The 465,517-nt window shown below is 44.2% G+C and overlaps 1 protein-coding gene and 1 long non-coding RNA gene across 3 annotated transcripts; one reads left to right on the top strand and one right to left on the bottom strand.

Moving 5' to 3' along the window:
- The first annotated feature begins 84,056 nt into the window (after positions 1 to 84,056).
- On the top strand, positions 84,057 to 411,345 carry GRK4 (G protein-coupled receptor kinase 4). Of its 2 annotated transcripts, XM_069203507.1 has the most exons (16): positions 84,057 to 84,345; positions 171,148 to 171,243; positions 192,644 to 192,756; positions 249,096 to 249,173; positions 283,151 to 283,251; positions 327,100 to 327,192; positions 338,985 to 339,048; positions 350,088 to 350,228; positions 351,064 to 351,254; positions 359,590 to 359,627; positions 360,681 to 360,770; positions 364,286 to 364,494; positions 377,844 to 377,981; positions 382,184 to 382,321; positions 397,154 to 397,285; positions 409,420 to 411,345. In XM_069203507.1, the coding sequence occupies exons 1-16, from the start codon at positions 84,294 to 84,296 to the stop codon at positions 409,471 to 409,473; spliced, it is 1,728 nt and encodes a 575-aa protein (XP_069059608.1). In that variant the 5' UTR covers positions 84,057 to 84,293; the 3' UTR covers positions 409,474 to 411,345. The 2 variants fall into 2 exon arrangements, with proteins under 2 accessions (XP_069059608.1, XP_069059604.1); XM_069203503.1 differs by lacking the exon at positions 249,096 to 249,173 and having other exon boundaries at positions 84,155 to 84,345.
- LOC138296088 (uncharacterized) lies at positions 152,157 to 170,450 on the bottom strand. The gene is made up of 3 exons (XR_011203751.1): positions 170,126 to 170,450; positions 155,774 to 155,901; positions 152,157 to 155,382 (listed from the first exon to the last, which is right to left on the bottom strand). It is a non-coding gene; the product is annotated as an uncharacterized lncRNA (long non-coding RNA).
- Positions 411,346 to 465,517: the final 54,172 nt, after the last annotated feature.

Genomic DNA, 465,517 nt, shown 5'->3' with positions numbered 1-465,517 from the left:
CTTCAGTCAGTGGTTCCATTGTCTGTACCGGTTCAGGCGACCTTGTACCTGCGAGTAGTCTACACTGTTGCATTTAGCAAGAATGTTTCACTAAGCAAGTCAAATTTCATGAGAACGGATCTACTACAGTTACATTCATCTTCTAGCTTTGGAAAAATACGAGTTCATGTCCTTCAGCAAGTCAGCACACTGCACGTTAGAAAAACACATTTAATATGAAACCAGGCAGCCAGGCCTCGACTCATGCTAACTAAGGCCTAATGATTTATTAGCAGAACTTTAACATATAACCTGTTATCATTAGTGCAAAATCATACTCTAACCTAACATTTCATCATTATTAATGAGTTTCATTAGTCATTGTATATATTGACGGCCACTTCCCCTGGGCACATTTCAAGTGCACGTTTAGCAAAATACAATAATACATTTTCTATGCATCATTATTACGCATTAGTTCATAAACATTACATGTTCATTTCTAAGTGGATAAGCTGCACTCTCTCAGTCCCTCCTCTGATGGCATTTGTCATCACACAAACCCTTTCCCTTCACAACCTTTCATTTTCTTTAGGTTACGCATCTCAATTTCTTCCTCCCTATGTGATCTTTCCTAAATGTCTTTGAACATTTTCTCTTTTTCTTTTTCTTCTTTTCTTTTATTACGTTTTGCCAAATCTCTTTTAATTCTTTTATTAATTTTGCATGATAACCATAGTTCAAATAGACAAGTCAGGACAATCAATATACCCCCTAATATTTTTGCAAGAACCCCATTCCAAATACTACTAAACCAATTCCCTACTTTAGTAATTCCTTTCCCAACGTTTTCCTTCAGCTCTTTCAAATCTGCACTATCTCTTGTTAGGTTAGTAAGCATACCTCTAATCTTTTTACTATTATCATGAATGAATGCACAACAATGGCGCTCATTAAGCATTTTACAGACTCCGCCACTCTTCTCTAAAAGAATGTCTAAAGCAAGCCGGTTTTGAAGAGTCATAGCTCTTTCCGCTGCAAGTTCAGTATCCATCAGGAGTATAGCCCCTGTGAAGTTTGTCAGCATGTCATCCAGCATGTTATCCATAATAGTAGACAACTTTCGAATCTTTATGGAGTTTAAGATAACCCCTACTGAAGGAATTATGGCTCCAAATATGTCACCAACGACAGCAGCCGCTGTCTCTCTCTTTTGTCTAGTATGTTGTAATTCAGGCATTTTAGGAATTTGCTTTAAGTCATCAATTTGCTAGATCTTGGGAAAAACAATTCCCAAATAACATGTCCCATACCATCCCTTTGGAAGACAGTAATAAGCATTAGGTCTACATATATAATAGATCCCAGGGATCCCTGGATCCTGTCCATTTAACATGAACGTCCATTTACTCTGAAACAAAACACATGCCTGCACTCACTCCTTCCCACAATTAAAGTGTCATGCTCAGATTTCAGCCTATATATACAAAGCCTTCCTACGTGTAATGCATCTATAGCTAGCTTGCCCTGTGTCTTTATTGCAGTGTAAGCATAATCATTTGCAAGCGTGCATTTTTCTAATCCCTTTTCTAGCCTTTCCTTTAATGCTTTCCTTCTATCATCAGTGTGATCTAAGAAGCTCTTTTCTACAGGTGTTAGTAAGCAGGTTGGATTATTGCGGTGCACATAAGCTGTCCCAAATGTCAGTGTCGGCTCAAAGAACCCCCTAACTAATTTTATGCTGTGTTCTTTAGCTAATTTATTTAGAAACTCAATCATAGGCACAAAGGAAAACACTACATCTAAGTTAGAATAAAAGTATTGAACATGTTCTTGATCATAGAATCTTGTTAACAGCAAACTACAGCTTATCCCGCAGGTAAGTAGCAGACTATGATAAGTAGCCCCTTCTTGTACTGACGAAGGAATCGTCGCATCCATTGTGTCAACATACTCATTCAGGAAGCGATAGAAGACATTAGCAGATAGATCCCCTTTTGAATAAGTTCCCTCTTGCAAGTATTTTGTATCCTGCTCGAACTTCTCTCATGTTGTTAGTGTAGCAGTCTCAGGAATTGAAGCATTGTTAGTCACTTTCTTATTCACCAATGGCATTCCCACATCACAGATATTATCTATCACTACCACACATATAACCCCTATACCAACAACCAAACATGCATATGTCCTACCCCTATCACTATTCTCTCTAATGTAACTCATGATCTGTAAAGAATCAGAAAGCAGAATAATACAAAGCAAACAATCAGCTTGAGGACGATATAAAAGCTCTTTTTTTTTTTTGTTTCTGTGCAAATTCTCTCTCTTTCTCTGCGAGTATTTACAGCGTTTCACCCACTCCAGGACCCCTTTGTCAAATCAGGTTAGCAGCTTGTCATAATCGTTTTTTTTTTTTCAGAGTCAATTCAGGTTAACAGTGTCACATCTGGTAATTTATCAGTCTCTTTTCTCAGCTTTTCAGCTTTCAATTTCAATTTAACACAGTCTCTTTCTTAAGTTTAATTCAGGTGCCGTAGTATTGAACTGCAACCTCTCAATCAAAACAGAACCCCAAGAATTCTAGTTGCCATTCAGCTGATGTTGCATACACCCATTCAGGACCTGCGTATCTTCTGTTTGCAATTCTCTTTCTTTTCAGTTTGCGATCACCCTGCAACTCTCCTTCACTAAGATCTTCTTTCCTGGTTGTGTCAACTTCTTCCTCTATTGTTTCATTAGGGATCACTTTCTCTCCTGCAGCTTGTGGCTCCGGCCAATTATCTCCTTTAATTGTTTTCTTTCTGCTTGGCCTTTGAGGTCGTTGAACAGTGCCCTCCTCTTGTGCTATGGTGTTTTCTCTTGATGGCTCTGCAAGTGGCTCAGGAGGAGTCAGAACACCTCAACTTCCTTCTGCCTCACTCCCTTCGCCTTCAGGGTCAGTTATGGGCTCAATTTCAAACCTGTATCCGTCTGCTTCTGGGAGAACCTCTCTTTGTGTCAGTTCCCCTGATGCCCCAGCTCTGATAGGCTCAATGTCACTCCTCTGGATCTCGTTTACGGTTTGAGTGATTAAGCCGTCCTCAGCGGGCTCTCCTTCAGTCTCAGTTCCCCTTTGAATACTCTCCGGCCCTGAGACTTCCTTCTCTGCAGCTGTTGTTTTGGACACTTCAAGTTCCTCATCAGTTGGACACGTCACCCTCTTTGTGTGACTGGCATGTATCCAATTTGGAAGACCTGCACATTTCACAGCAGTAGTAGTTGTCAGTATTACTTGATACTGCCCCTTCCAACGTGGCTCCAAGCATGAGTTCCTCACATGTTTCTTGACAACCACCCAGTCACCGGCTTTCAGGATGTGACCTAGATCACTTGTTCGTGGCAATGTGGTAGCCTGCACCTTGTGAGAAAAAGAGCGGACCACGTCAGCCAGACCCTTGCAGCACCATATCATCCGTGATATTCACAAGAGCATTTGCAGGCACTGTGGGAAATCGCATAGCTCGGCCCATGAGAATTTCATGAGGAGACAGTCCTGTTTTCTTGTCAGGTGTGTTTCTCATTGACATCAACACTAAGGGCAATGCATCTGGCCACTTCAAATTGGTAGCTGCGCACATTTTTGCCATTCTCGACTTCAAGTTACCATTCATCTGCTCCACTAGTCCTGAAGCTTCAGGGCAATAGCTACAATGTAGCTTCTGCTCAATGTTTAATGCAGCACACAAGAGCTTAATCACCTCATTGTCGAAGTGTCTGCCCGTATCTGATTCTAAAGATTTCGGAAACCCGAAACTAGGTATTAACTTCCTAAGCAGCAGTTTTGCTACTGTGAGACTGTCATTCCTACGTGTAGGGTAAGCTTCAATCCAGTGGCTAAAAATGCACACAATCACCAACACGTATCTCAACCCTCCACACACAGGCATCTCAATAAAATCCATCTGCATTCTGCTAAATGGACCTCCTGCTCTCCCAACGTGGCTCATATTCACCACAGTCCCTTTTCCTGCATTCATCTGCTGACAGATGATGCACCTGTGACAGATAACCTCTGCAGCTTGTCTGAATTTTGGATTGAACCAATCGATTTTGAACAACCTGATCATTGCGTTTCTCCCAATATGTGCTTGACCACGGTAAAACCTCGCAAACTGTGACAAAAGAATGTTTGGCAAAACCATTTCCCCCTCTTCTGAAATCCATAAGTCATCAGATCTCTGTACGCATTGCATTCTCTGCCAGGAACGTTTCTCCTCTTTTCTAGCACATCCCTGTAGTGATTTTAGCTCATCTAATGTGTCAACCACCCTTAATGCAAAGTTTAAGCATGTTTCATTTTTTGTTTCAGGTAACAATTCCCACTGATCTCGAAACGATATACAGTTCAATGCACAAAACCTTGCAACTTGATCTGCATATCCATTTCCCATTGACACAAAATCTTGTGACTTAACATGAGCATTGCATTTCACCATGGCAATTTTAAGAGGTAACTGAATCGCGTGCAACAAATCCTTAATCTTTTCACCATTTTTCACTGGAGAACCAGAAGAGGTCATGAAACCCCTCTGTGACCACAACTGGCCAAAATCATGTACAATCCCGAATCCATATCTGCTGTCAGTATAGATAGTGACTTTTAGGTTTTCAGCTACATGGCATGCCCTAGTAAGAGCAATTAATTCAGCCACTTGAGCAGAGTACACTCTTTCGAGCCAGGAAGCTTCTAAGATACCAGTGATTGTACACACGGCATACCCAGCTCTCAGTACTCCTACTGCGTCTCTCAAGCATGAACCATCAACAAAGATAATGTAATCATTTTCTTCAAGTTGGGTATCTTTAATATCAGGCCTTGGTTTGGTGCACAGATCTGTTACCTCAAGACAATCATGTTCTACCTCCTCGGCATCATCAATGTCTGCATTTTCAATAGGAAGTAAAGTTGCCAGGTTCAATACAGTACATCTCTTAAGGGATACATTAGGTGACCCCAATATAATTGTTTCATATTTTGTTAACCTCGCATTTGTCATGTGCAGCGTCATGGTTCGGGTTAACGAAATTTCAACTGAATGGGGGACGATTACTGTTAAAGGATGTCCCATCACTATTCCTTCACACTGGGTGAGGCTTTGACCAACTGCTACAACTGCACACAAAAAACCCGGTAAGGCTGCTGCGACTGGGTCCAAAGTAGCTGAAAAATATGTTACTGGGCGGTTTGCACCTCCATGGACCTGTTTCAGGACAGACAAAGAACAAGCATTACGTTCATGACAAAACAGTACAAAAGGCTTTGTGTAATCAGGCATACCTAAAGCTGGTGCCCTGCACATACTTTCCCTCAATTTCATGAATACCTTCATCTCTTTCTCGGACATGGTTATGGCACCTGGGCCATCCTGAACTTCTTTGACAGTCAGTCTTACCAAGGGTTTAGAGATAATCGAGAAGTTGGGGATCCATTGGCAACAGTAGCCCACCATTCCCAAAATCATTCTAACGTCTCTTTTTGTTGTCGGGGGATTCATCTGCAGTATGGCTGTCACTCTTTCCTTGGATATGTTTCTCAACCCTTTCTCAATCAGGTGACCTAAGTACTTCACCTCTTTCTGACAGTATTGCAGCTTCTTTGGGGACACTTTATGTCCATTCTTTCCATAATGGTTTAGTAAGGCAATTGTGTCATACCTGCAGTCATCTTTTGTTCTGGACGCAATCAACAAATCATCAATATACTGCACTAGGGTCGAACTGAAAGGCAACTCTAATGATTCCAAATCCTTCTTCAATATCTGATTGAAGATGGAAGGTGACTCAGAAAACCCTTGAGAAATTCTGCACCAACTGTAAACCTTATCCAGGAATTTGAAACTGAAGAGAAATTGGCTATCTTCATGAAGAGGCACCGAAAAGAATGCTTGAGACAAGTCCACAACGGTGAACCACTCTGCATCACACGGAACCTGAAACATGATCACAGCTGGATTTGGCACTATGGAGCAACACTTTACCACAATCTCATTTATTTTCCTCAGGTCTTGAACAATTCAAACTTTCCCACAAGGCTTTTTCAGACTCATTATTGGTGAATTATACGGGCTACTCAGCACTTCTTTCAGAACCCCTTGCTTCACAAAGTCCACAATTATCTGCGCTACTTGAATGAGGGCATCTTATGCCATGTGGTATTGTGGTACCTGGGGAAACACTGCATTTGGCTTCACCTCTACTTTAACCGATTCTACTCCTTTTATTAATCCCACTTCCTTTCCTGTCAGGTCCCACACTTTCTCTGTTACTCAGGTGGTAAGTCAGTCACTGTAAGCATCAGGAATATGGTTATCAAAGGGTATTCCTCATTTGCGGTCTCCGTCTCTAACTCTGGAAACTGACCATTGTCCCCTTCATCATCTCTGTTTGTCTGCACTTCAATCCCTTCATTGGAACAGGTAATCGAACACCTTGTTTTGCACAGTAAGTCTCTTCCCAGTAAGGATACAGGACTCGAGTCACAGACTACAAATTTGTGTAATCCCTGGAAGTTACCAATCTCAACTTGGACCGGATCCGTAATCGGATTTGTCAGGAACTGATTTGCTACTCCTACCACCCTTATGGTACGCCCCGAAAGTTGTAATTTCGGAACCTCTGCACTTCTAACTGTAGAGCGTGTAGCTCCTGTATCAACTAGGAACGAAACACTTATGACCCATCACCTTTCCCTCTACATAGGGCCCCCTCTGGTCTACTTCTAGGGACGCTGCAAGCCTGCACTCCTCACTGTCTGAACAATCAACCAACCATTCATCGTTTATTCCATCCTCACCACGCAATGGGAACTGTTGTACTGTGTTATTTTGACTCATCGTTTGACCTGTGACCTGTTGAGGAAGCATCACCTTTCGCTGTCCCTTTGGAGCTAATAGTATCTGCATTTGCTGTCTAGGTACCATGGGAATCTGCTGTTGTGCCTGCTGCATTTGTGCTGGTTGAACATGTGGCATTTGCACCTGTTACACAGGTTGGAGACCCTGCATCTGCACCATGTTATTCTGAAAATTTGGATTTTGGCACCTCATTTTTGCACCCCTCACATTTTGAAATGTATCAACATCATTGCTTTGTTGAACAACACCATCCTGCACCACCATTGGGCATTCCCGCTTCCAATGCCCCCATGCCCCCGCACGCGTGACATGATGACACCTTTTTCATCCCCTGCACGTTATTTTGAACCACAAAAGTATTTATATCTGGACCACGGTTCGCCTCCTCGTCCTCGGCCTCTTGGTTGTGCCTGAAACATTCCATTCCCCTGCGGTTTCTGCTGTATCACCTTCTGTATTCCATTTCCCTGCATCCCTGCTTGCGCTGCCTTAATCTACATCACTATCACCTTCTCTTTCAACTTTCTGTGTTTCAACTCAATCGCGTCACTACAGTATTTCGCATACTGTAACACCTCATTAATTGGCTTTGCTTGCCAACAGATCAAATGATTCTTAATCATCTGGCTAATTTATGGTCTAAGCCCTTCAACAAACCTGAACACAAGATGATTCATGTCTTTCGGCTCAATGACCTCAGTGCCACTGTAATGTTTGAATGCTTTCAACAATCTCTCATAGTAAGCATGAATCAACTCTTTGGCCTCCTGTGATGTTTGATCAATTTTCTGCCAATCAGTCACTTTCCGCGTCACTTTCTGCTTCAAAGACTCAATCACTTTATGATAATTCCTCATCACTTCTGTGGATGGTGCTCCAGTAACCTTATCCCTTGCCGGCTCCTCGGTCGGCCAATCTACGCCCCTCTTGCACTCAAGGTCAGATGGAACTATAATTTCAAACAGGGTATTCAAGTCCTCCCAGAGACATTTCGCAAGCTTCACAAACCTGTCCGTCTGCTGGTACCACTCTATCGGCTTCTCCTTCAACCTGGGGTAGTCATTTGTGAATGACAGAATGTCACCTCTAGACCACGGTACATGGACTAGAACCCCTTCAGCTGTTTCTTTCATTGGTAAAATTTTTATTGTCCCCGTGTCCGGTGCGGCTTTAGCCTGCTTTGGTTCCGGACCATCACCTTTCTCTTTATCTCTCTTCTTTGCCCATCTGCCTTCCCATTTCTCTAAGGCTCCCCAAATTTGAGCATTCTGCAGTATTTCTTTGAGGTGTGCCTTCATTCGGGTAGACCTCATGTGCTCGAAATCTTTAGGCTCGAAGTCTAATCTGTAACTTCTTTTCAAATGTTTAGTACTTTCAATGTCAATGTTGTATTTATCTGCCAGTTTGCCAACCTCTGATGCACCTTGCTCACTTCTTTAGTTATTTTGGGGCACAGATACCTCAATTCTGCTCCCGTGTATGACTCTAGTCTATTCACCCCCATTGTTCCTTCCACTAGTTCCATGGCTTCTACACCCAGTCTCACAAAATTCAGGTATTCTTCCCTTTCTGACCTCTCTGTGGTCACTGCAATAGTCTGCGGAGTGTTGAGTTTGTTTAACCACTCGTTCAATTGTTGCGTTGTTCAGCCTTGCAACAACATATTTCCAGATGGCACCATTGGTGTCTGTGTCATATTTGTACTCATTATCTGTGGGGTTAGTGTTCCAAACCCTGCTTGTCTCATTGTCTGCAAAGGAACCCCAATCAGACTAAAGTCTAACAGGGATTTAGACCTTTAGACTGTCTGTTCTCCCTGAAGGTGTCCTATGGACCCTCCTCTTATTGCCTCTTGGGTCATTACTCTCTGATCACATACGCCAGGCTTACCTTGCGCACACAGCGGTACTGGTGGACCAACAGTAATTTGCAATGATACAGCAGCTGGTGTCTGACCAAGTCCCAAACCTTGTGGAGCATTAACTCCCATAGCTTGATTCATCATAGGTGCTGTAGGTACTGACTGCGGTCCTGCAACTGAAGTGTAACTCAGAACCACTTGTTGCTGTGGCTGGGGCAGCAATTGCGGAGTTGGCTCAATCTGCACTAACTTTGATCTTGTATATACCGGGTCAGGTGGCACCATCAGACTTGTAGTTGTTTCCAATACTGGAACATCAGGATAAAGCCTCTGAATCTGTGGTGGCTGCAACTGTATCTGTATGCCTGGCACAGTGGGTACACTGACACCATTCTGTATTAAAGCTGTATCACTTGTCTGCACTGTCCTTTTGATACCCTTATTTTGTGCCGGGTCTTCAGAACCCACGCTAGTGCTCTGTACGTTATCATTTATGGCATATGGTGGCGAGCGATCATGTAACAACTGATTTAGAAACTCTTCATCGTCTGAATCATCTGCGTCTGCCCAAGACCTCTGAGTCTCCTTTGGCTTACTAGAGCCTTTGTCTGTTTTACAAGTGGCTTTCTTTCCCTGTGTCTCATCTTCTTGTGTTATTGCCGGAAACATTTTAAGTCTGTCAACTACTCCCCTTCTCCACATTGCTCTCATTATCCCATCTAGCCTCAGCTAAAGTCTTTTCTGCTCTTTTCATTCTCCTTTCAAATTTCTGCTGTCTCTGTCGTATGGCCATCAAATCCCAGATTGATAATGCCTCATACTGAGCTGGTCTTGGAGGTGGTTTTTGTACACTTAACATCATTCGCAAATTTTCCAAAATTCTTACATTAAACGTTCTGTGTTCCGGAAATGCTAAACATCCCTCCTTCTCCGTCAATTTGCACCACTGTTTTAACCAAAGACATGGCGCGACTCCCTTCTCTTCCATTACGATATAAGCTGGAGTACCCTCAGGCGGTGTAGGCTCCCCCACACTCACTGTAATGTATGTATCTCCCCTCAAAGCACTCTTCAGAGCCTTGAAAAACTTAATTTTTGCGTCTTTTATTCTGCTTTAGAACCTAACCAGAAAGTGACTTTAATTCCCAGAACACTCTACACCCACCTTTCTCAACCAATTGCCTCTTACGGACGGCTGCCAATCCGTGCGCGACCCTTCTCAGCAACTGACCTATCCCAGCGCGGCTCAAATGACCACACACTGCAGCTGACAAAGTCTTGCGGCTTGTCCTCCTCACACAAAACTAATGCAATATATTGCAAGCACCTTTAACAACAAAACCCAAATTTGCCTGTTTACTACAGGAAGGGTAGCACAATCGCTTCAGAACTTTACACAGATTTCACTTGAAGCCTCAGCCGCTACACTCTCCTTCTCAGCTCCCACACTCACAAGCAGAATTCGATCCGCAAATCCTACTCTCGACTTGTCAATGGTTTGTTCTAGTGCACTTTAGAACTTGCCAAATCTCCATCGAAGTTTTCACTCTCACAATTTGACTCAAACTCGACTTGTCAACCACGCACGATTGACCTATTAAACCGCACAAATTACAACATAAACCCAAGTGTCTCCTACACTTATCAATATACTCCGGAGTCTTAGACCACAATGGGTCCGTACATCACCAACAACCACGTGGATAATTTTTAAGCACAAAGCGCCACACTCACATGAAGTTCGCCGACTTCCCTACTCTCATACTGCGGAGTACGCCCACTTCAACTAAACAACTTTACCTGACCTAAATCCACACAAGCTTCACAAATCACCTGCCATATGCATAAGCTGAGCAAGCGCAAATTCTACATCACATATGCTAAAACGTCGAGAACATACCCAGCTCACTTAGGTGAGCTCCGAGATTCCGGGAAAGCCATGGGGAATTTAGAAACGCATCATACCTCCAATTTGCATTATTTCGAAAAACACTTTTAAACAATGGTCCCTCGTCCTAGGGCCCCAAAGGGCCAAAACCATCCTCTGCTACCAGAACTGTTAACGCGTCCCTTTATGACTAATTTACTCACTCTGGGACTCGTTTTAGGCCAATGAATCTTTTTACCCTGATTGAAGACACCTTAGGACGAGATAACTAATCAGCATGTCAAACAATATGTCAATAATGTCATCAATATTTACCATACTGAGACAATTCAGATTAGTCAAAGACATTAATAAAACTCAGAAACCACCATGACCTTGCATTCATGAATAACCACACCAGTTTAGTACTATTATATGAAGTTTATTCCTTATTGATTACAATTCTACTAGTAAGTCTCAAAACCAAGAAACACATTAGCATAGTCACAATATGACAACTCTGATAAGATTTCATCAAGGCAAGAATCACGAATATTAGAATATAGCACGACGTCAACATAGGTTATCCTTAGCAGAGAATCATTATCACATTTTTCAACAAAGCATAGATTCAGTTATTTGTCTATTTGCATCTGTTTAGTGAACCCCTGATCTAACCTCAAATTATCATTGGCATGTTGGGCTTCATGTAAAACAATTTAGCAACACCAATTTAGAAAACATCTAACTATGGTCTCTGTCCAAAGAAGCAGTTGGTACCTAGAAAGGAAAAGCAAACAGACAATTACAATTTCATTGTCATATAGTTACCCTCCGTATTGGGTCAGCATACAGGTTCGGTCTTTGTCCTCAGGACAACAGTTGATTCGCCATCAGTAAGGAATTCAGCAGTCGGGTAAAAGGGGCACTTCCCTCATAAGGCGGTAAAGTGTAAATGGGCAATATAAGGGCAAGGATGGTTTGAAAAACCAAACAGCAAAGTCTCTTTGCAGAGTGACAAAGTGTCTGGGTCATAGCAAATCGCAACAGCATCTCCCCCTCCTCTATCTCCTAGTCTCCTATTCTAATTTACTTCCTTGTGTCAAGGGTTTTTATCCCTTTTCTGTTGTACAATCCCCTAAGTTTTAATTGGTTGGGGTCAGCACCCCACTATCTCCCTCCAATAGGGTTTCAATGACTTCATTAAATTTGTCACCCCATAACAGTTCTCACGTAGTTTATTGGTCCTTATGATTGACGTTTTCAGCGGGTAGAAAGTCCGGTATGATTTCATACTCTCGTGGTCCTCTTTGCATCTTCAGTCAGTGGTCCCATTGTGTGTACCGGTTCAGGCGACCTTGTACCTGCGAGTAGTCTACACTGTTGCATTTAGCAAGAATGTTTCACTAAGCAAGTCGAATTTCATGAGAACAGATCTACTACAGTTACATTCATCTTCTAGCTTTGGAAAAATACGAGTTCATGTCCTTCAGCAAGTCAGCACACTGCACGTTAGAAAAACACATCTAATATGAAACCAGGCAGCTAGGCCTCGACTCATGCTAACTAAGGCCTAATGATTTATTAGCAGAACTTTAACATATAACCTTTTATCACTAGTGCAAAATCATACTCTAACATAACATTTCAGCATTATTAATCAGTTTCATTAGTTATTGTATATATTGACGGCCACTTCCCGTGGGCACATTTCAAGCGCACGTTTAGCAAAATACATTAATACATTTTCTATGCTGCATTATTACGCATTAGTTCATAAACAGTACATGTTAATTTCTAAGTGGATAAGCTGCACTCTCTCAGGAGCAAAGTAAAAGGGGCAGCCATATATTTCCATGTGTTAAACTTTTAAAGGATTTTTCCTCTACATTGGCAATATGAGCCTAACTTTTAAAAACATTGACTGCATACAAAGAGAATAACAGAAGAGGCAGATTAACTGAACAGGAGGCTTCAAATGTGTGTAGATTGGTGAAACAGCTTTGGTAGTAGCTGGACCGACAGTATAGGTTCCAGAGTGCGACATCTGTGACCTTGGGTTCGTGTTTTAAGTGGAAATACAGAAGGGATGGTACTCTGTATTCATTTAAAGCACTGCCTCAGGTTAATAGTCTTATGACAGTTCTCGGCTCAGGACTGGACTCTGTTGAACAGATAAGTGTACCTGAATCTGCTGGGCTTTGACAGAGCCTTTTCAGTGCATAAGTTTGTGCACTGGCTGATGATTTTGAAATCAGAATTATCTCTGTTGGGATGGCTACTCAGAATTTGAAGAGCGGGAAGCCTGGGTTTGGATGATAGTGTGTTCTTTCACTTAGACCAGTGGTGCCCTGTTAGGTCCCCACAGGTCTGGTTCATTGGCATTTTTTCGGGCTATGAAAAGGATTCAAATGTATGTTTTTTCCGGGAATCCAAGGATAGTCCAGAACCATGTCAGAGTTTCTTGATACCCACATAAGATAAATTAGGTACAAATAATTTATATGCAACTTTTTACACAATGGTTATCCTGCAAGTCTGGCATGGATCCTGGCTGTTTGTTGTCTCCTACAAAAAAGACTTCAGTCACAACACCACATTTGGGTTACATAAGTACAAGCAGTGGCAGGTCCTGGGGGCTACAGTTTGCAAAACAACAGCTCTTCTGTTTAAAACATCTCATGCCCATGGAATTTTTACTGTTACTGTCCAGGATTGGCTTTGAGATGTAGTCCTTGGAGTGTATTCCCATATAAACAAACAAAAGTATATTCCTATAGTGAAGGTATGGTGAAACAATGAGAGGAACACTAGTAGAAGCAGGAGTGCGAAAAGGGCAACTTGATAGGGTCAGAAAGATATTTTCTTGACATTGATTTTTCATGTACTTGGGAACCATGGCAGTCAGAAATAATGCATAGAGTTTACATCAAATGATACATGGGAACTTAGTGGAGTGGTTACATGAAGCCTAGGGTTCGAAGAGAGGAGAGCAGGTTAAACATTACTGGACTGTGACAGACGATGTGTAGATCATTATAAATGGTCCTGATGCAAGATGCTGAAGATGTTCAAGGATGCTGTGGATGTAATGCGGTCGACAGGGGTCTGCCTGCGCCTACTCTTCAGTTCACAAAAGGAGTGAGGCGGTCCTGGTCAGAGTGTTGACATCCCTTGAAGTCCTCTCAGTCCTGGTAGGAGTCCAGTTGCCACTGAGCTACCAGTCGCCTTTTACCATAGTCACAGCTAAACCCTTTCCTGGGTGTTAACTCGTCTTCTAAACAACCAAGCTACAGTCAGATGACTCTCTCTGGCTCAGTTAACTGGGATGTAACTTTAAGCATTGGGTTCTGTCTCTGGTGCTGCACAGCAGCTGTTGACTGCAATGTGAAGATTCTGGGTTACCAACTTGCCCCAGCTAGCTTGTTCAGCTGTTATTGCCCCAACTGACCCTTAGAGTCTTTTTCTTCAACTGGGCTCCGGAGACGACTTCTCCATGAGCAAGACACAGCGGGCACAATCCCTTCTGCTGACCACCAGGTTCAGTAGGTGCAGTCCATGCCAGTGCAGTCTCTCTTTGCTGGTTCCTCTGTACAGTGGGGCAGTCCTTCTTCATCCCCTCTTCCAGTCCAGTTCTGGGTGCCATGGATGCCGTTTTATCCTATGAAAATGCTCTCAGGGTAGGTTGCGGTTGGTAGTCAATGGGCTACCAGGTTCCCTCCCTTCTGATGACCACTTCCTGCGAAGTGTGGCATGTGGCTATCCCAAGAGGCACTATTTTGACCACTTCTAACATGGCAGAACCCCTCTCTTGATGTTCAGAGCTCCCTAGCCCAATCCAGAGGTGTGACTACCAAGGGGGCTACAGACCCCTGAAACAACAGTTTTGCAACTGGGTACCCCTTCCCTAGTGCCAGCCTGTCTACCTAGACAATGGAGCAGACTCTCTCCCAAGGGTTCACCCTTTGCCCTTTAAAGGCGGCTTCTCTTTTGAAGGACGCCTTTTGAGCCAACACCCTTATGGCTTCCTGTGGAGGGAGGTAACACCTCTCTCCAGTGCAGGTTTCTATTGTCTTCCTTTCTGGGAGCTGTTAGTATGTCTCCCCAGAAGGGCAGAATGCTGTCTCGGGGGCAAACTCCTTGTAAGGCCACAGGAGGTTACAGACAGCAATTTGGCAACTTTGTAAAAGTTGCACACCGCAAATTGTTACATTAATTTCGATTTGAGAATTAAGTCGGGCTTAATGCAACTAGTTGTTTGATACCTTGGAGTACCAACTTTGGTCATACCGCTCAGGGGTTAGCACAGCGGATGGGTCAGCATGTAACCCTGTACTCACCAATGGGGTGGCCAAGTTATTCCACAGTAAAAACAGTTTTACATTTTTTTTATGAACAATTTTTACTGGCTTTATAGAAAGAAAGGGAAAGAAAAGGAAGCTAGAGAGAGAGAGATAGAAATACACAGGTAGGTCCTGGCGCTGCCAGCGTAAAGTCAACCTCATAAAGAAGGCGTAAATTGACAGTATGGCATCTCAACATTACTGTTATTCGGCACAGAGCACACAATAGTAAGTGTTCATGGGAGAAGACCCAGCCATTTCCCCCATACCTTTGTGTGTTTATGGGGACAACCCCTCGCCTCATAGACCGGTTTTCCTTGGCTTGCACTCCAATCAACTCTGTGCCTCCACTTACGGACGAACGGGCCAGGGGCAGAGTTCCAAGTGACTGCAATGTCTCTTTTTGCCACAAGTTGGGCGGTTCCCATGAATATACGGTCTGCCCTTGAGCCCTCCAGCTCCTCCATTGCGCCCAACAGTTTTGGGGACATCTGTTGCTCCCTCCCCATCACTGTATTTAGCTCAACATTTATCTTATCCCAGTATAACTCTATGCATGGGCATTTCCAGACCATGTGAAAGAAGTCAGCCACTTCTTCTGAGCAATGAGGACATTGAGCAGAGGAGCGGAGTCCCACTCGGTGCAGCCGGTTGGGAGAAAGGTATGACCCATACAAAAAATACATTTGCATCAATTGCAATCTTGCCCACACTGCCAGTAGTCTAGGTCCCATCAGCACATCCATCCCGCCTGCCTCCTCAATAGGTCCTAGCCATCCCTCCCATTTATCTCTGAGATAGTTTAGGTTGCCAAGAGCATGGTTAATTAACATATTGTAAATTTGGGACACCCCTTTCTTCCCCAGTGTCCCCATTAGTAATTTGGCCTCCAGTGGACTATATTCAGGTAGTGTGTCAGTGCGCGATATGTGCACACTCAGGGCATGGCGGAGTTGGAGGTACCTAAAGAAATGCGTGCAGAAGAGTTGAAAGTCAGCTTGCAAATCATGAAAGGATCGCATGGCACCCCCTTTCCACACATCACCCAGCTGTAAAATGCCCACCAAATCCTATCTCTCAAACCCACTCAGTGCAACTGATTCGTTTAACCATGTGCCGGGGGTCTGCTGGGTAATGACACTGTATCATTGAGTGTGCCGCAGGGCCGCACACCATGCAAGAAATACTGCTCTAGTCACTAGTTCCATCCCACGGGGAAGTGGTGATCCATAGAGGAGGTCTGGAATAAGTGGAAAGCCAAGAGTAGCTAATTCCAGCTGATAAGCCGGATCAGCCCATCTACCCCTAAACCAGTCATGCACAACCAGGAGCTGCGTCGTAATGGTAAGTCATGCCCACCCCCATCAGATACCCCCCTCTCTGACAGTGCTGCAGCACAATCCGGTGTCTCGAGCCATACCAGAGGAATGAAGTTGCGGTTCTATCTCACATATGGAACCAGGAACGTGGAATCGGGAGTTGGAAGTTCTGGAACACATATAAAATATGCGGCAGTATCATTATCTTATATAAGGCCACACGGGCGAGAACGTTTAATGGCAGCACTTGCCATGTCTGTAGGTCCACCTTGATTCGAGACAGCAGCGGTGCCAGGTTTAAGGACCATGTTAGTTTCGGGAGGAGGGCCACCCATATGCCTAAGTATTTGAAGCTCAACCAGCGAGTGGGCACTACCCACTGCCAATCGTAGCAGTCCTGCGACAATGCCAGCGGCACCAGCACCGATTTGGCCAGGTTCATTTTGAGCCCCGATGCCTCCTCATAACAGCGCAGAAGGTGAAAGCTCCTCGAACCAGACTCACTGGGTTCCATCATGTATAGCAAAACATCATCGCCATACAGAGCCACTCGCTCTTCAGATGCATTTCCCCAGTTCCAACCACGATATAATCGCTCAATTCTAATCAGTTGTACCAAAGGCTCAATGACCAGGGCAAAAAGAAGAGGGGACAGGGAACAGCCCTGGCGTGTTCCCCAGTGGATAGAGAAAGTGGAGGATAGGATACCATTGACCTGCACTCGGGCCATGGGGTTGGCGTATAAGGCAGGGACCAGTCGACAGAATCTAGGCCCCAAACCCGCAAGCTGCAGAATTAGGAAGAGAAACCCCCAGTCAATGGTGTCAAAGGCCTTCTCGAAATCAACAAATAAAAGGGCCAGGTTCTGAGGTAACTGGTGGCACCGTGCTAAGGCCACATGTAGATGATGTATACAATGTTGTGTGCTTTGGTTAGGCATAAATCCACACTAATCCAAGTGAATTAGCAATGGCAGGACCTTCTTAAATCATGAGGCAAGAATCGTGGCATAAATCGTCACCTCGCTGTTAATAAGGGATATTGGCCTGTAGTCAGCCGTGACTGTGGCTGAGTTTTGGGAAGCACCACAATAGTGGCCATGTCTAATCCTTCCTGAAAGGAGCCCAGTCGGTCAACCTCCTCATATAAGGCTTTAAGGTGTGGCATTAGGTCGTCTTGCAACACTTTGTAGTATTTTGACGGAAACCCATCAGGTCTAGGAGTCTTTCCCGCTCCCAGTGAGGAGATTGCTCCATTAAATTCCTCGCTTGTTAGAGGGTAGACCAGTATTGCTGCCTCCTTAGGGGGCAATTCAGGAAGGGGAATGTCTTTTAAGAACTGGCGAGCACGATCCGAGTCAATCTCCGCAGAGGCTTATTAACAGATTCTCCATGTGTGTTAAAAATTTCAGGGATAATTCTAGATGATTGATGGTGTGAAGCCAACCAGTAAAGCAGCTTCCCATTTTTGTCCCCCTACCCATATACCCTGGCATTAACCACACACCAAAGATGCTTAGCCACCTCTAGAGAGTGATCATGGATCTCTTGCCGTATCAGCAGGAGCTGCCTGGCCACCGCCTCGTTTGGCTGTGCGATTTGTTCCGCCTCCAACTGGGTGGCCTGTGCCTCCAAATGAGTATTGTGGAGGGTTTGGGACCGCTCCTGGGAGTGGATGACGCTGTTGGCCACACCCAGCATCACCACTTTGCTTGCGCCCCAGAGAGTTCCCAGTGAGGAGACCGATTCTTTAATAAGAACAAAATATTCCTGAAGTGTTTTTCTCAATTGTTGGACATGTGGTTCGTGCCGCAGGTACCATGCATTCATTTGCCACATAGGGCAAACCACCACCTGAGCGGGCCCCATTACAAACCTGAATGGCAGGTGGTCCGATATACCCCTCGGCAGGATTTCAATGTATGAGATGGCAGCAATCTGTGGCCGGTAATAAAACAAGGTAAATTCTGGATTGTGCATGGTATGCTGCCAAAGTATTAGTGAACTGATGGTGCTGCAGGTTCCAAACCCTCCACGCATCACACAGCACCATGGACACCAGCCAGCCGGACAGTCCTGCAGCCACGGCCTGTCTGTGAGCCAAGGGGGATCCTATCACATCCAGCGCGGAATCAGGGACTGTGTTAAAATCTCCCCCCAGAATAGTGACCCCCTGGGGCAGATCCAAGAGCAGGCTAGTGAGTTTGTTTAGAGTTCTGCGTACAGCCGCAGGCGGGGCATACACACTAATAGCATTGACAGTGAGGCCTTCCACTTTCCCGGTCTGGACCACATATCGCTCTTCTGGGTCTCGCCGCACCTGGGTAACTAGCATAGGAAAGAATCGGTGGAGCAGTATTGCTACTATCCTCGACCCACGCACAAACCCTGCATGGTATAAACTGTCAAAGCTCTTAAGGGCCAAGAACGAACAGTAATACCCGAGAAGATGGGTCTCCTGCAGTAGGAGCATGTCAGGTCGGTGGCGGTGAACGTGCTCAAGCACCGCTGTGTGCTTGATCTTATCTAGAAGACCCTTAACATTCCATGAAATAATTTGCATCGGTCCCATCCTATCTGTGGATATGTGTAAACTGAGTTCTTACCCATGGGTCCTCTGGGGTGCCCTCCAGGTCCCCAACCAACAGAGTAAGCGTATTACCCTGATGTGTGCCATAGCGCATGCCTACATCCCTGTGCATTTGGAAGTAAAAGCAAACAAACAATAATTCTGAACAGCAGTAACAAATGCCATGCAACATGGCACAAACCCCCGCACCCCCAACTCCCACCCCACCCCATGCTCCCCCCAAGAAACATCTGTCGCCCTTATAAAACATCTAGGGCCAGATGTAGCAAAGGTTTTTACCCATTATGGCCCTCATTCTGACCTTGGCGGGCGGCGGAGGCCGCCCGCCAAAGTCCCGCCGTCAGGTTACCGTTCCGCGGTCGAAAGACCGCGGCAGTAATTCTGACTTTCCCGCTGGGCTGGCGGGCGGTCGCCTTCAGACCGCCAGCCAGCCCAGTGGGAAAGAGGCTTCCACGATGAAGCCGGCTCGGAATCGAGCCGGCGGAGTGGAAGCTGTGCGACGGGTGCAGTTGCACCCGTCGCGTATTTCACTGTCTGCGCAGCAGACAGTGAAATACATGTAGGGGCCCTCTTACGGGGGCCCCTGCAATGCCCATGCCAGTGGCATGGGCACTGCAGGGGCCCCCAGGGGCCCCGTGACCCCCCCTACCGCCATCCGGATCCCGGCGGTCCGACCGCCGGGATCTGGATGGCGGTAGGGGGGGTCGGAATCCCCGCGGCGGTGCAGCAAGCTGCGCCGCCGCGGAGGATTCAATGGGGCGGCGGTACACTGGCGGGACCCCGCCAGTGGTGCCGGTCCGACCGCGGCTTTACCGCCGCGGTCGGAATCCCCATTGGAGCACCGCCGGCCTGTCGGCGGTGCTCCCGCGGTCCTCCGCCCTGGCGGTCAAAGACCGCCAGGGTCAGAATGACCACCTATGTGTCTATGGGAAAAAGTGTTCATACATATGGCCCCCAATTCTCTAACGCAGAAAGCACAAACCCCAATTTAGCCGGCAGTGGCAGACCCCTCCATAGTGTTGGATTAAAGAGCATTAGATGTTAGGCACTTGCATATTAACATGTAACTAGACTGAAAATTTACTCGCCTGTAGTGACGGTTTCTTCATTCCTGAATGCCTCACGCTATGTCTTCTCGCGGATGTGAGAATGACGGGGTGGCATTCCAGAATGTGGAGATTGGCGAGGATTAAGGGATCGGCGGTTAGCTCGTTGGCTAGCACTGCGCGTCTCCTTTTACCAATGGAATAAATACAGATGAAGTACACCAAGTCTCTACGTTGCATCATCCCTTCCCATTGCGAGAGTCACAGTGCCAGACTTTGGGATAAGTCAGAGTCACTGGTGCAACCCAAGTGCTCAGGTGTCAGGCCCCTAGCTCGCGACTCCCACTCGGCTACTTCGGGGCCATTGCTTGCTGGATGCTCGGGCAGCATCAATTGAGTAGTTCCTTCCGGCAGGTGTCCCACGTGGGAGCCGGATTGCAAGCCCCGCCGTGCCCTACCCCTCCTGGAGCACATGCACTAGTGCGGGCCTTGAAGCCGCTGCAGCCGACCAGGGGGGCCCAGAGGGACCTCTTTGGTTATCCATGTCCATGCCGCCCTGGGATTCTCAAAGAAATTAATTTTGTTGTTGTGCACCACTCAGAGCCTTACAGGAAAATGAAGATGGTAAAGTATCTCCATCGCTCTCAATTTCTGCTTGACCTCTGTATAGGATCTACGCTGTAGTTGAACTTCTCTCATGTAGTCCGGAAATATAAGGACCTTTGCTCCATCCCAGCACAGTTCCTTTTTCGCACGTGCCTCCTGTAGCACCACATCTCTGTCTTTAAAGCTAAAGAACTGAAGTATCACCGGTCATGGCGGAGAGCCCGCCGGAGGCTATGGGCTCACTCTGTGGCGAACCACGGTGTGAGGCGGTTCCCAGGCATCCACGATTTAAACCACTCTTCCAAGAAGGAGGCCCAGGAGGAGGCTGCTGTGTTCCGTGGAAGGGCAACGATACGGATGTTATTACGCCTTGAGCAGTTTTCTGCATCCTCCACCCTGCAATGCATTTCTGATGTCCCGACCAACAATGTGGACACTTGAGATTTAAGGGCAGTCATTTTGTTTTCCACAGTGGATATTCTTGATTCCGCCTCTGTGATCCATGCAGTTGCACTGCGGAGATCTTGGAGCACTGGTGCCACATCAACCCTGACCTCCCAAATTTGTGTCTCCACCGCTGTTTGGGAGGTCTGGATGGCTTGAAGAATGGTCGCTAGGTCTGTTGCCCATTGTAGCTCTCCCAGTGTGCAGTCACCTTAGCAGCAAATGCAAGCTCGCTCAGATCCGTAGAGAGTCCTCCACTTGCTTCAGCGGTCGTTGGGCACAAGAACGCCCTAGACCCAGTCTGCTCACATTTCCTGCAGCGTTGTCTGGATTATGGCCACCTGTTAGTGGGGTAGGCCCACCGCTTACACGGCCTCCAGGAGCTGTGTATCACGCTTCCTCCTCAGCCGACCCCACGTCGATGCCGACAAATCACAGCCCGGGAGAGAACCTCGAAGAAAAGCCACTGAGGCAGCCCCACATCTGGCCCAAGTTAAAGATGTCTTCTCAGGAGACCCGGTTTATAGATCTAGGCCCTCGCCGGGAACCATGTTCATCTCATTGGAGTCATTTGGATTCCTCTGCTATGGGACCCTAAGTCTCACGGGCCCCCATGACATAATCAAAGTCCCGCTCCGCAGCCCAGCCTTCAGCAAAGAGTAGATGGATTACATTATCCCAGTGCCGGTGAGTCTTCTCGCTGGGAGGCAGTGGAACACAGAACAAGAATAGTGTGCCTGCACTTTACGTTTACCTCTATATAGTTTGAAGTGGTCACCCTGGCGTCATGCTGCCATCCAAGCAACAGTACTCCATTCTCTGATGTCCGGGAGCTGCGCAGCTCCAAGATGCGCACCACAGTATTTCGACGGGCCTGCCCACTTGACTCAGCCAGCAGGCTTGTCGGGTCCCCAGCCTTCTCACTGGCCGGTTACTCCCAGATGCGCCCGGCCGTTATACTGCTGCGCAGCCCGCTCTACCACGTTTCTTCTTTTCGGCCTCCGTACTGCCCCCTGGTGCGGCCGGGTTTCAGGTGCACCACAGAAGGGGCCAGGGCACGGACCCATGGCAAGCTTCAGCCCCAGTCCCGGGGGCCTATGCAGGCACTCCGCCCGGCCGCGACCACTCTCAGGCCTGCGCTGTGGGGCAGCCTCACCACCTTGCTGTGCCTGTTGCAGTCGGCCCCGGATGCCTCAATTCCGGTCCAGCCCCACTCGAATCCACATCCGCTCTGCCGCCTCAACGCCACTCCACTTCAGCTCAGTCTTCTTTCTTGCTGAGCAGCCCCTGCACAGTTGCAGAGGCAAGCGGAGGGCTCGCACACCTAACACCATAAATGGGGTCCTCCAAGGCCCCAGCGTAGCCACCGGCCGAGCGCCTCTTCAAAGGTGCCCGGCTGCCATTTTACTGCTAAAGGCTCTCGTGGGTGCCGCTCACCCGGTCGGATGCTGCCCCAGTTGCCAAGGTGTCTCTCACACCAGTTCAGCTCCAGGGAACGGGCAGATACGGGCGCTGCCTGGGGCGGATGACAGAGGGGTCCAGAATACTATGAAAGTGCGACTGCCATCTTGATGCCTCGGCAACGCCCCCAACAGTTTTACATTTTTACTGCCAGAACATGTAGAATACATGTTCTGTCCATGAAATATGCATGCCTTAGGGGTGACTTATACATATTGCAGAGGGAGGTTTGTCTTTGCTGTTACTTTAAATGGCGGGCTAACAGTTTAAAACTGCTCTTCCAGTCTGCAATGGCGGACTGGGGGACTTGTTTACCTGTGCCACACCCAAGGTGGCACAACCAAGGCAGCAGTCCCTGGGGTGACTCTCTAACTTACATGCCCTGGGTACCGTATACAAGGGACTAACAGGTAAGTTGGCCTATGCCATTTGGGTATACACGTTTTGGAGTCAGGACACTAGCACTGAATTCCTGTAAGCACTCCTCAGTGCAATCTCAGAGTCAAAAAAACAAGCTGCATCAGTCCAAAAACCTGGTGTGATCATACAAAAGTAAGCATTTCCTTAAAGTGCCACTTTCTTGTGGGTAGAAACTGGGGGTTATAGTGTACTAGGGACTACGGGGAGGGGAACATCTCAAGCGTCAACGTAACCGCTATGTGGCCCCATACTTTTAACACTGTCCAGTAACAGAGCTTCTATAGAAATTAGGGGGGCTATAAAGAACATCCCATACCATACAACCTTAGAGTTTGCCCACAGGTCTGAGAATTCCATTGCTCATCTGTCTCATGGGTCCTTCATCAATAACACTGATAATCTGGGGAGTTCCTCTGCCATTGAAACAGCAGAAAGTCCTTTTGCATGCCCTTGATATAGCTTCCTTAGTCCTAACTGTTCACGTGTGGAATACAATTCAGAAAATGGAGGACAATATTCATTGTGATCACTGAAATGCAGCCCCGCCATGAAGCACAAATACTCTGCCATCTAGCTGGATCTACCCTCCCTTCCTGTTGGGTATGTTGATGCCATACTGATAACTAGCCCTCATGGTCATGTATATCCTAGGTATTTAACATAGATTGCCACTAACCTATATTTAACCTGTTCTTCTACTGTGGTCAAATCCTCCTCTTCAATAATGAGTGGGAGTAGTTCAATCTTGCCACCATTAACTTTAAATTTCAAAACCAAGTCAGAGAATCAAAGCACAAATATCAAGAGAGAAATAAGTGGCCAAATGCTTGAGAGAAAACATCAGATCATCAGAAAATAAGGACACCTTATATCAGTGGTTCCCAACCTTTTGATTTCTGTGGACCCCCACTTTAACATTAATGGAACCCAGGGACCTCCACTAAATCATCAATGGAATTCGGGGACCCCCGCCTGAGTCATTACTGGAAGCTGGGGACCTAATTTGTCAATATTTGTTAATATTTTTTAATTTTATAGGCTCTCGCGGACCCCCTAAGAAGGCTTCACGGACCCCCAGGGGTCCCCGGACCACAGGTTGGGAACCACTGCCTTATATATCTGATCCCACATTTCACATGCTTACTCCTATCATGTTTGTGCAACTGTGCCATTAGAGGTTACATACCTAAAATGAACAGCGATGCAAATGGTGACCAACCTAGTCTTGTGCCCCTGCCCAAGTGGAAATAGCCTAAAAATACACTACAATGGCAGTCTGTGCAGTGTTGCCTCCCATCATCATAAAGATAAAGTTACCCACATACCAAACTTCACCATCATGGAACACAGATAATTCCATCTCAACCTTTTGAAGGCTGTTATAATTACCTCTTTCCTTTCATGTATTTTCCTTCTTAGGCTACACATGTTAATTAGTTAGATACAGTGACAAATATAGAATGCATACATATGGATGTAATTAGCAATTAGCATGATATTCAAGTCTGTCAAAATACAAGTACAATATTGAATCTGAATTTAATGTTCTGTTCTAAATAATTGTTTTTGAGTAGTGAACAAAGTTAGAATCTGATAATTCAATTTCTTCTTTATTATTATTATAACTCAATGGGCAATGTTTTACAGAATGAGATAAGACAAGCCATACAAAATCACTTCATCTCCTTCTGCTGTGCTGAAGCCCAACGGTAGAGCATTTAGCCTTTACTTGCTAGGAGCTTAACAGCCTTGCTTCCTGCACACAGGAGAATAGCAGGCTACAATGTCATTGTTCGAAGCAGATATGAATTGCATTTGAAACTCAATTGAGTTTTTTTTTTTTTGGTACTGTGTTTATCTTAGTAAACCAAAAATATGATGGTGGGGTTGATGTAAAGTTAAAGCGCCAATATGTTGCGATATTTTCTGCAATTCACATGACTTGTAAATGTTGCAGCTACTATTCTATTTGTTTTCATATTAGTTGCTATAGATTTGCATACAGTAGAATAGGATTTTGATTTAAAAATACTTAAATATATCCATTGTTTCCTAGTGTTCTTGAGTATGCTTTTCTAATATGAAAGCAAATATCACTTAAGGACTGCTCAGTGGGTTGCTGGGTGGTTGCATTCCAACTGGCTTTCTGTCTCGTGTTGGCACACTCACAAAGTCCTTAGTGACAAGGTGGACCAGAAAACCTGTTCCCGGGCCATGATCTGGAAAATCCTGAAAATGTATTATTTTGGAGTCCTTCTGCAGGGTACAGACCTTTGAGTAATGACTCACTCAAAAAAACTATTCTTACACACAGCAGAGATGTCCGTTGTAATATTGGATGACTCCTTAAGCTCAGATAGGTGATGCCTTCCAATGGGTTTACCAGGTGCTTGATTTATAAAAGCTTATTCCCTGTATTGATTTCATGTTTTGAATCTGTTTGATGATAATGGCACAACCTGTTTCTGTTGCGATGGGGGTAAATGTCAGGGGTGTCCCTAACATGGGGGTGGAGTAATGTTTGATGTAAATGCACATGATGCATACATACATCACAACACTGAGAACTTTCCTATGCAAAGCAGTTGCGCTCCCAGCTAATTATGAACCCTACCACGACTTAGAGGTCCCATTAGGCTATCAGGAACATCAATCAATACAGAACTCAGTGGCAAGACTCGTACTCGACCTCCCCAGAAGCACTCACATCACACACATCTCAAAAAACTAAACTGGCTTCCAATTCAAAAGGGATGCCAGTTCAACTAGCTGGCCCATGCCTACAAGGTCCTGCACAACGACGGACCAGCATACATCAACAAATTCCTGACTTTCCACTATCTGACCAGACACCTACGATTAGCTTCCATCTCCCTCGCTGACACCCCACAGATCTGTTGAGGCAATGGCGGAGGATGCTGCTTCTCGCACCTGGAGGCCAAGGCCTGGAACATCCTCCCCTTGCACCTCAGTACCACACTGTCAGTACAGTGATTCAGAAGAGAACTAGAGACCTGGATGTTCGAATGATCTTTCCTCCACACAGCAGCATACAGCTCCAGCACCTCAAGACCCTCACAGTTGATTTGCCACACTGTATAAATGTTTGATTGATTGAAGCATGGTTTGGTAGTTGGTTATCACATATAGGCCCTCATTACAACCCTGGTGGTTGGTGATAAAGTGGTGGTAATACCGCCAACAGGCCGGCGGTAATAAATATGAAATTATGACCACAGCGGAAACCGTTAAGACAGACAGACACTTTAACACACTATCCGCCTGGACGAAATCAACAGGCATCACGGCGGTACCCGCCTACAACCAGGCGGAAGACAATGTTCTGCTCACTGTATTATGACACACCAATCCGCCACCTTTTCTGGGGCGGTACGAACGACATCAAAAGCCTGAAGGAAACACTGCACAGAAGGGAAACTACTCACCTCTGGAGACTCAAGGAAGAACCATGCCGCCATGGAGCCCAGGTTGCATGTGTTCCCCATGCTCTTCTACGTTCTGCTCCACTACGAACACCAATGCCGGCGAAGATGACCACGGTGAGTACTGCCGCCTAGCACACAGGGGAGGGGGGGAGGAAAAAGAGAGTGACACACACAACACGCAACACCCCCACCCCCAACACCATACACACAAGCAGATTCAATAACATTACATATTCACCCCGTACCCCTCAGGAATAATGCAAGGAGAAAATGAATTGATTAAAGTGAGTGTAATAAGATAAAATAGTATCAATACGTGCATCCAAATCAACAAGTATATACATATCTACAAATGTAGGGGCACTGCCCAGTCCTCAATGTCCGTGGGCCATAGGGCCACATCACATAGTCCAAGGCCCCACCTCACTCCTGCAACAACACAAAGAGAACACTGCAGGGGCATCAGGTCGAAAATAGCCAGGCACCTCAGGGGGATGAGGAATGGGGGGGGCACCTCAGCTGGAATATGGTACAATGCCACTGGTCCTGGAGGGGCCAACATGCCCATTACTCTGTCCTAGGGAGTGCAAGGCCACAGTCTCTCAAGTGGGTGACTTGCCCACTGGCTCTGGATGGGCCAACATGCCCTGTGCTTGATCTTGGGGAATGCAAGGCCACAGTCTCTCAAGTGGGTGACTTGCCCACTGGCTCTGGAGGGGGCAACATGCCTGTGCTTGGTCCTGGGGAGTGCAAGGCCACCGTCTCTCAGGTGGATGGCTTCTTAGACTGGTTCTGGAGGGTGTATGGTGCCCAATTAGCTTCATCCTCTGGAGGATGGGGTGAGTAGATGGCTTCTCCACTGGTTCTGGAGGGGTCATTGTGCCCTGTGAGCTTCATCCTGGGGAGGATGGGGTGAGTGGATGGCTTCTTCACTGGTTCTGGAGGGGGCATTGTGCCCTGTGAGCTTCATCCTGCGGAGGATGGGGAGAGTGGATGGCTTCTCCACTGATTCTGGAGGTGGCATTGTGCCCTGTGATGCAGATCTTGGGGAGTGCAAGGTCACAGTCTCTCACCTGGCTGTCAGACCCACAGGATGTGCTGGGGCCAGGCCGCACAACAGCCCATAGAGGCAGGACTACACACTGTCTGCCGGCGGTGACGGCTGCTCAGTGGTGGCAGTGGTGGTGCTGCTGGTGGAGCTGGCAGTGGTGGGGGAAGGCTCCAGCCCATCCCCTACAGCCTTGGATGGCTGCCCACTGGGGCTGCTACTGGTAGCGGTGCTGGTGGTGGTGCTGGCAGTTGGTGGCGGGAGGCTCCAGCCCATCACCTGCAGCCTCGGACGGCTGCCCACTGGGGCTGCTGCTGCTGGCAGTGGTACTGGTGGCAGTGCTGGCAGTGGTGGGGGTAGGCTCCAGCTCATCCCCTGCAGCCTTGAACGGCTACCCACTGGGGCTGCTGCTGCTGGCAGTGGTGCTGGTGGCGGTGCAGGTGGCAGTGCTGGCAGTGGTGGGGGGAGGCTCCAGCCCTTCCCCTGCAGCCTCGGACGGCTGCACCACCATGGTTGGTGGTGGGAGCTCCGACTGGGTGCCTGCATCAAGCCCCTTGCCTCTACTGCCTGCTGTTGCAGGACCCTCCTTACTGCAGCTGGGGCTGCCTCCTTGCCCTTCCGTACTGCAGCTGGTCCTGCCTCCTTGCCCTTCTGTCCTGCAGCTGGGGCTGCCTCCTTGCCCTTCCTCAATGCACTTGGGGCTGGCACCCTGTTCATCTGGCTGGCTGGTGGCCGGGATCCTTTCCAACCTGGAGTAGTTGGGGACACTACTGTGACTGTGGACTGGGTGGCTGAGGTGCCTTCCTGGGTTTTGACCTCCCTGGCCGGACGTGAGTGATGGGGCAGGGGTAGGGAAGAGGTCAATGGTGGAGAGGAAAAGCTTTTTAGGGACATTGGGGTGGGAAGAGGGAGATGGTTTGGGAGTGGAGGAAGAGGGAGCGGGTGTAGGAGGTGTATGTCTGCTGTGTTTGGGGGCAGGTGCATGTGCTGGATGCTTTTGTGAGGTGGATGGCTGTTGGGTGTCTGAGTGCTTGCATTTGTGTACTTTGGGAGGAGGAGGCACAGACACAGTACAAGATGACACGGGACGTGTGCATGGATGTGGGGGTGGTGACTGCCAGCGAGGGGCGTGTACTGTTAGGTGTGCTGGTGGTAGTGGATGAGGATGTAGTGCATGCAGGTGTCGGTGTAGACGCAGCTGGGAGGAAGGTGGAGGACGAGGAGGAGGGGGCCACAGTGGAGGCAGTGGAAGTTGGTATGTCTGCTTCTGGATGGTGTTTGTGTGCGTGCCTGTGGGATGAAGTGTGGTGCTTGTATTTACCATGTCCACTCTTGAGTGTTGTCCTGGGTGCATGCTCGTCTGACTGTGTGCTTGGGATAGGATGGGGTTGAGGGGAATGGGATTGGGAAGAGGAAGGTGAAGGGGGAGGCTGGAAACAGTGACAATGGCTGCCATCAGAGAGGAGGCCAGAGCCTGGATTGATCTATGTTGGGCCGCCAAGCCAGTGTGAATGTCCTCCAGGAATGCATTTGTCTGTTGTATTTGGGCTGCCAGCCCATGGATGGCATTCACAACGGTTGACTGCCCAGCAGAGAAGGATCGTAGGAGATCAATAGCCTCCTCACTCAGGGCAGCAGGGCTAACTGAGGCAGGGCCTGAGGTGCCTGGGGTGAAGGAGATGCCCACCCTCTTGGGTGAGCAGGCACGGGAAACTCGCTGAGGGGTTGCTGGGAGAGCGGTGCTGGTACAGTGGGTGGTGGCTGTACCTGTAGTTGGGGTGGGCACAGAAGTGTCCGCCACTACCATGGAGCTCCCATCAGAGGAGGTATCCATGTCCGAACTGTCCCCTCCTGTCTCTGCTGTGGTGCTCCCCTCGCCCTCCGTCCCACTGGTGCCCTCACCGTCAGTGGATTCGCCCTCCTGGGTCCTGTGGGATGCAGCTCTCTCCGTCGCCGGTGCCTCTGCTCCTTTGCCAGATGATGCACATAAGGACAGGGTGACAAAACATAAAGAGGGGGGGAGACAAAGGATACACTTGGTCAATGGCGCCAACAACACCACCGTTGGTGTACACGACACACTCACACACAGGAAACAGCCCTACGCACTAGGCAATGCACTACCAGTCACAATGCTAGTCACCAGCCCATGGATAGGGACATCTAACGCCAATTGCAGCATACCCGAGACCCACAGACCCCTGCCCAGTAGTGGATGCCTACTAGCTTGGTTGGAGTACTTTCACATCAGAACCCTGCCCTGCAATGCCAGGCCTGGGGTAGGGGCACCCACAGGGCCCATACACCCTACCGTATACCACCCCACCAGGCGCAAGTTGTATATTGGGGCACTGTACTCAATCCCTTGTGGCTGCTGTGATGCCCCCAAGCGCCCATCCAGCTCCGGATAGGCCACCGCCTGTATGCGGGCCATCAGGGGGGTTAGGGTTCGACAGGCACCCCTTCCTCGTTGGGAGGCCATCCCCAGCTGGGCCTCCGCGGTCTTCCATGCCCATGATGTCAGGTCCTCCCACCGTTTCCGACAGTGGGTGCTCTGCCAGCTGTAGACCCCCAGGGTCCGCACGTCCTTAGCGATGGCACGCCATATATCCTTCTTTTGATCGGCGCTAACCTGCAGGGAAATAGACACAGTGAAAGGTGTTAGTCCGACCGTTCTGCCTGTTACACTCATGGCCCACCATGCCCCTTCCCATCCCCATTAGCACAGACATGGCCAACCATACATGCTGCACGCTGCCCAGGGCCCATCCATCACCCTCCCCCTACATGAGGCCTTCACACACAGCACTCCATGCATTCACGCCCTATGCATCGTACTCACGGTGTACTCACCTGTTGGTCTGGAGGCCCATACAGCATTCGGTACGGGGGTAGGACCCCATCCACTAGTCGCTCCAACTCGGCCGAGGTGAAGGCAAGGGCCCTTTCCCCAGTCACACGAGCCATGGTCAGTTCCAGACACAGGTCACAGCAGCACATGCAGTGTAGGTCCTCTCCTGTTGAAGGTCAGGTAGCAAGTGAGGAATTAGATAGAAAATGGCGGTGATGTCCGCAGCGGTGCATACCATCACTGCCGGCGTATATCACCAGTGGCCACTGTACCCCATAGGGCCCAATGTTAACCAATGAGGAGTTGCATGGCGTTTCTTGACCGTCTCCCGCAACGGCACACAACGTCAGCGGAATTACCTCATTTCCACCTGTCCCTCCATGCAGGACAGGCGGACGCCATTTCTGGGGGGTGGGAGGCATGTGGGATGGGGGGGCAGGCCCTGAATCCTGACTGCGTCACAGTACACCAATGCACCATTTGGACCTCTCCAACAAAATGCTGTTACATTCACATCATGCATTGAACTGTAGTGGTTGGAATGTAAAAATAATGACTAGCTGCTAACTATTTTACCCCATAGTTTGCAACTGCTGCAGATGAATAGGAGATGGAGGCATCCCCCATGTACGGAACCCTGGTGGACTTGGCAATAATGGAGGACAGGCACATTATCCTCACCTATAGACTTGACAGGTCCACAATCACGGAGCTGTGTGCCCAATTGGAGCCTGACCTAATATCTGCTATCCGTCACTCCACCAGGATCCCCCCTCTTGTGCAAGTGCTATCAGTGCTCTATTTCCCGGCAACTGGCTTCTTCCAAGTGACAGTGGATTTGACAGCAGGAATGTCTCAGCCAATGTTCTCAATAGTGCTGACCAGAGTGTTGTCTGCCTTGATTAAACACATGTGCAAGCTACATCGTTTTACCCCCGGTGGAGGATTTGGCCACAGTGAAAGCTGATTTCTATGCAGATGATGTGTTTGGCGGGTCAGTACATCTCCTACGTCAATGCAAGGTATCCTGGGTCGGTGCATGATACCTTTATCCCGAGGAATGGCAGCATCCCAAATGTGACGGCTCAACTCCAGAGGCACAAGGTGTGGCTAATAGGTGAGCCCTGGTTCCCACCCAGTATATGTTGGTGTATGGGTATGGTGTGGGCCCTAAGGGTTAGTGTGTGGCTAAAAGTTGTCCCTCGATATTTGCAGGCTACTCTGATTACCCCAACCTCTCATGGCTACTGACCCCTGTGAGGAATCCCAGGACAGGGGCAAAGGAACGTCACAATGAGGCACATGGGCAAACAAGAAGAATTATAGAGAGGACCTTTGGCCTCCTGAAGGCCAGGTTTGCCTCTATCTAACAGGTGGATGCCTGTGCTACTCACCCAAGAAGGTCTTCCAGATCAGCGTGGCATGCTGTATGTTGCACAACCTTGCCTTGCGTCGCCAGGTGTCTTTTCTGCAGGAGGAGGAGGCTGGAGATGCCCGTGTGGCAGCAGTGGACCCTGTGGACAGTGAAGATGAGGAGGCAGAGGATGAGGACAACAGAAGTGCAATTATTCATCAATACTTCCAAAGACACACAGGTAAGACAGTGTAACTTCAAATTTAATTGACAGTTTGGTGTTTGACATTGTCACTGGCAGGCTGTTTTTCCCACTTCTATGGCCACTCACTGTACCCTTTGGCATCTCTATTTGCAGATATTGGTGCCCCACTATCGCTCCTGGTGTGTTCACTGCAGCCAACTACAGGTCTTTCCTATGTATACATTACTATACAGTTGAATTGCAATGTTTAAACCTTGATAAACAAATACATACTTAAATCATTTGACATACTCCACACTTGTATTTTTTCACAGGGTGTTTATTTAAGTGCTAAGAAGTAGAGGGGGAAGTGCAATGGGCTGGGGTGATGATGGAGGAAAGTCCAGGATAGAGTGCAGTCTATTTGTATCACAGGTGCATTGTCCAATGGGGCATAGGAAGGGGAGCAATGGCAGTTTAAGGTGGACAGGGTGACTGAGTGGGACACAAGGGTGACAATCAGGAGAGTCTTATTTCCTGGCAGGGTCTTGGCAATAGTCTCTGGCTTCTGCCCGGATCGTAGGGAAAGTTTGCGGGGTGGTTCTCCTTCTGCAGGGGAGGGGTGCTGGTGGCCTGTTGTTCCTGTGGCGGGGCCTCCTGTCCACTAGCGGCAGCAGAAGTGAGGGGCTGTTAGTTGGTTTGGCTAGTGTCAGGGGCCCGATGGTGTACCACTGCCTCCCTCATAGTGTTGGCCATGTCTGCCAGCACCCCTGCAGGGTGGTGTTGATGTCCTTCAAGTCCTCCCTGATCCCCAGGTACTGTCCCTCCTGCAGCTGCATGTTCTCCTGCAACTTGTCCGGTATCTGTCTCAGCGTATCCTGGGAATGTTGGTATGCTCCCAGGATCACAGTGAGTGCCTCCTGGACAGTCGGTTCCCTGGGCCTGTCCTTCCCCTGTTGCACAGCAGTCCTCCCAGCTTCCCTGTTGTCCTGTGCCTCTGTCCCTTGAACTGTGTGCCCACTGCCACTGACCCCAGGTCCCTGATCGTCCTGTGTTTGTGGGGTGCCCTGGGTTCCCTGTAGTGGTGGACACACTGCTGATTGAAGTGTCCTGGAGACAGAGGTATGGGCCTGCTGGGTGAGTGCTGTGGTGGTGTTTCCTGAGGGGGGAGGCTATGTGGTGGTGTGAGACTGTGCCTGGGTAACCGACTGTCCGGAGATCCGTGATGGGCCCGGTTGGTCATCCAGATCCAGGCAAGCAGAGCTGCTGTCATCACTGTGGGCCTCTTCTGTGGGGGGACTGGATGTTGCTGGCACCTCTTCTCCGGTGACATTGGCTGGGGTACATGTGGGGATGTAATTGCAGTGTTATTGTTTCTGCATGTGACATATTGTGCATGGGTATGTTGCCCTCTATGGATGTTATTGCCCTGGCAGATTTGCCTTGTGTGAATTGTTATTTGGTGGGCTAAGTGATTCTCTCCAGTGTGCATGCAGTGGTGATAGGTGTCCATGCAAGTCTGTGAGGGGTGCCAATGCATTGGTGTTGCATGCAGGGCTTGGTATTGGGATGAGTGGGTTGTGATGGTAGGGTATGTGGGAGGTGGTGGAGTGATGGGAGTGAGGGTGAGGGTGGGGGTTTCTGATGGCATGCAGGTAAGGGGGTGATAGTAATAGAGATTTGACTTACCAGAGTCCAGTCCTCCTCCTACTCCTGTCAGGCCCTCAGGATGCATGACTGGCAAGACTTGCTCCTCCCATGTTGTAAGTTGTGGGGGAGGAGGTGAGGGTGGGTACACAGCCAGTCCTCTGTACTGCGAGCTGGTGTGTTGCTGCCATGGAATGCACCTTCCCGCATTCCACCTCTTCCTGATGTCATCCCTTGTTCTGGGGTGCTGTCCCACGGCATTGATCCTGTCCATGACTCTCCGCCATAGCTCCATCTTCCTAGCAATGGATGTCTGCTGCACCTGTGATCCAAATAGCTGTGGCTCTACCCGGATGATTTCCTCCACCATGACCCTTAGCTCCTCCTCTGAGAACCTGGGGTGTCATTGTGATGCCATGGGTGTAGTGTGAGTGGTGTGGGTGTGTGGGGTGATGTGTTGGGGTGTGTGATGTAAGGTGCGTGGGTGGTGTATAGGTGATGGTGTTATGTGGCTTTGGTTGTGTGGGTGCTCTTGCTGTATCTCTCTGTTGGCAATTGTTTGTATTTGTAAAGGGTTGTGGGTAATGTGGGTGCATGTTTTATAGTGGTGTGGGTGTGGTGTGTGTATAGGTGTCAGGTGTGTGTAGTTTGAATTGACCAATGTGTTGTTTTGTATGTGTGTGTGTATTTTGAGCGCGGTGATTCGAGGGTCTTAATGTGATGGGCGTTGTTCTGTTGGCATAATGGTGTGGGTTTTGCTACCGCCAGTTTATCACTGAACTTTAGGCTGGCAGACTTGTGTGAGTGGCTGCATAGTGACGGATTGGTATATGTGTGTCATAATATGGTTGGCGGTTACCCGCCTGCGCGGCGTTATGTTGGCGGAAGCCGGCATGGCGGTAAGTGGGATTTACCGCCAATGTCATAATGAGGGCCATAGTTCAAAGAGTAGGAATGGTCCCCCTTAAGTATTGATAGGGCTACCTGGCCATATTGGCTGGGTCAACACCATATCCTGACACTGCAAACTTGCAGATTGCAAAAGTAAAAAAGCTCCTAAACCAGGTACAGTGTGCTTATAGGTGACCGACAGTATCTCCTACATTTGACTTCTACGTGAGCATTTGCTCCTGGTCCTGCACAACATGTGCATCCCACAATATAGGTGATTATCCAACAGACTATTAATGCTGTCATGGCCCCATACTGTTATGGCACACCTCCATTGTTCTCTGCTCTGCTCAGCCAGTGTGTGATGTCATCGAATTTTGGTAAGTAACTGGAGGAGTGTGACAGAGAGAGTGCGCTGAGCAGAGAGGATGCTGCTCCTGGTGGTGTTTACGTATTAAGTAACTTGTAACTTATCCTGTAACATTTTAACTAAATCTACAACTTCTATCCTATGTGAACTGGCCTCCTGACTCCTACTTACTAAGGAAGGATCTCTGATTACAACATTGGCGATGATCTGGAAACAAACCTACACTTAAGGTAACTCATGAAACAAAGAAGTGAAGGGCCATTGAAGGTGCAGGAGAAGAAAAGAGATGCAGAAGAGGAAAAGTAGATGCCCTGACCCCCACCAGTCTCCTAACCTATCAGACAGCCTGCAGACTGAGAGGGTGGACTACTTAGCTGTACACAGATGAACAAAGACGCTGTCAAGCACTCACTGTTTTTGAGCCAGGCCTGCTGCGCCTGATAGGAACTGTGCCAGATGTGGATTTAATTGGTTTGATATTAAACAGACTATGAATACCAAAGTGGCTTGCTGAACTTCGCATGCACCGAGTTGGACAAAAAGCAGAGTTGATCTAATCTGTGGAGCGGTTTGCAGTCAGCATTTCTGGTGGTGAGTGAACTGGCAGCGAGTATAACTGTATAGCAGAAGAGGGCAGCGGGTGTCACCTAATTTGGGAGGCTGACTCGTGCAGAGCGTTGTTGTTAGCGCTAAGACTGAGGCCCTCATTACAACCCTGGCGGTTAATGTTAAAGCGGCGGTAATACCGCCAACAGACAGGCGGAAGTCAATGTAGCGCCCACCACATTACAACCCGCCAATCCACCAGCTTTTCCGGGGCGGTACCAACGCCATCAAAAGCACGGTGGAAACAGTACTTGGAAGGGAAACCACTCACCTCTCGACACTCAACGAAGAACTAAGACGCCATGGAGCCCTAACTACAGGTTTAACCGATGTTGGTGTATCTTCTCATCTACCAGGAGTACGAATGGCGGCGGCAACAACCACGGTGAGTACTGCACCTAGCACACGGGGGGGAAGAGAGTGACACACACACACGCAACACCCCCCTGTTGTAGTTTAGCAGCGATTAGATTAAGCATTAGCAGAAGACATCTTGTATTTAGTAACTATTGTGAACATTTCGCGGAATCCATTTTGTATTCATGGCAGCCATTTTCTCTGCCACATGCTGCCATGTGCTCACCATGTGCTCTGTCTTACCTTTCTGTTAACTACTCTTGAAAATCTGCCTAGTGACATGTTATATTTAGCATCTCCCACTTTCGCACATGCTCAGTAAGGTCTGCAGCTGTTAGTCCTTGAAAACTGTCAGCCCCTCCTACCTGCCGACTGTGCATTTCCACATGACCTTACATGTATGCAAGTCTTGCTTCTATAATTGTACCACCTCCTTTTAGCCCCTGCGTGGGTATAAAAGGACCATGCTCTCTCAGTTCAGTGTGCTACTTCAAACATTACCGAAGGGTGCTGTTTGAACTGTAGTACCACCTCATGAGGTTTAATAAACTTTGTCTTTTATTTCAGTTTCTGGGCCAACTTCTTCCTACATGGTCTGAGGACTTTGTGCAGAGAAAGGTGAACCCCTTGCACTAGTAGGCCTTGCTGAGGCTTACTACAACAAATTTGCGCCCGAACAGGGCCTAATCGGTGACTCGGATGCCCAACGGATTGGTTGCGACGAAGGATTGGGATCTCGCTGCGGACGATCAATGTCTGAGGAGACCCGAGTCTTGGCAACCACGGCGTTTTTCCCTTCTTTCTGATTTGACCATCCAGGTGGCGCCGGTCCTCGACTGAGATCCTTTTTGTTCATTCATCATGCAGTGACCATTTGGTCGATTTTAGAACTTGGCAGTTGGAACCTGGACACCCTGTGATTGGTAAGAGCCATTTTACGGCACTTGCTGTGGGTTTTGATGCCTTTGTTTGGTAATGTAGTTTAGCACTACTTACTGTGGCTCTCGTGTTGTGGGTGACTAGTCAATTTGTGTCCTTTGAATTGATATATAAATTGCAATTTATATAGGCAGGTAATGAGGAGAATTTTCTCCAATTTAATTTTGATTTGAACGGCACCTTAAGTGCTACTTTGATTATAATATTGCATATTCTGCACTATTTTTTGGCATGCCTGTTTTTAGCGCACTTCGTAGGATGTGTTGCTTTTGTAATGGTACCAATTTGAGACTGGAAGAATCGCAACCGGCACCCCCAGAGGGGATGCCCAATAAAGATATGTATGTTAAACATGGTCTTTCTTCTATAATGTACAGCACATTATGGAATAAATACACTTGTGCGGATCCTGAGTTACGTTGGCCTATGCATGGGTCATTTGATTTGCGAAAGATTGAGTATGTGGAACAATGTATGTGTAAGCGAAAGTCTAGGCAAGATATGTTTGACTGTGTACGAATGTGGGAGAAAGAAGTGCATGGACGAGTGAAGCGAGAGCAAGCCTTGCTTGAGAAAGAGCAGCGGAAGAATGTATAGGTGAAAGCATTGGAAATGAGAAAAAAAGAAATAAATGACTTAAAGGAGCTAGAAGAGAAAGAACGTAAATTACAGGTAACTGGCCAATACACCATTAGGCAACCTCTCTATCCTATCCTTAATAAACCACATGATGATTTATTGTTATTAGATCGCCCCCCACCTCCGTATGTCGTTCCTTCTGCCCCTCATGAGTTAGTTAAGGCCTCCAGTTCGGAGCAACAGAAGATGCGAGACGGTCGCTCTATGTTGCCTGCTGACCGTGCGTCTGAGCTTAGATCTATTGCTCGTAAAACAATTCGTAGCGTTGTCTCTGCTTCTGAACTTTTAGACAACATGAAAGGGTGGACGGAAAAGGAGCAGCTATATTTTACTGAGGCATTTGGCTCAGAAGTTATTTAACTATATCGGAAATATTCTGATGAGTTAGAGCCCGATGATGTAGCAGCGGATCATAAGCAAATGCGTGATGGTCTTTTTGTTTTCTCCCAGGTGGCTGATGCAATCAGGCGTTTGGTGAAATTATGTGTTGTGGCAGTCCGTTTGCAAGAGGAGAAAAGGGCTGTGAACGTAGTTGAACGGACATCTCAGACCGGTGGGGTGCAAGCTTCCATCTTCGGAACAGATAAGACTATGATAGTTCACGCGAAACCAATGCGGGAGGCCGCGCCTTTGTATGTTCCTCCTAAAGGATTGGGTACAGGTGATGATAAAACTTCTGTTGATGCTAAGAGTTATTTTATTTATAATTGGGTGTATACTCCTTGGAATAGGGCAGATGTAATGGCACTTAAAACAGCATTACCTGACCCGTGGAAAAATCCAGCCGCCTTTTATGAGGAAGTTGAGGGAGCAATTAGTTCTTGTACTATGACTTTGGCTGACATTGATTTATTTTTCGGATTTATATTACCGCCAGATATGTGGAGAACTGTTCGTAAAATTGATGATCGTGCAGTTTTTGGGGCATCATGGAAAGAATTAGAACAGATGGACGGGGATAGGGAACCTGCAAAAAAGCCATATCAGTTGATTCTAGATCTTCCAGCAGCCATATTGGTTAAGTTAAAAACGATTATTCCCCCTAAAAAGATAGATTGGACTGTTTTAGCGTCTTGTAAGCAAAAGGCAGATGAATCGTCTCTGATTTCTTTACACGCTTTGAAGAAGCATTTCATGATTTTAGCGGTCAGTTATTGTCAGATGATACGGGCAGACATTTGTTTGTCGATAAATATGTTGCAAATCTGTTACCAGGAATAGCTAGTCATCTAAAAGCTAGTGAAAGTTCATGGACTACCTCTACTCCGGTTTCTCTTTTGACTATGGCTCAGTATTATGAACTTCAGGAATTAGAAGCAAAAGGTAGCGAGGATAAAAAGATTAAAGAATTAAAAACAAAGGTTATGTTGGCTCAAGCTTATGGTCCGCCTTTTAGAGGTAGTGATAGAGGTGGACGTGGATCTTATGGTTCTTCTTACACTTGTTCAAATTTGTCTGTTGATCAGTGTGCGTATTGTAAGAAATCTGGGCATTGGGCTGCCGATTGTCCAGCACTACGTGTTCAGCAGTGTTCACGTGGTCGGGGACAAATGAGAAATCGCTTATGATATTCAGGACCTAGAAGAAGCACGAATGATCATGCTAGGGTTGATGTTAATGTACGAGGGCAGGATGGGTTTAACACTTTTGATAGACGGAACCAATACCAGACGGCTAACCATGTGCAGCCTGATTTCCAAGATTCTGCTTATGCATAGGATTGCCTAGGATGCGGTAAGGAATCAGTTGAAGTTCCAGGAGATCAGAGGGGTCCCTATGTTACAGCACATGTTTTGGGTTCTACTGATCAGTTTCTGGTTGATACAGGAGCTACTCGTAGTGCCTTGTCTAAACAATTGATTCCAAGGGCTCCCCTGTTTGGCTTAACCATTACATCGATAGGTTTCGATGGAACACCTTCCCCTAGCCCATTGTCACAACCACTTGCATTCCATGTTGATAAATTTATTGCTCCATGTCCATTTTTGCTTTCTCCAAATACACCAGACAATATTGTGGGTCTTGATATGCTCAAGTATTTCAGGGCTACAATACGATGCTCTCCTGAAGGGGTGCGTGTTATTTTAAATGATAATCATCCTGTGATGGAAAGAGTTTGTCTTGTTAAAGAGGATATTGCATTAACTTCACTCCCTAGTACTTTGTGGGCTACTTCAGATACTGATGTGGGACAAATGATTATTCCACTGGTACATATTAGTGTCAAGGAGGGAGCTGTATTGCCACGTTTGCCTCAATACAAAATTTCACAGGAGGGCGAAGAAGCACTCACACGAATTGTGCATGATCTTATTGGAGTTGGAGTTGTTGAGGAAGTTCTGTATAATGTTTGTAACAGTCTGATTCTTCCTATTCTGAAAAAGGATACTGATACCAGGATTTACGGATTCATTATTGATTTACGAGAAGTCAATAAGATTGTGATACAACAATATCCTGTGGTATCTGACATCACAACACTTCTTACTTTGGTTCCCCCGACAGCAACTATGTTCTCTGTGATAGACTTGAAGAATGCTTTCTTTTCGATCCCTATTCATCCTGACAGCCAATATTTGTTTGGTTTTACTTTGAATAAACGATCATATAGATTTTGCAGAGTTCCTCAAGGCTATACTGAGAGTCCGATTATTTATAATCAAGTGTTAAAACGACAACTTGATTCTTTTGTTTTGCCCGAAGGTCTGGCTCTCATACAATATGTCGATGATATTTTGTTGGCGGCAGATACCCCTGAGCAATGTGAAAAGTGCACTTTGTCCTTACTTTCTTTTCTTGCTTCACACCATCATAAAGTGTCACAAAAGAAATTGCAATATTGAAGACCAAACGTAAAATTTAGGTCACCTTTTGTCTAAGGAGGGCCGTGCACTTACATCAGATCGTATTCAAGCAATTTTAGACACACCAGTACCCTCTACTCAGAAAGATGTTCGTGCATTCCTTGGTCTTACTTCTTTTGGTAGGCAATGGATATTAGGGTTTTCACACATTGTCAAACCTTTGCTAGCACTTTTGACTAAAGATACTCCAATGCCCCTTCCATGGACAGATGAATGTGAGACTGCTTTCCGGCAGCTACGACAAGCCCTTTGTTCAGCACCAGTTTTAGGTACTCCAGTGCAGCCTTTTGCACTTTAAGTACATGAGAAAGATGGATGTGCATTGTCAGTTTTAGTACAGACACATGGCGATAAGCAGCGTCCCTGTGCATATTTTTCAGCAGTACTTGACCCTGTCGCTCGAGCGTTGCCTGGGTATTTTCGTTCAGTTGCCGCAACAGCTGTGTCAATACATCAGAGTGAAGGGATAGTTTTGTCACATAAGCTGTTGGTGTTAGTACCCCATGCGGTTGATGCTCTTTTAAATCAAACAAAGACACAACATTTAACTAGCGCTCGTATAACAGGATATGAGTTGACATTGCTGGCTCCTCACATTACACTGAAGAGATGTGCAACACTAAATCCAGCCACTTTGTTGCCATATACGGTGACTCAGCCTCAGTCACAAGAAACACATGATTGTATATTCCTTACCGAAGAACAGACAAAGGGTCGTATTGATTTACAAGATGCGCCCCTTCCAGATGTAGACAGGGAATTGTGGGTTGATGGATCTTGTTTGAAGTTGCCAGATGGTACGACCTCAGCTGCATATGCAATCACCACAATACACACGGTAGTGGAGACAGCTCGTATACCACAGAAGTCATCTCAAGCAGCTGAACTAATAGCTTTGACACGAGCATGTGAGCTTAGTACTGACTTATGTGTGAACATTTATACAGACAGCCGCTATGCTTTTGGAGTGGCTCATGATTTTGGTTTGCTTTGGAAGGAGAGAGGCTTTCTCACATCCCACGGGATGCAGATAATGCACGGAGAATTAGTGCATAACCTCTTGACTGTATTGACATATCCAAAGAAACTAGCTATTGTGAAATGTAGTGCACACAAGAAAGTGACCGATAAGATAGGGCAAGGTAATGCTCTTGCAGACCGCGTAGCACGTGAGACTGCGATGCAGCGAAGTACTACTTCTATGTATGTAGTGAAGTCACAAGCTGAACGTTGGCATAATGCTAGACAAGACGTATTAGATATACAGAAATCTGCTTCTGTGAAAGAACGTGAGCAATGGTCTGAAGAAGGAGAATTGGATGATGAGGGCTGTTGGAATAAGCAGATGGATAAATGGAAATTGCCTATAGCTTTTGTACAACCTATGGTTCAGATGACACATGGGCTGGCACATGTTGGAGCTTCAACAATAACGAAGTTGCCTACGCAAGTTTGGGAGCATCCATAAATTTCCAAACAGTCTTGTTTGATCTGTTTACAATACAATCCTGGAAAAGGGACACGTACTCCTGCGGGAGGGTTTGCTACACCAACTGCACCTTTTGAAGTTCTACAAATGGATTATATTCAGCTTGAACGCTGCAACAATTTAAAGTATGTCTTGGTGGTAGTATGTGCCTTCAGTAAATGGATAGAGGCGTACCCCACAAAGGATAATACTGCCATTACCACAGCGAAGGTGCTTTTGAAAGAATTTTTCCCTAAGTTTGGTGTTTGCAGACTTTTATGGAATGATAACGGACCTCATTTTGTTGGGGAAGTTATTAAGTATGTCCTGAAAGGATTAGGGATCAAACAGAAGTTCCATGTGGTTTTCCACCCACAATCAGCAGGGTTGGTGGAAAGGTATAATGCTACTTTGAAGCTGAAGTTAGCGAAGATACAGGCTTCCACATCCTTAACTTGGCCGGATGCATTACCATTGGCATTATTGTCTATTAGGTCAGTGCAACACTCTCGACTCGGCCTTAGCCCATACGAAGTGGTTTTCGGGAGGCCAATGAATATTTGGGGAGTTCCTAAGCCAAATTCTGTATATGATATACCTTGTGTCCTGATGAATGATTATTTGGCACAGTTAACCGACAATTTGGTTTCTATTCATCAACAGGTTTGAGAAGCACTTCCTGACAGATCTACAGGTGAAGGCCATGAACTCCGACCTGGTGACCAGGTGATGATTAAGTCCTTTGAAAGATCAAGCAGCTTGGAACCAAGGTGGCGAGGCCCAGAACAGGTGCTCCTTGCGACAAGGACAGCAGTTCGAGTGACGAACCAAAAGAATTGGGTCCATAGTACTCACTGCAAGAGAGTGCTACCTACCTTGGTGGAACCTGCTGTGCTGACCGATCATCGAGAGATTTTGACCACGGAGAAAGGCCGTGCTATATCACCTGACGAATCTGCAGAAGTCTTCCCGGACCATACGACTTCTGGAGTGTCGCCATAAAATTTGAGACTGAGGAAAGAATCTGAAATTCTTTTGAAAAAAACTGGTTGAGCTACCGCCCTGGGTTAGTGAAACGGAGAGCCAATGTGGCAAGGGGGGGAGATCAGCCATGCATTAGAGTAGTGACACCTGTCTTGGCCCGTGGTGAAGAAGTCAGCGGCTACCCAGGGATAAGAGCTCCAACGATTGTTTTTAATTCATTTCTAAAAGGGTTGATTATCACTGTTGCTAAAATGAATAACAAACTGATCATTAGTACTATGGGGTTTGTTGTTGTTTTGGTGATTATAGCAATAATCACTTGGTTTGTTGAAAAGAAGGCTCCTGCTCGTGAGTTTTTTGTTGCCACTACTCCAGTACCAGAGGATCACTATTACTTTACGCTTCCCTATCAGGAGCAGAAGCACCGTCAATCGTACTTCAATAATACTTTCATTCAGATGTTGCATCATACTCATAATGCTACAAATACTACTAAGGGGGTCATTCTGACCCCGGCGGTCTAAGACCGCCGGGGCCAGGGTCGGCGGGAGCACCGCCGACAGGCCGGCAGTGCTCCCAAGGGCATTCCGACCGCGGCGGTAAAGCCGCGGTCGGACCGGCAACACTGGCGGTCTCCCGCCAGTGTACTGCCGCCCTTTGGAATCCTCCAAGGTGGCGCAGCTAGCTGCGCCGCCGAGGGGATTCCGACCCCCCCTACCGCCATCCAGTTCCCGGCGGTATGCCCGCCGGGAACCGGATGGCGGTAGGGTGGGTCGCGGGGCCCCTGGGCATGGCATGGGCACTGCAGGGGCCCCCGTAAGAGGGCCCCTACAAGTATTTCACTGTCTGCTTAGCAGACAGTGAAATACGCGACGGGTGCAACAGCACCCGTCGCACCTTCCCACTCCGCCGGCTCGATTACGAGCCGGCATCCTCGTGGGAAGGGAGTTTTTCCTTGGGCTGGCGGGCGGTCTTTTGGCGACCGCCCGCCAGCCCAGGGAAAAACTTAGAATACCCTCCGCGGTCTACTGACCGCGGTGCAGTATTTCGGAGGGGGGAACTCTGGCGGGCGGCCTCCGCCGCCCGCCAGAGTTAGAATGACCCCCTAACTGTTGGGTATGTGGAATGATACCTGCGCATCAAAAGAAAGGAGGAACACCTTTCATTCCTCTTCCTTTTTCACACAATGGTTCTTGTCAAGCTTGGTACACGCTTTTGTTTGCATCTGGAAAACGTACAGAGGGCGGACTTCTTTTTCGCCTTAATAAAGTATGCTACCAAGACAAAGATGGGTATCCCCAAGCCAAAGGAACTAAATGGGAATGGGAAGAGTATCAACTGGACAATGTTTCAATACCATATGTCTTCACAAATATAAGAGACTCTGACAAGAAAGAACAATTTGTGATTTCTGTTACAAAAACTAAAGCAGATTTATGTATACGAAGCATTGGACGAATTCCAGTAGGGATAAGCGATTGTACCTTGATTTTAACTATTGAGGGTGTAAATAATAGTAGTTTTACAGCTTGACATAATACATATTTTGTTTGTGGTAACTATGGATATTACCAACTACCTGTTGGGTGGTCAGGTGTGTGTTATGTATCTTTTCTATTACCCCCTGTGTTTTTGGCCCCTGCATCGTATCACCGAGATTTTAAACTGTTCAATGACATCATTAACAGTAGATATAAAAGGGCAATAAGTACAAATGAGGTAGACCAAACGGATACTAGCCTGCAACAATATGTTGATTTTAATTTAGGGTTATTCCCCTTTGTGGGTGCTGCGTTAAACAGTAGGAAAGTGAGACGATTGACTAGGGTTGTGGAAGCTGTTACCAATCAGGCAGCTCTGGCACTTGGGAATATTACTGAGGAGCTCCAAATTGCGAGGATTGTAGTGCTCCAAAATCGTATGGTACTAGATGTGATATTAGCTGACCAAGGTGGTGCATGTCGTATCATCGGTAGTAGTTGCTGTGTTTTTATTCCCGATCACTCACCTTCAGTATATGATGCAATATCTAAATTGCATAAAATTGCTGCAGAAATCCACACAGAGACTGGTAGTTGTACTTTTTCTGGATGGTTTTGGGCTCTTGTTTCCGCCTGGGGCTGGAAACTACTGACTATCCTGTGTGTAATGATTGCAATATTTTTCACATGCTGTATCTGTATTCAGTGTGGTCCAATGTTCTGCTCCATGTGTATTACTGCTTGTATGCCTACCAAAAGAAATATTACAGAAATGAAAGCACAACATATCTTAGATAAGGAAATAGCTGAAATGATGAGCATAAATATACAAGATGAATATTTAGATTATCCTAGAAAGACGAATATCTTCAGCTAATGCTGAAAGGGTTCTCTGTTGTAGTTTAGCAGCGATTAGAGTAAGCATTAGCAGAAGACATCTTGTATTTAGTAACTATTGTGAACATTTCGCGGAATCCATTTTGTATTCATGGCAGCCATTTTCTCTGCCACATGCTGCCATGTGCTCACCATGTGCTCTGTCCTACCTTTCTGTTAACTACTCTTGAAAATCTGCCTAGTGACAAGTTATATTTAGCATCTCCCACTTTCGCACATGCTCAGTAAGGTCTGCAGCTGTTAGTCCTTGAAAACTGTCAGCCCCTCCTACCTGTCGACTGTGCATTTCCACATGACCTTACATGTATGCAAGTCTTGCTTCTATAATTGTACCACCTCCTTTTAGCCCCTGTGTGGGTATAAAAGGACCATGCTCTCTCAGTTCAGTGTGCTACTTCAAACATTACCGAAGGGTGCTGTTTGAACTGTAGTACCACCTCATGAGGTTTAATAAACTTTGTCTTTTATTTCAGTTTCTGTGCCAACTTCTTCCTACATGGTCTGAGGACTTTGTGCAGAGAAAGGTGAACCCCTTGCACTAGTAGGCCTTCCTGAGGCTTACTTCAACACCCCCACCCTCACCCCCAAACCATACACACAAACACATGCAACAACATTACATATACACCCCGTAACCCTCTGGAAGAACGCAAAGGACAAAAGAAATTGAGTCAAATGAGTGTCATATTAGAAATAGTCAGATATACGTTACAAAATCAAAAACAGCATTTACAATATATACAATATGTACATAAGGTGGTACATTGTCCATTCAAAATGTCCGTGGGCCACTGGGCCAAAAAACCCATAAGCCAAGCCCACACTTGACTCCTGCCTCAATAGGAAGAGAACATTGCAGGGGCATCAGGTCGAAAACACACAGACACCTCAGGGGGACTGGGAAGGGGGGGCACTTAAGCTGGAAGATGGGACAACGCCACTGCTCCTGGAGGGGGCTCCATGTCCAGAGCGATGTCCTGAGGAATGCAAAGCCACAGTCTCTCAAGTCTCCCAAGTGGGTGGTTTGCCCACTGCCTGATCCTGGGGAGTGCAAAGCCACAGTCTCTCAAGTCTTCCAAGTGGGTGGTTTGCCCATTGCCTGTTCCTGGGGAGTGCAAAGCCACAGTCTCTCAAGTCTCTCAAGTGGGTAGTTTGCCCACTGCCTGGTCCTGGGGAGAGCAAAGCCACAGTCTCTCAAGTCTCCCAAGTGGGTGGTTTGCCCACTGCCTGGTCCTGGGGAGTGCAAAGCAACAGTCTCTCAAGTCTCCCAAGTGGGTGGTTTGCCCACTGCCTGGTCCTGGGGAGTGCAAAGCCACAGTCTCTCAAGTCTCCCAAGTGGGTGGTTTGCCCACCGCCTGGTTTTGGGGAGTGCAAAGCCACAGTCTCTCAAGTCGCCCAAGTGGGTGGTTTGCCCACTGCCTGGTCCTGGGGAGTGCAAAGCCACAGTCTCTCAAGTGGATGCCTTTCTCCACTGGTTCTGGAGGGGGCTTGGTGACCAGTGTGCTTCATCCTGCCAAGGATAGGGTAAGTGGATGCCTTTCCCCACAGGTTCTGGAGGGGGCTTTTTTGCCCAGTGTGCTTCATCCTGCCAAGGATAGGGTGAGTGGATGTCTTTCTCCACTGGTTCTGGAGGGGGCTTTGTGCCCAGTGTGCTTCATCCAGCCAAAGATAGGGTGAGTGGATGCCTTTCTCCACAGGCACTGGAGGGGTCTTGGTGGCCAGTGTGCTTCATCCTGCCAAGGATAGGGTGAGAGGATGCCTTTCTTCACTGGTTCTGGAGGGGGCTTGGTGCCCAGTCTGCTTCATCCTGCAAAGGATAGGGTGAGTGGATGCCTTTCTCCAATGGTTCTGGAGGGGGCTTGGCGTCTAGTGATGCAACACTTGGGGTGTGGCAGTTCACAGTCCCTTACCTGGTTGTCTGAGCCACGAGATTTGCTGTGACCAGCATGCATGACAGTCCATGGAGGCAGGGCTAGAGTCCATCCGGTGGCGGCTACGTCTGCACTGTGGTGCTAGTGCCGGTGCCTGTAACACTGGGGGTGCTGCCAGTGGTGGAGGGAGGCGCCAGCCCCTCACCTGCAGCCTCGGACAGCTGCCCACTGGGGCTGCTGCTGCTGGCAGTGGTGCTACTGTCAGCGGTGCAGGTGGTGGGGCTTGCGGCGGGGCTTGTGGCGGTGCAGGTGGCAGTTCTGCCCACGGTGCAGGTGCAGTGCTGCCAGTGGTGGGGGGAGGCTCCAGCCCTTCTCCTGCAGCCTTGGACAGCTTCCCACTGGGGCTGCTGACAGTAGTGGTGCTTGTGGCAGTTCAGGTGGCAGTGCAGGGGCAGTGTTTGCGGCAGTGCTAGTGGCGGTGCTGGCCGTGGTGCAGGTGGCAATGCTGGCGGTTGTGCTGGTAGCCACCAGCCCTTCACCTGCAGCCTCGGACGGCTGAAGTGCCTTGCCTGGTGTTTTGTGCCCCGTCCTCACCTTGGCAGATGGTGGTGTCACCTTGGGTCTGGCAGCTGGAGTATTTGAGGTGGCCTTGCTGGGTGGTTGAGGGCTCCTTTCCCATGCTGGATGCTGTCCCCTTCTTCACCTTGCCAACTGGCTGGGCTGACTGGTGACCCCTTTGATCCTCTGACAGGTGCAGGAACCACAGCGGACGTGGACTTGGTGGCTGAGGTGCTGGGCTGGGTTTTGGCCATCCTGGCCCGAGGGGAAGGGGTAGGGAAGAGGTCAATGTTTGCAAGGAAAATCTTCTTAGGGACAATGGGGCAGGAAGAGGGAGAAGGTCTGGGAGTGGAGGAAGAGGGAGTGGTTGTAGGAGGTGTCTGTCTGCTGAGTTTGGGTGCAGGTGCATGGGCTGGAAGTTGTTGTGAGGTGGATGGCTGTTGGGTGGGTGGGTGCTTGCGTTTGTGTACTTTGGGAGGAGGGGTCACAGACACACTGGGAGAGGACACAGGGGACGTGTGCATGGAAGTGGGGGTGGTGACTGCCAGTGAGGTGTGTGTAGTGATGGGCGTGCTGGTGATGGGGGTAGTGGATGAGGATGTAGTGCATGCAGGTGTGAGTGGAGACGCTACTGGGAGGGAGGTGGATGAGGAGGAGGAGGGGGACACAGTGGAGGCAGTGGATGTTGGTGTGTCTGTATGGGGATGGTGCATGTGTGAGTGCGTGTGAGATGAAGTGTGGTGCTTGTGTTTGCCTGAGCCACTTTTGTGTGTTGATTTGGGTGAATGCTGGTCTGAAGGTGTGCTTGGGACAGGTTGTGGTTGAGGGGATCGGGACTGGGTAGAGGAAGTTGGAGGGGGGGAGGCTAGAGACAGGGACAATGGCTGCCATCAGTGCAGAGGCCAGAGCCTGAAATGCTGTCTGTTGGGCCGCCACGCCAGAGTGAATACCCTCCAGGTATGCATTTGTTTGTTCCAAATGCCTCTCGACACCCTGAATGGCATTCAGAATGGTTGACTGCCCAACAGTGAGGGATCTCAGGAGGTCAATAGCCTCCTCACTGACGGCAGCAGGGCTGACTGGGGCAGGGCCTGAGGTGCCTGGGGCAAAGGAGATGCCCACCCTCCTGGATAAGCAGGCACGGGAAACACGTTGAGAGGCTGCTGGGAGGGTGGTGCTAGTAGGGGGGGGGTGGCGTCTGTACCTGTTGCTAGGGTGGGCACAGAGGTGTCCGCCACCGCCAGGGAGCTTCCATCGGAGGTGGTGTCCCCTCCTGTCCCCGTCGTGGTGCTCCCCTCACCCTCCATCCCATTGGTGCCCTCACCGTCAGTGGATTCGGCCTCCAGGCCCATGTGGGATGCAGCTCCCTCCGTCGCTGGTGCCTCTGTTCCTCCGCCATATGATGCTAATGCACACAAGGACAGGGTGACAAAACTAAAAGGGGGGGGAGACAGGGGATACACTTGGTCAATGCCAGCAACAACACTACCGTTGGCGTACACAACTCACAGGGAACAGCCCTATGCACTATTTCATGCACTACCTGTTACAGTGCAAGTCACCAGCCCATGGGGTACAATGCCTAACGCCATCAGCTGCACACCTGAAACAAACAGGGCCCTGACCACTAGTAGATGCCCACTGACAATATTGGGTTTGGAGTGCATGAGAGCCTGCCCAACAAGGGACCTACCCTGCCATGTTCGCCCTGGCCTAGAGGGAATCCACATGCCACATCCCCACCCAGGTAAAAGCTTAATGTGCGCAGAGTACTGAATCAGATTTTGTACTCACCCCCTTGTGGCTGCTGTGATGGCCTTAAGCGCCCATCCAACTCCGGATAGGCCACCGCCAGGATGCAGAACATCAGGGGGGTCAGGGTACGACGGGCATCCCTTCCTCGTTGGGAGGCCAGCCCCAGCTGGGCCTCCGCCATCTTCCTTGCCCAGCGGCGCAGGTCCTCCCACCATTTGCGTCAGTGGGTGCTCCGCCTGTGAAAGACCCCCAGGGTCCGCACCTCCTTGGCAATGGCCACGCCAAATACCCTTTTTCTGATCGGCGCTGACCTGCAGGAAAAAGACAGCAGAAAAGGAATTAGTTAACTGTATGGACCGTCACACTCATGGCCCACCATATCCCTCCCATCCCCTGATGCACATACATTGACCACCATACATGCAGCACTCTGCCCAGGACGCCTCAGCCCCCCCTAGATGTGGCTTTCATAGACAGCACTCCATACATTTATGGCCCATGCATCATGCTCACAGTGTACTCACCTGTTTGTCTGGAGGACCGTAGAGTAACGTGTTCTGGGGTAAGACCCTATTCACCAATCTCTCCAACTCCTCCGCAGTGAAGGCAGGGGCCCTTTCCCCAGACACATGAGCCATGGTCGCTTCCAGACACAGGTCACAGCAGCACTTGCAGTGTAGGTCCTCTCCTGTTGAAGGTCAGGTAGCAAGTGAGCGAAGAGATAGAAAATGGCGGTCACGTCCGTGTGGTGTGTACCGTCACCACCGGCATACATCGCCTTTGGCTCCTGGAACCCATAGGGCCCAATGATAACCAATGCGAAGTTGCGCGTCGGTCATCGACCGCCTACCGCAACAGCACACAACGTCAGCGGAATTACCTCATTTCCACTTGTCCCTCCTCACAGGTCAGGCAGCCGCCATTTCAGAGGGGCACAGGCCATGGCACCTAACTGCGTCACAGCAGACATTGGCACAGCAACTGACTCTCGGATTTGGTTCTGTAAAGGAAGAAATGCATCATTATTGCACTAGATGTGTGATTATCACCCTGTGCTCACCGCGTCACAGCAGACATTGGCACAGCAACTGACTCTCGGATTAGGTTCTGTAAGGGAAGAAATGGATCATTATTGCACTAGATGTGTGCTTATGACCCTCTGCTCACCGTTTTCCTCCAAAGGCTTCAACCGCTGAGGTTGAATATGAGATGGAGACATCCTCCTGTATACAGACCCCTAGTGGACCTTGCGACAATGGAGGACAGCCACATTATCCTAACCTACAGACTTGATCGGGCCACAATCCAAGAACTTTGTGCCCAATTGGAGCCAGACCTGATATCAGCTATCTGCCAGCCCACAGGTATCCCCCCTCTAGTGCAGGTCCTGTCAGTGCTCCATTTCCTGGCAAGTGGTTCCTTCCAAACAACAGTGGCCATGGCATCAGGGATGTCTCAGCCTATGTCCTCAAACGTGTTGACAAAGAGCGTTGTCAGCCCTGCTTAAACACATGCGCAGCTACATTGTATTTCCCCAGGTGGAAGATCTGGCCACAGTGAAAGCTGACTTTTATGCCCTGGGACATATCCCCAACATCATTGGTGCCATAGATGGTACACATGTAGCATTTCTCCCCCCCCCCCTCCCAGAGAAATGAACAAGTGTTCAGGAATAGAAAAAGCTATCACTCTATGAATTTGCAGATGGTGTGTTTGACGGACAAGTACATCTCTCATGTGAATGCCAAGTATCCTGCTCATGTGATGGGCCAACCCCAGAGGCACCGGGTGTGGCTAATAGGTAAGCCCAAGGTCCCCACCCAATATATGTTAGTGTGTGGGTATGGGGTTGTCCCGAAGGGTTAGTGTGTGTCTGACAGTTATCCCTCAATAATTGCAGGTGACTCTAGTTACCCCAACCTCTCATGGCTACTGACCCCAGTGAGGAATCCCAGGACCAGGGCAGAGGAATGGTACAATGAGGCACATGGGCGAACTAGGAGGATAATTGAGAGGACCTTCGGCCTCCTGAAGGCCAGGTTCCGGTGCCGCCATCTGACAGGTGGATCCCTGTACTACTCACCAAAGAAGGTGTGCCAGATTATCGTTGCCTTGAGACGCCAGGTGCCTTTTCTGCAGGAGGATGAGCCTGGAGAAGGTCTTGTGGCAGCGGTGTAGCCTGTGGACAGTTAGGAAGAGGAGGCAGAGAAAGAAGATGTGGACAACAGAAGTAATATCATCCAGCAGTACTTCCAGTGACACACAGGTAAGACACTGTAACTTCACTTTACTTTTCAGTTTTCTGTTGGACATTGTACATGGCAGCCTGATTTCCCTATGTCTATGGCCACTTTGGCATCTCTAATTTCAGACCCACTCTGGCTCCTGGTATGTTTACTGCTGCCCACTACAGGTCATACCAATGTATAAATTAGTGTACATAAGATTTGCAATGTTTTCAGAATGTTGTACTAATACATAGTTCAATCAATTGACAGACTCCAGAATTGTATTTGTTCCAAGGGTGTTTATTTAAGTGCTAATAAGTAGAGGGGGATGTGCAATAGGCTGGGCTGGTGGTGGAGGAAAGTCCAGGGTAGAGTCCAGTCTCTTGGTATCACAGGTGCATTGTCCAATGGGGTATAGGAAGGGGAGGAATGGCAGTTCAAGGTAGACAGGGTGACAGAGTGGGACAGAAGGGTGACAATCAGGAGAGTCTTATTTCCTGGCAGGGGTCTTGGCAATGTTGTCTGGCTTCTGCTTGGATCGCAGGGACAGTTTGTGGGGTGGTTCTTCTTCTGCAGGGGGTGGGGTGCTGGTGGCCTATTGGTCCTGTGGTGGGGCCTCCTGTCCACTAGCGCCAGCGGAGGTGGAGGGCTGGTCCTCGGTGTGTCTAGTGTCAGGGGCCCTTTGTTGTGCCACTGCCTCCCTCATGGTGTTGCCCATGTCAGCCAGCACCCTTGCAATGGTGACTAGGATGGTGTAGATGTTTTTTAGGTCCTCCCTGATCCCCAGGTACTGTCCCTCCTGCAGCCGCTGGGTCTCCTGCAACTTGTACAGTATCTGGCCCATGGTCTCCCGGGAATGGTGGTATGCTCCCAGGATGTTGGTGAGTGCCTCCTGGAGAGTTGGTTCCCTGGGCCTGTCCTCCCCCTGTCGCACAGCAGTCCTCCCAGCTTCCCTGTTGTCCTGTGCCTCTGTCCCCTGAACGGTATGCCCACTGCCACTGACCCCAGGTCCCTGATCGTCCAGTGTTTGTGGGGTTGACTGGGGTCCCTGTAGTGGTGGACACACTGCTTATTGACGTGTCCTGGGGAAAGTGGCATGGGCCCGCTGGGTGGGTGTTGTGCTGGTGTTTCCTGAGGGGGGAGGGTCTGTGGTGGGTTGGGACTGTGGCAGGGTAACCGACTGTCCAGAGGTCCCTGATGGGCCAGGTTGGTCATCGTCATCCAGGTGTACAGAGCTGCTGTCATCACTGTGGGCCTCCTCTTGGGGGGGGGGGCTGGATGTTGGTGGCAACTCCTCTCCGGTGACGTTGAGTAGGGGTCCTGTGGAGATGAAAATGCAGTGTTATTGTATCTGCGTGTGCCATCTTGTGCATGGGTGTGTTTCCCTGTATGGTTGTGATTGCCCTGTCAGCTTTGCTTTGTGTGCATGGTGATTTTGTGGGCTAGGTGATTCTCTCTAATGGGCAAGCTGTGGTGATGGGTGTCCATGCAGGTCTGTGATGGGGGAACATGGATTGGTATTACATGCAGGGCTTGGTTTTGGGATGGGTGGGTTTGATAGTGGGGTATATGTGAGGTTGTGGAGTGATGGGGGTGAGGGTAGGGGTAGGAGTTTGTGATTGCATGAAGGTAGGGTGGGGGATATAGTAGTAAAGATATGACTTACCAGAGTCCAGTCCTCCTGCTCCTCCTGCGAGGCCCTCAGGATGCATTATTGCCAAGACTTGCTCCTCCCATGTTGTTAGTTGTGGGGGAGGAGGTGGGAGTCCACCGCCAGTCCTCTGTACAGCTACCTGGTGTCTTACAACCACGGAACGCACCTTCCCCCGTAGGTCGTTCCACCTCTTCCTGATGTCATCCCTTGTTCTTGGGTGCTGTCCCACGGTGTTGACCCTGTCCACGATTCTCCGCCATAGCTCCATCTTCCTAGCAATGGACGTCTGCTGCACCTGTCATCCGAATAGCTGTGGCTCTACCCGGATGATTTCCTCCACCATGACCCTTAGCTCCTCCTCTAAAAACCTGGGGTGTCTTTGGGGTGCCATGGATGTGATGTGAGTGATTTGTGTAAGGATGTGTGGGGTGATATGTTGTGGTGTGTGCTGTGAGGTGTGTGTATGGTGTTGAGTGGGTGCTCCTGGCTTGTCTCTCTCTCTCTCTGTTTGCAATCTTCTTTTTTCATAGAAAGGGTTGTGGGTAATGTGGTTGTGTGTTTTATAATGGTGTGAGTGTGTGGGTGTGGTGTGTGTATGTGTGTCAGGTGTGTGTAGTTTGAATTGTCCAATGTGGTGGTGTTTTGTAAAAGTGTGGGTATTTTGAGTGCGGCGGTGTGTACTGCCAATGGCTTACCGTGTTTGAAAGACTGCCGCAGTGATTCGTGGGTACTGATACTGTGGGCGTATTCCTGTTGGTGTAATGGTGTGGGTTTTGATACTGCCAATTTATCACTGACCTTTGGTCTGGCGGACTTGTGTGGGTGTCTGTATATTGGCGGATTTCTCTGTGTGGGTCATAATACCCGTAGCGGTATACCGCTGCGCTCACGGTATCTTGGTGGCCGTCAGCACGGCAGTAGGTGGCATTTACCGCCAAGGTTGTAATGAGGGCCTGCGTGTTTACAATTGATTTATTGTGAGCCCAGTGCCGGACATGCAATTTTGCTGATCCTCACTTGTTTTGCCAGGGTAGGTGATGTATACATTTATGACATTCACTTCAGCACTCAAGAAACTGTAATGTGTCTTTAAGTATTGGATCTACACCCAGGGTATTGTGTGTAGTTTGGGTGAGATGTCGTTCACCAGAGTGGAGAACTTTGTGTTACCTGCCATGTGAATACATTTGTGACATTCAACTAAGCTCCTAAGGAACTGTAATGTGACCCAGAGTATTATGTGTAGTTCGCGTGAGAACTTTGTGTTACCTGCCATGGTTATTTTTTTATGTCATGCTGATTTTTGCTGCCTCATATATTGTCATACATTTGGATGTGCCACACAGAACCCATGACAATATATGAGGCAGCAGTATATGCTTTCATTTGTAACACTTTGAGTGAAGTTGTCAGCAGAATGTTTTGAATATGTGCTGCATGCAGTGTAATGCTTAATGGTTAAGTGACAATTTTGTGCAATGATATGCTGAAGTTTTACTGTTGATATCGTTTGCCAAAACTATTTTTTAGTTTTTTGTTTGTCCTACTGTAAGAGTGTGCAGAAGTCTTGGTGAGTGGAAATGGCTATGGTTGAGTCCATGTTTTGTGTTCCTGGTTCTGTGGATGGTTACGCAGTAGAGGGTGAGTATATGAAATGTGACCTTGGTCCTGCAAAGAGAGTGCAGTACAAGATGTCTTGTTGTTTTGGAATGAGTGTGGGTTGAAAGAGACCCGTTGCTAAGTTTACAAGGCTGCCACTGTTCTGGGTTGACTGTGGGTTGGAAGAGACCTGTTGTTGAATTCACAAGATGTCCTGTTGTTTTAGGATGAGTGTAGGTTGAAAGAGACCCATTGCTAAATCCACAAGTTGGCCTGTTGTTTTGGGATGAGTGTGGTTTGAAAGAGACCAGTTGTTAAATTCACAAGATGTCCTGTTGTTTTGGGATGAGTGTAGGTTGAAAGAGACCTGTTGCTAAGTTCATAAGATACCTATTGTTCTGGGTTGAGTGTGGGCTGAAAGAGACCTGTTACTAAGTTCACAATATGCCCTGTCATTTGGGATGACTGTGGGTTGAAAGAGGTCCATTGCTAAATTCACAAGATGCCCTTTTGTTTTGGGATGAGTATGGGTTGAAAGAGTCCCATTGTTAAATTCACAAGATGTCCTGTTATTTTGGGATGAGTGTGGGTTGAAAGAGAACCGTTGCTAAATTCATGAGGTTCTGTGTTGCCACAGATTAGATGAGGGTTGAAAACTACCGGTTGATAATTTCTAGGATGAGGGTTGAAAGACACCTTTGCATACTGCTATAGTGAGGGTTGAAAGACATCCATGTGTTATACACAAGTTGCCCAGTTCTGAGTTCAGTGAGGGTTTAAAGATACCCATTTTGTGGATTTGTGTTTCATTTGTTTCTGCCTGGTTGTGTAAGAGGTGTTAGGTTATGGGTCCTGTGGGACTTATATATTGATATGCTTTTGGTTTTGTATAGATGGGGTTGGATGCAACCACTCTGTGAATAATATCATAGGGTTGAATATTTTAAAGAACACCTCAAACCTAGAGTCTCTTACATTTTTTGCTTGTATTTTATTATTTTCTATCTTATGTTTCTTGTTTGCATTTTATTATTGTCTAAAGGAAGAAGATGTGCTATAATCTGAAATGCCTGTGATGCATTCTGTGCACACCTCCATTGTTCTCTGCTCAGCCAGTGTGGGATATCATGGGATGTTGGCGAGTGACTGGAGGAGTGTGACAGAGAGAGTGGGCTGAGCACAGAGGATTCTGCTCCTAGGGGTGTCTCCTTATTAAGTAACTTGTAACTTATCCTGTAACCTTTTAAATAAATCTACAACCTCTATTCTATGTGAACTGGCTACCTGACGCCGACTTGCCAAGAAGGAATCTTTGTTTACTCGACAGTCTATGTGATTAGTCCACAAACTAATTATGCTATCATGACCCCCATATATCGAGACAAAATTCAGTTCTGGATAACTCGCAAAACTAATCAGATGAGAGTAGTCTATCCTCATGCAACACTCCAGGACAGGCACAGAATTCTAATTTCTTGTGTTCCACTTGGGATGGTATAACTACTAGATGAGTGTATCACTAGGGGAACAATATATTATCACCTTTATCAACTGTGCTATAGAGGTGCTAAAACATACACTGAATGAGCATGGAGCTGCAGCTGCTCTAGATTTAGGGAGGAAACAAATGTGTAATTTTGAAATACCCTCTTGGATAGTTCTTATTAATGTTTGTCGAGTAGCGGTGGTTCTGGCAGTACATGAGCAGTTGGCAGCGGTTTCCCTTCAGGGTCATAAACAAGAATTTCCAAAGATTATTTGAGAAGTTTGCACTTCTTTGGCTATAAAACTACACCTCAAATCATATATTGAGAACATGGACTGGAACTTCCTATATGCATAAATCCAGTAGGGGTGGATATAATTTGTGGGAGACAAAATTTGAAAGCTAGATCTCTATTGGTATCCTGATAGATGTTTTTTCCATTCTTAACATGATTTTGGGAATAGTAAAAGGGCAGAAAGGAGTGGTGGGACTTAGTATCACAGAATAGGCAAATACTTCAAGCAAAATGTGAATCAGGACCTGAGACTAAAGTTACTGTAAAGAAGAAAGAGAAAGATCTGGACTCAAAGACTCACATTAAGAAAAAGAAAGTGGCCAGTCTAACAAAAAAGCATGACTTGCAAACTACAGATACTTCTGCAGAACAGGACTTTAGTTTGCCAGACTCTTAAGGCGCATCTGGTGGTGACTCCAACTAAAGAATGCCTACAGGTTGAGACTGTAGATGGGCATGTAAAAACTCCAGACAGGATTCATGATGTAGAAATAACAGACTGAGGGGGACATACTGCACAAATAAAAGTTATATTCTGGTTTAATTTATCGGATGCTTATGACATCCTTCTTAAAGAAGATGATTGATTTAAGAATTTTGTAAGGATGCACCTCATGGTGAGGTGGTGATAGTTTCCTCCTTAGTACCTGAAGAACTCATGAAACCTTTTACACGAGTGGGCTCTGAAACAGGCTCTTGCATTTGATAGAAACCAAACAAGGTGGTACAAAGAATCTCTAACACATTTCCATATGTGATTCCCTTATGGAGTGGGCCCCAGGAACAGCAGTAATATCCTTTGAAGCAAAAAGCTAAGAGCTATGTAAATGTTGTTTTAGGTCAGCTACTATATCAATGTAAAATAGTGCCTTATCTTTCAACAATAAACACCCCTCTTTTTCCAGTATTGAAACCTGATAATTGATAAAGAATAGTTTTTGATCATAGAAAATTAAATGCACATACAAGAACATATGCTGTACAAAACGCTGACAGTACTGTATTAATAATGAATCTAGTGAGGAAAAAATCTACATTGACCATAGATATATCTAATGGTTCTTTAGTCAGAATATAGAACCTGAATATCAGTATCTAGCCACTGTTTTATTAGGTGATTTCCCATATAAGAATATCCTTAGGCTTTTTGCAGCAGGAATTATGGAGATGTTACAAGAAGATCCCAATGAGTTATTATATATTGATGATATATAGATTACAGACTATCACTTGACTGAATGACTGGCTAGGGTGGACAGGATAGTGACTCTTTTGGCTCAACACAGATATAAAATCAATTCTAAGAAATCCAAGATTGCAAATCTCAATGTAATTTTTCTTGGATATGAGTTATCCAGTTAAGATAAAGGCTTGGCACTTGACATCCTACAGAAGTGTACAACTTTACCACCCCCTGACAAATTAGGGAATTTACAAGCCCTGGCGGGGTTTCTTAACTTCCAGAGAACTTACTTGCCACATTATGCTGAGTGGGTAAAGCCTTTTTATGAATTATTCACTCTAAAATTTTCTGGAATACATTTGACAAAAGCACACACATCTATCCTAGGTGGACTGCAAGCAGACATGTTGGGTCCTAAATATTTGCAGACACAGGACAACAGAATAAACCTAGTGCTTAGTGTTGTTCCCCGCACTTCAAGCAATACATATGTGGTGTACAATGAAGGACAAACAAATCCCATAGCATATAGATAACATCTTCATTCCTCTGCTGAGGAACACGTTACTGTTATTGGAAAAAACCACAGTACAGAAAGATATACTGAAAGAACCCCCTTTGGCATTATAATTTCTCCCATACCTTTACTAGGTGCAGCAACAAATGCTTTCTTTTGATTGCACTCTATAGCTGCATTGGTCGCAGTTGGCTTCTTCTTTAAATGCTACTGATGTACAATTGAATACAGCCTTACTCTAAACATGCAGTCATTTTTGGAATACACATAAAATATTCCACAAACTGCAAATGGTATGCCTATACATGAGAATAAGAGGGTCTTCTAATTAGACGGCTCTGCACAGCCTGTGGTTGGCACTAAACAGGAATACTCTGTGGCCTGTACTATATAGCACAGGCTTTTTGAGGATGGCAACTTCAAAGCACTATGCACTCACACTAAAGGTTTGGGTGATTCCACTACACAACTTGCAGAAATATATGCTGCCCTGTTTAAATCTAATATGCCCAGCAGCTTGACCTCCAAAAGGCTAATCCATCATTTCCCACACTAATTGTTTTGGATTCAGCATTCTGTGTCAAAGGATACAACATAGATGTACAACATTGGCGCCTAATCAGATTTAGAGATTCAAATTGGAAGTCAATAAAAAGTAAACAGTTTTGCAGAAAGAGCTGTCCTACATGACAAGCTTCCCTTCATTTATGTACAGCACACCGTGGACCATACAAGTGAAGGAACTTATGCTAGCAGAAATGTGAGACACATTTGGCTACATAAACAGCATTGCAGACCTTTAAGGTGGCTCCTGTAACTTGATCTTAAACAGGGATCGATGCAAACATGTCAGTAGCAATATAAGCAACGTTGAAAGGGAAAAAAAAAAACTTCCGATGGTTTTCTCTCTAAATATTTCTAATAAACAAGCTAGATTAGATTTAAACAGGGCAGCTTATAAGGGAAGAGCTTCGGCTCATGCTGGCATCAGTGCTATTTTATCAGTGTTACAGCAACAATATTGGTGGCCATTTTTACCAAAGTTTTCAAAACGTATGTGCAGCAATATAATATTTGTAGACAGATAAAACATAGCACTGTAGCTAGGCCAGCATAGACTTTCTTTGCTATCACTGATTAATCCTTGGGGGTCATTTTTCTCAACCACATCAGGCCAATCCTGAGTATTAATTGTTATAAATATATATTGGTAGTGGTCGACTCGCACTCCAGATTCCTTTAGGTTTGACCACAAATGACTGCCACTGCTTGGGTAGTCATAAAAGGCTTGCAGTGCTTAATAACAATGGAAGAAGTTTGTACCTTACAATTAGGCAATGGCGGTGTGTTCACCTATGAGGTGTTCATAAATGCCATCTCTGCCCTCAGAGTACAACTACGATATTCACACCCGTTCCACCCAGAATTGGAACAGCATTGTTGACCGATACACCAAACAAGCCATGACTGCTAGTTTGTGGGACACAGGATTGACTCAGCTGCATAACCTGTAAGAAGTTGAGAGAGTACTAAATAACTTGCCTAGAGGAGTATTAGGTGGTCACACACCATACAAATTACCCCCTGGAGGACCCATGTATATGCCTGGAATATCTGGTAGAATATCTATTGTGTGGACAGAATATCATGTCTAAGATATTATGGACCAAAATATCGAGAAGGTAAATGCAAATAGGCAAGTATAGATTTACTGTTCTTAAGTCCACATCTACGTACCTTGAAGATATCTATGATCAAGTTACGTATCTGTGAAATTAAGTATAATAAAACATTACTTTCCTATAGAAACTTACCTTTGCAATATTTGTGTCCTCGATATTGTTGACACACTATTTTGTCCACACAATATTTTGCCCTTGATATTTTGTCTAAATACCTGTACCTGATCCTGATGTCCCTGGAAAGGTGGCAAAGTTGAAAAAAACTTGATCCTTTTTCCCACTTTGCTTTGCTACAGACTGTTAAAGAAACTAGAACTAACTTGTCTAATGTGCCACCAACAAAGATAAGCTCCTGATATGTGGCTCTCCAAAGTGGCAGAGGTAGTTCAGGAGAAAACAAAACAAAACTTTGGACCGTCTTACAGACCACCTGTTCATGTTCTTTGGGTAGAAAGCACTCAAACAGGATAGCCTGGTGCAAACAAAAATATTAAGGTGTAGATTGTGATATCTAAAAGCATTATGTGGCTCATTCTGTTCAGCAGACCCCCATGGACATGAAGGTGCCTCTTGAGTAAATTATCATCTCTAATACTGTGGATGAACTGCCCCAAGATTAGAACAGCCACGCTTAAATCCTGAGCTTCATTCCAGTCATAGAAAAGTTCACTATGTATCTAGCTTTACACTAAGAGTCAATTTCAAAGTGAAACCTGAAGCTGTAATGTTAACTGTTGCAACTTCTTCTGTAGTTTATTATGAGCCTCCCACAGAACCATCGATTGGCTCTAAAGCATCCTTAAAATGTGACTTGCAGTGTGTCAACTATAAACACTCTGCGCAAGATGCTATGTAGGAACAGATTTCACTGAGGGACCATACCCAATTATCTAATTACCTTAATGGAGCTTGAGGAATACGGCTTTGACATTACCTTTCATAATCAGACTGAGCCGTGAAGAAGTGGGAAAAACACATTGGTAATAAAGTATTTTCATGATAAGATGAAAAAATAACGTCTTGAAAATAAACTGCATTGGCTAAAAAGCAGTTTTATGAGAAGATGAAACAATACAACATTGAGCATAAACTGCATACAGGTCTCTCTTGTTTATTTGAAGCATGAACATTGATTTATATCACATGAAAAATAATATTGCTCTAGTGACTTGATCTGGAGTAACATCCAATTATATCTGTGATCAGAGTGATTGCCTGACAGAGGACATAGCCTAGCCATCTTTTGTAAGTCATTTGTTATCATAGTCACTAATGTTATATTTGTATCTGAGTATTGCTCAGTAGACTATTTGATCTCATCTCTGTTGACTGTATCAACCGATCCATTAAGACCGCCACCTTTCCATCAGACTGGAAGCACGCTGAGATCAACCCGCTTATCAAGAAATCCACCTCTGACCCAAGGAAGCTAAAAAACTACAGACCCATCTCTCTGCTCCCTTTCCCAGCCAAAGAAACAGAAAAGGCTGTCAACCAGCAACTCATCGAATTCCTCAAGACACACCAAATCCTAGACCCATCCCAATTAGGATTCAGGAGCAACCACAGCACCGAAACAGCACTCCTAGCAGCCACCGATGACATACGGATCATAGTAAACCACAAAGCACGGCCTCACTCATCCTCCTCGACCTCTCCGCCGCATTCAACACTGTCAACCACTCCACCCTCTGCGCCAGACTCCACGATGCCGGCATTCGAGATGAAGCCCTGGAATGGATCAGGTCCTTCCTCACCGGAAGGACACAGAGTGTCAGACTATTGCAGTTCATGTCAGAACCCAAAGATACATGCTGCAGAGTGCCCCAAGGATCATCACTCAGCCCGACTCTTTTCAACATCTACCTGGTCCGCTAGCTAAGATCATCAAACAACATGGGCTAAACGTAGTCTCCTATGCCGACGATACCCAATTGATCCTCTCCCTGCCCGACGACCAGGTAAAGGCCAAGAGAAATTTCCACAATGGGATGACAGCAGTCGCCGCCTGGATGGAAGCCAGCTGCCTCAAACTCAACTCGGACAAGACGGAGATTCTCATAACCAGTTCAACTCCTTCTGCCTTGCACAACTTCTGGTGGCCCACTGCATTGGGAAATGCCCCAGCTCCCATGGAATCTGGGCATCATCCTGAACATCTCTCTATCCATGACCTGGGAAGTCAACTCCTTCTCGTTGTCATGCTTCCACACCCTCCGACTCCTTCGAAAGATCTTCAAGTGGATCCCTTCCGGCACAAGGAAGACAGTAACCCACGCACTCATCACTAGCAAACTGGACTACTGCAACACACCCTATGCCAGCATCACCAAGAAACTACAATCAAGACTACAAAGAATCCAGAATGCAGTATCCAAACTTATCCTGGACATCCCCCGACACAGCCACATCTCCTCCCACCTCATGGACCTACGCTGACTCCCAGTCAACAAGTGCATCATATACAAACTCATGATCCACACCTACAAGGCACTACACAACATATGACTGGCATACCTCAATCACCGCCTCACCTTCTACGTACCAAACAGACAACTCCGTTCTTCCTAGCTCACCCTCGCAGCTGTTCCCAAGATCTGGAAAAGCACAGCATAAGGAAGATCCTTCTCCTTCCTCGCAGCCCGGACAAGAAACACGCTACCTTTCAAACTCAGGCAAACCACATCACTGAAGCAGTTCAGGAAGGATCTCAAGACCTGGCTCTTTGACCGAGCAGCACGCCCGCAAATGGCGCCTTTTAGACCCTACGGGTGATTAGCTGCGCTTTAGAAATCACTGATTGATTGATTGTATCTTCCATGACAGATCTGCTCCAACTTGTCTGCCTGTCCCGGGAATCGTATTGAATATGATGCTAGTCCAATTAGACTTTGATTAGAGTCACTATAGTGTATACTTACCTCCAACTGGGGGACTGCCTATAAGTAATCTAGTGTGGTATTACTGCAATAAAATACCTTTATTTTTCTAACACTGTGTGGTTCTTTCATGTGTGATGAGTTACTGTGTGACTATTGTGGTATTACATAAGCTTTGCATGTCTCCTAGATAAGTCTTGGCTGCTCATCCACAGCTACTTCTAGAGAGCACTGGCTTCCTAGATGCTGACTTTATTTACTAATAGGGGATACCTGGACCTGGTATAAGGTGCCAATGCCTCACACCAGGCCAGCTTCCTACACTCATTGTCAGCAAAACTCTTTTCTGGAACGCAGTTGAAAATGTATCCAAATACATCAATTCAATTTTAGCCTGTTAGTGTTTGACCTACCGTCTTACATTAAGCATACCTTGGGTTTCCTGCGTAGAATTTTTGATGTATATCGGGAAGAAGGAATGTTATTGTTGATGTCAAATGTGTCATCTTTGTATAGAAGTATTCGCCACAAAGATGGCCTGAGGGCAGTTGAACATTATTTAAGGGATCTGACCGATCAAATTCTACGGTCATAGTAAAATGGTGAGGAGCATGATTGAATGGTGTTTAACAAAAAACATCTTTGTGTTCAACAAAGAAATCTTTGAGAAGTGTTGCGGTTCAGGGCGTGAAAAGGGCGCCCCTCCTAATTGTGATGTGGTATGATATTAATCTGTGGTTCGCAATTGCAGTTGGAATCCATTGAACATTTACTCACTCCTCAAAGGCGGTAACTGATCTTCAAATGGGAAGCTTCCCCTTTAGGAATAGTGTTGGGCGACTAAGGAGAGAGGAAGCAGTACCTGCTGCCACTGATGTGTTCCCCAAATAGTATTTTTTTAAAGCGGCCCCAGTTCCGTTAAGGAACAGAAACTGGTTTATAGAAAGAAAATCCCATTTAGGAATGCATATGCAGCAGTGGTAATATGCTGTTCCTTGAAGGCTACCATCCTTGTGTTTGCAGCAAATCACAAGGGAGCCCAAATAGTGACCTGCTTAATTAATTTTCATTAAGGTCAGTCATTTTGCGATACTCTGCAATGGGAAGTTTTATGATGTGACCTAACAGTACATAGGCCGAGTTGCAAAATTAAAGAATGGTTGCAAAAAGTCGGTGAGCAATTTACAACCTATATTTTAGTACATTAGGCCCTGAGGGCCATAAGTCAATTAAATAAAATGTTGTTTATTTAAAAGCTAGGGCATATGGGCGGTGTGGCACATTATTGGACTTTCTGAGTTGTGCTTGCCTATCCAACGGTTCATGGTTTTGTGCTAAGCAATAAAATTAAAAGAATAAAACAACTTTCTTAATCTGTGTTGTAGAAAAGGAGTTGATGACAATCTGGAAATTGCAAAAAGTGGGGAGTTACTAATCTCCGCTTTAGTATCACAGAAGAGACCTCGTTATTCTAGTATGTGCAATGTAGGTACATTCATATGTAACAGGTCACTTTTTAGACCACTCTATTTTATATATAGCTAGTGTTAGTAGAAGAATGAGTGTATTCTGTTTAGTGCCTAATGAAAGTGACAATTAGAGTCTGTTTTTGTGTTTCACACATGTTCTATTGTGAAACATAATTACAGAGCCGTACCAACATTCTTTCAGACTTTTTCGGCCACTTTTATGTTTTTTGTCTTGAGAGATCTATCTTACCACCTCCAATTGATCTGAATAGATTGCTTCATATTGAGATGAGGTGCAGCACTTATCACCTCATTACAAGTTGCCCATTAGTCCTTATGTGGCCACAAATTGGAATTATAAATGCAGACATGGTGTAGGGACAGTTTTATCTCAGCTTTGTGCAGTCGCAAATCACTAAACCTTTGAAGCTTAGAGAAAGAATTGGTTATTTTGTAAATGTAACTTCTTTAGGATGTTTGAGAAAATAAAAGTGACATGTGTTACAGAATTATAGCTTCTTACACTGCGAAGCTGGAATGTGACTTTTAGAGGGGTTGGGATGCTACACATGAAATACAACGTGCCCTAGACAGGGGCTTTGAAATTGAGACAAGGAGGCACTCTTGGAGGCGCCATATCCTAAATTACTTTACCGATAAGCTTGTTTTCCCCCTTCGCTGCCAGGCCTTTTCCCCTCCTGTGCCGAGCCTCTTTTTGGCTATTTTGGGCAGTTCGCGCTTAGGCCCTCATAACTTTTTGTTCACATAAGCTACCCACGCCAAATTTGTGCCCTTTTTTCCAACATCCTAGGGATTCTAGAGGTACCCAGACTTTGTGGGTTCCCCTGAAGGAGACCAAGAAACTAGTTTACAAAATGGGAAAAAAGCGCTGCAGAAGAAGGCTTGTGGTGTTTCCCCTGAAAATGGCATCAACAAAGGGTTTGCGGTGGTAAAATCACCATCTTCCTGGCTTTAAGGAACAGGCAGAGTTGAATTAGAAAACCCAATTTTTTAACACAATTGTGACATTTAACTGGGACATACCCCATTTTTACTATTTTTTGTGCTTTCAGCCTCCTTCCAGTTAGTGACAGAAATGGGTGAGAACCCAATGCTGGATCCCAGACAGCTAAACATTTCTAAAAAGTAGACAGAATTCTGAATTCAGCAAGGGGTCATTTGTGTAGATCCTACAAGTTTTTCCTACAGAACAAAACAGCTGAAATCAAAGAATATTGAAATTGAGGTAAGAAAACTAGCCATTTTTCTCCACATTTTACTCTGTAACTTTTTCCTGCGATTTCAGATTTTTGAAAGCAATATACCATTATGTCAGTTGGACTCTTCTGGTTGCGGGGATATATAGGGCTTGTAGGTTCATCAAGAACCCAAGGTACCCAGAGCCAAAAAATGAGCTGCACCTTGCAATGGGTTTTCATTCCATACCTGGTATACAGCAATTCATTTGTTGAGATATAAAAAGTGAAAAATAGGTATCAAGAAAACATTTGTATTTCCAAAATGGACACAAGATAAGGTGTTGAGAAGCAGTGGTTATTTGCACATCTCTGAATTCTGGGTGTGTGCCCATATTAGAATGTGAATTACAGGGCATTTCTCAAATAGACGTCTTTTTTGCACACTGTCTTACATTTGGAAGGAAAAAAATGTAGAGAAAGACAAGGGGCAATAACACTTGGTTTGCTATTCTGTGTTCCCCCAAGTCTCCCGATAAAAATGGTACCTCACTTGCGGGGGTAGGCCTAGCACCCGCAACAGGGAATGCCCCAAAACACAAAGTGGACACATCACATTTTCAGAAAGAAAACAGAGCTGTTTTTTGCAAAGTGCCTAGCTGTGGATTTAGGCCTCTCGCTCAGCCGGCACATAGGGAAACCTAGCAAACCTGCACAGTTTTGACAACTAGACACCTAGGGGAATCCAAGATGGGGTGACTTGTGGGCCTCTGACCAGGTTCTGTTACCCAGAATCCTTTGCAAACCTCAAAATGTGGCCAAAAAAACACTTTTTCCTCTCATTTTGGTGACAGAAAGTTCTGGAATCAGAGAGGAGCCACAAATTTCCTTCCACCCAGCCCTCAAGTCTCCCGATCAAAATGGTACCTCACTTGCGGGGGTAGGGCTAGCGCCAGCGACAGGAAATGCCCCAAAACACAAAGTGGACACATCACATTTTCAGAAAGAAAACAGAGCTGTTTTTTGCAAAGTGCCTAACTGTGGATTTTGGCCTCTAGCTCAGCCGGCACCTAGGGAAACCTAGCAAACCTGCACAGTTTTGAAAACTAGACACCTAGGGGAATCCATGATAGGGTGACCTGTGGGGCTCTGACCAGGTTCTTTTACCCAGAATCCTTTGCAAACCTCAAAATTTGGCCCAAAAAACACTTTTTCCTCTCATTTCGGAGACAGAAAATTCTGGAATCTGAGTGGAGCCACAAATTTCCTTCCACCCAGTGTTCCCCAAGTCTCCCGATAAAAATGGTACCTCACTTGTGGGGGTAGGCCTAGCGCCCGCAACAGGAAATGCCCCAAAACACAACGTGGACACATCACATTTTCAGAAAGAAAACAGAGCTGTTTTTTGCAAAGTGCCTAGCTGTGGATTTTGGCCTCTAGCTCAGCCGACACATAGGGAAACCTAGCAAACCTGCACAGTTTTGACAACTAGACACCTAGGGGAATCCAAGATGGGGTGACTTGTGGGGCTCTGACCAGGTTCTGTTACCCAGAATCCTTTGCAAACCTCAAAATTTGGCCAAAAAAACACTTTTTCCTCTCATTTCGGTGACAGAAAGTTCTGGAATAAGAGAGGAGCCACACATTTCCACCCAGCGTTCCCCTAAGTCTCCCGATAAAAATGGTACCTCACTTGCAGGGGTAGGCCTAGCGCCCGCGACAGGAAATGCCCCAAAACACAACATGGACACATCACTATTTCAGTAAGAAAAGAGAGCTGGTTCTTGCAAAGTGCCTAGCTGTGGATGTTGGCCTCTAGCTCAGCCGACACCTAGGGAAACCTAGCAGACCTGCGCAGTTTTGAAAACTAGACACCTAGGGGAATCCAAGATGGGGTGACGTGTGGGGCTCTGACCAGGTTCTGTTACCCAGAATCCTTAGCAAACCTCAAAATTTGGCCAAAAAACACTTTTTCTTCTCATTTCGGTGACAGAAAGTTCTGGAATCAGAGAGGAGCCACAAATTTCCTTAAACCCAGCGTTCCCCCAAGTCTCCTGATAAAAATGGTACCTCACTTGTGGGGGTAGGCCTAGCGCCCGCGACAGGAAATGCCCCAAAACACTATCTGGACACATACAAATTTTCAAATACAAAACTACCTGTTTTTGCGGGGGGCACCTGCGTTTTTGGCTCTGGGCTCAGCAGCAATCCAGGGACACCTACAAAACCCAGACATTTCTGAAAACTAGACACCCGAGGGAGTCCAGGGAGGTGTGACTTGCGTGGATCCCCCAATGTTTTCTTACCCAGAATCCTCAGCAAACCTCAAATTTAGCTAAAAAAAACCAACTAATTTTTCCCACATTTCTGTGTAGGATCACCGCATTAGGACAAATTTCATACTACCCAACGTTCCTCTCAGTCTCCTGGTAAAAATGATACCTCATTTGTGTAGGTGGACCCAGTGCTTGTGAAAGGGAAGAACCAAAAACATGTTGATATTGAGGGTTAACCAAAGGGGGTCCAAAAGAGCAGTTTGCAAAAAAACATTTTTAGGCTGACAAGTGCAGCAGAATTTTTATCGGTATAGATGAGACAATGCTGGGTGGTAGGAATTTTGTGGATTCCCGCAGATTCCGGAAGGTTCCATCACAAAAACGTGGGAAAAATGTGTGATTTCCAGCAAAGTTGGAGGTTTGCAGGGCATTGTGGGTACGAAAATGGTGTGGTGTGCATGTGAAACACACCACCCTGGAATCACCCAGATGTTTAGTTTTCAGATGTGTCTAGGTCTTGTGGATTTTTCTACATGGCAGCGTCCCAAAGTCCATGAAGTGCAGCCCTCACCATTCCAAGTGGGACGATTTTGAGAGCTAGCCAAGCTCTCATGGCCCAAATGTAAAACCAAAACCCAAAATAATCAAATGTCTTCTTGCTTGCTGTGGGATAAGATTTTTTTAGAGTGCGGGGGAGAGATAAAAGACTGTTACCCCCTTCAGTTGGGATGGGGGCATAACCAGGCCCATACTGGTTGGTAACCACCACCCCAATATATATATATTTTTAATTCCCTGGCATCTAGTAGACTTTCTGCCCCCCCCCGGGTGTGGATCAGGGGTAATTGCCCCATATGCCCACTGGTGGGCAGAACAACTTTGGCCCCATTTATTTTGGGTGGGGGTATGGACATACCCCCACCCTCTTATTTTGGAAAAAAAACTTCCCTGGTCTCTTGTGGGCTTTCTGCACCCCCCGCCTTGGGGGCAGATGGGCCTTCCAAAAATAGGCCCATCAGCCCCCAAGGGGGGCAGATATGGCCAACAGTAATGTGTCTCCATGGGGAGCGACCCTTACCCAAGGGGCTGCGCCCCTAAAGAAAACACACACATACACACACACCAATCCCTGGTGCCTAAGTGTTTTCTCTTCCCCGGGGGCAGATCGGCCTAATAGAAATACGCCGATCTGCCCCCTAGGGGAGCAGAAATGGCCCAAAATAAATTTGCCCCCCAGGGGAGCGACCCTTGCCTAAGGGGTCGCTCCCCACCTCTAAAAAAAAAAAAAAAATAATGATCCCTGGCGCCTAGAGGATTCCGCCCCCCCCCGGGGACAGATCGGCCTAATAACAATAGGCCGATCTGGCCTAAAATAAATTTGCCCCCTCCCCCCGGGGAGCGACCCTTGCCTTGGGGTGGACGGGGAAGGGCTTGGGGGGGTGGGAGGGAAGCCCACAGAACTCAGTGCCGAGGACTTAATGGTTACGTCCTCGGCACATGAGCACTGTGCCGGTGGACGTAACCATTACGTCCCCGGCACAGAAGGAGTTAAAGAATAATTACTTTTGCTGTCAATTGAATGTTTTTGCAGCTTTTTGTAGCTTGTGAAATAGTGCTTGTAATGCAAACTAATGAGCATTGAACCTTATAAAAAGCCTCTGATGACTCGATGTTTTTGAAGAACTCCACAGTGTGTTACTGTGAGCAGAGTCTTCTGCCTGTAGGCTCTAGCAAATAAACTTTGCTATGATTTTCATACCATGACTGTGTATTGACTGTTATTTCTCTTCTAGACAAAATTTTGATTTGACACACATTTGATATACCCCCCTTCACGTTTTGGCAAGAAAAACTTAGTGAAAACTGCCCTGGAAAGATGCTCAGAGGGAAAGACAGAATTGCAGAAACAACAAAGAAACACAAATATCTGCAGTTTTTTTTTTATACTCTAAAGGTGCTAACTCATAACAGTGCAGTAATATTGTACCCTATAGTATCTGTACTTCTGATATTGGTAATTCCAGGTGTGATATTACCACATTCAGAACGACTATGCAATTCCTGGAGAGTCTCTTAATACAGTGAAGATGAGAGAATTGTGCTTAAATAACTTAACTTGTTAGATTTTAAATACCTTAATCCAAGTAAGTATTCATCTAAATAAAATACACATCTTAAAAACAAAAATCCCTTGCACGGTCAACATTTTAAACTGATTTAAAAATGATTTAATGTTGAGATTAACTCAGAGAAGTGATCTTGTGAAATACTAGTGAATAAGACTACATATATTTATTCTATATTTATTATTTAGCACTTTTATCTTGCACACAGCAAGTGCGCTGTAAAATTATTAAATAATTTCACCTAGACTTTTAGAAAATAAATCAAAACAAAAACCTTAAGAATTGTTGGACACGGCTCTCTCTGCAGTATCACCCCAAACCTTTGACATTTATTTTTGATGGCTTTTAGGACTTTATGCACTTTACTACTGCTAACCAGTGCTAAAGTGATAGTTTCTCCCTTTAAAATGCCCTGATATCCCCACATCAAATTGGTGGACGGACCCCAGAGGCAGCTTGGTTTGCCTTTTTTTGTTTCAAGAAGTTAAACGTGTTGGCCTCTACGAATTCCATTAATGGTACCTTTGAATGTTAGTATGAGTAAACATATGGTCTAGAAGAGGCAGCCAAAACGCTTTTAGACCTAAACGTTTGTCAATGTTGGCTAAACCATATAAAAGCAGTAAAGGGGAAGAAAGTCGAACAAAGTGCCCTATATGATTTCCCAGTGTCACCAAAAGACCAGATGTTTTGACACTAAGGGAAGATTGTCATGTTGTCAATTATTATTCTTTTTATGCACAAAAGTAACCTATACATCTTAACTGCATATGTAACAAATGTTTGCACTTACCTTCACATGCTGTCATTGCACTAGGATCACCGCAGTGTTTTCAAAACACCCAGATGCTTTAATGTACATATATCGAATACACTAAATGCCAATGAAAATATGTTTTAAAAAAAACAAAAATAAGTGATGTTGCTGTCTCCTTTGACCATGGTAAAATAGGCTCACACCCAACTTGCACATATAATGTACTTGTAAGGCCATAATAAAGTGTTACTACCTGTATCCAAGGGCTGTAAATTAAATGCCACTAGTGGTCCTGCAGCACTTACTGTGACCCCAGCGTATGTAACCCTTTAAAAACATGTCTCAGGCCTGCCATTGCAGCCTGTGTGTGCAGTTTTAAAATGCAATTTCACATTCCAGGACATTAAGCAGAACTCCCCCTTATGTGCTTCTGGTGGGCTCTCAGCCATCTCGGACAGCATGTACTCGGTGACCTCTAATTTCTGCTAAAAGGTGAACAAAGGAACAACAACTAAAAACATGCAAACCAAAACCAGCCCATATCTCCAACAAACCCCCCTAGTGTCCTCTCACCCCATACTTTGAACCTTGAAGCATCCATTGCCCCTATATAAGCAAACCATCCTGTTACCTAGAGAAAGAAAAGAGAAACAAAGGAAAAATGAGGCAGAAAACTATTATCTCTGAGGGGTTCACGCAGTGGAGCCCAGTCAGGGCAAACTGTGATATTCTCAATGGCCAAAGCAAATTGGTAGGTACCTCGGTCTGATACAAAAGCATGCCAAATACATGTCCTGAGACCCCCCAATGTGCATGCATACCAATCTCCTGCTCCTCCAAGGACACCAGTGCATGCCCTGCAAGGTGTACTTGAAGTGTCCCCAGTGTTGTTCCTGGGTTTGAGTTACAATGCTCCAACTGAGCCTTAGTCCCTAGGCCCGGGGTGGTGCCAGGCCCATCCTGTCCTCCTGATGGTGATCTGTCTGTCAATACTTTCTGGGGCATAATTGGTGTTGCATGCATCGTCCTTTGAGGCCGGCCAAGTAGCAACCGTCTCAGATATCCTGGGCCCCTTCTTCACCCACAACCAGGCCTATTCTGGTGTTTTGAAGAAGTGTGCCTTATCATTGAACAATACCTTCAATTTAGCTGGAAATAACAACATGTAGTACAGGCCCTTGGCTCTCAATTTTACCTTCACCTGATGAAAGGATCATCACTGCCACTGTACCAATTGGGTATAATCAGGGAAGATCAGAATGGTTGTAGATTTGTGTTTAAGCTCTCCCATCCTTTGCGCTGTATGCAGTACAGTGTAGCGGTCTCTGTAGTTGAGAAAACGGGCAATTGTTGTGCATGACGTTGCCCAATGCAGCAGAGGTGGTCCTAGGGTCCTTTGTGCCCTCTCAATCAGAAAACAACTAGCGAACCGCACATCCGGGAGATGCCGCTTTAGCTATTGCTCTAGGAATTGAGTTGGGTCATCCCCCGCCATTCCCGCTAGGAACCCCACAAACCTCAAGTTACTGCAGCTGGACCGCCCCTTCGCTTCGCATCCTCCACTCACACACACAATTCCGAATTAATGTCCTGAGTTTGTGGCACTTCTGTGCGCATGGCCACCAGCTCATTCTCCTGGTTAGAGATGTGCCCTTCTGGCTCAGTGACTTGTTTTACCACTTGGCATAGATCCTGTAGTAGTCATTTAATGTTGCTACCTACTCAGCCAATCTAGGACTCTAGGGCCTGCCTGGTGTCCGTTATCCCTTGTACGATGATATAAGTGGAGTTCCTGGTACCCAACTCCTCCCCTGGGCTATTGCTGATCCCCCATGCACCCTTCCCCATATTAAGTCTTTGACCCCTGGTAGGGCTTTGGTAAATTTGTCCAGTTTAACTTGTTTGGATGGGGCCATGGTCTTATCCTTTGTCATTCCAAGTGTAAGGTGATGGGGAGGGATTTGAACAAAGGAGAAGAGAATTGGGCCCCCACCCAAGGTGGTTCAGGCCCTGCCGGCCCCGTCACCAGGCAGCACGTGTAGCTGTTAATTTGTCCCAGAGAGTCTAGTCATGTCTTTCGGCATGCGACCTGGTTGTTGCACAAGATGTCCAAGCTTAGGGGCAACCACTCACGCTTCCCCTGGCCCTCAGGAACTCCAGTTGGGACCATTGCAAACAGGAGGAGGTATCGCTCTGCCATCCCACAGCAACTCCGTTAGGCATCAGGAGAGAGGGGGGAGAGAGGAGGGAGAGAGAGAGACAGAAGGCCCCCAGCTGTCGAGGCACGCCAGCCCCGATTCCGATCAGCATGTAAAACCCAACCATCTCCTTCAGGCAGTGGACCCGTACTGGTCCGGGAGAACCTACGGGCGCCTCTCCCTGCAGTGGGATCCCTGGGGACTCACTGGCATGTCCTTGCTCCGATGGGCAGTCCTCGCAGCCTGCAGAGCCACGGTAGACTGGTGCAGGGCTGCATGTAAATATGGGGAAAAGAGACCCCTCACTGATACCGGGCCCAGGCCCTAGCCCCTGGCTGTTGAACTCAAGGCAGCGCTACCCCGGCCATGCCGGTGCTCCTCATTCCGTGGTCTCTGATCTGCCGAGGATACTGCCCTCCAACCTCTGAGGCCATGGCGTACTCCTCCAGCATGCGACTTGGGCCAGCCAGAGTCTGGGTCCAAGGACTGCAGTGAGGCAGAACACACCACAAATGCGGTTGTGCCGTTCAGGCATAGTGATGGATTAGTGGACAGTCGGTCCCGAGCTCAAGGCAACATGTCCACCATCTTGTGTGCTCTGGCCATGCCCCTTGAACGTAATTTTGAATTGATTGATCCAAAATAGATCTGTCCCTTTTAAAAACTACTGCTCAGCTTCCACAGGAATGGGTCAATTGTAGGAGAGCTGGTGTTACCTTGCAACATTTTTCCAAATGGGAATATATATGTGCTGACAGTTTATATTAAAGTCCCTATTGTAGTGTTGTGTGAGTTATTAATGATGGAAAACTTTTGGCTCCTGATGGACCCCGTAGAACTGTGACGTAAGTGTTAGAGCATGTTGAAGTGAATGCAAGGTTAGAATGTTTAGTTTGTGGTTATTCGCAGCTGAATAAAGACATGTAATACCCAGCTCCATGTTTGGCGTAGTCATTGGCGGATACCCAGGCTGGGGAAGATGCTACAACTGGTGACGATATAGGGGACAAGTAACATGAAGATCAACAGTGCTCTCCCAGAGAGTTTGCTGCGGTCCAAGCAAACTGCTTCTGTGTGCCATGTGTGTCTCTGTCAAAATGCGGAATCAGCATTTGCCATATGTTGATTCAAAGTGCAACTCCAGCCGGTTTGAAGAACTTGAAAATAACGAGAGCTTCACTGAGAAGTCGACACATCGTTGAGCAAGAACCTGCTGGCAGGGCTATAAAGAGAGGTATCGCGCTACTATGCAACATAAAACTATACATTACATGGAGCGAAAATGCTGAAGGCGGATACAACAAGGTTTTAAAAGTGCAGCAAATAGCGACAGAAAATTGCAAGATAACGCTGTGATCAGAAGTGCTGCGAGGCACAGATCAACCAGGTGTCAAAAAACACCAAAGAACGCCTGAAAACAAAGCAATTCAGATAAAAGAAAGGGTCACCTGATTACCAGAAAAGTGAGACCAAGAAAGACCAAGAAAGAGGTCCCAGTTCCACAGACTATCCAAGATGACCCAGAGGACAGCACATCACAGGGCCTTATCAAATACCTTTAGAATCTTGCTGGTGAGGCTGTGAAAGAAGTCATAAAGAAAATGCAGCGAGCTGACAGTTACATACCTTCAAATTAAAGAAGCCTTAAATCTCAATTCAATCCAATGCCGAATATAGATTAAGAAAGTTACATTTTCACTCAAGGATGACAGAGAGTTGGTGAAACCATAGACAAATTTGTTGAGAGACTGGATACGCTCATCAAATATTGTAAGTTCAATGAATTCAATAATGGGGGAGCAATATGTCTCAGAGTTAATGACAGATGCCTGTCAGATTCATTTTAGACAACGAATGCTGAGAGAAACGCTTAGTCTGGAGTGAGTTAACATGGCTACCAGAGCTGAAGAGCGTGCCACTCGACAACCTGCTGACATGGAGGCTAAAAGTGCCCAAAGTGAGTCAGTCATGGACATGAAAAGCAAACAGAAGCACAAGGCTGAAGGACACAAAGTGATGTCTCCAGCAAAAAAGAAGTTGTCTTTAAGGTGTGGATTTACGTTTCCACACAAAGGTAAATGTCCCGCCATTGGACAGATATGCTAAGGCTGTGGGAAGAAGAAACATTGTGTAATGGTTTGCAAGGTGAAAGAAAATGTAAGTGCCTCACGGCGAGAAGATAAAACGGCCTCTCAAATGTTCCAGAAGCGACGTTTGGCGCACGCCCACAAGGCCAAGCAACAACACCAGTTGAGACAAATCGACACCAAACAAAGTCGATCATCATCTAAATCATCGTCAAAAATGTCTTCAGTATCAATATCAAGTGAAAGTGAAGAAGATGGTTGTGCAATGTGGATGTTTACCTCAGAAAAATGAGCATATGTTGGACTGGCCGCTTTGTGAAAAAAAATACCAGTCAAAGAAAAGTCGACATGAAAAAGCACCAAAGTCATTCAAACATTGCCCAAAGGTTACACTGAAAGTAAATGGTTGTTCAGTACCTTTCATTATCGACAGTGAGTGCTCCATTGAGAGACATGACAAAAAAGAATGTTTCATTTCATAGGTCCAGTGCATGCGTGCAAAGCTTCAAGAGAGTCAAACAGGCTATTGAGAACACTACTGAAATGGCATAATTTAATCCCAAGCTTCACACAGAAGTTGTTGTTGATGGTAGCCCAGTTGGGTTAGGTGCAACCCTGGCACAACACAGCTGACACCCAAATGCTGGAAGACATATTGTGGCATATGTAAGCAAAAGTTTGTTCCACTGAACATGCTTATTCACAACCTGAAAAAGAAAGTTTAGCAGTGGTGTGGGCTTGTGAACATTCCCATGTCTTCTTATGCGGAAAAGCCTTTTACGCTTGTACAGATCATCAAGCACTGTTGACCATCTTTGGCAATCCAAAGGCCAACATGCCTCTTCGCATCAAACATTGGGGTCTAGGATTATAAGAATACAACTACACAATAGTGCACTGTCCAGGGAAAGATCAAACCCCTGCCAACTACTTCTCCTGAGTGCCTATACAGCGTCATTGTACCCCTCCCAAGATGGCTGAAGCTTACATAAATTTCATTGAGAAATCAAACAGACAAGCTACCATTTCATTGAAGTGAATTGTCGATGCCACGAGTCAAGATAGTGACATGTTGAAACTGAAAGACATTACTTGACCTCTTGCCAGCGACAGTAAATACCAGAGGTTTAAAAACATCATAGATGAGCTGTCCATGATTCAAGAAGGCGTTATCCTGAGGGATTTGACAACTGTTATTCCGGAGTGTCTGCAACAACAGCTAATTGAAGTGGCCTGTGAAGGACCTTGTGGAATCACTGCCCCAAAATGAGCTCTACAAGACCAAGTCTGGTTTCCTCATCTTGATGAGAGAGTTAAAAGAGAGTTGAAGGCCCGTCATCTATGCAACTGCCTGTCATCGAAAACCACTCAACCTACCTTAAGCATGTCAGAGTTGCCAAAGCATGGATGGGAAATAATTGCTGTTGACTTTTTCAGTCCTCTTGACAATGGACATCACCTAATGGCGATTGTTGATGAATACTCCCATTTTTCATTGATAGAACATCCCTCATCTATCACTCAAGAGAGGGTCATTGTTGGGTTGTGTCTTGTAGAGCGCTACGCTCTCTCGTGCATTATGGATATTGTGTTGTATAATGAGAAAGAGGGTGGGCACCAGATTCGATTGGTGGAGGTTGGGGCTGGGGAGTCGGACTGGTGATCTGTACGGACGGGAGGGCTGTCTCAGCCTGCTGTTACATAAATAAACATAACTTAAACTTACCGGAGGCTCTTCCCTTCAGTGGCGACGAGCATAACAGCAGGATTCCCACGTGTGCAGACGAGCTGTGGAGTCACCGGCAGAAGTCACCTGTCTTCACAGTGAGAGTCGCTGGACGGCTTATCCTCTTGGTGCTTTGATTTTTCGGGACGTTGAAAAATCATCCAGGAAGCTTCTTGGCATTTCCTTTAGCGCATGTTTTCTACGGCTGTGTGATGTTATCCCTGCAATATTATTGGTGTGCTTTTATGTACACGCATCAATACTACATACGGCAGCCATTTTTCTTTGGGATTGTTAGTAAGCGTGTCACGGTGACACGCACACCTTAATTGGAAACCATTTTGTATTGGGCAAGTTCTATTCCACCTTTTTTCATATTTCAGCAGTAACATGTGTGCGTCAGCTATGAAGCGTGCATGTTGATTTGAATACATTATCGGTGATACGCACACCTTGTTGGTGTAATTTTGTGATTCTTTTTGGGCATCATTTTTAACAAGTTATTAAATTTGAGTAACAAAGCACTAGGCAACAATCTATTTTACCACCTACACCATTTGTTCCCAGTCCAGCTTCACCTGATTCTCACTGGGAACAGTGGAAGGAAGCTTAGAAGCATATTTAGATGCGATAGAAGGTGAAAATTTCACTCACAAAAGGAAATTTGCAATATTGAGACGTTGTTTGGGAACCGAATGTCGGAAACTACTTAAACACATTCCAAAAGAATTGGTATTAGTAATTGAAGGTGAAGGGGATGGAGTTGAAGATGAATATGAGACTGCAATCAAGTCTTTAGACTCAAGATTTAAAAAGTGCAAAAATGTCACGTTAGAGAGACATAACTTCTATAGGAGAGTGCAAGTGGAAGGTGAATCCGCATCCAATTATGTAGGGGCTTTAAGGATTTTAGCTGTTTCCTGTGAATATAAGGAATTTGAGGAGGAAATGATAAGAGATCAATTAGTGGAGAAGACAAATAATAAAAAAGTGCAAGAAGCTTTATTATCTACACCCAATTTAATGTTACAAAAGGCAATAGAAGTAGCCACCAGAAGTGAAAGCACTGTGTCTTTCATGGAACAAATGGCCATTACAGAGAATAAAAATCAATCTCAATGGCACGATGTGTTTGTTGTAAAAGGTAAAAATAAAAAGATCACTAAGAAGGACAGTCAAACACAGAATACAAGCAGCAAATCAGAAAGGAAGTATTCAAGTAGACCAACAGAGTGCTACAGGTGTGGCAGTCTGTCTCATATTGGCAATGCTAAAATATGCCAGGCCATTGATAAAACTTGTGCCAGATGTTATAAGAAAGGACACTTTGCAATGGTGTGTAAGTCCTGTCAACTAAATATGAACAAAGTGAATAGTATAGATTTGAACAACACCTCACCATCCAGCAATGAAGATGGAATATTTCTTGTTAGTGAGGCTAAGTCACCAGTATATGAATTGAATGTATCAAGTCCAAAAAGGCCTTTATGCCAAGTGGCGATTAACAGAGTAGAAGTAGGAGTTATGGCAGACTCAGGGGCTCCATTCACGCTGTTGAGTGCAGCAAAATGGAATGGGTTATTCAGGAATCAAGGATCTACGTTAAGACATTCCAATATACAACCAGTGGGGTATGGTGGGAAGTCTATAGAGGTTGTGGGAGAGTTTGATTCTGAACTGAAATTCAAAAGTAATGTATCTCAAGGAACAGTATATGTAGCCAAGGATGATGAATGTCTTCTTGGATGGTTTGACCAAGGTAATCTGGAAGTAGTGCTAGACCCGAACAATCCTGAACAAGTAGTACTGAAACAAGACTACATGCAGGTGTTGACCATAAGGGATAACAAATGGGAGCACTAGTATCCTGAAATATTTAAGAGTGGGGTGGGTTTGTTCAAGGGTTTTGTCCATAAAATTAAGGTCAAAGAGCACATCCAACCGAGGTACATAAAGTATGTAAAGTACCTTTAACTTTGAAGGAAGATATTAAAAAGGAATTGGACAAACTGTGCAAGGATAACATCATTGATCCTACAGAATTGTCAGACTGGGTTGCCCCTGTAGTTTTGGCCCGAAAGGCCGACGGATCGTTACGGATGTGTGTGGACTTACGAGACTTGAATGAACAAATATAGGTAGATCAATATCGTCTTCTCAACATATCTGAAATGTTGTCATCCATCAAGGGTGGGAAAATATTTTCTTTATTAGATATGACATCTGCATATCATCAGATTAATTTACATCCCAGCTCTAGGCATTATACAGCATTTATAACTCCTTTTGGGTTATTTCAATTTAAGCGCGTGCCTTTTGAGTTAGCTTCGGCTTCTGCGGTTTTCCAAACTGTTGAAAGCATGTTCAAAAATATGCAAGGTGTGAAAGCTTTTCAGGATGATATTTTAATTTATGGTAGGGATATATCTGAGCGTGAAAAGAGATTGGGTCGTGCATTAGATGTGTTGAAGGTGAAGGGAATAACTCTCAGTCCTAGTAAATGCTGCTTTGGTGTAACATCTATAAACTATTTAGGAATTGAGTTATCTGAAGTGGGCATTAGACCCAAGGTTAGTTTAGTGAAGGCGATTGAAGATTTTGCTTGTCCCAAAAATAAAGATCAGTTAAGGTCCTTTATGGGTTTGATTGAGTTTTATGCAAGATTTGTACCCAGCTGTTCAGAGAAAACTTTCAATTTGAGAAACATATTGAAAAATAATTCCAGGTTTATTTGGGATGAGTGTTGTGAAGGGGAGTTTGGATGTATTAAGAAGGAAATTACTCAGGCTATACTGTTGAAACCTTTTGACACCAAAGATCATACTATAATCATGACAGATGCAAGTCAGAAAGGGTTGGGTGCTGTTTTGATGCAGAAAAGAGAAGACAAAGAGGAAGTTGTAGCGTTTGCCTCTAGGAGTTTGAGGGGTGCAGAAGCTCCATAGTCTGTGATTGAACTGGAGGCTTTAGCATGTTGGTGGGGCATAAATCATTTCAAACAATATGTTTGTGGCACTCGGTTCACTGTGAGGACGGATTATAAACTGCTTGTACAGTTATTTATGACAAGAGGTGCTGACAAAGCTACTCCTAGAATAGCTAAGTGGCAATATAAACTTTGTGAGCATAACTTCAAAATCAAGTATATTCCAGGAAAACAAATTGTGTTAGCAGACTGTTTGTCTAGATTAACTGGTGTTGACTCATATGAAGAGGGAGTGACAATTGGAACAGATAATGAATGTGAGGATGGCGATTTAGCTGTGTGTTCCATAAGTGATAATTTGATAGGAGCTTTATCGGAACAAGAGTGGAGGGATATGGGTGAAGCTGATCAGGATGTTAAAATGGTGATGCAAGTGGTTTTGCTGGAATGATCCAAATGGAATCCTGGAGAGGAGCTTGGTAATAAGTACAAGCGTGTGTTTGATAAGTTGTCCATAGTTAATAATTTATTGTTTTTTGCTAAATCCTTGGTGGTACCCCTGGGTATGAGGAGTAAAGTTTTGAGTTTGGCACATGAGGGTCACATCGGAATGCAAGCCATGAAAAGAAGTTTTAGAGAAAGTTTCTAGTGGCCAGGTGTTGACAAGAGTGTGGAACACTTTGTTAGAGAGTGTACTAATTGTGCTATCAGTGATAAATTCCAGGTGACTGCTCCAAGTCCTGTGGAAGCTGTTAAGGTTCCTGAAAAGACATAGGGTAAGCTAGCAATTGATATTATTGGACCAATGTACTTATTGGATAGTATTTCAGAATATGGAATAGTTGTAATAGATTGTTATCCGTTGGCCAGAAGTATAATTTGTGAAGGTGCCAAACACTAGCAACATAATAAAGTGGTTGGAATATATTTTTGTGAGGGAGGGTATTCCGGATGAAATTTTAACAGACAATGGCAGTCAATTTATATCTGAGCAATTTGAGGAATGGTTAGTATTTTTAGGCATTAAACATACCAAGACTTCCTTGTACCACCCAAGAAGTAATGGTCTTGTGGTAAGACTGAACAGAGTAATAAAAGATAATGTACAGTTGTCTAAGGTGAGTAGGTTAAATTGTAAATCTGAAAATGAAAAATTGTTGTGGGCAGTACGTACTACTAATAATGCTGACACACAAGTCTCACCTTTTGTATTACTGCGCGGTCGCATTCCTTCTTCCAAGTTAGTAAGAGAATGGATGGGACAATTTGTGGTACCATGGGATAAGGTTGTTGATGTGATGAGAAAAAGGGAGTGTGCACAAAAGAAGTATGTCCAAGCTCATCACTTGATAAGAGGCCAGAGATTCAATTGTAAGGAAGGGGATGGAGTGAGAGTAAAGTGTCCAAGAATCATTTCAAAAGGACAATCAAGATTTTCTGGAAGGAATAATATAGTGCAAGTGAGAGACCGTGCTGTGAAACTGGAGGATGGCAAATGGTGGAATAAAGACAAAATGTCATTATCCAGAGCTCCGGGTCACGGGAAAATTACCAACGCCACAGTGGGAAGGGAAGATCCAAGTATACGCAAATTTCCCACCAGATTTGTTCGACCACCTAACAGATTTGAGGATTATGTTATGGACAAATATTGAAAGTTCTTATATTCATTTGTAGTAAAGTATATAGATTTGGGTAGTCCTATGGGTATTATAGTACGTTCTTTGTTATTCTTTAATTTGTTATTCTTTAACATATGTTTATGTTTAATTATAAGTGGGAAATATGTGTTGGGTTGTGTCTTGTAGAGCGCTACGCTCTCTGGTGCATCATGGATATTGTGTTGTATAATGAGAATGCGGGTGAGAACAAGATTTGATTGGTGCGGTTGGGCCTGGGGAGTCGGGCTGGTGATTTGTATGGAGAGGAGGGCTGTCTCGGCCTGCTGTTACATAAATAAACATAACTTAACCTTACCGGAGGCTCTTCCCTTCAGTCATCAAGAGTTTAGATGGCATCTAAACATGGCATCGACATGGGATGTTCCTGTGATCTGAAAATGCCCCACCTTTCAACAATCGAGAATTCAGAGATGATCTCAGACATCTTAATGTGAAGCATCAGAAGAGTACACCTCGTTGGCCATAGGCCAATGGCTTGTTGAACGTTTCATGAGTACATTGAAGAAAGCTGTGCAGCGTGAGGTATTGGAACAGGTCAACCTTAAAACTGTCTTGAATTCTACCCTGCAGCTTACCGTTCAACCCCACTCTTGACCACAGGTGAAAGCCCTGCCACTTTGATGTTCGGGAGAGCCATGACGACCGAGGTACCTCAATGGACCAACGGAACGTCAAGTACTGAGAAAGAAACATATAGTATAGACTAGAATTGTAAAAGGAAAATGACACCCTATGCAGACAAGCAACGCCATACAAAGAGCATTGTTTTCACTAGAGGAGATTGAGTGCTTGTCCATCAGTCAAGAAAACGTAAGTCTGATGCTCCATTTGATGCTGAGCCATTCCATGTTGTAACCAGCACATGGTGACTGCCCAGCGTCATGGGAAGTCCATTATGTGAGATTCCTCCCATTTCCAACAACCTCTGACTGCTGTTGCTCCTGTCTCGCCAATGCAGATCATGTACACTTCTATTGCCAGTTCCCAGTTTCGGAAGACAAGATCAGGACGAGTAATCAGAGCACCATGAAGGCTCATCGATGAACTATGATTGGGTATATATATTTGTAAAAAATAATAATATTTTATTTAACAGAGAAGGAGATGTAATGTTGTGTGAGTTATTAATGACAGAACCATTTTGGCTCCTGATAAACTCCGTAGAACTGTGACATAAATGTTAGAGTGTGGTGAATTGAATGCAGGTTTAGAATGTTGAGTTTGCGGTTACACGCAGATGAATAAAGACGTGTAATACTCAGCTCCGTGTGTGGCATCGTTATTGGCTGGTACCCCAGCGGGGGAAGACACTACACCTGTCACAATACCCTATACTCAGTGTACATACAGGCCACTTGCTACTGCTCACCAGCATGTGGAGGAGTAAGGGCGGGCTGGTCCTGTGAGAGTGACACATGCTCAACCAATGAAGATATTTAAAAAATCCCCACGTTCACAGAGCCCTGTATATAATTATTTACATATGGCTGCTCTCTGAGACGGGTGCCAATTTTCTCCCAGTGAAGGGGGGTTAACAACAAAGGGCCTGAAGGCCCACCTAATCTCCTCAGGCCCTGTCCTTTGCTTAGCCTTGCAAGAGGAACTGTGAGTGGTGAGTGGAGAGGAGGCATGGTGCTTCGGCTTGGGGCCGTAGAGACAGGAGAGGAGTTGTTAGACTGTCATCTGGCAAAAGAAAGTCCGCTGCAGAGTGAGGGGCTGCATTCTAAAAAAACATAACTCCCAGAAGTCAAGGACTTGTTAAGAGGGGTGGGGCAGTGCTTAATGTGTCAATAAAAACGTGCCTGGGCCCAAAGCCCTCCTCTTAAACATGCAGCTGCTGCAATTAAATGTGCGAGCACGGAATACTGAGGCAGCGTAATCCTGAAGCCATCTCGGGCCTCTTCGATCCATTTATAGCCAATCCCTGACCGTCCAGCTCACTCGTGCAGCTTTCTGCTTTCTACCTTTGGGGCACTTTTTCGTTTTTCTCTTCCTCCATCTTTACCATGTGTCTTTTGCTAGCAGCAAATGCTTGAGGCAGAAAAATAAGTGCTGGTGCTCAAAAATAAGTGCTGGTGCTTAGCACCGGAAATAACAAGCACAAATTAAGCACTGGGTGGGGGTTGGAAGATATACACTTGACTGCGAAGGTCTCACTAGTAAAAGTTCACAAAGTGTATAAAAGATCAGAACAATGGTGCGTGAGGGGCAAGAAAAGTGATGTGTGTTTCGCCATCTCCGAACTCTAAGGACACACTTAAGTAAACAAACAGTTGTAGTAATATTAATAAACCGTTCAAGAGAAGAGGAAAAAATATTTATCATGGCTCCTTCGAGCAGCAAGAAAGAGGCCTTTCTACGGTGCTCAATAATACTTACATGCCTTGTCCAGTGGGTATTCGTTGATATACTCCTATCATGGGATTTGTGGTTTTTCTTAAATTTTAAAAATTATGGACACCGTATCTCCCTATTTGTGTTATCGTGTTCTTATTGTTATTAAACGTTACTCCAAGTTAAATGAAAAGGAAGAGCGAGAATGATTCATAATATGAAGCCACTGGTCCTGTCTTAGAATCCTGATGCGAAACTTGAAACAAAAGCCAAGAAAAGCACGACTTAAGCCAGGACTTCTCTCGCCTAGCCTTTATTGGTAAGGTTTGAGCTATGTTTCGGATTTTAAAAAAAAAGAAAGAAAGAAAGAAAGTGATCCTCATTTGGCAAAACAATCTATTATATTAGCTTTTTTTTAAATAGCAGTTTCCTGCTGCACCATCAAAAATGTTCGTTAAGTCGGTAAAACCTAAAAAAGACCAATATGGGACAGGTTGAGGGTTATGTTCGCTGCAAAAGGTAAACACTGGCATATCTCTCTAGTATATTTTATTTATTGCATTTACAATGCATTCGAAGCACGCTGTAGAACATGTATCTCAGGTGCCTGTGGCACGGGCACAGGGGGTGCCTAGTGACGGCCCCCGCTGTAAGAGGCGCTTTCTGAAGTGACCGGCCTCTGTCCGCAGGTTCCTCAGCCCAGGCCGCCCACTAGAGGGCAGCGGGGAGCCCCAGAGCAGGGCGGGCCTCCAGCGACCCGAGGCGGGCGGGGGCCGGGACAGAGCGCCGCTCAGCTGCAGGACTCGGCGCTGGCACCCGCCGAGGCGCTCAGAGGCACCCCCGTGCGCCAGGGCATGAAGGGCCAGTCCGCGAGCAGAAGGCGCGGTGCGAGCCGGGCTCCCGCCAGCCCAGCCACAGCCTGAGCGATGCTGTGCCGGCCCAGCCGCCCTTGATCATGGAGATTGAAAACATTGTGGCCAACACGGTGCTGCTGAAAGCCCGGGAAGGTGAGCGGGGCTGGAGGCTTCACCTCGGGTCCAGATTCGTGCTCCGAGGGCGGAAGCGGGGCGCCTGGGAGGGACAAGGGGGTCCTTCATTCCTTCCGCAGCGGGGTCCCGTCCCCCGGCCGCGGTGTCGCTGTAGTGCGGCGGACGGCACCAGCCCGGCGGCTGGGACCCCTCTTCTCGGGGGCGCTTCTTAGCGCTCGGGGAGGTCTGCAGCGGTGCATCGCGGAGCACGGACCCGGCGGTGTGTGATGCGCATACATATTGCACGCGCTCCGAGGGGGACTCTGCTGCCCGGGGGTTTCAGTTCGCATCTGGGTGCCCAGAGGGACTGACTTGTGCCCACTCCGGGCTGCTTCCGCACTGGCAGCGGTATTCCCCGGTACTTCATGCGCACCTTTCCCGGCTCCCTCCACCCCTTCTTTCACCTTTACCTGTTGACTTCGCTTTCCTTGTTGTTTCCAGCTCCAGGGCAGTTGTATAAACCTCACAGTGATTGTTGTCCATTGCCGAATACGCAGCTGGCTGAAATAACGTAAAATGCTTCGGCCTCGTTGCCGGCAGAGGTTATGGACGCTCACATAATATTTAAAGAAGAAATTCATGGAAAAGTAGGTTTAGATAAGTCCACCGCCCCAGTTTAAATGCCTGTTTTTTTCCTGTCAGGCACTGTTGTTCAAATCATTAACCATTAATACATGCATATGTCAAGGGTTTACTCAGTCGTCAAACACTGGATTTAACCGATAGAATGCCTTTAAACTATTTGAATTGCTGAATGGGAGTTTTTGTCATCCTCTGGCTTAGAAGGCGCCCAGTGATGCGTCTTTATTTAATTTATGAATGAGGGCCTGCAGGTTGTTTTCGCTGAGCCAGCTTGCATGCGTGCTGGCGGTACTCAGTCCATAACATCTGGAGTCATGCACCCGTATTACAGGAGGTAAAAGGCAGTTTCTGCTCCGAGGGCGTCCGACTGCACACTCCTAGGGCAATCCCTGCACCATAAACAGTCTCTAGTTACCTGCTCGGTGAGGGACTTTCCTGTCCTCAGGAGCTAACCACCTGAGTACATTTACTTAGGCTGGGTGTGAGGAAATGACCAGAGCATGGTTGACTTTATTCGTACGCAGTTTCTCTGGCGTTCATGCTTCGGGTATAAAACTCTCGCACAACTTTACAGGGATTTTCAGTGAGGAGATCTCTGGAGTTGGAGAAAAAAAACTTTCAATGAGCTTCAGAGAAGTTAGGTTGTGCACCTTCCGAGCGATGTGAAGAGACATCTATGTGCTTCACACCCAGTGCTTAATTTGTAAATAAAGAGGTGCCGGTGCTGAAAGCCCTTCTCTTAAACACGAGACTGCTGTAATTAAATCTGCCAGCACTGAATACTGAAGCAGCATAATCCTGAAGCCATCTCGGGCCTCTTCAATCCATTTACAGTCACCCACTGCCCTTCAGCTCATCCTGCAACTTTTTACTTTCTCCCTTTATTACGCTTTTTTGTTTTGTCTTCTTCTGTCTTTCCCGTTTGTGTCTTTTGCTCGCAGCAAATGCTTGAGGCATAAGAATAAGCCCCGGCCCTCACAAATAAGTGCTGGTGCTCAGCACCGGAAACAACAAGCACAAATTAAGCACTGTTCACACCTTAAGTATCACCGTGAGTGAGAGACATCCCGGTGCTCATCTGTATTCACGGAGCAGGATTCCTTCTGTGAATAATTAAGTCCAGCTGAAAATGCAGAGATGGAGGAGGCGTCTGCATTTACATTGGCAAAGTCATGTGGTCATAACCCTGGCCCCCTAAACCGAATAGGGCTGCAGTGCCAAAAAGTGCCACTTTGGGGAAGGCACATCTCAGACAGTATGGGACTTACGTCTGCTTTCCCTGATGGTAGAGCAGGCACTTGCACTGTGGAAGCAGTCTCTCATGAACAGCTGCCAACCTTCCATTGGTTACTGAATGACGAGCAGTGGGTAACCTTTCAGTGCAAACTCTTAAGATTAAAGGGGGCTGGCACCCTTTCACCGGCCTCTAGGAAGATGGCAACCTCTTATCATCCCTTTTCCTTGTGATTCACAAGGAAGCGCATGGTTGATATTGTGAGTCGGAAAGACATTTGCGACTTAGTGTGACTTTGATGCATCACATTTTTTTTTACATCTCATCCTTGCAGTCTCTGCCACTTCGTACAGAGCAACCTTTGCCAACGTGAAAACCTGTTAATGCTTCACGTTTCCTTTCTCAACTCTGTTTCTATAACATGTTAGTCTTGGCCCGCAGGTTCTGAGGCACTGCTCCACTGTCTTGGCTAGGTTCATGCTACACAAATACCACATGCATACATTGTGAGTTCTGTTTCCATTCGCTTTTTAATGTTTGGCTCAAAAGACCCCCACCCCCCCAAAAGGTGTTTTTTTTTTTTTTTTTTTTAATATAGAATGAGCTTAGCCATTGACGCACATTTACTCTCACATCTTGATTCGCTTGCCATCAGATTTTTTCAATGATTACCATCTGCAAATAATTTCCTTTTAATCTGAATAGTTCTGTCACTAGCAGCCGGTGCAGTGAAGTCACAAAGGCAATTGGGGGTCTCATGGTCCCACCCACTCTTTTGAGAACAACTGATCTGTCATACTCTTCTACAGCACTGTGGGTGCAGCCGGAATCTGACATTCTGACACAATGGAGGATGGGGTCTGTGTGCCCCTCACCGCCTCCCGGGGTGCCAAAGGATGAATGTTTCTCACCTGTGTGAAGGCTGAGTTATTTAACAGGGCACTCGAGCCAGGAATGCTGGTTGTGGCACAGCTCAAATGTTGTTTAATGGATAACTTATTCAACTCAGCAAGAGCTAAAAGGACAACGACATGGTTTGTGGGACGACTTAGTGGCGGCCAGCGCAAATACTCTAACTGTGGAAGGGGTAATATTTACTATACGTGACAGCAAAACTGTTTCTAAGCCTTGCAACACTGAAAATACCAGAGGCTAAAACAAAACCATTGTGTTATAGAGACTTATCTAGCACGTGCTCTGTTGCTAGCATGGCCTTGCATTGCTCGGGCATCCTGGAGTCGATAATTTTTCAAAAGTTTTACTAAGTTTTTCAGTGTAGGATAATAAGCAGTGTGGCTGTGGATGATGTACTGCTTCTTGAGTATGTTTGGTTCTTGAGTATGTTTGGTAGTATGTGTGTTACAGTGAGTAGCCAGAGGTCTTTACCAATGCAGGTACACGCCATCTGAGAAAATCCTTATATGCATTGGCCGGCTTGAGGTAAGAGTCTGAGGCAATTGAAAGTATGGTTTCTTGTAAGGGTCCACAGTGTGCCCTATAAGAGTGGGGTCTCCAGTGGCTATTGGTTTTGTGTTAGTGTGTTATGTGTTGTTAAGGGCTGGTTTACTGCTCGTGTGGAGAGGGGTGCTGTTTGAGCTCAGCAAGACCCTGCTTTGTTGGATTCATGTTCAGTCTAATGTGTTTTGTTGGTGGTTGTGAGCGTTGCTTATTGTGGTTAGTTGTGAGCCTGGTGATGGCGATCAATATGGATTCTCTATGCTGCGCTGAGTATGTGGTTAGGATTCTGTTTAATGATTTCTGTTGTATGCACAGCAACATAGTAATACTGGTCACATCTGCCTGGCACACTTGGGTGCATTCCCGTCCAGTGTGCCCTGTTGTCTGTGGAGTTTATGATGATACATGCAGTTGTGATCTTGCTGATATCCAATTATATGGACTACCTGGGCTACTTTGATGGTGTGCAGGGCTTGAGCATTGGAATACCCAACCATATAGTGTATCTGCACTTCGACAAATACCTGAGAGGTGTCCTGTTGGTTCCTGTTAGATGCTGAAATCTGGTGTCTGTATGTTCTGTCCACTAGGATCTGCTGGGTGTATGATAGGATTATCCAATGGGAAATATATATTTTTAGATATCTACAGAACTCCAGCCTAACCACAGGGACAACACAATGTTGGGTGTCTTTACACCAAAATAGTGTTAATAATTGAAGGCCCACAAATGTAGATGGTAACATGCGCAAGGCAGGAATATTATCTAAAACTAGGCCAAATGTTAAAACATCAGTTAGGGTAGCAATCAAAGTTAGGTACATGGCCACTTGTTCAAAGTGGGAGAGAAAGACAATAGTTCCTAGCGGATTGAGCAGTGTCTGGGGATGATACTTCTGAAATTTCTGCTCTATGGAGTGTGGAGAGTTTTAATAATATTACATTTTACTTGCATTTCATTATACTTCTTTAATATTATTTTGAGTACTGGAAGCCAGTGTAGATTTTGAAGTTTTTTTTCTTGCCATCAGTTCAAATTCCCTGTGCCCAAAAAGAGCTCTAGGTGTCTCATTTGGCGTATGTCCGAGTCTAAGTATTTTCAGTGCAGTACAGCTGAGAAAAAAAAGGTCTTGTACCTGCCAGAAAGGTGTTTAGGGCACATTTCTGGGCCTTGAGTTATAGCTGATGTGAGTAGTCGAGGAAAGCGAGCAGAAGCACAGCAGTGGCTTGAACTCTAGGGGAACAGCCAAGACGGATAACATGCATTTTAGGATTTTGGGTATGTTTGTTGGTAGTTTCATTACAGCATCTAGCTTTGGTTCCACAATACGATCTAGCTTTAAAATGCTTTCTTGAGGTTTTTTTGTGTTTGCTCTTTAGGTTACTTCTTCCAGGCCTGCAAGCTGGGTTGCAATCTTTTGTCGACCACTCATTTCCACATCTGTGGATTTTAGTTTTAGCCGGGTAGAGGTTGTGATGATTTGGGGTCATCCACCGCAAGCAAATTTGGAGGTCATGTTGTTGCGGATTCTTCTTCTTTTGATTTTCTTTATTTATTTTTTATGAACTCTTTTTTTTATTAAACAGTGCATAGCATACAGTCATCATCCTGTATACATGGAGTCCAAAGCACACAACACCATAGAAGATAGCATTATAAATAAGCAGTATCAAAGTCCCTTCCTTTCCATAGGGGGTTTTAACAGTCTTGCACGATATTGCTTCCTCTTGAGAAAAGAACCCCCAGTCTCTCATTTCCACCCGCCCTCCCTCAAGTTCCATGAAAGATGTTCCATGGCCCCACACCCCCTCCCATTTCCTGGGGCAGCCTCTACTTTGGTAAACCACCTGTTGTGCCCTTTCACACCGGTCCATATCTGTTTCCCACTCCGCCAGATGCGATGGTTGGGAAGCACCCCATGCCCAACCACGTTCCGCTTGGCTACTCCTGCTGCAAGCCACAGCCATATTGGTTGGTACCGGGTCCAAAAGGTTTTTCCCGTTATTGGTAGGAGAAGCCATCCGGGATCACTAGGGATTGGCACACCCAGCACCCGAAACATTTTATTCACGACCTCTCCCCAGAAGAGCTGTACTTGGGGACAGTCCCAGAGTATGTGGTAGTGTACCCACCATCCCGCACCCTCTTGTGCAGAGCCCTGAGTTCACTCTTCCAGTCTTTTGAAGTCTTACCCTGGAGAAGTAGGACCTATGCAGAATCTTGAGTTGCGTGAGGTGAAAGCAAGCATATTTAGCTATTTTGCATGCGTTCTTGAGGGCCTCCGCCCAGTCACCATCATCAAAAGTTCCTATGTTCCTTTCCCACGCCTCCCCCAGGCCCCCATGGGATCCAGTGAGTTATTGATCAGTTTATTGTAAATGGTGGAGAGCGCATGATCCAGGATTGGCTCTGTAAGAACCCAATCTTCAAGTGGCGTTGCCTCTGTTAGTTGCTCCCCTTTCACTATATGTCTCGGGAGCGCATGAACTAACTGCAGATTTTTATAGCACTCCGAGTCCATCATTTCATATTCCTGCTTCAACACCTCCAAGGATATGCATGTATTGCCCCTCCAGAAGTTCTATACCAATTTGAGCCCATTTGGAGAACCCTTGCAGGTTGCTCACCTCCCTTAATAGGTTGCTATCCCAGAGCAGAGTCTGGAAGGTGAGTGCCTCGCCCTGCTCAGATAGAAAGCTGCGTCCCACCAGGCTTTCACAACTGTCCGGGTGTGTGTCGGGATGGCCGTCCCCGCTGTCTATTGTATAGGGCCCCTTCATATACCCTCAGGCCCACTGCCTCTCTGTCAGTCCGATAGGCCAGTTCTCTCTGGTATGCGAAGGCCCAGTCATTTACCAACACTAGTTGCGTTGTGCACTATAGTAGTGCGTCTGGGACAGCCACCCCCCCCTCGTAGTCTCCCATCTGGAACTTGCTCAGTGTGATTACTCCAGTCCATAACAGTGCATGGACTGCCTGATTAATTAATGCAGTATCCTGAATGGTCCCCAAATATTTTGAATATTTGCAGTAGTCTATTTACAGAGAGGGTTGGGTTGGTGACATAAAGCAGCTCATTGTCTGCATATAGGGAGATGCGTTCCTCCTATCCCTCTGTTCCCGGAATCCCCCATGCCGCTAGCAGCTCCAGAGCCAGCGCGAATAGCTGGAGGGCAAAGACACAGGTCATTGTCTCATTGACTCTTACCCTCACCAGTGGTTTGTAGTATAACAGCTTGACCCAGTTGCAAAACCGCATGCCAAAGCCCATCCTTCGCAGCATTGTGAACAAATAGTCCCACTCAATGCTGTCAAATGCCATTTTGGTGCTAGAGCCAGGAGGACTGCTGGGGTATCTTGTGGGAACTGTGTCATATGTAGTAAGTACCCTGTATAATCACCTTAGATTGAGGTGGATACTCCTTCGAGGCATGAAGCCTGATTGGTCTGGGGGAACAATGCGGCGATTTCCTTTTGCAGCCTGGTCGCTAGGACTTTGGCTGGCCAACGCCTTAGCTGCCATGTTCAGGAGGGATATTTTTCGGTACGACCCACAATCCGTTGCCCGTTTCCCTCTTTTATGTATTACCACAATCATAACCGTATGTTGGTCCTCAGGCAATTTATAGTTTGTCAATGCATCACAGAACATATTTTAGGTGTTCGGCTACCTTTCCTACCAGGCCCTTGTATAATTCCACCGGGAGCCCGTTAGGCCCTGTCACTTTACCCGACTGCAGTGCATGAATGTTGTTGATCTTCTTGAACATTAGAGTGATCTGTGTGTCATTCGGCATAGTTGTAATGAGATAAAAGGCTCGAATCAGTCCAGGCAGAGGAAATTATTGAAGAAAGGGGGAGATAGATTTGAGCCCAGAGGGCACACAATCTCCATTCTCGTTGGCGGCTCTCTGCTTTTGCAAATCCTAACTAGGCTGGCTGAAATCTCTTCCTCATAAGCTGTGGAATGCCATGTCTATTACTTTCAAAATGTATAACAATTTGGCCTGGTTTCTTAATGGAAACCACGATGCAGTCTTTGGGCGTTAAATGGTTGAGTCAGTTTGAAAAATCCAGTTTATCTGGCCAGCTGTTGTGAGCAAGAAGTGCTTATTTTGCCAGCTGCTTCTGAAGTCCATGTGATGCCTGTCAAACTGGCGCGCTGCTGCTAACAGAAGTAGACAGCAAAACCCGCCATAGCTCGAGCGTATCCAAACTTCTAAGATTTGCTCCAAGTAAAGTGAAGAAGTGAGGTCACACATGAACAGAATGTTTATCACTTCGGTGACTGGAGGGCAGCCCGTAGAAACCCGCAGGGTTGCTTTTAGCCTGTGTTACTTCTAAGACAGGCATTGTGTGGGCTCAGTTATAGCCTATTTTTTTTGTTGCAGTCTCTTTGACATATGTTCAACAGAAGGATTGTGAAATACGGTGCACCCGGGGATTGTGTAAACTAACTGCTTCTCCTTTGATGCCCTGGCTGCATTGCGAAATCGAGGCACGTTTTATTCCTGTTATGTGCACATAATTTTTTGTGTTGACTGGTAGTAATGAAGAAAAAAATATATGTTTTGTTCCATGAGGACCCTTTTTTTACACGTTGTATCTTCCTGTAACCTGCAGCTTATGTTCAGATGTGTAGCTTGGTTAGGAAGATTGGGCGGGGGTGGGGGGGTCTGAGCTTCAGTTTTTCCAACAATTAAGCCGGCATATAATGTTAACATACATTATACGAAAATCGGGGTGCATGAGAGGGGCCTAAGGGGCAGAAGGAAGAGAGGGGAATTCGGATTAATAGGAGTGCTAAGAGAGAAAACACACTATTTGTAAAATAACCAACATTTTTGAGGGCTTTCAAAACAGAAAAACAGAGAGGGAGAGAGTGTGTTTGTGCTTATACCTCTATGAATGTAAAAGTTCCTCGTGAAATTCAACAAACGTCCCCATACTCAACTGAAAGCACCTGCACCCAAGTAATTACCAGAAAATGTATTGGGGGGGGGGGGGGGGTTGGGGGTGAACCAACCAAAACGCCCCTGCTTGTTATGGGGATTTGTAAAGCACTCATCACCCGAGGGGTATCCAGGCGCTGAGTAAGTCTTGTTTTTATTTCTAATACAAACGAATCCTTTAGAATTTTCTGAGAGGGCCGTAACTATATTTGAGTGTAAAAGCTTACTTTCTGAGGGCCAGAGAAGCGCTGTTACGGTTTTGAGTTCAAGTAAGCAATGCCCTTTCCGCGGAAGAGCAGGACACCGGGCTCTGGCTAGGCACCCCCACTGTTCTGCTGCTTCTCCTACAGCATACTTTTAGCAAAAAGGTTGTGTTTTAATTTTGTGGGCTTATATATAATTTCCCCCAAAGTGGTGTGCATGGTTATTGTTAAAAATAATGATACAGTTAACTACGTGCAAACTACTGTTTTACCCTGATTCCGCAGTGGAATTCTTTTCTGTAATAACAATAAAATGCATTCTTTTAAAAAAAAAAGTTTCATGAGTCCACTGGAGTTTTGCATTAGTGTAACTTTCCTAGCCAATGCCAGCAGCCGTTTGTATTTAAGGTGACCATAAAGAATATTTACTTGATTAGAGGCCCTGATGTATCTAAGGGCTTTTATCCGTTGTGTCTATGGGCAAGTGTGTTGATGCATATGGACCATGGTCCTTTCCTAAAAGCACTCTCACGTGCAAAAAGAGTGCAATCAAAGACCGATGCCAGCTGCTGTGGAAAAGGCCGCTTTAATTAAATCGCTCCGCACTGGGGAGCCTGGTTCCAAACCTTCAAAGGCTAACATCAACTAGGAAGCCAGTATAAAGTCCACTTCAGCCCCATGGATCCTTCTGTAGGTGATCCAACCAGAAGGTCACACACACATGTGCCGGAAGTACTACTCCCCTCCTAAAAATGGCCTGCAGAAAGGCTCAGGGCATTGGTTTCCCACGGTTCCCTCTTTCCATCCTCCCACTCTCTTGAATTGGAATATTATGGTTGTCATAGAAATGCAAAGCTAGTCAGTTTTCCGGTTGCACTCAGAAGCTGAGCACTGCCTTCATACTGACAGAACTACGGGTTTACTCCCTACAGTACTGTCATAGAGCGACTCAGCAGAAAAGCCCAGTTTACTAAAATGGGTAGCCAAATCACAATTTTTCATAATCTTATTGTCTCTCTTGATGTTGAATGCTGCCTCACTATATCTATCGCACATTTACATTGTTGGCCAGTTATGTTGTTCTAGGTGTTTTCGTCTTTATCAGGCAACTTTGGAAATTAATACTGCAAATATATATGTTTTTACTGGTATCCAGTGCTTACTTTGTGTTTGTTATTTCTGTGCGGAGCACCGGCACTTATTTTTCTGCCTCAAGCATTTACTGCGAGCAAAAGACACACATGGGAAAGACGGAGGAAGAGAAAAACTAAAACGCGTCACAATGGGAGAAAGCAGAACGCTGCAAGAGTGAGCTGAAGGGGCAGGGAGTGGCTGTAAATGGATTGAAGAGGCCGGAGATGGCTTCAGGAATACTCTGCCTCAGTATTCCGTGTTCGCACATTTAAATGCACCAGCCGCGTGTTTAAGAGGAGGGCTTTGGGCACCGGCACGTTCTTATTTATAAATTAAGCACTGCTAGTATGTAGCTGGAAACTGCTCAGTGCTTCTATGTTGATATTTCTTTTTCATTAGCTCTTCGCCCCCCAAAAATAGTGTGTTAAAAAATATATATACAGTTGTCGGAGACCATGCTTGTACGATTACTTTAGTAATATAATTTCTAGGTATAAACGCGTGCGTTCTTTTCCAAGATGGCAGCCTGGCGGAAAGCCATTAGCGTATAACGTGAATTTTTCATGAAGGGAGGAGTGGGAAATGGTGCGGTTGAGTAAAAGCCGCATTACCTTTTACGAAGCGTATGAATATTTCAAAGCCGAATTTACATTGTCTTCTCTCAGACACGAATTTGCGTCCTCTCTTCCGATGGGGCAGCTAATGGCTCGCCTTGGCCGGCAGCACATCACATGTGCGGGCCCATGAATGGGTCATGGAGATCATCATACTTTACAGAGCTGCCCCCCTTTTATGGAGAGAAAAAAGGGGGGTGGAGAGGGGCTATCACGTGTCTACGACCCTCACTCCAGGCGAGACAGCCAGAGTTTTCCCAAGGAACCGGAGATCAGTGAATCAAGCCTAAACATGTATCTTTAAACCAAAAGGCTGATCATAAAATGCGAGATGGCAAACGACTGATTGTTATTTTACAAATTATATACACATTTATTAGTCATTTAAGATGTTTTTTTTTTAATAAGAAATGGCGCTATAGGAAGTATAACTCGTCCGCTCTGTTGAATTGGTGCAACCAAAGCAACTGGCCTATACTTAAGGAAAACGCTGGGACATTGCAAGGCTCTTAACAAACCCAGGAGGAGGTATACGTTTCACCAAGCGCTGGAGAAAGCTCCTTAATGAGATTATAGAGTTTTTAATAAGACCCTCTTTTAACTCTTATTATTTAATGTATAGTGTGTGATTTTAGCTTTTTTTATACATATATTTTTTTTCTTAATGATCGTGGGAAACGGCTGTGTTTTATACTATGGGCAAAAAGCACATTAGTAAATTGAAAATGTTGTCGAATGGTGCCTCGCCGACCTATTGTGCTTTTAGAGTGGCGTCAGGGAACTTGGGGTGCCCCCCTGAAAAGTACATCATCCGAACCCACTCAAGAGCATTCAGGCCAGGTACTGAGCTGAGGGGGGACATCGAGCTCAGGGGCTCCCCACACCGTGGCTACCGCGAGGGCCATTGTTATACCACTGGGCTCGTATGAAGTTCAATCAAATGTCTGCAGAGAGTGGCAAGATAACTTTGTCTGCCTTTAAGATATATAGCATCACACTTTTTCTGAAAGAATTTAACAGCTGCTAAGTCACATCCTGGGGTCTACGTGACTCGATGACGAATGAGTTGGAGGAAGGACTAGTAGGTAACTTTCTTGGGGGGTTTGTTTTGGTTACGTTCTCTGCAGGTGCTGAATTTGGGGCTTGTGTTACATGTAGGCTGTGACCCTTCTTGTTAGACCCCGTTTTGGATACAGAGCAAGCAGCGTCTACTGGCCTCAGCCATGGGGTCTGGGGCCATTTGCCTCTGATGACCCAGGGCCTGTCCTACTATGGGTGTGCAACTGGGCCAATTGCAGCCCTTTTAGCACTTGACTCTCAGTGGTTTTGAAGCCACAGGCTTTGCTGGGAAGTTAATGGAGTACAACCAGCTCATCACAAAAAAACACCCTATAGCATGATAACTTAATTGTCCAGCTCAGTTCTTATCTTTATAAAACAGAGGTACTTCAATACATGTTGAAACAATACTACATGCTACAAAAACTCAGGTACTCAAGAGTCTCTGGTGCATGGCCTCTGTTCTGAAGGCAAGGCAACAACCTATGCTCCTCCTGCCCCCACTCCTTCACACCTTAGGGTGTGGGTCTCAGACACACGTACACTGCTTCCCTCCCACCATCTTAGGCAAGTTCTCAGCCTCTCAGTTTTATGTCTATCATCAAATGCAAGTCTTCTCAGTAGTTCTTGGCCAGGCCTTTGAGTATGGAAGTCTATGCATCATCCGTGTGCATGAAAGATGTGCCTGTACAGGTGCACAGTCCCCTACTCCAATACCTGGAACAGATGTGGGGCTGCAGGGGTCAGTCCAAGGACAGCGGAAGTGAGGGGTGTGGCTGTCTTTGGAATGGTGGCCATCATTGGGGCACATAATGAGTTGGCTGGAGGTTGGGCCCTGTGGCTCGTGATCGGATTCTCCTCCACTCGGGCTGGTTGATGAATTGAAAGCTCAAGTGGGCAGACCTTAAAGAGGTTGAGATGGCAATGCACTCCATTTCTGGTCTTCAGTGACAAATGTTGGGCTGCTTCTAGGTGCTTCACAATTCAGCTGCAGTGATGTAGTCTGATCGGGTGCACTGCTGGTCAGCGTCTCTGACGGCCACCCAGTCACGTGGGCATACAGTAGACCAATATCTGAATGCAGCAGATTCAACTGCAGTGGCATAACTCGCTCAGGCACCTACTGGGCAAGGTCTAACCACTCAGTCATTTGGGCTTACCGGGCAAGTGGCACATGCATGCCATCAGTTAATTTTTCCACAGTGCAGACTTCTTTGGCAAGTGCCATGGGCTGCAACAGTCGGGGTCCATTTCAGGCATATTTCAGACAAGTGGCATAGACTAGAAGCAGGCAGGTTTTGTTGGGGATATCCATTTGGGCACACATCAGCAAGTGCTGGGGATCCTTCGATTCAGTTAGGGTGGCAAGCTTCGAACCTGGAGCACGCTGGTCATGTTCTTGGGAGTCTCTGATGAACTGACCCTTAGCTCCAGGTCAACTGCTTTTGTCCACACAGGCAATCTACTTTTCCTACAGGGTTGACTCGCTCCTTCTATCTTCTCTCAGACAGTTGACTTCAAGGTTTTTTGGAACAGGAGACAGTTCTTCCTTCAGATCAGGCTCCAGCTGATGTTCACTCACCGAGGGAAGCCGGCTGTCAGGCAGTCACCAACTCTGGTTGTGCAGTAGTCCTCTAGCTGCTCTGAAAAAGCCCTCGTTCGTCAGAGAGAGCTTGGAACCGGAACAGTGGGTCAACAGTTTCCACTTTTATACAGGTATTGGAGATATATAATCTCAGTCTGCACTTTCACAAGCTGTTTGGACCACATATTCCTTCATGTGTCCTTCTCAGGCTGACTTATATAAATTATTGTTTTCAAAAATACCTTATTGGGTTCCCAACACTAAAAGCAGAGAAAACATACATTATATAAATATTGTGATAGGCATAAGGTATGAGTACAGCCCAGTTGAACAACTCAGACAGCCTCAACAGAGCGATTCTGTGTTTTCTTGGTCACATTTATTTAATTGTATTCTGGGACCCCATGTGATACTAAAAGTCTCCAGCATAGTGCCTGGCCAAACAATTAAGTGAGTTGTAAGGACAGTTGAGATATCGATGCTGGATCTTCCACTGTTGTGAATGTCCTGCTCTATGGATAGCAGGAAGGAAGGGGGAAGCCTCTGTGTTGGAGAAAGTGAGAGTTGGCTTTAGGGTAATTTAGACTTAAGCCAGCGCAACAAAAATGGGGTAATTAGTGGCAGTAGAGCTCTTCTCTCCTTTCAGAAGGCTGGTGAGCCAGAATGGGCCAGAATGATTGACCTGACCACATGGTGGCCCAACAGCACTGAAGATGAAGCATCTTTTTGGTGCTGCACTGTGGTGTGATTGTACGCTTACAGGATCTGCTATGGAGCAGCCATATCCAGCCAAGCTGGCGTCTGGATATCTGGAGTGACAAGGTACATGCAACATAAAATAACTCTGATTGACCGGCCTGTGACGCTAGCATGCAGTAACTTCAATCCTACAGAGAAGTCCTGATCTAATTGGAGTAGGACTGTTAACAGAGGTGATTCACCCTGAGCCCAGCATGAATAGTAGATTAAATAAAGGATGCCAAGGGACGCATGGAGGGGTTCGGAGACCTAATAGAAATTAATTTTTTATGTAGTGCACCAACTAGTAGACCTACTTTTGAGTTTATTTCTTATGACTATAATTCTGATAGTTCTCAGTTAAAGACCTTACTAGGAGAGATTAAATGTATTTGCATATGAACAGAGCTTTGCAACCCTAAGAAAGGGACAGTCTCTTTATACTAAGAAAGAGACCCAGTGGTGGAAAGTTTGACAGACCAATGGGCCCTGGGAGAATTCGGATGCACCGAAATATGGGGCTGGCAGTTGCGGAAGGTTTGTATTCTGAATTATTTCACTAGGCTTTTGGGACCTCAGAAGGAGTTGGTTGAGAAGTGAAGCGAGATGCAGGGCTTAAAGATACGGGGTGGCACGTTTTCTTATTTCTTGTATATTCCCCATCCCACTTCAGACTATAATAGAATAGATTAGATGGAATCGATTCGTATTAACATAAAAATATTTTTTTAAGGCGTACGTAGGTGGGAAGAATGGTTAAAATACTTGATGTTTTATGCTTTGTATCTCAGAACATATTTAATGGTACCACTTCCTTATTGGTAAGGCGTAATGCAATGAACCCTAGCTTACCTGCTAGGGGTAAGAGACTAAAAAGCAGATACAAAGCAAGAAGTAAAGGTTTTCCTGGTTGTATGGTGTCCTAGAGCAGTATGCATTGTAATGGGATTAACCACTAGTGCTAGCATGAGTTGTCTTGTATAGATAGTATGGAAACTGAAAGATACACATACATAGTCCCTCAGTTGATAGTAAACCTTACAATCTTGCACATCTCAATAACCTTTCACTGATTCTCTTAATTAATGTGCATAAAGCTGGGTGGAAATCTACCCAACTACCTGAAACACAAATTTCTCATCACTGCACATCATAAAACAGAATGAGAAATGTGCAATGAGTTGTGGCTTGCAAGTTCAGAAAGTACTAATTAGTACTATGCCATATTCTTTTAACAGTTCTACCCTTGGCCCTTAACCACATTTGCAGTTTATACATATGTATGTGTAGTGTTTTATGTTACACTTTAAGCGTTCTACATGTGCTGTGATGAGAACGTCCTTGGTAAAACTGATGTGCACGCTTGCCCTGAGTAACCCAATAGGATGTAAAAAAGGCATCATGATTTTCCTTTGGCCCCAGCAAACAGGGAATCCTGCCTGAAGTGTACCACGAGAGCAACGGCCTGGTTCTGAGGTCAGGAGAGGCCCCAAACGTGTACTCTCTAATGGACCCAAGATTATTGGGATATGTACTAACAGTGGTGGCAGCTTACTGTTTTTTAATCTATAGTATTGGACAGGCCGTTTTACCTGTTGAAAGTGAGAGTGCAATAACTACCTGCTCCTGCAAAGCTGCTCATACAAAGTTTTAATCATGTCATGCCTAGACACAGTGCTGACATCCCCTGTGTAGGTGTGTATGTATGGTGAATTGTTGTTTGCGAGTGTATGAATGTTGAACTCGGTGGAATCCGTTTTTAGATGCCCCTGGTTTGACATGGCATAAGATGGAGGTTAATATACAGTCTCCATAGTGGAAGGGTGTTTCATGTATTCCTGAGCTGGAGGGTGAACATAGGTGCAGAGGTGTGCAGAAATGGAGAAAGGACTACCTTGAGAAAATCAGTGGAAATCTTTTTCAAAGAGGACTGCTGATTAGTCCTTCCTGAGAACTGCCGTTTAGTTGATGGCGGGGGAATAGTGGTAAGCCAGCAGATTCAGCTGTTAGAGGGAGACAAGTTTCTGGGTAGGGGTTCAATCACAAAAAAACGGTTCCTGGACTTCAGGCAGTGAGTGGATCTACATTCCCTGTCCAGGAATTCTCTAGTAAAGGGGGACCAAACTCTCCCACTTTGTTCTAGCTGCCTGCTTCTTCACGGACCAAGAACTAGGAATACTTGGAGATCTGCTGTGATCCAGGGTGTCTATGGCTGACAGCCATTCTCCCAGAGGTGAGGGGACATCACCTCAGGTCTGCAAAGTTTACTGGAAACCTGTGAGTTTGCATGAGATCTTGGAGCCCAAACTGTACATCAGAATGCAAGGTTGGCCACTGACTCCCACTTCAAGGTGGAGTATTATTTTCATACAGGGATTATAAGCAGATAAATGTTCGTGTAGCCTGACATAGTGATACTCCAAAATTAGTCATTTTTTTGCACTAGTGATTCCAGTATTTGTTTGCCCTGGTAACCCCATAACGAACCTCTTTTGTTTAATGCAACATTAAATTTTACTGCTGGGTAGGTAGTTATTCTCACATCTCACTTGGATGCAGACAAAATGTGTCTCAAAAGAAACCGTTCTTTAATGAGAGGGTTGCATTTCCACTGCCCATTGTGAACCGAAAACCAATGTGGCACAGAAGCAAAATCTTAAACCTTTCAGTATTAATCTGCAGTTGGGCACTCATTTGGGGTCCACTCAGACAGCGGCCCGTCCATATGGGCTGAGGGGACTTCCCCCACCTTTTTCCTGGCAAGAAGAGTGCCTGTTAGGCTGAACAAAGCTCAGCCCGACAGTCATTCTTCTTGTTCAGGTTAGGCAGCCAGGAGCTAGACATGCACTAAATGCTGATGCTCCTGGTTGCCAGAGCTGAAATTTGCCAGGCTGAGGATTTTACAGCCAAGGTATGACCTCCTTAGCCTGGCAAAATTGCTTCGACCCGCTACCCCCCTCACTCATGTGACGAGGGGGAGAGCCACTGATTGCCTCAGACCTGGGTGCTTCAATTTTAAGCCCTGAGGCACCCAGGGCCGGATGTCAATCAGTGACATCTTGTCACAAGAGTGTGGTGGGGTCAGCAGTCTCACCGACCACATTCCACTCTGACACAAGTGCGGGAGTGCTGCCTTCACTCATTGGCTGATCTTAGGTTAGCCAATGACGTAAGGCAGAAGCCCCAAACCTCCTGGAACCACATGGGCTTCCCTCGCTACAGTGAAGGTAAGTGTTATGTTTTTTTTCTCGCTACAGTGAAGGTGTTATGTGTTTTTTTTTATGTTGGGGGGGGTAAGGGGGTGTCTGCCTGCCTGTCTAGTAAAATTACCAGCCACCACTGACCCACTCCAAGACATTTGCTGGAATAAGGAGAAAGTCAGTGGAGTCACCAAGTAGCTTTTAAAGAGTGACGCCATCAGAACATGTACAGATCTAAGATAGCAATTAATGAAGTAATTGAAAGAATGACCAATCACTTTACCTGGTCAGTGATTGTGCAGCAAATCCTGGATACAGAAGGATTGATGAAATTAACTAATTTAAATTCTGTAAAATAAGCCGTCAGCTCTTTCTCAAATGCAGCCATCCAGTAATAATAAACCGAAACTGCTTATATAGCACATCAATAAATTATATAGCACACCAACAAACTTAATAGCAACTTAGTGATACAATCATAAAACGTCATTCCCCATTGCTCAAGTAATGAACCACAAGGCCTTCTGCAGAGGATAATAAAAGCTGCTAGTTTTCCATCTTGCGTATATATTTCCAGCCACAGGCAAAACTGGACAGCATAGAAAAGGTCAATAAACCGCTTTTAACACTAAACCAGAGGTTGGCAATAAGGAAATGAACACCGAGCCCCTAATTTCACCCAACACTGACAGGTAACTAAGGCAACTCCTACAGCAGCTGGAATGCAGACCTCTCGAGTTTTCCAGCTCCCTGAGAGAATTCCTCATCTAGTCCATGTTAATCTCTGCATTCTACTACATGTAGTCCTGTTCACGCTCTTACAAATTCCGCACTACAGGCAACTGCAGTTGTGGAGCTGGAAAGCTTGAGGGCTGTGAGAATGTAGGTGAAAACTGTAGTTGGTGCCAGCACTTTAAACACTGATCTGTTGAGCCAAGCTAGTATGCATGCACTTACTCAGTGGTATAATTCTCATTGAACTGTTTTTTTCACTCCTGAAGAAGTAAACCCTGGTTTCCGGCACTCTATCCGGTGGATCCCAGTTAACTAAGCTGTCTGATTGTGCTTTTAAATATGCCATTGCAGAAGGCTTACCCTAAAGAAAAATAATAGCTTCTTTTAGATGCGATGAACGAACAATCGAATCAGTGGTCCAAATATATGGGAAAAGCCAATCTATCTTGAGTTGGGACGTGACCAAACTGACCATGACAAAAACATCAAAGAAAAAAAAATCCACTACCTATACTTTTCACATTTCAAAGGCGGCATTGGGTGAGGATCCAAATAACACAGGTGTCCCAAATTCCCAGTGTAATAAATGCCAGGAAATTCCCATCCGGTTTCGGCTTAGTTTTGCCTTCTCTGACGCAAATAATTTTACTGGCACTGGCGCTCCCATTTAAATAGTGAGCCTTAATAGATTCCAGGCGAATATTCGTGACCGGACACGGCTGACGCCATGGCTTATTTGAAACAGACCCCTTCCTTCGGGGTTAAGCACGCGCTGCCCGCCGAACTCCTCGGCTTGTAAATATCCAATCAAGTTCCCCAAACTAGAAACCAGCGGCGTGGGCCCAGCTTGACGTGTTACGTCGGTCCCGCGAGATTTCGTGCCAGGATATAAGCGCTCGAGACACCACGTCCCGACTCATTATCGGTGTCCTGTGCTCGTTTGTGACCGAGTGTTGACGTAATGGCGAGGGCCAAGGCCTTTCTGGCAGCTGCTTCTCTTCTGATGTCAACGAGGACAGATCCTGTCAAAACCCATCAGTCTGACATGTGCAGTTCATTAACTGGTTATTAAACACGTTCTTTCGTTTTTCTTTTAATCGCCCGTTCCCTTTGTGAGCGACATGCGCAGAAATATGTTTTCTCCAGTTTTTCCGTTCATTAACGTAAAATAAGGGCCGCGTGAAGGTTGCGCGCGGAGTTTAGTGGACTTCGCTTGCAGCTTAAAAAGTATACGTCGTTACCATTTTGAACTTATTAAACAAAAGGTTTATGGTGGTAGATAGTATGATAGCAGATTTTATGTTTTCCGTAGACCGAAGTGAGTCGTCTAGTGCTTTTTTCCCCCGCCAGATAAACAGTGAATAAAAGCTAGTGAGCTAGAAACATAGGCGAATTTTGCATTTTTTTCAGTTTGTCTCTCACTTCGGTTTATGCTGATCATCAGCTCTGCCTGCCACGGGCAAGCAGAAGTAAAAAGCCTTAGAACAGTTTAACTTGAGTGAGTGGGGTGTTATAATAGTATTATAGACCTTTTGACTTGGGCTATGCTTGTTGCTAAAGGCCCCTTTCCCTTGCTATAGTATAGGCCTTTGCCTGCAGCTCAGGCATATAACGGGTTCAGTGCCTTTAACAAGTATAGCCCTGAGCTCAGGCTATATCTGTTGTTATAGGGCTCATGACTAGGGCCACTGGAATTATGCAATTGTGCGGCTGCAGCGTTTTGTGCATAATTATGAATCTGCTACATTTGCCACATAAAACATCATCTGCTGCATAATATGCAGATTTGGAAAACAAAAGTTGTTTCTAACTTAGACGGTTCAAAAGTCACTAAAAATGCAGCAATACGTGTTGCAGCGCAGTAAAATGACCTTTGCAAAGATTAACTGGTCCCCTTTATTTTGCTTATTGCTATATTTGGGTATTAAACTGATACTAATGAGGTGCATCTTCTGCCCAGACAGTGTCAACAAGTGTAAAAATAACAAAGTAATACTATCAGAAAATGTGCCACACTGCGTCGCTTAATCTGCCTTTTTTCCCCCATAATTCAGACAACCCTGCAACATATTTTGGCCCTCTCCTGCTGCATATTTTTAGTTGCCCAGTTTATGTCTCCGGCCCTGTAACAATATTTATAGCCTTCAGCAGCAGGTTATCATACTGTTAAATGCACATTTTACACAATGTATCATCTTATTAGATTGCTTTCTAACAACTGTTGCTAACTAACCCTGCTCTTGATTCAGTTGACCATCTCTGAAGACTTTATATTTACTAAATTCTTTGGAGACAGATAGTGAAAAACATGGTCTGTACCGGCAAATCCAGGATGCCATGTCTCCTTTACGCATTTCTTTGTATGTATCATCTAGTGCTTACCAATAAGGTCACAAATTCAGTACCAGCCCAAGTCCAAGTATATGTCCACTGCAACCCCTTAGCAGGCTGGGTTGCGAGGGCAAAATTAATCGTACATTGGCAGTTTGGCTCCAATCTGCACTGAGACACCGACTTTGCAAGTGGTCATTTAACAGTTCCATCTCATGGGCTTGGCTGCCCAATCTAGCTAGGGCCGGTTAGAACATTAATTTTATTCTTTTGTACAACATTCCTTTTCACATATCCTTTAATTAGCACATGGTTTGGTTATGGTCTGCGCAGCACAATTATGCATATTCTGTGTGGCTTGAAAATGCAAGACAGAGGCAATATTGTTGCTTCAGAATGATCGGATACACACAGAAAATAAAATGGAGTAAATGAGAAGACAAACCTATTTTAATGTTTGTTGACACAGAGCCTGCTAGGGACACTTCTGCTGCATATGTGCAGTAATCAGGATCTTTCTATTAGTTCACAGCTGTCTTAGGTGGGTGACTTTGCAGGAGGTGCAGCCTCCCCCGCTTTTACTGTCACCAGACAAGTGGCAGGACAGATAACCGAAGGCTGGAACACTTCCCCCTCCATGCTCGTTATCACAAGCCTTCTTATGGTCAAGCACAAGACGGGTGGGCTGTGTTGGAAAATAGCTCCACTCGGAGTCCAAGCTTCTTGTCAAAAGGAGACAAACAGTTATTAAAAGAAGCAGTGAAAAGCTAACTATGTGTGGCTTTATGCGTTTTTCCTGAGTATGATTTGCATCATGTTTTATGCAACCAGAAATAATGCAAATACTTCACTATGGATGCCATGTGCTTACTGTTGGCAGGTACATGTAGGAGCGCCTTGCCTCCCAGAACTCATCAGTGAGGTATGCATTTCTATTGAGTGCCTTTTTTGCTGCGTTCACCATTAGAATGTGTAATCGAGCTCTCACTCTTAAACTGTCAAAAAAGAAAATGAAGTGGTGCGTGTGTCTTACTCCTGGAGGGCAACAGTAGATGCTAACAGATGCACAAGATTGCACAAGCTTACACGTGGATATCAACACCCGGGTGCTAGGGGTCAATCTTTTAGCTTTGTGAATAAAGGGTGATATCTTCCAGAAGGCAAGTTGTTTGTCCTGGCAGTAGCATGGGTTACAGAAGGATGTCTTCTGGCAAGTAACAAATAAAGCTTCAAAGGGAAAAACTAAAAAGTGTAAACATCCTTAGGACTGCTTATCTATTTTACAGACCCACATCTCTACATGGTATTTTTTGTTTATATGCACTCTCCTAGTTCAGCAGAATGCAGTCTGGATCTGCAGGCTTGAAAATGACATACTGAAGTAGCTGAGCAGAGAAACCAGGAACACCTGAGAGAGAAGTAGGCAGGTGCTAACAGATTCAGAATGGATAGAGTTGAGCCACTTTTGAATAAATGGTTCAACTCACCATGACAGTACCAGAAACGTGCCATTGTCTCTGGACATAAAAAGGGCATCCTGGCTGTTAGGATGGAAAAGCCCTCTGCATGGAGACAAACACGCACCTCTGCCCCAACTGCAACGATATCTGGATTCTTGCTCATGATATTTGGTCATGAGCGAACACTTTTCATGTGTGTGCCCCAAGACCTAGGCCTGTATCATGGTATTACAGCCTATTTGGGGGGGGGGGGTGCCCCAATGCACCCTCGTGAAGGTATGGGGCTCGTGCCCTTACATGGAGTTAATTGATATGAGCACGGTGGTTAGCAGTACAGATTTTGTGCTCAGTAGAATCATTAATGTGAACAAACCTTTTTACCTGTGTCACAGGAGTGGAGCCTGCTGGCCCACTTGTGTGAAGTTCATTGGCTGTGTACTTAACACACCCTTGGCCTGCATGTGATTCTTGCATGTGTCTGCTGGGTTGCATGTGTGTGCCTGTGAATGGCACATAATGTTAAGGATTTGTGGGTTCTATTTTGGAGACACAGGGCCTGCAAAGGCTGGGGAGTTGGATACTGCAACGCACAGACAGGAGAGGTGTATGGTTGGCATTCCTGAGGGCTGGGCAGGGGCACACACACTGAAGGGAGAGGAGCAGTCCATCCTCTGTGCACATCAAAGGTCACTTTGATTCTAGGAAACGTTACTGGTCAATGGTTCATTGTCAGGAAGATGGTGGGAATCATAAGGTGGCACTGCTAGGGAATCTGGTAGAGAGAAAAGCTAAGTCATTTGAAAGTTTATGGGGTATATTTCGGTTGGAGCTGACAACCAGATGTGAGCCCCTTGGCCTGTGTTGTGGGTCACTCAGAATTGGAGATGCTTCTGCTATAGAAGACTGTCCCTTTGACAAAGGGCAGAGTTGGGGAGAGACCACTTCCAAAGAACTAACACACCCAAGACAAGTTTCGAAGGCTAGGCACTAAATCACAAATGTGTCTGAATTTGGACTATAAAGGTTGGAGCATGTGCCCCATACTTTGTTGAAGAGCACCACCTCATCACAAGAGAGTTCTTTGGTGCTCGTACCAGTACCGGGTACCAAGGTCAACTGACCTTCCTGCTGGGTGAGGAGACATCATACAGGGAGTCAAGACCACTTGTGCTGAGTCTGTAGCATCAGCCCTCTGCCTTCCTGTGAAGACTAGCGAGCCCTGTGAGGGGGAGGAAAGCACCGAGAGGCTGCCTGCCTGCCAAGACCAGCAAAACTGTATAAGGAGGATAACAATGCCTGTAGGGAGAGAGGCCTAGCTGGGATCCTGGCGAATGGATGAAAGTGAGTGAAGTATGAGATTGGTCTGTCAAGCCGGACTGCAGTAGCAGTGGGGCCACCTGCACCAATCCTGCAAAGTCAGAGGTCCCCTGTGCCAAGAAGGGGATTACTGTGAAATTCAGGAACCCTCCTTTGTGTGCCCTGGAGTGCACAACCCCCTTGGGAGCAAGAAGGGAGCCACCATGAAATGTGGGCTGTCATCCACGTGTGTCAAAGTCGTCAAATACGTGTTACCAGGGAGGGGCTGAACGTGAGAACAAGGCATTGCCATGGTTTGTAATGCCCAGAAAGCAAGTAGGAACACTTAGCGATCTCTGCTGGAGCTGAACGCAGATGTCCGACATTAACGCGCTCATGCATTTCAAAGATGGCTGTATTGTCCCATTTGTGTGCCCATTAGGTTGTTGGTCTTTTGCTTAAACTGCAGATGTAATTGTAGCTTCTAATTCAGCTATTTATAGTGTTTGATGTATTTACTTTGCTGCCACGATGACATTTTAATTGTTGACGTGACTTTTTTTCTTTAGAAGAAATGCTCTGGATATATTGGCCTGCTGCAAAGTTGCAGTGCTATTCGTGAATTATCCCTGCAAGCTAATTTGTTCTACTTTGCTGTATTAATTCCTTTTTATTAGTCTTGTTCATTAGCCCTGCTGCACATCATCAGGGATGTCACACCCATTAGATGCCAATGGCGAGACCTATTGGCTTTGCCAATTCCTATTATAAATCTCTTCTATGTGTGTACAGTTTGTCTGCCAATTCGGTCTGTCCAGCACAGGGGCAGTACTCCCATCTTTCACATTGTTCTGGCCCGACTTAAAACTTCATTTTGTGATTTTTCTTTCCAGCTGGGACAGCACACTAACACGCACAGTCACTCTACTCTTAAACATCACTTTTCCCACTAAAAAGACAGACATGTTTTCTCCAGTGCTCGTTTAAGTTTCAAGTGTACCGTTTCGAACGTATCCTCTTTTCCAAAACTGGGTTAAAGTTTCTTTTAACATTAGACTCCAAATTACATAGACACGCTTTCAGAGTGGCTGCACTCACGTGGCTATGCACCTAGCAATCCTAAGGGTATTGGAAGCTGCTTAGATGTTCCTTTTAAGGTGTTGAGATAGTCCAGTTTTATCTTACGACCGTGCGAGCTGCATCATGGGCTAATTTGTAGATGGAATGGAAACAATAACATCGGTTTGGAAATGACAGTGGTGACCAGCACTTCTGCTGTGTCAAAGTGCAGATTAATGTAATTAAATGTTTAAGTAGGAAATCAGCAATGTCCTCGTCCTCACACATGGGATTTATTTAGTTTTCATGTTTTTACTTATGTATTTCGAGTTTCCTCTACAGTATCATCAAGACGTGTACCCTGAAGCTATAGAATTGTAACATAATTATTTTCCTTTCACATGTAAGACATTCTGAGAGCCTAAAAGTTTAATTCTTAAACATATTTTGTTAATGGGTGTTTTAATGCATACATATTTTGTGACTGATTTCTTTTTAATAGATATAAACTACAGAAAAAAAGTCACTGAGTTGCCATTGGGGCATTTTTTTTGAGGGAGGCCTAACTAAAAAAGCACTGGCAATATATCATGGTTATCTTGTTGGGAGTACTTTGTTGCGGGTAATTCTTCTTGATGTGTGGCAGGCGGTAGTGTTTTAGTGAGCTCACTTGGGTGAGATTCTGTTAGTTTCTTTGTTGCCACCTCAGGTGAAAACTCACAGCAAAGCCACTGAATAGTATGCTACTGCACTGGTCATTATAAATGTTTTTTGTCTAATTCCTTTACACTGTTAGGTGCCAGTTGAGCCCATATTATCTTTTTTTAGGGTCGAGCGTGCACAAGCGCTCTGGACCATGTTGTAATCTCTCTGCGGGCTTCTAATCACGCCCATGTGACGCCTGTTACTTTCATTAGTTCTTGGGCCTGCCTTTTAAAAATTAATTGATTCCATTTGTGAAAGGCATGCATATGTCATGCCTTTTCCGGTGTTTAGCCCTCCTCGAGCGCACCAGTAAACTACTGAAAATGTACGAGGCTCTGTGTTTTCAGCTGGTTTCTGGACTACTTTATCTTTATCTTTTCATTTCCTGCGCAGCGTGATCTCGCTGGGCAGAACAGAAGTCGAGCGCCTTGCATGACATCGACCCTGTTACATGGATAATGTAGATTTTCCTAGTAATTTATGAAGGAAAGTCTTAATTTTATTAAAGACACGGAGGCGAGTATTATGCTTTCTTTTCTTGTTTATTTTCAATAGCAGCTGCAGTCAAGACACACTACAAATCCCAACAGGCAAAATGATAGTAGCCAATGGGAAACACCACGTAGTTTATTATCACGCACCAATCACTAACATGCTGCCCCTACAATACTTATCTTGACTGAGAACGGTCCTCTTTTCATATGCGAGAGTTTAAAAAGTAACAAACAATGGAATAATGGAACAACAAATGCAGATTGGCATGAGAACGGATAAAAGTTATTGTATAACGATTACAAGTCCGGAAACCAAACTCGAAAGAATCCATGTGTCTGAATGAAGATGGCTGCTTTGAAACGTCATTGATGCAGGGGATCCTATAAGGCGTTGTTTAGCGAGGAAGTCTTTAGGAGGAAGCCTGTTGAGTCTTTGAAGATGTTAGGGAGGGAAACACCATGGAGCGGAAGAAAGACCGAAAGGTAGGGAAGAAAAGTCATATGTTTGATTGAGCCATTGGAATTGTAAAAACTTCCTTGAATCTGGATGCATGCAGATGGTGAGAGACACATCCTGAAGGTCTAACCGGACCATCCAGTCGCCCTGAAGTAAAGAATCTCTGAGATGCAGTATAGTTTCCATTTTGAAGTGGCGGTTGACGACAAAATGATTGAACTGTTCTAGATTGATAACAGGATGCATTTTTCTGTTTTTCTTTTGAACTAAAAAGACCAAGCTGACGAAGCCCAAAGGGTCGAGAGGGCAAGAGACAATTGCTAGCTTTTGTAGAAGAGATTGAATTTCCAAGGTAATCAATTTTGTCATCTCCAAAGAAAACTGGGGAGGATGATGAAAGATTGATTGAAAAGGCTCTGAGTAGAGCTCGATAGTGTATCCCTGAACGGTGTTTAAAACCCATGGATATGCTGTTAGAGACTTCCATTTTGAAAGGAACAGTAAAAGATGGCCTCCTACAACAGGAAGGCCAGAAGGTTGACTTACCGGACTGGGAAGAGAACCTGGATCCTCCGTTGCCTTAAATTCTGAAACCACAATTTCTCTGCGGGTAAAATTGAGGTCTGTACTCCTGGTAGGAGTTGTTATAGGTGCCACAGGAACCTTGCTTGTTATATGTACGGCCGGAAAAGCGGTTCCTGCCTCTGCCGGCCGTGGCGAAAACCCGACTGGAGAACATCTTCTTGAGCGATTGTTGCTCCTTGTCCAGTGATGCAAACGTAGCAACATATTTGCTAAGCTCTTTTATAAAAGGAGACTTTCTGCTTTGATCCCTGGATCTGAAACTGCCAGACTGACTAATTTTGGATCGAACTTGAGTAGCAGTCCCTTCCTGCACTCGTGGGTAATTGCAGAGTTAGCATTACCTAGTAAACATACAGCTCACTGCACCCATAATGATAAGTCAACAGGGTCAACAATGGCATTTTCCAAACGAGCTGTTTCTGCCGTGTCAAAAATGCGGGTCAAAGGCCCCACAATATCCAACAATTTGTCTTGGCATGTGGACCAAGCCTTATCCACTCCTTTGCGAGGGTCTTTGCCAAAGTTTGTGAAAAAAGTGAAGAAGGAAGTGTCAATAGAAGGAGTTGACGATATTTTTGAACGTACGGATTGGCAAGGACATTCTGACTTTATTTTGCTCTGATTTGCTTGTTTAGAGGAGTGCGCAATCTGGAGGTTACATATTCAGCCACATGGTCCGCGGGAAACCATTCAGTGGAATGCGGATGCTGAATATTATTTGGGTCGAACATAGGTGCCCCTTCTGCATCTGTGACTTTGCATGACTTAGATAGTTCTTGAGCCTCTAATTTAGCTTTCTTGGGAGAAGGAGGGGAGAAAGAATCTCCATTATCAATGTCGGAATTATCAGAATCAGGGTCATGATCATGCAATTCATCATCGGTGTCCAGTATTTTTGAAATAATAATAGGAGAAGAAATATGTTTAGATTTGGACATACATTTTTAGACTATTTACCCCAGGTTACCCCCTCCATTAAGGGAGACCTTTGAGGAACCACGTCCTCTGTCCTGTGTGAGGAACCCTCACCAATCAATAGCGTCGCTTTGGAATTTTTTGAAGAACAAGGGTGCTTTCTGCTATCCCCCGCAGACTGGGCCAAAATGGTCTTGGAAACCAATTTAACAACAGAACTTTCGAGATTTCTGGACAGTTTTTCCAATGAAGCAGAGACTGCTTGCTCAACTGACAGTTGAATAAAATCATTCAAGTTCTCTTTAATAGCCTCCTCCTCCTCCTCATTGACAGCATGAGAAATAGGGGAGCTGTCCATTGTTATGAAAAAATACAAGTTGTAAGGTTGACAAATAGTGGTGAGGAAGGGGATAACCTCCTCACTGGAGTCAGTGAAAAAATATCTAGGCTCTGCCTATGGGTGGAGAAAAGGGGGAGTGGTCAGAAACGAAGTGTTGTGGCAAAGGGAAATGCCTGTCGAAGGTCCGACGAGAAATTGTGGAGGTAATGTAGGAAGCAGAAGCATGGGAGCACGGTGAAGAGCGCTTGATGTTTTTCCCCTGGACCGTCGTTTTAAAATGTTGGTCACGCGTTGAGGGGAGAAGTTGAAAATTCGAACGGTAAGGGTGCACGCAGAGGAGCGGAGAGAGCGTGCGGCTACAAGCCGTCTAAATAAGAAATGACCACGCGATAAGCATACGCGCGTATAACCATAAAAGTTCAATAAAGCATTACAACAATAAACATTACATTTTGCAAGAGTATGACATATAAAATACTTATCTTGACTGTGAGCAGCAAGAAAAGAGGGCTGTTCTCAGTCAAGGTAAGTATTAAAGTGGCAGCCTGTTAGTGATTGATGCGTTATAATAAACAACATGTTGTTTCCCATTGGCTACTATTTTTTTGCCTGTTCGGATTCGTAGTTTTTGTCTTGACTGCAGCTGATATTGAAAATAAACAATAAAAGAAAGCATAATAGGAGCCTCTGGTCTTGTCATAAAAGTGCACTTTTGCTGGTTACGTGGATAATGGCCCTTTTGCCGGTGACATGGATAATTGCACTTTTGCCAATAAGTTTCATTGTGAGCGAACTCCTGGTCCTTTTCTGTGCCTCCTCCATGCTGATGGCGACCATCGGCTCACACTTGTGAAACTGTTTTACTTTTCATTATTAGTTTATGTGGCAAGAAAAGCCCGGTTAGGAGTTTACACCGCTAATAGCTCCAACGCGAGCAAACGCGAGACCTGTTGCATTGCAAATGCTTGTTGTTCTGTTAGGTCTACACTGAGAATATGTGTGGCTCACTGCCATTTGACAACAAAGTTTTGTTTCCCTCCTCTTTGAGGGCACTTGGTTTCTAAAGCTACAGGAGCCATGGAGCTGTTGGACATGGGAACCTTTGTGTGTATTTTAATTACTTATCCATAACTTGATTACTTGAGTCCATTCTTTGTTGCTGACACTACATCTCTCCTCCTCCCATGAAGCTGAGTGAGTCTGGTCAGGTGGACTTGGGCCGGTGGTGCTTCTGTACACCTCCAGACTTTCCGCTGACTTGATGCAAAAAAAATGCTAATTGAAATGCTGCAGGGGCTGAAAGACTGAGACAGTTAAAATGTTGTACTTAGCAGTACTTTTGTGTTATTATTGACGACACAGTACAGAAAACATTGCACTCTTGTGATCTAATGCCAACTTACTCATGCTTGGTCAATTGCTTTAGCATGATTTTATCTTCCAGGGCACTACAAACACGTTTCTCATTCTGCTCTAGATATTCTCTAATTTTTTGATGAGAGAAAGCTAAACGCAGCTTATGATTTTCGATATCGGTACCCCATAGAAAACTGTGTATTATTCTGTCCCAGAAAAACTTTGATTGCACTTGTTTCCTTCTAACTCTCTACAACGATTAACACAAGTCCAGGTCCCAAATTTGCTCTTTTCATGACTTTTCACACAAATTTTCCTTTTCCATTTCCAGGTGGAAAATGCGAGTAGAAAAGGTAATAACTTTGCAGCTGGTTTCCCCTCGCTATTGATTCATTATCTGGCATTGCCACAGTTTAATTGCACCATTTTGGAACTAGCGCTCAGAATATTGGAAAATGATTCAGAGATTCCAACACCAGTTCTTCCCCCCCCCGCACCCCCAGAAACTCTTTAAACATTGCAGACTTAACAGGCTACGTGAGTGTGCCTTACACAGGCTCAGAGTGGATCCAGAAGTGGTTTTGCTAGAGGAGGATGCTGTGCTTTCACTGTTAGTCACTTTGCCAATAGTGCTTTTTCGGGTGCAGTTTGCATTGCAAAACTTAAGCGGAGTCTTTTGTTTATCGTCTATTCCCTGTTTGCTGTTTTAGGCATACAATAGAACACTCACTTTGTTAGGTGATAACAGTAGGGACTTGTGGGCCCCGGAAGGGGCGAGGAGGCGCTGGGGTGGGGAATAAACATTTATTTTAATTAAAACAAAAAACACCTCCTCTGCTGCTCCTCTGTCCCTCGACGCTCCTCACTGAAGGCACAATCCCCAGCCTGACTTGAGCCAATCCTGACGCTGCTCAGAGCAGCGTCAGGATTAGCTGGGAGCGCCAGGCAGACTGGGAGCCTGTGCAGGCTCTCTCCTGCCCAGCAACATACAGCACTTAGGTGTTTGGCCGGCCAGAGACGGCCACCATACCCACATGCGCTGTGAAGGGGGAGTGCTGAGCACTCCCCCCCCTCAGTGCACATCACCCTCGTGGCCCTGCTCCTTTCAAAGAAAACAATAACAAACATAGTTTATTATCGTTTTCTTCAAAAGGTTTTGCAGCTGCCGCTGCTTGCTGGAGGGTGACACTCCTCAGCCCAAATGGAGGAGCCGCCACCTTGGAGAAAGGGACATGCGAGATCCTTGGAGAGATGAGGCATGAACGTCATTTCACCAAAATGCCAGGGGTAGCGGTAGTGAGATCACATGCCATTTAACTTTTCCTTTCACTCACACATGTATACTTACACATACATTCACATGCATACACACACTCACATGAACACACACTCACCCTCGGCTGCATACACAACATACATGTAAAAGCATTTTTAGCTTACCTCGACTGCTAGGGAGGGTCATATTCCAACTAGTTGTAATCAATTCTTTATTACACTAATAGCAAACAATAAAATATTATTCAATGTTAGTGTAATACGAGCTGCTATTGTGTTTTTGGCACTGAATTTGCCACCTCTGAGGTCAGGGGTCGCAAAGGCAGTGCCAGTGGTTGCAAGAGGCAAGTCAGGGATCGCAGATGCGACCCCACATGAACCATAAACGACATCCATGAGATGAGGAGGCTGGATGACTTTCACAATCGACTGCACCCTAAGAGGAGGCACCAGCCCAACAGTAGTAGGAAGATGTAGGAGACAGAAGGGAGGTGGAATAATGGGCCTAATTCAAAACAAGGTAGAAAGAAAAGTCACACATTTTCTCACATTTAGCAACATTTGTGATTGTTTTTTTAAATTCTGAGAAAATTCCATGACAGTTGTAGACATAATTAAGTTGTCTAACTGCATACGTATTTCCAAATGTGGAACTGTACCAGGTTTGAAATTCTGCATATATAAGCTGAAAAGAAATATGCATGATTCCCCAACTTTTTTTTTTGTTTTGCTTTGGGAAAATATGTTTTCCTTATGTAGAAACCAAATTCCATACACACACCCCGGCCCCCATTTTGGAGGCTCTCCCTACCAAATTAGCACCCTGAAACAGTTACTCCTGTCCTTCCAAAGAGGTGAGGAACTAACCTGCAAATAATTAGAGTGTATTTGCAGACGTAAGAATGTGTGAGTTTCAGGACTGTTAGTGTGGCAGGACCTGCGGGTCTCAGACTAGACAGTAAATGGAAACTGACTTTAAAACGGGCCACGTCTGGGCCCTATATTAATGTCCTTAACTTTACTGCCAAAATACGGATCGATTTCTCAGCAAGTACTTTAAACAAAAATAACTCTAACAGCAATCAATACCAGCAATGCAGTTCCTGTTTACATTTCACATGTTTTAGTTCATCTTGCTTTCTCTAAGGGTATTTGGATTTTCCAGCTGTTGTGTTTCTGTTTGTGTTTTCTGTGAATTAGGACTCCCGTATCCTGCATAGTGTGAACTGAGTCATCTCTAGGTATCTGTGTGAGTTCAGGTTATATGTGGATGTTCATGACTGGCTATGATTGATAGCTCTAGAGCTGAGGCTGAAGGCAGCGAGATTTTCTTAAAGTAGCTGTCAGTGGGTCAGAAAGATGTTTAGGTTAGGCTTCTTGCGGGGGGGCATTTTGAGGCAACTTTGCTACGCTGAAGAGCTTGCGCCCACAGGGCTGTGATGTCTTCTGCCCTGCAAAGTTCAACTCCGGCAGCCAGGAGTCTGCACGTTTAGCACACGTACAACTCCTGACTGACTGACCTGAACCAGAAGAGCTTTTTGTTCAGCCTGACAGATACTCTTCACGTATGGAAAAAGGTTGAAGGGCGTGGCCCCTCAGGCGGTAGGGATGGGCCGCTGATGAGATGTGCGCTATGATCTTCTTCACGTATAGGGGTCTTTAGGATTGTGTTCCATGAACTTTCTAAGTCTGGCTTCCCCAGCTGTCTTGTAGTCTTTTAGTGATAGGATGTTTCCATCAGTGATCCGGTTTTCAAGCCTGTGGAAGATCTTCAATTATCTATTAAGCTAATTGGCCTAAATGATTTTGGGTCATGTTTATGACAATTCTTGTAATGTAGCACAATAATGCAATTTCACCAAGCAGTTGTACAATAATAGTTTTCAGTGGAGATCTTTGAGAATGTTAAGACGAGTATCTCGGACCACCAATCGGGGATGGAGAAAAACACCTCTGGTGGAATAATGTTAACGCCTATGGTTTTCCCTTTTGTAGTTTCCTTTATTGCTTCCTCAGCCTTATCCATAGTGAATATCTTGTTTCACAACTTGTGGCTGTTTTTTTTTCTTTACCTGGTCTTCAACCTGAATGGACATGGGATGAGCGAGATCAGCTGGGGCATTGAAGTTTGCCAAAAAGTAGGTTATTCACACTTATTCCAGATGGTTTCTTCTCGCACCCATCCCGTCTCTATTGTTTTGCCATAAAACTCAGGTGTCCTGGTCCAGAGCAGCTTTTTGGCATTCTTGCTTGCAAATTTGTATTAAATTTTGTGACGAATCACTACAAGCTTTTGCCTGTAGTCCTAGGCTTTGGATTTGGCTTTTTTGGGCAAGGCACTCATCTTTCAGATTGGATTTTAATGAGTTATTGAATGTGCACCATATTGATACTATTGGAGAGAGTGAATGTAATAATGTGTCATAAACAAGCAGATTCTTATTTTCATTGTCTCTATTTTGTACAAGCTTCTGGAGATCGACGGTGACTGGTTCCATTCGCCATTTCTCTACAGTAGACTCAAGGTTGAGGTTCCATCTCACCCTTGGCCTCAGGTGTCCCAGGTGGTGTTGAGGTTTTGGACCTCTAGGCTTAGAGGCGTAGCTTTAGGGGAGGTGTTTGTTTGGGATATTACACACCCCTAATGCACTTCCTGATAAATAGTTGGTTACAAGTGATTTCAGTCAGGTATGGTGATGTGTGTCTGTCGAATTCCATTAGGAACTTTTACACATTGACAAAAACTCACGTACACACACTCCCTCTCTGTGCTTGGAATGACTTTAAAATGTTGGTTATTTCACAAAATAATGTGTTTTCTCTTACTTACTACCCCTAGCAATCAGCATTCCTCTCCCATTCCACTGCACCTGAAGCCCCTCTTGTGCGCCCTGCTTGTCTCTAATAGAGTCTAACATTGTGTCAGCATGATTGTTGGAAAATCTGAAGCTTACACCCCCTAATCCAACTGAGCAAGCTACACCCCTGTCTATGCTCTATGGGTATATTGTTCCTTATGTCCAAAAGTAGGGCATTACGGTTGCTCTCTAGCTTCTGCTGAATCCTCAGATTTTTAGTTCTGGGCCAATCAATTGCTTTTATTAGGATACAATCAGTTACAGATTGGGTTCCACACTCATTATAGGTTGGGACAGTAGAACCAGCATTGTCTTCTGAGCTTCGTGCAGGAATGATGCCCTCATTGGTGCACCTCGCAGTCAAACATTTGCCCTTCACTTCTTTTGTTGTTAATGCATATCTCATTGCTGGAATCCAACGTGAGGATTTAAACTCCATTATTGATTCGCCCTTGAGTCCCCGCTCTCCCATCTTGCAATTGAAATTACCTCAGGTCAAGAGATTTCATTTTGAATTGCAGGGTGTGGTCATTATTTCCTTGATGCAGAGATGTAGTAATACATCAATCTTTTTTTATTGAGTATAGATGTTTATTATTTCTAATGTTGTGTTATCCAACAGTCGTGACATCACAATATAACTAGTTGTCCTGAGTGTAGTTGCATGCCTTGGTTACAACTGCATTTTATCGCCCTGCATGATTTCTGTAGGCTGCAGCTGTATTTTGTTTTTGCTAGTTCTGCATTTCTTTTTGAGTGATCGATGTAACCAGGTATTACCCAAGCAGTGGAAGTTCATGTTTCTTGAAGAACTTTTATACCATGGCATGGTAAGTCATTTTTGGAGGGATATGTATGTACTATGCAGGATGTTGAAGTGTGATAATTTAAACTGCATGTTTCTGGAAACTCCCGGGGTGTGTATTCGTGATTTATCCCAAATCCCTTCCTCCCTTGGTCTAGCCATGTTTATCACCAATAAGTCTCTCAGTCTGTTCCGTGTGCATTTGGCTTGTGCTAAGAGTACTACTTGGGTTCCTTTCCCTGTCCTTTTTTTTCCGGGAGAAGCTGTTGGCCCTCATGTCCTTCCCCTTCAGCTCACTTTTACCCTCAATGAGTCACCCTGGTTAGGGCGGGGGACGTGGGATCTTTAGAGGTAGCAAATTGATTGCAAATACTGAGCCTACAACTCAAAAGCGTAGTACAGAGACACATGTATCACAGACTAAAACGCTCCATTCTGAGTTTGGGAACTGAAGGAAGATATAAACTGTGGACGCGAATGTATTCATATTTTCTTTACTGGAAATGATTTAACGTTAAAGGATGTGGTGCAATTAACAAAAGTAATGCTAAATGGAATTTTTGGAAAAGGCAAGAGGGTGTAGTCAACTTTGCAGCTTTAAATGTCTTGCAAACGGCTCCATGGTCATTCTCACTTAAACACTGCTTCCTTTGCTATGACGTCAGTCGAAAATCTCCTGATATTCTTTTTCCATAAACCCTGGCTCTCAACCTCGTCAAATGCAGCTATCATTGACCTCGCAATAGAGTGCCATTTGAAAGCTCTGAAAGGTTTTAGACCCCTCGGGAGAGCGTATTTCCACTTGCTCGCCTCAGGCTGTAGTGCATTAAAAAATTTGGGTCAATTAAAACCATTTGCTAGGGCTGGCGTGTCGTCTTCAATGTATCCGTTTTAACCGCCTGTCTTAGGCCTTCTGAGATGATGGAAGCATCATCATCAAAATGGTGCTCGCGGAGAGAGTGGCAGCGGGAGATCAGGTAGCAGCAGTTTCCGCAGCCTTGTTGAAATCACCTGAAGAAACTAGCGCTTCAAACAGAGTTCCAGATGCCTGCGGTGCCAGAGCGGCCTTCCTTGTCAGTATGCAGAAAGGCTGCTGTTTGCCAATCCCTTACCGCACTGTGGGAACTGTTACGCATGTAACCTAGTCAAATTATGGTTACTCAGTACCACCGCTGTGAGGGAGCTGCCCGGGCTTTTGTCCAACTCCCATGCACGTTTTGCATTCGTCGTAGGTTGCTCAGAAGGCACAAACATTTTTTTTTTCCTTTCATCTGATGCATCATTCATTAAATTAGCTGGCCCAGGTTCAGTGTGGCACCTTAGATAATCACTGCACAGAGAACGGTATTGTTGGCTTTCTTGATCCCTTCTCAAACATGCCAAGAAAGAGATACCTGCTGACACATGCACCTTGTTTACCTCCCGTGGAGTTGTGACACACGACTGTGTTTTCAGAAGATTAGCTTTTCTGTCCTCAGCACCAGTAATCCTAATGATTATCTGTCTCTGAATATACTCTCTTCTTCTGCAGATAGAAGCAGAAACATTTAGCAAATATCCTTCTCATCAACAGTAGAGCAAAGGGGCAAAGGTCTCACGACTGAATGATGTCACGGCTTCGCCATCATCCATCTAACTGCCAAGGATAGTATTGTTCCTATGAAGTTTGGCAAATGAATGTTTCTCTTTAGATGGCTAACCTTAAGTTCATTCGACTTCTCTTCTTTGTCCACACCTTTGTTCTAAAACAGTTTTTGAGTTTTCTAAAACTACTAGCGTTGTTGCAGTCTTTCACATTTTTTCTATAACTAGGTTTTATTTAGTGTGGTTTACAAACCGCAGCAAAAAAGCATATTCCGGATTTAGATATGTATTTTGTACCTCTTTCTACTTTTATTACGCTCTACCTGATGTCTAACCTATAGGAAAGCTTGCAGCCACTATAGTAGGCTTTAGATGGATATGAGCCAACGATAAAAGGTATAGGCCTGATGGGAAAAGTTATGCCAGATGCTTTAGGGCCGATCTATCTATTTATTACCGCAGATTACAACAAGGCATCACTTACAATATTAGTTCTCTAGCTTCTAAGCTTTGTACATGCACACTCTACAGAGTTAGACCCGTCCATGTTGCATGCAACTAGTCTTGGCTTGCATTTATCATGTATGTATTACCAGGAAAGCCTACCACACACAGCACCAACCAATAGGCCTTTGAGGGTGGCTTGATATTAAATCCGCCTGAAAATGTGTGTGATTAAGCGTTGAGGGCTGATTGCGAGTCCTTTAGTTTGACATTTTTCCCTTTAATAGGTTTACTTTAATTTCTTTCCTCTTTCTCCTTTTTTTTTTTTTTTTTAAAAGAGCATCCTGCATGCCCCAGACAATTCTGCCTGACTAATCACTTGCCAGTCATTTCAAATGCCGCGTGCGGCATCCTGTATGGCTACTCTTTCGTCTCGGAACAGTAATGTCCATAGTGAGCCATTGTTTTAGCGTTCCAGAATGTCCAGATGTCCACCATGTTTATAAGCATTCTGTTGGCCACCAATACATCTGTAATACCCTATAGACTTTAGAATTCAAACATGGCCGCCCAGTGCAATGTTTACTTAGTGGCCATCATGGAATAGTATTGAGCGTAGTGTATCATTGTTTTTACCACTCGAAGATGACTAACATAATAGTTCTGAACGTAATAGTTATGTTGGAATAAAATAAAAAAAACACAACATACTATGCGCAATAGCATTGCAGGACAGCCAGTCGCTGCCATGTTGAATTGTATTTTGATAGCATATGCCATCAAGTTTAGGTGGTGACGTTCTTGTGTCTGTTTTTTTTCTGATAGGTAATTGGGTGACTTCAATAATGAGTCACTGGGTGAATGAATGGATGTATGAGTGCAAGGATGACTGGCGGAGTGCATGTTTGATGACTTCTTGAATACCTAAACTCGTCAGTGACAGAAGAGGCACTTTCAGTTCTAAGCCTGACCTAATGGCATTGCCAATGATTGTTGAAAATTATGTTACAGTTTTTGCTTTCCTGGGTTCTGTGCTTTGACACATCCTTTGTCAAGTTAACTGCTGCCTGTTGCCTCTTTCTTTCAGAATGTGTTGTGCTGACACTTGCGTGTAGAGTCATACATTTGCCTGCAGTGTTGCACTCCTTTTTTTATCTTTCCAGCATTGTACCTTTAACTTCGATTTCATTTTCCTCCATGCAACCAGTCTACAGCATTACTCGAGATAGTTGATTCAGCTGTGCTTTATATATTTGCCTTCTGTGCTGCATCTTTACTTTCACTTTCGACTTTAATTTTTAGGTCGATCCCTCTGAGCAATTTGACCTGTTGTTAGTATTGTGGGCTTTTAACCACACCCACCTCATGCCCATCACGTAACTCTATGTGGGCATGCCTTTCAAAAACGACTTGATGTAATTGGTAATTGATTTACATTTGTCCTGCCTTGAGGTTGTTTTTGTCACCCCTTTCAGACTGCCCCTCTTACATGGATTATTGCACGATTGCGGATATACGTCCGCGTGGCAGAACTATTTCTGTTATCTCTCCCCTTCGTGCTGCGTGGCAGCCATGGCGCTCACAGCGCAAACGGTACAACAGCTTGAACTTGGTTAGTGGTATTAGAGCGCTGGTCACGTTGTTCACTGTTCCATAATCAGAGTCATTTCTTGTGGCTCTCCCCTTAAAATACTCAAAATCGGTGAATGCTTTACTAAAACAGAAATCCTCAAAGCGAAAGTGGCGCTTCCGACTCAGCGGGAGAGCCGATATTACAATATTCACTGCTTTGCAGTCCTTCTTTTTCGAAACATTTTTGTTCATAACTCAGCCTGGGGTGGTCCTAGGACAATGGGACCACCACCAAAATGTCCATAACAATGTGTTCTTACTATGTTAGTGGGGACTCCAAAATAATAACCCCTCCCACCATTAAGTATCTGTTTATCTGTTTAACCTTTCTCATGGCTGGGGCTTTTGTTTTACAGCTGAGAATAGGTTGTGTTTTAAGGGCCTTGTTTGTCATTTCATTGTTATAGGCCTGTTAGTCCTGAATATGTGTTATGTACTGTGCCCTCACTGTATTACTTTTTGCCATTTTTAGGTCGAGCGCAAGCGCTGTGGCCTGTTAGAATCTATCTGTGGGTTTTTAACCACACCCACCGCACCGCACACCCATCACTATCACTCGTTCATGGGTTTCTCTTTAAAAAATCCTTTGTTATCATTGGTAAATTCTTTACGTTTGTCCCTCCTTGGGGCAGTTTTGTTACCACCTTGGAAGTCGACTTCGTTACCTGAATAATTGCACGTTTGCTGATACGTTTGACTAAAAGCAAACGTATTTTTCTCTTAGTGTCTCTCCTTCGCGCTCATGGCGGCCGTAGCGCTTTAAATCAGCTTGCTTATGTCAACTGTTTACATTTCCTTTTCAATTTATATGGCAAAAAAAGTCCAGTTAGAAAGTTACAACACTAATAGCTCTAACTCAAGCAAACGCGAGATCCTTTACATTGCAAAGGCTTGTTTTGTGTGGTTATGCCTTCTAGGGGCTAACTGTACAGTTAGTTACATGATCATGTTTCTTAAAAATGCTATTTTCATTGTGAAGTCCTCTAGGAGCTGTTCTAAGCATTACAATCATATCAATATATTATAATATTCGTGGCACAGAAACTTGACCCATAATGCTTTGCAGGGTATTACTTTTAAAAAACATTTTTTGCTCATAACTCAGCCTGTGGTGGTCCTAGGACAATGGGACCACCACCAAAATGTTCACAGCAATGTGCTCTTTCTGTCTACATCCAAGGTTAGTGGTGGACCCTAAAATAATACCCCTCACACCATTTGTCATCTTTTTAAGCTTTCTCATGGATGGAACTTCTGTTTTACAGCTGAGAAAAATTCAGTTTTATGGGCCTTGTTTGTAATATCACTGTAATATTTCTGCTGGTCTTTAAAATGTGTGATACACTATATCCTCTAAGGGCTAAATATATAGTTATACTGTGTTACTTTCATTTTTTTCATGTAGTTATTTTGTCTAAGGGCTGACTGCATGGTTACATGACCATGTTTCTTGCAAATGCTGTTTTTATTGTGGGTCCTCAGGGGGCTGTTCTGAGCATTGAAGTCAACATACTATAATATTTGCGGCACAAAAACTTGCCCCATAATGCTTTGCAGGGCACTACTTTTACAAAACATTTTTGCTCATAACTCAGCCTGTGGTGGTCATATGACAATGGGACCACCTTCAAAACACTCTTACTGACTACATCATCTCTGGGACCCCACACTAGGTTAGTGGGGACCCCAAAATATTATCCCCTCCCACCATTCACTGTCTTTTTTTAAGCTTTCTCTTGGCTACAACTTTTATTTTACAGCTGGGAGAAGTTTTTTAGTTTTTAAGGCCTTGTTTGTAATATCATTGCAGTAGGCCTGCTAGCTCTAAAAATGCCCTCTAGGGGCTAAGTATATGGGTACACTGCCTTACTTTCTCCTGTATTTTATTCATGGGGTTATCCCCTATTAGGGTTGCCAATGTAATTACTTGACCATGTTTCTTACAAATTATATTTTTGTTATTGTGCCTTCTAGGGGCTCTTCTGAGCATTAGTCTAATGCCAAAAGTTCACTTCTGACAAAGGTTTATATGATGATAATTGTATATGTCCTAATAATCTCTCTTTATTACAATTATGACCATAATTCAGGCCAACTTAACATCCCTAATACACTATGACTGTTTGAACACTCTTGATATGTTTGGGTGAGCCTTCTAGTTTATTTCTCTCATTACTCCTCCGTGACTGTCTTTTGTCTTTTTTGGGGAACTGTGTGAGCCAGCCAGCAACTCTGGCATGGGGTCGGTGGTGAAAGTGGTGTTCAATTGGAATTAGCAGATTTAAATGATGTTAAAAGGCAACATTTCATTTTTGGCTGCAGATAGAGTAAGAAGGCAGATGGAAGTGCTTTAATTATATGCAGGGCCACTGGAATTATATGGCAGGAATATAAAAAAGCTAAGGAGCAGGGTTGACCAATTTATGTGGCAAGAAAAGTCCAGTTATGAATTTACAATGTCAATAGCTCTAATTCAAGCAAATTCGAGAACTATTGCATTGCAAATGCTTGTTACTTCATATATTTGCAATGAGTCTTCTGTACCGTCCTGTCATCCCTAAGCGGAACATTTTCCCCCAATTTTACCTGCACCCTTGTGTAACAAATTTTCCAGGTTTTTGCCTTTCGATTTGATGGCTGTTTCTGTACTTTGGGCCTCATTATGAACTCGGTGGGAAAACCTGCCGAATTCGGTGCTGGCAGTCAACAAAAGACCACCAGTGCGCAGGAGACCCTGCCGGCCACATAATGTTAATCCAACTGGACCGGCGGGCAGAAACAGTGTTTCTGCCAGCCGGGCCCAGCTGAATGCAGGGCCTGTACATTGACACCGGCTCCACATGGAGCCAGCGGCAATGTAGCAGTGCAGCGGGTGCAGCAGTCACACATGTCACTGCATGTAAATCGTGCAGTGACATGCGTGTCGGGACTGTGCACGGGGGCCCCTGCACTGCCCATGGCAAGTGCATGGGCCTTCAGGGGGGCCCGAGGCACCCATTCTGCGAGCCTTTCCCTGGCGGGGTAAACCGCAAGGGAAATGCCGGAAAAACCAGGCACATTATCCGGCGGACAGTGCTGCTTGCAGTGCTGCCCTGTCAGATATGTAACTCTGCCATCGCCAGGCTGCCTGGTGGTGGCAAGGTTACAGAAGTGGCGCTTCTGCCACAAATATTATATGGCGGTCTGGGCCGCCATGCCGGTTGTGACCCAGACCGCCATGTTCATAATAAGGGCCTTTGTCTCCAGCCTTGCTGGCCCTGTTTTTGTAGTCCTCTTAGTTTTGACGCTTCTCTGCTTCACACTTTCACTGTTGGCCTTTTTCTGAACTTCAGCTTCACTCTTGCATTTGTCCTGAGGTAATGCCTTGGTTTGTTGCTTCTTTCCTTCTTACATCACTTAGTTTATCAGATGACTCTGTGCCACCAGGGGCACAATGTGATAGTATTTATTTAACTGCCCAATGCATTCTGGGAAGTGTAGTCCTGATGTACCTCATCTGGAACAGTTGAACTAACAGATTGTTTTGGGAAAGCAAAAACATGACTAAAATACGTTTCTCTGGTGGTTTGAAATCGTTTGCTAATCTTAGATTTGGCTAATTTCTTGTTGTTCTTTTCCTTTTTGTTGAGTGTTTGGATCTAATCTCTAATGCTGGTATCTAGCTTTGGTGCTCCTGATTCTTTGCTGGAAAGAGCTACTGCTGTAGAGTCTTTCACTGCACAGCCATGCTTTTGGAAATATCGGCCATCATTAGCAGCAGACATTGTCTACCTGCAGACTGAAGGCACTATGGGTGCCTACTCAAGACACCGTGTTTGTAGCTGGCAATAATTTAGAAGACAAGCTGCGGAAGTATTTCAATTTATACTTTGTAATCTTCACTGATGCTTAAAGTACATAACTGGAGTTGTCCAATATGTACTTTTTCAAAGTAACAAAAATATTCATGACACAGGTTGGAAGGTGTCTGATAGATTATGAGTCTGCTGTGACTGGAGTAGGTGGGCTTCGAGGAGGATGCTTGCTGTCTGCGTAGGGGTAGTTGTTGGTGGACATTAATTTACGTATTTATATGTCATTTAGTTTAAATATACATTCAAGACGAGAAGAACAGATGAGAATGTTAAGAGTTCATACCTTGCAAAATAAACATCCTTCCAGTTGTCTTAAACGCTCATACCTTTAGTAGTAACGCATGTGACATGAAATGTAGCCACCTACTTTACACAATCCTTGACTTTATTAGTCAGCCCATCAGTACAGTTTACGGTAACACTTGGGTAAACAACTCCTTAGCAAAGTGCAAAAACTGGACAACACTCCTACTTACAATAGAGGCCGAGTCTGTTGATGCATTCATCTAAGGTGCCCGGTGTGGTTTGCAAGTTAACGTTGGCGAGCTTCATTGAACAGAAAGGTCTGATGATGTCTTTCAGTGCAGGATTCATGTAGCTCTTGCAAGCATTGACATGATGGACAAAACCCATGTGTCCTTGTTATTCAAAGACAAGTCCAGGCTATGTGGGAAGTTCATTATCAGGGAGGAAAAGACTTGGAAAGTATAAAATGGCTCCACTTGGTGAGAGGCCAGCCTTTAAAATAAATCTCTTTTTATGCTCCCGTTGATGTCTCCGTTCTTTATTTGAAATCCAGGTTGAAAAGGTGAACACCTTTGTGTATGATGCTTAATTTAATGTTGTGTAAACCCGGTCTTCATCTTGTTCATTGAGGTTCTTATAAGTCTGGAATGCCTGTACACTTTGTGTTTATTTTGCTTAAATTATGCACACTTCAAAACGTAGTTGCTTCGAGACGTGGAGGCAGTGAATTGGAGAGCAAGCAAAATGTTGATTCTACAGTGAGAGATTACAACATTGGCAAGCAAGTAGGTGGAACTGACTGAGGTTATATAGTTCAGTGTAAAATGTGTAGCTCAGGTTACGTAAGTATGTTCCATGAAAGGTTGCATAGTTACAAGAGATACATTGCAAGGCTTACTAACACATAAATAAACTATACCATAAACAATAAAATGTACAGGCGGGGAAAAACTGAATAGAAGAAAAGAAGGAAAGGGACGTAAGTTAAGGGGTTAGAAACTGTGGGATTTTCAGTCTTGATCTGAATTACTCTAGTGGATTTCAGTGGCAGTTATGCATGGACAGGTTCCTCTACACCTGGGTATTTGCTGCTGAAAATTGTTGGTCACCACTGTGTTTGCATATGGTTATGTGGGTAACCAAGCTGTACTCTTCTGCTGAACTTACTTAGCTTGTAGCGGTCTGTTATGATGTTTTCTTATTTCGGAGCTGTGCTCTCAGTGCATTCATAAGTGATTGGTACTTTTTCGAAGATGTTTCTCGGACAGGAAAATAACTGATCTTTTTGTGTTGTTTAGTTTGAGACTGCCCCCTCCCCCAGCATCACCTATATATAGCTCAACAGATTTGGGGCCATTGCTAATACTTTCTAGTGGTTTGGACCCCCAGAGACATATTTGTATCTTATAGAGGTGGGAATGGAGGTTTAGGAGTTGATAAATCTGTATGCAAGTTTTTGGTAGAATGGGGGATAAGGAAGGCCATGTGTGACCTAATGAGTGGGAGAGCTTTTTCCTTCTTACACTTTTGATGCATTCCTCAAGAAAGGACTGAACTATTTGTAGCCTTTTTTAGAGCTTGCAATGTAGGAAGTTGTGGGCCATTCTGTCAAATGTGGACAAAATGTCAAGAAATATTCAAAATTCTGACCCCTAGTCCTCAATTTTAAATAGCTCATCCTGTACATCTACAACATTGATTTCTGTGTTGAGAATGGGGTGGTATTCAGTGTGCTCTTGAAGTTGTTTTTCTATCTATTTTTAGTATTTTGAGATCCATTGTAAGGTTTCAATACGACTGTGGTTGTTGGTGTTTTCTGTGTCTTGGGTGGGTTTTTTAAGAAGAGGAGTGATTCAGAAGGGCTTACGAGAACCCAAGGCCTTACTGTCAGTTGAGGCTGCTATTTATGGATTTAGTTACTAAGGCAACTAATATGTCTACAGTAGTTCTAGACCGAGATTGTTTACATTTTGTTTCATGTTTGAGTCGTTTAAGAAGGGGGCATCGTTGGTTGTCACTGGGGCTGTGTCATAATGTAAAATGTTGGGACTTCCTGCAGAAAATAAGTGTGACCCACGAGTTTCCAATATCTTGCAAACCTTCATAGACATTAGGAGCGATGGGGGACCTGCAGGGCCTGCAGAGGCCTGTGTTTATTCCCCTAGTCTGGGGTGAAGCTGAACTAAGGTTCGGCATGGTTTATGTTGATGGTATTGATGAATAGCAACACTAAAAGATGATGGACAGAACGCTGAACATTGTCAAACATTCACCCACAGTCGCAGGTCTGGGTTTTCGTTTTTTGGTGTTGCTATAGTTGGGAAATGTATGCCCATGCTCATTGTGCTGCTGGATTTAAGCTAGCCTGGCTGATGAGGGGTGATACCCCGCACTGGTCCCAGGCCAGGTTGCTTGCTTCCGGTCCAGTGAGGGCCTGGCAGCTCAAGCTGGACAGTCCCCATGGGACTGTTCCTGTGGGGAGCAGGGTCAAGACTGATGTGCATATGTCAGGGTCCACACTGGGGTGGAGTGGTGAGCAAAATAACGATGGGTCTTACACATCTATGGCTGGGGGTGACTGTTTGTCAATGTTCAGCATTCCTTCCATCTTTTTGTGTTTTTTTGTGTTGTGATGTTATTGATGAATACTCTACTAATTTGCACTTCTTACAAAGAAAATAGCCAGAGATTTCCATAGTTACTTAGTTTGGAGAATTGATAGGGCTGTGGATTTGGGGTTTATGAAGTTATTCTGACGTCTTTTTTGAGCCATGCAATTTTATGTTTGTGAGAATTGTTTTAGTGTTATTTTTGGCTAGAACTGGGTCTGTTTTAGCATGTTTGCAAAGGCCAAGTTTATAAAAACCCATGCTGCAGTAGTTTTGTGGAGGTAAAGTATTGTACGGATGGCTCCTCCAGAGAAGGGCTTTAGGGCTCCATCCTGTCATTAATATCCAGCCCGTAGAAGGTTCCACAAAAAAATATCTTACTGCTTAAGCAAAGGGCATAACTTAACATGTTTTGCTTAAAAAGTAAGATGATTTTGGAAGGCAATAGGTATGTTGTGGCAGGACTTGCCAGGGCGTCACTGACCCCAGTCCTGATGAACAGTGACAGATCCTAAAGGTTCCTGTGAGAAGAGGGAGGAGAAACAACTTGGCTGCACTAAACTTCAGTGGGCAGTTAAAGGAACAACCTCTAGCTCACGCTCAGCAATGAACAAGAGTTACAGCTATGCCATGCTGCCCAATGTGGACGCAGTTTGGTGGGATCATATTTAGATACAGCTACGTTTGGCACAAAGGTGGGTGCCACAATTAATGTGTGGTTTTAGTAGAGAATATAACCCGAGAAGACATGGGGAGAGAAGTAACACAGGCATCGCTTTCACAAACCGGTCCGTAAAGACCATTGTTTAATTTCGATTGTACATGGTGATTCGTCACTAGAGTGTGAAGCTAGTGGGATTTGTTTGGTGTCAATAAGAGTGTTCTCTTATGCAGAAATAGAAAAATTAATTATTTTGCCATTGTTACGGTTTCCTTACTTTAACTATCCCATTGCAACCATTCTCCTGTCCTAAAGACACTTCTTTTTTAATTTGTTTATTGTATTTATTAAACAGTGGAAATACAGTCGATAACCAAAAGAAACAAGCTGTGCCGGGAGAGCCACTTTCGCTTTGAGGATTTCTGTTTTACGTAAAGCATTTACTAATTTCAAGTGTTCTAAAGGTAGAGAGCCACAAGAAATGACTCTGATTAGGTAAAAGTGAACAGTGTCACCGGCGCTCCAGTACCGCCAATTAAGTTCACAGTGTTGTGCCTGTTTGCGCTGTGAGCACCATGACCGCCATGCAGCACGAAGGGGAGAGACAAAAGAAAAAAATAATTCGCCCAGGATGAAGTATATTGGCAATTGTGCAATAATCCATGCAAAAGGGGCAGTCTGCAAGGCGTGACAAAAACAGCCCCAAGGCGGGATAAACATAAAGCATTTACCAATTACATCAACTGATTTTTGAAAGGCAAGCCCAGGAACGAAAAAAAAGTGAAGGTCGTGCGATGGGTGTGGTTAAAAGCAAGTCAAAGCGCTTGCTCTTTGCTTGCGCGCTCGACCTAAAAAAGAAACATTGGCACAACTTACTGTGGAAATCAGTGTCAGAACATCACAAGATTTCTCCTTCTACACAATCGACAATGTTAACTCATGTGAGCCCCATCAATTCAATCTTTGGTATCCATTGTCTGGAAGGGCACTGGCCCCAAATATTCTGATGTTTGTTTGCATTCCCTATCAATTTATAAAGTTCCTTCTCTGTTTTTTTTTTTACATTAGTCCATGCCTCTGGCTCATACCCTCGGGGGCAAGGATTCAGCATTTCTCCAATATTGAGTGGAGTTCTTTTGGCCACCAGAAATCCTAGGCCTGCTAGTGTCCTCTGAGTTTGAAAATCCAACTCTCCATAATCCCTAGCAAAGCCACTGTAGGATTTAAATCAGTGGTAGTATGGATTTCTTAAGGCATTTCTAACACTGCTTGCTGTAAATATGTTTATAAGTGAGGACTAGGCATCTTGACCTTTCTACTTGCTGCTATGATGTTTACATTGTTTGGATTTAACAAACCTCTTAACAATACCCTCTACTTATGTATTTCATTTCTAAGACCCATTGTCAGGAATTGACAATGATTTGGTGGAGGAGCGTTCCTTGCAGGAAGGCAATCTGCCTCCTATGCTCTAGTCCTCTCTAAACTGGCTCTAGTCAAAGGGTATTTACGCCATGCTCTACTATAGCCTTATAGCCCATTGCCGATTGCTATCCCTGTTGTTAAAAGCCCTGAGCCCAAGTTATTGGCCCAAGCGGAAATGAGGGCCTTGAACAAGGAAGAGGGCCTTTAAGCACCTGTATAGCCCGAAGCAAAAGAGCTATAAGGCTACTAGAACATTCCACCCACACAGGGTAAAATGTTCTAAATTAAAAAGGGAGAAACACAAAGAGAAATATTGGAATGTTGGCGCTCGGGGCTTACACCAGCCATTATAGGCATTGGGCCACTCCATTGTCTTCAATGGAGCTTGTAACATTCTAATGAGCCTAGTTCAGCCCCTAAATCTTTGAAACGCGCAGTTTCCTGCCCAAAACACCCACCCACTGTTGAACTCGGCTTGAGCAGTAGACAAAAGCAGGAGAAATAAGGGCAGGCACACCCTGATAACAAGCATTTGCAATGCAATGGGTCTCACGTTTGCTCGAGCAAGATCAATTAGCATTGTAAACTCCTAACCAGACTTTTCGGACACACACAGGAAAATAAAAGTTAGCTCGTAGTGAAACCTATCGGCAAAAGTGGAATTATCCATGTAACCGGCAAAAGTGCAATTAACTACGTAACAGGATTAATGTCATGCAAAGCGCTAGACTTCTGCCCAGCGAGATCACACTGCGAAAAAAGAGAAAAAGTAGTCCAGAAACCGGATGGAAAACAGCGAGCCTCGTATGCTTTCAGTACTTGGTCGCTGTGTTTTAGGAGGTCTAAACACTGGAAGAGGCATGATGTATGCATGCCTTTCACTAATGAAAGCAAGCAGATTTTAAAAGGCAAGCCCACAAACCAATGAAAGAGACTTTCGTGACATGGGTGTGGTTTGAAACCCAAAGAGAGATTACAACACGGGATGTAGCGCTTTGCGCTCACACCTAAAAAAGACTCTGCTCTTGGAGACAGAGAGCAAAGAACCCTTTTCACATTACCGTTTTCAGAATGGATCTATAGGACCTAACTGTAAAGAATGCACGCTTGACAAAACTTTATCTGCTGCAAACCGAATGTAGAGCACAGTATTTTGGCAGATATTGGGGAAATTATCAGGCAGCAGAGTGAGATAAGCCTTGGGCTAAGGGACGATAGAAACACAAACTTTTATTTTTATTTTTTATTTTTAATTCAACATAACATGATTGATAACTTTACTGAAGTTATAGCTGCTGATTGCCTTGTGCAAAACGTGTATCCGTTTCTGGCCAATGGGACAAGAACTTGTGATCACTGCCACGGGTTCGACCCCTGAGTTAATTTACAGCAATTCAAGTCAGTACCCTTTGCTTGTACACACATTACTGCAACAGGCATGTTTCCCCTTAAGCCAGAGGTCTTCAAACTGGGGGGCGGGCCCCCTTAGAGGGGCCCCAATTGATCCTGGGGGGGGGGGCAGATACTGGCCAAAAGAAGCATTATACAGATAACAGACCTTTGTTTTAATCAGAAGCATGTTATTGCATTTAAAAAAAGGTAACAGTACTTAACTGCAATGTTTGAATAGGCCCAGACATATTTAAACATTGCCATCCTTATAAAATAATTGTGAAAAATTCTGAGGGGGGCCCAAGGAATTTTTTTTTTCCAACTGGGGGGGCGCAGCATTAAAAAGTTTGGAGACCACTGCCTTAAGCTGTTTCACTAAGAGATGTGAACATTTGGTTGCACAAGGATGTCAGCAACAGTAGCACCAACTCACTGATCTGTCTTACTTGTAGGTGAACTTGTTGTCTGCAGGGTGTGCATTTCTACGTTTAGTGAAGTAAACCAATTCCAATACAAAAAAAAAGTAAATCTTTCTCAGGGTCATTTAATAAGGTTTTGCGTGAGTTCTCCTGTGATGCAAAAAGTGATGAACAGCATTTTGTCAGTTTACTTGAAAGGCCTGCAGGCGCGACTCGTAGTGAAAACCCCCCTCAGTCTTTTGTGCTCATTTAAATACATAGGGAGGGGGTGGTTTGGTTTCCCACATTTTATTGTTCTGGCTTGATGGCTCTTGTGGTTTGCTCTACATAGCTCCTTGAAACTGGAAAAAACTGCACCAGAAAGCACATTATCAGTAACACCGTAAGGTGACTCTCTGCTAGATGTATTCATCTGCAGTACTCACTGAGAACTCCTTCTCTGTCTTCTGACTATCTGGCTTTCCTTGTCTGTCTTCTTCTCAGGCATGTCTTGTTTTTCTTTCTCTCACCCACTCCGTGTACCCGCTCTTACCGGCTCTTCCTGTTTTTCCTTCTTTCTCCCTCTCTATCTCACTCAATACTCCCTATTCAGGCCTGTCTTTTTTAAATTTTCTGATGGAACACTCCCCCATTCCTAAACTCTACTCATGGAAGTCAGCTTACTCACTTTGCTCCATGGGTCGATTTTGCGGCAGGTATTTACGCCCCACCACTTTCACAGTTAACCCTCCGCTGCCGATGGGCAGCATGTTGGTAGTTCATTATTGCAGTTGTTGTTAGTTTGAAAATAATGCGGTGGTTTGGAGAATATATTGAGTTTTGCCCAGGGTCACATTAATGTTGTATTACTTACCGGTAATCTTCATTACTACTGGCCCTGTTGTCCTCGTCCCATTCATCACTATGTGGAGATAACTAGCTCCATGACAGAAAAAAGAACATGAGGAATGCTGGGACATCCCCGCCCCACCCCTCCCACAGGTAGCACATAAGATGTACTTACCCAACATTCCGCCTGCACTACCAAGCCCCCAAAGGAAGGCCGGCCGTATGGAAGGGAGGGAGGGCTGTAATTAATAGGACGAGGACAACAGGACCAGGAGTAATTAAAATTACAGGTAAGTAATAGAACATTACCCACAAGTCCCTCTAGTCCTCGTCCCATTCATCACTATGTGGAGAATACCAAAGCAAGCAAAACCGGCCTTCTGAGAACGGGACAGAATCATCAGGAAATCACAAGATGGGAAACCAGACAACCAACACAGAAATCCAAAACGAGTAGATAGGGAGAAAAACAAAGAACCCACTCTGGAATCCCCAGGCAAGGCAGTTGCAGAGCGAAAACCAGGAAGGAAGTGACAATGCCAGGGAAAAGGAGGAGAGGAAGCCCAGCCAGCAGCATGGCAGAGCACAAGAATGGCAGCACACCCAGCCACATCCTAGGCAATCACAACCACCTGCGGAGACCTGCCCTAGAGGCCCCCCCAGAGGAGGAGCAACATACACACAAAAAAAGAGACAGCCACAAAGAGGAACCCTGACTACAGAAAAACCCTATGGGCATGAGCCAACCACAACCGCAAAGCCCAGGTCAAGCCAGGAAGGAAGATGCTGACCCAGAGACATTCGGGTCACGAGAACCCAAGGCCGGGAACGTGTTGCCAGCAACGAAACCGGGAAGCCACAGGAAGAAAGGAAGAGGCAAAACACAAATGCACCCCAACCACTAAAACAGACAAGAAGGGCACCCTGGCCTTACGAACTCACAGGCCCCATCTACGAGAGGGCCAACAAAAAATACCAATTACAAGAAAAAAAAGAGGAACAGCTATCTTCAATGACACAAAGGAGCCGAACCCAAAGGCCCAGAGATGCACTTCCAGTTCCCAGAAAAGGGGAAAAGAAAAACAGGCTGGGACACCAGGGGAAACGGAGACAAATCTGGAGAAACAACACCACCAGGAAAGTCTCCCAAAAAGACAGGAAAGGTGAAGTTGCTTCCTCCGTGCAAGCAAAGCGGGCAACCCTAACACCACAAAAAACCATCCTCCAGAAGGGAGGGACTCTGCACAGAGAACAATCCAACAGAAAGACCCCACAGGTACCCACCAGGACCCACAAAATCAAACCTGCGGCAAATGGAAGGGACAAACAGTGCCGGTGACCAAAGTAGCGCACAGCGACTGCCAGAAACCTGGAAAAACCCAGCCGAACCACGAATAAACTGCCAGCATCCGCAGCACCAGAGCGGAAGGAAACTGACTGGAATGGGAAAAAAAACAAAGACCACCAACAGGCAACCCGTGAGGAATGCGACTTACAACCACCGGAGCCAAAAGGACAACTGAGAACCACCCAAGGCTCCTACTGGAAGCGAGGCAGAAACTGAGCAAAAAGGCCACCTGAGTAAAGAACAACAAAAGACACCAGGGCCTGGGGACTGACTGGACAAACACTCCTCACTCACTCCCAGAGAACAGCAGGCTCAAGAGGGGAAGCTGACCCTGGAGAAAGCAAGCATAGTGAGTAAGAGAATACCCCAGCAGCCGCACACCAGCCAGTGAACTGCCGCCATGAAAAAAAGACAGTGCCCGGAGAAGGAAATACCCGGCAGAGGGCATTCCTCTGACAACTCCTAGCCACTGGACTGTCAAGAAAGAGAGACACCAGACTCCAAAGCAAAGTGGGCAACACCCGAACAGCAGGAAACCACAGAAGGGAAGAACACCCTGCGGAATGGCCATCAACGACCGGGCTGTCATGAGTAACACTTCTGCTGCATTAATAGGACCAGATATAGGAGAAAAGAAAACTTAAACTAGATGACAGATGGTTTTATACAGCAGGTCATCGTTTCAATTTCTAAAGTCAGGTTTCTCACTGTTCCCTGTTTGTAGAGCAGTGGTGTCCCCCAAATCGGTGAAAGAAAACATGCATCAGCATATCTATTTATAAAAATCATGCACATTCTACCCCTTGAGCGTGTAGATGCTAAATACTATATTTGTATTATTACCTAAATCAATGGTAGTGATTTTATTGACCTCTGAAGGATGAACGTCTGAGGACTAATTGGGATTCAAACTTGTAACTATAAGGTCAAACACATATTCATAGAATGAGTCATCAGGCCTGCGGCATTCTTTTATACCACTCTTAAGGGTATATTCCGTGAACTGGCAGTTATTTTCACCAGTGAATGGTCTGTAGTGAATCAAGTGATATAGGATCAGCATGTTTGCTCAATCCCGCCACACTGTACACAGTCCGGTGGGTTGCACCACCTTCTTTTGTGTCAAGTTATTGATATATATATTTTTTTTTATAAACCTAAATGACCTCATATCCAGAATATTGACTACCAACATATTGTCACAGTAAATTTATACAGATAAGAAATGTACTATTCGCAATTCCATATCTATGTACTGTGACAACATTTAGATATTACAGGTTGATATTCAACTAGATAAAGTGGTAGAACATATGTAGCGCTCAAGGTGGTAGAGGCGTTTTAGTCAGGTGGTCTTGATATAGTGTCCTGTTTTCATCAGAGTTCAGGTTGTGCATTGGGAAATGTAGGATTGGATCTCTGCCTTCATCAGCAAGAGCAGAACACTGGGGTGGTTGCAGCATTTCAGAGTTGTAAAACCTAAACTTAATACAAGTGATTGTGGTGTAGCATGTGCAGGGTCAAATGTCCAGGGCCATCTGAACGGCTGAACCACTCCTGTTAATTTTTTCTTTGGTCCTGATGGTCACCTGCGATTTTCCCTTTGTGGTTTAGTTTGGGGGGGGGGGCGCTAATACTATGGGGCCTCTTAACCTGCAGATGTGGTAGTCACCAGGAGCAATCTTTCAACAGACCTCTGCTGGTGGCAGCAATTATACATGTTTAGGGTGGAGCAGATGTACCAAGCATGATGTCTACTAGTCATTTCTTGTAAGTTAAGGTAGTGTCTTGTGACCTAATGGTATGCATTTAGGTTTATTTACAATATCACTATGGATGCACATAGGTTAGGGTTTTTCTTAGCTAACATGGTTTTGGAGATAGGCAATGGATGCTGTTCTCATATACAAGGACAGACTCATCCACTCCGTCATCTGCCGCCTCTTCTGCTCTGCTGCGTCTGACATGACTGCTCGTTGCGAAAAAACCCTTCCAACTTTCCATACTCCTCAGCAGAGATCAGAGGTGACTAGCTCCAAGTAACTGCTCTGCATAAGCAAGTAAGTGGAGTGGTGACTCTGCCAGGCGAGCACTGCTTCTTTGCATCATCTTCAATTGTTAGGATGTTCACAGATCCAGCCCTTTGTGTTTCGGTCCAGCACCCCGTTGGCCTGTGTGCTATCCATAGTGAGAGGAGCCTGCATGATCCTGCACAAGTGCTGAGTGTGCAGTTACTGCGGATCATACTGGTCAATCTTCTTCATCACAAAAGTTGACCTTCCCAAATGAGGAGCCTCTCACCCATGTCTTGTTAATGAGTGACAAATTGGCAAAAGTTTTCAACCCCTAACAAAGTTAATCATATGTGGGTGGGCTGTACTGCTATCCTTCATTTTTCTGTGTACTAATTGCAGTTGGGTAGTTATTTTGTTCAGATTCTATCATTGCAGTAACAACATTGTGAGTGTATTGTGTTCCCTCATTTTGGTGTTCATGATCATGTTCTGATAGCAAACAAGATTTTGTGTTTATCTGCAGGTGCTATCGTTTTATCACACGGGTATCTGATATTTATCTGCACGGGTATCTGATATTCCTCCTGAACATGAGCTAATATGGAGCTAACCAGTGCAATCCTTTCTTGTAGAGTTTTTAATATGCACCTGAGTGGATCCATGTTTGTTCCACTTGTGCTTATGTTATCTTAAGTCTGGCCAGCATATCTAGAATTGTCTTATTGAAATGATCCATCTGTACCTCACCACGGGGTGACAGGGTAAGTTCTAGTCTTCTTAAACCGTATCAGAGCCGGTGGGACCTTATAGCCACCTTTGACACTGGTAAGAGTGCAGTCTGGCTATCAATCATAGTGCATTAAGAATTCCTTCCCGAACGCTGTGGAAGCAGTTGATGCTTTCTGTGTTTTAGACCGTGATTGCGAGGCCTTTGGGAATGTCCATGATTCTTCAGCTGTGAGGTATTAATGTCAGGAATACATATGGGCCAAGTCCAAAGGCCCACTGTTTTGAAGTTGTTGCATCTCTGCGCCATTCTTGTGGTGAGGATTCCTACTGAAGAAGCATGTGCACTACAATGGGTGTCTAAGTTGGTGGCTGTGGGCAACCAGTATTGAGGTATTCTGAACTGGTCAGATGAGTTGTAAAATCCTAGATGTTCTTTCTTGTCACATAATAATTTCAATACCATATTTATTGGGTCAACACCAGCCTTTGGTAAGTATGTAATTGAGGGTCCTAGTTCTCCTTGTACAGGATCAACGTGGCCATTGCACTTACTTATGTGGGGGGGTTGCCGTTGGGCATCCCAATGATTTTGGCACAGCCATGACGTTTTTGTGTCAACCAATTTTGAAGTGAGGGACTTCAGGATGTGCTCTGAATATTTTTCCTGTCTGTTGCCTTGGTGTGCTGTGGGTGACGGGCACCACATATTTGAACCCTGGCCCTAACCCTGAGAAATTTGAGTGGACATACAAATGTTAGGGTGGCTAAGATGTGTGAATAGGAGGAGAAATGTCCTCAACATCTTGCTGTTCAGAATCTTGAAGGTTTCCCCACAGTAGTCTGTCCATATTTGCCCACATGACAGATTTTGTGTTAAGGTTGGCCTGGAGGGCCAGGATTCTAATTGTCGTGATTTGTTCATGGGTACCTTTCCTCAGTTTGGTAGCTGCATGACCTGGTAGGGTTGGACACCATGGCCTGCAATATAAATGGTCTGGTGTGCATATTTATCGAATCTAATAAAATATCACATAAAAGGGGGCAGAATTTATCGGGTGTGATAAACAGCTCCTGTTACAATTGTTTTGGAAATAGCATGCAGATTTTGGTGGCCTTTGCTGTAAGATTGACATGTTCCAGTAACTACAGGACATTTTTCAGAAGTTAAATTCCTGTAGGTTTGACCAGCTTGCATGTAACTCAGACTTTATCACACACTAGCAATTCCTGGATGTGATAAAGTCTGCAAAACATATATAATTCGGAACTCTTCAAAAACTAGGGGTTTACACCTGAATTTTACGAGACACTCGTAATGATAAATGGTTGTATAAACCGCGGAATCCTTGTGACTCTGTTAGAGTGTAAGGCTAAGACGAGGTACTGTGGCTGAGCCTTCCCAAAGTTTACTAACACTTCTCATTCTCATTTGTACTTAATTCTAACTGTGTCACTTGTGTTGGTCAGATAGCTTTAGAATTAGGCCATGATCTAGCACTAAGTGTTCCAGAAGGTGTATGAAACCCTTATTCTTTTCCATGAGTCTTTCAATGTTTGATGGTGCGTGGGCAAATTCCTGTACTAGTAGTAGACACACCGGCAGCAGATTCCTCTTCAGGTTCAATTCTGAGAATCAGTGACTCCCAAACAACACTGGTGAGACTGCTGGCAGCCTATTAAAGGAAGGATGATTGATTCTTCTTATTAGTGAGATCCCTCTCCTCCTGTGCAGTCCTGTGCGGAAGGGACCGGCAGCTCTCGCACCCCCTGCACATCACTGTGTCCTTCCTCCAGAACGGCAAGCCACGCATTCTACTCAATATGGCATCCTCGGATTCCCCTCACCTGAGAAAGTAAGACTGCAGGATGGGGAATATCAGTGCATGAGATAAGAGTCCCAAATGTTCTTACATTTACACTTAAAATTATTCAGACAACAAATACATCTCTCAAAAAACGCCATGATCGTGATATTTTTCCGGCTAAATAGGTCAGTGTCATGGCCATCTTCCAGTGTTTTAGAATATCTACTTTAGTAATCACCCGTGATCTGGTAAACTATGTTTTTAGGTCGAGCGTGCAAGCGCTCCGTCGTGTTGTAATCTCTGTGTGCTTTTTAACCACGCCCACCGCACGCCCATCACTATCACGCGTTCATGGCTTGCCTTTCAAAAATCCTTTGTTATCATTGGTAAGTACTTTACATTTGCCCCTCTGTGGGGCAGTTTTGTTACCGCCTTGGCCATCGACCCTGTTACATGAGTAATTGCACGTTTGCTGATACGTTTGATTGCGAGCGAACTTCTTTTTCCTTTTGTACCTCTCCTTCGCGCTAACAGTGGCCGTGGTGCTTTGAATCGGCTCGCTTATATCAATCGTTTTACTTTTCATTTTCAATTTATGTGGCAAGAAAAGTCCAGTTAGGAATTTACAACGCTGATAGCTCTAATTCGAGCAAATGCGAGACCCATTGCATTGCAAATGCTTGTTTGGTTTGGTACCACCATATCAACATGTGCTATCACCATGTAGTAAGGCGTTTTGTGGTAACCAATGAAATATGTTTCCCTTTGTGGCTTTTCATCTCGTTCTACACTTTCTACCAAAAGATGAAGGGACATGCCCCCGGGAGGTATATTAGGTCACAATCATTGTGTGCACACATCTAGCACGTGGAGTTTGCGCTCGGGGCAGGCTCCCTTTGCCTTCCTAACCTTCTGGTTTGGAATACGGCTCAGCTCATCTTCAGGGCTTAAGCGAAAACAAAAATCAGCCCTGGTGAAAATGTTCAAACCAGGAGAAGACACCTAGCACCGGGCTAGGGGGGAACGATAGTTGGGAAAGCAGCCCCCAAGCCTTCAGCCTAGCCGAGAAATGTCCGAGTGACAGATCGGCCCGTCAGGGTTTGGCCTGGCCCATAATCCTGTCGAAATTCCTCTCAGTCACAGCGTAAACAGGACTTGTTCTTTTTTCTTGATACATGGAACAGTCATTTCTTTGGGCCTCTCAGCGTCGTCCGAGCCAGCCTGGGCAAGCCTCCTGCTGCTCTCAGGTGCCAGGAAGTGTTGGCATCACAGGAATGTAAGGGAACGGAGATTGAAAAACATGTAAGGTAGTGAAGTAAAAAGAACATATTTTATTACCCGCCGGTCGCGCTTTGTGGTACACCGCAGTCCAGGCAGCCCTGGTTGGCATCAGCCTCAAGGAGCTTTCCCCATGTCTCGCGTTCCCTTCCCTACCACAACACGAGTTTGAAGATTTACTGCTGAACGCTGCAGTGGTCCGGTGTGCGATCATAGCGGTGAAGTAGGTTCGTGTCCTGTCCTGGCTTATTATGCAATAGCCCGTTGCATCCTGGGAGTTTTTAAGCTCACACTTACAGGGCGTAACACATTTTGCCCCTATCATTCGCCTTACACGTGTAAGTGGCTTGATTTGTAAGTGTAAATTAAATCGGACATGAGCAAGAAGGGAGAAATGAAGGGGAAATGGATGGAGACGTGACAAACAAGTAGAGGGCTAGACATGGAGGATGGGAATTAAGGGATGGGAAGGGCAAGAGATTCACAGAAGAGAAGACGCAAGAGGAGCGGGGCAGGTTTAAGGTTGGAGAATAAGAAATCCCTGATGGCGGGTCAGTCACTCGCTAATGTACGCGTACCTGACTCTATTTGGGGACTTCTTGGGTGTAAGGAGCCATTGGTAGCTTGGTCGGTACAGTGTTCCGTAATGCACGTGCAGAACTAGAGAAGGTGTGACGTTGAGCTTGCGTAAGTCTGAATTTCAGGAATCCGAGAGTGACAAGATTTACAAATTTTTAGACAACGTTTTCTCCTAGGCACTGGGAGTGGGTGTTCTCTGGTGGAGATGTTTGGAAAGTTTGGGAACACTGACATACGCAGTCAACAGGAAGGACAGGATGTCAGGTGCCATTGTTAGCTCGGTCAGTAGAGCATTCCATTACGCAGGCGAAAAGCCAGAGAAGGTGTGTCCTTGAGCTTGTGTAAATACGAATTTCAGGGATTCCAGAGTGACAAGAATTACACGTTTACACAAGATTGTCTCGTAGGCACAGTGCTTAATTTGTAAATAAAAATGTGCCGGTGCCCAAAGTCCTCCTTTTAAACACGTGGCTGCTACAATTAAATGTCGGCAAACAGCCTGGCGAGGCAGCGTAGTCCTGAAGCCATCGCGGGGCTCTTTAATCCATTTACAGCCAGTTCCTGCCCCTTCAGCTCACTTTAGTAGCTTTCTACTTTCTCCCTTTGTGACGCTTTTTCGTTTTTCCCTTCCACCGTCTTTCCCATTTGTGTCTTTTGTTTGCAGCAAATGCTTGAGGCAGAAGAATAAGCCCCGGCCTAAAAAATAAGTGCCGGTGCTCAGCACCGGAAACAACAAGCACAAATTAAGCACTGCGTGGGCATTGGCCTCTAGTGGAGATGTCGTGGAACGTTTGCGGACACTGAGATCCACAAGCTTCAGAGCCCAATCCCACCCTGAAAATAGTTGAAAGTTGACGCCCGGCTAGGCTGCTTGAAGAGTGACAGGGACTCAAGTTTACCCAAGAGGAAATAAATACATGAAAGTGCAGACATTTTCGCATATGGATTTGTACACTGACGTACAATTACCTATGTGCATCTTATCTCACATACATGTGCTTGGGAATTCACAAAACCTTTATATGTGTAATCCTGTCATGCATTTCTGGAACACTGTACATCTCCACCCACACGAAGGTGTTGGTTTTTTAGAAACAGGTCAATAGTCTTAAAAAAAAGGAACTAGATATCCCAGCATGAAACGTGGTGTCAAAATCCAGAAGAGGCAGATGGTGTCACACATGGCATTGTGAGTGTTTATCCCTGCATGCACCTGGACTGCAAATAAAGAAATAGCCACAGGGGAGAATGTCCACGGTCAAAGGGAGGTGTTTTGGTCGCTGCAGCTGGAGACATTCGTTTTCGTTGTTGTGATAGGCCAGACGTGGATAGGTACTCAAATGTCATTGGCTGCTAGAGAGACTCAATAACAGTAGAGAACAAGCCGCTCTTTCACATTATCAAAGACTTCCATACCCAAGGAGCGATGTTAAATTTCTAAATGTAAAGCAGAATATAGAAAAAAGTGATTATCTAAACGTTTCGTAACATTGTTGGTACAGTAGACGCGCTATGTAAACGCTCAACTGGGATTATTGTTTTCATTCAGCAGAGATGTACTACACAGCTCGCTTCTTTACTCAAATTTCCTACACTTTATTTGCCCAAACACATCATTATATGGAGTTTAAAAAAACAAAAACAAATGTGATATATATATATATATATATATATATATATATATATATATATATATATACATCCAATATTTCCTTATCCCATCTGAAGGAAAAATCAAGACCCCTTCGAATAGTTGCAAAAATATATTAGCAATTACACAAGTCTACGGCTGAAACGCGTTGGGAGGAAGTCTTTTTGTGTTATTGTTAATATATTTTTGCAACTATTCGACGGTGTCTTGACTTTTCCTTCAAATGGGATAAGGAAATATTGGATGTATATTAATGGGATTCCCGATCCCTTGTCAAGACCGCTGCATAGAGCCTCGTTATGTCGGGAATAATATTTGTTGAATATGAATATATATATATATACATATATAAATATATAATAATGAGAGAGAGATATATATATATATATATATAATTATGAGTGATATATATATATATATATTTATATAAATTTATTATCTACTGGCCATACGTATAGTTGGGACTAACTTTTTCGGAGCGTTTTTTGTTTTCCTAATACCTTTAAACAGGTAAAGGTGCCTACAAGGGACTTAATTCTGTCCAAGTTTCACTAAATTACGAATATTTGATAATGCAATTTACTGACATCTGAATTGAATTTAAAAAGTAAATTCACACAATCATAAATCGAGGAAAGAACACATCAAGACTACAGGTATCAATATTCAAGCCATTATATTTGATGTTTATTTCAACATTTAATCTGTGTATACCCAAAGTGTAACACAAATACGCACATAGATAATAGGGGTTGAAAAGAATGTTTGAAGTACATCAAACATGCCTGATATGATTTGTAATGTTTTCTAACATATGTCAATATACAGGGTGCCCACTTTCTGATGTTTTACAGGTTTCTGTTAAATTCACTTAACAAAGAGTCTCCATTCCACAGAATTTCCACAGAAAGATGGGTATTGCGACGACGTTTCCATCTCTAAGCGTCTTCGTCCATGAGACCTTCCTCAGGACAGATATCTTAAAGAAAACAAAGGCAGCCCCTCTGCTATATTTAAGTCCAAAGTGAAAAAGTAGTTCAGAAAGAAGGAGAATACAGTTTTATTAAGACTAAGACATCACTGATTTTACAAGATTTCAGATTAAATTTGTATATGTGTTTGGACTTCTCCACACGGGGTCTGATTTAAAGGTCACAGATCTATCATTCAGCAGTCACTTGAAATCAATATGGGTTCTATTGGTTTAACCTCGGAGTCCAGTTTGCACGAGGAATCTGCGCCTGCCATAACAAGCACTGCCTGAGCTATGTTTTTCACTTTGAGCTTCATATGTAGCACAATCTACCAAACCTAACAAGGAAACCCAACAAATAAACTACGCTACACATGTAAAGTTTTAGAATTACTACAAGAACAACTAAAAGGCACATTTATGGTTGCATGAATATGTAAACCAATAAGCAAATACATAACAAATACAATAGGTTCAAAGAAAGAAATCACATAAAATCTGACTGCCACTCCGTAGTTATCATTAATATTCCCAAAGATAGGAATTCCTGCGATAATACCTCCTCAATACTCTTTCACCTGTTTGACGGATCACCTATATTGAGGTGTTAAACCGGTACTAATGAGGAAGAACTGATGCCCAGACAGTGTTAACAAGTTTAACAAGCATTCGCAATGCAACGGATCTCGCATTGCTCGAGTTAGAGCTATTTGCGTTTTAAACTCCTAACCGGACTTTTCTTGCCACATGAACTGAAAAGTAAAACAGTTTCACATAAGGTAGCCCACAGCCACCATGAGGAGTGACGGAGACACACAAAAGGAAACAGAAGTTCGCTTGCAGTGAAATGTATCGGCAAAAGTGCAATTAGCCATGTTACTGGCAAAAGTGCAATTAGCCATGTAACTGGCAAAAGTGCAATTAGCCATGTAACAAGGTCGATGTCATGCAAAGTGCTCGAGTACTGCCCAGCGAGATCATGCTGCCGAAATAAATAAAGAGGAAAAAGTAGTTCAGAAACCATACGGAAAACATAGAGCCTTGTATGTTTTCAGTAGTTGGCCGTTGCGCTCGAGGAGGGTTAAACACCGTAAAAGGCATGATGTATGCATGGCTTCCACTAATGAAATGAAGCAGATTGTAAAAGGCAAGCCCACGAACCAACCAAACTCATGGGCGTGGCTAAAAGCCCATAGAGAGATTATATCGGGACAGATCGCTTTGCGCTCGACCCTAAAAATGACAAAACAATGACGTAATACTATCACAAAATGTCCCGCATAACGCCACATAATTTGCCTTTTCCTGATGCATAATTGGGACCTCCCCTGCTGCATAATTCCAGTGGCCCTGCTTGTATCTAATGCCCTACACCACAGTATACTGCAAAGTTATCACAGTATACCATAGGCCAAAATATAGCTAAGGCCTAGCTATATTATTAGATTGCCGTACGCTTGCGTCGCTCATGGTGTTGCATGGCAAGTTACGCTACGTTGATTGGTAACTCTGGAGAAACGCAAGGCAGTGCAGTTCGCTCTTTTATTGGGTTGTGGTACCCTTGCATCACTCATGGTGGCAATGCAATATTTAAGTCAGCTTTACAAAGCAACGGAAGGCCACCATGCGTGGCCACACGTTGATTGGTAACTCTGGAGGAACGTAAGGCAGCACAGTTGTGCATTACTCTGCACACCATAATCTATATTCCTGCTAAATTATATGTATAATTGTATGCCACTCCACTGTAGCCACTCCACTATATGTTGTTCCACTCTACGCCACTCCACTGCCTGCGACTCGGTACACCACTCCACTCTATTCTGTTACACTGTACTCCACACCACTGTACTCAACACCACTGTACGCCACTCCATTCCACGTCATGCCACTCCAATGGACGCTACCCCACTATACACCATTCCACTCTACTCTATTCCAGTCTGTCACTCCGCTAAACAGTACTCAACTATACTCTAGTCCACTAGTCAGTCCACTCTATGCCACTTCATTCTACGCTATTCGATTGGACCCCATTCCAATTTACACCACTCCTGTATGCTGTTACACTCTACCCCATGACACTACTCCAGCATGCACTATTAAACTCCTCCACTGTACAACACTTCGCTCTATACACTCCACTCTATGCTAATACATTGTACATAACTACACTTTGCACCAGTCATCTCTACCCTATTACACTGTATGGAACTGAACTCTACGCCTCGTCAGTGTACACCACTCCACTGTACTCCACTCTATGCTGTTCCACTGTACGCCACTCCATTCTATGCTATTATGCTTTTTACAGTACATAAGCAAAATAAATACAAACATTGTTCCTAAGTTGTTGCAGTTGTTTTGTTTGTTTACTTTGTTTATTTTTCCTATGTCGCATACGTATTTGGACCTTGACTATGTTCCAGGATGATCGTGGGGATTTGGTATGTGGACCTCTAATATTTTCAAGTTTATAGGTACAATGACAGGAACTCATTTCTAGTTAATACATTTTACAATCATTTTGGCTCGGAGGCAACGATTGGGGAACAATGTTTATATTAATTTTCTTTATGTATTGTAAAATGGAGTATCTATGGCTGGCATCCACCACTCTAATATAGCCGACAGGTTTCATGTACAATGAGTGGTAAGCAATGTACCCCTGAGTATATGTTCACTCTCATTTGCGTTTCTCAAATGTCTTGTTGGGGAAGTGTGTTACTTACCCATGATCAAGGCGTTTACTCACTGAAACACTTTGGGTTTTGCTTTGTGCATGTGTTTACCAAATAAATATTCTGACTTTATATCTGAATGGTGGCTTTGTGGCCTCGGAGTGCCCATAGGAGGGAATATATATTTATATTTATCTATATATCAATATCAGCTCATTGTCATGATCAATGGTCCATGCTCACTTGTGTCACCTCTGCTGTGCCCACCAGGCATACACAGCGTGGGCCGTGTTTCATCACAGTGACCTGTAACTGTCTCATGTGAACTCAACTTGGTCTTTTGAATAAGCGTACCTCGAATTGACCAGAGTGCCCAAGGCAGAGCACATTTTAAATATTTTTCCTTTTAAAGTCCTGCTAACCCTTTTTTTTCCTTTTGGATTTAGGATGGTAAACACAATGGAAATATTCAGTTCCTTAAGGTTTACATAATTCTTGGACTACTCAGGATTCAAATGTAGTTCCTTTGTCACTTTGGATCAGGAGGGGAATAACCTCATAAAGCAGTTTTAGCCACATAAATAACATTAGCTTTGGCCCGGTGTAGGTGTCAGTCCATCTAGAGAACATGCACACTAGGTCCAGAACATACATAAGAACAGCATTGATAAATTTGAATGGGATGGAATGTATTTGTATGGGAACAAAGCGGAATTGCAGATATGGATGGGCAACAGAGGCAGTCTTGTCACCTTCACTAGGCTGGCAAGTAGCAGAGGTATGACAGTACTGCTGGGCGATATAGGGGGAGAAGGGAGAAAGTCAAGTGGGTACCTACCGTCCCTGCTGTCATGGGAAGTACTGTGGTATAGTCTGGCTTTAGGCGCGGTCACTCTCCCTGGGTTGGCCTCTTTTTGCATTCATATTCCAGCAGTACATTCTTTCCACTGTCTGAAGCACATTCCTGTAATTCCTATAACTCAGCAAGGTCCTTTAGGGTGGGCATTAGGGGCTCAACAACAAATATAGTAACTTCATTTGCAGTTGTTTGATCAGCAAAAGCATTGCCTTTGGGCCGTTTGTCCTGAGTACATTGGTAACCAGAGTAAGAGTAGCAGCTGGTACTAAAAACTCACTTTTTATTGGGGCTCCTGCGGTGGTGAGGAACTTTTGTTGCATCCAGGAAAACTGAAAATCTGAGCAAGTCCGGAAGTGTACTTTAAGATAGTAGAACTGATTAGTTTTCTGTGCAGCTGGTATCAAATGTAAGAGAGATTTGTCGGTGTGGCTATTTGAGAATAGTGTACATGAGGTAAAACGCAACCATTAATAACTTTGTATGTAGTGTAAACTGTGCGCACGGCAACCAAGTTCCTCCACCATTTTGCAACGTGAGCCATGAACATAATACACAGGATCATGATTTGGTAAAGGTGTGTCAGAAATGCCAGTGTGAGGTTTGTTTAAGTGGGTCATGGTTATAAGGCAATCACGTAACTCCCTCCTGAGAGCCGCTGGATAAAGAGAAGCAGGGTTCAACATAGGACATTGTAGAGAAGTGATATGAAAAGCAGATAGCAGCAATTCATATCTTGACAAGTTAGGCACAGAACATTGCTGAGGTCTGGTGGTGAGTAATAGTGTGAGTAATAGTATGGCCACAGCATGAGGGTGCAGCAACAGTGAAAGGTAATCCCAGCGCAGTGTTTTCACACTCTTCCAATAGATGGGCAGCCGTAGCCACCGCGCTCCAGCACAGAGGTAGCCCTGTTGCCACGGTATCGAGAGCAGAGAAGTTATAAGTAATGAGTTTCTTTTGGTCCCCATGAACTTGTACTAACACCAAAGCAAGGTCATCGCACTCATGCCGATGCAGCATGAAGATTGTGGCAAAATCAAGCAATCCCAAAGCAGGTGCAGCGGACAACACTTGTTTCAAAAGAAAAGCTAGTTCTGCCCCTTTGGACTAAGGCAACAAAATATTGTTGTGGTTTGTCAGTGTTAGTATACTCCAAAACCCACTCCCTAAAGTATCTCACCATCCCTAAAGTGTGCACACCTAGAGGACAGTAACATATCTGGGTGCTTATGGAGAGCTATAGTGCCCTCTGCAGACAGGTGTCTCTCCCACTATGAGGTGTCGTAACCAAAATATCAAACACAAGGCAAATAAAATTAGAAATTGAAGGCTAAAAATTAAATTAGCATCCTCAGATTCATTTGTGGGAGCAGTGCAGGTGCATCAAACAGAATATAATACGGATGTTTGTCTTCAGTTGAATTTAGAAAAGCTCCAACTTTCCTATTAAAATTAAAAATGTTATTTTTTTAATTTATTTGTTTGCAAATTAAGTAAAATAAGTTATTTTTTGGGTATGGGTGTAATGAATGCTTGCTTCTGTTTTTGTTTTATGTTTTGTTTTGTGGTTTAAATCATCATTAATGTTTATGCCGGGGTCCTCCACTTCCAGTAGTGACGCAGTGGGGGGGTCTCCAGATTGCAGTAATGATTCAGTTGGGGTCCCCGGCTTCCAGTAATGATAAGGTGGGGGTTCACAGAAGTCAAAAGATTGAGAACCACTGCTTTAGACATTTCATGTCCTTTTTAGCTAATTCAGATAGCAGGGAATCAATCTTGCGTATGCCCAATCCGGTAGAAGCAGCAATTACATCATCAATATATTGAACCAGTGTTGATCCTTCTGGGAAGCTGAGGATGTCCATATCTTGAGTGTATTTCAGTTGCCAGAAGGTGACTCTGTATAAGGCTGATACAATCAAGTTCGCGTCAGTCGGTCCCTTGAAACTAATTTGGCAAAATAGATTGGATACCAGGGTATATGTAAAGAAAACAAAAAAAACACGCAGAGCACAATTCTAAAACAGTAAATCATGCAGTAGCTGCTGTTGTACATGACAAAATAGTAGCATGGCTTGGTACAACAAAGGAACTTGACAGTACTTCAGCATTTATTGCACATAAATCCTGTACACAACAATTAGTGTCTTTGGCAGGTTTTTCTTTGGGTAACATAGGTGTAGAACTGCTTATACTTGGGCCCAAAACTGCTTATTTCACCATAGCAACAACAAGTGCGTGGCTCCCTGCTGTCTCAGAACGCTGTGGATATTGTAGTATACCGGGAAGCTTTTTCACAAGATTCACCTGATTATGACGGGTGCAAAAGTTAAAACTCAACCCACATCATTAGCATGTTCAGAGCATAAAGTGAAAGGAACTTGATTAAGCACATTAGACACTGAGGTGAAGCGTTTACAGAATCATCAATTTCACGTGGAACTTTGTTTTTGCAGTGTGAATCTTTTCTGGATTCACATGCTGTGCATTATTCTGCCGAAGATGGGGCTGGGGAACTGGAGAACAAAAAGAAAAGGCCCAAGACTGAGATGGTCGCATTAATCCAAAAGAGAAGAGAGTTCAACAAGAGTTGAAAAGCATTCAGAATACCTAAAAAATCATTGACATTGAAAGATATCCCTGAACCAGAGAAATAAGAAATTCAACCCCCTATTACGTCTGAGCCTCAAGAAGTGGAAGAGGAGAGATATTATGAAGAGGAGAAAAAGCAAGGTTACTTTCAACCTTCAGAGGAAGGAGAGCATGAGGAGACTCATTGGGAAGATCTGGAAGAGGACTCTCCTGAGGAAGACGTTGAGTCCTATCCTTCAAACTATCTCCCCCAGAAGACATAGAAATGTACAATCTGGTCATAAAGAATGCAGCAGATCGTTTCAATGTGCAGTTGGCAGAGGACAAACCACAATCATGTTTCCTCTTAGAGACACTGGTGCCAACTCAAACAAAGAATCAATATTTGCCCATGCTTCAAGTGTTCTGGACCTGAGCAGGGATGCATTTAAAGAACCAGCAACCTGTAAGGTAATAACTCCTAGAGCAGAGAAGAAATACAAGTTCTCCTCAAAAGATCCACCTTATATAAAGAGAACAGTCCCTGCAGACTCTATTATAACAGCAACGGCTAGGAAGAGAGCAAGCGTTCTCTCAACATCAGGACCACCCCCGGACAGAGAGAGCAAGAAAATAGAGCTCATGGGCTGAAGGTTTGATCTCAGTGCAACAAACCAATGGCACATCGCTAACTCAAATGCTCTTGAAAACAGGCATACACATCAGCATTGGGAAGAAATAGGGGAGTTAATGAAACACCATCCGAAACAATATAAAAAGAGAGCCGCACATTTGGCGGACAGTGCTAAGAACATTGCCAGTACTTGCCTAAAATCAGCCTTGGACGCAGCAGACACCTCAAGCCGTCTGTTAATGATAGGAGGCAACTATAGACTTAAAAGATGCTTACTTGCATAGCCCGATGAACGCAAAACACAATAAATATCTAAGGTTTGTGATTGATCGACAAAATCCATTACCTGTTCAAAGTCTTGGCTTTTGGAAATAAAATCAGCAGCAAGAGTCTTCACAAAGTGTTTAGCAGTGGTTGCAGCACACCTCAGAAGGAAATCCGAACCAGAAAAGGAGAATGTGTTCTTGGGAGCAAAATTTAACTCAGTTCAAGCAAAAGCATTTCCCAGCGAGAAAAGGACTCAGTTCCTGTTAGAAAAGATTCTCCGGTACCAGAGCAGGCAAGCTCTGACAGTGAGGACAGTGGAGAAAATGTTAGGAAATATGGCATCATGCATTCCTGTAAACCCATATGTGAGACTACACATGGGACCAATCCAGAAATGGCTTCAGAATCAATGGTCTCAAGTCACAGGGAGTTGGGAAGGTTTAGTAGTTGTCACGCAGAGGGCTCAGGAAGAAATTGCATGGTTCAACAGGAAGAATATTACTCGAAGGAAGACTTTTTTTCTGCAACCAACTCCAACAGTAACCAGAACCACAGATGCCTCACATATGGGTTGGGGAGCTCACATGGGCTCACTTAAAGTAAGAGGGATATAGATCAACCAGGATGCAGTCCAACACGTCAATTGGCTGGAATTAAAGATGGTTTAGATTGTCATAATAGCTCTCCAAAAGCACATTAATGGAAAGACAGACAATAGAACAATAGTGTTCTATGTCAACAAAAAGGGATGGACTCAGTAGCCACACCTCTCAAAGTTGGCCCAACATCTTTGGAGATAGACTATTCAGAGAGGCATATAGATTCAAGCAATTCAAGGCAGACAAGCTAAGCAGTTAGGCCTCATGTTCACACCAATGGGATCTAAACCAAAAGGTCGTGCAAAACATTTTCAAGAAATGGGGAATGCCAACAATACATTTGTTTGCAATGCATTGGAACGCAAAAATGCCAAAACTTTGCCTCCAGACAACCACACCCTCAGTCTCAGGGTAATGCCCTTTAGATAAATTGGTCAGGGACACTTGCGTATGCTTTTCCATCGGTACCCTTATTACACAAAGTGATCAACAAATGCAAGAAAAGCCAGATAGCGCTAATATTAATATCGCCGCAATAAGCAAGAAAACATTGGTACTCGGAACCGATACAGTTAGCCCAGGGAAATTTCCAATGTCTGTCAAGAAGACAAGCTTTCCTGTCCATGGAAAAGGGAAAAGTACTGCACCCAGAACCAGAATATTTCAAATTATCGGCATGGCTCCTGAAGGCTTGCAATTTGGGCACTCGAAATTGACAGAAAACACAATGGGGCTGGGAACCGCCAGAAGACCGTACCGCGGTCAAAAGACCGCAGCGGTCATTCTGACTTTCCGGCTGGGCTGGCGGGTGACCGCCAAAAGGCCGCCCGCCCGCCCAGCGGGAAAGCCCCAGCAACGAGGAAGCCGGCTCCGAATGGAGCCGGCGGAGTTGCCGGTGTGCGACGGGTGCAGTTGCACCCGTCGCGATTTTCAGTGTCTGCCAAGCAGACACTGAAAATCTCAATTGTGCTTTGTTAGGGGGCCCCACGACACCCGTTCCCGCCATCCTGTTTCTGGCGGTGAAAACCGCCAGAAACAGGATGGCGGGAAGGGGGTCGGAATCCCCATGGCGGCGCTGCTTGCAGCGCCGCCGTGGAGGTTTCCCTGGGGCAGCGGGAAACCGGCGGGAAACCGCCGACTTCCCTTTTCTGACCGCGGCTTTACCGCCGTGGTCAGAATTGCCCCAGAAGCACCGCCAGCCTGTTGGCGGTGCTTCCTCCGTCCCCAACCCTGGCGGTCTCGGACCGCCAGGGTTGGAATCACCCCCTATGTCTGTTATAAGAGAAGCCAGAAAACCTGTTACAAGGAAATGTTTTATATGCCAAAATGGAAAAGATTTACACTTTGGTGTCCGAATAAGAAATTAACCAAAGGGTTTACAAAGGAAAAGACTGTGTTGAATTATTTAACCCATCCTAGAAGGGGAAAAGAGGGTAGCACCCCCAAAGAGGGTTACAGCGCCTACTTGAAACCTAAATCTAGTGCTTTCACAACTCATGAGAAAACCGTTTTAGCCGTTACACAAAGCTACTTTGCAGACATTAACATTAAAGACTGCGTTCTTAGTGGCTGTTACTTCCTTACACAGAGTTAGTGAGTTGCAAGCACTCACAATTCAAGAGCCCTACTTTCAAATTCACAAAGACAGGATTGTCATGAGGAAAGGCCCTTTTTTCTTACCAATAGTGGTTTCCCAGTTCCATATTAATCAATCTATTCAGATACTCAGTTTCTTTCAAAATCCAAATTCACATGCTGAAAGGAGTCTGCACACATTGGATGCAAGACGTGCATCTTGTATTATATTGGAAGAACAAAACAGTTCAGGAAATCACAGTAATTGTAGCGTTCTGAAAGAACTATCCGGGAAAGACAGTATCAAAGAACACCATTCATTGCAAGGTGGATTGAGCAACTGATCCAATTATGCCACTCTAATGCAGGAGAAGCATTACCTAGGGCGCCAAATGTGCACTCAGCACGGGCGAAGGGAGCTTCAGTGGCTTTTATGTCAAACACTCATTTACAAGAGATTTGTATGGCAGCAATTTGGGCTTCAGTGCACCCATTTACGAACCATTATTGTATTGATATGCAAATTAACAAATAAGCTGAGGTGGGTCAAAGGGTGTTACATCATTTATTTTCAAATCAATATTCAACTTCAACCCAACCACCACAATAAGGAAAAAAACTGCTTTCAAATCAATGCACAGCATGTGAATCCAGAAAAGATTCACGCTGCAAAACACAAAGTTTCTTACTGTAGGCGTAGTTTTGCAGCTTGAAGATTTTCTGGATTCACAGGCAACCCACCCATCTCTGCCAAGGAGATGGAAGAGTATGTAAAAACGAAACAAAAAAAAGAATCTGAAAATGGTGAAGTGGGGTGTAGACATCTGGAGGAAGTGGATCGACGTCACAAGCATACACCAAATGGAGATTCCGTCGACTCCCACCAACAAACAATGTAGAGAAAGAAGAAGGACTAATAATTTAGGAAATAGGAGAAAATCTGGACCCAACCACTAAATGGCGGAATAATGCACTGCATGTGAATCCAGAAAACCTTCAAGACAGGCAAAATTCTAGGCAGGAACATTTAGATAAACACCATCACTAGTGCAGGATAAATTGCTATTCTTTTTGCATTAAAGGTCCTTCCTTAGAAGGATTTTATGGAAGGTAGCTCAATAAAAACCTTGTTTGTCAGTAATTTGCCCTTCAAAGATAGACACAGGATCAGCAATATGGTGAGGAACATGTGTTAAAAAGGCCAACTGCATTAATGCTTTTGCTGGAGAGAGATAAGCAGTACCAATGCACCAGCACTAATAAGGCAAGAGGTGGGCCTTCCGTTAATGACATATCGTTTTTAAGCTTCCAGGATTAAAGCATTCACAGAGTTGTCAGCCTCCCTCAGGCTGTCCTAGAGATTGGGTATTGATTCAGAGGGGCAGAAGTCAAATGGTTTGCTCTGGTTGTACCTGTGAGCCGTGGGACAAATGTGCGCAGTCTTTATCCAGTGCTCTACCTAACCACAATTGAAACATAAAGTACCACTTGGTGGAGCAGACTTTTCTCCCAGTTTCTGGTTTGTTTCTGTAGATCCTCCATGATGTCTCCTCTCATTCTGCCTTCCATTCCTCCCAGACCCCACACTCTGTTTGTTGGAAGAATTGCATTTGTAAAGACATTACTTTAGGATCTGAGAATTATTTCTTTTGTTCTTGTATGGCAACACCTGGTTCGCAACTTAAATCAATCCTGAAAGACCTTTTGTTTGCTAACCAATGCATATTGTTCTTAGTTTTTTCTTTATCTTTCGACAATTAGCCTTTCACACCACTTGGCTATATTACAAATAACTCTTAAATGACATTCTCCCAATAGAGTTTCTAACATTAAAAACGGTAGCCAGGTCTTGTCAAAATGTTTGGAGTTATCACATACTTTAGGGCATTATCGTGATATTTATGAGATCCTACGGGAACCAGAGAAAACAAATGGAGCCTCAGTCCCCTAATCTAGTGCCTGAGTACTCATGTAAGGCAAGAAGGGCTTTTGGTTGGATACTCGCCATGTTTGCGGTGCTTGTGTGTGCAGAGTTGGCCTGTGCCCATCTAACAGCAGATCAACCGCTACTGCTCTGTTCCTGGGCATTTCTTGTGGTGCACTCCCAGAATCTCCTGCCGGTACCTGGAAATTTAAACCATGTAACATATCCCACTCCTTTTCTTCTACTGTTTCAGAGTCTCACTGTTAATTTAAAGAAATGAATGAGGAGGCACAGTAGGGAAACGCATAGTTAATTTGGCATCTCAGTTTCTCATGGGTGTCATTCAGTCCTTGCATGTGAGATTACTGCTTTCACTTCATGACTTCATCATACCAGTTTGGGAGGGCTTGCCCGTTCTGGACTGGACTTGTATTTAGGATCATTCAATTGTTTCTTATGGTGATTTAAGCGGTCAATGTCAAAGTTACCTTCTTCTGGAAATTACTTCCGATCCTCACCACGAATGTGCTTTACCCAGTCTGCAGTATATACCTGCACCTGCTTTTGCCGTACTAATGGTGCAGCACACGTGAGTCCCTTTCGCTGGAGATCTCTCCAGTTTCAGTCCATCTGCTGCTATGTTGCTTACTGAGCCCAGTGGCGAAACCTGAGGGCCCCCCCTGCAAAGTACTTGGAGGCGGAGCCCTCCCCCACATCACACCTCCCAGTCAGTAAACTGCTCTGAGGGGGGCGCATGGAGCTCGGGCCCGCACCACTGCACCGCGGGGGCTACTGTTACGCCACTGCCTAAGCCCTCATCCATAACCAGGTACACATCTAGGTGTTTCCAGCCTTGTGCCACAGCTCATCCCGTAGACGGTGCAGGGTAGAATAGTGAGAATGGTAAGCTCTTTCCATATGTTCTCATGAGATGAGGTGGGAAAGTCTATTCACATCTGGCAGCTGTCCATTTGGAGGTCTTCTTTCAAAGGGTTCTGTGAATCTGTAAAATCCCGGGCAACTATATCAGTGAACTTCTTTCAGTAACACATTCATCTGCTAAGGTCTATACTAGAGGTTCTATGCATCACTTGCCTGCCCCTTTACCCTCCAATTACCTAGAGGCCCCTGCTCTTGTTCCAAGGATTATATGCACATGCTTATACTACTAGTATCCGGGAACTTGCGCGTGCTTATCCAAACTAGTTTATCCTGTCGTCACCTGTGCAGATGACAGTACTTCAATTCAAACACAAAATCCTCTGCATAGTCACTAAACACAATCAGACTTTAAATTTAATAAAACTGAAAGTGAGCTAACAGTGTGTGACCTATCTTATAGAATGCCAGGGCATTCTCCACCCAAGCTCCTCTGAGAGAACCCTCCATCTCACCTTGGGTGCCTGGACTGTTGTGTGGCATCAGTTCCGACCTCAACCACTGCGTCAAGACAAGCGCGTGCTCCTCCTGGCGAACTGCCCCAACTCTGTTAAAGAAAATCTGCTCACACACCTGTTGGTTTCTGAAAGGATTTATTAACAAAAGAAAAATAATAGTCTGTGAATCAAAGGTTCAGTGGGTTGAAGTAGGTTGGAGCATACTTTACAAGCAAATCCACAAGCAAAAGCAAGGCACAGGTGTCAAGAAGTGCACCAATGGGTCTGCCCTGGAGATAAGTGATGCATGGAAACACAGGGAGGATACAGCTGCTTGGAAGGCTGCGATCATAATAAAGGAAGAAGACGACTTTCAAATTGCAATAAGTTTGTAAACTTTTCAGCTGAGCAAGCATATCAATACTTTCTAATCTCGGGAGCCAAGGTGTGAGTCATGAAACGTCAGAGGCGACCACAGCCTTTAGGTAATTGTTAGCATGAACAGAAGTGAATCGGTTTCTTTTAACACAGTTTAACATATTTTAATGGTTGTCCCATTTTCATGAATAACACTTAATAAACATATGAAGTTGGCATTGTTATATATTCTGTGCGTGGAAAAATACAACAATTCAGTATACATTTCAGGTAATAATACATGGATACATGTTTAAATGTCTAAATTAACATAAAACGAAGTTTTTTCCCTTTTCAACCTGAGGGTTGTCTTGTGTCTGTGGGGAAAATAAGATTTCTAGCTAGGGAGCTACTTCCTGAAATAAATGTTCATGTGTGTAGTAAGTTAATCCCCAAATGTTAAGGCTGCTTTGGAGGCAGTGTAGGCTTTACCTGATAGAGCCACCTGAGGCTTTATGATGACAAATATTTATTCTTTTTCAGAGTTTTTGTAAAGGTGTTACCTGCTGAGATCTGGAGCGTTTTCCCTTAATAGCCACACAAAATTTTGGCACTAGTTACATCTTTTTGTGTATTGCTAAAATATATATATTTTTAGAGCACTTGTTTTATCTTAAACACTAAGGGTCTGATTACGACCTTGGTGGATAGGCTACTCCATCACAAAAATGATAGATATCCCGTCCGCCTTCTTACAAGTTTCATTATATCCTATGGAACTTGTAAAATGGAAGGTGGGATATCCACCAAGGTCATAATCAGCCCCTAACTCTTTCTGCACATTTTGTGTGTATAATGCAATAATAAAATAATGACACCATATTCGCAGAGCCTTCTGTTACGGGCTGGGACATCGTAGCGCTATAATTACACACGTCACCAGTCCTACTGCAACAACCAGGACTCAGTTTGGTCACTCGCAGGTCTCACACACTGCAAACATCTGCAGTGATCACATAATCCAACAGAGGTTTTTTAACATAAGAGTGCATTTCCCACTGATTAGTTAAACTTGCTTTTATTTTTCACTTCAGGTAACTGAATATACAAGAGCACAAACACCTTAAGATGAAACACCAACAAAATAGTTATGTAATGTGTTGTCCTTTTTAGCCGTCCCACACACTCAGAATTGCAGCTGCCATACCTTTTTATGCACTAAAACTGCAGTTTAGAAGACAACTAACATGTATTTCACAACTACGCCGGGTAGCATACACTACTGCTTGCAGTTGAAAGCACATTGGTCTGTGTGGCACACCGTAAGCAACCATCTAACTGAAAGAGCACATCTTTTTAGTGTGGTCCTCGTTTTGGCTGTCGAAACAGGAGCAGCCCTTTCCCCAACCATTTGCATGGGAATGCGCTAATGAAGGGGAGCAATGGCGCTGCACTAGGACTTGCCTCTCTGTGTTTTTGTTTGCCACTATGATTAGCGTACGAGTCATCATAACTTATTGCATTTACAACTCCGCCTCCATTGGGAAGGAGCAAGCATTGAATGACCACAGAGTCAGTCAAGAAGGCTGGCCAAAAGAGTGCACATAGAAATGACATAGCCGGAAGTGTCGTCAGAGTGGTATGTGTATAGGGCGGTTGTTTTGCCTGATGATGGTAGATTGCGGATCAGACCTGAATCCCACCTTGTTAGACTCTACAAGGTATAGGATCAGCCTGTTGGAGTAATGCGAAAATTCATCGGTGCAGACTTCTAGAAATGAAGGGAGTACGTAAGATTCAAAAGAAGAGAAACTCTCATTGTGACCCTCTAGAATAAAAATAGCTTATGTGGTTAGCATCCAGGTGCCGGGTACGATTAGAAAAGATTAGGTGAAATTTGGTGGCAAGGTAATAGTTGGGAGGCATGGTGCCCCAGGCCATGCTCTTGCTGTGGCCAGGTGCTCCTTTGCTCTCATTTAGTTATAGATAAATAATTGAAAGCAAGCTTGATGTCTTCATTCCTAAAGATGCAGCTTATGTAGCTGTACCCAGTGCTGTGTTTCGTCTATCCCTGGAGTACGTTTTCCTTTTAATAACAACAGGTGCTTCTGGCACCTGGCAAATGTGCAATAGGCGCCCAGAGGTCCCGCCTTCCCTTTTTGTCCCAGTCTTCCCAAAAACGTCTGACACGGGTGTCCGTGCCATGACAACTACTGGCTTCTTAAATAGTTCATTGTAAATTAATTGTATGTAGAGTTATCAGTGTGGATTTCCTGACAATCTGGCATGGTTCTTGCCCTCCTTGGAGTTAAACTGAACACCCCTGCTGTATATCATGCGTACCACGCTACATATATTGACTTAAAACAATAAATAAGGTTCGAAGCACATGTCAGATGTGGGGTTTTTTGGATTCTGAATAATACTCTAGCAATAACAGACATTGGAACTTCTACAAATTTTGTCTCCATCTCTGCACACCAGTAAAATTGTTAATAAAGGTTATATAATTTAGCATGCACACTGAAATGTTTTTCTGTTGTTCAGTTGTATGTTAGTACACCTCACATTTCTTTTGGTTGCTATTTGTTGCGGTTGAGAGGCATTTGTTTCCTTTTTTAGAGCAGAAAAAGTAATACTTCTCCTTTTGCAGTTGCAGACACCAAGTAAGTTTCGTCATCTCTCGCTACAAAGTAGACCATCTGTGGTTGTTGTGACACAGTGTTTCCGAATGAAAGAGCCTCAGGAAAGCAACGAGCTATCTGTTGTCCGCATACTGCAGCGCACAGCAGAGTCAGGCCTCAGAAGGGCATGTGGGTTGGTGATATCTGCTACAGTTCTGAAGTTTCCTGTTTCAGTTGTACTACAATTTACTTGTACTGTAGCTAGTAGGTGTGATGAAAATTCTGCAGTTTAAAGCAGTGGTGTAACAAAGGCCCCTGCAGCCCCCTCGGCAGAGAACCCGGGCCTGAGAGCTCCTGAGTAAGTCCGGAGGGGGGCCCCTCCATGTACTTTGCTGGGGGAGCCTTCTTAATTTTTGTTACACCACTGGTTTAGAGCCAGGATTATTGGTCATATATATTGGAAAGAGGGTAGATGTATGCAAGCACACGCACTGGTGCCAGTGTGCTAAATGTGGGCTGTGAATTACTGTGTCCCTAGTGACTGACAAATCCATGGAGACATATTTAGTGAATCAGTATTGAGTCCCCCGGCTGCATAAAGTGAGAAGCTACTTTTGGGACTGAAAAGTCCTCTGCATGGTAACAAACGTGGAGCCCTGCCCCGAGTGCCCAATTGTACTGATATCCGGATCCCTAATGGTGATGTTTTTGTCATAGGCAAACATGAATCATAAATGTGTTCCATAACATAGATCAGCCTGTCTCACGAATTGCTCTTTTGTTCAACTAGGGGGGATTCCAAACGCGCTACCCTCATAGTGATGGAAAGGCTTCTGCCTTCACAGGAGTTAAGCAGCACGAGAACGGTGGTGGCAGTATACTTTGTAGTTATCAGTAGGCGTGAACTAGTCCTTTCTAACCTGTGTCCCTGGAGTGAGGCCTAGTTACTTTGTTTTTAAAGTTCTGCTGCTGTGTGCTTAATTCATCCTTGGCCTACATCGGTTTGGTGTGAAGTGCTGCGCAGTGCAGAAGTGATTTATTTGCGCTGTGTGTACTTGGGAAGAGTACAATACATGGATATAATGCAATATTGAACAGTGTGTGCATGTTAAATGCATGCACTGGATGTATGTGTGCTTATGAATGGTACAGTACCTGAAGGACTGTGCAATGCATGCAGGATTAATGTGCTTGGGTGTATGTGTATTTGTGAGTGGTGTAACACAGGAAGGATGAGGTGCATGCATATTAAATGCATGTGCTGGATGTATGTGTGCCTGCGAGTGGTACAGTGCATGGAGGATACAATACTCTGCAGTGCTTGTATGCTGTATACATGCGCTGGGTGTACATGTGCCTGTGGATGGTAAAATACACAGAGGGCCCTGGGTTCCATTTTGTGAGACCCAAGCCTGCATGGTGAAACGTGGAGGCGATGGAGAGACCCCCCTGACAGATTTGTGTATTGCTGCATTTCTGTGAGCTGGGTGGGACACACTGAGGAGAGAAGCGCTAGGCTTCCCCTGCACACTTTGAAGGGTGCTCTTTGATTCAGTGAGAGGGCACAAGGAAGGGGCCTGGGTACATCTCAGGAAGGAGATGGGGCTGATAAGAGGGCTAACCTTTTCGTGCATATATCACTGTGACAGACATTCAGGTGTGAACCCTAGTCAGTCCTGTGTTCTGTGTTGTAGGACTATCCGCTTTGGAGATACTCCTGCTGTTACAGGCTGCTTTTCAGGAGGAAGAGGGAGCAGAGGAATAGACATTTCAAAAGACCCAGAACACCAACATAAACCTTTAAAGACTCAGGCCCTAAATTACATTTGTCATTTGGATGTGGACTATCAGAAGGGAAGTTTGAGACACTTTGGCCAGAGAGGCTGGGTGAGGTGGGGAAGCTCTGCAAGACGTCTGCCGGTGAGCAGGACTTGCTAATTTCCCCGCTGGGTGAGAAGACAACACCCAGGAAATACAAGACCCCCTGTCCTAGAGCCTGGAGCAACAGTGCCTGCCTTCTTGCCAAGCCCAGTGTGAGGTAGAGGAGAAGGCGGGAGGGAGCAGGCTCCAGTGGAGAGTCCTGACAATGGACTCCCTGTGCAAGGGGTAAGTAAACAGCTACTGCACTGATCAGGTAGTTGCCTGTGTGCAGGACAGAATTGGCGACTTCGGGATGCCAGGAGAGGGACCCAGTGAATTGAGCCGCGTGGCGGCTGTGCCAATCTGGTCAAAGCCTGTATATAGTGCAGAATTGGCTGCCATGAAGAAGAGTGCCGTGCGGTAAGGGCCATATCCTTGTGTGGTAGACAGTGGTTACCTCGTATGCCAGGAGGAGCTGCCATGGCAAAGACTGCTGTGTGGTAAGGGCCATAGCTTTTGCGCAGTAGCGGGTGGTGACCCCATATGCCAGGAGGTGCTGCCGCAAATAATTTCACTGTGCCTCTTGGGTAGGAGACCATGCAGCGGTGTCACAAATGCCCTTGCAGCCTTTGCGGTGCCGGGGCCCAAGCTCCAAGGGGCCCCCTTGGCACAGTACCTGGCCTGAGAGCTTCTGAGTGAGTCCAGAAGGGGGCCTTTCCATGTACTTTGCAGGGGGGGGGGGCTCAAGTTCCGTTAAGCCACTGAGCCTGTGAGTTGCGGCGACTCCATGTACGAGAGGGGATCACCAGAAGTGCCAAAGGCTGCAATCTGTTCTGCCCCTTGCAGGGCTAGGAGCACCTGTGCACCATCAACCAGTCAGGGGACCTAAGAAAGGATTGCCAGAGCAATCCCCCACCAGGAGATGAACCGGACACTACCGCACAGGAAGAGTAGCAGCGAGCCTCTGGTCGCTTCAGGAGCGCGACTGCAAGTGAGAGACCCTGCACCCGCTCAGTACAGCTGCCTGTGCCGCGTGCGTCTGCCTCACCTGAACTCAGCTGCTGCGATCCCCCGCAGACAGAGCACTCTCAGGAACACTACACTGTGGCGGGTGCAGGTAAAACTTGTTTTGTGCCTACTGGCCCCAGGGGGACTTGCTACCTCTTCCACCCATCAAGGGTAGTCCAGCAGACCTTGGTTCTTGAACCATTTGTTTGCTTAAAAATTATAAGCATTACATCTACCATAATACTATGGGGCCTTATTGAAGCCAGCCACGTTGAAGGCTAACACCAATTGAAAGTTCTGTGCTGCTTTGTTTTAGCAATACCACCATCTGTCTTTTTGTTTACCAGTTTAAGTTGCTCTTGAGCAATGCACCTGTCTGGTCTTTTTTGTTGGTAGAATAATTATAAAAGCAGCCAACCTGTTGCCGCTTAATTCTGCTGTTGTGTTTTTATGAAGGACGTGTAGTGAAGCCATCTGGGTCCTTTGGAGACCTCCGAGGTCCCTTTCAGAGGAGCATCTTCCCTTCCTTTTGCACGGTCTGAAGGAACCCACCCTTCTTGCCTTGCCTTTTGATCATCATATTCTGTTAAGTGACAGTAGGCATGCATAGTAGTTTTGTACTGTACTGTTAGCACTTCAAGTACAAAACAGAGTAATGCCACACAGGTGAGAAAAATGCATACTTGCTGCCAAATGTAAGTTGTATGTGGTTTTATTCATCTCAGTGGACTAGGGTAGCATCAATTGCTTCTCTCATCTTCCAGCTAAGCTTGTCACCTCCTTCAAGCAAATTTAGGGGCTTGAAAATGCTACATAAATTGCCCAGGTCTGTTAATTATCCTCCAAATCGCTGCTTCAAGGTCATTCTGGGCCCTGCCTCTCCAGATGCGCTTCCCAAGATCATTGGGGCTCAGGCTATACCTTACTGATGAAGCCTTCGGCGCCAAAACGGGTCTGAGGTTGTTTGTGTTCCAGTTCAAAGGGGAGCAGGTCTGGTAATTTGGGTTTGGACCATCCTTGGTGGAAAGTACCAATTCTTGCATATGCCTGGGCCCTATCTGTAATGGAACAAATGAGCTAGGAATGGACTGCCTCACTGGCCACAGTGATTCCCGTTAGCTGACATGAATTCAAGCATTCTACCCATAACTTTTTGCGCAACTTAGTTAAGCATGTTTTCTCCTTTTCGTACAACTGTCTTAGACGTCTTGAGGAGCTGTGTGAATGATGCAGGCCTATTAATGATCTTCCTAACAGCTGCGTCCAAGGTCCCCCATTGGAAGTCTCCCCGTCTTCTACTATCACAGATTGAGTCTGTAGTGTTTCTTTGCTTCTTTGGTTTCGATGTGCTAGGCTTAGCCACCTACTCGCTTTCTCTTCTGTAGATTGTGACTTGCAACATGGGAGTACCCACAGGCCCATGCTAAGACTCCAAGCTAGGCTTTTACAGATGGGCTGACTGCTATCTACAGCCTGCTGGAAAAATATTGAGTACAAACATGTTCAGTCCAAGACTGATGCAATGATCTGAGGAGAGTGGCTGGTCTGCTCAGATACTGGAATTCTGCTAAAGGAGGGACTGGATTAACACAGATTCTAGAACACAAATTGCTGCGTCACTGGGACCTATGGAACGCTCGCTGCAAGAGTTCACTGGGCTTGGCTAATATGTCACTTCCTGTTGGCGCAGGTGCCTCAATCCTGTCCGTGGTGAATGCAAACGTCACTGTGGTCTCACTTGAAGCACGCCACCCATTTGTTCACTGACAATTGGTTCAGTTTACAAAGAAATGTAAATACATTGTAAACCGCGCAGAAATAGAGTTATGACTCTCGTCCGGTGCCGAGAATGTGTCGGCTCTCACCACAGTTGTGGTAGGAAGTGTGCTGGGACTTGGTGAATATAGTTTTATCTCCTCGTTGCAGGAGGACAATGCGAGCGAAAGATTAAAACAGCAAGTGGCAATGACTCAGGCGATTCTTTTTGGTTAAAAAAAAAAAAAGCTGCGCTTCTTTTTGTGAATTTTACTTCTTTTTTGTACAGGATACGTCAAGATATGTAAAAACGCCGTTCTGATGAATCAAGATGATGGCTCCTTCCTGTTGATCACTGGTATATGTTCTTGGGTATCACAACATGCTAAATAGAAACTGGTACGGAGGAAACGTGTAATCTCCAGTCTGTCTTGTTCACGTCAATGGGCCTTATTCTGTGCCCTGTGCGAATACAGTACTATAGAAGCACAAGCAAAGTACCAATCCTTAGTATGCAATATTACTCCAAAAGTCGGAATATCCGGATTTGGGCATCAAAGGAGTAGCCAGAAAATTAAAATACTCCCCACTTTGAACCAAAGCTTTGATGGCACCAATCAACTGAAGCAAGTGAGCCCGATCCCAAAAAGAACAACTCCATTGTTTCTTCCATCCAAGTATCAGTCCATTAACCCATTCACCCTTCCATCCACCTGCTTATACCCACCATTCCACCTTCACATTTTCTCATCCAGTTATTCTTTGTCATTCAATCTTTCACCATTCCATCCATTGGGGTGTTCATCCATTTTTGCATCCACCATCCACCATCCATGCATACATCCATCCATTCACCCAGACCTCCATCTTTGACCTACCTATCCATCAATAAAGCCTTTCATCCTTCAGTTGATGTCTTTGTCCATTTATCCCCTCAGATTTTCATTTACTCTGTCATCCATCCATTTTCTCGGATGTGCATTTGCTCTGCCAGCCAGCCATTTATTCATCTATCCATCATCCATCCATCCTCTCAGATTTCCATCTATTCTGCCATCCTTCACCACCCCATGCATCCTCTCAGATTTCCATTCACTGTGCCATCCTTCAACCCTGTCATCTACCCATCCTCTCACCCACTCATCTATCCATCCTTTCACCCACCAATCCATCCTTTCACCCATCTACCCTTCTTTACGTTTTTTTTAGACTTCCTTTATTATATCATTAATTATGAGCTTTTGTCTTCCAAGTTGCAGACAGAAGAGCCCCATAAAGAATTCCAAACTCGCTGTAGCTGCTAATGTGGGGGTTCACAATGCCCCTCCTAGGCCTGAACTCGGTTTGCAACCAACCCAGGTGTTTCTGACCACATTGGAATGAAGACCAGATGTAAAGGACAACTCAAAGTCCTAGCCTGAATAAACAAACATGACAAATTGAATCTGGCAATTTTACATTCAGCATTGCAGTGGCACAGCTGACGAATACAAGCCATGGATTGCCCATCTTATAAAACAAATGGGTATTTTTGTCTTTTATTCCAACATGCATTTACTTATCTGTTTTTAAACAGATCACCTGCCCCTTCATTCCTCCATACATGTATATTTTTTTACTACTATTTCCCCTATTTTGAGACGTGCCCTGTTTCCGAACCACATGGTCTTTTTTGCTCCTATCTTTCTCCTGGCAAGCAGGTCCACTCACTCTTTTTACGTCTTGCTAGAGACAGGTTTTACTGGTGGATACCTCAAGCTATCAATATTTTAGTACTGAGAGGATGAATTACAGGAGGAGTGATTTAGGATCAACCTCCTTCAGCTGTTGGCTATCAATGTGCTTTACAGACTTTGCTATTGATTGGATGGGCTGTCCATCAAACTTGTGGCATTGCAAGGGTGGTTACGCTGTCTCATTTTTCGTCCCAGTAGGTTTTGGAATGAGTATCAAGCATTCTTTTTGTCAGACTGCAGATGCAATATACTGCATAGCTTCTACTTAGAAGGCTGTGTGTGTATTTACTTTTTTGATACAGCAATTTGAACTGATATTGAAATTTATAAAGTGCAACAATGCTCAGAAAACTTGTAGGTGCTGAAACCATACAAATAACCCATTTAAAGTGACTATGAGTCTAGGAAAAGCGAAGTTGGGAGATCTTTTCAGAATCTTGAAAGATTCGACAGGGCTCTGAAGTTCAGAGGAGCTGATTCCAGAGCTTGGAGCCTAATACAGAAAATCCCCTCCGTCTGAGTGAGCTTAAGCCTGGGCAGAAGCAGACAGTACATATTAGCCAACCTCAGTTTTGGTGTAGGAGAATAAAGTGCTTCTGCTGGCTATACAGGTCTGTCTTATGGATAGCTCGTTACATGTGAGCTAACATTTCAAATTGAACCCTTCTTTAGATTGGCAACCCGTAAAGATCACTCAATTTAAGAGAGATAGAGCAGTGTCTCAGAATATTCAGAAGAGGTTTGGCGGCTGTTTCCTGGATTAGCTAAAGTTTCCCAATGAGATTACGTAGGAACCCTAGATATAAAATATCACGCCTAGATGTGATATTGGCATGCAACACCATTTTCCTATCTGGTACAGGGAGAGAGCGAAAAGTGAAAAATCTTTTTGAGAGTTTTCATTATGCTGAAGCAAGTGGCAGTAACTGTTAATTTGATGTCTGAATGATAATTGATGATCAAATTTATCTCCCAGGTTTCTACCACCTTTTTAGGAAGCAGGGCTTGGGCAACATTATTCGACCAATGTCGATTACTCTAAACTCAACATTTATTTCCAATTATTAGTAGCTCCATTTTCTTAGAATTGAATTTCAGACAAATTTGATAAGGCTGAGGTTAAACATCACATGAACTTAGTATGAAAGATATCATTCTTTTCTGTTAGTGAGATGATCAGTTGAGCGTCATCAGAATGCAACATTATTTCAAAGCCAAAACTGCAAATTAGGGTTGCCAGTGGAGTCCTATGGATGTTGAAGAGTGTTAAACTCGAAGGATATCCCTGGGGCACCCAGCAGTTAAGTTGTACTAGACTGGAAGAAAAAGGGGGCAGGTGAATCACGTAGGTCGAGCAGCTAGAAAGTTTGTCAACCAAGCTAAAGCTGTGTCAGTGACCTCAATCTCTGTGAGTCTGCGAAGGAAGATGGAATGGATATGTTGTCAAAAGCTTTTGATAGATCCAAAAGGATAAGAGCAGCTGCCTGCAGCCTGTGTCCAATCTTAGACATCAGGGTTTTGAACTTCTGCCTCAGAAAAGAGAAGCTCAAGATGCTGACTCTAGCTGAGATCCTGTTGGCATTGGAAGTGAGGGACTGAATGGAATCACTTGTCTTGCAGGATGCTTACTTGCACATCGCAGTTCTGCGGTCGCACAGAGTGCCTGTGTTTTGTGGTGTGTTACCAATTCGAAGAACTCCCTTTTTGGTTTACCATCGGCACAGCGATTCTTCACAAAGGTGATGATGGTGGTTGTCGCTCATCTCAGACTGTTCCGAATTTCAGTATTCCTATACCTGGATGGCTAGCTACCCAAGGCCGATTTGTCACATCTGGTGGTGCAGTTCTGCTGTTCGACCTGGGCTTTACAATCAACAGGCTAAATCTCACCCGGAGCCCTCTTAACTTCTCCTGTTTCTAAAGTCAGTTCTGGACACTACCCTTCTTCATGCCTTTCCTCCTCCTCAAGGGGTCCACAATATCCAGAAGATGGTTTCATCCTTCCACGAAAGTGCTAGACATCCAGCCCTGGTGGTTTTAAGCCTGCTAGGTCTTTTGGCTTCCTGTATCCTCCTTGTCATGCAAGCACGTTGGCATATGAGGACTCTGCAGTTGCGCCATCACCTGCGGAGGTTCCAACATGGAGGATACCTGTCCATTGTGGTCTCCCGGGATGTTATGGTGGATGTGGTGTGATGCAAGAACAAGGCAAACCTTTACTTAGGTATGCCTTTCAGCTCCCCTCCAACCTTAACCACAGTAGTAACAGATGCCTCCACTCAAGGGTGGGGAGCACATCTAGAGTATCTGGAGATCAGTGTTCTCTGATCTCCGGAGAAGCTGACACTTTATAACAATAAAAGTATAACATAAAGTGTGTGCAATTTGGCTGGTGTACAAGACCTTCCTGCCAACCATTTAAGGTCTGTCAAGATCTTGATGGGCAATACTACTGCAATGTGGTACATGAACAAACAAGGTGGAGTAGAATCTCAACACTAGTGTCTAAAGGTGTTGAGGCTGGGGTCTTGGGCACACCATCAAGGGCTCTGAATAGCAGCCAGTTACCTAGCTGGGTCTCTGAATGACAGTCCCGGCGGCTTGAGACAATGTTATTTTGCCGATCTTGCGTGGTGTCTTCTGCTAGAGGAATTCCTGATCATGTTCGCCAAGTGGGGCACTCCTCAGGTGGACTTGTTTAAATGTTTGGAAAGTGCTCAGTGCCTGCAAGGTCCGTTGAGGGGAGCCTTAGGTGGCAGTGCATTTTATTTGAAGTGGAAATATCAGCTGCACTATGTGTTTCCCCTCATACCTTTTGATTCCACAAATTCGAAGGAAGATTCACAAAGACTGGGCCCAAGCCATTCTAATTGTCCTGGATTGGCTGAGGAGTGTGTGGTATGCAGACCATCCCCTTTTCAGACTGCCACCCAGGGCAGACCTTGGTTGTGCACCCTAATCTCCGAGGCATCCACTGCCATGCCTGGAGATTGAATGATATTTAAGCTCCATTCAGCTGCCCTCATAGGTGGTGGATGTCATTCTGTCAGCTCCTCACAGTGAGCTATAGCAGGAGCGGCTCGTGGGAAGGTGAAGGGGCAGGGCGGTGCGCGGGAAACGGGGGAATTAACATAAAATTACAAAAAAAAACACACTTACCTCAACGCCGTGCGCCGCTCTGCTTCTGCTTCTCCTTCTACTTCTCATCGCTGCAGGCACAGGCTTCCAGCCTGCCCTGCAGCCAATCCTGAGAGCGCCCAGCCAGGGCGCCCTCAAGCAGAGTGGGAGCCCGTGTTGCTGGGCTGGAGAGAGCCTACAATGCATGTGTGTTTGGGCGGCCCGAGACAGCCGGCCAAACACACTCAGTGCACGTCACCCCAGTGGCCCCGCCCCTTTTACCAAACAACGATAATAAACACTGTTTATTATCGTTGTTTGGTAAAAGTTTTGCAGCTGTTGCTGCTGGCGGGGGGGAGTGGATGACGCTCCTCCACCCCCATGGAGGAGCCGCTCCTGAGCTATAGGCCCTGATTGCCCACCAGCTGTTTACAGACCTTTTTCCTGACAAACTTTCATTGCAATGTCGCAGTGGTTCCTCTAAAAGTACAAAGAGTCTGGTGGATGGCTACTGCCTGTTTTAATAGCTGTCTTCCAAAGTTTGGTTTTTCAAAAACTTCCTGCGAGTTTGTTTTTGAAACACAAATAACTAAAAACCCGCTCTCAGGGTTTGTTTCCCCTGGTCATGGTGGATCATTGTTTTGTTTTCTATCTGTGACCACAAGCTTTTTCTGGGGGTGATGGACAGAAAAATAACAACCTACAGCCTGAGCTAAACAGGGTGGGTGATAAGATGATTTTACGCTGATGACCCCTTCCTCTGGCAGGCCATCAGAGTAGGTTTTCCAATGGTAGAGCCAACTGGGGCAATGCTGTCAGAAATCTAATGGTCTGCCCAACTCAGAATTGAGCAGGCGGACCTAGGACCCTAAATTCAAAACGCGTGGTAACATGCGCAAATAATAAACAAGCTGTACATAAATGATTCCTTTTGCTAATTACTGTTAATTTCAGAGATACAGCCCAGAGAGCCGTGTTCATTGTTTAAACAGCTATTAAGATTCTGCTCTCTAATCTGCCTTCACGCTACTTGATGGCTCTGACAGTAGGTATTGTGAATCACAACTCAACCGTAAGAACGTTTTACAGTTGAGTGGTTACCTCAGTTTCTTATTACAGGTGACTAGTAAAGACACAACTTGACGTAGCGCGAAATGTACGGACCGGTTTTTATACAGCCATTGCAGAGTCGCTTGTATTTTATATACATCCTGCCAAACCAATGTGTAGCACCTATGATGTCAGTAAATCATATGCTTATATCGATTTCACTGTTTAGCAGAGGTTGATGCTGGTGCACTGTACATTGTGTAACAATGTAATTTAGTCTGTAAAGGATTAAAGACATTTGTTTTGCTTACTGATTGGGATTGAAGAGACAATGTATTTTGCTTATATTGTAAAACCTGTAAGTATGTTTTCTGTTTAGTTACATGAATGTATTGACTGAATTACAGAAGTGAATACATCCAAATAGATAGAGCAAGGGCTTCTCACTATAACTTATTGAATGTATATTTGCAGTTCGACAGTATGGCATATATAGTGCCCTACAAAAGCTACTTGATTTAATTAAGTTATTGTTTTACAAAACAAATGTCACGAATATTTTGTGAACTATCAAAACATTTGAAAACGGTGTCTAAGACACTGAAGGTGAATGTATGCTGTGCTGCTCAGGTTAATCAGTCTTTAAATTATGTATTACACATTTTTGGCTGCTTAAAGTTAAATACAAAATACAATGTTGTACATCCACATCGAGGCTACACTGTTTTATTAATCAACAATAGAGCACTGGATGTACGTTTGCAATGGCTTATTTTTCCAACTTGCAGACTAGAGAAGTGTTTTAAGTGTAGACAGAGATTATCAGGGAAAGGTAAGTCTCGGTAATGCATGTTCCCACTTACCTAAATAGGTCATCAGATAGATTCAGTGAGTTCAGATTGACTTAGCCTCCGGTATCTGAGTGAGCGAGACCCTAGCTCTTGTTGTCCCCTCGCATCACGTGACATGCGGATGCTTCTCAGGTCGAGGAGATGATGTACTCTTGTGCGTATACTGACAAAAGAACATGGGAATAGTGCTGCATGCAGCCAGTTGTTTCATCCCAATCCTGACACTTCATAGGCTCTAGAGCTAAAAAACAGAAAATGAAAGAGCGATATAATTTTAAAAAAATTACAATTTTAAAAGCCGGAACTTACAAAGATTACTCCTCACCAGTATAAAGGGATAATACAGCTAAGAAAATTCAACACCCAATAGCGTGCTAGCACAAACGATTGATACCATGCCCTTACCTAACAATATCGCTATACAGTAATTTATTTGTGCTATACTGCATTTCATAGCTCAGTAGTTATGGCTGTCCTGCATGTTCTAAGATGGCCTTCAGCCCTGCCTTGAAAAGGTACGTACACGCACATTACACATGGAGTATGTGGCTTATCGGGTGTACATGCAAGAAAGAATATAAAAATAAAATAATCTATTTTGGTACACACGTTATCTACTAGAAAATGAGAAAAGATAATGGCAGATTTTGTGAACCAGAAGTAAGTATCCACAGAAAATTAGAGCAGAACATGGGAATGTTCTTATGCAAGGTTAAGCATATCTGTCAAATTAATCCCATGAACATAATCGCACAATGTGTGGGCAGGCTATTACCTGCATTGTTGTTTGTTCTCTGTTCTAGTCTTTGTAGAGCAGGAAAGCACTCAATGGAGAACAAAACCCTGGTAGAAGCTATGAACTTTGTTTTTGTGGGCTTTAAAAAGATGCATCATTTTTCACTTAAGATATCTATGGCTGTTCCATTCTTAAGTTGGGCTTCTTGTGTTCAGAAACTGTGTTTTAATTGTATAGTGCAGTAATGGTGGCTCATTCTCATTTGAATCTCAAAGCATTGTCTCTGTTTATTTTTTAGGTGGCGGAGGCAAAAGAAATGGCCGAAGTAAGAAATGGAAGGACATGCTTAAGCTGCCGCACATCAGTCAATGTGGAGAACTGAGGCAGTCCATTGGTACGTTAACCACACAGAACGCTGTATCAGCTTGTCATGCACTCTTAAATAGTGTTTCAAGACCATCCCTTTCAGTCTGGTCTCCAATGAGCGCGTAGTTTGTGGTTGCGCACCCTATTAAATTAAATTGAGGTGAACTTTATTCGGGGCAGTAAGGACGGTTTGTATGATGGGAGGCCTCTTTGAGGACCATGGAAGAAATTACCATGTATGGAATGTAGAACTGATTCCAGGAGGGGTGACAACCTTTTGTTAAAAGGGAGTGGAATACTTTTCTTTTAGGATAATAAGAATCTAGCCTTATGTTCATTTAAATATCCCCTCTAATTTGAGATTTGTCATTAGTGTTCCTCTCAGAGAGATGATCCTAAACATTTGTAGCCTGAGAAAGTGCTATAATACAGAAACATGACTCCCTATTGAACAGTTTGCAAGTCTTTGTAAACCTTCACAATACTTCACGTCTCTGTACTTGTACCATTGTACTGTGTCTGAAAAGACGTTTTATGGTGCATGGTATATTGTATCGTCCATATGTTACTGGTTCGTAGCCAGAATGGCGACTCAGTCAATTAGAACTCAAATACCTGAGAATCTGCCAAGAGTTTTCAACCCCCTCCACCAAAATGTTTTTAAATACTCAGAAAATTATTTAGGCAAGTCAGTTTATTTATACACAAACGCATCTGGGTAATGCATCCTGTTTGACAACTTATGGAGACTTCCACCTACGAAACTAACACCCAAATCATACACTACCTTCTGTGTTGGAGGAGATCCAGGGCCTTTCGTCCATCATCATGGTAGTATTTAGCTAATGAAAGGGGCAGTCTATACCGTGAAATTTCTAGTCCCAAGGACAGTTGGCACACAAAGGCTGTAACCTTTGTAATATTTCTGCTCTCAATCACTGCATATACTTCAAAATGATTACATTCTAAGAAGTTATATATTGTTAGTTTGGATCTGAAGATGCCTTTTTTCACATTCCAGTTTGCCTCAAACAAAAGTAAGATTTAATATTTGTGGTGAGGAACGAAAATTACCAGTTCTATTAACGATCAGTTTAGTGTTGGAAAAGGTCAAAAAAGTCTGTTTGCAGTGCCTGCAAATGTATGCACTCTGTGCCTGCAAATGTATGCACTCTGTGCTTGCATATCCATATATGGATAACTGGTTGATGAAGCGGAACATGTTTTACAAACGCTAACTTCAGATTAGTCTAGTAAAGCAGCTCTTCCATCAGCTTTACCACACAGTCAATATAAAAAAAACATCCTCATCCCTACATTTTGGGTGGTGGAGGGAACTGAACCTGCTGACATGATTTCCTTTACAATGATAAAATCAATGCATTTGTTGGAATTAATGGCTTCTTGCAGTTTTGTGTAATTTTGCCTTCTTTTATATGATGCATAGGCTAGTGTGGCTTGATACATGTTAGTCACATGAAGATAGGTTATTGGAGAATTTAGTGTTGATAACTGCAAAGGTAAAGAAATGCTGGTAGTTGCAGAACTCACACAAGTTTTTAAATAACAGGCCATTTTCAGACCCAGATGCACAGGTAATCATAGTAATGAAACATATCAAGGGGGTTTGAGGAAAGAGTTCACCAACACTAGCCACTCCTGAAGACTGTGTCATTGATGGACTTCTGCAGGAAATCCCACTGTTAATCGAAAATTCACACGAAAGGCCTAAGTGGAGGAGGCAGGCACAGTTACACTATCCCTAAGTAATCAATCCAAGAAACTAAAACATCCTTGGACCAAAAATATTCGATCTTGCATATTTATTAATTGGCCAAAATATGTGCCAAAGGTGACATCTGTGGGAAAGAGTCACCCAGCAGCAACCATGCCCTCCTACCTCACCTTCCTACCACTGCTCAGCCAATTGCTGCTCAATCCTACTTTTTACTAATTCCTATGGCACCCCCTTGCCTGTATGACCACGGCTTATGTGGGCAATGCCATTAGCAGCTCTTTTTTGGGACCTGTCCAGGCCAGGAAGAACTTGCGGCCTGAATGCCTGCTCCTGAAAATATTGCATCAAGAAACTGCCAGGTAAGATTACCAAGATTTACCTCACCAAGCACTTAATACAACCCACCCCGGCACTCACACCTCTAATACTTGTATCCCAGAATCCCTGCTTGCAGTTCCAACCTGGTCCACTCACTAATACATACCCTCAAACTGAATACCTCATGATTATTAACACTCAGTTCACTGTGCTCCTTGCTTCAGACATCACAGACCTCATCACTCTCCACAACCCATACACAGTCTTCATCACAGAATCATGGCTCAGCTTAACATCCTGCCACATACCTGGATGTGCATATGTCCAAAGGCTACATCACTTATCCTGCAGACCGTACCAAAGCTGTAAGTAGGCCTTGCTGTCATCCACAAGCCCTCTTAGTCATTCGCCCTAGAGGAATGAACAATGCAGAAATCTGTGGAGCTCCTCACATGCCCTTTCCCACTGTGTTATTCAGACATCCACCTCATCGAAAGACCCGTAGACAGACCACCATTGCAATTTTCACAGCGCAAACAAGAGATCTTCCACTCTAGCCTCTGACATCAATATCTACTACTTCAGTACAATCCTGGAAAATCACATAAGTATCATGCCTCACTCAAAACATACAGCCTAAGTCATATGCACCATGGTACTCCAGAGAGCTGATGGTCATCAAGCAATACCATCCACAAACCAGGATATGAATGGAAGAAAAGTAAATCACATATGACTTTACACTACTAAAAACACCCTTCCCCTGGCATGGAAAACTTACCACATGAGTTATTCTAAATTAGTACACCGTGCTATGAATGATGCATCAAACAGAAGAAGAATGCTCTTCCAAATGAACAAGTATTGTTTCAGCCCCTTTCCAGCTCACCGATCCCACACTACATCTTCTAATTGAAACTCTATCACCCTTTTCTTTACTGAAAAGATATAAATAAACAAAAAATAACAACACCAAGAAACCAGTAAGCCCACACCAATGACTTTAGAATTTTGTGTAGGTTTTAACAATGCATAGTTTTCCAATTTCGTCCCTTGGTTTAAAACCTATTTTATTCACAAACTACAAGTTGGTAGAAATCACAGAAATAGGACATTTTGATCACTACTTAACAAAGTTGCAAAACTAGTGGTGATTTTTTTTTTTATTTCCTCCCTGCTTGTTTCTAAAAGAAGAGAAGAGCATTACCTCAGCCTAGCGTTTGCTGAGCTTAATACCAAGGCTGCTCAGAAACACGTAGTCACAGGTCCAGTTGTTTTTGGGTAGCGGATACACTATCAACATTAGTACTGCAAATGGGCTAAAAGAAGCTTGAATTCTTGAACCCATATTGTTTTCTTTATTCTTAGCAGACCTTTCCTAAGCTTTTAGGGCAACTGAAGGCCTGCTTTAGGGTTTGTCGGAGGGGTCACTCTGTCACAACAGCGATGGATATCCGGTCTGCGAAAGATGCCATTATATCCTATGGGATTCATATTTCAGCAGACTGGTTATGTGTCACCGTTGTGATGAAGTAAACCCCGCCAAACTTTAAATCAGGCCCTATGATCTTTACAGCAAACTTTCTTTACTCTGATCATTGGCGACAATATTCAGTGATGGGGCAAATAACTGACACTGGGAGACATCAGCAGTGCCTTTATGCTCAGTGCCAAAGCGCTCAGTTATGGCTTGTTATAAACAGTGTTTATAACGAGCCACGACTGAGGTCTGTGGAGATGAGGCTGAAGGCAGTGTGAGTTTCTCACAGTGCCTGTCAGTGGGTTAAAGAGGATCATGTGCTATAAACAGTCACTAAATTGCTAACATGCATTACATCAACGTTTTTAAATTAACGTTAATGTAATGCATGTTATTGTTTTAGTTACTGTTTAAATAGATCAAATAAAAAATTTTTAGTTACCTACTGCCTTCACGTCCTCTGGTACTGGTGTTTTTCTCGAGGTCCTAGAGCAAATCACCGCTAACTAATCTAGACGCTGCTCTCCTGATGTTCCTCAGCATGAGAGAAGCACCCGGATTGGTAGGAGCAGGCTTGCTCAGTGCTCTTTCAGGCACTGGGTGCCTGTACTTTCTCTCAACCTGGCTTTCTAAGACAGCTTGGGTTGGAGAGGTTTAACGTGCACGTCAGGCTGGTCGGCGCAAGGCAGCCGACCAAAGTGGGCATGCGTACTTAAAAGTGCTGTTACCACTCCACCTCCCATGCTGCCAGTCAGTAGGGATAGCCCCACCACGCCCTCACAGCTCTAGCTGGCAGAGAAAAAATAAAATGTGAATAAACTGAGTATATTATCATTTCATTTTTCACTTTTGCTGCGCCTGCAAGATAGGCAGGGCGACGCTCCTCCGCTCATATGGAGAAGTCGCCTCTGGTGATGATGTGGGTAGCTTGGACCTCGCTCCGGTAGATTTCTAAAGGCAGTGTGATGCTTTGGCCTTAAACTCTTTATCTAAAGCTTTGACAATCATTGCACAGGAGAATGGAATTTGGAAGAATAGAATATCTGCTTATTGGTGCTTTAGGGTGGAACTTTAATGATTATCCTTGAATATCGCTCATTGAGGATGATATTTACACAAAGGCTGTTGTTGAGAGTCAAATGGGAAAGTGAAAGGTGCATGTATCCGTGAGGGGATTTGTTCGATTTACAGCATCCTCTCTGTCGTCCCCTTGTTTAAATGCCTGTAATTGTAATTATGTTCAGGCAGGCCTATAGGGCAATCAGGCAGTGCCCAGGGCTTGTCTGAAATGTCAGTATGTGGGACGATTTTTTTTCCTTTTTGTGGGCCTGTTTTGTAGCCAGATGGGCCTTTTTTACTTTTGATTTTCCCAATATTAAAACAATCATTGCCTGCAGCAAGCTCAAATCTACGCAGTCTTCCATAACTTGAAAATCACTTATACAGCATATATTTTTACAAGTTCAAAACTGACCGAGTTTGCAATCATGTGCTGCTTTTCTTTAGCTAGCTAATTCACTCATGGGACAACTTTTGCTTTGGTGCCAGGGTTTATTTTCTGTTCCAGTCTGACCTTGATTATATATACAAATTGTACAGTATGGCTTCCATATCATAATGCTTAAGGGTAATCTCTGTCAGAGTTGAAGGAGCAGTGTTTAAAGCATGTGTTGGCACATGGTTGTGACTGAGTGTAGTATAGGTTCTCCAGATATAAGCATAGACGTATGAAGGTGCAGGCAGAGGAATTTATTAAAATACAAGTCCACACAAGTGCAGGCAAGAGCCACCAGTAAGAGCTGCAGTCCAGTCCTGCGTGCAGGAGAGAATGCTAGACTGCATCACAGCACATTCATAGCAACAGGACCAACAGATATCATTCAAATTACACAAGTAGACTACATTGAATACAAAGTTAGCAATCTAAGCAATATCCAGTAAGTAAAGGCTAAACAACAATGCAACACCCACTTCCTAATGAAATATGAACAAAACCAAAAGAAAACAAATATAAAATAAAATCCTTGTGCTTTGCAGATAAAGTACTATTTATTTTAACGTGTTTCACACTAGGGCCAGAAAGCTAATATCTACTGCACACACTAATATCTTCAGCAGATACAGAACTAACCAAAGCTCTATGAGTGCATATTGAAATGCTATCTAAATTTGAATACTGATTGCAAACATCACTTGAATATTGCAGATTGGATGCATTGCTTTCCACAACTGAAGAATCACCATGTACAACAAGTGTATAATGTGAATTGTCTAATTACTCATCTTGATGCAATTCCCAACCTACACAGCTGTCTTCTGATTTTTAATATTTCTTCTCTCTTCTGATAAGGTTTTATTTTACCACCGCTCCTTTATTCCATCATCCTTTAGCTCCTTGGTTCTTGAGCAAAACTGCAGAACGCATGACTTTCATAATCTGTGCAGGATCAGAAAAACTTGAGTCCCCCCGATGGCTTTCTTAGGATTTTACAAGCACCCATTCCCCAATATCAAAATCTTTTTTGAGTTTGAAGTTTCTCAACATTTGTTTCTATTTTCCATACCTATGTAAAAAAATTCTGCGAACACGTTTATCAATAATTGTGCAATCTTGAACTTGAGCCATCCAGTTTGGAGTAGGACAGTCTTTGGCTTCTCTTCCTTTTAATAAGAAGAAAGGAGAAAATCCAGTGATGGAGTGAAGTGTGTTTACATAACTTGATACCATGCTTATTTAAAAATTCAGTCATTCTTCTGGAGATAAAGTGAGTGCCGTTGTCGGAAACCAAAATGTTTGGATTTCCTTCAATGAAAAAAACTTTAGCCAAAAATTCAATAACAGTGAATGTGTTGGGATAGTTACAAAAGTCATGTTATCCATTTTTAATATAATCTACAAATACAATCAAATATTTCATGTTAGAGGGTAATCTATGAAAAGTTCCAGAAAAGTCAATAGCTTTACCCCATGGTCGTTCAGGCAAAGGATTCATACTAGTTTTACTCTTACTAAGTTTCCAGTGCTTGACAGATACCAGGCATTCACCCCATTTATTCACAAATTGCTCTACACTTGCCTCCATTCCAGGCCACCACTAATATTGCCATAACAACTTCTTAGTGCCCATCATGCCAGGATGACCCTTATGCGCAGTACTCCTCAATCTCTGGCTTAAAACCTCAGGTGGTATGAACAAACCATTTTCCAATGTTAACTCTGCCGAAATCTGTTCATAAGGGACTAAACTTTTGCATATGTTCCTGACTGGTGGCCATCCCCTTGACATGTATGTTTTGACCTCATTCAACACTGGATCATTGTTGGAGGCTTGAATCCATTCAGTTTCTGTGATAATAACAGAGGAATGACTAGAAGCATCTATAGCAGACACAACTCAATATAGATCCTGGTTTATATCATCATTCGAATCACACTTTAATTGCATACATGACAAGCAGTCAGCCCTAAAATATTTCCCACCTTGGATACGCTTAATGGTGAAATCATAGTCTTGTAATCTAGATAATAATCTAATCCGTCTATCTGAAGCCTTTCCCATGCCATTTCCGTTCATAAGGTAGATAAGCGGTTTCTGATCTGTGATTAAATCAAAATGGCGTCCCCCACACATATGGTTTGAATTTCTCTATACTCCAGACACAAGCTAAAGCTTTCCTTTCAGTAGTACTGTAATGGAACTCAGTTTTATTTAAAGTCCTAGAACTGAAAGCTATAATAAGGTCTCTCATATGATGAGATTGACTAATTACAGCTCCCAATCCAACCGAACTGGCATCGAAAACAATTGCACATTGATCAGTACTGTTCAAAGGTTATAAGGCAGGAGCATCAATAATCATTTGTTGTACCTTTAAAGGCTTTTTTTTATCCATCCAAACACATTTATCTTTTTTTCTAATTGGACATCTCAACGATTCCATAGCACTAGCGCATCTTTGAAAAAAATCAAGCATGATATTCGCGGAGTCCCAAAAAGGATTTCAATGAATCCTTATCAGTAGAGGCAGGTGCTTTACTAATAGCCTCTATTGAATCTTGTTGTGGTTTTGTACCCTGTTCAGTTATAGTGTGAACCAAGTAATCAAGATTCTTTACAAGAAACTTACATTTTCCCTTTGAAACAGTCATTCCTCTTTCGTTTAAAATACTTAATATATTTTCCAAAATGTCATTTTTGTTCAGTGATATTCTTAGCATAAATAAGACTATTGTCCTGGAACACTTGCACACCCCTGACCCCTTTAAATAATGAGTCCATTAATTTCTGGAAAACACTAGCTGCAGATGCTAGTCCAAATGGTAGTCGAAAACATTTTAAGGCACCAAAGGGTGTGACAAACGTAGTCAGCTCTTGACATGTTGGAGACAATGCAACTTGGTGGTATGCTCGTTTAAGGTCAAAAATGGGAATATTTTTATTAAGTGACCTTAAATCAGCACACAAGTTCCCATTTGCCTTTTTGGCTAAAACAATTGCCGACACCCATTCAGCTGAATCACAAGGATGTATGATACCATCCTTGCATAACTTCTCTAACAGCATTTTCAAATCTTCTCTCGCAATGGGAGGTACAGGTCTGACTTTGTGCCTTATAGGCATTGTATTAGATTTTAGCTTGATGTCATGAATAATGCCTTTGACACAACTTACTTTGGCATCAAAAACACTGAAGTACTTAGCAAGGATGCGATTGAGATCATCTTATCCCATATACTCATCAATCATTATTTCAACAGATGCAATAGGTAAGTCCCCCAAAGTTAGAGGTTGGTCACTTCCAGGTTTTAGTATAATATCCATTCTAGCTAAATCACCCCATCCTACTATATCACGTCCTTCTCTTGCAAGATATATTTATGTAACAATTTTATGTCCTAATGCATTCACACTGTCATTAAAATAACCCAACCTATCAATTTCTTGTCCACCAAAAGCTTTAGGATGAATGTCTATATCAGTAAGGAGCTTATTAACGTTTTTTGAACAAAACATTGTATCAGATAGAATCGTTATTGGTGAACCTGAATCCGCCATTAAGTCCACGTATATATTGCCAATTTGTGCAATGCCTAAAGGAGCTTTAAAGGAAGTATTATATATTCAATCGATCATCAGTAGTTAAAACAGAAATTGTTGATCATGTCTTCTTGAAATTCTTCAGGTAACAAGTCCAAAGCATTGACTCTTACTGAAGCATTCATAGATCTGATACTGGTTTTACATACAGTTTGAAAGTGTCCCTGTTTTTTTTACATGTATTGGATTGTCTATTAATAGCTTGGCAATTTGGGTTATTTCCTAAATGTTGTTTGGATCCACATCTGTAACACATAATTTTTTTTTTTTAGGAACTTGTGTTTAATTTCCCTTTGAAATTATCATGCAACACATTTCTGTTGACACAGTCAGAATCATTGTTTACTTCAGTTCCAGTAATAATTTTTATTTTGTTGAAATTGAAGAACGTTCTATACTCTTGGCTATACCAAGTACTTCACTTAAAGTAGGGTTTCTGCATGATAAGACGTTCTTGTAATTTCTTGCTGTACCAGTGAAATACAAACTGATCACATAAATAAATATCTAGATTCTCTCCAAATTCACATTTGGCAGCTATAATACATAAACTTGAAATATAATCTTCAATTGTTTCCTCAATAATCTGTTTTCTATGTAAAAAAAAAAAAAAAAAAAATATGCCTCTCTATCATAGATGATTGTTCACAAAATCTTTTCTCAAGTCTTTTAACAGCCTCAGTATACACAACCCACGGAAAAATTGACCAGGAGATGGTTCAACTTCTGGAAGATTATCAAAAATGTCCGGCCCAGCATCCCCCAATAATCCAAACAAGAGAGCGTTTTTTCTTTCACCAGAACAATTCTTACCATCAATAGTAACTATAAAGTTTTCAAATTACCTACACCATTTTGGACATTTGAGAATTTGCTTTCCTGGATTCTGAAGGAAAGGATTCATTTGTAGTGTAATTGGTTTTTCATATCCAGAAATACTGAGCACTAAATAAAGTATAAATTAAAAAAAGCCACCTTGAGGAACAAGTTGAAAATGTAAACTGGATATACCGTAGCAGGTATGCAAACAGTCAATTCCTAGGGAGGGCTGCTTATAATGGTTGCACATATGTTAATTTAAAAAAATAAAACATTGTGGAACACAAGTTGCAGCACCTAACTCAATACGAGGAGCGCATACTGTTTTTTTTTTTGTTTTTTTTACACGTATTATCACTGTATTGCAGAATTCCTTGCGGTACAACATAACGTAACCGCAGATCCAGAGTTCCTTGCTACTAAGGAGACACAGCCCAGAGTTCTCTGCAACAAATCGTCACAGAGTGTAAGATAATGGCCACTAAGATCGTGCAGTGTTGGAGATATACACTTGCGCTGAATGATCCGTTGCAGTAAGTGTTAGTGCGTGTTATTTGAAATAAATGTAAATGCGATAAAGAAACTGTATTACACCAATACTAAATAAGATCAAATGCAAACAACACAAAATCGGATCCAGCACAACCTGGCCATTTAGTATAACCATATAATGCCTAAGGGAATCAAATATTATTAATTTTGTCCTCTTCACACTGTATCTTTGGTGGGCTAAAATGATGATCTGTACGTACCCCCGTCGTCAATAAGGTAGTAGAGGTTCTCCAAGTACAAGCATAGACGTATGAAGGTGCAGGCAGAGGAATTTATTAAAATACAATTCCACACAAAGTGCAGGCAAGAGCCACTGGTAAGAGCTGCAGTCCAGTCCAGCGTACAGGAGAGAATGCTAGACTGCATCACAGCACATCCATAGCAACAGAACCAATAGATATCCTTTGAAAGAACACAAGTAGAATAAATTGAAATGAAAGTTAGCACCTTAAGCAATAGCTAATAAGTAAAGGCTAAACAACAACAATACTAAGTACTTGCATCTCAGACTTAGCTTGTGTTCTTTAAGCAGCCAAAGCAAACTTTCAGGTATCTGTCCACTGTACACCTACCCAAAATTACCAATAGCTGGTCTATGGTATTGTGATCTTAGACGATATAAGTCAACTCAATCTAGCCTTGCAGGAAAAAGGTATTTTAGGTTGTTCCTCGATTATAGAGTGGATCCTTTGGTAATGCGGTTTGAGGCTGAATTACGCCTGAACACAGGTGAAGTAAAAATAGTATCAGAAGTCACTTTGTTGCCCAGAGCATCGGTTGTTTCAAGGTGAAGAATTCTTTGAAATCTTTCTTATGTGGCAACAGGCACGTGCCCTAATACAATTCTACCTTTTGTACCTGATGTAAATCTTAGACTTGTATTGTTGAAGTTGAGATTGAGAGTCTAACTAAAGAGGAGACAGGAGGGAACAGAGATGCCTAGCTGCAACACAGGCCAAAAAGACCCATTATTGCATATTCTAATGTTAATTCAGAAGCATAAGAGTCTTTATTTAAACACGGTTTTTATTGCATCAAGATTATGCACAATAGAAAGAAGCACTACAATGTTTAACTGATTTGAAAACCTCTGCTATTGCTTTTTCAGGAGCTAGAGCTCTTCAGAGAAAATCATTAACAGTGGTTTATATCTGCAGTCTGGCCTGGTTGTCAAAACCGTACGCTGATGATATCCTGCTATGTCTAAAAAAAAATCTAGAGGTGAACCTCACATTGGTGATGTTAAAATGATAAAATTTGGACTATATTCAAAAGTAAATGTAAACTGGAATACATCTGAAACACACGCCATAAAGCCATGCTCAAGACCAGCAGAATTCGAATATCCTTTATATTGGAGTAATTGCTCAATCAGATATACATAGACACAATAAGACACAGTTGTGTATAAGACACAATTATGGTCCTGTAATGGGTAAAATAAATACAGAAATTGAATGGTGAATCCAACTTTCTCTGTCAATTGCAGGCAGGATAGCATTAAATCAAATGTTAATCCTTCCTAAACTCCTGTACCTATTCATTATTCCCCTTCTGATGAGAGAGGTATTCTTTACCACTTTATGAACAGTACTAAATAGGCTGATAAGAGCTGGTAAACTGGCGATATTAAGATAGTAAATAACGATGTTTCACTTTGGAAAAAGAGGCTTTTCCATTGCAGACCCGGAGAGATATTATTTAGTAGCCCTGGCACATGAGACCGTGCCACCTCTATTTATGCCACATTGAATAGCTGAAACAGATGTTGTTGATTTTTGGAACATTACCTATCTGTCCAAATACATATAAAGCTGTATGTGTGTTTGTGGTTTTGGAATCAGAGCAACTTTGATGCAGTTTGATGAATCTGCAAGAATTGCCCACCAACTGTGCAACTGGCAAATTTTTGCCATGTCCACTTTCCTGCAGATTGTTGTAGGTGAAAAGGGAGGAATGCCAAAAATATGCACTTCCCAGAAAAATTCTCATAGGAAATGTTGCTCTCTGCTTCCGTTTTTGGCAACCCATCCTGATTTTGGGGGATCCTGGAGACCAAGATTAAATGAATGTGGGTGGGACCTGAATCTGCCATACCCTGCCCATTGTCACTGAATAGTATGAGTACTGCAGGCAGACAGGAATTATCATTTGTAAGTCCTCTCCCCCAGTATATATCCAAGGAGGAAGACAATACAGCCATGTCAATATATACCGTTGTTTTTAATTTTTACTCTTTATCGCCAAGGCCATGGAGAGATGGCCAACATTAATCTAAATGCAAAGTCAGCTAATTTGTAGTCATCTAATGTTACATTTGTCATGCGTAAAACATTTCAAGCTATAGTGAAGCTTTTAAGAAGATGTAATGTGTGTTTGCAAGTGGCTTATCTACTAGTGTATGTTGGCACTGAATAATCCTACATACCCAGCTTGTTACACAGCTCAATGGTACTCATTTGTTGATCTCAGATGGATAACAGGCTGAGTGGACCTCCCAGGATTCGAACCTTTGACCAAGTGGTCAAATGCAGCTTCCTGGAGTGGATGCATGTGACCGGGTCAGCCCGATCGTAAGCAAGGCACCAGCAGGACAAGAGTTGTTTTCGCGTTCCCATGTTGCCATGGGAACGCTTTCACGGCGAGGCCGGCATTTCGAGGTTGCCTCGACAACCTCCGATGACGAGGGCACAGCGGATTGGCCAGCGGGAGGCCAAAGGCCAGGGATTCCCCAGAAGGAGGGGAGAGCGGCAAACGAGGAGGGAGGAGCGGCGAGCGAGGACGGGAGAGCGGCGAGCGAGGAGGGAGGAGCGGCGAGCGAGGACGGGAGAGCGGCGAGCGAGGACGGGAGAGCGGCGAGCGAGGACGGAGGAGCGGCGAGCGAGGACGGAGGAGCGGCGAGCGAGGACGGAGGAGCGACGAGCGAGGACGGAGGAACGGCGAGTGAGGAGAAGGGCGGCGGCGGCGGCGGCGGTCGGAGAGGACAGCCACACAATCCGGAAGGCAACCCCGAGGACGGAGGGCAGTCCCACTGGCCGGGAACTTGTGGAGACGACGCCAGAGTGGTGCCGGAGCCCACGGGGACCAGACCAGACGACAGCGGGACCGGAGACCAACGAGAGGACCTCCACAGAGCCAGCCACGGCCCCGGAGGGTCGTGGCTCTGGAAGGTACGGTCCTTGTGGACAACCAGAGGGGCACCTTAAAGAGAGACAAGCTGGGGAAGGGAGGGAGGCGGGGTGAGGGGAGGACAGGGAGGGAGTCAGAGGGCACCAAAAAAGGGGGGGCACATAACGAGCACCAAAAATAAGTACGGTTAGGAGATAAGGCAATAGAGTCACAGCCCACAGTCCTCACTGGCACTCCCCTTCCTGAACCCATTCCCCAGTATTGCAGCTAAGTAAAAGGACGTATGTAACGGTCTTCATTCCACTCACCATCGGTATTTATCCTTTTTTCCCCTGTATGCTGCCCGGGATCATGAGGAAGATCCAAATCGCCACCTAAAAGGAAAAGAGGAAGAGAAGCACGCTAGGAAGACGAAGCTCACCACCCAAAGAAGCAATAGTCTCTAAACCCCTTTACCTAATCCTATACATCCTTTATTTGAAATAACAAATAAATACTTACCTTAATAACCCAAGCTGCCTCTACTGAGTGTCTGTACTGTTGGGACTACTACAGTGGTGTCAGAAGTGGGATTTTTTTTAAACCCCTCCTCTTGGCAGTCCAAACAGTATACACAATGAGTGAAAGCCCGTCCTTAGAGACCATGGTCAAGCAGCTAGCGGAGGGGCAAAGACACTTACAGCTGGTATGGGAAGCCCAACAGCGAGAAGCTAAAGAGGATCGGGAGGCTCTGCAATCTGCTCTGAAGAGTCAGGCGACCATACTGGCTAATAATCAGCTAGTCCATGAAAGCGCGATGAAAAAACTAACTGAGACTATTGCCGCGAGTAAGGTACATCCGAACGTACCTAGTTCGGTACTACAGAAATATCAGGAGGGAGAGGATCCAGCGTCCTTTTTTACCAATTTTGAAAGAGTGGCTTCCTCCGCCCTGTGGCCGGAAGATAAGTGGGGACAGTACGTTGCTCCCTTGCTCACAGGTATCCTACAATCAGCGTATCAGGCCGCCAACCCGGGTGGTGATACCCCTTATCAAGACATAAAAACTAGTATACTGGAAAGGGTGGGCCACGATGCAGAATATTACCGAGTTAAATTTCGTAAAATCAAATGGGGAGTCAATGAAGATCCTAGAACCTTTTATTTTCGAGTGAAGGATTTGGCATTGAAGTGGTTAGGCCACGTAGGAAATAGTCGGGAGGAGGTTCTCAAGACCATCATACTAGAGCAATACCTAGACGGTCTGCCACCGTCTACAAAACACTGGATCAGGCAACACCCAAAAGTGGACACGGAGACGGCCATTGATCTCGCCTGTGCTTTTCATCGGTCTACCGATGTTAGGAACCCTCCGACACGAAACATCCTTAAACCGGTCCTTCCGAACCCAAAGACCTTGTTAAAAAGTCCACCCGACCACCTAGTACCACGAAGATTTCCGGAAGGCCCACCTACAATGGGACCCCAATGTTATAATTGTGGCGAATGGGGACACATCGCACGTATGTGTCCGCAAAAACAGGATACCGGGGAACCAATGGAGATAGGAATGACAAGACGGAGGGTACTATGTACAGGAAAGGGTGCTCTCAAATTTAAACTAATGATAACCGTTAATGGGAAAAGGGTGTATGCCCTGGTGGATTCTGGCTGTAGCCAATCGGTAATCAGAAAAGACGTGACGCATGACGACGCAGAAGAGAAACAATGGGTAACGATATGTTGTATACACGGAGACAAGGCCCAGTATCCTATAAAGATGCTTCCAATCGTGTGGGGACCCTATCAGGATTTCCTACCCGTAGGAATAATGCCCCAATTAATTGAGGAGTGTATCATTGGGACAGACTATATCCACTTCCAAGAGTTGTTGGACCACGTCAGAGATAACAAGGTAGTCAAAGATTGGTGGAGAGAGGCTCCTTTTGCAGAGAGTGGTATAGAGTGTCCAGCTGATCGTAGAAAATTGTCACGAAAGGAAAAACGACATGAGAGGGAGGAATATCGGAAGACTGCAGGTGAAACATCTTGCGGAGAAATAGTGGCAGAACTTCAAGAAGCCCCTAGTAGTTTTAGTCAACAACAGAGAGAGGACCCCTCCCTTACCCACGCTTGGAGGTCAGCCGTACCAGAAGAGACCGAGGAGGTGGGTCCCTACTTTGTAGTACAAAAAAACTTATTGTATCGAGTAACTACCACACGGTTGGGTATACGTAAACACCAACTTCTAGTACCTACCGACTATCGGGATCATGTTCTTGCACTAGCACATAGTCACCCAGGGGGAGGACACTTGGGGAGAGAAAAAACCGAAGAATATTTGCTCAGGAAATTTTACTGGCCTGGGGTATACGCCCACATACGAAGGTATTGCGCCCAATGTCCCCGATGTCAGTTAACCGAACCTGGTAGGCCTAGGAAGGCACCTCTTTTACCCCTTCCCATTATAGATATTCCCTTTAAAAGAATAGGGATGGACCTGGTCGGGCCCTTAATTCCTTCATCAAAAGGACACACCTACATCCTGGTCATTGTGGACTATGCCACACGATACCCAGAGGCTATTCCCCTGACGAGTATGACGACCAAGACAGTCGCCCAAGCCATGATTAATGTCTTCGCTCGACTTGGGTTTCCCCATGACATTCTTACAGACCAGGGTACCCCTTTTATGTCCACCCTAATGAAACAAGTGTGCAAAACGTTGGGGATAGCTCAGATCAGAACATCCGTTTACCATCCTCAAACAGACGGACTGGTAGAACGATATAACCGAACCATTAAAACGCTACTTAGAAAGATTATCAATGAGACAGGGAAAGATTGGGATCAAAAGTTGCCACTAGTTCTGTACGCCCTACGAACCCACGAACAAGCATCCACGGGGCATAGCCCATTTGAGTTGGTGTTTGGACGCCAACCTCGCTCCCTACTAGACATGGCGGTAGAAGCCTGGGAGGCTGAGGCGGAGGAAGGGGGGACTCCGTTATTAGAATATGCAAAAAAATTGAGAAAACACCTACACAGCTTATGGGCTGACGTGCATGCAAACATGGAAGAGGCCCAACGAACTCAGAAACTCCAATATGACAAAGGAAGCAAACTACGGGTTTTCCAACCCGAAGACCAGGTCCTAATAATGAGGCCCACCTCCGAACACAAACTCCTCGCCAAATGGCAAGGACCATATCGCATTATCAAGGCAGTTTCCCCCGTCACCTACCTTATTGAAATATCCTCCCATCCAAGAAAAACACAAATATACCATGTAAACTTGCTAAAAAAATGGGAAACACCCGAACAGCCTAACCAAACCATAGAAATGGGTCACTTCATGTGCCCCAAGAAGACACTAGATATCGAGTTCTACCCCACCACCCCATCCACGGAGGTTATTTTACCCTCGGTGAACGATACTTTATCTGAGGGGCAAAAACAACAAGCACGTACAATATTGAAACAGTGGAAACCGCTGTTTTCAGAGAAGCCAGGAAAAACTTCCCTAATACACCACAACATACGAACAAATCCCGATACAATCACTAGAGAGCGTCCATATCGCATTCCAGAAGCTAGAAAACAAATAATTGAGGAAGAAATCAAAAAGATGTTATCCTTAGGAGTCATCGAACCCTCCAATAGTCCCTGGTGTTCACCGGTGGTCCTAGTACCAAAACCTGACGGTAGTGTCAGGTTTTGTATCGATTTCCGCAAACTTAACGCAAGCTCCCTCTTTGACACTTACCCCATCCCGAGAGTAGACGACGTTCTCGAAAAACTAGGAAGAGCAAAATACATGTCCACTATCGACTTAACAAAAGGATACTGGCAGATTCCCCTAGCCGCTCAGGATAAGGAGAAAACAGCCTTTTCCACCCAGTCAGGGTTGTATCAGTTCACCGTACTACCTTTTGGGCTTCACGGGGCACCCGCAACCTTTCAGAGGTTGATGGATAGGATTTTAAAACCCTTTCCTACATTCTCTGCCGCATACCTAGACGATGTAGTCGTTTTTAGCGAATCATGGGAAGAACATTTGGTACACATACAGAAGATATTCCACGCCCTCAAATCAGCCGGCTTAACAGCCAATCCCAAGAAGTGTATCATAGGTAAGACAGACATCTCCTACCTGGGTTATCGGATTAATCAGGGTACCCTACAACCTCAAAACCCAAAAGTGGAGGCTATCTTGCATGCCCCTCTTCCACACACTAAAAAGGATTTACGTTCATTTTTAGGATTAGTGGGCTATTATCGACGTTTCATTCCGCATTATTCCTCCATAGCAGCCCCCCTTACGGACCTCCTCGCTAAACACCATCCCAATCGGCTTTTGCCTTTTTCGGAGACGCAAAATGCGAGTTTTGAACGACTAAGGGACTCCTTAACCTCCAACCCCATCCTGCGCTGTCCGGATTTTACAAAACCCTTCCACCTTTACACCGATGCCTCGGATGTTGGGCTTGGAGGGGTTCTAACGCAACCTGATGCAGAAGGGCTTGACCACCCCGTAGTCTACATCAGCAGGAAGTTATTTCCTCGGGAGCGCAATTACCCAATTATTGAGAGGGAATGTTTGGCTATCAAATGGGCCATAGACTGTCTACAATACTACCTCCTGGGCCGACCTTTTATATTATTCACGGATCACGCTCCCCTTACGTGGTTAGCTGCACATAAGGACTCGAACTCCAGGATACTCCGCTGGTTCCTTGAACTCCAACCCTTCTCTTTTCAGGTACGCCACGTGCCCGGATCTCGCCAGGCCCCCGCGGATTATCTGTCTCGGTTTCCCCTGTCTGCCACTGTCCTAGAGCAGGACAGCTCTTGGGGAAGGGTGTGTGACCGGGTCAGCCCGATCGTAAGCAAGGCACCAGCAGGACAAGAGTTGTTTTCGCGTTCCCATGTTGCCATGGGAACGCTTTCACGGCGAGGCCGGCATTTCGAGGTTGCCTCGACAACCTCCGATGACGAGGGCACAGCGGATTGGCCAGCGGGAGGCCAAAGGCCAGGGATTCCCCAGAAGGAGGGGAGAGCGGCAAGCGAGGAGGGAGGAGCGGCGAGCGAGGAGGGAGGAGCGGCGAGCGAGGACGGGAGAGCGGCGAGCGAGGACGGAGGAGCGGCGAGCGAGGACGGAGGAGCGGCGAGCGAGGACGGAGGAGCGACGAGCAAGGACGAAGGAACGGCGAGTGAGGAGAAGGGCGGCGGCGGCGGCGGTCGGAGAGGACAGCCACACAATCCGGAAGGCAACCCCGAGGACGGAGGGCAGTCCCACTGGCCGGGAACTTGTGGAGACGACGCCAGAGTGGTGCCGGAGCCCACGGGGACCAGACCAGACGACAGCGGGACCGGAGACCAACGAGAGGACCTCCACAGAGCCAGCCACGGCCCCGGAGGGTCGTGGCTCTGGAAGGTACGGTCCTTGTGGACAACCAGAGGGGCACCTTAAAGAGAGACAAGCTGGGGAAGGGAGGGAGGCGGGGTGAGGGGAGGACAGGGAGGGAGTCAGAGGGCACCAAAAAAGGGGGGGCACATAACGAGCACCAAAAATAAGTACGGTTAGGAGATAAGGCAATAGAGTCACAGCCCACAGTCCTCACTGGCACTCCCCTTCCTGAACCCATTCCCCAGTATTGCAGCTAAGTAAAAGGACGTATGTAACGGTCTTCATTCCACTCACCATCGGTATTTATCCTTTTTTCCCCTGTATGCTGCCCGGGATCATGAGGAAGATCCAAATCGCCACCTAAAAGGAAAAGAGGAAGAGAAGCACGCTAGGAAGACGAAGCTCACCACCCAAAGAAGCAATAGTCTCTAAACCCCTTTACCTAATCCTATACATCCTTTATTTGAAATAACAAATAAATACTTACCTTAATAACCCAAGCTGCCTCTACTGAGTGTCTGTACTGTTGGGACTACTACAATGCATTTGCATCGAGCCACAAACCTAGCACTGAGACCTTGGCTTTAAGACCTTGACTTTAAGACCTGGAGGGCTTTGAAGTTTTGTTAAATATGACAACAAAAATGCTGATGGACCTGTGTTTCCTTTAAATTGTGAGTAAACTAACAGGATTTGTGGCACCTTCATACCTTATACTTGTTGACTCAGACTGTCTTTCATTCTTTCGAGCCCTTTAGGAATCATTATAAAGGCCGTCTAGTGCCCAATAGACATGAACCTTCTGCGCTCCAAAGGACCTTATTGTAACTGAAAGACACCCACTGTGATGTAATTGAGCATTTACACAGATGAAAATTAGGGTGCTACTTTAGAGTTCCTCTGACCCAACGGACCCACAAATTAAAATCCTTTGGAGACATGAGCATATGAAACATGATTGCATGATGGTTGTGCACAAATGCATTCTGCTCATCCTAGTGGGGTGCCTGTCTGAAAGAGCCAGTGTGGTAATGTAGAGTCTGCCATAGAAGTGCATCAATCTCCTCTGAGGAGCTACACAAGGCTGGGATTCTGAGAGAGATCAGAAAGACTTGGGCAGGAGTATTTCTACTCCCCAGCCCATTCTCTGCACTGAGCCTTACACTCGAGGAGAACAGACAACTCTGAAAGGCATCAGCAATGACGGTTATATTTTTCCTCTCAGAACCCACTCTTTCTTCTAATGTAAAACAAAATATATTTTCTATGCAGAAAAAATCCCAGTTGGAGAAATAACCAGGAAGCAAGCATGAGAATAGCCCACTCAAACCCACTCCAAACACATCCCTGATAGAGAGAAGGGTCTCAAGTAACAGAGAATAAACAGGAAGCAAAGAAACTGAAATTACTCTGTGAGGAACGACATTGAGTGGAGCACAAAATATACCACACAAAAGATATTTATTATAATAAAAAGGAGATGAAAGAGGAGAGATGCTTTTTTGAACTCCCTCTCACGGAGCTGGAAAAGCAGTGCTAACAGGCTGTTGCCATTCTGCATGCTGGGTTAGGATCAGCCCCTTCTTACCTGAAGATCATTTGGTTAAGTGACGCATACAATTCTGGTCTCAAAGTTAGATTCACATAGTGCCTATGTTGTGTGATGATCTGTGATGCTGGGTAAAATTGACTGCAGGTAATAAAAAAATTAAAAAAACAAGCAGGTCCTGTTATGACTAAGGTTCTTAGGTTCACAGATGTCTCCCTGAAGCAATGTATCCTGTGCTCGGCAATTCAGTCATCCTCTGTTCCTGTTCCTCTGATAGCCCCATCCCGGTGAGGACAATTTCACAGTCCCCCCTAATGTGTCTGACTCCGGTTTTACTGTAGCTTAACCTCGATGTCCTCAACTTTGTAAAACCTTTGCTTGTTCTACATGAGGAGAGCCTGTCTCCCTCTATTTGTGCCTCATTATATTGTATGTACAAGTTTTTATCACTATGTACCATGTACGATACAAGCGTCTAAACCATTATATTCCATGTACTATACAAGTTTTTATAATTTCATGTACGATGCTAGTGTTTATAACTTTATATACCATATACGATGCAAGCGTTTATAAATGTATATACTATGTATGATGCAAGCATTTATAACTTTATTTACCGTGTACGATGCAGGTGTTTAAAACATTATGTTCCGTGTATGATACAAGTTTTTATAACATAATGTACCATGTACAAGTGTTTATAGCGTCATGTAACAAACCCCTTGCAGGATTTTATGACCTTATGGACCATGTGCTATAAAAGTATTCATAACTTTATGTGTCTTGCCCCTAAAATGTTAACGCCTTATGTATGAATGCTTGTATCACGGCCACACGTGCACAGTACTCTAAAACCCCTCTGGGGCGTGGTCCAGCAGTAGAAACCCCTAATGAAAACATGTTGCTAATCTCATATGTTTCCTTGGGCTTCGACAGCTGCATTACCTGGTAAGGCTGGGGTTGTTTTTCAAGTTCCGTAACTTATTTACAGCATACAACCCAATTGTTTAAATTATGTTTTCTTCCAGAGTGCAATGATCCACAGGGTTACTGGTCTTAGCAAAATTGCATAGGACAATAGCTAGTAGTAGGCCTTTTCCCCGCAAGTTGCCAGCACTAGAATCATCTTCCCCTAGGACGTTACTGGGACAGAGAATTACTTTCGAATGTGCTTGATGTGTTTTTCTGTTCAGCACTTGGATGGCCTTGTTGGGTCCAATGCACATATACATGATTTGGAATTGGAACTGGGCGGTCGGGGTTGAAATGGGCAGCTTTGCATGTTTATGTTGATTTTGTTTCATGGCGTGCTACTAATTCGTTTTCATGATGGCTTTTGTCTCGATGCACAGAGAAGGATTACAGTAGCCTTTGCGACAAGCAACCAATAGGAAGACTTCTCTTCAGGCAGTTCTGTGACACGCGGCTAGAGTTAAAAAGATGCATTGAATTCTTGGACGCAGTGGTAAGCTGTTTTCCCCCATTTACTTAAAAACATGACCTTTTTTATTGTAGGTGGATGTGGTTGTGAGTTGTCACCTGGTGACTGTGTCCTACAGCAAGCTATCTTGTTGCAAACTACATAGCGTCCAATGTAGCATGCAGCTACCGGTCTGCGAGATAATACTTCAGGTACCAAAGTGAGCAAAGAAGTTATTAATAAGTCAAAAAGGAGAGCTGTGGCCATTTCCAAGGTAACAGTAAAATACTTTACAGAACTAACGAAGAACCTCCAGGGTTAGTGGAACCTTCCCTGTTGGTACACTACCAGAACCCAGAAGGCGCAGAACAACGTGAGAAGGACAATATAAACACATTGTAGAACTATACGCTTTAGAGCACCACTAAGAAAGCATATCAACAGACTTAAAATACTTAAAATGCCCCAGTAATTTGACCGTTCTGTTAGATGTTACCTTCGCCTCAGGAACATCCACAAGCCAAATTTCCACCTTCAAAGTGTTCACTCTGCATTGAACTAGTGGAACTTAGCCACCACCCAGTAACTTGATTCACGTGTTGTTGATCTTGGGCTCCAAAGTGAGCGATGAGGTTTTTATTTAATCACGCAAAAGGTAAGTGGAAGACTACCTGCAAATAGTCTAACCACGGGTAATTTCCCTGGGGTTTTACTCATTCAAAAAGGAGCTGCTAGTATTCTTCAAACCTGGTACCTAACTAATGAAGAATGTTTAAGGGTTGTGAAACCTCCGCCAGTTTTCTTAAACGCTAGTTCACTAGCAGAACCGTGGAGACACAGAACATAAGCAACATATGATGGATAACAAAAATCCAAATCAGGCACTATGCGCAAACTACCACTTTCCTAAAAAGCAAGAATGAAAGCTTTCATTAAATATATAAAAACATCAAAAATATCCTGGTAATTTGATTGTTCTACCAAAAGTTACCTTTTTGCTCAAAAGTGTTCACAGACCAGCTGTAGATGCTGCATTCCGATGATGATACACGGCGTAATGAACCAGGACAACAACTCGTAGATATACAGTACGTAACAGGAACGCTTGGAGTTACCAACCGTCCCAGCATGACCCAACTCCATAGCAGAACATTCTCCGCCTGAACCATGTTTACCAGTATTTCCTTCTACTTCTCTCTTTCACTCCCACCAAGAACCAGCGAATGACACCTACCCCACTAACGTCCATTAATAATGTTTGCTCCAGCACAAAACATCCCGACAGCGGCTGTGCCTGTGAAAGGACATAGAAGCGCTTCTTTGTCTGACCAGGTTTCCTCACCCTAGGTCCCCTATCTCAACAAGCACCTTATTTAATGCATTACATTTTGCCATAGGTCTACTTAATTTTTTTATTGTTTCTCTTCTAACTTTTTCCTAATGTCAAGTACCTTAGATTCCCTATCTTCAGGTTTGGGAATATCCCACAACCAATACAAGTGGATTAGTGTTATATAGAACATTCATTTATAGTAACTGAAATTCAGACCCAACACAAGTGCTATTTTGTACTGATTGGCAGGTTAAAAGTTTTTCCTTTAGTGTCCCTCAGATCCATCCAGTGGAAATAGCATTTGTTCTCTTTGATGAGCCAGTTCGCTATTCAGCAACACAGTTTGCCTGTTGATTATTTAAAGCCATACAGTTATTAAAAAATCCCAATCTTCTAGAAAATGTCCTTAAAATGGTTGAACTTTAATATCAGGCACTTGTCCTTGTGTACTGAAATCTCACCTTCCACTGATAACCTGTTTAATAAACTTAAAGGTTGAAGGAAAACCTTCAGATAGTTCTCCTTGGGTAATTTGTTTACAATCAAGTATTTTATTTACATATCAATGTTGAATAGTGTCTGACTAAGCGAAGTACCCTGTGGCACTCCACAACTGCTCTTAACACAACTGGAGAGAAAAGACCGGTCCAGTACCTGAAACGATCTGCCCATCAAAAAAAGAGATCAATCTAAAGGCATTACCCGAGATTCCGACCTCCCTCATTCTCAAAAGTAATATATCATGATCGACAATGTCGACGGCGGCACTAAGGTCAAGAAGAATAATAGCCGTCGCAATCCCATGATCGAGCCGCCTTCTGGCCTCTTCCGTGACTGCAATCGGAGCCGATTCTGTGCTGTGAAGGGGTCTAAATCCCATCTTAGTGGGATGAATGACTTTATTATCTTCAAGAAAACTTGAAAGTTGGGCGTTAACATGCTTTTCTATTATTTTAGATAAGGCTGGCAGCAGAGAAATAGGCCTGTAGTTATTCAACTGAGCTGCATCCAAGTTAGGGTTTTTAAGAAGGGGTTTAACTATGGCATGTTTTCATTGCTCCAGAACAAGACTCCTAGAAAGTGAGGCATTTAGAAGACCAGTAAGAACTGGAAATATGACCGAAGTACCTAGAGCCGGCACCTGAGGAGGGGCTGGGTCAAGCGATGAGCCCAATTTAAGAGCTGCAAGTAATTTGGGTACCGTGTCCTTGGAGAGGAGGGCAAATTGCGAAAAGGAAGCAGAAAGTGAAATATGCTCCCCTATAAAATCAATAGCCTGAGGGGAGTTTGCCGGGAAAGCTGAATAAATATCTGATATTTTTTGTTGAAAAAAAAATGCCAGATTATTACTATGTTCTTGGGAGGCACTCATAAGTTCAGTGTGAGGCTGTGCGATTTCTTTAAGTATTTGGAAAATCTCTTTTGGCAAGTTTGATGACCGCTCAATTCTAGTAGCATAATAAATAGATTGAGCTGATTTAATTTCCGAATGGAAAAGTCTGATAGCTTTCCAATACTCCTGCTTCAGTGACACGTCATAAGATTTTCTCCAGCTCCTTTCCAGATGCCTACATTCCCTTTTTAGATTGTGAAGATGGGGAGAGAACCAAGGAGCTCCTTTTAAACGGCGCCTGCCAGGTTTAATAGAATAAGGAAGCAGTGTGTTTAAACTTTTGGAGATCCAATCATTAAATTACTCTAGATGACAAATGTAATTATCCCTAAGAGAAGGTTTCAGTGTTTCAAGGGTATTGATCCATTCGCTGGCCTTGCGCTTATGCCAGCGCCGAAAGGGCTGGGATATAGTCTGAGGGGCTCTACTAATGGTAGAAATAGCTAAATTAAGCCTAATTAGGAAATGGTCAGGCCAAGCCAAAGGACTGGGAGGCATGGAAGTTAAGCCAACTATGTTACTAAAAACGAAATCAATAGTGTGGCCCTTAACATGCGAAGGGCCCCTAACCAATTGTGCCAACTCTAATGCGGCCATATCAGTAAGTACATTTTTGGTAGCTGAGTTTTCTAAATCTTCTGCATGAATATTAAAATCACCCAAGACCGTAAAATTGTTTCTTTTTTTTACATATTAATTCAAAAATATGATCTGGGAGAGATTGTAGAAAGGCTTCTGGGGGGTTGAGGGGACGATACACCAGGGCTCCTGAAAAGGTGAATTGAGGGTTTAGAGTAATAGAAAAATACATACTTTCACAGCCAGGTAACTGAAGAGGCTGGGCAATAAGCTTTACTGATTCCCTGTAGGTGATGGCGATTCCCCCACCTCTTGAGGTGTCCCTATCCAGATTACTTATCAGGTAGCCTTGAGGTAACGCCAAGGCTACATCCGGAGAAGACCCTTCATGAATCCAGGTCTCAGTAAGAAACAAGGCTGTTGGTGCAAGATCACTAAGAAGTAGGCATATATCAAGCTTATGGGCAGCCAAGGAGCGACAGTTGGCCAAAAGAAAAACACTATTTGGTCCATCTTGGGTTGCTTGCCTTAATCCTAGGTCAGACTGAGGAGTCCAATTACATGTAGTACAAGACCTCATAAGGTCTAGGCAGCCATGACCAATGTCGGAAGGGATAGGCCCACAAGATTGGAAGAACTCAGAGGGGTAGGGAACTAGTAAGGCTAAGAATTCTGGCCCCTGGACCTGTCTAGGTGCGGATGGGCGCAGACGGGCTGCGTGTCCGCTGCATCGAGCCTCTTAAATGGGGATGAGAAGCAGAAAGGATGACAGCTGGACTGCTAACAATACAAGATGGTGGCTGGAAATAGGCCTGGAGGGTGAAACAAGATGGCCACCACCTTCTCCACACGTTCCAGCCAGAATGCTGCACTCTCACTAAACGCTGTAAGGCAAAATCATAGGTAAAGGGGAGGGTGCAGCACCAATAATCCCCAAGGGGCGAGGCTCAAAGGAGCACCATGGCTAAGAGGCACCGACCCAGTGCTTAATGTGTGCTTGTTGTTTCTGGTGCTGAGCAACAGCACTTATTTTTGAGTGCCGGGGCTTATTCTTCTGCATCAAGCATTTGCTGCGAGCAAAAGACACATATGGGAAAGACCGAGGAAAGGAAAAACGAAAAAGCGTCACAATGGGAGAAAGGAGAAAGCTGCAAGAGTGAGCTGAAGGGGCATGGAGAAGCTTTATATGGATTGAAGAGGCCCGCAATGACTTCAGGATTACACCTCCTCAGTATTCTGTGCTCGCACATTTAATTGCAGCATCAGTGTGTTTAAGAGGAGGGCTTTGGGCACTGTCACCTTTTTATTTACAAATCAAGCACTGCACCGACCACCACCCAAGGCCACTGAACACGGGCCTGGGGGGGGTCAAAAAAGGTGGCGATAAAGCCTCGAAAAAGCCCAGCAGGGGGAGGCACAAAACACAATAAAATATAAAACCAAATAACACAGTATTAAAAACAGTATTTAAAAACCTGCTAAAATAAAACTAGGAAGAGCACAGACACCTACAGACTATTCAGAAAGGTCCTTATTTAAAGTAAACTTGGTTATTCACAAAACAAATTGAAATATCCCATGGCCAGAACACAAGCCGGGCTCCCATTTCAGTTGCTGCGTAATGCCTCACTTTAGAGTGCTTGAGGCAACAGTGACAGTATTTACAAGCCCATTCATATATTGAACCAGCACACCAGCAAGACCATAGAAACTAGCATCTACTGTTACAACACGACCCTCACTAGACACATAGGGCCTGATTACAACCTTGGCGGAGGGGATTATCCGTCCCGAATGTGACGGATATCCCACCTGCCGTATTAGAAGTTCCATTACATCCTATGGGACTTGTAACACTGCAGACAGGATATCTGTCACATTTGGGACAGAGTAATCCCCTCTGCCAAGGTCGTAATCTGGCCCATAATGCTTTATGCCATGACCTTGACCGGTATTTTTCTTAAGTGTTACCGTCATGACTGTATATACCTATAGCCCACTTCCTCGCCAGCATAAATTTTCTGTAAGTGTAAAAACATGTTACAAATATAGCATAACATCATAGAGTCCGAGGAAGGATGACTACTTGTCCATGAGATGCTTAGTTTTTTCGAGGGCTTTGACCAAGTCTGGTTTAACTTTACTCATTTGGAAGTAGCAGAGCATCCTAGATATTGACAGCAATTAGTGAAAAGGTACACTTTGAAAAATATTCGTTTGACAATCATTCCTCTTGTGTTTTCTAACATCTTTGCTTGGATTTTCCAAAATATTGATCAAGTTCATTTCCACGTCTCTGGTTTACTTAGTGAGAGGCACGTGCAAGCTTTTTGCATCAAATTGCAATTCCACTGTTTGGGCATGTATCCTACAGTAGTGGTTCCCAACCTTTTGACTTCTGTGGGCCCCCATTTTATCAATACTGGAGCCCGGGGACCCCCACTGAATCATTATTGGAACCCGGGGACCCCCACTGAGTTATTACTGATAGCCGAGACCTAATATTATTAATTTTTTTAAGCAGTTGCGGACCCCCTGAGGAGGCTTTGCGGACCCCAGGGTCCCCGGACCACAGATTGGGAACCACTGTCCTACAGCTACAGTATTGTTAATTGAAATTAGGGCACATACATAAAATGTCATATATTAACATATTAAAGTCTATTGGTTGATTTTGCCAATGCTTGCTCCACGTTCTGTGTTTTTTCAGAGGTTTCTTATTAGTTTAGATACCCTCACTGCCTTTTAATGTGTTTTTTTCTATCTTTTTCTTCCTCCTTCTTTCTACCTTTTGTGTGTTTCTTTCGCACTCTCTGGGTCGAAGTCTATTGAAGAAAAATAAGTGCTGATCCCAAAAATCAGTGCTGATGGGCTCCATCTGTAACCCCAGGCTCAAATTAAGCACTGGGCATAAGTATTTGGTAGACAACCGGCATGATATTACTATTGGGGTTCTTTGTTGCATAACATCATGTGCACACACAGCGATAAGAAAATTCCAAGAGTTGGGCAAATTCCCAGTTGATAATGTAGGCTCACTGTACTCATGTAGGTCTCTAATCAAGCAGGCCAAGGTCTTGAGCGTTTGAGCAAGTGATGGGGTGGATAGAGGGAAGTTCTACCGCATGCTTCTTGGTTTCTTAATGTAGTTTGATATTCTATTTTAACCAGAACTCTTGCCACCGGTGAGGAGTATAATACTTAACCATGTGGTGGACCAAATCTCTTAAATCTCTTCTCCTGGGAAAGGCAACACCAGCAAACCAAATAGCGTCTCAGTGCATGGCGGCAAACACCCTCTCTGATTGTAGGAGTCTCTCATGTTTACATAGCAAATGATGCACTGAGGTGATACAGTGTAGCCCTTCCATGTACAAACATCGCACTGTCGGACAGGGCCGGATGGTCCTCAAGGAACATTGGGTGGCTAAGTATTATTTTGTAAAGGATAGTAATTTCCTTATACTGAAGGAGATGATTAAATGGCAGTGAAGATTGGGACTTACAAAAAAAAAATATGAATCTGTGCAAAGTGGAACTCCAAGTAACCTTTGGTGCTGTATTTTGGCTGGCAGAGGAGATTTTTTTGGGCCCTGTGCAGGTGGTAGTTAGTAAGTTGGAGTCCAAGGGCAATTGTGCCGTCTTTGGGAAGACCTTACTTAAGATTCATAGCAGAGGTGACTGTAAAAAGGCCTCCTCCGACCAGCATGCACGCGCACCAGCGCCGTGACCCCATTGCACAAGGGTGATTCATCCAGGCACGAGATCGCAACTGACGCAGTAATACCACTCCCTGTTGACGCATACGTATGCGTATGTTGACGCATACGTTGTAACACTTGACAGACTTTTTGCTGGGAAACGACATCCCATCGGGAGTTTTGCAGAGTGGACAAAAACATGCGGTACTTAAACGCTTCATCCCCCATTCCCTCCATCGGTTCTCTGAACGGGGAGGTAATAACACACCCATTAAATGCCTCACCTTTCGGCATCAGTATTTAACGGGTGCAAAATTACTTCCCAGAATACCAGGCAGCTCAGATTACGGCCCTGAGTCTTCACAGTAACCTCTTTTCAAACATTCCTGCTCAGAAATGTCGTCAATGAGGGTGACTAGTATCCAGTGCTTAATTTGTAAATAAGAACATGTCTGTGCTCTAAGGTCTCTCTTTTGAAACCCGCAGGTGTTCCAATTAAGTGTGCGAGCGCAGAACACTGAGGCAGCGTAATCCTAACGCCACCTCGGGCCCCTCTAATCCATTTACTGCCCCTTCAGATCACTCTTGCAGCTTTCTACTTTCTCCCCTTGTGAGCTTTCTCCTTTTTCTCTACCTGTCTTTCCCATGTGTCTTTTGCTCGCAGTAAGTGCCTAATGTAGAAAAATAAGTTCCGACCGTCAAAAATACGTACCGGTGTCCCCCACCGGAAAACACCGGCTCAAATTAAGCACTGGTAAGTATTTTCATGTGGGGTGGGGATCGATTTTTATAGGGTAAGCCTCTGCTCTTAGAGACTAGAAAATTGAGAAATGCCCCTGCTGGAAGTGGATAGATTTATCGAGCAAACCAATGCAATCCGGAGTTCCCTGTCTGTGTACACTTGAGATTGAGCTGCATTTACACGAATGATGCGGTTTCAGACTGCACCTGACAGAAGCCATTTTCTCTGAGTCAAAGCACCTCTTAAAGTCTATTTGTGCCCCCGCCCGAGCTAGGCTGTGCCTCGTCAGGCTTGGCAGGTTCAAGGTCCACCTCAACCAATATGTTTTTACACCAAGAAGAAAATGCTAACCGTAAAGTGCTGCAGTTTCCTGGACTCGAGAGTACCCGAGGGCGTGCAGTGTGGATGTGGTGGGAGGAGGTAAATGGAAGGAGAGTCCTCGCGCCGGAGAGGTGCATACAGAGAAAAGTATTGGCATTTTCCAAGCGTGTTCGGAGCCAGGAAATCACATGAGGGAAAATAGCAACAGAATAACATTGGGATAACATCTGGCTTTCAGATCCAGAGTCTACTAAATCGCTACCTTGATCATTTATTTGATTTTGCATTAAAAAAAAAAAAAAAAAAAAGTTTGCGACTGTGGTCTTCAAAGACTCAGATGTCATGGGTGCAGCATCTTTGGCAATCTGTGATGTACATACAAATGCACATTCCACATCCTGTCTGAAAGCACGGAAAACCCCTGCAAACACAGCACTCTGAGATGAAGCCATTTGCACAAGATCACAGGATTTTATCAAGATGAGATGCTCAAGTCAAGAAAAACAAGTTAACCGCTAGACCGCTTCGCATTATTGATATGGCTCAGATTTGAATCTGGCTGATGCCCTAACTGATACAGCATGTATTAGCAAGTGGTTGCTGAGTGCTTTAGGCCACAAAGAGGAAAAAACGCATGCCTATTTGGGTACAACTTAACAGAAGGGCAGTTCCCATTGCTGGGAAGTCTGGAATACTGCACTAATGAGGTCATTAGAGGCCAGAAGGTTTCCCTTCACAGACACCCGCCATCTGGAGTTCACACTCCTCCATAGTCACATACTGACCCCCTACCCCCATCCCACATGGAGTGCCTCAGGGTACCATCCCTTCTTTCTGCTGGTCAGTCAGTGCACTGAGATGCGAGGAGGGCCACCAGACATGCTGGTATCTCTCAACCATATCCGGAAATAACTATGTGTATATCTTCGTTTTCTGGATGAGAGCTATTTGTCATTGAGCGATGATTGTCGCCTCGTGTCTGAAGACAGAGGCCCTCATTACAACCTCAGCGGTCTTCCCAGAAGACCGCCAAGGCTGCGGGCGCCAGAATACCACCAGTGCTGGTGGTATTTCTGCCTCCCTATTTTGAATTTTCCGCTGGGTCAGCGGACGTTAACAGTGTTACTGTCCACCGGCCCAGCGGAAAAGTCACATCAACATATCTGCCGGCTTATAATAGAGCCAGCGGCAATGCTGATGTGCAGCGGGTGCAGTACCACCCGTCGTGAATTTCACTGCCCGAAATTCGGGCAGTTCAATCAATCAATCATAGCATTTGTATAGCGCGCTACTCACCCGGAAGGGTCTCAAGGCGCTTGGGGGAAGGGGGCCGCTACTGCTCGAATAGCCAGGTCTTGAGTTGTTTCCTGAAGGCGAGGTGGTCCTGGGTCAGCCGAAGGCGGATGGGGAGGGAGTTCCATGTCTTGGCCGCCCTACTGAAGAAACCAACAGCGGACCCCACCGACCTCAAAAACTTCCGCCCCATCTCGCTCCTCCCTTTTCCTGCCAAAGTCATCGAGAAGATCGCCAACAGACAGCTTGCCGCCTTCCTCGAGACGAATGGATCCCTCGACCCCTCGCAGTCCGGGTTCAGAGCCAACCACAGCACCGAGACCGCCCTCATCGCAGCCACCGACGACATCCGAGCCCTTCTCGACAACGGGGATACATCGGCACTCATCCTCCTGGACCTCTCCGCCGCGTTCGACACTGTCTGCCACCACACCCTAGTCCAACGCCTCAGCAACACCGGCATCCAAGAGAAGGCTCTGAAGTGGATCATCTCGTTCCTCGCTGGAAGAACACAGAGAGTCCGCCTCCCCCCTTTTCGCTCCGAGGCCACCGAAGTCATCTGCGGCGTCCCGCAAGGATCATCACTCAGCCCCACCCTCTTCAACGTCTACATGGGACCTCTCGCAGCCATTGCACGCCAACACAACCTCAACATCATCTCCTACGCCGACGACACCCAGCTGATCCTCTCCCTCACCAGAGACCCCGACACCGCCAGAACCAGCCTCCACGAAGGGATGAAAGACGTCGCCGAATGGGTGAAGAACAGCCGCTTGAAACTGAACTCAGACAAGACGGAAGTCCTCATCCTTGGACCATCACCCTCCGCCTGGGACGACTCCTGGTGGCCCCCAGCCCTGGGCACCGCCCCCAAGCCGACAGACCACGCACGCAACCTGGGCTTCATCCTGGACTCCTCCCTCTCGATGACCAGACAAGTCAACGCCGTCTCCTCCTCATGCTTCCACACCCTCCGCATGCTCCGCAAGATCTTCTGATGGATCCCGATCGAAACCAGGAAGACGGTCACCCATGCCCTCGTCACCAGCTGGCTGGACTACGGAAACACCCTCTACGCCGGAACCACAGCCAAGCTACAGAAAAGACTACAACGCATCCAGAACACCTCCGCCGACTCATCCTGGACATCCCTCGACGCAGCCACATCTCCGGCCACCTGAGGAACCTGCACTGGCTCCCCGTCAACAAGAGGATCACGTTCAGGATCCTCACCCATGCACACAAGTCTCTCCACAACCTGGGCCCCAAGTACCTCAACGACCGCCTGACCTTCCACACGCCCACCCGCCAGCTACGGTCCGCTAGCCTCGCCCTCGCCGCCGTACCACGCATCCGAAGAACCACCGCCAGAGGCAGATCCTTCTCCTACCTGGCGGCCAAGACATGGAACTCCCTCCCCATGCGCGATGGGGCTATGTCTGGGGGCCCCTGCACTGCCAATGCCAAGTGCAGGGGCCCCCAGGGGCACCCCAAGTCCCCCTTACCGCCAGCCTTTTCATGGCGGTGTTTACTGCCGTGGCCAGGCTGGTGGTCGGGGACTCATAATCCCCAGGGCAGCAGTGCTTGCACCGTTGCCCTGGGGATTATGACCGCCTGGCAGTATAGTGGAGGGGCCAGCGGTATGGCCATGGCTATTGCGCCACGGTCATAATAGCTGGCGGAACACCGCCAGCTGACAGGGTCATAATGAGGCCCAGAGTGTCTTCTCCTCGTTTCTAGACATTGTTGTAGAACGCTCGGAAGATCTTTCTGATGTGAGTTTTGAAGGATACAGTGCTAACATAGTTAGCAAAAGGCTACTTTAAGGTGTTAGGACTAAGCCCATTTTCTTTTAACTTTCTCTTTACCTTATAAATCTAGCCTAACTTTCAAACTTTCAAACTAATAGTTAAACATTCTTAACCCTATACACTTAAACAAAACAGCCTTCTTTTTGCTTATGGTACCTGGTTACACCTGCAGACACTGCAGCCTTACTGGCCTCCATACTTCTCCTCATCACAGTTTCCAACTTTCTAGCCAAAACTATAACACCGGTGGTCCTCCTCTTGCTTCTTACCCCTACCGGCCATCCTTCGCTCTCCAACAGTACCGTTCTACTTCCCAGTCCTACCTCCCCTTCCTCTCCCAGTCTCCTCGGCTACTCTGACACCGCAAAAACACGCCTTGCTGTCAGTCCCTATCCCAAAAAAACAATACATTCCTATAACTCTTTACTGAGCATCTGTTCCTCCGCCCAAGTAAAACTCTCCAGTGAGGAGACCTTCAGATTATGATCACACCCACTCACCTTGACATATATTTTGAATAATACTCCTACTTCTCTACTTGCTTATTTGTTTATCTGATACTTGATTTCAAAACTTTGTGCTTTTCAGGGCCGTAAAATACAACCATACATGTCTTTGGAATGCATTGTATTCTTATGTCTACTAATACATTAAGAACACATTCTATTTTGGCCATAACCTCTTTCTCACTATCAACAGGTGTATCAGGCATAATTGTTTGTAATAATTTTGCAGCATTACATCCCTACAATGTAACTTTATATTTCCAGTGGCATAACACCTGTGTGCTAGCAATATTTTGTTTAGTTCAGATTACATAATTATTGGGAATGGCCCTCTTTGCAGGGTTATCCCCAGATGTTTTGCCTCTTACCTCCTGTTTTTCAATGTGTGCTGCATTTCATTTTTGCCAGTTTTAGGACTCTAGGCACTTTACCACTGCTGACCAGTTCTAAAGTGCAAGTGTTCCCTGTCTAAATTGTATTGGTGATAGGTTTATCCATGATACTGCTAGTAGGCCTGCAGCACTGATTGTGCCACCCACATGAGTAGTCCTGTAAACATGTCTCAGACCTACCTCTACAGCGTTTGTGTGTGCAGTTATAAACTGCCATTTCGACCTGACCAGTGCACCCACTTGTCAGGTCCAAACCTTGCCTTTTACTGCATGTAAGTCACCCCTAAATTTGGCCCAAGGCAGTTCCTTGGGCAGGGCGCAGTGTATTTAAAAAGTAGGGCATGTACTAGTGTGTTTTACATTTCCTGAAAGTGAAGTACTGCTAAGCTCAGTTTTCACTATTGCAAGGCCTATCTCTCCCAAAGGGCAACATGGGGATTGCTTTGAAATATTTGTAAGTGTAATTTCCCATTGGGAGCAGATGAAGATGTGGAGGTTGGGGTCTCTGAACTCACAATTTAAAAATACATCTTTTGGTGAAGTTGGTTTTTGAACTGTAAGTTTGAAAATACCACTTTTAGAAAGTGGGTGTTTTATTGCTTAACCACCCTGTGCCTGCTGAATACACGTCAGGGTCAGTCTGTTTGGGCATTCACTGTAGACAGTCACACAAAGGAAGCTGAGCTGTACCCTGCATATATTGATGGGTCTTCCTGAGCTAGAGTGGTGGGAGGAGCTGACACTTGCACCTCAATGGGATTGTGCCTGTCCTCACACAAAGCAGTTTCCAACCCTCTGTAGTGTGTCTGCGGCCAAGGCAGGGAAAGGTAGGGCCTTGGCACCACAAAGACTTCTCATTGATGTTCTCCTTCAAAGACAGAAGTAGAGTACTGGACCTCTGACACCACATAGAATCCTTCTGGACTGAGGAAATTTTGCCAGGAAGAAGAGCTGGATGCTGTCCGAGGGACTGCCACTCTGCCTTTGGCTTTTTTGTAGTGACCTGCTGCTTCTGTCCTGGGAGTGAAAGGACTGGACGTGGCTTTCTGCATCCTGCTTCCAACGGTTCTCCAAAGGGCTTGGACTGAGCTTGCCTCCTGTTATGAAGTCTCATGGATGTAGCAGACGTCATCTGCCAGTGACTGGGCTCTTCTGCTGAGAGTCCCAACTTGCCAAGGGGTGCCAACATCAGTCCCTAGGCCCTTGGAATTGCAAGCTGGTGATCTGAGGGAAAAAAAATCCACGCATCAATGCACCGACCCGGAAAAATCGAGGCAGTGCTTGTCTTGTGGCTGAAGAATCGACACAGCGCCTGTTTCACTGTGGTCCCATCAGCACAGCGTGTCTGCATTTTCCACACATTGTCTCACACATTGTCTCTGGGAGCCATTTTCTCATTGACCCTGCACCTCAGTAAGGAACCAAGGCCACATGTCTGGAAATCGATGCATCGCCTTTCCTGAGGGGAAACAATCCACGCATCACCTCCCCTAGGAGTATGAAACCATCTCATTGTCTCACCTGCGAGGAAAGAATTGACGCATCATCTCCCCTGCGTAGTAGGGTTCCAACACATTGCTTTGCTTTTCTGGCACCTCACCTCCTCTATGGCCTACATTGTCTTTGTTTTGACACATCCCAGGTACCTATGGATTAAGACTTGCTTAAACTTTTAGAAAGAGATATTTTGACTTGTGTATGTTGGATTGTTGTTTTGGTCTTATTTTACTCAGATAGTATTGGCTATTTGTTTAAACTGGTGTGGATTATTTTTGTGGTGTTTTGTCGGTGTGGGTGTGTGTGTGCATGTGTGCATATGCACACAAACACTTTACACAGTACTTCTAAGATAAGCCTGACTGCTTGAGCCAAGCTACCTGGGGGGGGGGAGGGGTTATCTTAGGTTTGTGACTCTCTTGCCTTGACTAGACTGAGGGTCCCTTCTTGGACATGGTACAAACCACTGCACACTAGGGGCACCATTTCCAACATTAATCATTACAAACGTGTTTGCTGTGAGTTAATGCATCCCTTATTTCTAAATTGTAACATGTCACCCTGTTGAATCGAGGTTAACGTTTCCTATTTCTAATCTATTTTTTTACTTTAATGAGAAGAAGATTTTTACAGTATATTTCATTGAAAAGCATGTTGGAATTTTTAAGATTTACTGGAGAAGGGAAGTTGCAATTGTACAGACACACATGTGAGAAAAACAAGAGTAGATTCTGCCTTGGTAATTACATAGGGACTGATTCCCTATGGTAAATTTACATGTTTAGATTTACTTACATATAAATCCACTACTGCACTTCAGTGTAAATCCATTCTTTTTTGCTCTTTATAATGGCTGGCTGTAGAGTTACACCTAAGAGTAGACTTAAATGTATCCAGCCCCTGGTGAAGACTCCAACAGCAGGATTTATGAGTGTGAAGTTACTACTATTAACTTTTCACATGTAGCTGGAGATCTCCGCCATTGTGGTGGGGATCTCCGTATGGTAAAGTGTAGAGAAAAATATTAGTTTATTATTCTTAAAAATAAATAAAAATATGAACTATAAATAATATAAAAGGTTTATTCTAACCCTAGGCAATTAACGCAAGGTCAATGTGAAAGTGAAAATGCGGAGCAGACAAACATCATTCTCTCACAAAGGGGAACGCAATCAAAGAGTATTCAAAAACATTTTCAGGAGGTGGGGAACTCCAAAAATAGATCTATTGCAACCCTAGGGAAGGCAAAATGCCAAAAGTTTGCTTCCAGATAACCATACCATCAAGCACTAGGTAATGCCCTGTCGATAGACTGGTCAGGGATATTTGCATATGCTTTTCTGCCGATACCACTGTTAAACAGGATGATCAAGAAATGCAGGAAAAGCAAGATAACTCTAATACTAATCGCCCCTCAGTAGGCAAGGCAGACTTGGTTTACAGAGCTGATGGAAATGGCACAAGGGAACATTCTAAAACTACCAATATAACAAGACCTGTTGTCACTGGAAGAAGGAAGTGTGCTACACCCTGAACCAGAGCCTTTAAGCCTGGCAGCCTGGCTCCTGAACACTGAGAATTTGGTCATCTAAAAATACCAGAGAGCATAGTGGATGTTCTTAGAGACGCATGAAAGCAAACAAGAAAGTGCCACATTGCTAAGTGGAATCAATACTCCTTATAGTGTCTTAAAAGATGCCTATTTAAGAAAAAAATAAGGACCCACACTGTTAAAATATTTAACACACCTACAGAGCCACAGATAACTATCTTGTCTTCAGAAAACTACTTAAAAGTTGGCTCTTTCCTTCATAACCACCATATTCAAACAGCTATGCCTATGTTGATAAATATTTTTTATCTGATTATGTGTATATGTTTATATATATATATATATATATATGTGTTTGTTATTCTATACTTAAAATCTTCATAGGTCATTGCATAGCTCCTAGATAAGTAGTTATATTAGATACTTATGAATCCCTGCTCTCATTTTATATCATACTTTGTCTACCCATCACCATATGTCATGTCTCTATCAATCTCCATTCTCACTCTGACTCACCCCAAATCCATTCTACTACTTCCATCTCCTAAATAACCCTGCCTAAGCTCTTCCCTCCTCTTCCACATCTAACTCACCCAAACCTCACTTTACTACCATGATCTCCCAAACAACCCTACTAAATTCTCCCTCACTTATCTCAACCTGCTACTATGATCTCCCTAACCCTTTCCACAGACTCTTCCCTCCTCCATCCCCCCTTTACTCATCCCAAGCCTAAATCCTATTAACATAAACTCCCAATTAACACTTCTGGATTCGTCCCTCCTCCACCCCTCCATTATTCCTGTCAGTCCAACTAACAAACTCACATATCCACGGCTCAAATTAACTCATAATAATACTAAAACTGTACTCATATTTCCCTATACTAGTCCACCACTAATTCCTTTTGGGCTCCGGAGTAGCGTGCTACTCGCCGAAAAGCGCTTTGACGCTTGCAGGGGTAGTAAGCGCTATATAAATACTATTACAATACAATACAATACAATATATATATATCCATGAGAATGAAAGCCCAGTGATTTATAAATATCATTAGAAAACCTGTGATAGCCGTATAAGGCAATTTTACACATGCTACTCGGCATGCATTTTTTTATGTTCTATGAATCATTAACTGATTTTAGTACTCTTTAGAAAGACTTCGAGCATTTGAGTGACATCCGTTTAGTTTTTGCTTGTGCTTATGTTGAGGACTAGGTGGTAATATTTAAAATGTGTTTTAAGCAACAGCGTGCATCATTATAAGTACAATTTTAAATGCAAAGTCCATTGTAAGGTAATTAAAAACATGCAATCTAAAATCCGCTTTTTTTTAATAGTAGATTGATACCTTAGCATAGGTTCCAAAATAAATATATAAAAAATAAAGTGCTATCTGAGACAGACAAACTTTTTGCTGACAGGTCTGCTTTTACAATGTATAGTTTGACACACTGGGGAGAATTCATTGGCAGATGCTTGCATCAAGGATAGGGCTGCAAAGGTGAGTTTGTCAGGTATTCTGATTAAAGGAGTAAGAGCAGCACTGTCATTATGAAATTGTTTTTAACAAGTACTTTAAAGAAAGACAAAATGTTGTGTTTAACTTTTTTTTGTATAGGAAAGTTACATATCCTGCAAATGAATCCTTCATTGTGAAATACAAAAAATGATTCACAGACATATTTTCTGTGAAATGCAAACTTTGAGAACACTAGCCATCAATAAGAAGGCCTACCAGTGTTAATTATTTATCAAAATAATGTTATTCATTTGGCACCTGTCTCCATTACTGTCTATGGTAGTTTCTTGTGGTATGTGTGAGTAGCCACTTGTGGTGTTTGACGTTTTTCCAGGGCTGGGTGAAGTACATTTACTACAGTTATGTCACTTTTAGGACTCTAGTAAATTTAGATGTGTAGCTTGTGAGTTGCAATGGGCTTACTCTTTTGTGAGGTATTGTTTATAGCAGCCTTTCCCTCCCTAAACGTGCCCTTATTTTTCTCTGAACCTCTTCCGTTTTCATATTAAGTATTCCCCATTTTCCACCAACTCCAGCTTGTCCCTCACACATTTACTGCTAAAATAAACAGTTACAAGCAAGGGCATGGAGATCCGCATCACAGTAGTGGATAGCAAGTGAGTAGCATTTTGTAGTAAATAAGTAGCACTTCTGTGGTACTAATTAAAGTACTACAAAATGCAATATGTGAATAGGCATCTTGATGTGTTTGTGCTTTTCTATAGTAGCCATCTTGGGCAGTGATACGTTGTCGCCTGTTCCTTGTACTGCTGCTATATGTTATTTTTGAAGAACCACATCAGGCAGTAAAATTTGCACAAACCATTATACATTCCTTCATTGTAATATTAGAAATCCACACTCATGATAATATTGGTGAACTTCTGAAATTTGCAGGAAGCTGTCACTTCTTATGTTTTTTTTTATTTTTTTTAAATCACCTTATGAAGTACTAAAGGCATAAAGTGAGCATGCGTGACATCTTAGGTGTCCTATCACATATATGTTTTGAGGAGAATTTTTTACATTGTTTTGATATGCAGGGGCTAAATGGGATTCCTTATTACCCTAAGAAAATCCCCAACAGTTTTTTAGTATTGAGACCTTTCTGCACTGGATTGGCATGGTTGATCCTCAAGATCTCTCTGTCTCAAACGTACAAGATATGATTTCTCCTGTGGTTTGAGAGGTCGTCTGCAAGGCATTCTGATAATATTTTTGTGGGGTGCCCCTTAAGACGTATTATTGTGTGGTACTTGGCATCCGCTTTCCTAATGACTCTAACCTGCTGTTGAAGGTTTTCCTTAACTGGTCTGATAGTCCATATTGTGGGAATGGGAAAGTCCTCTAGATGGTGACGGATGTGAACCCCTGCCCTGAGTGCCCCTGATGCAACAATACCAGGGTCGTTGGAGCTGATTTTTGGTCAATCGTGAACATGGATCATCCTGACAGCTGGGAGGGACATGCACTGGAGGAAGGGAGAACCACACTTTCTTGTGCACTTCAAAAGGACTCCACGATTCTGAAGAGGTCACTGGTCATTTGGGCCTGGCAAATCTCAGGAAGAGGATGGGGGTGATAAGAAAAACACTGCAGAGACAGGGAATCATAAAGAGCAGGGTTGTTCCCTTGTAACCTTATTTTAGATTCATAACAGTGAGGCTGGCATTCAGGTGTGATCCTTGAAACACTCCCAGGATTGTGTTGTGGGGCTGTCAAGGTTGGTGTCAGTGCTGCCGTGACAGACTGCTTCCTGGATAAAGGACAGAACACAGGAGTGGGCACTTCAAGGGTAGCAACACCCACCACACACATTTCAAAGAGAAATACACTAAATCTGATTTGTGTCTGGAAACCAATCATAAAAAAAGGGAGCTTGAGTCTCTCAAATTGTAATCTGTGGCTGTACATCAACCTGGAGAAGCTCAGTAAGACTTCAGTCTTTTGTGAGCAGGATGGAGGACAAGGTCTGCTAGTATTTCTGCTGGTTGAGTGGACATCACAGAGGAGACTCAAAATCACTTGCCCCGGCACCTGGAGCCCTTCCACTCTCTCTACCTCCCACTCCAACATCTGTGTTTACATCCTCCTCTAACCTTCATTATTGCTCTCTGTCTCATTAGTTGCAGTCTTTCTCTCACCATCAGATCTTCTATTCGCTTCTTACCCTGTCCTTCTCTTCTCCCTCTCCCAGATTCCCTTTGAACTGCACCTACGTTCTCATCCATTCACACTCAAATGTGTGCATCTCGTTCCCACTCCTTTAGCACATGTCGCCTCAGAGCTCCTCCTCTCTCATCTCCATCGCAGTCTTACCGGCTCCTTTATTTTTCATAAGTTTATTTTTAGTATCTTTAATCGGTTCAGTTTATGTTTCCCAGTTTGCCTCTTAATTCCATCTCTACCAGTCGTTCCCTCCACCACTATCTCTCTCTATCTTTGCTCCTCTCTACCTCTGTTTCCTTCCCTCTTCCAGTTCTTAGTTCACCGCATTTCTCCCATTTCCTTTCATTTGCACAATTCAAAACCTCTCATTTTTACACCCCCTGCTCTCCTTAACACCTTCATTTATATCATCTACCACTAATTGTGTCGCTGGTTTCCAGTTGTATTGCCTTAGTTACCTCACCATTATTCCCCAGTGTCCCTTTAACCACCGCCTTTTTACCTCTGCAATCTTCTGACTTTTATATCCCCTCAGTTTTCCATCACCTGTATATCACAAATTTTCAGTTGAGTTTTCCTCACTTCTACTGCTCTCATTCTCTCAGGGACATTGTCCAGCTTGGTCAGTCTCTCCCTGTATTATCTTTATCTAAACAGATTTTATTTCAAGGCCTCTCTTATGTCCATGTATCACCTGGCAGTTCCCCTTCCCATCCCTTCTCTTCTCTAATCCTGTTTCATCCCTCTTCGTTCTCTCTCTCCTCCTTATCCACCGTATTCAGGATAGTTCTATCACTTTCCCATTGTCTGACTCCTGCTGCCTCTTGCTCTCTCTCGCCTAATCTCCAGTTCACCCTCCCCTTTCTCTATCTGACCCCTACTTTATTCCAATTCATTTGTTCTTTCTCTGTTCTTTCATTTCCGTTTTCAACTTTTCTTTCCCATTTTGTACTTCTTGGTTCATTCTCTCATCCCTTACTTCTTCTACTTCTTTTTCTCTCCCCCTTTATTTTTAAACTCACTTCTTTTTTCTTCTGGTTCTTCCCATTCCTTTAATTCTCCCCTCTTAGCTGTCTTTTCTTCCTATTCAGGATAGTTCTATCACTTTCCCATTGTCTGACTCCTGCTGCCTCTTGCTCTCTCTCGCCTAATCTCCAGTTCACCCTCCCCTTTCTCTATCTGACCCCTACTTTATTCCAATTCATTTGTTCTTTCTCTGTTCTTTCATTTCCGTTTTCAACTTTTCTTTCCCATTTTGTACTTCTTGGTTCATTCTCTCATCCCTTACTTCTTCTACTTCTTTTTCTCTCCCCCTTTATTTTTAAACTCACTTCTTTTTTCTTCTGGTTCTTCCCATTCCTTTAATTCTGCCCTCTTAGCTGTCTTTTCTTCCTATTCAGGATAGTTCTATCACTTTCCCATTGTCTGACTCCTGCTGCCTCTTGCTCTCTCTCGCCTAATCTCCAGTTCACCCTCCCCTTTCTCTATCTGACCCCTACTTTATTCCAATTCATTTGTTCTTTCTCTGTTCTTTCATTTCCGTTTTCAACTTTTCTTTCCCATTTTGTACTTCTTGGTTCATTCTCTCATCCCTTACTTCTTCTACTTCTTTTTCTCTCCCCCTTTATTTTTAAACTCATTTCTTTTTTCTTCTGGTTCTTCCCATTCCTTTAATTCTGCCCTCTTAGCTGTCTTTTCTTCCTTTCTTTCCCTTCCTCTCACATCTCTTATATTTTCTTTCCAATGTATTTTCTCTTCTTTTATCCTCCCCCATCTCTTGTACCACCTCCTTCTCTGTATCTTGGTGTTGTCCTCCAGTTCTCTTTCTCACTATCTTGTTTTTTTGTTTCTGCTACTGTACCCATCACGTCAGTGACTCCCCCTAGTTTATTTCTAAGCCCTAGAGTGCAGAGATTAAAGCTGAGAGGAATAGGCTTCGCTGCATTTGTAACAGAAAGCCACAGCAAAGGGAGCGAAAATGTGAAGGTTTTCTCTTATTGCGAAGGAATAACAAAGGTAGTGACAGTGCCAGCTTTTAGCACCAAAACCATTCGATGCAGAGTGGGCAGGAGTGCAAGCTTCCCTCACACAGAGAACAGGTCTAGCGAACGGTGCAAGCCACCCTCACACAGGGAACAGGTCTAGCGAACGGTGCAAGCTTCCCTCACACAGAGAGCAGGTCTAGCGAACGGTGCAAGCCACCCTCACACAGGGAACAGGTCTAGCGAACGGTGCAAGCTTCCCTCACACAGGGAGCAGGTCTAGCGAACGGTGCAAGCCACCCTCACACAGGGAACAGGTCTAGCGAACGGTGCAAGCTTCCCTCACACAGGGAACAGGTCTAGCGAATGGTGCAAGCCACCCTCACACAGGGAACAGGTCTAGCGAACGGTGCAAGCCACCCTCGCACATATCATAGACATGGCTTATGTAGCATCATTGCAGGTTTCACTCCCGTACAACAGATACTGGATTGGCAGGAGAGCAAGATTTGTTTGTGCAAATTGATGAAAAGTAGGGCAGAGTTTAGGACGGGTATTTACTTTGCAGCACAAAAGGCATTTTGCATTGGAAGGTTGCCCTTTTCTCTGTGCCAATAGCGCTTTGCACGGCTTTGTGGCACTTTGTGCCAATGGGCTGTTACACAGGTGCAGCGTGGGTGGATCAGGAACGCACCCATATGTATGGCGCAGATGCCAACCTACGATGATGAGCAGCTCGTGCTTGAACTCAAAAGCAACACCTCCTTGAACCAGTTTTAAATTTCCCACAACATTCCGCACCACACTTGTGTACCGCACTATATAGCAGGCATCCAATGTGTGGAAGGTTTTAAAACTTGTCTAGACACGATATTTTACTGGACGGGTTAGTTCCCAGCACAAACCCTATGTTAGACATCATGCACACACCTCTGCACTATGGTGCAAAGGTTGTGCTCGGCACTAGGCAGCCTGTTTGTGTGCCAGCACAGCGATGACAGCAGTAAGCCATTTTTAAGACATGTGTTTGTGCTGTCTTGCATGAAGGTTTCTCCCACAGAAGGAACGTAGCAGAGGCAGTTTCCATACAAGTATCCTTATCACAGGGGAAGAATAGGTCATGAAACTTTCCTCCTGCTACTTTCAACAGAGAATAGCGGAAATGGGAACAACATTTTCTGGTGGCATGGATCATGCAAAGTACGAAATCTCTGCTTGGCACACAGTTGTCTCAAGATATCAAAAATAGGGAAAAATGTAAACAACTCAGATGTGTTTTTATCAATATGGTACCCCCCGCCCCCTCTCCCCTTATGTTTTAAGATGCTCTGGGAGTCCCCGCAGGTGCAGAAACACCGAGCCCCGTGTCATGGGGTTGTGCTCATCCAGCCTTCCCCAGAAAAGGGCCTGATGGGGCGGCGGCCTGAGCCATCGCATAAAAAAGGGGGTAACAAAGATGCTGTGTCAGGTCTGCTGATAAGAGTGGCCTGCAGCTGGCATACTGGTTTTTAACCTCACAGGGCTTGGCGTTGGAGCCGCTGCCCATCATGCACTACTTGCTATAATATGCCACCTGCCGCCCTCCCAGCTGGCCAGAAAGATCCAAGGCTCTGCAGTGACGCCGAACAATGCCAGTCACAGCGGCCAGCAGGTTCAGGTGATGGCGTCAGACAGTTTAGGACACTATGGGCTTGTGTAAGCCAGTGAGCTAGCTCAGTGGGTTCAGCCCAAGCTGCAGCGATCGTTATGTAACCTGCATGGCAAACCTTTCAACCTCAGCAGATGAATTTGTCTTCTCACTCATTAGAGATTGATACCACTACTAATGAATTGGAAAGAACACCCTATTATAGTGCAGAGATGACCCGAGTTCTAAGGTGTGCATTATGTTATTACTATGCCAATGTACCCGGAGACACCCTAATTATTTATTTCCCCCTCTTCCGGGGTTCTATTAAGCACCTCTGTATATACCTATATGAAAAGATCACTTGCATGACGGTTCGCTGCATCGTGGGAGTCAAAATGGACAATGAAGATGCAAGTAGCCAGCCAGCAGAAACCTGCTTCGTTTTCGGGGACCTCTGGAAAAAACCCTTCCGGTCAGAAGATCCACAGCATCAGCTCCCCTCTGCTTTACTGTACCACAGGAAGTATGGCCAGTGCGTTACGTGAGATGAATAAAGTGTGGGGGGCGGGACCAAAGAAATGTAAGAGGTGTGGCCATTGTAAGTAGGGCGTGGCGTAAAACATGTCAACTAAAATCCTGTGCTTCACACAGCGTCCGCCTGGCCAGTATTTGGTTTCCTCTCTGTTCGTTTTCTCAGGGAAAGAAAGAAGGAATATTGAAAGGAAGGATTAAAGAGAAGGAAGTCTGAAAGAATGAGAAGGTAGATGAATAAGTATGCAGATGAATGAGTGGGTGAAAGAATGCGTGAATGATAGGTGGATGGGCAGGTGAAAGGATGGTCGAGTAAACTGATGGATGAGTGCGTGAAAAGATGAGTAAATGGATGGCAGAAATGATGGATGACAGTGTGCATGTATGGTAGAGTAGGTGGATGGATGGCAGAATGAATGTATGGATGGTCAAGTGAATGAATGGATGGTTGGATACTAGATTTAGTACATTGGTGGATGAATGGCTGAGTGCATTGATGGATAGGTGAGTGGATGGCAGAGTGAATGGATGGATGGCAGAGTGGATGAGTGGGTGAATGGCAGAGTGGATGAATGTATCACAGAGTGTCTAGATAGATGAATCGCAGAATGGATGATGGATACCAGAGTGGATCGATGGGCAGCACAGAGGATGGATGGCATCGTGGATGAATGGATGGACGGCAGAGTGGATGGATAGATGGATCAATGGATGGCAAGCTGGTTGGATGGAATGGGGAAAAGATTGAATGATGGATGAAAGAATGAATGACAGAATGTAAATGTGAAATAGTGGATATCAGGTGGATGGTAGGTTGAAAGAATGAATGGATAGATGCATAAATGGAAGAGAGAAGGAAGCTGTTCAAGGGAGGTTCGCCTCACTTGCATGGTGGCATCAGTGCTTTAGTTCAAAGAAGGGGCTATTTTAGTTTTCCGGCTAATCCCTTGTGCCCCACACCACCCCATTTCCAAGAAGCCACCACCTTCAACAGTGAACAGAAAGTAGGCATACTATCCGTAGAGAATGGAACCCGTCCAGTTCCATCACGAAATTGCTAGGCAGCACAAGTCCTGCTTCGCTTATATTTCAGATGCCCCTTGGTTATTTAGCTTTAGGGGTCCCAGTGAACTACGAACCCCCTCCCGTGTTCCGCGGGAGTTGCAGAGGTGTACTTTACGCCCGTTCTTCTCTGGGTTACACCATGTTACAATTCCCATTGTAAAAGTGCATGCACTTTCAGTCTCACAGTGCCTGTTTGCAACTTAGAAGTGCTGGCTTTCTCCCTTTCCAGTGATAAGGGTGGGTTTACAGTACCTGCCCCCTTAAACCACCGCATTTACGTTCTTCCCTGGCCCCTAGACACCGGGCTTGCACTTTCAGTGCTGCAGAACTATATAGCAGAAGCACACACCTAAATAATGAGCTCCCCAGGAGGACTCTGTCCAGCAGGAGGCCAGGTTGTTGATTCTACGGCGCTATACAACTCTACAAAGACCTAACCATTTCACTCATTTGAGTGGCACTGGCCTCTGCGATTCACTGGTGACTTGGCACGTTTTGACATGTTGTAATGTCAAAAATAAACCTTCCCGAATACACACCCATCATTCTTCGGAGTAACTGTTCGAAGCCAAGAGGGCACTCCCTGCCCCGGTAATTGGAAACATAAATGGGAGCTTTACTTGATTGAGCTCACGTGTGAAGAAAGTGTGATAGGGAACTGCTCTTGAAGGGTGTCTTATTCCTCTGGAATTTGTTTCCATATTTCACGTGTTTTGTTGCATTCCTGACCTTTATGAGAGCGATAACCGAAAAGCTTTGCCAAGTTTGTTAAATCTTGCAGAGCCAGAATCTGGGTTTTAAACCTGGATCGAGTTCAGATGCTAAAAGAGACTAATTGTGCTGGTTGTTCATTGTATTCATTGTACATACAAGAGAATGGTCGTGGTCAGGGTCGCACTGGGGCAGAAGATGGAACCAGGCACCAAAGTAAAAGTCGCCCCTATTATTACATCAGGTAGCTAAAAAAGTGGCCCACCGTTGAAGATAGGTAGTTCAAACTTGGAAAGACGCGTTGTATAGGGGTTTTGCAATACTTGCATGCATTTGTATTTGCAGCAAGCAATGTTTGTGGTTATATCAGGGAAATCAACAGTAAAGGCGGCCCACAAACCTCCAAAAAAACACCTCACACACTATCTTACCAGTCCAGCCTCTGGCACTTCCTGATTGCTCTATAGGCCAGTCCCACCCTGGTCGTGGTTGTGCCCCCCAAAAGTTGTCTTTTACACCTCTCCCTATATACATCTTGCCTTTACTCCACATCTAGGTTGTGTTGTCTCTAGGCTGTCTTTGCATCGGTGGTGGCTGTGTACAGCTCTGTAGTCTTTGCATATATTTCGTGCATGCAGGAGTGTGTGAGTAGTTGCTTTGTCCAGTATTGTGCAAGGCAAGCTCACATGCCACAAAGCCTTGCCTGTTTGAGGGTACCCCACAGTTTAAATGCATGGTTGGTAGAGTGCTTTGTCCAACATGGTGCAAGCCATAGCTTGCATGCATTGTTGGTAGCGTGCTTTGTCCAATTTAGTGCAACCTAGAGCTTTACTTGCAGGGTTGCCTTTACTCCTTGGTGTAAACCAGAACTTGCATGCATTGTTTGTAGACAGCATGGTTTTATCAATCAATCAGTAGATTTGTAGAGTGTGCCTTGTCACCAGTGAGGGTATGTGGGTCCTGGCAGGGTTTGGTTGTTAGCTGATTATCTAAGTCTTCAGGGACTTTTGGAACTCTGGAAGAGATGGGGAGGTCTGGAGATGAAAGGGTAGCTCATTCCTTGTCTTTGCTGCTAGGTAGGAGAAGGAGCGATCGTCAGATTTGGGGGTGAAGGTTAGAGAAAGGGAAGCAGAGCAGAGGTGTCTGGTGGAGCATTTTAAGCACCATTTCATGTTAATGGTTTTTATTCTTCAATAAAATTGTCCTACAAATCGCAGTGTGGAGTGTCAATGATTGGAGTGTCGTAAAGTGCATTACAGTGAAGGAGAGTGTCGTGGAGTGGAGTGTCGTGGAGTGGAGTGTCGTGGAGTGGAGTGTCGTGGAGTGGAGTGTCGTGGAGTGGAGTGTCGTGGAGTGGAGTGTCGTGGAGTGGAGTGTCGTGGAGTGGAGTGTCGTGGAGTGGAGTGTCGTGGAGTGGAGTGTCGTGGAGTGGAGTGTCGTGGAGTGGAGTGTCGTGGAGTGTCGTGGAGTGGAGTGGAGTGTCGTGGAGTGGAGTGGAGTGTCGTGGAGTGTCGTGGAGTGGAGTGTCGTGGAGTGGAGTGGAGTGTCGTGGAGTGGAGTGGAGTGTCGTGTCGTGTCGTGGAGTGGAATAGGTTAGAGTGGAGTGGAGTGGAGTGTCGTGTCGTGGAGTGGAATAGGTTAGAGTGGAGTGGAGTGGAGTGTCGTGTCGTGTCGTGGAATAGGTTAGAGTGGAGTGGAGTGTCGTGTCGTGGAGTGTCGTGTCGTGGAGTGTCGTGGAGTGTCGTGTCGTGGAGTGTCGTGTCGTGGAGTGTCGTGTCGTGGAGTGTCGTGGAGTGGAGTGTCGTGGAGTGTCGTGTCGTGTCGTGGAGTGTCGTGTCGTGGAGTGTCGTGGAGTGGAGTGGAGTGGAGTGGAGTGTCGTGGAGTGGAGTGTCGTGGAGTGGAGTGTCGTGGAGTGGAGTGTCGTGGAGTGTCGTGGAGTGGAGTGTCGTGGAGTGGAGTGTCGTGGAGTGGAGTGTCGTGGAGTGGAGTGTCGTGGAGTGGAGTGTCGTGGAGTGGAGTGTCGTGGAGTGGAATAGGGTGGAGTGGAGTGTCGTGTCGTGGAATAGGGTGGAGTGGAGTGTCGTGTCGTGGAGTGGAATAGGTTAGAGTGGAGTGGAGTGGAGTGTCGTGTCGTGGAGTGGAATAGGTTAGAGTGGAGTGGAGTGGAGTGTCGTGTCGTGGAGTGGAATAGGTTAGAGTGGAGTGGAGTGGAGTGTCGTGTCGTGGAGTGGAATAGGTTAGAGTGGAGTGGAGTGGAGTGTCGTGTCGTGTCGTGGAATAGGTTAGAGTGGAGTGGAGTGGAGTGTCGTGTCGTGTCGTGGAATAGGTTAGAGTGGAGTGGAGTGGAGTGTCGTGTCGTGTCGTGGAATAGGTTGGAGTGGAGTGTCGTGTCGTGTCGTGGAATAGGTTAGAGTGGAGTGGAATAGGTTAGAGTGGAGTGGAGTGGAATAGGTTAGAGTGGAGTGGAATAGGTTAGAGTGGAGTGGAATAGGTTAGAGTGGAGTGGAGTGGAATAGGTTAGAGTGGAGTGGAATAGGTTAGAGTGGAGTGGAGTGGAATAGGTTAGAGTGGAGTGGAATGGAATAGGTTAGAGTGGAGTGGAGTGGAATAGGTTGGAGTGGAGTGGAGTGGAATAGGTTAGAGTGGAGTGGAGTGGAATAGGTTAGAGTGGAGTGGAGTGGAATAGGTTGGAGTGGAGTGGAATAGGTTAGAGTGGAGTGGAGTGGAATAGGTTGGAGTGGAGTGGAGTGGAATAGGTTAGAGTGGAGTGGAGTGGAATAGGTTAGAGTGGAGTGGAGTGGAATAGGTTAGAGTGGAGTGGAGTGGAATAGGTTAGAGTGGAGTGGAGTGGAATAGGTTAGAGTGGAGTGGAGTGGAATAGGTTAGAGTGGAGTGGAGTGGAATAGGTTAGAGTGGAGTGGAGTGGAATAGGTTAGAGTGGAGTGGAGTGGAATAGGTTAGAGTGGAGTGGAGTGGAATAGGTTAGAGTGGAGTGGAGTGGAATAGGTTAGAGTGGAGTGGAGTGGAATAGGTTGGAGTGGAGTGGAGTGGAGTGGAATAGGTTGGAGTGGAGTGGAGTGGAGTGGAATAGGTTAGAGTGGAGTGGAGTGGAATAGGTTAGAGTGGAGTGGAGTGGAGTGGAATAGGTTAGAGTGGAGTGGAGTGGAATAGGTTAGAGTGGAGTGGAGTGGAATAGGTTAGAGTGGAGTGATGAGGCATATTGTGGAGTGACGTAACGTAGAGCGGCGTGTTGAACAGTGTAGTGGTATATCAAACAGTAGAGTGGAGTGTTGTACTTTGCAGTGTTGTTGACTGGAGTGTCTTGAAATGGAGTGGGGAGTCATTGAGTAGAGTGTGGTAGAGTGGCACAGAGTATAGCAGAGTGTTGAGTGTAGTGGCATAGAGTGGCATTTAGTGGAGTAGTGTGTCATATAGTTCAGTGTTGTGTAGTGTCATGCAGTAGAGTGGCAGAGGGTCTCGTCCAGTGTACTGTTTTACAGTGGAGTGTCATTATTTGTGAGAACAGTGCATGCTAGAGTGGTGAGTTATAATTAGTGATGTCTGGTTAGTGAGCTGAAAAGAGTGTAACGAGGATCGCTACTTATAATAATTTGAAGGTGGTGGATAAATTGTAAATGAAAGTTATAACTATAACTAGATGATGAACCCCAAACAGCCCACTTTCTTCTTTTATGGGCGGAACACACCTTTTTTCTTTTATGAGGATACACACCCCATAATCCTCTTAACCTGTCTATATGCGCTCTACTGTCTTACCTTTGTTCCCTTCATATTCATATAACATAAACACATATACATACCGATTATATGTATATAGTGATCACCCTTCTTTAGTTGAGAGAGTGCGTGCCACACCAAGAATGAATTTTTGCAGAAAATTTCTTTAAGGCAGAATGAGCAATGAAGCGTTTCAACACTGGCGTCTCGGTTACATGAGTTTGCCAACATTGTCACTTCCTCGTTTCGACACTGGCGTCTCGATTACATGAGTTTGCCAACATTGTCACTTCCCACATAAAACAATCAATGGACTTGAATGTAAAATATAAAGACTGCAAAAAATGACAGTGATAGGTCCAAAATATTTAATAGATAGTGTCACCTTGTCCCATACTTCGCAAAAACGATTTTTTTTTTTAATACAATTCAGATTAATCCCTGTGTACTTAGTTAAGAAGAAATAACTGTACTTTACACCATCGGCAGCAGGAAATTTACAGATCAATCATATAGAAAGATCAACAGTAAAGAAACACTCATTTCTCTGTAACTTCATCAGTAAACTTAATGATACTTTGTCAACAGCAGCCTCAGTCTCTCAATTCCAGTTACATAGTCCCGACTATATTGGTTCGACAATATCGATTTTCAATATTTTCAACATTAATTGTGCAGAATAATCCATACATATACTTGATAAATTCACTAATCCTTCGACAGTGGATACATATATTCAAATTATGTTTCTCTGCAAAAAGCAACCATTACAAAATCATTACCAAAGTATCTATCGGCCACAGTAGCCTATTTCATGGTTTGTTCTGGCTAGCTCATTCTATAATATTCATAGAAGAATCCATAGTATTCAGCACCCTTCTCTGTATATCATTCTCTACTCAAAATGCAATTATTTATTGCTATGTAGTTTCCCTAGTAAACAAAATGAAACAAGGAAAAATAGTATGTTGTCATCCAACAGTGGACTGGCACTTCACCACAGAACAGTGAACGTTAGTCCCCACCAATAAAAAGTACTGTTACTCAACAGATGCCCCTTCATAATCAAATTATAGAGCTCTTCGTAATCATGTACCTTATTTCCTTTCAATGGGCCTTCTAGGGCCTACAAAATCTACCCAGGACTGACTCCAGGTTTTGTGAGTCTCCCTGAACTTAATTCTGTTCTCCTCAGCAGTGAGTCCAAAACCTTCAATCAGAGTATCCTTCATGTAGTCATAGGACTCGGCTTCTTCCTCACTCAATGTCAGGAGTATATCACTGCACTGGCCTGAGAAAAGCTCCCAAAGTAAGGAGCCCCAGTGCCAAGATAACTTTGATTTTGGACCTTGTCACATAAACAGTGTAAGGAAGTGTAGGCAGTACCATGTTCCATTGCACAATCTCCAGAACATAGACATTAGCCAGTGCTACAAATGCAGGAGTGGTGACTTACATACTGTTTGCTGTCAAAGTCAACAAAGTAGGACCATGAAGGAGGATCCGTCTTTGCATAAGTGTATAAATATCAATCTAGGAGAGGAGCAGCAATAACTATGCTTGAACTGTAATGATTTTATGACTCAGACAGCCGTCTATAGAACAATTCCAAAAGAGAAAAATAGAATAAATAATTGAACCCCTACTCCACCCTGCCCCACGCTATTGTGGTTAGCTCCCGCTATGGTGCAAAGGAAATCCATAGGGCATATTGTGTGGTGTCTATGGTGCAACTCTCTGTAACCCAGGACAGTCCAGGTCCGCAGCCCAAAAGCAGCAGAGTGTATGCCGTATCCTATGTAGGCCCGTCACCTGAGGCAGTCACATCCTGTGTCTCCTTCAAATCGGACAGCATAGCGGACAATGCTTTCAGGTCATCCTTAAGGTGATCACCCTTGTTGTTCGTGTTTCCCACCCTGGGAGAACACCAAGGAGCACAAGGGAGACTCCCACGGCGGGACAGGGGAGTCCAGAGAGTCTCAAACTCCGCCACGTCCCTGGAGGGACGTGGCTAAAGCAGGTACGGTCCTGCTTAAGGAACAAATTACTGTCTGTGGTTAGAAGGGAGGAGGGTGGAGAGGGAGGGGTAGAGGGAGGAGGAGAAAATGGGAAGGGTTTTTAAAAAGGGAAAACCCACAACTAAAAGGAGCACTAACCACTGAACACTCACACAAGGGGGGAAGAAGAGTGGTTTAAGCGACTGCACTAGTGACAGTGTCCACAGAGGTGTAGGGTCGGGGTCCTATAGCCCTCACCCTAAAATCCTATTCCTTTGTCTCTTTCTTTTCTTGAGTGAAGGTATTTCTACCACATTTTCTCTCTCTCTCTCTCTCTCTCTCCCTCTCTCTCTTCCCCCCCCACACACCCTCCCCGCACTTTACTGAAGTACAAACACACTTACAGAGACACTACTTACCTGCCTTTCGTTCCTCTTTTTCCGGTCCTCCTGACACTACCAACGCCAGGAATTCCATCAACAACAGCTGGGAAGCCTGAGGGAGAAGAAACAGAGGAGACCACCCATCTTAAAACCCACAGATAGAGACTGTTATAAAGACACTACTGAAGTACAATAAAATCACGTATATTCACTCTTTCACCTGAGTGTCGTCTTAATCCCTATCGCTATACCCATGGCCACACCTGCATAATTATTTTTCTTGACCAGCGAGGGAAGCAAGCCCAGAAATGCCTGACGAATTGCTATTTCTATGTTCAAATTGTATATAACTGCGTGCCAGAAAGGGAATAGAGAGGCACATGCCCATATGATGTGTCTTAACGTTGCTGCCTGGGGCCTGGAGCGCCCACAGCAGTCAGATCTGGTAGGGTATATAGCATGCAGGGTTTGTGGGGTTAGGTAGCTTTGATGTACAAAATTATATTGCCGAAAGTTGAATCGTGCATTGGAACTAACCTTTCGTCCCCCCTCATGTACTTCTACCCATTCTCTAACCATTAGGGCTTCCCCTACTATTTCGTCCCATTTAGTTTGTATGTTGAGTGTCCCAAGCGGTAGGTATCTTCCTCATCTTACAAGCCCTCTCAAAGGTTGTGAACCATTTTGTTATATCATCACTGTTGACAAATTTTGGGACAATCCCATTTGGGATTTTGGGATCAAAACTTTCCTTTCTCTCCCTATTTATTCTGCTCCCATCACTTAAAGGTTTTTTCCCCATTTCAGCCCTTTCTTTCTCCATAGCCAAGATTTTGGCTCCAAGGGCTGCCCTTCTGACTAGTCGCTCAAGAATTATTTCTTCAACCGCTAGCTTTGTTCTTTGCCTTGAGTGGCCTGCCCTACCTTCAGTTGGAGGAGGCACTCTGAGTACAGTTTTAGGGTAATGGTGAGATGGTACTTTATCATTTCCCAAAGGGATTGTCCCAAAATCTGTTGAGTGCGCCTCATCACCTTCCTTGTCCACTTTTGTGATCACGGTCCACCTACCCTCTCGGGTGGTGTCAGGATCCTCTGTTATATGGGTGGCTTCAAACTCTGCATGCAGCTCCTGGAGCTGTGTTTTTGTAGGTTTTGAGTCGGTTTTAGTTTTGCAGGCTTTACAGAGATTCCTTAGCTGCCACATTGTGTGCTGCACATAAGGGGTCAGGTTGAGTTATTTGACTCCCTCCTTTAAACCAGACATGTTTTAAAGTAGTTGGAACCTTTTTAAAAATCTCCAAAAAGATGCTAAGCATGTTTTACAGGCCTAACGTTTTATATTTCTAATACAGTTTTCTTGGGGACTTAACACAAGGCCCTACAGGCCAGATTACACATTTTGGGAAAATCGAAAAGATTGGGGAAAGGTATTTTTAAACTAAAGTCACTTGTGAGTTTCTTCGTGAAAACACCCATTGACAGAGTGGTATCAGCAAATGCAAAGTCTTCTATCCAACTGCTGAACCACCAATGTAGGAAACATGCTATCTATGCAGTGGAACCCTTTTTGGTTTACAGGGGTAAAAGTAATGATCCCAAAAGCTCTCTTTTGTGGAAGTGTGGGTGAGCAGTTATGCTTGTCAGATGGTAGGGTTAAGCATGAATCAATAAATGAGACACATAGTAACGAAGGAACTTGAGACCAATGTTTAGAAAAATAGTTACTTTGTTTATATTATGTTTCAACACCAGAATACTTTCAAGAAGATAAATACTGTTGGAATTTGTATGGTCTTAGCAAGTAAGTAACACTTTTACTCAAATGCACTTTTACGTGATAAAGTTCCAGTGTACTTTTACTGCAAAGGGGTCCTTGCAAACAGTTCTCGGGGGTCCCCTGTGGGTAGTAGAGTGCTAGGGGTATAAGGTCACAATCAAGACCTCCATTAAAGGTTTATCTGCCCTGGAGCGTCGGGATGCAGTGGTGCTAGTCGAGTGAGGTGTTGACGAGGGGACACCTAGAAAGAGAGTCCAAGGGGGAACTTGGGGACAAGTCCAGGGAGCTCGCAATGTGGGGTTCAGTCTGTGGGGGTCCTGGGAGCAATAGAACACCTTTAGATGTTGTTGACTCGGTCGGGGAGCTCGAGTGCTGCAGGTCTTTCTCGTCGCTCTCCTGTATCAAGGCGCCACCAGTTCTTTGGAGAACCTGCAAGAAGAGGGACAAAACAGAGTAGCTGGATGGCTCTGGAATATGTCCTCTATGACGCTAATGTCCCTCAGAAGCTGGTCTTCAGATGCAACGTTGGAATCCAGATTGGACTTCAACAAGTCTTGGTAGTTGTAAGAGGTCTGGTACCCCAGGTATTGGTGCAGCTCAGCTCTGGTTGGTCCTGATGTCTTTTCACTTGGAAGGGAGACAGGACCGTCCGCTTGGAGCATACTGACCTCTTCCTGGAAGGCTGTTGCATCAGTGGACCCAGTGGTCAGCAGATTGGTGGACCGAAGTTTGTGGTTGGTGCCTGCAGGAAAGTGGCTCCTCCACTCCAAGGGAGATGCTAACAGGCTAGTGAAGTGCTGGAGAACCTCCAAGGCTTTTGGGTCCCCACAGCTGCAGGATGAGTAGTGATGTTGGGGTTGTCTGGACAGAAGCAGGGAGACAGCCAGGGTTTCACACCAAAATCCACCAGTCATCCACAGTTCTCGCTCCTTCAGCTCTTCTTTGTCCTCTTCTTTTTTTGAATCAGACATATCTGTTCTTCTGGTGTCAGGGGGCCACTTAAATACTCAACCTAGGGGTGTTTAGGAGAGTGCAGGGTAGTAGCCAGTGGGCTACTTACCCTTGGTGTGACTACACCCCCTTTATGACCACTTTCTGTGAGGAGTGGCCGTAACCCTGTCCTAGAATTCCTAGTTCCACCAAAATCAAGATGGTGGAAACCATCCTTAATTGTCCACTACAGTTAGGGGTGTGGCTAGCCCAAAGGTAGAACACGCCGCCTACTGCCTAACTAATTTTCCCACCTGTCCTCGTGCCAAGTGGACCTCAGGGCATGGGAATGGCAGCTTCCAGGTCAGGGGAAGCTGGGGTCACATACCAAAGGCGGCAGGATCTTTTAAGTCCTTGTAGATTCACTAGCCATCCTGCTGGAGTAGGTGATAACACCTTCCTCCGGAGCAGGCATTTTTTATGGCCTCTGACAGTGCGGGCTCTCACTTCCACGGGAACAGAAACATGTCTGTGGTGGCAGGCTGGTGGAAACCAGTCAGCCAACACACTAAGAGACTAGTAGGTTTCAGGGGACACTTCTGAGGTGCTTCTGGGTGCACGTCATAATAAACCCAAGGATGGCATCAGCCTGGATTTATTAGGATGAGGTGTTTGATACCAAGCACCATAGGTTTCAGTGAAGCCATTATGTAGCTGGGGAACTCTTAGTGACGAGTGTCCTGTACATACCTTAAGATGGCTTCCCTGTTCATTTGCAATGTCCATCAATCCAACTAGACATCACAGGGGAATATCTACTCATGCAGATATGTCCCCACATCAAATATAATGCACCCTGCTAAGGGCTCCAATGCCTGTTGTAGGGGTGACTTACATATATTTAGATGACATGAGTGGAGCATGGCACCTAATGGGTGTACCATGTCATGTTTTTGCCTGGCGTGCACCAGGACCTGCAGACTGAAATGGCAACTGTGGGCAACTTTGTTGGGGGGGGCCCTCTGAGGGTTGCACAATACATGCTACAGCCATTAGGGGCCCTCTCCAGTACCCAAGCCCTAGGTACTAGGGACTTGCAGAGATATAGGAGTGTGTGCCAATTTTACACATTTTACCTGTTAAGGGAATGGGCACTGCACTGATGACCTGTTCAGCAGGGACTCAGTGCTCTTTAGTACCAGTGAGCAAAAAGTCTGGGGCGACCATGTCCAAAAGGGGCACTTTCCTACACACACACACCTCACCATTAGCCATTTTGTTATTCACAATTTCTTTGTGAAAGATTAAAAAAAAAAAATGCCTAAACATTCCAATTCCAATGAGTGCTCAATGTTATCTGCACTTTAAAAGCTTTCTCACACTAGCTACCCCAAAACAAACATTAAATATATAGAAAGTGCATAAAAGGTACTGTGTAAAATATATTCCTATACTGCCATCTTGGGGTTCTGATGACATTTATAAACAACCTGGCATTGAGCCTCCTGGCTGTAATGTCACCACAACCCTTCAATCGCTGTATTGGACCATATTACACAGCTCACCATTATGTATTGTCTCTTGCTCTCTCTCTCACTTGATCTCTCTCTCTTTTGCGCTTTCTCTCTCGCTCTCTCTCCATATATATATATATATATATATATATATATATATATATATATATATATATATATAAAAAATAAAGGTTACAGGGATGTTATAGTTGGGAAATAGAATTTAAAAAACCATAGAAACTAACTTAAAGAAAAACAAAGGTTACAGAGACGTTATAGTTAGGCTCACATTTTAAACCTAGAAAATCGTAGAAATTCACCTGTTCTAGTTAGTTATCTCGAGGAACTGTAACTTGTGTCCTAAGGTAACTATAGCTCACGCCCTCGCCATGCACTACCCCACAAATTACAGCACTCATGACATCTTTGATAACCTCATTGATAATATTAATGTGGTATTTGCAGTGAAAGTCTTGATGAAAAAAACTGTGCATGGTGGGGGCCTTTGGCCGTGCAGCGAGGTTCACCGAGCCTTCACATCTATGTGTTTTTGTGTGTGTGTGTGTGTGTGTGTGTCTGTGTTTCTATGTATGTATATATATATATATATATATAAAAAAAATTGATTTTCTTTAATTTCTCAAACTCAAAAACTACAGAATGGATTTACATTAAATAACAAAAAGGTCACTGTCTCAATCAAGAGGTACCTTTCTGCCAAATTTGGTGTAGTTCCATTCAGTGGTTCGGGCGCTATTGCTGTTCAACATCCCTATGGAAAAATGCATGGGGAAAAAGTGTTTTGGGACCCCCTTTTCCTCGGCCCCCGTTAGACTGATCACCCTAAAACTTTCTAGACAGCAGCTGACGAGAGCATGAAATTTTGTGGGAAAATTTTGTGAAGATTTGTCAACTGGTGCCAATGATATACACAAGTCAAAAATGCTTTTTCATTAGAAACTAGGTCCTAACTATAACTACCTAGTGGCAACTGCAACCAACTTATTGATTTATATATATATATATATATATATATTTTTGTGTTCAGAAGTTATAGTTATAATTATCTGAAGGAAGTATAACTCGCGCCCCCACCATTAACAGTTTCCTCATCAATAATGTTATTAGAAATGTTAGAGTGATATTATGAATGGTGTCATAGAAGAGGTCAGTGCTGATATAATATGTGGGGTAATTTGCAGTGAATGGTGAGGCGCGAGTTATAGTTACCTTAGGGTACAAGTTATAGTTTCTTTAGATTAGTATAACTAAAACTGTTGAAGCTCTATGGTTTTGTTCGTGTAAAATCTGAACCTAACTATAATGTCACTGTAATCTTTGTTTTTTAGTGAATTCCTAATGTTTTGTTTTTAAATCTATTTTCTACATTTAGGGGCTCATTCTGACTTCGGCAGTCTTTTCCTTAGACCGCCAAAGTCACGGGTGCCAGAGGACCGCCATATTCCGAGTACTGAAGGATTTCCACCACAATGTGGGCGGAAATCCTCCAGTAGTCATGCTGGCGGTCAGCGGTGCAGAGGCGGTTCCACCGCTGGCCCCGCCCCCGCCAAAAGGACTACCTGTAATACGGCCTGGTGGTGTCCTGATGGGGGGGCACTGCCGGTGGTGGGAGAGCCAGGTCCCGTCCCCTCAGGGCGGAGCACCTCCTCGGATGCAGTAAGTGCCCTCCGCAAGGGGAAGGGGTGGGTTGTGTGAATGAGTGTGTGTGAGTGTGTGTATGCGTGTCACGAATGGGGGGGTGGGAGGGGAGTGTTTGTGCCTGCGTGCGTGTCTGTGTGTTAATGTGGTGATGCATGTGTGTGCGTGCACGAGTGTAAGGGTGTTGTGAGTGAGTGTGTCAGGGTGTGAGTGTCTGTGGGTGCGTGTGTGTGTGGGAAGCGGGGTTAAGTACGGGGATTGGGAGGATGGGGGGGTCACTACTGGGATCGAGGGGTGGGGGGGTAAATACGGGGATTGGGGGTAGGTGGGAGGTTACTACTGGGGGTGGGGGAGTCATCTACCAGCAACAGAAATGCAAATTCCTGTTGCCAGTAGCCTTTCCGCCAGGGATTTCATGGCGGTACTACTGCCACAGAATCCCTTGCGGAAAGGGGATTCGGAATACTGGCGGCGGTATTGGGTGGCCCACCGGGTCAGAGATGCTCGTCTCTGGCCCGGCGGGTCCAACCGCACTGGCGGTAGGAACGGGGAAATGGCGGTTTGGCACAGGCCAAGCCGCCACACTCGTTATATGGCAGTCTGCACCGCCTCCCTGGCGGCAATCAAAAGACCGCCGCCGGTGTGGCAGTTCAGCTACAACCATACTCAGAATGACCCCATGATGTCCCTGTAACCTTTGTTTTTTTAGTGAATTTCAAACATTTTTAAAATATAAATTGTACTACAGTAAACGTCAAAGTAAAGTTTGTAAGTGGGATATTAGTTTGTTTTTAAATTGCCCCCACCTTGTCCTGTTTTGATAACTGACAATTGATTGTGCATGCACAGCTATATTTTTGCAGCAGGCACATTAATTCACGGAGCTATGCCACTTTCAACAGTCGCCAACACACTTCTAAAACTTGCTGTCCACCCCACTCCAGTTTCCCTCCCCTTCTTACACTCCCCATTTCTCTCAACATTGAAAACACAATAACCTTTCTCGCTCCCCATCCCTCACTGCCAGGTGTACTGAACAAAGGTGCACATGGCTCAACTTTGTACGCTTACCCAAGGTCCTTCGGAATTAAATCATGCGTTTATATGCCTGCGTCAGCATGCACAGAGTAATGAACTAATCTTCAGGGCAAATAGTATAAGAATTCAGAACAAATCCAGAATAAACAATGTAGTATAGAGGAGGAGCACACAGCGGATGAGTCCTGTGGAGTCTCCTTGAATACGAGGTAAATGTGGGGATAGGTGCAGCACTTGTACCGACGGCATCTTTAAAAAGCAAAGGTTGTGAGATGTGAATAGAGACCCATTTCTGTATACATCTGGGCAGTGAGAGAGGTGTCCCCAGGGCTGTAATTGGCATGGGATAGTGGGGGCCACATGCGGCCCCCCCTCTTATAAATAAACTCCCCCCTCCCCGGACGTAGCCCACACGGGGGTCAAAAAGGAGGAAGCACAGGAGGCCGCACTTGGATTTCTTCTCAGTTTTGCCACAGATTTGTGTATCCTTTATGAATTTGCGTCAACATATTTAAAAAAAATACGTTTTGGCCCCGGGCAGGGTGCCAATGGGACCCCACCACTGGGCCTATTGTTTTTTTTTCTTGGGACTCGGATGAGCCCAAGTCCCAATATTGCTGCCAACACTTCCTAGTTGATGTGGTAGCAGCCAATCAGATCTCACCATGAGATCTATTAACTCTGCAGAGGATCCACGGCCCTAGGTATTCACATTTATTTTCTCTTTAATAACTCCAAAACTACTGAACAGATTCATGCCAAATTACAAAAAGGGCTTTTTCCGGATCACTATCTAGCTTGCTGCCAGATTTGGTGTAATTCCGTGTAGCAGTTCGGGATGTAGTCATGTCTAAAATCCCTATGGGAAATTGCATGTGGAAAACGTTTTGTGGGGCCCTCCTTTTTCTCATCCCCTGGTTAATGAATCACCTCAAACCTTTCCAAACAGCAGCTGACATGAGTGGCATACTAGTTTTGAACATTTCATGAAGGTTTGTCAACGGCGCCGAAGTTATTAGCAAAAGAAAAAATGCTTTTTCTATAGAAACTAGGTCTTAACTCTAAACGACCTACTTGCGATCACCAGTAGATATTTCATTGAACAAAACCATTGATTTACATGCAAAGTTAGGGTGTAATGGTACTCGATGTAGTGTCAAAGTGAAATTTTGTCTGGAAGTGAAATAACAGTCAATACACAGTCATGGTATGAAAATTATAGCAAAGTTTATTTGCTAGAGCCCATAGGCAGAAGTCTCTGCTCACAGTAGCACACTGTGGAGCTCTTCAAAAACATCGAGTCATCAGAGGCTTTTTATAAGGTTCAACGCTCATTAGTTTGCATTACAGGCACTATTTCTCAAGCCACAAAAAGCTGCAAAAACATACAATTGACAGCAAAAGTATTTATTCTTTAAGGGAAAACAAGCTTATCGGTAAAGTAATTTAGGATATGGCGCCTCCCAGAGGGCCTCCTTGTCTCAATTTCAAAGCCCCTGTCTAATGCACATTGTATTTCATGTGTAGTATCCTAACCCCTCCAAAAGTCACATTCCAACTTCATAGTGTAAGAAGCTATAATTCTGTAACGCGTCACTTTTATTTTCTCAAACATCCTAAAGAAGTTCCATTTACAAAATAGCCACTTCTTCCTCTAAGTCTTCAAAGGTCTAGTGATTTGCAACTGCTCAAAGCTGAGATAACACCCGAGTCTGCATTTATAATTAGAAAGCAGAAGTTGAGAAAACCTCACGTTTTAGATCAAGAGGTCATACAGAGGACTGTATGCATGTTTAAAGAAAGCAACCTTTAAACAGTATCCTAAATGCAATTGCTAAATGCTTGGACAATGGTTCAATTTCTCATGTTAATTTTATTTTACTTTCACAGTAGTGGCTCGCAGTGTAGTGTACTGTGATGTGATGTAGCGTTATATATATATCAATAACCACTAGGTCCCTAATTGATAGGATTCTCGATCAATGAAAGATAGCACAGAAGCAATCCTTGGCATCAAATCAACACTGACTCTCCTGCAATTCAGAAAAAATCTGAAAACACATCTCTTCATAGATGAATACCCCTGACAGTCTACCCAAGTGATGGTATCTTCCTTGGGGTCAAGCCACCTTTTCATCGCTCTATTACTCTTAAGTACTAACAAGTACAGACGTAAATACAAAATCAATGCTATTCAGTCATTAGTGTTCAGGCCATCCTCTTTCTGTCAGCTGGCAAAACATCTTTCAAGGAAGAGCTTGTGCAGGAAGTTGGCTCTGTATATACTATCTCAAAGTAAGAGATAGTATGCACAGAGTCCAAGGGTTCCCCTTAGAGGTAAGATAGTGGCAAAATTAGATAATTCTAATGCTCTATTTTGTGGTAGTGTGGTCGAGCAGTAGGCTTATCTGAGGGTAGTGTTAAGCATTTGTTGTACGCACACAGGCAATAACTGAGGAACACACACTCAAAGACTTAACTCCAGGCCAATAGTTTTTATATTGAAAAATATATTTTCTTTATTTTTAGAACCACAAGTTCAAGATTTGAAGTAAATAGATAAAATGCAAGGTACTCCACACAGGTAAGTTAGGAACTTTGAATTAGAGCAATAGCATACACAGTTTTAGCAAGAATGGCAATAAGCTATTTTTAAAGTGGACACAGTGCAAAAATCAACAGTTCCTGGGGGAGGTAAGTAGTGGTTAGTTTGTCAGGTAAGTAAGACACTTACAAGTCTAAGTTCCTGGGCATAGGCAGCCCACCGTTGGGGGTTCAAGGCAACCCCAAAGTTACCACACCAGTAGCTCAGGGCCTTTCAGGTGCAGAGGTCAAAGAGGTGCCCAAAACATATAGGCGCCTATGAAGAACAGGGGTGCTCCGGTTCCAGTCTGCCAACAGGTAAGTACCCGCGTCCTCGGAGGGCAGATCAGGGGGGGTTTGTAGAACACTGGGGGGGACACGAGTAGGCACACAAAACACATCCTCAGCGGCACAGGGGCGGCCGGGTGCAGTGTGCAAAGCAGGCATCGGGTTTTGTATAGGATTCAGTGGAGGGACCCAGGGGTCACACTAGCGGTGCAGGCAGGGCACAGGGGGCTTCTTGGGCCAGCCACTGACTGGGCTAGGCAGAGGGTCACCTGAGGGTCACTCCTGCACTGAGGTTCGGTTCCTTCTGGTCCTGGGGGCTGCGGGTGCAGTGCTTGGTCCAGGTGTCGGGTTCCTTGTTACAGGCAGTCGCGGTCAGGGGGAGTGTCTGGATTCTCTCTGCATGCGTCGCTGTGGGGGCCCAAGGGGGTTGTCTCGGGCTACTCACAAGGTGGCAGTCGCTGGGGAGTCCTCCCTGTGGTGTTTGTTCTCTGAAGCTCGAGCCGAGGGCTTTGGGTGCAGAGGGTGAAGTCTTACGCTTCCGGCAGGAAGAGTGAGGTCTTTGAAAGTTGCAAGAACGTTGCAGTACTGTTGCTGTTATTGAGCAGAGCCACTGCTTACGGGAGTTTCTTGGTCCTTTGGTTCAGGGCAGTCCTCTGAGGCTTCAGAGGTCGCTGGTCCCTGTTGGATGCGTCGCTGTTGCAGTTTTCTTCGAGTCAGGAGACAGTCCGGTAGGGCTGGGGCCAAAGCAGTTGTCGTCTCCGTCGTCTCTGCAGGGATTTCAGGTCAGCAGACCTTCTTCTTGTTTCAGGTTGCAGGAATCTGATTTCCTGGGTTCTGGGGTGCCCCTAAATACTAAATTTAGGGGTGTGTTTAGGTCTGGGGGGCAGTAGCCAATCACTACTGTCCTGGAGGGTGGCTACACCCTCTTTGTGCCTCCTCCCTGAGGGGAGGGGGGCACATCCCTAATCCTATTGGGGGAATCCTCCAAACTTAAGATGGAGGATTTCTAAAGGCAGGGGTCACCTCAGGACACCTTAGGGGCTGTCCTGACTGGTGGGTGACTCCTCCTTGATTTTCTCATTATCTCCTCCAGCCTTGCCGCCAAAAGTGGGGGCACTGGCCGGAGGGGCGGGCCTCTCCACTAGCTGGGATGCCCTGGGGCACTGTAACAAAAGGCGTGAGCCTTTGAGGCTCACCGCCAGGGTGTTACAGTTCCTGCAGGGGGAGATGAGAAGCACCTCCACCAAGTACAGGCTTTGTTCCTGGCCACAGAGTGACAAAGGCACTCTCCCCATGTGGCCAGCAAACTGGTCAGCCTAGCACTAGGAGTCGGACTGGTATTCAGGGGGCATTTTTAAGATGCCCTCTGGGTGTATTTTACAATAAATGCCACACTGGCATCAGTGTGCATTTATTGTGCTGAGAAGTTTGATACCAAACTTCACAGATTTCAGTGTACCCGTTATGGAACTGTGGAGTTCGTGTTTGACAAACTCCCAGACCATATACTCTTTATGGCTACCCTGCACTTACAATGTCTAAGGTTTGGCTTAGACACTGTAGGGGCATAGTGCTCATGCACAAATGCCCTCACCTGTGGTATAGTGCACCCTGCCTTAGGGCTGTAAGGCCTGCTAGAGGGGTGACTTACCTATGCCACAGGCAGTGTGAGGTTGTCATGGCACTCTGAGGGGAGTGCCAATGTCGACTTAGTCATTTTCTCCCCATCAGCACACACAAGCTGTGAGGCAGTGTGCATGTGCGGAGTGAGGGGTCCCCAGGGCGGGTTAAGGCATGCTGCAACCCTTAGAGACCTTCCCTGGCATCAGGGCCCTTGGACCAGGGGCACCATTTACAAGGGACTTATCTGAGTGCCAGGGCTGTGCCAGTTGTGGAAGCAAAGGTACAGTTTAGGGAGAGAACACTGGTGCTGGGGCCTGGTTAGCAGGGTCCCAGCACACTTTCAGTTGTAACTGGCATCAGCAAAAGTCTAAAAGTGAGGGGGTAACCATGCCAAGGAGGCATTTCCTTACAGCTTGCTTTTGCTCCATGCCTCTGGGCGCTGACTGCTGTTCTTCAGGATTAACTTGCAGTCCAAGAGGAAGTGCTTCAGGGAAAGTTTTTGACCATGCCCTGGACTTCAGCAGAGGGAATGAAGTTGCAGTGACTTCTGAGTTGTTTCACCATCATCCTCCCTCTATCTCAGTAGACCCACTCCTCTTTAATTGAGGGAAAACCTTCCTCATAATATTTCCACTGGACCTACATCACAACTGATGCATTGTAACTGTCAGAGGTATCGGACAGCGCACTCCAAAGGTTCCTCAGCTGCCTCTAATCTCTGACTCGCTTGGCATTTGAGGGTCTGCTTGACAATCCTATCCATTTCCCTAAATTTGTTTACTGAACTCAGAACTTGCCCCATGGATCAGTCTGAGGTTGTCTGTCCTCTTTCAGCACCCTAGGGTTTCAATCCTGGTTCCATGTATGACCTGCATTTTGTCACTGTTTATCTATGCTGAGAAAGTGGTACCTTTTATCAGCAAAAGCACAACATCCCAAACTTGTTACTTGCATTAACAATATACTGATTATTTAATTTTACAAAGGGTACTGAGTGATGGTTCAGTGGAAGCCCTGAGTCAGTATATGGTGCCTCTCCTTAACCAGTGTCTCTGGTATCTCTCTATTCCTATAGTTTTCCATTGGTTCCTACATGAGATATCCTCATTCATTGGTCCAGTTGAAATAGATGGACAAGTGGATTTTCAGTGGCCCCTTTTTGGTTGAATTGCACCACCTCTCTAAACCTAGCATTGTGCGCCTATGATGTGAAGCGCCTGTCTAAACTTTGGCTGGGCACATAAGTGAGCTTCAGACCCTACAGCTTTCTAAATCATAGACCATGTTCCGCTTGGACAAAGTGGTTCTGAGGGTTCATTGCACTTTTTTCCCCAAGGCTTTACTGGGGTTCTCTGGAACAAGGATATTGTTTCCCCAAGTTTTCATGTGTCTAGTTGCCTACTTGACCGACATAGATGTCAGGTCTGTTATGTGTTTATTTGAATAGAACATGAGAACTTCATTCTACAGCCCGAGTTTTTCAGGCAGTCCTAGCCAGAATGTGGCCCAGGCCACGGTTGTACAATAGCCTACTGCATTTCTCTGTTATTCTCCCTTTGCTCTTGAAGCTTTCCCCATGAGTAATAAACATTTGACCCAGAAGTTCTATTACTTCATTTGGACCAGGCCAAAGTTGTCCGATGCTGCGGTTTCCTCCTCCCTCTTTTCTCTACATGTTGTGAAATTTACCCACAGTTGGGGAATGGGCCAGTTGTTTCTTGGTCACTCTGTTGTTCCTAGACAACTTTCTCGGGCCTCAGTGTTTCTTTGTGAAACACCTAAACGCACAGGAGACCTTCAGACGAATATATCAGATTTACCTCAACTGCAAATATGTATCTGCTTGCCAATAATTACTGATTTGAATACTGACTAGAAGTAGACGCATGGTGGTGAACTTCCTTAGGAAAGCCCATTGTAGCTCAGACCTTCACTTCAAAGGCTACTGAAAATCGACAATGAGCAGAAGATATCTTGCTCAAAAGGCGAGACCGGAAATATACCGAGTCATGTCAAGGGCCTCAAAACACTGACAAAGTTGCTTGTGTGGGGAGTACCTAGCCAAAAATTAAATTTCTCTTAGACCACAATATATATTTAGAAATTGAGAATCCGTGTCAGAATCGGTGGGCAAAATCACCTGCCTTGGACGTGAAAGGAACTGTGAGACAGTAGGCCACAGTGGTAGTAATCTTGTCGTGGGGGGAGATTACTCGTGTAAGTAGAGGGAACGTTTGAGTTGACAGTAAATCATGAGGAGGAATGACTTACGGGGGGAAGGCCTCTTGAACAAACCCTTTTTGTGCATCTGTATTAAGTTGTGCAAAAATCTGCAGGCGCAACTTCTGGTGTTTATGCCGGCAAGTGGAATTTATTTCAACATATTTTCGAGTTAGGGATGGGTAAAGGGATGTGGCAGAATGTGACCTTGCAAAATGCATAGAACATCCAAAAATATGTTGGTTTAATGGATTCATAAATGTTTTCCATGGTGTTTCTCATCATGGAAACAGGCGTAGAAGGGCTTCCAACTGAGCAATGCAGTTTACCTGTAATGTTAAAAAATAATAAAACGTTTTTTCTATGCTAATGTACAAAACTGACATGTCCACTATTTCCCAGTACAAATTGCTTGACAGGTTTTCGACGTATGCACGAAACCTACTATCGGTAGGATTGTTTGCAGACTATACAAATTTAAGGTGAATTTTAATGACGTATAGGTTTCCTACTTTGTAATTTTTTTAAAGTCTTACTAGTAACAATCTTTACTAATGCACCAGAGCCCATAATGTCAATACCAAAAACTCAGAGTAGGGCCTTGGATCAGCCATATTCTGTCGTTTTTGTAATTCTCCTTCAGTCATTGCATGAAGAAAACGTAATTCACATTTTGAGTCGTACCAAAGAAGTATTTGCACTTTCACAATTTGCTCTTTCCTATTAGGGATGTTAATCAGCCCACCTGAAGAGTGTTTTCCGCAGCAGTGTGCATGCAGTGCAGTGGTGAATTATTTATGCTCTAAAAGTCTTTCCATTCTCATTTGATACTGCAGTATCAGGGAATTCGCACCTAAGCGTGTTTTCCCTTTAAGTGGGACTGATGTTCCCAGACGTGATTCCACTCTTCCATGTGGTTTGCGTTTCTAGAAGTGCTTTCTCGATCCTGCTAAGGTAGCACCTAAATGTTTTTCTCACCATCTTGGGTTCATTCACAACACATCTCTTAATATTAGGAGGTGAGTGCAGAATATTTGATTGAACTGCAGAGGTACTACACCTGGAGGCAATAGTACTTTTGATTGATCTAGGAAAAGCATTTGACTCACTATATTGAGGCTACCTGAGGGCAGTATTGTGTTGCTTGAATATGGGAGAGCAGTGGGATTGTACTTCTCTAAGTGAGGATCAAGTAATATATCTCTACTGCGTACAAAATGTTCAAAGGCGCGAGTGCCCGCTCTTGCCGCTGTTCTTTGCAGTAACAATGGCACCCTTCACTAACATCACAAGGAGGGGGGGAGGTGCGAGTGTGGTATTCCGCTGGTAGAAGGTGTTCATGTTATTTTGTTGCATGCTTCAGTACCTTCGAGATGCTAACTCGGGGGGCGCACATTCAATGCTTGGAGGAGGACGGGAGGATATCAGGTCTAAAAATTAATTCGAAAAAAAATCGGTCAGTGCCCGGTGTTTTTGATTAAGTCACGGCCACCTAAGGTGGGGATAAAATGGGCCCCTCAAGTCTTGCGATACCTGGGAGTCAAGCTCTATCACACAGAGAATAACACCAGAGAGGGGAACTTAAGAGGTGCTTCAGACCATTGTAAAGTAATGTGGAATTCACTTAAGTTACCAATAATTGCTACAATCATGTTATCCAAAATGATGGTCTTGCCGAGGGTATTATATTACTTTACTAATCTACGAATCTGGAACCAACAGGCATTGCTTGAAGCACTAAACATGCTCCTATGGAAATTAGTCTGGGATGGTGACAGGCCACAAACATCCCTCTGCATACTGCAAATCCCTGCTAAATAAAGGAGTAGGAGCCCCTGACTATGAGTTTTAGGTTTGTGGCGTGTGTAACTGTAGGTAGACATACTCTCCATACTCCTGCCATCTGGTATTGGGCTCAGACATGTACAACTTGTTTTTCTTCAAAGATGTCTGATGTATAGTGACTGCTCCCTAGACTGGTAATACGCATGGGCATCAACTCCATAGTTAGATTGTTTTCTTCCTCCATTTGGCTCAGGCATGCTCCCCTGAGGCTGTGAGTCAACTCCCCGTGTTGGTCTTTCTCGGGCCTCTCGCATTCTTCATTCCCAGTAGCCTTCGAACAGTGCTTCGGTGCACCAGTGTTTTCTCCTTACCATCGTGGTCCCTTAATTGGATCCCAGTAGTTGGTTTTGTCTCCATCAGACTCTGAGATCCAAGACCTGCAGGCAAGCCTGGACCAGTGTCAGAAGAGTACTGCTGTTATTTGCAGTATACACCAAAGTACTCACTGCCCTTCCGGTGGCTGATCGTCGAGCCCACAATCGGGGACAGAGCATTCTGGACCTCCACTCTCAGCCATGGTTAGCACTGATCTAAGGCTTCAAAGCCAACCTCGCATGCAACTCCAGCTCCATTGGCGCCCTTTGGTGCGAAGACAGCCTTGAAGCCAAAAAAACTTCAGCATCCAGTTGGCCTGTCCACAGCCAAAAGACCAAGAGCTACTGATCTTACAATGCCTTCAGGAGATGTTGGACTATCAGCAGCGAAGACTACTTATCCATCCTCACATGGGAAAAATAATTGCAAAGCCCTCACTAAAGGTGCAGGAGACTCCCTAGCAAGAGGGAACTCACTCTAGAAGAACAACTGGCATTGGAACCCCCACCGCCTCTGAAGTTGGAAAAATGTCAAGATAGGGGCACCAGCCGATTGCCCCCAAGACCTACTCTTCCACCAATACCTCCACCACTTCCATCTCCTCCTCCTCCACCACCAAAGGGGCTCCCTCCTCCTTCAATTATTATTACAACATCTCACGAATAATACTATTCCGTGGGGTTTACAGGTTAGAAATATTCCCATTCTATTTACTGATGACAAACAATACCTCACATAGTTTAGTGGAGTGGGCACTAAATGTTGAAGAGACTGGCTTGCTTTCTCAATAGAGACAGAGTTACAGCACATTGAATAAGAGCTAAAGGAAACTGAGGAATTAGAAAGGTTGATGTTGGGCGTAGCCTCGATATCAGAGGCAAAGAAATTGACTGAAAAAGTGAACAAACAAGTACCAGAGTTTAAGAACTTTACCACAAACCAAAAAACTACTAAAGTAGTGAGAGATGTTAAAAGGTTTAAAATGGAGACAATATATCCTTATCTGAAAGAAGACATTTATAAACCCAGTCCCTCAAACAATCAAAATCTGCTGGTCTGTTTATAACTTTCTCAGAGACCTCCTCTGACTCCAATTCAGATGCAAACGAAGGTGCACAAGGGAGTTGTACAGATTACCCTGAGCAACACATGTATTTAGAGAGGTGGAAGGGAAGGCAAAGGCAACAGACGAGGGAGGGGCAGAACGACATTTTCAGGAGAAATACAAACACGCAGGACAATGGTCTCCGGACATGGTTTACTCCCAGAGACAGTTTGCTGTCCCCTAAAGAAAGAGAAACATGCATTTAACATGCATGTTGACTTTCTCCCCGTTGGCCAACAAAAATCAAGAAAATTATGACTTTTCTATTCTCAAAGTACTCAACACCTTTAACATCCCGAAACCTTTATTTGCTTTCAGAAAGGACCCAAATGTCCATCAATATCTAGTTAAGGCATTAAATAGAGGAAATGTTACCCCAAATGCTGGGAGTACCACCTATGGTTGGACACTGTAAGTGCAGTAATTGCACAGCGTGCAGTTTTACCAACAATAATAAAAACATAACGATTAATGGGAAACTACGACATCAAAATGTGTTTTCTAATTGTAACACAAAGAATGTGCTGTGCTGCATTTATTGGCCTTGTAGCACAGTGTATTTTGGCTAAACAGCACCGCTGGTGAAAAACAGGGTTTTGTAGCATAAGTCACAAGTGAGGTATCAGATACAGGGGACAGCCCTGTTGCACCACTTTGAATCGTTAGGCTATACAGAAAAAAACATTGAATGGTCCGTCCTGTTCGTGATGCCAGAAGGTGTTAAAGCAGAATCAATAGAGAGCGTGTTATTGAGAACAGACGATTTCGTACAGTGCCCAAAGGTCTGAATGAACATGATGAGGTGTGGGCAATGATCAATGTTTAACACACTATGAGGACATCGCTTAACGTAAAGACTTTACTCATGCAAACAGAGAAAGATTAGTAGTTTCTGTTGATCATAACCTGTAATGATGTTAGATGAAGTGTTTTTTTGTTGTTCTTCTTACTATGTGTCTCAGTATTTATTATAATTTGTTGATTGATAATTATGTGCCTTTTTTAATATACATTGGACTCTTCTGTTGGAGAATCCAGTCTAAACATAAACATTGCGCTGACCAGGGTCCAAATTGTTTGGGGAACTGTATTATAGTTTCCACTAGAAGAGCGAGCCGACAAAGTTACCCTTAGACACACGCAACCTCAATTCTTTTGGACGCTTAATGGTTCAGTTTCCAATTAAACATGGACAAGTCTGTCCAGGCATGACAGTTGGCCACATATCAATAAGACTCAGTATGTTGGAGAGCCATGTATATTTGATGGAGATCATTTGACCCATCCTCCGTAAGAGGCCTGATTATCAAAGTACATGCCATACATATGTGCTGTGGATACTTGTTCCAATATGGCATCTGTTTTATGCCAGAAGTCAAGCAGCATCGGATCAACATACCTTTTGATGGAGAACACCTCATTGGCTCACAAGTTGTTTAGATGCGAGAGAAAATAAAGAAGGATACTGATTTAGCCAAAGCGATGGGGGCGCTCCAGTCCCATCACCTTGTTCCACTTTTCACTGCTCACAATTTTGTGGCAATGCAAAGGTTACCTCCCTGGAGGCTCCCTGCTCCTACCAGAGGCGGCAGCAGCCCCAAGCCTGTGGATATTCCAGGGGCGCCTATAGGGGAAGCAATGCCAAGTGGCAGAATAACTTCACTTAGATGTGTCAGTGAGATTCAAGCCCTCACGCTAGAGGAGCCCTTCTTTAACGTTCATGCTGACATAGTAGTCCTAGGAACATAATTGAAGTTTCTACCGAAAATTATCTCTCCTTTCCACGTCAACCACACAACGGAATTCCCAGTGTTCTTCCTGCACCCAGACACAGTAGCAGAGAGGACACCTCACACACTAGCTGTAAAAGGGGCACTCTTTTACAACATTGATAGGACTAAACAAGTTATTTGTCACCTACTCTAAACCACACAAGGGCAGCACATTTCAAAAGCAGGGATAGCTCGCTTAGCTAGTCAAATGTATTTAAACCTGCTATGCTAAAGCCAAAAGACAGTTCCATACTCTGCCTACATTCTATGCAGAGCATGTGCATCTACAGCTACACATGCCACAAACGTCGACTTTTCGATATAGTTGGGAGTAGCCCCATTGTGGCATGGTTCCGACAGTAACCCACATGGAATGCACACTAGATAATTCCAACATTTACAATCTTTTAGAATGGATGCTAAACATATCACAGACTGAACACCAACCAGACCGTACTAGTAATGGCCAAGATAGTGACTGCAGAGTACTGGTGTTCAACTGATAGTCCCACTCACAGCAGTTGCAAAGGTCAGCTGCACCAATGAGCAAAGCTTGTGAGAGCTGCATTATGGGAGGAAGAGGATTGGGATTGCTCAAGCGCCCACTTGTGGTCTGATGGGATGAAACACCAGCAGCATTCAAATAATACACTGAATAGATTTCCTAGGTGTAGAGGGCAAAGGGACACACAGAGATGACCCAACTCATAAGTGGAGGCAGAATTTAGTGATGGATCCCAATAGGAGCATGAAAAGGTGAACTGACTGGCTATTTGTCGGAATAGTGACGGAGAGAAAGAAACCGAATAACTCTCATTAAAATACTGAATTACAAAACAGGACCTAGTAGTGGTTGTACAGTTGGTTTGAAGTCATGGTTAAAATGAGATAACCGTCGAATAACAAGCACAGCAAACAATGTAATGACAATGTTAAGATAATATGATTAAATGTTCAAAGGAAATGTACTGCAAAGGTTTGTCCTCAATGGATGGTGACTGATATAACAAAAATTTATAAAAAGTTTTATAAATAAGTAATAAATATGGTTGTGGGCTTTCAGATGTGATACCACAATGCTGCTTAATTTTCGCCAAAGGTTATTTTGCACCTAGACATGACTTTACTGTAATTAATGCTTCAATGTAATTCCAATTGTCAACCAGCATACCTGTTCGGTCCACCCAAACAACAGCACACACACTGATACTCCACAGAACGACATGACTGTATGTCAGCGTAATTCACATGAGAGGTGCGATTACTTGCCGCCTACATTATTACAGCCACTTACCAGAACACAATTCAGTTATCCACTCCCCGCAATGAACTCCTTGACATCAGGTTGTATCTGGGTGCCCTCCATGATATGATACCACATCTGCAGATCACTTTCTCCATCTCTGACTTCCACCAGTGCTGTCATACCAGCTACTGCCCTTCTGCCGCCATTTATAAGTCATGTAACACACCTGCCCTTGGTGAGCCCAGTATACCCACAAGCCCCAAAGCTTCAGAGTGTTCTTCTATGAACGTTACCTCTGATGCAGCCCACACACCCTGGTACACAACACATTCTTTCACACAAGCTCCATAGCGAGACAAGACATTCTAAAGCAAGAGACTCATTTGCTCAAATCAGCTCAGAAAATCACCTCCTTGCAACCATTGAACATTTCCGTACTCATCACATCAAAGCTGTTCTGCTAAACTGTAGGTCTGCAGACTCCAGGGCACCTTTCACACCTGCCCTCTTGAAACACACTGGCATTGATGCTATTGCACTCACAGAAACCTAGTTCTGCCAATGCTCCTTACACCTGCTTACCACTAGGATACAACATCCACTCCATTAATGGAACAAAATAAATAGTGCTGGGGGGATGGTTTTGCCTTCATCTACACGAAGATCCTTACATGCAAGCTAGTTAATTCAATGAACACTTCTTCATTTCAAAGCATCGCTGTAGAAATTACAAACAAGGCACCTAAGCTACTCAGGCCTACCTTATAGTCTCCACCTGGCAGCAAAAAGAGGTTTACTAATGGCTCCTTTGGTAATAGCACTTATCGACCGACCTTCTCTTTTTTATCAGATTTAGCAGATTTCAAGCTTTTCTGGAGAAAAAGATGAGGATACCCAGACATCCCTCCTCATCCCTCCCCTGAACATCCTACTACAACATTGCCACTTCCCTACCCGCAATAAGGGTGCTACTCGGTATACGGTTAGAATTTAATCCCCAAGTCAAAAACTCATGCTTGTGGCCAGATTTTTAGCTTATGGTAAAAAAGCAAAGATGGCCAATGACGGATCACTTAAGAGCCTTATATGGCAAGAAATAATGCGCAACAGGTCATTTTGCAACACCTGCCTCAAGCAGGCTCAGCACCATCTTGATGCGGGTGATCCGTGGGAAGCCCCTCTACCCCCAGTTTCTTTGTGAGGACACTTACCAAGCAGAGCAACATTATCTCTGTCCTCGCAGAGTTAGATGACCTGGCAAAACGCGCTCATGGCAGCTGGCTGTGCAAACTCGATGGTCCATTGCAACTACCTGCATGCCTACCTTCACCTCTCGCGAAGCTGCAGAAGCACCAGCTGATGCGACTTCCGCTTGGCCTGATTCTGTTAAAACATTATTGATCAGGAAGACTGAAGGGATTCACTGATTCTTTATGATGCTTATATCATTATCCCACAAATTCACTCACTCATTTTGCGTGCACTTGTGGAAAGCTCTCCTCGCTGAGAAAATTTTGGCTAAGGCCAATGTTCAGAATCCTCAACACCCGCTCTTGTAAGGAGGCGTTAGATACCTGTTTAAGGGGAGAATCCACGGAAGTGACAGCAAGGTTCTTGAAACTGACGATGGCAAGAAGTCCCACACGCCTTGGAGATCATAATGAATTCCCTTGAACATGTTTTTGAGGGTCAGAGTCTTGCAGCAGTGTCTTCACTTTTGATTTTCAGAACTGTGTGCTCCCCCTTCTGCCCAATTAAGGGCAGACTGGGCCTAATTTTCTAATATTTGCAGCAGTGGATGGCTCTGCTGTTGTGTACTTTCTAAGCCTCTCCATGTTTTATTTTACTCGGTAATATACTTTTATTGTATTAGACTGTTTTTAGTTTTTCTGAGTAAGAATGTGGATTTTATATCTATCACTTCAGATTTTGAGCTACTACGTAAGGCTCCCTCTGTTTTCTCTTTTGCATCGACTTTTAATTGATTATTGTAGGAGGCTGGACTGGCTTGTAGTGAGTACCAAGGGGTACTTGCACCTTGCACCAGGCCCAGTTATCCCTTATTAGTGTATAGGGTGTCTAGCAGCTTAGGCTGATAGATAATGGTAGCTTAGCAGAGCAGCTTAGGCTGAACTAGGAGACGTGTGAAGCTACCACAGTACCACTTAGTGTCATATGCACAATATCATAAGAAAACACAATACACAGTTATACTAAAAATAAAGGTACTTTATTTTTATGACAATATGCCAAAGTATCTTAGAGTGTACCCTCAGTGAGAGGATAGGAAATATACACAAGATATATATACACAATAGCAAAAATATGCAGTATAGTCTTAGAAAACAGTGCAAACAATGTATAGTTACAATAGGATGCAATGGGGAAACATAGGGATAGGGGCAACACAAACCATATACTCCAAAAGTGGAATGTGAACCACGAATGGACCCCAAACCTATGTGACCTTGTAGAGGGTCGCTGGGACTATTAGAAAATAGTGAGAGTTAGAAAAATAACCCTCCCCAAGACCCTGAAAAGTGAGTGCAAAGTGCACTAAAGTTCCCCTAAGGACAAAATAGTCGTGTTAGAGGGAAAATGCAAGGAAAACACAAATCAGCAATGCAACAACGATGGATTCCTGACTGAGGGTACCTGTGGAACAAGGGGACCAAGTCCAAAAGTCACAAGAAACTCGGAGATGGGCAGATGCCCAAGAAATGCCAGCGGTTGGTGCAAAGAAGCTCTTACTAGGCTGAAGAACTGTGAATACTGCAGGAACGACAAGGGCAGAGACAGAGACCCTAAATAGCCAGAAAAGAGGGTTTGGCTACCTAGGAGAGAGGAAAGGCTACTAACACCTGAAGGAGCCTATCACAAGGAGTCTCTGACGTCACCTGGTGGCACTGGCCACTCAGAGCAGTCCAGTGTGCCAGCAGCACCTCTGTTTCCAAGATGGCAGAGGTCTGGAGCACACTGGAGGAGCTCTGGACACCTCCCAGGGGAGGTGCAGGTCAGGGGAGTGGTCACTCCCCTTTCCTTTGTCCAGTTTCGCGCCAGAGCAGGGGCTAAGGGGTCCCTGAACCGGTGTAGACTGGCTTATGCAGAATTGGGCACATCTGTGCCCAACAAAGCATTTCCAGAGGCTGGGGGAGGCTACTCCTCCCCTGCCTTCACACCATTTTCCAAAGGGAGAGGGTGTCACACCCTCTCTCAGAGGAAGTTCTTTGTTCTGCCATCCTGGGCCAGGCCTGGCTGGACCCCAGGAGGGCAGCTGCCTGTCTGAGGGGTTGGCAGCAGCAGCAGCTGCAGAGAAACCCCAGGAAGGGCAGTCTGGCAGTACCAGGGTCTGTGCTACAGACCACTGGGATCATGGAATTGTACCAACAATGCCAGGATGGCATAGAGGGGGCAATTCCCTGATCATAGACATGTTACATGGCCATATTCGGAGTTACCATGGTGGAGCTACATATAGGTAGTGACCTATATGTAGTGCACGCGTGTAATGGTGTCCCCGCACTCACAAAGTTCAGTGAATTGGCTCTGAACAATGTGGGGGCACCTTGGCTAGTGCCAGGGTGCCCTCACACTAAGTAACTTTGCACCTAACCTTTACCAGGTAAAGGTTAGACATATAGGTGACTTATAAGTTACTTAAGTGCAGTGTAAAATGGCTGTGAAATAACGTGGACGTTATTTCACTCAGGCTGCAGTGGCAGGCCTGTGTAAGAATTGTCAGAGCTCCCTATGGGTGGCAAAAGAAATGCTGCAGCCCATAGGGATCTCCTGGAACCCCAATACCCTGGGTACCTCAGTACCATATACTAGGGAATTATAAGGGTGTTCCAGTAAGCCAATGAAATTGGTAAAAATGGTCACTAGCCTGTCAGTGACAATTTGGAAAGAAATGAGAGAGCATAACCACTGAGGTTCTGATTAGCAGAGCCTCAGTGAGACAGTTAGTCACTACACAGGTAACACATTCAGGCACACTTATGAGCATTGGGGCCCTGGGTTACCAGGGTCCCAGTGACACATACAACTAAAACAACATATATACAGTGAAAAATGGGGGTAACATGCCAGGCAAGATGGTACTTTCCTACAATTATAACGTGTTGTACTTTTGTGTTTGCTTGACAACGTTTCATCTTGATTATGGCAATGACTTTTATTAATCGCGCCAAATAAAATCCAATCCAATCTTATTGGGACACCAGCAGCACCATACGCGGCTCTGTAGGTATTCGAAAGTGGATTGGTCAGAACACTTTGAGAACTTCGCCCTTAATACACACTACTCTTGCTAAACTGGAGACAGAAATGGTTACATCTAGAGACCTTACTAGAGAACACATTAGCAATGAGCATTGGCAACAGCAACAGGTCTGGCTAAGGCAGTGGTTCCCAACTTGTGGTCCGGGGATCCCTTTGGGTCCGTGAAGCCTCCTAAGGGAATCCTTGACTGTTTAGCCAATTAACGAATGTTAAGAGATTAACAAAGTGTATATAAATAAAGTGGAGAAACGTACAATTGAACATTTTGAACGTAATATAAATGTTAAGGAATTTGAAATTGGAGGCTACAAATGAAATTAGTATTCTCAAATTGATTCATAAGAGCAATACAGTTGCGTCATACAGAATGTACTATTGGTGATGGGTGACTTCAATTGAATTTAGAAAAGCGCCAATCTTCCTATTACATTTAAAATTTGTATTTGTATTTTATTTATTAAATAAAATGTGTTATCATTTGTGTATGTGTTTGATGGAATGCTTGTTTCTGTACTTTTTGTGTATTATTTTGCGGTTCAAATTATCGACAGTGTATAGGCCTCGGTCACCGGCTTCCATTAATGACTCAGTGAGGGGTGCCAGAATTCCAGTAACGGTTCGGTGGGGGTCCCCGGGTTCCAGTAATGATAAAGTGGGGGTCCACAGAAGTCGATAGGTTGAGAACCACTGTGCTAATGAATGCAAACACAAGCACGGACACACGCTCACACACTGTGTGCCCTGCATGTTCGCAACATGTAACTGTGGTTGGTCTGTTGTTTTTTTTTTTTCAAATAGCTGGTGCCACACATCACAGCTTTCTTAGGGAATAAAAAATATAGCACAGACAGAAGGCGTGTCTGTGCGCCTTTGTACCTGCCCTTGTGTATATATTTGTTAACACATTAAACCCAGACCTGTTAGCATTGGCAATGGCCTTTGATTCGGGATTTCTACAAGTTACAGCTTTTTGGCATTACCTTTCAGAATTGTGCGTCAAGTGAACACCGCTTTGGTCACAATATTACAAAATGTAGGCCATTATAGCGTATTTGAAACATCTTATCTTCAGGGTAGGTGGAAGCATCAGTAAAGTTTAGTGATGTCCTTAAGTATATTTTCCATTACCTACAGTACCTTGGGTGTTTTTTCTTTTCTTGTTGGAGGCTTATGAGCTCATGTGCTTTTTTTGGCGAGAACAAAGGGAAGTTTCCTGGAGCATGTGGCTGAATTGACTTGGCAGCGGCTTGCACTACTACAATGATATCTTTAATTTCCTGCACAAGTGCTTTAAAGCTGGCTGTAGAAGTCATGTTTTCGTTTCTCTGTTCCCCCCCAGGCAGAGTATGAAGTGCAGCCAGATGAGAAACGGAGAGACTGCGGTCTGAAGGTCCTCAACAGATACTTCAAGAATGGGGTAATTGTTCTTAATGGCAATTAGCAGACTGCCTCTGCCTTCTCTGTGCTCTTCGTCTTGGTAAAGGAAGCCAGGGACTTAATGGTCCTTTCTAGAAAGAAGATATATTAATGCTCACAAACTCTGTTACGATGAGCGCTTTTGTGTTGGATCGGAAGATGCTACTTAGAGTCCTTTCCTTCGCATTTCTACTCTTTACTGTATGCAGTTCTTTCCTGTTCTTCTTTCATGAGTCTTTTATCTTCCCTCTGTGTTCCCTCCTTCCATTTATAGTTTTTCCTTTGTTTCCACTCCTTTCCCTCACTGCTTCCATTTTCTCTTTATTACGCCCCTTGTTGTTCACTGAATCCCACTTTACTCTAACCAGCTTCCTCTTCTCAGTCCCTGCTGTGCCTGTCGCCTGCTCTCTGTTTCATCTCCCCTGTTCCCTCCTTTGCTACTCCACCCTTCCTCCTTTACTCTTTGGATCTCTCCCTCCTGGTCTGGGTTTCTCTCATCTCTTCTTGTCCTGCTTTACTCACCAGTCCCTTCCGTTTTCTTCTTCCTTCCCCTTATCGTCTGCTTTTTTCTCAATCCTTTTGACTCTTCTCCATCCTGGAACTCAGAGTTTGGACCTCGTTGCAAAGCAACTGAGCACTGTCGTCCTCTCTTCCTCCATTTCCTGTTCACGTCATCCCCATCCCCATCCTTTATCCCCCAGTCCTCTTCTGATCCCTCTTTCCTTCCTCTGCCAGATTCTTGTTTCCTAGTTCTTCCTTCCCTCTTCCTCATTTCAAACTTTTTGCTGTTTGTTTTGCTTTCACCCCCCCCCCCCTCAGCTCTCTTATCATTCCCGGCGCCTTGAGGACCAATGTAGGATAAAATCATCTTCCTTGCTTCTCATTCTCTTGTTCCCTCCTCCCCCCTCTCCTGTTTTTTCCACGCTTCTCTTGTTCCCTCCTCCTATCCCAAGTTCGTTGTTGCGTTAAGTAAAAGCTGAAAAAACTTGCTGTTTCTCCTCCAAGATGGAGCTGAGCCTGGTAATGTGTACATCAAACCACCTGCTAAAAGCACGAGGTCTTAAACTCTACTGCAGTCAAGACTGCCAGCATTTCTCCTGCTTGTGTTGCCCCAACTATGCTTTACAAAGTGAGAGTTGAGATGGACCTGTACAAATGCTTGGGATCAACATCTCAACGTTGCCTGTTTCACACTGTGTGATATTCTAGGTAATTTGTAATTCACTTATGCAAAAATCAGGACCCTTCGAAATGTGATAATCTTTTTTGACTGTTGTAGAAAACCTCTACTGCTATGATTTATTCATCAGCCTCATCATCAAATAATTTATTTGGGTTGTGAAATGTAACTGTGGAAATCAAACAATGAATTGACGTCGACTGTAAGGTGTATATCAATAAGCAAATAATTTCCTCGTTTTGTCATCCTTCTTACCGACCAAAGGAGTCCTCAGCTCTGCCCACTACCCAGGGATTTGCCCACAATGCACCACCCACGGGGTGACCTGGATAAACAGCAAAGCTCTCCTGCCTATTCTACAGGCAACAGAAGGGGTCCAATAAATAATGGATGCTGTGTTATGCTCGCTCTGCATCAGTACAGCTGATTTGGCCCCAAGATCGGGCGTGGAGCAGCCAGCGCTGGAGGGATTCAGAATCCCATTAGGAGGTCTCATTCATTTTTAACCACCTTTGTGTGTCACGACCTAGAATACAGTTCTTATTGTTTTTTTTAAAGGGCAAAGTTCTTAAAGACTCAAACACGTCAACACATTTAAATCCACAGGCTTTTCATTTGCTTATTTTAGGACTGGAATAGCAACGTTGTGCATGATGCCTTTGTGGGCGCCATCTCTTAGATAATCTGCATGATAATCATATCACTCATAGCACCCAGATACGGTGCTGTCCTCAAAAATATATGAGGCAATATGTCCCTAGTGATACAATTCAAGTAACACTTCAAATACAGTCAATGATAAAGAATGTACTCAAAAAGGGAGTTTGATGTCAGTAAATTTAGAAGAACCATCAAGGTTTATTAAAATATTAAAGCACAATACAGAAAGGTAAACATATAGCAGTATCAATAAATTAGTCAAATGACATCGAAATCAGTTCACATGAAGGCGTCCCTTTAGCATTTCAGTAGTCACAGCCATGAGCAAAAGCTGAAAAATAGACCAAGGTATGCAGCAAATTGATTCTAATGTAATTATAATCCGAAAATAATTTTTACACCTTCTTGTGTGGTCTCGTGCACAAAAGAGAAATACTCTTTAAGATGGCTTTGCTCAACAACAAGCAGTAGAGGTCCAACCATTGGTGAACTACTTCCCACTACGTAATGGGCAGTGGAGATGAACAGGGCTGGTTCTCATGTAACACAGCTAGTACGCAGCACTTAAGGTACTGCAACAGGGTGCAGACTCTGCCACATTTAACATCATAGGCCCAGTAGGAATAATTATAATAATTTGTTTTTGGGTTCAGCTGGACAGCGCAGTTGTCTGCAGTACCAGCTGCAACATTTAAAATACTCATACAGTGAGCTTTGGCTCCACCCAGAGGAGTATTACTCTCTTACCACATGCTACTGGCTCGCTGGTATCTTTCTGCCTCCCAATGACCACTTTCGTTGCTCTGCATGGCGGACTATTTTACATCTTAAAACTACACTAACTCATCATCATTCATTGAGTACCCCATAGATACATGACATGCAGAAAGCAGTGTTTTCTTTTTTGTTTTTACTGCTGCAAGCTTTTTAAAATGTTTTAGTGAGAACTCAGAATGCAAGTCAGGACTGTTGGCTATGCCCGTACTTGCTTTATAAAGCACTGCATGCTGCTTTTGTGATGAGCAGTTTGACTGGGGTGAATGTTGGATTTGTTCCACATTCCGTCCATCATCTGTTCTTTTTGCATTTGTCACCCTAAGTGGGAAGGGTATGCCCAGATGTGAGTCCCGTGCTCGCTATGCCACCAGATTCAAGCAAACCTGGCTGATGAGGATTGATACCTTAGGATGCTTGTTTCTGGTCCAAGGAGGACCTGGCTTGGTAGGTCGTGCTGGACTGTTTCTATGGAGATCAGGGTCAAGACTGATTTGCATATGGCTAGGTCCAAACTGGAATGGCATGATGAGCAAAACAACTGATGGATTAAACCCAGATCTGTGACTGGAAGCGAATGTCTGATTTGTTCCACATTCTGTCCATCATCTGTTCTTTTAGATAATACCATTAATATAAACAATAATGCAGAATATGCACAGAAGGGGGCTTTGTTTCACGCTTCTTTTGACACTCGGTAGTCACATGTAGCTTGCCTGTTATGATAGCTGACATTGACTAGCAGTTGTATGAGTTCGCCTGCAGATGTTCTCTTTGTGTTGTATTTTTGTTCTGTAAGAGTGTGATCACTTGCCCATTCAGCCTTTACTTCATTGGAATGTCACACACACATTTTACAAAAACCCAAGAAACAGCATAGTGGTGATGCAGTGCCACACATGCTAGCTAGACACAGAAAACATAGCCTGCTAGTGCTTGCAACTGACTAGAAAACTACATTGGATTTTGAGGGGACTCTTCTCACCTAAGATGGCTACCACTTGAATATGAAGATGTGGCTGCCACCTTAGATGAGATGATTGCTCTCAAAATCTAATGTGGTTTACCACTGATTGTTACATTGATCGGCGGTCTGTCTTTCGTGCCTGTGGCATGGCTTACCGTGCTTCCAGCCAGCATCCAGAATTTGGCATCTGCTTGCATTTTACCCAAATCAAGAGTGTGAAATTTTGCTACCTGATCTTTCGTGACACAGGTGTATCATGTCAGTGTGCACACCTACGTCCTTCAGTGATTTTGCTTGTCTGCTCAGCCATACACCCACCTGTCCAGTCTTCCATTTTCCAGTCTGCTGGCAAACCCCTCTTCTGCCATTGCTTCCAGTTATATTCAGCAGTTTTCCCTGCATGGCTGCGCTGCTTTAGTCCTAATGCGTGGACAAGAAGTGGCCCTTGCATCAGTTCATTGACCTGCATTGAGGTGGCTCATGACCATACAGGGAAGTGGTGAACTGGAAAGTGGGCAAGAGCAACCAGTGCAAGTAATAGGAGGTGAGTGTAGGTGACTATTATCCCTCGTCATACTGAACACAGCTTACTGCATTTCTACACTATAAGAAAGCTGCAACTCTTCCCTTGGCAATTGGTTGAACTTGGTGGTGCAATGCTAACCAGCTGCTTCCAGTGACACCTCTTTGAGATTTGTTTCAGAGCTTCTTTCTAATTCTTCTGGATTTGTTATAGCTTAGTAGCCGAATAGGCAGAAAGAATGGTTGGGTGGTGAATAAGGGCCAATTGGTGGCTGACACAGAGATCAGTGGCAGCCTGTACCCTTTTAAAGTGGTGGGGCGAGTGAAGTGCCCCACTACTTCGCAAAAAAAACAAAAAGAAAGCACCCCTCCCTCCAAAACCCTAAAGTAAACCACCCCTCCCACCAAAAGCGGGCTCCGCGTCCTGTTCCTGTGCTTCTGCTCTCTGATAGAGGAAGAGCTCTCCTAGCCAATCCAGACGCTGTTCTTATGCTGTTAACCAGCATGAAAGAAGCACCTGGATTGGCTGGAGCGTTCTGGCTGGACGTTCTTTCAGGCCTTGGAGGGCTGTGCCTGGTCTCCACCCAGCTGCCTAAAGGTAACTGGGTGGAGAGCTTCAAAGTGACATGTCACTTTGGTACTTTAGAGCATCCAGTCCAGGCACTGCCCCAGCCCTCTGCTGCTAGAAGCAGAGACAGTCCTCTGCTACCTCTGCTTCCGGAAGCAGAGGGCACGCCGAGCATGTCTCTGGGCTGGTGTATGCTGCGTAGGAAGAAATAAAATGGCAATGAAATCTTTCCATTGCCATTCTATTTCTTCCTGCTAGGCTCGCAGTGGACAGGGAGGCGACGCTCCACCTCCCTCAGAGAAGCCGCCACTGAAAGAGAGTGGCAGTAGCACTGGCGCCACTGTTACAAGCGCATATACACTAAAACAGATTTCGCAATGTTTTCTAGGGTTCCAAATGGATATGACGTCAGAATGATTTCTCCCTTTGGTAAGAGAATATGTGGGACAGCTCATCTAGAACACAGTAGCACATAAGAAATGGTCATTTCAATTTTGTTCAAACAGTAAGGAGTTATGTTTTCATGTATTTGCATAATCAGTGCTTAAAGGTACTAATTTATTTGTTATATCAACACACTTGCCATCTTTACAACTGTGCTTGCAGACCAAAAGTGAAGAAGCACTTTAATTTATAAAGCAGACCTATAGACCTTGACAATTAATCTTCTTCTATGTTGCTGGTATGGGAGGAGCTCCTTCCATGTCCTTCTTCTCTTGCCTGTTTTTTTAGAAAATTATTATTTGCCCTTTTGAGATGAACCCCATCAGCCTTCTGGGCGCCGCTGTCCTTCCTCTGTGGAGTCTCCAACGTTATTTCATTTACCTACTTTTTTCTAATTACAGTCAACTCCCAAGTTATGTTGTGCCTGGTGACTCTTCTGATTTCCCCTTGACTCTTTTTTCTGTTTTCCAGCTGATCTGATACTTCTTCTTTTCCAGATTTCAATACGCATAGAAAACAACACCCTTTCCAGTTTCTTTGGATATTATTTTTTATGTTTGATATTCCCCGAACCTGACCTAGTAGTCAATTATAAGTCTAGAAATTGTTTTTCAAGGATCTGGGACTTTACAAAATGGAAAATCACTATAATACATATTCTCCATTTTGGATTTGTAAGTAGTGGGTTTTCTGTTCAGTGTTTGTGTCAAAAAAACACACCACCTTCTTGCTTGTGTTTTTCTTCCATCCGTGAGGTTTAGCTCCACAAACACTGCACACGTCATCTTTTTAGCTTTCTCAAAGCAGTACAAATCATGCCATCACATTACCTTCACACTATTGCATGTCTATTCCTGAACACAATGTGCCCTAGGCACATCACATTAGAGCCTAATTTGTTTTGTGACAAGGCCATGTAAAATAAATAATCCACATCCTGGCTTAGTGCCTGCAAATGAAATCCTGTCTGAAGCTCATACCAAAGTCCTTTGTGGTTATGCTACCTCAGAATTACTCATAAATACATCCCAATACAAAATCCGCTGCTTCACCTCTCAACTGAAAAGCGATATGTTACACAACTTATAGATCCAGTCAAGGATATGCTCACTGTGCAGCTTTTATTCACAGTCAAGAACCGAGTGTGAGCTATGGGACATGAGAAGTGTAAAGAAGTTGTATAGAAAGATGGAGCCACTCATCCTTAATGACTTGAGGTTGGGTGCTTACAGGGGAGCTTTGTCTTATAAAGAGTTGGTTAGAGTAAACTTTATGTAATCTATAGTAGTTGTTCCATAACTAATACAGTGCTGTATTCATGTCACGTACAGGTGTACTGAGCATTCATAGTGTCCTACATGGTTCTCTTTGGATGAAGAATGGTCTTCAAAGATTTTATGCTGGTTCTTGATTATCTTATATGTACTTATGTACTTATTATATGTACTTGTCTCTTGAAAGTGCATCTATTAAGAAAAATAATAGTAAACTAGGCAGCTAGATTAACGTGACATATAAAGCAATTAAACCATACTAAACCAGCTTTATGATCCCACGCTGGTTGTTGCTTAAATAGTCATTTACTCTTCTGTTGCTAACTCCTAGTTCATATTCTGTTAAACCTCTTAACCTGTATCTCCAGACCTTCCGCACTGGTCTACAAACATGTATGCATAAGCTAGCTGTATCTGTCATAATTCTGAAGGTCCCGTTCACATTCCTGTTCAGGGTTTTTGAATAATTCAAACAAGATTATGATAGAAGTTCTTTGAAAAAAGATTACATTTTACAAACGGTTGATTATTTAAAGCTTTTATCACAGTGGCATTATTTGTATGAGGCATTCCTATCATCTCGAATGCATTTTGAAGTGTACTTCATCAGTGATTTTGTTTTATGACAAACATTTTAATCTCAAAACCTGAAGTGCTAAATACAGAAAAAAGAGTAGCTCACATGATAGCTTGAATCCCATATCTAAAAAAAAGCCAATTTGACCTGTTCAGCAATCTTTATAGTGCGAATGATTGAAAGTCACAAGATTATAACCCAAAAAAAGTAATAAATCTTCATGACAACCTGAAAAACAAGTCCATCATAAATAATAGACTGTGAATTAGGATATCCTGCTTAATATTCACCATCCATCTGAGGTTCTCTGCATCCTGTGCCACTTGTTTTGCAAATGCTGTTTATACGTAACTTGTTTATACTGCCACATGTGGATGTCTGTCTCTTTTGACTCAGGCATAGCATATTGTCAATCACAATCTGAATTCTTTTTCAGTATCTTACCAGCAATATCCTATGCCGCATTCCTCCACTGTCAGCTTTATTAATTGATGCCTTTCAAATCATATTAACTTTATCTAACAGTCTGTTAAAAATCGCATACATTTATTATGTTAATTATGAAGACAAAAAATCCAATATCTGATCTAATATTTTAGTGCAAACTCCTGCCTGTTAATTGTTTGGTACATGTCCGAGAATTAGGAAATTTAATACTGCCTTTGAAGGATTAATTTTATAGAAATGTCAGCCATGTTTCAAGGGTCAACCCTGTGCTTCGTACACTGGCCGTTCCTGGTGTGCGCAACAGTCCACCCCCTTGTCCACTGCAATTAGGTGGGAGGGGCAGGATTTTTCCAGCGGGCGGCTGTCTCTCGCTTGGCCACCATGAGAGCAGTACCTAGGAACCTGCCCTTGAGCCTCCAGAGCATTCTATGACCCCAAGCAGGAGCCTCACAGGTGAAAGGTCCACCTCGCATCCCAACATGTCAGTCAATTCTGCTACCACAGCAATCCAGAATTCTTGGATCCTAGGGCACAACCACACCATGTGAAAGACATTGGCCGTGGCATAGGAGCAGTGGGGGCAGACAGGTTCAGAGAGGAGGCCTGTCCCGGGCAACTGGGCCAGAGTGAGATGGGCACAGTAAAGATATATCTGGATCATGTGCAACCTGAAGGAAATGATGATAACCCTTGGTACCATTAGTCCATCCCACCAGTCTGCATCCTCAGAGGACCTAGCCAACCCTCTCAGCGGGAGCGAGGGTGGTCCAGTGTGCCTGAAGAGTTGATTATTAGTGTGCAATATGTTTGGGAATACCCCCGTACCCAACGCTGCCATGAGCAGCTTGGCCTCCAACGGACTGAATTCAGGGACAGGGGCATCCTGGCATATGTGGATATGGAGTGCATTTCATAGCTGTAGGTGTTTATAAAATTGTATGGACGCAAGAGTGTAGGTAGTTTGAAGGACTTGGTAGGACCGTATGTGAGTCTCAGTCCATACGTCACCTAGTAGCGCTATACCTATGAGATCCCCTTCCCAAAGCCTCCCAATGCCGCCACCTCCAGTAACTAGGTCACGTGCCAGTGGGGCATTTGCTGTCTGAGTTCTGTGTCCCAGTGAGTGTGTAGGAGGACAGCCCTCCAGGCAAGGAAGACTACTTTGGTCACTGTGGAGATCGGAGCACCATAAAGGAGCGCCATGATCTAGGGAAACCCCAGGGCCATCGACCTCCAGCCGATAGGTGGGGTCTGACCACCTATCGTTACACATGTCGTTAACCACCAGCAGTTGGGAGACAAAATACTACAGATAAGGGCTAGTCATTCACAGGCCTTCATCAAATGGGGTGTGCTGACAATGAGTCAAGGCCAGGCAAGGCCTAGACTTATGCCAGAGGAAGGTGGTTGCAACTCTATCCAGAGCATGTCACCAAGTCCATTGTATAGGCTTCGGGAGCTTCTGAAAAACGTAAAGGAATCTTTCCAAAATCATGATTTTGTATAGGGCTATTCAGCTCATCGCATTTAGTGCAAGAGACTTCCATTTTCCAAGATCTTCGTTGGCTCTCCATGGCAGGGCCGCAAGGTTGAGGGACCAGGTGAGATCCGGGCGAAGCGCCACCCAAATACCAAAATAGCGAAAGCTAAGACTGCGTTAAGGGATAACACCTTGCCAGTCGGAGCCAGAAGCGCCAACACAGACTTGGTCAGATTCACTGGGGGACCCGAAACTGCCCCAAAAAGGTAGAGGATCTGAAGGCAGTGGGGTCCACTCACCGCAGAATCCAGAAGGTAAAGGAGGTCATCATCTGCATATAACGCTATGCGGACTTCATACCCTCCCTCCAGCTCCATCCACAAACCTTAAGCAGTTTGATGGCCAGTGCAAAGAGGAAAGGAAACGGGACAACCCTGTCATGTCCCTCTCCTAATAGAAAATGCATTGGCAAACACTGCATTTACCTGGACCCACGAAGTGGGATTAGTGTATAGTGCCTGGACGTACCCATGAAATTGAGGCCCAACTCCAGCCCGCTGTAGTACACACCCCAAGTAGGCCCAATCCACGGAGTCAAATGCCTTTTTGAAATCAATAAGGAGTAAGGTCAGGTTGGGTGGGAACCGGTGGCGGTGGGTCAGGGCCACGTGAAGGCTTTGATGGAAGTGTTGGGTACTACAGGCCAGCATGAAGCCACACTGGCCTGGGTGGATGAGTGTTTGGGGGACAAGCTGAAGATGAGTGGCCAGGAGTAAGGCGTGTATCTTGACCTTGCATTGATGAGAGAGATTGGGCGGTAATCAGCGCAGGAGGTCACGGTCGGCTGCTTCTTCAGGATTACTACAAGAGTAGCCGCATCTATGTCTGACGTAAAGGCACCCCTCTGTGCCACCTCCTTATAAAGGGCAAGGAGCCAGGGGGTCAAGGTTTCCCTATATTTCACGTAGTTCTCTGCATGGAATCCATTAGGTCCGGGGTTTTTTCCGGACACCACCGCGGAGATGGCTGCCCCAACCTCCTTGGCTGTTCATCAAGCATCTGCATCTCAGAATAGTACAACCAAGGAAGAGGCACTTCATTGCGTAATTGGGAGGCAGGACCAGGGTCTGTCGGGCGGGGCAGGGGGCTGGGTTAGAGGTGATGGTAATAGAGGGCGAATGTGTGAGCTGTGTCTGGGAGAGTGCAATGGGTGACACTGAGCTCATCCACGATTGCGGGCACAATCCTGTTCACTAGGCGGCAGGAGGCCAGCCAGTACAGCAGCTTTCCATATTTATCCCCCATCCATAGACTCTAGCTGTCATAGCGCCACAGGTGTTTCACTGTTTCTAGGGACTGGAGGCAGATCTCTCCTCGCAAGTGAGACTCAACTGTCAAAGGCACTTCACCATGAAGGTCGGTCAGTGGGCTCCTTTCCAAGCACAGGGCATAAGCCTCCACTTGGGTGATGTGGAGGGATAAAGAATGTTCCTGTGCTCGTACTTGCCCGTGGCGTACCCTCTAATAGTCTCTGTACCAGCTGCCCAAAGGGTGGCGTCAGAGTTGACAGAGCCCGTGTTCAGAAGTAGGCGTGCAGCTCATTTCCGAGGGCCAGAGTGTAGGATTTGTCTTGGAGGTACCATGCGTTGAGACTCCACATTGGGTGTGGTCTGCTTTTAGGGGAGCCATGCTGAAGGAGAAGAGGGTCAAGGTCTGATATGTCATGGTGAAGGATCTGGATATTTGATACCGCTCAGCAATCTGGGGCTGGTACTGGGATAAGATCAATTCGAGAGTGGGTGTGGTACGCTCCCGAAGTGGGAGTGAATGGACAATGACGAGGGTTCCACACCTTCCAGAGATCACAGAGACCAAGTGCAGTGGCCCAATCAGAAAGATGACGGACCCTGGCTCAACGGGAGATGGAGGGAGGGCCAGTGATGTCTATGTTGAGGACAGGGACTCTGTTGAAGTCGACTCCTATCAGTGTCAACTGCTGTGGGAGATTCAAAAGGACCTCTGATAGACTTTGGAGGAAGGCATCTAGGGCCGCTGGAGGTGCGTAATCTCACACAAAGTTAGCGGGTTGACCCTTTGACCCGCAACAGTGTCAATAACAGCAAGGTATCGCCCAGTAGTAGAATGGCAAACCCTATCACCCAGAACCTCAAACAAAGCCTAAGTGAAAGACACTGTCATAGCCTCTGCGTGCCAGGAAGGGACAACAGTTCCCTAGGAGTTGGGCTTCTTGGAGAAGCAGGACCTCGGGGAGGAATCAATGGGCGTATCACAAGACTGCAGTATGTTTTATGCGGTCCAGCAGCCTATTAACATTCCAGGAAAGGACTCAGAATGTCATCACTGGGGTGTGGGGGTAGGGTTCGTGTGAGCGGGGAGGGACAGGGGGTGTCAACCTCCGCAGAGGTCAGCCAGAGTGTGCGCCAGTTAGGCATGTTAAGTGACAGTGTACATGAGCCAGACCGTTGAGAACATGAAGTATATTCTGACGTTTTATCTGTGCTCCCTCTATCACAAATTGACTAGCCTTGTGGTTTGTGAGGTCTAGTAATGCCTGCACTGACTTGGGAGGGAATAAATAATGCATTGAATTGTGCAGTAGCATAGATTTCAATCTTGATACTCTTTCCTCCATGTGGGCAAACAGTTCTGTTCCAACTTGTGATATAACTGCAATTTTAAAAATGTAAACTTAAAAATGTGTCCTGTTGTCTCTTCAGTAATATGTACTGTACTAGCATAGCTATTATCCTTTCTTCTGCACTCACATACATTCTCAGATTTCTTTATGTTTTTTTAGGCAGATATTTTATTTCTTTTAACAAACCTTTGTGGTTGCATCCAGATGGGATCAGTTCATCTGGTGCTTATGTCATCCTGCTGACCAATGTAAGCCACGTTGGTGTTTATTTCTTTATATGAGGCAGTTATCATAACCAGCAAATTGAGGCATTTGATGTATGGAGAAACTATGTAGGCTGAAACTCACCCTTCTGTGCTTCCCCTCCATTCTGAATATTATCACTTGAGGAGTTGAGAGCTCACTATTGGGTTGAGCATCAAGTTATTGCCTCATACTAATGTATTTAAGATTGATAATGCAATTTGTTCATCATGCATATATTTACCTTTTCCACTCTTTAATTAGCTAGCACTGGCTTTCTGCCTACATTGATTAGCAGGCTGGTATGTTATGGCATTCCGGTATGTTATGGCATGGTTTCATGCCAGGATTCCATTATGGTCAGTTGCTGGTTTGATACTTCTGTCAGCTGTACATATCTGCTGTAAACTCTTGAATAAACCCACTTTAATACATGAATTAGCTTGGATTTCATTTATTTCAATCTTATTGGTCTTTGAGAGTTGCCCAATTTGTGCAATAGCTTGGCAGCATAACCAATGGCTCCTGAGAGCTACACATTTGATTCTACTAGTTCCTGTGGCCTTCACCCTTTTGAATTCCCAAAAATTATAAACCTTGAGTTAGTATACTCATAATAACCGCAATTTAATTTTTTAATCTGGAAAGAAGTGGTGGTAAACACTTTCCATACACTCAAAAAATGCTCTGAATTACCAAAGAGCATCTGGCGGCTCAACAGCTCTCAAGTTGTTGGCAGCTTACCAGACTTTTTCAAAAAGAGCCTGCCCCTGCTTACACAATAAGACAGAAGGACCCCAGACTCTCTATCCCCAGCTCCTGCCCACTTTTAATGTGTTATGAGAATATAAGTAACAGATTTTCAGCTAATCAGAATATCTCCCACATCTCAACCCTGAGTTTCCAAGCTCCTGCAAAGGTTAAGATCCCAGACAAGACTGATCTTCCATATAGATCCAGATGCCCAACAACCTGAGATCATGTGATTTTTTTTCTAATACCTTTCCAGGACAGGAACTTGTTCTGATTACCATCCCGTAATCTTGATTATACAGATTGCATGCTGTACATTCCTGTTGGCTTACCCATAGCTATTCCATACTCAGTCCAGTGCATACAGAGCAATGCATGTTACTTGGCATGTGTGCTAATTACCTCCCAGCAGATCAGATGTTAATTCTCACCTATTGAGTCTAAGTAAGAAACTTGTCTGGTGTTCAGCTTCTAACATATTTCTAAATTGCTGTTAAGGGTATTTATTTCTTCACCTGATTCAGTCGTTTATCCTAATGGAGACAGGAGGGAAGTGCTCTAGTTGTGGTTTTTTTTCAAGTAACATGGTTGTGTGAAATCACAACCATGTACATATCCGACATTGACCCTAATATCAATGTTTTTAAACACTTCTTCCACATTTGCACAGATAAGGAAAATGAGGCACAAGAAGTTGAAAGTTGTATTATGTTTTGGTACATGTTTATGAAGCTGGCCGAATATTGAACCAGACATACAAGAAAAAAGGCTAGATCCACATAATCATTGAAAAATAAAGTCTTGAGGAGTTTTCTGAATGAGTTGCTGGTATCAGGACGTGAAGTTCCAAATGGACATCCCCCCCTACTAAGAAAGCCCACACTGTACCCAGCTGTTTTCTTAATCTGGGTACCAGAACTTTCATGGCCTTAGCAGGCTAAACAGGATAGGAAAGGAGCAATGTGAGGCCTGACTTACCAAGGGCTTAGGGAAAGGATAAAGTGCTATAAACCTGAACTCCCCTGCCAACCTTCATTAAGTGGAGCTGTCTCAACAATGAAACAGTGGTATGTTATGGTCACAAAGTGGGATTTGGAGTAGAATCATCAGCCCTTTGACCAGCACTCATCTCTATCAGTTGCTATCAACTGAGAAGGTATTTTCGGTAGTCGAGGTATCATTATCGAGCCTTAATCTGTTATTAATTATTCTCCATTGATAAAATATGTAACTTTATTCAGTAGTAGATTTTCAGTTGATTTTTGTATCAACAAATCCTCTACTCCTAAAAAACAAATACCAAACGAGCATCCTCTACCTTAATATGAACATTTTGTACGAACGAAAATTGGTACGAGTGCTCCAAACGTCCTCAGAGCTGCCCATAACACCAACGTATGGTTGCCCACCATAAAGTGCTAAGTGCTAAACAAAAGTTACTGGTAAAACCCATGTTGTTAAAAATTGCTTTTGGCTGTCTTTTTCCTGCATTACAAATTTCAGAACTAGAACAGTCAAAATTTCACAGGAACATCTATGTGTCCAAATTCACTTAAATGTCCAAATGGATAAGCTAGTAATCCATCACCGAACCTAAATATCAACTGCATGACATCTCCTCGCACTTTATATTCTATTACAAATCTCACTCTTCTATAGATTATTGGACACCTCATACATAGTTACAGCTTTAGCATATTTTGCTAATTTATTCTTATAGTAGATGCATTAATGACAGAACCACCAGACCCAACAACTTCAACTTAAATGATTCAATCCAGATGCCCAACAACCTGAGATCATGTGATTTTTTTTCTAATACCTTTCCAGGACAGGAACTTGTTCTGATTACCATCCCGTAATCTTGATTATACAGATTGCAGCACTTTCTCATCACACTCCCTACATTATGAAGGTGAGTCTTGTTTAATAATAGGAATTCACGCAAGCCCTTTAATCTTAGGACTGTATAACCCAGCCCTTTGCTAAGAGAACATAAATACATAGCCCTTGAACTGAACTGGAATGGATGTTTGTAATATCCAAGAAGTACCACAGTGGTAGATCCAGATTGCACAGGATACAGGGAGAGAGAACCCTGGACTGAGACTAGCAAGAATAGGACACGGTGAAATGACGATTCCTTGTAAGCAAACTGACCTTTACCACAAATATAGGTTGTAACAATGGACTGAAGCACCACACATCACACTTACTACGCATGCACAATGACTACACTTACCACTAATTCCCATTTACCACAATTACACTTACCATTACAACGCAAACCACAACCAAGCATTGTTACAAAGCATTGTATGATATGTGTATACATAAAAATTTGGTCATTCGTGTGTGTGTATATGTTTGTGTATATATATATATATATATATATATATATATATATATATATATATATATAGTCCAAGTGTACATACAGTAACGCACAGGGCTCACTCAGGGCAGTTCCAAATTCACTGTTATTCGATGGTGCAGTGAAAATAGCATATGACTTGTTTCGGCCTTGCTCACATGACCTGGCAACACTTGATATCCCTTAAAAAGTGTACAAAGTAAGACATAAATAAAGTCTTGACAGTGCAAAAACAGTCACCATCTTTGAATGTTTGGTCAGTATATTTGTCAATATCATATCTACAGCACTTAAATTGGTGTACCCAACACAATGGTCAAATCCTTACAAAGCATGGATATACCTAATGTAAATAACCAATAGCACCCCTAGAAGATGGGATAATAGTTAATGTATTGAGCATTTCAATTAACACTATGCCCATATAAATGCAGCGTCACAGAAATAGCCTGAGTGTCCTGTGTCCACCAAATAATGATAGAAATCACATGCGTAATATACTTACTGTGTTTGTGACCAAATCATGCCCAAGTGGGCATTAACATTACACAGTTAATATGTTAATACAAATAAAATAATGTCTATCCACCCACACACATATATACTGCAGAAATTCACTAGTTATATCAAGTAACTATATCTCGTGCCGTAAGATAACTACAACTCACACCCCCACCATGCATAGTTTTCTCACCAATAATTTCATTGCAAATGTTGTGATGATGTTATCAATAATGTCATAGAGGAAGAGTGAAGTAATATGTGGGGTAATTAGCAGTGCATGGCGAGTTATAGTTACTTGACACAACTATAACTGGTGATTTTCTGTGGTTTTCAGAGTATAAAATGTTACTTTGCTACTGAATATTTTACCTAACTAGAATGTTAATTTAACCTTTTTTCCACTGAATTTCTAGGGTTTTTTAATGTAAAATATTTTATTACCATACTTAAAGCCAACCCCAGCCATACATGGCCAAAGATTGAATACAAGACTTGTGGCCAACCCTCCCTTCCCCCAAACGCAGCCAACCCCACGCTGCACATGGCCTTTGGCTGTGTGCAGCAGCGGGTTGGCAAATGGGTCTGGCCGCAGGCTAGGCCCTGCAACATACCCCCTCTCCCAGAAGACATCCAATACACCCGAAAGCAGCCAAACCGCGCCCCCCCCCAATGCCCCCCCAACCCCACCCCTCGCAGGCTGCCACACCACACCACACACAGCCTTTGGCGATGCGGCATAGCGTTGGCCCCCAGGGACCCCATCCCCTGAAGTTTAAACATATATATTAATGGGAGGAGGCATGCAGCTCTCCTCCCTAAGCCCTAATAGGCCCCAGTGCCCCCAACTCCCAGGGCCAAATCACCAAAAAAGGGGAGAGGGACTGCACAGCTCCCCCCTCCTCCCAGAGCCATAATGGGCCCGGGGACCCCATCCCCAGAGGCCCCTAGTTTAAAGCCAATTGAAAAGGATGTCTGCTCCTCCCTCTGAGCCTTCTTGAGCCCCTGGGACCCCATCCCTTTGGCCAAATGTAATAAGAGGGGGCATATATCTCCAAACCACCCCTGAACACTAGATATCCCTAAAATATTCTTAGTACTGCATACTCTACCCATACTTGAACCCAAAACACCCCTTACTACCTCTATACACTACCCATCCCTGAACCCTAGAAAACACACTCCAGATTCCTGACCAGTAAATGTCCATAACTACCCCTACACACAACCTGTCCCTAAACACTAAAACTCCTTTCTATCCCTACCTTACCACGTTTACACTTGCCTATCCCTGAACTCTAAACCCCTTACTGGCCCTATGTATTACCCATCCTTGAACCCTAAAACTCCTTTCTATCCCTACCTTACCACGCTTACACTTGCCTATCCCTGGACTCTAAACCCCTTACTGGCCCTATGCATTACCCATCCTTGAACCCTAAAACACCTTTCTATCCCTGTATACTACCCATCCTTGAATCCTAAAACCCATTACTAACCTTCTACACTAAATAATCCTCAATCCCTAAACACTCCTTACTAGCCCTTTACACTACCCATCCCAGAACCCTAAAATTCACTGACTACCCCTATGTCAATGAATCCTAAAAAGCCTTGCTACCCTTAAACTCTACCTATTCTTGAACCCTAAAGTCCCCTTAATACCTCAGTTACTCCACCCATCCCTGAGCCCTAAAACTCCTCATTATCCCATGCACTACCACCAGTCCTTAGAAGTGTTGTAAATCTAATGCATTTAACTTACCTTGTTATAACTTACATTATTGTGGGAGTATTTGTGTTACTTTAGCTTTGTTGTCGTGGTTAGTACTTTAAGGGGATGCATTGTCGTGGTATAATCCATGCACCCGCCTCGTCAGTCTTTTCATTATGAGGATGAACTAAGAATTACCAAGCCATTAACCTGAAACCCTCTGCAGTCACCCACAAATTATACACAGCTCATGACCCTGACCATGGCTGCACTGGTTCCACAATTAGAAGGAAAATTGATGTCTGATGAACTACCAAGTCAGTGGCCTCTGAAGATGCTCACTTTAGGCCCATTTTTTGAGATCAATAAACGGTTCCCTACTTGAATGCAGTGTTTGTAACAAACAAAAACGCGCTAAATTGACAAGAAACCCTGGACCACATTGTCATGGACTCAAAGGGGCGACATAGACTCTCAACCTATAGGAGTGATGATGACAAATCTATGTTCTTGCACCAGGAGGGAAGACCTTACTAGGCGAGAATATCCACCCTAAGGACAAGGGGTCAAACAGCCAGGCATTAGCACACAAGCCAAACTGACTGAAATCAAGCCAAATCGAAATAAGAATCTCCATCCCACACAGCCTAAAACCGTGTATGAGGCACTGGTACAGCCTGCCAAAATAGTTTATGCAAGAAGCGTGAAACATCAAAACAGTGTTAGAATACTCTTGGATGAAACACAGCGACCTGGGCGATGCCCAGAGTCCAGGTGCGATCGTCTTCTGAAGTGTGGCGATTATATACACGATGGGACCGAAGCTAACATTGCAGCATGTGGGAAAGAATGTGAGCTTCTAAGGAGAAGCTGGGAGACAACTTCTTTCCTTTTGTGGACAAGTTCCGAAACGAGAACCACAGGAACAGAGCGAACCCATTACTATAAGGTCACGCCAGTAAAAAGAAAAGCAGATTGGTGAACAGCCAGGAAACAGTCCAGACAGAAATCCAAATGGAACGGAAAATGGAGCTTAAGCAAAAATAAAAGGTGAATACAGGGAAGGCCTTGTTTCCAGCAGTGTACGGACTGAAGGGCACGCAAGTTCACTATAGCTAGCAGAGGTCTATCAATGTGGCAATAGAGGCGCATATCCTGGAATGAAGCCACAACTGGTACATGGGCATGAAGGAAATGAGGCCCAGACACACAGAGCACATACAAGTGCAGAAATGCTCAAAAGCACAAGCGTGCAAACTAGAAAGGCTGCCAGGCCACTGCTGACAGCACTGTGACAAATCCTTGTCCACAGAGAGAAAGATTTGGCTGACTGTGGAGAGTTGGGTGTAGGGCCTGGAGGCCCTGTGGCCAACCCGCAATGCTCAGCAGGTGTTGGTGCCTGCTGAGGTTTGGGCACAGGGCCTGGCCAAAAACAGGGTCTTCAGCCAATCCCTGCTGCGCCTGGCCCTTAGGGAAGGATTTGGAAAAGATCAGTGATCGTACTCCAACAGAAAAACAATTCTAATGCTAAAATGGTTGAAGGGTTCCAAAACCCCTGACTAATAAACAGGGATAAAAGCTTGACCCTGTGATGGAGAGTGGGGAGAAGAAGAATCCAACTCAGCTGGACAGGCATCTGCAAAGAGTCTAACGCTAGGGAGTAAGATCACAGGCCAACGCTTGCACTGTACACTTGTAACAAAAAACTGTGCACAGTGGGAAATATTGACGCAGCACATCCGTACATAATGACAATGGTAGGGAAATTACTTGACATATTTCAATGACCATCAGGTCTCCTGATGAACCGGAATCTGGCTTTCTTCAACTAAAGTATGTTACAAACCTATCCACTTCGGATTAGGAACCAAGCACAGCTAGAAACAGTACCAGTTCATCATTATTAATCCCACTTGCCTCATAAACTATGGAAAAGCATTGCTATGTCACAGGTAGCTGCATGTGTGGGAAGAGTTCAGGTGTTGACAGGAGAAAGTTCCATCAAAGGTCTTGCAGATCAAAGCCACCAAGCTGTTATAACTGCAGTGCAGCCTAGACAAGAAGCTTCATGTCAATTAAGACCTTTAAAAGAAAATAGTGCAACCATGCTGCAGAAAAACAAACTTATTGTGTTCTCATTACTTCCATTATCGAGTAGTATGCAAGCTATTTGCTTTGTGTCTGATCATCCATTTAACAAATGAATATGCGTAGTCCTGACAAAACCAAGGTATTGACATCCTGGAAAAGGACCATAAACACAAGCTTAAGGATAGAAAATACCATGTCTGGAGATTTTTGGCACAATAACCCCTTAACATCAGTAAAGCCTCATCAAGCTTGATGACGACGAACGAGGAATTTGACGTCAAGAGAAAAATGTTCCCTCTTGTATAAACTCAAACAGATGCACAAGAGGATCGTGGCGTAATACTTTCTATGAAATCTTGTACAGGCCAGGGCCATGCACCCGATTTGCAAAAGATTTCACTCTGACAAGACATGCACTAACACTTAGAGTGAGTTTGAGAGCGCGCCGCAGGCACACATGGACTGGTGTGTTAATCTGGCACTCCATGTTTCAGTGCAAGGGGGTCCCCTCCCTCTGCTGGGGCGCCCATGCAGAAGGCTCCTTCAATCTCAGCCCAGTAGACCCTCAATAGGTTGGTAGCAACTCCAACCTGTACCCACCCTATGGGAACCTTGAGGGTCCCTCCTGACCCCAAAGGAAGGGTGCACATGCAGAGACATTACCAGCATGCTTTTAGGGTCTTTTCTTGCGTACTGCTACCATTCCTTTGGCATATCTGACTGTCCCATCTTTGGGGTAGGTCAATTTCCTAAAAGGAGCCCAATGAACATACTGTGTGCCATCCCCTTGAGAGTATCTGCACCCCTGGCAGTAATATGGTGCAGGCATTAGGGCAATCTCCTCCATGCACTGCACCACAGCCTGGTGTGATGAGGGAACACCTACTTTAAATGGTGTATAATGTGCATGCAGCCGCTATGTATTACAGTGGGGACCAACCTGGTGCATGTGGCCTTCTCTGCAATAAAGCGCGTTGAGTTCAGGCACCTGAAGTGTCAGATTGTCTTCTCCCTTTCACTTGGTATGGAGGTTATAATGAAACCTTGTTTTGTGGCTGTGTATTCACATAGCACACTGCTGCCAGGTCCTGTAGCCTCATAGTGCTGAGTTCTGTTTTGTGGCAGCCTGGAAGATTGACGCATGGCTGGAATGTGTGTGATTGCAGTGTGGACTATGAGGGAAGAGTTGAGAGGCCTGAATGGGGTTTAAGTGGTGCTCTCAGTTGTGTACATTGATGCTGCACACAGACATCCTAATGTGTAGACGAGTGAGGACAGAGCAGCGTTTTCAAACGAATTGTAGCATTGATTGTGGCCCTCTCATGGTACTGATGGTAAGGTTTCAGCCAGTAATGTCAGTCTCCGTATGAACTACCCTAAAAGGAATGGTCTTGATTGACTCTGCACATCCATCTGCATTGGGTGGTCTACTGCTAACATAGAAGTTCAAGTCCCATCAGGCAGTAGATATCAATGTCTCGTACACCGCCAGTGACGAACAATTGTGTTGAAGATGCGTAGTCCAATTGTAATTGGTTGATGACTTTGTATGTTTCGAGACAGGTTGACCACATCTGTCAGTGGGTGCTGGTGCTGTGGTCCCAATCCACTAGTGCAGTAGCTTTTATGAAGGAATGGTTTCGTTTTATCATTGAACTGGAAGGTTTGCCATTGACTCCTTCTGTAATGGTGGCACTTTGTAAAGCTCAGCTGTGAAATAAGCTTCCCATTCGTGACAGAACAAGTCTTGCAGGATGGTGGAACGTGGTGCAGCCTCAGTGGGTCTGTGTTGTGAGGGAAGGGTGTCTACGGCTGCAAGTGCAGTAGTGCACAGGTGGTCTCGGGGGAAATAGTTTGAACACTTGTGTGTTTAGAGACATGTTCGCTTCTATTGGGGCACTGGAGGGAAAGCTATGACAACGGAACCTATGTAAATTACGAGATATATCTGAAACATCAATGTAGCTCAGTACATTCTTCTAAAACGGTGACTGCTCAGTCTATCAAAAGGATTGATTGACAGTTTTAACAGTGTTTCAAAATCCTGACCCTCTTAAAACACTAACCATGTCTGATCAAGCACTATGACAACTTCTCCTAAATATTGTAGATGAACATTCACTCCATCCCCACAGATTATTAATAAATAGTAAATGTGTCAATGTTTATTGGTCTGGCTCGAGTCAGCTTGAGCTTTCTGCCAAACCTCTTCTAATAGAACTAAAGAGGGGTTTTCAGTGTTGATATGAGCATTTATACATTTTATTTTTTTCCAGTGGTGATGGGAGATTAAAAAAAAAAGTAGTCCCTCTTCGGGCTTGTACTACAGAGCTTCCTTGACACAAATGCTCTCGCAGGCATTCACGCACATCTGCAGCAGGGACTACAGCAGCTACCACAACACCAGAAACCACAGCAGCACTACCACTGTCACAATGGCAGGGACAAAAGAAGTGACCATGCTGCAGGGTCCTAAAGAGCAGCTTCCACAATAGCAAGGACCACATCAAAGGCAACTGTTGTTACCATTACACAGACCTCAGCAGACCAAATGTTACCACAGCAGCAACCACAGCAGAGACCACATATGTAATGATAGCAGGGACCACAGGAGTAACCAAAGCTGTCATCATGACAGGCACCCAGCCAATGACCAAAGCTCTAACCAAAGAAGGAATCACAGCATCAACCACAGCTATTAACGTGGCAGCAGCAGACACAATAGCTGAAACTAAAGCAGAGACCACACAAGCAGCAAGAGAAGTAAACACTAGACAAAACAACTTAGACCAAAGCCACAAACACAGGAACACCACCAGTTGAAACAATAATTGTGCTCACACCAGGAACCACAGCAGTCACAGAATATTCAACCACAGCTTTAACTGTAGTAAGGACCACACTATTAACCACAACTCCTGTCACTGTACCAAGACAGAAGCAAACCCAAATTTAACTGTAGCAAAGACCACAGCAGCCACGAAGGCTGGCACAACAACCTCAACCACTGTTTTAAACACTGCGGGGACTACAGCAGCAACTAAACCTACCACCACAGCAGCAATATCTGTCATGACAGCAATGACCACAGCAGCTGTAGCAGCCGCACCCATTGAAGAGACCACAGCAGCAACCACTGGTGGCAGAGACAACCATAGCTTCTAGCAGAGCAGGGACCACAACAGCTTCCATTGAAGTAACCACAAGAGAGACCACAACTATAGCCTCCACCACGGCAAAGACAGCATGAGCAACAACTGCTGCTAACAAAGCAGTGACAAAACAACAACAGTGATCACAGTTATAAATACAGCAGCGGCAACAGCAACCCCAGCTGCCACAACTGAAGGAGCCACAGCAGCGATAACAGCTGCCATCATATTAGTCACAACAACTGCCATGACAGCCACCACCACAGAAGCATCAACAACTGCAAGCACAGCAGAGACTACAGCACAAACTACAGCTTTAAAAACTACTGAGAGAACATCAGGGATGACAGCTGTCACCACAGACGTGACCAGGGATTGACCACTTTTGCAACCCGAGTATCATCCAGAACAAAGACCCCCCTCAAGTAACATCAACTGCACCAGTTGTCACAAGCACAGCAGTGACAGCTTCTACCACAGCTATAACTTCAGCAGTAATTTCTTTCACCACTGCAGGGACCGCGCTAGTGATAACAATGCCATCAAAATGGGAACAGCAGCAGCAGCATAGATTTCAATAGCCACCACAAAAGAGGCAACAACAGTGACAGCGGCTTTGAATGCAGCAGCATCACCACGTGCAGCAGGGACCACAGCTGTAACCTCAGCAGAGACCACAGCAGTAATCGTACCTGCTACTACCTACTACAGCAGTGACAAGAGCATCAACTGTTGCAGTCCAGTGTTTGTTGCACATGCAGAAGGCCTCTTCTGTATTGTTTCCGAGGGCATTGGACTTGGCGTGGTGGTGGATGAGCACAATATTTATCAAACTCCACCCCTACAAAACTGAGATACTTCTCACCAAAGGCTGTATTGAATCCTGGAATCCTGAGCCTTGGCTAGTCTCATTGGGTATTTTTCCTGCCCTGCAGAATCCGTAGAAAACCTGGGAGTGCTTATCAATGCTGATACCTCATTGATTGTCCTAGTTTCAGCGTTGTGTAAACTGTGCTTTTAGGATCTGACTGTACTAGGCCATGTTTTCGTAATCACTCACAAAAGTGCATGATATTTAATTTAATGCATTTGTCCATTACTCTTTGTTTGGGATTTTTATAATTCCATCCATGCAGGGCTCCCAGACATATTAATGGAAATACTTTAATAATTCTAAAGTCAGCTATTCGTGTTATCTGCGGGTGGCAGACGTTTGACTGTTGTTTAAGGGTCTTTCACTGGTTGTATAGTCCCTCTGTAAACCTCACCTCTGCGTTTCATCTGCTCCTCTATCAAGAGGGCTAGCTGGGGTAAAATGTATTTCTTAAGGCAAAATTCAACCATTTGGAACTCTTCCAGTAGGATTGCGGAAGACCTTCAACTTTGTGCTGTTTTCTTTAAAATAAAAATAAAAGTACAAGTCTTTTTTTTGTTGTGATTAGCTGAATCTTTTCCTCGGGGCATAGCAGCTGTGTTTGAGCAGGCCCTCTCTTTAGTGGCAAGAGGCCCACTAGTTAGGGTGAATGTTTGCACTGAATAAAAATACAGTTGGGGTAAAGTAGAGCGGAGCACACAGCTGCTTCACCCAGAGTACCACAGCAGATACAGCTGAGGGACAACAACAGAAGCCAACTTTAGAACAGCCGAGACCCATATTGTCTGTTTTCGAGCCCTTTGGGGATTTCCCCTAATATTACTTTGTGTATTATGACGCCAGCCAGAATGTATTGACCACAATTTAATTGCATCATGGACGACAGCAACAACATCTTTAACAACAGCAGTGACAACAACTGGAACAGCAAGTGTTGGCATGCTGATCACAGCAGCGACAACAGTTGTAACTACTGACAAAAACAAAATTGTGATACATGAAACGCTTAAATTAGTATTTGCCACTGACAATCACCTTTGGCTACATTCTAGTCCTTCTGTTTTTTGCACTGTGCCACTGCAGACAACAGCCAAACATGTATAAATCAGCCTTGGTCCTGCTCCAACAGGAAATGTTCAGCCTGGACGACTAAGGCTTGTGCCTTCTGAAAATAAACACAAGGAACCCCAGACCAGTGTCGACCTGCTGGACTTTATCCTTGAGGAACAGCTTATGGCATAACAAGTATGGGATCCATGTCTGTGTATCCCCTTTTCACTTTGGATGTATGACAGATAAAAACAAGTATTAGCAAAGCTAATGTTCAGAGGAGAAATAGCATCTTGTTGCTGAGCACAGACATGCATGAATGTTTTCATACTGTTTGTACCTCTTTCCTCCTATGTCTGTGCCATGATTTTATTCACTAAGGTCCCAGTGCCTATTGCACCGGGCACAGTTAGTGTTTGCACATTTATGCATGCCTGTGTTTAGACGGATTAGCATATTGAAGCCAGACCTATTGAGATTGCCCATGCTTGTTTTTCTTTAAGAGTAAATGCCAGCAGCATCCACCGCAAATCTCACTAGGAGGGACGGGTGGAGGGGAGGGACAAGTACAGGTGGGGGGAATAAAAAATAATTTTAAAAAACGTACCTCTTCCTGTTGCCACCTGCCGCCTCAATCCTCTTCTGGTATCCTAGCATTCAGTGGGACACTGGCTCACCAGCAATCCTGGCACTGCTTTCATGCTAAAACTAGTATGAAAGCAGCATCAGGATTGGTCTGAGCTGCTTGGACTGCCGTTCAGACACAACCCTGGGGCCTGTGCAGTTTCTCCAGCCCGGCTGTTCTATACAGCCAGACTGGAGATATCTAAGTGCGCATGTGTGTTTGGCAAGCCTGAGACGGCCGGCCAAACACACATGCGCACTTAGGTGCACACTCTCGTCCTCCCACTCCTCTCCCCCGCCCGTAGCCCAGCCCCGCTCCTCCCTTCAGATGCTGCTGGCTGAACCATCAGCTGAAAGATAAACCGTTAAAGACATATTGTTTTTTCGTTCAGCTCCTGGCTTGGGCGGGGGGGGGGGTAACACTCCTTTTCCATTGCACGAAGGAGCCGCCCCTGGTAAATGTTTTTCTTGTGGATCTGCACCTTTCAAAGCCCAAGTCTTCTGTGAGAGAACAACTTCAGTGGTTCTAACAGGGTTCATATTTGCTGTAGTTTCTATTGACCCAGTCACTAGAGGATAACAAATGTGAAATGTTTTAATAAGACGTGTTCATAATCACTGGCTTCAGAGCTTTCACAATAAACCTTCTTGCTCTTGTGTTACAAGGGCTTAGGGACATTTGAGGTTACAGAATTTAATTAATGTATTTTGTTCTCCGTATATTGTATGTTTATAAAAGTCATTCTTCAAGTATTTTTCAATGTGTAACAGATGTTCCTAACCACACACAATAGCAGCAGGAAATCAGAGCAAAGTATGGTTTACAGTTTGGCACCAGGACAGTACTCGTACACCAATAAACAGCAGCTCTTGTAAGTAACATACGCCATTTGGAGAACTGGATTTTTTTTTAAATAAAGGATTTTCATATATTGGGCTTTTAGGTTATCTCTAAATGTTATTGCTCATATGACTTCCCCATGTATATACCCCTATTTTAAGTCAAGACAAGAGGAGAGGTTTGTATGTAGTACATGGCACAGGAAGTTACGTTGTCCCTGGTTTTGTTACCTACCCACTATAACTCGTGCCCCCGCCATGCAGTTTTTTCATCAAAAACGTTACTGCAAATACTAGATTGACGTTTTCAATAATGTTATCAAAGATGTCATGAGTACCTGTAATTTGTGGGGTAATTAGCAGTGCATGGCGAGGGCACGAGTTATAGTTACCTTAGGGCACAAGTTGTTGTTACTTGAGATAACTCTTACTGTAACTGGTGAATTACTATGGTTTGGTACGTTTAAAATGTGAGCCGAACTATAAAGTCCCTGTAACCTTACACATACATACATATACATACTTGCATACTGGGGGAAAGTGCTCCTAGGCTCTTGAGTCGTATGGTGCCCAGCTCCAATTAAGGCACCTTCTGGGCTACTGTGCCAGCGCACCACATGGGGGGTCTCCAGCACGTGAGTATGCTGTGCTGGACCCATACTTTACGCAGGCCTGTGGCACACGTCCAACCATGGCTGGTCTGACACATACTGGCCAGCATGGTCTCCCAACTCAGGAAGCACCCGTGCATGCATCTCCACCCTGCCCACATAGGAGGCTGATGCTCGTAGCCCATGGCCACGTATCAGGGAACCAGCCTCCCGCCCAGCGATCCTGCTGGCTTCCATTCAATAGGGGCTCCCTCTTCTGGGGGGGGGCACCCCTATCTCGGCATGTCCTACAGGGAGATGCTCGTCTGGCTCCACGCTGACCACCTATCATGAGAGTAGGTGCCCACAGGCCTACTCAAACAGGCCTTGGATGTGGCCAACAGGGTTGCCAATGGGGGCAGCACATGCACCATAATTCCCCTTAGCAACCAGGACCGCTACCCCCAGGCTTCTAGTACACCTATTGCAAGGGGCCAGCCAGGGGTGACTCTCCAGCGGCGTCCTTCACCTCCTTATCCTACCTTTGGTAGGATGGGGGCCTTGCTTCCCTACTGCCAGACAACGGGGAAGTGTCCAGAGTCCTAAGGTCCAGCACACGTAGATAGCGTAGGCTGGGAGGAAAAAAGCGAGCAATTTCAGGATTTTTCCCTAAACAGAGCCATGTCCAACAGTCACTCTGATCTGTGTTTTTTTTGTGAATAACTGAGATTTATTATATTACTATACCTAACTAGGCCTACCCTGAGCGTGTACAAGCCAGGCCCTTGCGCCAAACCCCCGGGTTCCAGCTACTCAGCTGCAAATGGCCTTAAGCTGCACAGTGTAGAGCGTAAGCTGCCCTAGCAGTGCATACTTTATCAGCCTACTGAAATGCAAACAAACAAAGGGGCAAAGCCATCAGTGTTCAGGGAAACCTAGGAACTCAGTGCCTACCAAGCCTTGATAACTACTGACCTTCTACTTACACTCAAGCAGTAATGCCTTCCTTCCCACCCTCCCTCTTGCAGGCACTTGACACCACCTTCAGCCTGGTTTTTAGGGGTTAGTAGTCTATAGCATCATGATGTTAAAGAGGTCTGTGAAACCTTTGTAAGGGAAGATGTAGGCAGTTGGATTGCAGTCCTCCAGCTTTCACTGTGCTGATCACAAATAAGAATGTTATCAGCACTATACAAATCATTTATCTGTTTATCCTTAACTGCGTTGTCTTGCTTTTATGTTCTTTTTCAGTAGTGTTCGGGTATTCTCTATCAACTAGGGATCATGAACAGTCCGTAGAGCTGGATATCTTGTTTTGATATTGAATTATATTTGTATTGTGCATGTGAATATGTACCTTTTTGCTATTTTGACTTTTATTTTGACTGAACTTACATTTATACAGTTCAGAATATTATTAAACTGTTGTCCTTACAAAAATTCAAAACCAGGCTGGACCGTCACAGCTGTAGCGCCGTCATGACAGTTCTGTTATATTACCACCCAGCTCCACCCCACACTGCTGTCTGACTCATTCGCTCAGCTACCCGTGGAGTTAAGGAAATTTCGAACCCGACTACCCTTTCTCCTTATTAGTAGAAAACACAAACAACCTCACTGTTGACACTTCTTGGTTTTCCCTACAACTGCATGGATCACCAAAAAGCTGTATAAAGCTAGCATACGTATCTACAAAACCAACCCTTTGGAGAAGTAAGGCCAACCCAAGAGGCGGCAATGCGTTGAAATATGGAAGGCGAAATTCAGCCCTGGAAGGGATCATCCCACATCGAAGGAACTGCAATGTAGACAATTCCAGTAACATTTAGGCTCCTGGTTCATGTTGACTTGATTCAGTTCATTCTTTTTTGTTCTGTTTTAGTGTTTGCTTTACTGATGCATTGGGTGATTCTTTTGTATTAAATAATATCATTTAGTTAGATATTCAGAGTTTCAAAATGTATTATAGTATAAAATCACCATAAAACACAGTCTTAAAGACCCTTTAGGCACACTTCACATGTTCATAGATGTATGAGACAGTTATATGGCACAAGCATTGACGTAAGGCAGCGGACCGATGTTAAGGGTAGGAAGCTTGGAAAGAAGTGTCTCTTCACCTCAATCCAAAATTGTAGTAGGTTTGAGTCGATCCTGATGGATGCGTGGATGTTGTTTCAGATCATTTATTTCTTTTTTGTCCCCAGTCTGATAGTGTCCAGGTGTGGTTGGGCTGAGAGCAGCTAAAGATGGTGAGTTTGTCTCCCACATACATGGGGGTGCAGATCCCGAAGGTTTTTGTAAATGATGTAACTGGTTTCAAAGAGGGTGTGGCAGGAAAGGTGAGTCTTTGGAAATTCATCAATGTGTGGGTAAAGTGGTCTTATTTCATCATGCCCTTGGGGAAGCATGTTGCATGACGCATATCCTTATGCGGGGAGCAGTGTGCACGCTGGAAGGCTCTGAAGCAGGGCCTTGCCACTATCCAGATGTGAGAGCAAAAGAACTTGAACAGCAGTTCTGTGGTGGCGTTTTGGTGGGCACTGTTTTGGTTTATTTTATAGGTGAATCTTGTACTAATCCTTGTTGATTATTTTCTTTGGTGAGGTGTTCATTGAGAGCGAGGTTGGTGTCCAAAGTGAATCCAAGTGACTCGGCTTTGAGTAAAAGTCGTGGTTCGACTCAGTTCCACCTCCTCATGTGGAGACAGATTTACCCTAGTTGTTTCCTACAGCAGAAATTCTGGTTTGGTGCTGGACATCCAGGGCTGGATGAGAACAGGCAGCGTTTGAGGCACAGTTTGTTAAGAATGGAGGAGTAGCGTTGTGTATCTTTGGTGTATTGGCAAATGTTAATGCTTTTATTGGTGAATAAAGTCCCATAGAGGTTGATAATGTCTGGGACACAATAAATAAATATGTAAATCAAATAATAATAATAGAAATAATGTTATATGGAGTATAGTTTTCTTATTTACTTTAAGGGTCCAAATCAAGGGCACAAGTTTCCCTAATGCAAGGCATCGACCTTATTCGTTTTTATCGCCCGTCTGGCTGCACTTTTAATTCTAATCTGTCTTCCTTCCTTTTGGAATTAATTTCTAGATTCATATTCTTCTTCTTAAAGATTTAATAAGTCAGACGTATATTGTCCTCAGTAGTCTTGGTTCCAAGAAAATATAAAACAAAATGCATAGCATTAGTGCCTCTAGTCTTCCAGCGCGATTAGTCAGAGTAGGCAGAGGAGATGCTTGTGTTTCCTGGCATCCCTTGACCACAACATTTGTATTCCTGACTTCCGATGATCTCTGCCATTAATGTCGACCAATCAATGCTCAAAGTAAATTAAAAGACACGCTGGGGCCCGGATTCTCACTCGGGGAAGGGTGCTAATGGTTTGAGAGGAGATGCTATGGAGCTCTGTGCCACAGTGCCAGGCAGTGATTAAAACCAATAGCACTTCGAGTCTGCAGAAGGATCCCAAGGCTGGGCCCTGGGGAGCCCTTTGTGTCTGGACACAGTACGAGGAGTCGGAAACATGCTCGTAATTTATCTGTCAAAATTCCAGAAAACATTAGTGAGGAGAGGAAAGAGTTTAACCATTTGATGGGGTTTCCATCTGTAGGTGGCTCACTGAATAGGCTGTGCACTAAGATGGAGTGGCCCACGGTGGCAGATGTCACTGGCATGTTAACAAAGCTCACGGCGGCTGCAATGTGCTTTTTGAGTTGTGTTAGAGAGGTTCTGTTTTTCTCTTTTTTTGCGGTGGGTTTGGGTTAATTTATGGTATTGGACTGTAAACTCTTTTTTATAGGACAGAATTGTGTATTCCAGACTTCTTCCAGCTGTATTTGTTTTTGCTCTGAACTAGCTTGAGACCCTGGTAACCATCCCTTGCTTGATGGTCTTGATATAACTTTTGGATTGCAAGTGAATGTGGCGAATTAATAATTGGAAGGCGGACTTACATTGCTTTAAGAAAACACATATAAGCTTTCATGACTAACACTTTTTCACATCATTTTCGTTGGATTTTGAACAATAGTCCTTTGCATAACAGCATTATGCCACAAACACATGCAGCAAATTAAACTAGCATACAATTATGCATCAAAATAGATTATAATCCGTGTGTGTATATATCAATCTATGTCTATATTGATAGATTTAGACATATGTATTCACTGTAAACATCAAAGGTTAAAGGCAAATTAAAATTAGGTAAAAATGTTAGTTACAATATAGCGGTTTAAACGAACAAAACCACTGAAATTCACCAGTTGTAGTTATACCAAGTAACTATAACTTGTTCCATAAAGTAACTATACCTCGAGCCCCCACCATGCTCAATGTTGTCATCAATGATGTAATTTCAGATGTTGCAGTCATGTTATCAATGATGTCATAGAACATGTCATGAGTGATGTAATATGGGAGGTAGGTAGTGCATGACGAGGGTGCAAATGATACTTTATTGCATGAGGCATAGTTACTTGCGATAACTATAACTGGTGAATTTCACTGTTTTTTTTAGATACCCATTTAATATTGTGAAATGTTTTAACGAACCAAACTAATACAATAAAGCATATTTTTGGAATTCACCCATACCCATCTAATGGGTGAATTGCACAGTGTTCTAACTGGAAAACCTGGGATCAGTTCTGGCTTTCCTGCTTGGCCAAATTGTGGGATTTTATTTCAAGGAGCCTCCTTTTCGAACATTATCATATGAGAGCACCTTCAAATATGAGAGTGCAGGATGTGTGCTGTACAAAAATCTCTTATGTCCGATTAATACACTATCCTGTTGCTTCATGTATAAAAATAATCTAGGTCACATACAGGGTGAGCATCACAACACCCTTGCTTTTTAATCAGTGGCATTGTCATCAGAAAAATGGTTGGAGGGAGGTTGGATATTTCCAAGTTTGTTTACAAATACGGTAGGGGGATATGGCCTAGTGGCTGCAGCTGAAGACCATGCAACATGGAGAAGCAATTTAGAATCCTGGCAAATCTCCCTGTAGCTGAAAAATGGAACATATTTTGTGTCTTTTGTGATGCTCCCTTATGACATATACGCAATGCAGCTTGTGGAGCCCTCTTCTGCTACAAGGTGATATTACAACTATTTAGATGTAAACAAATGATCAGTGAGGCTATTTTCATGTAAAAGCTGTACTATTTAGGCAATGAGATGTGAGTGAAAGATGATTGGGGGAAGGGGGTTGTGGGCCTTGTGCCCCTGTATGGAGAAGCTGCCCCAGGTGGGTAAGTACTGGAGTGAGCATATTTTAGTGCAGTAAAAAGACTGAGTAGGTACTACGTACGGCACCCAGTAAATTCCTGACTCCTCAGTGTCAACTTTTATCAGGCAGTTTTAATCAGCCATGAGAATAAAAACTATTGATGGGTACCCACAGAGCTGTAAAGTTGCAAAGAACCTAATATGCAAAGCACATGAACGTGGTGTTAATCTCAACAGGTGAACTGTAGAAAACATTCAAATAAGTCTCAAACCCATAGTCCAAAAAATTACCAAATAGCCTCAATCTTGAAGTGCAGTGATATCACACCTCTTTTCGAGTGAAAGATTTCTGTTACCTGGGATGTATTCACAGAGAAGCATAACAGTTACAGTGCCTCCCCGTCCCAATGCAAAGCTGAATGACTTCAAATTGATGGACTTGGATCAAGTGTTCGCTATGACAAAAATAAGCCTTTAACATTTTAGGCCATTTGCACTTAGCATTAGGCCTAATGTCACCATCTAGGTCAATGACTCTTTTTTGCACTGCTCAGTACCTGCTCAGCTTAAATGGGTAATGATCACCAAATGTCTGAAGAAACCCTGAGCAGATTCCAACATCCTTTTCAAGTAAATATAAATTTCCAACCTATTGATCCTTAGCAAAAATCATGGAAAGGGAGGTGACAAATCAGTGTTTCTATAGCATGCTAATCACCTGTGAAGGTGTCCAGGCCCTTTGTGTATGAGGGGTCCAGTGAGTGTGAGGCCAGCGTGGTGGCTTGCTCAAAAAGCCACGTTTCGAGCTTCTTGAAGTCAAGAATAGAAGAGGAGGCTCTGGTGTGTTGTAGGCGGTCATTCCAAGCCTTAGGGGCCCAGTACGAGAAGGTGGCTCTGCTTCTGTGTATAGGTGAGGTGTGTGCAAGTGAGAAAACAGCAGAAAGGAGTGTCTGGAAGATTGGTGGAAGTGAATGTAGCTTTTTGGGTAAGCAGAGCCAGTCATGTAGAGAACTCTGTAGATGTGGATAAGGTGCTTTAAGTGTGCGTGCTTGTGTATCAGAAGTCAGTGTAGTTCCCTAATGTGTGGTGTGATGTGGGCTAGGTTGGGAGGTTGAGGACTATTCTGACTGCTGCATTTTGGACTGTCTGCCGTCTAATTCTGAGCTGGTTGGAAATCCCTGCATACAGGGTGTTTACATTTTCTAGTCCGCAGTGATGAGGGCTTGGGTGATAATTTTCCTGGTGTTGTCTGGTAGCCATTTGAAGATGTTCGTCAGCATCATTAGTGAGTTGAAGCAGGCAGAGATCACTGCATCGACTTCGGCGGTTATATCCAGATAGTTGTCTATAATGATAACAAGGTTGTTCGCTTGTGAGCAGGGTGTGAGGGTAGGTCCAAAGTCTGTGGCCCAACAGGTGCAGTCCTGTCATGGCGAGGTGTTCTTCCCGGAAACTACCACCACAGTCTTGTCGGAGTTCATTTTGAGGCAATTGGATTTAATCCAGGTGACTTCTTCTGTCATGCATGTGGTGAAGTTCCTCCTGGTGTTGGTTGTCTGAGATTAAAAGTATCAGTTGTGTGTTGTTGGCGTAAGTGGGGATGTTTATGTTGTGAGCTTGTACAAGGTCCTCAAGCGGGGTCATGTGGATGTTGTAGAGCGTTGGGCTGAGCGAGGAGCCTGCAGAACTCTGCAAATAAGATCTCATGCTTCAGAGGTATAGGGGGGCAACTTGAAGGCTTGGGTTGTTCCAGTGAGGAAGGAGCAGATCCATTCAAGGGCGAGTCTCTGAATGCCTGCTTTGTGGGGTGTTGAATTATGATTGGGTGGGAGATGGTGTAGAAGGATGCTCATAGGGCTAAAAGGATGAGCGCTGAGGTTTCTAACCTGTCGAGGATTTTCTGGATGTCATCTATTGCTTCTTTAAGGGTGGTTTCTGTGCTGTGGTTTGGTCTGACTCCTGATTGGTTTTTTCTGTTATTAGATGGTAAAATGTTTTCAGCTACAATAAAGTGAACTAACTGCCATTTGTTTTTCCTTGTGCCAAGCCAGATTGGTTGTTTGTTTCTTCCTGATTATTTTGACTAGCCTTTCACCCCCAGCGTGCTGCATTGTACGTTTGCAAGCATGCATAATCAAGAGGTTAAAAAAGTATTAAAATTGGAACCTGTGAACATAGGTATCTGTCACTTTCTGTGTTGCAATCCCTAGGATTGTGCTATTTGTTTTTCAAGCACACATGAAGGTGCACTTTGCCATGGTTCAGCCAAATATAACCTGCCGCTGGCCTTGTACTATCTATTTCATAACACAAGGCTATTGCAACTTTCTAGTTTGTTGCTCAAAATATTAATTTGTCTTTCTTTTTAAGTCTGCAGCCCGTTTACCAGAATTACCTCAGGATACAGTGGAAGAATGTAAAGAAAGATTGGAGCAGACCCCTTGCAAGGAACTTTTTAAAGAGTGCACAAGGTATGTGCAAACTATATAGTGCTAAAAAAGGAAGATGCCCTCATTGGCACACATACTGCACACTAGCATGTGAACTCTCCCTCATGGTATCATACTGTTACTGCGCAGGCCATACACTGGGAGTCATGCAATCACTGGCGTTCTGTTGGGAGACAGGTAAGTTTTTAGTTTACAAGTAAGTTATTTTTTAAATTATTTAAATCACCTAATATTATGTGCATATGTACATAAAAATGTGTGTGTGTGTTTATATATATATATATATATATATATATATATATATATATATATATATATAAATGTAGTATTAAGGTTGTGTGCATTTAGTTTGTGAAAATTAAAATAGATTATATTAACAATATAGTAATATTGATTACTTCAAATATTAGTTTTGCTTGTTTAAAATAGTGTTATAATTAAAATTATAGTTTACACAATTAGTTGTGTTTAGAATTATAAATGTGTGTGCGTGTTTACATTTGGAAAGAACAAAAAGCACTTTAAAGCTTCGGAAGGTCATGAAATTGAAATAAAGGAAGGAATTAAATGTAATACGGGATTTGTGATCTGTGTACTTCAATGTACTTGTGGCAATCTGTACATCACTAAAAAGTTGTGACCCACGATTTATCAACATATCAGAGCCATTAAACTGTAACAAAAATGACCCAATTGCAAAACGTTTTATGGAAAAACACATTGGTTTATTAAAGGATCTATGTTGTGATGCCATAAAATATGTGAGGGCACATGCCAGTGATGGAGGTCAAGAGTTGGAGCTAAGAGTTAATGAATCTGAGTTGATTTTTTTATTAGGAACAGAAAACCCCTGGGAACACAATTTAGATGCCAAACTTAAAGCCCACATTTAGATTATTTAACTCGGAGTGAATGCTGTTCGTCGTTCTGGTCTGAATCATTTGTGAATAGATATTTGACTTAGCTATGTTCCATAGACCAGCAGATTGCACTTTCGACTCCAGCACTTTAGTATTGTGGAATAAGTTTACAGGTTTTAATGAATGCGCTACCAAATATGGGAGCATTGCACATATAGCACTTTATGATATAGGAGGGTGTGGTCTTTTCTGCACATACTGTATATTATCAGGATTACATAATTACCTTATCTCTCTAGCACTGTGGCACTCTTCGGGAGGGGTTTTATGTAAAATAGAGATGATATAAAAAATATTGATGTATCGTTTTCCATTAGCACTTCATTAGCTTAAGACCAGTCTGAATTTTAGTAATTGAGATAATTCCTGTTTAGTTAAAACTCTCATGATTTTTTAATTGATACATTTGAAATGATGACCCAATACCCTGTAGCTCTTTATGAATGTATTTATGTGTAACCCATAATACAGCTAGACTTAACTCATGGACCTTGATGCATTTGCACTCTGTCAGTATAAAGGGGTGCGATTCCTTAGTTACCCTGATACATTTAAGCCTAACCTTTCAAAGGATGATATTTTCCACTTTGATATGCTGTCTTGCCTCCTTCATTATGGCTCAGTTGTGCTCTTGTGCTTTGCCTGGTATTTGTCAACAATAGTTCTGATATATGCTTTGGCTAAAATTATATGAAGGGAAGAATTGTTTAGGTGATGTGATATACAACATCTAGAGTTGATTTATTATTTTCTCACTTCATTGTCTTTACATTGTGAGGATCTGAGGAACCTGTTTGACAATTAGATTTCTTTTGAGGCTTTCTTGTCACTTCTCAGGAACAAATACGGAATAGTAAAATTTGAGCTTATGATGCTCCATGTATTGTGCAGTTCACAGTCTAGTGGTTCCTGCATAACTTGAAATGAAGTTGGACACACATTTTTTAAAACAGTGGTGAGATAACAGTATGAGTGGCCTAGTTGAAAGCTCAAGTCAAAATACATTGGCCATTGTTTCCTTTTGGATTATTTAATGTAGAAGAAAATAAAATAACTAAAATGGCAAAATGTGTGTTTATTACCACTGTGTAGTTCTAGATAGGACCTTATTACTAATTGTGTACCATAGCAAATAGATTATTTGTTTTGCTAGTAACTTTAGCACCATTTGACAAATCTTCATGAAGGTTTCCTGAAAAAACTCACTCACCTCATGACCTTCCTGGAAGGTTATGGGGTGATACCTCAAGTGGAGGCCGCGTAAAAGAGGGGTTGAAAAAAGCAATTTCCCTATGCAGTTTCTAAAGGGAATTTTAGACAGCACTACAGCCAAAACGGCTGAATGGATTTACACCAAATTTAGCAAAAACCTAGATCTTTACCCACAAAGTGTGCTTTTTGTGGGTTGTTGTAAATCTGTTCAGTCGTTTTGAAGAAAATAATGTTCAATATTCATAGAGATCTGGACCATTGGGTTGAAATTCAAAAAAAACTTGAGGCTTCTGATTGGCTGAGGCAACATGAAAAATAAGTGGCCATTACAGGACTCTAGGACTTTGGCCCACTGTCCTGAAACTCCCTCAAGGGAGTCCTGAGGGTGTCTTGAGGATCTCCAGAGAGCCTGGTAAAATTAATTAAAAACCAAAACCAAAAAGATTGGGGTGGGCGTATGATGGGCAGGGGATTGGCCACCCACTTGCAGGGCCTGACTTCTGGCCAAACTTTGCACCCAAATCCATGCAATACACAGAGGTTTGGCCACCCTTTGTGAGCTGGGCATGGTAATAATATCTTACTTTGTATCAAAAGCACCTCAAAAATTCATTGACTAAAACAAGTTACGTTACAGTTATACTTAGGTGATAACAATCTAAAAAACACTGAAATTCACCAGCTCACTAGAGCTTGTGCTGCACCATGCTCTGCTTATTATCTCACAGATTGCGTCACTCATGGCTAGTTCAGTGACATCTCAAATGACATAATTGATGACCACACCGAGCATAGTAAGGGCATATGTTCTGACATTTTCACCTAACTATAGCCGTCATTTTATTGTGAAAAAAAATAATAATATATATATTCATTCATTCCTTCCCAAGTGGTCAGGTTCACAGCACGCTCAAATGTGCCGGTTCTGGCTATAGAGCCCGACCTTGCTCCATACTTGCAGTTAATCCAAACAGGTCGCCGCACTCCAGACTGATTAATTGCTAATTTCTTTAGAAAAATACCACCACCCCACACCAATGCGCTTTGACCTCACCAAGTCTTGATCACGGTATCATAATGAATGTCAATTGTATTGAACCAGAACAGACATCATTGGCATGTTGTCAAATCTTTATACATAGAGGGTAAGGAGAAGATAATGCAACAAGAACATGCAGTTGAAGTAGGTGGCTCAGGCAAACAATTCGGAGGATTTATCCACCCAAACAAAATTAAAGCTGCAAATTCAGTAGCAACTTGTAAGAATAGATGGAAGCTACAGTCCAACTGAACACAATATTTTTTTATGAAGTACTGGAATAAAGACCGACTCGCTTTTTATATCCTTACTTTTTCAGCCACTTAGCCAGGAAAGTTGTATGCATGCATGCATGATGGTCAAATTTAGAACAGATTGAATGCAGCAGCACAAAGTTGCAGATGAGCAAGAAGAGTCCCATCGAGTTTTAAGACTGAACGCATAGAGAAGCCATGCTGGAAATCCAACCAAGGCCATTTCATTTGCGACTGCTACTTCAGACCTTGGAATCCTTTCCTAGGTCTCGTCCCCAATGAGCCTACCTTGCACAATGGTTGTTGGAATCAGCTAAGACTTGACAGTGAATACACTGAGAAGTCCGTCATCTGTGCACTGTTATTGGGAAACTGATAGACTGTATGTTTCTTTAGGTGCAATCATTAAAAATTATATTGTATTCCCAGGTCACCAAGCAGCATTGTACCACTGTTGTAGTTATTACTATTCGCTGGTACTCCTCCCACACCATGCTTGTGAACTCCTGTGCTCACTGCTTATGGCTTTCCGGTGTGGCAATGGTGTGTGCAACTAAGCCTATATGTCAGCTCTGGTTACTGGGTGAAACCTAATATTCATTTGGATTTTTGGGGCCTGGCTTCTCAGTTTGGGCGGCCGGCATTCAGACTCACTGCTGGGCTTGGCGTCCAAGTCTTCAGATATGGTTGCAGCTTGATTTTCTACACCTCTTGGTGGTGTGTCTGTGGTCAGCTGGCTATACCTCACTGTGTCTGATCCCCCCCATGGAGTAGAGGAGTGTCTCAGACAGGAGGGGATGTGGAGTTAGCTGTTCCCAGTCACCAGCGGCCTATAGTTACTCTTTTTTTTAGTCGCCCATGATCCAGTCACTACTGAAAAAACAAAGGGAAAAGAGAGACCAAAAAGAGATGGCAGTAGCATTTGGAGTTCACTCTTTTGACCCTTTCAGAGGTGAGTGGATTAAAATATTACCCAGGGAGGAGGTGAATTGAACTCATTCATTCATTATTCAAATGTTTTCGGATGTTGTCTTGTTTCCTGCTACACCTTCTTGAACAAGTGTTTTGCGGAAAGCAACAGCTTATTTACATCCTCTAAGACAAATGAATGATAGAGTGAAAGATCCTGAGGCTTCTTCAAAGCATCATGATACCTCTCTTAAGAAACATATTAAAAAGAACCAGAGAAATAATTTTCAACCTCCTACAAAACACACAAAAAGTATGTCTCACCAATAACTGATGCTTTATTAGAACATAGCTCTCAAAATGTCTGTGCGCTGAAGAAAAATGAATCAATCGCTAATTTTTCTACAAGAAGATCATCAAAACTATTTTTGTACCCAATATATCTTTATCACAGGTATCTTGGTTGACTCTCTCTGATCCTAATAACTTTATGGTTTTGAATGCATTGAAAGAATAGAGAGCTGGTCGCTGATAGAGCTGGCATTGACATTTCTGATTCGTCATTATTATCCCCTCCATTATGGAGAGATGTCCAAGATTGGGCAGAGTCTACTCCTGTTAAACATTTTACCCCTTTACCCTCCACTTTAGAGGATCGGCCTGTCTCTTATTATATGTGTGCTGTCCAAAACATTTTGTTTTTCATCTTAAAATTATTAGGAAAGTAAGCAGGAACTCAGGATCATACTCTTGATTTGCTTAACTGTATACACAAGAGACTCCTTCCTCTAGAGAACTCCCCAAAAAAAGTAATACATTTCCAACTCAGATAGATGCTGCTTACTCCCTATCTGAGAGACCAGCTTCTCTTCCCCACTCTCGGATGCACAGATCGACCTCTCTGTCCTTCCAGGAAAACTGCATCAGTTTATCATTACGTGATTACATCTCTGACATTTAAAATGAGGTTTGATATCACTATTTTGCAAATTGGCATCTGAGCCCTCCTCCATCAGAGGTACCTGGGGATGACAAAAGTAGGCAAAACACATTGTCAAAATTGAAACTTTTTTAATACTTTTTCTTAGTCTAATGCTAATCAATTTTTTGCTGAGGGGAAAAATCCCGGCAAGAGAAGGTGTTACTCACAAAGGCCAACCCAAGGTCGAGAAACAACCACCCATCCTAGATAGTGATAAAGATCCATCCACACCTTTGTAGCTTCAATTAAAATCCAGTGTAATTTAGGAAAACATACCTAAACTCCCCAAACAGGTTCATAATCCAAACACTTGTTTATTGATCGCCAACAACAACTATCGAGATGACTAATGTTTTTCCAGATGATAGTAGTCCTTTAAATAGATCAAAGAAACCCCATTTATCACATCAAACTCCCATACTCCACTCTTTATCTACTCATGAGCTCTTAGGATTAATGACTGTAGATCAGTCTCAAATGATCTCTAGGGTAGAATGTGTTTGTATTTGGGTCTTTCTACAATTCTTTCACACACCAATATCTTACAAACCTTAGAAATTGATATAATACCTTTTAATCATAGTAAATCTGTTGGACCTTGTACAATTGAAAACACCATGAGGCAGCCCACTTAATGAGTCCAACTCAGATGATCTAATCTTTTCAGTCCATTAAACGTATTCCTTCTGTTGTGACAAGTGGCATAAGGACTCATTTTGGTTCCAATGACCAAGTGTAAGCCAAATAACTCATAGGACAAACGACTTTCACATCGAAATGAGGTTGAGGTAAATGATGTGGCTAGCAGGTATTCTCAGAACTACCAACAATTCAAGACAGTATCTGATAGAGACTTCTAGTTGCAGATTCCTTACCTGAGAATTTCCCCCGGCATCAGTCTGGATCCAGCAACTAGAATACCTCTCTACCAGATTATTTGTTACCGAAGGTAAGTAAATTGTACTTTTACTCAAAACTTGAGTTTAGTCACGTGGAATATTTCAGGATCACTTACTACTTACTTAAAGAGCTCCATTTTAGGTAAACTCATTGTATCCATTTATTATCTCCAGGAAAGGTGAGCCACAGTGAGCTAGTGGTGGGTAGCGATTGTACTCTCTTTAAATAATCCTGCTCCTATTAACTATTATCTTCTAATTCTCTGTATTTGTTGGGGATAAAGTGGTCTTTGTTCCATGATTCACAGGCAACCCTCTTGTTGATATTCAGCACCTACGTCCTCCGCCAGTGGGGAGTGGAATACTGACCTGTTCCAAGTTCTAGATACTATTAATACAATTATTTTTTGTGAGGAAGTAAACTGAATTATTGTAGAATGGAATCTAAATGCTAAAATACCAAATCAGGCATTGGAGGTATTTCAGTCACCAGAGACAGAGATGACATGGAACATTCCGAAAGTTCCCAAGAAGTCTAAACCCTGATCAATGTAGTCTACTAATGTGAAATAAATTATGAGAAATTGATTGTATAATTCTAAATGGCCGCGTAGACGACGATTGCCCTGCAAATGACGCAGGGTGTAGTTCAACTTGTCTTTCTATATTCAATAATGTAAAATGCATTTTATGATTAATTTTGTTATGTCTCTAGTCTCGAAGTCAATTCTTTTTCTTTGCTTAAATTGTCTTCTTTATACAGCTCCTAGTTTCACTTAAAGTTTTAAAGGGAGCTCACCAGAAATTGAATCTAAACAGAATCACATGTATTGATGTCCATAGTTTACCACTTTATTTAACTTGATTCAGGAACATCTAAATTTGAGACAAAATTCATTTGTTGAAGATTCCCCTAGAAACAAAATAATAGAACATGAGTGTATTTTGTCTCTAAAATATATATTAGGAAAAGAGGAGACATTGACTTAAGTTATTTAATTTTTTTGATGGCTTTAATTCAAAGGCAATTTCTTGTTTCTCCCAGCAACTCAGGAAGAAAATACTGAAGGTTTGCGCAAGCATGACAAAATATGTAGAGGGAGAAAGTAACACAAGTAGAGATTGCACTTGATAGCTTAGGCTATTGGCATCAGCAAATCTCCCAAGCCAATTTCTATCCCTGAAATTCCCTGGTTAAAGTATGTTACTGATTTGTATGCAGCCAATAATAATTGTTTGAACACTTTTTTATATTTACATTGACATACAGTTACTTCTGCTATATCCCACCTCTGCAGCCAGATTATTAAGGCTATGTGTCCAATAGCTGTTATGAAAAAAGATGGTAAACTTTGTGGAGAATTTCTGCATCCTGTCTTTACTGTTATATTTCTGCCTCAGTTCGAAACAGTTGGAAAGGTAGCATAATTGTGCCTATATACAAAAAAGGATCCCAAAAATATCCTCTAGTTGTTTGGATGGCCAAAAATATATTATTCCTTTATCTTGTTTGGCTACTATTACTTTTCTTATTACAATTTTTGATAAATAGGTGACACTGAGACACCAGGCTGTCCGTGCAGCTTTTGTTGATTTTTCCACTGCATTTTACCATGTAGATAGACCTACGCTGCTGCTGAATTCTGCAGTTTTAGAAATTCCCAGCAGCCTTTTATCTTTGATCACTGAATTGCACACAGGAACTTGGTGTAAGATATCTATCGGAGCTGAAAGAGTCAACTGGGAGTGGTTTTAAAGATGGCGATCTATTAGCTCCTCATCGCTTCATAGCTATAAGATTTTTTGAAAGGGTTAAAATACCAATCATACAATAACTCCTTTAATAGGACTGCACTGCCTGCATATGTTAATGCACGTACATGACATTGTAATAGCTGCTGCTAGCTGTTCGGCTTTGGTGCCTTGTTGTGCACATGATAGACAGTGGTATATATACATTGGGTTAAGAAAATCCTGATGTTCTGTTAGCAGTTCATTGATGTGACCTGTGTTGAGTGTCTGTGATCAAGTCTGCCTATGTTTAGTTACATGATGTCCTTGTGGGAGAAACAGACAATATTGCTTCAGAATACAATCTTCCTCAGCTGACTAGATGCAATGAACAGCATTATATTGTTGCACCATGCCACTCTGATATTAATGCATGTTGTTATTTAACATGAAAAAAGGGACATTTTCTGGTGGCTGCACTAACATGTTGATGGGTTTGTGGTGAATGCTTTAATACTTATGTCATCTGCTCATTTTTAAACCATTTGCATTCTACAAATACAGATTGGGTTTTCTACATAGTTTGAGGACCAGGAGCAGTTGTGTACTTCCATAATGCTTCTTCATGCATATCTGAATTGTCTAATAGGTTGTTGAGTGTGATGGGAGTCATAAAGTGCGTTGTGGTCAGACATGTAGTGTGCATTGTGATGATGCAACATAAAGGTGCAGTGTACATCAGACATTTGAATTGTTCCTCTAACAAGTCAGTCTAAGACATAACAAAGTGCATGTTGGGAGCTATTTTTGATTACATTGATAGTTTCAATCATGAGGGTCTGGTTTGTCAAACAAGAGCTGACAAAATGTAAAGTATAATCATCAGAGAGCTACTCTGATCTCAGAATGAATGCAGAACAGCATTATAAGGAACAATGGATGCACGTATAGAACTATTTTCTTTAGGTTTGTGAAGATGCTCCTGGAGGGACATCTAAAGTGTGATGTAGATACACAAAAGTTTGCTTTTAGACACTAAAAGTGATTTTAGCCCACATGTAGATTGCAAGCAACAAATAGAATTACCAGCTCTCAGAAGCTATTTCAGGTCATCTCCAATGTGGTTTACTTAGAATGTAAAGAATGACAAAGTTGCTAAAGAACTCTTTTCCATTTTAAATTCGCTCTGGACTGAGCTGTTTGAAATTCAGAAAATCCCTTGAAACCCCAACATTTTCCTACTTGGATGAACTAGAATTTCTGCACTTGTTGGGTCTCACTATAAGAGTTGCGTTGCGAGTGCTAAAATATCCTCTGTGTGTTTGCTGAGCTTAACAAAACCAAATAAATAAATAAGAATATTTTTTAGGGCTGTGTTCTGATAAACAAGCTGAATCCAAAGAGGACACGCTCCGTTTCCTTCTTACTTCTTTATTATACACGCACAACCTTGTGTTGATCCTTCTCGAGAGTCAGAGATCAACTGACGCCCGTGGAACTCTCTCAGCCTCACATTCTGGCGTTTAGAACTCATTACATCTTAACACATTTCCTTCCCTTTACCAGATTATACAATTTGAAATGGACTAAATATAAATGAACAATGAACACTAACAAGAATAGTATCTCAGAAAAAGAATAAAAATTATGAATTATTGGTCATCAAACATAACAACAGTATTTGATAAGGAACAAAAACAGTAAATAATATTTTCACTTTGAAATGAGTTATCTATTGTCTTACTTACTGTTGGAGATATGAAGGTGGTCTATGAACCCTCATTGTCCTGATGAAACCATCTCTGCTTTCCTCTCTATCAACACTCAAATGTTCTTCCCTGTTATACTCTCTATCACTACTAGAATGTTCTCCCCCTCTGTTTTTGATTTCCTCATCTCAAATTAACATGATTCCTGACCCAGGAGTGGCTGTGACGCATTGAAGGGGCAGGGCGGCGCGTGGCAGGAAGGATGGGGTGGCAGAGAAAAATTAATTTACAAAAAAAAAAACTTACCTGATTCCCCAAAGAGCCGCTCCTCTGCCTCCACGGCAGCTGCAGGCACAGGCTCTCAGCCTGCCCTGCGGCCAATCCGAACACTGCTGTCATGCTATTGGTAGCATGACTGCAGCGTTCGGATTGGCTGGAGCGCAAACGAGGGCGCTCCGAGGCAGAGTGGAAGTCTCTGCCTGTGCCCTCCAACCCGACAACGCAGTGCCGGGTTGGAGAGAGCTCAGTGAGCATATGTGTTTGGCCGGCCCAAGACGGCCGGCCAAACATATATGCACACTGAGGGGAGTGCTGTGCACTCCCGCTCTGTGCTCGTAATAGCCCGTGGCCCTGCCCATTTTACAATAAAACCATAATAAACATAGTATATTATTGTTTATTTTAAAGGTTTTGCAGCTGCTGCTGGGGGGGTTGGTGATGCTCCTCCACCATAGCGAGGGAGTCGCACCTGTCCTGAACCTCCACCATCCTCTCTTTTCTCGCATTCTCTTCTTACGTATTCACCTTTCTTTTCATATAATGCTACTCTTCTTAAATTATATTTTTCTCCACCTTCCACCACCACAAATAATTTACTCACCCTTTCCACTTGTAACGGACCTATACATTTTGAAAGTCCGCTTCTTGTTCGCCCTGATCTAATATTTACCAAATCTCCTCCTTCAAATTTCCTCATCACCTTTTCCCTTCCTGCTTCCTCATCCATGCTTATAGTGTGTACCCACTCTCGCAGCTATGCAGGAATCCATTTTGTGTCTGGTGTCCTCCCTTTCATCTCAGTAAACAGACATTTCTGAGTGACACTGTGAATTGTTGGGCGATAGGCTCTTACCATATCTCTCACCATCTTCCTCACTTCACATTGACTATCTAATGGGACCTGAATAGTTCATTTGACCAGTCTATTAGCCCTCTCAGCCATACCATTACTCTGCAGGTTATAAAGAGAAGTATGTGAATGTTTTATTCCCTAATCACTAAGAAAACGCACCATTTCAGAAGACGTCAACTAAGTGCAATTATCTTTAATAAGCACCACTGGTAAATATCCATTCCATCTCTTTTATTGTAGCCTTTGTGGCCACTTCTTTCATAAACGTCAAAATCAGCCACTTAGTGTTGACATCCACCATAATAAACACAAATCTCATATCATACGATCGTTCGCACATGGGACTCATGAAATCTAGACACAGTCTGCCAAGGTACACCAGCATCGTTAATATTGCCACCAGCTTGCTTGTTTCCTACTCTCAATCGTTTCTCACTTTCCTTACACACTTGCCATCTCTCCACCCACAAATCAACTTGATCCTCCAATCCAGGCCACTAAAATTCAGTCTTCAACTTCTTCTTTGTCAAACCTTGGCCCAAATGGCCTTCATGTGCTAACATTACAAGCTTCATTCTCAAACCTTGAGGAGGTATGAACCGATCACCCCACATGATGATGTTTTGCCTATTCACAGTGAGCTCGTCAAGAATTTTGACATAAGGCCGTGCTGAGATACAATCACACTCTCTCTAACCGCTGCCTTGCATATAATTTCTTTGACATTTCTCAACACACCATCCTTTTCCATTTCCTCTTCCCATTCCTTCTGAGTGAAAGCTCCTAAACCTCCTTGCACTGCATCTTGTACTGATGCCACTTCTCCTTCCAAATCGCAACCATTCATTCCCATACCTTCTTCTTCATCCCTATTGGCAGGCATTCTAGACAAGTAATCAGCTTGCACATCACGCCAACCCTGTATGAATTCCTTCTTGTACATATACTCTTGTAATCGTGCTGCTAATCTGGCCAGTCGGGGCCAACCCTTTGCCTGTACCCCCTCGGGATAATATTTTCATCAAGGGTTTGTGATCAGTTCTAAAAGTGAATTGTGAGCCCCATAGATATACATGAAAATATTCCACCCCCCCAAAGCAACTGCTAAAGCTTCCCGTTCGATGAATGAGTAATTCCGTTCAGTTTCTATCAGGCCTCCCAGAGGACACCTGCACTCTCAGCTGAATCCTTTTTTAATCAGAAATACTCCCCAATGGTTTCCCCCAATGGCTTCGCGAAGCATCCCCTGAAACACCTGGTCTAGCAGGCCGACGGGGGCAAGTGCCAGCTAAAGGGTGGGGGGGAACGTACATGAGTATATGCACTATCATGAATACTGGTGAATGATCAGATAATGTGCGTGGAAGATGACTTATCTCTCCCACCCAGCCCTGAGCCTCCACAGTTGTCAGCCTATAGTCGAGACGCGACCATGTCCCATGTACAGTGGAAAAATATATGCCCTCCTGAACCTCAGGGTGTCGCATCTGCCACACATCGAAAGACCCATATTCTGCCATGTACTCACTCATTATCTTGGCAGCTCGCTTGTAATGCCCGCCTGAAGAGGCAGACCCATCTCACTCGGGGTCTAAGCACACATTAAGATCTCTCCCCATATTAGGTGTGCAGGCTGCCGTGCATGCAGGAGACCCCAGAGGTGCAAGAAGAATTCCCGGTCGTCCACATTTGGGCCGTACATGTTAACCATGGTGACCAGGGTGCCCTATAATTTGCCCTGAGCTATAACGTAGTGACCATGCTCGTCCACCTCTGACTGCATTAGCTCAAAATGTGTTCCCTTGCGGACCAAGATCAGAACCCCCGTGCATAAGTGAAGAATGAAGAGGCCAATTGGTAACTCGCCCACTTTGCCCCCACCATATCCGCAGCATGCTTCGACAGGAGCGTTTACTGTAAATATGCTACATATATGTGGTGGTGATCTAAATATGCTAGCACTTGTCGAATCTTTTTTGAGTTATTCAGCCCCCAGACATTCCATGACATGAAGCTGAGACAGTTTACTTTGGAACTAGTAAATGGACACATATCAGTCAAACTTTTTAGGTCTTGACTGCTGTCCATGACGACTACTCCAGGCATACCAATTGTGGGCCAAAAAGCAACCCCCCCCCCAACTTCAGCTACTCCAACCTGCTAAAGGCACATCCTCTCCCCCTCAAGTGAAACAACAATAACAGGCTGTCAGAACATCTACAGTCATAGCAAACACAAATTCCTAATGCCGCTGGGGACATGTGGGACACTCCCTCTGGGGGAACAGAAAGAGGGCTGTTCCTCCAGTTGCACAGCGGTGACCGTGCCATCATGACAAGCATTACACCCTGGGAGCTTATAAGAGATTAAAGCTGACAATATTTGACAGGCAGCACCTCACAGTCCAGGGATCCTGCTGTGTTCAAGAACCATTTATCAAGTCATCATTCATTGGGTGGAGACTAAATCTCGATTCCTTCTAGGTGCTTTGGTCCAGGGCTGGTTTTGGACTCAGCCCCACATTCCTAATACACTCTAGGACGGCCTGGGGTGTAGTAAAGATTTTCGGCCCACCTGGCAGCTCCACCTGCAGTCTAGTCAGATAGAGCATGGCGTACGTCAGCCCGGCCTGCTGCAACTTCTCCTTGATTGCTGTCTACTTGTGTCACGCTGCCTGGACCGCTGCAGTGAACTCCAGGAAAAAGGCGATTTCTTAGCCTTGATTTTGGATTGTCCTTTGTACTCTAGCGAGCCCGGACCACATCCTGATCCCTATAGTTGAACTGCCTTGCAGTTATGGGTCGTGGAGGCGCCCCTTTTCCTTTCATTGTTGAACAGCCAAAGCTTTTGTCATGTTTAATGTACATTTCACAGCTAACATTTGATTGAAAACACCTAATTATATTATTAAACTAGGTTGCCCAACAACTTTTCAGGACTCAAAGCTCAATTTTTTGTATGTATACTCCTAGTCAGACAAAGCTCAGACCTGGGAGCAACATGAAAACTAACCCTTCCTGCTCCTTGATTCCCTAAGACTCATGGTGGCAACTTTCTGACTGCGCACAGAACCTGCGGTGGGGAAGGGCACCACAGCTTACAGTTGGACGAACACTTTCTAAAAGTTCAGCTGTTGCCCTTACTGTTCTGGGTCATCCCCATGAGAAATAGGCTAATTGTTTTCACAAATTGGTTGGATTTATGAAGTGCTCCTTTGCCACAAGGCCTGCTTTCGATACAGCCAATAACTTTTCACTTTTCTTTCCTCATGCTTCGTGTCCCTCCTTGTGGATTCCAGTAGTGTGTGTTTGTTTTGTTTTAGTTAAATCTGGTGTCCTGCCTCCTATCTTGGGCATTGTACACACCCAGGCCAGCTGCTCCACCTGTCCAGAACACTTCACTCAGACCTAGGCTTGGATCTGGCTGTCTCCTCTCCATGTGACTCTGCCAGATACTTTGCGTGGGTAGAGGTTGATGGCGTTGGTTTGTGCCCTAACACCCCAGCTGCTTATGGAAGGTCTGGGACTGTTGTATTTGATTCAGCTAGGGAGATAATAGTTCAGCTTGAAGTAGCTGCACCACAAGGTGCAAGGAGACCCAACCCATCAAAGGCTCCCCGGGGGGAAGGACCATAATCCCAGTTAGAATTTCATGACTGTTTCAGATGCTTTCTTTGGTAGCTTTGACCCCATTAGGCCAATGTATACAGATTGTTCTTCTTTCTGCTAATGACAAATGGTGATACTGCTTCCTCGTCCTTAATAGCCGCTTGGCTGTAGGGGTCAGGACCTGCCCTCCTGTTTCGCCCTGGATGGTGGTCTCCTGATCTGAGTTTTTCCTTGCAGTAGAACTTAACAGTTCTCAAGGCAGCCCATGCCCCATTCCATATAGGCAATTAGCCACCAGCAGGATGCCATTGTGTCCACTGGGCACCAGCACTACGCACTCTAGGGTATTGACAAAAATGTGCAGTCCATTGAAGTCCAAGTCTTCCCCTCTCATGGACATGAGAGAGAGAGGCAAAAAGCTATTGCCACTACCCATGGAGAGAGAGCCTTAAAAAATTCAAGAATTATAAGTTCAAAGTTATCACTGTACTGGTCTATCCTCCTATTTCTGTTCCTCCTTCTTGTACCCTTCCATCCTTGAGGAGAGGTTCAAAAACAGATGTGGAGAGCTCTGGAAACTGAGTCCCTACCAAATCCAGTGGTGCTACATCATATCTAAACGGCCCTTTTGTGGGGTAGCACACATGCTTCCCAACCCCTTCCATAGCATTCTGGGAACGAAGCAAGATGGTACCTAAGAGCAGAATTGCAGCATTCCTCACCTCCAAGCCAGGTCCCACCCATTCAGGCCTGATTCTTCCCTTCATGCTTAAAAGAAACACCCTGTGGTATCCTTGCTGGAACATCCTGTGTTTGCTTGACAAGGAAGTGTTGCTAATCAGTTTCTGGAGATTACAACTCCTCCACCCTCAACTTCCTCTACAATTCTTCTACCAGGAAGAAACTACTCTCCCAAGCTAGGCAAGGGAGAGGCCTATGGGAACTTGAAGTGCAAGCTAGCCAACAGAGTAATTAACTTGTACAGTAGACCAAAGAATTAACTCCATTAAAGTTGGCTCAGATAAATATGCACAGTTTTATATTTGAATGAAAAACTCATATTGAGTAAAACTGACTCTTGCTTTGAGTTTGGAATCCTGGAATTGTTAGGAAAGTACATTAATGAACTTTTTACCTTGTGTCACTCAGAAGATATATTTTAGACACACTTTATTTAAATGGAGACAAAAACAAAGGGAATATTTCTTCTCAGACTCCCTATAGAATTATTAGCAGACCAAAACCAATTTATTCTGGGTCCCATCTGCAAAAATGCTACCTATGCAAGACTGCTAACCGGCTCACATGTTCACATTTTCACCCATCACCTGTCCAGAGCCTCTTATCCAAGCTGCACAGCAGTGACATTATAAAAAATGAGTAAAAGGGGAGTGCCAAGTCCATTTTTATATAGCGCTTATATTGAGTGAGACTCCTTCAGTAGGATTACTCACTGTAGATGTCTAAAAGTAAAGGTCCAAAAGCAAAAATACACTGAGGGGTTTCATAGGTAAGAACCCACTATCTTCCAATGAGGATATCTAGTATTCTGATCTCAAGCTAATACGTCACACTGTATTTCATTGTGTATATTTCAGATATTTGACCGTGTTCCTGTTTTTTTGGAAGCACCTTCTTTAATGGTTGTCCTTCACTCACTTTATGTAACCTCAAGCATACAAAATTAATTATGAGGGTTTTACACTTTTGCAGCCTTGAAGTTGATCCAATTTGTGGAGAGCGAAACTTGTCAATACCTATTCATGTGCAAAAAACACATGAACTACCCGTAGAAGGCCAATAACTTGTTTCTGTGTAAACTAATATATTATAGAAAGGACACTCTTGGAAGAGCATTTAGGGTGCTGACAAGTACAAAACATATTTTATTTGGTTTTGTTTGTAGTTACCATTTCCTTTAACCCTTTGAGGTGGCTTGGTTATTGCGGTTCAGCATCATTACTTGGTATTGATCATAAAGAACATAAAGGGTTTGCATGAAATTAAGGGCCAGATGTAGTAAAGAAGCATTTTGCGAGTTGCAAATAGCGAGTCGTAGCGACTCGCTATTTGCAACTCGCAAAATGTTATGCAGAACGGTGTCTCAGACACCGTCTGCGAGTCGGTATGGGGTCGCAATGACCCACCTCATTAATATTAATGAGGTGGGTCGCAAATTGCGGCCCCATACCGACTATGGGCACTCGCAAACATGGAGGCCTGCTGTAGTCAGCAGACCTCCGTGTTCGTGACTGCTTTAAATAAAGCAGTTTTTTTTTTTTTTTAAGTGTAGCCCGTTTTCCTTAAAGGAAAACGAGCTGCACTTAAAAAAAAAAACGAAACCTTTAGTTTCGGTATTTTTTCAGGGCAGGGAGTGGTCCCTTGGACCACTCCCTGCCCTGAAATTTTTTTTTTGGGTCCAGTCACAAACTGGAAGGGGTCCCATGGGGACCCCTTCCAATTTGCGAGTGGGTTACCATCCACTTGAAGTGGATGGTAACTGCAACACCATTTGCGACCGCATATGCGGTCGCAAATGGTATTGCATACCACTAGGAATCGCAAATAGGAAGGGAACACCCCTTCCTATTTGCGATTCTGAAATGCATTTTGCGAGTCGGTCCGACTCGCAGAATGCATTTCTGCATAGGAAAATGCGATTTGCAACTCGCAAACGGCAGTTTTTGCCGTTTGCGAGTTGCAAATCCTTTCCTACATCTGGCCCTAAATCTTTTGCTGCTGTACCGATCTCAAATAGATATGGGATGAAGACTGGGAATATACTCTAAATAATTATGTGGAATTGTAGTGATTTCAGGAGCTGAATGAAAACATAAGTGAGATGTTAAGAGAAATGGCATGTGGGCCATATAGCATGTGTTCAGCAAATTCATCAAATCGGGGTGAAAAGCAGTAAAATTTCCAGGAGGTGAAAAGTCTGAGTGTATCCTTCTGAGTATGCATCCTGTTCAAAAGGGGTAGATTTTTGGCACGGACAAGGACCTTGCTGTTGGTGAGTCAAGTAAAAACAGGCTTTGGGTTTTGTTACTTAACTCACTGAATGAAGTGGACGTCCAAATTCAGAATGTACCTTTTTGTTGCATTGGGTAAACTGTGTGTTTTGTATGGATACATTTATAATATTGGTGGACGATCTCAATTGTCTTGTACAAGGGTTGTGGACAGACAACCTCAGAGTTGCACAAGGAGAGACAGCCTGTGCACTAATATACACAGAAGGTGCTATTGGGTCTACTTCTCCTGGATGGGTGGAAAGTGAATCATATGAACAGCAGGGAATACAGTTTTTTCTCAGAGGTCCATGGTTCTTTCGTAATGCTGGACTAGTTTTGTGTCTCTGGAAAATATACTCTCTACGTTACAGAAACTTGGTGTAGGTGTTGCATGCTGGTGGGCCACTCTTAGTTCTGCTCACATACACATGGTAGACTGTGTTCCATTATACCCACCTGGGAGCTACACCTGAAAGCACTGTTCTGTATGGGTTTTTTGTAAGCAGTATTTTGAATAATATGAAAGACATTTGGGGGTGAAATAGGAAGTTGTGAAAGTAGTTATATGGGGTCACACACTGGCTAGGATACCCTGCATACGTAAGAAGCTAGAACAGGACTTGGGTAAACAGGCATTAACTCAAATGGCGAGGGAGTTGTTGTATGACCGCTGCCTACTTGTTTGCGGTGTGTATACTTGAGTCAACCTCATTCCCAGTCCAAGGCAAAAGAAATGAAAAAACACCAAAACATTTAAAGAAAACACATAGAAAAATGTTCTTAATAAGGATCCAGCATTAGAATTGGAATTTGATAAAACTCTGACTGCATCTAATGCCTGCACTTCTAGGTACTCGTGGACAACTTTCACAGTGAGGTCCCTACTAAGTAAGGAGCCGCTGACTTGGAATCTCTAGGGCATACAGGTCAACAGGTATCCCCATTGTAAGGAACCAACACCACCTAATCTTAAACAGGGAGTCATCTACCCCAACTAAGTGACTCACTTTCCTGAGTTCCAAGACACTGCTTTGCATGTTGCTGATACACTGTATAGTTCATTTGTTATATGAGTTACAGTAATTTTTTGTTTAATTTCAGTTTTTGTTTGTGAAACTTATGTTCGCAAATAACACAGGTTAGAGTATTACAATCTTCATTATTCAAGGTCATTAATCGCTGTTGATTATCCATCTCAATAGGTGTATAGTTGCCAATATTGTTGAATGTTCTAACATTCTCGTGACTTCATTGCCCTTGTACTTGCATTTTGGCTATCAGGGTTGTGCCAATGTCCATAATCATTTTTTTTGTGAACATTAGGTAATATGCATAACCAGGAGTTCCCCTGTGACTGATATGCCACCTCTACCTGAAGAGCTTGGTCCTTAGTTGTTGTCTTGACTCTGTAGACTTTGCAGCAGAGATGGCCACACTATACATTTGAAAAGGTTGAGCATGAGTGTCTACTGCAATCATGGCATGGTAAAAGGCTTTATAACCACCATTTCCAAGAGGAAGAATTATTAAAAACAACATCTTCTACAACTTGGCACAAACGAACATTAAGTCACATTGTTATGTATAACCTGATTGATGCTTGCTGGAATTACCATTTCTTTCCCTGCATTTTTATAGGTTACACCTCAAAATGAAAAAGCATTTTAAGACTAGTCTGGGAAAGGGCAGACATTCACCAAAAAGTATTTTTTTTCCATTTTCAGACAACAGGTGGTAAAGAACATTTTACCAGTACAACCTGCACTGTTAAAAAATACCCATAAAGTGATACTAAATAAATATGTTTACATTACATGTTTAAAGTGTTACATTCACCATTATGACTTGCAGAGCAGAGGCCTTCTTTTTTAATAAAAGATTTATGAATCCTTATAGGAGTTACAGTCATGTTGCCGCAGCCTCAGGAGACCAGTGGGTGCCGTGCACTGGCACCTCTCAAGTGAGGGGGAGATGGGTCTGTGCCACAGTTCTGCTTGTCCTGACCCCCCCTTGGGCACCACTGCTTCAACTGTTGAATGTGCCAAGAGGTGGCACAGAAAAACAGATAAGGCACCTCGTCACACACATTTATTTGTAAAAAGCTGTGCCTCTGTAGCCAACACAGCTGAGCACCGACCCAGGGTGGGTGGGGCACAGTGTAGCTGCAGTCCCGGTCCTGTGGCCAATCCCCGCTGCCTAAGGCGGTATGCAGCGCGGGGTTTGCTGCTCCCCAGGGAGCAGGCCGCAGATGGCTCCAGGGGATTGGGTTTAAATATGATCAAACCCCCACAGAAATTCACTGAAAACAAAAGCTAAAATGACGCTATAGTTAGGTGTTAAAAACTGAGATGAGACAAGTAACCAAAAAAACACTGAAATCGACAGTTATAGTTTGGTGAACTAACTATACTTGAAGCCCAATCATGCACTGTTTATGGCCTCACTTATTATATTTCTCATGGCATGTTAAATGACATCATTGATGACCTCTCAAATGGCCTAATTGATGACAGTGCTGATAACATCATCCATGATACTGCTGTTCACATTACTCCTTAAGCTCATTCTTCTTTTTAAAAATAAAGTTGGTTGTAAAGAGCCTGTGAAGACGGATAAAACAGTGCAAACAGGTTATGTTAAAAAAACACCATCTCAAGGGCATACAGTTGGAACCATGCACAGACAGGCTATGGTCCACTTTTGGAAATACACACCTTTGCAGCCTTGACACACTTAGTGTACACACAGGATGAGGGGTTAAGGTCTTGCTGCGTAACTCAATGTTATTATGCCATTTTCTCTACTTTGTTGTTTAAATGCTGTGTTGTCATGCTACATATGATATTGTGTTGAGTGCCTCTTTGCAGCACGTGATGCGCCTTTATTTGTAAAAACCAATACAAAGTTTATAAAAATAAAAAAGCACAACTTGATTAATACAATATCTGGATTGGTAAAAGCTGAGCCGATTGGTGTAATCAGACCAGCGGTGGAAGTGCATTAAAAAAGTATTGTAATTGTAATGCTGTTCACAGTGTGGGAGGGGTTAGTGAGCGTGGTGGTGGGCCCAAAGGTGTGGTTACATTTTTTTATATATTCTGTAATGTTTTTTGGTCTTTCACCTTCAGGTAGCTACATATTAAATAACACACAGCTTAAATGGCGAATAAATGACGTTAAATGATTCAGTGGGAAATGTACTTTCATACATTATGAAAACTCTTATTAGTTAATGTACTGAGGAGGTCTGTGTCTGAGCCACTATGCCTCTAAAAAAAAAAATCCGTAGAGCTCCTCCCTCAGTGAGGAGGTTGTAGCCCACAATGTGGCTAGGCATCACGGTGTGAGGAGGTTCCTGATGATGAAGCATGCCACATTTGATGGGTAAGGGAAATCGTCCTTTAAAAGGAACACTTCCTTTCGACTAGGTCTTTCTTTCTTTGTTTCTGTATTTTTTTCTCTTTGTTTTATCTTTACCTTTGTTTTAGACCTAGGGCTATTGTAGTGTTTCATAAATCCCTTGCAATACCACTCCCAAAGAATAAGTCTGTGTCATCAGGAAGCTTCAATCAATCAATCAATCAATCAGTATTTGTAAAGCGCGGCTACTCACCCGTAAGGGTCTCAAGTGATTCCATCAATTAAAACCAATACTGCTTTCAAGTACCCTCTACATTTGAGGGTTAACCCTCAAATGCGCACATTTACATTTGTTTCAGGCAAGCGGGAACCCTGGCAATACACGCCAATAGCTCCTTGCCGCTATGACAGCACATTATACCAAACACTCTTAAAATATACTGCCTATTAGTGCAGATCCTATACACCGATTGACACGTATGATTCATTGAATGCATAATACGTGGGATGTAAAGTGCTTTGACACCCTACACTGGCATGAGTAGCGCTATAAAACAAGAGACACGGATGTGGGAGAGTGGTAATGGAGACTTGAAGGGCATTGTTAAAGGACTGTAGTGAGGAGATCCGGGAAGGAGGAGGTTCCTTGGGGGGCACCAGCAAACTCTGTCGCACTGGGTGCCTCCAGCGCCAACGTCGGCGCTGACTGAGGGGAACGCAGGTTGTCTGATGCCAAAGAGCGCATAGAGTTCATACTGCATCCGGCACTCTGTGGCACCAGAGATCTTCTATTCCGAGATGTTGTGCTGCTGGGGACTCTGTGACGTTTCAGACTGTGACATCACAGTCTCCAGCAACGACCCAGCACAGGTGTCACAGGCACATTTTCTACATACCGCAGAAATACTGCACATTTTAAGGTTTTCAATTCAAATTTGACTCTTTTTGGCTGCAAAATTTGCCAATCGAAGTTGCAAAATCCTGGGGATCTGGTAATTGGGCTCTTAGAGTAGTGCTACGTCACTAAGCAAATGTCTCATATATATCTGAAACTAGTTAGGAATATAAGAATGCATGGTCAAAGGCAGAGATATAATCCACAAGGACGCATTATAAAAAGCAATTATCCCTGTTTCACACTCCGGTGCCCACTGCAAATTTTGACCTATAATTTTAGATACTTAATGTGCGACTGCACTACACGCGCCATCTTCATTCTGCAAACATTACTACGAACGCCTAAATCATGTTTTCGTGCAACAGTTCTAGGAAATGATCATTACAATCACATGGACTGTCGGGTATCCAAAACAAATATTAAAAAACACCTGCACAGAATAATATGAGTTAATATTCAGGCTCTTTAGGCAGAATTTTAAAATTCGGCCCTGCAGTTCAATTTTGAAAATCAGATGGTATAATAACGTTTTGAGAAGGCAGAAGACGGGAGTCTCTTCCTGCCTGCAGGCGTCATCAAAGCAGCACTTATCAAACGCGTGGCTGATTTATAGTGTTCAGATAAGTTTATCACGGGCGAGAACCGACTGAAGAAGTAATGCAGTTATAAACTGGCAAGTTAACAAGGTCGTAAATCGCCGATACGACAAAAGCAAGCTGTTCCAAAAACAATTCACACCTGTTTATCATTGAAAAAGAAGAGTGAGCTTTGCAACCCGTACGAAAAGTGCGTCACGAGTCTGACGTAAAAGCAAACCAACCACAGGGCCTCAATCCGGCCCACCCCCGATTCGGGATTATAATTTATGTACCAATTAACCTAATCTGATATGTTTGTGGACAAAAAAAGGCCCGATGAGAGCAGTCAGCACCATTCTGAATCGTAATGTACGTTTACTAGTGCGAAGCGTCTACCCGTGCACCGACATAATTACACATGTGAAATCTCCTCCACATGGCATAAACGTGGAATGGAAAAAAAACAGGCAAACTGCTCTTGGGAAAGTGACTGTCACTACTTATTAAGAGTGTTCCTGGAACTCTGTGAATTCAAAATAAAGTTCTCTCCAAACACTGCAGTAATCCTACCAAAGTGAACTGTTCAGACCCATCATGGGTTTATTTCTTTTGAGGAATTGGGGGCCGGAGGTACTGTTATTCCATAAGGAAAAAGAGGTTGCAGATTTAGCCCTATTTTTGGCGAATTGAATCAGATTTCACAAAGTTACCTCAGTACTAACTGATCAGTCCCCAAAACCACCATTCGCAGGGGTTTAGGCAGGTCGTAACTTCCGGCACTCCTGTTATTAGGTGCAAACACAGGGTTGGTGGCCTGCAAACGACAGCATACCACCATCCCTTTCTCATCAAAAATGGATTTTTTAAAGCAACTTGTGTTTTTAAAGCGCCTTGAGACCCTCACGGGTGAGTAGTGCGCTTTACAAATTCCTGATTGATTGATTGATTGAAAGTCCACTGTGGCTTTTGAGGGGGGGGGGGGCGTTTTTCCATTTTGGAAGACTTCATAGGGAGCAGGCAGTAGTCCAGTGGATCACTGCCTATGTCCCCTGAGCCTGCCAGCACGAGAAGTGGTCCCAAAGGATTCCTTCCTTCTCCTTTGTGAATCACTTACCACCTCCTTTGAAGAGTCAGTAACTAATCCATAGTTTACGAACAACACTGCAGTTGCAAACCACTGGTACATACCATACTGCAATTTGGAAATAGCTACCCTTTCAGGCCCATTTCAAACTGCTATCTGGTATGGGTCTTGGAACCCATTTTGGGGGTTTGAAAATCTTTTTTTTTTTTTTTTGTACATGGGAAATGGACAGTCCTAATCCTGTGATTTTCTGAATCGCAGGGTTTGCTACCGCAGAATGGGTTAGTGCCTTTGGCCCATAGGAAGCAGTTTTGCCCCTACGCTGTATACCAGTTGTAGACCTATGGATCATGGTACTTGGCCTGCATCCTTTACTGCATCCAGTTGGTAAAAATAGGCAGATTAGTATCTGCTTTATTCACACATTAGCATGGCTACTGAGTATTGTAATCACTTAAAACATGAGTTAATGCATTTCCAATCATACTGAACTGCAGTAGTCAAACAAAACAATATCAGTTCTGCTGGCATTGTGAAGGTTGATTAAAGTGAACTGTAGCACACGGTTGTGCTTTACAAGATATGTCTCAAGATGTGACTGACACTCATCTATGGAAACAGACAAATGCATCACACATGGCTCTTGGATTCCTAGCTAATAGTGCAAGCAACATCTATAAGTCTTAGGGCCTTACTTAGAGTTTTGTGGACAGGGTACTCTAAACTATTGTGGTGGATATCCTGGCCACCGTAATACAAGTGCAGAATAGTTAAAGGCTTTTGTAATACAGCCAACAGGACCAGTGGCACAACAAAACTTGAGGGTGTCCCCTGCACAGTACACTGAGGGTCCCCCTCTCCAGACTAACGCAGGAGGTCTCAGCCCAGAGTATTGTGATTAGGGCCCCCACTGGAGCTTGGCCTCCGTTAGGCCACTGGACAGGACATCAACAACGTTTGTGGTGGTGTACCCTTCCCAAAAAACTCTAAAAATGGCCCTCAATGTTACACTCACATCACTGCAACCCACTGGGAACACCATAATCATCATTTTTAGTCAGTAAAAACATAAAAAAATTCTAATACACAAATTCCTCATAATTACGACTAAAAGTTCATCATGATCACAAATAAAAAGTTATAAAATTACTAATCAAAACATAAATGATGCTGAGTTTAAAACAAAATATCGTCATAAAACAATTGTAAATAGCCTATTACAGAACATACAAACACGAATGATTATCAGTTTAAAAACACCATTACAAAGCATATTTTTTCCTCACTTTTAATGATTCTATAATAAAATTCAAAACTGCACAGCACATCCCAGGGAGTCAAGATGCTGAAGAAAAATTAAGCCCTCCTGATGATTATCAAAATGCCTACCCCTGAGCACTGAATGTAAAATAAAAAGTAGCCTGGGATCAGAATATAGAGTACAAAGATGAATAAAGTGCTTGGTAGATTGAAGTGACCTACCATTACAAGGGCAAACCGGTAAATTTTGGAGCCATGTACATGGCACGGGAAAGGCCACTAAATAAATGAATTCTATTTCCTCGAAAACGGGTGAGATGAAAACTGACGTCTGAATCTTTACACCACATTAGATACGGCTCCATGCCCATGGTAGTGGATATAGGTACATATGACTGAACTGATACTAAATCAAGCATACTCCTATATCTGGCCTCTGAACACATTTCAGGAGCATAGATTCATTCTTGACTAGATCTTTTCTATGCTTCAACGGCCAAAATAACAGATTTTGGTACGATCACTAGGTAAGCTAGATGATGGTGTTGTTAAATGCTAAAGAGAGTGACCTTAATATTAATGAAACACTATGTTCGATGGCATGTGTAGCTGTAGATACACATGCTGTGCATAAGCTCGCCATCTAGTGTTGGGATCGGAGTAGAACAACTTGTTTTTGTTTGAAGAAAGTTTTCGAGTCACGGGATCGAGTGACTCCTCCTCTTAGTGATACTGTGCATGGCCATCGAGTCCTTTGTTAGATTGTTTTTCTCTGCCGTCTGGTTTGAACGTGTGTTCCTCTTGCTCAGAGTTCTCGGCTCCAAACAGTCTATATTGTGATTCTTTCCGTCTTTCTATCATCTTCGGTATTGTTTTCCGAACGCATATTCTTTCATATTCAACTCTCGGTTCCTTTTTCTACACTCAGAATAAAACTTTTTGGACCTTTCGGGAAAGAAAGGCCCAGTCGGGCCATGATCGGGCCTACCTCTTCCACATGGTGTCGAGCTATCGAACAATGCAGCCCTGATGGAACATACTCCATTTTGGTTCTGCCTTCAATGCCATTCCAAATTTCCACACACAGACCAACACCAGGTGTGTAATTTGTGTCTTTCCCGGACCACAACAATCAGACCTGCGAAGCGTGCCGTTCTTTTCGATCGAAGAAAACACTTAGAGACCCAAAGGCCAGTCAGATGGAAATGGCGACTCGACAAACAGAAGATACACAGGACATCTTCAGAGAAGAGCATGCACAAGAAGATATAAAGCAAGATGGGGTCTTCTCCGTCTAAGATTAGGACTCTGATGTGCAGTTGGACACCGAGAGTCAACCTATACAGCCAGCACAAACTATAAGTAAAAAAAAACAAAAAACTTTTCCTTCGGATAAAACAAAAGAGGTCTGTAGTAAAGACGCTTGAATAGGAGGAATAATCTTCGTTCTTTATTCAAGCTTTAGTTCTAAGAAATACAGGAGAACACATGCCATCCTCCGCACCTCCTTCAATGTCTCCCTGTAACTGCTCCAGGCTCCTCTGTCAACATGCTCATTGGAACCCCAAACAGTGAAGATTCCATATTATTACTCAAAGCACTTATAACACATCTCCCTCACATAACACACTAAGAAATAATTGACAAAAGATTTACAGAGAGTAACATTGTGCACTACAAAACTCAAAGAAAATTTACAGTAATTATCACATTAATTTGTAGTCCTTAAGATGCGGCGGAATCTTGATGTTTCTGTTCAATCTTCTCTAAGCTGTATCCTTTGCCGTTTTAAATTTTCCTTCAGAATGTATACTAGTCTTTTCCAAAGCCTTTACATTACCACGATATTTGACCACTCTGTTTAAGTTCTATATCTGATTATCATTAGTTTTAACTGCATTAGTGAAAAGTTTCAACACTCTCATAGGATCAGATAGTTTTCTCACACCATCTCTTACAATGGATCTTTTTATCATAACCCAATCCCCAACACCAATCACAGTTTCTTTCACCGAGTTCTTTCTATCAAAACCCAGTTTACTTGCTATTATTTTTTCCTGCTCTTTATGTCTCAATTTTCGTCTAAAACATTTTTCCCTCTCACACTCAAAAGTTTATTAACCCAGTCTGCCTCAAGAATCGTCTACCTCGAAATAAAACAAATGGTGTTTGTCCTGTAGTTGTGTGTGGAGTGTGCCTGTATACACCTACTTTCTTGGCCACTTCATGTTTCCAGTGTAATTGAATGCTCTTTGCCATGGTGATGGTCTCCTTGATAACTCGGTTCAATCTCTCAACCATTCCATTGCTTTCAGGGTGATATAAAGCACCCCTTTTATGCGTAATACCACACCCTTTCAAGAAATCCATTTCTTTGGAAACAAGTTGTACACCATTGTCAGTGAGAAGTGTTCAAGGAATTCCTTCCCTAGCTATCATATCTTTCAAAAATATTATCCTCTTCTTGGTTTCAATGCTCTTGGTAAAACACACTTCAGGCCATCTAGAAAACATGTTCACAACAACAATGTTGTACTCCATCGAATCCCCACTATGAATAGGTCCCAAAATATCTAATGCAATATCTTCCCATTCCGAATTACCATGGGGTGTACCTTGGGTTTCATGGCTTTCTCACTGATAGCACACTGTACACAATCTCTCACTACCCTCTCAGATTGAGTGTCCATACGATGCCACCAGTAAGAGGAACGTAATCTCTCCTTAGTTTTGGAACGCACATATGGCTACTATGTGCATGATCTATCAAGTGTCTTCTCACCTTATTAGGGGGAACTAGTCTCATCCCCCTGACTAACAAGTCTCGATCCACCGCCAGTTGATCTTTAACTCCCCAAAAATCCCTACCCTCAACACTACCTTGTTCTTTATACTTTCAACCCATCTGTATTAATTTCATAACTTCCACAAGAACACTGTCAGATTTAATTTCATCACGCCACTTCTCTTTGGATATGATTTCATAATCACCTTCACACACACACTCATAATGTTCTAAATCATCACTTGAATTATCATCACACTGATTGCTCAGATCCGGCAGAGGACATCAGCTGAGATGTTGTCCACCCCTAGAACATATTTCACAACAAAATCATACTCTTGTAAACTTACTATCCACTTGGTGATCCCCCCTGACACTGCCTCTATCCCCTTAGAACTGAAAACTTCACACAATGGCTTATGACCCGTCCTTACAACAAACGAACCTTCCTACAAAAATTTCTTGATAGCCCAATGTACTGCAAGTGATTCTCTCTCTATAACTGAATATTTAGTTTCTGCACCTTTCAAACTTCTGGAAATAAAACTAATAGTGTTTTCAGGTCCAAACCTGCCTTGTTGCAAACCTCTGCCACTAGCATCAGTAGCCAACGTGGATTGCAAATTTTGTTCACATTTTTTTAATTTTGGAGCCTCAGATAGACTCTTCTTCAATTCTACAATTTTTTTTCACATTCATCACTCAAAGGAAATTCAAATCCTTTCTTCAATAATCGCCTCATGTTAAAACAGGAACTGGCAAAATCCTTTATGAATTTATTGTAATACTCAACCATTCCTAAGAATCGCATGAGTTCTTCTTTTGAGGTAGTAGAAATCATGTCTTGAATAGTATTAACTATGTCCTTTTTGGGTATTAAACCATCACCTGTGATAGTGTGACCTAAATAGTCAATGGTATCAACAGCAAATTTGACTTCTCTACCTTGATGGTCAAGTTGTGTTCAGAAATTTTCTCCAGTACCTTCCTGAGTCTCCCATTGTATTCACTCGTATCCTTACCATAAACTCAAATATCATCTTGATAAATACATACCCCATCAAATCCCCACAAAATCTGCTCCATTACACGCTGGAATACAGAGGCAGCCGAAATCAACCCAAAAGGTAGCAGGGCAAACCTAAAAGTACCAAAAGGTGTTGTGAACGCTGTAAGACTCCTGAAAGACTCATCAAACTCTATCTGATGATAGGCCGAAGTAAGATCAGTAGTAGAAAATACTTTGGCCCCAGACACCATGGATAATAATTCAGAAATATTTGGAAGAGGATATTTGTCAACCAACACACACTTGTTAAGTTTGCGGAGATCCACACATAATCTTATATTGCCATTAGATTTCTTCACAATTATGATTGGAGACAACCATTCTGTTCCTTTCACCTCTTCAATCACACCTTGCTCCTTCAATTTTTCCAATTCAGACTGTAATTCATCCCTCACTGCAAAGGGAACACTGCGGACCTTGCTGCAGAAAGGTACAGCACCAGGGACTAATTGAAGTTTGTGAGAATAACCTTTCATACACCCAATCTTGTCACTGAAAATATTAAAGAACTCTTTACATAAATCAACCAGAAGTTCAGAAGACAAACCAACATTTTCCACCTTATTTACAGATTGTCGTTCTTTTACAATTATGGATGGAGAACTGTTAGGCTCAAACATTACCCCTAGATTCTTTTGATGCCACCAACTTATGCTACTGTCACCCTTTTTTGAAACATACATTTTTCCTGAAGTATACCCTTGGTCGTATTCAATCAAACCAATAAAGTAACCATGTAGGTCAATGGGTTCACCACCATAAGCACACGGTCTAATATCAGGTTTCAACAATTTGATCTTTCTTTTAAGTTCTTCCTCATAAAATGTATTGGAAACTATAGTGATTTTAGCAGCAGAATCAAATAGTACTTTCGTTTTTTTCCCTCTACATAAATATAATCTAATGGATCACTAAAATTATTATCAGTCACTTGTAGAACTATCTGTCCACAGATAAAGTCAGAAACATCTTCATCTTCACAAGACTGATTACCAACTTCATTCACAGATTGCTTAGATTTTCTCAATTTACACACTAATGAAAAGTGCCCTTTCTTTTTGCAAAATAAGCAAGAACTATTGAGAGCTGGACAAATCTTGTCATTTGCAAAATCACCTTCTTTGCCACACCTGTAAAACCTTATTTTTAAATTACGTTGTACAAACTCTTTGCTTACAATCTTATTATTTTTAGTTTTATCCTCACTTACTACACTGAGATTTTTGTTACCATCACTTTTCATCACTTCAACACACTTCATGGAGTGCACAATCTTCTTAGCAAGAGCTATTACCTCAACAACATGAGGATCATCAAGTAACCACAACTCGTCACGTACCTTTTCAATATTGCAACCCAGCATGAACTGATCGCAAATTCTTTCATCAAGTAATGTTCAAATTTGCATGAAGAAGCTAAACATCTTAGGTCAGTTATGTAATTCTCAGTAGATTCACCCTCGTATTGAACTCTTTTACCAAGATAGTATGTTTCTAAGATAGTGCTAACTTTTGGTAAGTAATGTAAATCTAACTTCCTAATGCGGGTTTCATAATAATTTAGATTAATAGCTTATCAGGAAGGTAATCAAATACCTCTTGACCCTCCGTTCCAAGACAGTGAAGTAATAACACAGTTTTTCTTTCCGCACTCAATGAGGTACCACATACTCAGGAGTACCTTTCAAAAACCTTTTTCCATTTTCCCCACTTTATAGGTGGATCTCCAGGAGTGGAAAGAGAATGGTGGAGCTGTACATTCTGTACCTCAACCCCCAAAAAAATATAAGTACATATATATTAATTTATAAACTTTCAGAAATGTCAGAAAACGGGTTTTAAAGCATGCCTATCACTGCAGGTAGGCCAAACAAAACCAAAAAAACTAGAAGACGCCATATAAGGAAAATATCTTACATGTGCGTGCCTATCGCAGTTTCCAATAGGTAAGATTCCATGATGAACGATAAATCGTTTATGCAGTAAATGCGCAGTACTAAGTTGAGTGCAAGGTTCAAAGAAATCAAATGTTTTGCCAGGAATCAGGAGTTTAGACTACTGCTCAGAGAAATAAATGTCTCCCGTAATGGATGCGTTGCCAGGAGATATTGACACAATAGTTTTGATGGGAAAAAGTAATCAGCGTCTTTCGTAATGGATGCATTGCCAGGCAGCAGGAGGTCTCGATGCGCTTTCGTTGTTAGAAATAACGATGAGAGCGTATTGCCAAAACGTTAAAAGTAAAGGAATATCAGCAAAACTTCACAGCAGTATAGTAGTTAGCGTCTTCTGTAATGGACGCGTTGCCAGGCAGCAGAAGGTCTCGAGCCTATATCGCTGAAACATTAACAGTAAAGAAATGCTGGCCAAGCTTCACAGCAGCAACATAATAACATAAGCGCAGGAACAATCAGCTGTTCAAACAAAGGAAAGTCTCCACGTAATATCGCTGCGCGCATACACCAGTGTAGTAAAGACGCTCGAATAGGAGGAATAATCTTCATTCTTTATTCAAGCTTTAGTTCTACGAAATACAGGAGAAAACATCCCATCCTCTGCACCTCCTTCAACGTCTCCCTGTAACTGCTCCAGCCTCCTCCGTCAACATTCTCATTGGAATCCCAAACAGTGAAGATTCCATATTATTACTCAAAGCACATATCACAAAGTCACCGGTCCGCTACTGCATCCCATCCATGGTCGGAGCAGAGAAAGTTATTCAGATGCCCACATACCAGCAGAGCATAGAAACAAGCCAAAGACAAGTATTTGTCATCGACCTCCAGTAGCTCCACTTCAGCACTGATAAAACAAAAACTATACGCTGTTTCGGTACTGACCTCTTCGACACTGCAAAAGAAACAACAAACAGCCACAATTTCGGCACCTACAATTTTCAATCCGAAAAAAGCTACATAACCGAAAAAACTTCAAAAGACTCAAACTGACTCTGGATAGTCGTAACATACCCTACACCACAGGTGTAACCAATTTTGGAAGTTATGGATGCGAGACAGCACCGACTTCAGATTCAGCAAGGAACAGGGTGGATTATAGCATCACCTCCGCCACCTCTAAAGAGGAAATTAACTTTTGAAGAAAGTCTTTGGTCCTCTGCATCTCCGAAGAAGACCGCTAAAGAAAAGACTTCTTCTCATACTTCCAGATCTCCACCTTTACTTACCTTTCCACAACATACTCCACCATCTCCTACTCATTTAGGATTCACACAACCTAGTTTACCACCTGGGGGTCACAAGATATAGGGGATACATTAGATGAGCAAGACCCATGGGATGAGTATGAGCCAGATCCCATTGCACCTTAGGATCCGGATCTTTACCCAGCCAGAATGTAAGTATGTACACTGACCCCATGGAGGAAGACTTTTTATTTGACACTATTGATGCAACACACAAAGAAAGCCAATTTCTTCCAATGTTGCCAGGAATGATTAGACATGCAGATGAAATATTTAAAGAGCCTGTTAGGGCAAGGATAATCACTCCTAGAGTTGATAAAAAAGTATAAGGCTGCACCCACTGATCCTCTATATATAAAGGCACAAATTCTTCCTGACTCTATTCTAGCATCTACTGCTAGGAAAAGAGCTAATAGCCAATCAACAGGAGACATACCTCCTCCTGACAAAGAAAGTAAAAAATTAGATGCTGCAGGGAAGAGAGTAGCAACTCAAGTGGCTAATCATTGGTAAATTGCCAATGCTCAAGCTCTACTCCCTAGATATGACAGATCTCACTAGGATGCTATGGAGGAACTTTTACAATACCTACCAGAGGAACATCGTAAAAGAGGGGTAGAGATTGTAAATGAGGGCCAAACAATATCTAACAACTCCATTAGGTGTGCACTTGATGCTGCTGATACCGCAGCACATAGTATTAATACAAGTGTCATCATAAATCATCGTGCATGGCTTAGATGTTCAGGCTTTAAACAAGAGGTACAACAGGCAGTTCTAAATATGCCCTTCGATAAGCGTTTATTTGGTCCACAAGTGGATACCACACATGAAAAATTAAACAAGGACAATCAAACTGCCAGAGCAGTGGGAACTTTGCAAGCCAGCACACATAGAAGTAATTTTTGTTGTGCAAGGTTTAGCTGAGGACTCAGGTCATCATTCCAAGAACCAACCACAAGTCAAACTAGACCCACCTCGCAATACAATAGAGGTTATTTCAGAGGGTCATATGGAGGAAACAATAGCAAAGAGGAAAACCATCTTCCTCTAGAGGTTCCTCTGCAGCCTCTAAACAATGGCTCAAAAAATTTAACATTGAACCACATCATTCTTGTAGGGGGAAGGTTACAACTTTTTTACCCCCCAATGGACTGAAATCACCACAAATCAATGGGTACTTCATATTATCCAGAATGGTTATTGTCTGGAGCTCATGTCCACTCCACCAAATATACCCCCTCGTACACACAAACTCTTACAAGATTATCTAACCCCTCTCAAAGAAGAAGTAAATTCCATTCTTCTAAAAAGGGCTATAGAACCTGTACCATTACAAATCCAGGGGACAGGAGTTTACTCCCTGTATTTCCTAATTCCCCAAAAGATGGGTCTCTCAGACCAATATTAGATCTCAGACCCTTAAACCACTACATTCTATCAGAACATTTTCACATGGTCACTCTTCAGGATGTTATTCCTGTTTTACTAATAGGAGACTTTATGACAGCCCTAGACAATGCCATTCATCCTGCACACAGAAAATACCTAAGATTTGTTGTAGCAGGAAAACATTACCAATTCAAAGTGTTACCCTTCTTAGTCACAACTGCTCCCAGAGTATTCACAAAATGCCTTCCAGTAGTGGCAGCACATCTCAGAAGAAAACAAATTAATGTTTTTCCTTATCTGGACGATTGGCTCATAACGGCCAATTCATTCCATCAGTGTCAAACAGATACACAAACTACAATACACCTCCTACATTCTCAAGGATTCACCATAAAGTACCTCAAGTCCCACCTTCAACCTCTGCAAAAGCAACCCTACCTAGGAGCTATCCGAAATACACAATTAGCAGTAGCATTTCCCAACCAAAACAGGATCCAAGCTTTTCAAACTTTAATTGCAACATTAAAACAGAACCAGACATACACAGTAAGAACTGTGATGTAACTGTTAGGTCTGAGGGCATCTTGTATTGCCATAGTGCCTAGTGCCAGACCTCGTATGCATCCTCTTCAACAGTGTCTCGCTCGTCAGTGGTCTCAGGCACAGGGTCAAATGGAAGATCTAGTGTTGGACCGCCAGACTTAACTCTCTCTACATTGGTGGAATACCACAAACCTCTTAAAAGGACGGCCATTGTAGACCATGTGCCTCCGATTACTCTCACAACAGATGCCTCAAACAATGGGTGGGGAGCTCATCTCCTCAACCTAACAGTTCAGGGAATATGGGACGACACTCACCGGTCTCTTCATATCAATTACCTCGAACTGCAAGCAATATTCTTGGCAATTAAGGCATTCCTACCACAACTGCAGCACAGGACAGTGTTCATACGTACAGACAATATGACTGCCATGTACTAATTTCAAAAACAGGGGGGGAAACAATCTTAACAACGGTCCCAGTTAGCACAATTACTGTGGAAGTGGGCGATTCATCACCATTCACATAGTGGCACAATATCTCCCGGGCACAGACAACCAGTTAGCGGACCTGCTACGCAGGACGCATCAACAAACACACTAGTGGGAACTCAACCCAAAAGTCCTTAAACAGTACTTCACAAAGTGAGGAACACCTCAAATAGATCTGTTTGCAACAAAACAAAAAATTCCAAAACTTCACCTCCAGGTACCCACACCCTCAGTCCAAAGGCAATGCTCTATGGATGAGTTGGTCAGGGATATTTGCTTATGCTTTTCCCCCTATCCCACTCTTACCATTCCTAGTACAAAAGATAAAACAATCTTCCCTCAACATGATCTTAGTAGCCCCTACATGAGCACGTCAACCATGGTACACAACACTTCTGGAACTCTCAGTTGTTCCTCATCAAAAACCTCCGAACAGACCAGACCTTCTAACACACAAACAGGGACAAATAAGTCATCCAAATCCGAATCACTCAACCTAGCGATATGGCTTCTGAAGTCACAGAATTTGGATATTTACATTTACCACAAGAATGTATGGATATCCTAAAACAAGCATGCAAACCTACCACTCGACCGTGTTATGGAGCAAATTGGAAATGTTTTGTTTGTTACTCTCAAACAAAAACCATTGACCCTCTTCAACTAACAGTACAAGACATTGTACAATATTTATTACATTTCCAAAAGGCAAATTTAGCCTACACATCTATTTGTTTACATTCAGCCGCTATAGCTGCAGATCTGCAAAAAAGGCAACATATTTCATTGTTTAGAATTCCAGTTATCAAAGCATATATGGAAGTACTAAAAATAATAATTCCACCAAGGATTCATCTAGCTCCATCTTGGAACTTAAACATTGTACTCACAAGACTCTTGGCTCCACCATTTGAGCCACTATATTCATGCCTATTACAATACCTTTCATGGAAAGTAGCATTCTTAATTGCTATCACATCTCTCAGGCGTGTTAGTGAGCTCCAGGTACTAACCTTAGAAGAACCCTTCTTTCAGGTTCACAAAGAAAATATTTTATTAAGAACAAATCCAACATTTCTTCCAAAAGTCATTCCACAATTTTATATTAATCAAACAACAGAACTGCAATTTTTCTTCCCAAAACCAGATTCAGTAGCAAAAAGAGCTCTACATACTCTAGAGATCTTATGTACCACTTAGACAGAACAAAACATTTTAGGAAAACAAAACAACTTTTTGTGGCTTTCTCACAACCACATAAAGGAGACCCAGTATCTAAAACAACTATAACAAGATGGATAGTCAAATGCATTCAAACTTGCTATACTTAAGCTAAAAGACAATTACCTGTATCACCTAGAGCACATTCCAATGGGAAAAAGGTACATCTATGACTTTTCTAGGCAACATACAAATGGCACATATTTGTAAAGCAGCAACAAGGTCGACACCATACACCTTTACTAAACATTATTGTGTAGACGTCTTTGCCAGACAACAGGCAAATGTTGGACAAGCTGCACTTAAAACCCCTACACACTAGCCACCACTTCATGGAGGGACTGCTTTACAGTCTATGCTATCTACAGCTACAAATGCCATTGAATGGAAAATATTACTTACCAGTAGACATCTATTTGTGGCATGTAGTGCTATAGATTTACATGCACCCTCCCTTATAGTTTGTTTATATATATATATATATACACACATATATATATATATGTGTGTGTGTGTGTGTGTACATATGTGATTACATTGCATGGACATCTTTTATATCTTAATATACTCTTTTCGCTACTTCACTCTCCCGCCAGTGGACAAACAATCTAACAAAGGACTCAATGCCCATGCGCAGTATCACCAAGAGGAAGAGTCACTCGATCCCGTGGCTCGAAAACTTTCTTCAAACAAAAACAAGTTGTACTACTCCGAACCCAACACTAGATGGCGAGCTTATGTACAGCATGTGAATCAACAGCACTACACACCACGAATAGATGTCTACTAGTAAGTAACATTTTCCTTCTACACATTTAATGCCATCTACCATGAAACCTTGCTTAAAGTACTATCAACCAAAAGGTTGTGTATGGAAATGTTTTCCTCCTTAATCTCATCCAAACACCAATTTGTAAAATGGGCTCTTTCTGATTTCCCTTACTAACAATTAAATATGGTGTACTCAAGGCTCCATCCTTTTGACCTCCCTCTTCAATGTCTATGTGAAAAGACTAGGTTCAATGCTATAAAAAGCACACCATACATCTTCACTCAGACAATACACAACTTTATCTCAATTGCAAACCCTGCAAACAAGCTGAGCGTAAACATCTTCATGAAAATAGCAAACTGAATCTCCGTATTCTCCTTGAAATTAAATACTAACAAAAACTGAATTCCTCCTCCTGCACTCCAGAAACGCTTTACCCCACCTGTTCAACATGGTGTTGGGCCAGTATGATGTCTCTACTGCCCTGCTCACGTTTTCCAAACCACTTGAATTACATCACTGGCAAAAATTAAATACGACCCACTATATCTCCAGAATAAACAAAGCTGGCTCCTTTTCTAAGCCCATCTTCAAAGGAAGCTAAAGCTTTCCATTCCTCCATCATGTTTCAAAACAGTGATTCCTTTCTGTCTGTATGGCATTAAAGGTATACCTTTTGGCTTGCCCAAGTAAACAATGGCAAGCCTCGAGGCTGTGCTTCATGCAGCTGCTTGCCTTACCACAGAAATCACATCATATCACACAGTTTCTCATAGATCTCCACTGACGTATCGTACACAAAGCTGTATTTTTTGGCTTTTCAAGTTTTCTGAAGAATAAACTACACATGCGAAAGGTTTAACGAGACACCAGAAGTAAATCTTAGCTGATACTGGAAGTTTTGAAGAAAAAGTGGAAAAACTCTAAACAGCCCTTTTCGAACCACAAAGAATACGTAACCACATTTTCTAATAACTTGAGACTCAACACCAAACAGTGCTTATTTTGAACTGGTGGTGTCCAGTGCTCGGCACCGGTACCTAATTGTCAACATCAGCACTTATGACAGTCTGCCACATGGAGGCGCTGTTTATGTAAATTAGAGACTAGCACAACAGCCGTTTTTTATTAATTCAATCTACATTAAAAAATGACTAATACCTGCTGCCTAAGCCATTCTTATAGCTTTTGGGGTCTTGAATAGTCCGAAAATGTCACACTTGTAGGGTGTGGTGATTAGTGGTTGTGTTAGTTCTGTCATTGCTGTTGCTAGCAGGGGCAATGGGTAGTGCAAGCAGCAGTGGCCTCCTGATGACAGCACTGGCACTAATTTTTCTTTAACAAATTAAGCACTGACACCTCCTACAGCCCAATGAGGAATCTCAGGCCAGCAACGTCAGTTTGGACCACTGAATAAACTTTCAAGAGCAAGAAACTCAGAAAGATGGAAAGTATGTGACTCTCTGATCCTGATTTTGTGGGGAAAACCCAAATACGTGTGCTTCGTCAAATTTTGAATATCAAGTTATTCAGAACAGCATTTCATTAGACCACGGAATTGATGGTAGTGAACGAGTAATAACAGAGTGATGGACTGTTCAAGACTGGACTCCAGTCGTTCCATAAATCTGGACTCTAACTCAAACAGTACAGTGCTCTGAAGTATCCACGGGGTGATGCAGGATGCTGTATAAACTTCAATAATGGAAATATCAATTTAACAGTTGATCTGTACTTGTCAAATGTATGGGGATGTCCCTGTGGTGCCAGGCAGCACTTTCTGAAGACACAACAGTTTTTTGAAACTTGCTCTACATCTGTCTTTGTGTGTGGTAGAATACTTTGCACAGTCTTGTTCCCCAGTAGAGGTGCAGCACCAAAAGTGAATTCTCAGTTATGTGTTCTCCTGATAGAATTAATGCTTAATCAAAAAATGAACATTTCTGTTGGAGAATTCCAAATCTTTCTAGCTAAGTGCAGAGCCGCCCAAAAAGCATCCAAAGTCCATCCAAAATATGGATAACGCGGCTTGTGGTCTAGCAACTATTATATCTTGGAAGATGATAGATTTTAATATTACATGAGATCCTGGGCCCTTTAAGACTTAGCATGCCAGTGTGACTGAGGGTGGAACACTATGAAATTCCAAAATAGTTTCTCAGTTCTAGTTAGTCTTGCAGTGGATCATAGCACTAGTCAATCATCTGGAGTAAGTGGGACATGGGGACTACCAGATGACGTTGTTTAATTTGATCTGTTGACTCAGATGTTGTCTTTTTCCATTAATACATGTTTGTGATATTACTTGCTTGAAGATCAGAGACCTTCGCCATAATTGTAGCCTTCCAGGTTAAAGAAACCTTACACAAGTATCTCACAGATGTGTTGGAATCATAGAATCAGAACCTCATTAGGATAATTTGTGTTATCTTAATTCCGGCAAAAGGGCCACCCATTACCAACCAGCAGGTATTGCCAATTACAAGGAAGGCTCATGAAAACAGGGAAACCAGCCATCAGCAAATTCTGCCAGCAGTACGCCCTGCTAGGGAACCACGATGGATGGGTGAGCCCTGACTGGCGTTCGGGTGTCACTAAGAAAATGAGGTCCTAAATGACCCTTGTTAGCACACGCAGCTAATATCGATTTGGCATTATGTTTCTGGTTATGAAAATTGATACAGTGAGCAGGATTACCTGGGACTCAAATTTTTGAAGATTTGTGTTTTTCAGGTAGTATTTTCTAGAGATGGTACTCACCTTTTTGATACATGATTGGTACATAAATATTAAAGCTTTATGATATTTTCTTGCTATATGCTGAGCAGGGGGCACGGAGCTGTTAACAGTCATCATCTTTTATACTTGATCTGTGATACATTATCCTGGCAGCCAATAACTATCAAAAAGAGCCCCATTTGCAGCTTTCCCCTTATCATATGCTGATCTTACCTTAAACCTATAGCCTCTGATGCAGCTGTGAAAGCAACAGTGTATCTAATACAGACTGTGACTGACCTGATAAGAAATGATGTTTCAACTTTCAAACTAGCCTCAAAGCTCCAGGAGCAAGTAAACATGGGAGCACATTCCATTTGCAGTGTGTCAGCAACAACTCCCTTCAGCAGGGATCAAGGGTTCCGCCGAAGGGTGGCACGATACCCTACTCTTTCGCAGAATGCTGTGATTTTTAATACCCAATTGTGGATATGCAGTGTTGCTACCTAATCCCAAAGTATGATAGATGACGATTATCTTGCCACCATTAACACACAGTGCGACAAGACACCTGCACCGCAATCTTGAACAATGAAGCAGCAGCATCACAAGCCGTGGGAATAAAAAATACACTGCAAAGGCAAAAAAACTGGTTGCACAAAGGCTAGGCCTGCATAGTCTCTGTGTGTTTGTGCATATGTATATTTGCACAAATTAGCATAATAAAGCCAGACGTCTCAGCTTTGCCAATGTGTTTGAGGTCTCTTTATTTTACCATTTCCATCTCTGATTTAGCATGGGGTGTCTTAAGGTCAGAAGTTTGAAAAGAAGAAAGAAGAGGATTGACCAATTCAATCTGAGAGGTTTAGAGATTTATATGTGTTGTTTTGTTACAGAACTCAGGTGCAGGTACAGCCCTTATCATGTGTAGGCATGGTGCAATACAAGGTAGTTTACTGTCCGACGGAAATGGTTTGAGGATGAATATATTGGTGCCTTCCTCTTTGTCCCAGTGGAGATTGAAATCTTCCCGGAACATCGAATCACAGAAGAAGGAGAAATGATTAGTGCTCTAATCAAGAAAAACATAAATAAAGCACTTGTGAGTGGCGTAAGATCCTCAGACGATGAGTTTACTGAGTTAATCAATTTGCGTTTAAATTACTCATTGTGGATGAAGGCTTCTTTCCACCAGTATTTTCTGTTCTTTTGAGATGGAGGATGTTGCATCCCACAGGTACGATAGAGGGATGGCGGTCAGCAGAACCATTTTCCATGAGTGCAGTCATCATGATTGAGTGTAGATGTGGAAACTGCATTAGAGACCTCAGATCTACTTCAGGAAGGTAGCTGTGATGTGATTTGTACAATATAGGTCTCAGGGATGAGAGGAGGAACTTTTCTTCTTGAGTAGATTGATCTTTATGTTTATGACGGATAGCTCTGGAGACTGTAATAACAGGCTCTGTTATGGGATCTATGATCAGAGAGTATTCAGGTACATGGGATTTGTTCGAGGTATTGTGTGTGGTGAAATTCTCCAAAGTACTGGAGTTCAAGCGAGGTTCAGCAGGTTTAGGAATCAGTCCCTGGGAGAGGAGTGCTTGTGGAATAGAGATGAAAATCGTGGTTTGCAGACTTTGTACCACATATTGCATGTGATCTCACTTTAATTTGATGCTAAGCAATTCTATCTGAAGAGTTTTGTGCTCTGGTCAGTAGTAGGTGGTTGTAATTAATTATGAGTTGAGTAATCTCACATCTCAAATGAACCATGTCTATAGTTGGTTAAGCCCGTCTGAGCAAAGTCAGTGGGCTGGACTGAGAGATTGGCTGAATGAGTAGACTTTTTGAAGGAGTGGTGCACTGCTACTGGAAGGAAGTGGGTTTGTTCACTGTGGTGTACTTTGGTCTGTGCCGGTAGAGGAGTAGCATTGTTCAAGATAATGGTCCTGCCTGTTTTGAATCATGATGCTGTTATGCTGCCTGGGGTAATTTCAAGAGGGGCATCTGAGTGATAATAGGAAGATGGTGAAATGGAAGAGGATGAACTAGTGCCATAGTCAGTTGGGACTGACGGCATATCACATCGTTGTTAAAGTCCCTACTCATGGTAGAAACCTTTAGGGCCTTTAAACAATATGCTTAAGGTACGGAGTTGGATACCCAAGGCTCTAATCAAGAGCATCTTATTATGATTCAGGGTAATGGTGCTGCTCTCATTTCTGGTTATTGTAGTCTGAGATAATAGATATTTCCTCTGGGACTAAAACTGGTAGAATATTGACCCAAAGGGGTGCATCCTTAGCAAAAATAAGAAAGGTCAGTTTTAATGGAGCGTAATCTGTGACTATAGTACTTGTCACTAAGATTACCATGTTGTTCCTTAAGAATCGGGGCTTGAGGTTCTTGACGTTTTGCATAGACCAGGAGGCTCTCTGAGGTGCTGTTGCATACATCCTGGGGCGGTCCCAATTAACAGGATCTCTGTTTGTTTTGTGTTGTTGGCCATAATAGGAAAATGCAAAAACACGTAGGATATTGATTTTGAGAAGCAAATTTAGTATGACAAAATGCAGTGAACATCTGTTGGGTATCATCTCTTAAAGAGAGAAAATGTCACATTGAAATGTCACTTTAGGTGAAAAAGATTTGTAACTACATGACCTCACGTCTGGTTGACAGTACATGGAAGTACAAAACCACCCTTGGTGCTTCGTCAGCATGATTGTGGAAAATATTTAGAGGGGCAGATCTCATTTCCATGCAAAAATACATTTAGGTGAAAAGTTGCTATTGGACGAAAAGTATGCAGAACAGTAACATTATAATTAAATACACCACACCACCTATACCCACACTTGACATGCACACAGGATATCATAGCTAGGTTCTAGGTTCCACGTAATAGTGGAACTTTACACATGAGGACCAGTAGGATATGAACATTCGCTCACTAACTCAGATTTAAAAAAAAGTCCAGTCACACCATCAATCTCAAAACATAGTATGCTGCTACCACCACTTTACTTTGTACACCCACAACAGTAAATATAGTTACATTATATGCACTCTGTGATCTGCACGGTGCACGTGCTTTGCAGCAGGCATATTAACCCTCTACGCTACTTTATGATGAATAAAAATTTCATAAATGTTATCTTTGTTGGAGGCAAGAAATGCTGCAGCAGGTGCTTTTAAATCCATTATATATTTGAAATTGCGGCGCCCCCGAAGTCGGCGCCCCGATCAGTGGCACCGGTCGCACCGCCCTAGAACCGGCCTTGCCTACAGTTCGCAGGATATGAGGGGCTGTGGGGGGAGGCCGTAGAGGGCACACTGAAACGTATAAGGTGGGCCAAAGACTAATTCCACAGCATTTAGAAGGTAGGCAACAGAGGAAGTTAAGACCTGTGCTGCCTGCTAGCCTGTTGCTCACCCTCCTTTTCCTGGATCAGCGGCAGCGGAGTGCCAGAAAAAAGAGGGCAGCACAGTTTTTTTTAAGCTACAATTTTTCAGGCAGTTTTTTAAAAATCACGAGGTTTTTGCAAAAGTGAGTGACTGTTTCGCTTTTTTTTATTTACAAATTGCAAAATTACTGTGGTTGCTCAATGGGATCCATTTCTTGTCTGTAAAAACGCGGCTACTGTGTTTGTAATGTCTGCTATTCCACAGCTAGAAACAAATGTTTCTGACTCTGCATGTCTGATGTGGAATCCCATGTCCCACCCTGGGGTTGCCTACAATAGTTATTGTGAGTTACTACTGCGCGCGTGCAGTTCACAACACAATAGTAACAAAGGTTTTCTTACATATTAACACAATGTAGGCATTACCATCAGTTTGGTATAGGAAGATGTTTTTTACTTCTCATCAGCTATCAAAATGTACTACAATTATGTAAAAGGAGGCAGAGGATTAGGGGACCAGATGTTATGAAGGGAATCAGTGCAACATATGGCATCTTTAAATGATAACCCACGGTAGAGCCCTGCAGGGAAGATGTCGGGAGTCATCAGATCTTTGTGCGGTTGCGAACATAGCACCTCTTTTCCTGAAGAGTGAAAGGCAAGCAATCCACTAAACGTCAACAGCTCCTGAGGCCCTGCCCCCACCCGAAGTTCCTGAGCCCCACAGACTCACCCAGGCTACAGTGTATGTCATAGACACCAGGAGCCAGATGTACTGTTTACTGCTCTCAAAACACTGGTCACAATTTGCAACCAGTAAATAATTTTCCGAAGGTACTTACATATAGGTCTCTTGAGAAAATTAAGAGTGGGTTGCAATCTGTCCTACCTCATTTAATACTCATTAGGTGGGTTGCAAATTTTGACTGGGGCTGATTGAAAGCCATCGCTGGGATCATGGTCTGCGGGCTACAGCAGATGTGTCTGTGATTGCTTTTTAATAAAGTAAACTTTTTTTTCCTAAAATGCAGCTCGTTTACCTTAACAGAATATGGGACTGCGTTTATAAAGAAAAGAAAAGCTTAAGTTTTTTTTCAAAGTTTAAGTTGGCAGTAGCCCTTGACTATTGCCTTCTGCCCAACCGTTGTTCTTGTAACATTCACCACATCACTTTGGGGAGCATAAACTGTTCAATGATTTGAAACCGCTATTTGTTTTATACATATGAATATGAATTACTATTTGGAAGAGACCCCTACAATACTGGTAAAGCAATTCTCTATTAATTTGTAAACTTATTCTAAGAGTCCCAAAAATGTCACCAACTCCTAGAATGGGTGTGACACAGAATGTACATTTAGCTCCAAGTGAGGCTCTGGGTCTTCTTTAATGAACCAAAGGGTTTCTACCATCCTTTATTTCTGGTGGGTTTTAATATTTATTTTCTGATAAGCCAAATGCTGACCTACCTTGAGGATTTGAGCTAAAAACATTTTACAAACTCAGATGACATGTTTTGGGCAGCCAAGACGTGTCTCTACAGAGCAATGCTGGCAATATGTACTGCTATACCATCCATCAAATAACATGTGCTAGTCTTTATGTTCAACTAACCAGTTACAGCATTACCGCTGCAAAGATAAATATAAAAACTGACCTTGTGATTTCTGTTCCTTAGGGTTATTCATGATTATTTAAGTGGAGTACCATTTGCAGATTATCAGGAGAGCAATTATTTCTCACGATTTGTGCAGTGGAAATGGTTGGAAAGGTGAGTTCAGTATATGAATTAGTTAACTTGGTAACAGTTTCTTTAAGATGTTTTGAACTGGGTGTACAGTCGTACACCATGCAGGAGCATGCTTACTGGGCTTTGAAAATCAGTGGATGTCCAAAAGTGTAGATAAAAATGTTACCTTCGTTTTATTTTGTTTTTTTACGATGAATGCAATGTAATGTAAAAGTGAAGACAAATCTATGGGTAATCGATTTCAGTTGGCCTTTACCTATTCATGTGGACTATGCCATTTTGTATATTTTAACGTTTCTTTCTATGAATTATATGCAAATGATGTTACAAAAAGACTTTGGGGGTCATTCCAACCCTGGCGGTCATCGACCGCCAGGGTGGATGACCACGGAAGCACCGCCAACAGGCTGGCGGTGCTTCCCTGCCCATTCTGACCGCGGCGGTAAAGCCGCGGTCAGAAAAGGGGATCCGGCGGTTTCCCGCCGGATTTCCCCTGTCTGGGCTGAATCTCCATGGCGGCGCTGCAAGAGATTCCGACCCCCTTCCCGCCACCCTGTTTCTGGCGGCCCCAGCATGCATAGCAGACAGTGAAAATCGCGACGGGTGCAACTGCACCCGTCGCACCCCTGCAACACCGCCGGCTCCATTCGGAGCCGGCTTCTATGTTGCAGGGCCTTTCCCGCTGGGCCGGCGGGTGCTCCTTTGGTGGGCGCCCGCCGGCCCAGTGGGAAAGCCAGAATGGCTTCCGCGGTCTTTTGACCGCGGAGCGGCCAAATGGCGGTGACCGCATGGCGGGCGGCTACCGCCGCGGTCAGAATGACCGCCTTTGTCTGGTACATTCGAATGCTGTATTGCTCTTTCCTCTTGCATTTTTAGGTCTGACCTGAAATGACAGTTTTAGCTGCCTTGCCAGTCTCATGTTTTCCAAAAAAAATCATAAAATATATCCATATTCAGGACTTTTAGTCAATCCTCTTTGCCAGTCTTGCTGCTCCAGTCTTCTCCAAAAAATGTTCCCACTTACAGCAGTGCACAGTAGACCACTTGGTCAGCCCCTTCGGCCACTGGATACCTTCGCTTTGAGGGACTGCTTTGTACTTATGCACATGTATGCATCGACCTAAAAATATGTGAAAGCAATTGTATTAGCCAAAGACTGCTAGTGCCTATTTATGTTAGTGTGTCATCACTCACTTTATTAAAATCAAGAAGTATTACAGAAATCTGCATTATTGACTCATTATCATAAACAAGCTTAAATCATTAAAATATCAAATGTGTGTATGTAGATGTGTATGTTGAAGCAACACCTTGTCAGCTCTGTGAAGGCTATTGAGCCAATGAGGAAGCCCACATTTCTTTGAAGTCTAAAATACTCAGCCAGACCCTCACATGACTGAGCCAGAGCCAGGAACCAGCGGGATCCAATCCCAGGATCTCCTGAAGACCTGCATTGTAGATGGCAAGTTCAGGTGTGGAACACAATCTTGTCCAGTACAGTAAAGGTCTAGATTCAATAACATATTCACTTTTCTGTATACCCAGGTCAAAACATAACTGACATAATGGTGAGCTTTGGGACAAATTAACTAGTGATCTTGCAAATATTTTCTCTCTTAAGATTAGTACATTCATGTTTTCAAATCCAAACTTTCTGTACCATACATTGCAGCTTAATGAATCTTTGCTATGTAGATCTCTAAAGCTGGAGGGCCAGATTTAATAAAGGATGCTCTATGGGTCGTTAAGATTGCTGCGCCTCTATGGAGCATTGTAGTCCTGCACTTCTCAATGTGTGGTTTCCAGATAAACTATTGTCAATTCCAATCTCTAAATACTCAAATATGGAAACCTTCTCCAAAGAGATTTCATCCAGGTTAATGCTTCCTCTAAATGTTTTGTGCAGGTTCAATAACATACATTTAGTCTATGGGATATGGATTTCTAATCTCTTAAAATGGTAGCCACTTCGAAAACTAACCAGCAAATTCTAGACACCCGTGGGGGTTCATGAATTTAGGATGGAATCCTCGCCAAAATGTGGGACTCGAATTGGCACATCATTTAGTTTGGGTGAATCATGTATACAGCTCGTTAGTTTGTTACCCAGGTTGTTAATAAACAACGATAAGAGAGTAGGGGCTAGCATGCATCCCTGCCGGACTTCCCTGCACATCTGGATGCGTTCAGTTATCGCCCTTTCCCATCCCCATCTGACATAGGCGTAGCTGTTGTTGTGGAACCTAGTTATTATGGTGAGTAAAGGCACCAGTTCTCCCAAGGACTTGACGGATTCCTACAGCTTCGTCCTGGGAACCAGATTGAATGCACCCCTCAAGTCCACAAAAGCCACATATAAGTGATCTTTCTTAATCATTATACACTTCCAAAAGATAAGCATTAACCTGAAGACTTGATCGATAGTGCTGACATTGGCTCTAAGGCCCGCCTGTGTATTTGATATCAGAGTATCTTCCACACACTTGTCCAACCTATTCAAACTTCTGCAGGTTAGCAAGTAAAGTCACTGTCCTATACTTGGGATGGCCCTGTCACCCTTCTCATAAATGGGTATAATGATAGCTCCGCACCAACAGTAAGGTATAGCCCCACCCACCAGATTGTCATTTGACAATAAATGAATATATAATGCCCAAACTTCCATGTCTATGTTTCATGTCCAGGTGCCTTGTCATGTTTCAGTGACTCAATGGTCTTCTTGGTATCTACTGGAGAGAAGGTAATTTTAAGTGTATCGCCCAATTTGGTGTCACATAAATACTGATCAACTGAATCTATTTCAACATAATCGTTGCTATGTGATTATGAGCTAGTGAAATTTGCACCCACTAATTAGCATGGATGTTATGGTCCGTTCCAAAATTACCATCTCGACTACCAAGGGCTATAATGCGCCTAAAGCGTGACATATCTCTCCCTTTGGAGGCTTGGGGTAGTTGTGCCCAATAAGCTTTGTCCCAGGCCCTCTTACTAGCTGCTAGCGTTCAATTATAATGACTTCTGGCCAATCTTGTCTAATTTGGGTTACAAGCTCCGACTGCCAAGGATAGTTGCCTTTTTACTTTCCTACATTCACCATTGCACACCGTGTGGTGACTGTTTCCTTCCCACCCTATTTTCAGTGATTCTATAAAACATTCTTTTAGTGAGTTAAACATTGAAGTTTGGATCACTCAATAGGGGCGTCCCTGAAAGGTAAACAAACAAAAGGAGCTAGAGCAGAACAAAAAAGATTATAGATTTTTGTAAGGAGTTCCTCATTGCCGAGCACTCTAGGCCATTTCACAGAGGTGAGCCTCTCTTCCTCCAACTATTTCAATTGTGACAATGGTGCCCTGATCAATGTTTGAAAGCATCCCATAATATATGTGGTCAAGTATCCAGGAGGGCAAAATAGTTCTTGATTGCATCATAACTTGTGGCTCTGTTCAATAGGTCTCTAAGGATTCACAGGTTTAACTACCAGTGGTGAGGCCCATGGGTCTGCGATAGCCTGCCCTCCAAGCGAGTTCATAGTGGGTGTAGTCTAAGATGGTGATATCGGAGAGTAAGGCAGAGCCTAGGATCCAGGAGGGAGTGTATTTGAAAGAGATAGTTTCTATGAGAGTATGAGTTGCGGACGTATGGGTTAAAGATGTACTCTTTAGGGGTATGGATGCAGATATCGCCATGCATCCAGAAAACCCAGTCCAGCAATTTCCTTCTTGAAGAGGGCTGACATTGCCCATGTTTTCCCGGTAAGAGTTTGTATTCCTATCCATGTCAAGGTTCCACATCAAGTTGAAATCTCCTCCAACAAAAAGGTCCTCCTGAGCATCACACAGTTGTTCCCTCAAGAGAGGTGTCTTGTGCTATGCTGGCGGCATAAAGATTTAGGACAGTGTTGTGTTGTGGAATTCTCGGCATGCGTGCATGCTGAGAATTCTACATTCGAAGAGGGGCGGTTGGAGCCGGATGACGGGAAGGACCGGAGGTGGGTGAGGGATCGTTTTCGTGCCTACGGACTTTAATACAATAAATACACTTAAATTATACAAGTAACTTGAATCGCTCATCATTACATTGGCGTTGAGCGCCTACCTCCACCTCCATATCACCGAGGCAAGGAGAAGTCAGAGAGTTGAACCCGCAATCCTCAACAGACGACGGCTATCTGTTCTTCAGGTGAAAATCGGACTGATTTATGCATAAAAATGAATACGTTGTCACCACGAAAGTGACGCTTATATACTTTGAGGTGTATTGAAAACTGGTATGCGGCAAAACAATTCCAATGCAATGCCAATGTTGGAGTAACCCCCACCGCCTGTAAAGAAATCGTCAAACGACGTGGTGACCATCTTGGGGGTAGGAAATACAAGTTTAAATTATATCCTTGGAACAACCCCCACCACCTGTAAAAAGAACCTTCAAATAACGTGGCGGCCATCTTTGGAGTAGGAAATAGGATTCATATTCTTGAAGATTGGACACCTTACATATCATGCTGGAAATTCCTTTGTATTTCCATTACTAGAATTACTTTTAAATAAAAGACTAATTATAGAACAAACAACATACTTGTACACAGTTCATTAGGTGTCTGATATTTACATTGTAAATTACCCATGGCCACCAATACGCAAATTATAGTGCCACCTCCGCCGTTTCTTGCACAACCAGGAAATCCACCTATTCCTTGGGATGAATGGATTGACATTTTTGAAAATTATTTGGTGGCACTGGATGGCCAGGTTTTGAGACTATCGAGAAAAAAAGCCATTCTTTTAAGTACTATTGGACAGGAAGGTCAACGCATATTTAAGTACTTACCTCAAACATTAGGACAAGATGGTCAACCGGAAACGGATGTATACAAGGAGGCGAGGAAAAGACTGGAAAAAATATTTTCAAAAGATGTCAACATTGTCATGGCGAGACATAAATTTTATACTCCGCCTCAAAGATCAGAGGAGAGCATCAACGAATTTGTTACAAGGCTGAGAGAGTTATCCACCAAATGCCAATTTGGTGTGATGACTGAAGAATTGATGCGTGATCAATTAATCGTTCAGTGTCATAGCAAAAAAATACAGAAGAGGTTATGGGCAGCCAAAAATCCATCCTTGAAGGATGTCATTGATATAGCAAAAGTCGTTGAACAATCCGAATATTGTATGAGGGAGATGGAAAAGAAAGAGAGGGTGTTCAATGACAGTTCTGATACAAATACAAGTTGTGTTATGAAAGAAGGCAATGACGTTTTGGCACGTACGAAAAGTGTGCGTATGTTCAAGGGTGACTAAGAATAACAATGTGAACAAAACTTACGGTAAAATGTGTACAAGATGTGGGAGTAAGTTTCACAATGCAGACTCAAAATCGTGCTTTGCTTTGGGTAAAGACTGCATGAAATGCGGCAAAAAGGGGCATTTTGCACACATGTGTAAGACTAGTGGAAAGTCTAGGGTAGGTGTCATACATCAAGATTGTATAGAGGAGGGTGAAGAAATAGATAGAGTTTTGTCCATAGAGAACACTGGTCAGGAGAAAAGCAGTATACATAGACCTCCCAGACCGACGGCAAATTTCATAGTGTGTGGGAGAAAGGTACGACTGATGATTGATTCTGGTTCTCTATACACAATTGTGCCCAAGAGTTTATTAGTTAAAGAATGGCCCAATGTGCGTCTTCTACCAAAAGATATCAATCCTGGTTGGTATCAAGGTGAAAAAATAGATATAATTGGTTTCATGTTGGCCAAGATAGGCTTTGGTGAGAGACAAATTGAGGGAAAGGTCTATGTGGCCACTAGTGGTCCACCAATTCTGGGTTGGCATCACCAGTATAATTTACACATAAGATTGGATCCTAGGACAGATGATAGGGTCATGATGTTACAAGACAATACCCTAGGTAACATATTAGAGGAATACAAAGAGGTTTTCACCTATAAAGTAGGAGAACTTGAAGAGTATACACACAAGATCATGTTAAGGAAAGATGCAGTTCCTGTGCAACATAAGTTGAGGAAGGTCCCTATCAAGGCAAGGAATGAAGTAAAAAAAATGATTTGTGATATGGTACAAGAGGGCATCATAGAACGAATTGAAACATCAAGTTGGTTCTCCCCGGTGGTTATCACAAGCAAGCCCAATGGGTCTTTGAGATTCTGTGTCGACCTCAGGTCACTCAACCAAAATATAGTGGTGGATAATTACCCAATATTAACAAATTAATTTTACTTCTGAGAGGTGGAAAGTATTTTTCCAAGTTAGATCTTAGAAGTGCATATCACCAGGTTAGATTGCATGAAGAATCCAAAGTGTTAACAGCATTTATTACTATGGATGGGGTTTTTCAGTTTAATAGGATGCCATTTGGGTTGGCCTCTGCGGCAGGTGTGTTTCAGAGAATAATGTGTGATGTGTTTGAAGGGGTTGATAACGTGTTGTACTTTCAAGATGACATCTTAATTTTGGGGGAAACTTTGGAAAAACACAACCAAGTACTGAAGTGTGCATTGGAAAGAGTTATGAGAGCAGGCCTTATGCTAAAAAGAGAAAAATGTAAATTTTTAATTAAAGAAATTGAGTATTTGGGATACACCCTCTCAGAACGAGGAGTAAAGCCAATGAGGAAGCTTTTGGAGGCCATTGAAAAAGTTCCATCCCCCCAGGACAAAGAACAATTAAGATCATTCATGGGACTCATTGAGTACTACTCCAAATTCATAAAGAATTTTGCTGACAAAACGGAAAGTATAAGAAAACTTTTACGCAAGGGGCAAAAATTCCAATGGGAAGATGAACAAGAAATTGCCTTTCAGAACACAAAAAAAGAAATGTGTGAAGCTCAAGTATTGGTACCTTGCAATGATGAAGCTAAAACTATTATAACAGTGGATGCGAGTGCAATTGGCCTGGGAGCTGTGCTTTCACAGAATTCTGACAAAGGAGAAGAGACTGTGGCATTTGCCTCATGATCATTGACCAAATCAGAGTGGAATTACTCGGTCATTGAGAAAGAGACATTGGCTGCCTCGTAGGGCATTGAGTATTTCAGAACTTGTATTTGGGGACGTAAGATAACATTGCGCACTGGTCATAAACCATTGTTGAGGGTACTGTTACCAGGGGGGGCTAACAAGGTGTCTCCATGTCTGGCCAGATTAGCTGCAAGGTTACAGGAGTATCAGTTCACTATTGAATACATCCCTGGATGGCGTAACGTTCAGGCAGATTGTCTATCTCGCTTGCCATTGAATTGGCAGGAGGTAAATAGACAACGTATACAGGAGTATGAAAGCGAAGGTGCGGTTGCAAGTGTTGAAGACGTGCTGGAATGTGCTCAAGGCGTGGTATCGCGTGAGGATTGGTGTGAGGAAATGGAGAGAGATGAGGTGATGAAGGGCGTTATTAATTTAATTGTTAGTAGAGAAAGGAGAGAGAGTACATTGAACCCTCAGATTCGACCCTATGCGAAGATTCTGGAAGAGTTGTCTCTTGTTACGAGGAACATTGTGGTGAGGGGTGACAGGTTTGTCCCTCCGGTGGGTGTAAGATACAAGCTGTTTAGATTGTCTCACGAAGGTCATTTAGGGCAGACTTTAACGAAAAAAAGACTAAAGGAAAATGTTTGGTGGCCAGGGATTGATGGTGATGTTAATACTTGGGTTGAAAGGTGTGTTGATTGTGTGGAGAGTGAGAAGAGATTGAAAGTGGGCAAACAAAGTTTATTGTGATCCATACCAGATCCTGGTATAGTGTGGCATACTTTATGCATGGATTTCATTGGACCTTTAAACGGTGTTCCATGGGTTTTGAAGTATGCTTTAGTAATGATTGATGTACATTCAAAATGGTTGACAGTAAAATTTATGAAGGAGAATACTACCAGAACAACTATTAGGATAATGCAGGAAGTATTTCATGAAGAGGGTTGTCCAATGAAACTCATTACAGATAATGGGACACAGTTGGTTTACCATGAGATGGAACGATTTCTCAAACAGACAGGGATACACCATTCCTGTACTGCATTGTACAATCCACAGACACATGGCATGGTAGAGAGGTGCAATCGGATGGTAAAAGGAGTTATCAACATGGCAATAAGGGGTGGCAGGAATGTGCGTACCATGGTGAATGACCTAGTATGGGCATATCGCACTACTGCACACAGCATTACGGGTAAAATACCTTTTGAGAAAATGAGAGGCAGGAAGGCATGCACAAAAGTTAACCCACCTTGGTTGGCATCAGTTTTAGAAGAAGGGGATTCGATCCAAAGAAGTGCAGGGACATCACTGTCGGTTTGGCAAAAGGATATTAAGAAGGGAGATCTGGTGAAAATTAGAATGGCGTGTACAGGAAATAGTTTTATGAAATTCCGGGGACCGTATTTAGTTAGAGATGTACGTGAGTTTCATGTTGTTTTGGAAAATGGTGAACGGTGGAATAAGAGGAAAGTAGCTCTGTATAGCAGAAGCAATGGAAATGGGAAGAGAAAGATGGACTCTGAGAGATGGGTTCCAGATGAGAATAGTGGTTTTTTGCTTATGAGTGATGAGGACCTATTAAATAATAGAAGAGTGGATGTACAGGAGAGAAATGATTCGCAAAATGAACATCAACAAGAGACAGAGATGGAACTACATATGGATATGAATGGAAAAAAATTTCAAACAAAAAGAGTAGGGTTAAGGCCTCGTAAACCTCCAGGATATTTACGTGATTACGTTGCGTAGAGTTGGCTTTGATTTATACTACACATGTAGGTTATCCTTTAAAACATTGTATATAGTTTGTGGTTCTTATAGGATCGTACATCCTATATTGTTTTAATTCTTTGAAATTTGTTTCCCAATATGTTTTTAATGTGCAACCTGTGATTTTAGTATTTATTTATTTATTTATTTTTGTGTTAAGAGAATTCCTTTTCAATCCCTAATTCTGTTATCTATTGTTTGTAAAGGGTGTGGATATGTTGTGTTGTGGAATTTCTACTTTCGAAGAGGGGCAGTTGGAGCCGGACGACGGGAAGGACCGGAGGTGGGCGAGGGATCGTTTTCGTGCCTACGGACTTTAATACAATAAATACACTTAAATTATACAAGTAACTTGAATCGCTCATCATTACAGACGGTTAATAGAGAACACGCATTTTTGGATTTAAGCTCCAAATAGCTGCCTTTTTTAGCTCTAGTTATCCCTAGTGACTGCTGGCCCAAGTATGTTTCACATACTGTGACGACCCTGCTATTTTGCTGGTAGGAGAAACCTGGCATTGATGGGGATATCTAGGGTGTTACTTACAAAATTGATCTTGTGTAAGTAGGCACGTATCTTGGAAATACATAATATCGCAATATTGGTGGAGGAAATCTCTAATAGGAAGTGGCAGGCGGGAAAAATACACAAATTTCAGAATTGCAGGTTTTAGACAGCACAACACAGTAGATTGTATCGGCTCATACAGCAGCTTGATCTCTCTGGTTAGGGACACCTTACAGGTTTGGACAGCAGAACTTTACACCAATCTTTGCGATTAGGGTCTCTGTCAGCACAAGCAGTTCCAACTCCAAGATTAGTTTTGAAAATATGCTGAGAAATAAAATAATTGGTTCACAAACATAAGTTTGTAAACGTTAGATATCAAGTCTTCGTTTTTCATTTAAATACTCAGATCTCCTGTACAAATGTTTGTCATTTTCATTAAGTACTCACATGTACTGCTGTCAAATGTGGGCTGATTCTGGCATGCATGTCCATGTCTAACCAGCGCATACTGGTGATGTCCACCATATGCTAGTGCCAATATTATACCAGGGTTGAGCATCATCATTCTGTTAGTGGCCACAGTGTTCTTTAAAATACTGTTGTGTTGTTTATCATGAAGGAGAGCACCATAGTGCAGTAGATTTACATAATATGCCAAACGTTACTCCCATAATACGTGGGCTAGAATTATATCAGAGGTGGACACTATCAGGTCATGCAGATCCACAATATGTGAAGAATCTCAGTCTTTGTTCCAGAGGAAGCTATATACCAGTGGCATGCGCCATCATGGCATGGATGCTCTCAACCAGGGTCGGCTTTAGGGCCGTGCGAGCGGTGCGACCGCACCGGGTACTGAACTGGATTGGGGGACTCTGTGTTTAGCAATAACTTACAAACCTTGTGATTTAAAAGCACCTGCTGAAAGGTTCCTTGTTAGTCCAGCCTTCAGGAAACAATAAAAATGTCAAGATACCTCTTGTGATTAATGTTCCTGCTAGGGAGAGAGATGGGAGTTTTGTCTAGCGGCTGCTTTGGCTCGCCGTAAAGAAGCGTAGAGGGTTTATATGTCTGCTGCAAAGGACAAAGCTATATGTTATGTGGCTAGCTGAGTGGATTAATAAATCCAGCCTGTACAAGCAGTTTAAAACAAATGAATGTGTGTGAAAGGGGGGCTATTGAGAGATGATGGGCCCATTTGCCCGGTGGAAGTCAGTGAATCCGAGGAGGTGGTCGTCATGGGATGTGGGGTGCGAAAAAAGACTATCGCACAAGACCAGCGCAAAAAGCTGGCCCTGCTCTCAACAGCCAGGAAATACTACCTTTCTACCAAGGCCAACATATTACCAAGGGAACACCATCATGCCACAAATCACTACCCCCATAACAGGAAGAGTAAAGTTATACCAAGGGTGGGCATCTTCATTCCAAGGATGCCCTCAATAGGCCAAGTATTACCATTATACCAAGACCGACATTATATCACGGGTGGGCACATTACATTCACACTATTACAATATATCACACACGCACAAACCCACTGCAGGAGGCAAGGTGTTTTAAATTGACTGTAAGGCTCCTGCTTTGGGCCAGATAATACTCCTCTTCTCGATTCCCACTACGAGGCAGGCCCTGTGGCTGCAGAAAAGGTATGATAAGCAGCTCAGGGTCTGTAATACAGCCACCCATCAGGTGGCCCTATACCTGGCACATGTCCTCGACCCACCATAATAAGAGACTAACTGATGCACACATCCATATTTTGTTTTCAACTTGGAGATGTGCAGAGTTCATTCTGAAATGTTTCTTATCAAAATCAGATAAGGAGAAGTAAGTACGGTCAGGAGGAATCCGATGCTTTTTGGGGGAAGAACAATCCTTTTTGTTCTGCTGGTATTTAAAATGTGTTTCTGAATGTACAAAAAATGCAGACTGTGAAACTTACATGTAGATAACAGAGTTTTCATCTCAAAGCCCTGCAGCTTTGTACCCTGTTTAGCGCCCCATATCATTTTATGAGAAGATAATTATATCAATTGAATAAACCCAATAATATCGGTAACCTCTCACTAAACTGATGGAGGACAGGAAAAAACATCTGGCTCGCTTGTAAATGTCACAGAATGAGATCTATGGTAGTAAGAAATCGAAAGAAAAAGAAAACTGATTGAGGTACGTTGGAAATGTTGCTGAGAACACTTTTGGAACATGGAAGAAACTCTAGTTGTAAGGTTATCAGTCACACGACAAGAATGGAGGAAATGTTCTCAAAGTGTAGTTTATATCAAAGGACCCGTATTTCAAAATTGTAATTAATGTCCTTCAAATGAGTGTCATGATGCTTATAAGAAGAGCTGCCTCTTTCGAGATGGGAATATATACATTGATGCTAATCCGAATACTCCATTTGTCGGTAGATACACTTTGGTTGTCGCAGGGCGGCTTGTGGATTTTTGATTTGCTATTCTGTGTTTTCAATATTTATTGTGATAAAATCCACTATCTGATGTCAATTATATTTAATCCACTAGGCAGCCTGTTACCAAGAACACATTTCGACATTACAGGGTACTAGGAAAAGGCGGTTTTGGAGAGGTGAGTACTGTCCAAAATTATTTGTGTTTATTTGGGTCATGATGGAATACGGCATCACTATTCCCAAACATTGAAGTACCAATGCCACAGGTTTCGGTACTGCCAGCAGGCCTGGACTGGGGAATTAAAAGCATCCCTGGCAAGAATGCTCAAACCAACCTCACGCCTGCCTTCTCCTCATGCAATCTCTATCTTTTCTGTCATCCATTCTGTCTTCCCTCTCCTTTCTCTTGTCTCCCTCTCTAATCACTCTAATTTACCTCCCTCTCCTATTTTTTCTCTCTCTCAAAATGCTCCTGTGCCTGCTGCAGCTAACCTCTGGGAGTTTGGGAAAGAGACGGAGGCACTAGGATAGTAATGGGCTCTCATAATCATTCTTTAAACTTACACAAACGGTTATGAATTTGAGACTGATGGAAGTTCCATGCAGTATAGCAAAAACTTTTTCAGATCTCTGGAGTCACCAGGATAAGCTGGGGGTGAAGCGCTCATCATATACCCCTGAGGAATGAATGAATTTAGCCATGTATGTATACTTCTGTAAAATGCTGCCATCTTTAATAATGTCAGTTCAAAACGGAGGCTAGAGTTTTTCATTTTTAAGTTTCGCGTACACAGTGCTTGCGCTGTGCTTGCGAAGTCTTATGTTAATAAAAATAAATTCTTTAAAGGTTCTAAGAACTCGCCCCTACTTTGCCCCTTTCTTACGTGAACTTCTCGTTTGTTTATTCAAACGTCACTCCAATGTCGCTTGAATATACCTGCTTTTTATTGGCTAGCAGGTCACTTCCTGCTCTTCTGTTATGCATTTTCCATCACGTGGAGTGTGACTGAAGTACACCTTCTGGTTTTGGATGATTGGTTACTTGTTAGTGTTTATACACAAAAAGATTAACTGAACGCAAGTCAATTCACGTTGAAATATGTGTAAACATGTTGGCCATCTTTCAATGGAGTATGGACTGCAGACGTAAAGCAAGCAGCGAGTGGGCTCATTATGTTCTGCTTCTCATTACTTAATAATTACATTTCTGATGAATAACAGTTGTAAGTATTAAAATTATTTGTGTCTCGTTTTTAAAAGAATAGTTGGGAAACGTTATATTTCGAAGGGTTATTCTCTCTGTGACTTATTAACCTCTCTGGTGCCCAGGACGTAACAGTTATGTCCTTGCTTGCACCGCTCGGGTGCCGAAGATTTAACAGTTACGTCCTCCTATGTCCCACTAGACACCAGGGAATTTTTATTTTTTAATTTATGAATAAGTGGAGAGGCCCCTTGGGCAAGGGCCGCTCCCCAGGGGCGGCAAATTATTTTTTGGCCTTTTCTGCCCCTCCTGGGGGCAGATCTGCCTATTCTAATTAGGCCGATAGACACCAGGGATCATTTTCTTTTTTTTACTGTTTACATGTGGGGAGTGACCCCTTAGGCAAGGGTCGCTCCCCTGGAAGGAGGGGAGTGGGGGGCAAATTGTTTTTAGGCCATTTCTGCCCCCTTGGGGGCATATTGGCCTATTTTTCTTAGGACAATCTGCCCCCAAGGGGGGCAAAAACCACCAGACACCAGGGATTTTTTTTGCGCCAATTTCAATCAAGGGGAGCAAACTCCTTAGACAAGGGCCGCCCCTTCGGGGCAGATCGGCCTATTTTAATTAGGGTGATCAGCCCCCAAGGTGGAAAGAAACCACTAGGCACCAGGGATTTATTTTTATATATTTGTTTACACATGGGGAGCAACTTCTTAGGCAAGGATCGCTCCTCCCCTGGGGGCAATTTTATTTTAGCCCATTTCTGCTGTCCTTGGGGTGCAGAAACCACTAGGCACCAGGGATTATTTGTTTTGCGCCACTTTCACCCAAGGGTAGCAACCCCTTAGTCAAGGGTCGCTCCCCAGGGAGTGCAAATATATTTTAGGCCATTTCTGCCATCAGCCTACTTCTATTAGGCCGATCTGCCCACGGAGGGACAGAAACCACTTAGGCACGAGTGATTTGTGTATGTGTGTGTTTTGTTTGGGGGGGGGCAGCCCCTTGGGCAAGGGTCACCCCCCCATGGGGACACATTTCTGTTGGCCATATCTTGCCCCGCTTGGGAGCAGATCAGCCTATTTTTGGAAAGCCCATCTGCCCCCAAGGGGGCAGAAAGCCCACCAGAGACCAGGGAAGATTTTTTTTTTTTTTTTTTTTTTTTTTTTTTTAAAGAGGGTGGGGGTATGACCATACCTCCACCCCAAATAAATGGGGCCTAAGTTGTTCTGCCCACCGGTGGGCAGATGGGGCAATTACCCCCGATTCACTCCCCGGGATGGGCTGAAAACCTGCTAGATGCCAGGGAATTAAAAAACAAATAGTGGGGTAGTGGCTACCAACCAGTATGGGCATGGTTATGCACCCACCCCAACTGAAGAGGGTAACAGTCTTTCAGCTCTCTCCCCGCCCACTAAACCATCTTAGCAAGAGGACATTTGATTATTTTGTGTTTTGGTTTTATGTTTGGGCCATGAGAGCTTGTCGCACTTGGAATGGTGAGGGCTGCACTTTTTGGACTTTGGGAAGCTCCCATGCAGAAAAATCCACAAGACCTAGACACATCTGAAAACTAAACATCTGGGTGAGTACAGGGTGGTATGCTTCACATGCACCCGCACCATTTTCTTACCCACAATGCCCTGCAAACCTCCAACTTTGCTGGAAATCACACATTTTTCACACAATTTTGTGATGGAACCTTCCGGAATCTGCAGGAATCCATAAAATGCCTACCATCCAGCAGTGTCTCATCTATACCGATAAAAATTCTGCCCCACTTGTCAGCCTAACTTTTTTTTTTTCAAACTGCCCTTTTGGACCTGTTTTGGTCCCCCCTCAATTTCGACATGTTTTTGGCTCTTCCCTGTCATAGGCACATGGTCTACCTACACAAGTGAGGTATCATTTTTACCGGGAGACTGAGGGGAACGTTGGGTAGTAGGAGATTTGTCCCGCTGCGTCAATCCCAAACAGAAATGTGGGCAAAATGTGATTTTCTTTTTTAGCTAAATTTGAGGTTTGCTGAGGATTCTGGGTAAGAAAACACTGGGGGATCCACGCAAGTCACACCGCACTGGACTCCCTCAGGTGTCTAGACCAAAAACGCAGGTGCCCCCCGCAAAAACAGGTAGTTTTGTATTTGACAATTGTGATGTGTCCACATAGTGTTTTGGGGCATTTCTTTCACGGGCACTAGGCCTACCCACACAAGTGAGGTACCATTTTTATCAGGAGACTTGGGTTAACGCAGAATGGAAGGACATTTGTGGCTCCTCTCAGATTCCAGAACTTTCTGTCACCGAAATGTGAGGAAAAAGTGTTTTTTGGGCCAAATTTTGAGGTTTGCAAACGATTCTGGGTAACAGAACCTGGTGAGAGCCCCACAAGTCACTCTATCTTGGATTCCCCTAGGTGTCTAGTTTTCAAAAATGCACAGGTTTGGTAGGTTTCCCTAGGTGCCGGCTGAGCTAGAGGCCAAAATCCACAGCTAAGCACTTTGCAGAAAACAGCGCTATTTTCTTTGGGAAAATGTGATGTGTCCACGTTGTGGTTTGGGGCATTTCCTGTTGCGCGCACTAGGCCTACCCAAACAAGTGAGGTACCATTTTTATCATGAGGCTTGGGGGGACGCTGGGTGGAAGGCAATTTGTGGCTACTCTCAGATTCCAGAACTTTGTCACCGGAATGTGAGGAAAAAGTGTTTTTTCCCCACATTTTGAGGTTTGCAGAGCGTTCTGGGTAACATAACTTGGTGAGAGCCCCACAAGTCACGCCATCTTGGATTCCCCTAGGTGTCTAGTTTAAAAAAACGCACAGGTTTGGTAATTTTCTTAGGTGCCGGCGGAGCTAGAGGCCACAATCCACAGCTAGGCGCTTTCCAAAAAACACGTTAGATTTCAATGTAAAAATGTGATGTGTCCATGTTGTGTTTCCTGTTGCGGGCATTAGGCCTACCAATGCAAGTGACGTACCATTTTTATTGGGAGACTTTGGGGAGCACAGAATAGAAGAACAAATGTTATTGCCCTTTGTCTTTCTCTACATTTTGTCAATCCAAATGTAAGACAGTGTGTAAAAAAGACATCTATTTGAGAAATGCCCTGTAATTCACTTACTAGTCTGGGGACCCTGGAATTCAGAGATGTGCAAATAACCACTGCTTCTCAACACCTTATCTTGTGCCCATTTTGGAAATACAAAGAGTTCCTTGATACCTATTTTTGACTCTTTATATTTTACCAAATAAATTGCTGTATACCCAATATACAATGAAATCCCATTGCAAGGTGCAGCTCATTTATTGGCACTGGGTACCTAGGGTTCTTGATGAACCTACAAGCCCTATATATCCCCGCAACCAGAAGAGTCCAACAGACTTAATGGTATATTGCTTTTTAAAATCTGACATCACAGGAAAAAGTTACAGTGTAAAAGTGCAGGCACTAGGGTCATGGTTTTAATGGTGCAGCAGGTGCTGTGGCACCAGTGCCACAGGGTGTCAGAACTCCTCTAAACACAGATTATTGCTACATTTTACTACTAAGCAGGCAGTCACGAGTGTAGTTACCTTGCAGGCATTAGGGTCATTATTTGAATGGTGCAGCAGGTGCAGTGGCACAGTGCCCCAAATCTCTAGGAACCCGATTAAACACAAATTATTACTAAATTTTACTTCTATACAGGCAGTCACAAGTGCAGTTTTCTTCGAGGCATTAAGGTCATGATATAAAAGGTGCAGCAGGTGGAGTGGCACCAGGGCCAAAAGTTGTCATTGCTCCTCTAAACACCAAATGTTGCTATATTTTACTACTAAACTGGCAGTCACAATTGCAGTTTAAAGGGGCATGATTTGTTTGGTGTGGCAGGGTCAGTGGCACTTTACTAACTACAAATTACTCTAATACAATGCTGTATTAAATAAGGTATTGGAAAACCCTTGGCTACATCACAACATAACCAACTATTAACGGGTTTATCTAATTTAAAACAAACATTGTAACCTTTTTCTAATATTTATAATCCATTTAGTAAGATAGACTGCAAAAGAAAAAACAAAGGTGAAATCTATTGGCTTTACCAATGCTTGTTTTTCTTCTTCATCTGACTAGTGTTGCCTTTAAGTTCAGCACACATTTTAATATGTGCAAGACATGGTTGCAGTTTCAACCATAGCTTGCAAATTTCAGTGGTTTTTTTGGTTTTAATTTGTAACTGTAACTGCACTTTAACTGTGGAATTTGAAAAGCAAGAGACTGTGTGTGTGCATGTGTGCCACATTGACTACTTGTTGAGAATGAATATAGGTATAATGCCAAAAAACATTCATGCAGAGCAGACAACAGCATAGACGTTAACCATAACTGAAGCACAACACAAACTTACATTAATACAACAAAAAGGCACAGCATCACACAAAATCAAGACTGCACAACACCACAGCAATATAGTAAAATAATAGATGAGTATCACAACAAAACAGCATTACACAAAACAACATAGCAGAGCAAAACAGAACGACAACACAACCATACAACACAGTTAAACAACGATACTAAATGCACACATCACAATATCATAGTGATCTGCTGACATCTTCAGACCACTCTGCCTTATAGGTTTCTGATGCCACTAGAAGCTCTAGATATCAATATAGGTCCATGTTATATGGTTATTTCTGTGTGTACTTTTTATACATATATTATACTTATAATTTAGATGTTAGCAGTTAGCTTGCACATGAAAAAGGCACCATGTCTGTCTTTTTTCCCGTAGACTGTGAAACGTCTGTAATTTGCTAAATCCAAAGAAAATGAAATGTGTTGCTTAGGGCACTTCTGTTAAAGTAGGCCAGGACTTGACTTTTAAGGAATCGCTAACAAACTGTTTTGGCCCGTGAAGCAGAGTATTTCCCAATTTACCATACGTGCTGTGTTAAACGTGAAAAGAACAAGTTGGCTTTTATTGCCTGTGATGATTTACTCACTTGCATGGCTGTCAACTGCTTGGAATACAAAACCTCACAAATGTTTTATGGACAACCCAAGTCTTACTTAGGTATTCAGTAAGTGCATTACACTGGTGAATGCAGTGGCAGCCGCATATGTCAAGGGAAGGGTGAGGGGGACGACAGAGGACGATGGGGGAAACAACGTGTAAAAAAAAAAAAAACTTACTGTTTCTGTTGAGCTGTCAGTCTCCACCGCCTCCAGCTGCTTTGATCCTCTTGTGGTGTCCCAGCATTTGCACAGGCTCCCTAGCAATCTTTGCAATGCTTACATGCTAAACATAGCATGAAAGCAGCATCAGGATTGGTCTGAGCGGCTCGGACTGCTGCTCAGACACAAGCCTCGGGTCTGTGCTGTTTCTCCAGCTCGGGCTGGAGAAACCCAAGTGCGCATGTGTGTTTGGCCGGCCAAACACACATGCACACTTAGAACACTCTCCCCACCTCCCATGGCCTAGCCCCACCCCTCCCTGTACACGCTGCTGACTGAGCCAGCTGATGAAAAATGAAACAATAGCAAGCAATTGTTTTATTTGTAACTTGTTGGGTCAGCCAGGGGGAGCGATGCTCCTCCGCCACTGCAGAGGAGTCCACTCCCTCCCCCCAGGTGAATGCCACATGGCAGTCTACTGAAATACTGGAATTTTACGAATGCAAATAAGAGGGGGGTGGGTGACTTCCGTTGTTGATACAGCTCACACAATATCGTAACTCTAAGAGGTTCGCATCCTGCAGACCTGAAACATGCATGTTTAAATGGGTTCAAACTGGTACTAAAAACGAAGGCACCACACTAAGCTTTCACCAAAGCAGAAACCATTCTTTGAAGTAGCCCTAAACATAGCATGTTTCTGCTGTTGAAACATGAGCCAGGACAAGGTGTAGGAGTACATACGTGCACCTGCAAAACTAGCAAATTATATTTTTATGTGCTTTAGTTATTTTGCATGTGGATACTCTAAAAGATACATATTGTGCTCTCTTAAATGTGCACCTGTGTGTCTCTGGCTCAAAGGTGACTGTAAATTCTGTGGTCATGGGAATACGTATGCTGCAGCAGCCCCATGTAGATTGTATTAAATCAGCTCTCATGCGCTAGTAGACTTAGATTAAAAAAATAAGGGCCTATTTAGAGTTGGATGGGAATTGGGTGTGAATTGTCAATAAATGCATGCGCAGCGCCCCAGTCAGACACCACTCTGAAATATCCCTTGTGTACATCAGTTCGGAGACCTAGATTTCTGTAGTTCCTTACCTAGCCTGAATACTGGGCCACTATCAATCCTGATCTGAACATACATGTTCAGTGGTGTATTTGTGGTGAAGCCGTATTGGCAATATCAATTGCCCAGTGCCAGTGTTTTGTGAGTTTCACAGCACTACTTTTCTCAACCCAATAATTAAAACTTTCATTGCGGAAGAGGTGTAGACCAGTTGGTGGTACTCCTTTTTAGCAAAACAATTGCAAGGAAAGGCAGGTGGGGCCTCTCTTATCAAAGAACCACTTCCCCCTTTGATAGAGAGATTCTCTGCTGAGCAAGCACACATGCATCTTTCCATGCTGTACAAACTTTGCATACCATCTACCTTCTTGTTTCTGTATGGCCAGACTCACATCCTTCTGCCTGCCATTAAAAAGGGCTTGGTGGCAGCCTTTTCCTGGGCCTGGTGGGTGCTGAGGGGCTGTTTGCTGGCTGGGTCGAATATAGGGCTGAGGTGTCAGAGCTGTGATGATCTGTGCCTCAGTGAACCCACATCACTGTTGAAGCGACGCTGTAAGAGACAATGTAATATGGCCCGTATGGGACAGAAGAAGGTGGAAAAACTGAGGGAGAAAGATACAGAAGTGTTGTGTGACTGTATAAGAAAGTTTGTTATTAGTTACAAAGGATGTCGGTCTCCACATGTGATAGGCTAAGGATGTTACGCACAATAATGAGTTTCATTAATACCTGTAATGATTCACTGCATGGGGAACGTTGAGTTTAGCTCCTGGTAGCACACCCCAACCACCAAGAATGGCTTCTTCAGGCCTCCTGACATCAAATTTGTAAATTCCTGGGAGCCTGATTTTGACTACTCTCCCTCATCACACAGTAACTGTCTCCGGTCTGGGCGTGTGGTACTTCCCCTGGGCATGGGATCTTCCTCACCAGCACCCCCAGGGCAGAGAGAGATCCCTTTCTGCACCCTTCAGGTATCACAGTTCCCTTTGGCCACTTTCAGAGCACCTGGGTCAGCTGAAATTGGGGCCGCCCTCCTTCTACAGGTCGCAATCCTGCAGGACCGGTCTGGGGAGCCCTTCATGGTCCCCCCTGCCCAGTGCTTAATTTGTGCTTGTTGTTTCTGGTGCGGAGCGCCGGCACTTAATTCTGAGGGCCGGCGCCTAGTCTTCTGTCTCAAGCATTTACTGCGAGCAAAAGACATGTGGGAAAGACGGAGGAAGAGAAAAACGAAAAGGCACCAGAAAGGGGAAAAGCAGGAAGCTGACAGAGTGAGCTGGAGGGGCCGGTGTGGCTTTAATGGATTGAAGAGGTCTGAGATGGCTTCAGGATTACGCTGCCTCAGTATTATGTGCTCGCACTTTTAATTGCAGCAGCTGCGTGTTTAAGAGAAGAGCTTTGAGCACCGGCACCTTTTTATTTACAAATTAAGCTCTGCCCCTGCTCCCCGATAACCAAATCCTAGTCACTGGGTGCCAACTCATATATCAAGTCCTTGGGCCCATCTTTGCATTAGGAGTTAAATGTCTTCTCTTTTTCAGCTGAGCACTCCTCCAGCGTCGCTACCCCCAGGCCCAAACTTTTGAGAAAAGTATTTCCTTTCTGCAGGGGTTTTAAATGGAGGTAGAAGGCTATAGAAACTAAACTCCCATGTCCAATCCCAGGTTGAACCATCATCACTCCACCACTGCCCTAACCCACCTGCACAGCATTTCGAGAAATTCCAAGATGGCGCACTCATGAGGTCTATTAAAAGACCTTATATGAGAGTCTGACTGCCACAGGTGCCTGATCCCTCCCTCCAAAACCTCGAATGGCAGCCCCTCCTGTGACTGGCTCCAAAGGTCTGCCTGCCTTCCTTTGTTTCCGTGGGACTGAGCCTTCTCCGGCCAAATGCAATGTGAAAAGTATTGAAAACATTCAGATTACATTCCCACCCTCTCCTCTCTGCTTTATTGTGTGGAGAGGTTTTTGATCCTCCAGCTGGTCAGCAGGGTAATCAACTTGGCTTTGTAGGGTGACACAAATCCCCAAATCTAATAAATCTTGAAGCGCCATCAGGAGTGCAGGTATGTGTAAATTAATGTCTGCATTCGGTACACTGATTTACCACAATATTGTTGTGTCGGCTGAGGCTTTGAGCGTACCTATGAGTAACTACTTTGGTGTAAATGTTGCCCATAATGTATAATACAATAAGCACTCTACATACTGCACTGAAGCACCATAAATGTGCCTACTCTCACTCTTAATGCCCACTCATATCAAAAGGCCAGCAATGTTCAGCACTAATCCATGAAGGGCTCCCTCAGAGACAGGCTACCTGTAAGCAGACACCAGGCTTCCCGTAGTCTCTCATGCTCAGACTATTCACGTCTATTGTCATAGCTGTGCAGCAGCGGACCCTATCTTGAAAGGCGAACACTGGCTATTAGAACCCTCAATCCAATTCAGTGACTGAGATTCGAATGGGCTCACTCACTGCAGAAGTCCCAAACCAGGTAGTTCAAAAAGCAAAAACTCCAGCAGGGGGTACCTTGGCAAACTCTGCCACTGCATTGCATTAAAGACTGTTCCTCCAACTAGGTGGATCAGTAGGCGGTTGAAGTGAGCTAGTCTTTTTCTATTCCATTGGTGGTATCAGCTCTGCAAGACAGAGAAAGCTTTGCCAAGCCAGGCTGAAAAGAAATTGTCTAGGCATACACAAAAAAACAATTTTAAGAGTGGTGTTGCTTGATAAAGAAACATAGCATCCCTCACATTGCCGCAGCGCACCAGACTCATTGCCACGCATCGCCTTGTCTTTGAACGCACTTCATGTTATCGTATCGCACCCATGCTCATTGTGCTATTAGACATTCTGGGGGTCATTCCGACATTGGCGGGCGGCGGGCACCGCCCGCCAAGCAGGAACCGCCAATTGGCCGATCCGCGGTCAAAAGACCGCGGAGGCCATTCAGACTTTCCCGCTGGGCCGGCGGGTGCCCGCCAAGGGAGCGCCCACCGGCCCAGCGGGAAAGGCCCTGCAACATTGAAGCTGGCTCCGAATGGAGCCGGCGGTGTTGCAGGGGTGCGACGGGTGCAGTTGCACCCGTCGCGATTTTCACTGTCTGCTATGCAGACAGTGAAAAACATGCTGGGGCCCTGTTAGGGGGCCCTTGCACTGCCCATGCCAGTGGCATGGGCAGTGCAGGGGCCCCCAGGGGCCCCACGACACCCGTTCCCGTTTGGTGAAAACCGCCAGAAACAGGCTGGCGGGAAGGGGGTCGGAATCCCCATGGCGGGGCTGCTTGCAGCGCCGCCATGGAGGATTCTCCCAGCCGGGGGTAATCCGGCGGGAAACCGCCGGACCCGGCTGGGCGACCGCGGCTTTACAGCCGCGGTCAGAATGCCAAATGAAGCACCGCCAGCCTGTTGGCGGTGCTTCCGGCGACCTATGACCGCCAGGGTTGGAATGAGGGCCTCTGTGTCCTCAGTCATCAGATACATTAACCAATATCTTCGGTTCCATGATACACTGCAAGCTTCCCCAAGTAAAACTTTGTATTTTTTTCAAATCGCATATAATCACATCCAATTGAAAGCTAGTAAATATTCCTTTATTTTCCATTATATCGTCTAATAATATTTAGGCAACCCTTAGATGGGGATTGTGCAAAATGCTAGGGGTTTTAGAAGTAAAATATGTACATGGATTATCTCTAATGCTTGTGGATTAAGGAGTGAACATATGTACATGATTTATATCTGACTTTATCATCTATTTGGTATGTTTACTTCTAGGTATGTGCCTGCCAAGTCCGAGCAACTGGAAAAATGTATGCATGTAAAAAACTGGAAAAGAAAAGGATAAAAAAGAGAAAAGGTGAAAGCATGGCAATAAATGAGAAGAGGATCTTGGAAAAGGTCATCAGTCCTTTTGTAGTAAGTGTATTCTTTCACTCCATATATTCTATAAAAGAAAAAACATATTGGGGCTTTAGCACCCATCCCAAACATAAATACCTGCTTGATGAGAGACCAAGTTCAACAATGTCCTGAAAAAGGTCATTAGGCGTCTCAGAAAAGAGAAGTTGGACACCACTGAACATAGCAATTACAACCAATTTGGATGATTGTCACTGAATGACTCTAGTCATGGGTGATACTTGATGCAACACCTATGAGTGTACTGGTAGACTAACAGTGTGCTGGAGGGGTCCCAGCTTGTACATATATGCATGTGTAGACTTGACTCTGGGTATTGTGAGGACCTAGCATTTAATCAACATATTTGAAGGGGTAAATCGCTGAAATTCTGCATTTTCAGGGTATTGAAGACACTTGTGTTGCTTGCATTAGGGCCAAGGCACCTTGGCTGCTCAACTGCAGATACTTTGGTAGCATGGACATTAATATTGCCAACTCGCCCACTTTGCTCTTCTTTTGCACCTTTGACCCTGATTCTTGCTAAAAGCACAGCTAGGTTCAGCTTAAGAGGAGAGGAACTCAGACCCTGTATGTTAAGAGGGTTGCATACATGTTACTCACTTTGAATTCATTGGGTCCTTCCATGATGAGAGGAGACTGCAATTTGCTGGTTATTTTTTCTGTGCATGATGGCTGCATGCTAATTGATACTCAATGCATCAAATATGCTGCCAGATAATTAATGACCTATGCCTAAATGTAAAGTGAAAGTTTCTGCATGTAACACTGTGAATCCTTGTGAACCATGAATTGTCTGATCTTTGAGCACACCTGTCTTTCTTGTCTTTAGGTCAATTTAGCATACACATATGAGACAAAAGATGCCCTGTGTTTAGTATTGACCATTATGAATGGCGGTGATTTGAAGTTTCACATCTACAGCATGGGTAACCCTGGTCTGGATGAGCAACGCGCTGTGTTCTATGCAGCAGAGATCTGTTGCGGCCTGGAGGATTTACAAAGGGAAAGAATTGTTTACAGGTGAGACTTTAATCATTGGCCTTAAAACACTCCCACAGTTCCCACCTCCACCCCACTACCACCAGGGACAGTAATATGGAAATGCCTCAGGAGCTCCGAGGATGTTTGCAGCCCATATTACAAAAGAGGCCCCCTGCACTTGTGCAGGTTCACATTTTGCTCCAGCTTAATGGTATGGTGGTGTTACTTCATGTGCAGAGCGGTGTGCACCATGAAAATGTTTCACTGCTGTGTACTTCCCATGTGCAGGTTTGTGCCAAAAATGGGGAGAGCGGCATTTTATATAAGGAGTTCCCTGGTTTCCATGTCAATTGATTTTACTTGCGTAGGTGCTTTGTGCCTGAACCACTCAGTTTTCACCTCAGTATTTTTATGTAGTTGATTGGTTTTGCTGCCTGGCATCTGGGCAGATAGTGGAACTGTGTATGTTACTTAAGAGCTTACTCTAAATACAGCAAAGGGTTGATTGAGAATGCATATCCAATTCTGCACTGCCTTAGTTACCTATGTAAAATTGGTTTACAGTGATTATTTCCTGCAGTTCCCAGTAATCTTCATTACTCCGTATTCAGTTCTTCCTCGTGACAGTCATCACCCTTGAGACAGAGAACTTGCCATTTCCCCATGAAAAGGAGACATCCTCTTTTATGGATCAAATCTATTTATTAGTTTTCAATTTTCAATTTCAAATTCAAACATCGCATATGCAATACAATACTATAGTGCGAGAAGACTCAGTAACATCTTGCATAAAGCGAAACAATAGAAAATAAAGTTAGTAATTAATGCAACTACGTTTCCCCACTGCCAGCTAGCCATTCCATGATTATACCCTCCCAGGCTCTGATACCCATTGGAAGTAATAATATAAACATCTCTCTTCACAGGTACCGTCCCTTACAATCAGGCCAGGTTCAAAACCCTCAAATAAACTGGGCATGTCAGCTCTGCGAACTCTTCGGACAAAATACTCAAAAATGGTTGCCAGAGATCCCTAAAGTCCTCAGCTCGCTGCTGAGATGTCAGGCTGAGCTTTTCCATAGCTAGGATAAACCAAAGTTTGTGCAGCCACAAGACTGTTGTCGGGATTCGCTCTGTCCCCCAGTGAGATAACAACAACTGAACTGCTGCGTTCAAGGCTAGAGCCATCTGTCGACCTCTCAATGATCTCAGGGGGAATATCAGAGAATTGGGAAGGCCCAGCAAAACATATGCAGGAAATCTAGGGATCTGAGTATCAGATTCCAATACCTATATAATTTGGGACAGTGCCATAATAAATGCACAAGTGTACCTCCGCCCCCACAACCCCTCCAGCAGAGACTAGATTTATCAGGTTCCCAGGCGTGAATCCTACTTGGGGTATAGTACCAGGAGGAGGCCACTTTATAGGCTGTCTCAGTACCTGCTGAGTGGTAAGCTGTGTGATGCGCCCTATAGAAGACACTCTCCCACTCGTCTTCCGATAACTCTCTCTCGAGTTCCCTCTCCCATCTCAGCTGCCCCTTAGTCTTGGTCGGGCGGACCACCCCCGTAGAAGGACATAGAGCTCAGAAACCACGCGCTTGTCATCCTTTTTCATTAGAGTCCATTTTTCAAACGGTGTTAATGGCCTATCTATTAATGACCTGTTGGCCGGAAGCAGGGCCCAGTGTCTTATTTGATAGTACATCATCCTGTCAGCTTCGGTTAGGCCGTATAGCTCCCTCATCCGGTCAAAAGGGATGACCCCCTGCTCATCAAATAAAAACCCCACCCTCTTGCAGCCCCCCGCATACCACCGACGCAATGCTTCAAACTGTAAGCCCGGGCCAAAGTCGGGGTTCGCGCCCAGAGGGGTCATTGGAGACGGAAATGTCGTCAAGCCCGCCGCGGCGGCCACCCGATCCCACACTCTCATCAAAATCCCCATGACCGGAGATATATACAATCCCTGTGCTCTGAGATGACGCCTAAGCCAAGGTTCCTTCCATATATTAGAGCCCGCTTCCGCTTGGTCCATGAAACACCAATGCTTCTCGGAGGACGGGCGGCTCCATTCCAAGAGGAAACGCAACTGAGCAGCTTGGAAGTATCGAAGAAGACAGGGTACCGCCAGTCCCCCTTCTCTCGAGACGATACAGGATCTGCCGCGATAACCGCGCCGTCCTCCCTTCCCATATAAATCTTAGCACCGGCGCTTGGAGGGTCGCTATCATCCACGGTGGAGGCTCTAACGGGAGCGCCTGAAACAGATAAAATATGCGTGGTAGAATGGTCATCTTCACTGCCGCGACCCTACCCAACCAGGACAATTTAAGTTTCTCCCACGCCTCTAAGTCTCGGTGGACCTCCTGAGTCAGTTTCACATAATTCACCGTCACTGTGCGAGCGACTGTGGATCTCAACTCGATCCCCAAATATGGGAGCCCCGTGGGGACCACGTGAAGCGGAATCGGGCCTTCAGGTCCCGCTCCTGTTCCGCACTAATAAACTTGCTCATAGCCTGCGATTTAAGCATATTCATTCGGAACCCCGAGACCTGCCCAAATTCCTCCAGGACACCCCATTAGCGCCGGGAGCGAAGTCGTCAGCTCTGCCAGAGTAAGAATGACATCATCCGCGTAAAGTGATATGAGATGTTCATCTCCCCCAAACTTCACGCCCCTAATCTGAGGATTATCCCGAAGCCTCTGCGCCATAGGCTCCATATAGAGCGCAAAAAGAAGGGGCGAAAGCGGACACCCCTGTCTGGTGCCCCTTTGGACTGCAAACGGCAAAGAAAGTATCCCGTTAACCCGTACCGCCGCCCGAGGCGCTTGATAAATGCAGCGAATCCATGCCATAAAGCCCGGTCCCAAACCAAAGCGCTCAAGCACCTGGAACAGGTAAGGCCAGTGAACCCTGTCAAATGCCTTTTCAGCGTCGATGGAGAGAAAGGTTTTATCCAAGAGGTGAAGCAATCACTTGGTATTATCGCTAGACTGCCTATGCGGTATAAATCCCGCCTGGTCAGGATCCACGAGCCCCAGCATATAATAGTTAAGACGATGTGCCAAGATGCCAGTAAATAATTTAGCGTCAATATTCAGAAGGGAAATCGGCCTATACGAGGCACATTCCTCCGGATCTTTCCCCGGCTTCGGGATAACTACGATAGTTGCCTCTAACATACTAGGTGTAAGAACGCCGGTTTGACGAAAGGAGTTAAAGAGTCGCACCAAGACGGAAACAAGTTCCCCACAAAAAGATTTATAAAAAAGGGCAGAGAATCCATCAGGACCAGGTGACTTCCCAGTCTCTAGCCGAGCGATCGCTGAAATAACCTCTTCCGCCCTTATAGGTAAATCTAGCGTGGTTGCCTCTTTCAAAGACAGGGGAGTGATTGCTATATCCTCTAGGAAGGAATCTGGGGTTAAGGCACCGGGCTCTTCAGCCCTGTATAGATTCCGATAGAATTCTGCGAAAGCCTGCGCTATTTGGTCACTCGAGTGTGCTTCTGTTCCAGAGGGGGAGCGCACCATTTTTATCATTGATGCTGCTCGCTGCGCTCTTAGCCTATGTGCCAGCAACTTCCAACACTTATTGCTTCCTACGTAGTACTTATATTTAAGGCGGGCTACTGCGTACTCTGCCCTATCCCAATCCAATCTACTCAGCTGTTTTCGCACCTTCTCGAGCTCTCGCCATATTCTAGGAGCACCCGTACGTTTGTGAGACCGCTCCAACACCCTTACTCGCTGTTCTAGGTCCCCCCTAAGTCTACTCCTTGCCTTATTATCTCTAGAGGAAAGTGACATCACTTCACCTCTCACCACAGCCTTCAGTGCCTCCCACAGTGTTGCAATGCATACTATCCCATCATCATTAAAACTACGGTAGTCTGTTATTGCCCCTCGAATCGCCTCTACTGTCTCAGCGTTCTGAAGCATCGAATCCCTAAATTGCCATCCCGATGTACCAACCCTCTCCACGTCCACGCGGATCGCGACTGTGATGGGGACATGATCTGAGAGGGCCCGCGGCTCAATCTCTGCGTCTCTAACCCTAGAGAGAAGCTCCTGTGATGCCAGAAAGAGGTCCAACCTAGCGTATGTTTTGGTTGCTGAAGAGTAGAAGGAGTAGTCCCTCAACGAGGGGTGCACACTTCTCCAGACATCCAGTAGACCACACTCGTTGAGCCATTGCCTCCCTGCGTCCAAAAGAGACCCCGTCTGCCCGTGTCGCTGACCTGAGCGATCCAGGGCCCCATCCATCACAAGATTAAAATCGCCCCCCAGCAAGACAGCACCGTCAGGGGATTGGAGCAGCGGAGTCAAAGACTGTCTCAGGAAGAGTTCTTGTTGGGAATTAGGTGCATATAGGGAAGCCATTGTGAAGGAAAAACCTCCCAGTTTAAGTCTCATAGCCAAAAGCCTCCCTGGGATCTTATGCAGTTTTGATATCACTTCCCCCTGGAATGAACGTGATAGAAGTATCGCCACCCCTGCATGCTTTGATGGTAACGAGGACCAGAACTGTCTGGGGAACCACTTAGAACGCATTCGGTAGGTGTCTTTCAAGACAAGGTGCGTTTCCTGCAAGAGACAAACATGACTCTCCGATCTCTCTAGAGCCGACAGGATGGCAAGTCTCTTAGTAGGGTTGTTGAGCCCCCTCACATTTAAACTTAAACATTTAATGATCATAGCCTATACTGAGGAGAGCCAGCAGAGAGGCCGGGGCACAGCAGAGGGCTACCCCCTACTTTAACATCTAGACCACCTAGAGCAATCAGGCCCGAGAGCGTTTCCATAAAAAGCCAACATCGCAGGGAAACACAACAACAAACAAATGATAAGCACAACAGGTGCATAGAACACAGAAGTCCTCGATTGTCTACAATCACGAGGTGCGATTTCCGCGGGGCAGTATATCCAACCAGATCTAGTGTTCAGGTCCACAGCCTCCGCCACCCGACCAGACTAGGTCGAAGTTCCGGCAGCCACATTATTCAAGGCGGCCTCTTTCTCGAACCTCAACTCCGAGGCCGTCAGGCGCTGCAGCTTCCTTTTCTTTTCTTTCCTCCGCCAACGAGGAGTGCTCCGCGCCGGCAGGGCCGCCCCCCCGTTCGACTCACAGCCAACGTCCTCCAGACCCAGGATGCGGCCAGCCTCCAAGACGGTTTTCACCTGCCGAACCTGCTCCTCCCAACGGAAAACCAGTCGGAACGGGTGGCCCCAGGAATATGACACGTTGTGTGCCCGCAAATGATCCGTGATCGGTCTAAACTCTCTCCTCCTCTGCAGGGTCCGTGCAGACAGATCATGAAATAGCTGGAGTTCATGCCCACGAAAGTGTACACTCTGGAGATTGCGGGCCCACTGTAGAATCTTTTCTTTAAGGACATAATTATGGAGACAGGCTAAGATGTCAGGGGGGCGATCTCCAGGCCCTTCAGTGTGCCCTACTTGATGTACCAGGTCCAGGGCCACCTCCTGTGTCCCGTCCGCACCAAGCAAGGAGCGAAACAGGTCCACCACGTAGCCCACGATGTCCTCCTTTTCAACCCCAGCCGGGGCCCCTCTAATGCGAATATTTTGCCGCCGTGAACGATTTTCCAGGTCTTCAACCGCCATCTGGAGAAGGTCCTGCTGCTCTCGGAGACGGACCACCTCCTGTTGTAGGCCCGCAACCTCCTCGCCGCGCGGGATCTCATTATCTTCTAGCTGCGAAACACGCTCACCCAAGGAGGAGACCTCACCCCGCAACTCCTTCAGCTCCTGTGAGATGTCCCTGCGCAGCTCTTGGATGTCTCCCAGAAGCGACTCAAACAAGGAGGTCAAAAAGCCCTTCGTGACAGGAGAAGACTCCGCTAGATCCGTCTCCCCGCAGCTCTCCGGGGCCCTCGTCTCAGGTAAATCCTCCGCCGCCATGCCAGAAGTCGGGCGCGTCCCTGCCAGCATGTCCCTCACTGAGCGCTCACGCTTCGACTTTGCCGCCGCCATAGTATGCCGGTCTGGTCACTCCACGCCGCTGCTCTGCCTCGGGAAATCCAGGGTCTCCATCCGGTGCTGATTAGTATGGTCCCCCCAGGCCGGGACCGCGCCCAGGTCCAACCTCCAGCGGCCTCCTCCGCGACAGTCAACTCTTGGGCCCCTTCCTCAGAACCGCGGGGCCACGATCATCAAAGACTCAAATAATGGGGTGAGGCCAGACCCCTAGGCCCCTACCTTCTGCTGGGGGCCCGCAGCTCCAACGGTCCACTCCAAGGCCCCAATGTGAGGAGACCTTGCCTGTCCCCCTCAATCTGCCACACATGAGGGAGCACCCTCGCCCCCAGGCGCCCAGGTCAGCAGGCACCAGGTCCTCACAGGCCGATCCACCTGATAAGGGGCCCAGGGTAATCCCCAGGCCCTCCGCTTCTCGACGCTCAGCCTGGAGGAGCCGCCAGGCAGAGGCCCGCTCCGCGGCCCAGGCCGCCTCCTGCACTGCTCTGCAGCCCCGCCCCTACTACAGGGCCGAGGCCAGCTCCCCTCGCGGGAGCAGCACACTCCGTTCGCGGCCGCCGCCGAGCCATGCAAACCCCCGGGGGCACCTCACTCCCCCCCCCACGGGCCGCAAAGCACTAAGCTTTTCAGTTTTGTGAAATACATCTTCACACTGTTGGTTGGCAACAGTCAATCAGAGTTAAGAGAGAGAGAGAGCTGCATTCTATTTCACTGAAGTACAACCTTCCCATTGCACGCGCTGGATGAAGACGGAGGAGAGGAAATGCAACTGTGCGTTTGTTTCCAGTGAATTCAAGGCTGTACAGCATTTCATTTTATTTAACTAAGTGTTTTTCTGTTTACACAGGCCTCTGCAGAAAGCTCTGCTGGTTTGGGAAGTACAAGGAGCCCACAACTTGGGCTATAAATCAGCTCTTGGAGAAAGGATTATACAGTTCATCTACAGTTCAATGAAAACCTTTCTGGTTTCAGAAAAGAAAAAAAAACAGCTCTCAGAGATAAAGGCAGCCTCAGATTTAAACATTTTATTTGTTACAAATAAAAATGAAACCAGAAAGGGTTTGGATGAATTGGATTGCACTGTCACCATAGTTGATTTTAAACATTTTCTTTCTACACATGAAACTGAAACCGGAAGGGTTTTTGGAGGACTAGATGGACTTCATAACCCTTTCTCCAAGAGCTGATTTATGGCCTAAACTGAGGTTCTATTCCCCAAACCAGCAGAGCTTTGTGCAGAGGCCTGTGTAAACAGAAAAACACTAAATTAAATAAAAAGAAATGTTGTACAGCCTTGAATTCAGTGGAAACAAACACACAGTTGAATTTCCTCTTCTCCATCTTCATCCTGCACATGCAATGAAAAGGCTGCTTTTCAGTGAAATAGAATGCAGCTCTCTTTCTTAACTCTGATTGGCTGTTGCCAATCAATCAGTGTGAAGGTGTGTTTCACAAAACTGAAAATGTGTTGGGATGAGGAGTATGGATGATGAAAGATGAGTAGGGATGATGGATGAGGTATTAGAAGTAGGAATGATGGAAGATGGATGAGAAGCAGGGATGAGAAGTAGGGATAATAGAAGAGAAGTAGGGATGAGAAGCAGGGATGATGGAAAAGAAGCATGGAGGAGAAGTAGGGATGATGGAGGAGAAGTAGGGATGATGGAGGAGAAGTAAGGATGATGGATGAGAAGTAGGGATGATGTATGATGGATGAGAAGTAGGGATGATGGATGAGAAGTAGGGATGATGGATGAGAAGTAGGGATGATGGATGAGAAGTATAGATGGGAAGTAGGGATGATGGAAGAGAAGCAGGGATGATGGGTGAGAAGTAGGGATGATGTATGATGGATAAGAAGTAGGGATGATGGATGAGAAGTAGGGAGGAGGAGTGAGGAATGAGGATGTCCTAAAATTGATGCTTTATAGGTAACCATTGTAGTTATGTGGTGTCTAGGAGATGATAGTATGTAAGGATTTGACAAATATCATGAAGCCAGGCAAAGATGCAGTAAAACAAAATGCACCAAACAGGGCTACCATATTGATGAGTGAAAGTAAGTCCAAGGCTTCAAGAAACAGTTACGCAGATAGCAGGACTTGTCAACTTTTCTAACTGTTGATTAGTTCAATCATTATAGTCCATGTATGAATAAGTGTGTAATGCTAAACATTAATGGCGAACAAGAATTCAAACACACAGTATTATCTTTCACAATGATAGTAACACATTGTAGCTTGCTTCAGGATTTCAGGCACGCAACTCACAATGGTAATCTTTGCTGCTAAATTACGCAAATCATGTGGTTCTGATATATCTATGTATATACAGCAGCTTCTCACTTTAATAATTGACTGTTACAGAGACTTGAAGCCTGAGAATATTCTCCTGGATGACCGTGGTAAGTGCTTTCATATATTTTTCTAACAAGGTTAATTAGTCAAAGTGAAACAAGGAATAAGTTAGATGCTTCAGACTTAAATGTACTTACCTTTGCTACCCCACCTTTCTGTGTTGCATTTTATGAGCAAACTCAATGTGTTATTTTACAATTATTTGTTGTACCTATATTTCTGCCACATCCTGATCATATATTTGTTTCATTATAACTAGTTTTTAGAGTTATTGACTATTGGAAGAGGACACAGAACCACAGTACAATTTCTTTGTAAATGATTATACTAACTATTTAGGTATTCATGATGTGTGCATGTCTTAACAGATATGCTCATTCATAAAAAAATTCCCCAACGATATTGTATTATGATAAATGGTAGGAGTTCATCTAAGAAGGCCTCTGAGGCTTTACTTTTTTATTCTTACTGTAAAATAAAATATTTGTGACAAATTGTATTTTGTTGCATTTAACTGGCTCATCCAAAGACTGAGTTTTGAAATATTTTCTTAGTCCACTTCTTTTTGCTTGTGTTTTGTGGTCATGATGTACAGAGCAAGCAAAATATCCCAGATTCATTGGCAATCAGAAGTTGTCCAGTCTTGCATAAAAGCTAAGACCGACCTGGTAGATGAACCCCAAACTCTGTCCATTCTCATCAACTACTCTGTACAGCTATTTCAGACCATGGTTGAGGGTCTCTGATAGCGAAGTCTTGGGGCTGTCTTTGACATATGTTGTTTAGTAGAGGGTGCCATCTGCCTTGCAACTTTAGAAACAATGAAACGTTAAGAGGTTTAAAGAGGGTAAAACTTTACACAGTGCCTTCTGTCATCATTCATTGTCCAAATGATTATGGTCTACAGTAACGTGATCAATAATCACATTATGCATCATTAGTGTGATGCATAATCAGTGTCATCCATAGTGTGATACATAAAGCTGTGAGGGAGTACAATAGGGTACAACAGGGTGAAATGAGGACTGTTGTCTTGAGGTTCAACCTGTAGACAGCATTGGCTTTTGAATTTCTGTCACTCTTGCTTTGAAACCCTTCAGGTCATATAAGGATTTCAGACCTTGGATTAGCTGTGCAGATCCCAGAGGGGGAAACGATCCGAGGCCGTGTTGGAACAGTCGGGTATATGGGTACGTTTTTGGTTTGTTGTATGAATACTTCATAAAAAGCATGAACTGAGCAGTAATAATCATGGCAGTGTGCTCAACAAGGATTCAAATCATGATTGTTTGCATGAGGATGGTATGAGACAGGTTCAGGTTGTGTGGGTCGGTAGTGCTCTTTCAAGAGATGGGTCTTGAAGGACTTTCTGAATTGAAGGGTGGAAGGAGCACAGCAAGGCAAACATAATTTGGAACAGTGTGATCCCATTCATAACGAAGCCGAGATACCCAATGTTATTCAAAAATAATGTTCTTTAATTAAGACAACACCTTAGAACTAACACATTGAGATGTGGTAATCAGATAATGCCCGGTTGCCTTGCTTCAGCTACTTACATCCAACACAGCACCCTTTTTCTCAGAGTGAGCCATGCCCATCACACCCTGCATTATGTAGGTGCCTAAAAACAAAAGCATCCAATCCAGATGCCAAGCCTGACTACCATCCATAACTTATTTCTTCGTCAATGTCTTTTCATTCAGCATTATTTTGTACAGCAACGTGGTTACAAGCCAACATGTGTGGTGCTCTAAAACATATACATGAAAAGACGGCAAGATGACTAAACCCATGAAAAGTTACTCTACTACCAAATGTGGAAGAAATTAACAGAAACAATGATATTAACAATGGCACCAGCAGGCATGCAACCAGACATCAGACATCTCATACAAAGAAGAGAATCTGAGGATAGTGGAGAGACAATATCAGATCTTATTGACTATCCAAGAGTATGCATCCACAAGGACAATCTAGAATGCAAATGAACTGTGGATGAAATGTCTTCTTTTTTCAATTTTCACAGCATTGGGATGTTGCCATATAAATTAAAAGCACTGAAATGTGTTGAAAAGTGGTTGAACTGTACAGTAGAGTAGTAATATCCTTCATCTTATTGATTATCTTGAAGATGTTGAAACCCAAAAGGTCTACATGATAATCTGGGTCGGGCTGGGACAAAAATAGGCCCTGCCACCAAAAATAAGATCTGCTCATATTAGCAAACTAGATAGCTAAAAAAGTGGCACGTCTTTAGAAATTGGGACAGTTTTGAACTTGTAAAGCGAAGTTCTGTCCGTGTTTTACAAGGTATGGAAGACTGCATGGGTTTGAGCTTGCTGCAGACAATGTTTGTTTTAATATCAGGTAAATCAAAAGTAAAAATCTGCCTAGTGTACGATAAAGCCGCCCCACAAACAGCCAGCCCCCACACTGATCTGACAGAGCAGTCCTTTGGGCACTGTCTAATTGCTCTGTAGAACAGTGCGATCCTGATCACAACGCATAAACAGTTTACGAACTTAGCTACCTTTCTATCGCTTGTTAACTTTATGCTTGTCCACTGCCTTTTGACTAGGTTTGGGCTGTAGAAATACGTACATTCATACATTCATACATTCATACATACATGAAACAAAACACTTGAGGTAAAAAAACTGCTTACTTGTTTGACCAAATTGTGTGCCCAAGGGCGAGTCATGTTTCTTACAAGCCTTACTGTAAAAACCAAACCAAAAAACCCTCAAAGTAGCTCAAGAACATTCAGTTTGCCCCACACAAGAAACAATGGAGGAACTTTTAGAAGCCATTTGTAATCTACAAAAAAATTCCTTGGAAGTTTCCATAGTTTTATTTGAGTAACCGGGGTATTGGTTTGGCTTGGTTCATTTTGCATGGTATTATGTGCTGTATGGTTTATTATAAGTGACTACCCAAAGGTTCACTCTTTTTAGTAATTTTTTAATACCAAGGTTCCAAAGGAACTACAAGGTGAGCCATATTTGTCAGTGCCAAGACCCACAGGTACTTTGGCACACTTGTGGATTTATTCAGGCATCTTGCCTGTACATCTTCATGGACCAAACACTGGGGGCCTAGTCACAAACTGCATTTTGTAGTACATAAAGTAGTAGTACAGCAATACTACTCACATATTATACTATATACATACTATAAGATGCTGTTCACAGACCTATGGCTGGAAATCTCTACTTCCACCCCTTCTGTGCTTTTTGTGTGTATATCTCTAGTAGGCTCCCTTAGATCTCCATACACATAGTTCTACATTTTAGTCAGTTTAGTAGTAAATGTGGCAGCTGCAAGGGGTAGCCGCTGGAAATTGGGGAATACTTAGTACTAAATGGGTGGAGTTTAGGTAAGTTTAAGGAGGGGTTTAGAGGAAACACATCCACAAAAATGAAGATCCTTGCTATTCACAAATTACACTTATAAAGTTTCCACAGCTATAACTCACCTTTGAAGTACGTCAAGCACAACACAGGGCCACTCAAGGCATGAAAACAGTGGAGGCAGTGAATTAAAATAACAGCTTATAGAAACTAATGCTAAATTAGTTAACTTATTTTGACATTTAAGTTGTGTGTGTATAAATGTGTTTAGGTTAGTGTTAAAAAGTTATATATAATTATTTTATAAATTATATTTTTAAATCAGTTAAACACAGTTTTTAACACAATTTAGGAAATATTAAATACAAATTAAATTTGTTAATGAGGGTGTTTTTCTATTGATTAAATATATATATATATCATAAATATATTTCAATGAATTATTTAATACACATTTAATTTGATGTGCTGTAAAATTTATTTTATTAGATTTAGGTTTAAAATAAATGTTTAAACATGAGTTACGTTATAGTATACATTAAAGTATTTTAATGTTTTAAAGAGTAATAAACTTCAATAATTTTTCCTATACTGTTATGTATCTTAGGAGTATACCCTAAGTCTACAGGTTTAGATCCCCTAACCTTATAACACAAAGACTTAGTTCATTGTGCTATGTTTAAGAAAGGCAGATCTGGTTCACTGTAGACCTGTACGCTGTTCTGTTTCACGAGTGAGGAGTGCTTTCTGATAAATAAAACAGTCCCTTTCTCAGGAACGTATGTCACATTCAAACATTTGTACTAATAATGACACAATATATGTTGAAAAACAGTTGTTTTATTCTGCTACTCAGTATGTCCACTGTGACATGTAGAGCATATTGCTAATATCAGAGTTACTATAAATGTACCGCCATGAAATTGCTGGTGGAAGGCGAAGTTGTAATCCCCAGTGCAGCGCTACCCTGGCGGATTAGGACCACCGGGATGACTAATCCTGGTGGTGCTGACGATCTGACCGCCTCTAGGATACCCCATGGTTGTAACATGGCAATTGGACCGCCACATTTGTGGCTGTCTGACTGCCTCTGCGAAACGCCATAGTCGTAATACGGAACTCAGACCGCCACATTGATGGCGGTCTTATTGCCACTGCGTTCGTAATGAGGCCCTTTGTGTTATGGGTGGTTGCATCTGTATATGGTTCAACATAAATTGATCAGGTGATTTGTGAAATATATTAGATATAACTGTGAATCAAAGTTTTATACATAGGCTTCATGTCTATAACACAATTGATACATTAATCTTCTTTGTTGAATATACTTGAACATTTGCTCTTTTTTATAGCTCCAGAAGTCATCAACAATGAAAGTTATGCATACAGCCCAGATTGGTGGGGATTAGGCTGCCTCATATATGAAATGATCCAGGGACAATCGCCGTTCAGGAAACGAAAAGAAAAGGTCAAGCGGGAGGAAGTAGATCGGAGGGTGAGAGAGGACCAAGAAGAGTATTCTGAGAAGTTTTCTGAAGAGGCAAAATCCATCTGCAGGATGGTGGGTGAAGATAGAGGTTTGGAAAAAACATTTCTAACACTTTTTGAAGATCCGAAATCTTAAATTTTGGTGTCTTTGTTTTGTTGGAAATTGCCAGTCAGCTGGATTATGGTCTTTTTTATAAAAGTTCTGCTAACTTTGAATTTATGTATGTGAACAAGTAGTGTGGTGTTGCCTGAAGAGGGAGAAAGGAGAAAACAACTGAATATTTGGAATTCTTATTTGCATATTGCTGACTTTCACTTGTAAAATGTGGTAATGTAACTGGTTTTGTGTTAAAAGAAACTTACCTTTCAGACTCCAAATTTTCAGGTGAAAATCACTATCCTTTGCAACAAAATTGTTTGTATTCTAGAGCTTGTTTTTTTGTTTTTAGTTAATACTCTTAATTAAACAGAAGCAGAAGGTCTGAATTAATATCAGTCAGCAGTAATATGTTTTTTAATATTTATTTGCATAAATAGTAAAGAGGTTCTCTGAAACTGAGTGGCTTGTGAGCTGTCTTTGTAGTTTCAGGGTAAAGCTGATCTAAGTTAAACATCCCCATGACTCTACAAATAAGACAAGTCTCAGTCAATCGTTCATTACAAACATATATGCAGAGCCACACCTTCTTGTCTTTGTGGTCCTCTCACACATTAAGGTAGCTTATTGATGTACATATTCCTCACCTAAGAAGTAGGACAACCACTGTTCTTAGGAGTAACTGAGGAACATCTCTCAAATTCCCTGGAGGTAGCGAACAAAACGAAGGGACACTAAATGTGTAAGGGTATTCCTCCTGAGCCCCAAAAGGTGATCTAAAAGTCTGGCATCCCTGGCTGCGAAACCTATGGTTGTGACCTAGCTAAGGACAAAGTTTGCAATAAACCTGCTCCTCAAATGTCGCGTTGTCCCTTTCCCACAATTCTTCATCTCACCATTGTTATGTCCCTAAAGTGGTGAAGTGTTTGGCCTAGGGTTCATTGCAACTCATTTATGTCATCTGCGTGTCACCACCTTATGAAGATGGAACAGGGTCAGTATGACCTCTCAAGCATACTTTCGCCCTTGGTCACTTCTAACCCTCCATCTTAGACAGTGACACGCAGATTGCCGAATGAGGCATCTCTTCCTAACAGTCACAACCATCCTTAGGAAGTAACTTCTTTTTTTGCCACTACCTGCTGCTGTTCCCTTATTCCAGGGAATCCCCTTGCACTCTCTACTGCTTACCCACATCTGTGTCTGTTTCCCATACAGTCTCACACAGGCAATATTTACCCCCTCAGAAGTAGAGGAGAGGTTACCATAAATCACCATTTCCTCTTGTATATTGCCCTTCGAGTTCGTCAAGCTTCCCAGTATCAGGATAATCATGATGTAAGACTGACAAAAGCTCTAAGCTGACATGTCTGTCATGGCTGCTGCCAGTCCATTGTACCGCTTAATTGCATGGCACACTTAGGCCCTTATTACGAGTCTAGCGGTCCTGGGACCGCCAGACTCGCGGTGGCGGTTGGACCGCCACAAAGCAGCGGTCCGGCTTGCACAATATGACTGTGGCTGCCGGTCGATAGCCTGGCAATGTCAGCAGTCTTAATCCACCAGGGCAGCGCTGAAAGAAGCACTGCCCTGGGGATTACGAGTCCCCTCTCTGCTGGCTTTTGCATGGTGTTTCCACTGCCTTGCAAAGGTTGGTGAAGACAGGGTGCTATGGACCCCCATGGACAGAGCTGTCGTGCTTTTCACTGCCTGAATTACAGGCAATGAAAAGTACGACGGGTGCTGAAGCACCGCAACAATGCTGTTCCGCCCGCTGGCCCAGCGGGAAACTTATAATAGGGCCAGTGGGCGGAAAACCGGAATGATGGTTTTCCGTCCTAGAGAGTTTGACGGCTGGCCTCCGCCGCCCGCCTAACTCAAAATGAGGGCCTCAGTGTTACTATTTTAAAGATATATGTGTTCAATGGCATGTGTGGCTGTAGATGCACATGGTCTGCATGCTCCTGCTATCTAGTCTTGGGTTCCGAGTATTGCAAGTTGTGTTTCTTCGAAAAAGTTGTTCGAGTCATGGGATCTAGTGACTCCTCCTTCTCGCTGTTACTGCGCATGGGGGTTGAGTACTTTGTTAGGTTGTTTTCTCACCGACTTCGGGTTCAGACATGTGATCTTTCGCTCCATCTTCGACTCGCTCCGGTCCAAGACTTTCTTCCCGTCTTTGCTATGTTCGATGGTATTTTACTTTCGATCGCAGTTTCTGTCTACACAGCGACGGTTCCACTTTGTCGGGTCTGTTTTTGGGCTACCTGAGGTGCCTAAAAGAATGTAAGACTGATGGAACGGACACCGTTTCGATTCTGTCCTCTGTGCCACTCAAAGTATACCTATACTGATCACCATCGGGTGTGCAACCTTTGCTTCTCCCCAGACCATCAAGAGACTACTTGCGAAGCGTGTCGATAGTTTAGATCCAAAAAGACTCTTTGAGATTGATGAGCTCGCAGGTTAGAAATGGCACGCAGCTCTCCAGAAGGCACCCAGATATTTTCATGGAAGAACATGTGCAGAAAGAGCAAAGCCAGGAAGAAGCCATCTCCATCCAAGATTGGGATTCAGACATCCACTCCAACATTGAGAGTCAAGGACCCACATGGGCTCAAACCGTGAGTACAGTAGCCCCACCTCCACCCACAAAACTCCCCCCCCCCAAAAAAAGTCCACTTTCAGATCACCAGACCACCACTATAATCGAGCCATGATCGGTCTCGGAAGGAAAGTTTGGCTGCCCTGCCTACCGGCTCAGCACAGAAAATTACAAAGACTACAGCTGCATCTTCCAGCAGTAAGAAATTAGCACCAACGGCATCTGTTCTGAGCTGAGTATCTTCGGATCTGAGTTCGGAATCGAAAAAGGTCCATCAACCGAAAATGTTGGTACCGAAAACAAAATAGCATACTACTTCATAGACTTTGGACACAGGCCACACCTCCTCCACGCCCTCATCTACTCAGGGCATATTAGAGTCTATGAACGCTAGACAGTACAAGATATACTTTCAGCAGGGCACAGGGTGAATTGAAGCTTCCCCTACTGTGACTGTTAAAAGGAAGCTTAGTTTTCAAGAGGCATTGGACACCTTGCTGCCTCCTAAGAAAATTTCTAAGGAGAAGACTGCTTCCACATAGCCCCCAACCCCCCCCCCCCCCCACTCCTACTTCACCTCCACCTATTACTTCTCATTCTCCCACCTCTTCAACTGCAGAAACAAAAGGATCCAGACCCGGTCATTAACACTGACCTAGATCTGTATCCCACTAATCCTTCCCCTGAGTGGACACTACCAGCTATCAAAACATTATTGCTAGTGCGACTGCGTACCATAATGTGCCATTACACAAGGAACCCATTGAACAAGATTTCTTGTTTTATACACTCACCACCAGAATGATGTGCTATGCAGATGACATCTTCTAGGAGCTGGTCCGCTCCAGAGGAATAACACCTAGGGTAGATAAAAAATCTAAGGCAGCACCTTCAGACCCACTCTTTATTAGGTCACAAGTGCCACCAGACTCCATGGTGGCAACCACCACCAGAGAGGGGGGTAATAGCCAGGCCACTCGAGACTCTCCTCCACCGAATAGGGAGAGTAGAAAGCTTGATGTGGCTGCGTAATTGACAGTTCGCAAGCCTTACTCTCCAGATATGACAGCTCACTGGGATGAGCTGGAAGCTCTCCTCCATTATCTCCCAGAGAAGCCTCTTAAGCGTGGCCAACAAATTGTGCCAGAGGGTCAGGCCTTTGCTAATAATTCTATTCAGTGTGCACTAGATGCTGCTGATACAGCGGTGAGAGGCATTAATACCGGTGTCTTGATAATAAGGCATGCATGGCTTAGGTGCTCTGGATTTAAGCCAGAAGTACAGCAAGCAGTATTAAATATGCCATTCAATAAACAACAGCTTTTTGGCCCACAAGTTGACTCTACATTAGAACAATTTAAAAAGGACACTGACACTGCAAAGTCCATGAGGGGGGCTTCAGTCCCAGACACAAATGGTATTTTTTTGTCACCCATTACACAAAGTGGGTTACAGGTCCTCTAAAGCCTCTGATTCTTCCACCTCCCAAAACAAACAGGCACAAGCTTGTACACCAGAGGTTTTTTTAGAGGCTCATATAGAGGTAACAATTGCAGAGCGAGGGCTAAAAACAACTCCCGTGGCTCAGTCAAAACATTGACTACTTAAAATACCCAAACCCCGTATAACACCAGTTGAGGGATGACTTCAGTACTACCACACAAAATGAACAGATATAACATTGGACCAATGGTTCCTATCCATTATCCAACATGGTTATTGCCTGGAGCTCACTTACACACCTCCAAACATCCCACCTTGCACTCACATGTTATCTCAAGAGCACATCATCCTTCTCAAAGAGGAAGTGCATTCTCTTCTCAAAGGGGCCATGGAACCAGTCCCAGTAGAATATCAAGGAACAGGAGTATACTCACTGTACTTCGTCATCCCAAAAAAGGACAGGTCACTCAGACCCCTGAACCAATACATTCACTCAGAATATTTCCACATGGTTACTCTTCAGGATGTCATTCCACTCCTTCAAAAAGGAGATTTCATGACAGCCCTAGATTTAAAAGATGCCTATTTCCACATCCCAACACACCCTGCACTTCGCAAATGCATTAAAATCCGCAATTCAGAGAAAGCATTATCAGTTCAAAGTCCTTCCCTTTGGAGTCACAACTACCCCCAGACTATTCACAAAATGACTCGCAATTGTTGCAGCGCATCTCAGAAGGCAGAAAATTCATGTCTTCCCATATCTAGACGGCTAGCTCATCAACAGTGCATTACAACAATTTCACAGTAAACCTTCTTCAAAAATTGGAGTTGACATTCAAGTAGACAAAATCTCACTTACAGCCCCTTCAAATTTGACCTTATCTAGGAGCCTTTCTCATTGCGCAGGTAGGGCTGGCATATCCCAACCCAGCTCGCATATAAAGTTTCGAACAGTTTCTCCCTTTTTTCCAAGAGAATCATACTCCCACAGTCAAAACTGTCATGTGTCTTCTAGGCATGATGGCATCTTGTATTGCCATGGTTCCTCAAGCCAGGCTCCACATGAGCCCACTACAGGAATGTCTTTCTAGTCAGTGGTCTCAGTCACAGGGTCACCTTCAAGATCTAGTGATGATAGACTGACAAACGTACCACTCTTTGCAGTGGTGGAACTCCACCAATCTAATAAAAGGGTGGCCTTTTCAAGACCCTCTACCTCAGATCATTCTGAACATGGATGCATCCCTCACAGGGTGGGGAGCACATCTTTAGGTCTTCACCGTCCAGGGTCTTTGGGATCTCAAACACCCTTCCATGCACATCAATTATCTAGAGCTTCAAGCAGTATTTCTAGCTTTGAAAGCTTTCCTTCCTCACCTCTCACACAAAGTTGTCCTAGACCGTATGGACAATATGACAGCAATGTATTATCTACAAAAACAGGGGAGACATGCTTGTTCCAGTTATCACAACTGGCACAAACAGTATGGATATGGGCACATCACCTTCACATTCACTTACTGGCAGAGTATCTCCCAGATACAGACAACAACTTTGCAGACCTGCTCAAGAGGATGGATCAACAAGTCCACGAATGGGAACTCCAACCACAAGTCCTCCAAAAATACTTCCAAAAGTGGGGAATTCTTCAAATAGACCTGTTCGCCACACCAGAAAATGTGAAATGCCCACACTTCACGTCCAGGTACCCACATCCTCTATCCAAAGACAATGCTCTATGGATGAACTGGTAAGGGATATTTGCGTATGCTTTTCCACCTCTCCCACTCATTCCATTCCTGGTACACAAAATCAAACGGAGATCATTTACCATAATACTGATAGCTCCCACCTAGGCTTGTCAGCATTGGCTCACAACTCTTCTGGACCTCTCACAAGTTCCCCAAGAGAGGCTCCCCCAACAGGACAGACCTTCTCACACAGAAATAAGGACAGATCAGACACCCAGACCCTAAGTCACAAAACCTTGCGATATGGCTCCTGAAGTCATAGAATTTGGGTATCTCAAATTGCCTTCAGAGTGTATGGAAATTTTAAAGAAAGCCTGCAAACCAACCAGAGCTTGGCATGCGGCGAAATGGAAACGTTTTGTTTTGTTACTGCAAATCCAAAGACATTGGCCCACTTACAGCATCCATTCAAAACATTACTTGCTATCTGCTATAATTAAAAAATGCAAATTTGGCGTGCACTTCATCTTGGTTACATCTTGCAGGCTATTGCTGCATATTTACAAAATAGACAACAAACTTCTTTGTTTAAAGGAGTCACTCGATCCTATGACTCGAAAAGCTTCCTCAAAGAAAAACAACTTGCAACACTCCAAACCCAACACTAGATGGCAGGAGCATGTAGAGCATGTGAATCTACAGCAAAACATGCCATGATCAGATGTCTACTGGTAAGTAACATTTTTCTTATGTTAATGTAATGCTTCTGCATCGAGCATCCATAGACACAATTGCAAGGTTCACTTCCATTTACTTTACTTTTGACTTTCAATATTGGTTATAGATATTCAATAAGCACAGGCTCATTCGATTTTCGATTTTACTATGATGTCCTGTGTTGGTCATACAGATTCAGTCAGTACATTGGCATATGGCATTGAAATAAGTTCACAATGCCTCTTGCAACAGTAAATATTCACAGAGGTGAAGCTACCTTATCTAAAGATATTTTATGGTATAGGATTTCTAAGACTGACATTCTGTCCTATTTTAAAATTCCTTGTACATTAGAAATTGATAGAAAAAAGCGAATGGAGCACACAGGAGGTTAGTATGAACCCTCTATTCCCAATAATCAAAAAAAAAAAAAAAAAAAAGGAGAATGGATTATTAAACATTTGGTCTTGTCAGGAAAACATAATATGAATTTCCACTAATGTGGTATCAGTACAAGATGTAACCATTACAAAGTTTAGAAAAACATCAAAGAATTTTAATGAGTGAAGGATGGAATAAAGAAAAATTAAAAAAGAGTTAATTCCATAATAGCCTAACACAGAACAAAGATTCGAAATTAATGACACAAAATATCTATACAATATATACAAACATTAAGCCAACATAAAGCACATTACATATTAAATCAACACAAGAATGGTAATCCCCCAATATAACTAATTCAATGTCCAAAGTATTGAGAGAAGAAATTGGGGGATAAACATTAACCGCTCCAACGGTTTAAGATACAAGAAAAATATCTTCATCCAAATTTGAAAAGGAAAATGTCCAGTACTTCCAGATTCAGCCGACACGTGTTTCGTCCTTAAAAAGGACTTTATCAAGGCTGATAAAGACAAATGATGGATAATTCATTTTGTACCTTGTTTGCTATAAATGACAACAATAATAACCTAAGCAAAAAATGCCACATACTATACCAGCATGCTATTAACAATTTAAGTGTCATAAAGTATAAAGAAAAATTCAGTGATAAAGTGCATACCGATACCACTCATAGATGTTATTCGCATCAAAATATTTTTTGGGAACAAGCAAGAATCATGCTTCTAACTACCATACCTTTAATTTCTTGAAATTAATCTCCATCGAAAGTGAAGAGGAGGATGAGAGAGGTATAGACCCAAGATATTTTTATGAAAGACACCAGTAAGCAGGATCACCTCATGTGTTTTATATTTTAGCTTAAGTACAAACATCCAAGAAGTTGTGGAAATGAGTTACAAGCGATGAAATGTTAAAAATGACTAGTAATTGATAATTAGAGAGATAAACTGAATTCGTTACCTTTCTTTTTATTATGAATGTTGTAAGAAAATCAAATGTGGAGCCAAACTATGTTCCAAAGGTCAGAAAGTTCTGTAAAAATAGGGGAAGGAACCGAGGCTGAGTCCTAAATCAATGTCAATAAGCTATGTATATAGTGTGTAAACGGTGAGTCATGCATTGACACTAACCTGTATTTCATAAGTTTCACAGTGTGAAGATGTTATAACAGGTCCTATGTTCGATTGGTATTTCAAATGTTATGTGCCTAGAATAAGTCAAAATAACAAAAGACGTTTGAATGTAATGATCCAAAGGGAAAAGCGGCACTATCGAGTAGATGTCTTAAATTATTTTAAAATTAGACCAAATGTAAGCGAACAAGTAGTAATACTAGATGGTTACTTGAATACGAATTGAAGAAGAACTATAATGGGAATTCCCCTTCGAAAAATAGTCTAAGTTTTATTACCTCTGCGGACAATGTGCTGTTCCGGCGGCAGTCCTTCGGTATCAGCTTTCAACAAGCTGAGCGTTTCCCGGACGTCCATTTGTAAATGGGAGCAGTGTAATAAAAGAAGGACTTCTCCTATTTGGATGAGCTCATCAATATAAGAGAGTTCATCACAAATGTGTCGGCCATCTTTAAGTTTAAGGCCGGTAGTTCCAACTCGTACTGCGTAGTCCGAGTTTTATTGGATTTAAAGCCGGCAATTTTGGCTAGCACTATGTAGTACAGGTTTTACTGAAATAGGGGGGTGTAATAACCTCTAGAAGAGTATGTTTGGGGAGGAAAATACATTCTCCCATATTAAATAAAGGAATTCATATGCTGTAGCACAGCACAAATGTCAATGCCTAATGTTATGAGAGCACATGTAAAGAGAGTGTTTGAAAATTCGTGTGCAAAGAAGTCATCTTGGTGCTAGTTAAAATACACTACATGGAGAACACCATCACCATGCATCTGAGTAAAGTTAAGGTGGCCCATTGTCTCTGAAAAATGCTAAGACACCATCTCAGATGGTCCGAAAAACAGTATTGTGTTCTAAGTAGAAGAAATGTTGTAGTGTTCCCGATTTAAAAAGGAAGGTTACTAGGAATGAAGTTGATTATTAGAAATTACAATTGAAGATTATGTTCAACTTGTAATTGTATAAAATTTACCAATCCAGTGTATCTGGATTCTAATTATCAATATAAGAATGTGATATAGTAGTACATAGAAAAGTCAAGGATATATCTAACAGGTTAGTATCCATTGATGAAATATAGTGAGTGAATCACATGACAATTATATTTTAAAACAATTAGTGCTTCTTTACATATCATAAGACACATATTTATGTTGGCAAATTTTCATACTGGTTACTCCCCCCAGCTAATTGCGGGCTTATAGTAACTTGTATACCTTGTTTAGAAATATATGTGGCCCTTATTACCTAGGAGATACACATAGTCATATAAGGTCCTGATGAAGCATCACTGGATCCGTTTGGACCACCAGGATGCGAAACATGTTGACCCATGAGAGGGTAGACTTTGGAAAATTCCCAGACCCCTCCTTTTGATACATTTTTTCACTATAAGAGTGATTGATCTTAATTTCTCTATTCACTCTTCTGACTATATATTTTTAACCTTGGCCCTGACCGTCCATCTGGTCTAATAAAATCCATTGTCTCGGTGGCGGTTTTGGGAGTCAATTTTAAATCACATTCTTTTCTGATCTCCGTTGACACTTCAATAACCTTTGGGGTCACGGCACCACCACATAAAAAGATCTCCGGCAAAGAGCCCCCCCACACGGGGTGGTGCCCGTCAGACATTGCAGCGCCGGTCTGACGAGGAGCAGTGCCTATGATGAAGCATGACACCCTATGGGTGTGTGAGGCCTCTTGCTCCTAGAATTTAGGACCCCGGTCACAACTTTCTGTTTTACATGGTTGGAACAGTGTATTACTAATTTTTGATGTTTCCATTTGGAGGATATACACTGGACCATAATTCCTCCTGATCCCTCCCGTATTTTGAACATTTAGGAAACTCCAAGTTGGTGTAACCATGTGCAATTTTAGAAAAAGCATTGAAAATGCATTTATTAAAATGACTTACAACACTCATGGGCATGTGTGTGCTTTACATGTGCATATTTGTTTGGGGGAGGCGGGGATACATCAAACGGGGCCTTAGGCCCCCGGCACCCTAGGGTTTGCATTACCTAAGTTGTGACTTCCTCAAGGAATTTGCAAATTAGGAAATGCAAAACCATTCACACACATGGGCCTTCAGGCCCACAGGGATGAATGGAGTCCCATTTCCTAATAGCGATTCCTTAAAAGCGATTGCGCATTTTAAGAAATTACTATTAGGGAATCGCTATTTTTTTACATTCCATTTTGCATTTCTCGAATAGCTTTTTCTTAAAATTCACTATTTAGGAAATGCTAAACGGTACTTTGATACATCTGGCCCTAAGTCACCTTTTCTTTTGCCCCAGTACAGAAGTAGGCATTACCTCGCATTTTCCATTTGGAGCTTCTTTGTTTTAGCAGCCTCTGCTACTAGTATTTCATCTGCTCACAGCTACAAATAATAATTCAGTACTTATTCTGAACATAGGTAAACCATACCATCATTTGGAACCTTAGTTGTCCATCAAATCCTTTGAAGCTGACGTGATTTACTTTAACAAGATTTTTCAGGCTTCAGATAGAAATGACGTCACTAACAGTCGGATCCTTATCCTCTAGCATGCGATTGGTTAGTCAGTGCTCTCTAAAAAGAGTGATGACCAATCGGCAGACACCAAAAAGCACCTTTACAGTGCCATGACATAAAGGAAGCGGACCAGTTTCGTGCTGTGCCACATTATTTATTTGCTTTATGACCTCAATTCAAAACGAGTCTCAAATTCTGGCTGCTAATCCTGATTGCAAGTACAAATCAATATCATCACCCATGTGGAAAGGCAAATAACCTTCCTGAAAAACGTGTGGGAATGTTGGTGTCAACTATGTCAGAGACCACAGCTTTTCCGTCATTGCTTGAAAGAGGACTTCCAGGGACGACTAACAAGGCTTTCAAGCTATTCCATCCCACCTTTTCTGATTCCAGGGCACGCTGTGAGATCTCAGCCCAGTGGTTCGTACGATAGATCAACATCGAGAGAAACCTGTAACTTTATTTACCGTGAGGGAGCCTATATGGGGGCGGGGGATTTATAATAATTACCAACTCACCCACTTGTAAACCTGCCATGTTGCAGTGTTATTAGAAGGAAATATTTTCTGAATTATTATTCTTTATTTGCGTGGTCTTTTAAAACTTGTAAAGAGGATTCTTTCTGAAGGGCTTAGCTTCTCCCCAATAATAAACCAGATTTGTTCATAATTCACCTTGAACTCTTGTTTTCTTCAGAACCATGAGATTAAGATGCTCATTTAATGGTGTCTAAGCAAGGCAAGCTGCACAGCTGGAGTTGTATAGTCCTTATTTGTTCATGTCATTTACATACATCATCAGTCCTGAGGTATTAATGTTTGAGAATAACATAAAAGCCCAGAAAAAATATTCCTGTTTCCATTTAGACAAAAAGTATTCTTAACTCTCTAAGTAACACCCAGGGTCTGATTTAGATCTTGGCAGAAGGAATTTTAGACATATCAAAATACGTATTTGAAGACCAATTATGTAATCCTCAGCATTACAAAAAGTAGACAATGTCACCAAGATGATACTCAAGCTTGGTACACCACTACTTGGTGAAAGTACAAAGGAATACCATGTTCTACTAATCAGGTAGTCCCACAGCTGCAGGCATTTACATTTTAGTCTATAGCATCAGTTCCATATTTGAGCCACTTGGTTATGCCAGCAACTTTCATAAAACGACTGTTCAAACCATTCCAACCTTTTAATAAGACAATACCATTCCCCTCAAGCTTTTGATCATACAACGATAGCCTTAGTGAACCTGGTCACAGCCTAATTGTAGATTTACTTTCAACACAACAACCTGAACGTTAGGAAATATCACTCTAGTTTAAACTAATAACCTACAGACTGTAATAGTTTACTGCATCCTCGCTGCGCCCATCCAGTAGGAGGGAGAGACAGCATCTCAAACGTGGCTATCCCAAGATTTGTGCCCTTTTAAATAGTTTGAGTAACATCACTTATGGATGAAGAGTCTCCGAAGGTATTGGATTGGCTTGAAGACGCAGCTTTAAGCAAGACCATGGCTTCCAATATTGCAGACTTCCAACACCGTACGGCCAGACCACGGGTCGTAGGGGCCCATTAAGATTTTACCCCCATTGGACATGGGAGCATGCGCGCAACTCTGGCACAGAGTGATGTTGGCATAAAAGGGGGAGTGGGCCACTCCTGCATTACCAGTATTGTGCTAGGACTATTGAATTTGTATTATATCTATTACTGTGGAGGTGGGTCATTGCAATGCTATGCAATGATTACAAATTGTAAGCACATTACAGCAATAATTGTGCAATTCCCGATCCCTAAGAGCACCATCATGCAAACGTTGATATTGTATGAAGAAAATCTAAACAAAAAAGAGTTACACAGAGGTGCAATGTCTCAACTAAATCATATAGCCTTCTCTACGACCAATGCAAATGCCACTGTTAGCAACAACAGTCTTTCTGCTTGGACTGCTTTGGAGGTTTAATTTCACAGCTACATCTTACATCTTAACCACTCAACCACTCTGTTTTTCTCTAGTCCTTTGGTGTCTGATTTATTTTGTTACTATTAGCACTCGCTGTGCTTGGGGTGTCTGTTTTTTAGTCTTGGACACCTGCACGTCCAGTTTAAAATAATACTGGCGTTTAATAAGCAGCTGTAAATAAAGCCGCTCTCTCCCACAGCTTGCACAGTTATTGTCACAAGTACTTTTTATGAAGTGTGACTCATTATTGTATCACAATTACATTTAAATCCCAGCAATCGGGTAGAATTTTAAATTGCACACAAAGATACTGTTGTATATTGCCTATTCCAGCTTTCTCTATGTATCAAACAACTTTGCATACCTATGTGCCAATTATCAATGAATAGTTTAAGCATTTCCTTGTATTACTGCCATTTTATCCACAAGATGGGCTGCATTAATACATGTAGCAACTATTCCTTTCTGGGAGTTTGTTCCCACAGTCCTGCCAAATTGTATTTTTCTTATTCAGTCCCTGGCCAGGCCGATCGGAAGAAGGACCAGTGAGCATCTGACTAGCGCTTATGGCAGGCCTCATATCTTCAGAACATTTGTGCCACCTAAAACCTTGTCCTCATCTAAACCTCTGCATCCTCTTCTAAATTTAGAAGACTTTGCATAGAATTGACTTGGTCAATCTCAAGAAATACATCACTAAACTGGTTCGTAATCTTAAAAAAAAAAAGTTATTTTAATATTGTGGAAAGAGTGTTAAAGAAATCTCTAGTATTTGTGTTGTGGATTGTTATAATGTTAAAAACATAATTCTGCAATTTCACATCAACAGTTACTTGCCAAAGACCCAAAGGAACGATTAGGCTGCAGAGGAGATGGTGCTGCTGGTGTCAAACAGCATCCCATATTTAAAAATATAAACTTCAAGAGACTGGAAGCAAATATGTTAGATCCTCCTTTTATTCCCGATGTAAGTATTTGAAGCATTCATATTATTGCAATTTTTCAGTTTATTGTGGAATATTTTTAGTGATCGCTGTGATGAATATGTTGGAACAGTAATAAAGGTGCTTATTTACAATTTTGCTGTAGTTCAAATTTTGTGACCGATTGTGTCGCCATTCCCTGGTAGCATACAATAACTATTTCTTACAAACATATATTAGGACAGGGTAACATCTTTTTGGGTTGCCATAAAGTCATGAGATGGATTCCACAAGTTAGAATTCTGCATGTTAAGTGATGTACTGCCCTTCAAAGTAAGACCGAAAACCTCTGTTAGTAAAAGATCCCTCAAAGATCAGAATGAATTACAGATGTTGGCCATTAGAGCAAGATTCCCACCAAGCAACAAGTTGAGAAGCCCCTCGTTTCATCTTCAACCAGCGCCATATGAAGTGAGTTATATTAAATAAAGTAAATAAAACACGCATGTGAATTAAAGAATCATTGTCCTTCTATCCTCTGTATTAAGATTACACCACCGTCTCCTACTTCACATCTGTCCAGGCCACCATTATTTACGAACCTTTTCCCTGAATGTGGTCCCCTGGTTAAGAACTACCAGCAGTCCATCAGCAACATGCAAAGGCATCCTCTTACTTTTTGCTATTGGCAGCGGTGGCTGCCGCAAATCTGAAGGGGAGGGGCGGACAGGGGGGGGGGAATACATTTTTTTTTTTTTTTAAACGTACCTCTTCCTGTCGCCGCCACCACCACCTCCTGCTCTCCTCGCTCCTCTTCCTCTGGTATCCCAGCATTCACTGGGACACCACCACAGGCTCTCCAGCAATCGAGGCGCTCCTTTCATGCATGAATTTTAATAGCTTTTTTTCAAACAAACTTAGAACAGTGAACAATGCCATCTAGCCTTCATGTATTGTTGGTACAATGTGCCCATTCTCTAGTCACTATGTATGTTTACTCCATGTTTGGTGTGTCTGGTATTCCCACATAGGTATTCGGTGTCAGTGACTATCCCATAGCACCAGTTTAATAAGGGGAACTAAGTCTCCCAGCAACCTTAGCCCTCCCACTGGGAATGCCTAGTAGATGCACCCCATCTTCCACAGCAGTGGCTGTGTAATCCACTGCTCTCCTCATGTTGCTATGCTGCTTCTTCAGCGTTTGTCCATGTTCTATATTCTGACCTCCACCGGCTATGGGGGGGACGCTTTGGGTGATTTCCAGTGCATCTCTCTCTCTCTCTCGCTCTTGGCGACAAGTCCCAGATCTATGAATCTAGTGTGCACCTTCTGGGTCGTGGACTTGGGGCCTACTTTGCATGGCGAAACCTCTAGCCATTTGTCATCTAATTTTCCTAAATTATGTTCCCAGTGTTCCTGCTGGAGTGTTAGTGATGAGTTTGCGATAAATCTCTTATGTGTGAGCGTCTTTTTAGACGCTCTATGTCTTGGGTGATGTTTGCCCATTGGCGGGCATCTCCATACTATGTGCAAGAAATTGGCATACCTTAAACACCCTTTGTCCATTGTATCTACTAAGGCATTCAGCCTGTACAGGGTCAAGTTCGTGGTGTGGAGAAAGTTCATTTGAGTGCTGTTGTCCTCACGACTGTGCATTCTGGGACTGCCACAGTCTTTGTCCCCTTTTTGGGTTTCAAACCTACAAATCCGTCAGGCCCTCCATAAGTTATTGCTTAAACGAGAAGACCTTCCAGAATCCTCCCCACTTGAAGATAGACTGTTGACTGAATACATGCCCCAAAAAAGCAATTTCCCTCACATATCGCAAACTCATCACTTACACTCCAGCAGGAACACTGGGAACATAATTTAGGGAAATTAGATGACAAATGGCTAGAGGTTTCGCAACGCAAAGTAGCCATCCATTTTAGATTCAGTTTAATCCAACTGACAATCTTTCATAGAATGTGTTATGCATGTACCACCCTGGCAAAGATGGGCAGAGTGGCTTCTTATCTTTGCCTTCAAAATTATGGCCACATGGGTATGTTTTATCATATGTAATGAAACTGCCCAGTCATACAGGGCTATTGGGAGTTTGTGGTGTCCTGTTTAAATACTGTTTGTGAAAATACTGTTGCATCCTCCCCTAAATGGTGTCTGTTAAATATCTGGGACACAACTGACATTACCCATATGAATCAAACCTTGACAACTCTTGAGTTAATGGTGGCAAAACACATACTGCTTGCACTTGGAAGGCTGATCGACAGCCAAAATTAGCAAACTGGAAGACAGATTTAAACTGTTACATGTTGGCGGAGAGAGTGGTGTGCAAGAGTAGGGGCTGTCCTAATAAATGGACTAAAATTTGGGGAGAGTGGCATTATCATCAAGGTGGATTGTGTACCCTGCCCAGTCTCACAGTATCGGATGATCTTAATGGGACACAACTTGAGATCATGGATGTCTCCTGAATTCTCTCTGTGTGCAGAGGGGAATAGGTGCCATCCAGGCTAGGTGGTATCAGTTGGCTGCAAACTGCTATTCTCAATCTACTGTGTGCGAGAGGGAGAAATAGGTGAACTCTGCTACCAAAAGGTGAAGCTCTCCCTATGGGGTTGTGGATGTTCTTGAGCAAACAAGAGACTAAAAGGGACACTGAGATCAGCCTGTGAACTGATAGGTTACACTCAAGTTTCCACTGGGCTTTAACTTCAGAATTTATAGATTGGCAGGTATAAAAGAGGCATCACATTCAGTAAAAACATTCACAGTGACATTTTACACATTTGGGTAATTTGTTTTAACTGCACCACTGATGTGGTAAAACTGCTTCATGAAAGTGGTTTCATTGCAAACCTTCAAACCTAACAAAATAGTAAAATATGTGAAATAAGAGTTTCTGCTCAATTTTTGGTGAATTGTGCATTCTGTTACTTCCAGCAAATAGCTGGTAGTAACATGGTTTACAGTTTGCTCATCTGGAGTGTCCAGGTTTCTCTGTGATAAGACACAAGTGGTGTTTTTGTCCATTTCAGATTCCAGGTTGATCACAAACTATGATTATTCCAGGGTTTCTCTCTTCAGTGTGTCCTCTAGGTCTGACCTAGAGAATGTGCACAGGTAAAACTCAGTGGAAACAGGAAAACCTAACGATTGGTGAGAGTGAAATCACACATGATTCTCACTAACTACTGCTAACAACCATGACTGGATGGAAAAAACCCATAGGGTAATACCATGACCATCCAGTAAGAATATTTTCTGCAGTGGTTTTACTGGTTCATAATTCCACGTACCTCAGTAAAAGCCTGATGTACTATAAGAAGGCTCCAATACTCAGGAGCAGGGATAGTGCAACAGATTTATTTGGTCTGCATCTTGTACTAGTCAAATAGTTCCCTTATGTGGATCTCAATAAACAATGATTCCTCTCTGTGATGAGGCCTGGTTATTTGGCAGGCCTCCAGAATTCAGTCTTCAAAAAAAGGCCTTCCAGGAGAGTTGTCAACAATGTCTATCAGGGGAAAATGAGAACAAGCATTGGTTGACCAGCATGGATATGGGTTAAGGCTCTGACGAGCCAGTAGGGAAACAGGGAAGAGATGAGAGGGTTACTTGTGCATTGGTGCTCTCTAGATCCTCTATATACTTCTCTGCTGCCCTTCACATTGTTACTGCAATTATTTGTAGTGTGTTGCTGTGTCTCAGCTACGTGTACTATGGCCCTTGACTTTGGTGTAAAGTATTAAAGATTTGTGATCTGGTTCCCATCGCTTTTCACACCTCATAGAGTAAACATCTTCACTGGTAGTTGTTTCACTCTCACATTTTATTTCTGGTGGTGGTCTTCCTCCTGAGCTGTCCTCCCCGCCCCCCCCCCCCCCTCCAACCAGTACTGCACTACAGTTTTAAGCAAAACGCAAAGAAAATGTTAGTTAAGAAACATCAACATTCTTAACTCTCAATAGGGAATTTTACTCAGTCCATGATACTTGCAAATTTAGGGCTAGGAAAACAGTAATTTTTATGACCAGCATAAATGTAAGACTGTTCGTTTCTTAAATACTCAAGCTTTCTTTCTCTCATTAACATCATGTACATTGGCAACATGCTCTTCACAGTGTGTTCTGTAAACTGCATTGGCTCACTTTCCTGAATGGAGAATTTCCTCCCTCTGGCTGAAGACGAGACACTGAAGTCTTGTATTCTACACTGTTTCTGTCTGATCCATGTTTTGCAGCCTCGTGCGGTGTATTGCAAGGATGTGTTGGACATTGAGCAGTTCTCTACGGTAAAAGGAGTGAACTTGGATACCACAGATGACAACTTCTATTCAAAATTTGTGACCGGTTGTGTCTCCATTCCCTGGCAGCAAGAGGTATGGTGATCCAGCTTTCTGCACTTTGTGACGATTGTGTGAGAGTTAAGTAGTACATGGGTGCTTTTAACGCCATTTCCAATACTTTGTACAACATTTGGGAAAAACAAACACATCACAGGCTTTCAAATGAACAGCTAGTAGAGAATGCCCTTCTCTATGGTGTTCTTTTTTAAATAGAAAAGAGATGGGTACAGTGTTTGTGTGGTTCCTTTATGACATATTTAAGGCTAATCAACCACTATGAAATAATTAAAATTGAATTCATTGGTTGTAACTTCTGGAGTGTAAAAGATGCCTGAATATCAAACAAAGTCCACAAAAATGACATATGGCAGGTTTTCCATAATATGGTAAATGTTGCATTTTGAATATTTTTACCGTTAGCCTCTCTTTTTTCCCCACCAATGTCTTGGAATGTTGAGGATTGGTCAGCTGGTTTTTAGCAAAAAAAACTACGCCTGCTTTGTGTGTAGCATTCGGTCAGATGCAGTCCTGCAGTATTCAACCTTCTCTACCATCAAATAATGCACTGAACAATTAATTTCTAAATATTTTTCTCTTTCCTTTTCTTTGCAGTTTTTAATCATATGTCTATGTCCTATGTCTTCCATTGTCCATAAAGATTTAAAATTTGGTCTCTGTTTTTATATAGTACCTCACTTGAGGAAGCATACCAATAAATGGCAATATTTGTGGTGGATTAACAAAATATGTAACATCAGGGGCATCAATGGATCTAAACAACTCAACATCTGTAGTATGACAATTAAAGTAACACCATCTAAAACTATAAAATTCGAAGCACAGGGTGGACAAAACAAAAGGATGCCAATGAGGAAACCAACGTTTTAGGATACAACCACAAACAATGGGATGTCAAAAAAGGACTATAGGAAGAGCAAATTGAAATTGTTTGGTGCATGTTGGAAATATATATATAAAAGACTATTGGAAAACAGTGGGATTCCTAACCCATTATGATTTCCTGTTTGGATCACGGTAACTCCCCTTTTCTTGGCATTCCTTCTTGTCTTCACCATCTGTAAGTCTTCCAAAGGGCAGTTGCCCACCTTTTTCTAGGACTTTCTCCTTTGTCTTTGATCACTACTCACCTTATATCAATTTATTAGCATCCTACAGCTAAAAGGGCAATTTTCAAGTCCTTGTGTCTATGCCATTTTATGCTGCATTGTCGGGCCTTCTTACACGAGACACCATTTTCTGTTCTGCCTTTCGAGACCCACTTTACATTCCTCCACGTCAGATGTTATATAGTCCTTCAATTAAAGAAAACTCTAGGAGGTTGTTCTTTTTCCTTCTTAACACATAACACAGGAACTGTCTTTCGTTCATACTGCACTCCATTGGTAACTCTGACTTTTCACAAAAACTTGATGGCCTGGCTGTTCAAGATTCATTGGTCCCTTGATCTTTCTAAGTCAGTATTTTCGCACCAGGGACACCCTTTGAGGTATCATTTTGCACTCTACAAATTTGTTTAATTTATTCAAATGACTTTATGGTTAGGGTGACCAGATGTCCCCGGTTTCTCCAGACAGTCCCAGTTTTCGGAGGGCTGTCTCGTGTCCCAATACTTTTTTTAATTTAAAAGACATGTCCCAGTTTTTAGGGCACAGGCCAAGTCATCCTGCAAAACAGAATTGAAAGGTATACGCTCTTTCAACATGCAAATCCCAACTCTGAAACAATTTAAGTTCTTTATTTGTTTCTGTCAGGCGCACAGGAGGTCTGTTGCCTGCTCCCAGCACAGACTGGGGAGGAAGGGACAAAGGTGTGCAAGTTGGAGTTAAAGCTAATATTATGTAAATGTAGTTTTGTAAATGTGTGTGTATGTGTGTTTGTGTGTGTGTGTGTGTGTATATATATATATATATATATATATATATATATATATATATACACACACACACATATATAAAGACACACATTTACAAAACTATGTTTACACAGTGCATATATTTACAAGACACCTACCATATATAAAGCTCACATTTACAACGAACCACATAAACCAAGACAGGCCAGATAGTCTTGAGGCTATGACTCAGTTTTTGCTTCTTAAAATATGGCCACCCTAATTATGGTGCCTTTTGGTGTTTTAACTCTAAATTCAAGCGTCTTGCTTTCCCTTAGTTCCTGAACTCCTCTCAATGAAATGTCTGAAGGAAATAAAGATTTTGATGAATTGGTGTGGAAGATTGGTCACGTGAAATGATGTGGGTTTTTGCTTTTGAGGCCACAAGGAAATGTCCCACAGTGGCCTGTTTGCTATTGCTTAACCCAACCAACTATCGTTTTCGTGCTATTTGATATTTTCACAAAACTGGAGGGGGTGGGGGGGGGGGGGGGGCAGACCCCCTCCTTGGTTTTATGAAAGTTCCATTTGCCTGAAGTGAATCCTAAGCATTTTGGACATTCGCCCCACTCCAACATAGTCATTTGTACCTGACAGCATTTCCCCATTTGTCTTTTTGTTTATTGTACGATGAGTAATAAGAATATTATTAGGCAACTGCTTCTTTTTCATTGTGTGTGCTACGTTATTCTGAAATCTGTCCATCAACCAAGTCTGGAAACTGTCTAAAGTGCATTAGGATCTGAAACTTAAACCCACCAGATAAAATGCTTTCCCTGCATCCTTAGGCAGTGGGTTATCCTTTTAATACATAGTTTCATGTTTATTGTGTGCCACCCTCCTAGAATGAAAAGCAGATAGGTCAGGATAAACCAGTGATAGTAGATTAGATTCCAGATTGTCCATCTGTGCTGAGCAAAGTAATGGGTGTGTATAACCCATACTGAGTTGGTCTCAACCAGTATTGAGGTTACCACATCTAACATTATTCAAATTTCTTTGCCAAGTCTTGGATGTGTTCCATGAGAATGTGTGAGAAGGCACAAATGTTTTCTAGCATAGGGCTGTTATTCTTAGCAGGATCTGTTCATTAACAACTGCGGATTCTCAGGCATCCTTCCATTTACCTGTCACTGTTGTGACCTCTATTTCTACTGCATATTGAGCCTTTATTAGAGTCTATTGCTGCTCTATAGAGTTGGGTAAAACTTGTCAACAGAGCCAAATTAATATTGTTTGCAACGTGACTAACCCACATCTGAGTCTTTAATTGCTGTTGAGTATAATGCGGGCCATTGTGTCACAATTTTTAAATCTACGAACAAAACATTTTTGATCCCCCCGCCCAAAAAAATGTTTAAAAGAAAATAGGAGGAATGATGTCACCTCCTGTAGTTAGTCTGCTGTGTTACACCGACCAGCACTCTAATACTGACACATCAGTTTCTCAATTAGGGAAGCTGCTGACGACACACAAGTTCTGATTGGGTGCACCTTGAACAGTGTTTTCAGTGACATGCTGATGTCTTTTAATTTAATTTGCACTATGTCCATTTTTGGGATGATGATGATATTTTAGATGTCTCCAAATTCCTTAGTGTTTTATACCAAAGCCTTTTTGCTGCCAACTTTCTCAGAGTCATAGTTCAGTTCTTTGTAGTTCAAAATCATAATCTTCAGTTGGAATACAACTGCTTTTAGGTGATCCCTCACAACTATATTTATAGCCTCCCACCCCATCTCTGTATTTAATTCACGTTGTCATTCGCCTCCCTGTCATTTAATACTTCCCTCCATCTCTGCCTTCTCCATGAGTTCTTTTGGAAATGATCCCAGTTTCATTACCTCGTTATCTTTTCAGGCACCGCAGGTGCAGGCTCGCCAATCTAATGTGGTAATTATAACTTGTTTTTTGTAACAAACCTTGAGGTTACAGCTGCCTGGAATATAATTGGTGTTACCTGATGTTATAGTAGTGATGCTCAGTAGTTATTTACTTTTAACATAATGTGGTGTCTGCAGAAGTACATCAAACATACCTTCTTCAGAGAACCATCTTGGCTTTATTTTGAGCTTAATAGGAACATCACTTCAACATATAAACAGACACAACGCTTCCTCCCTTTTCACACTTCAAGGTTGTGACTTTAAATTTAAAGTGAGTGACTGTTAGTACGGTGTGACTCATCTTGTGCTTATCAGAGATCTCATTTTGTTGAGGAAATGATTTGGATCTGCCTGATCTTTGTGTGCATGGAGAGATTTCAGTGAGAAGTTTAAGGACCTATGAGATCTCTCAGCACTTCATTCAGTCTCCCAACATAAATTAAATAATTGTAACTATTTTCCAAGTATATGGTACATGTGTTACCTTACTGTTTCTTAGCAGGCAGTTATTCACACCATAACTGTGTCCTGTCAACAGTAACCATTAGTATCCAATCTCTTATCCCCTTCATGCCCTCTTCCCTAACCAAGGATATCTTGCTTAAAGAACAGACTCTGATCTCATGGCCTGCCATCTTCATGAATGGGACCACCACCACCACCATGTAGTCCATTTACTCTGGAGCCCCATTGAACCCCTAATCCAACCATGCCTTCACCAAAGGACTTCTGCCTATCAGCAAAGCTCAAACACTACCACCTCCATCAATTCATTCACCTTCCTGGATGGCTGGAAACATGCCACAGTTGTACCCCTACTCAAGAAACCCTCCATTGACCCAGCCACACTCACCAACTACAGACTGATTGCCCTCCTGTCCTACCCAGCCAAAGTCCTTGAAGTTTATCAAAAGCCTTCTTACTGACCTCTTCATCAACCAGCAGCTTCTCAATGCTATACTGTCTGGTTTGAGCCTTTATGTATTTTTATTGCATTTTCTCTCTAAGCACACAACAATACGAGAACTGAAAGTCATTTAAACTGATTTTATTAGTCCGGCTTGAAATAATTTGTGGGGATCCACTAAGGGCGGCAGTGGTCGCAATTGTTGCATCATCGGACAAGGAGGTTGGTACAGACTAGATGAGATGAGCGGGCAGGGTGGGGGAGGGAGGAAACAGGCCAATTTGATCTCGCCTCATGGTATGCCAATCATCTCTTCTTGAGTTCCGCAAGAAGTTAAAGACTTGGCTCTTCAAAACAAATCCCAACCTAGGTTTGAGAGCAAATACATCTGCTCAGTGCCAGGATTCCTCCCCTGTCCTTCTTCTCCCCACAGACTGTGAACTCTACAAATATAAATAGCACAGGTGTGTATGTGTTAGTTAACAGGAGCAGGGCTCTGTCTTGGAGTCACAAGGCTATGTCAACCTAAATTCTTGAATATCTTAATACGTAGGGTATATGATGCTCTACAGAGCAGTATACCATAAAATCCAACAATAACTAAATTAAAAAGATATAACTTATATTAGTGCCTCCTCTCCACCTAAATACTGCTAGGCACTTAATGGAAACAGTAGAGCTATTTCTACATTTCTAGTAAATTAACACATTTGGGTAAGCATACTATAAAGAAGATAATGTTGATAATGAATAATACAAGCCTGGGATGGTTTTAGCTATTAACATAAAACACAATAGTTAATATAGTTATTAATAACTCTAAATATTGTAGTGCCTATGACATCTCTAAATATAGATATAACATTCCTGAAGTAAAATTTGACCCTAAGTACTTTGTGACAATAAACCGGTTTAAAACTCCTGGATTAATAGTCTATAATACTATTGGATTATGCAAAATGCAAAGACACATCAATTTCATAACTTCCTGTTGCTGCCTCCAGCAGTACCTGGGAAGGGAGCTTGATTATTTCTCAGGAATATCAAAAATATGCAATTTGTGCACCAGTGTAGTTTTAATACTAATTGCCTGTTGCTGTGAATGTCTCTCCTGAACATTGTCATTTCCAATATTTTTGTGAGTAAAGTGCAGTTTTTAAATCTAGATGCTGTTTAATATGATCCATATGTACCACACACTTTGAGATTTCAATATGTATATTGTTGCGGATGAGAGAGTAAACACATATTAATTTTCCTGTTATCTATCTGCAGTGTGTATATTTTATGTTATGCTTACAGTATGTCAATCACTTCAGCTGCTTGTGGACTGGCAGATTGCCAGATCTCTACCTATTTTTTGTACATGAGTGATGAGCCCTGTGGTTCCACTGTCAACCATCTCAATAGTATATCTATAGTCTCTTTCTTTTCACTATAATGGGCTAAAGCTTCTGATATGGTTTTAGGGGATTTGTGAACTGTACCACTAATCCCCTCTGACCAATGGGGAAAAGGTATCTGAGGAAAAGAGCACTGACATTCTTCCTTAACTCTAAGGCAGGTCTCCATGCTTCTTAGTGTTTTTCCTCAACTGAAACACTGTATTTTGATGACAACTTCCTTTTAGGCAATGTCCGCAACATCACTTGAAACACTTTAAATATAAAGGTTTTGCAGTTGCCTGGTCAGGCCTATTTACACCTAAACATTTTTAATGCTGTAGCAAAGCCTTATATATTCACTGGCACAGTGAAACTATAAATATATATATATGTTCGATGGCATGTTTAGCTGTAGATACACCTGCTTTGCATAAGTCCGCCATATGGTATTGGGCTCGGAGTGTTACAAGTTGTTTTTCTTAAAAGAAGATTTTCGAGTCACAAGATCGAGTGACTCCTCCTCTTGGTGATAGTGCGCATGGGCATTAAGTCCTTTGTCAGATTGTTTTCTTTCCTCCGTCAGGTTTAGATGTGTTTCCTCTAGCTCCGGTGGATCTCGGTTCGGTACTTCTGACCTTATTCTACCTCTTCTATAATATTGTCGGAATTGTTTTGATCGTGTTTCCATCTATACTCAATCCGATTTAGACCATCTGGGTCGAATTCTCGTCCTTACAAGGGCCTCACCCTTATAGGGCCTACTAAATTCCCATACCTGATCAGCATTCCGTGTGGAATCTCTGTCTATCTCCAGATAATCAAGAAGAAACCTGCAACGTGTGCAGATCATTTCGATCTTAAAAGACTCTCGGGGACTGTAGAGCTTGCAGTCTCGAAATGGCATGCAAGTCCACAGAAGACACACCTGGTATCTTTGGCAAAGAACACGTCCAGGAAGAAGTTCGACAAGGGGCAGCGTTTTCTATCCAAGACTCAGACTCCGATCAACACTCCGATGATTACGTGCCTCCAGCGCAGTACGTGAGTACAACTGCCCCATCGCACCACACAAAAATACTTTAAAATACTCCAGCATGTCGCCGGTCCTCCACTGCCTTTGAGCCATGGTCGGATTTGGATTCGAAAAGAAAGTCCAGATGACCAAGATTAAAGACTAGTGTGCATTCGACATTAACCAAACAGAATCGAACAAGTGTCTCGAGACGAAAATCAGAAAGCGCATCTTCAGAGCTGAAAAAATCTAAACCACCTTCAGAGCCGATGCTTTCAGTTCGAACAAAACACAAACTTTTGGAGTCCAAAGACACGGGTAGAAAGCAAACTACTTCTACCCATGAATCCTTGGACATACAACCTATTTTAGAGTGATGGACGCTAAACAGTGGAAAAAACACGTTAAAAAAATTAACTTTTAGATATACTTTAAAGGATATACCTCCATCAAAAAAGGTCTCCAAGGATAAACAGGAAGAGGCCACAAAACATAAACAGCCTTCACCACCACATTCTCCTGTTCTTCCTTCCACACCACCACCATCACCCACATATGAAGCACAGTTGTCACCACACACATCCTCATTATCACCAGTCACGGATGATCTTACTGATGACCAGCGGGATAAAGATTCATAGGATACATATGACCCTGATCCCATTCTACCAAATGATCCAGACTTATAGCCTGCTAGACCCTCACCACCAGAAGACACTACTGCATGCAATCAAGTAGTGGCTAGAGCTGCGGTCTGTCATAACGTGCAAAAGCATACCGATCAGAACGGACAAGATTTCCTTTTTGACACACTAGCGTGTACACCTAAACAATATGATTATCTTCCAGTGCTTCCAGGAATGCTCAGACATACTTCTGATATTTTCCAGGAACCTGTTAAAGCCAGAATTATCACTCCTAGAGTAGATACAAAGTATAAACTTGCACCCTCAGGCCTAGTGTTTATAAGAACCCAATTACCACCTGATTCAATTGTAGTTGGTGCAGCAAGAAAAAGGGCCAACAGTCAGTCCACAGGAGATTCCATTCCTCCAGACAAAGAGAGTAAGAAAATAGATGCAGCGGATAAGAGTAGCTTCACAGGCTACAAATCATTGGAGGATAGCCAATTCGCAAACTCTTTTGGCTAGATATGACAGGGCACACTTGGATGAAATAGAAGAACTATTACAATACCTCCCTCCAGAACACTAAAAGAAAAACACAATAGTAAATGAAGGGCAAGCAGTATCTAATAATACTATTAGATCTGCTATGGATGCAGCTGATACAGCAGCTAGATCAATCAACACCAGCATTCTTATTAGAAGACATGCCTGGTTAAGATGTTCAGGGTTCAAACCTGAAATACAACAGGCAGTGTTAAACATGCCTCTTGACAAACAACATCTATTTGGCCCTGAGGTTGACACAACCATAGATAAACTTAAAAAAGATTCTGAGACAGCCAAAGAGGTGGGTGCATTGTATACCACACTCACCAGAGGTACTTTTCATAGATCACAATTTAGAGGATGTTTCAAACTGTCAGCTTCAGAAACAACAACTTCCCAACAAAACATTCTACACTAGAGTATCATTTAGAGGCTCATATAGAGGATCCAACTATAGAGGAAGAGGTAAACCATCCACTTCCAGAGGTTCCTCTCACTCAAATATACTGACTTCCTTACCATCCCCACAGAGTACACATCTCCTGTGGGAGGAAGACTTGTACATTTCTATCACAATGGCACAGCATCACTACAGACCAGTGGGTTCTATGAATTATCCAACATGGTTATTGTCTAGAACTCATTTCCACTCCATTAAACATTCTTCCTCATTCACACTGATTTACCCAGGAGCATCTCACTTTATTAATACAGAGATAGTACCTATATCCTAACAAGGGTCCGGAGTATATTCACTATACTTCCTCATACCAAAAAAGGATGGTACTCTCAGACCAATCTTAGATCTCAGACCCCTCAATCTATACATACTTTCAGAACATTTTCATATGGTCACTCTACAAGACGTCATTCCCCTACTACAAAAGCAAGATTACATGACAGTATTAGACCTCAAGGATGCTTATTTCCACATTCCCATACATCCAGCACACCAAAAGTATCTAAGATTTGTGGTAGCAGGAAAACACTACCAATTCAAAGTGCTACCATTCGGGGTAACAACACCACCAAGGGTGTTCACCACATGCTTAGCGGTAGTTGCAGCATTCCTCAGAAGAAAACACATACATGTCTTCCCATATCTCGACGACTGGCTCATAAAAGCCAATGAGCTTTAAATTTGTCAACAACATACTCAATACACTATAAAAAACCTACACAATCTAGAATTCACTAAAAATTACAAAAAATCTCACGTGCAACCATCACAGATAGAACCGTATCTAGGAGCAATTCTGAACACTCATTCAGCATTGGTATACCCAAACCCAGTCAGGATTCAAGCATTTCACAATCTCATATCACAACTACGATACAACCACACTTATTCAGTAAAGTTAGTGATGAAATTATTATGGATGATAGTCTCAGGCATAGCAATAGTACCCAATGCCAGACTTCACATGCAACCCCTACAGCAATGTTTCTCTCCACAATGGTCTCAGGCACCCGGTCAAATTCAGGATCTAGTGTTGTTGGACTGCCAAACTTACCACTCTCTGCAATGGTGGAATTACGCCAACCTCTCAAAAGGGTGGCCCTTTCCGGACCCTGTGCCTCAGACCATAATCACAACAGATTAATCAATGATAGGTTGGGGAGCTCATCTCAACAACCTCACTATACAGGGGGAATGGGACTCAATCCAACAGACATATCACATAAACCACTTGGAATTACTAGCAGTATTCCTAGCACTCAAAGCTTTTCAGACCCAAATCACACACAAGACAGTGTTAATAAGGACAGCCAATATGACCACAGTGTATTATCTGCAGAAACAGGAGAGGGGGGCACATCCATCTCAATTGTCCCTTCTAGCACAAACAATTTGGAAATGGGCAATTCACAATCGTGTTAAATTAGTGGCAGAGTATATCCCAGGGATACACAATCAATTTACAGACCTCTTAAGCAGGACGCAGCAACAAATACACAAATGGGAGATTCACCCACAGGTGATTCAATTCGCTACAAGAGTATCAATCAGTCAGTGGAATTGCCGGTCTTCTTTCTACAGCCAGATTCAGTTGCTGAAACAGCTTTTCACACCCTTGATGTAAAAGAGCTCTCACATACTATATAGACAGAACACAAGATTTCAGAAAATCCAAGCAATTCTTTGTGGCTTTTCAACAGCCTCACAAAGGTAATTCTATTTCAAAAAATGGATTAGCACGATGGATAGTCAAATGTATACAAACTTGCCATCTTAAAGCTAAAAGACAGTTATCAGTAACTCCTAAAGCTCCTTCCACTAGGAATAAAGAGGCTTCATTGGTATTCTTAGGCAATATACCAATGGCAGACATTTGTAAAGGAGCCACATGGTCTACACCATACACATTTACTAATCACTACTGTGTGGATGTATTATCTCGCCAACAAGCAAATGTTGGACAGGCAGTGCTTAGAACACTATTTCAAACTACTACAACTCCTACAGGCTAGCCACCGCTTATTTTCAGGAGGGGACTGCTTTACAGTCTATGCAAAGCATGTGTATCTACAGCTACACATGCCATCGAACGGAAAATGTTACTTACTCAGTAGACATCTGTTTGTGGCATGTAGTGCTGTAGATTCACCTGCACATTCCCTCCTCCCCAGAAGCCTGTGACGTTGTAGTTTTATATATTGTAAATATGTATATACATTGCATGGACATCTCATTTCTTTACTATATCTGTACATATACACTTGTACACTCTTTACTTCCCCCTCCTGCGGGTAAACAATCTAACAAAGGACTCTATGCCTGTGCGCACTATCACGGAGATGAGGAGTCACTAGATCTCGTGACTTGAAAAGCTTCTTCGAAGAAAAACAACTTGTAACACTCCGAGCCCAACACTAGATGGCGGACTTATGCAAAGCAGGTGAATCTACTGCACTACATGCCACAAACAGATGTCTACTGGGTAAGTAACATTTTTCATATATATATATATAATAAATATTACAAATAGACATATTTTTGGCTATGCTGTAATGTGTCAAACAATCTACATATTTTATTGCCCACCAAGGCAAGCTGATTAAAAGAATATATGCAAGACCATTAAATTAACTATTGAATGAGCTAATATTTTAAGAGGTTCATGAGTATTTTCAGGTCCTTAAACATATCTGCTTGTTATTAAACGAATAATAAATGCCTAAGTAAATACTGAATTCATATGTTGGAAGCTGTAGATTAACATGTGTTATGTCATTCTTGCGCTCTTCCCAAAAAACAAACATAGAAAACAGTCTAACACTTTCTCTTTACTTTTCATCACTTGTGAAATGACCAGTTTTCCTTCTTGAACCTAGAATATTTCAGTTTCTTAAATGTGACAACAGGTGCCCTATACACACCTTATTTGGTCATTGTGATTCACAGATTACATTAATTAGCTAAAATTAAGATCTAGCACCTATTGAAAGCATGGATCATCTAAGGATATTCTATCAATAGTAGTGGCATCACTCAATGTTTCACAAAGCCTTCAATCTGCAAATTTACAGAATCGCTAAATTTCCTGCTGCCATGGGCCTCCTGTTGCTCACTTAAGTGTAGCCTCCTCCTTCTTATCTGATCGCTTTCTTCTAGTACTTTTTGTGGCTGTGCTTCAGCAGCAGGGTCACTGTGTATTTTTCCGTGCTCATTTAGCAAATTGAATTGAAACATCTTAAGTCATACGTTAGCTAGACACGTGGCCTATGGCGTCCACCTTTTAGGGATCCTCTTGTTACCATTAACATTACACATTGCCTGACCTATTTTTTTTAACTCTGGGCAAGAGATGACACCTGTGTAGAAAGAGGGAGAGCAGGAACTGCAAAGGAAAGAGTGCTGAGAGAAAGAACGTGAGTAGCAGTTACTATGGGGGAAAAGGGGAAGTCACAAAAACTTGTGAAGAAATTGTTAAACAAAAATGGGAGATTAAAGGAACTACAGAGGGTAAATAGTGTGGAAAGCATGGAGAACTGGACCTGCTAAAAGAGTAGAGAAAACGAAAGAGAAAGGACATGCTGAGGCCAAGGCTTGCACTGAATCCGTATCTAATAAGCAGGGCAAAAAGGCATGCTGTGGTCGAGCATAGCAGCGCACAAGTGCTGCTTTTCGACCTGTTGTAATCTATTCGTTGGGCTTTAACCACGCCTATCTTCCACTCATCACTTTCCTTAGTTCCTAGGACTGCCTTTCAAAAATCCATTAATGTCATTGGTAAATGCTTTACGTCTGTCCTGCCTTGATGCTGTTTTGTTACTGCCTTAGATACCGACCCTGTTACATGAATTATTGCACGATCGGGAAGGTACCTTAGTGTGTGGCGCGCAATTTTTTCTTTCGCCTCGGTGCTTCACTCATGGCGGTATGTTGTTTCTTCATCTTCCTTGGTTTCGAGCAACTTGCTGTTTCTTTGCAATGTCTACGGTGTCTTTTTTTTTTTATTGAATTTTTTGGGTAGTTTTATGTAGCGCAAACTCGGCACAAAGGTATTGGAGCTTTTTATTTGTATTTTTGCAGTTTTATGTAGCACAAACTCGATACAAGGGTATTACAGCATTTTACATGAGCACCGATTACATTATACAAGAGCACATTCATTTTTGGTAGCAAGGGGAGATTAAGCAATTTGCCCAGAATCACAGGATGTTGAGCATCGACTCAAACAGTGTCCTCGGCTCCAAAGTCGGCAGCTCTGGCCCTTACGCCACATCTTCTCCCCTAGCCTTTGTTTTTCTGGTGCGTGTTGGGCCAGTCTGGGAATAACTTGGTTTTTTTTAATGTAGCGCTTGGTAATACAGATTCTGCCATTTCATAGTGCTGCAAAGCAGGTGGCATTCTTAACAAAATTGCTATATGTCATTTGCATCGAACTTTCAGAGATGAAGAAGTGAAAAGGCTAGGTCAGGATTGTAATCTGTGACATTATCTTTCTGTCAAGACTTCTGCAGTGGGTGCATTAACTAATGGACTTGAGTAGAGCTTAACACTAGGCGATAGCATGGGATCTTGATAACCTCTAGCGGGTCACCAACCAGGCACATAGGTTAGTCATAGGCAAGAAGATGGCAAAAGGTGTTGTCTACAAAATGGAGAAAAACGAGTCGTGACTCCAGACCCAATGCTCTTCATGGCCTCAAGCTTGATAGCAAAAAACATCTAGCTTTTGGATGTAAATTGGGCCTCTTCAAATAGAGTTCAGTTAGTGCACCTGATACAAAGATATTACAGCACTTTACCTGAGCATCTGTTACATTACACAAGAGCACATTCATTTTTGGAAGCAAGGGGAGATTAAGCGATCTGGCCAGATTCACAGGAATGTGAGCTGGCGAAGAGACTCGAACCGTGTTCACCAGCTCCAAGGTCAGCAGCTGTGGTCTTTACGCCACATCCTCTGCCCTAGGTTTCCTTGTCTGGTGCATGTTGGGGCAGTCTGGGAATAATTTTTTTTTTATATAGCGCTTGGTAATTCATTTGAAGTTAGGCTGGTATTGCCAATGTAGAGGAATCATTTCTTTAAAAGTTTAACACAGAAATATATGGCAGCCCTTTTTTCTTTCCTCCTAACTCTTTTGACCCCCTCATTCTCCAGGTTAAATGCCACAACGCTGCCTTTTTGTGGCTTGTTTGGTGCTTTAAAAGTTTAGGTAAACACACTAGAAAGGTTTACATCTCTAGGGTATCCCAGCCAGTCTTTAGGAATGAGGCAAAAACCCTCCCAAGATGGCGGCCTTGTTGTGTCCTCTCTCCTACAGCGACAGGCCTGGGAGGGTTGCTGTGGCACCTGACATACATCCACTACACTCCAAACCAAAACACATTGGTAAAAGACATTGTCATTTACAATGTCACTAGCTCTAACTCTCACAAATGTGAGAGCTATTGCATTTCAAATGCTTGTTTTTGTTGTAGTGAAGTAGACCCACGTGCAGACTCTTGCAGCTTGAGCGTTGTTTATTATCAGTGGGTTCAGCTGTTGAGAAGTTGGAGTTTCAAGGGGCAACTTGTTTCCTAATACATGCTTATTGATATAGTTGTATAAAAAGCAATATGTTCCAGCTTACAAAAAAAAACTTGCTCTTATTAAAAGGCCGGTTTATTCAACATAACGGACTCAAGCTACATGCATGGGGCTTTGTGTATGTTCACTTGTTTCTTTGGTGTTATGCAGTGACATTTGTCTTTTTTGTTATTGCTTTCAACTTCTAGGCAAAGTAACTGAGGCATAGTGAAATAAAATAATGTGCTGCGAATCAGACAATATAATGAAGTGCATGAACGAGGATTAAAACCTAGGGCTATAGTTTCCACACTTGATAACAGGTCAACATCTTCCTTTTTTAAAGTTTAATATCTCAATTATCCTTATTTAAGTTTACTATCTCTTCCCTTAACAGGGTCTTTGGTAGAACAACTTTATAGGTATTGTAAGTAAATGTTCAGGAATCCCTTTTAAAAAATCCAAACAGATTATTCAATTTTTAGATAAGAAGCTCTTCTGAGATCGTCTAGACTACATGTAAGAAGTATTTTTTCTTTTTCCTCCCTGCGTTTCTGTCACATGCAGATGATTGAAACCGACTGCTTCAAAGACATCAATATTTATGAAACAGATGGCTGCTTGTCACCAGATCTAGATGTGAGCAAACCTATCCCACGGCCAAAGAGAGGCTTCTTTCACAGACTGTTCCGAAGAGGGGTAAGACCACTTAAAAAGGTCTTTGTGTCACAGTTTTCAGATAAAGACAACAAACGCATGGATATTATTTTGTTTCTTTGTTTTTGGACTGCCTCTGTCAAATGGCTTTGATTTTCATTTGTCCCATGGATATTTTTGTTAGTGCAGCTAAGTATATGAGACTCTTTTGAAAACAGTAATATCTTCACAGCTCAGTGTCTTGATAGACTTACAGGAGTCTTGCTAATTGGTTAATGATACATGCCATGCTTTTGCTATCACCAAATTCCCCTAATAGGAACTGTTCAAATGGTTACTTTTCAAATAGGATCTGATAACATTTACATTATGACTAAGGGCTTACAATATTTGGGATGAACATATTCCGTGATGTTGCTGGCGATCCTTAACATAAAATTCTCAGATTTAGGCTGCATGTAATATGCACAAGCACAGATCAGCTTATTAGTGTGCAGAGCAAGAAATGTGAGTGTTTGCCTTTAGGATTCCTAGAGTAGTTTTGATCCTGTATACTGTATATATTGGTCAGCCCATGTTGTAGATGTATAAAAATGTGTAACTAGCTTAGGTGAGCAGATCCTGACTCCGCTGGTCAAGGACTGTATTTAATCAATCAAGCTACAGAAGGGTTTATCATGAGTTTTGGAATGTTGTGTGATTTTCTCTGTTAAATGACAATAGAACCCGAGGTGTTGCTTGAGGATATGTCACTTAGCTTCTGCCACAGAGATCTCCGTTTACTGAGCAAAATTCAGTATGGGAGCCAAGCCCCACGTCATTGTCTGAATTGATGGATATGCTTGCAGTTTTCACTTTCCTTCCCTCTGCCCTCATTCCACCTGTCTCCACTTTTCCTAATCACTCTTTCCTTGCCACCCAACTCCCTTACCCCTTCCCTCCCACCAATGCCACTCCCTCCCTGGCCCCCCAGTCCCTGTTCACTTACCTACTCATACCCCTTTGTCCTCCTCCAGCCTGAAATAGAATCTGTTTTATAATATTACATAACTGAATTCAGGGAAGGCACCAATTGTGAATCGTGGCTACACAGCAGAACCAATACCATAATACACACATATTCCATAAGTTTACATTCCATAGATTTAAAGAGAAAGCAAGAAAGAGAAATGTGGAGGGGCGAGGATGTGGTGTTGCGGCCAGAGATGCCACCTTCAAATCTGGGGAACAAGGCTCCAGTCTCGGCGTTGGCTCAATAGCCTGTGATTCTTGGCAAACCACTTATTCTCCCAGTGCCTAAAAAAAATGTAGCTGGTGATCAGCTAAATCACTCCACTACCTTTGGTTCAAGTTCACTCTATATAAAACTGTAGAAAGAGAATGCAGCAGCCTGTTGCTGTGAGCCAAAGCAGAGGAAGTACCAAACACGTTTGACAGGCTGGCTGTGGCTCACTTATGTTGCATGTATACCAAGTTACCACAACGTTAAAGTGCGTCTCCCAGGAGCGCCTCAACATTTTTGGTACAGAAGGATGAAGGCACCACGGAGACCTCAATAATTAAAGCAAGACTAAATAATTGTTTCACTGTTTCATCCTTGTTAGAAATGGGTTCTCTAGTTGGCAGTCGGTTTGCACCCTGTCTAAGTAGGGACCCTCCCTCTAGTCAGGATAAGGGAGATACCAGCTCAGATAACATTGGCTCACCCCGTTGGTAGCTTGGCAGGAGCAGTCAGGCTTATCTCAGGAGCAATGTATAAAGCATTTGCACATAACACACAGTAATAAGTGAAAACACTACAAAAGGACACCACACCAGTTTTAGAAAAATAGCCAATATTTATCTATAGAAAACAAGACCGAATATGATAAAAATCCAACATACAGTAAGAAAAATATGAATTCTGCAAGATTTACTCAAAACTACAGTTCCTTGAAGTCGATAGCTCCACCTGGGGCTATCACGGCGTTGTGATCAACAAAACCAACATATCAGGCCGGCTGCAGCGTTGTGGGCCAGCTACGGTGTCGGGAAGACCCGCAAACAGTACCTTGGATTTGCAGGGCGTCGTGAACCTCGCAGTGAGCTCCGGAGAGCAGCGTCACTGACGTCGTGGTGTCGGTTCCGGAGTTGGTGCAGGAGTCGTCGGGCCCTTGAGGTCACACGCTTTGCAGATCGAACTCCAGGCTGATGAAGTTAGGTGTGCCGGCATGGATGGCATCGGGGCTGCGGTGCGAAGTGGGATGTTGCGATGTGCGGTGGCCACAGGTCACGGTGCAGGCAGCAGCTCGGTGACGGTGTCCAGCTGCGTCGGTGAGACCAGGGCTGCAGTGTGAAGCGGGGCGGTGCGACGTGTGGTGTCCACAGGTCCCGGTGCAGGCAGCGTTGTCATTGCTGAAGCAATGTCATCGGTAGGCCCAAGCCAGCGGTGCGGGACAGGACGGTGCTTCGTGACCCTCACGAGCGGTGTCCACAGGCCACGACGAAGGCAGGATGCCTGGTGACAACACAGGAGTCAATGGGGCTGGTGTCGGTGGTCCGGGGCTGCGGTGGGGAATGGGATGGTGCTTCGTGTACCTCACAAACTGTGTCCACAGGCCACGGTGCAGGCAGCGGCGCCGGTGTCAGCAGGAGCGGTGCCGTCGAGGATGCCTAGGCTGCGGTGTGAACAGGCGATGCCAGAGTTCGGGGCCCAAAGGTCACGGTGCGAGCAGTGGCTTGGTGAAGTCGTCCGATAACGGCGTCAGTGAGACCAGGGTCACGGTGCAAAGAGGGGCAATGCGACTCTGTGCGGCGGCGGAAGGTCACGGTGCAGGCCAGCATCGACGTTGGCGGCGTCACAGTGGTTTCTCCTCTTGAACAGCACAAAACACACAGTTCCCAGTGCTGCAGGTCGAGGAAACTGAAGTCTTTGGTGTCCCTGAGACTTCCAACAGGAGGCAAGCTCTACTCCAAGCCCTTGGAGAACTTTCTCAAGCAGGACTCACAGCAAAGTTCACCCTGTGCTCTCTTTTCAGGCAGAAGCAGCAACTGCAGGCCAGTCCAGTAAAGCAACACAGCAAAGGGACAGTACTCCTCCTCCAGCTTTTCAGCTCTTCTCCTTGCAGAGGTTCCTCTTGATTCCAGAAAGATTCTCAAAGTCTGGGGTTTTGGGTCTTCTTCTTATACCCAGTTCTGCGTTTGCAGTTGGCAAACTTCAAAGCAAAGTCTCAAGTGTATGCAAAGTCCTTCCTTGTCCAGGCCAGTCTCCAGACGCTCACCAGGGGGTCGGAGATGGCATTGTGTGAGGGCAGGCACAGTCCTTTAGGTGTGAGTGACCACTCCTCCCCTCCAGCACAGATGGCTATTCAAGATATGCAGGCTACACCCCAGCCCCCTTTGTGTCACTGTCTACAGGAGGGGTGTGAACAGCCCAACTGTCAAACTGACCCAGACAGACAATCCACAAACAGGCAGAGTCACAGAATGGTATAAGAAAGAAAATGCCCACTTTCTAAAAGTTGATAAACAAACTAGGTCAACTTGGGGGAAGTATATGCCTGAACTCCCACGGCATTAAAAATACTTTTTTCAATCAACTTTAATCTAAAATGAATGTATAATACTCCAAATTAATTTATATCACCATTTAATGATTAATGAAAAACATATCTCTCCTTCAACCATAAAAACTTCATTATAAAGTAGGTGCTCCCAATATACAATGCAATGAAAGTGCAAAAGTGATGTACGTGCATAAGTGTACAATATATACAAATGTGGTTAAAAAACATATACAAAGAAAAATGCAAACTTCAAAAAGACCCCTTCAATCCAGGTGTCTTGAAGTTGCTTATATATAATCCACATATAATATAGTCAACGTTTCGACCCTATATCAAGACATCAATCATTAGTGGGTCATCCTCAGGACTGAATAGCTCCTTTAACTGGGAACACCTAATATTTTAAATATCATACTTAAACGATTTCGGGTTGGGTCTGCAGAAAAAGAAAACCACCGTCCGTGTCGCTATGACACGGACGGTGGTTTTCTTTTTCTGCAGACACAACCCGAAAATACTCTTTTAAGGCAAAATAAAGGAATGCCATCAAATTTCAATAAAGTATTGGAAGATTCTTGCCAATTGGAGGACGTTGTAAATTATTGACACCAGGAAATATAAAAAAGAGGAGATGTATTCTATGAATTAATAGGAATCGTTCAACTATGATATTTAAAATATTAAGTATTTTTAATGCCATGGGAGTTTAGGCATATACTTCCCCCAAGTTGACCTAGTTTGTTTATTAATATTTAAATTACCCAGGTCTAAGGGTTATATGGGTTTGCCTCATTTGTTATAACAATTACATTCTAAAAGTGGCATTTTCAAACAGACAATTTAAAAACCAACTTCACTAAAGGACGTATTTTTAAATTGTGAGTTCAGAGACCCTAAACTCCATATTTTCATCTGCTCTCAAAGGGAACCTGCGCTTTAAGGATATTTAAAGCCAACCCCCATGTTAACCTACGAGAGAGGTAGGCCTTGCACAGTGAAAACCGAATTTGGCAGTATTTCACTGTTAGGACATATAAAATACACTAGTATATGTCCTACCTTAAACATACACTGCACCCTGCCCATGGGGATACCTAGGGCCTAACTTAGGGGTGCCTTACATGTGGTGAAAAGGGAAGGTTGAGGCCTGGCAAGTGGGTACACTTGCCAAGTCAAATTGGCAGTTTAAAACTGCACACACAGACACTGCAGTGGCAGGTCTGAGCCATGTTTACAGGGCTACTAATGTGGGTGGCATAACCAGTGCTGCAGGCCCACTAGTAGCATTTGATTTACAGGCCCTGGGCACCTCTAGTGCACTTTACTAGTAAATCAAATATGCCAATCATGGATAAACCAATCAACAGTACAATTTCTATAGGGAGCACTTGCGCCTAAGCACTGATTAGCAGTGGTAAAGTGTGCAGAGACAATAAACCAGCAAAAACAGACCTAAAAAAATAGGAGGAAGAAGGCAAAAAGTTTGGGGATAACCCTGCAAAAAGGGCCATTTCCAACAATCCTCAACATTGGCTTCCTTGTTAGCAAATTCTACCAGCTGTAACTGCTTTAAAAACAAGAATGCAAGATGTCTTGATAGCCAGGGTCCTTCACTGGATGCCCATGATGGCGCAGACTGACTTGAGTGACGGAAAGTTTGAAAGACTTCTCACGTTCTACGACTAGGGAAAAATCAACTTTTCCATTTTATTAAGAGCTGTGTAATATTCTGACGACCTGTTTGTGTTCCTCACTGAAGGACTGGGACGGTCATCTGTCCAGGTGAAACACATTATGGATTTCCCTGCTTCTGGCTCTACAACAGTGCGTGGATACTTGCATAAACCTCTTAGAATCGCAGTATTTTAAGAAAATAAAGCCATAGTAGTGGTGATCAGCACACAGAGACCGCTCACTCAGAGAGGAGTTTTGTGCAAGTGTTTCCTGTCATCCATTCTTACCTTTTTTTACAGCCTCCATGCAAGTTAGTGCATGTAAAATTCGGACTGTTGCCTTCAAGCACAATATTTTTGTGTATTTTGGACTTATTCCATAGTGTTTGGCATGTTTTGTAATAAAAAAATGTAGAAATATCTCAATGTAAACTAAAAAGCAATAAAAGTGAAAATATATTTTTTTCTGGCAGTAATGAAGAAAAGATAAATTACATTCAAAATAAGTTAATTTTATTATTTTTGAAATCAGCAGTGTGAAATAAATTAAATAGAGTAAGACGGGGCATGGCCAAAATGGCGGCCATTTAGCAGCTCTGCTACGGAGCTTCACTGCGTGCAGGACGAAAAGCACCTTCAGCGGTGTTGCCGGGGCAGCCACAATGCCTGTGCACCTTCGATACACTAGTGCACAACAGATGAAACGATTTTGAAGCACAGTCACTGCTGCAACAGAGTAGGCGTGGTTTACAGTTCTACCGAGCCATACGCTGAAGCTCTAAAATGGCAGCCATTCCGTAACCCATTTCGGAGCCTCCCAGACGGTGCACAAAGCCCCACGCTGACACCTATATAGCGAGTGACTGTCAGCGAGAACTGGAGCGTCGAGTGAAGGCACACTTTCCAGGTGGAAGTGCGCGTTCCACTGCGCATGGGCCTGCTGCTGCACAACACAGAAGGGTGGGTCAGTGCCATTATAGATTCAACAGGGAACCTGCCGACTGCCTCCCGTGTGGGCACGGCCAGGAGCAGAGATAATCAGTGAGTCTGGAATTGCTTTGGATGTTGCCTGCCTTGCTGACCGCTAATGACTGTGATAGTGTTGCGCTGAACCACGTAATGCTGACTGTGTAGGATGGCTCCACACTGGGCCGAACCCACTTGAGTACCTACATAGGCTACAACAGACCTAGTAACACGTAGATCAAACTGTGAAGTGGTGACCGGACACTTCACCCCTTAGAGACTTGGTTGGAGGGGCTCAAGACCCACACTCAACGTCCTGAGATGGATGATACTCATGCGGTTTGTGTCCAGAGCTCCCTGTGCCGGTTGCCGCCTGGGCGTAAACAGTGGCAGTGGGGCCTCCTGAACTGTCGCTGGACTCCTTGCGCAGAGAAATCAACTATACTGCAGGACACCAATCTGGAGGCTCAGCACTCTGGAGTCTGAAGCGCAGGCGCTAGTCTGTGCAAAATAGTCTTCACCTCGTGACGGTCCACCTTGTACCGCACCACATCAAAAGACACTGCTTGGAAAGACATGCTGAGCAAACCTCTCGCACAAAAATTGGAGTAGTGCCCAAACGCCTCCCCTCTCCCAATGTATCATCTCAGACAGCTGAGCCCAAGCCTGAAACTCTGCTGTCTGGAGAGTCTGTGACCCGTAATTTCCTGGAGCATTTCTTTGGCACCGAGAGAGCTGTGGCCCTCAAACGAGATATGGTGGCTGATGTCGAAGAACTTAAGAAAGACTTGGGTGAAATGGGTCAAAGATTAGACACATTGCAGCGGTCAGGTGACCTATAAGAGGAAGAACTCCATGACCACCAAAGAGAACTGCTGGTGCTGTGGGACAAAAATGAGGATTTTTATTACACCTTGAAAATAGGTTGTGCCACTCCACAATTCGCACCAGGGGTGTCCCATTGAAGCAGACTCGGGGAGACTGGAGAAATATGTGGTGCGACTATTCTAGCAGGTAGCGCCGTAACTGATGGACAAAGACATTGCACTGGACCACACTCACAGGGCGGGTAGGGCAACCAAGACCCCTGGCACACCTCAAGACATTCTCACATGCCTCCACTCATATAAACAAAAGAAAATCTTCATGGTGGCTGTCTGAGACAAGACCACCATCACCTTCGAAGACTCGAAGGTTGGGACCTTTCCCCAGTGACACTCCAGCGGCGCAGAACACTGCGACCGACTTTAGCAGTCCTGCACGAGAAAGGGCTTTGCTACAGATGAGGATACCCCCTTCCGCCTTATTTTTGTCTGGAAAAGGAGACTCATGTAGTTTGTACGCTTGAGGCAGCACACACTATCCTTTAAGACTGCCTCAGATGATGATGCTCGCCAACCTAAGACTCATTCATTACCTCGTCCTACTGCTAGGTTGCAGCAGCAATCACGAGCGGCGAAAAAGTCTACAGCAAAACCCACAGCATCCAAAAGTCACATGATGTGGGCGGCACTCTTACGGCAACTCCAACAGCAAGGGAGCGCAACTGAGCCGGAAAAAGGACTGACCCCTCAACCAATGTTTAATATAGTGGATATGCCATTCATTCCCCTCCAGATATGACACTCACTTCCTTATAATTGCTAGGCCTGGTGGCGGGGCTGCAGCAGGGAAATCGTTTAAACATCATGTGATGGAGCTCCCTCTCTCCCACACACTTGGCTGCAGAGATGCCTAATCGCCATGGACATAGACCCCCATCGCTTGGAGATGTTGGTTCCCAGGAGAGGGAACACTGTGGTTCTGTTGTTTTCATTGTTTCCACTTTCCCACCCCCTTGACAATTCACTCACTCGCTTACACTGGGGTTGACACAGTCCAATGGCTGCGTCTTGAGTACCTGCTTTGCTCACAGTTCTGGGCCTAACCACTCCTACTAGTAGACCGGGCAAGGCAGACTATCCTATAGTATAATTAAAATACTTGGCCTCAATGTTCGAGGCCTTAATGCCCCCTTGAAGTGCTTGGCTCTCCTTTCCATGTTCAAGGAATCCAAATGCGATATCTGCATTATCCTGGAGACCCATCTCCCCAAGAAGGACTGGCATCTCCTGCTGTTTCGATCACCAGTTTTTCTTTTCGGGCCTTCAGAAGCAAGCTGAAGTGGCGGTTGTTTTAGACACATACTTCCCTTGCCGTGTAATACAAACGCATGCAGAAATGACAGGTAGAATGCTTCACTCCGTATTGCCATACACACACATTCACAGTGCCTGCACTGTACGCCCCCAATGACTAACAGGAACCCATGGGTAGGATAATGGCATCACCTGACACTGACATACTCCTTGGAGGAGACTCCAATCGAGTATCAAACACCCTCATAGGTATATCAGCTCAGCCAATGGGACTGGCCACTGATGGAGGGTGGACTGGGAATTCCCCATTTAACCAATACCAGGCAGCACAACTTAGGTACTTAGTGTAGTGGTCTAGGTCCGAGACCGAAAAACACTGGTGCTTTATTGACCAAGTGATATCTGGAAGATACCCTGGATCTCTAAACCACATAGACCAGTGGGGGTTTATATCTCTGTGCTTTGGGCAACAGTGGGCACTTGGGGCAAGGTACAGCTACCAAACAAATTGTTCTCCCATTTCTCTTCACAGACACTGATACTTGGGAACTCTGATTTCTCACCCGCCCTGAAGGGCACATCATTCTTCCAGTGGCAAATTGCTGGCTGTAAAAGAGTGGGAGATCTTTTTGACCAAGACAGCCTTTTAGATTTTGCACAAATCCATTCGGACTACGCTATCCCCTCTAGTGCACATTGGCAGTATCTGGCTATCAGACACTGGGTCACACAACCACACATAAAACCACATGCAAGTCGCTCACTCACACCTTTCAAGAGGTGCCTTATCACCTGCAACACGGACAAGTCTCCTATCATACATCTATGCCACTTAAGGTCCCATCCTCTGCACAATGGCGATGGGAGCTGGAATGCGAATGTCAGTTTACTCAATGGGCAGATATTCTGCATTGAACACGTACATCCGCTTTCAGTGCCAGTGGCAAACACTCTTAAAAATCATACACTACTGATTCTACACGTCTGCACGACTGGCCAACTGGAAGCCAGGAGAGGATGACAGTTGTTGGCGGCATTGTGGTCACCCTTGGACACTAACACACATCCTCAGGTACTTCCCCAAACTGCAGCACTTTTAGTCAGAGGTGCTGGCAGGTATCAATGAGATGCATAAAACGGACTTATCGTGCTTTCCCAGGTACATATTGTTAGGATTTCCTAATGTGCTAATATACTCCTTGCACTATATGCGGGGCCCAGCCTTCACTCTTGCCCCATGTGAAGCAAAACAAACCAGTTTAGCTAAGTGGGGGACAGATACCGTCCCAATGAAACTGGAGTGGCTTCACAAACTCTGGAGCCTCCTGGGTATGGAGAAACTAACCACAGTAGTTGGACACAAGCTGCCCCAATTCAACAAGACATGGGGATCATGCATACTCTTCCGTGCCCAAGAGTTTAGGGAACTATCCTGCCAGAGACTCCTAAGAGTACCCCACCTCACCCAGGCACACCATGATCCACTTGGAGGAGCTACAGTAACTTCCTGATTTGAATACTGTCTTAGCTGAACTGACTGCATTGTAATCTGCATTACTGACCACTGTCGAGTGTACTACTCTTGGGCTCTCCAAGGTTTTACCCTCCATCAGGACCATTCCCCTCTGCCTCCCCCATTTGCGTTTTTATGTTTCCGTTACCCCGCCGGCCTGTGGACGTAGGTGAGGGCTGATTTGTACTCATTGGTTTCTTCTTTGAAAAATGTAATAAAATTGAAACCTAAAAAGGGTAGACTTGAAAGGCAGTTTATGGTAAGAAATATAACTCCAATTCGGGTTAAAGAAAGGAATTGATACAAGTTGGTTGTAAATTACCAGGTAATCTATGCAGCAATAATAACTTTGTGACTTTTGAGGAAGGAATAGGGAGGAGCCAGTTTTTGCAATATCCCAAAGTAGCAAACATCTCAAGGGGGTCTTCACAGATGCCCCGGGGCTCACACAACCACTCCAAGCAAAATATTGAAGACTGGAGGGGAAAAAAAAACTAATAACCAATATGTATAAATCTTTACAGGGGTACAGAATGTGGAGGTTGGACATGTGCAACAGAGGTGGGTACACAATACAACCGAGCACAAAACAGATGGGGAATGGAGAAGAGCATATACACAAGTCTGTGGTATTTCCATGAACGCTTGTTTCAAGCTAACACAGTTTCAAAAGTGCACAGGACATCCCTGAAACCACTGAACCTGACTGGCAAATATATACTCGGGTACCATGGCCAGCCCTGGCAAATGTTGAGAATTAATAGCTGATTTCAGACATATGATTTGGTCCTGGCTTTGCATTTCAGAGTTATGTGACACAATGGTTGGGGTGCGTAAGACAGTAGTGGGAGCCTCAATAGAGAAAACTATGAAAAAGTTACTGTTCAATGTCTAAAAAATATGGAAAACAAAATGAAAGGGATATTTCTATCACTGTGGAAGGTACTGGCGAAATGCAGAATTGCAGTTAATTGAAAACAAGAGAGACCACTCACTTACACTGGCTGGGAAAAAGATCTACTGGAATGGGTTATGGCAGAAGAGATACATATAAAAAAACACGATGTACAAACGAAAAATTGACAAGATAATTCAACGTAATGGGCTGAGATGTTACAGCTCATTACAGACTCACCCACCCTGAATAATCGGTGCCAAACGTGACTCATTATGAACTGTGAGAGTTAAATCAGAAACAGTACATTAATAGGGGCTAACCGTGGTGTTCGATCTGTGTGCTCTTGGGGTATTTTGGTGAGCTCAGTGAGTAGGCTGTCTGAGGTTGTGACTATGCACGTGACCATTTGATATATTTTAATATAATATTTCAAGTATACTATAATGGCACATGTCCTTATGTTTATTTTTCGCTCTTTAATGTGAAAACCAATAAAATATATTTTATTTAAAAAATTGTGGTTGAGGGTAGTATCAGCGTTAAGATTTGGGTAATACTAGATTTTTAGGAGGTTCCAGTGCACCTTCAACATTATGAAATGTATCTTTTGTGGGCTCATTGTTGTCAGTCGAATGCTAATCAAACCATTCAGCATCAAGGCTTTTTTTTATTTTGGTGTCGTGCTTTTTCATTGATTCTCTTTTTTTATACCAAGGCTGACTCTCGTCACTAATCACAACCCATTTAAAAAATGTGTTTGCAAGCACTAAGTTGTGGCAATTGAGGACCTATTCAAAAACGTAAATTCAGTCGTAAACGTAAGCTTATGACCAAATTTAGTTTTTTTTTATACCTTCCAGACCTTCACAAAGGGATTCCAAGGAGGCGTAAACCCATTTACTCATTCTTGGATCTCTTCCGCGAGTGCAGAGTTCTCTACACCCCTACATCCCACTCCATTGGTGTGGAGATGAACCTTCCAAGGCATGGTTCGTCTTGAAACATTATAGACACCCACACACAGCTGTTTACTGACATACACAAATTCGCATAAAATAGAAATGTGCATTTGTACAGGGGATCCTAAGGATCCTGTGCACAGTTGTCAACAATAGACAATTCCACACAGCGGTAAGGAAATCCTGCTGGGATAGTTGCATAACCATCCCAGGAAAAGATAGGGAACCTGCACTTGGGACAGGATTCCATGCTTATTTCTGGGAATGTTTGGGGATACCAGAAAGCAGTAAATCTGCACTAGCACCTAGTTGTAAACCTACAATTGTAAATGTACTACTTAAATTGTGAATCAGGCCCATCCTGTTCAAGTAAGGCGGACAGTGAGAAAAGGCAATGATATCAGAGGATTGATAAATATAACTTGATATCACTGCACTCTAGCCTTCAGCTAACAGTTTATTATGATTCTGTCTGGTTTCTTAGGTATGCTTCAAATCTGGCTACAGCGACGACGAAGAGGAGCTGCCCCGAATATAAACCACTGACTATAGTTGAAGAAAATCAAACTGGCAAATGGATGAACTTTGGATGTGTTATTTGTATCTATAAACTGTTGAAATGTTTTAAAAACAAAAACAATTCTGTATTAGTTTACAGATTTTGTAAATTTGTACTTGAATTCTGGTCAGATGTATATTTTCACTACAGCTGTACTGAACAAAAAGCCATATTACCACTTCAGTGTGTGTCTTTATATAAATATGTATATGGATTAACGTACAAACACACACATACACAAATATATGTATGCATATATATACATATATATATAAATATGACAAACTATTTAAAACGTTTTTACGCACAGCATCCTATCTGTGATGTGTATTTTTTTTTCCTTCAGAGGACAAAGTTTATATAGGTCAGTGACTGATCACGCGTATTCCGAGGGGCTAATAGTTCCTATATAAATAGCAATCATTATATTTTCAAGCATGAGACAAGCGCACTGTTCCTGAGCTCAGCTCACACGCAATGCACTCGGCAAGAAGTTAGGAAGTTACGTTTTACGCCGTGGGAGGGACTGGGCAGGTTATTGGGTGCACTCTGTGGGCAACTGTAGATAAACGTGGGGTTTTCACAGATTTGCATCGTCCACGCTGTGCTTGGTTATGTACACTGTCCATGTTGCCTTATTCTTTAAAAACAAATGCCACCCTCGGCCACCTGCCGTTGGTCTTCTTTTAGAGAGGCTTTCGTTCATGTACCACTTAGTTTCACATGCACTTCTCTTCAGTGTTTTTGCTGATACATTACAACATGTGCATGTCTCATATATGTCTGCCTGTCTCTGCTTCCTGCCTTTATCGCTGCTCTGCTGTACTTGTAGGTCAGTCATCCTCAACCAAACAAATGTATCTGTTGCGTTTTCATAATCATTCAGAGCTTGGTGCCTAAGACTGTACTGTGATGGGCTTGGCTGACAAACCATCTGATTTCTGAGGTGATCAAGTAATTCAAAATGTATATGTGGGTTTCCAGAGGCTATTGTAATGTCGACAACATTGGCACACAAGAAAGAAAATACAGAAGCTCCAGAGAATCCAATACCGGGTGGCTGCACTCTGACTGAGTATAAGAAAATGACTGACATCCGGGGAGCCCCCTCCACTGGCTACTCGTCAAACAAAGTGGCAAGTTTAAAGATCTGTGTGCTATATAAAGCCCATGTGACAGAGGCCTGGACATACTGCACACTCTTGGGCCCCGCTGCAGGCCAGGTTGTATCATCAGACCTGCCAACCAATCCTTTCCAAAGTATGACACACAAAGTCAAACGCATCAATGTGCTAGACGTCTGGAAGGACTTCAGGTTGTATCTGGGAGCTTTGCTGCCTTCAAGTGGCCTTGAAAACACTCCTTTTGCCCTCGTCTTCCGCCAACTCTGCAATACCTCGAGCTCCCCAAGGAAGGTCCAGCTCCCATGCTCTAACCGAGGGATGTTCCAGCAATGCAGCTGCTGACCCAGCATATCGGGGACCCCCATACCACTTTGATGCAACCTATAATTCTGGTGCTGCAAAGAGGGAACAAAACGACATGAGGGGGGGGAGATAGTAAACTTATAAAAACAAAAACACAAGTAGAAGCAGGAGTGGAGTCTGTACCAGGGCTATCTCTCTTATAATGGCACATGTCCTTGCAAAAATGTATGTGGATGAATGTTTTATGTTTGAGTTTTGCTTCTGGAAAAGCAAGAATCTAAGCGGAAAGACAAGAGCTCCTTTAGTTTTCAGTATTCCTTACTTAGAAACAATATTACCAATAGGAGAGCGAAATTTGTTATTTTTTTATTGTGTTATCGTTCTTGGTCCCTATTAAAAATGAAGTAATTTAAATGTACTTTAATGGAAAGTTGGAACTTGTCTTTGATTTTGTACACAAAAGACCCTTTTATGAATGGTTTATTGTTGGGAAGAAATGCGTAGCCTGATTTTTATGACCTCAAAGAGCAATTATATTCAGCCAGTGAGTTTGGCTGTAAGTGTAGTGCACCAGCAGGAAAGAAAATTAATTGCATTTTTTTTTTTTTTTATAGAGATTATACAGTTTTCTTTCCCAGCGCTTTGACCTTCTATAGAAATGTTTAATGCTCGGCCTGATTGAGTGTTGTTTGTTGTTTTCACTGTTCACTAGCTGATTCTTCATTTCGTTTTTTTTTTATCTCCCTTGATCTAAAATACAAGCTGCCACTTAAAGTTTCCATTGGAGAAATTTGCCAGCAAAATTCAATTACATCCGTGAGCTCAATAAAGGAAAAGCTAGTTACTTCTCTTAAGATGCATTAGTTGGGCCAGGTCAATAAAGTACTATATGGTGGAAGTCAGTAAGGCAGCAAGTACTTACTCTGTGTATTACGGAGGCAGCTAAGCAAACAGAAGCAGTGCAGATGCAAATCTTGTGTTAATATAAGGACGGTGGATAATAGGTCTGTTGTGTTGTTTGAGATGGTGGGAATTGGATAGACCTACATTGAACATCTGTACGAGTTAATGGCACGTGAGTGTATTGCAGGAGATCCCTTGTAAAAGTAACTATGATCCCATGTACCAAACGTAGTTTTTAATTGAAAGACCTTCCGCTGGCACATGTCACTAGGTTTACAAAGTGGCCTTGTGTCGTGCCACCACCTTAGATAGTCCACTTTTTCAGTCATCCACCACAAGAACTCACTTTGTGTGAAGGCGAGTGGATGCAAGCCCTCAAATAGCTGCAAAAGTGACCCTGTCCTTATCACTATGCCCACAGAAGGTGCCCCACATTTTTTGTGACATTCAGCAGTAGAGCGCTAGGCTCTACATTCCTTGGGTGCAACAAAGTAGGAAACCACCCATAGCTGAGTATGCCTACTGCCTTCACATACCACTGTATGAGGACACTGATTGTTATTTATCCAGTAAGATTTATTTCAGCACTCCCTCTTGTTCCTTTAACAAAGAGATTGAGTCCGCCCAGGTAGTACCATCTTACCTGGGTGGGGCTATGTGGTCAAATGATGAAGCATGACACTATTATGTGTGTGAGACCACCTAGTCCGTAAAAGGAACTCCCCTTTGTTTAAAACAGCCACCCTTATAGAGACACACAATACACACTTCCCATAGCACGAACCCACACCTAGCTGGTATAAATAACTGAGGGTACACTGACCCAGTCTCACCCTACACCTTCACTACCCCACACTTTCAGTGGTTTACGGATTAGTAGATTTATCTTGGGAGTATGTGTGGGATGGTATTACTCCCATAACTCTCTTTTTGTGTTTTATGGGCTGAGGGAGGACCCTTGGGGGGACTCCGCAGATGATTTTGGTAGCGGTGGAGTGGAAAGGTGGAAGGCGGCCTCCTTGGGTCCGGTCGGTGAGGAAGGAGGTGATCCAGTCTAAGGCTTTGTGGCGAATTCCTGTGTTGTGGAGGCGTGTGCGGAGTGTGTGGTGACACAGTGTCAAAGGCTGCAGAGAGGTCTAGGAGGATGAGTGCGACGGTCTCGCCTTTGTCGACTCTGGTCCTGATGTCGTCAGTACATGCAATGAGGGCGGTTTCCGTGCTGTGGTTCTTGTGGACCCCGGATTGTGAGGGGTCAAGAGTGTTGTTTTCCTCAAGAAAGTGGGATAGGTGGGCGTTGACTAATTTCTCGGCGACCTTGGCGGGGAAAGGGAGGAGGGAGATGGGGCGATAGTTGGAGAGGACCTCCGGGTCGGCTTTGTTTTTTTTTTTTTTAGGAGAGCAGTGATTTCTGTGTGCTTCCAGGGGTCTGGGTAGGTGGCGGAGTCGAAAGAGGAGTTGATTATGTCACGGAGTATGGGGGCGATGGTAGGGCTGGCTTTGTTGTAGATGCGATGAGGACAGGGGTCGGAGGGGGATCCGGAGTGAATGGAATTAATGTTTTTTTCGGTTTCTTCGTGTGTGGTAGGGGCCCAGGTGGTAAGTGTGGTGGGGGGGTCATGAGTGGGGGTTGGGTTGGGTGAGTGAGGGTTGTGTGTGGTGGGGGTGTGTGATATGAAGCTGTTGTGGATGTCCAGGATTTTGTGGTGGAAGTGGTTGGAGAGGGCGTCACATAGGGGCTGTGTGTGTGTGTGGGGTCTATGTTGCTGGCTTTGGGTTTGGCTAGCTCTTTATGGTGAAGTGTTCTTTGCTGTTTTGGGAGTTGTTGTCAAGGCGTGTCTTGTAGTGATCTCTTTTGGTGGTGCGTATGAGTTGGTGATGGGTGCGAATGGAAGTTTTGAGGGTGGCGAAGTTGGTTGTAGAGGGTTCTTGACGCCATATTTTCTCCGCTTGGCGGCATTTACGCTTGGAATTTTGGAGTTCGGGGGTGAACCATGGGGCGTTCTTGATGTTGCGGGCGGCGATGTGTTTTCTGAGGGGGGCTAGAGTGTCTGCGCAGGTAGTGATCCATTTAGAGAGGTTGTGTGCTCCTGTGTTGGGTCATTGGTGTGTGGGGGAGGTTGTGAGCCAGTTGGGAGTTCAGGTGTTCTGTGGGGGATCTTGTCCCACATGCGGTAGGGCGTGGTGTGTTGATGGTGGAGGTGAGGGCGTGCGAGCTGATGGTGTCGGCGATGGTGTCGCAGAAGGCGGGGCGTGGTCCTGGTGGTCTGTAGATTAGTGTACCTCTGAGGGTGGAGTTGTTGTTAATGTGGATTAGGAAGTGCATGTGTTCTGTGCTGTCGATAGTGTCTTGGGAGTTGGTGGTGACTTTAATGGTGTCTTTGTGCAGGATGGCGATGCCACCACCTGGCTTGTTAAGGTGGTCTTTGCGTTGGAGTTTGTATCCCTTGGGGGTGGCAATGGCTATGTCGGGTTCTGAGGAGGGGTTGGTCCAGGTTTCCGTGAGGAAGACGATTTCAGGTGAGTGTGATGTGATGAGATCCCAGAGTTCTATGTCATGTTTGTGAAGGGAGTGGGTATTGAGGAGCAGGCAGTTGAGGTGGTTGTGGTGGGTGGTGGTGGTGCGTTGCATGAGGGTGTTGTTGCGGGGTGTGTTCTGGTTGTGGGGTGGTGTGCGGCGGGGCTGGTTGGTGGGTTGGGAGCAGAGCAGGTGTGTATTGCGTTGGGGGTGTAGTGTTTGTTGTTGGGGGGGTTGCTGTGGTTGGTGTGTGGGATGTGGAGCAGGAGAAATGACAGGTGTGGCAGGTGAAGGGGCCATGAGTGTGTGTGGGGCTGGAAAGGGTGCAGGTGGGGCGAGGGCCTGGGTTGAGTGAGTGGAGGGTGAGTGGAGTTGTCTGGGGGGGGCGGGGGGGGGCAGGCGCGAGGCAAGCCCGCTGCGCGTGGCCGCACAGCAGCCGCCATTAAGAGGGTGGGGTGGGAGGGTGGTGCAGCTGGGAGGAGGAGGGGGGCCAATGGGTGTGGGCGGGGGCGGGGCCGCAGGGGAGGCAGCGGCAGGGAGCTGGGCTGAAAGAAACGGGCGGGGGAGGGAGAGCCAGACGAGAGAGAGCGCGGGGCAGGGGTTCAAGAGAGCGCGGAGGGGCAGAGAGGAGCAAGAAGGCTAAACAAAACAGGATGAACAATGGCACAGAATACAAATTAAACAAAGTATACCAAACTACAAAGGCATAAACAGAAATAGACACCAGAAAACACTTACACAGTCGCCAGAGATCAGAGAGGCCTACCACTAGGCACCAGGGATGAGGCACAGGCAGGGGCCTGCGGGTGGAGGAGGGCCTTGAACTGCTGTCCAGACGGCAGAGGGGTTCAGGAGCACGGGGGCAGGCTGGTGGAGCCGAGTGGACTCCTGGCCAGGACCAGGTCAGGGAGTCACACAAGACTCCGTGCAGCGGCCGCCATTAAGAAGGTGGGGTGGGAGGGTGGAGGAGCTGGGAGGAGGGAGGGGGCCAATGGGTGTGTGCGGGGCTGCAAGGGAGGCAGCGGCAGGGAGCTGGGCTGAAAGAAACGGGCGTGGGGAGGGAGAGCAAGGCGAGAAGGGGGGCAGGGGGTCAACAGAGCGCGGAGCGGGGGCAGAGAGATGAGCAAGAAGGCTAAACAAAACAGGCTGAACAACGGCGCGGAATACAAATTAAACAAAATATACCAAACTACAAAGGCATAAACAGAAATAGACACCAGAAAACACTTACACGGTCGCCAGAGATCGGAGAGGCCTACCACTAGGCACCAGGGATGAGGCACAGGCAGGGGCCTGCGGGTGGAGGAGGGCCTCGAACTGCTGTCCAGGCGGCAGAGGGGGGTCAGGAGGACGGGGGCAGGCTGGTGGAGCCGAGTGGACTCCTGGCCAGAACCAGGTCAGGGAGTCACACAAGACTCCGCGCAGCAGACGCCATTAGGAGGGTGGGGTGGGAGGGTGGAGCAGCGGGAGGAGGGAGGGGGCCAATGGGTGTGTGCGGGGGCGGGGCCGGGGCCGCAGGGGAGGCAGCGGCAGGGAGCTGGGCTGAAAGAAATGGGCAGGGGAAGGTAGAGCGAGGCGAGAGAGAGCGCGGGCAGAGGGTCAAGAGAGCGCAGAGCGGAGGGGCAGAGAGAGGAGCAAGAAGGGTAAACAAAACAGGCTGAACAACGGCGCGGAATACAAATAAACAAAATATACCACGGGGCAGGCTGGTGGAGCCGAGTGGACTCCTGGCCAGAACCAGGTCAGGGAGTCACCCTGAGTTTTAAGTAAGAGGTCCCAATCTATGGTTACTTCTAGAGATTAGAAGTTTTATGCAGGGGGGATGGCCTCACCAAAAGATGATGGCCATATACTGTGGTGCCAACGTTTTACACCAGCAGGATTTCTGTACTGGGATTAAGTTTTAGGAGATGTTGCAACCATTAGGCCTGGTTTCCCTGTTGACATTGTTGAAGTTGAAAGGCGATCTGATAGCTATGTGATCACGCCAGATAATCAATTGAGTGTCTGTGGCATATGAAATGGGCAGCTGTGAGATTTCTTAAGCTATGTTTACAGTTTCATATAAGCATTAAATCGAATTGGTGATAATGAAAAGCTTTATGATACACCCCACTTTGTTGCCAAGGCTGAGGACCAGTGTGGTGGAAGAGTCAATGCTTAGATCCAATCCAACAGGCAGGAAGAGAACCACATGTGAACTGATCCTTACATGCCTAAATCAGCTGGCAACCTCAGTAGAATCAAATGCTCTAGTGTGCCAAATACCACATGGTCTAATCAGGGCTGCTTAATTTTCCTGATCCACAATCGGTCTCAGCTAGTTAAGCACAAATGGCAGTGCTGTCTATACATCTGTCAAGTCTAAAGCCTACTGCCAAGGATAAATACTGTCTGTGTCTTCTAGATGTCTGGGTAGTTGCCAAGAGCTGTTAGAAGGGTTATAGGGATTCACTTTCTTCAGAAAGGGAGTAATAAGCCCATAAACCAGACAGGTGTAACTGTACTGGTGGAAAAAAGTACTTATTACGTACATGTAGAGCAATTATTAGCAAAACAGAAATGAAGAAAAGAGATTGGACAAAAGTAAACTGGAAAGTCTAATTTGATGCTGCTGAAGATGGAAATTACTTGCTCAAGTCTGATAAGAGAAAAACCTGTTCACAAACTAGTTGGTGAGCTGGGTGATGCAAGGAGGATACTATTATCAGTTGGTAGCATAGATCTTTTGTAATTCTAGTGAAGAACTAGGCTTATTCTTTGCAAAATTGGTAAGATTTATGTACAGCAGCAAGGGTTAAAGAAAATTGTAGAAACTGGGACTGTGAAATACATCACAAGAAGCATTGTGAAACTGTTGGATACAATTGCGAAGGAAGTGTCATACAGCTTCCAAGAGATATTTTCAACGTTGGCCTATGTTTTATGCCATTTTTGTTCTAGCTGACAAAGAACCCAGCACTTTTGTTTCAGGTCATTTGTGTTTTATTTGTAGGTCTGATGTGATATGAGAGGAACTTCTAAGATCTATAACTTGGAGAAGCGCTGCATTTAGGTCTGTCTGTGCATCATCGACCAAGGAGAACTTAACATCGCTACCTAACAGAGACTCTAGTGCCTTAGGAGCCTCTAATGAGATTGATTTTGTTCCATGTAGAATAGGGCCTTCTGTCATTGAACCTGTATTCTAATTATTCTTGCCAAGGCTTACCTGGAAGAGAACTAACATATGATACATCTACAGCACAGGATAAGGCTTGGATGGGGGCACCAGTTCACTTTGTGCCGATACAAGATCTAAATTGTGACCCTTAAAGTGAGTAGGCCCTCGGACAAGCTGCAAAATTTCTAAACACATTTAAGGTCTGAAGGAAATCATGGGCAGCACCACCCAGTTTGTCAATATGAAGTTTAGACTCTCCTAGGGTAGTTGGTTTGGAAGAGGTTAATAAAGCTTGACCTACAGTCTCAAATACAATGGATAGATGGATCCTATTCCTAGGTTAAGGGGAGTATGAACATATTCTGACTTCTATGTCCAATTATCATCCAATACTAGCTAGGTCTGTTATGTAGCAGAGGTGTACTGCCACCACTATTTTGCCAATGATGGTTAGAGTTATGCCAAGTACGTCCTCATTGTGTCAAGGATAGTCAATGGTATATCAAGTATGGCCCCTCCTATGCCAAGGACAGTTACCATTGAACTAGAGCTAATGTTCTGCCAAGGACTGTTAGAATTCCATGACAGAATTGGTAGACAACCTCAATGCAAATCAAGACCCTCCACCAAGCTATTCCAAGTGCAAAAGAAACATACTTCCCAAAATAGATCCCCAGAGAAAACAGAGAAGGGGCAGCAACAACCATAGACAATTGTCTTCAGAAATGTAGGTAGGAGGCAGGAGGAGCCTGTAGTTGAAGATGAACTAGCAATCACGATACTAAGGAAGATCAGCTTAGCAATCTTTGCACTGGCAGGTGTGGAGATCTGAAGAGGCAGATGGAAAGTGATCTGCAGGCGTGACTGCTTTTAATCAGCAAACCGAATGGAGGAACTATGAGTGAACCACAGATTAAAACAAACAACAAAGGTCTAGATTGGAATAATAGTTGCAAGCACCTATCGAGAGTAGAGAGCCAAGACAGCTTGAAAATGTTGCTGGCCAAGTGTGTAAAGCTCTACCTGACTTGTGCCGCCACTACTTAGTGTAACCTAAAAGCATATACTATTTGTTTCTCATCATCAATTATTTCCTGTGCATGACTCTGATCCTATGTAGAGCACAGCCCCATTTTCCAGGGATGCCATGTCCCTAGTTCAAACCATATATATCATTTTTGCTATGTTGCTGCCAGGAACCGAAGTTCAGCATTGTGCTTTGGCGTATATGGAGAGTATGTTGAGCAGCGTAGTGTGAATAGATGCCCGTCAAACCACTGTTCCCTCACAGTGGTAGCCACAAGTGTGAAGTGTACCTATAGACTGAAGAGTTTGCTGAATTATGTTATGAGGTAGCAATAATTGTTTTCAGAATACCACTAGTATGCCCAAGAGTTTTACTAGTAGGCAAGAACAGCTATTCTGCTAGGAGCCACAAATTTGTCAAGTGTATCACCAGTATACCAATAAGCAGTATTATACCAGGGATAACCACAGATATTTCCAGTAAGTTCCTAAAACATGAAGGATACAAATCATTATGCCAGAGACAGTCAAACCTACGTCCTGTGCTAACAATATTCTGTTGCCACTATTATGCCATAGAAAACCAGCATTTTGCCAAGAGGTTTCCCAATATGTCAATGAAGTTGTGGTATGGAAAACTAAATTTCTGTCCGGAATATGTCTGTGATTGGCCACTTTTATTCCTGGAATAGCCAAAATGTTTTCATAAATATATGACTGGGCTACTATTATGTCAGGCATGTTAACAGTTGTGCCAAGGAATGACAACTAACAATGTTGTCAACAATGTCCAAAACATGGTAAGGATCTGATCCCTATCATCACAGGTATAGTCAAGTAGGCACAGTATGATACTGTTACATTCAATTTAGACGGTACCACTGCAGAGTGAACTTTAGACTCTGAGTGAATAACCAGCACAAGGTAAACTCAAACTGAATTGTTGGGTGCATCTATGTTTTGAGGGTGATTTGAGAATACCACACCTATACGTGTCTACTTGGTGCCTTGTCCCACATTATACAAGAAGGATTATAAATTCTGGGGAACTCTGTTAGCAGGGGTGGGTACTGGGGGTGTAGTGCCTCAAGGAAGATCTCAATCAGTAACACATCCCTGTGCCTGATTGTTCTAATTTGTTGTTTGGTACCTTATTCTGGTTGGTTAAAGTACTTTCTTTTGGTCCAAAGGTAAGCACAAGGTGGGGCCACACATTATTGTTTCTGGTGGTTGATTATTGACTTCTGAGCTCTTGTCCCCTGTTCAACCTCCTTGAGAAACCTTTAACTGTTCACCCTCAGTAGTTTGTAGAGCTACAGCAGGATGCACCCCAGGACACCAATAGCAAACTGCTTCAACCACCACAGCTGGGGGCAAGTAGTGGTTTGGAGATGGCAGACAGAGTGAAGTTTAAACATTAATTATGCAAACAATGTTATCATTTAGAAAATAGATGTAGAAACGTTTCTGGTGCCCATCAGATGTAGACACTTCACCTCTTTTCATTGATTTAAAAAATCTATCCGCCTGTAACTGGAATGAACTGGTTTGATATATTCAATTTTTTGGTAGTAATGTTGAGTTTGTTGACAAGATAATTAAGGGATGGTGCTAGAATCATGCACTGATCTTTGTATAATTAGCCATATTTTCCACAATGTAATTATTTCTAAGTACTGTTTCTTTTTGTTTCTGGATAAGCAAGGATTTGACTCATGCAGACGAAACCTTAGGTGACAAAAAACAAGTGTGCTGAATTCCTGCAGATCTCATAATTAAAAAGGACCACATGATGAGGCTCAAATTGATCGGAGACAGTTGGTTTCAGCTCCATCACTTTTTGTTGGGTACAGCTTTTACCATTTTATATTCCATTATAACCTGCAAAGCTTTGATAAACTCAAAACATGAATATGCAAATAACCTTTACATTAGTCTTCCACACTCCCCAATACAGCACTAAAAGTGCTTCTAAAACATGACCGTTCAGCTGATGTTCAGTTTAAGGAAATGTGGTCACATTTCTCACCATTTGAGAACTTTACACTAGCTTCCAGTTAATGTCAGAGGTAACTCAGAAAAGCTGAATTGATATTGAAATCTTTACAAGTTTTACCACCAGTCTATCTAGCAAATAAACTTAAGTGACACTATTCTGGTGGGATCACACTTCCCAATCAATTCCTACTAGCGGTTCTCCTGTCAAAATATTATTTGATTGGGGATATACTTTTAAGCTCTACAGCTGCCACTGAGAATTAGTTAGGAACAATTCTTGTTATCTTACAAGGAGTTGGGTTGGGTGTTTTGTTTATGCACTGAATTGTGATGGCATTCACTTTTTCAAGTCTGGTCTATAGAAAGCTGTACTTGCTAGCCTCATGCAATCAAGAATCATACATTTTAAATAAAATGATACATATTTATATATATACATACATATAGGGGGTCATTACGACCCTGGCAGTTGACGGAGAACTGGTGGTTTTACTGCCAACAGACTGGCGGTAAAAAAATTGGAATTATGACCATGGCGGTTACTGCCATGGTCATCCGCCACTTCTCCGATCAGACCGCCATGGCGGAGACGACCGCTGGGCTGGAGACTTGGGTCTCCAGCCCGGCGGCTGTCACAAGACCGACGGCGGTATCATGACCCGGCTTACCGGGTTTGGAACCGCCATGAAATCCATGGCAGTAAGCACCATCAGTGCCAGGGAATTTCTTCCCTGGCACTGATAGGGGTCTCTGCCACCCCCCACCCCTTCCCCCGAGTCCGTCCCTGCCACCCCCTCCCCCGAGTCCGTCCCTGACACCCCCCACCCCCCTGCAACCCCCCAAAGGTGGCAGGACACCCCTACCCCCGACATCACAACACAGACACACACCTGACACGCATGCAGGCACCACCAAGACACATTCCCACACACACACGAACAAACATGCCAACAGCCACACACACAGTCATACACGCACACCCTCATTCAGACATACATGCACACATCCATACAGACATACATACATACAGACAGACACGCACACATTTCCATTCACACTACACCCCCGCATGCATACACGCACTCACACACCCCCTCTACATACTCACACCCTCATGCACCCACACATCACACAACACCCCCCCTCCCCTAACGGACGATCAACTTACCTTGTCCGTTGATCTTCCGGGAGGGGACGGGATCCATGGGGGCTGCTCCGCCGCCACCACACCGTCAACAGAACACCGCCACGCCGAATCACAGAACGTGATTCGGTGGGTGGTGTTCTGTTGACGTGGAGGTGGAGCAACCTCCATTTCCCCGCCGCCCGCCAGTATGGCTGCTGGCGGCTCTCCATCTGGAAAAGGACAGAGGGCTGCCTGCAGTCATAATACGCTGAGCGGAAAACCGCCACCACTGGCGGTCTTCAGCACGGCGGTCCCTCTGCGGTCTTGTCAAAAGACCGCTGAGGTCGAAATGACCCCCATAATGTCTGTGGCTCTGCCCTAGTCCTCCATTTGTCTGTTCAACTCATATTTTGTTTCCACTAATCACACCGTAGAGCAGGGGGAAATTGGTCAGCATACTCAGCCAATGGGGGTCTTGCACTGTGAGTGACAGTATTTTTCCTAAGCACATATGCTCATCCTCCCAAAAAAGTGGTCTTCAGTGCAAGGGATAATGGGACAAAGAATTAGTTGGACGAAGTTTTTTTTCTTTGCATTCTTTATCCTTTTTTTGTTTTTTTTAAACATTTTTGTCATTCTTGTATTTAAAATATATTTTAGGTTACGGGAATTCAAGGTTAATAGTACCTTTTCTATTCAGCATTATGTTCAATTTTCCTGTGATTACCATTAACACCAAATAGGATTTTGATACTTGATCTATGCAATCCTACTTGGAAGTGCCTGTATTCTTCCATTAATTATGCTATTAAAAAACATAATAGCAATAACCATCCCACAACTTGTCCAGACCTATTAGCTTTGCCAGCGCGTGTTCTTCCTTTGCTGTGTCTAAGTACATTTTAGTCCATTGGTGGGTACATATCCATTCTTATACATGGGCAAGCTGGGCGCACATCCAGGGTACTGCTGTTCAGGAAAGTGCACAGACTTGTCTGCATACAGGTCAGGCAGCTCAGTAAATAAATAGCAATAGCCATATAGCTTACAGAGAAACAAAACAAATTGTGTTTGATCAGAAGGGTTCAAGATAGCCAAACAAAATTTACCACCTGGCATCCTAAAACAATTTAATGGATTAGTAGGTGCAAATAAATGCAAGGAAAATTGTCATCTTTACATCTGAAGCAAAGGTAGCCACTTAAAGTCTATGGCATTATTACCAAAACAGTAGACAGAGTGTACATGGTAATCAACTGCTTACTTAAAGGTAATCTTCATTATCCTTAGTTCACCTCGTCCTTGCCATAGTCATTACCAATGTGGTGGCTTAGCAGGAGAGCAGGAACAAAGCATGAGATCCTAAATGCAAGCATCACCCATCCATACTGGGTAACATACAGGGACCCACACTTCTAGGCTCCTCCTGTATATATCCAAGCCTGTCAAAGGACTGAAATGAGGGTGAGTAAGTAGAATGTAATGAATGTGACGAGAACAAGATTGACTCAGCTTAATGAAGATCACTAGATGAAGGAAGACGGGTTCTGGTTGCAATACCTCCCCCACACACACTTTTTTGCCTGGATTCTGATGCAACTTTAAGTGCACTGGGTTCCTGCTAACCAGGTCCCCAGTGCCAGTGTTCCTTCCCCAAAACGTAATCCCCCAAGGGGCCAGGCCATTTACCACCTTTGGAAGTCCTTAGTAAATGGTACCTCTGGAACCTAGGGCCTAAAAAGGGGTCCCTAAGAGCTGCATTATAACTTGTTTCACTCCAAGGGACCCAGTATCAAACACATGTAAACTGCCACTGAAGGCTGCGTGAAAAGGTGCTCCAAAAAGTGAAAACACAACACGGCACACAGCCTATGTGCCATGTCCCCTAAACACTGCATGCAGTATTTATAAGACACCCCTACAGCAGGACTTAAAGCCCTAAGAGGGGTGCATTGCATTACGTCTGTGGGCATATCTGCAATGTCTTTGTCATTTCTTAGACATGGTAAGTGTACTGGGAAGACATTTTAAATACATGTACTCGACACTGGTTAATACGAGTTCCCCAGCTACGTGATCGCTTCACCGAAAATAGGGATGTTTGGTATCAAACATCTCGTATTAATAAACCCTCACTGATTCCAGTGATGGATTTAATAATACATGCACCCAGAGGGCTCAGAGGAGGTGCCCCCTGAAAACCTATCAACTGCTGGTGGGCTAACTGACAGGTTCTAGGCAGCCTGCCACCAACAGACAAGATTCTGACCTGCAAGGATGTTACACACCCCTCCCAACGGGATGACCTGCAAATCTGCATTCCAAGGCAGGAGGCTTCAGAGAAGCCCACCATCTTTGGTATGCAGATCTGACCTTCCTCAGAGGGAAATGCTGACCCCCACCCCCAGGGGCCCATTTAGCACCTGGACAGGTAAAAAATTAGCTATGCAGGAGATGTTGCATTTCCAGGCTGGACACACCTCTAGGGTGGTCATCCTGAAGTGAACACAGTCTTAGGAACTCTGCCATCCTGTGTGTGATGGGATTAGGAATTCTTGGACAGGGTGATGCCCACTCCCCAAAGGAAGTGGTCATCTAGGGGGCATAGTGACCCCAAGGGGAAGTAGCCCATTGGCTACTACTCTTCACTCCCCTTAACGCCCCCTAAATTGAGTGTTATGGGGACCCCGATACCAGGACCTCAGATCTTCGCTGGACACAAACGTAGGAGTGGACAAGAAGCCTGCTGATCCGAGAACCAAGGGCCACGATGGACATGGCGCCAACCCTCCCAGTCTGCCTGCTGCACCCAACCCTTGAGGAGCAACTCACCTGTCGTGCCGATGCAGCCTCCAAGAAACTGGGAGAGCTGCCAGTGCTTCGCAAATCACCAATTGCTGAAATTAAATCAGGTTTGGCATTTACTCGATCATCACCAATAACATGGTCCAAGTAGACCACCTTATCTTTGAAAAATATTCACTTCTCTTTCATAGGGTTAGGCCGCTTGCTTGGACCCTTTCAAGTGCATTTCTTAAACTTAACTTAAACTTTTCTGATGTTCCTCGCAGTTTTCTGAAACACACAAATATGTTATCCTGAAAGGCTATCACACCCTCCACTGCATCAAACAGTTTATTGGTTACTTTTTTAAATCCTGCAGAGTTCAAGCCAAAGGGCATGCAGCAAAACCTGAATGCCCCTTCGGGAGTAATAAAAGAACTAAGATTGCATGAAACTTTGATTAACACAATCTAGCGATAGGCGGCTTTTAAGTCTAATGTAGAAAATACTATGGCATTGCGCAATGTTGCCACCATTTCATGCATGTGGTAAAAGTTGACTCTCAACAACCACGTGGTGGTTTACTGGCCTAGGTATATGCATAATCTGATCTCAACAGTTTACTTTTTCAATCTGACAACAGGCAACCGCCATGAAGACACAGTAATGAACTCAATTATTCCTCCTCCAAGCCATTTAATCAACACCTTGTCAACCTCTGTATGTGCTGAAAGTGGTACATTTCGTATTTTCTGCTTAATGGATACACCTGTTTCTTTAAGTTTATTGTAATGTTGGAAACCTTTGAAACATCCCAATTTTCCAGTGAAAACGTTCTCATAGCCACGTAGAATGTCCTCCAGATCAACAATGTAGATACCAAACACATGAGATGTCCTTCATGGGTTTACCAAAATTTGCAGACTCTGCTGCTCTGGCCAACCTAAAATGTTGGTTCCTTGAGTTTGGCCATAGCTTTTCTGCCATAAAAAGGCAAACTGGGGTTGTAGATTCCCTCTAGTTTGATTTTATATCCACCGTAAACACCAGGTGCAATGCACCTAGGTTGAAGTGTCTCTTTATTTCATAGTTTCACATACTCTTCCTTAGATATGTTAATAATTCAAGAGCCAGTATCAACTAGAACATCTACTTCTTGCTGATTAATTTGTCCAGTACATTTCTGTTTATCATTAGTATTGAACTTGTCCAGAATAACTACTAGTAAGACAAGGTGTTCTAATTGATCATAAATATTAGCAATCTCATCATCATTGTCTTGAATGGTTAAAACTTTGTCTGGGTAAACGGCAGGCGGACCAACTTTAGCAAATTGGTCTTTCCATCCACATTTGTGACATTCCTTGCCAGTGTTATCTGGTTCCTACTTTGGTAATAGGACTGTGTGTTTAGGACGGCAGCACTGCCGAGCGTGGGAGACTGAGTACAATCCACACCATTAGTAGCCGTGGTCCTAACTCCTGGCAAGCTCGCAGTGCTTCACCCGAACCTCCCAATCTATTGGGGTGAAAGATGATTGTGGCAACCTGAACCTGACACTCTGACTTCTTAGGGAAGTTGTGGATGCAGAGTGTACCCCTTTCGCTCAGTCACTCGGGCATGCAAAGGTGAGACACAGAAATGCAAAATGGGTTTTCAATGCATTTATTGAAGCAATTGTATTCTGATATAAAGAGCATGCACTGCGATAATTGGGCAGATGAAACAAACCAAGATAACCAACAATATGATCAAAGTGAAGAAGATAAACAACCCCACCTTGTTGGGTTCTAGATGGTCTAAAGATTCCTACCTAGCCCCATGTCTTCAGTTGAGAGCACAGTGGTTGTAACCCTCTGCCTTGTCCAACCTAAAGCCTGGACTAGGTTGGTGGGCCCGGCCTCAGCCCCATACCTGGCTAAGCTAGCAGGGATCTGCCGGTTGTGTACATGACAATCTTCTCGGGAGGCTTGGAAGTCAGCACCAGCAATGCTGTCTGTAATGTAGTACATGTCCCAGGATGATCATGACTGGAATGCCCTCTACCCCCTTGGGGTAATATGTAGTTATATAATAACCCATGCCTGATTTGGACTACAGCTATGATGTTATACTGTGCCTCTGACATAGAACCTGGCTCCTGGACTGCCGACACAAGTTAATATATCATGTGCTGCATGTACCAGCCGTGGACAAAGACAGATTATATGTGGTGCAAAGGCTGATTAAATGTAAAGCGCGATTCTTGCCTTCCTAGAATGAAGCAGTTGATAAAATATGTAAAAGCCATGCCTAAAAGCAGTCTTGCTATATCATGAATAAAAATGTGTATAGATGTAAATAAGGCACAAGCCCTGAAAATAAGCTAAGACCGGGGTGCCCAACCCGGGTACTAAAAGGGACCTCACAATACCAGAGATGGACACAGTTAGTAGACACGCAACAATAGCACTAATTACAGTTGGTGTCTTTCAATTTTGGTTTTGTTAAATGTATTTTCCCTTTGTTTCTGGATTGAACATTTGTTCTATTAAAGTTCATATCATTAGCTAGTCCTCCTGGTTTTTTGAGTAACTTAGTCGCTCTGGCTGTCGTTCACAGCTCTTGATGGTACTGATGGGGAAATGGCCTTAAACATGCGTAACCACGCCTGCTGGAACATCGCATGGTGTTTTCTGTGTCTTAACCACGTATGTGCTAAACTATGCATATGCATGGTTAAGACACAGAAAACGCCATGCGTTGTTCGGGAGAGGATGCAGTGAGGTAAGTGGGGCAGGAGTGGGGTGGGAGAATTAAGGGATTGGGGTAGGTGGGAGGGTCAGGGGCGGGCTATTTTTTTTTTTAAGGGGAGGGGTGGGGGGTGGATATTTTCTTTAGGGCTTAGGGTGGGGGGGTCAAGCTTTTTTTTTTTTAGGGACGGGAGTGGGGGGTTTGGTTATTTTTTTGTATTTAGGGCTTAGGGTGGGGTGGCAGGGTGGTTTATTTTTAAAGGGGTGGCGGAAGGTTTAAGGAAGGATGGGAGGGACGAGCTAGTTTAGGTATTAGCGGTGGGGGTAGTTTTGGGCCTCAGGGCGGGTGATGGGGGTTGCATGAAAGAACCACACATGTCATTTCCACACATGCCTTTACTAGGCATGCTTTTACAACGAAATTTGTTGTAAAGGCATGGGTGGTAAAGGCATGCGTGGAAACATCATGGTCGTGGTTCTGACTGTGTTGTTAAGGCATGCGTTGTTCCATCAGACATCCGTACTGATGACTTTGTCAACAGTAAGATTCTTATAGCACAATAATCTTTCTTGTGCCTTGACACTTGTAGTACATATGACTACCTGATTATGTTTAATTTCTTCAGTATAAGTGAATGTGCATGTGGACGCCAGCATGCATAAAGTTGCTACAACAGATTCTCCTGGTGCCTGTAATCTATAATAAAAAACATGTTGTTCTGTTATGATAATGTGGCTAGTGTCAAAATAGTATTCATTTTTTTTCTTCACTTCAATATATTAATCCTGTACCTCTGTTTCTTTAAACTTTTCACCAGGTGTCACCCTGTCAAACAATTGTTATTCTTCAGTTCCTAACAAATTGTACACTATAGCTTTTTTGTGTTGTACACTGTGTTCCATTCCATCAATTTGCTACGAAGTGCATTTGAAAACATTTTATCCACATACTCCATTTTTCTCTGTGTTAATGGAGTTTCTAAGAAGGTAGCTGGCATTGCCCCTTTATTCATTACGCCAGCATAGCTACAATTAAATAGAACTGCTCAAGTACTACTCAATGGTAAGGTATGGAATGGTTTGTATTTGGATGTGAATCTGCAGGATTATAATGAAGCTCATAAACAGTACATTGTTTCAAAGACCGTAGGAGCCAGAAAAATCAGTATATGGCAGTGGAGTCCACGCAATAAATAATAAGTCCCACTGGTATTGCTGGAGAGAGATTTCAATGATCTTGTGCTGGGATCGAGCAAAAGGGCAGTCAGATGGGTGTAGAAAGGGAATAGGGACGAAATTCCAAAACAGGCGCTTGTACTAGCAGAGTCCTACATGTGTTGAGAATGTTATCGATCTATTTGACTCATCAAGCAGCAGCTGGTGATATCTGGAATTTAAGTCAATCTTGAAGAACCAATTGGCTCCATTTAGGTCCGCCACAATCTCATCAATGGTTGGCATGATATGCCTCTCCCTGCGAATAGCTTTATTGTGAAGCCTCATATCGATGCACAGCCTGATGACACCTTACAGATTGGGCTTCGGAGCTATAACCAGAGGTGACACCCATGGTGTTGGCCCCATTACTTTTTCAATGATTCCTAGCTGTTCCAACTGCTCCAACTCATTCTCGCCAAGTAGGGGGAGGTGAAACTGCACTCTTCTGTGCTGCAATGTTACTGGCCGTATTGTGTCATAAATGTGTAGTTTAAATTGTACACCTCTTAGGCTACCAAGACCTATGAAGAGTTCTTGGAATTCTGCAAGAATGTTTTCAGCGTGGGACTGATGTACCTGACTTGCAAAGAAGACCAGCCCTAAGTCTTCAGCCATGTGACAGACCAGTAGGGTGCCACTGATTCCTTTCATCACATGGAACTTGGCACGTGTTCTAGTGTCCCCATTCTCCACTTCCACCTCAATTACTCCTCTCAGAGGGATGGGGTCCATGCAGCCATACGTGTAAATTTTGGCATTTGTTAGCATGATTTTTGGTCATTTATTCAGCTTGTGGAATTGACTGATGCGCCGGTGTCGATGAGGACTGTCATTTTAACTCCCCCAATTCTCACTTGGCACGTAGGTGGAGGCCTCCTGCATTGATTGTCCCGGCCATAGAATGATATCCTGAACACCTTCTCATCATCGTCATCATCAGGGCGGCTCGTGTCTTTTCTATTCTGTGAGGTTGTCCTTCCTCTGTTTTCCAGCAATCGTTTTTTGTAAACAGATTTTGAAAGGTTTATGCTTAACATAAGCTAGTCCCAACTGTGAATCGAGAACCAGTGATATTTTACATTTGTCATAGATTGGCATTTCAATACAAAACAGTGACACACCTATTTATATACACAGTAACAGGGTGCAACATCCCTTCTCCCGCCCTTACCCTCCCTGTCCCCTTGAGTCATTCCCACAGTATACATAAGTAAGCATTTCTCCCAATGGTTCACTATGTCTATCCCCAGAGAGTGACAAAGTAGTGCTGTATATGTAAGGCACAATAGGACGCCGGGAGGGGTGTAGGCAGGTTTTCCATAGCCAGCCTCCTGTTCCCCGTGCCTCAAGTGTCAGCGCAGCAGGTGATGGGCCTGCCGAGTACCCAATGGGACTGCGTATCTGGCTCCTTTAAGCAGTCTGCCAGGGCCTCCCAGGCCACACTACATCCAATGGGTGAAGCGCGCTCCTTGCTTCCCTGCATAGTCTTTCACCTTCATAGGTAGCCCATTTCTCAAGTTCCTTTCGCCAGGCCACTATGCAGGGCCCTCTTGGTGCCTTCAAGTGTTGTGTGAGTTCCCTCTTTGCCAGAACAAATGCTAGGTCCTGGAACCTGCTGGTGACCTTTGTCTTAGAGGTGTGGGGGAATCATCTCAGTAGACTATGCCCCAGCGTACATGGGACGTCTCTGTCAAAGAACATATGTTTAAGTGTAGCCCCTACCTCTCCACAGCATGGACCTGTTGCTCCCACCGTGTGAAAGTATTTATTGATATGACTCGTGGTTGATAGGCCCTATGCAGGACCTGAGTGATCTGATCGCTTGGCCCATGTTAGCGTCTAGCAATTCCTGCCTGTCATGATAAATTTTTGTCCCTACATATGATAGGCAATGGGGTTCATGCTGTAGTTCACCCAGGTCTTCCGGGAGGGTAACTCGGTCTTGTGGTAGATGGTATCTTCTAGTATTGCTAGAAGCTAACGGATATTAAGTGCGGTGTTTTGGCCACGGATAAACCCCTCTGGGTCAGGGTACAAAAGGCGGGGCATATGAGGGAGGAGCCTGGTGGCCAAGATCCTGTTGAGAATCTTGTAGTCTAAGTTAAGCATCAAGTTGTATGCTGGCTTCCCTTGTTTTAGTAAGGGCACCAGCAACACCTCCAGCGTAGAAGCCGGTAGAGCACCCATGTCTTTTGCTGCCTTATAGAGGGCTGTCAGTTTCAACCGAATATGTTGCATAAAATTTCACTGGAAGCCCATCAGTTCCCAGTGTCAGGCCGTGTGCCATTTCTTTGATTGCCAGTCTTATCTCCTGGACTATTATTTCTCCTCCTAGGCACCCTGCCTCTTCTCTTTTGAAGGAGTTAAGGTGTAGAAGTGGACTAATGCTTTGTAGAGGCCGGTATAATATCTCATAATATTACTGTTTATCTCCCCCTTCTCATGGAGATGGTGGCCTGGTCCGTGAGTATTTCCACTATAACCGAACTCCGTTTGGAAAGGTTAGCCAGCCAAACCAGCAGGGAACCAGTTTTATTGCGTTCCGCATGAGCTCGGGTCCTATACTGCTTGTAGTCGAAGAAGCAAAGCTACTCTACCTTGTTTGCCACTGTTTCCTTCACCTTCAGTAGCGTTTGTTACAAGTCTGGTTGCCCCAGTCTACGTTTCTCCTCCTCCTTCAATGTCTGGTCTGCCACCATGCTATCTCTCAATAACGTCTGTCTCACCCCTACCTATTTTGCAATCCACTTTACTCTGACTGCCGCCTTAAAGGTGCCTACTCAGCTAGGGGGTGGTAGCAGTGCACTCGTTCTCTGCAAAATAACAACTGATGTGCCCCCTCACTGCCTCTCTGTATTGTGGATCTTCAAGTGACTCATGTTTCAGTTTCTACGTGGGAATGCATGCTCTAGGTCGATCCCATCTTAAGTGGAGTAATATGGGATTATGGTCAGAGACTGTACAGGCCAAGTATTCTACCTTGTTGATCCGGCATGGGCATCTTATGTACGGAGAAAAGAGTCCAACCAGACGTGAAGATAACATAAACTCAATAAGAAGGAATAGTCCCACGATTGTGGGTGCATTCGGTTCCAAGAGTCTGAGGCCCTACTGTATCTGCCAGTACGCAAAATTTTGTTGTAGGAAGCTGGCCTGGTGTGTGGTGGGCACCTAAGATACTTACACCTTATACCAGGTCCAGGTATCCCCTCTTGGTGAAGTGTAGGCAGTGTCTAGAAGCCAGGCTCTCTAGAGTTAGCTGTGGATGAGCAGCCAAGGCTTATATAGGAGACATGCAGCACTAACACACATGAAAGAAAACACTCAGTTGTACAAAAACAACTTTATTTTTGGTCACACAATACCACAAAATACTAGAAGGGAAACCTTCCAATAGGAGGTAAGTAATACACTAAATATATACACTAGTAAACAGTAATAGGCATAGAAAAGGTTAGAAAACAGTGCAAATACCGATAAGCAATAGTGACCCTAGGGGGAGCCCAAACCATATACTAAAAAATGGAATGTGAACACAGGACCCCATTTATGTCAGTGGAATGTGTAGAGGGGAGCTGGGAGTACTAGAAAACCACAGAGGTAAGTAACACAGTACCTCCCAAGCGACCAGGAAGGCAGTAGTAAATCACTGGAATTTCCCCAAACCACCCAAAAGGAAGGAAAAGAAGACACCCAGACAAGACTGCAAGAACCCAGCAGTGGATTCCTGGAGAAGAACACCTGTGGAGAGAGGTGACCAAGTCCAAAAGTGTCAGTGGAGTCCAGGAGGAGTAGGAGCTACTACCCACCCTGCTGTACTTGCAGTAGTTGGTCGATGGTGAGGAAGAACAGGTCACCACTGCAGCCCTGGAGCCGGAGAAGAGGTCCTGATGGATGTAGATGTCCCACGCTGGAGTGAAGATTGCAGACAGGTGTCGGTGCAGGAAATCCACCAATAAGCTTGGCAAAGACAATCTTGCGGTTAGTGGAAAAGTGGAGCTGCCAGGGACCAGCAAGGCACAGGAGGACTCAACCCAGGAGGGGAAGTCAGAGGGGACCCTCAGCGATACAGTCGACAGGAGCAAAGGCAGTACCCACAGGAGTCTCACAGGATGGGGATGCAGAAGGAGCACACACAGCACTGCACAAAAGTATCCATGCTGCAGGAGAGCCACGCAGAGGGCTGTGCGTCGCAGGAAGAAGTGAGGGGAACTGGAGCTACACATTGCCTGAAGATCCCTTGGAGGAGATGCAAACAAGCCTGGGCAGCTGCAAGAGACGCGGTGCACAGGGGTACTGTCCTGCATGGGAAGGCAAGGGCTTACCTCCACCAAAGTTGGACAGAGGACTACTCCGGACCACCATCTGTGATGCAGGATCTACACAGCTCAGGATGAGAGGAGATCCACGCAGCCGGTCGTCGTTGCAGTAGATGCCTGCGGATGCAGGGGAGTGACTCCTTCACTTCAAGGGAGATTCCTTCTTTCTTCTAGTGCAGACTTGTTAGGGGCTTCAAAGGAACAGAGACGTCCAGCACAGGCAAGTTGTATTTCTTCTTTTATTCGACATAAATGTAGTGTTGTAAATACAGCGTGTCCCCCAGCGACCAGCAGATCACAATCTCCGCTCCCAACTGCCGTCGAACCCCCCGGACACACGCCCCCACATTCCATTCAGAGTTTTGTGCAGCTGCGAGGTTAGCTGCGGCACGAGGGCTCCGAACAAGCATCTTCCCCTTTAACAAAAAATACAAAAATCCCAAAACAGTACAAATTAACTCATCACATAATCTTCCAGATATTTGGGTTTCTTCACAACTCATTTGGACTTCTGACCATCTCCCTGAATACTCTCTCCAACCCCCTCTTCATCTCCGATAATGTTCTCCGCACCCACACGCACCAGACATAGGGCCTCATTACAACTCTGGTGTTCAAAGACCGCCAGGGCTGTTTTGGCGATTGTACCGCCAACAGGCTGGCGGTACAATCTACTGTATTACGACTGCGGCAGTAGCGCACGTGCTCGCACCGTCTGGACCGGCGGTTTCCCGCCATGGTTGTCCCGGCGGTTTTAATCCGCCAGGGCAGCGCTCCCCAGGGGATTACTACTCCCCTTCCCGCCAGCCTGTCCATGAAAGGCTGCCGGGAAGGGGAGTCACGGGCGCCTGGGGGCCCCTGCACAGCCCATGCACTTGGCATGGGCAGTGCAGGGGCCCCCAGGCACAGCCCCATCCTGCTTTTCACTGTCTGCACAGCAGACAGTGAAAAGCACGGCGAGTGCAGCTGCACCAGTCGCACGGCCGCAACACCGCCGGCTCCATTAGGAGCCGGCTCCGCATAGGTGGCCGCACGGCGGTCCAACCTTGGCGGGCGGCCTCCGCCGCCTGCCAAGGTTGTAATGAGGGCCATAGACTCCTCCTCATCACATATGCAATCCATCCCTAAACCTCCCATTTCCATAAACCCTCCTCCAGCGACACCATCAGCAACCATATCCTCCTTACCACTTCCATGAGCATTTTCTTTCACATCTACCTTGACTACTTCTCTCTTGCTCCACCACTTCCTCCCTTCAACCGTAACAGAGTGCTTAGAAATCGTACCACCTTGGTCGCCGGGAAGTACTTGCTACCCTTAACCTTGTAAGGCCTTCTTATCCTCACCCAGTCGCCTATTGCAAAGTCAACCTCTTTCACTATTTTAAGATCATCATATCTGCATTTAGCCTTTTTCTGTGATGCCTGCACCTTATACTTAATACCTTCAATACTTGGTATGTTCCTGTCAGGCACCGATTTTTCAATCACCCACTTCAGGGACAACTCATTATATGAGTGTCTACCCCTCAACAAAGCAAAAGGAGTAACTCCCGTCGTGGTGTGCGGGGTGTTTAGATAACACCATATTCTCTCAGCGACAGCTTCCTGAATAGATTCTCCTACTTCCATTGCCACCTGTATAGTCTCTTTGAACACACGATTGACCCTTTCTACCATTCCATTACCTTTTGAACTATACAATGCTGTTGTCAGATGTTTAACCCCCATCTCGTTTAAAAACTTTCTCATGAAATGGGACACAAATTGCACACCATTATCAGTTACAATAAACGCTGGAACACCCTCTAAACGAAAAAGCTTCCTCAAAATTTTTATAACCTCTGTTGTATTAGGTTCTCTCAGAAATTTATACGAAACCCACTTAGAATGGTAATCCACCACCACCAAAATGAAACACTTCCCTTCGTTCCTGCCTCCTATAGGACCAATGAAATCCAAACCAATCTTTTCCCAAGGCGACTCAGGGAAACTCACTGGACACAACGGAGTGTTCTGTACACACATAGATTTCTCAGCTTGCGCACACCTAACACAATTGCCAACCACAACTTCCACACACACATCCATGCCAGACCACCAATAGTACAGATGAAGTTTCTTCTTAGTACCTGTAACCACCACGTGGCCCTGGTGAGCCAACTTAACCAGTTTGTTTCTCAATACCATTGGTGGAATCAACTTTGTACCCCTAATGACTAAATTACCTTCCACACGCAGTTCTTCTTTAACCTTAAAGAATGGTCTCACATCTTCTGTCACCTGACCCTCTCTTGGCCACCCATTTATAATATGCTCCTTTAACATCTTTAACAAGCAATCATTTGCCACTTCCTTTTCCCAACTCTCCTTCAAAATCCTTCAAAATCACACCTTCAGACATCACCAACCCATCCACCAATCCAATTACCACTTCTTTGTCAACCTTCCCCCCCCGTGACATTACATTCCTCGTTAACAGGACACCTCGATAAAAAGTCAGCCCTTCAATTCTGCCCACCTTGGATATGTTTCATTGTGAAGTTAAAAGCATGCATTTTAGACAACAACCGAACCAATCGAGGACTTGCATTTCCCATCTTTTTTTCGTTCCAAAAATACATCAACGGCTGATGGTATGTGACCAACACAAACTCCTGTCCCCATAAATACGTAGCAAAATGATGAACACCCCATACACAAGCTAATGCTTCTTTTTCGATTGTGCTGTAGTTGTTTTCAGAAAGCGTCAGTCTGCGTGAGGCAAACGCCACAGTGTGCTCGCGACCATCCACAAGCTGTGTCAATACTGCACCAATCCCAGTATTACTTGCATCCACCGTCACCACCGACAGCGCTTTTCCACTGAATGGTTGAATCGCAGGTGCTTCCATAATGACCTTCTTCAGAATATTGAAAGCTGCAGCTTGTTCTTCTCCCCAAACATACTTTACATTTTTACACAACAATTTCTGTAAAGGTTCACATTGCAAGGCAAAATTCTGCACAAACCTTGCATAATATTCACACAGACCCAAAAAGGATATGAATTGGTCTTTATCCTTTGGTGGTGCACACTTGTTTATAGCTAATAAAAGATCATCTTTAGGTTTAATGTCAAGTTCAGAAATCTTGTGACCCAAATACTCTACTTCCTTCAGCATAAATTTGCATTTTTGTTTAGACAGTCATCCCTTGAACTTCAAGAATATTCAGAATTTTGTCCAACTTGGCCAAATGAGACTGAACAGAATCTGAACTTATCAAAATATCATCCTGATACATCAAAACTCCCTTCTCTTCGCCAAATAAATGATACATCAGTTTTTCGAAAACGGAAGCTGCCGAAGCCAACCCAAACAGCATCCTCAGAAACCAGAATGCCCCAAACGGCGTGTTGAAAGCAGTAAGATCTCTGACTGAGTTCCACTTGATGATATGCTGCTCTCAGATCAAGAATCGAGAAAATCTTAGCTCCTCCCAACTGGGCCAACGTGTCCTATATCCTGGGCAAAGGGAAACAGTCAACCTGAATGTTTTTATTCAAAGATCTGAGGTCCACACAAAGTCTCAAGTCCCCGGATTTTTTAATCGCTACCACAATGGGAGAAATCCATTGCAGGGACTCTATTGGTTCAATCACCCCATCCTTGCACAGCTGTGTCAAATGATCTTTACGTTTCTGCCTAATACATAATGGAACATTACAAACTTTATGTGTGACTGGAACAGCATTAGGCTTAAGAATGATTTTGTGCTCAAAACGTTTAACCATCCCCAAATTTTCTGCAAACACAGCACTATGTTTAGACAACACTTCCTCCAATGTACCATAGACCCCTTCCGCACTGTCAACCAAAGAGATTGGATGAGCAGTTCCAGGTTTAAGGATCATCCCAAACTTACCCTGGTCCTAGCATCCTAGAATGTTATACCCTCGTTGTGCAACATATACCTTGGTATGAATGGACCTATACTTGTACTGCAATTGTTCCATAAAATAGCCACGTAATTCAATCTCTTTTGCACCCAAAGGCTATGGAATGAATATCGGGGGCATGCAAAGCTACCCCTTGCCTACACTTATCAAACAACTTGTCCGAAATTATGGTGATAGGTGACCCAGAATCAACTGTGACTTTCAAACAATTGGTTCTCATAGTTACCATGCAAATCGGCTCCCCAATTTTTCCACCCACTTCAATACTAGTGTCAACCATGTTTATTGAGAGAACCATTCTTCCATTATGTCCATCCTCACGCATTCCTACTTTCACATCTTGCTCAGAAGAGTCGCCAAGCAACATTACCCTAGAGGAATTCCTGCACACTCGTGCAAAATGCCCAACTTTTTTGCATTTCAAACAAGATTTACCTATGGCAGGGCAGCAAGAATCATTAGCCAAATGATTTTTAGACCCACATCTAAAACAGACCCCACTCTTCACTTCCTTCTCCCTTGCACGACAAAGTAGACTTCATATTGCAAGCAACAGCATTGACACTCTCACATGAAATCTTACTTTTGTTTAAAACTTTTGAGGCCATCTGCCCCTTTAATGCTCCAGCAATGAAGCTATGCTCCCTTGCGACTCCGCCCACCTGCTCGGCAGATTGAGAATAATCGTAGTGCGGCCAACTCGAGAGAAATGCCGAAAACGTAAGTCCTCTTCGCTCGTTGCCAAGTTGTGTTAGGGGCTTCAAAGGAACAGAGACGTCTGGCACAGGCAAGTTGTATTTCTTCTTTTATTCGACATAAATCACAGATCACAATCCCCGCTCCCAACTGGTGTCGAACCCCCTGGACACACTCCCCCACATTCCCTTCGGAGTCTCGTGCAGCTGCGAGGTTAGCTGCGGCATGAGGACTCCGAACGAAGATATAACACGACTGAAGGCAAACCACCCTCAGTGGATGCACAGCCAGTGGAAATGTTGCAGTTTTTGGCAGGAGCCCTGGAAACAATGTTGCAGAAGAGTTCATCTTGGAGGCAGCTTGTTGAGCCCTGGAGGTTCCAGTCACATTTCCGAAGGCTATAAGTCGAAGTAGAGGTTTCAGAGGAGTCCTGCTGGAATCTTGCAAGCCAAATCTGAGGACCCACCCAAGAGAGAGACCTTAAATAGCCCTGGAAGGGGCGATTGGTCAGCTAGCCAGGTAAGCACCTATCAGGAGGGGGCTCTGACGTCACCTGCTTGGCCTGGCCCCTCAGATGCTCCCAGAGTTCCCTGCCAAACTTGGAAACAAGATGGTAGAACCAAGGGATCCTCTGGACGAGCTCTGAACACCACCCCTGAGGTGGTGATGGACAGAGGAGTGGTCAGTCCCCTTTCCATTGTCCAGTTTCATGCCAGAGCAGGTACTGGGGTCGGTGTGGACTGGTTTATGCAAGAAGGGCACCAAATGTGCCATTCAAAGCATACCAGTAGCTTGGAGAGGCTACCCCTTCCAAGCCAGTCACACCTATTTCCAAAGGGAGAGGGTGTTACCTCCCTCTCCCAAAGGAAATCCTTTGTTCTGCCTTCCTGGGCTTGATCAGATCAAGCAGCAGAAGGGCAGAAACCTGTCTGAGGGGTGACAGCAGCCTGGGCTGCCCGGAAAACCCTGAAGGACTGGTGGTAGCAATGCTGGGGGTCCTCTAAGGAGTCCCCAGAGTGCATTGAATCATACTTCCAATACTTACAACAGTATTGGGGTATGATTCCGACATGTTTGATACCAAACATGCCCAGGTTCGGAGTTACCATTAAGTAGCTGGACATAGGTAGTGACCTATGTCCAGTACATGTGTAAAATGGTGTCCCCACACTCACAAAGTCCAGGAAAATAGATCTGGGGTTTATGGGGGCACCTCTGCTAGTGCAGGGGTGCTCTCACACACAGGTACCTGCACCCTGCCCTCTGGGCTGAGAGGGCCTACCATAAGGGTGACTTATAGTGACCTAGTGCAGTGACTTTTAGTGAAAACTGGTGCATGTACCAGTTTCACGCAGACTGCAATGGCAGGCCTTCAAAACCCTTTGCATGGGCTCCCTATGGGTGGCAGAATAACTGTTGCCGCCCATAGGGATACCCTGGTACCCAAAGGCCCGGGGTACCATATACTAGGGACTTGCATGGGGGGAACCAGTATGGCAATGGTGGGAAGAAAAAGGTACAGTTACCAAAATTTACAGGAGAGAGCATAAGCTCTGGGGTCCTGGTTAGCAGGATCCCAGTGGACACAGTCAAACACACTGACAACAGGCAGAAAATGGGGGTAAGTATGCCAAGAAAGAGGGCACTGCCCTACAGTTGTGCTGTTCTAAGCGTTGGCGAGTCACGCAGAGGGGGTGCAAGCTGTCTATCTGGGGGTCCGCCACACAATTAAAGTCTCCCCCTACGACAGAGGTTTGGACCAAGTGGGGGGCCAATAAGCCCAACAGACTGCCAGGAAGTGTCCCTGGTCTATGATGGGAGCGTATACGTTTATCAGTGTTCTATCTTGCCCTCCAGGTAGTCCATGTATCTCCCTTCTGGGTCGATAAGATCCCCTGTATGCTGGAAAGGGACCTCCCCAACCCAGATCACTGTGCCCCATGCATAGGCTGAGTAGGTGGTGTAATAGCCCTGCTCTCTCCAGCTTCTGTGTAGTGCTGCCCCCTCCTTAGCAGTGAGTTGTGCTTTGTGTAGTATTGCTACATGCATCCCTCTTCTAAACAGGTACAGGAGCACCTTATAGTGTTTCATCATTGTGTGCATCCCCCTTATGTTCCATGAGAGGAATTTATAATGCATCGCAGTGGACATCATAGTGGCGTCTGCTCCTCCCGACTGCCGCCTTTCCTGCACTCCCACTTTCACCCTCACCAGCATCAACCTCATCTTCCTCAATGTTAGACAACCAGGTGGTATACGACTCGTGTTTCCCTCAACAAAAAACCAACAACATTCATCCTAACTCCCATTTCCCAGGATAAGCAGGCTAGTACCCCCCTTCCAAACAATCGGACTTGTAACCATGCGTGCAGAAGCACCCACTGAGAAACTACTAATAGGGGTTATAATGACTTCACTGCTCCCGCATGGCTGCCCCACCCAGCTTCTGAAACTGATAGCGCAAAAGTGGCTTCAGGTGGCCCAGTGTAGCATGTGTCTCTTGTAACAGGTCTTCTGCATTATTATTGTATAGCCACCAGATCATATCAGCATGTCATCTTGATCAGACAATCTCATTGGAAGTCCCAGGGGTACCACCAACAAAGCAGCACTCAAGTACTCAGAGACACTATATCCATGGTTGGAGTCTGAGTTCTTCGGGTCGTCATTCTCCAGCAGGGACGAGGGGATCATGTCATTGGTACTCATTGATGCCTTCACCTCTATCACTTTTCAACGCTCCTGTTGGGCCTCTTTCCTAGAGGGGCTGACACTCTGACCTTAGAAGGTTTTTGCAGCGATCAGGCCCTGTGTTGACTGCCTCTTTGGTCAGGGCTGGACTGCTGATTTTAGTCTATCTAACTCCATATCTTATCAGGTGTCTGGAAAAATTGCTTCCCATCTGGGATGGGAATAGCATCACGTATTGAATCCCAAAGTTTTGCTTTGGTCTATCTGAAGGTGGACCGCTGCCTCTGGACCTCCAGAGACAAGTCCGGAAAGATTCGGCCATGCTGTCATCAACGGTAAGGTCTCCCTTCCTCCCCGCTTGATTTTAGAATGTGGGCCCATTTTTTTCAGTGGAGTAATCTCGCTACCACTGGACGAGGGGGGCTCCCAGGGGTGGGGGCTATGCTGGTGTCGGGGGTCCATTTAAGTTAGTCTCTTGGGCACAGTGATAGCTTAGCTTAGGCTTCCTGCTTGTGCCCTTTTACCTAGTAATCATGCTCTGTATTTCTGTATTACATTTTATTCACTTTAGTATTGCTTCTTTTAGTGTCATTGTTTTAATTTCATTAACAGCTGCTATTTTGCGGAAGCGTCATTATCAGTGCTATGGATGACATACTCTGCATCATGTTCTTTTCCTCAGAATTACTGGAACAGAATGTGAAGAACACAGAATAATTTTTTGTATTGCTGTCCCCAAGACTGCATAAACAGTTCAGCACATAGGTACATAACCGCGTACAATGCACAAACATAAACATGTTCCCTAATAAAACATCTTGTAGGACAAAGGGCATTAAAGGGGGTTCCAGACAGAATTTCCATTCATGCCGCATGCCGGTTTTTGGTAGACCTCAGCCTTCTCCAGGGATCCTGATCTGGGGACTGGCAGCCTGACCTTGTACCAAGGTAACAGCGGTTTGCGGGGCTGCTTCTCATGGACACTGTACAGACAGATTTGACTTACATAACCATGCTCTCACTTAGGGACTAGAGATTAGGCTTTTAGGTAGGAATTGTATACTTATGTAATGACAATCTGTTGGGGTTACTTATATTTACATCTTTAATTTTCACAAGCTTGATTTTGTTATGCCTCATTATCCTAATCATTGCAGCTCATGCATTTTATCATAGATTGCAGTCTTTTCAATAAATGTATTGAACACTGTCTTGCATCGCTTTTCTCGCCTCTATGTGTGTGTAAAAGACTCGTATGTGGAGAGAAAAGGGTAAGACTCATTTTACCAGGATTTTCCATGAGGGGTTTTCAGAGTTCCATGCAAGGCTGCTACAAATCACCTTTGCCGTTGGGTTTTGGTGATGTGCTGCTAGTGAGCCGGGAGGGTTGGGCCAACAGCTGCCGACTGGTATGGGAGTGACTTAGTTGCCTACTATGCAGAGGTGCTGCCACTCCAAATCCAGCAGTCTTATCGGAGTACGAGAGTCCTTATGACATGGCGCCACCACGATGGTGTAGGTACTAATTTTACAAGTCTCCTGAATATCTCTGTCTCACAAACATTGAAATACCCTAAATACCATCACACAGAGACGTCCGTGGTCTTAGGTGTGATCCTTGACAGCTAAATAGGGAGTACCTAGTGTGATCCTTGACAGCTAAATAGGGAGTACCTAGTTAGGCTGTAGGCTGTTCAAGCTTGTACCATAAAATGATTTTTTGGTGTTCCCTAACACCTATTCTCAAATATGGCAAATCCTGGAAACATCAGAGATAACTGCAGACATCCGCTCACGCAGTTTCTTTTAGCCCTTAGCTTAATAGAAGACGGCGGGGATGTCACATTCGTCATGGAAGCCAACAATGCATATAGGACAGAAATATTCTATTCCTGGGTCAATTGTCCTGAAATAGATGCAGATACACATACATTTCATGCATGCAGAATAGCAAATGTACCACAAGAGTACCTAGCATACCAAAACTTATAGATCCCTCTTTTTTTTATCAAGAACATCAAAACCTGATAAATGTCATCCTTCCACATTTAATAAACCCATGAGATTAGGCCCCTTAAGCAATGATGGACCAACATGGCCAACACTTAGCACATGCACGCTACATCCCAATGTGCATGCAATGCAAGTAGCTGATGTACGCACACTATACAATGAAGTAGTAGCAATATATAAACGTGTAATCCAATTTGTGATGAGGACTCTTACCACCGCCCCAGCTTCTCATCAATTAGCTGTCACAGGAATGAATCCACAAACAGTCCACTCAATAATGGTAAAAGCACCCACAGAGCGGGAGTAGACTCCTTTCTGGATTGCACAAAAAACAAATCAGCTGGAAGCAGTGTTTCCCCATATGGGACCCCAAGATAAACATAGAATTTTCACCATGTGCTTGCTGTTTGGCATGGTTTCATGGAAGATAGTAACACTTGGGGTTCAGTCTTTGCTGCAATCTACACTGCCATCCATGGTACCCCGACGCTTGCCAATTTACCGGAAGTGTTAAAATGAAGACTGGGCTGCCATGGCCCTGGATTTGGGGATGAAAGTGATGCGCAATTTTGACACAGTGTCCTCAATTATTTTAAGTAACATTAAAGGAGAATCAGTACCGCTGACTATTCACCAACTGCTCCGAGAGGCTCCTCAATGAGAACAGGAGCACGAGCTGCCAAAGATTATGTCCGACTCCTATACTAGTATAGGATGGAATAATCTGGGGGCCAGACCAACTAAAACACAACTACAAAGTATTACCCCGAAAGAAGGTACAAAACAAGCACACGAAGGTTCTAAAAAACACTGGGATAAACAAAAACAAAAGCAAGACAGAAGAAATCAGAGAGGAGAATCTCTGCAACCGGAGACCTATGAGAGAAGATATAGGGCCTGATTACGACCTTGGCGAACGGGATTACTCCGTCACAAACGTGAGGAATATCCCATCCATTGTATTACAAGTTCCATAGGATATATTGGAACTTGTAATACTGCCGGCGGGACATCCGTCATGTTTGTGAATGAGTAATCTCCTCCACCAAGGTCGTAATCAGGCTCATAATCTCCGAAATAGAGAAACTTTAAAAACTCCTGATAGATACCAAAATACTGATACACGTCCCTCTCGTTCCTTTCAGGGCACATCAGACAAACTGAGTGAGAGAGTGGGACGGTCTGAAACGCAAAGTGACTAAACGAAGCAGATGAAGGGCTTACAACGTTCCTCCATATCTTAAAAAAGAGGACAAATCCCCTCAACAGAAACCCCAATTGAAAAAGAAAAAAGGTGGCTACAATTTCAATAAAAAATGGCAGCCATGTGTTATGCTATCTGTATTTAACCACCGATTCCATCTTGACCAATGACCACTGGAGTTTAGCTTCAAATACACATCACATCAGTGGCGCAGGTACTTTTTCCACACAGCTTGTTTTCTACATTGAACGTGTTTGCGCTCTTCTCACCAGAGAAGGGAACATATCATGAGGGATGTGACGGTGATAAGAGTACACCAGGATGAGTATGTTTATAGCAGAGGAGGGTACAGCAATGTCTTGGAAATGCACAGTGGGATCTTGCCAATTCTTTTGTGTGTTTTCAACACAGACCAAGAACAGCCAGCGCTTGAATTTCACAACTTACTCAAAGGGAGGGGGAAGGTTATCAGAACCTTCCTCTTGGGTTTGTTTAAGGTCTATAAGGTGGGGGAAACCTGGCGCTGAGGCTGAAGGAATTAATTTTTGACGGTGGACGTACTGCTCGAAAAAATCAGAGTCCCATCGGGGAATATTTCTCCTGTCTCAGTTATCCATGGTGAAAAAAGGAAATTCCCCAATGGGATAAACTAAACTCAACCACACACGATACACAGTCTCAACCTCTCAGTACCTCCAATGATCAATCTAAATAAAGGAATCGATAATAAGCAATATAATTTTAATTAATACAAACCCATAAAATTATGAAATAAAACCACACTTTACAAACCAGGAACAATGATAAAACCATCACATATAAAAATCAGACTTAAGGGAGACAAAACATAAAAGACATCCACTCTAGTCAATTATATATGCGCTGTCCCAATTTTGGTATTTTGGTATAGGCCTATTAATTTCTGTCCACAGTCTCTGTTCAGTTTTAGGCCCGTTCCAATGAGCCCAGCAATCCAATTTGCGTCAACGCGTTTCAGTGATTTTTCAAACGTCCTTCCACCACCTCCTTCAGGACATTAAGATATACTCTCCACATATATCTTTCAAATCTATTTTAAAACAAACAGACAAGCATACATCAATTCCCAATTTGATTACTAACCCTTGAAATTTAAAACACCTCCAATGTGGCTAACACCTCCCATCATTATCCAAATCAATTGCTAATATAAACCCCAAATTCCTTTATAAAGAATATCACTTTGCAGAATACACTACACACACTCCGTTTAACCATATCTTACCTCAGACAAAAGTTTACATACTCTTCTCCCATCATTAAACCACTCCACTCACCTGCATATACCATAAATTAAGTAGGTATCAATTAACCAGTCATCCCAAATCCATATGTTTATACACACATTGTCTTTAGTTTCACGATAGTCCACCAAACTGATAACTTCAAGATAAACAAAACATAGCAGATTAGTGGGTTGATATAATCCCTTCCATTGTATACTCTGATTATTGCATTATATCATATGTGACATGTCCACCACATGCACAACCCATATTATTAAACCCATATCAAGTGTGGATAAATAAGTGGTGATAACATACATTTTACGGTAAGTGAAATTTCTTTAGTGTCACTACAAAGGTTGTGCACTGGGCTTACCAAAAAATCCACTTAACTCCCAAATCAATTTATTCAATCACGTAGGGCTCTATATTAATAAGTAGGCTCCCAGTCTTTTAAATCTGAGGATGAAAAAACACAGGTAAAGCACCTATACTTTAATAAAAACCTTTTATTAACATTTACCTAATTTTTCTGTCCTTTTTCTAAAAATATCCTACAATGAGTCCAACTTCCGTATTCACTAGTGCTCTATATTTAATATAAAAGCCTCCCCAATAATCCCCATTTCATTCAAAATAATCACCCCAATATCCTATTAAAAAATGACTGTAATATCCTCAAAAAACAGGAAGATAATCAACTTCTCTGCAAAAACGAATCCAACCGGTATATTCATTATATGTGCATTCAATTCCGGTTTTCATTGGTTCAAAATAACACTATTTATTATGTAAAATATAAAATGAACATTATTTATTATGTATATATGTATCTATTTCCCCTATTAGGATATCCCTTATTCAGACCAATACATTTAACTATCACTTTCACCTACCCGAGTGGCGAAGCTCCGTCCTCTTCATTCGATCAAATCAACCCATCTCGGTACTAGTCCTACCTTTATATCTGGTTGTGGGTGTTCACTCCAGCAACCACTAATAAAACCAATACTTTCTCCCGGTGACCCACTTCCTTTAACCTCGCGTTCACTTCCAATGTGTTTGAACACTACACCGCTAACTTCTAATCCTGATGCCCGCGCCATCTTGGATTCTCACGATCAATGAATAACGTATCGCGTACATCCTTCTTCACATTCCCTTGTATATTTCTGAAAACCATTCCCATCTAATTGCATAAAATCTTTCACTAACAGCCTAGATGTGGCAGTCAGCATATTGGGTTTTTAATTTATGCCATATTTAGGACCCATTGTGTTATCCACTATCAGTTGCCAATGACACTGAAACTAAACACTTTCTCCCCCAGTCACCTAATTCAGAAATATATAAAACCCCTATATAACACCATGCAAAGTGTTTGTTTATACCCTATCTTCTTCTCATTGTGTAATAGACTATCAGTTACCGGTGGCATTACAACTCAAACACTTTCTAACTAAATCACTTCATCCAAGAATACTTAACCCGCCATCCCCCACAAATAAAAGTACAATGTTACAGATAGAGCCACCTGAAAGATCTTATAACTACCACACTCCCTGATTACTTATATCCAAATTGTCAGCTATTGATAGAAAAATATATTTTCTCTTAATTACTATTCTTTTAATCTCATAAAAAAACAATCCACCTATCCAGCTATCCATGGTTCCACAGCTTGATGTTGGCAAGGACAAGGATGATGTTGGTTTCAATCCTCATGGTGATACATTTTTAATTCTTAATTATCTAGCATTGCTGTGTGCATGCATAAATGTATATATTCACTGCATATATAGGCCCTCATTCTGACCTTGGCGGTCGGCGGAGAGGCGGCGGTCGGACCGCGAACAGACCGGCGGTATTAAAAATGGCATTCTGACCGCGGCGGTCACCGCCGCGACCGACCGCCACTTCCCCACTCCGACAGCCACGGTGGTCATGACCGACGGGCTGGAGTCTGCGCACTCCGGTCCGGCGGTCGACCCAAGACCGCCAACGGTATCATGACCCTGCTTACCGCCGCGGTTTCTGGCGGTCGGGAACCGCCATGCGAACCATGGCGGTAGGCACTATCGGGGCCAGGGAATTCCTCTGGCGTGGCGGTGGAGGTTGACCAGTCTCCACTTTCCCGCCGACCGCCAGTGTGGCTGCTGGCGGTATTCCGGCGGAACGCTCCCAGCGATCAGAATACGCGCAGCGGCATACCGCCGCGGTCGGCGGTCTTTACCGCGGCGGTAACTCAGCGGTCTTGCGAAAAGACCGCCAAGGTCAGAATGAGGGCCATATTCATTGTTGATATATTGCACTTTTTCTGCATATTATTATTCAACTGCTGTGATTATTTTAATACCTGCACATCTTTTGCTGCATTCAAGTTAAATCCTCACATTAATATTTTTGTATGCCCTTGTCGCGTAGGCTCCCATTATTCTAATGAGACTACTGGATTTTGAGCGGCAGAATCGCCTGCGGTGTGGAAGACTAAGTCGAACCCCCTGCAGGTGACACCTGTCTCTCCAATCCGGGGTTTGCTCCGGCTAACTAGCAGTGCCTCACCTCTACCCAAGGGCAGGGATGACTGGGCAGCCGAGCGCATGACATAATTGGTTTCTCAGGGAAGCAGTGGTCACTCAGGTCTCATCCGTTTCTCTCAATTACATTAGTCTCATATATACAATGACAAACGGAGGCAGTATATGTTTCAATAATGATTTTAATGAAGCAACTGCATCTTAGATAGCAAAGCGTGAGCTGCAATAACCAGGACCAGACAGTATTAAAATTGTGACAAGGCGAGTGAAGCACAAGAATAACGCTACCATATTGTCACTACAGTCAATAGACTAATTCCTATCTAGGTTATGATAGAGCACAGCTTGTTAAGCTCTAATTCTGCCCTTCAGGTTCCCGTGGAAAGACATCATCCCCCATACCTGAGCAAAGGCCTGAAGTCTGCAAAACAGCTGTAGCGAAGCCTCGGCAATCAGCATGCAGTCGTGGTTCTCTGGCTGGAATCTCCCCCTAACGTGTAAGGGACAGGGAAGTATTTTTATAACAAAACAGCTGATGTTCTGAGAAAATGTCCCTACGTAAGGATGTGTGTTTTCTACGAATGTCGGAGACTAAACTTATATCACGTTCACCGGCAATATACCTTACTGTAGCCTTGGAAGAAGCACAGAGTGAGCAAGAATGTCTTGTTTGAGAACAGAGTGCTGGCCTAGGCAAAACAGTTAGATAAACAGAAAATAAAACAAGACCGTAAAAGTGGCTATTGTAACAATAATAAAATAAAGCCAAATAAAATATATCTAGATTAGAGTGCACAGCGGCTTGGCCTAGTGTGTTAAAATAACTTGCATAGAGCTATAGCTAAAATGGCTACACAACACCCTTATTTGAGACCTGGGAAGTGCCTTAATAAATTCATTACTCGGACTAAGAGTACTGCATTCTTTGCATTCTTTAGCCTTGTTCCCTCTTAGCTTGAAGCTAAGCACGACACCATGCTGAGAACAGTGTTGAAGAACAGGATGTGGCCAGTGACTCTGCTGGACAGCAGGGCAGAGGTGATGATTTGTCGCCTGATTCTTATAGATCATCTGGATGTGACAGCAACTAACGACTTTCTCATCATAGAGACAGTGGACAGGTGTGTCTCCCCACCCGACAGGGTTTATGAATTAAATATCCAGATAGAGGGAGACATAGAGTGCACTATTGAAGTAATATTCTGGGAGAATTTAAACTGTAATATTCTATTGGCAGAAAATGATTTGCCATCTGAATGGGGGAGATGTCATTTTGCCATCTTTCTCAGTCCTGGTTCCTGATGCGGTAAAGGAAGCCTATGCCGCCAATTGGGCTCTGGAGCAGGCTTCCACGCTGTAACGCAATCACATGGAGTGGGATAAAGAATCCTCATACCATGTAATATAAATTAGATCTTCACCACAGCCTCGACCTCAATATCATATTAGGCATGAGGCTAAGGCTCTAGTGAGAGAGATTCTCACACAACTTGAGTACCAGGGAGTAATTGAACAGTGTGTCTCTGCAATGAATAACCTATTATTCCACGTTCGCAAACCAGATCATTCATATAGAATAGTCTTAGATTGCAGAAATATAAAGAGTTACATATACACTTCTGCAATACAAAACACACAGAGCACAGCACTAATTAACAACATAGTGCACAAAAAATACAAAACAACTTTGGATATTTCCAACTTTTTTTATGCCAAAATCTAGCACCTGGAAGTCAGGATCTAAGTGCTTTTAGCTCATTGGGCTTGCAGTGACGCTTTTGCTAATTACCTCAAGGGTATAAGAGCGGTCCTGGGTTGTTTTCAGCCTTAGTAACATCAATACTACACAAGATTGATCCTGAGGCTTTATCTTATGTGAATGATATTTATCTCACAGATGGCAACCTCCACATACATCTGGCCGGGGTGGATCGGATCATATTAGGATTTGCCACCCAGGGCTATGAATTAAATTTTAAGAAAACTAAAATAGCTTTCTTAAGTGTCCTATTTCTGGGATACAAACTATCAGATGAAGGCAAGAGCCTGGCCCTGAATTTTCTAGAAAAATGCTCTCAACTTTAACCACCTAATACCATTAAGTAACTGCAGTTATTGTTGGGTTCGTTTAACGTTGGCAGAACATACATTATGCACAAGGCATAAAAACATTCTTTGACTTAATTTGTCCAGATTTATTGAAGCAAACACTGGACAATAGAATACACATGCATTCTCAGAGAACTGCAGCAGGACATGCTAGAAGCAAAACATTTACACACATGTGACAACAAAACAAACCTGGTCATCAGAATAATTGCTGATGCCATCGGCATCACCTATGGTACATTCTACGAAGGTGACACGGTACCCATATCATACAAATCACATTTGTATTCCAATGCAGAACAACGCTTTGCACCACAGAAAAAAATATTGACTGCTGTTTAGATGGCCGTCATCAAGGTGAGGCCACTTGCCCAAGGGAAACAAATTATTGCTGTTACCCCGATGCCAGTCCTCGAGGTGGTCATCAAAGCCAGTGCTCCAAATGCAAAAGCATTACATCCACGTTGGATTCAATGGGCAACCTCCCTGACTGCCACTGATGTTGATTTAATCTCTGACCCAAAACTACAGACCCAGTAGTACCCCCCACCTATTAATATATTACTACTTGATCAACACCGAACTAACATTTACACTGATGGTTCAGCACAACTAACTGTAGGTACTAAACACCAATATTCAGCTGATTGCGCAGCTGTAAGCGGAGTGATGAGGGATGGCATCTTCCACCCTCAGAATACCTACACGCAGAACCTAGGGGACTGCACTGCCCACTTGGCAGAGCTTAAGGCTTGTGTCCTGGCACTGGAACATACAGATCCTGAAGAAACAACACTTATTGTGTGCGATTCGTATTATTGCATCCAGTCCTATAACAACTACCTAAATCTCTGGTGCCCGAATGTCTTCAGAGATTCCAGAGGAAGCACCAACAAACACAAAAACTTGTGGGGGAGGGTAGTTGACCTACGGGACAAACTACCAAAAGCTCATGTAGTACATACATTAGCCCATTAACGTGTAGGAGTACACATTGTAGGAAATGCCTTGGCTGACAAAGCTGCCAAGTCTGCAGTAGCTACGGCTTCTGTTGCTGCAATAACTCGCTCACAGACGAGGTTGGATAATGAGATGCAAGCTGCTGTGAAAGCTTCGGCTAGCGGCGAGCCTTTACCCAAAGCATTCCCTGCAAAAATTCCTACCATCTCATTGCCCAGAACATTGCATTTGCAAGCATTCCAGGGGTGGGAGATAGTGTGATCCCCAACCAAGACCAGAGAACAGATCTCATCAAAGCAGCGCATGAGGGTGTCACTTCTGCACATGCAGGTGTGGCAGCTACAATATCACTATTACAAAAATACTTTTGGTGGCCAGGTCTTTACAAGCAGACCAAGCATGTCCTTTGCTGTGACATTTGCCAGCAAATTAAAGGTTCCACCATTAAATGCCCACCGCAGACATCACTCCTAATTTCCAACAAACCATTACTAGGTATGTACCTGGACCATTGTGGTCCTTTACAACCTGATAGTGTATACACATACATCTTAGTCGTTGTTGATTATTGTTCTAAATTCCTGTGGGTATGGCTACAACAGTCGGCTGACACTCGGACTGTTATTAAAGATTTGCTAGTCTTTATCTGTACATATGTGGTTGCAGCATTACACTCGGACCAGGGCCCTGCCCATGCTGCTAGGACATTCAGGGACACCATGGGAACGATGGGTATTCAACTCTATTATTCCTCCCCCATCACCCAGAGGGAAACAGCGTTGTGGAGAGGAAGAACCAAGACTCAAAGCAGTTCTTAACAACAAGAGTTATAGGTTCAGGCCATACAAGGTCCTTTTTGGGATACCTATGTATGTCCCTGATCTTGATGGTTCTGGTGAAGTGGTGGCAGACACACCGTTTGACATAATGAACATGTCCCTGTTTTACAGGAGCTACAGCAATTTTGTGATGAGAGTTCATCTGCCTGTGCCGCCACCTTGGGAATAAGGGATTTGCCAAAAACATCTACAGGCTGGATTCCTAAATTGGGGGATCTAGTATGTGAAAAGATTGTTGTGAAAAAGGAATTTGGCACTTCTTGCAGAGCACGGATTCCAGTCCTGGGAATACATGGTACCAGAATTGTCATCATACCACGGCTGCCTGGTCCCAAAGAAAACAGACTTGTTTCTATTGACAACGTCAAATTGAACCATGTGGCCAATCCTGCACAGTAGACCCAGAAGTCCTTCGGGTAGTACCCACTCCCCTTTAACTACCCAACAGGATATACCTCTACAAGCAATACAAGTTTCTGCCAGCTTCAATGCTACAATTGCCTCCACAAGCATGGGGAGGGCGAAGAATGAGCTTCTGCTGATTCCTGTCAACACTTAATTGGTGTACACTGTCCAAGAAGTGGAACGCTATTATTCCAATTTGACCCAGACAGATGACATTGGCGGTGATTCTAACCGCGGCGGGCGGCGGTGGCCGCCCGCCATGCGGTTACCGCCAAATGACCGCACCGCGGTCACAAGACCGCGGCGGCCATTCTGGCTTTCCCGCTGTGCTGGCGGGCGACCGCCAAAAGGCCGCCCGCCAGCACAGCGGGAAAGACCCAGCAACGATGAAGCCGGCTCCGAAAGGAGCCGGCGGAGTTGCTGGAGTGCGACGGGTGCAGTAGCACCCGTCGCGAATTTCACTGAAATTCTTTTTGGGGCCCTCTTACGGGGGCCCCTGCAGTGCCCATGCCATTGGCATGGGCACTGCAGGGGCCCCCAGGGGTCCCGCGGCACCCCCTACCGCCATCCTGTTCCTGGCGGGAGACCCGCCAGGAACAGGATGGCGGTAGGGGGTGTCAGAATCCCCATGGCGGCGGAGCACGCTCCGCCGCCATGGAGGATTCTCAAGGGCAGCGTAAAGTCGGCGGTACACCGCCGACTTTCCGTTTCTGGCCGCGGCTGAACCGCCGCGGTCAGAATGCCCAGCGGTGCACCGCCAGCCTGTTGGCGGTGCTACCGCGGTCATTCGCCCTGGCGGTTTTTACCGCCAGGGTTAGAATGACCCCCATTGTCTACTATGAACCACCACAAATGGTTCCATCCACCAGCTCTGTACCGGCTCCTGTGTTTGCACATACTGCTTCTAGTTATTTCATCGACATGGGTGACTTTTCTTCTGACTCACCTACTTCTGCAACTGAGACTGTATCAAAGACAAGTATGCTGTACATTTGGCTTAAGAACAATTAGTTAATTTTTCCATGCTACGATATTTGGATACTGTTGACGATGCATGCATTTCTGCTTTGGATTGGTTTTGTTATTGACGTTTTCCTTCTGATAAATGGTCATGATCTTCATGAATGCTCTGCCGTTGAGCAGGTGGAAGAGGTTTTGACACCCTACCTATCTTCCCATAAGTTCCGTAGAGACTTGCCCTTTGTGAACATTTCAGCATTTCTGATACCAGACGGGATTGTGTGGGACAAAGTACCATTTGACATATACGTTCCTACTGAGGTTATTCAAATTCTGTATGTGTTTAAAATTTCAGTGAATGATGTCATTACACCAGCTATTGTTTCAGATGACTGGGATGTTAAAACTGTTGATTCTATGCGGTGTGAGCTTGAATATTATACTGTATTTGAAAGTGAAGACGTGTATGTGAACACAGCAAATTATGGGGAAATGTTTTGTTATCACTGTTACGGACATTCCTTTCTGCACTGAACTAGTGCTCCAAGATTAATTAACAATTAAACACAGTGGGAACATTGTTTAACACCACCTGTGGGAAGTCTTAAAACACAGACACATAAGTTTGCGTATTTTAATGGCCATAATACCAGCAATGAACAACTAACCGCTTGGGTTCCGAATGGTACCTGTAATTCCTCACTTTCGAGACCTGGTGGGTGGTTATTATGGCACATAGACACAAATGAGAGCCAGGCATGATTTGTTAATTTTTCTGGGGGTTTTAGAGCAAGCCGGTCAGATCCTCGCTTTGTGTCCGCTGAACACTCTGGTACCGTTACTACATACAGTGTGGATACACTGCACCAATAATGGCTGCATTCCTCTACCTTAAGATCTGTAATAGAACACCTTAGTCTCCTGTCTTAGGACATCAATCTACAAGATTTCCTATTAGGACCCAGGAAGCTAGGCTCATAGCGTCTCCTGTATGCCATATATAACGTGATCTGGAAACTTTCCCAGAGGGTAGCTGCTGCATATTAAATGCAGATTGATAAGGAAAACATGGAAAAGGCTCTAACTGTTGTCGATAATGGCATGAACACTCTGTCCAACAGGATTTACACCTTAAATATTATGGTGTCACCTGCAATTGGTATCATTCAGAATGACGTGTCCGTTTTACCTTTACAAAGCCAACTACATCCTATCATGTAGCTAAGTTAGAAACTGCAGCTTTTCAAGAGTGGCTGCGTGCCCTGGAAGCACGTTAAGGTTACTCAATTATTTGTCACTTTTAATTTGGCCGGACAACAACAGATAATGGCTAAAAAAGAAGCAAGGTAAACCATGCTTAAGATTGACAAACTAGAAAAGTTGCCTTTCACTGTAGCAGAAACCCCCACGTCAGTATGGCTAATACATGGACCTTTTGTTTCAGGAAATGCTTAAAGCATTTTGCAGTAAGCAGGTTTGAGCGGCTAGGAGACAGTTACATACACAAGGTGTGGGAGTTGCCTTTCGATTACAAGTGTATGAACGGCAAAACAGAGGTCTTTCTTAGCAGAAGTGAGTGTGAGACTTTTGTTAGTCATTCTATGATTTGTAAGCAGATGTCCTTGCACGGACTTTGCAAAGTGAATGTCATAAATTTGGCATGCTATCTAAAGGGTACTCCCATCTCTTTGATTTGTCCAGTATTTCAGATACTTTCTAATGGAACTTATGTGGTTTTGAACAATCAAAGCTGTTGCGGAACGAAGCCGGAATTGCTTATGTTATTTCAGTTACTCAAATGGTAACTTGTTGCAGCCCTGTTTTATTCCCCCCACACAAGAGATAAAAGTGGCAGACTTGTGGCCCCACATTGCTATTTCTAACATAAACTTTGACAAACTCAGCAGACTAAAGGTGCTATTGTTCCAAAAACATGTGGCACTGAAATCAGCCAGAGAGATGTATGATCTTCAGATACCAAGATCACCGTCCGAGGTACAATCTCTGTTAAATATCAACTTCCCAAAGCATTTTGTAGAATTGGTGAGCAGAATATTTAATGCATCGAATACTGCAGGATTGTGCACTTTTTTAAGGCTGTCGGTTCTGGATTTGTTAGCACCTTCCAGACCACGTTTGGAGTAATACCTGCAGCGATACACTCACTCTTTTCGAGTGTCTTTGGCGGATTCCCTATAACTTTGGCATTAATTGGCAGAATTCTGCTGCTGCTATTTTTGATATGCAGTGGCTGTTCTCTGTCAGCAAAATGGAGTGTTGGAGCTACCACCAGCTCAGCTGTGTTGTGAACTCATGATGCAGTATTTCGGAGCTTCCTTGCTTCGGGAGCTGGAGCTAGATTGGTCTTTGACATTTAGGCCATTCTTGACATGTGTCCAGCCAGTCTTCCATTGCATCTGGTGCCTCTCCGAATGTGCACCTGTGGTGCATCTTGCTGTGCAGCTTGCACCTCCTATTGATAAGGATCTGTTAATTTCCTCGATGAGGGTTCATTTACAGACATGCCCCTTCAGACTGTGATTGATTTGTGAAGCACCCTATGAGCCAACACCTGTGTCTTTGCTGGCTCCAACGACATCTGGCACAATGGACAGTGCCACCTACACAATTCAATCTGCACCGGAGGCTACTGCACACTGCTGCTCCGTGGATCCCTCTGCCAACACCTTGATCAACTTTCCATCTGCCAAAGTGGAGTCCTTCCTTTTTTGCAAGAACATGATAATTGTTAGAATTCGATCATTGGCTTTTCCTCAAAAGTAAAATGTGATACCAAATTGCCGTTTTAATTTGGCCTGTCTGTTGGCCTGCTTGGCTTGTCTACTTTTTATGTTATTACAGCATGTTTAACATTAGGGCTTGGACTTTGCACCCTTGTTCCAGCAATAGGGGAGGGTGTTGTTGGTCCATTTTAGTTAGTCGTGTGGGCACAGTGATAGCTTAGCTTAGGCTTGCAGCCTTTTACCTAGTAATTATGCCCAGTATTTCTTTATTCAATTTTATTAATTCTAGTATTGCTTCTGGCATTGTTTTAATTTCGTTCATTTTTATATTGCTTCTTTTAGAGGCATTGCTTTAATTTCATTATCAGCTACTATTCTGCTAAAGCATCATTATCAGTGCTATAGATGACACACTTTACATCATGTTCTTTTCTTCTGAATTACAAGAACAGAATGCGAGGCACACAGAATAATATTTTGTATTGCCGGCCCCAAAATTCCATTAACAGTCCAGCGCTTAGGTGCATACCTGCATCAGGCTTCTGTGCATGAACATAAACAAGTTCCCTATAAAAACATCTTGTAGGGGACTTCCAGGCAGAATTTCCATACATGCTGCATGCAGGTTTTCGGTAGACCTCTGCCTTTGTGTCTCCATGTATCGTGATCTAGGTATTGGCGGACTGACCTTGTACCAAGGTAACAGGGTTAGTTTGTGCTTCTCATGGACACTGTATGGACAGATTTGGCTTACAGTGACATGCTCTTGCTTAGGGACTAAAGATTAAGCTTCAAGGTAGGAATTGTATACGTATGCCATGGCAATATGTTGGGGTTGCTTATATTTACATCCCTAATTTTCACAATCCTGATTTGATTTTGTTATTCCTCATTATCCTAATTATTGCAGCTCATGCATTTTAGCATAGATAGCAGTCTTTTCAATAAATGTATTGAAAACTGTCCTGCATCTCTTTTCCTGCCTCTGTGTGTAAGAGACTCATATGTGGGGATAAAAGGGTTAGGCTCATTTCACCACAATGTTCCCTGAGGGGTTTTCAGAGTTCAATGCAAGACTACCACAAATCACCTTTACCAGTTGGGTTTTGGTAAGGGGCTGCTAGTGAGCTGGGAGGGTTGGGCTGACAGCTGCCCACTGGTGTGGGAGTGACTCAGTCGCCTACAACGCAGAGGTTCTGCCTCCCCAAATCCAGCAGTTTTGTCGGAGTACGAGAGTCCTTATGACACCGGTACTGTGTGCGCCCTTTCCATCATGAAACATGGGTAGAGCCCTTAGGCTGTAACTTTCTCACAAAGTCAACGTTCTAAGTAGTCCAACATGTTTCTCCCCTCCACTCACTACGGGAGTCCAATCACACATATGTTTTTATGACTGGATCAATCTTCTGCATCCTCTGCTCTCCTTTCCAAGATACGGACCTTCGATTCCATGGCAGTGAGCCTACTGGTCACCTCAGCCAGGGTTGGAGTTATGTACTTTAGGTCTTTTTCACTTGTGGTGATTCTGTCTGCCTAGTGTCACGTAGGATGCCTATATTGGTTGCCAGCGAGTCTAGTTTGTCCTCCGGCCCCTCCTGGGAGGCTGAGATAGCCTGCATTACATTTTGGAGTGTGGGGGCCTCAATGGCCTTGAGGGTAGTAGGGTGACTGTCTTCATTCTGTATTGAGTCCAACAACCCCTCTAGGTAGCCCACCCTCGCCACCTAGTCTTTCTTACAAACAGTTTTCTCCATGGTGTGAAACCCGAAGTGGCACACTCTCTTCTAAGGTAGCAATGGGGGCTGTAGACTATGGCCTCCTGTTTGGTGCAGGTTTGGGCATCTGCGCAGCTGGGAGCAAGAATGCCAGTCAGCAGGCTTGGCTGGGGTTCACTCATGGCATCTCCTGTTTCCATTACTGTGTTGGGGAAGTGCTAGGGGCCCGTTGGTGTGAGGATCCCCGCTTGCACCCTCTATTGCAGCAATTAACAACTGCGAAAAGACCTCACAGTGTCCTGTGCGGGCCTCTCCGATGTCTCTCCGGCCACACTGGCCTGCTCTGGCAGTGGAGTTCCTCGGGTTCCACAGCTGTGCCGTGGCTGGCCTTAGAGGGGGAGGGGCGGCCCATCAAGTGTGGATCGCCAGGTGATTGCCCTTCAGCTCGGCCTCATCAAATACCACTCCGCCCCGATATCTGGATACGAGGGCAATCTGCCCCTAGATCAAATACAATGGGCGGGGAGACGGGCTCTGCTCTTTATGGCTCCTTCAGGAGGATTATTCAGCCAGAGGAGCGCACTTGTGACAGTGGCACCAGGGGGTGCAACCCAGGCCTTATATCCCCCAGGGCCTTACACCACTGCAGTGAGTGCCAGATCTGCAGCAGCACTGTTAGCAGTGTTGCACAGGGCCGAGGTGCTCCTGCAGGTGCCTGTGAGGGGGCTCATGTTTCTTGTTTCTTACGGATGTAGGGGAAGGAGGGCCACGCTACTTCTAACAGGAGCACTGCCACGTATTGACTGTGGGCATAAAGAAATGGCATAGCGCTGCTACACCTAGCCCCCTAGGGTGTGCGCACTGGAGTTCACAACAATACAATGCATGCAACATAATAAGACACCCGGGACACCAATTGTGGGTATAATATGTCGCAAGTTTATTGATTACACAGGTTGGGTTAGCTTACGGGCGATCCCGGTGTCGGAGATGAGTTCGTTAAGCTGGCCGACACCCATCCTGAGAAAGCTAGAGCTGTTCCGTCTGGTGATCTTTGCACCAGCGTACTTAGATTCTTACAGCTCTTTCCTTTATCGTGGTTTACCACTCTCCTCCTTTATTTATGTGTCATGCTCCTGACAAGTCAGAGCGAGACTCAGGCCGGTCTCCAGAGTTGCTCAGGATTCCAACTGTCCCTTGCAGGATTAAGGAGCGCCGTCGCGTCATCCCAGGCCCCGCCGTAAAGGCTCCCAGTGGCCTGAGGAATTGCTTTTGGCTCCAGGAATAACCATCTGGAGTTTTTTTTAAATCATTTTAATGCTTTAGGATCGCCCTGTAACTCCGCTTTGCGACTCCTTGATTCATCTGCAAAGAAAGTCATGTTAACAAGTCTCTCTACAAACATGCTTATTCGCTTCTTCCTAATGCATCCAGCCCTGGGTTGCAACCGTTGTGGAGTGGGTGGGAGGGAATCAGTGTTCGTCTAAAGAGGCCCCAGCCCTGCGAGGTCACCCCTTTTGAGACCTCCTGGCCTCACTCCTCCCTCCTGACACCTCAGGGCCCATAAACCCAGGGGTGGACCACCCTCTCAAGGTAGGGTGGCCCCTTCTGACCATCTGCTTTCCTAGCAGGGGAGCGACGCTAAGGAGCTGCACCCCTATTGTCGCCCTTTGTGCGACGTGGCCAGCTGCATAGCGCTGCTACCCCTAGCCCCCTAGGGTGTGCGCACTGGAGTTCACAACAATACAATGCATGCAACATAATAAGACACCCGGGACACCAATTGTGGGTATAATATGTCGCAAGTTTATTGATTACACAGGTTGAGTTAGCTTACGAGCGATCCCGGTGTCGGAGATGAGTTCGTTAAGCTGGCCGACACCCATCCAGAGAAAGCTAGAGCTGTTCTGTCTGGTGTTCTTTGCACCAGCGTACTTAGATTCTTACAGCTCTTTCCTTTATCGTGGTTTACCACTCTCCTCCTTTATTTATGTGCCATGCTCCTGACAAGTCAGAGCGAGACCCAGGGCAGTCTCCAAAGTTGCTCAGGATTCCAACTGTCCCTTGCAGGATTAAGGAGCGCCGTCGCGTCATCCCAGGCCCCGCCGTAAAGGCTCCCAGTGGCCTGAGGAATTGCTTTTGGCTCCAGGAATAACCACCTGGAGGTTTTTTTAAATAATTTTAACGCTTTAGGATCGCCCTGTAACTCCGCCAAGCCTCGGGAAAGGCATCTCACGATAACCGAGACCACCCCACCTTTGCTCGTCCCTTACCCCACGTACACCCGCTCTTTCTAGAGCGTCCCTAACATTCAGTAGGAAAATATCTGTGCTTGCGTCAGACAAGTGTACCCTGTCTGGTGCAAAATTACCGCTCAGGTGTCTACTCAGCAGGGTATGTCTGATGAAGCCCAAACCCTGTTGCTACGCAATTTTTTGCAGGGACCTGTTGATTCTGCACCTGGACATTTCAATGGCGGCCGCTGACCTGGCTCCCTGCCACACCCCGCGGGATAATCTCAGACCAATTTATCTTGCCGTCTTCCATCAGGGTGGCGAGCCTGGCGATACCTTGCCTCATGGCCTGTAACAGTGGGCCCCTCCCACAAGTAGTTAGATCGTTACCACCCAAGTGGATCAAAAGAATGTCGGGCTTAAACCCTCTCTTCCCCACCAGCCAGCCAACTCTAGGTTCCAGCATGGCCCATCTCATTCCCGGGCAACCCATCCAGGAGAGTTCGGCGTTACTGAAACCGTGGTTCCAGCCTCTTTCCTTGCCCCTTTGTTCTGCTCTGGCCACTAGGGAGTGGCCCATCACCCATACCGTCTTAGCCCCTAGATGAACGAGAAGGTAACTATTACCATACACTTTATTGACATTTGCGACTGCCATATATACACTTATGGCAAAAACATTGTTACGATACAGTCATTGCATTTAGCCCCAAAGCAATGCCCTCTTCCCATCTCGAACCATTGGCAGCCTCCTGCCCCCATTGCACTAACGCACTGCCCTTGTGGGGGTCCCGATGACATCCCTTCCCCGTCTCAGGACCGAGTGTACAGTTTGTATCTGTCCGACTGCCACCTCCCAATCTGCTTAATTGCCCCTGCATGCAGCTCCTCATCAAAGGCCATAGAGGCCGCACCGATTCTAAAGGAATGGGTTGACCATTTGCGACCCTGGTACCCTGCCTCTGCGATTGCCCGCTTCAAGACCCTTCTTTATTGAAACTGTGTGAGCGGTTGGCCGTCCTGGTAAAGCAATAAGTATCTCAGTTGTGCGGGGCGGCATGCTGTGTACCTCCTGAGCAGTTCCACAGGGCATCACTTGGGGTCCCCTAAACCTCTCAAACGCACCACCACACCTTTCCCTTTCTGGTCGGTTTTGTAGCGCCGCACTCTGAGTTCAACCATGTCCTGCCCCATTTTGAGGTCGTCCCACCTAAGTGCCCTGTAGGATGTGTCGCTCTTCGCTTTCGCCACTAACTCTGAAGACCTGAATGCCCCAAAAAAGGCTAGGGAAAAGGTGACAGCGAATAACAGCTCCTCATACTGTGTGTTACAAATAGCTGTGCCTTGAAACCCACGCGTGTGACTTGCCATTGTCTTTTGCCCACAGTACAAAGCAGTGCACTCTTGTGGCCGGTGGATGGTCCTCCCCACCCCCCAGGCATTTGTTAGTCATGTAAACCTGTTGAGACACTCCCTGTATCTGGCTCGGGTATCCGGGGCCAGGGATAACTCTCCTAGTGCCACTATCCTTTGCTCCACTGAACCAATCACCACCATTCCGCCTTGAACGGCGTCATCTCCTCCATCGCCTGGGGAAAAGCAGTCCGGAATTTCATCCACTGAAAACGAGAAAGAGCATCAGCGGCCACATTCTTCACCCCTTGCACATGCCGCGCACAAAACTCCACGTTTCTTAACAGACAAACCCTCACCAGCTCCCTCAGCAGCCCTACCAACACCGGGCAGTTCCCTGACTGGTAGTTGATGGCCTGTACCACGGCCATGTTGTCTGACCAGAACGTAATCCTCTTGTCGGCTAGCACCTGTGGCCACAGATGGAGAGATAGGACAATTGGGAACATCTCTAATACTGTGATGTTTTTTGTGAGCCCATGCCTACTCCATGCATTGGGCCATTTCCCCCGCACACCACTGACGGTCCAGTATGGCAACAAAGCCCTCTCTCCCTGAAGCATCGGTGAAGAGCTAGAGCTGCTGACTGGTGCACCATGGAGTGCGCCACAACAGTGTACCATTGAACTCCTCCAGAAATGACCGCCACATGCGCAGGTCCTCGTTCAGGCCCGCACTGAGGCTCACCAAGTGGTGGGATTTGTTAACCTTCACCGTTGCCCTTGCTAGCCGCCTGGCAAAGATTCTACCCGCTGGTATAATTCTCGCTGAACAGCTTAGCCTGCCCAGTAGGCTCTGTATTGTGGCTAGGGTCGCTTTGTCCTTACTCAGCACCTGCCAAATGTCGGCCTGCAGAGCCGTGACCTTGTCTCCCAGCAATCGGCACATCCCGTTTGTTGAGTCAATCTCAATGCCCAGGAATGTCAAACATCCCGTAGGTCCCTGCGTCTATTCCGGGGCCAGAGGCACCCCCAGCAACTGACTCAGGTGTTCAAAAGCATTGAGGGTAGCCCTACACTCGCCAGAACCTTCCTTTCCTATGAAGAGGAAGTCATCTAGGTAGTGGAGTGAACTCCCTGGGGGGTTGTTTTCTTTCAGTGCCCATTCCAGAAAGCATGCAAAAGTTTTGAATAAGGAACATGACATCGCACAACCCATAGGCATACATTTGTCGTAAAAGCCCACTGCATCCCCAGGAGGTGGAAGCTACTCGGGTGGACTGGGAGAAGGCGGAATGCGGACTCAATGTCTGCCTTTGCCATGAGCGCCCCTTTGCCTGCTGCGCGAACCAGGTCAATCGCCTCGTCAAATGAAGCGTAACCAACGGAGCATGTTCCCTCCTCCAGGTAGTCATTCAATGACGACCCTTTGGGGTAAGAGAAATGGTGGATCATCCTATATTTTCCGTTCTTTTTTCGGCACGATCCCCAGAGGTGACACAATGAAGTTTGGAAGGGGTGGCTGGGAGAAGGGGCCAGCCACCCTCCCCAATTGAAGCTCCTTCTCCAGCTTCTCCTGTACCACTCCTGGGGCTTCCCTGGCTGATCGTAAGTTGTTGGCTCCCCTAGTGGCTGCCGGGCCGGAGTATGGGATCCTAAAACCTTCACTAAAACCTCTGAACAACTGCTCCCGTTCAACTGGTCTAGGGTAGTCTTTGAGAATGTGGGCCAATGTGCTAAAGGTTATGGGAGAAGGTGCTATTGTATTGTGTTGCAACTCAGGACAATTAGGGCTGTTTGGAAACGGCATTGGTACCTGTTGGCTTGTCTGTCCTGTTCCCTTTGTTGCAGTTGGCTGCTGGATGCCAGCCGGCGCACTTGGAGCAGTTGTGGGCGAATTTGCAAACGGTGCCCCATGAGCATGCCCCATTGTTGTACAGCCTGCATGAATTATTGTTGAATCTATACTGCGAAGCCCCTCTCCCCCTCTGTGGGGGCTTCCCTCAAAAGGGGGGCCTAAGCTGCTGTTTAAAATAGTACGGCCTTGCCTGTTTGTGCCTTGCGAAACCGGTGTCACTGTTTGCTGGCCTGCTGCCGTTACCCATGTATTACACCCAGAGTTCAATTTCGCGACAGTCCCATGCCATCTCTGGTGCCTGTTCCATCTTTCGCCTGAACTCTCAGTCGTAGTTCAGCCACCCTGTGCCCCCATTGCGGGTATATTCCTCATATATGACCCAGTTGTACTTGCAGAGAGCCGGTCCCTGTTCCGGGAACTTCTCCATGATCACTGTGGACAGCATCACGAATGCCTCTAACCAGTTGTCTATTGACTCCTCTGGCTTAATCTTCCTCTTCCATTTGTGCTTCTCTACCTCCTTGCTGGGTACCGTTATGTCTGCGCCCTCCTAGGCGAATGTGAGCAGCGAGAAAATATCAATGAATTCCCTCTTCTATATTCTCTCCCTTGCTTCTAAAGGGACCCTCCACACCAGGGATGACCTCCCTGACAGCAAGGGGGGATCAGGCCTAACAACAGTCGCTTTTTCGCTCCCGCCTGCTGGGGTATCTGGTGCGACCCTGTCTGCTACCTCAGCCCCCAGCGCGGAGGCCTCGCCCTGCATCGTCGGCGGCGAGTTGGTGTCCCGCCCTGCGCCTGCTCGCCTGCTGCTAGCGCCCTGCTCGTCCATGTCCAAACCAGCTAGCGCCTTCGCTGAGGCCATGAAGCTGTGCATTGCCTCCATCATCTTACCCAGTCCCACCTGCAGCCCCTGCCCTGATGCTCCTAGGGTGGGGCTGCAGGCCACACTCCTTGCGGGTTGGCTGATCTGCTCCTGAGCAATTGGCACGCTTGCCCCTGGGGCCAACCCCCCAGCAGCGAGGGGAACCCCACCTGCCCCGGCCGCCTCTTGTTCCTCATTGTCTTTCTTGGTTCTCCTTGGCCCGCTGTCCATCTGGGAAGTTGAGAGGCCCTAAGGTAAATTGCTGTCCGCCATGTCCTTCTTGGCTCTTTTGAGTTTGCTCCCAGCTGCGACCCTTGCCGGCCTCTTCCTTTTGGCAGGCGCTGCTACCCTCTCATCGCTTCGGAGACAGAGGCCTGAGTCCGAAAGCTGCACCTCGTCCGTGTTCGTCGGGGCGGGAGTTTCTAAAGGCTGCTGCACCCCTTGTGCCACCACCATCATCTTCGCCCACTCAAGGCCTTTTGCCTGACCCATGGCCATGAACCTCGTCCATATATCAGCCTCTTTTTGGTTTTCTTCGGGGGGAAAGAGTGTAGGCGAACCGTGGTCCTCCATCGTCCCTTAGTGCGTGCTGGTGAGTGATCTTAGGTCTGCAATTGAGAGAAGACAGCCTTATTAACGCGTCCTTGGAGATGCATCACCCTTTTATTTACTCGCCCGGTGTTGCTTTGCTGCTCCCCCACCTTTTTTTTATATATACCCTTCAGCTTCTGGAGCTCACCCATGGCCCTCCAGCCCCATTCTGCGCTGCCGCCGCGACCTGATGGCCCTCTTGGCCGCCCCTTAACTGTTAAGGTGGCACCCCGGCAGGGTAACCTTCTGACAATATAAGGTAATCTCCCGCTAGTGTGACTTACCAACCGCTGCCCTCTTACGCGCTTGACTTCAACGCCATGGGGGAGGGGTATCTGTCAAATAAACCTCCTCATCAATATGCGCTGCGACCTGTTCCCTCCCCATGGGATACCTCGCTATTGTGCCCTCTGTCAGGCCCTAAAGACTGCAGTTCCACCAGTAAGTTACTAATCTGCTTGTTAATACACATACCAACATGTTATCTGTAAAATATGTTTAGATGCCCGGAATAATGTTAACTAGCATGTGGGGTCGTGTTCCGGACAAACCAATTTACTGCCACCTTCTGTTAGCGCTCCGGAAAGCCCAGATAGCATCCTGCACAATTCTGCAGTCTCAGTATACCTGGGTGCAAAATATATATTTATATTCATTCATTTATTTATTTATTTTTAAACGCCCCATATTGTGCGTAACCTCCCTCTCCGCCCGCCCACGTGGAGCAGAACCTTGTGTTGGGGGTGGGGGGAGTAGAGACAATTCTAGCAGACGATGGTTCCGATCCATGTGCCCGTACTTCACATTAAGGGCGTGGTGGGGAGGTATCTGAACGCTCTTCTTGCGCGCTGTCTTTCTCTTTTTTTTACTTCCTTTGGCGCGCCTGACGCCGGGCATGCCCCAGCCCTTCCCCGCTTTCACCGCCTGCTCGCGGAGGTGTTGGTTTCCTGTTTCCCCTCCCCACCCATTGTCCGCGTCGGGTGGTGGGGGTGCGAGCGGCTTTGAGAACCGCCACGCCACCTCCGACCCAGCGCCAGCAGCCCCCCGCGACCCTGCCACGCCGCAGCGCCGCAGGGAGGACTCTGAGGGGCCGCAACGAACTCCCTTCCCGCATTGAGCTGCCGGAGGACACTGCGACACAGCAGCACGCCTACTCGCTGCGCCGCACCTCAAGGCAAGGGAACTCCACGTGGGCACTGCCGCCCATAGCCATGCATTGCAGGGGGGAAACAAAAGTCTTGCGCGCGAATGCGCAGCGCCCGTGCAAGGTGGGAGCAACGCCCCCTGCCCGGGCACGCCTTAGCACCCTCTCCCGACAAGGACGCTGCTGAGATCCCGGTGTCGGACGACGCCCAAGCCGCCCCCCCAGGCCCAGGGAAGGGCCACTGCCCGCGCCGAGCATGAAGGCAAGCAGGGAAAACACACAGACACAAGGACCCAACACAAGGTAGGTTTTCTTTCTTTTAAAAAAAAAAAAAAAAACGATTTGACAAAACGGCAGCAAACCTGATTGCCGTCAGTCAGCATTTATGCACCCTGGCCCCTAGTTTATCCGACTAACCTCCTTTTCCTGCTCCACTCCGTGTGTCCCGCTGATAGGCATCCGCTGCTGCCCGGGAATCAGCGTTCGTCTAAAGAGGCCCCAGCCTTGCGAGGTCACCCCTTTTGAGACCTCCTGGCCTCACTCCTCCCTCCTGACACCTCGGGGCCCATAAACCCAGGGGTGGACTACCCTCTCAAGGTATGGTGGTCCCTTCTGACCATCTGCCTTCCTAGCAGGGGAGCGACGCTAAGGAGCTGTCCCCCCTATTGTCGCCCTTTGTGCGACGTGGCCA

The sequence above is a fragment of the Pleurodeles waltl genome, chromosome 1_2 (assembly GCF_031143425.1).
Source record: "Pleurodeles waltl isolate 20211129_DDA chromosome 1_2, aPleWal1.hap1.20221129, whole genome shotgun sequence".
NCBI classification, from domain to species: domain Eukaryota; kingdom Metazoa; phylum Chordata; class Amphibia; order Caudata; family Salamandridae; genus Pleurodeles; species Pleurodeles waltl.
This window is presented reverse-complemented; position numbering and strand designations above follow the sequence as displayed.

What these genes read in the sequence shown, in the direction of transcription:
- GRK4 (XM_069203507.1), top strand. Translation starts at nt 84,294, where the DNA reads ATGGAGATTGAAAACATTGTGGCCAACACGGTGCTGCTGAAAGCCCGG. An exon ending in ACAGATACTTCAAGAATGGG is followed by an intron (nt 249,174 to 283,150) that starts GTAATTGTTCTT and finishes TTTCTTTTTAAG; the next exon opens with TCTGCAGCCCGTTTACCAGA. An exon ending in TGGAACAGTCGGGTATATGG is followed by an intron (nt 360,771 to 364,285) that starts GTACGTTTTTGG and finishes TCTTTTTTATAG; the next exon opens with CTCCAGAAGTCATCAACAAT.